At 37.7% G+C, this 476,903-nt stretch overlaps 17 protein-coding genes and 3 long non-coding RNA genes across 31 annotated transcripts; 11 read left to right on the top strand and 9 right to left on the bottom strand.

The window, feature by feature from the left end:
- The first annotated feature begins 5,969 nt into the window (after positions 1-5,969).
- LOC133526565 (uncharacterized) lies at positions 5,970-10,792 on the top strand. The gene is made up of 3 exons (XR_009800753.1): positions 5,970-8,746; positions 10,218-10,494; positions 10,667-10,792. It is a non-coding gene; the product is annotated as an uncharacterized LOC133526565 (long non-coding RNA).
- Positions 10,793-33,264: 22,472 nt separating this feature from the next.
- Positions 33,265-35,884, bottom strand: LOC133526716 (uncharacterized). The gene is made up of 2 exons (XR_009800762.1): positions 35,573-35,884; positions 33,265-33,524 (listed from the first exon to the last, which is right to left on the bottom strand). It is a non-coding gene; the product is annotated as an uncharacterized LOC133526716 (long non-coding RNA).
- A 12,065-nt stretch (positions 35,885-47,949) lies between these two features.
- Positions 47,950-50,121, top strand: LOC133526695 (uncharacterized). The gene has a single exon (XM_061863407.1). It carries the CDS (start codon positions 48,012-48,014, stop codon positions 49,050-49,052), a length of 1,041 nt encoding a protein of 346 aa, XP_061719391.1. The 5' UTR covers positions 47,950-48,011; the 3' UTR covers positions 49,053-50,121.
- A 6,718-nt stretch (positions 50,122-56,839) lies between these two features.
- On the bottom strand, positions 56,840-96,618 carry LOC133526162 (aquaporin-11). 2 transcript variants are annotated; one of them, XM_061862648.1, is made up of 8 exons: positions 96,391-96,618; positions 96,119-96,226; positions 80,041-80,224; positions 71,544-71,666; positions 70,383-70,534; positions 63,165-63,303; positions 59,600-59,704; positions 56,840-58,415 (listed from the first exon to the last, which is right to left on the bottom strand). In XM_061862648.1, the coding sequence occupies exons 2-8, from the start codon at positions 96,167-96,169 to the stop codon at positions 58,189-58,191; spliced, it is 981 nt and encodes a 326-aa protein (XP_061718632.1). In that variant the 5' UTR covers positions 96,170-96,226; positions 96,391-96,618; the 3' UTR covers positions 56,840-58,188. The 2 variants fall into 2 exon arrangements, with proteins under 2 accessions (XP_061718632.1, XP_061718633.1); XM_061862649.1 differs by lacking the exon at positions 59,600-59,704 and having other exon boundaries at positions 96,391-96,610.
- A 10,215-nt stretch (positions 96,619-106,833) lies between these two features.
- LOC133526155 (aladin-like) lies at positions 106,834-115,269 on the top strand. The gene is made up of 6 exons (XM_061862640.1): positions 106,834-107,482; positions 107,562-108,157; positions 110,958-111,170; positions 111,475-111,626; positions 112,881-113,079; positions 113,917-115,269. Exons 1-6 carry the CDS (start codon positions 107,360-107,362, stop codon positions 114,056-114,058), a joined length of 1,425 nt encoding a protein of 474 aa, XP_061718624.1. The 5' UTR covers positions 106,834-107,359; the 3' UTR covers positions 114,059-115,269.
- A 119-nt stretch (positions 115,270-115,388) lies between these two features.
- On the bottom strand, positions 115,389-120,150 carry LOC133526153 (uncharacterized). Of its 3 annotated transcripts, none has more exons than XM_061862638.1 (3): positions 119,399-120,150; positions 117,317-118,716; positions 115,389-116,785 (listed from the first exon to the last, which is right to left on the bottom strand). In XM_061862638.1, exons 1-3 carry the CDS (start codon positions 119,424-119,426, stop codon positions 116,777-116,779), a joined length of 1,437 nt encoding a protein of 478 aa, XP_061718622.1. In that variant the 5' UTR covers positions 119,427-120,150; the 3' UTR covers positions 115,389-116,776. The 3 variants fall into 3 exon arrangements, with proteins under 3 accessions (XP_061718622.1, XP_061718623.1, XP_061718621.1); XM_061862639.1 differs by having other exon boundaries at positions 115,389-115,470; XM_061862637.1 differs by lacking the exon at positions 115,389-116,785 and having other exon boundaries at positions 117,207-118,716.
- Positions 120,151-120,932: 782 nt separating this feature from the next.
- Positions 120,933-344,321, bottom strand: LOC133526093 (espin). Of its 5 annotated transcripts, none has more exons than XM_061862545.1 (15): positions 343,259-344,321; positions 213,213-213,368; positions 181,519-181,702; positions 171,103-171,285; positions 165,360-165,464; positions 164,053-164,266; positions 157,245-157,418; positions 155,756-155,894; positions 154,489-154,575; positions 153,295-153,397; positions 152,436-152,637; positions 137,693-138,252; positions 125,867-126,075; positions 125,258-125,436; positions 120,933-122,753 (listed from the first exon to the last, which is right to left on the bottom strand). In XM_061862545.1, exons 1-15 carry the CDS (start codon positions 343,648-343,650, stop codon positions 122,650-122,652), a joined length of 2,991 nt encoding a protein of 996 aa, XP_061718529.1. In that variant the 5' UTR covers positions 343,651-344,321; the 3' UTR covers positions 120,933-122,649. The 5 variants fall into 5 exon arrangements, with proteins under 5 accessions (XP_061718529.1, XP_061718532.1, XP_061718530.1 ...); XM_061862548.1 differs by lacking the exon at positions 343,259-344,321 and adding an exon at positions 292,750-292,910; XM_061862546.1 differs by lacking the exon at positions 343,259-344,321 and adding an exon at positions 241,205-241,925.
- LOC133526551 (uncharacterized) lies at positions 274,215-275,348 on the top strand. The gene is made up of 2 exons (XM_061863224.1): positions 274,215-274,423; positions 274,595-275,348. Exons 1-2 carry the CDS (start codon positions 274,393-274,395, stop codon positions 275,236-275,238), a joined length of 675 nt encoding a protein of 224 aa, XP_061719208.1. The 5' UTR covers positions 274,215-274,392; the 3' UTR covers positions 275,239-275,348.
- LOC133526600 (uncharacterized) lies at positions 333,314-335,174 on the top strand. The gene is made up of 2 exons (XM_061863289.1): positions 333,314-334,176; positions 335,149-335,174. The coding sequence occupies exons 1-2, from the start codon at positions 333,387-333,389 to the stop codon at positions 335,172-335,174; spliced, it is 816 nt and encodes a 271-aa protein (XP_061719273.1). The 5' UTR covers positions 333,314-333,386.
- Positions 344,322-346,136: 1,815 nt separating the features above from the next.
- On the bottom strand, positions 346,137-349,395 carry LOC133526096 (uncharacterized). The gene is made up of 2 exons (XM_061862553.1): positions 349,167-349,395; positions 346,137-348,030 (listed from the first exon to the last, which is right to left on the bottom strand). The coding sequence occupies exons 1-2, from the start codon at positions 349,282-349,284 to the stop codon at positions 346,238-346,240; spliced, it is 1,911 nt and encodes a 636-aa protein (XP_061718537.1). The 5' UTR covers positions 349,285-349,395; the 3' UTR covers positions 346,137-346,237.
- A 180-nt stretch (positions 349,396-349,575) lies between these two features.
- Positions 349,576-352,223, top strand: LOC133526094 (TBC1 domain family member 31). The gene has a single exon (XM_061862549.1). It carries the CDS (start codon positions 349,702-349,704, stop codon positions 352,099-352,101), a length of 2,400 nt encoding a protein of 799 aa, XP_061718533.1. The 5' UTR covers positions 349,576-349,701; the 3' UTR covers positions 352,102-352,223.
- Positions 352,143-367,605, bottom strand: LOC133526098 (uncharacterized). The gene is made up of 10 exons (XM_061862556.1): positions 367,461-367,605; positions 366,491-366,622; positions 365,516-365,641; positions 363,968-364,140; positions 362,689-362,808; positions 357,462-357,627; positions 356,541-356,614; positions 355,140-355,314; positions 353,377-353,644; positions 352,143-352,375 (listed from the first exon to the last, which is right to left on the bottom strand). Exons 1-10 carry the CDS (start codon positions 367,530-367,532, stop codon positions 352,245-352,247), a joined length of 1,437 nt encoding a protein of 478 aa, XP_061718540.1. The 5' UTR covers positions 367,533-367,605; the 3' UTR covers positions 352,143-352,244.
- A 1,238-nt stretch (positions 367,606-368,843) lies between these two features.
- LOC133526583 (26S proteasome regulatory subunit 7) lies at positions 368,844-403,156 on the bottom strand. The gene is made up of 10 exons (XM_061863268.1): positions 402,968-403,156; positions 402,852-402,889; positions 402,594-402,767; positions 401,490-401,629; positions 399,962-400,130; positions 398,518-398,650; positions 394,788-394,914; positions 391,278-391,374; positions 369,511-369,719; positions 368,844-369,030 (listed from the first exon to the last, which is right to left on the bottom strand). Exons 1-10 carry the CDS (start codon positions 403,038-403,040, stop codon positions 368,886-368,888), a joined length of 1,305 nt encoding a protein of 434 aa, XP_061719252.1. The 5' UTR covers positions 403,041-403,156; the 3' UTR covers positions 368,844-368,885.
- LOC133526594 (uncharacterized) lies at positions 370,413-372,122 on the top strand. The gene is made up of 2 exons (XR_009800755.1): positions 370,413-370,616; positions 370,947-372,122. It is a non-coding gene; the product is annotated as an uncharacterized LOC133526594 (long non-coding RNA).
- On the top strand, positions 372,446-376,473 carry LOC133526589 (acidic phospholipase A2 2-like). 2 transcript variants are annotated; one of them, XM_061863277.1, is made up of 3 exons: positions 372,446-373,092; positions 373,486-373,717; positions 375,431-376,473. In XM_061863277.1, exons 1-3 carry the CDS (start codon positions 373,062-373,064, stop codon positions 375,633-375,635), a joined length of 468 nt encoding a protein of 155 aa, XP_061719261.1. In that variant the 5' UTR covers positions 372,446-373,061; the 3' UTR covers positions 375,636-376,473. The 2 variants fall into 2 exon arrangements, with proteins under 2 accessions (XP_061719261.1, XP_061719260.1); XM_061863276.1 differs by having other exon boundaries at positions 372,446-373,717.
- A 408-nt stretch (positions 403,157-403,564) lies between the features above and the next one.
- Positions 403,565-427,659, top strand: LOC133526579 (GMP synthase [glutamine-hydrolyzing]). 3 transcript variants are annotated; one of them, XM_061863263.1, is made up of 16 exons: positions 403,565-403,720; positions 407,289-407,411; positions 408,286-408,472; positions 409,704-409,821; positions 410,791-410,947; positions 411,728-411,874; positions 412,805-412,901; positions 413,676-413,764; positions 414,802-414,956; positions 417,645-417,825; positions 419,581-419,715; positions 420,128-420,299; positions 422,280-422,397; positions 423,233-423,347; positions 424,217-424,408; positions 425,307-427,659. In XM_061863263.1, the coding sequence occupies exons 2-16, from the start codon at positions 407,310-407,312 to the stop codon at positions 425,406-425,408; spliced, it is 2,067 nt and encodes a 688-aa protein (XP_061719247.1). In that variant the 5' UTR covers positions 403,565-403,720; positions 407,289-407,309; the 3' UTR covers positions 425,409-427,659. The 3 variants fall into 3 exon arrangements, with proteins under 3 accessions (XP_061719247.1, XP_061719248.1, XP_061719245.1); XM_061863264.1 differs by lacking the exon at positions 403,565-403,720 and adding an exon at positions 403,833-403,964; XM_061863261.1 differs by lacking the exon at positions 403,565-403,720 and adding an exon at positions 404,990-405,175.
- A 986-nt stretch (positions 427,660-428,645) lies between these two features.
- Positions 428,646-430,878, bottom strand: LOC133526580 (protein MCM10 homolog). The gene has a single exon (XM_061863265.1). It carries the CDS (start codon positions 430,755-430,757, stop codon positions 428,664-428,666), a length of 2,094 nt encoding a protein of 697 aa, XP_061719249.1. The 5' UTR covers positions 430,758-430,878; the 3' UTR covers positions 428,646-428,663.
- Positions 430,879-430,884: 6 nt separating this feature from the next.
- Positions 430,885-441,421, top strand: LOC133526586 (protein phosphatase 1 regulatory subunit 7). Its single transcript, XM_061863271.1, has 6 exons — positions 430,885-431,179; positions 431,265-431,481; positions 432,188-432,316; positions 433,242-433,404; positions 435,794-436,102; positions 437,906-441,421. The coding sequence occupies exons 1-6, from the start codon at positions 431,173-431,175 to the stop codon at positions 438,077-438,079; spliced, it is 999 nt and encodes a 332-aa protein (XP_061719255.1). The 5' UTR covers positions 430,885-431,172; the 3' UTR covers positions 438,080-441,421.
- On the bottom strand, positions 441,242-444,743 carry LOC133526582 (NADPH:adrenodoxin oxidoreductase, mitochondrial). Its single transcript, XM_061863267.1, has 2 exons — positions 444,611-444,743; positions 441,242-443,911 (listed from the first exon to the last, which is right to left on the bottom strand). Exon 2 carries the CDS (start codon positions 443,847-443,849, stop codon positions 442,440-442,442), a length of 1,410 nt encoding a protein of 469 aa, XP_061719251.1. The 5' UTR covers positions 443,850-443,911; positions 444,611-444,743; the 3' UTR covers positions 441,242-442,439.
- A 45-nt stretch (positions 444,744-444,788) lies between these two features.
- LOC133526584 (fumarylacetoacetase) lies at positions 444,789-450,726 on the top strand. 2 transcript variants are annotated; one of them, XM_061863269.1, is made up of 9 exons: positions 444,789-445,035; positions 445,193-445,303; positions 446,020-446,135; positions 447,593-447,733; positions 448,052-448,149; positions 448,269-448,424; positions 448,844-449,050; positions 449,486-449,634; positions 450,100-450,726. In XM_061863269.1, the coding sequence occupies exons 1-9, from the start codon at positions 444,958-444,960 to the stop codon at positions 450,298-450,300; spliced, it is 1,257 nt and encodes a 418-aa protein (XP_061719253.1). In that variant the 5' UTR covers positions 444,789-444,957; the 3' UTR covers positions 450,301-450,726. The 2 variants fall into 2 exon arrangements, with proteins under 2 accessions (XP_061719253.1, XP_061719254.1); XM_061863270.1 differs by lacking the exons at positions 444,789-445,035; positions 445,193-445,303 and adding an exon at positions 445,600-445,626.
- Positions 450,727-476,903: the final 26,177 nt, after the last annotated feature.

The raw sequence follows: 476,903 nt of genomic DNA, 5'->3' as shown, positions 1-476,903 counted from the left end.
AATGACAGCTACAAACGGTTTGATTATTACTGATAAATCCGAAAATAATTGTTATCGGTGCTAATCGTTTGGTTCGGAGATAGCAGATAAGATTTATAAGTAGGTTCAGTCAAAATATTTAATTTGTGACCCATTTCGTACCTTGTCAGCGTGACAATAGTATGAGGTCTCTCACAAATTAAATCTTTTGACTGTACGTAGTTAGGCAGAACACAAACATAGACTGTTAAAATCTCTTTCCTTATGCCTCAGCCACAGTCGGTAAAAAAAATGTGATCCAATTGATGCAAAACAACAAAGGCACTTTTTGTGCATTGATTTCGAAGCCTCAGTGCATCACCCTTCTCATTATGCAGGTGCATACAGCATGATCGTGTCACGACATGTCGGAACAAGTGTGTTTATTATTCCTTGCTAAGAAACATATTAAAAGGACGTAATTACATGTATTTTACTATACTTTAATGGGTTTTTGAAGAGAATACAACGAACAATGCATTGAATTTGGACCGATATCCGTCTGTAATGTAACAAAAAGTTTTTTTTTGTTGTTAATCGAAGGGATCCACACAAAAACAGACTGGTTTATACTTGTTGTAATCGTCTTGAGTTCATTTTCGACAACCAACTGTTTTTTTATAAGTATAGATAGAGACCACGTACCTACAGCTGTCTGTACAGATGTTTGGTAATTATCTGAAATCATATGCCATTCAAGATAATTACTAGCAAAGTAGGAGAAACTCTTTTTTTTTTCATACTACGTCGGTGGCAAACAAGCATACGGCCCGCCTGGTGGTAAGCAGTCTCCGTAGCCTATATACGCCTGCAACTCCAGAGGAGTTACACGCGCGTTGCCGACCCTAAACCCGCCCCCCCCCTCGTTGAGCTCTCTGGCAACCTTACTCACCGGCAGGAACACAACACTATGAGTAGGGTATAGTGTCATTTGGCTGCTGTTTTCTGTAAGGTGGAGGTACTTCTCCAGTTGGGCTCTGCTCTAGATCCGGAATGACATCCATTGGCTGTGCCCTACCACACAAAGCGAGATAACATTCACAATGCCCATACCTCTCTTTCAATTTTAACTAATTCAATCGAACAATCAAATGCCGCGATGTATGCCAAATCAAAGGTGACGTTTGGGGTGGCCATTATGAACCGATATTTTCATTCAAGTGTTCTCTCGCTCAATGCTATTATGAAAACACGATAGTCTGTTAGAAAAATTAATTAGGCAAGTGATTGAAATAATATTGCAGGGACACACTCCACAGATTCATACATTTTGGTTGATCAAATGTCGATGTTTTCTATGGAAAAGCCAAACATTTTTTCGCGATATCGGGCTTGGTCCCATAGTCAAAGTAGCTCAGCGTAGTGAGTAAAATCAAGCCTTGCATTTAAAGCCCCATGATAGTAGAGACTGTCTGTAGTGAAGCGATTTGGCACCGTTTAGGACAGATGTGGCCATACATCAGAGCGGACCAATCACTGTCCAGAGCAATTGCTGGGAAGAAATATATGGAGCGGCGGATTAGACTGCCCTGCCTTGTGCTTAGGTAAAGTGAAGTTTATTTGTTATATTTCTTTTCTTGTGTGTGTGTGTGTGTGTGTGCGTGCGTACGTCTGCGTACGTGCGTGCGTGCGTGCGTGCGTGCGTGCGTGCGTGCGTGCGTGCGTGCGTGCGTGCGTGCGTGTGTGTGTGTGCATGTGTGTGTGTGTGTGTGTGTGTGTGTGTGTGTGTGAGAGAAAATACGTCCGTGGTCGAATTACTTCGACTCCGGTGATATAAATATTTAGGTTTAGGGTCTGATCTCTTTTTAATTGCTACTTAAACTAATTAAATGTATAACTTTTAGCACAATGTTGTTACTGTAATGTAGGTAAATAATAAAATAATACACTTTTCATTTTCATGCTCTGAAAGTGGGTCGTTGTTGTTCTAAAAAGTGTGTAGAAAATGATACGTTTCTGCACTAGAGCATTTTACTTTCCCAGTACGTTTTTTTTTTACATTAAATATTAACATGTGATAAACTTTACTTTATGCTGTTTTCCTGCCTACTGCCTACTTTATGCCTTTCTTTTGAACTCAAAGACCTCAGTTATTCTTGGCGCTAATGAACTAAGTTTTTCGGAACCTAGGGTCTATTTGTAAGGCTTCTATTATTTTAGTTCTTGTAATTGGCTTTCTGTTTTAATCTTGTCCTAATGTACTCGTAAGTTTAAAGCTGTTGGTTCTCCTTAGTATAAATAAATAAATAAACAATTCTGATATTAAATGGATTTGTAGTACAATTTGTAGCATGAGAAATGAATAAAATATATTTCATCACAGCAGCTCGTAAAGGCTTTTTTTATTCCTCGACAAATGATGAGAAATTTGCATTTGCAACAAGAGTGACAAAGTAATTAGATGTAAATTGACGTTTAAGAGTCTGTCAACACCCAATGTCCTTGAAATTGATGTTACTTAAACAATTTTTTAAGAAAGACTATTTGTTTTAGTCAAGTAAGAAAAATATGTGTTCATATTAATTATATTTCAAAGACCGTGGTTGTACTCGATACATGATTGAACGAAATCGGTTCGATAGAAAATAATTGCAAAGATTGGTCTTAAAATCACAATTAAACGGTTTTATGTCTTTATTGTTTCGACTTATGGGTCTGCAATTAAAATCACAATTTCAAAACATTTATATCTAAACCGTGGTTGAGTAAAATATTACACTAATAATCCACTTTTTTTTATTTAAATATTTTTCTTATTATTCCCTTGCCCAGGCCCAGTTTTACTCCGATAGAAATAGACAGTGTGCGCGCTTTAGGTATTGACAGCCTCTTAAGTGATGATTTTCAATGATAAATACTTTTGGTTTATTTCTATAGGCCCATTTTGAAATTACAAAGCTCTTGATGAATTAAAACTATGAATATAAACTATTAAATAACTTAAATCTAACATAATAAAGTAAAAAAGGCTTCTCCCCCAGGTCCGTCCCCTGCGGAAGGTACATATTCCCAAACCACAGATACTCGCGTACATTAAGATTTGTGTGTAATGCTTTACAGTTTGTATTTTTGCTTTGTGTGCTGAAAATGTTAGTGATTGGTCTCAAACTTTGTTTAACCCTCGTCGCACTCCGTCGCAGTTTGTCTAGCCTAGTGCTTTTAAATTCAATTTTATTTTAACCGACTTCAAATTATTATTTTTTTCAATGGGTTCCCAGGTGGTCCCATTTAAATTGTATCAGAATCGGTCGAGCAGTTTATGTAAATACTACAAAAATCTAAAATTGTATACCTACATCGATGATATTTTTGTTTACTCCGAAATCTCGCCGTCTCATTGGATTGGAGCAGTGCGTTTAGTTGTGGCTTACCTATATTATATACAAAACAAAATACATCTACATTCTGCCAAAAAAAGAAAACAAAAAAGAAAAAAAATCCGTTTAATACAAAAACCGGCTTCAAAAAACCCCAGGAAATAAAAAGCAAAAAACACACACATACATACATCATACATACATACGATTTCCTGATGTTTGTGTGTGATTTTGAAGTTGGTGACAAGCCAAATAGGTCCCCCGCTACACCCTGCGCGTGCGACGAACGCTCGAGAGTGGCGGGAGGCTCCTGCTGAGCGATACAACCCAAACGGGCAGACACGGACGGATAGACGTCGGCTGTAGCGGGGACCTTTTTGGCTTGGCACCGACTACAAACTCATCAAGAAATCGTATGCAAATACCAATATTGTTATTCTTTTTAGTTCCTGTGTACTTTTTGAAGGCGGTTTTTAGGGTTCTGTACCAAAAAGTTACAAAAGGAACCAATAATGGTGCGACTCTGTACGTCCGTCTGTTTGTCTGTCACATTGCTAAATATCTCGAGAACCACTTAAGCAATCAATTTGAAATACGGAATAGTTATGAACAACGCTAACCCAGACACATTAAAAGTTTATTTTATTTTATTTTTTATTAACTATATGGAAAAATACCCAATATGAAGCGGGGGCAAAATTTCAAAGTCTACTGACTAAGTCAAGTGGGGTATCATTTGAAAGAGCTCAAATTGTACATTCCAAATTTTTTGTTCTTTTTTCATAGAGAAAAAAAATGATTTATGAAGGAAAATGCTAAAAAAAATACAGTCCCCATAAGAGGGGTCTTATCTCCGAAGTTTACCGACGAAAAATTATGAAGTTTTTAAATAATATTAACATTACTATAAATTTTACAGGAAAAGTATAATCAGATCTCTAACTTGGTGACTTTACTTTTAAATTAATTAAAAACCCTTCCGATTTAAGTTTGCAATTTAAATTTAACCAACTTTACGTGTGTTTATTACACCTGAAATTTCTATGAAATTGCAATAAATACACCTTTATCAAATAAAAGATCAATTTTTGAAATCGGTTTACTTGATAGAGAATTATCCTCGAAAAACCAAAATACGTGCATTACATCGCGCACATTAATTAGACAATTTGCTGATAGATGGCGCTGTACACAATTATACTTAGTATAGGTACTACTGTTCAAAAATACTTTTATAGTTACACGATATAATTCAAAGTTTGTACGGAACTCTCGGTGCGCGAGTAAAACGAACTCTCACTATGCCGGTTTTTTTTTATTTAAAAATAACTTTGTTAAAATCTAAAATCTTTCGCTTGCTTTGAATATTACGAGAGGAATTACACAAAACTTTGTCTCCTTGTAAAACAAATAACTACTTAGAGTATGTAATAATTGTGGCACAATATACACATATTAGACGAAGTATAAATATACCCTATTAACAAATACCCAAGAATAACAAGTATGTCGTTGGTTAAGTAATATGGTATGTAGTATGCCTTTAACTACGTTAATCAAAATAACGATTAATCAAACGGTACCATATATATTTGAAAATAAATTTAAAAAATACCTCTGTCTATTTACCCATGAGCAGCATTGAAGGCTCCCCTTAAGTTAAGGCAAACGTAGTAAGTTGTTTAAAATTACAGGCTATGGATAAATAGGCGTGGCATTAAGCATCTAATGAGTTGTTATATAGAGTGCTTTTAAATGTTGGACTTTCTAAGTATATACAGAAGTATTTATAGATAAGCAGTTTTTATTTACTTTTAAAACAAATTTTATTTATACAATAACAACAGTATATACATAGTGGATCGCTATACTCGTGGTTCAATTTTGGAATCTTTCGCTTGCTCGGGTATCAATATTAGCACGAGCGGTTAAACAACAACTTTGCCCCCTTGTAAAACAAATAGCTATTACTAGTTTTTTGGTATCTGACTACCAAGGACCGAAAGTTTCAATTGCAAGTGTCGCAAATACATATTTACTTTTCAAAAATGCATATTTGCGACACTTGGCAATTTAGGCGTCGTCTGTTGCCGTGCCCGGCTTCCCGGCAGAGCGCCGGACATGAGATGGGGCCAGCGTATTATAAACACATGTTACATCCCACGCCAGGGGCCGCCCCAGGAACCAAGGTACGAGCGAGCAGCCGGGAACTAATGTTCGGCAACGGCAAGGCGGATATATATAATTATATATTATTAAATACGATACAATTCTGTATGAAATAATAATACTTAAACTATTATTGGTTATCAACATCATCGGAAAATGACGATTAATATATCGTTCGGATTCATACTACAACTACACCAGCTTATTGTGACGCGACATTGCTGTCGAAAATGTTAAAAATCCAGACATTAAGAAGAAAAGAGACCATAGATTTTTCATACAAAAGTAGTCCTTATTTTCCTCCCTGGATAAGGACATTTTTTTCGATTTTTTAATTATCACAAAAATTAGGAGCGGAAAACATGTTTCATAAAAATTGTCAAAAACTCCTAACTCTTACAATAAAGTTAAAATCTAAAAACAATGAAACGGTCAGTCATAGCTATGATTAATATACATCAAATTGTGTAAAAATATTTTCAATATTTTTTTTAATAACTATGAAAATGCCCAATATGAAGAGGGGGCAAAATTTCAATCTAGTGACTAGGTCAAGTGGGGGGTCAATTTGAAAGAGCTCAAATTGAACATCCAAAACAAATTTATATTATTTTTTCGTACTTAGTGATAAAAAATGATTTATGAAGGGAAATGTAAAAAAAAAAATCAACCCCCCCCCCCCTTATCTCCGAAGTTTACCCCTAAGGAATTCTTGCATAATGTTAACATTACTATAAATTTTACAGGAAAAATATAATGATATCTCTATCTTGATAACTTTTTTGTAACTAACAAAAACATTTCTGAATTCAGTTTGCAATTTAACTAGCTTTACGTGTGTTTATTACACTTGAAATTTGTATGAGATAACATTAAAGACACCTCTCAAATAAAATAAAAAAAAAACAATTTTAGAAATCAGTTCACACGACAGAGGATTATCCTCGAAAAACCAACATAGTGCATTAGTTAGACAATTTGCCGATAGATGGCGCGTTACACAATGTGATCAAAACTATCAAAAGCCTTTATAGTTACTCGTACACGAGATAACTCAAAGTTTGTACGGAACCCTCGGTGCGCGATTAATTAAAACGAACTCGCACTTTGCCGGTTTTTTTTTGTATTTTCACAGTGCCTTGGTTTTACTGCAATGCTGTGTTATTTATTTGGCTAATAAAATAAAATACTGCAGCATTATTGCTGCTGTAGTCTGAACCCGAACGGTACCTTAAATGCAAAAAATCGATTTAATACATGATTGCCACGAATTTTGCCAACTTCCGGTATGAAAGGTAAACATCCGTTTATTATAAAACGAATTAATAAAATTATATTTTCAGTGTTTTCGTAAACATGTATGACTGCAAATGTACGGTTCTGATTGTAGTGTTTTTGGCGGCATACTGGAAATATTCCTTGGTAAGTCTCAAAAGGGAAATGCTTTATACTTCAGTAAAAAAAGCAGAATCATTAATTTATTTAACATACAATAATTATATTATTTTAAATATACTTCAAATTAATAACGTAAACTTAAGACCCTTAGGTCTTATAAATACATGTGTACAAAACGTCCTCCAAATCGCAGCCGATGGTATAAGTGTGCCCAGATAACTGGCCGCATTGACACTATGAATGGCAGTGCTCATACGCTGAGCGAAATACTGGCCTGCCTTCTGGTCACTTGTTGGGAATAAAAATCCCAGTAGTTCGTATCACCAACCCAGTTAGGTTTGGTTTGGTGGTAACTAGTGGGAATTTTTTTCCAGTACCTAGTTACCACTGGTAAAAGGTGGGAAAAAAAATCCCAGTAGTTACCACTGGTAACAATTTGATGATAACTAGTGGGAATAACCCGACGTTTCGACCAAATGCCCCAAAAATGTGCTTAGAGGTTTAATAAGTTACGGGATATAATATGTATTTCTATAATTTTAATTAATAAATTACTGAAGTCATTAATTCATTCATTCACTTATTTAAAAACGAATGAATGGTAAGAAAATAATGAAACGTAGCGGGAATAATCGGGACCTTTGAGCCAGGGCCGATTATTTTAGATTTAGTTTTATAGGTTGTAATGGTTGTAGCTTCAATGATATTTTATTTATATTTAATTTTAATGGCAGAATCTACAAGTGATACCCGAGCGAGCTACGATAAGATACATAAATGAAAAGTACATTCAGAACGCAAGCGTTGTTGTAAAGAGGTACGGAAGAAAAAGTGGATACTACATCAACGTTGAGAGTACCACTTTGATGGAATTCGGAAACAATGTGTCGGTAAATATCATTTATAATCTGAAATATTTTATGTATATTAACTATATTCTAATATTTACAATATGTAAGCGTGGCCAGCAAAAAGAATTAAAAAATCTAAGAGCATATCGGGCCATGCTCCGTGTAGGGTTCCGTAGTTACTATTCTGTCAGAACAGGCCAAACCGGGACTATTATTAAGTATCATTGACATTACAAGCACTTTTTACTAATAAGAGCACTTTTTACTAATAAGAGATCTTTTGCAATAACTCAAAAAACGGCTGGACCGATCGTTTTTGCTATAGTTTTCATTGAAAGTATTTATAAAGCTTTTGTTTCACGATTTTTTACATATTTTTGGACCCATGGCTCAAAAGTTAGAGGGAAGGGGGACACATATTATTTTTCTTTGATAGCGATTATTTATGAAAATTTTCACTTTATCAAAAAATGGTTGTTGGAGATCCGTATTCGTTTTAAAAGACCTATCGAAATGTAAAGCTAATAAAATATTTCAAAAGAAATCTTTTTGTATGGGACGTCTGCAATTTTTTTTTCTAGTTTTTTACTGTTCTGTCGCCATGCATTATTTATGTATCCATGCCAAATTGCAGCTTTCTAGCACTAACGATCACGGAGCAAAGGCGTCCAGTCTCCTAAATTATCAATAATAGCTTGGTATCTTTGAGTCAACTAAATTGAGTCAACGGACAGCAGAGTCTTAGTAATAGGGTCCTGTTTTACCCTTTGGGTACGGAACCCTAAAAAGTAGCCCAGTCGGTCTGTACTAAGCTAGAGACCTCTAATAATTGTTTGATTTCAGTTGAACTTAATCTTCTTCGAATTCCTACATAACGAATACAAACGCAGTTTTGTAGAAATGAAGTTTGAGAAGATTTGCGACTCCATAGAAAAAGATCCTTATGTTGGAAGAACTGTTAAAATGGCTGGTTTGCGGTGCCCGATACCGACGGTGAGTTATTTTGACACATTATTTAAAAAAACTGATAAAGTTGGTTACAATTCTGTATGTATTTTTGTAAGATATTTTTAATGTTTCGTAATAAAATGCTGATTTGATCAAACAATTACCTTAAAAATTATTAAAAAGTATTGTAACAGTAACTTGGATCTATTTGTTGTGTATCAAAAAACATCTTACAATATCATGTAAGCATGTGATTGTAAGTAGGTATTTCTATTTTTTTTACCTTTAGTTTATACGTACTTACATTAAGAGAGGGATAATAAAATAGAATTTAATAGATTTTTGTTGTATAACTGTGTACATACAAAGGTATTTTTAAATACCATGTCGGTGGCAAACAAGCATACGGCCCGCCTGATGACATGCATGATATAATTAATGTTATATTTGTCGTAGTAACGAAATAACAACGAAAATATTTTAATTAGGGAAATATGTCAATTTTTTTTTCATTTGTATATTGTTACCCGCATAGCCCGCATTCTTGTCCTGTGTATGTGTGCTTTATGGAATAAATGTCATTTCTTTCTCTTTCTTCTTTCATAGTAGGTATAGCAATAGAAATTTAGTAATCTAATCTAAATCTAGAATTTCAAAGCATGCTACCTCCTGGTACTAGAGTAAAACCGTCGTATCTGTAGTGGTCGAAATCGTTCTTATGCGCCGTTCAACTTTGTTAATCTCGGTACTTACTTATAGTAAAATTATTACATTCATGTTATTTATCTCCTCAATATATACTTTATTACCCAACGTATTTATTTAGCCTAAACATTAAACCTACTATCACATATGTCATAGTATCATACAGTATAATCTTATAAATATATCCATAAACATATATTTGCATACCTATATTATTTTTTACACAAACAGTCTTAGCCATACAGTTTCCGACAAGCAGCAAGTAAATTCGTATTGTACGAAGGGTCGGCCTGAAAACCAGCGTTGTAGTAGGTAAGCCTGCTGCAACACATGCTGAGGTTCGCTCCTTTTTAGCATCATAATTTTAAAAGTTTTTTTATATCTACATGTAAACATAAATTTGTGCCTAATTAAGTTTCATTTTAAGGCTTGTAATGTTTTGTAGTATTGCCTGTAAACATGTTTCAATGTGGTGTTAAATAAAAATATTCTATGTCTATGTCTATAATAATTCAGGAGATCAAAGAGCTGGCAGCTTCCTCGCTCAACGCATCAGTCTAACGATCCAGCGAGGAAATGCTGCTAGCGTCTTCGGTACTATGCCGCAGGGGCCATTTTTAGATTTATTTTAGTTTTATTTTAGATTTAATTTAGTCATATTTTAGTTTTAGTTTACATTATTAATTGTTTATAAGGTTATATTATTGTTCTAATAAATGTTTAATATATTGTTAGGGATTTAAATTGTCCACCAAATACAATATATATATTTTATTTGTTATGTAACAAAAAATAATAATTGTTTTTTCAGGGCCACAATAAGCTGATGAACATGTCAGTGCCCTCGCAAGACTTTCCAAATGTCTGGCCATTTGAGAGATGTAAAGTCGAAGCCACACTTTTACAGAATAAGAACCAAGATATCATGGCTAATATAGATGTATATGTTCAGTTCAAAAATAAAATTAGGTTAAACAAGGGTAGAAATTAAGCAAAGTGATTTTACAGTACATATGGTTCTACTTTCCCGCACGCATGAGGGAATGGAGCACTTTCCGTGCATATGTCGAAACTTTAGAGAGCCATAGGTACTGTAAAACGTTGTACGATACACGTGCGAATAGATAATTCGCAACTCGTGTTGATTTAAAATACTCCCTTTGGTCGTGTTTTAATTTATCACTACTCGTTGCGAATTTCATATTTTCTGCACTTATATCATAAATAACTATTTTGACATTGTTTATATTTTTGACATAGGTAGGTAATGTTTTGACATTGTGTTTGGTATGATTATTATTATCTGACATTTTATTTTACTGTATTTAACTTTTAATTTTTTATTATGATTATTTGATTTTTTTTTCTTTAATACTTAATAATTTTTAAGGAATTATTATTATCTTACACAATCTAATGTTCTTTTTGTGAGTTCATGTTATTTAAAAACATTGTGACATTATAAAATATTATGTAATTTTCAATGATAAATTAATTAATAAACTACATTTGGAAAAAAATGCCTAATTACAACTAAACAAAAACACCACTCCTTCCGGTGCAAAAGTGGCCATAACGGTCTCGGCCAACCCACGTCGCATAGCTAATGGACAGCTTTGCTTGCACCTGAAAAAATGTAAAATAAAAATTAACTACCTTATATGTGGTACACTTATTTAAATATATTTAAAACCAGTGAAATATCTACAATACAATTCAATACAAGCACTTTTTATTGCACACCAAAATAGAAGAAAATAATACAAAAAAAAAACAATACAAGCAGAGGCAAACAACGGGCAGTCTATCAATACAATAATTTAATTCCAATACGTAATAATGTTTATTAAAAAAAAAGATGGTTGTCGACGTTAAACCGTAACGTCGACGTATAATAAAAATCGGTTGTACCCTTCGAAATGCTGCTATTAAAATTAAATAAATTAAATATATCTTTATTTCATACCCAGAAGCCAGAATATATGGTTATACGAGTATTAGTTACAAAGGTTATGCCAGTCAGACCTACTTGATATAAGTCTAAGTAGATCTGACCTGCTCCATCCAATGCCACATTATGGGGTAGCTACAGTGCGACCGGGCACTTAAGACTAAGTTCGGTTTCGCGAGCCATATACATGCACATCAGAGGAAATTGTAAAGGTCGCCGTTGTCGGATACGACATGGAGGACTATATATATGGGGCAGCTAAATCTGTCAGCAATCACCTTCAGAATGCTGTTTTGACTTTCCCTTGCACGACCCATTATAAAAATGCTATTAATAGATTCGAAAAAAGGATGTTACGGCTATGCTATTTTTTGCCGGTAGTAAATTACCGTTACCTGTAATTTCCCATTCGAGAAATTTACCAGTAAATTCCCAGTAATGTTACCAAATAACGGTAAATACAATATGTGTGGGTTATGAAATGTTCAATTCGCGTAACAAGGGATGCTCGCGTATGTAGCTAAGATACGCGAGCATCCCTTGTTACGCGCCCGGCCCGCCGCGGCCCGGCCGGTCGGCGACACCTTCTCGTAACTCATGAGGCCCTGGTACTTGCTCCTTGCTAAATTCAATTTTTGGACAGTTTTCTCTCGATTTTGGCCACAGTAGCCTACGGAGACTAACTATAGCAACGCTAAGCGGTCTTCGTAGTCTATGGGTGTTGCTATATTACGGGTGTCACATGCGTGTTTCTGACTTATGAAGTAATTGTTTTTGCTATGCATGCAAATGAATATTTTGTAATTTGGCAGCAATGCACTTAGTTTAAAACTGTATTAGTTTTGATTTTGTTAGGTTTGTAGCCATTAATCGCAGTAACGTTATAGCGATTAAAAGCACAAGTGCTGTTATGAGGAATAGACAATATAGACTTTTCTTGAAACCTTTTATGTATATTCTTATATTCGTGTTAATGAATGCATAAATGACAGATAACAGTAGAGGAGTAGGAAAAGATTTTCTATAGTAAAAACAATTACTTCATAAGTCAGAAACACGCATGTGACACCCGTAATATAGCAACATCCATAGACTACAAAGACCGCTTAGCGTTGCTTGTTAGTCTCCGTAGACTACGGTGGCCAAAATCGAGAAAAAACTGTCCAAAAATTTAATTTAGCAAGTAGCAAGTACCAGGGCCTCATGAGTTACGAGAAGGTGTCGCTGACCGGCCGGCCGCGGCCCGGGCGGGCCGGGCGCGTAACAACGTACTCGTATGCTCGCGCTTCTTGGCTATATACTTTTGCTTTGTTCACCTAAATTAAGATTCATTTTTGTTGACTCGTAGGAAAAGTATTGTATGCAACGTTGTATAAGTAGGTCAAATGCTCGTGGCGTATTCCTTTACAATGTTCGCCTACGCCTTCGGCTCCGGCTCACATTGTAACTCACGCCACTCGAATTTTTTGACCCTTCTTATACGACTGTTGCATAATAGTATTTTATGCATAAAATACTATTGCATAAAATACTATTATGCAACAGTCGTATAAGAAGGGTCAAAAAAGGCGAGTGGCGTGAGTTACAATGTGAGCCGGAGCCGAAGGCGTAGGCGAACATTGTAAAGGAATACGCCACGAGCATTTGACCTACTTATACAACGTTGCATACAATACTTTTCCTACGAGTCAACAAAAATGAATCTTAATTTAGGTGAACAAAGCAAAAGTATATAGCCAAGACGCGCAAGCATACCTTGTTACGCGCCCGGCCCGCCCCGGGCCGCGGCCGGCCGGTCGGCGACACCTCCTCGTAACTCATGAGGCCCTGGTACTTGCTACTTGTTAAATTAATTTTTTGGACAGATTTTTCTCAATTTTGGCCACCGTAGCCTACGGAGACTAACAAGCAACGCTAAGCGGTCTTTGTAGTCTATGGATGTTGCTATATTACGGGTGTCACATGCGTGTTTCTGACTTATGAAGTAATTATTTTTACTATGCAACCAAATGAATATTTTGTAAGTTGGCAGCAATGCACTTAGTTTAAAACTGTATTCGTTTTGGTTTTGTTAGTTTGGTAGCCATTAATCGCAGTAACGTTATAGCTTATAAAAGCACAAGAGCTTTTATGAGGAATAGACAATATAGACTTTTCTTGAAATCTTTTATGTATGTTCTTATATTCGTGTTAATGAATGCATAATAGACCAGCGGTTGAACAAAAATGGGTTTCGATAATATTAAAGTTTTTTCTTTTTTGATATGTCATTGGGAGTATGTTAAATAATACTTTGGTAAAATGTTAGAAATTTTAAGGTTGAGCTTTCGGTTATATTTAAATATTTTAATTTTTGCTGATAACTAAGTAAATATAGAATTAAAGTTACAGAAAACTTTAGCATATCGAATAACACTTCAATTTATGTACAATTTTCAGTTTTTAGAAATCTGGAACAGCTGCTTTCTGGTAAACGTAAAAACACGAGTTATTTTGTAAATATAGAATTAGAGTTGCTGATATTGCAAAATTACGATATTATCGATCAACTTAGTATTCTAGTAAAAAGTTAGACATGTAGACAATGTGCTTGTCTAGATATTGATTTCAGGTTCGTAGCTAATATTGAATTAAAGTTAGTAGAGTTAATAATAATCGATCATCAACAATGATCTCAGTTACTAAACAAAAATTTAGAAATATAAAATCACGGCGACACTCATTACTGATATGTATGCATTCCTTGCTTATATAAATACGTTACGTTTCAAACGCGCGGCAAGTTTGCGCGCGCCGCGCGCTGTGGCAGGAGGCAGCGAACAACGGTAGTGGGGAGCGGGGTGCCCTTGACTGCGTCTACGGTCCATCAAAAAAATTCCTAAAGCGTGTTTTAAATTAATTGCAATAGAAAATTATTGTTTTGTTGTTACTATAATAGGTATTGCCCGCGGTTTCGTTCACGTAGAATTCGTTATCGCGTTACATGAATATTATTTCATTATTTGAACTTTATTGCTCAAACAAAAAAAACACAAATGAGGCATTCTCTACCAGTCAACCATTGGCTCAAATAGAGACAAAAAAACACATTCTCATACAGATGACCACCCTTCCTTGTACCATTTTAAAAGCCAGTTGCAGCTTTTCTTTCCCGATTTTTTTCAGATGTTTGGACTTGGTATTTCCTCGCGATAGTTATTTGTTTTAAGGGGAATGTTGTTGTTAACCGCTAATGCTAATATTGATAACCGATAGTTATATAGAGATACGTTATAAGGTATATGCACCCTCATGTTATTTATTTCTGATAAGAAATAAATGTAAGACAAAATTCACAGTGATACATTTCAAGTAGGTTGCCTTGTAAGATTGCGTACGGATAGTTTTTTTGTTTGTTATTTCATCGTATGATATATCAAATGAAAGCTTATTTGAAAGTTGCCGTATTAAAAAAGTTGGTCCAGTTAATGGTCGCCTAGATTAACCGATTTTTATATAAAATGTAGGCAACCATGGACTGGACCAACTTGTTAAAAAGGCAACCTAGTACAGTTAGTAATATAGTACCTGGGCGATCGAGCTTTGCTCAGTTATAACTATTTATTGTAATATGGTGGTGATAATCTACATAAACTTAAAAAGTAAAATGTGAACTGACAATTATTATTATTTACAATCGATTTTAACCTTACAGCACTTGTCACAGAGTAACGCCATCTATTGTCGATTTCTCTTATTACATAGGTCATTTTTTTTTACTAAATTAAACTTGTGTAAAACAATAAAAATTAAAAAATTATATATAAACTTGAACATATAAAAAAAAAACAAAAGTTAGTCACCGGGCGAGATTCGAACCTGTAACACTCGTTTAGCAGTCCGCGTCTTAACCCGCTGGACCAGACGGACAGTGGCCGGCAACACGAAATTAGTAACCATATTCTGCGTCGAAAGAAAAACGCATGAAAACTCGAGAACACGCGTTTTCCCAAACATAAGACTAATCTAGATAGATTGTATACCCCCAAAAACCCGTATATACCAAATTTCAGCGAAATCCTTAGAGCCGTTTCCGAGATCACAGAAATATAATTATATATAATATATATACAAGAATTGCTCGTTTAAAGGTATAAGATAAAATAACTTTTCTTTTGATATATCATGTGACGTTTTCGTTTACACACTAAAAGCACAGTGTAAAAAGTAACAGTGGGCCGACGCCTTTGATGTTTGCGTAAATGCCGACACCGCTCAAGGTCTCCGTACCTACCTAGGGTTATCACAGACTTACACAACTGCCCAAAAGAGGATGGAAATGTGTTTAGTTTTCATGTTGTATGATGTATGTGTACTAATTTTACAAATGACGTCCATTTTGGAAATAAAGATGGCGGACGTCACTTTTTTGAAAAAGTCGTCATGGGTGTTGTTTTCTGGGTTTTTAGGGGTGTGGATTTCAAAAATGGTATCTATTTTGAAAATAAATATGGCGGACGCTACTTTTTGAAATGGGTGTCGATGTGTGTAGCCGTGATATCAACCACCTTTAATTCTAAAAAGGTCTCTATTTTTGAAATCTGTACCAACAAGAACCGCCAAAATTGACGTCATTTTTGTAATTGGAACCCCGAGGAACCTCGGAGATGACACCCATATCGATTTTTAGGAAAAATTAATGTCCGCCATCGTGGATTTCAAAATAGACGTCATTTTCGTAATCGGAATCCCGAGGAACCTCGGATATGACACCCATATCGACTTTTAAGAAAAAATAATTTCCGCCATCTTGGATTTCAAATCAAAATGAACATCATTTTCGTAATCGGATCCCCGAGGAACCTCGGAGATGACACCCATATCGATTTTTAAGAAAAATTAATGTCCGCCATCATGGATTTCAAAATGAACGTCATTTTTGTAATCGGAACCCCGAGGAACCTCGGAGATGACACCCATATCGATTTTTAAGAAAAATTTATGTCCGCCATCTTGGATTTCAAAATAGACGTCATTTTCGTAATCGGAATCCCGAGGAACCTCGGATATGACACCCATATCGACTTAAGAAAAAATTATTTCCGCCATCTTTTCGGGAGAGAGAGGGCGCCAGTGAGTATAGTGATATCGAACTCTGTAATTAAAATGATAAATAAAATAAAAAACAGTCAAACTTAGTGCTTGAAGTGTTATGTGTGATAGAATAGACTATTGTCCACCTAAATAATCAAAAGTTACGTAACCTAAGCTGCCTAATCCCGGAAATTCCCAAAAGAACTGAAGATGATAACGGTCAGTGCACATATTGAAATTGACCAGTGAAACCTTTAATAAAATTCGACAGTGACAAAAAACTACCAAAACAGGTCATTTACAACTTACAGTGTTGTGATTAAGTGACTTTCAATACAATTTATGTACAAGAATAACAATAAAATAAGGAAAATCGTCCGATTTGTTTTTAACGCCATCTAGCATAAACACAGAAAACTAGTATAGCGCAACCAATACTCAGCCTATGTTAGCTGTAAGAGTAAGCGGGATATCAGTAAGCCATACGTCAGCTGAGCCATATAACACCAATATAGCAGAACGAGATAACGATAGATTTGCCCTGTTTTTAACAAAGATCATCAGTGCACCGTGCAACAAGCTCCGCCCACCGGCAAGCGACACTTTGCCGTAAAAATAGGCCTAGATTTGACTGCACGGGAAAATAAAAAAATTACCTACGAAAATGAACTGCCTTGCATGTAATCTTCCTATTGATCGTCTAGAAGAACTTATATGTATAATTTGTAAAGACCCTTACCACTATACATGTTACAACATAACAACAGCCGACTATATGACTAAAAATTATGCAATAAAGCGAGAATTTCGCTGCCAATCGTGTATGAATGTGACATCGCGTCGTAAAAATGATAACACACCGGTACGCAGCCACCTCGGTTTTGTATTGCGCGATGAAACGGATATGTCACTTGACAATATAACTATGCCTGACGAATCAAGTCTTCTTAGCGTACAAGGCGATACAATAAACTCCCAACAACATAAACAGAGTCACCAGTGCATCACTCTAGACGAAATTAGCTCCTTGCTGGACTCTAAACTAAAAAATAATAATGCCGCCATAATCAGGGACCTAAAAATATTGATACAAGCAGAGGTCAGCTCAGCAATATCTAAAATTAGAAGTGACTTTACACAACAGCATACTACTCTATCCTCTCGACAAGAAGTTATGTCTCAGCAGATAAATGAAACCACTAACAAAATAGCGATCTTACAAAAAGAGAACGTAGAAATAAAAACACAGTTACAAGAATTGCAGTCACAATTCAATTTGACAAATACTTTAGATATGTCAAAAATTACACCACCCGACCAGAACCCCAAAAGCTTCATACTCTACGGCTTGGATGAATATTACGACGAGCAAGATTCAGATCTTTACCCTCGATTAAGTAACATGTTTTACGACCTATTAAATATAAATATTGATGGCTACATCGAAAGTATAAGGCGAATAGGTAAAAACGGCAGACGTCGGCCACTTGTAATCGAGCTCATAAGCAAGCGAATGAAAAACTACGTGTTAGATAACGCCGGCTGCTTTAGGAACTCTGGCTACGCTGTCTCAGAAGTATTAGATAATGAAGCCTTACGGTTAAGGCGGACTCTGAGAGAACATCTCCGAAGGGCTCGAGAATGTGGAAAGCATGCCGTAATACGTAATAACCGACTGTTTATTAACGGACAACAATTTCTCCCAGTTTTAAATACACTACCGCTACCCTCAACTGCGTGCGTAACAGAAACCACACCGGCCATAAATGTTACAGAAAATAACAACGGCACCGTGACAAGCCCCATAGCCGGAAAAGATGAGGCATGCAAAAACCGATACGACGAAACACTTGCACTATCGCCTCACACTAAAATGGCTATGCAAAATAATAAAATCAGCCCTGAGATTGCCGAACAAATAAACCAAACTGTAAGCAGCTTAATAAGCAACTCAAATGAAAACCGGCATTCCTTTCGAGACTAAATTAGATAGATTAAATAGTGCACAGATAGACTCAAAGCCTCAAAAAGTCATGTTTCAAAATATGCAGAGCTTATTCAACAAGCAAGAAATATTAGAGATATTCTTGGAAGATCAAAGCGAGTCTCTACTAGCTTTTTGTGCTTCAGAGACCTGGCTGACCCAAGCCAAAGCAGCCCACATCCACTTTCAAGGATACCACCTGGTAGCATCGTTTCATCGCGAGAACCACAGCGGCGGCGGAGTTAGTATCTTACTAGACAAAAAGTATGACTACGTTGAACACAGAGAAATCATGGAAATGTCAGTAGAATATATCATAGAAGTATGTGCAGTGGAAATAGCAATGTTTGAAATTATTATAATTACCTTATACTGGAATGGTAGGGAGACTGACATATTCTATAGACAATTAAGATTGATTATGGACCACCTTATGAAATTCCACAAAAAAAGGATTATCATCGGCGGTGATTTCAACGTAAATGTTCTGATAGATTCGAAACAAACCGCGACACTTCTTGACTTCATGCTCGAATATAATTACAAACAATATGTAAACAAACCCACGCGTATAAATAAAAGCGGGTCAACATGTCTTGATCTTATATTCACAAACTTTACTAGAGACTTTGACGTTGAAGTGTGTGAATTCGGTTTCTCGGACCACAAATGCACTACACTAAATTTAATCAACTTAAAAAGCGACCAAAGTACTACTACATCAGATTCTTGGTACCAAACAAAACGGATATATAACTCTGAAAATATAAATGCATTTAAATTAGCACTGAAAAATACTGACTGGCAAAATTATATGTTCTCAAATCACTCTGTTAACCAAAATTATAATTCATTTAATAATAGATTGCTCGACATACTCGACAGTTGCATACCTAAAAAACGAATAAAAATAAAGACAGCTAAAACGCTTCCGTGGCTCACTCCCGGAATTAAAATATCTTGTAAAAACAAAAGACTACTAAAAATCCATTCCATGGCATCTAGAAATAAAATTTTAAAAAATTATTATAAACAATATGAAAAAACATTAAAAAGCGTAATTGTACAAGCAAAAAAACTTTACTTCACAAACAAAATGAGTGAATCTACAAATAAAATGAAATGTACCTGGCAAATTATAAAACAAAGCACAAATAAAACATCTTACCGTGCTAAAAAAAACATACAACTACATGTCCGCAATAAACTAACATCTGACCCTAAACTTGTTTCCAACGCATTCAATCAGCTGTTTGTCAGTGCTGGGCGATCCCATGCGACGCGGGCAGGTGGGGCGCCGCGCGGCAGACCAGTTGTGCAATCCAGCGAAAACACAATGTTCCTACGACCAGTTTATCCTGATGAGGTAAACAAACTAATAAAAAACCTAAAGCCCAAAAATAGTCACGGTATCGACGAACTGCCATCGTCACTTATAAAAGCGTGCGCTGAGGAGTTAACACCACCATTAACTTATCTCATTAACCTATCATTTCAAGAAGGTGTATTTCCTGATTTATTGAAAATTGCCCTAATCAAACCAATACACAAGAAGGGTAAAAAAACGGATCCAAATAATTATCGCCCCATTGCGTTATTACCTGTGATTTCAAAAATATTCGAAAAGGCAATGTGCAGTCGATTGTATTCATTTTGTGAAAAATATGATATATTTGACAATGCTCAAAATGGATTTCGTCAAAATCGCTCTACAACGTTAGCTACCTACACATACATAAATGAAATCCTAAACATTTTAAACAGAAAGGAGTATGCTGTGGGTATTTTGCTCGATATGACGAAGGCGTACGAAAGAGTGAACTACAATATACTCCTTGACAAACTATATGGAGTAGGAGTCCGCGGAATAGCACATGAATGGTTCCAATCGTACCTTAGAAATAGAAACCAATATGTCGACATCGATTACGTCAATGAAACATCGCGCGAAATCTGTACTGTCAGATCAGAGGTCCAGCCTGTAACTGATTCTATCCCTCAAGGGAGTGTAATTGGATGCGCCCTTTTTATTATTTATATTAACGACCTTCCTAAAATATTCAATGAACCATGTGTCATGTTTGCTGATGACTGTTCGCTATTATTCTCGTGCACTAATGAAAAAAGCCTTTGCGAAAAGCTTAATAACATTATGTCAGACGCTGCATGTTGGATGAACGACCACAACCTAGAAATAAACTTTACTAAAACAAAGATTATGCAGTTCAGACCCCGCCAGAAATTAGAATTAAATATAAATTTTTCTTTCAATAATACTCATATAGATTGCGTTCCCACGTTCTCCTTACTCGGAATAAATATAGATACCAATATAGACTGGAAAGATCACATACAAAAAATAAAAACCAAGTTGAGCCAATTTGTATACGCCCTACGAGAGCTTAAAAAGGCGACCAATATCCAGACAGCAATGACAGCATACTATTCCTATGCTCATGCATGGCTTTCATATGGAGTGACGTTGTGGGGGAACAGTCCCAACGTACAAGAAATATTTATTTTGCAAAAGAAATGCGTCCGAATAATTAAAAACATTAAGCAAAACGGCAGTTGTAAGCTCCACTTTCAAAGTCTCAGAATCTTAACTTTAGCGGGTATTTACTTACTGGAATCGTGTAAGTTCGTAAAAAAATATCCCGAACTCTACACAACTCTTGGAGATGGGCCTCTTCGATATGAATCGCGCTACAAAAATAATTTGCGTCAAACATCATCAAAATTAATGATGCATAGAAATGGGCCTTATTCAATGTCAATACAGATCTTTAACAAATTACCTACTGATATAAAAAATGAGCACAACACTAATAAGTTTATTAAAAGATTAAAATCATATTTAATAGAAAAGTCCTTTTATAGTGTAAATGAATACCTAAATTTACCCATTACTTTTTGATTTTAATGATCTCGTTTTCAAATATGTCCGCCTCTCATTCCAAAGTTTATTATTCTGATTTTTTTTTTAATTATTATTAATATTTTTTTTGTTATTTTTCATTAATTTTGTTATTTATTTAATTTTATTGATGCTATGATTATTATTTTTTCCAATGCAGTGTAACTATGACTATAATAGCGTTTTTATTTTATTTTTATTTGTATTTTCTTTGTCAATCAATTATTTTTTTATGAAATACTTTTATGGAATGTTTATTAAATTATGGAATAGTTCGAATTGTAATTATATTTTAATAGCCATTATATACCATAAGATTAAAATTAGTTTCATGTAGTCTATAAGGTTTTGCTGCGCCCTATCAGGGTCCACGTACTGTACACCTAGCATTAAGTTGTATGTGTTTTGTACTTGGTTGCAAATAAATAAATTGAAATTGAAATTGAAATTGAAATCTTGGATTTCAAAATGAACGTCATTTTCGTAATCCGATCCCCGAGGAACCTCGGAGATGACACCCATATCGATTTTTAAGAAAAAATAATGTTCGCCATCTTGGATTGCAAAATGGACGTCATTTTCGTAATCGGAACCTCGAAGAACCTCGGAGATGACACCCATACCGATTTTTAAGAAAAATGAATGTCCGCCATCTTGGGTTCCATAATGGATGTCATTTTCGTAATCGGCACCCTGAGGACTTTCAAAAATAATGAAAACATCAAATACTACATGATACATATACAAACAGAAGCAAGAAACAATTTCTTGCTTTTTAAAGTCTTAAACTACTCATAATTTCTTAAAATAAGTTATAAAACATGTCCGCCATTTTGAATTTGTAAATTGATATCATAATTATGATATATTTTTGTTTACACTGAGACAAATAATTAGCACATGTCGTATGAAATATTTTAATTGTGTTTTTTTTTTATTTTTTTTTATACTACGTCGGTGGCAAACAAGCATACGGCCTGCCTGATGGTAAGCAGTATCCGTAGCCTATGTACGCCTGCAACTCCAGAGGAGTTACATGCGCGTTGCCGACCCTAACACCCTCCCACCCCTCGTTGAGCTCTGGCAACCTTACTCACCGGCAGGAACACAACACTATGAGTAGGGTCTAGTGTTAATTGGCTGCGATTTTCTGTAAGGTGGAGGTACTTCCCCAGTTGGGTTCTGCTCTAGATCTGGAATGACATCCGCTGTGCTGTGCCCTACCACACAGAGCCAGATGACATTTACAATGCCCATACCTATCTTATAATGCCTGTGCTAAAAATGTGATTGCGAACTACCTGCAATAACTATACAGTACCTGGGCGACCGAGCTTTGCTCGGTTATAACTAACTATTTATTGTAATATGGTGGTGTATAGGTGATAATCTTAACTACATTCTTTTACTAAATTAAACTTGTCTAAAACAATAAAAATTAAAAAATTATATATAAAATTGAACATATAAAAAAAACAAAAGTTAGTCACCAGGCGAGATTCGAACCCGTAACACTCGTTTAGCAGTCCGCGTCTTAACCCGCTGGACCAGACGGACAGTGGCCGGCAACCCGAAATTAGCGACCATATTCTGCGTCGAAAGAAAAACGCATGAAAACTCGAAAACACGCGTTTTCCCAAACATAAGACTAATCTAGATCGATTGTTTACCCCCAAAAACCCCCATATACCAAATTTCAGCAAAATCGTTAGAGCCGTTTCCAAGATCCCGGAAATATATATATACAAGAATTGCTCGTTTAAAGGTATAAGATAATTAGGCATTAAAACACTCGTGTGATCTTTTTAAGAAACTCACTTCGTTCGTTTCCTAAGCCCACACTCGTGTATTTTAATGCCTTTTATTATGTAGCAGTAACATAAACTACTAATATATGTTGAAAGTAAGTACAGGCGGCTAACACAATGGTAACAAAAGACAAAAGTTTTGAAAATGTAATTTTCATCATCGTCACTTGGCTGTACATTTGAGGGCCTATCGCGAACCACGTTCGACGTGTTACCTCTCTGTCGCACTTGTAAATTCGTACGTAAGTATGACAGGGAGGCAACACGTCGAACGTGGTTCGCGGTAAGCCCTCTGATGCCACCTCCATTAGTCTTTTGTACGCCGGTATAGCCTTCGACTCAATGTATAATCTACACTTTTTATGGAAACGTAGTTCCTCCTTCCCGTAGAAATATTTAACTTTCCCATCACCAAGAAAGATTATTTGCTTGCAGTTATTAGCTGCTCAATTCCTCGTTTTTTCTCTGTTACTAAGTCAGTACAGTACACATATCAAACATTTTTCACTCATTTTGAAGTCATAATAACTTTTATTCTATAATTAAATTCATGTAATGTCCGCATCTAATTTATGTGCACGATAAACAAACAAATGAATGATTTGAAAGAAAAGACAAACGGCGCTTGCGAAGCTGAGCGGGGGGCGCGGGCGGGGCGAGGTATCTATCGCTCACTAGGTCGGCTACGATAGGCTCCCGCGCGCCGAGCCGACATGTTGACGGACCAGCGCGGCGTGGTTATGAATTTCGCGCCTTTTTAAGTTGATTTTACTATTACAATGCAAGCTACACACAGATATTTCTTACTTTCCATAAAATGGCTGCATATATTATTTTATAGTAATAGACTTATCTCTACGGACTTTAATTCAATATTAGATCTTACAGGAAAAAAAACGCATATTAATTGTAAAGCACATATCCTATTCTTCTAATTTTTTGCCTTGCCTATTAACTTAAGAATTTAGATATGATATTGTGGATTTTTCAAAATTTAATTCAATATTGACAAAATAATAAGCTAATTTGAGTTTGACAAAGTAGCACGTTGATTTTTTTTCTAAAAATTTGATAGCATAAAGCCTTATACATATTATAAAAGACGATGCTTAAATTTTGTACCTTAATTCAATATTCAAAATTCATCAATAAAAATACATAAATACCTTATTTATATCTAACGCTCGTTCTAAATTTTCTTCATATATTACAAATATGCTTAAAAATATGTCCCATACCAGATAAACATCACTTTTCACTCTTTAGAATTATCGAAACTTATAGGGCAAAAATCCGGTCCCACTATTGGTCTATAAATGACAGATAACAGTAGAGGAGTAGGAAAATACTATTAAATGTCAAACCCCTTCGTTTGACTGAACGGAGTCCCAGAGAGAGTACGATTAAAACTTATAGAACGCCATTTGACTTTGATCCTTATTCTTTTACTGATATTGTGCTTGTGGTTTTGGCGCCATTGCTAGAAGAAGAACGATGCCGCCATACCTTTGGCCTTTGATCTATTAGAGGGCGCCACTTTTTGTTATTTAACAAATTAAACACATATCAGTGAAACGATAAGGATAAAAGTCAAATGGCGTTCTAAAAGTTTTAATCATATGTCGGAAGATGGCAGTAAATTTACTGTGGCTACAAAGTTTTCTTCAACAATTTCAAATTCTCTTAGTTTCATATTTACTTCCTGAGGTGTGTATAATTGTACTATTTTTATATTCGTAGCCGGAAAGCGGTATCGTCGCGGAAAGTTGACGCTTTCCGCATGGAGAACAGAAAAATAAATTACTTATGTATATTAGTTTTTATCAGGTTTAGACCGTGCCAATATTCCCGAGATTAACGCAAAAGGAACGGAAGGCCTCATCTTTAATTCATACCGCTCCAAAGTTTAAAATTAAAAAACCAATACGAATCAGCCCCTAGCCGGCAATTTTCTGTTTTATTTTGGCAAAGTTTAAACAGTAATTACTTAGTTTGCTTTGGATTAAAACTCCTGCTTTTATTTTAGATTAGTTAGATCGTTTAACTGGTACTTTGTAGGCTTTAGGACTAAAGTTATGCCGGAAATCTTTGTTTGATATTGTTATTATCTTAATAGATATTTATTTAGGCTTAGGGCCAACACACATACCCACAACACGACGTCGTATCGTGGGTGTGTGTGATTGCCCTTAGACTTTTGAGATGCGTTTATCTAGGTACTGTTAGAGGTACACTTCCTAACGAATCCGACGTCAAAATCTAATAAAACATATTGATAATTTAAATGAATATGAATATAACTTAAAATAATAAATGCAATAAACTCAAGCTCAATCAAGGAAATCAATAATGACGTCAAGCAGTAACGCTGCAACGGTAATGCAGCTGCAGGTGCGGTCCAAATGTCACCTACATATTAAGACGAAAGCGCATGACTCGCGCGATATCACCTTTCATACAAAAGTTGTCATCATTTTCCTCTCCAGTTATTAACATTATTGAAAATATTTTGACACAATTTGTTGTATACCAGCCACAGCTATGCCTCGTTTGATTATTTCCATTCATTTCGTTTTTGTTTCCGTAAATTATGTAAAAATATTTTCATTATGTCAATATGCAGAGAAAAATTGGGAATACGTACGTTTGTATGGAGAAACGGCCGGTCCCTTTCCTCTTAAGGCTAGGCGTATGCCGAGACGCAGGCGACGCATTTCCAGAGCAGATTTTGTAAAGTATGGAACCTGCTTTAGCCTCACACGGTGCAGTGCAAGGATGTTTCATACTTTACAAAATCTGCTCTGCCCTGCGCTGCGTGGAACTGTGTCGCCTGCGTTTCAGCATAGATACTTATGCTTAGCCATTCGGATTCGGAGCAGTAATGCCGCAGACTGTATTTCTGCATGAAAAGGCAAATTGAATATACCTAAACGTTTTGATAAAATGACCTTTTTGACATTTCCTGCAACAATGCAGAATTGCAGTGCAGCATCACAGAGCTACTGCAGAGTAGTAATTCTGGTGCAGCCTGTAGTTGACATACATACATACATATAATCACGCTTATTTCCTGCAGGGGGAGGCAGAGACCACGGATTTTCACTTGCTACGATCCTGACATACCTCTTTCGCTTCTTTCACTTTCATGACATTCCTCATACACGCTCGTCGGTTTAGGGTGCTCTTGACCTGGCCTTTCTTCAGGACTTCCCCGATTTGATCAAAGAAAGTCCACCGAGGTCTACCCCTTCCAGCTCCCTCTTCTACTTCTCCCTTATTATATTTATAATTATAATTGTCTCCCTTATTATAATTATATTGTCAAATACTCTGATTATTGGTTTGTCGCTTATTTATCGCATTAGGCTAAACCTGTAATGATATATTTAAGTTTCATTCATAAAAAAAAAAACCTATTAACAACATTTGAATAGCGTGAAAAAAAGTGTTTTTTTTGTTCTTAGAGTACCTATTCTCCAATTTGTTAATTTTTTTCCCAAAATCTATAAATCCAATCATACTTAACTAAAATGTTAGGTAAGATCTCCTAACATCATTTTGGCGTGCACAATACGAGATCTGGTGGCTAACCTGAGTACCCCATTTCACATATCCACCTTGTAGGTATATAGGAACAACGTGCAATTTCCATTCCGTTCCATATCAGGTTTTAGTTGATCTCTGATCAGTGCGATAACACTCGATAGCTATAGTTTAATGGAACTAGCACACCAATAGCTAGCTGCTCGATGCGTTAACACGAACACTATTCTGTGTGGTCGTTTGTTGTTCAACTAAAGGTTATATTCTGGTCGCGACTGAAACTACTACTACTACTGAGTTGTAGCAGTGAGAAATTTGGATCATTGACCTTGGACTTGGACTACAGGGCCTCACTATATTTTTCATCACACTTGCTCGAAAACGTTTTTATTTCATGCAGGTGTACTGAAGGACAAAGGCCTATTTTGCTCCCGCGGGAGTTATGGATTGTGAAAAAAAAAGCTGTAACTCCCTAGCGCTTTTTTTTAAATTATGTCACTTTTTCATACAAACCAAGTAGCATAAATGAGTTTTACTATTAAAATACTGACGCTTATAATTCAATATTTTTGTTTATGTTAAAATTAAATAATTCAATTAATTTAACAGCCGTTTAAAATATTTTTTACATAATTATTAATCGTGGCTGAATGCCGGATAGGTCTGTGCCCTCAATGCTAACCTGTCAAGAAATTACAAAATGGCGGATGAATGTTTGATAGGTCACCGTATTTAAGAATTATTTCCTTTAAATTTTAGTTTTTTCTTCGCAAGTGTGATGAAAAACATTGTGTGTAACTCCGGGGGTAAGAATATGGCAAACTCGGGTCTTTATTTCCCTGCAGCCTGCGGCTGTCGCGAATAATCACCCTCGTATCCAAAATTTCACTTACCCCCTCGGTGCACAATGTACTATTATCAAGCAGATACATTTGGAAGCGATACTACGCACAAAACATTAAACTAAGACGAAAGTGGACCTGTGCGAAATCGCCTTTTCATACAAACGTAGTCCTCATTTTCTTATCTGGATATTAACATTATGGAAAATATTTGTACACAATTTTTTTATGACAACCACAGCTGCAGCAGCGGTTAATATACATGAGTAGATGTAAATCTAGTTTCCATAATGTCAATATCCAGAGAGGATAATGGGGACTACGTTTGTATGGAAAAGCGGCCGTCCCTTTTCCTCTTAAGGGAAAATTTGTTTTGTTTACACGCATGGAAGCATTCGCACACACAAAGAAAAAGTACGTTCCTGGCAAACTTCGGTACCTCAGTGAGAATAAGAGCGATATACACAAGTGGTCCAAAAGGTCGCAAGCTCAAGTCTTGCCTGGCCCCGTAGCCAACGTGCCAATCGTTATAGTCACCTCTCTCTATCACTCTCCCATATTAGTGCAACAGTGACAGTTGCGTTTCGTTTGCTACGGAGGGTTAACAATTGGCACGTTTGTGCGGGCTGAAGCGGTGATATTTTTTCCATTTTTCCTATCATTTAAATCTCCAGCACCCGCTTAGCCTGCCTGAATGCAGTTTTTTTTTATTACGAAAAGGTAAGCACCTGATGGTAAGTGCCGATGCAGTCTAGGATGGAACAATGCTTACCTAAATCATGTCTATTCACTCTCGATTTAAAAAGATCCAAGTTATAGTAGACTGGGAATAGATTTGCAGGAATAGAATTCCACTCCTTAACCGTTCGTATGATAAAGCTGGATGCGTAGCGTTTAGTGCGAATCAGTGGTAAAGTAACGAAGTAAGGGTTAAACGCAAGTCCGCGTCTAGTCCCACGCATCGCACACTCCCCGAAATGTATCCTGTAGAATACCGATAGACAGGCTACCTTTCTACGGTGTTCTAGGCTCTGCAATCTAGCCTCTATACCAATCTCGCATCCCCAATAAGCTTCATAGCGCCAACTTATATTCCAAAAAACCTTCTCCACATAGGTATGCATATATAATTCGTTTTTTCCACCATCGAAGTAAGCTTCCCACTTCACAAAGCTCCTCCAAGCACTGTTTGACCGAACAAAACCGCTCGTTGGCAAAAATTAGTTTCATTCGTTGGTTTGGAAGAATTGCGGTTCGTTATTGGACTATCCCACAATCAGACGAGTACCGACAGCAAGGGATACAATAAAGGGTTATAATTTTTGTCTTTTTACCATTTAAGAGGGAAGAATAGCTTTGCTATCCAACCCGAACTTACGTACTTTTTTGATGGAATTTCCATTTCTGGAGAATACTGACTAAATCTTAACAAACAACTTTAACAAACAGACGTATAAAATGTGATTAAAACTTGATCCAATTAAGCAGTTTGTTTTATAAAAACGATTTTTTTTTAAAGCGAAACCTATAAACCTAGACTATATTATGCTGAAGCGATCAACATCAAAATCAAAGTTATTTGTTAAGATTTAGCCAGTTTTCTCCAGAAATGGACATTTCATAAAAAAATTACGTTATATATATTCGCTTAGGATCACAAAGCTATTCTTCCCTCTTAAGGACCAAAAATGTCACGGCGAACGAACGTATTTTCTTTGGACAATATACTTACTTACTGCTGTGGCGCAGCGACTCGAAGTGGATCTTGGCCTCCGACACCAAAGACCGTCGTGCTTCTCTGTCCAAAGCCGTTTCTGTCCAGTCGACGGCGCCGAGTTCGCTAAGGTCTTTTTGCACTTCATCTCTCCAGCGGTACCTAGGGCGTCCAGACGGTCTTCGGCCATTTGGAACTCCAGAGTACGCCCTCAAGACTGCATGATCCTCACTCATCCGGACTACGTGCCCGAGCCATCGGAGTCTGGCGACTTTCGTTTCTCCAATCCCCCCAGCCAAAGCCGCAAAGCCGCAGGGCTGTGCGGCTGCCCTGCAAAAAGTTTTAGTGTCCAAGCTAATGACCAGGAACACTAAGCTCCGGATATACAAAACGGTATGACCGTTTAGGCCAATCCTTATGTACGGATGGGAAGCGAAGAACACTAACACAAAAGGAAGAGCGCGCTCTACTGGTAGCGGAGAGGAAGATATACCGAAAAATCCTAGGACCCACACGTGGAGAGGATGGAACATGGAGACTCCGCAGAAACCAGAAGATGGAAGATCTGTTGTCCGAGACGAACATCATTGGAGAAACGAAAGTCATCATTGGACAATATAATTAAAAATAATATTAAACATCTCCAAGATTAATGTCAGTTAATTATATTTAATTTAAATTTCAACCTAGTTTAAAGTAAGAGAGAAAACTACAGTTGAATTGACCAAAACACATAAACAATATATCTAAGGATAGGTATACAATATTTTGCCGGTTTTGCTGACCGTGCGGCAGTCGCATGACAAATTTAATTAAAATCAACAAAGCAATCAATTTCTATGGGTAATCTATACATCTGCGTCGATTGCATTTCGCAATTTTATGTACACAGCTACTATTTGACTTCTCCTGCCTGTAAATTGACATCATAAGACATCGGACTTTTGGAACATTAAATGACAGACAGGATGTTCCTATATCGATTCACTCCATTATATTTTATCTTTATAACTCAAAAATAATAATTTGACCCCTATAACTCAAAACAACAGATTTTTATCACGTCTATAGCTCGAAGTTATTCATTAGCAAACCACTGTTACTCTAAACCTCTTTAAAACGAACAAAAACCAACAATAATGTAGCGCTACAATAATATGGAGATGAAATGGGGGAGGGGGGAGATTACTAAACGAGATGCTCTTATGGAACTTTCAGTAGGAGTATCAGAGAAAGCGCTATTATTGTTTGCTCTCGTCATAGCCTCACTTTTCCTTTCTGCCTACGTCTATAAGTCCTCAGTCATCAGTGACGTCGACTTTTTTTGTTGCCCACCGTTTTTACCCGGGTCTGGGTCGAAGCTCCCATCGCTTCGTTTTCTATGATGGCATTGATGGCTTATCGGTGATCACGTGCTGCTTTCCAAGAAAACTAAACAATGACGGCCGCCTCGGCCCGGACCCGCACCATTCTAGCATTAGTCGTTTTTCCAGTTCGCCTGACTGATTAGCAAAAGCTGACAATGACGAATAACTAACTGACAGGCCGATATCGTCCGGCGAATTGATAATCAGTGGCACAGATTATATAATAGTTCTTACGAACAGATACTTATCTCTCAAAGAAAACGCAAATACCTACCGTTTTGATACCTACACAAAAATTCCCCTTCAACCCGCTGCTCCCCGCACCGCGCGCAGCGGCACAACACTAGGGTTGCCTACGCTTAGAAATTATTTTACAAAAACTACTTTAATTAACATTAGAATTTGCCGTTAGGTATACGTATACACATAACAGCATAGCGTAAAATAACTATAAGCAAGTTAAGTTGCAATCATTATAATATTTCGTTTATGCGTTTTATCCCGACGAAACATTTTAAAAGGTCATATGTCCCTGCAGTAACCGTAGTGTATACGCCGCTTTATTTACAAGAATTCGTCGTAAAACTTCGTGTTGTTTAAAACCAGTGCGCTATCATGGTCGCATTTTTATCACTTATCATGTTGTGTGTCACTTTCGCACTTACATACTTGATAGAACGTGACAGGCATGGTGACAGATGATAAAGAGCCGACCATCTTAGCCATGCAGCAGTGGCAGCATGGTTCCATTTTTATCGCTTGTCACTATATCCGTCTCTTTCGCACTTGCGTACTTATTAGAACGTGACGGGCATGGTGACAAATGATAAAGAGCCGACCATCTTAGCCCTACAGATAGAGATTGACGTTAAATAATAAAGAAAAATAATAGAGAAAGCATGAATACTAGTAATTATAAGATAACCAGGGCATAAGTAATATATTTAAATTCCAGTAAGTACCTACTTACTCTCATTAAAATAAACATATACCAAAAGGCCCAAAAAGTTAGGTATACCTATTTCAAATCTCACTTTACATGATTCTGTCGTAAAAACATAACATCTTTAAAGAAATTTTATAATAACAGTAGGTGTAAGTAAGTATATTGAGAATGTCTACCACCTACAAATTCTTCCTCATCTTGCGGAATATCAAAATCGATATTTTTTATTTATTTTGATGTTTCTGCATCCATCCACACAAATCGTGTTATTTGTTTGTGACGAAGACATTTCCTTCGCACAATAAGAGCGCGCGGTGACGTACGTCCGTGAGTGCGCGTGGCAACCAACTAGCTGACTTTTGTACCGTAACTACCGTAGACGGGACGAGTTTCGTAGGTATAAATTCGAGCTCGCGCGGAGAGTTCCTGGCCTGTAGGCCTGTCAGTGGGCCCATTTAAAGCGCGTCGCTGATCGCAGTTTTTTTTTGTGATTCGTTTTAAAGTCAATAACCGTTTCCCAATTTTATTAGAAAACTCGACAGAATTACTATGAAAATTACACTAATTAATCGTCATTACACAATCGTTTGCTCCCTCTAAACAGTTGATTTAATCACCACCGGGCCATTGGGGCAATTAACGACTGTAATTAGTGAAAATTACCGTCCAATTCGGGTTTTAATGGATTTATTTGATGTGTGATTTGGTTTAATCTATTTGAAGGCAATTGGAGTTCCTACGTAGGGACACTAGGGTCTCGATTCGAGTCCTTGACCCTTTAAAAATCAACCATGACAAAACAGAATAGGTACCTCCACATGAAGCGGTACAGGTACAGTCGTGCCCAAAGGGAGAACCTACTTGTTGGTTAGTATAAGGGAGTGTCCAAGTTAAATACCTTGGGTGCACTGTCCCTGATACACATAAAAGAGAGGGCGAAATCAACATGCGCATTCAAAACACCTTACGCTGTAGTGCTGCGCTCCATAAGGTGTTCGTATCCAAGCTTCTTAGTATACGCACTAAGCTACGGATCTATAAGACCACGATCCGTCCCATCCTGATGTATGGGTGTGAGCCTTGGACACTAACACTCAAGGAGAAGAACAGCCTTCTAGTCACAGAGCACAGGTGTTAAGAAAGATTCTGGGACACGTCAAAAGGGACGATCTGAAAGAATGCCGAAATAGAACAACTGATTGCCGAGCCGAATATAATAGGTGACACCAGAGCGCATCGTCTCCGCTGGTTGGTCATCCTAAAATCGTTGATGTTGATGTGCTTGTTTTTGCTTGTATGTCAATTCCATGTAGACTTGTATAAGCGCCCTTGTGGCCTATTTGCTGAATCAATTTTGAAGCTGAAGCTGGGCGCATAGAGTAGAGGTAGACCTCCGTGAGCTCGGCGTCGGCAAAAGCTGGCGTGAATTCGCTAAGGATCGAGCAAAATGGCGGACTTTTGTGTTGGAGGCCAAGATTTATTAAGGGACATCGCGCCAGCCAAGTAAGTAGTAAATAAGTGTAATTGAGATCACATGGTTACTTGAAAAGTACTTAAATATATAATATCCAGAGGAGTTACATGCGCGTTTCCGATCCTAACACTCCGCACCCTCGTTGAGCTCTAGAAACCTTACTCACCGACGGGAACACAACACTATGAGTAGGGTCTAGAGTGTGCTAAGTGGAAAAATTACAATAAATCCATTAGAAGTAGTAAATACTAATTTAATGATAAACCTTAAATTTAATCAAAGTGCCACCGTGCCATATCAACCGCACTTTTAAACAGAGGATACAATCTTCTTCGTAACTGGTTATACAGGCTGATATCTCCATTGTAAGGTACGTAGCTATTATTCCAAATCCAGGGCATAATTGGCTGTTGCTCTAATATTCGGCCTTTGGGTCCGTATGTGAACGTTACTATGTTTAGGATTACAGCACTTGTGGCTAGCAATATGTGTAGACTAACTGTAATAAAAAAAAGGTACATTCAAAACATTTAAAATATTTTAAAAACCTACTCCTTCTTTAAAGTTGATTAGAAAGTAAGTAACGATTTAAGGGTTGGTTTTTATTTAATGTGTTCTTTGTCAGATTTCGATAAAATTTGGAAGATATGTATCTACATAGCTAGTTCCCATTTTTGTACGATATATGGTCAATTGTGTACAAGAGCATCATCCGCCCAGACCTACCACCTATATGGTAGCGAGACATGTCCAGCAGCTTCACGTCACCGAGATGAAGATTTTGCGATGGATGTGTGGCGTTACACGATTAGATCGCATACATGATGATGATGATGATGATGTCCTCCCAGACGTATCCGTCGACGGCGACATCCTGACAAGTTATTTTTATTTTTTTATTAATATTGTTTTTAAATATTATTTATTAACTATTACGCACATGGGCATACATAATGAATGCAGGAAAGTCGCCACCGATGGTATGTCCTTATAAGGCGCAGACCGGTAAACTAAGTCGGAAATAGATGCCTCGACCTCACTGTCGAAAAAGCCCTAGATCACGTGACCGCGGTAGGTCTAAGAAGCACTGGCTGAACGTCGTGATAGCGGACATGGGGGAAAACAATTTCCCACTTGAGGATGCCGAAGACCGGGCAAAGTGGAGAAAATTTAGTAGGAAAGCGGGAAAACGCTAGGTTGAATAAGATAACCGCAATTTAACCATATATTCTAAAAAATCTTCCCCTGCGTTACGAAAACGTATGGAATTTTACATACATTGCTTTTGTCCTAATTTGGAATTTCGTGTTTATTTCGCCCAGAATGAACTAGCTCTTTAAACATATCAAATTATATGAAAATTTTACGAATAAAAATTAACTACAACTAAAAATCGGCCTCATCGACTAAAATCGGCTCAGTAGTTTTGACATTACTCATGTACCTTAGAAACCTGAACGAAAAATACCTAAGTTTTGATTTAAAACAAATTGGGTACTTGACACATGTTGAATATTATAATAAAATTTAGATAAATGGATAGAAAATTATCCATCTATTATAAAAAAGTGGAATTTAAAAAGACATATTGGGTTATAAAAAAATATAAGGCTCCAATGTCCAAAAAAAAAAAAAAATATTTAATTTTTTTAAATGTAAAAGCTAAATGGTACAGTTCGATACCTTACATTTTATTGAAAAATAAATTGTATTTCAATTATATACATAAACGCAATATTTCAGGGTCAAAATAGCAATTCTCTTGATCTTCCATACATTTAGGACAGACTAATGTAATGTGACGTCATATTACATTATCATTTTGTTAGAGGCGTCCATAGGCTGCGGTGACTGCTTACCATCAGGCGGGCCGTATGCTTGTTTGCCACCGTCGTGGTACAAAAAAAATCGTCGAGTTTGAGCGTCTTTAAATCTCATCTCTGACCTTTGTGTTGCTTAAATGCCATGAGTCCTATATGATGATCAATCCAAAACAGTCAGTATGGAGAAGTCAGAAATTCTGAGAGATAGCCACATCTGTTCTTAGGAAACATGGCTTTGATTTTAAATTTAATAATAATGACATTCAATCTTTTTTATATTTACTTATACTTTCAGCATCAATTATGCAAACAAATACTATTTACACGCAATTACATAAAGATTGACCAGCGGCGGTATCACGGTTCGATTTTTATCACCTGCCACTATGCCCGTCACTTTCGCGCTTACATACTTGTTAGAACGTGACAGGTATGGTGACAAATGATAAAGAGCCGACCATCTTAGCCCTACAGGTTCGATTCCCGGTTATATATGAGAGATTAAAAAAAAGATAGAATGTCATTATTATTAAATTTAAAATCGAAGCCATGTTTCCTAAGAACAGATGTGGCTATCTCTCATAGTTTCTAACTTCTCCATACTGACCGTTTTGGATTGATCACACCGTATATGTAGACATTTGATCCCCATGAAAATCAAGATTGATTGACATAATTTACAAAAAATTGTCAAGTAGCCAATTCTTAACATGTTATCACTTACGCACACATGTTGCCAAGCAAACGTTTAAAGTCATTGTATGCTACTCGTATAATTCTTTGAAAATAACTAAACATATCACTATAGTTTAAAATTATTTTATGAATCTTTGATAAAGATTGTACCTACTACTCAAACGTTCGAATTACTTAGGTAATCAAAGTACTCAAAGGCTGGTTTCAAATTTGCCAATAAAACCTCCTTGGTTGATTACGTTTCTAATAATAAAAGTAGAATTACCGTAACTGAAATAAAATCTTTGCCACTTGTTAAATTTCTCCATGAAAGAAATGTCTGCATGCTAGACTGTCCTACCACGCATAAGGCTGGCTTACCACGGAAGTAGGGATGAGCAGAGATGTAATCCATACAAATCCATGTAACACATACCTACTAGGTGTAAATTTAGTCACTCTGCAATAATTTACGGAGTAAATATATAAAATATATATAATCCTGGAGTATATTTAAGTATAAAACATTATAGGGTTTATGATTTTTTTTTTGAGAAAATTGGAAACAATTTTTTTTTACGTAAAAACTACCTGTTATTGAGAGCATTAAATACATCATTGAATAGATTCTAGAACCTCCTTTACCTAACACTTACCTGGCCACTTCACGTAGAGAAATCAAATGACATGTTGACAATGACATTTAAGACAAACAATTGTTGCGTTTTCAACCAAACTGGTACTAACTATAAAGCTTCAAAATTAAATCAACCTAATCGATAACGACAATTAATGAGGTACCTTTTAATTGAAAACGTCACATTGATGACATGACAGTAAGTGTTAAACATCTTGTCAGTTAATGCACATGTGTTTATTTATCGAGTATTTATTTATTTAATAATTATATATTTATTTTGTTCGGTAAATGAAAACAAAAAAATGATATGATTTTTTTTCTTAATTTTTATTTAAAATTAATTGTTTTAATGTAAAGTACCATCTCTTAAAATATCGGTAACTATTTTTTTAGCACCTTATATAGGTCCTACGGAGCAACTTTTACTCTTGGACTCTTGGACCAATAATACCTTGGACCATCCCGGAAATCGCGAAAAAATTGGCTCTCCCATACCTTCTACATTTGGCCGGCTGATGTTGATATTTTGTACGGGAGCGTCATATTTTTTCGCGATTTCGGAGTTGGTCCCATAGTGAAAGTTGTTAAGTGTGATATAGTATTCATCCATAAATTATTGCAGGTGCCTAAATTTACACCCTGTATGTTCTCCGCTCCACTGGATTACAACCAATGATATTTAGTCGCAAAATGCAGATTAATTAATTCAATTAACATTAACATAATTTCCTGCTAAGTATTCTTTTGAAGTTTGTTAAATTTTAATTTTAGTTAAATTTTATTTATTAATAGCTTAAGTCTAAATGTCTTACTGTACTTATATTGTTTATCCTACGATACTGGAATAAGCTGTGGTTACCTATAATTGGACAAACATCTACCCTTAATGTTATGTAAGCTACAGATTATTTTTTCTCTGATGTATTGTCTGTTGGTGATCCTAAATAAATTAATAAATAAAATAAAATAAATAATTTGCACACATTTGTCTCCGCTCGTCTCCGATGACCGCCGCCACAGTGGAAAGCCAGCCCAACAGCCGTAACAGTTTGAATTTGGAATTTATTTTGCGACAATACGGTCAAGAAGTGGGCTTTTTCACTTTTTATTTATTCTATGACATCTATTTCAGTTTATATTAAGTACCTACTTACATATACATATTATAAACCGTGTTTATTTACTTTAATATCAAGGGGAGCATTCCTGAGCTTAAATTAAGTAACTTTCTCAAAGACACCGGCATTCTAATTAACTCCATTTCGGAGAAAAACAATAATTTATTTTTATCTGATAAGGCACTTACAAGCGTGTACACTATTCTTAGGGCCTGTTTACATATTGATTAGTGTTTAGTACAAGTTGATACATATCCTACTACCTATAAACGTAAATATGTATATGTACTACGATTATCTCGGACTATCGATGTCCGAAATGACATTGATATGTCACATGTTTCACTTACAATGCTGTATACAACATTGATTTAGGTATACTTTTTATAAAAAATTAAAACATAATACAAAAATATATTGAACGTTAAGTATGCCATTTAGTTTCCTTAAACGGATCTACTTACCCATACCCCGACGTTAACGGAATTCAATAAGAACACGGTGTATAGCAGTAAAGATAAATAAAAATAATATTGAATAAAATTATTTGATTTGTTCCCAAAGTTGTTTGGACAAATTATTGAAAATTTTCGCAACCCAGTAAAATAATAATACATTCCCTGCATGTCTAGCTAATAAATTTTCTTACTGTCTGGCCCTAACATAAATCATTTTTGTAAAGAAAAAAACTACAAGATATTGCCATTAGCACCCAAGGCCGGTAACTGAAAGCATTTCTTTATTTGGCTGATATTCCACGAAATATTATTATTATAACATCAGTTTGTTGACGTATGCCTTTTTATAGACATACTGAACAAGATTACGTCAAAAAAGCGAACCTATAAACTTAGAATATGTTATGCTGAAGCGATCGACATCAAAATTAAAGTGATTTGTTAAGATTTAGTTAGTGGAAATCGCTTTCTCCCGAAATGGAATTTCATAGAAATAGTACCGTTATTTCGTTAGGATCGCAAAGCTATTCTTCCCTATTGAAATGGTTGTTAATAATTTAGTCAACTAACTATCTAAATTAACTAACTTTAGTTGACGTAACTGGTGATCGAAGAGCTGGCGGCTTCCTCGCACAACGTATCAGTTTTGCTTTACAACGAGGAAATGCCGTCAGCAACCGTGATACAATGCCTCAAGGGCCTATTTTAGATATAAGCTAGTTATAGTAATCATCTGTATATATCCATTATGTATATTGTTATTGTAAATAAAGTACTTATCTTACTTGACAGGTGAGCATGATCACAGCCACAGGTAATTTCCTACTATGCCTACTAGGGGATTTTAATAATTTAACAAAATTTAAAAAAATCATATACTTAACAATTTTAGCGGCATTACAGCTGCAATATAATTCAACTTTTACTTTATTAAGGTGAGCAATAAAAATCTAAAGTAAAGTGGCATCCGTAGAACGCGAAACTTTTTAATTAACCTAATACTGAGAGTGGATTCTTTCAACGAACTTCATTTGAAAGATATTTTAATCCTTTTTTCTTTTTTAATGAAGCACGTGATAAATTAGGAAAGCTTAATTAAATTTCTTTAAGCTCGTTTTTCTTTTCAGCAATGCGATTGCACGATCGAATTAAAAAAAATGTATGGAATTTGTATTTTACTCCAACATCTTATAATTAAATACTGTATATCGATTTCAGAATCTAACATGGTGGAGATGGAAGTCACGAGAACTAGGGGGCCTACACACTGTTCACATCCTTGCCGACTTATTTATTATCACATACGACTTATATATTATAAACATGTAACACACATACCCTCATTTTAGGTATACATCTGCTGTGACCTGGGTTCCGGCAGAAAACCAGTGCTTTACTCGAAAGAGTGAAGAGTATCACTGAGCCGTGACCCTTTTGTCCTGCTGCAACGCACACAGTATGTAGGTAGGTACTTTTATTTTATTTTATTGTTTATTAATTATGCCTATTTTGTTGTCTCAATTTTCTTTTGTGCTATTTTTATTTTGTTCCTGTAATAATTTGTGTTCTTTATGATGATTTAAACTTTATATTGTGTCTTTTGCAGCTGCCAAATAAATGATTTATCTATCTATCTATCTATAATACAAGAATTATTATACAATACAATTGTGTAAAAATTGTTCCCATAATGTCAATAGCCAGAGAGGAAAATGGGACGTTTGTACAGTCACGTCCGAAAATATCGCTACGAAAAAAGTGCCAAAAATATGTATACACTTCCTTAATATGGGCAATAAAGTCGTGTATACAATGTTTTACACTTTTTTCGTATCGATATTTTCAGACGTGACCGTAAGTAAAAGCGGCCATCCAGTAATATATCCTCTTATCAAAAATATAATAAAAAAAAAAGAAAAGTATTTAAACACCGCGACAAAAACAATAATAATACATTTAAATTGGCTTTGTTTTTAATTTTAATTTTGATATTGATTTTAATTTATTTTTATTTTAGATCTCAGTTGTTAATTTTATTTTTATTTTAATGTATATTTTGATCTTAATTTTAATTTCTGATCTCAATTTTAATTTATTATAACTTTAATTCTATTTGAAATTTAAGAAATGTAAATAGGCATTGTTTTTAATCTTAATTTTAAGTGAGATTTTAACTTTAATTTAGTAGGAATTCAAATTTTGACATGTAAAAAACAGAAAATAGGCGAAAATTTCCCACCCAAAAGTTAGGCACTCCTCCTAAGATTGCGCATTACACGCATTTAGGATCAAGATCAAATAATAGTTTTTTACGATACAAGTGCAGAAAATAGGAAATTCGCAACGAGTGGTGATAAATTAAAACACGACCGAAGAGAGTGTTTTAAATCGACACCGAGTTGCGAATTACCTATTCGCACGTGTATCGTACAACGTTTTACAGTACATTATGGCCCTTTAAATGTTCGACACAGTAACGTAATATGCTAATTTTCGCACTAGTCGGTAAAGTAGCACCATATGTACTGTAAAGGTATTTTCCAGTTGACTGGAAATTAATTCCTTAAAACACTTTTTAGATACCTAATTTGATTGGCCTACTAGGTATGCATAGTGAAATTAAAAAACCGGTCAACTGCGTTCGTTTACTCGCGCACCGAGGGTTTCGTACTTTGAATTATCTTGTGTATAAAGGCGAAAGACTAGTTTTGCCTGCATCAGCCCATCACCTGTTGGAATTGTTAATGTTTTTTGGCTGTTCCATTCTTCTCTTTTCGTACACTTTTGATTTGAACCCAATAATAGTTGAGAAAACGGCACTGCAGGACGTTTGGTGATCTTACTCTGCTCTTCAACAATTACCAAATGCGATTTTTGTACGAAGGAAATTGTGTAATTTTCTACTTGGCCTAGAATTAAATAATGCAAATCTTCGATTCTTTTAGCTATCTTAAAGAACTGAACTGACTTTAGTCGTAGTTTGTTCCTAAAGTGGAAAGTGGAGCGGCATATGTACCCCAGTTTTTACGATAAATATGAGAGGCATGCTTCGTTTTCGGAAATTCTATTAGCAATCTTTCTGACGCGCCTAAGGTCACTTGCTCCTAGAGATCTGCCGCTTCGAGGCCTCTGTTTAAAAGACAACATATTAAATTAGTTATTTATTATGAAATGCACGAAACTTCGAGGTAATTTTAAATGTTTCGAAACCAAGCAATGTTTCGAAAGCAAGCAGGATGTTACAAATTTTCGTACTATTTGGAAAAGACCAATTTTCAGTAATATTTTCTATTTACTGGTGTAACGTCGCACAGCGTAAAACCAGAATTATTAATATTGGAATATATAACGTAATAATAAGACTTTTGATCGCTGTAAGATAGTCGTAGTCATCTTGCTTAGAAACAAAATTACAGCCATTTTAAATTTATAGTTTTTTTTCGGCACAGACCTTACTAACATTTTAAGGCGGTTATAATCTGCTTTTAGTATGAGGTAATTATCATAATTCGTGGTTTACCATGCAATGCTATTATTGCCTTGAGACAAAAAGTCTCAATTAGCTCAGTTCAGGGTAATTTTGCTTATACTAGACGGAGCACGTATGGCAATGAGGTCACCAGACTTTAGCGCTCTCGTAAAAAAATTGTATGGTAGCGCGACTGCTTATTTCAGAGGCGCCTATAAATGCGAACACAGATATGTGTAAATTAAACATTGTAACAAAAATTTGCCTTGAAAAATTTACATATGTGTGGTGACACTGGTACTTTGTACTGTTTATAAACGCTTCATAATGCGGTGTCTGTGTAGTGTGTGTCTACGTAGACGCTTTGAAAGCTAAAAGTACTTGTACATTTAAAAGCTCTCTATGTAACAACTCACGAGACGCTTAAACACATGACCATTTGTCCACATAGCCTGTAATTTTAAACAACTTACTACGTCGCCTGAGCGGTACTAGGAATGGCTTTTACTGGATACTTAAGGGGATTCATGCCATCAATGTTTAATTTTTAATTAAGATTTTCTGGAAACTTATTTGAGTAAAAATATGTCTATCGTCTATTTATATAAGTATACCTGTAAGTTTATCACTACAGCTCTTATAATTCATTTAATATCCTGTTTACAAATTCATTTACTTTGAAATGGCGCACCTACTTAATTTTTTGGTTAAGCCCATTGGTTGACATTAAGGCATTAACTCCGCCATTTGTATAATCATTTCTTGTGTAATAAAGATTAAATAAATAAATATTATTTATTTATTTATTTGTTGGCCTATAGTGTCCCACTGCTGGGCACAGGCCTCCCTCTCTTTCTTCCACGCGTCTCGGTCTATGGCAGTATTAGGCCAGTCTTTCCGTGCAAGATCGTGCCGCCATCTCCTTCGAGGTCTGCCGTGACGACGCACTATGTTTGGTGTCCACTCGGCAGATTGCTCGGCCCACAAGTCGTTTGGCACACGGCAGATATGTCCGGCCCAATCCCATTTGAAGTTAGCGGAACTTAGCGGCTGTCAGGGCTACGTCTGCTACTTTGGTTTTGGAGCCCAATATAGAATTTCTGATTCTATTAATCAGTTTGACACCAACAATACTGCGCTCCATCGCTCTCTGGCAAACTTTATGGGAAAGCTTTTGAACATTAGTTAAAGATAAATAAATAAAGTTGTGATAAGTGTATGGGAAAGCAAAACAGAACAATTGTGTACACTTCATGAATAAAAATACGTAAAAAGAATATTGGGGACAACTTTACCCAGATCAACCTCAAACTAAGCACATCAATACGTTTAGTTCTTCTCTTCCTTGTCGTTGTACTCTTTGCAGAGCGTCGTGGTCAACTGCTGACATCAGGCGCAGATGTTGCTTGCCTTACGATTTCTCGCCATTTTTCGCGGTTGGGGGCCATTCTGGCAAATGCGTTCAGGGGACCCTTCATGGCAGATTTGATTTGGTCAGTCCATCGCATAGGTGGCCTTTACGCAGTCTTTTTCCGTTTGCTCTACCCTGCACCACTAGATGCTCTATGCAGTCGTTGTTTCGCCTCGAGACGTGAACGAAAAAACTGAGTATGCAGGTCTTTACGAGAGTCGAAAGGCGCTGCTTTATACGGAGTTCTTTAAGGATGGAGACATTAGTCCGAAAGTTGGTCCAGGATATTCCCAGCATTTTCCTCCAGCACCATATTTCTATCTTCTTCTCCTCTGTCTTTCGGATAGTCCAGGTCTCCGCAGCATATAAGAATATGTGAAAAAGGAGAGCCCGTACAAGCCGCACCTTCGTGGTGTTTGTGACGTTTCGGTTCTTCTATATTCTCTTCAACTTATCCATTGCGGTTCTAGTCCTACCCATTCGTCGTTTTACCTCATCTTCATTCTTCAGTTTAGTTCTAGAAATGTATATTTAATGACAAAAGCCGATATAAAATAAATTTTAATGTATCTTATGCCTCATGGACCTTGTGTGCGGATTCAAATCGTCTCAATATTGAGACTGGGGCAGATCCAACTGCTGTAGTTCTTTCCGATTTTATCGCTCTAACTGGTGTAAGCCAATATAACAATTGTTTTAATATAAACGCACGTGTGTTGGATTTGGTAATGGCCAATGTTGGTTGCACGGTTGGTGCCTGCTCGTCACCGCTTACGCAGGAGGATCCGCAACACAAGGCGTTGAATATTTCACTAGCCTTAAACTTAATGAGTTATTTACCGCGCTTGTTACCTAATCAATGTACTAGACCCATTTTTCACCGCGGCAACTATGACCTTATTCGCAAGGAATTATCTGAGACCGATTGGTCGTGTTTGAATAATATGAATGTTGAGGATTCAGTTACGTATTTTTATTCGGTTCTTAGAACACTTATTTTCAGTCATATTCCACACAAATGCATTAATAGTAATACTGGATACCCTCCTTGGTTTTCTCGTGCACTAATAAAAGTTCGCAAACAGAAACTATCAGCCCATAAAAGGTGGAAAATATATGGTAATCCGCTAGATAGGGCGGAATTTAATTTATTAAGAAAAAGGGAGCACAAACTAGCCAACAAATGCTATAATAATTTTATTTCATTAGCTGAGGATAGGATACGTAGCGATCCTACTTATTTTTGGTCGTTTATGAAGTCAAAATTCCCTAGTAATTGCGTACCCGACCAAATGACTTACCTTGGTGAATTTTCTAAAGATGGTAACACAATTAGTAATTTTTTTAATAGATATTTTAACTCTGTGTTTGTTACTGATTCTTCTGTCTTACCCGATTATTTGTATGTAGCTAATAACTCCCTGATTGATCTTAATTCCGTTGAAATCTCCGAGGATTGCGTCTTTAAGTTTTTAGAAAGAGTAGACATTAAGAAGGGTAGTGGTGCTGATTTGATTCACCCCCTTTTCATTAAAATGTGCGCCTGTGAATTGGCAGTGCCTTTAGCTCAAATTTTTATTAAGTCCTTAGCTCATGGTCACTTTCCCTCCTCTTGGAAAAAAGCCTTGATAACACCAATTTACAAAAGTGGCGATGCGCACCTGGTAACTAATTACAGGCCCATTAGTAAATTAAACATTTTTGCGAAAATCTTTGAAAAAATCGTTTACAACAAAATTACTTCTGCCTTCTCTCAGCACATTGCGCCTAACCAACATGGTTTTTGTCAAGGTCGTAGCGTTGATACAAATCTCCTGACCTTTACCGATTTTATTATCAATGGGATATCTTCTGGCTGTCAGGTGGACGTCGTGTATACTGACTTTTCGAAATGTTTTGACAAAATTAACCACAATAACTTAATCAAGAAACTCTTTGAGCTCGGTATACACGGCGACCTTCTTAGATGGATAAAGTCTTACCTGTCCAATCGCAGTCAGGCGGTTGCCTTGAAGGGTTATACTTCTTGCTTTCTTCCTATACCTTCCGGAGTACCCCAAGGATCACATCTTGGTCCCTTACTGTTTATTTTATATGTCAATGACATGGCAAACTGTTTCAGGAACTCTGAGCACCTCGTCTATGCAGATGACACAAAAATATACAAAGCTGTGTCCTCAGAAGCAGATTGCCATGCATTACAGCATGATTTAGATAACTTTTTCCTCTACTGTTCAGATAATCATCTTTTGTTAAATACTGATAAATGTCTCGTAATCAGCTTTAATCGTAAAAATAATCCGTTAGTTTTCAATTACACCTTAGCTGGAAAAAATATAGCCCGGGTATCTTCCGTTAGAGACTTAGGTGTTACTTTAGACTCAGAATTAAATTTTAATTTACATATTGATAATATATGTAAGCGAGCTTATAAGAAGTTGGGGATGATTCTCAGGATCGGACAGCCCTTCAGGCGCCCCAATACCTATAAACTATTATTCTATTCCTTTGTTAGGAGTATACTTGAATTTGGTTCTGTTGTTTGGACGCCTCAGTACCAAGTCCATATTGATCGTCTGGAAAGGATCCAAAATATTTTTCTAAAATCACTCTGTTACAGAACGGGTAATTATTTTGAACGTACTTCGTTAGCAGCGAAGCATTTTTGTGTTCCTTCCCTTGATAACCGAAGACACTATTTAGATATAATGTTCTTGTTTAAAATTCTTAAAGGAGCGATTAAATGTCCGAATCTTTTAGAATTAGTCACTTTCAGTTGTCCGCACCACCCCCTACGTCCTAGATCTCTATTTTATATCAGCTTTGCCCGCAAGAATTACTCTCGGCACACTTTTTTCAGACGAGTCCCTAGTTATTATAATAAGTACCTACTTGATATTGATCCTTTTCACACTTCATTGTCTAGTCTCAAAATGATACTTAAACGTAAATTGTTTTAGTTCAAGTACCTATTTCATATAATTAAATATAATACAATGTACACAATGTATAAATGTAACTTTCCGGTTGTCCTAATACCTACCAGATATTAGTAAAAAAAAAAAAAAAATACAACATATCCGATAATTAATGAAACAGACGGTAATGTCAAACCTGCTTACTGTATTACTACTTATTGTATTTTTATTTATTTTTTTTTCTCCTCTGAAGACTAGTTAATAGATTTTAAGTAAGTATGGCTCATGATTTCATTTTCTTTATGCTGTTAGTATGTATGTTAACATTATGTACTTAATAATGACCCAAGTAGCATTCAGGGTTCTATATGAGATGTCTAGTCGTTCACATGTACTCCACAAGCTGTGTAAGTCAGCTGTATAAGAGCTGTATAGCTTGCTATAATGCTCTTATAGAACCAGTTTGGGCACAAATTAGACAGCCTTAAGTTCACTATGGCTGTACATTAGCAGTATAATAGCATTATAATAGCAGTTTAAGTAGTAACATCGGACTTAAGGCTGACTAATGGCACTATATGGGACGCAGTGTGAACCATACAACGTACATGAGTGTAATAAAGAGTAACAAGTGGCTAAATACACAGCTATCACAGTTATAAAATCCGACAAAAGTACTCCAGTGCTACCTAAAATTCACGTGGGTCCATTATATTTCTTTATTTTATTTATTCCTCATTAAGTTTGGTTTTTTGTGTGCCATCAGAAACACCGGCGGATATCCTTTGGATAAATTTTATGATAACAAGCGGTAAAGTACCTGTTTTAAATTCTTAATAATGTTAAATGCTATGGGAATGCAAGTTTATCGTGAAATGTATACATATTTACAGCTAAAATATTCACGCGCCTCTGTAAAAACGCGATATTCATTTTAAAATATTTAAAACTGGCTGAGAGGAAATCAACAATTTTCAGTTTTTGACATTATATTGGCATTATAATTATACTACGGTAATTAATTATAGCATGAAACCAAAACTCAATCGCTCTATCTGCGTATTTTGTGATAAATCTGCATGATAATTTTGGAGATTTATTTGGTAAATATTTTAGGTTACGCAGAACAAAATGGTGGAAATGAAATACGGTTATGTGAACTGATATAACTCCAATTTAATGCGGTGAGCGTATAATAGGTTCACATGTGTTCTGTTAGAATGCTGTTACCTATATAAAGTCCCACATTTGTACCACTACAGAGCCAATGTCTATAAATTTATTCTAATGTGAACTAATGTACAGCTTTAAGATGTAGTTTAGGTCAATTGTGTATCATCGTATAATTCTTTCAATATACTGAAATTTTAGAGATCCTTTCTTCTTCCACCGGTTCTCGCTCTTATTTTCCAAGGTTTGTTATTCATTTTCAGAAATTTTTGCACGCGACGTAATATAAACACACAGCTTGTGGGATAAGTGTAATAGAATATCACATTCACATTCATTTTCAGCTTACAGCAAATTAGAGTAGTACTTGTGGACAAATAAACTGCTATTGATGTTAATGGACAACACATATAATCCTTTTAACAGCCTACAGTGCACATGCGAACCATTTAAACACTTCTGTACAGCTAGTAAAAAAAGGTTATTTTAATGATCACAAACAAGTCCTACTACAGCTACTAGCTGTATAACAGTCTCAAACAAGTAAACATAACAGCTTTTGGCTTTATAAATGACCATGTGTGTTCTATTAAAATGCTAGCTCTACAACATCGTACAAGTAGGCTGTTAAACAGCGGTTGCCGTATCTCTACCCTCCTATAATGCTCTTAGTCAGACGGCTGACTAAAGGATAGTTGTTAGAGTATTATAACACCAACAGTCGTATAAAAGTATAACTCTACCCTCCTATAAGTCCCTTAGACAGGTATAGGTGTTATTAATCGCAATAATGCAGCTTATACATCACGAGTGAACTGTAATAATGCTTCAAGTACACCTGGGAACTAAATGTGTACTCTTAAATGGAGTAAAATGCTACTTGGGGAACCTCCAGGTCTATGATTCTTAAGTATGTTAAGTACTCTACATTGTACTTCAAATTCATTTGTATATGTGACTGTATGTGTTCTAAATAAAAAAAAAAAAAAAAAAAAAAAAAAATAAGTTCATATATAGTTCGTATTTATATTACGGGGATGTTTAGGTCTATAACGTACAATGTAACACACTGTGATATATAAGAAACATTCAGTGCTTATTAACTTATCACACTAGACTCAAATAAAATTAAACAGCAACTTACTCGTATTTAATAAAATTCCGTTATAATGTTTCACCCCCGCACGGTTACCCCTTAAATATAAATGACGTCGTGTAAGCATTTCCACGGCGATTAGAGAAAGGATACTAGAGACGTTTTGAAACGGTTATCACATAAACTGCTTCGCTTTACTTCGAGAGACATGTTTACGTGGGTATTTAGTACTTTGGTGCTCCTTACTTGGATATTACTCATATTACACAACGGAAATGCAACTGAAAAAAATATTGATAAAATTATTAAATTCGAAGAAGTTGAAAAAAGCCCCCTCAATGATGAATCGCTGATAGAGTGCGTTGTAGACCTTACTCAAATAACTATTATCTTTTCACCAACTATACTGATTCTTGAATCAGATACTGATGATAAAGATGATATATTTTATAGTAAAATTATCGAGACTTTTGCCAAAAGAGACATTCCTATTACAATACAGGATAAAGACAATCACGATGTGAACCAAACACTTGACGTTTACGACGGCAACGTTATTGTTATTGTAAATTTTGAAAATAGTGAAGCGCTTTTTGACTTCGAAATAGAACCTACGGATAAAAGAGTTAAATACCTTGTAATAATTTCTGATATAACAGAAGATTTGAAATTACAAGCTTTTGTACAACGATATATTGATCGTGATATAACTTTTATCATACCGGATCCGAAAGATGAAAAACATTATGTAATTACTTTCCCAAAGACGATGAATGATAAAACCTGTCAACTAATGGAGAAATTTGAACCAAATATAATAAACATCTGTCTTAACGGTACCTTAGACAAGGAAGTTATTTTCCCTGAATTAATTAAAGCGAATTTCAGAAATTGTTCGCTCAGAGTGGGCATGGCTACAATGTTTCCATTTTCAAAGATTCCAAATGAGCATGAATTGAAAAATTACGACTTGATCCCTGAAATTGAGGGCTCAGACGTGGAAATCATTAAAATAATCGCAAATTATTTCAACGCGTCAATAATTTGGCATTATTTACGCAGAGAACAGCAGAATCCATACACTAATACTGAGTATACAGAATTTATTTTTAATGGGAGCGTGGACGTGTCAGCTGGTGGGCTGTACAGGATCTATGGCGATCGCGTGTCGTACTCTGGAATCTATACAATGCAAGCTGTGATTTGGATCTATGCCGCCCATAGGCCTGGCCGTTCTTGGGTCAATTAAGTACACAAATTGAACGAAGTATACTTTTTTTATATCTTCTATTTATTATATTCAATTACATCTTATTTTTTTCGCAAATACGACAATGAAAAATGCTTTTTTAGAGACATCATATTATACAGCTGGGGTGCGCTTGTGGGGACATCGTCTTTGCCAGAGCCTAAGTCTTTGAAACATAAGATGTTAGATGTATTCTATTTGATACTATGTATTTTTATGGCATCTTATATGAACATTCAATTGGTTAGTTTCTTGACGATTGATGGGCCTTCGATTTCTTTTAAAACCAATGAGGATGTTATAAACTCTGGTCGTATTCCATATTTGAATCCGAAAAACAAGAACTTTATACAGGAAAGTAAATATTTGGCGTTTGCTAACACGTCGAAGGATTGCGGTGATTTTTTTGATTGCTGCGTCAAGGTGCTTGAAAGTGATGGTATGACAGCGATATTGGACGAATATTTTTACCCCGTGCAAGCGTCTACGGCTGTTAAGGATGAAGCTAAGGTGCTAAGAGCGACAAACAGGATAGTTACTATATATCATGAAATGTTGGTCAAGAAAGACAGTTTCATTGTGACGGGGTTCCAAAAAGTTCTGGAGAGATTATTTGAAGCTGGCATTTGTAATCATCTTTTTAGCCAAGCTATTGGCATAACCGTGGTGGCGAAGGCTAACAGTGCAAATCAAGTAGCGCTCAGTAATAGCTATAGTTGTGTTTCGGGATGCGCCATTACTCTTTCGCAAGTTGGCGGATTGTTTTACTTTTGGGCTTTCGGGTGCGTCTTGTCTGTGACTGCCTTTTTGTTAGAGATAATGTGGAAAAGGTAATCGTGTTCGGTCTGAATTTCGTATTGATTACGTGATATTAAGAAATAAATTCATTCTTTAGTATCGTAACTACTTGTTTCCTTTATGCTTTTTACATAAGAAACATGTCAGTTTTTGTTTAGTAGGAAATGTACTCTTGTGTTTTCTGCTCTTATGTTCATAATAACGTGTTATTGTTTTGGCGAATTTAACCCTGCCTTTTTTCAATACAACTTCTTATTATTTTCAACAATAACCGCTGAACTCGGAACCGCTGAGAAGGGTATTAGGGGGGAAAAGGAGGTTAAAGTTTGTATGGAGAATCAGTAAAAACCAGATTGTATAATGAAATGAAATGCATTTATTTCAAGCATTAGTTGCTCATACAGGAGATAAATCGATAATCATCATACAATTACAACATAATATACAATAGAATAAATAAAAATCACAATAGTAAACAAAACTTATATCTAAATAACTTACTAATAATATTTACATACTAAACTAGCCTACGCCAGTTTTTACATGTCTGTCGCAGCAGTGCATGATATAGGGTAAAGGCACCTATTACCGTGGTAGTTAAAGAACTTTTCAAAAGAGATCCAAAAATTAAGGGTATCAATGCTGTCTAACAGCCAGGATTTTTTTTTTCATCAGAGCATTTAATGAACTTTCCGTTTCATACGTTTTTGGATTCATTTTGGGTTATTATATGTATTAAAATATTTTTTGAAGCCAAAATGACCAAATCTTCTATTACAGTGGCAAGGGACAGGCTGTGATTCTATTATCGCGAATTGAGCTTTCATTACCGAGGGTACAATTGGCATGATTTTTCTGCACTCGTTAACAGAAACCAAACTCAAAATTCGAAACCTAATACCGAGGGTTAAAACAATAATAACGACATGGGTTCTGTATATTATTTTTGTGTCATTAAGTTTAATAATGACACAAAAATAAAAAATAAAACTATAGGAGTATGTTTAAAAATAAGAGATATATTCGAAGAGATTATAATTACACTTTGGCACAATCAAATACTATTAAATAGTTAACTTACCAAGTACCCACGAGTACCTGTATAACAAGTTATAAGTTGAATTTTTTACATGTAAAACAACAAAAATTATTGTTAGTAAAGTTTTACTAAGGACGTATATGACAAATAGGCCTGCCTGTTATTAAATAAAGTAATTTTTAAATGCTATAAAGATTGATAAGAGTTTGTCTTACTGACATAATTAGCTGCACAAAAAAAACAAGTAAGTAACATTTTCAACATAAGGCACAGCGTAAATTATAGTCGAAATTTTATAAGCTGGACGTTTACCACCTGAGTGAAAGTTTACCACAGTGAAATGGTAAACGTCCACATTATAAAATTTCGACTATATATAAAAACATGAAAATTTTTAATTCTAATATTTTTGATAAGGTAATTAAGTTAAATAAAGTCTCTCACATATTATGTGTTATAATTTACCCGTTTATAACTAACAAATCACAGTACTTTTCTTATTGCTGATTTTTATAGCTAAAAAAAATCATGTCTGAGATTTTGGACTACTGTATAAATAAAATTATACAAAAAAAATCTAATCGGAATTGTCCGGCAGTTGGGTACCCTTCCTTGTCTGTCAGAGTAATAACTGAATCAGAAAACAGAAGAATTTAAATCTGATAATGATAACTGAAGTCTAAATTTTATCAACGAAATCTGTACTTGCGGTACCCTAAATGCGATATTTCAATACAATACCAAATAGTCACTCGGTAATAGATAACTGTTTAAGAGCCTATTACCGACCCATTCGATATTTCTCTGGGTCGGTAATAGATTTCTATACATTCTATTACTGAGGGTAATCTGATCATACCATCGGTAATAGGCTTAATTTGGAGTTTAATTAAACCTAATTCCGACCCATAAAAAGAATAAAACACAGATGTTTTTTCAAATCAAATCAAACACGTATATTACAAGCTTCTTGTAAAGACAAAATCACATAACTGGCAAGTAAATTTTAGGTTTTAACTCAAAATAAAAAAAAGTTGACAGATTAAGGGTTCCCATAGAAACAAGGAAATCGGTGCTGAAGTTTTTGTTAAAAATTAAGGGTTAGTTGAATACTTTCCATACCACGGAAATAGCTCTTTAATAGCGTGAATAGATCAAGATTGGAATAAATAAAAGAAATTATAAAATTGATAATTTGTACCAAAACTAAAGAGTAAATAACAAAACTACCACTTTTTCTATTAACGTGGCATACCACGGAATTACTTACCACAGAAGTAATTGGCGCCTATCACCGCTGTATTTTATTTTCAATTTTAAACGTATTTCCCGGTCAAAAACTAAGTTAAAAGTAATTCAAAATCGTGTAGAAAACAATACACAACCTCTTAAAAGGCATTGCACTAGTTTATTTGCCATAACTATTACGTAAAACACTAAGTAAGATTGGAGTGCACTTACCTGTGGAGTCACGCGTCTGTATTTAACAACCGGTTCTTGCGCCGCCGTCGCACAAACTGACGAATCGCGAGTTTTTTGTTACACTCACACAAATGCACACTAATGGGCACGATAGACCAATGAATGAGCGTGTTTTGTGTATGCTTTATTTCTTAGAGAATAGATCTGTTTGCTTGCAAATGCGTATTTGTAAACACCGCGGTGTTAGACGTCGATTTTGATACCCGCCTTAATAGCCGCCGTTACCCTAGGGACAGTCCAACCTGTCCGCGATCATCGCCAGGACGGTGTTGAAGCTGCACCTCACCCGCTGCACCAAGGACGCGGCGCTCAATCGCATGGTGGCATGAAAGTATGACGTGCGGGCCTCCGCAAACATGCCCGAAGCACTGCAGTAGCGAGGCAGTCCCATCACCGCCCTAAAGGCGTTGTTGTATTGGACGCGGAGTGCGCTGTACTTTTTCTGCGTGTAGTTAGCCCACAGGCTACAGGTGTACAGCGACGCGCAGTATGCTTTGAATAAAGCCAACTTCACGCCGCTAGAGCACCTCGCGAACCTGCGAGCCAACATGTTCGCCCTCACACACAACGCCCTCCGCTCGCGTTCCATGTCTTCATCGTCTTTGAGGTCGGCTTTAACTACGTGCCCGAGGTACTTAAAACTATATACACGCCCCAAACGAGTCCCGTTAAGCAGAACAGGTGGTATATTAGACAATTTGCTATTACCGGCCTCAAACACCATGAATTGACTTTTGGTTACATTATACTTCAACCCATGACTCAAGGCGTACTCCTCGCAAACCCGTAACAGCCGTCTGAGACCGCAAACTGACGCGCTCAGCAGCACCATGTCGTCTGCGTAGCTGAGCTTGTTTATGAAAACTCCGTCCACCTGACAACCGACATGCTGCCTACTGAGCGCCTCAATCAGCCCGTTCATGTACAGGTTGAATAATGCGAGAGAGGTTAAGCGAACCAGAGTATTATCAAAGTATTTTATGTATTTTATACAATTGTGCTAGAGCTTTTGAGTTGAGTACCGTGTTTAGGCAACGAAGCTTGCTAGTTGCCTAAGGAAGGTACGAGATTGAAAAGCTTGATTATATCACTATTGTATACAATATTTCTTCTTCGAGTCATCTAAAATAATACTTTATTTTACTATAAAACCGAAATAATTAATGAAAATTGGTAAGAGTCTCAGTAGACAAAAATATAGTACAAAAGACATAAACGCGCGAAGTCCACCGTTTAGTCTTTTCTACGGAAGCGCGGCGGCACGTGATTGATATTTATTTTTATAGTTGACTACAGCATATCGAAAAGAATATTGTAGTTGAGTTGGGAGCCCATACATGAAAAGTACGCAATTATAGTTTGGTTTACGAAATGTTGGGACCCGGGTACGTCCTTAAACTACGTCCAAAAGAGAGTTATGGGCATTGTGAATGTCATCTCGCTTTGTGTGGTAGGGCACAGCCAGTGGATGTCATTCCAGATCTAGAGCAGAGCCCAACTGGGGAGGTACCTCCACCTTACAGAAAACAGCAGCCAAATAATACTAGACCCTACTCATAGTGTTGTGTTCCTGCCGGTGAGTAAGGTTGCCAGAGCTCAATGAGGGGGGGCGGGTTTAGGGTCGGCAACGCGCATGTAACTCCTCTGGAGTTGCAGGCGTACATAGGCTACGGAGGCTGCTTACCATCAGGCGGGCCGTATGCTTGTTTGCCACCGACGTATAAATTAGTTTTTAGTATAAAAAAAAAATGTTAATTCAACCATTACAGTCGACGAATAGAAAAAGTATTTATCACTTTTACATTTTCTAAGCTACTCTAAAGTTAATTCTTGGTGGCTGCAGTTCTTAAATTAATCCTGCAAACTCGGAGAATTTTACAACTATAGAGACGCCCTTTTCTGTACAAAACATTGCCGATTTTTGCGGGGGAGGGGCACGTCATATGTATGGCTATTTGTACGTAACGTACAAATGGTCATGTCAGATAAACGTCAGTCCATACAATAAATATGACCATTAGCCGAGGTTTTCGGCGGAGGGATAAAGCTCTAAAAGGCGACTCCGATTGTTAAATCCTCCAAGCCTGCGAAATTTAATTGTAACATAATATTTATACACCTGTAATTTGACGTAATTAAATTTAATTGTAACTTAATATTTATCTAATAGTAATTTGACGTAATTAAAAATTTACTTTGTATAATTGTGTTATTTAATTTATTTACATTGACATTTTCTTATATTATCTTGTGGGCGTCTTGGGGTCACCTGTAAGCCCGTAAGAGTTTCCACTAAAAAAATAAAATAAAGGCAATATTTAGTTCATGAAACGCCGTATTTCATCGGCTGCAACGGCTGTGATGCTTTAATACAAAAGTCAGACGATTATAAGTTCACGAAAATTATCCAAATTTACTTCAAAAATCTATAGAACTAAAAAACTTATTTTTCTAAGTTACCTACTCAGAAACTACTAAAAATCATAAAACATTAGCATTACAAACATTAAATAATGAAGATGAATATAAGAGATATATACATAAGCATGAAAAAAAATAAAGAACACAACGTTAAAATGTTTTAATTTTCTATCAACTGTGTACTTACTTACTAGTAATAAAAATGTTTTCTATTACACGGGTACCTTAAACTTGAATAGTACTTTATATGGCTGCTACATAATGAAAGGCATTAAAATACGAGTGTGGGATTATAAAATGAATGAAATGACAATACACTGCTTTACTCGTAGATCATGTATGTACAAATGTATACACAAAAGTGGAATGTGTATTCCTCCGAGTTTCCTATTAAAAGATTGTCCCCTGGAAGTGTATATGCGCTACACCTAGATTCAGCAAGTATTTTCTATAACAAGATGGTTTTTTTTTTCAAAGAGATCTAGGACTTTTCTCTGTAAAATTTTATAAGCTTTAATGTTGCACCATATTTTCCTAGATAACGTAGATTTTAGAATATGAAACCTGCTATACAAATTTTGCTATAACTATGATATTCGATAAAATCTCGTATACAGTATACAGGAAAAAATAGCGCCGTGTGAACCTAGAATGTGCCTCAAGATATCTTAAATAAATATCCATAACTTACTTGGTTGAAGATGGAATTTTTGGATGTAACATCTTCAGCTGTCAAAGAATTAACTGAACATTGTTGTTTGTTACTGAAATGCTGCACTTTATTGACCAAGCGTCTGCGACTATGAAGGTGTTCGTTTCAGATTGGACAACAATGTTTTCGTATGTGTACATTTTCTTATAATTTAATTTCAGTGCCATTTCGTACTTTGTCACTGAGATAATATGAAAGTTGATAGAGAGTACTACCTCATACTATTGTCACTATGACAATGGTATTGAAATTAAATTCCTTGCCCGTATGTCTGGGAACTTTTACAGATTCTTGTGAAATTTTGACGAATAGGTACAGTCAACATCAAAAGTAGCGGATCAAATAACGCTTCATAAGTATCTACCGTTCTGTAACAGCTAAACAAAACATGATGACTTTAATGTAGAACAACTGAGACTGTAAAAGATATACTTTGGAACGTGAATTTTAAAAATTTATCTATATTTGGAAAAGTTATCTGAGATGTCAGATACTTTTGGTTTGTTTCATCCGCTACTACATATACTATACTATACTATATGCCGACTGTACTATATTTTTTATTTTTGAATTTTGAATTTTGAAAACTAGCTATGGAGGTTCTTCAGGCCTACGGCTCACATAAACACTAGTTTAAATGTAAGTACCTAATCGTATTTCGTCGTAATCGTACCTAAGAATATTGTATGCAAAGTTATTTTCCTTAACAAATCCACCTACAGCTCGAGATGTTACCCACATGTCCCGGCTTTTATCACTACTGTGTATAAAACAAAGTTTCCTGCCGCGCCTGTCTGTCTGTATTTTCTCTCTGTTCGCGATAAAGCGCGCGGTCGTTTTATGCGATAAACTTAGCTTTGAACGCATGCGTTAACGGAATGTATGATAAATGACGATGCGCTTACCGCTGCGTTTACCGCGTAAAACAATATAGTGTCATTAGATTATCTAACGCTTTCCTACGAAGCCGCTAGTCTATTATATATTAAAAACTAACTTTAAAATTACCTTCTAAAAAAGTGGGCTATTCCGCCTAAATTCTGATTAACTTTCACGATTTTTACACATTATTAACTAATACAAACTAAGTAATACGCGATTAATCCCGTTTGTATTAGTTAATAATCCGCCTAAATTGTTATAAAGTAATACTTATACAACTTCACAAATTATATAAAGTATTCTATTATGGCTAGTATTCTTACTGGCTATATGAAATGTAACACCATATTATGTACATGACAATGCAATATTAAATAAATGACTAAATGACTAAATAGACTCTCACAAAGGATGATTGTTGCCTGAAGGAGTAATTTAAATAAAACACATACATTTAATAAAACATTTATTATTTATTTACAACGGGAGTACGTAGCACTTATTATATTTTTGGAAGGGTCACTATAATAGTTGGATATAAAATTAAAAAATCTAGGGATCATAATTATCAGGTTTTGAATTTTTTTATCGTACGGAAGTATAATATGCTGTCATTTTTTTAGGTTATCTATCATGTCAACATTACAAAGTTTCAAAATTATTTTTACTCGACTGCGTCAGAAGGGTTCCTTGAATTTTTTTCGAGAGTATGTATGTATGATTGTATGCATGTCAATTTCTTTGGCACGTCCTGCGTCCCAGAGGGCTGGACGGTTTTTGATATATGAGGTGTTGTTGAATTCGTCAGAATTGTTGTAGTGATATATTTTTTCTTACTATAGTACGGGTATAGGGTATATATAAGCTAGTGAAAAGACCAATTCAAAAAAATATGTTAGCAGTCGAGTTTTTTTTTATAATAATAATTCGCCTTGTTAAGATTATTATTGCATTAAAGTCATCTTTAATTAACTGGTTTATATTTATATCAATAACCATAACATAATTCAAAACAATGACCCCATAGTGACTAGCATCAGATATCGCCTAGTGACGATTATACTTTTTAGCATAATGTAATATGTCACACAATATAATGTCCCTGTTTTTAGGGTTCCGTAGCCAAATGGCAAAAAACGGAACCCTTATAGATTCGCCATATCTGTCTGTCTGTCCGATTTTAAATGTATATTTATGAATATGTATGGTGTTAGCACATTACATTATGCGAAATAAATATATCAATGTTACACCAATAATAGGTTTTAGTAGGCAATGTTTGTTTAACCAAGAGTAGAATTTATTCCAAGATAGACACAGCAATTAGGTTCGCGTCTCTCCTGTGATCATACTCCAAGTTGAGGGCTATACAGCCCTAATAAATAAATTAATAAATAATATAGGACATTTCTACACAAATTGAGTAAGCCCTACAGTAACCTCAAGAAGGCTTGTGTTGTGAGACTCAGACAACGTTAAAGATATATACACAAATAAATAAGTAATGAAGTACATACAAAACAACCAAGAATCAGGAACAAATATCTGTGTTCACGACACAAATAAATTTCCTTCCCGGGATTCGAAACCTTCACAGGCATGGTCACTACCAACAAGGCCAGACTGGTCGTCAATTGAACGATATTTCTCTTAACTTGTGCGATAAAATTCTTTCTGGTATGCTTTATTATTGTTCATGTTAACAACTTTTATTCTGAAAGATTTCTGACACAATACCATAATTTTAGCGGTTCATCTTGGATTAAATACGTAGGTACTCTTTAGTGAAATCGGCTCTAGAATTAATCCTCCTTGTTATCCCAAATGCTGTCACCATTAGCCTCAGTATTGCTAGGGGCAAGGTATTTCTGGATGGCCGGCAGCTTGTACACATACACTGAGAGGACGGAGCCAGCGCAGGCGCCGATCCAGTAGACCACAGCATGTTCTAGAAGAGTGTGTCCATCGCAACCGGCCTTCAGCGACGTCGCTAGGACTGGATTGAAGTAGCCGCCGGAATAATCGAATGCTGAAATGAAGAATGCGTTTGGTGCTCTGTTTTATGTAGTTTGTGGACATTTTGATGAATGTTTCCATGATCTTAAAGAAGTTTGTTTATATTAAGTAGTTTTGCGATGATGTTATTTAGTGTTTAAATAGTGTTTCAACATCAACCGAAAAAAACGATAAAACCAGTGATTGGGGCTTTCAATGCCACATTGATAGATAAACTTTATTAAAGATATAACTTGATTTTTTGAGAGTTTCGTTTGATAAAAAGTACTCGGTATATGCTGCGAAATTATGACATTTATTCAGATCACAGAATATTATTTAAAAAAAATTGCTATCATGGAAAACTTGATCAAAACATCCGTAGAAACTTAAATAGTATACACAGGCTAATAATACACTTAAAAGAAATGAAAACAGGTTGTTTTCGGGTAACTTCCATACAAAGCGACCTGTTTTCATTGCCATTAAGTTAACCAATGCGCAATGTCATGATACTAGACGATTTATAACATGAAAAGCTACTGAAGCTACCGACATGAAGCGTGACCAATGCATATTTACAATTAACATGAAAATGATGGGTTTTCTTTAGCTGTTACCGCCACTGTTGTTTTTACTTAGCTAATTAATATTTAACAGTTCATATTCTAAGGTAAAACCGGTATAAGACTTGAACTTAGGCCTAGCCTCGTGGCGAAGAACTAAATATGTGCACCCATATTTTGACACTTGACCGTTACCTACGGCCAACACCATTTTTTATTAAGATAGCGCATGCCATGTTTAGTGATCGATAATGTACAATGTTTTAGTTTATCCTTAGTTTGTGATTAACAGACAATAGAAGAAACATACCATATTTAAATATGTACACAACGATTTTTTTGTTCGTGTTAAAGCAGTAGGTTAATCATATGGATTAAAAACATCTTTCAATCTTAATGATTCCTTAACACAGGTATTTCTATACTTAAAAAGGGACACCAACCTGTATTTTGTTAAATATGCTTGTGAGAGAATAAATCATTTTTCATTTTTCATTTTCATTTTCAATGATCTACCATAAAAATAAACTAAAATTTTTGCCTATTTTTCTTGCATTTAGGTCTTCTAAAATTCTATATTTTCTAGAGAAAACAACCGGGCGGTAGCTAATTCAAACCCAATATTAGTGGACATCTAAATGTCTAAATGTACCTTTTCCTAAATGCACTTTGCAAAAGATGGACACGCTTAGGTCGTCATTGGCACTAAAATTGTCCTGATAGCGGTAGACGAATACCGTGTGCCTATTGAGGACTCCTGCAACGTGAAAAGTGGGTGAGGCGCATGTAGTCGACAAGTGCTCTCTTTCTATTTAATGACAAATGAAAGAGATGTAAGCTTTGTTGAAAACGAAAGAGATGAAGCAGTGTATGGATAACCAGATTGAAAGATATTGAATTTAAATGAAATCAAGATTTTGGGTCAGTTACACCAAACCGTGTATTACTTTCAAAACGTAGATTACGCTAAATTTTATGGGAATTTTCATAGTTTACTGAACGAAATTAATCAGTCCGTCAATTGACGGGTATAGATGAAAAAAGGTATCTGTCCATATCTCGAGGATGTAGAAATTATGTTACAAATTGAAAGGCAAAAGCAAAAATATTCATATTTATATATATATATATATATATATATATATCTATTAATATTTCTGTTCATAATATGGACACAGGCGTTTTTGCTTTTATACCCGTCAATTGTGGTTGGTGTAACGGCCCATATTTTAAAATCTGTTATTATGTTTTTTACTAAAATTTTGTCTGTCGCAAGCTTAAATAAATTGTTTTACACTTGACATATTGAAATATTTTTTTGAAACTAAACTTATATTTATGACACTTTTTGAAACTAAACTAAATTCTTTTAAAACCAAGGCTTTTCATAGGTACGATCAAAAATGCACTGTTCAAATCTCACAAGTTTTCCGTGGGCACTTAGTTACATACTGTGTGTCAAGACAACGCTATAAATTAAGGAATTATGTTATTAAAACGTATAAAATTGTGTGTTATAACATGCGTTTATTATATCAGTAAGTTAAAAAAATGGATTAGCATCCTACCTTCCATTTCTTTCCAGAAATGTAAATAAACATCATATTAATGTAGTGAAAAAGCTATTCGTATCCTACCAAAGTTCGACGCGTCCATTTAAATGAGGGGTGTAAGTATTTTAAACCACAAAAGCTGTGTCGCAAGTCCCTTAACTTGGTTAATGTATTAACTTTCACTTGATCTTATTCCTTGTGACTTAATTGCAGTTTAGAGTTAGCTGGGTATTGCAAAAGAAATTAATAGTACAGTAGCGTGTGTCTGATACTTATATCAAGTTTGAAAAAAAAAAATGTGTAAGAACTTTTGTTTTGGTGATGGTCTCCTTTGATGGTGTGCGATTTTCGCAAAGGCAAGTGTTATAACAATAACTGTTTGTGTCTATTTTTCGTAATGGGCGTCACTCATTACTGTTATAGTAGGCACTATTTAGAGACATAAATAAAAGCACCTGTGCAACGCCATCTAACAGCTTTTTTATCATATCTATACCCTTCACCTATCAAAAAAATGTCAAAAATAAGAATAATGTCACTTTGACATTGCAGGTAGGTACTTGTCTTTGACTGTTTTTAACATCAACAATATCAACATAACAGTTACTTATGCAAACATTAAGTAAGTTGGGGCCATGCGCGTTGCAGGGTCTGCCATCTTGTGGCCTGAATCGGAAACAAACTGTACATAGACACTTCACGCCAAAGCAAGTGCTGCCCTCTACAGTTCAAGTACGTTTTCTTGTGCATTGCAGGTTCTGCCATCTTGTGGGCTACATTAGAAGCTTAAACTTGACAATTACACTTCGGTCGCAATAAGCAGGGGGACTCTTTTGCTGCCCCCTATAGTTCGTGCACGCTCCTTCTCTATCATTACATTATTTTCACACAAAATACGATGTTTAAATCAGAAATAAGGTACTTAATTTTCTCTACTTAATTTTGAGATATAGTTCTGTAATGTGACATTTTCTATACCGATGTACTGAGGGTGGGTAATGCGACATAAACGTAGATTTGTTTCGCAGGAAGTCATGTGAATCGAGGAAGAAGACAGTTTATGTCCTTAATACGCTTCCATTGAAAATGCGAAGAGAGCTTCATTTTAGTGCTTTTGGTTAACTTTAAGTTACTGGACATTGTATTTAGATTGGAGGAGTAATTTTAATCGTTCTTTGCTATCATAAGGCTATCATATAATTAATATTTGTATTCTAAATAATACCTAATAGTATTTTTCCTTAAATTCGTTAGGAATAAGTAACATGTAGACTTCGACTACGAAAACAAGAATGTGAGCAAAAACTTAATCATAAAATTTAATTTCAATGAGTGTAGTGATGAATAGGTTTTATATGTTTGTCTTATCTTTCAAAACATATATTTTAAAATTCATAAAGTAATTTTTACATTAATATGGGCTACAAATGTGGCATAGCATAGCTGTGATGTTTTTGGACGTGAATTTGATAAAAAAAAATAACTATAAGAGAAACCAATGCGTCAGGCATTTATTCGCAAGCGGTATATAGCGATAAAATCTGTTTGGGCGAGTCAATAGTTGTACTTGGGTCAAAATTCTTTTCGTGGTCTCGTTTTTGTCTTTAATTTACCTGATGAAATTAAATTAGAAAATGAATCGTATAAAATTAAGTTGACAAACTGGTTGCAAGAAAAGTGTTTTATAGTACTCCTTACTTGGATAAATATAATTAGGTATAATAAAATATTGTATTTAGTAAGTAAGCGATGCTCTCAGCAGCACATTGCATGTTGTACTTGCATGTACTATTTGCACACCTGCATGCAGGTTGAATACGATGGACCCATTTAAAATTTTAAGATCTGTAATTGTACCGTGTTCATGCAAATAAATAATTTTTGATTTTGATTTTAAAAAGTGTGACGGTTTTTAGTTTTTAATTTTTCTGAGGAGAATTATAATCTCCAGCTAGAAAGACATGCAAAAGCACTCAACTTTTTTATTTATTTAATAAAAGACAGAAATAGAAGCGTGACAGAGTGGTCAGAAACAAGACAAAGAAAAAAAAATGACCTACCTGCCCATAATTTGTCAATTAAATTACAAATTAATTGAATATATGTTATGAGAAGGGAAACAATATAGTCAATATAATATTAGTATCGTTCATATTATAATTTGCGAGTTGTTAGATCTATGCATTATAACATTTGCCTATCAACCTGGCAAGTCTATCACGATCTTATCACGATATACAGTGTTTCGTAGCTTATGTAAGAAGAGTGCGGTGGGTGAACCAAAAGCGATGACAGCACACATGATCGCATAATAGTGAAGTTTCGTGATTACTACATTCGCTTACAATCTGATAAGTGTCAAATGATTATTATGGCGGAGATTTAGCCAATACAAATTGCCCTTTTATACTAGCATATATGTGAAAGTGTGCAAACTATGTGGTCACTCGAGCGGGGCGGTTAGCGGAGCGTGCGACGCAGCGTCCATAATAAAAAACTAATAATGCAAACGCATGCGAGTGGCCTCATTGCACGCTGATCAAAACCCTTGGAAGGTTGACGCTACGCTACACGTCCCGCCGCACGCGCCGCCAGACGCTATACTGAGGTCGGCCACTAAGAAAGTCATTATTACCTACATTAGTATTTTTTTCCTATACTAACCAGCAACGACTAGAGAGGTCCCAATGAAGGAATCAATGGCGGTTGCGAAGCGAGGGTTGAGGTCTCCCAGACTTTTGGAAGCGAGGCGGCAGAGGCACGTCGCTATGCCTTCCACCACGGCACCGTATAAAACTGGTACCTGTAACCGTATGATGAAGGAATTAAGGATGAAATTCAAAGTTTTCAAACGTCATGACGAAACGTGTCCATAAAATCAAGACACATATCTATGTAGAAAGTTCTACTAATGCAAGATGTTCTAAAATTGCTACTCTACAATTTTAGCTAAAATATGTAACCGCTACGCATTTAATGCGCTAAAGTACGCTACAAAACGCTGAAACAGTGAAAGTAAGTAATCCGGGACGCCAATTCTAAAATTTCGAATGTACGGACAGTGATATCAGAAGATATCTGATTGATATTATATCTTATCCTCCGGAGACCCAGCCTACCTACCTTATAAAACAAACTCCCCGCCGCTTCTGTCTGTTTGTATGTATGTTCGCGATAAACTCAAAAACTACTAAACGGATTTTCATGTGGTTTCAAGTTTTCAATAGAATGATTCTTGAGAAAGGTTTGGATGTATAATTTATTGAGGTTTTGTTTAAACCGTGCGAAGCCGGGAAGATTGCTAGTACTAGAAAAACCCAAACTTTGCCGGTGAAATTTGAACCTTTATTGTTGGGAATAGACTAAATAGAGTTATTTCTATTTCAATTAAAAAATATTTAAATTCGTCGAACTTAAGTAGGCACTGCAGATAGGACCGTGACCTTACGAGGTTATATCAAAAGATACCACGTGATACACTTTTTTATGCATGTACCATACTGTACCTACCGTTTGTTTTTGATTACAACATTAACACCGGTGTTTGGCTAGCCGAATAACTGAGAGGGAATTAATGGACGGAATAACCATGTTGAAAACATATTTCGGTAATATAAAATGAAACAATTGAGGCCACTAACCAATGTTTTGAAAAGATTTGTCCCGCCGAGTTTCTTTCCAGTTCGGTATTGGGATACCCTCCTCCAATTGAGGGGGTATTTAAATCTTCTCGAAGCAGAGGGGTAGGGCTAGAGCCGGTGTAGCTTTATTTGACGTTCATAAGCGCATTGTAATATGCCTACTTAAATAATAAACTATCCTTATCTTTTCTTTATCTTTAACTCATTAGTATCAAAAATAGGGGGCCTAGACAAAATGATAATCGTTGATACAAAACGCTGAACGTAACTTAAACAATGTAAGGAAACAATCTCGTGACTTTTCATAGCATTTGTCGATGTACGATTGTCATTTTGGCTAGGCCCCCAGAAGCATGTACCCTAACGGACTCTGGTGCGTGCATCTATTTCAAATGCAGACTTGTCTGGGTAGGGCTTTGATGTTGCACCTCTCGTTGAAATCGAGGGACTAGTGCCCTCTCGATTCGCATTTGGGCGCTCTCACTCACACACTTACGGCTACCAGCGGACAAGGGTATTTTATTTATTTATTTAAACTTACATACAAATATAAGGGATAGAATGTATGTCTAAAGGTCTACAAGTTAATCATCAGTCAAAAAAAGAAACAATAGGGTATTAGTCAAAAAACAAGGCTTTTTATTGGCCGGTTCTGTAGCTGAGTAAATAAAAACCAGTATACTTAGTGAAGGATTCCATTCTAAAAACAAATTTAAATGATGATAGTAAAATATTAGGATATAGGTATATTCATTATTTTAATTTTATTATAAATCTTGATCATTCATCAATCATTGTCAAAAATATGTAGTGATAATGACATAGTACAGTCAGCATCAGTAGTAGCGGATGAAACAACGCGCCAAAAATATCTGACAGCCCGGATAACTTTTTCAAATATAGATACATTTCTAAAATTCTTGTTCCAAATTATATCTTTTACAGTCTTAGTTGTTCTATATTAAAGACATCCGTTTTTGTTAAGCTGTTACAGAATGGTAGATACTTATGAAACGTTATTTGATTTGCTACTTTTAATGCTGACTGTACTAACAATATTTTATATAATTTTAATTTTCTGAACTGATTTTTTTTACTATTAATAACTTTCTGATGGGTGGAATGTGTCTTTTTAGTGATAATATATCCCAGTACATGACACTGTTCCATAATTTGCCACGTTCATTCTTGACGGCAAGAAGTAAAGTTGAAAATTAATAAGACTTATATTAATTTAAGAATATTAACTCCACAATGTATTTGCATGCTGTTTGCATACAGCTGGGAAAGGTGAAACTATTGTATTTACACTAAGACATGTACACTACCCTTTTCTGCAAATAAACTTTTTATTATTATTATATAATTAAGTATGAAGTTTCTTACCCCTCTTGCCTACTGGTATGACCACTAATTAGTATAGCACTCAAACACATACAAGAGTAATGTCACACACACATTCAGTTAGGATACATGCTTTATAATAAGGTAAAGAAAAAGAAAGACGAGTTCTTGGAATCGCTGTTAGTTGGCCTTCTTGTCAAAAAATAGTAGTTGAATCAAACACGTTTATTAATAATCTTATATTGAAACTATAAACTAAAATAGATGTCGTGAAATAGATAATACGAAAGAAAAAGGAACCAAGAAATCAACCACGAAAGCTGAAAACATTGATTCGATTCCGACACAGAGCAGTGGAGGCTTTGACTACTTTTTTGAAGTGAAAACTTCTTTAGCGGCGCTGTGCACTTTTTGTGATGGATAAAAAATGTTAAACTCGCGACAGGTCACGTGACCGACAGACTCGTCAGATTGAAAATTCGTAAGACGGACTCGTGACCTGATCGAAAATGTTATGTTTTTTTGTAGATTTTAATTTTAGTTTTATAGTTAGTTTTAATTTTAGGTTACATTTTATTCTAAGTTTGTTATTATTTAAGTGTGTTATTGATTTTAATAAAAATAATTCTTAAGTTGTGTTAGTGAACAGTTAAAAATGTCTAAATAATTAAGTTTAAGATTCTCATTAAAAAGTTAACATGCGCGTTTGATAAATAGAGTGACAGATTAGAGTATTCGTTTTCTACATAAAAATAACTTGTTTTATTCCGAAGGTTTACAACTAAAAGCTATTTTATTTTTCGATTAAAAATAGTTACTAATTATTGTGTAAGTAATAAATATGTAAATTTCACAACTCACAATCGCAGGGTTTCCCGCGGGGCACGGATAAGGTCATCCTTATCATGTTCGTCTCACGGGTACGTTATGACTGTTAGTGATTTCGATAGGGTATTATACTAATAATAATATTGGTGTTTTTATTAAGCCGAGGAACTTAATAATCAAAGAATAAATTGGACAGACCCATAGCCCTAAGTAGGAATTTGTTGATATCCCATACGTATTTAACGCACGTGCAAATTGTACTTTAAGGATGACTCACGCTAGACCGAGCTGGGGCCGGGCCGGTGCTTCCGGCGTTTCTTTTTGGATGGAAAGCACAAAGCACCACGTGATCAGTTTTAAATTTTAATTTGAACCTTGGAGAGACTTTACACCTCCAAATCTTATAAGTATAAGTACTATTAGTACTCTGACATTGGGAAACTTTTACATCTCCAGATTTAATGTATTTTTAACCATAGAGACTTTACATCTCTATTGTATTGCAGTAATTATTTATTTTAAGATTATTATAATGTAATGTTTACCCAGGTATTGGCTGTTGTATTTATAAATGTTGTTATGTGTTTTTCATGTCACTATATGATGTTACTATAAATGTTGTATTGACTTGTAAAAGAGCCCTTCAGGCTAAAATAAAACTTGCAGAATAAAATTTAGAATTTTGAACTGAAAAAAAGTCAGCCGCCATAGAAAATGACGTGTCGGACGCCTCGGCCCGGGTTCGGCCCGGTCTAGCGTAAGTCATCCTTAATGTACAATTTGCACGTGCGTTACGTATGGGATATCAACAAATTCCTACTTAGGGCTATGGGTCTGTCCAATTTATTCTTGGATTATTAAATGCCTCGGCTTAATAAAACACCAATATTATTATTAGTATACGTATTTATTCCTATGTATATTCGTATATGTTTCATTGTAAGTATTGAAACTGGTACCTGGGTCTTTATTTTCGTAGTCTTGTTTCTGACCACTCTGTCACGCTTGCATTTGTGTCTTCTATCAAATAAATAAGTAAAGTCGAGTGCTATAAAGGTGCTATTTATTGCATATTTTTCTAGCTGTAGGTTATAATTTACGTAAGAAAAAATAAAAAAAAATATTTTTATCTCATATAAAAAGCTACACTCCATCACATCTTAGTTCAACGAGGGGTGGGAATGTTAGGGCTGGCAACGCGCGTGTGACTCCTCTGGAGTTGCAGGCGTATATAGGCTACGGAGGCTGCTTACCATCAGGCGAGCCGTATGCTTGTTTTGACAAAAAACCAAACAACGAAAATAATTTTGACCCACCTATTGTGTAATTTATTATTTTATTTATTTAGTAATTATATTTTTCTTTGCCAATTTCTAGTCAAACAATGTGTATACAAGTATAACCTACATTTATTATATTAGGTACTAGAAATAACAAAAAAAAACATGTTAAATATAACATCAATTCAATGTAACTCAAGTGTAAAGACAAATTCTATTTTACCACAAACTTAGTAAATTGACTAAAACGTGGAGATCCCCTCAGAAGCTATGTAACTTAAAACTTTTGTAGAAACAGGAAAATTAGATCTCATAACAATTATCCTAATGTATCTAATACATTACTCGTACTTCGTTCAGTCTCTAAACATAGACACCGCATTATGAACCGCATTATGAGGTTGTCTGGAAGAGATCGCTGTTTAGCGATAAGACCGCCTGTTGTCTACCATAGTTAACGTTGTGTTTAATTTTTGTCATGTTCTTTTTCATAATGGTGAGCAATAAATAATATTTGTATTCTATTATGCTTTGTTGTGTTTTGTTGTATTGTATTGTATTATATTACATTATATTGTAGTGTATTGTACTGTATTGTATTGTATTATTGTACATGATCCGTTTACAAAGTGCGCGAGCTCACCACATATACATAGTTGCAATATATTAAAATAGCGCTTCGAGCAACAGAGTTAGATCAAGCTACGTTGGCGGCGATTTTGATAACCCAGACAGTGCAGGTGTTATTTAAACGTCATACTCTCATAAAAGTTTGACATTTAAAACAGAGTATATTGAAGACCTACAACATTTTAGGGTCATTCTCTAAGAATATGTCTGCGATTGCGTCTAATAGCTACGACTCTTTTCATACATTTTGTATGGGTCGAGGCAATTAGACCGGAGACATATGTTTGGAGAATGACCGTTTACCGTTAATTATTTATATTATTATACTGCAACAATCAATGTGAATCCCCATAACACAATTTTTATAAATACTTAATGTATAATATACAAGAGTATCGACAAACGCCGATAAACTGTGGTAGGTATAGTAAACGCCACCGCAACTGAGGGCTTAGTCAAGATGACATACGTTGATATATAAAACGCAAGAAAAACAACGTATGGAAATAGTCACGTGAATTTTCAAAGCGTCTGTCATCCCAAAACATTTTTTCTCTTCGTTTAGCGTTTCTCGATAGTCCGATTGTCAACTTGACTAGGCTCCCTGAAATAAGTGATCACGCTCCCAAACAAAATGATTCATCATCTCCTAGCCGCTCTCGACCACAGCGACTGAGTTCTACCGCTGAGAGCGTCGCTGGTGCGCTCTCAGGTGACTGGTGATTGCTGCAGCAAATGTGTGACCATACTAAACTTGCAGATCTGCACCCTTCCGACATAATTGTAAAGTATGGCCACAGGTGGCCTGGCCTCCAGCCCGTCGCGCTTAGCGTCGAGTTCTATGTGCCGCATAGCTTCAAACTGACGCACCTGAGTCTGCACAATTTGCCTCCAACGTGGACGGTCACTCGCTAGACTCTCCCATTTCTTTGGCTTTATATGAGCTCTCTTCATATGCCGCTTCAACACATCTTTGAACCGCAAGAACTGGCCGCCTTACTTGCGCTTTCCATCATGCAGTTCGCAGTAGAAGATGCGCCTTGCGACTAGGTAGTAAAGTAACCATGTTCCGTCAAGCGAGGTGGTCTGTGACGCAGAACCTCGAACTTTCCGGGTACATCACTAACTGTTAGCTCGGGTGAAGGTTGCCTAAGTAATGAGCTTACTTGAAATACTCGTGCTGAGTTTAATTATTTAACTTGGTTGCATGATTATTTAAATTAGGCATTCGGTTCAGTTTCGGTTGAATAAAATAAAATATTTTATGAAAAATAAGTTGTACCCATCTAACTACTATTACATAAAATATTCTCGTAGCATTTTCAAAATAAAATCAAATATTCTTTTCTGATACTAAAAATAAAGCAGTTAACAGAAATAAATTATACAGTGTGTCCCTAGCCATTGGACAAAGCTGAAATGTACATATGCATTTAGAACCAGTGTACAAAGTATCATAACAACCGGTGTAGCAGTTACAAAGAAATTAACAAATTACGATTTTTACTTTGGAGCAGCCTGTACGTGTTAGTAACTCCTGAGGTAATATCCTCAAAGAATAGTATGGAACCTTCTTAGACCTTTTTGATTATCTTTTGTATTTATGACACTAATAAGATTCTGACTTCTGAAAAATGTCATCAGGATGTCAAAAGATTAATACAGTGTAGTTCTTTTTCTTGTCGATTATTGCAAATAACTTTTGTTAGAATTTTTATCCATTGTTCTAATTAAAAAAATACTAACGTTAGAGCATTCCTGAGAAGTAACCCTACGTGGGATTTCAGGGTTTGTCCAATGGCTAAGGACACACTGTATAAATAGCATGTAGATCGTGTCATTCACGAAAACGCGTGCCTGGATTCGCAATGCCTTGTTATTAAAGGTTAGATTTGATAAATCTGCGCGTCATCGTGGATGATACTAACTATAAAGCTTGAACAACAGAATACTTATCGTTCAAAAGCGATTTCTTCTAGACGACCTTTTTAATATATTTTTTTCGAAAAGTATAGTCTATTCGGGTAGCCTCAATGAGTCATGGGAAGGAGGAAAATATTGCGATATTTTCGCCGTGTTAGATTAGATCTCGATCAAACATCAGATAGCGCAAGCTCTACGATTTTCATGTCACAAGTCAACTCACAAGCAAGCCTCACCTGCAAATCAGCCTTGCAGTCCTCAAACGCCTTGTCCTTGTGTGTCTCGGAGATCTCCAGGGCCCAGTACATCTGGACGTACTTGAACACGAGCAGGCCTCCAGCGAGCTCCGCCCAGGTCTTCAGCAAGGCTTTGCGGACATCGCCTTTGCCTAGATTCAGAAGAAAATTAAATTCCATAAATAGTTGAAGTAGGTGAAGCGATCGTACATTTATTGGGTTGGATTGGGTGTCGTATTTCAGAGGTTCCGGGGCAAATTCAAAGCAACGCTTGACGCCTACATTGTTTAGTTTTTAAGTCTATGTTAGTCTAAGGTATTTGTAATCTGGGACTTGTTGTCTGAGTCAAATTTTAAATAGTTAAGTACTTACATAAATAAAATTTAACCTAGGGCACTTATTGCATGAGTAAGTACCCTTTTTCTGCAAACAAATTATTACTGTCATTTTAACATAACCACATAGAAGACCTCCGTGCTGCTACGCCAAAATGGTTTTAGGAGACCTTACCCAGCATTTTAATTAACGATAATTTTCACAGATTTTGGTATAAAATTTTATTGACATTTTTTTTGACAATTTATTCCAACTCTGTTCTAGATTAAAACCGTCTTAGATACCAACTTAGGCTAGTGCACCCCATCTGAAAAATCAACTCTGTATAGTTTTGTCTTATAAAACTTAGAAATGAAAAAAAAAAGTGGAAAAATTCACTGTCTCGGGCGAGACTCGGACTCACTACTCTGGATCCTCTAGCCTAGGTGTCTCCAAACCCCGGCTCGCGGGCCAAATGCGGCCCTCGAGGTATTTCAATCCGGCCTGCGGGAGGTTGCCAAACGGATCCCAGCCTCCAGGACGGATCCCCCCCCCTACAAAAATTTGGAGACCCCTGCAGCCCATGGCTCTGCCAACTTTGCTACCGGGACTTCACTCTATAACAGCGAACATTTCTTAGGGACGCGCCTAGCGACATACACACCGTCATACTTCTGAAACCTCTTAAGGGGCCCAATGATTACCAGTTCGCCGGACGATATCGGCCTGTCAGTTATTCGCGATTGTCAGCTTTTGCGAATAACTAATAGGCCGATATCCTCCGGCGAACTGGTAACAGTGGACCCCTTTACTTATTCCTAAGTTTTGTGGTATGTTTTGTTTTACCTTCAATGATATCTTCAAGATGGGTGTACGGACATGCCGTCGCCTCCCCCCAGTTGAGCGACCACCAGATTGTGAGCGCGAACAGGAAAATGGCGTACGTGCCCACGCCAAAGTTGTCTGCCACTGAAAGGAAAAAAATATCGCTCAATTTTAGCGCTTTAAATCCCGAGTATAAAGTGCACTGTTTTTTTTATCTTTTGCAAATAATTGGTTTTATACTGCCCGCCCCTGTAACCGTGATGCGGTGGTTGACTGCAAAATTAACAAAGATAAAACAAAGTTTGAAAAATAAATATTAAATGGAACTATATCTGCAATTTTATGAAAAGAAAACCTGAAAATTATCCGAGTCGGGTGCATGAGTAAAGACAGACAATCTTTTGATATCTCAAGTTCCGAAAATGGGTCATAGTTGATACGTTTCGGCACTAGAGCATTTCTAATTGCGATTTTTTTTACAATAAGCAAATGAAATTTGGTGTTAAATGGATTTGTTATACAATTTCCATTCTGATATTGAACTCCCCATTATAAATCATAGACGATCATTTACATTGTTTTGCTTTCATAAGGACTAGTTTTCATGACGAAGTGTCAAGATTGTTTACTTTTTGTCTAATGCAAAAAGAAACGATTATTATCACAAAATTAAGTGTAGGGTATGGTAGCCATGTCAACTTCTGGGCGCTCCATAAGACAACACAATTTAGTAAAGTATTGTTGTAGAATTGATATTTAGATAGTATTCACTAATTAACCCTGAATTAACCTCTTGTCTGGGTATGAGAAGGATTCTGACCGAAATTAGTCATATTTATGCATTTTTTTTTCAATAAACTGATCGGTGATTTGCCGATTCACACCATATGGAAAGTGAAGACAGGGCCTCAGATGGAGCTCGCCAATTCAGTAGTAGCCTATTTACTCTTACTTGAAAGAGACGAGGTCATATTTATCAGGGAATACAGATGACGAGAGCGCATTCCATTCTTTAGCCGTCCGTACCAAAAAAGAGGAGGCAAATCGTTTCGTGCGAACAAATGGAAGGTTTACCACGAACGGATACATTCGCTCCCTACGCCTGGATGTCGGATAACGGAAAGGGGAAGGTGGAATCAGGTCGTGCATTTCTTGAGCGCACTCCCCGAAATGTATCCATAGAACACCGTTAGGCAAGCAACTCGACGGCGATGCTCAAGGCTCTAACTTTAACTTGACAAATGGGTCATCACCACAGGGTATATGAGCCCGGCACTCTATCGGGTCCAGGGCTGCTATCTGATATTTGGCGGAACCGTCCCATAGGGGACAGGTAATCCATGCATGCCTTTTATCGAGAACAATTTATTTCTGTTCTATACAACACAAGCCAGTTTTAAGTCCAATATTTCTGACCAGTAATGTTATGTAATGTAATACTCGTAGAAAATGGCTATCATAATGTTGTTCCAGACCCTCAATAAGTATCATATTATTGGCAAAGTTTATCATAGATAGATAGATAGATAGATAGATAAATCATTTATTTGGCAAGGTTGTAAATATGCTCAACTTTTTCTGGCCTGCTCTGACTGTAAACGAGGCGTAACCTCAACAGTTTCCTTGGGTATGCTTGTAGCTCGAGGTACGGAAAGAAAGTTTATTCGTTGGTTATTCAAATCCGATCACATTAGTAACGGTCGGAAGTCGAAGGACCTTTATAGAGCCAGGGCGTAGTACTTAATATAATCAGTACAATAATATATGTATGTACATACTAGAAAATAATTCTTTAACACATTATTGGTATGGTACCTACGCGGTTTTCAATCTGGAGGTGGCGAGTTGAAATCCCGGCTCGTAGCAATCAATTTTTCATTGCTTGTGTACCTACTATATCATCATTTGATGACGGTGAATGTAAATTTTTCATTAAATGAAAAAATCGTAAGAAAACCTGACAGCAGTCGTGGAAATCGCTTCCGATCTTCCATGCATTAGAATAGATTAATCGTTAATTTATTTAAACAAAACAGATAAAGTAAGAACATAAACTCCGTAGGTATCACTTTTCAGAGAAGAAAAACACCGTGAGGTAACCGGATTAATTTCAATTAAGCCTAACTTCTCATTAGGGTCAGATAGCAATAACTAAATAAATCAGTCATTAATTACTTTATCAATTACAGATGAAGCCTACATTTAAACTCCATCTCTCCTGCTACAAGGTTTCATAATTTATTCATATACAAATGCAGATGGACTGCTGCCGAGAAACATCTGTTTTGTTAACTTCTCTGGATTGTTTTCAGTTTACTTGGCGTACTTCCTTTCGCTTGTTGATAATAAACACGTATTTATGAGCAACTTTAGTTTATTTTGGCTGTTTTTTTAGAATGACTGTGAAAATAAATATAAACGTTAATAAGTTTAAAGATAAAGATGTAAAAGTATATAACATATTCAGGTATATAACATATTGGCCTTCTATTTTAATATTTTATGAAATTCTGTAAAATAGGCCTAGGGAATTTAGGTTTGTATTGCTCATAAGTAGGTACTTTATTAGGTATATGTAAATATATTTCTTATATAAGGGAATCAATATATTATATGACTCTTCTCTTTCCGCACTGTGTCTAATTGTTTTTTTCCCTTTTCTTTTAATATTTTGCGGGCATTAAAAAGTATTTTACTATTTAGAGGAAGACACGAATAAGTTAAGTATAGGCGGACAATAATGATTTTATCTTAAAATATTTCACAGGTATCACCAACCGATAGTCTAGCGGGCCCGCTGCGCTTTGACTGAACTTAATCTCAGGGCGTTTTCATATTCCACGCCAAAGTTGAAGGCAAAAAATAGTTTGAAATGAATTTCTCCTCATTAAAATATTATTAAGTTTAAGTTTGTTCACGAACTCTTCAACCAAGTGCTGCAGTCAACTTACTATCTAAAATTTTATAATTTGTTTTTAAATAGAATTTGTATCTTAATGAAACGAGTGAGTGCGTTCTTAGAAATTATTGGGTAAATTTGAATTTAGAACTGAGTAGAATACTTAATCTAAAAATGCCTAGTAGAATAAATAAATATAAATATTAAATATTATAGGACATTATTACACAAATATTATATTTGCTATTTCTACTTTTGGTAAGAACGTTGTAGAGGTATATTTATGTAGGTAGATAATTATTCGTTATTAAGTTACTCTACTTTTGTAAAAATTTACTTTCGTAGGATCATGCCCATTTGACTTGATATAACTTCGATAGTATTTTTAATTAAGTTTTAGAGTTTGTCAGTTAGGCAATATCGGCTTCATGGATACCAATGAATAGGTATTGGCTTGTCCGAAAAGCCGTGCATGCATTTTATGGTTGTATTATAGGGATATCAATACTGATAGGAATAACGTAATGAGTATCGAATAATAGACGGATAACTATACATTTTATTGGATACGGGTTTCATGTTCAACGCCATATTTTCTTACAAGAGAGAAACAACCACTGTTGGCACTTCTCTGAACCCCCAGATTTACAAAACATAACAGTCACCACAGCAATTAAGTTTTTAATGATGCGATCACAGCTAAAATGTGCCTTCGGTTTGAAGCTGGTCTTTTTTTAACAACCAAGCGAGTATGCTTGCAGTAGCCCGCCTAAGCGACCGCAGCCAATAGATGCTCCACTGTTAATAAAGCTCCACATTTCTTGTAAACATACTCCATCTAAAAATAAGACACGTACTTCATTGTTATTGCTATTAGTGTGAAAATTGTATGCTACTTTTTATTTATCTCTTGTCAATTTCCATTTTGTCTCTTGTTATTTGTTTGTGTCACAAAGCATGTAAGTTGTGGTTAAATAAAGATTGTATCTATCTATCATTGCATATATTTATGATAGCTCATAACCATGAATTTTCATTGTGTTATGAATCCACTGCAAGCTTGTGCTGATGGCTGAGTAATGCGCAATATTATCATGACTTGTTGACGACATAGCCACCCCTACTATTCTACCATCATATATTAACGGACCCCCTGAATCTCCTCCACGGATACCTTGCTCTCGATTTGAGCAGTTAGGCGCAATAACTAAACATGAACCTTGGAAGTCGTTATAAGGAAGTATCACCACTACCTCACCCACTTGCAATGGCTTAAATTCATTCTCTGCCTCCCACTCGTACGAGGCTTTTGATGTGGCACCAAACCCAGCATAATTAACCGGGAGACCGGTAAGGGTCTTGTAATCGATAGCAGACAATGTGCCAACAGTCCTATTGTAAATAAATGTAGTTGTAATGAGAGCAATATCGTTGTATACTTCCTCGTCTCCTATAAAAACGAACGCTGGATGAAGTATTATTTTAAGCACCTTTGCAACTCTAACTCTTTCTTTTCTTTTAGTGAAGTTTGAGTATCTTATAACATATTGTTTATCATCGATGCAATGGGCAGCGGTGGAACCCTTGAGAGCGATAAGGCTGCCTGTGTACCATCTTACCCCTTGATAGGTCTGCATGTGGACCACAAATGGGAATTCGTTATTCGTTATGTCTCTCATTCCTTTGTATACTGTGAGTGACTGTCTTCGCCCTTCGCCGCAGTAACACAGCGCTACAAGAACCACTATTTGCCACATTTTAAACGATTATGGACGGAGGCAATATTGAATGCAATACAATATTTTTTTTGGCTCGGTTAACCTTAAATATCCCGTAATTCATGTCATGAACACGACGTTAGTTAATGCACAAAATAGGTGACGCACGCTGATTTTTTTTATAATAAGAATAAAAAAAATTATGAAAGATCATATTTGGTTTTTTTTTACCATGAAGTTTGGGTGGCTGAATTATTTGCATATGTGTTATTAATTTAAGCCCACACCATAAAAAAAGTAACAAACACAATCTCGCAGGGGGCAGAATCACTTTTACTATTCTATCATGACCTGTGTTGATATCGCTATAAAAATACAATTGTTTATTACGAAAGGGTTTTTTTATTGAATTTTTATCGGTTAGCAATTCGACAACTATATATCATGTACTGACCATAAATTACAGTATCATGTAAGTAGTCTAACCCTAAATTGAATTTAATGTTACATATCAAATAAAGATTCTAATCAAGAATAACAAAAGCCAAATTATTATTCGAAATATCTTTTGCCTTAATATATGCTTTGAACGAAGGAGCGATGCTTATATTAAAAAAAAAAACATATTTTTTTATATTTCCGCAAAAATTGTTGGGTATTTTTGGGACAATTCACTTGCTCTTTACAAAGCTTGTATTAAGGCAAGGGAAGACAATATCAAATAATCATTAGGCATTTCTTATTCATCCCGTGGTAGAAGATACAATTAACGTATTTGTTGTTCTTATTGTTTGGTTTTTATTAACAAAAACAATTATTTATGATCTGTCATAATATGTCAAAAGTGCGATTTCCTCAACTACATATAAAATTTGATTATAAGAAAATACTATCTGAATAGACCTCCGGAACGTTTATTCCGTTAAAATCGGATCGGCTCAAAACTGAGAATAACGTGAACCAATTATGAGCCAGGCAAATTAAATTAGCCTTGCATGCATTAAAATTGTAGTTTTGATAACCTGATTAGGAATAAAAAAAATCCCAATGGTTCGTATATAGATACTTATTTTAATTTTTGTCTTAATGTATGCTCTTTAACAATAGGAATTTCGAATATGGTATAAATATTATTTGGTATACGTATACTCGCATCGCATGATAACAAAAAATCTATAATTCTTCCCATGCTTGCATTCAGCTATCCTACGGCAACAGGTAAGCCATTCCTTGTCCCTGACTGGTTTCATAACTTCGATAGCATTGTTACTAAAGTTTAAGATCTAGTCAGATGCAATGTTGGCTTCCTTGATAGCAATGGATACGTATTGACTGTCCACGCTTGTCCGAAAAGCCTTGCATGCATGTAAAATAGGTGTCTTATGTTAGGAGAATTGAATAATTGAGGGATAATCATACATTTTATTGGAAAAGGGTTTCATGCCCAAAGCCATATTTTTTCACAACCAATGGTCGACACTACCAAGAACTCCAAAAACGTAACTTTTTTAGAAACTAACGTACTCAATGAGGAAGTCTCCACGGCAAATAAGTTCTTAAGTGGAGCAATCACAGTTGAAATGTACCTTCGTTTCAAGGTTGTTTTTTTAATAACAAACAGGCATACTCGTACTATCAGCAACCTATGGACGCTCCACTGTCTAAAAACCTCTACACTTTTTGCACACTTAATCCATTGCTTTAAGTCGATTGACGAAATTCTTAAATCGTAATTAGAACCAGTACCTAATTTATGATAGTTTATAACCATGAATTTTCATTGTGTTATGAATCCACTCCAAGTATGTGCTGACGGTATGCTGCGTAATGCGCAATGTTACTGTCAGTGTATATATTCATGCACACCCCTAAAATTCTACTACCGTATATTACGGGGCCTCCTGAATCACCTCCGAGACCACCTTGCCTTCGATTTGAGCATTTAGGCGCAATAACTACATTTGGACCATCATCACCGTTATAAGGACGTATCATCACTGCCTCGCCCACTTGCAGAGGCCTAAATTCATCCTCCTTCCAATCAGACGAGTCTTCGGATGTCAAACTAAAACCAGCATATTAAACCGGAAGACCGATGAGGCACTTGTAATCGATAGCTGATAATCTTCCAATCGTTTTATTGTAGATATATGTAGTTTGAATAAGACCAATATCATTGTTACGTTCAGTTTCTGACATCCAAAATGGATGAACTATTATTTTAAGCACCTTAGCCACTCTGACTCTTCCTTTTCTTATGGTGAAATTTGTGTATCTTACAACATATTGTTCCTCATAGATGCAATGGGCAGCAGTGAGGATCCAGTTGAGAGCGATGAGGCTTGCGGTGCAGATTCTTTCCCCTTGATAGTTCTGCAAGCTGACCACAAACGGGAACTCGTTATGGACGTCTGGCATTCCTTTGTGGATTCTTTGAGCATGTCTTGACTGTCTTCGCCCTTCGCCGCAGTAATACAGCGCTATAAGTACCACTGTTTGCCTCATTTCAAACGATTAGACGACGGAGGTACAATTTCATGTAATATAATGCAATTTTTGGGTTGATTTTAAATTTGATGTTTTACTTTAAGATCGTATAAAGCAGGATAAGCTAAGTGTTCCAGCCCCCAACGGGTTTGGGTTTGTAATTTTGTGGATGATGTGGTGTTTGTACGAGTATATCCCATAATAGGCTAGAAGACAAGTTTTTATGAATGATATCAGTCGATCAGGTTTGTTTTGTGGTTCAAATGGGTCCATTACATTAAAGCAAAACAAAACTCAGAAAGAAAGTCAAAGTCTGACAATGGTACTCGTACTCTACCCACGAAATGGCAAGCAATTGTGATGTCACGATTGCTGAAAAGTCGTCTTGAATTATGGAAAACAAGGAAAATTGTTGTTAAATATTATTTTAATAAAATGTAAGGAAACGAGTGGTATAATATTTTGTTTCCTTTTTACATTCAAAACATGTACGGTATTTATAAAAGCAAAAAAAATTGAAACTTTTGGTCTTGTATTTTTTGATCATTTTCATATGCTTATATTTTTATTGTAATACTAATAAGTTGGTTATTTTCTAATATTTATTTACCTAGATTTTGTTATAAAATTCAACATGTGTCGTCACATAATGCAAATAATGTTACGCACGGTACACGCTTATATATTTATGTAAAACAAAAAACATTGAAGAAATATAATATTTATTATAATTTCAAAAAGTTATAAGTTTGGGGGGGGGGGGGGGGGTCTGAAATTTTTCACGTGCGATACTAATCAAACGAGCGAGCAAAGCGAAGTTATAAAATTCAACTAACTTCTAACATTCCCGGCAGAGGCTAGTTGATGGACAATAACTTAACGCAGAGCCGAAACTACAAAAGCTTGATAATTATAATTAACATACCATGTTCCTCCTATATTGTATACAAGCAAAGATAATTTAAAATAGACGTGTATTTTCAAAGAAAACTTTTTAGCCACGTAAATTTACCGGTATCTTTCGACACATGATTAAAAATTTTAGAACGCCATTTGACTTTGATCCTTATTATTTTACTGATACGTGTTCAATTTTTTAATTATCTAAAAGTGGCGCCATCTTACTGGGCATAACCAAAAGGTTATGGCGCCATCGCTCGAAATGATGTCGCCATACCTTTGGCCATTGATCTATTTTTTGATATTTAACAAAATTAAAATATATCACTGAAATAATAAGGATAAAAGTCAAATGGCGTTCTGAAAGTTGTAATCATGAGTCGAAAGATGGCAGTAAATTTACTGTGGCTACAAAGTTTTTTTGTCAATCCACCTCTATATCAAATCTTTTTGATACAAGAAATAAGAAGCAATTTTGACAATAAAACCCTTTTGGGTTAATAACGTGACTTACCAATAATAAGTTCAAAGCAACAGCCGCATAACTCCGCAGCAGCAATGGCCTCTTCTAACAGAACGCGAACAAATGATTCCTTCACTAGCTTCTGCACCAGGCGCCGCGCGCAATGCGCCAGCAGTGACGTTAGGAGGATGAAGAGGGTTGATACCACTAGGGGGGCGAAGGTTACTTTGTTTACCTGGAATGTTAAGAGCAAAGTATAGTTCGTGATCGTCCGTACAAAAGGAGAAAACGTTTTTCCACTTCTAAACATTTTCCATTCTCCATGATTTTTTAGTACGTTATTGACACAATGAAAGATAAGGTTTATAAATGTTCCTTTTTTTTTCAAAATTTGCAAAACAAAAAAAAAACTTTTATTTTAAAGCGAAATCTAGAATATATTATGCTGAAGTGATCGACATTAAAATCAAAGTGATTTGTTAAGGTTTAGTTAGTGGAAAACGTTTTCTCCCGAAATGGAATTTCATAGAAAAACTACCGTTACTTCGTTAAATTCAAAAAGCTCTTAAGGAGTAAATTTAAAAAAATTAACATGTCAGAATGATGGCCTTTCCAAACGTCACCGATCGCATACGATTCGCAATACATTAAGAGCCCTTAATCCTTGGAGCGTTCTCCGATTTCACGAAATAACGCTCGATAGATGGCGTTGGCGCTCGGTACGCGAGCGCCGGCAACGCGACGCGCGTTTCAATGCAGACTAGAATAATCTTGATAGTTTTCAATATAATTTCAAGCAACATTAATTTTAGTGTTATATGATATCATATGGGCACTCTTTATTTTATTTTATATGCACAGTAGTTTTTTTTATGTACACTACTACTAAGTGTACAGACTACAGAGTGTACTATAACCCTTGCTCTTTATTCTGTCTCTTTCACACCAATGGAAAATGAAGAAGTTAGTAAATGACTGCAGGTATAAATAAAGTATATTAGTGCGATAGAGAGACAGATAGTGTTTCGTTGTCGTATCGTAAACGATTGGCATGTTGGCCACACACTTGCTTGGTGCCTAGCCAAAATACCAATCGTTTGCGAATAGATATTAGTGCGATAGAGAGACAGTAGTGTTTCGTTGTCGTATCGTAAACGATTGGCATGTTGGCTACGCACCCATGATACCTAGCCAAGAAGCCAATCGATTGCGCATATTAGTGCGATAGAGAGACAGATAGTGTTTCCTTGTCGTATCGTAAACGTTTGGCATGTTGGCTACGCACCCATGCTGCCCAGCCAAGATGCCAATCGTTTGTGCATATTAGTACGAGAGAGAGACAGATAGTGGTTCGTTGTCGTATCGATTGGCATGGTGGCTACGCACCCATGCTGCCTCAAGATGCCAATCGTTTGCGCACATTAGTGCTATAGAGTTTCAGTGTTATTTGAAATCACGTTAGGGTTTGTATTATTATTTATGACCCGAATGAAGTCCATCCAGGTTCTTATGATGGAGTCAGGAGTTGGTCACCAGAACTCCTAATCTACTCATTATAATTCCATCGTGCTTGGGCTCAAAAGATTTGCCCTGACGAACACCATCGATCTAGATGAGGTCCAGGGTCTCATGACGGAGTCAGGAGTTGGTCACCAGAACTCCCCAGAACTCCTAATCTACTCATCATAACTCCATCGAGTTTGGGCTCAATAGATTTACCCTGATGAGCACCATCAATCTAGATGAAGTCCAGGGTCTCATGATGGAGTCAGGAGTAGGTCACTAGAACTCCTAATCTACTCATTATAATTCCATCGTATTTGGGCTCAATAGATTTGCCCTGACGAGTACCATCGTTCTAAATGAAGTCCAGGGTCTCATGATGGAGACAGGAGTTGGTCACCATAATTCCTAATCTACTCATCATAACTCCATCGTGTTTGGGCTCAATAGATTTGCCCTCACGAGCACCATCAATCTAGATGATGTTCAGGGTCTCATGATGGAGTCAGAAGTTGGTCACCAGAACTCCTAATCTACTCATTATAATTCCATCGTGTTTGGGCTCAAAAGATTTGCCCTGACGAGTACCATCGATCTAGATGAAGTCCAGGGTCTCATGATGGAGTCAAGAGTTGGTCACCATAATTCCTAATCTACTCATCATAACTCCATCGTGTTTGGGCTCAATAGATTTGCCCTCACGAGCACCATCAATCTAGATGATGTTCAGGGTCTCATGATGGAGTCAGGAGTTGGTCACTAGAACTCCTAATCTACTCATTATAATTCCATCGTGTTTGGGCTCAAAAGATTTGCCCTGACAAGTACCATCGATCTAGATGAAGTCCAGGGTCTCATGATGGAGTCAGGAGTTGGTCACCAGAACTCGTAATCTAATTATCATAACTCCATCGTGTTTGGGCTCAATAGATTTACCCCGACAAGCACCATCAAATTACCATTATGATGAATAGATTAGGAGTTCTGGTGACCAACTCCTGAGTCCATCATGAGACCCTCGACTTAATCTAGATCGATGGTACTCGTCAGGGCAAATCTTTTGAGCCCAAACACGATGGAGTTATGATGAGTAGATTAGGAGTTCTGGTGACCAAATCCTGACTCCATCATGAGACCCTGGACCTCATCTAGGTCGATGGTGCTCGTCATGGCAAATCTCATGAGCCCAAACACGTTGGAATTATAATGAGTAGATTAGGAGTTCTAGTGACCAACTCCTGACTCCATCATGAGACCCTGGACTTTATCTAGATTGATGATGCTCGTCAGGGCAAGTCTATTGAGCCCAAACACGATGAGGTTATGATGAGTAGTTTAGGAGTTCTGGTGACCAACTCCTGACTCCATCATGAGACCCTGGACCTCATCTAGATCGATGGTGTTCATCAGGGCAAATCTATTGAGCCCAAACACGATGGAATTATGATGAGTAGATTAGGAGTTCTAATGACCAACTCCTGACTCAATCATGAGACCCTGGACCTCATCTAGATTGATGGTGCTCGTCAGGGCAACTCTATTGAGCCCAAACACGATGAGGTTATGATGAGTAGATTAGGAGTTCTGGTGACCAACTCCTGACTCCATCATGAGACCGTGGACTTCATCTAGATCGATGGTACTCGTCAGGGCAAATCTTTTGAGCCCAAACACGATGGAATTATAATGAGTAGATTAGGAGTTCTGGTGACCAACTCCTGACTCCATCATGAGACCCTGAACATCATCTAGATTGATGGTGCTCGTGAGGGCAAATCTATTGAGCCCAAACACGATGGAGTTATGATGAGTAGATTAGGAATTATGGTGACCAACTCCTGACTCCATCATGAGACCCTGGACTTCATTTAGAACGATGGTACTCGTCAGGGCAAATCTATTGAGCCCAAATACGATGGAATTATAATGAGTAGATTAGGAGTTCTAGTGACCTACTCCTGACTCCATCATGAGACCCTGGACTTCATCCGGGTCAAAAATAATAATGCAAATGCAAACCCTAACGTAATTTCAAGTAAAAATGCGTTTTTCAGAAAATCGCAGCCAAATAACACTAGACCCTACTCATAGTGTTGAGTTCCTGCCGGTGAGTAAGGTTGCCAGAGCTCAACGAGGGGCGGGAGGGGGTTAGAGTCGGCAACGCGCATGTAACTCCTCTGGAGTTGCAGGCGTACATAGGCTACGGATACTGCTTACCATCAGGCGGGCCGTAAGCTTGTTTGCCACCGACGTAGTATTAAAAAAAAGGACCACTGAAAATCCATCAATAAGCGAGAGTCTGTTAAGCATAGTGTAAAAAATGAACTTTTATTAAGATTTTCTAATCGCAGTATATAGCACTTCTCGGAACTCCGTAGCTGATTACGATCGCAACGAATGCCTGACAATCGAGCACAGGTCCGTCCTCTAAGCGCGCTCCGCGCGGACTGAGAGCGGGGCGTCGCTGCTGCGTGATTTATACGTGTTTAAAAAAAATATAAATTTACGGCAATGTAGGTCCCACAGTTATGATTTTTTTTTTATAGGTTAACATTAAGTTACAGTTTGCTATAATATTATTTTTAAAGCAAAATATGCGTACAATTTGCGGAAAAAAAAATATAATACCACCCTGTTTTCGCCAAAAAAATGAAGAAAATTCGGAAGGTATTTTATCAGTTTTTTCAAATGAATCTTCGATTGTTAATCATTCCAGCCCCTCGTACGAGATATGTTGAATCAAATTGTAGTCATTCATGTACCAAATGATTCTTGTTTACAGCAAAATTGAGAACCGAAACGCCACATCTCACTGCAAAATTTGGAAAAGACTCCCAAAAAAACTCATTAAAAAAGAGGTTTAAAAGAGAAAATGAAAATTTGAACTGTTGGAGCCGCTAGTTTAGGAAACGATTATTTAAGTACGTTACCAGTTTTTGAATAAATACTAATAGTTACGTCGTAATCTTGAATGAAAAATGAAGCATTTTACAAAATACGCTCGTCTGTAGGAATAAGGACTCTTAAGGCAATTGGTCGATCACTTGAATTCGTTGCTACTATTTTTCTTTTAACTGCACAAAAGAAAAACTTAATATAATACAAAAGGCGAACAGAATGCCATGAGGATACTAATACTAACTACACCTACTAAACTAAACTAAACTAAATAAATAAATGATACTATCTAGCCAGCAAGTACCTTAAATTGCATGCGATTTGTTGTAACGTCTGTAGGTCTGAAGTAGATTTTTAATATTAAAACATCGTTTTATAACGATTCATAGAATATGTCAAAAAAGTCATGTAGACATTGTAGTTAGTGGCCAAGGTAAAAATAACAATTCACCGAAGTTTGCACTAAGTTAATACGGGTCAATAGAGGTGGATTTTCAAAGAAAACTTTGTAGCCACAGTAAATTTACTGCCATCTTTCGACACAAGATTGGAACTTTTAGAACGCTATTTGACTACTGATATGTGTTAAGTTTGTTAAATATCGAAAAGTGGCGCCATCTAATAGAAACCTTTGGCCTATTTACTGTGGCTTCAAACTTTTTTTTTGACAATCCACCTGTATACGGTAAGTGTACCATACTGATAAGTGTGGCTGGCCTTTACAATGGGGCCAGAGGCCCAACCACAACACCGATTTTAGCGAATTTCGGACATCTTTCTCTGTTATCTTAATCACGCCTTAATTGGAGTAAGAGGGAAAGATGCCCGAAATTTGCAAATTTCGGTGTTCGCAGTAGGCCCCAAGTTTACCTACACATTGATTACTTACCCCCTTATTCATAAACGTGTACTAAAGTTACGATGCCGCTAATAATCGTTTGTCCCTTTCCATCATACCAATACGTCGGAAAGGGACAAACGATTATTAGCGGCATCATAACTTTAGTACCTACACGTTTATCAATAAGTGGGTTAGTGTATAAATTGCGTGTTCATACGTTTTCTACTTGCGCCGCCCGCCATATTTTCATTCTTTGACAGGTTAGGCATCGAAGGCACAGACCTATCCGCCGTTCATCCACAATTGAAAATTGTTTAAAAATATTTCAAACGGCTATTAAATTAATCAAATTAAATATTTTTCATGAACAAAAATACTAAATTATAAACGTAATTATTTTAAGGGTAAAATCATTGATACCCCTAGGGAGTCATAGCTTTTTTCACAATCTATAACTCTCGCGGGAACAATATAGGCCTTTGTCCTTCAATCCTGCATGAAATAAGATCTTTTTCGAGCAAGTTTCATGAAAAGTATGAACGCTGTAGACTGACTGACTTTTCTAAACACCCTACCGAGATTTTCTCGAGGGGCTACAGTATGAGGTTCTTCAAAAAATGAATGTACAGAGAGCCTACTGCGAACCACATTCGACGTGTTGCCTCTTTGTCGCACTTGTTAATTCATACGTAAGTGTGACACGTCGGAAGTAGCTCGCGGTATGCCCAAGCGCGTGTAACTCCCCTGTAGATGCAGGCGTTCATAGGCTACGGTGACTGCTTATCATCAGGGGGGCAGTCAGCTTGTTTGCCACCGACGTGGTATTATAAAAAGCAAGTAATATTTTTATTGATACAAATTCCAATTTTCCAACGTAAACAGCAAGTGTTATTCACCCCATTTCATCTACTTTGTAGATACTTCGAATAACGAAGTAAATCTGAAACTCAACTGAACATGTTTTGAATGTAAATTTATACCCATAGAGAAGTTATTTATTACTGCTAGCTATCTTATTAAAATGTTGTTACTTTATGTTACAGAAGTACCTATTTGTCGTAAATATGGATGTGCGGACAATTTCCAAAAAGTTGGAAAGGTTCTCGATAATTTCAGGGAAATTTTACAGGAAACAAAGGAAACTTTGGATCGAAACTCTCCATGTTTCGATTCCCATATAAAAATATGAGAGGTATCCGAATTTTATCCAAATTATATGTAAAATTTGCAATTTTGTAAAGTTTTCCGACGCATATCAGTATTAGCAAATTAACTAAATTTGTATCAATGTGGCTACTGTGGCTAGAGTAAGGTCTCTTTCAACCAAATGATTCCTGGGTTCGTAGCTTTATCTCAGATTTGAGCTAACAGATTTCATTATAAACTAGTAGTTCGCCCCGAACTGAGAACTCGCGGTTCGCCAAAAAGATAGATCAATTGAATGCAACTACTTAGTCGGCAAAGGATTGAAAACCGCGTGCGATTTATTGCAAGGTCTGTGGAGCTCTTCGAAGTCACCATAGATATTAAATCTGTGGTAATTACCAAAATAGCCAGTCCCCTCACAAATAGTTTTTTGGCCTTCTATAGGTAGGCTCCTCTAGCTTTATAACCCCTTGATCGAGCCTGCTCATAATAATGACTAAAATATAATGCCCTCAACTACGCGTTTACCCCATTTCATTTAAATTAGAACAAATTTACTTAAGTTATCCTCTGATACTAAACTTCAGCTTAAAAACATCGAAATGCCGGGACGTGCCCCTAGCCCCAGCCGTGTGTTCCAAGTTGTTTATAAGAATTTCACTTCGTATCGCTCTCTCGTTCGATAACATACGTGCTAAAATGAGATAGATGGTTATAGTTTTTATACTCGTATCCTTATGGGTATATTGAAAATCTGATTTCGATTTGTCATTGATTTTGCCGCGCAGAACCCAAGCTCACAGTGAGCTATGGCAACAATCCGGGACAACGCAATGAAAATGATGATCATTAGGTGTTTTAAGTTCCGTAAATCCGCTGTCCACACCAAGATGTAATTAAGTATAACTACTAATGTTATATTTGGTTTTCTCTGCGTTTTTAAATTATATTTCTAAATTTGCACATAATAATGCTTACAAACTAATTGACAAATTCAAATCCGCAACGTAGGTTTCGTCGGGTGGGAGTTTTATTCAAATAATAGTTATTTGGGTTAATATTTAGTTTTATATTATTTAAATATAAAAGTAAAGTAATGTAGCTACCACTTGTAGTTAGGTGAATGAAAAAGTTCAATTCTTCATTTATTTTTTGATCAGACGAAGACTTCTTTTCATCAATATCTTCATTGCACAAGTTTGATCGAGATCCGATAACTGAGGCGCCTTTCATCGAGTTTGAAATTAGCTCATTCTCTAAGTAGATTCTCACGTTTTCACACCTGGGCGATTCCATAATAAAGTTAGACGTGGTAAGAGAAATACCGGGGCAAAAGAAAAACTTGTAGGGAACCCTCATTACTGTTTATTTTACCCCATCTGACCTTATCTAAATATGATTTCAACAAATCGAAATTAAAATTACGGTGTTTTCTCTAAAAAACCGGACAAGTGCGAGTCGGACTCGCCCACCGAGGGTTCCGTACTTTTTAGTATTTGTTGTTATAGCGGCAACAGAAATACATCATTTGTGAAAATTTCAACTGTCTAGCTATCACGGTTCATGAGATACAGCCGGGTGACAGACGGACGGACGGACGGACAGCGGAGACTTAGTAATAGGGTCCCGTTTTACCCTAAGGGTACGGCACCCTAAAAAGGAACCCTTGAAATGCACAAAGTACCTATACATTGTTATTATCCTACCAAAAACATCACATTAATTTGGATACAAATTCTAAATAAATGGTATGCTAGTGCAAATAAGATAGGGAGCGTGCATAAACTGTAGGAGGCAGCACAGGAGCCGTCAGATTTTTGGCGCGAGGCGTAAATGTTATGTTTATTGTTCCGATGTAGTCCATAAGATGGAAGAACCTATGCACAAGAAAACATGTTTATGGTTCTCATTCAGACCACAAGATGGCAGACCCTCCAACGCGCACGGTTCCTATAATTGCCAAAATTTTCATCGTTAGATGAACACTGCTTGGATGTTGTACTTACGGTAAATGTAAATGATTTAGCACTTCTGATACCACAACGGATATCCTCAATTTTTTGAAGTGAAAACTTCTTTAGCGGCGCTGTGCACTTTTTGGAATGGGGAAAAAATGTTAAACTCGCGACAGGTTACGTGACCGACAGATTCGACAGATTGAAAATTCGTAAGACGGACACGTAACGTAGTCGTTGAAATTATGATCAATGCGGTCAAGAAAAAATGCTTCACAAACATGTACGCCCGTCCTTGTATTATTAAAATTGTTCAAAGTTCATGCAGCGCATTTTTTAATTCCGATCTGTTAAAATTGTATATTAGAATCGCCCACCTACCAATAGTTCCGTGCACTTCATTAGGTCGAAAGTTATTTGCTGATGAACAATTTCTCAAGCTCAAGCAAGGCTTAGTATTGAAAAAGGTAAGTTCCTTTATATAAAGAAACTAAGCTAAGGGTTCACTGACCTCAATACTGTAAACATTTATCACACGTCATGGCCCTAACTTTGCCCACTACGATGCTTTCAACCATTCCAGCATAGTTCCTGTAACCAATTTGTAAACGCAACTGCATTCGTGTCCGTGTCTGTTAGTTTCTCGTCAGAATTAACATTTAATTACAATGAGCAAGCTAATTTAGATCGTAGCGTGTTGGGATAGAATTGATGTTGAAACCGTTTATGGCAACGATACAGTTTCGACTGATGCCTTTGAGCGTGCATTTGGTGCAGTGTTGATGTTTTGACAGGATTGACGGGTACAATAATATTGCCTAATAATAATAACATTGAACATTAAGAGGCTGTCAATACCTAAAGCGCGCACACTGACTATTTGTATCGGAGTAAATGAGATAGCAGTGTCGCATGTTACTGGGCCTGCGCAAGGGAATAATAAGAAAAATAAAAATTTAAATAAAAGAAGTGGATTATTAGTGTAATATTTAACTCGACCAAGGTTTAGATATAAATGTTTTGAAATTGTGATTTTAATTGCCGACCCATAAGTCAAAACAATAAAGACATAAAACCGTTTAATTGTGATTTTAAGACCAATCTTTGCAATTATTTTCTATCGAGCCGATTTCGTTCAATCGTGTATCGAGTACGACCACGGTCTTTGAAATATAATTAATATGAACATATATTTTTCTTACTTGACTAAAACAAATAGCCTTTCTTAAAAAACTGTTTAAGTAACATCAATTTCAAGGACATTGGGTGTTGACAGCCTCTTAATTGGGTCAAATAAAAGGTCCTTGTAGATCTACTCCATAATATATCGAGAAACTTTTTGAATATAATTGAATCACCACATCAAATGAAACTTGAACTCGTGGCTCTAAGACAACGGCCACCGCTCGACTAAGTTGACTAGCTTGCTAAATTAAGTGGTATAGTCACCATCAGATATATCGGACCGGCCGAAGTGCTCAAAAATATCTGAACACGCACTCTAACGTCTTGGCAATAGAGGCGTGTTCAGATATTTGTGAGCACCGTGGCCGCTCTGATATATCTGATGGCGACTATACTCGTACAGTCAGCATCTATAATAGCGTATGAAACAACACGTCGAAAGTATCTGCCACCCTGGAATACTTTTCTATATAGATATTTAACTTTACATTACACTCATAAAAGTATTTTGTTAATTGTAATACATATTGATGGATATCACTTTTTGTTGACACATTAGATAAAATACTTTTGATGCGTTGTCAGATCCGATACTTTTGATGCTAACCGTACTTGTGTAGTTCAATAGTTTTTTTTTTGTTTTTTATATGATAGTTACGTTTGAGGACGGCACTGCAGAGTAATTATAAAAAATAACCTAATGAACATCTTTTTTTGTTTTTTAACATCTCTCAAAATATCAATATTATAGACCACCTTATCGTCCATACAAAAAGAGAATTCAAAATTTGCAATCCTTACAAAAAATAAATTTTAAAGCGAAACCTATAAACCTAGAATATATTATGCTGAAGCGATTGACATCAAAATCAAAGTGATTTGTTAAGGTTTACTTAATGAAAAAACACTTTCTCCCGATATGCAATTTCATAGAAAAAGTACCTTTATTTCGCTAGGATCGCAAAGCTATTCTTCCCAAATTCCAAATTCTTTATTTGTTAAACATAGGTATATACAGTAGGTCTTAAATTTATAATAAAGTACCACTATGCTTCGCCACATGGCATACAAATAGCTACAGAGGACATGTAGCATGCATTTACAAACTAAATCTATGGTAAATTGAAGTATACACAACATTAATATTGATAGCGATCCTATTACTTCACAAATATCGTCACTGACACGGACGCCTGGCTGACAAATCTGTTTGTAGCGGCTGACGGTTTGCGACGGTTCAACGCATGGCAACACCTAATACTGAACCCATGGGTAGTTCAAATGAGCAAAGTGCTAACCGTTTGGATTAGTCATATTTAGCTCACAAAAACATCATCATCTTCCTCGCGTTGTTCCGGCATTTTGCCACGGCTCATGGTAGTCTAGGGCCCGTTCGCAACTAATCTCAACAATTGGCGTAGGCACTAGTTTTTACTAAAGCCACTGTCATCTGACCTTTCAACCCAGAGGGTAAACTAGGCCTTATTGGAATTAGTCCGGTGGCCTCACTATGTTTTCCTTCCCCGAAAATTGACTGGTAAATATCAAAAAATTATATTTTGTAGATATATTCTAAAAAACTCATTGGTACGAGCCGGGGTTTGAACATGCACCTTCGAATTGCAAGCCACACGCCCTTACCGCTAGGCCACCTACGCTGTTTGGACGGCACTGCAGAGTAATTATAAAGATTAACCTAATGCAACATCTCTCAAAATATTAATATTAATAGCGATCCTGATACTTCACAAATATCGTCACTGACACGGACGCCTGGCTGACAAATCTGTTTGTAGCGGCTGACGGTTTGCGACGATTCAACGCATGCCAACACCTAATACTGAATCCATGGGTAGTTCAAATGAGCAAAGTGCTAACCGTTTGGATTAGTCATATTTAGTTCACAAAAACATCATCATCTTCCTCGCGTTGTTCCGGCATTTTGCCACGGCTCATGGTAGTCTAGGGCCCGTTCGCAACTAATTTCAACAATTGGCGTAAGCTCGTTTTTACTAAAGCCACTGCCATCTGACCTTTCAACCCAGAGGCGGAGGCTAATGTACGTAAAGCACCATACCCAAGGGTATCATACTACATTCGTACCAAGCTGGATATAATTTGTTTGTCTTCCCCGTACATCAGAACATAAATTGCCCGAATCATAAAAGTTCCGCCTTGGCCCAAAACAGACTTGACAAGACGTCATATTGTACTCACATGGATTATGCCTTAAGGCAGAGGGAATATATTTCCCAACTGATTTTGAACTTTATTTCAAAGTGATAGGGTTCAATTTTGCATAATTTCTGACAACCTTATGTCTATAAGGTTTAAATTATAAAGGGTTATAGAGCCAGCAGCAGAAGTGCTAAGCGGGTGTATAAAATGACCTTCAAACGCTCTTATTCTCTAAATAATAAAGATGTGTTCAGTTCATTCTGAACACCTCGCCCGCTCAGCAACTTCTTTGCTGACTGTACCTACAATTTTTGACTGAGGAGGCAAACGGCCTATACCTGCAACACTAGAGGGGTTGCAAGTGCATTGCCAGCCTCTAAGGTGAGAGTACGCTCTTTTCGTGAAGGTTTGGTTATACATGCACCTGCAATTGTTGTAGCCGCAAAGTTACACATTGTTTGAATGTTCGTAAAGGTGCATTTGGACTGAAATAACATAACAGGGGGCCTAGCCAAGATGCCAATTTGCGCTACGATAGCGATACGCTTTCACTCTTACATATTAGTGCGATAGAGAGACAGATAGCGTTTCGTTGTCGTACCGCAAACGATTGGCATCTTGGCTAGGCACCTCGTCCACTTTATTTAAAGTAGTACACCAGTTTTTTTTTTAATGTTACTTTCTACCCAAAATCATGAGCCCTTTCGATCCTAAATGTGAAAAAAGAGTCACAAAACTTTCATACCTACAGTTTTCGTTCTCCCATTCCGTTACCGCCGTACAAAGTATATGAAAAACAGTAACGGAATAAAAATAAAAATCTTAGGGCATTTTTTTCTTACATTAGAATCGAAAGAGCTAATGATACTGAGTAGCAATAACAGAATACAAATAGCAGAATAAACAACCAATTGTCACTAACCACCTAAGACACTACTGTATCTACCTACTTATTCTGTGCAAATAATACATTCATACATACATACATACACACAACAGTAAAAGTCCCAAATCTGAAAAAGTAGGTACAATTTTAAATAAAGTGACTCAGCTGCGCGTATTTGCAATATGCATTGCAGCGTGTTGCATGAAACGGGTGGTGCCACTGTCAATTTTCTTGATTGATGGGGACGGCCGCCGGTGAAAACTAATTGTAGATGACACACAGAATCCAAACGGTGCATTATATTCATATAGGTACTAGCTCTTACCCACGACCATATTTGTGTGAAATAAGTAATACCATAGTAAATTTCTCCCCCCTTTTCACCCTCTTCAGGGATGGTTTCCGGGATGAAAACTATCCTATGTCCTTCCTCGGCTCTCAACATAATATAACATAACATAGGGTGGGCAAGTAAGAGTGATACATTTTGTTTTTAAATTTTAATTATATTAAGTGCAAAATATATTACATTTTTTTTCAGAAATATATTACTCAGGGTTGGCAATTGTATACGGAAGATAATTTCTGCCAAATGTCTACCGCTAGCAGCAAGCAATTTTTTCATTAGTTCATTCATATAGCTCATGTGACTCATGTCATTGTATGTGAAACTGCAAAGTTTCATTATAATTCAACACGTAGTTTTAAAATGGGAAGGTAAAATTCTGCTGCGGACTCTTAAGATCCATGTAATTTTGACAGTTGCTTTCCCCATTGAGTTGTGGTTGCTGCATTCAAATACTCTCGATTTATCTAAGATATTGACAGTAATATCGCCATTTTCCCGCTGCACGGCGGCCGACTATCAAAGAGAATTTAAAGATTTCAAATTCTCTTTGCTACTATGCATGCTCGCAAACAGAAGCCAGCAATATATATCTGTTATACGAACCTTATACGTAAGATCATATTCTGACGCTGCGTGTTCACTTGCTATTACATCCGTAAGTATATCCGACACAGCAGAGATATCCTCCGGATAATCGATCCGGGTAACGCTAGATGAAATTTCTCGGGTCTGACTGATCTCTTTGTAGGATTGTAAGGGATTTCAGGAAGATCGGCAGATGCAGCCGGTATTTAAAGGAATTTATGTGACGAATATTGCGTACATTTATGTGAATATTCATTGATAAATGAATCGTAGTAGAATTGAAATAACTTGAATAGGTACTTATATATTGTCGGTTGATTAGCGTTTAAAGTCTTAGTCTATATAATTAGTCTTTATTCAAATAGGCCTAGCAACAAGAACTTTTAAATTGTCAAGTTTTACAAATATCATCTTAATCTAAATATCAGAGCAATTTATTGATGGAGTTATTATTGTTCCTAAAAAGACATTGAATTATTATAGAATATGTCAAACTTAATAATAAGAATTTCTCAAAAGGATCGTAAAACACCAAATTGTATAAAAAATACTAGTCCAGAAACTTACTACTACTTCAACTCTTAAAAATATCTCTTTAAGAGTAGAAGATTTTAGAAATCAATTTATATTAGAATTAATACGGATGTATTTCAACCATATACATACTTTAAGAATTAAATTCTAAACGCGTGCTCTCCCATTATTACATCCGTAATATCCGACACAGATCTCGTCCGGATAACCCAACCGGGTAACGCCGGATGAACTTACTCGTAAATTGGCCGGATCTGACTGATCCCTTTGAAGGATTGTAATGGGTTTTAGGAAGATCGACAGAAGTAGTATTTGGAATTTTGGAACTTTGAAGTAAGAAGAAATGGGGTAAGTAAGAGTTCAATAGAAATGGCGAAAAATGTAAGCAAATATTTTGTTAACATTTGACATATAAATATACAAAACTTGTTTTCATTGAATTTTTTTTTATTATTATTAAAAACTGATCGGTGATTGGCTCTAGTGATGGAAAGTGAAGACAGGGCCTAAGATGGAGCCGGTTCAGTAGTAGCCTATTCACTCTTGCTTTAAAGATTTAATATATATTTTAATGAAGGCTTGACATAAATAAAATATACTGTGTATTACGAAGTATTGAAGGGAAATTGGTTTGTTTACATTATTTGCCACATCTATTGAACTTGAACTTCACTTTATACGGATGTCGAACTATGAGTTGAGCTTATTTTTTTTTGTTAATCGTTGATCTCGTTCTTCTTCGTATTTTAAACATTGATATCTATTTGAGTAGCTACCCGAAAAAAACTGCCTAAAAGGGTTCCCACATTTTATTTTATTTATTTTATATTAGGCCCTATGCCCTTGTATTTTATAATATTGTATGTTCAGATTAAGTGTTACAGTATGTTATGATTTCAAACATTAGAATTTACTTAAAGCGGAAAACAAACTTGGTAAGTTTGGGAACGAATTTTTTTGCAATCCTACACCAAACTAAGTGTCTCTGTTTAGCCCAATGGTTGATTGGTAGAGAATGCCTTAAGGCGTTAAGTCCGCCTTTGTAGTCTTTTTTTGTAAATTTGTGCAATGAAGTTTAAATAAATAAATTTCCTAAATGAAACAGCTAAACTCAACTTTGCTAAAGCGGTAAATAAACCAAGTTGACAAAGCTTCCTAAAGATTTACTAAAGCAACTAGCAAGTCTACGGAATAAATTTTAACAAAAAAATCATTTAGGCTAGGTCTTTCAACTAGTTGTTGGTATAACTCATAACAAGCATAAAGTTATAAAACTTTATGCTAAGTTTTTTTGTTAATATACAGACCTAATATATAGATACTGTAGAATGACGGATGCAAAAAACAATCTACAGAAAAAATCTTCTTTTAATTTAAGAATTATGTTCCATACGAGTTATTATGCTTTTCATTATTGTATATTTTGGACGCTCGCCAAAAGTATTAACAGGAGAATAAACGTCCTGATTGTTATGCAATCTGACATCAAAGATGGTTTATTAACTTAATAACGCATAATTGTTTCAACGTCGACAAAAATGTTGATGTTTATAACTTTTTTTATACTCAATAGCGATCAAAGAAAACTCCTAGCATAATTTTAATAGCAGTTTTTTAAGAATGCTTTACCAACGATACCTTATCTACATATTATGCATGGAGTATATCAATTAAAAAGGTCACGGCATATTTATTTGCATTCCAATGTAAATGAAATCATCGCCTAATAATATATTTATTAACAAAAATAAACTACACCGCGTTGCCAAAAAGGTAGCCATTGATATTTCATCATCAATATTGTCAAAACAATCAGTTAATATCAATACTAACATATGGATTGTGTAATGACGTTTTATACTTAATTTGTATGCCAGCGTATTCACTGTGACCACGCGGAAGCGTTCCCATTACCTTGGCCAAATTATACATATGAAAATACTCGTTGATAACATAGAATTAAGGTAACTCTACTGTGGTAATATTCACATGTTGTATTTATCGTATAAATCAGAGCTAGTCTCAATCAAGAATTTCTTAAAATTAAAGTTCTTAAAATTAACACTTACCCTAATTACTACTTTTAGAAATATGCCCAATACATCTATTGTGAACTTCATTTTGCTAAGCCGTCTTCACTTTTCAAAAGAAATTACACTTCGATTTCACTTCACAGACTGAAAATGAGAAAAATGCCAATTAGAAAATAAAAAGAAGATAGAGAGTTCGAATAGTAATATCACGCGGGCATTTTGTAGTTGAAACTAGACGGGACCAATAAAATTCAAGATCATGCGAATTCTATTTATAAAACATCTCATAACACTTCAACGCAACTCACCATTATAACAATGTCTTTTTACTAGAGAAGTTATCACAAATCACAGTTAAATTTCGTTTTACGTTGGGAAAATTCGAATTCGAGAAAAAAATATAATATGTACTACGTTTGGTTTTTGTAGAGAGGCGGTTCTGTGTGCGCGCGAGCATCTTGGCGTGCCGAGGCCGGCCGAAGGCGATCTTAATTTAGACGCCACCGACGCCGAACTACGGATCGGATCTCCCTGGGATTCCGTTTTATACTTTGAAGAGACGAGAAAATAGAAAAATGCAGCAACGCCGGGGTCTTGCACATGTGTGTTGTAAAAAAGGAATTGTTGATTATGAAGTTTCCGCTGCGACATGTGGTGGCAAAGATTATTGGCGATTATGCTGATATTGATGGAGATACGACAGTGACTTGCTAGTGATTTTTTTAACATTAGTACTTATTTATCTGCTAAAGATAATTGTATCTTTAATGATAATCGTATCTTTCTGATCATGTAATGGCGGAAATCCACTATGTCGACGTTGAACTATCTACTTACGCTACAAAAGCGAGCAACGCCCCCGCCATTTCTTAGTCTGATGGTTCCTCTACATGATGACCCAGCGCTGGACCAGCGAGATGGCCATGCGATGGTGATAACTCCTATGCACGATGGCCCAGCGCTGGACCAGCGAGATGGCCATGCGATGGTTGAAACGCAACTGCACGGTATAGTTTTGGAATGGGACACATGTAGATGTAGACCTTTGATGTGCGGACGAATAACTGACACCGTGGCCATCCCATCGCCATCCCGCCGCGCCCTAAGCCACTCACCATCACTGCGCTCTCCGCGCGCTGGCCCATCTTAGTGGGCCAGCATGATGGGCCATCGCGTAGAGGAGCCATGAAACATATCTACTACTTACATGCAGCGTACGCCCGCTGTGAGAGTGTCAATCTTCATTTTGCCGTACGACGCCGTGACGTGCATTGCAGTGGCCTCCAGTTTAGTCTGTAATGGTACCTTTGACTTCTCTGTATATATTTATCTTCGTTTTTCTATTTCTATAAAGGATCAACACGAATATTTTGACTCGCAGTGAGTATAACAGGAACGGGAACAAGAGACGGGTTCTTTGAAGCACTAAATACCATTGTCATTTGTCTTTGAACAGCTTTGATTGTTCTAAAAACAATTTTGAACTTGCAGAGTTGGCCATCACATTGAAATGTTTACATACGGAATGAAATTGATGTTTACTAAGTGCCAACATCCGTTAGAGAAGCTGCTAGTTGAATTCTCAAAATTACTAGCATATTACCATCGAATGCCTTATCAATAAAATAAGCCTCTGTTATGTTAGGATTAAGTAAATTAAGCAAGGATTAAAGTAAGTTATTAAAATGAGTCTGAGATAATCGAAAACCCTAGTTAGTTGTATTAGTACATATTTTTAATAAGGAAGTAATAGGTACGAAATATGACATAATTCGCGTTTGGAACCAATAACACTACCTAATCTGAAGGATTATACTATACTACTTAGGTATTTTTTTATATTTTTAAAATCGAACTCTAAGGTAATATTTAGAAAAAACCTGTAAATCTAAATTTTTAGACTCAAGTCAAGACCAAAGTCAACAACTCATCGGCGTTGAAAATAATGTCTGTTATCGTCAAATAATCTTTGCCTCTCTGCGTGAGACGTGTACGTGTGTTCGTGGACGTACCGTACTTGTACGGTACGGACTGTAATTAGACGTAAATAAATAAATATTTGGGGACAATCTTACACAGATCGACCTAGCCCCAAACTAAGCAAAGCTTGTACTATGGGTACTAGCCGACGATATACATACGTATATATAGATACATACATACTTATATATATAGTAAACACGCATGACTCAGGAACAAATATCTGTATTCATCAGTTCATCACACAAATAAATACTCTTACCGGGATTCGAACCCGGGACCAACGGCTACATAGGCAGGATCAACCCACTAGGCCAGACCGGTCGTCAATAATATCCATAACTTAGGAACAATTGGAACAAATATACTGATCTGTGATGACCACACAAATAAATGCCCTTACCAGGGTTGCAGGGAAGCAGGTTCAGCTTTCGTAAGCAGGATGACAACCAACTCGGCTAAGAGGCTGTTGACATTGCATACGATTCGTTCAATGTTCGATGTTATGTCACTACAGGCGATTAAGGATTTAAATAACATCTATTTATTTACATCAGGAAAATAAACACACACAAGAAAACTTACTACCTAAGTAGGTACGTAAACTAATCGCTTGGCGTTGATGTGATTATCTATGATAACTTTATTATTTCATTGACGTGGCAGCGAAAATGTTAAAAGCTAAACCGTTGAACCTACACAGTAGGCTTTGAAACATTTGTCACTTAAGAGGTCCACTGACTTAAGCAAGCCACCACCAGCGGTAGCAGCATGGTTCCATATTTATTACCTCTCACTACTGTCACTTTCGCACTTACATACTTGTTAGAACGTGACAGGCATGGTGACAAATGATAAAGAGCCGACCATCTTAGGCCTATTCTATGACCGTCATATGATAAGATTCATATAGTAGCCGTGTCTTATCCAACCTCAACATTGGCAGAATCATCAACACCTTGATGGAGCCATAACATGAAAAATTGATTGATCTTAGGCCTACAGTTCGCCGGACGATATCGACCTGTCATTCATTCGCGATTGTCAGTTTTTGCGAATAACTGACAGGCCGATATCGTCCGGTGAACTGATAATCAGTGGGCCCCTTTAGGACAACAAGTAAGTTTAATTACTGGACAGATGCGTTTACAAACGAAGACAACGTTAACACGGGTTAACACTGTTTAGTAAAAGAAAATATGTACCTAACTACCTGTCTTACCTCTTTCTCGGGATTATAAAAAGGCCTTACGAAGGTCACTTTTTAGGGTTCCGTAGTCAACTAGGAACCCTTATAGTTTCGCCATGTCCATCTGTCTGTCTGTCTGTCTGTCCGAGGCTTTGCTCCGTGGTCGTTAGTGCTAGAAAGCTGAAATTTGGCATGGATATATAAATCAATAAAGCCGACAAAGCCGTACAATAAAATCTAAAAATATTTTTTTTTGGTTTGGTTTGATTTTTTGAAGTGGGGGTGAACATTTTTTTTTGCTTCAACCCTACACAAAGGAAAGGTCTTTTAAAACTAATAGGGGTCTTCAAGAAACATTTCTTGATAAAGTGAATATATTCGGAGATAATTGCTCCGAAAGAAAAAAAATGTCCCCCCCCCCTCTAACTTTTGAACCATAGGTCCAAAAAATATGAAAAAAATCTTGAAAGTAGAGCTTAAGAAAGACATTAAATGAAAACTATAGCGGATATGATCAGTTTAGCTGTTTTTGAGTTATAGCAAAAAGTTTCCCCTTCATAGTAAAAAGACGTACACCCACAGTTCATCCCTTGGTTAATAATCTACCATACTTTAAGCTCCAGTTTAGCTTATTGTGACGGAAGAGTAACTAAGGAACCCTACTTTGAGCATGGCCCGACATGCTCTTGGTCGGTTTTTATTTTTAAATTGTAGAATAGGGAATATTACGTGAAACTCTGCATAGGGGGCGCCACTACCACAATTTCGTTTTTCGTTATGCAACATCTCTATTACTCTTGCATATTCAAGCGATGAATAGGCAGATAACTAAATTTCGATTTTCACGTTTCCCGATAGGCCCTTTGTAAACAAACCGCCTTGATGCATCAATGTCATATTTTATTATCTGTGAAAACTTGTCACGTTATAAGTTACTTTATGGTTAATGAAAGTTGCGAGTGCTGCACTCTGGCGGCAGAACATAGCAGTAATACTCTGTATTTTTTTTTGTTTTGGTGCATGCTTTTATCGCTGATTGAACTTTTATTTCCAGCGGCGACTAATACTCACCGAGACAATTTTAAAAACCCCAGACATTAGGTTGCGTTGTTTTATCACAGAGTTCCTATAGCCACCTCTTGTCTCCATCATCTGATCAGCACCATGACATCATAATATTGCATTGTCATCCGATTTACCTATGAATGCGAAATTACAGCTTAATTGGAAGTCGGTAAGTGGGTCTTTAGCTTCCAAGATTTGAGCCACACTAACAAAATAACTAACAGGGCAAGTTAAATAAAAGATTGTAATAAGAATGGTTTATAAAATAAACAAGTCGTTTTTTTTTCTTAAAGTTTATTTTGCTTATAAGCTTTTATTTCCACGCATGCCTCAAGGCTTGTAGTTTAAGCAGGTGCTTCAATTTCTTCGCCCAGTGCGTGGCAGATCGGATCCGAAGGAGTACCGTTTGTATTTTATGATGTCTTAGATTTTTGACACATTAGTCATTTGACAATTGACGGAAGTCAAATAGACAGTTTCTTTGTACTTTGTGTCTAAACCAAAGAGCATATAATCACTACGTTCTAGTCTAAACTTTGCAGCATGATAGCAGAGAAAATTCTGGCAGGGTCGCTATGTATTAAAATCAATTTGGTTTGGAGTTTTTATTGGGAGATTAGAGGTTGAAATAACCTCGTCGTTTTTTGTTTTTGTTGAACGTTGCTAGTAGCGAACATGAAGATTATTTCCCAGGATGTCTCATGGCTTGCAGCTTGAGCAGATGTTTAATCTTCTTCGCCCAGTGGTCAGGAGGAAGAGGAAGCGCCGCTACCTTACTTGTGCCCTGCAGTGATTCAGTCCATGGGCGGAAGTAGAATGTCCGGTGTTTTAAGTAATCCTGCAATTGCGATATAAATTATACTGTTAGTACCTACCATGAAGAGAAGCTTGGCAGAAATAAGGAAACAGGACAGGATGAGAAGTAGTCATCCATGTGACAGAAATGAAGATCATAAGGTGGATGTCAGGCGTCTCCGGGATTGAGAACGAACAGATCCGTGGTAGCCCCGGTGTGAGAGACGTCGCCGATAAGCTCCAAGAAAGTCGACTGTGGTGGTTTGAGCATGTCAAACGAAGGCCACCTAAATACGTATGCAACAGAACCCTCAGCTTAGCCTTGCCAGGCCCAAACAGGAGGGGCAAACCAAGGCACCGCCAGAGATTTAAACGCCTGTGGTTTAGCGGAAAACGAAGTCCAGGATAGAGCAAAGTGGAAGGATAAAAGTAGGAAAGCGGACCTCGTCACGGTACGGGACAAACGCTAGGGGGATTTTGATAATGATGACAGAGTGAGAATTAGCACAATCAGGTATCCAAAGTTATTGACATAATAACCTGGATTGACTAACGAAAGTGGTTATGAACAGGTCACAATGTTATGCGGTCCACAAGAGAAATGGTGCAAAACTATTACGCATTGGTACCCCAGAGATGGAAAGAGAATTAGAGGACACCAACAAAGAAGATGAGAGATCACTGGAGGAGGGTAGCGCGTTACAGGTTCTAATGGAAAATGTTGGAGGAAGCCTATATCAAGAGGCAAGCTGAGCTTCGGGACATATTATAACAAACAATAACACGTCGTTAACTCTCACACGCTCCTCCTTGCTTCGCTCGTTGTCGAACCTATGTTGGCTCTATTAAATGACTACGAGTAGATGTAATCGTAAATAAATATTCAGCCATGATTGATTACGAAACGACGAAAACGATGATTTTGATATTTATTCGTAGATCATAAGGAGGCAAGTTTCGTGAAAAGGACGACAAAAGAAACCGTTATCAACACTTACTACTTACTGTGACATTAGTATCAACTTTATTATTCCGACGCCCGTGGTTATTTCTTGCAAATCCGACGGTAATAGCGGATATTGCTATTACCAGAACTACCACGTCGATCCAAGATAATACTAAAAAAAATACATGATTAATCTTAAGATGATACACCGCTGCCGCGCAAAATCGCCTTTTCATACAAACGTAGTTTTCATTTTTATTTAACATTATTACAGATATTTATTGACATGACATTTCTTTATTTATTAATTTTAAATTTTTATATTTTTTGTTTCAATGTTAAGTTGACGATCTTTTAGTTAAAGCCTTTGTTTTATCCTTTTGTGTAAAATACTGTGTTTTTTTCTTTAATAAATAAATAAATCTAATCTACGAGTATTTTGACGCAGTTTGTTGTATATCAACCATAGTAGGCCCCTATGTTTGATTTATTTCGAATCTTTAATTATTGAATTAGGAGCATTTAAAAATTTGTGTGAAATCTATTTTTTGCTTCTAATTTTTACACAAATAAAAAAATCGAAAAAAGGTAAACATAGGGTTAATGTACATCAAAATATGTTAAAACATTTTCCATAATGCCAATATTCAGAGAGGAAAATGGGGACTACGTTTGTATGGAAAAGCGGCCAATGTGTATCTTTATGTCAAATCTTAAAGTTATTTCAGCGAGTCATTTTAAAACTTTAATTGTATGGCGGCAGTTAGGTTCATGTGCTTCTTAATATTAAAAAAATTAAAAAAGAAAACGTCCAGCAAAAAGGATAAAATAAAATATTATTATATTTAAGTAAGTATATGCGTTACCAACTGGAATGTTCAGAATCCGGGAGTTCCTTTATCCTTTAAATATGTTCAAATATGTTCGGGCAAAACGATGTCAAAAGGTAGACCAACTAATATAATTTGTAATTTGAGATAGACCAACATAGACGGTACGACTTAACCGACTTCCTTTCCAAATAGCAAGAGGTTCTTATTCTGTGGCGGCAATTCTTTTTTGTTTATGGGTCGGGGACTGAGGGGACAGGTTAGGAGTTGAGGGGTTGGGTGTTGGGAGTTGAGGAGTCGAGGGTTAGGAGTTAAGGGGTCGAGGATTGTCAGTTGACGGATTGGGGGTTTAGGGTCGAAGGGTTCAGTGATCATGTTGTGAAGTTGAGGGATCGGAGGGTTTGAGGGATTGGGTCAGCAGTAGGCGGAGACTGGATATAGTTAAAGCCTGGCCAGTAATATATGATCATTGTCAAGAGGGCGCTGTTATTCTCATGTACAGGGTGACAGTTCAGTATAGTATAAAAAAATTAGTTTCAGTGAAATTCCGCAACATGGCAGCGGCGCGTGATCATTACTGGTTAGGCTTTCCAGGAATGGTTATCCAGGTGGACTCGAGGAAAATCCTGAATATTAAGGAAAGTTTACGAAATTAAATTACGGTTAAACATAGTTATGTATTCTTATTCATACATTACGCGTCATAAGACCTAGCGGTAAGAACGTGCGACTTGCAATCCGGAGGTCGCGGGTCCAAATCCCGGCCCGTACCAATGAGTTTTTCGGAACTTATGTACGAAATATCATTTGATATTTACCAGTCGCTTTTCGGTGAAGGAAAACATCGTGAGGAAACCGGATTAATCCCAACAAGGCCTAGTTTACCCTCTGAGTTGGAAGGTCAGATGGTACTCGCTTTCGTAAAAACTAGTGCATATGCCAAATCTTGGGATTAGTTGTCAAGCGGACCTAAGGCTCCCATGAGCCGTGACAAAATGCCAGGACAACGCGAGGAAGAAGAAGATTACGCGTCATAAGCTCATATTCTGATAACAATACCTTAAAATTAAAAACGGAAATTTGAACCGATTTTGGTATAATTTGGCTTGCAGGTAAAAAAGCTGTAAAACTGGATATTTAATTCATTTATATGAAATCAAGTCCCCTGGATGAGGGAGGAAAAATAACTAGGTCCTAATCCCGCGCCTGCGTGCTATGAACATACTTTCAGTAAGTAGGTACCTAATAACACACGGTCGAACCGAACCCACATCTTGGCGCAATCCGTAATCCGTACATATGACCGTTGGCGCTTAGCTTGGTACCGACTTCAAACATGTCAGTAGGACAATATTAAGTTTTATTCTTTTTGAAGTCAGTATTCTTTTTTTGCGAAAGTTTTTATTTTTTACTTGCCATTTTTGACTCGAGACATGTCAACCACCGCGTGACACACTGCTAAAGAAGTCCAGATGTGCCATAAAAATTGATTGGTCATATTAATTATTTCTTATCGTTTAATTATTTTTTAACGGCTTTCTAGCCGAGTCGCTAGTGACACCAGTGGGGAGACACTAGAGCGTTCGGGCATTCTCGGCTCCGGTCGGCTCAGCATTTCTGCAAGCAATTATTAAACTAATTACTACACTTATTCTTTGAATTAGTAGCCTAGCAGACCCCAGACCCTCACGAGGAGTGATAAAAGTTCTATTTGTATCTACAGACGTTTGTAAACGCGGCCTTACCTCTTGCACAGTCACGACTTCTATACTTACATTTTAAATTCTGCTATCCATTTCCTAAAAACACTGATTTATACCAAAATTCTCTTTGTTTATACTCAAACACACACAACTTGTCAGTAGAAAAAGGCGCGAAAGTCAAATATTCTACGGGAGATTAACCCTTTGCGCCTACATTTATAAAATTTGTCGCCTTTTCCTACTGCTGATGTGCCAGAGTAAACATATAGGTAAATATTGCATAAATATGTAACATGTTATCCAATCTCCACAATCCCCAGTCAAAAATTCCACCATTAATGTCTACAAAAGATTTTCAGATTCTACCTGAATTCATGTACTTATTCATAAAACAAAATTCACCATCGTCATTTTTCTCCCACCGCCACACAGACCCTTCGATTAATTAAAACTAAGCGTATTCAAAGGTCAGGGTTAAAGCGATAATTTTTTAATTCAAGACTGTGACGAGGCTGTAATGTTTTGAGAATTGCTCTGCAAAATGTCCATGTAAAGTTGCCAGTGCAAAGAATCAATTACCCCGCTGTCTCCTCTCCTTATAAATCGCACGTCCCTGGCAATAAATCTAGGAAGCCATTATTATTCTTCGCATGCCAACCTTTATAATATAACTTTTTACTTTAAGTGCAGACTATGCAAAATAGGTTATTTTACGGATGAGTACGTAGTGAAAAATCTAGAGTAAAATATATAGCCAGCTAAGCGGCCAGGGCTCTATCCAAATATACCTATTAAGAAAGAAACAGTTTAACTTGTTATTAATTATGATAAGATGCCACATATGGAGGGTAGAGGAAAGGAGAACAATCTCTTATGGGAGAACTGGGCGGCTACCGGGAAAATCGAAATTCGTCAATTGCGGGCATTTTTCTCTGTCACTCTGATTACGTCTTACTAAGAGTAAAAGAGAAAGATTCCCGCAATTTGCGAATTTCGGTTTTCGCGGTAGGCCCCCTGATGCTAAAGTGTCCAGCTGACAACGTAAATACTAGTTCGAAATCTTTCCGGTGGCGCTAGGGTAACACAAGCTAGGGTGACATGAACTTAGACGTTATTGACGGAGTGAAGTGCGTTGTTAGTGATTTGAAATATTTTATCAAAGTCAAAAAATTGTTCGTGATGTATTGTGGTGCCACCTATTCAAAGTTTTTTGGTAGTCACTTTTCAAAATTCACATAAATTGTTCCTTATCTTTACCCTCCATAATGCTACATTTGAAACTTGCATCAAAGGGTACTTGTTATGTCTGTTTCAACCAAACTTCCGGCACATGCATGAACGAAGTGGACTGCGACAAATTGGAATTTTTATTGTAAATTTGGCGTTTATGGTCGCGCTGCCACACTTTGTGGCTACTCATTGAGTGCAGACTTAACATTTGAATCCGCTTGAGTATCAAGTAGCCCAACATAGCTTTAATATGAGCTAAAGCACTAACGGACAGGCGTACCAGACCGAGACGCAGGTTCGGTCCTAAGCCTGTTCGATTGAGTAGAAGATAGTTCGCCGTGCGTTCGTAGCCATGTGTGAAAGCGAGAAAGAGATAAGCTGACTGGACAAAGGTAGCGGTACGGACGGTACGGTACCCGTACGCCCGTCTGCAAGCACTTAGATACTGGGTACTTAGATAACGATATATATATATATATATATATATATATATATATATATATATATATATATATATATATATATATATATATATATATATATATATATACACCTAATATAAAAATATTTATAAATACATAGAAAACACCCACGACTCAGGAACAAATATTCATGCTCAATGCTCATCACACAAATAAATGCCCGTACCAGGATTTGAACCTGGGACCATCGGCTTCATAGGCAGGGTCACTGCCAACTAGGCCAGGTCGGTTCTCATGATTAACAGACATATAAATACATAAAAAGTTAGAGCATTGATAAAGGGTTGTTGGTAACTGGATGCCAAAACACATGATTTATAGATGCATATTAGCGCTAAATAATCAGTTGATGATCTCATTAGTCAGCAAACAATTGGAATGTAAACTGTAGATAAAGTCATGTTTATCCAAGGCTGTATGTTTTCAGATGCAGGCAGTGGCTCAAATTTGTCGGGAACGAAGACCTGATACATCTTCTCATGTTACATTTATTGAAACATGTATGTACAGATCATTTTGAAAATAAAGCTTTATTAATAAAAAAAAACCTCGACTTAAAAAGTGTATAAAATAATTCGGGTCCACATTAAGCCCGACCACGTATTAGTCCACTCATCCACTATATAACATACAACTTAAATGTGGACTCGATACTAACCTGATTTCGAGTACAACATTTGTAGACAGGAGTCTATGTTTCAACCCTCCCCATTTTATCGATATTGATAAGAAACGCAAACGCAGCGTACTACACTATTTAAATCGCTTGTTGGTACTATGGTTCTTTGACAGTTCTTTGTCGTACATTTTGGTAATGATTTGCGAAACAAACTGATTCCACTCGTTAGTATGGGAGTCCCGTCTTTTAAAACGTAGTGATTATATGCTCTTTGGTCAGTACAGCAGTCCAAGTCCATAACAATTTCATGGCAATTTCTAAACGGAAGCGCTTGCTCTGTCAGTAACCTGTCAAGTGAAATTGACATTTGCAGTTTGAAAAAGTAATAAAGTGACCGGCCGTTTCACGTTACAATTATAAACAGTGATAAAATCGAAAATGTCGGCTTTTCATGGATTTCCCGAATTGCCGGGACCTGATGAAACAGCCTTTTGCAAACTTAATGAAGTATATTGCTGCGGGAACAGCAGATACGGAAATATTTCGACATTTACTAACACGGTAAATTTAACCTCATTTTGTTGGCAAGAATATGAACTTAAAAATGTATTTAGTCATTTATTATAATTTTTTATTTCAGACTAAGAAACATCCAGTGATAAACGTAACAAGAGAGATACATCACCATCGTGCCACGGACGAAAATGTATCCATGTACGTCGACGTTGACGACAATTTATTGAAGAAAATAACCAGTGTGTGGTACAAACAAGGATTTCTTGAAGCTTTAAGTGTAGCCGCAGACCCTGGCGTAAATCGAGAAAGCCCAGTACTCGCTCTGACGGCGTCATACCTTTTAAAAGTCGCTAATGTTTTTACAGCCTTTCATTATTTCATGCAGCCACATTTAAAGGATATTGGGCCTAAAATCGTGGCAAATTACTCTAAGACCAGGAACTGGGGGAGTGGTCCTATAAAATGCTTGGCCTGGCACCCTCATACAACTAAAATAGCGGTAGCAACCACTGATGATAATATAAGAGTGTATTGTGCGGAGGCTTCATTTGTGCCGATGTTGAAATGCAAAGCACAAGGACATGTGTCTTCGCTTAGCTGGAGACCTTATTCAGCTTCGGAGATAGCTGTAGGGTGTGAACAGGGAGTAATTGTGTGGACAGTTGACCCAAATTCTACTTTTACAAAGCCATCTTCGAGTAATGCAGTTGTCTTGAAACAGTAAGTAAAATGTCATCATAGTTGAATTACTATTAATAATTTTTAACAGTAGTGCAAGTCTGACTGACTGATGAAACCTTAGTTGGGTAAAGAAAGCCAAATTTTTCTTGTAACTATGTACATCATTATAATATTATATACAAAAATATATTTTAATAAATTAACTAGTCTAATACCAGTATCGGTTTATTTTAACCTAGTTATAATGTTTACAATTATGACACTTGGTATAGAAAAATACATACAATATAGATAAATAAATAAATAAATATTATAGGAAATTGACTAAGTCCCACAGTAAGCTCAATAAGGCTTGTGTTGAGGGTACTTAGACAACTATATATATAATTTATAAATACTTAAATACATAGAAAACACCCATGACTCAGGAACAAATATCCATGCTCACGAATAAATGCCCTTACCAGGATTTGAACCCAGGACCATCAGCTTCGTAGGCAGGGTTACTACACACTAGGCCAAACCGGTCGTCAAAGAATATAATTTGTGTCATCTTAAATAACATGACAATATGAGTAATAGGAACGAGAAACAAAGAACAGAAAAGATGTTATTACACATGCTACCAATTTCTATCAAGATCTATATAAGAAACCAGATAAAGAACCTGACAATACAACCTTCCTAGAATCAAAGCAAAACAATCAGGACATAGTAGAACCAATATCCGAACTAGAAATATCAAAACATATTTCTCATTTAAAACCTGAAAAGAGCCCTGGACCTGACAATATCAGTAACGAAGCACTAAAAATTGGAGCCCCACTGCTAGTACCTTACCTTGCTCAATTATATAACATGGTCTTAGAACAAGAAACTGTCCCTAAACAGTGGTGCAGCTCTGATATCATCCTACTGTACAAAAAGGGCAATCCACTAGATGTTAGCAACTATCGCCCAATCAGTTTGCTGTCAAGTGTCTATAAACTCTTCACATCCATACTACAGACTCGACTAACGCCAAGTATAGATGCACACCAACCAATTGAACAAGCTGGATTTAGATCGGGATATTCAACTATAGACCATATTCATACCTTAGATCAAGTAATGGGAAAATACATAGAATATAATTACCCTCTTTATATAGCGTTTATAGACTATTCGAAAGCCTTCGATAGCATTACACATAGCTCTATCTGGCGAGCTCTGAAAACATGTGAAATCAATAAAACGTACATAAACATCCTAATAAACATCTATAGCCAAAGTGTAAGCAGAGTGAAAATGGAAAGGAAAGGAGAGGAGATAGCTATAGGCAAAGGTGTCCGACAAGGAGATCCAATCTCACCGAAACTGTTTATAGCAGTACTAGAACAAGTTTTTAAGAACATACAGTGGAAGAATAAAGGAATCAGTATACTTAATAAACGTCTAACCCATCTACGCTTTGCAGATTGCAGATGATATTATAATCTTTGCAGAATCTGCGACCCAACTAGAAGACATGATGAATACCCTTGACAAGGAGAGCAAGAAAGTAGGACTGCACATGAACACATCTAAAACAAAAGCTATGACCAACAGTCGAAGAAGACTAATTAATGTGGCAGGGACTGAAATTGATTATGTTAATGAATACATATACTTGGGAAAACACATATCTTTTAGCCCATCTAACAACGAGGAAGAAGTGGACAGACGCATAAACACAGCCTGGAAAAAGTTTTGGTCCCAGAAGGAAATCTTGAAAGGTGAATACAGCATAGCCCATAAGAAAATCGTAATGGACACCTGTATCCTGCCTAGTCTAACTTACGGAAGCCAAACTTGGACATACACAAAGAAAGTACGTAAAGCTATAACGACCTGTCAACGATCTATGGAGAGAAGTATATTGAATATAAGGAAAATACAGAAAATTAGAAGCGAAATAATACGTCAAAAGACCAAACTTACAGACGCTCTTCAACAAGCTCTTCATCTAAAATGGCAATGGGCAGGTCATGTAGCCAGATATAAGGACAAAAGATGGACATTAGTAACAACAAAATGGACCGGACCGGCAGGACGGAGGCTCCGAAGAAGGCCCAAAAAGAAGTGGATAGACGACATCTACTCCGTCGCAGGAAAAGACTGGCTCCAAAAAGCCAAAGACAGGGATGAGTGGAGAAAAAGTGAGGAGGCTTTCACCCAGCAGATGGGATCTGCAGTCAGCCCCAAAACAAAGATAAAGAATTAAAAAAATAAAAATAACTGACTGTAGAACAAATAAAGCTTTAATAATAATAATAATAATGAGTCAAGGCACACATCTTCATGAATAGCCGGGTCCACACAGAGCGAGCATACGCGCGAGGCATTTTCCTCACGCTCAACTGGCAACACTGGCATGTGCCAGGACGTGTAGGCGGCGCATGCGTATTCCACGCCCGAGCGCACCGCCTCGGCCGAGGCACGTCTACACTGGCCGGTTTGTGCGTGAGGAAATTGCCTCGCGCGTATGCTCACTCTGTGTGGACCTGGCTAATAACTCAATCTATACCATCATACAAACATAACTCTTCAGATAACATGTAATTTTAAAAAACTTGTAAACTTAAATTCAAGTTTTATTGATTTTATTCAACCATCCTGCCAATTCTTTGCAATTTTTTGTCAATTTTTGGGCAATTCTGCTTGTCAGGGATAAGAAAATCTTGACAAACTATCTAAATAGTGAAATCGTGCTAAGTGAACTCTGATTTAGACATGTAATTACGTACGTACCAGCATTAGCTGCCTGTCTAAAACTAAATAATAATAATAAAATATACTGAATAATAATCATAATTTCCAGACACAATCACAGCCCAGTAACAGACGTCAGCTGGTCACCCAATGGTGACCTCCTCATCAGCTGCAGTGGAGCCGACACCTCCATGCTCATATGGGACGTCAGCATGGAAACAGCAGTGCCATTGAGACGTGTGGCGGGTGGCGGTATAGTGTTCTCACGGTGGTCGTATGGCGCGAGCAAAGTGTTTGCTGCCACATCATCAATAATATTTAGGTGGGTTCAAGTTTCGTAAAAAATATTACTACATCTTTATTGCACACCTTCGTAAAAAAAATCAGTATTGAAAAGTACAGTATATCGTTCGAAACTGCACGCCAAATTGAATGCCACGCCTATCACGGGCGGTGGGTCATAATGAACCTTGTCGAAATATACAAAGGTTGATATTGCGCGCCTCAGTTGACGACTTTGGCCATCAAAAAAGCCCAGGTACTAAAACGAGAGTTTATTGCCCCAGTCTGTCGCATGATCTTAAAAAATATAATACACAAACAGAGAATTCTCTTGTCTTTCTCAGAGTGTGGGACAGCAAAAAGTGGACGCCTGAGCGTTGGTGCGCGCGCGGCGGTCGTGTGGTGGCGGCTTGTTGGGGGCCCGGTGACCTTCTGCTGTTTGCTGCTAAGGGAGAACCTATGGTGTATGCACTTAGTAGCACTGGACTCATGAATGGTAAGTTACCCAGTGGCGCTGTGAGCTAAACAAAAACCACAATAAATCCATATATTTATCAGACCTGATTACAAAATTTCACGAGGTTGAGAAATGCGATGCTTGTAGCACTATCTGGCATGATAACACCCTGGCCTCAAAGATACCTTAGAGATACATATCGCCAACGCCGCTGCTAATTTCGGACGGCTCACAGATCGCATCTGGAGGTCCCATGATCTCAAGCTCGAGACAAAAATTAGCGTCTACAGGGCGCTAATCATTCCTGTCCTTTTATATGCAGCAGAGACATGGTGCCTCTACAAAACAGACAAAGAAACTGGACACTTACCACCTGAGGTGTCTGCGGTCTATACTCAGGATCAAGGCAGGACCATGTTCCCAACTCTGAGATCCTACATTGTTCCGGAATGTATGGCATGGAGGTCTTACTAATGCAGCGGCAGCTCAAGTGGTGGGGGCACGTCCTTCGAATGAATGACCACCACTAGCCTAAAGAGTTGGCGGTGGGTAAGCGGAAGCACGGTCGTCAGCACCTGCGCTACAAGGACGTACTCAAACGGCATCTGAGCGCTTGCGCCATCGACCCTGAGCGTTGGAAGGAGTTTGCTGGAAGGAGGTCTTCTTGGCGTTCGGCCTTCCATAATGGTGTCAAAACATTTGAAGATAACCACCACACTAGCCTAGACATAAAACGCCGGTTACGGAAAGAGAGACTTAAGCCCTCCTACGTGTACAGTCAGCGTCAAATACTTTGTAGCAGTCAAAGTGGCCAAATAGTTCGGTACACCATACTAAATATATGGTGTACCGAACTATTTGGCTACTTTGGTTGCTACAAAGTATTTGACGCTGACTGTACACGTTCAACGCAGCTGGCCAACTTTATTGTCATGCGTGCAATAGAGTATTTAAGAGCGAGTTCGGCCTGGCCAGCCACATTAGGGCTCATGCTAGACAACGTCCATAATGTTTATTTAGGGTCACCGTCATCGAAAACGAACGTTCGTCGGTAGAGAACGTGGCGTGGCGTGGCGCAAGAAATAACGAACATTTTTACGCTGTGTCCGAGTTTAGTTATTTGAGGCGCGAGGCCCCTCGGACCGCTAGGCCGTAGGCGGTGGCCCACGTCGCCCACGCCTAACGCCGCCTCTGCGTTTCGCTTTCGCTTTGTACTCTTTTGGTCAATTACAATATAAAATATATAAATCCACCACTTACTGTTGTGGTATACTATCATTTTTTGTTTCTCAGGTGCCCAGAACATGAAAGCATTACCAGTTCTGGATGTGACAAAAACTGAGCTGCCATCAGGCGACCCGGTAGGGGGTCCTATTTTAGACATGTGCTGGGACCAGTCGGGGCGATACCTGGCCCTCATGTTCGAGGAGTCAGCTCTCGTGGCCATCTTCTGCACTACTAATATTATGATGCAGCTTAAAATAACACCCTGGTAAGTGGACTTTACAGCTTGTTTATTCATTATTTTTTAATTTACTGAAAATAAATGCGTTTATTACAAGTTAAAGGGTAAAGCAAGCAACCTTCTGTTAGCGCCACTTACACCATCCCAGTAACCCGTAAGTTTTAAGCGGTTAAACCGTTAACCTTGTGCCAAATTGTACTGGTAACTAGGTTTAACTGGTTAACCCCGGGTTAGTAGGATGGTGCTTTGGACCAGGTGTACAAACAAGAGATAGAAGCGACGAGAAAACGTAAACGGTCTTACCAGATTCACCGTCTTACCCACATTGACCTTATTTTATTATGATTGTTTAAAGTAACTTTGATGTAATTTTATAGCCTATCCGTTACTAAGGACTCTGCTACTTTTATAATTACCAAATTTTATTTATTTTTACCAAAGGGTTAAAAATAACGCTATTTAAAGAGTTTTGCTAGACCTTTTACACGTGCAGCCTGTGGCCAAATTATACTAAAAAGGCCCTCAATGCTCTGGCGACCAGTCAATGGGTTCAGGATGCTGCCTCGTTTTTGCAGCGCGTCAGGTATGTTCGCGGCACGCACTGACTGCTTGGTGCAATAATACGCAAAAGAACTGCCTCCCAGATGCGTCGCGCGTACGTGACAGTTCCAACAGCCTCTGGCGCCTAGTGGTAGAGTCAACTGCTTGCGAGGCCCAGAAATCCAGAGGCTTAGTTTATAATTTATTGTAATTCAGTATAGGTTTAACTAACATAGGATTAAGGGAATGGACATGGTCCGAAATAAATAAATTGAAATTGAAAATAGAATCTGTTAGATACACAATTATTTTCTTTAATTACAGCTGTTTCGTATGCGGCATTGAGAACGAAGTGCCGCTTACTATGGCGTTCCAACAGAACTTCACTGACGGAGCCTGTCTGACAGTGGCCTGGTCTAGTGGTAGAGTTCAACACTTCCCTATTGTCTATACTGATGGTTACTAGAGTGACCATTCATACCATAAGTGACAATGGACTTTTGCTGAACTTCGGGCGTGTCTCAATATGGACTAGTGGTCCATATTATTAACATGCTCATAATATATCTACAGCTGGAGCTCAGTTGATCCTAGAGTGACCTAGTGAGTGGAGTGGAAGAATACAGCAGTCTTACATATAATTGGCCTTTTAGAAGAATTTCACCAACGGAGCTTGTCTGATAGTGGTCTGGTCTAGTGGCAGAGTTCAACACTTCCCTATTGTCTTCACTGATGCTTACTAAAGTGACCATTCTTACCATGGACTTTTAGCATAACTCGAGCTAGTCTCAATATGGATTAGTGGTCCATATTAATAACATGCGCAAGGCTCATAATATATCTATAGCTGGAGCTCAGTGGATCATAGAGTGACCTAGTGTGTGAAGTGGAAGAGTACAGCAGTCTTACATATAATTGGCCTTTTAGAAGAACTTCACCAACATTGCTTGTCTGACAGTGGGCTTGTTTAGTGGCAGAGTTGAACACTTCTCTGTTGATACTGATGATTACTAGTTTCAACTGTACTATACCAAAGTGATCTCGATTTCTAAAATAAGTATTTTATATGGCCACTTTGTGAATCCAATCTAACCTGTATGTGTATTCAAGTACCGTAAAACGAACCAACTGTCCAATACTGCAACAATTGTCCACGAGTTCAAAAGGCAATGTTCCATGAGTTCCCTTTAATTTTGTCTCAATTTTTTCTTTCATATATAGATGTCGGCGGCCGATCATAAGATCAGACAAATCGTGAAACGTGAAAAATCTTCGTCTCGTTCCCTGAGTCGTATTTCTGGACAGTGTACCTTTCGGGCATCTGAAGCAACCTAACGAACCTATCCTACCTATGTATTGGTTTTATGTGACTACCGTCAAAACCTTACATAGGAACATTATGATCTGCCTAATTATACGAACGGCCGCCGACATATATATAGAGTTAGAATTAGAAGTTCAAAATTCAAATAAAAGATACCTCTCAAGAGTTAATTTTGGACAATAGTTTCGGAGTTTCACGGTACAAACAGCAACACTTCTAACTGTCCATCGGTGGACCTTATGCCTTCTGTAGTAAGGTTCACCAATGGACCGTTATCAGTGTGGGCGATGGTACTTGTATGTCTTTTTTAAACTTACCTATTGTCTAAGTCAAAATATATTTTTTAAATATAATTGTGGTTTTATTTTCTTAATGACCACCAAGTACTTGTCAGGTTTTAATTTTGGACTCAATCGTTGCCTTATTATGCGCCTAGCATTATGTTAATGCTGGGTAGATAATAAATAACACATTACAAAATTTTTTTTTATTAATTCACGTTGTTTCAAACTACGAATATGAAGTGCGCTTTGCCCCACCACGCGTCAACAGATCTGGAATTAGTACCAATCAGTATTACTCAATTATAACAAAAGTCACATAAAGGAACGATGTGTCTAACAAAATTCTTTTCAATTTAAAATTTGTCAAATTTAAGACTTAAAATGAAATGGTAATTTATATGGAACACTAGGTTTTTAATCCAGACTATGAGTACGTAATATGGACCACATTAATTTTCCAATGGCTTTAGCATACCTACTTAAAAAAAAAACCGGCCAAGTGCGAGTTCGTTTTACTCTCGCACCGAAGGTTCCGAACAAACTTTGAATTATCTCGTGTAGCTATAAAGGCGAAAGACTTGATCAGAAGTACCTATGCTAAGTAAATTTGTGTACAGCTATCGGCAAATAGTCTAACTAATTTACGCGATGTAATGCAAGTATGTTGGTTTTTCGAGGATAATTCTCTATCATGTGACCCGATTTCAAAAATTATGCTTTTATTTGAAAAAGGTGTCTTTAACGTAATCTCGTAGAAATTTCCAGAGTAATAAACACACGTAAAGTTGGTTAAATTGCAAACTGAATTAGGAAATATTTTTTGTTAAAGGTTATATTTTCCTGTAAAATTTATAATAATGTTAATATTATGTAAAAATCACAATTTTTCTTCGCTAAACTTCGGAGATAAGGGGGAGGTATGGTATTTTTTTTTTAATTTTTCTTCATAAATCTTTTTTTTCCACTATGAAAAAAATATAAAAAACTGTTTTGGTATAATCAATTTTTCAAATGATACCCCACTTGACCTATAGTCACTACTACACTTTGAAATTTTGCCCTCTCTTCATATTGGGCATTTTCCATAGTTGTTAAAAATACTTTCAATGTGTCTAGGTTAGCGTTGTTCATAATTATTCAAAATTTCAAATCGATAGCTTAAGTGGTTCTCGAGATATTTAACGATGTGACAGACGGACGGACGGACAGAGTCGCACCATAACGGTACCTTTTTAACCTTTTTGGTACGGAACCCTAAAAATAGACACAAGTGTTCCAGTGTGTGTGTGTCAGATACCTACGTGACGCTATTTTTTTAACACTTCTGATGACGTGAAGAAACCGTTATTTGTCATTACTCATTATAATATTAGAAAACTTAGATTATTAAGGAAGCTATCATACGCGTCACGTCCCCAACCTGAAGGTCTACTGTCTTGTGGAATGCTCCTACGGCTGTTATGCGTGTGGGGTGAGTTGTCATCTTCTTCTTGTTGTTCTTCTTCATTAATATGAGTCCAGCTTTTAATATTATCCGTTCAGGCTAGCTTCCTTCTTCCTCTACTTCTTTTGCCCTCTATTTTGCCTTCAATTAATTTAGAATTTGTTATTTCTTGTCACGGTGTATATATGTCCAAAATATGATTCTTGTCTAATCTAATCTAACGTAAGTGTGATAGGGAGGCAACCCGTCGAACGTGGTTCGCGGTAGGCCCTCTGAACATTCGAAAAACAATGTTTCTGGCAAGATGTTTGCCAACAAAGTTCAAGTGATTATTTGCACAAAGTAACGAAAATAATCTTTATAATCTGTTGTTTCACACCGCATCTGAGCGCAACATGGAACCCGTCCAAGCTAACTTTGCAACGATTTGAACAGAACGAAGTGAGGCCGTGTCAATGTTAATTATGACATTGCCACACTTTGTCATTGTGAATTCCATGCAGAGTCAGCTTGGACTGACGCTACACACTTATAATATAAACAAACAATTAACAATATAATATATCGCTATAGGTTATATAAGTTTATTTATGTTTCACTCTTCCTGGTTTTGCTGTAGCACGTTTGGAATGATTCACACATTTTAGACTTAATTTTTTCTAGAATACTAACCAGTTCTATATCAGTAGTAGTCATAATATCTGTTTTTACCGTGTTTTGCATTTTATTCGGTATTCTGGGTAATTCGTCTGTTAAAGCATCATTAACTAACATTTTAACATGGTTCACACTCGCATCAATAAATTTATGGAGTCTTGCCACTTTTGCATTAATCTCAGGAAAAGCATCCATATTAAGTTTATTAATTTCGTTTATAAACGATTCGTTAAATTTCTTATTTACCAGATTATTTGTATCCATCATAACCTGCAAAAACTGTTTTTCTTCGCCGCTGCTTTCTTTAGATACGTCGAGTAGATACATCTTTCTGTAGTTATTAAAAACTAGATCGATCGTATCTAAAACTTTGGCTGAAAAATCAGCTAAAAACATTTTTAATTCAAAGGGGCAGATTGAATTAATTTGACACGCGGTAGCATGATGTTGGTCGCGAAGTATGGATTTCTGGGTAACGGTAGTAAGCAATCCAGAAAGCTTAGAGCTATTGCTATGCTTTTTAGATTTATTTTTACCAACATCAACAGCATTGCATTGTAGATCGTCTTGCATGGTAAATTTTTTGAAAGAATTGTGCATTTCAAAAAACAATTCCCGTAAATTCGTAAGAAACTTTGAGTTTTCTTTGCTGCTAAAACGATATCTATCAATAAGCTTATTGAACTGGCTTTTGTATATCTTTAACATTGACTTCACGGCTGCCTGTTCAGGTTTGCCTACTCTGAACTTAATTTTTGACGACAGATCTTCAGATGTTCTGAAAATGCACTTGCTATTCATCTGATTTATCACTTTATCGAAAGCATTGCTTATTAAACTTTTCGTTTCATTAGATATTTGTTCTTTATTTAACAAACTTCCTATTTTATGTTGCAATTGCTTATACTTTTCAGAACGGTCAATGGTAATGTTGGTTATTATTGGTTTTGGATCAATATTCCTTCTATTAGGATGAACTTCGGCTGAACTTTGACCTTGTAATATAATGGTTTCTTCACTGTCCTCTGTAAGTGCTTCATCGTCGGTAGTATCGCTATTAAATCTTCTTTGTATTTTGTCTTGTGTTACAACGTTCTTTAATATAGAAGAGTCTTGTAGATTCTTTACAACGTCATCTATAACTTTTTCTTGGCTGTAATCTGTAAGGGATATTTCGTTCTCCGTATCTTTATCTTTATTACCATTTTGTAATGTGTTGTCTTGTTTCTCAATTTTGTTTGGAGTTACAGCTTCCATATCATTGAAATCGTCTTCATAAACTTGTATATTGACGGTCTTCAGAATCGGCCCTACGAGGTTTTCGATGATGGTATATATGTCCTTAAGATGAACTGAGTTTTCGTCTGCATTGGCAGTCTTGAACGCAAAGAGAACCACCAAAGCATGTATCAAACCTAAAAAGTGAAAAAAAAATAATGTTTTCGTGAAAGTTTAATGGAAGCAAAGGGATTCTATGAAAAGTAATTCGGTTAATAGATTGATCATTATTATTCAAACAGAAAAGATCGAACTTCTCTTCTTGGCGACTATGTATATACAAAAGTATCTGCCATTCCCAGATAGCTTATCAAAAAGAGATGTGCCTGTATAATAGATCAATTAAACTTTTGTTGTGTAAGCAATTAATTTGAACGCGAGTTGTCGAGACATAATATCTCTTGGAAAAATAATAGAGGGTGGCGGCTTTTGACGCGTTGTTTCATCAGTTTCTATTGATGCTGACTAAGTACTGATGGTGACTATACAATGGTAATAGGAATTACACCTACATATATACCTATTAGTATTGATTACGTGTTAAACCTTTCATATGATCTCGTACCCTCTCTCAAAAGGGTCTTTAAGAACCAAGTTCTTCCTGGCTAGCCACATTATAATCCATAACAGGCAAAAGCCATATTTTGCTGGGTTCACTGTCATCGAAATCTATGAGTAGGACTATATCTCGTACGCGTCGCTGGGAGTCGGTGGTTGCAGTGTCCTAAAGATCGCTCCCTGTGACGATCCATGGGAGCCCTATGTTCAGCAGTGGACGTCCGTGGCTGATAAGTATATGTGTGAAACAACATTTCTGACCTTTAATTATTAACGAGCACTTTAACATATCGAATCTTTTCTGCACTTCACTATATAATGCTGTTTCCGTCGCAGCCGTTATTTCTGAAAGTGTTTTTACGAGATCTCGTTACTCGAGCTGCACTTGAAGTAATAAATTCGATATTTTACTGCAGCAATGGGAATGTTTAGTTGGCTTTACTTTGCGACAGTTATTGCTTAATGCATTTTACGACTCGATTTATTTTCCGAAAGGCCTTTCGAAACCTGATTTTTAATAGTTGCTATAAAACTTTTACTAATGCGTTGAGAAAGTTTACATGCAAGACTTTGTATGATATAATAATCCTTGATATTGTAACACATTTTACATTTCCGGTAAGTCAAGGCTTGAGAGAGTTACAAATGTAATTTTATTTTTATCGTGCAAACCGGCGGAAGGTTTTTGTATAGATATTGAGGTGTTGTATTATTGGCCGAAATAATAGCGTTGACTTCTTAAACGTCTCTGGCATTTCTGAAGTACGATTCCCACCGAACGGACGGAGTCGGCGCGCATTGCACATTTGTACTGTACGGCCGCAAGCCGGTCGGCTCCTCGCGGACGCGACCGGCTCCGGACGGACTCCATCGCTTCTGCCATACATAATCTATCTTAGTCACATTGAAAATGTGCTCCGACGGCATTTTAAATGCGACCATTCTAATGGGCTAAATTCGCTTAGAATCATCGGTAAAATTCATCTTACAAAGTAATCTATTTCAACCTCTAGCGGCCCGCCATACGAGAAAAGTTGTCAATATCATTGACATCAATAGTGTTACTATTATAAATAAAATAAATAAAAAAGCCATTTATTCCTTAATATCGTTGCAATATACAAATGTGAATGCATGCATTATTTACATTATTAATTTTAATTCATAGATAATTTACTTATATATATTCTAAAATTGTTTACATTATGTCATTAATTTGTTATTTAATTTGATTGAAATATAATTTGAATAACTTAATAAATATTATTTGTCTAATGAATATATAACTTGTGTCTCGGATATTAAGGACCTCTCTCGAGTATAGGCCTTCTCCAACTCCTTCCATTTATCTCTTATTTTGCTTTTTCCATCCATTGTTGTCCTGCTACTTTAATAATTTCATCTGACCGTCTTTCTTCCCTGCCTTCCTTCCTTTTGTCTTGTTTTCCTTGCCTGCGTTTTCCCGCTGGACCCGGCCATGTTGTCACTGACTTTGTCCACTTGTTGTCGTTCATTCTTGTGACATGACCAGCCCATCGCCATTTCAATTTTTTGCAATATGTCAGAGCGTCAATTACTTTTGTTTTTTTTCTTATTTCTATGTTTTTCTTCTTATCGACACGTTTTATATTTAGAATACTCCGCTCCATGCTTCTTTGGCAGTGTTACTATTACATAATAGTATGTAATTTGATTTGTTCCGAAATCGAACGAAATCGGATTTATCTCGGAAACTATTAAGTCACGTGGTACGCTAGACGTAAAAATAAAAGTTAGGTTGGCAAATAAAACAATATTAAAGCAACAGCATTTTTATTAACAAAAAACATCGTTTATACAAGTTACACAAAACGTTACAGACGTATAATCTCGGACATAAGTTAGCAAAGCCCTCGAAACTAAGCTTAATCTAATATTGCAACCATGGTATCACTTGCATTTTAGAAAACTCTTAGAAATACAATTTCATTAAATATTTTTTCTTAATTTAAAAGTTGGCTACCCAAGGTTCCACTTAACATTTAAAGCCGATAATTTCATATTGTTTTGGTCTACAGATATTTTTAATTTAAAGACTGATTAAAATAGTTACATTTTTCTTTTAAACAGGTATCTTCATTATCTCATTTATATACATAGAAATTATATTTCCAGTGAAATTAACTTAAAAATTTAGTAAAAGTATAAAAGTGTATAATTAAAGAGTATAAGAATTTATTTACATTGCATAATAATTCACTAAATAGATAAACTATGATTACTTACAAATATTTTTCTATAAACGAAAATGTTTGTAATTAATTTTTGAAATACTCAATCAGCAACGAAGGATATTTTAATCAAAACTCTTCATGGAAAGAATTTGGATTAAATTTTGAAATGGATATATTTGGACCACTGCTTATATAACTTATAAGTACTTATTCGTGTCGGCTATACAATGCTTTTATGGCATTTCACCTAAGCTATGCCTGGACAAAGTAAACCTAGCCATGCACTTTATCGACAAGATCTTTTCATAACTTATTTTCTTTAAATCTGTATATTTTAGACCATTTCCATCTATAAATTCTCTAATTTCAAATATGACTCTTCAAATGGTAAACATCAAATTTTCATAAGGTCATGTGAGGTAAGAGTAACATTGGTAGTTTATTTTATTCGGGGCAAGTGCAACAATATGAGGATTGTCTACAAAATGTTCATCTTGTCCTAATGCTTCTTACCCCGTCTACCCTTAATTATTCTATGATTTATATCGGATGTGTTCAACATCTTTGATTTGTCGTAATTTTCGTGACGGCGTAATAATTTCAGTACATTTATTTCGATCACTTGGTGTTAAGTTATGATAATATCATTACGTGAATAATGCCAGCCATCAGATGTCTGCAGGAGTAAAAAACTGACAGGACGAGTAAAATGTGGCTAGGTTGCCTTTATCAGGGCTCTATCACTACTCGATAGATATTTAGATAACCGTGCGATAAAAGTCACTGTTGTAGAACTACGTTACGCCTTCAGTCGCTCCAATCAATCTAAAATATTTACGTCGGTATTTAAGGTTCATTTGATCATAATGTATAATTAGCCACTGACGAATAGGTATAATTAACTTATTAAAATGTTACATTTCGCCCAAAGGCCATACAACCCGTGAAAAGAATCGGCAGAGGAAGGCCAGACCGAGGTCGATAATCTGAGGCAGAAAAGACTTACGCTCTGCCAGGTCTCCTCCTCCGGTATCATATTTGTGATTACTGTGGCAGAAGATGCCGCTCTGCTATAGAACTTTATGGCCATCACAGATGTTGGGATCAACCTCACACAACATTCAACCTGATCCTACCCAATGCTGCAGAAATCATCTGCAAAAGATGATGTATCCACTGATGGCTAATATCATCAAATGAACAACTGACAGAGACAACAAAAAACTGCTGACTTGCCGAGTTTATGCGGCTTGATTGGGGCGTCTTCCAGCTAGATGGGAACCTTATAACGTAACTAAGCTATTCGAGCAGGTTCAGCTTGCTGTTGGTCTTGCGCAGCTGCGCTCGCCACGGGATGATCTTTGCGTCTACGTCTTCGTCTTCGTGCTTACCATTACTGAGGCCTGGAAAAGAGGTGTCTTTAATATGCAGCTTTATTGAAGAGGTTTACTGGAATTTAGGTCATTCACGTACGTGTGATAAGACGCAATATGGCATTACGTGCCTCATTCAAGGAGCCTCTGTGTGTTTTGGAAGAGGACACGCGAAAACTCAAGAATATAAGTGACTTTGGGTCTGTTTTCCAAGGATTGTTACAAGTACATACGATTTTCATTGAAATTATGAGAAAATTTGTGAGTATGCTAGCATGTTTTCCTACTCAAACGTAATTTTGCCAAGCAATAACTATTGTATCACTGAGACCATTGCTGATCTTTAAAGAGTCATCATCATTCGACGCGAGTGCAGTCCGATTGGGTACCTACAATTTAAGGGTAATCTGATGTGCAACGAAGTAAAAAACGGATGGTTTACCATTATAATGCTCAGCAGAGAGCTTGGCCTCCGACGGCGCCCGCATGGGCTGCGAAGAGATGTGTGACGCTATGCTACGCGTAATGTTGATGGACACAGTCCTCTGCGTGCCGGTGGGGTACGAAAGTTTACAGTACTCACCATTACAATTCTCAGTGGAGAGCTTGGCCTCCGACGGCGCCCGCATGGGCTGCGAGGGGTAGGGATTGCAATCCGGTCCGGCGGATCCGGTAATCCGGCCGGATCCGGCACTTTTCAGGCACTACCGGATCCGGTAAAAATCACCGGATCCGGACCGGATCCGGTATAATAAAAAAACGCCTAAATACAGCACGCGCTGTGCGTTTCAGACGAGGAAAAGGCAACGGATACGAGGTATGAAGTTGAACAGAACAAAAAACGAATGAAAAAGTTTAAATTTAGTAAGATAAAAATATTTTTATTATGACGATGACTGGGAACAGAAGAGGATTTCTTCTTCTTTCATGTTGGTGGCACGATATTACGATTACATAAAGACTGTAATAGAAGGAAAAATGAAAGGATGGAGAAGCCATGGAAGGCATTTGTAATTTATGCTAAAGAGAAGGTTCATGTCGTGTCATAATGTTGTGATAGGAGATTAACCAACTACAGTTGGGCTCATCAATATGTGTGAATGAAGAATATATGATAATATTGATAATCTTTAGTTTTCTCCGATATATGTATATATATATGATAAAATATAGATTCTTTTCTATTCAAATTTAAGAGAGAATCTTTTGTCTTTACAATTTCATCCAATCTTATGCAATTTCCTTCATCTCCTGGTACATGCTACTCTACGTCTAGCCAATTCTTTATTTGATCTACGTAACTTTCCCTTTCCGCGATGGTTTTCAATCCTACATTCTATTATTTTTCGCATGAGATCGTCGTGTCGTGTGTTGTTCCTTATAATTTGACCAATATACTTTTCCATAAATTAAAAAAGTACTATTTTTTTAAGTCATACAGTCTACTACTTTTTCGGACAAATAAATTAGAGCAAGATAATACTAGAGCGCATTTAATATCATAATTGGTTAAAAGTAAAATATCTTCGTTAAAAGTAATAAATAATAGTAAGCGTAGGCGTTGAAAATAGAGTTCCGGTTACTCTGGTTATAATATTAGCGGAAAATCGTTGAACATTAGAATTTTTGTTTGCCGCCATATCTATTGTCGAGTAGCAGTACTGAGAGTTCCGCTACTCGATGCTAGATGTCGACTACGAAAATAATAAGCGTTTTGGTACCAAAACTGATGTACGGAGTGAGCAATCTATGTACTTCTTATTTCTCTATGCTAGAATGGATGTCAACGTTAGAGTTTGTGAGGAAAGAGAAGAGTCGTGGAAAGTATGGGGCCCAATACAATCCACGACTCTTCTCTTTCCGAACAGACTCTACAAAGAATTAAATCAAAGAACAGTTACGAAAACTTGTCCTTTCAAGGAGCTCCAATTCCCACCCCACACCGCATCATGGAAACTAAGCAAATTTATAATTGTAAACGAAAATTTGAGTACTTTTATAAACTTACTACTTTTATGGTTAAATATAATAAATTACCGATTAATTTTTTTTGTTTTTAAAGTGATATTGACATTGTGACACTTTTTACTACCAAGTTCTATTTTATTGTTAAGAAGTTATTTATTAACTTCAAATTATAGATTTAGGAATACGTATTACGCAAAAAACTAGAAAAATATGTCATTTAATTAACTTTTATATCCCTATACCAAACCGGATCCGGTCCGGCCGGATCCGGCCGGACTACGGCCAAAATCCGGCCGGGTCCGGCCGGATTGAAAACCAATCCGGTTTGCAATCCCTAGCGAGGGGGTATCGTAGCATAGCGTAATGTTGATGGACATAGTCCTCTGCGTGCCGTTGGGGTACGAGTACTACACAGTTTACAGTACTCATCATTACAATTCTCAGTGGAGAGCTTGGCCTCCGATGGCGCCCGCATGGGCTGCGAGAGGGTGTCGTAGCATAGCGTAATGTTGATGGACACAGTCTTCTGCGTGCCGTTGGGGTACGATACAGTTCACAGTACTCACCATTACAATTCTCAGTGGAGAGCTTGGCCTCCGACGGCGCCCGCATGGGCTGCGAGGGGGTGTCGTAGCATAGCGTAATGTTGTCGATGGACACGGCCCTCTGCGTGCCGTTGGGGTACGCGCGCCATTCGCCGTTCGTCCCGTTAGTTTCTTCCACTTTCGGGGTGTAAAGGGTTTGCCTGGAAATATGATGGATGTCAAACTTGGCTTCAGAACAGTATCTACCTACTAACATTTATGTACTTAGTTCTTTCCGCTGGAGTAATAGTTATGCAATTGTAATAATTAAAGTACAGCTTTGAATGGGAATGAGTAGGTATTTAAAGGAATAAATACTTTAAGAAATAGCGCCATATGAACTAAACGAAAATTGTGAAATAATTTACTAATACAGTGTACAGGTTTTTAAAGGGTCGGCAACGCGCATGTAACACCTGGCACCCGGGCCGTATGCTTGTTTGCCACCGACGTGGTATAAAAAAAATACTAATAGAGAGATTATAAATCATATAGCTCTTAGGATCTTGACTTGTCTATTTCTCTTTACTTCAAGGTCAACGTATTGTTGTGATAAAGACCATTTTCTTACCCCAGACAGTATGCACCTACCTCAACCTATTCTCCGCTTCTTCCCTCCTAGCCAGCAGCTGCCGCTTCCATGCCGGCACCGCCGCCGCGCGTCTCCTCTCCGCTTCACCCGCCAGCTCTCTCTCCAAGTCTCGCCTCGCCTTCTCCGCCGCTCTTCGAGCCAGCATCTGCCGCTTCCATGCCGGAATCACGTTCCCTGCCGCATCTCGTTCCGGCACCTGAGGGCAACCCTGCGTCGACCAGCCGAATTGATTGCTTCAGTTCTTAGGGTTGATTCAATTTGCCTTTGTACATAAGCGTTAAGCGATTTAGTAAAGTTAGTAGGTTTAAATTTTGGTATTAGAGTAGGTATTATACAGTGATTGAATCAACCCTAGTATCTTAGAATTATAATTTTTGAAAATGACAATAGGGTTTAATCAAATGTCAAAAGGGCGAGGTGATAGCCAACAAAAGATATTTCTTATTATGATAAAGGTATTACAGTCAAACCAAGATAATTCTGCAACGGTATTGACAGCATACGCAGTGCAAATGTTAGGTATTTTAAACGTCAAACTTCTATGACATTATGACGTATAAATAGCCCCAACCCAATCCTGCGCTCGATTGCCGAGAGGATTGACTGCCCATATTTGAGGCATTGTGATGACATGCATGTTTCTAGAAGTACCTATTATGTCTAACCACTAAGTAGGTGCTTCTAGAAACATAGCTGTCTTAGTAATTATTTAGTGATAAGCAGGGATCGGAACCGGTTTTTTGGAAAAACTTTCAAAATAAACATATATTTCGGTTTATTTTATACTCTAAATATAGGACTCGGTTGTGTTTTTAGATAACGACTTCGTATTATTAGATTGCCCAATTAGAAAGGGAATAATTAACAAAGAACGAAAAAATACCGTTTTCGTTCCCATACAAAAAATACCGGCATCCGATCCCTGGTGATAAGTTTGTACATATTAACATAGCTGTAAGTGCATACTAACATATTTATGAGTCTAAAGTTACTTGAAATAAATGATTAAATAAATAAAATAAATAACACTTGCACTGCGTGTGCTAACAAAATCGTTGCAGACTTGTCTTTGTCTGACTCTAAATGGTCATGGTTAGGTATACTGATGTAGATAAACTTCGTAGGTAGTTAAATTAACTAAAATATCATATGTTTAAGATATTATATATTTAAATTTTAAATATAATTATGATATCTTATGACCTCTTCAAACATCACCGATAATCGCATGCGATTTGCAATACTTTGCGGAATTTGTTCGATCGGTTCGGTTGGATTCGATGCTTCGAAATACTTAGCCGGCAATTATCCAAAATCGCTAGCTATTTGTTGCAACGTTTGTAGAAGCCTTCAGAGGAAATTCCAGCTGGAACCCTTCTCAGATTTAAGAATTTTAGGTAAATACCTATCTCCGTCGCGCTGACGAGGGCGACTCCTAAAATCAGTGCGATAAGGACAAACTGCGGCTTAGGCCAAAAATCCTGCGTCCTCAGAAATCTACGTTTCGTTCTTGACATTTCCTCCTTCAAAACTTAACCAATCGTAACGAAATTTTGGGAACGGAATGAGAAAGAAATAATCTACCTATGTTTGACCGTTTTGATTTTTGCATTTAATGTTGCCGATTTTGTATGCTAGGTGTCTATTTGCGGCGCATTTATTTGGCAGTTTTTAGCGCTTTTAAAAGTAAAGTTCTTATAAAAACAAGAATATCAAAAAACGAAAAAAATACAGACACAGGTACTGGTAATATTGAACACATATAAAAAAATATTCATCTAGGGGCAAAATCCAGAGAGGAAAATGTCGAGAACGTTTGTATGGAAAAATGACCACTAAGTTTTCTCTTAATGCGATGGATTCTCGACCTTGACAGTGAAGTAACTTGCAAATCGCAAACGAGTGTTTCTCATAATAATAATATTGGATAAGGATCCCGTTAGAGTCACGGTCAGCGGCCGAGCATCGCGTGTGATGCAACATTACGTGTCAGAATAACGGTGCTTTTTCAGCAGACGTCCGATCGTTAAGCTAACCTAACCTAGCTTAATAGGCTTTTTATAACACAATAGGTCTGCCAAGCTTTACACTTAGCATTAATACCTCTCGCTCTAAATGATATTGCTTATGACATGCAGTTCATTTTTATAAGGAGAAGATGTCGCGTAAAATGTTTATAGACATTTTTTTTAAAGTTTAGCACGTAAAGTTTATTTAAAAAAATAAGTAAATTAAATACAGTAAAAACATATTTCTTCAATTATTTTTTAAATTAAGCCCACCAAAAGGGGCTTGAATGAACTAGAGGACAGCCGAATTGAAAATATTGATAGTAACCATTACAAATTGAACCATACACTGTAACCGACCGTTAATTGTTCGACGACACCGGTCTGGCCTAGTGGGTAGTGACCCTGCCTACGAAGCTGATGGTCCCGGGTTGAAATCCTGGTAAGGGCATGTATTCGTGTGAGGAGCATGGATATTTGTTCCTGAGTCATGGGTGTTTTCTATGTATTTAAGTATTTATAAATATTTATATATTATATATATCGTTGTCTAAGTACCTACCCTCAACACAAGCCTTATTAAGCTTACTTACTGTGGGACTTAGTCAATTTGTGTAATAATGTCCTATAATATTTATTATTATTATAACCCTCCATTACGCTTTACGGTTCAAGTTGTTATGGTAAATGTTCAATTCTAATTAACACTGCTAGGGGATCATCATTCGACGCGAAAGATATCAGATAGAATGACACGCTGTCTGCCACGTTCTAGTTTTACATATGAAACGTAGTCTTATTCTTTACCTACTGTTGATGCTGGCTGTTTGTACCTAACCTGAATGTTATCTATGTAACAAAGACCAAAAGTTCGGTAATCAGTAGGACTGGGACAGCAAAATTAATGTACTGATTAATACATAAATAAATTGGTTTATTAGTAAATACAATTCCCCTAATGAGGGCGCCATGGTGGACGCAATCTTAAAGGAATAGAAACTGAAGAACTGACTTCATATTTGTGCAAAAACGCATTCCTTTGAGCTAATGGGAGCGCTTCGCGGAACAGGCTCAGCATTCGGATATACTGGCTCCAAAAAACGGAACATCTAGACATAATAAGGAAACGTATGAATCTGGCAAGAACCGATGAAGCATTATGTAAAGATCTAATTAGCTCGCGTATCATTGGAAAGCCGTGATTACGGTAAAAGTGCGTGGCGGTGGAAAACAGAAGAAATCCGCGTACTCGAGTGGTTTTCGATACTTCATGCGCTCAACACTTGAGACATGTTTATTTAGCGCAATGGTTCGAGCATTTTAGCTTAAACCGAATGAATCATTATTTTTGGCGGAGACTTATCGTAAAGAGTGAGACTTATAGAAAGTTTGCTGATTTAATATTAAAACTTATTCTTTGAATTCCGTTACAAATCAGTGAACTGATTGTACGATATTTATTAAAACTAAGTAGGTATGAAGACCTATGGAGCAAACACCCATTCACAGAGAAATCGCGAGACGGAAATGGAGATGGATAGGACATACTATTCGAAGAGGGGAAACGAATAACGCTACCATAGCTTTCGCTTGGAAACCGCCGGACGGAAGCCGTGGCTCCAGGCGCCCTGTACACTCCTGACAACGGTCCGTCCTAAGAGAGCTACAAGCGGTCGGGTTCAGCTGGAGCGAGGCCAGAAGGCGAGCTGAAGATAGAAAGGCGTGGCGCGAGCTTGTGAAGGCCCTTTGCACCTCTGGGGTGCTTTAGGACAACAACAAGTAGGTATTCTGAATGTTAACCCTTTGAACGCCACGCCTATCGTGTGCGGCTCGTCATCGTGAACCTCATCAGAATGCACGGTTTATATTGGGCTTATTAAATTATATTTAAACGGGTTACTTACGTATTTTAAGTCGAAAACACTCGACGTATTTCACACCTTAGGGGCTCCCTGGCGCCTATGACTTTCGATCTGAATCCCTTAGTTTTCTAATATTTTTTGTAGGTTGTATTAACAGCAACGGCTTTAAGCAATATAGTATCCCATAAGTACTTATTTACTTCAAAGTTCATTGTCTTTGAGTTATTTGGTATCAAAAATTTAACCATTTTGGGCCAAAAAATTCGTTTTCTGGCCATAACTGTTGTGTTAATTAGTTTAAAATTAAAATCTCTGACCAGTTTTTAGAGAAGTGGAAGATGAACCGAAACATGTAGATTTCGCGTAAGATCTTTCACAGCAATCGACGAAAAAAGTGTTTGTTTTAGACAATGTTTAAAAAATCATAAAAAAAGTATTTCTTTCTTTCAAAATCCGGCAGACCAGAATGGAGAAAAAAACTTTGAAGAACCGATAGCCAATTGTCTTAAAATTCTATCTGCAGTGCAAATGTTGGAAAAACTACTCAAAACTTGTCAAAGATCGATGAAAACCGCGGGGAGCCCCTTAAGTATAAATATGAATAGCGTGCAACCGTGCAGACCATCAGTAAAAATTATATTGTTGATATTCAAAATCAATTAATAAAATAAGCACGTCCGCACGAATAATCTGCCTCAATCAGCCAATCATTATGTAAGTAAGAAACTTATTTAACATTAATCTAGATGAATGCTGAGACACCCAAACTATAATTACGTTTACTTGATGATTACTTCCTGTTATGTTGTGTTGGGTATAATATTATAGATCAATTCCTCGTTATCGAGTTATCTAACAATAATAATTATACCTATCTACACTGCGACCAGTAAAAATCAGATCTATTATTTTCTCATGATATGTATATCTAATTTAATAGCCCAGTTTTCGGAGGCAAAACATGCTAATGATTAAGTAATTTAATATTGATACGAAGTGTTGTCGATAATATGAATCAATTTCTAAATCATGAATAACAAATGTAACTTCTCCTCGACATAAATGTTAATCAAATCAAGAGCGTTAGCTCTTATTAAATTATTCCCTACTTACAAACCTTTTCAATTTATTCTTCTTGCAACTATATATATTAGAATTGTATTTTAATTCAGTTAATATTAATGTAAAAATTAATAATTAATTATTAGAATTAGTCAGACAAAACCCTCCTAGTCAAGTCTTATTATCAAGTAGAAGTTTATCCCTGTTTACCTATTAAAAATCTGGGCCAGCGGTTAAGACAGCGAGGTTGGGGTCCCCATTCTGGCTTATACCTGGTCCAGCAAATATCACTGGCAGTACTGCGCGGCAATGCGGCCAGTATTTTTGGAATTTTTGCACCGGGTACGTGTCGTCCCGGGAATTAACGTGAAGGCGTAGGTAGTGTTAGGAGTTTGGACAAAAGCTTGCAGATTTTATCTCGTATATTTTTAAGCTATTCTCGCGAGGTAGACAGCTCACAGCGCCACTAGTTTTGAATTAATTGAATGAATCCTGTATACACGAATGTAAATAAAAGTCTTGAATCTTGAGATAACCTCATAGAAAGCGTGAACGCTGCCACGGTCCTTTCAAATCTAGACCTAATTGATATAATGCTTAAAGAAGCTTTCGCTTGCACAGAAAGCAACAATAAAGTTATTGTTGGAGATGAATTTCGTGCATTAATTAGCTTCGTGATTTCGATTACGTAGTGCTTATTCTTTTTTAAAAAGTATAATGGGTTACTGGATACTGAATGAAGATGAAACACTTTGATATTCATAATCATTAATCACGATTTGAATAATATTTCCGGAAAATGATGCACTTTCCTTACAAAATGAGCTGTTTTAAGAAGTTAAAACTTTATAACATTCTTCGGAATATTCCTTAATCTCGAAAGGCCCACCGTACAAAAATTTCCTGTTTTTAAATTGAACCTTATTGTATGAGCATATTGGGATGAATTTCATTTGTTTTGCAACGACTATGTACATTGTAATAGATATTAAATATTACGAGGATAATTTATTTGAGAACATTAAATTTATCTTCAAGTCGCTTCATCCTACCTAGCCACCTGGGAGTTAGTCTATCCAAGTTTCTGCCTAGCTAGGTATTTATTTCATAACTTACCCGTATGCGCCTGTCAAAAATTTGCCATTTATTTAGCAACCATGACATCTTCATGTTTAAGTTGAATTTGGTTGAATATATATGGAGCAGATCTGCTCCTGAGCATACCAAAGGTTAAGTAGGGTTCATGTCTCTGACGAGCGGGTACCTAATTTTAATTCTTACATTGGCACTGCAGCTGTTCGCGTGATATTTTTATTCACAGAACCGGTAAATATCAAATAGGTAATACACCATACCGCTGCTAATGTGCCTCTAAAATAATGATTTAATAGCCGGAGATCATTGCGGTAGGGGCATTAATATTGCTATATTTGCTATACTTGACGCGGCGAATGATGATCCCTATGACAGTTCCTCGAATTCGCTTTTGGATAGACATAATTTAAAGAACCAAGTTGGTGGTATTTTTTTTATAACTCTTGGGAACTTTTTTCCCAGTAGTTACCAGTGGTAAAAGGTGGGAAAAAAATTCCCAGTAGTTACCACTGGTAACAACTTGGTGATAACTAGTGGGAATAACCCAATTAATTTTATTTCTCATGGTCAGTCACAACTAGGGTTGCCAACCTTAATGCCCAGATTTGCGATTAAATTACGATTGCCAATTGCCAATTGGCACTACCCTGCCTAGAAAGTTAATTTTTCATGCCTTTCAATATGTTGACGGCCAATATACCTTATGCTATGCTAACTATGATGGACGCGAGTATGACACATTCGAGGCGCGGGGCGGCTTCATGATCAGGTCGGACGCGTGCGAGGTGCGAGGTAAATTGTGACGTTATCTATGAAACCTGGATCTTTTGTGAAGGACGCTTATGCCACACTAATACACGCTTATGCGTAGCGCAGCGTTGTATTTATATAAGAGCATAGTTGATAATGGCGTAAGCGCCATCGGCAATAAAGTCCCTTTCAATAAATAACGTCACAATTATACGAACGAACAAACAAATCAGTCAGACCGATTTTTTTAATCACTTTTAAGGCAGTTTACTGAAACAGTAATCGACTTATAATGAAACGAATAACTAATTAACTTATAATTAATTCGATGTTTAATTAATTATTGATTAAGGAACTCTATATTTATACTGTTTTTATTAGTATTGAATGCTAACCAAATTTTGGTGGTAACTACTGGGAAAAAAAATCCCCACCTTTTACCAGTGGTAACTACTGGGGAAAAAAACTCAGTAGTTACCACCAAACCAAGTTGGTGGTAACTAGTGGGTTTTTTCCCAGTAGTTACCAGTGGTAAAAGGTGTGAAAAAATTCCCAGTATTTACCACTGGTAACAACTTGGTGGTAACTAGTGGGAATAACCCGCTTAAAAATTAGTTTTTTCTTTGCAAGTGTGATGAAAAATATTGTGTGCAAATCCAGGGGTAAGAATATTGTAAACTCGGGTCTTTAATTCCCTCCAGCCTGCGGCTGTCGGGAATAACCACCCTCGTTCCCAAAATTTCACTTACCCCCCTCGTTGCACAATGTACTATTGCAACATTTGCGGCATTTGCGCTTACTTGCAAAGCATGTGCACAGCTGTGGACACTTGTTTTGGATCTCGTGCTAGTTTATGCAGTTGTATGTTTCTCATGATGACGATATCTGTTTAGTGTACCAACAAGTGTGTTCAGTGTGTGTTTAAAGTAAAATAAAAATCCCATAATATAATATTTACATAATTTCTTGAAACTTAAAATATACGTAAATATATTGTAGCAGTTTTCAACTGATAAAGATAACCCGATAGTGAACAAGCTATGGTAATTGAAGAGTGCAGAAGGTCGTTTCATCACACTGTTACCCGCCAGAACTTAATTAGAGTAATATTCATAAAGTTCATTACGTAACGCTCCTTAGCGATCATGTTTCCACCGTTGTTTTTGATGACTTGTATGGAAATTTTATTTGAACGTGTTACGCTTCGTGGTGTCACATTTACATATATTCGTAAAATCGTAGACAATCTTTTGAAGTCGAAAAACAAATAGAAATCATCAATGTTATAGCGTTAGTCATAAACACGCTACAAGTCTCATTTAATTATTTGTCGAATATGTCATTTTGAATTATGTATTTGTATGAAAATTATAAAACATAAACTAAACTAATTGACGCTTGTAAAGTTTTATAAATAGCCCTTTATCTCGGGAATGCGAGGAGGCATTCTCTTTACTGCAGTAAGTTTAAAAAAAAGGTGTGCTTTCTTAGTTAAATTTTTAATTCTGGTTGTAGTCTAAAAAAAATACGGCCGTTTATGCCACAAAAACGTACATTTAAACACTCTCAAGGCAATCAGAATTTATAGGGTACTTCCCGATGACTTAGAACTATAAAATTTTGTAAGTATACATTTGTCTAAAATCTAAAAACTATACATTTGTAAAAAAAATTACTTATTTTTTAATTATTTACTTGTCCATTTTTTTACATTGTTTCCCGATACAGTCACTATTATATTCACACCGCACACAAAACCACAGAATCTCTCGCAACTGACCATTTGACAGTAAAAAATAAACCACGTTTTATAATTACCACGCGCTTCACCATATTTTGGCATCATAATGAAACAATTTAAGCAAGGCGTAAGTATGCATTTGTATCGTAAAATAACGTAATCAATTTACAAAAGCATCGCCAATTTCATGGTTGGACAGATCGTTGCAAAAACTTATACACAATGTTTTTATCTTACGATATAATCGGCAATGCACTGCTATTGTGGTCAGAGCAAGTGGACCAGTTTTTTTTTTAATTACGTCGGTGGCAAACAAGCATACGGCCTGCCTGATGGTAAGCAGTATCCGTAGCCTATGTACGCCTGCAACTCCAGAGGAGTTACATGCGCGTTGCCGACCCTAACCCCCTCCCACCCTCGTTGAGCTCTGGCAACCTTACTCACCGGCAGGAACACAACACTATGAGTAGGGTCTAGTGTTATTTGGCTGTGATTTTCTGTAAGGTGGAGGTACTTCCCCAGTTGGGCTCTGCTCTAGATCTGGAATGACATCCGCTGTGCTGTGCCCTACCACACAGATGACATTCACAATGCCCATACCTCTCTTGTGGACGTAGTTTAAGGACATACCCGGGTCCAAAAGTAATTAAAGTGGGTCCCAGAGTAATTAAAGTGGGTAAAAGGTTCAGGACAGTACGAAAGGCATATATTGCCTATGGTATGGGCTTCTGTAAGTGCGTGATGTAAGATATTTTGCAATATTTTATTATTGATGAGTTTTTTAAACAAGAAATTCGGCAATAAATCGCTTAATATTTCACAAATAAATTACAAATTCTAACTACATAAATTGTTTAGAGATATACGAATGGATATACTTACTTAAAAAACGCAAAAAATTTCTAAAATGTTTAGCTAAATTGTATGTTAGTTATTAACATTTCAATGAAAACAACCATAATAAACAAAATCTGTCATAGCTGTGTGCAATTGTAATGTGCATTGTGCAAGTTGCCGAAAGTTTCCAAAAAGTTTTCAGACATTTCAGCAACTTTTTACAGGAACAAAAAGGAAACATTCACTTCGGAATTTTCGATTTTTATACTATAATATGAGAAGTTTCAGAATTTTTTGTGGCGTATGTATATGGAAATTTCATAATTTTGGAAATATTCCGGCGATACATCAGAACTAATAGATTTATAAGGCAATAAAATGTTTAACGATCACTATACGTTACGTAACACTTTATTTATTATTTTCATTTTTTATTTGTTTCTAAAACTTTAAATTGTATTTTTTTTTCATTTTATAATGACAGTTGTATATAGGAATCATACATTCTACGCCTACTTAAAGTTAAATCATAAAGATTTAATGATAAATCTCGATTAATAACCTCACGATCATTTCCTAAGATAGACCAATCAAAACCCGAGATCAACGTACTCAATTAACTAACTTTGAGATAATTAGCAAAGCATGCAACAATTTCCTCCTACAAAAGGCATTTGAGTGACCACAAATCGATCTTATGGCGTTGTTATAAGGTTCAAAACCAAACGATAAAAAATACAATCATTGCACGATGCATTTCGCGGAGTCTTAAACATTGATTAGAAAGACGTATATGTCTTTTAGTTTTATATCGTCTTACACCTCTATGGATATGGTGAAGCCTTATCTTTTATCAATAAGGACGTATGTATCTCTTAGTTTCATAGTGAGTTACGCTCTTTTGGAGCTGATGCAAATGGGTAGGGGGGAAAATGGATCAGTGGGTTAGTCTACGGACGTGGTGGAATGCTGACGAAGATGCACGGAGGAAAATTTGACTCGTTTTGTTGATAGCTGGTGACATGACGTCCGTATTTATATTTAGATAATGACCACTTCGGTACTAAGTGGCTTTTTGGAAGTAAACTGCATTAATGGCAATCCGCGATAGGGTCATGTCATTGTTTGTAAGTGAAATTATTTTTTATTGACGTTATATTTTTGTAATCGTTTTGAGTACAGAGTTTGATGAAATAATACATGGTGCAACGAGGGGGGTATGTAAAATATTGGACTCGAGATGTTTATAAATATTTAATCAAATTAAATATTTATAAACATACAAGAATAATTTATAAACGTCAGTATATTAAAAGTAAAACTCATTTATACTTACTTGAAAAAATATTATGGCAATAAAAAAATATATATTACGCCCGTGGGCATAATATATATTTTTATATTTCTACTTGTAATAATAATACGAGTTTGTTTGTCCGTACAGTCAGCATCAATAATACCAAATCAAACAATGCGCCAAAAGTATTTTCCGCTTACTTTATACTTTTACAACTTAAAATTCTTATATATCTATTTATATCTCTACTCTAGATTATGCGTTCAAAAGTATCTGCCACAGTCTAGTTGTTTTACATATACCCATAGTTCGTGTCATCCACGATGGCGCGCAGATTTGTCAAATCTAACCTTTAATAATGACATTAAGATTCAAGGCACGCGTCTTCGTGAATGGCACGATCTATAGAGATTCTTACTTTTCATTTCACATGCTCTGAAAGTGGGTCATTGTTGTTCTATGAAGTGTGCAGAAAATGATTTTTATTTTCTTACGATAAGCAATTAAAATTTGGTTTTAAATAGATTTGTTAGTACCCTTAACACATTCACCACTGAGCTACGATCGTAGCGCTACGTCGTAGCCGATAACATGCATTTCCCGGTATGTAGCAGAAATGCTTCACAGAGGCAAAACGACAACGTGTCTTGATGAGCGCCGAATGCGCTAAGAAGTACTATGTAAGTTTATACTTAGGTAGTCATGTTTAAAAACACAATTATATATATGTAGTTTACTTTTCTCGTATTCGAAATGAAAAGTAGTGTTAAACTCGAATGAAAGGCACAATTTCTGTCTCGGACTAATACCTAACTACCTCGACAGAAATGAGGGCCTTCATCCCTTGGTTAACAATCTACTATTTAACGCAAAGCCTGACACGCGACTTTTGATTGCTGACTGTACCAACAAACCGTGTTGAAAGGAACACTTTTAGAAATCCGTTCTTCTAATTTCTAATTCCAAGAAGCATAAATAAACTAAATAGTATTTACATAAGTAGTTAATGTCGTCAAATCATGCATGTTCTTTCCATAGATCGGTATTTTGTGAACACGTAAAGACCAAAGTTTGCAAATAGGAAAGACAGTATTTTCTCATGATTTCCCCCGTCACTTTCATTTCGTTGAATAATATCACCTCGACCTTAAAAATAAAAATGCAACACTCACCTGATCGACGAAGTTCTCCGCCGTAAATCGCTTCGTGAACTCCGTGAACGTTTCCTTATCCTGAAGACTCTCCCTCCTCGCCCGCTCAACCTTCATCTTCTTGATTCCAGTGATATCCTTCGACATCTTCAGTTCTTCTATCAAGTCTATTTTCGCACTTTTGTAGCTTTCCGCTGCGCTCGGTAAGCATTGTAGGCTGACTGAGCGGGCGGGCGGCGGAGCGGAGAGCGTTTTCGTCGCCGGCGCGCGTAAGCGGACAGCGCTTAGCTCGGCGGTGCTAATGGCTGCCAGCGGTTGGGCGGCGATCATAGGGGGTTGCGGGGGTGGCGGAGGGGGCGCGTTGTCGCTGAGCGCGGGCGGCGGCGGCGGGCGCGCCTCCGCCGCCGCGTCGTCCCGCTTGCACGGCGCCGTGATTGTTTTCAAGTACTCCGAGGGCTTAATCAGCCTGTCAGGCGCGTTGTGGGGGAAGGCCGGCGGCACGAACGGAAGCACCGCTTGCTTGTTCACGAGATTGAGCCCGCGCGGCCGCTCCTCGTCTGTGGACGCCGAGCCGCGGCGAGCTGAAACATGGCGCCCGTTAGGAGGGGAGAGAAAGTCGCGCGCACGCACCCTGCGCCGACGCAACCATGCGTGCACGATCAATAATTTTAATACTCTACACTATTATTTAATAATTCAATTAAATAGGTAACTAATGGAAACAATAGTAACTAATAAACTTAACTAATCAATTTGAGGACTGATAAATGTATGAACAAATTAATAACGATGAGATGGCATGCTCATTGAAAGCACAATGCGTATAAAAACTGCTTAGATCACTTGACATGCATCGTGCTGTCAACGGATACTTTATGTCACTATAATTAAAGCTATTTTTCTTTGCTCAGTAATTAATTAAGTTGGTCCGCAGTGAGTAAATGGTGGAATGTTTGCTTGTCAACCGGTGCGTAAGATATATTAAAGATAATACGTTATTTTCTATGAAATTGTGTCTTCATTCGTTATTCGTTGCTCGTCGTCTGTTTTTCATACACATACATAGTGTTTGTCACATTACGATACTTAGGTGTTTATAAATACTGTTTTTAATGCTGGTAACGACCTTTACTACCGTAGTGTAAGTAATTGGGGATATTGGACCCCAGACAAAATTACCTTTAGTCTTAATATAACCTATACTTTTCTCATTTTCCATCCATATTTCAATTTTCACTATTACTTTCTACAAATCTGTATTTTAGAAAACGTTAATAACTAGGTATACTTACTTATTTACTGCTGTGGCGGAGCGATCCGAAGTGGATCTTGGCCTCCAAGCCTCTGACACTAAAGACCGCCATGCTTAATAGAACTAGGTACACGTTTTTTCAATTTATATATTGTTGTATCTACCTAAATGTCTATTAATCAATGACCACATTACCTATTTATTAGACGACATAGGTGAAATACGAAATGCAATCTTACTTTCCTACCTACTTAGGAACAATAACAATCTTACTTTCCTACCTACCCTACATGACTAGGTTTATTATTAACTATCAAAATAAGATAAGTAGTTAGTTTATCTGTATTGCGGTATAGCGAAACGTTATCTTCCTTAACCTGTCGTTTCCCAAACTGTCAAAAAAAAGCACCCTTTTATCTACCGAGGCCGGAGATTACCGGCCAATTGTTTGTTGCCCCATACCCACCCACCAGACTTGTTACGACGGATGTTGTCGCAGCCGAAAAGCACCTTTATTTTATTTTAAATATAAAAAGCCGGTAATCTCCGTGCGTAACAAATACGGGGCACAAAATATTGGACGGAGATCTCCGGCCGCTACGGGATACGTTTTTTCTCAAAATGTTGTCAAATTTAGTAGGCTACTTTTTGTCTGATAAATACTTAAACCAATTAGGTTAATTAATAACCTAATTGGTTTAAGTAGGTATTTATCAGACAAAACTGTTTGAAACGTTTCGCTCCGGTGAATCTACATTGTATTCGTGCACCTTCGTGGAGTTTACGTAAAATCAAGAAATCTGCTCGAATTTGCAACATCTACGGCGAAACTCTTACACAAGGTCAAGTCTAGATGATTTTTTCTGTACGACTGTGCGTATAGTGAGTGATCTTGGAGTAGGTACAGTCGACATCAAACATAGCGTAATCTACCATTCTCTGATAATAAAAAGAGACATGTCTCTAAATTTAGATCAGTTAAACTGTTTCAGATCCTTATGAAAGCAAATTATCCAGATAAATCTCCGTTAAGAGGAAACATTAGTGGTCATTTTTCCATACAAATGTTCTCGAAATTTCTCCCCCAGCTGAATATTTTTTTTATATCGGTTCATTGGGTTCAATATTACCAGTATCTGTCTTTGTACGTTTTTTGATATTCTTGTTTTTATAAGAACTAGGTTACTTTATAAAGCGCTAAAACAGCCAAATACCTAAATGCGTCGTATACCATAGTATTTGCCTAGCATGCAAATGAAAATGAAAATGTTTATTTGGGTAACAAATAAATTACAATTATAATATAATGGCCGGAGTTTCCTAGTAGATGAATATATACATCTGTGTCAGGAAACCCCGCTCTTCCGCTTGAGGTTTACAATAGCCGTTTCCTAAATAAACTAGGTATATATTTGCAAACTGTATTTCATAGTACATAATGACAATTTCACATTACATGTGTGTGTGTGTGTGTGTGTGTGTGTTTGTGTGTGTGTGTGTGTGTGTGTTTGTGTGTTTGTGTGTTTGTGTGTGTGTGTGTGTGTGTGTGTGTGTGTGTGTGTGTGTGTGTGTGTGTGTGTGTGTGTGTGTGTGTGTGTGTGTGTGTGTGTGTGTGTGTGTGTGCGCGCGCGCACGTACAACACACGTAACAATAAACGCAAAAATCAAAACGGCCAGACACAAATAATTTCTTTCTCATTCCGTTTCCAATATTTCGTTACGATTGGTTGGCTCTTGGAAGAGGAAACCGTCGCGAACTAAACCTCGATTTCTGAGATTTTACGCAAGATTTGCTCCTTAGCTGTCCTTGTCCTTATAGCACTAATTTTAGGAGTCCCCCATCAGCGCGACGGAGATATTTACCTAAAATTCTCAAATCGGAAAAGGGCCTTAGCGTAATTCCTCTTAAGAAAAGTATTCGAGGGTAACAGATGCTTTTGGGGCGTTTTTCATACGCTACGGTAGATATTAACTGTACCTATTCATTTCAACTGTAAAACTTGGATAAAAAACCTAATGCAAAATAAGTTTCACTCTATAATGAGATTCAACAACTTTACATATAATGTTATTAAAGATAAGAATTGGCAAATCTGCGCGCCATCGTGGATGACACAAACTATAAGCTATAATAATTCAGTCGCATTAATTAACACGTACCAAAAATTGTAAAGCAATTGAAAAGTTTCACCTCACAAAACGAAAATCTAATTCAAGGAAACTTTAAGTAGGTACAAAGATCGTCAAACAGATATACTAGCGCAATCCGCTACCGTTTCACTCTGCTTAAGGCAGCATTTAGACACTAGATTATAAATTAAAATCCTAATTAAATAATAATAAATACAGGCAATGATATTATATTATTGATAACTATAGATATAGCATACTCTAACATAACAAGCGAAAATGCTTCCAACGTCACGGCAGCACACACTCACAGTATGTTTATTGTTTACATACGCAAAAGGCGAAAGGAGGCGGTATAATTATAAGAATACCTAATTAAAAAGAGACCACAGTGTTTGTCACTTGCGCGTCATAATTAAAGTCCAACGACTAACGACAAAACTGTACAATTTTGAAGCGCGTATAACCTATAAAATATAATATCATTGAATGCAGTTAGATTTGTTGCTGTAAGTCTGCTGCGTCACAGAATAAATAATAGTGTTACCGTACAGAAATGACACTTCCTACAAAACCGAAGTTTGACAGCGATTCAGGGACGAATCGTGCTGTCCCTTTCTGATATTTAGGGTTTGTCAAAATTCAAGTCATTATCTTACCTGTGGTCTATTTCTGAGAACTTTTATCTGAGTGTCTACAGTCTAAGAGAAATTGAAAAAGAGGTGAATTGTCAAAAAAAAACATTGTAGTCACTGCCATTTTTCGACACATGATCAAAAGTTTTAGAACGCCATTTGACTTTGATCCTTATCCTTTCACTGATATATGTTTAATTTGTAAAGTATCCAAAAGTGGCGCCATCTAATAGATCAAAGGCAATCGATGGCGCCACAATCTTTGGGTTATGCCCGGTAAGATGGCGCCAATTTTTGATATTTAACAAATTTAACACATATCAGTGAAAGAATAAGGATCAAAGTCGTATGGCGTTCTAAAAGTTTTAATCATGTGTTGAAAATGGCAGTAAATTTACTGTGGCTACAAAGTTTTCTTTGACAATCCACATCTATTCCAAATTCACTTTGCTATAGGTAGTTTATAATTTATCGGCCTCCTAGCTTAGTCGTAACTGTCGATGGTGACTCTGCCTACGAAACAGCCCGTCTGATGGTAAGCAGTTACCATAGCCTATGAACGCCTGCAACTCCAGACATGTTATATGCGCGTTGCCGACTCTAACACCCCGCACCCTCGTTGAGCTCAGGCAACTTTACTCACCGACAGGAACACAACACTATGAGTAGGGTCTAGTGTCATTTGGCTGCGGTTTCTGTAAGATGGAGGTTACTTCCCCAGCTGGGCTCGGCTTTAGATCTGGAATGACATCCGCTGTGATGTGCCCTATCTCACTAAGCGAGATGACTTTCGCAGTGCCCATACCTCTCTTTTGGGCGTAGTTTAAGGACATACCCGAGTCTACAATTTTCACCAAAAGAGTCACAAAATAGTCTGGGTGAAAAGACCCCAGCTAATTAGTCCGTATAATCTAGGAAGCACTGTTAAACGGTTACCTCGTCGACAACGAACCGTGACTAAATTGTTGTTATTTCTGTCTGTCGGTGGAAGTCAGATTAGATCTACATACATATCTGCTTTCAGTTTTGCTAGCTGAAAGTCGCTTTCGCGAAATCTGAGAGTACTATTTGCGAACGTAGTTTTACGATTCGTGTTAGATGTTGTTTTAATGTTAATTTTAATGTTTTCTTCTAACTCTTTGTCGGGGCAAGTTAACAAGTGAAAACCAACATCATTGGTGTGTTTTGCCTCCTTTTTTATTAATTAATTATTATTTAACTTGCAATGTATGTATGTCGCGAAGTTTAAGTACCTATAAGTATTAAATTAAATTAAAATGTTTGAAAATTTAAACTTAGCAGATCAAGTTACTTAATTAAAGAGGTACTAGTTTGTTCATACAATTAAATCGCGCGACAAGCTTTTATGTACATATAAATTGTTATAAGTTGATGATTAAAATTTTTAAGGAAAATTTTATTTTCTTCTTTTTAGAGCATTTAAATAAAAGCTTTTATTAAAAAAAAAACTTTTGTTTTATATTATTACAAGCTTTTTAGTTTTATAAATAAGTACGCAAAGTTTCTCGCGGCATATCATAACTGGCCATAACAGACTAGATAGGTTTATTCCATCACATATTGTGTTTCCTTCTATTCTTTCAGCGGTATTGATTTAGTTTTAGCTTTAACAAAAAGTGTAATTGGAACATAATTCGTCTCTTCCTTAGTTTTGACATAGAGAGAAATAATTAAGCATAGAGTGCTCACTCCCTACATCAGTTTTGTTACCAAAACGCTTATTATTTTTGTTGTCGACATCTAGCATGGAGTAGCGGAATTATTAGTACTGCTACTTGACAATAGATGTCGCGACGAACGAAAAGTCTAATGCTCAACAATTTTTAGCTAATATTGAAACCGGATTAATCGGAACTCTATTTTCAATTCCTTCGGCTTGAAATATTAGTTGTAAATTGTTGAGCAATACAATTTTCGTTAGTCGCAACACTTGAGACATCTAATGTCAAATAGCGGTACTGATAATTCCGTTACTCGATGCTAGATGCCCACTACTAAACTGAGGTATGGAGTAAGCACTCTATGTACTATTTTCTCTATGGTTTTAATTATTGACACTGTTATATTGTATCTTTATTTAATAAGTACCTATTTTAATATGTATGTTTATGTAGGTACGTTTATGGTTCTACTTATTTATGTATGTGTGTTCATAAGTGTTAAGTGTTCGTAGATTGTTTTTACTGCGTGCTTCCCTTTACGTACACAATATGGTCAGTCGTCAGCCTAATCTACAAGACATGATACTAAAAAGAGTGTACAAAATTCCCAAGCCCCCTGTTAAAACTGCTTTTGCTATGAGATTCTCGGCTTATCTCTTTCCGCATTTATACAATAAATTAGTAAAAATCTGCGACATAAGGCACTGTAACTTAACTGAAGCAAAAAGGCATATCCAACCCCTACTACTTTCTTGGAACTATGATGAGTCAGAGGATATTTTGAAATGACTGTAGTAGACGACAATATTCAATTGCGTCTGCTCCCGAAAGATGAATAACTTCTACAGCTACTTTTCTTTTATTTTGTTTTCTCTCACATTTCGTAGTTATACACACGCACATATTCATAGATACATACTCACATATATACACACATACCCTCACATAAACACTTTCACTTACATACAACTTACTGAGACCTTTTTAACTGTTTTTGTGCTTAGTTTGATAGTTAGTCATATAATAAAAAAAACTAATTTAATTTAGCTTTAACAATAATGTATTCTGTTAAAATGAGAACCGCACCATTTCGATACTTCTCTGAGATTCCCACGTGACAGGCTGAGCCTAGTGTGGGGATCAATGTACTGCTGGTCTTGTAATGCCAAATTCTTGAAATAAATATTATTCTTATTCTTATTCTTATATTAATGTTATGTTGTTCGGTATTAATTCCGTTCGAATTTTTTATTTTATTTTTTCTCGGTACCACCTACCTACTTGCATATTTTAATTTTCTTATCTCCGCTTCCCAAAGGTTGTCTGGAAGAGTTTGATCTTAAACAATACGGCCGTCTGTTGCTACCTCTATCTAATTGTCATTGTTTTTCTTTCTGTATATTTATTGTGAACTCTGTGAGGTGTCAATAAAGAAAATTGAATGAGGACTACCGTTTAATTATGCCGTTAGGGGTGCTAGAGTGCTAGTGCTTTCAAAATGTCACAAGTCACAAGCATAGAATTTTTCAATTTCAATTTCAATTTATTTGAAGCATACAATTAACCCTTACAGCTCAACCTTACGTAGTAATTGGAATTACATTGCTGAATAGCTTACAACTTGCATTTTTATAATAAATAAGTGAAATGATTATTATAAGCACATTCGATTTAAATCTATAACACATTACATTAGAATTATGAAGCTATTACATAAAAGAGATCGAGGGAGTAAAATAATTGATTAAATATCATTGATGTTTGGAGGTCGAAAGATTTTTTTAATCGCGAATATTCACTCCTTATTCATAATTGTGGTAAATATTTCTCCATCTTTAATTAATCATGGCAAATATTATGTATAGTTCAATATTTGTTAGTGGTTTTAAAAACGTGCCAACTAAAATTTTATGAGATTGAAAAAACGCAAACTTACACGTTAAAATACCTTTGTGTAGGTACGAGTATATTAGAACGTATTGTTTTTTTTTTTAAAATAAGCATAGCAGATGTTTGAGGATTGTTTTCTGTACCTACATCTTCAGTGGCGCCATCTGGTGAGCTCAAAAACGGTCGCCCTCATTGTATCGGATTGTATTGTTGGCTCTGGCTCGACTACATGTGAGATGGATTAGATCACTCCAAACTATTCGACAATCGAGCTAGGTTTCAGTGCAGACTTTAATCGAAGCGCGCCTAATTTATTACTAGCAATACTGCAATGCGTTGTCAGTGTCTTGCAAATTAATTAGTTCCAATAGCTTTTACTAAGACGTAAACTGAATATGTTTGTATATGGGGCGTTCCATTGACGGCATTTTTCGACCATTTGAAGTTGATGATAAATATCGTCATCTAGTAGCACACAGGCCTTATTGAGCTTACTGTGAAACTAGGTCAATTTGTGAAAGATTTTCCAACATTTTATTTATTTATACAACGTTTATTTTTGATAAGACCGAATAATCAAAGGGTAGTTAGTTAAGGCTTTAATGAATACACTTTCATAGTTTTTATAAATAAAATGGACGACTTTTATTTTTCCATATAAAATAATTCAGCAAGCAATACAGGATAATATCACTACTTTGTTTTAACTTAAAACATCACATTTAACGACGCGACGTCACAAGTAACCTTGATGTACGACTTACATTTTGCCGCTCGAAACATATTCAAAATTTTTTTTTTTTATCACGACGGTGGCAAACAAGCATACGGCCCGCCTGATGGTAAGCAGTCACCGCAGCCTATCGACGCCTGCAACTCCAGTGGTGTTACATGCGCGTTGCCGACCCTTTAAAAACCTGTACACTCCTTTTTTGAAGAACCCCATACTGTAGACCCTCGGGAAAACCTCGGAAGGGTGCTCATTCCACAGCCGGAGCGTCCGCGGGAGGAAATTCCTCTTGAACCGCACAGTACGCGACCATTTAGGTTCTAAGGTGTGAGGGTGAACTCCCTACCGACGGCGAGCGGTGCGGTGATAGAAAGTGGCCGTTGGCATCATGTCAAACTTATTACTTACTCACTTAAATTGTATACCTCAGAGCTCAGCAAAATAATTATGCTCTGGTAAGTAGTTAAGACTAAATTTAAAAAATCTCTCAGAATTATGTTAGAGCACTAAAACCCACGTCTAGTTTAAGTTTGCGATTTTATCAAAAGTACACACTGTATCATTCGTTGAATCATCTTTATTTGTTTATCCGATCAGTTTCCAAATCGTCACGAAATGGAAAGTGAACATTACTTAATGCTTCAGCCAAAATCATTTACATATATTATTTTATTGTTTTGACTGTACTTACGGTACAATCAGGCCGAGACTAACAGCCCATTACACGTAGAAAGTGAACTAAGTTAATTACTTGCTCACTTAAATTGTATTTTCTCTTCATTACATTGCAAATACGTCGAAGTTAGTCAAAATACATCAAAAAGCGGTTTTTATTTTGCGTTTTCAATGCTGGATTTCTACGATTTTGCGATGTTTTTATCGTGTGACAATCTGCAGTGTACTTAACTTCCACCACAGATCTAACTTACTCAGTAGGGCTTAAGATGGTCATTATTATTTGTCACCATATGCCTGTCACGTTCTAACAAGTATGTAAGCGCGAAAGTGACGGACATAGTGGAAAGTGATAAAAATGGAACCATGCTGCCAACGCTGGTTATAAGTTTTATCACAAAGGTTTTTATTGATAAAAAAGTTATGCGTACAGATTCCTTATTATTATACATACCGTTTAAAAGCTTATTGGATGGTAAATAATTTACAATATAATGTAGCGTAATTTGTTGCCGCAGGTTTGCATAATTCTTAGGTAATATTCGGAAAGTCATCAAAAAATTACAAAAAATGTGACGTTTTCAAGCAGAAGGCATTGTTGCTTACCATAATGACGAAATTTGCTTGTATCTTTATACGAATAACCTGTGAGAGCGTCCTTATGGCAAGCGACAATGTGGTACCTTTTGCTTGAAAACGAGGTTAATTCGATTACTATTGTTTATTTATTTTTTCTTTAACATCCTTGAATCGCACTTAAATAATTTAAGTGGGCAAAAGGGAAGCCATCAGGCCCAAAAATACGTTGACATTTTTTGCTGCGACGTTTTTACCAAACGTTTGCGTTTGTATATCAAAGCTAAAGAAGAATATTTTGAAGACATAACATTGTTTTAATACTAAGTAACAAAAAACCTAAAAATATTATTTTCAATTTTACCAAGGTATTTTTGTGCTGCCAAAAAGCGAGGCGTAAGCCCGAATTGTCTAAGATTACACATATGCCTAATTCAATGAATAAATGATGTATTTAACCTATTAAACATGGATTATTTTTTAAGAACAAATAGGCAATATCCCTAGTCGTATTCAAACATCACATATCAAGCATAATACACCGTACTCGAGGAGGCATTTTGCTGGCACGTCAGTTCGTAACGAGTGCAAATAAATTAATAAACTTTCGAGTTGTCAGAATAAGGTATTTGCACTAACTATTTGTATCCTGGGATTTAACCATAATGACGCATGGTGGTCCCTATGATGGCTCATCTACACGAAGGCCCAGCGTAGGCCAGTCCTAGGGACGCATTTATGCGTTAGAAGGAGCAAATGATATTGCTATCTAATTTCACCGCATAACTGCGTCCCTTAGACTGGCGTACGCTGGGTCATCGTGTAGAGGAGCTCTGAGAGTTGATTTTTATATGGAGTAGCTATCACAAATGTATGTATAGACATTTTTTTGAAGTTTAGCACATTAATTTACTTGGTTGGTAACTTTTAGGAAATAAAAATACGGTAAAAACACATTTCGTAAATATGTTTAATTAAACCTGTCCAAAAGATACTTGTAAGAACTGTACCTTATTCAACTCGAAATTTATTGATTTATTTGCAAAAAATAATAATAATAATATTACCTGCTGTACACCTCTCGACACCCCTGAGCCGTCCACACCGGTGTTGCTCCTGGTCGTCTTCACGACGGCAGTTTCAGGGGCCCATCTATAGTGGGCGGCGAGTCACCGCCTGCCTCGGTAACTAGTGAAAACATTGTTATGGCAGGTGTCCGGACGTCTCTGCAATAACCCATTCTCATTGTCCTCCCAAACTTCAATCCATAGACCGTTATACTGTTCACGTTTTCTACAATATTCCCAATGCCTGCTGCGACCGGATCATGGGTGTCTATTGTTGCACCTGTGGACGGGTTTCAGCAATCGTTCTACATGACATTAAAGCTCTCCAAGGAGCCTCTACGTGTTGGATCTATATCCCCACGCAAGCATATCAAAAGACCGGGATTTGTAGGCCCATGAAATTCAAGGGGATACAATAATATTAACTGTTATTTACAATATTTGCACGCCTGCGTGCAGACTGAATGCACGGATTTCTTTAATTTTGTAATACCTTCTCATAACAGTATTCTATGCAAATATAGTTATTTGTTTTACAAGGGGGCAAAGTTGTTGTTTAACAGCTCGTGCTAATATTGATATCCGAGGAAGCGAAAGATTCCAAGATTGAACCACGTGTAGCGAGTGGTTCGAGAAGTGGAAACTTGAGCGTTAAGAGAGTTTCAAGGCACGAGGGTAAACAAACTCTGCCTCCGAGTGAAACACAATTTTTCACCACACCATCGTGAGGACAATACTAACTATGAAATACCAAAAAAATCAAACCAAATCAAATCGAAATGAATGTAATATAAAATGTTTAATTCTAAACTAACATTTACAAGTCTATTCCACTAGCTAACATAAGGAAACCACTCAAAATTTGCATCTGATTACTTTGCCCCACATGTGGATAAAATGCAACTTTCTCATTCTTTTTTAAATAATCAAGAGAAAGAGAGAACATCAAACAAACCAGTTGGTGTGGTGAATTTTTTTTTGAATCTTTGAATGTTATTCACTGAGATGCCCGCAAAATGCCTCCTCGAGTGCGATGTATGAACATAAATCAGTTATTCAGGAATTAGGCCACAGGGGCCCTTTTACATGTCAAATTTTTACAAGCTATAAAAATTTCCAAAAATTACAAAATACAATTAGGTACTAATATGAAATCAATGAAATATTTGATACTTTATTAGAGATGTACACAGTCTCTAAATGTCGAATTACACAAAAAACTATGATAAAAAGTTACAAACAACAAATACTAAAATTCTTTAGAGATGTAAAAGTCTCTAAGTGTCAGAGATAAAATATAATAAAAAAAAGCGGCCAAGTGCGAGTCGGACTCGCGCATGAAGGGTTCCGTACCATTTATGACGTATTAAAAAAAATCTACTTACTAGATCTTGTTCAACATTTTACCACTTTGGACACACATTTTACCACTTTGGAAGTGTCTCTCGCGCAAACTATTCATTTTAGAAAAAAATTATATTAGAAACCTCAATATCATTTTTGAAGACCTATCCATAGATACCCCACACGTATGGGTTTGATGAAAAAAGATTTTTTGAGTTTCAGTTCTAAGTATGGAGAACCCCCAAAATTTATTGTTTTGTTTCTATTTTTGTGTGAACATCTTAATGCGGTTCATAGAATATATCCACTTACTAAGTTTGAACAGTATAGCTCTTATAGTTTCGGAAAAAAGTGGCTGTGACATAATCGGACAGACAGACGGACATGACGAATCTATTAGGGTTCCGTTTTTTGCCATTTGGCTACGGAACCCTAAAAACGATTATTAAAATTATCCTTCGAGGTGTAAAGGGTCTTCAAGACTTGAATTCTTATATAAAGAATTAAAAGACAAAAAATTATATCATACAAACAGACAAGAACGGAATGAAGTTTCTCACGTTAATGCCACTCATACATAATACATAACATAATATGTAGCCCGTGTAAGCTTAAACAGACCGGTCTTCACAAACAGCACCCATTCACGAGAATGACGCGTCGCATATCTCAGCCATCGCCAGTGGGGCGACACTCCTCCTTTCGGTCATTCTCGGCTCAGCATTGCACCGAGCAATTATTAGGGTTGGCACAACTTGACGTCCTTATGCGTGCACGACCACAGATAAGATAACCACTAGAATTTTGACAACCCTAAATAGCCGATAAGGATAGTGCCATACTTTAGAAATGGACAGCATGATTCGTCCCTGAGTCCCTGATTCTGTGCCATCGCCTCCCTCAACATTCATTAGGGAAAGTGGCGACCCGATCAACGACGCTACCGTAAGCAAAGACTTAAGCGAGCATGACATGTTAGAATTACGCATTTTGAGATTTTTTTTTTAATTTGGTTACGTAAATAACATGTCCAGCCTCCTTCACATCAGATACAAATGTTACTGATTTTATCTCTTTTATTAACAACATATAATTATTTTAACAACTGTTTCGCGGTGCAGGCTTAATAATTAGTAAGTACATTATACTCGTATGTTGTACGGAATTATGTCTGAAACGTACCTGCGGCCAGTATAAACTACGTTTTCTTAGAAAGTCAGTTTTATAAGTCTAGTTTAATATATTTGACATATTTGTAATATTTAAACTGCATTTACGGTGAATTGCACTTTTAGCCTACTTTGAGTTTAGCCAGCAGAGTTTTTGAAAAACCGTTGCACTTTTTTTATATTATAAAACGGTTGCCAAAAACATACATCGGAATCTTGAAGCCTTTCTCTATTACTTTATCGATTCGATACCTGATTTTGATTAAACCACTTTCGCTCTTAAGAAAAAAATCACGAACATAGATGTTAAACGCACCATTTGAACAAAAGCTAAAAATATGAAAGCTAAAAGTGCGTAATTTTATGTTTGATCGAACTCATTGTTACTTTTATTTGTTAAAAATAACAATTTAATAACAATGAATCTCAGAAGACTCGAACATCACCACTCCGCTAGGAGTCCATAACTCGGTATTTGAAGCTGAGTGATTGAGCATCATAAACGCGGCGGCTGACATCACTGCAAGAAGGAACCTCCATACGCATATTTTCCGACAGTAAAGCAGTCTTATTGGCTCTAAAAAGCCATATTGTTACATCAAAACTAATACATGTATGCGATGAACGACTAGCGGGTTATGTCATAATACGAGTAACAAGCCCACCCTTCAATGGATCAAGGGATACAGTGTATCCCGGGGTAACGACGCTGCGGACGAGCTTGCCAGGCAGGGATCAAGTGCGGAGGCGATTGTCCCAGCACCGGTTCTCCCGATACCCTATTAGCAAGGTACGCTCACTGCTGCTAGCACGTACAGGGAAACAACGTAGAGCATACTGGCTAAACCAGACTGAATGTATACAGGCCAAACAGGCCATGCCCGGCATCAACGAAAAACTCACAAAGTCGCTCTTTCAACTTGGAAAGATCCGACTGGGAATGGTAACCAGTGTCATAACAGGTCATGGACTATTTGAGGAGGCTTGGACGATGGTGTCTTCGGTGATGTTGACTTATTCGATTCATGCTTTTATATGTCTTATACATACATACCTCATACCTCAGTCTGTAATTTTGACTATTGGATGCATAGATGCATCCTATAGTCAAAACTTGCATGGACGTTATTTTTGCTACACAATGTAAAATGTATCTTAAGTCTTACCACTACATTGCGTCGCACTATAATAAAAAATAAAAATAAAGCTAGTGGTTCTCGCTCTAATGTGCCTAATCTCGCTTTATGCGTAGGTGCCTAAGGTGCCTGCTTTATTCTTACCACACAATTTCTCAAGTAACTCAGCCTGCGTCTCAATTCCGACGATGTCATCGCCTGCTCTCTTGACAGCGATTCATAATTCACTTATATACTTACGACTTACGTATGTATCTCAACATCTTAGTCACTTTTTAAAACAGTTTTCCTTAATTTACTTACTCAGTCTGCCTCTTAATTCCGACGGTTTCAACGCCGGCTCCTCGTACACGTAAGACTACCTACAACCTAGTCTGATTTTCTTGTGTACTCTTGAAGTCCTGGTACTTACTCTTTAGTCGCTGTTAACAGCGTAGTTGCATTTGCTGTATTTCTGCTCGATTATTTTTCCACTTACCCAGCCTGCTACGCAATTCCGACGGCTTCAACGCTGGTTCTTCCAACACAGCTGGTGGCGGTGGAGGCGGCGGCGGCGGGGGCGCCTCGTCGCCGGAGCTGCCGCCGGAGGACACGCCGGAGGAGGCGGAGGCTTGCACGATGGTGGTCTCTTCCGTGACGGAGGCGCGGCGGCTGCCGGCGGCTGAGGAGAGGCGGCTGGCCTGGTGGAGAGAATAATGTACTTATGTTATCTACAAACAGGATCAATAGATAGCTCTGTAGTTGTATTCGTAGCAGCAACAGAGCAGTATTTTACGCGTCTAGACTCCTTATTAAGACCCGAAAAGTACTAGTGCGAAAAAATCTAGCAGCAAATTTGACACCTAAAGATCATTTCTTTCTCCAGGAATACGACCGCAACTTTTGTAGTTTGAGTTAATATAATGCGGTTTTTCTGTGGACAATAGAATTTTCTTACTTTATCGTTATAGCCTACTAGGTACTTCTTAAAAATTATAACATGAAAGTCTCAAAATAATGTACTTTGTGATGTCTACTGTAAATATGTACATTTGTAATGTCCAGTAATATCCACAGTAAAAGAAACCGGTTATATCGAACGTTTTCACCTTGTTGTTTATGATAATGTTATGACGATGTTTATTAAGGCATTTTCTACGATGTCTATACTAAACCCATGTTTTCTCAAACATTCTCATGACACGACCTCTTGACATGAGAACACTTTTGGTGACTGGCATAAGAAAAATTACGAGCTTTTCCCTCAACTCCTTGCAACCTTTCTTTTTTCGGCTCTAGCTTTGTGACTAGCATGAGGTCACGACCCAATAATGAAATTTCACGAATTTGGTACTTACGAAGTTCTGTGCTTTATGCGTGAGCGCAGCCAGCTTGGTTGCTATGGTGGATTTGGCGTGGTTCTCGGGTGCAGGTGACACCTCTTCGTATGCCTTGCTTATGCTGTTCAACAAAAGAAAACGTGTCCATAACTTGGTTCAAGTACAAAACTACAGTATATTTCAAACGATATTGAATCAATAATTGATTCCTTTACAGCTGGATTACCAGCTAGATACCTTGAGCTATAATAATAATACTACAGCTAAAATAATATACTACTTAGTTTTCTGGTAATAAAACTTTATTTATTTATTTTCGTCACACTTGCTCGAAAAAGATCTTATTTCATGCAGGTGTACTAAGGACAAATGCCTATATTGTTCCTGTGGGAGTTATGGATTGTGAAAAAAAATGCTAGGGAGTTATAACTTTTTTTTAAATTATGTTACTAATTCGTACAAACCATGTAGCGTAAATGAGTTTTACCTAAAAAAATACTGCCGTTAATAACTGATTATTTTTGTTCATGGTTAAAAATATTTAATTTAATTAATTTAATAGCCGTTTAAAATATTTTTACATAATTTTCAATCGTGTCTGAATGCAGAATAGGTCTGTGCCTTCGATGCCTAACCTGTCAAGAAATGATAGATAGATAGATAGATAGATAGATAAAGCGTTTATTTGTTTGCTGCAAATACACACAATTTAAAAACACATAGGCAAACAGAGAAATGACAGTATAGTGAAGGAATGTTTGATATGTCACCGTATTTAAGAATAATTCCGCTTTAAATTAAGTTTTTTCTTCGCAAATGTGATGAAAAACATTGCGTGTAACTCCGCGCTCCGGGGGTAAGAATATTGCAAACTCAGGTCTTGAATGTACTATTATATACAGCCGTTAGCAAATTATACTTGTGTGGTAGTTCTCCCTTCAATATGTAATAGGTACAAAGTTGAAAGATGAATAGAGGTAGTGTCACAATTCTGTGACAAGCCATTTCGGACCGCTCAGCTCTCAAGTTATAAATGTGTGCATGACGCACGTAAACACGTGGGAATCTGCGTGATAATGTAATCACAGTTTTGTCTTAGCGGCCTTATATCTGCCTATTTCAATTTGGTAATCGTAAGGATGTTTTCAATGGTTAAACTAGATGACTCTGCACGCCAAATGATATAGTTACAAAGGTTAGATCAATACTAACCTGTCGATGCCTTCTTTGGTGGTGTAGTCGACGATGAGCGCCGCGCTGCCGGGCCTGCTGTGGCTGCCGGAGTCGCGGGAACTGCTCCTGTTCAAACATACAGACAAAAACGTTATATTTCTAAATATATGAAAGTATCCATCATCCAAGCATTAGCCTTATAATAAGCCTCTAAAGATGCGCGAACCTCAGCTTTCGTACATTATACAGGTGCCTACCTCCTCCTTTCGTGTTGCTCGTCTTTGGGCATGTAAATGTTTCCATAGCGGTGGTCGCGGCGCGTCGCTTTGGCTATACTGTCACTGCCAGACTATTCTAGAATCTTGGTGGTTAAAGCTACCTACCTCCTCCTTTAGTGTTGGTCTTCTTTGTGCATGTAGACGTCTTCATAGCGGTGGTCGCGGCGCGTCGCTTTGGCTATACTGTCACTGCCAGACTATTCTACAACCTTGATGGTTAAAGTTACCTACCTCCTCCTTTAGTGTTGCTCTTCTTTGTGCATGTAGACGTCTTCATAGCGGTGATCGCGGCGCGTCGCTTTGGCTATACTGTCACTGCCAGACTATTCTACAACCTTGATGGTTAAAGTTACCTACCTCCTCCTTTAGTGTTGCTCTTCTTTGTGCATGTAGACGTCTTCATAGCGGTGATCGCGGCGCGTCGCTTTGGCTATACTGTCACTGTCAGACTATTCTAGAATCTTGGTGGTTAAAGCTACCTACCTACCTCCTCCTTTAGTATTGCTCTTCTTTGGGAATGTAGATGTCTTCATAGTGGTGGTCACGACGCGTCGCTTTGGCTATACTGTCACTGCCAGACTATTCTACAACCTTGATGGTTAAAGTTACCTACCTCCTCCTTTAGCGTTGGTCTTCTTTGTGCATGTAGACGTCTTCATAGCGGTGGTCGCGGCGCGTCGCTTTGGCTATACTGTCACTGCCAGACTATTCTACAACCTTGATGGTTAAAGTTACCTACCTCCTCCTTTAGTGTTGCTCTTCTTTGTGCATGTAGACGTCTTCATAGCGGTGATCGCGGCGCGTCGCTTTGGCTATACTGTCACTGTCAGACTATTCTAGAATCTTGGTGGTTAAAGCTACCTACCTACCTCCTCCTTTAGTATTGCTCTTCTTTGGGAATGTAGATGTCTTCATAGTGGTGGTCGCGACGCGTCGCTTTAGCTCCATTGTCGCTATCTGACTGCTCCGGGACCGTGGTCGCTTCTGATCCGTGGAGCTCTGCTTTTATTAGTAACAAAGCTGCGTACCTCCTCCTTTGGTGTTGCTCTTCTTTGGGCATGTAGATGTCTTCATAGTGGTGGTCACGACGCGTCGCCTCAGCTCCACTGTCGCTGTCTGACTGCTCTGGGACCGTGGTCGCTTCGGATCCGTGGATCTCGGCTTTTACTGGAAATAAATAAATATTTGGAATTAGATAGTTGTTAATGTAATGAATAGGACAAATTTAACTAGAGAATACCGCAGGCGCAGGCGATGGATGATATTTCCGGAAGGTCCGTACCTTTAAACCTTCAAGAAAAGAGCGTATTACCTACATCTCAAAGGCTGACAACGCACTTACAACCTTTCTGGTGTTGCGAGTGTCCATGGGCGGCGGTAATCGCTTACCATCAGGCGATTCGTCTGCTCCTTTGCCTCCTACTTAAGTATATCATTAAAAAAATTGATGACAATGTAAAATACGTCCGAATACATCTGGAATATGCTGCTCGCCATTAAAGAGAACCTTGCAGAAGTCGCTCTGATTAGACGAGCAATCTAACATCATGCGTGCGAACAGCTCGTAAGCGGTGCGCGTGCAACGGTAGAGCGACGCATTCGGCCAATCTGGACGCACTTTTGGTTTAGGTATTAATTACCAATTGCAAGTTCAATAGTATTTTTTTTTACCTTTAGTCAAAATATCATTTAGCTTTTGAAACACCAATCTTAGGCCTTAAGGGTCATAAAGTTTTATGTACGCAATGATATTGAATTTAACAGGTGTGAAGTATTTACGCAAACAATTAAATCGTGTTTTTATTATTTCATAATCAATGTTCCAGTTGAATAAACTAATAATTATTTTCACACTTAGTGCGTGAATAGTCGCGTACGAAACGCAACCAATTAGCTTAAGCTATGAACCGCGAAATTCAAGTAAATACCTTCAAAAGTGTTATATTAGAAGAACATCTAGGAAATTTGCTGACTAAACGAGGCATTTGGCTATATAAATAATCTTCCTAAATAATATTTAAATAATGTTCCTATATTTAACCACAGATTTTATTTACTTGGCATTATATGAGATTTGAAAATACATGCAACGTTTTCCATGAAAAACCCTATCCATTGTTGCCGTTGAAAAAGAAATGCTGCTCGTGCGCTTGGAACAGGTGTGACTTCGTGTATACATACCAGCCACTGGTCTGGTGATAGAGTTAGGAACAAGAAGATACTTACGAGTCATCAACTGGCACCTCTAACTAGTCCCTCAGCTGGTACTCTCGGTCAAAAGGAGCGGGTGTGGAGATCGTTAGTACAAACTGCTAATGTTAGAGCTGGTGTGGAAATAACAACCCCTGGTCTGATGATGAAGGAACAAGGAAACACTTGCTAGTCATAACAAGCACCTCCTGCCCCTCAGCCGGCACTCTTGGCTCAGGGGAGTGGGTGTGGAAAAGGTCCCTGACATGCTGGTACAGGGCTGCTGGTGTTAGCACTGGTCTGATGACGACGAAACAAGACACTTACCAGTCATAACAGGCGCCTCCTGCCCCTCAGCCGGCACTCTTGGCCCAGGGGAGCGGGTGTGGAACAGGTCTCTGACTCGCTGGTACAGTGCTGCTGGTGCGTTCTGGGCCGGGGTGGCGTTGTGGAGATACCAGCCGCTGGCGTTGCTGGCGTCGGCGTCTGAGGCGGAGCAGGCTGCAAATGAAATTCGAAATTCAATTTCCAATGAAAATCAAACCATAAATTCTTAAATAAATGGCTCATTAAATAAATGACTGAGTCAATTAGAGAATGAGGTATACAAGTTGCATAATAGGTATATTGTCGCTGGGGTTGACTTATCAAAGCTATCAAATAGTAGTTCTAGTTTATTGAATTATTTTTTACATTTTTATTAACATATTTACGCCACACTGCATAGTTGTAAACTTTTTCCACAGAATATTTAGAAAAAATCAAACTCTCTGTGTTCCATTGGATCCTTAACCCTTTAATGCAAGTCATAAAAAATTCTTCGTTGAAATTTGAACTTCTTTTTTTTTATTTTTTTATTGAATAAACAAAAAATTTACAGTCTAGAATTTAATACAAGACCCATCGTAGGCAAAACCTTGAGGAGGTTTGTGTGCCGATGGGGAGTTCCGAGAACAATACATATATTAATGTCTTATGTCTAATTTAAAAAAAAAGAAAACATTGTAGGATTCTTAGTATAAGTAGCTTGTGTCGTTTGATGTCAATAAGTGAGTTTTAATTACATTTTTTATATGTTTACCATTTAAGTACTTTACACGAACATCTTCTGGCAAATCGTTTAATATTTTAGGTAATATATATGTATACAGCCTAGTGCCATATATGTTATTATATTTGGGTTTACAATATTTGTTTTGTCTCTGTAGACTTCTTAGTTTTGTACATCTTTTGTTTACTTTTAGTTTAGTAACATAGTGATATTCTTCAGTTAGTATGGCTAGTTTACACTTATTTTGAACCGGAAGTACATTACAGTATTTGAAAAGTTGTGCATATTCTGTTTCGTATTTCTTTTTGATATGCTTAGGTACAAGTGTCTTCAATAATCTTATTTGTAAGTTATATATTTTTTCTATATATGTTTTATAGGTTTTACCATAAGTACTCAAAGCGTAACCGATCACCGAGTCAGCGAGGGCTAGGTACAGCATACGTAGGGTTTTGTACGGTAATTTATACCTTAGGATTGACATTTTGCTTAGAATGGCTCTTAACTTATCGCACACATAGTTAATATGCGGCCCCCAGTTGAATCTGTGGTCGATTATTAACCCGAGATACATGTGTTCTGTGACCACTTCGATATTTTCACAGTTACACGTTGTGATATTCTGCTGGTGCAGGCAGCTATGTTTGTGTGCCACCACAGTAATATCACGAGCAGTTTTATTGTGTGCCGAACGAATATGCATTATTTTCGTCTTTTGCGCGTTAATTACTAAACCAACGTCGTGCGCCCATTTACAGATGGTGTTGAAATTAGATTGCATTGTGCGCTCGGCGGCAGCTATGTCGCGGTCGGCTGTGATAATGCATGTGTCGTCCGCGAACTGATAGACAGAGCCTTTAGTTATTATGTTGCACATATCGTTAACATACAGCAAGTACTCAGTTGGGCCGATTATAGATCCTTGAGCCGTGCCTTTTTCGGTTTTTATTTCGTCACTGTATGTGTTGTTTATCTTTACTAGTGTATGTCTATTTTTGTGATAGTCTTTTAACAAGTTAATCAAAGGGCCCTGTATACCGCTCTGCTCTAGTTTGTAAAACAATGTTTCATAATCTAGCATTTCAAATGCTTTGCTGAAATCAATGAAAACAACGAGTACATGCCTTTTTTCATGCATGTGCTCGTTAATTTCATTGTTAAAGTCAGAAAGTAGCTGAGAGGTACTTCGGTTTTTTTGAAAACCGTATTGCTTACTGTTTGTAATTATATTGTTGTGAGTCAAAAAGTTACTGATTTCGTTACCGAGGTATCTCTTAACTATCTTGTCGATACACGGCAATATAGTAATTGGTCTATAGTTGTTATAGTCTGTATGTGCTCCTTTTTTGTAAATAGGGCGTATTATACCCGTTTTGAGTTCGTCGGGGTATACAGATGTGGCAAGGCAGGTGTTAATTAAATGAGTAAGAATTGGTGTAATGTTACGACAATTTTTTTTTATGTCTATGACTCGAATTTTGTCATACCCAGGGCTTTTTCTATCATTTAAACTTCTACAAATACAAATACGTTTATTTCATTACTTTTTACAGCAGTTCATAGGTACGAGTATAAATGTTAGGTAGATAAGTAGTCCATCTTAGGTACAAAGATTAGGTAGTTATTAATCTCAACAATGTGCAACAATTTAATTGTGTAAGTAATGAAAAAGGTGTGGGTAGCTTGCTGGATTTAAACCTGCATTTGGTCGGCTAACTTCTAGGTGTCAGTAGAGTTGAATTTTAAGTATTACTGCAACATAAATTATATCATACCAGCTATAATATAACTGGTATTATATATGTGGCAGTTATGGCTCCGTATGAACTGTAAGGTCAAAATACTGAGAATAAAGGAGAGGCTAGTAAAAAGATTATTGCTGAAAAATATATTGAATTGAATGGGTTGGTACTTGTGTTTGCCCTAATCAAGACTTTGAAAGATATTTGCGCTTGTAAACTTTGCTATGTGATATTAGAAATTTTTGGAAGTTATTTTTAAATATAGCACATATCAGAAATTACGCAGATGGCTCTTAGAAGTACGACTATCTAGAATTCGTTTATGAAATTAATTTCACCAAAAAATCAAACCTCCATAACCATCAAACGGCATTGAATGATGCTCCACCGTCCACGACCTCCACATGGTATTGCGAACCACACTCATCTTACCAAATAATTCACTAAGCGAACAATTCAGAAAGAAAAACACATTAACATAACACGACCGCACAACACCACACCAGGAAAACTAATGCTCATTCATGTGCAAAAAATTACCTAACGAATACTTCCTGCACCCTTATTCACAGCACTAATCGACTATCGAACTTCACGGTCCTGCTCTAACTCAATTAAAATGAAGAGGATGGCTAATCGGTTCGATTGTAATTGAATACTTCCGTCCTGCTATCGCCCTATTAGATGCGGCGTTGATTTTTCACGCCTATCAGTTTGTATATAGTTCGTGAGGTGGATGAAAGTGTTGTTACGTCGACGTATACATACTTTATCAATAGGGTGAATGCATGGTGTCTAGTGCTGCAGGGCATACATTTATAATACGAAATTACTGAAATTGTACAAACTTGTAATACCTTGTTCGTGTACCTTGAATCGCGGATGATTTCCATAATAGGTATCTCATCTGCGTACGAGTAACTTGTTCTGTCAAAAGTTTAAATGATTTATGGCATGACACAATCAGCCCATCCATTTTAGTTAAGAAAAATATTTTTTGAGAATTATATGTATATCCACTAGATAAAGGTGCCTTACCAGTAATTGACTTGATAATTTGTAATCACTTTATATAGCCGAGTTATTTTCATTTGATTTTTTTAATGTAATTGGCAGCAAACGAGCAGACGAGCCGCCTGATGGGAGGCAGTCATCACCGCCCATGGACATAAGCAACCGAAGGATCCACTTATGCGTTGCCAATCTTTGAGAACTTCGAGAACTAGCGCAAGGAAAACACGTCAGAAGATAGCTCATTCCATGACTTGCACGTTCTGGGCAAAAACGAGCGAGATACCTGCTTGTTCTTGGCTTGCCATGTGTCGAGAAAGTGAGGACGAACTTTGTTTCTTTGGCGGGAGGTGCGGTGATAAAACGCGACGGTGGCACCAATTCAAAAAGTTCTTCAGAACATTGTACATTAATGTATGTTAATGGTTGCTGATTTTCCATTCGTCTCCCATTACAACGTTCCAAATAAATGGATTATCTTCAGGAGATAGGGTGTTACGTATATATTACATAGTAGCTTTTTGTGAGGAAATAATAACTGTACTCGTATTACAGCGTTGCGTATCAAATGGGTAACATAAGATCTAAGTGTTGCATCAGTGATAATTTTAGCTATAACTGGTTGGATTAGCTTTCTTATCAGTAATTTATTGTGTAAGCAACCAATACTACCATACGTAATAAGATGCACATCTTAGCAGAATAATGGCTCAGTTTCATTGGTCGATAGGGCCCGTATGCCGGGTGCGGGAGATTTCCATAAAGCATGCCATAGGGCCCGCATTCGGGGAACTGTTTTCATTGGTCGATAGGGCCTGCAAAACGCATGCCATTATGAGTTTCACTAGTCGTTATACCACATCACCGCCTGCGGGGAGTCACCCGCATGCTGTATATAGACTTACGAGTTTCACGTAGTCGTTATACAGCCTGCGCGGAGTCCCCGCACGCTTTATATCGACCGAGTTAACGACCGATGAAACTGAGCTAAGGAGAATGTTTTACCTACTTGCCTAAAACAATACTCTTTATTGCACTCGTAGTTAACAGTAAATGTGCAGAAACAAAAATAAAGACAGGTGGTCTTATGAAGACGCTCAAGGGACAATCAAATATAGAATATACGGTAGGTGCATGGAGCAAAGATAATATGAAAAGTAAAATTGAATATACGTACAACCAAACAACACAAAACATTAATATAAATAAACATACTTTTTAACAATAAAATAAATGATTCCAACTGTTAAAATGATTAGCCACTATGGAATCTATATAGAAAAAACAGAACAGTGACGTCACGGTCAAGTTGCCTACACTTCATAGTTTATTCGGATTTATTGAATAGAAATTGTGTCTGAAAATAACTGGGTTCTAGATTTTACTAATATTTTTGCGATGGTTTATTTCGTGCATGGTGTGAAATAATTTATACAGGAAACATCACTATTGAAAACTAAGGAAGGGAATGATAGTATTCCTTAAGGTTTAGCCTGAAGGATGTAATAGATTGTAACTCGACAGCCTAATGTGTAGTTTTAAAGCATGTTTATTTTTAACCGACTTCAAAACAATTTAAAGAGGAAATTATGAATTCTACCGTATTTTCTTGTATGTTTGTTACCTCAGAACTTCGCCATCACTAAACCTGGACTGTACCATGAAAATTTAGAAGTGGCCCAAAAGACAAACTTTTTCTAGATAGAAAATACGAGTGTCTATCTAATAGAACCCACACAGACTGAAATTATCAGATAACCTAATACATTTAACCGTTGTATTTTGTAATAGCGCCCATAATTGGGCAAAACATAATCTCTCATAATCTTGTGTATTAACAATGAAGACACGTAACAAGGCACGCTAATTTCGTAGCAAGGAACCACTGTTACGATAACTACTGAGACAGATTGTGTAAACAGTCACGAATGAATGCGCAGACGATCATGGGTGTGCAAATCAATAAGTCATGGGGTACATTGGACAGTAAACAGGAAATTGCAATAACATTTTTGTGTTTGAATTTCAGCGTTGTCATGGAACTTCTCGGATTTTGGATGTAATTTTTAAGGAGGCCGCGTAGCCAACGTTACAATCGTTCACGCTAAGTAGCGTATCGTAGCTATCTCTCTCTATCACTCTTCCATATTAGTGCGACTGTGACAGTTGCGTTTCGTTCGCCACGGAGCGTGAACGATATGCACGTTGGCTACGCGGCCTGTGATTTTTACGGAACCCCTACTCGTTTTGCTATACTCCAATATCTCTACCTAAATCATCATCCGACGCACACACACACACTTGACTTGCGCTGCTCGACAAGTCACCGCGCGTGTTCGGCCCTGCATTCTATGAACGGGTAGACGTTCATAGAATGCATAGTCTCAGAAATCGAATGATATTTTTGGATGCCGACTCAAACAAATCTTACTCACGAAATCGCTGTATTATGTAAAATAATATATGAACTTGAAACGTGATTAAAATGTTTTTTTTTTTCTACAACATTTAATCTGACATTATTATTTTTTATTGTTTTAATTTTTGATTGTTTTTAGTTCTTTCTTATTGTTTTAGCAGTTAATTAGGAATTGTATTTAAATTTGACTTTGCTATATTATTATTAATTCTGACATTATATTAACTAGGGTGCCCTAGTAATAGAGCTTGACCGCTTTATACTCTGCAAGAGATAATTTTTTGACATTGTTTATATTTTTGACATAGGTAGGTAATTTTTTGACATTGTATTTAGTAAAATTAATTGATTGTTTTTTTTTGTTTTAGGTCTTACGATCGGCCGCCGACATGCATAAAAGCAAGAACATAACAGAGTTGAGCTATTTTTCTCCTCCGAGCTATGATGTGTGACCGTGGTGGACGCCCTCTTTATCGGATTGACATATAGCCCATCCGCTAGCCCGGAGCGGCTTGAGCATATGGACCCAATCCGCGTGGAAGGTAAGGAACCCTTGCGCTCAGTTACGGAAACCCGGGGCGATTTTACGGAACCCCCTACTCATTTTGCTACACTCCAATATATAAGTAACCTTAGGTACAAAAAAGCAAGAACATAACAATACCGGACTATCCTCCCCCGATGAGCTATGATGTGTGACCGTGGTGGACCCCTCTCTGCATAGGATTGATATACAGCCCATCTGCTGGCCCGGAGCGACTTGAGCTTATGGATCCAATCGGCGTGGAGGGTAAGGAACCCCTGCGCTTAGCTCCGGAAACCCAGGGCGATTTTACGGAACCCCCTACTCAATTTGCTAAACTCCAATATATAAGTTGTAACCTTATACACGAAAGTAAGAAGACCACAAACCTGAGCTATCCTCCCCCGATGAACTATGATGTGTGACCGTGGTGGACCCTCTCTGCATCGGATTGACATACAGCCCATCCGCTGGTCCGGAGCGGCTTGAGCTTATGGATCCAATCGGCGTGGAGGGTAAGGAACCCCTGCGCTCGCGTTCTGGCGCGTGCAGGTAGAATGGCGAGCGGGTTCCGTTGGCATTGATGCAGTTTGGTAGAGCGCACTGCAAAAATAATTAAATTTATTTGGTGATGGAAGCGGCTCAGGATCGGGAAAAGTGGAGTGCTCTTGTTTCGGAGGCCAAGACCCTCTATGGGTCGCTATGCCACATTAGTTAGTTAGTTTTTGGTGGCATGGAGTAGGCAATAGGCCCAGAGTCGTCCACCCTAGTTATTTAATATGTAATATATGTATATAGATATAATCGTCATCAAATATGTAGATAGTGTTGGTGAAAGTTGCCAAACATATCGCCAATATCGGGACACATTTATATTTCTATGATAACAAAGATGTGACAATTTCAGTGAAAACATGGCATCAGTAACATTGCCAGACACTTTAAAGAGTCTAATAGATCTCCTTAAGGGCTCATTTATACGGTACGAAAACTCGCATGCGAGTTTCATTACATTGCGGTATTTGATCGGTCGCCGAATTAGTTGTAACCTCAATAGTCCGCAATGTAACTAAAATCGCATGCGAGTTCGCGTGCCGTCTAAATCGGCCCTTAGGCTCCTAAGACCCAGATTTTTTTTATTTAAGTTCAGTAAAGATTGAGGAATATGATAAAAAATTGTACACACGATCTCAGGTGAGTAGAAAGTGTAGAAATGCAACTAGCCAACTAGTAACGCAGTAATTTGAACAAATCAACAGAGTCAGTATCTAATAAATCTGTAATCGTAAATTTAACATTAAATGTCGAATAAACCGATTCGAATGTTAAACCACCAATAAATACTTAAATGCAAAGTTATGGGCACTTAAAGAAAATAACAAGGATACGTTCTGAATATGCAATTATAGTAAGAGTTTCTAATGATTTCCAGTTTTCACTAGCTTTCAAGTTTGTATCGTGAAATAAGTACTTAGCTGAGAGTCACATTACCATAATAATCGTGAGCTTATTTGCAAATAATTCGCGATGCGTGAACTCATTATCAATCACCATGTCAAATAAGTAAGATATAGTGTATACAAGGTGGAATAAAAATAGTGGTGAATCGTTTAAGGGCATAGGAAAAAGTAAAAAGAAAGAAGTCGGTGCAAACTCAGCGTAGACGGACAAAGGACAAACTTCAATAAATACTTACTCTGGCGTCTCCTGGAGTACATGCGCAGGAGTGGACCGCTTTGTATGAGGAGAGCTGCTTGCTGTCGGCGCCTGCCGCGCCTGCCGCTACCAGGACGTTGAGACACTGCCAAAAATAAAACGTGACATTACATAAGTATATTACCAATGTATTTTACTTAAACTTAATTACACAAAACACAAAAATTATAAATAATATAAAGCTGATTGTGTGCTTTATTTTTTTAAGGAAATGTTTGTAATTTTAAAACTTAATCAGAGCTATTGTTTATCAAAAAAATTGTCCTTTTAAATTTCATTTACTTACTGTGTGTGTGACGGATTGGAAAGTCAATTGACACTAAATTATTTTTATTTTATTATGTATAGGTAAAACGATTCTGATTAAAAGTTAGATTTGAGACACAAAGTTTTTTGTACAATACAGACATATCCCAATGGTTTTCACTGCAATAATAGCCAAAACGCTTACTTAAATACCACTTTTAAAAAATGCTAATTATAAACAGATTTATAAGAGCTACGTTTTTTAGGGTTCCCTAGTCAACTTGGAACCCTATAAAACGTGATTGACTGAGTGAGATGTGTAATATAATTTAACAGGTAAATGAGATGGCGCTGTACAGCTCCATACATTTTAAGGTAACTCTGATTGTCAAAAGTTGACGTTTGACAATTCAGTGACCGCAAAGCATGTGGCGCAGTACAGCGCCATCTGTTTTGAATGACAAATTAAGGGCCACGTTTTTTTCTTTGACTTTACCTCTTTACAATCAATTCTCTTTGCTTTAGATAGGTCATTTAAAACGAATAAGGGTTCCCAACAACCATTTTTTGATAAAAATAATATTTTCGGAAATAATCACTCCGGAAGAAGAAAAAATGCCCCACACCAAAAAAATCGAGAATTAAAATTTAGTAAATACTTTCAATCAAAACTATAGCGAACATATGAGTTATTACAAAAAATCTTCCCTTCTTAGTAAAAAGGGTACAAAGCACTGCCACTCCCTTATGCTTGTAATGTACATGACACTTACTAACTTAGCTCCCGTTTGGCCTGTTCTGACAGAATGGTAACTATGAAACCCTACACTGAGCATGGCCCGACATGCTCTTGGCCGTTTTTAAAGGTATAGGTACCGAATGAAAACATACTTCCGGACCACACATAACATTGAACTTACCGTGCCTAAAACGATTCGTCACATCGCATTACATTATTGCAATAATACAGGATGGCCGATATCATTGTTCGCGGTTTACGCATGTTAAAACAAGGTTATTGACAGGGTCAGATATAGGGACACTGAGGTCAAAGATATATAATACAGTCTTTTCTCTGAGTGCAGTGGCGGATTTGCAGTGTTGGCCGCCCTAGGCCCCAGGCCTCGTAGTAACTACTAGCCGCCCCTTTCTCAGCACCCATCATATAGACTGCCGCCTTGCTGCCGCCCCTAATGTCTTGCCGCCCTAGGCCCGAGCCTACTTTGCCTTAGGGTAAATCCGCCACTGTCTGAGTGACTCCAGCATCCAGCATGTATTCTAGGTGGTCTGCGCTCTCAGAGAGAAAGATCATGTCTGCAAACCTGAGTTGTAATAAATATGTGCCATTAATTAGAGTCCCGTACCCAAAGGGTAAAACGGGAGCTTATTAACCCTTTACCAGGCTAAGGGATATATATTTCCCACATGCGGCTCTTCAAACATGTGTTCTATTTTCGATGAGTAAGACTGACATTCGATTGTAATTTTTGAACTGTCAGCCTGGTAAAGGGTTAATAAGATCCGTCTGTCCGTCTGTCAGTCTGTCCGTCTGTCAGTCTGTCCGTCTGTCACCAGGTTGTATCTCATGAACCGTGATAGTTAGACAGTTGAAATTCTCACTATGCCTGTAGGGCTAAGATGGTCGGCTCTTTATCATTTGTCACCATGCCTGTCACGTTTTAACAAGTATGTAAGTGCGCAAGTGACGGGCATAGTGACAAGCGATAAAAATGGAACCAGTGGCAGCATGTGTTCATTTTTATAGCCGTCACGTGACAGGCATGGTGACAAATGATAAAGAGCCGACCATCTTAGCTCTACTGAAGCCATAATATAGCTCATTACATCTCAGTATGTTGGCATACTGTAACACCGTTTACGTGTGATGAAAATCCTTTTCCAAAATGAGTACTTACTATTAATTCACCCAGTGGTATCTAGGAGGCAATAGGCAAATACCCAGATTCTAATACACATTTTTTAAACGAGATTACGTAACAGAGTAAATAAATTAGGAATATATATTTTTTTATCGGCAACTATGACAAACAAACGTAAAAGCCCTTTTTTAACTATACCATATCAATATGACTTTGTGTATATGTATACTTTCATAACAGTATCCATGTTACACTTTCATTTCTACCAACTTACTTTTCCCAGCAACAATTATCGTTAAAAACTTCCAATTATTTAAAGTAAAGACTAATACTTTAAAGTTAACATTAAAAGATTAAATACCATGAGCAAACTGAAGGCTAAATTTAATTAATTACTCACACGACGCGATCTAGCAGAGTGTGACCGGTGAAAATGATACTTTCCAAACGTGATCTTGGCTCCATTGTTCCTGTGATCTGCCGTAGACTACTTTATATAGATACCGTTTCATAAAGTCGCTCACAAGAATCAAAATATGGTACGCCCAACACTGGGTGTCTTTAACCCAATTTATCATGAATATGATGAATCATTTATCATGAATAGACTTAGTAGTGCCCTATTCATTAAAATACAAAATGAAATACAACTTTCATAAATTATACATCCCCGACTGTCGTACCAATATTGGCAGGAATGCACCTCTGTATCTGTATAGAATGATCGCGTCATATACCTACTGGCATCAGAGCTAGTGTAGACATATTTTCATGTTCCTTGGACTCAGTCAAATCAAAACTGAAAGTTATACATTTTTATTAAGTAATTCTTCTTTTTTGTGTTTTCGAGGATCGGCTACGACAGCCATGTTCGGGCGCACAAGCTCCGAGCTAATTAGGAGTCGAAATGGTTGCCATGGTCGAAATTGGCCGGAAAGATCATCATCATCGTCTCTGCTATTTTAAGGTGCACACAAGTTTTTACTTGAAAATGTATATTCTTTATGCTGTACTAGTTGTGACATCCAGTTTAAATAAATAAATATTATAGTACATTATTACACAAATTGACCAAGTCCCACATTAAGCTCTATAAGGCTTGTGTTGAGGGTACTTAGACAACGATATATACAATATATAAATATTTATAAATACTTAAATACATAGAAAACACCCATGACTCAGGAACAAATATCCATGCTCATCACACGAATAAATGCCCTTACCAGGATTTAAACCCGGGACCATCGACTTCGTAGGTAGGGTCACTACCCACTGGGCCAAACTCGTCGTGAAAAGTTTAAAGACCATAAAAAAACTTAGACATTACTTTTTATACTGTACCGCTCAGTAGATTACCGCGTTAAGTAGATACGTTTGAGTTAGATATAGCTTACCTACCTCACATAAATATAGGAGCCTCGCCTGCCAACAAATCACACTGTGGTTTGGCAGAAGTACGAAATTTAACTCAACTCACTTTCAACACAAAATTATTTATATACTATTTTGTATTTTTTTATATCATTACAAATACGCCCTCATTTTTACTAGTGAAGTGTTAATATAAGCCGCGAGAAGAACTATTTGTATTCTACTCCGAATTCAACTCGCGGCGACAATAAGAGGGTTGTTATTATCTTAATTTAAAATGTGAATCTGTTTGTCTGTCAGTGACATTATAGCTTGAATGCGCTTACGAGCATTCAAATCCAAATTCTTTTTTATCAAATCAGTGGTCGAGATTCAAGATGGTAACACGTTATGATTGATGGAAATGTCGCATGTCATTTATTTAATTATTATTTATTTTCTTTTACTCCATCTCCACATGCAAGACCTTAGAACTTTATTTATTGACATTTGTAACTTGCGCAAGTACAGGCAGTACCTAAACACTAATTTAGTATGAAAGTGCCAATGTGTTGTCTTATATGCTCTATCTAGGTAAATGATCTGTGTCTGCGGCCATTGACGGCAAATATTGTGGACAATATGGTGGCAATGATTCTGATGCTTGGAACGTAAATGCCTTGTCAAGTAGTACGAAAAACTAAGAAGCGACTTTAAAATTAATTATTATTAACATTCCCGCTTTAGTATCTTTTAAAATATTGATCCTAGCGAAAAGTGTTTCACATGTTTCTTGTAGAAAATAAATAAATATTATAGGACATTATTACACAAATTGACTAAGTCCCATAGTAAGCTCAATAAGGCTTGTGTTGAGGGTACTTTTTGTTTTTTTTTTTTTTTTTTTTTTTTTTTAATATGATAGGACATAACGCTTACGCTACGCTTAGTACATACAAATTAGGACTTCAACCTAGAATGGTGTTTGTTTATTAAAACGAATGATTAATAAGAATAACCACAACAAACCTATTTATAATTTAGGCAGGTACTTAATATACGTTAATACTTTATAATTTTCACTTTTGAAAATACGAATCACTTCAAATTTAAATGTTAAGGTAGGTATAACGCCCATTATTTGGCAGCAAAATACCAGCGAAGGTTAAGAGGGAACAGACCATTGTTTTTCTATACAAATGTTCTCGACATTTTACTCTCCGGATTTTGGCCCTAGAATCCCTAGATGAATTTTTTTAGTTATATAAGTTCAATAAATAAATAAATACAATAAATAAATATTATAGGACATTATTACACAAATTGACTAAGTCCCACAGTAAACTCAATAAGGCTTGTGTTGAAGGTACTTAGACAACGATATATATAATATATAAATATTTGTAAATAATTAAATACATAGAAAACACCCATGACTCAGAAACAAATATCCATGCTCATCACACGAATAAATGCCCTTACCAGGATTTGAACCCGGGACCATCAGCTTCGTAGGCAGGGTCACTACCCACGAAGCCAAACCGGTCGTCAATTTATGGTTATTATTTATGTATTAGACATTTTTTTGCTATGGATCACACTTTACAAATTATTTACGAAAAACTAAAGAAGAGGAACCTTAGAATTGATTTTAATTAACTTTCCCTCTTTAATATTTTTTTAAATATTGATCCTTGCAAAAAGTGTACTGAATTTTTTTTGTAGAAAATTTTGTGTAGATTATTTACTTTTCACAACGTTTTTTGCTATTGGCCACCGTTTACGAGTTATTTACGAAAATATAAAGAAATGAACCATAAAATTGATTTTAATTAACTTTCTCGCTTTAAATGTAGATCCTAGCGAAAAAGTGTATAGAATCTTTCTTGTAGGCAATTGTTATATAGATTATTTGCGTGATAAAACACTTTTTGTTATGGGCCACCGTTTAAGAGTTATTTACAAAAAACGAAAAAAGGGACCTTTAAACCCAATAAAATCCTTTAAATCATAATGCCATCTCTTTCACTCTTGTTTGGTCTTAACAAGGGTAAAGGAGATAGCATTATGATCTCAGTCGCTAGTTGGTTTTACGGCAAGTATAGCCCCGTGTCTCAATAGCCAGTGGACTGTAGTGAGATATCCAATTGTCCATGTGAAGCGGCGAAGTGGAGGCGCAACGCGCCATCCTCTTCACACGCGTATAAACTTCTTCAAACTAGAGAGAGACGGCAATATACTTACATCTAAATGATGGTTTTCTGCAGCATCATTAATAGGGCTTTTTCCATGTCTATCTAAATGTAGTCTAGCCCCGTGTCTTAGAAGCCAGCGGACTGTAGTGAGATGTCCACGGGATGCAGCGAAGTGGAGCGGAGTCGCGCCGTCTCCGTCTCGCGCGTTCGGATCTACGCCTCGCTCCACGATCTAGAAAGAGAAAGAACATAATAATGTTTTTTTCGGCGATATATTGCACTTGAAATAACCATAGCAAGTATGGGCAAAATTGTTAAGAGTCCCTAGCTTACTCGGTCAAATTTCACCTTCCCATACAAACGGTGTTTCGTTCTCATTTCAAAACTACCGGCCCGAATCGAATTTTAAGATACGTCAAATATTAGATCTAGATACGATATGTTAGTGTCACTTTTAGTGACTAGTGGTTCGCAAATCCAAATCCAAAATCAACAATAATCTTTCTTTCACCGGTCTCCCTCATTGAAGTCGGTTTTTTTTCTTAAAAATGATTAGTATAACGCTCTTACAGTAAATGTCGCTAGGTACCCCTAGACCCATATATGGTGGGAAAATTTGCTGGCTATGGATGAGGACTTGGTGGCTCAGTTGGCAGAGCGCTGGAGTATCGATCCAGAGGCCGTGAGTTCAAGTCTCCCCCAAGGCAGTATTTTTTCCACTTTTAAATTTACACACACACACACACACACACAAATTCACAGACGTTTCTGCTTGTTAAAAATTAATTTATATTGTAATTTAATACTATGAAATAAATAAATCTAAATCTACAGTCAGTGATCCTTAAAAAATAAAATAATACTGTTTATTTCAAACCTCTTCCAGCCTTCTGTATTGTTATAACAAGCGAATGTATGAAATTATGTTTACATAAGACTAATTAAGAATAACATATTCAACTTCTTAAAATCGGAAATCGATTCAATCGATAATGCGGCGTATCGATTTCGTGCTTGTACGAAATCGATAATTAATATCTTAAAACGTAGTGTTCATTTTGTTTACATTGTGGGATCGGAAGAGAAAGTATTAATTGATGTTTTCGTAAACGTGTTGTACTTGTACCATATTTGTTTTGAATTAACCGAAGTAAATAATAATTCGGACAAAACATAAATACATATTATAAAATAGAAAACTACATATTTTTACAAATAGTAAGTAACTAATATTTACACTGAGAAAATAAGTATTTGATACAATTAAAATTGCATTAACGTTTAACGCTTTAAAAAGTTCCATACGAGCCTATCGAACAAAACAGTAAATTTTACTGTTTCTAAATATTAGGTACTGTTTTAAATAGCTATAGTAGTGAATGTAGTGACTGTTCGTTTATTTTTATAGTTTTTTCAATACTTAGAAATGTTCAAACAGTTAAAGTTATTTTTTTTTGTATTTTACTGTTTTTCAAACATTTATTGATATTGTATAAAGCAGTTAATCTTAATGAAAATCACTTTAATGTGTGCTCTATAGATCCTATTATTTTCAGTGTATTTATGAAAGTTTTAAGAATCCACAGTCACAGCACACTTGTGCTAGAAGTGCAGGAATTAAACCCCAATCCAACGAAACTCTCGCTGTTTTTCAAAGAGAGTTTCTTTGCAAATAGTACATACCAAACATAAACATGCTTCCGCCAGCCACCGACTGACTAAGTCCTCCAAAACCATGCACGTGCTGGGCGCCAAAGTGTACAACAAATTACCTAAGGACTCTATCAACTCTTTTACGCGCCAAATAAATTACTTTTATAATTTACAATTCAATTGACATTTTATCACAAGTATAATATTTTTTTGACATACCTTTTTATATCACCCTAAACTGTAATAAAAATGCAATTGTAACTTAATTTATCGAATGAAATCTCAACTTTTGCCGTGTAATATGTAATGATATTGACGGTGTATAATTAACCATAAATAAGTTAAAAAACCTGAAAGTTTAAATCAACATAACTAATATTCTTGCTAACACGAGACTATAAACCAGTCAGCAAAGCTGCAATAGGTAGTTATTACGGAGTTAGTTTCACTTGCCATCTGCGGACAGCAATGATCTCTTAACGACAATGTCTGGTTAGATTGATGGAGTCTAAACTTTGCACCGATTTGAATAACAGTTTTAAATGATTCACCAGTTTCACTAGACTTAAATCGACCGGGTTATAAACCGTGATTACCTTTTATATTGTTTGTGAGCTCCCGATATTTCGACGCAGTTATATGCATCTTGGTTTATATCCCGGTCGATTTAAGTCTGCCGATTTGAATATAATAAAATGAGGGAATGTCATTATAAACGTCATATTTTTGTCATAGCAAATAAATGCCATGCAGAGTAAGGTATAATAAAAACAAGAGTTAATATTTCAATACAGTGTGTACGAAGACCGCAATTTAAACTCGCAGTAAACAGCGACTTGATTAATCTATGGCTGGTTATTTTTCAGGTGTAAGTTTTTTTAAATATCTGTACCCCTAGTGTAAATTAATTCGATATCGTAACGTGACGTACGCGTTGTCTCGTTTTGTATGGGATTTTGAGTTTCAAAAACGTCCCGCTTGGCGCTCTGTTTCTAAATCCCATACAAAATGAGACTTAACGCTAACGTGTACGTCACATCACGCTTTCGAATAAATTTACACTAGGGGTTCTGATATATTTACGGAATAATCACCTGGTTAGAGTAAGGAATCAGTAACTACACCATGTAACTTGTAATTGAACGATAAATTCGGTGATAAGGTAAACGAGTACCTTTGTAAGTAGTTCAAGATCCATAATACAACATTGTTAAAATTTTTCGATGTTTTGCTATTAAATTATGTCAAAATTGTAAAACAAAAATTGTGAAATACAAAGTTGTGTGCCGCGCGCCGTAAAACCGTCGAACTAGGTACAACATGTAGACAAATATACAGGGTGGGCAAATAAGAAGTATACATTTTGTTTTTAAATTTCAAAGATTATAAAGTAATGTCTTATAAATATATTATTCAGGGTTGGCAAATAAATGTGGAACATAATGTTTGACATATGTCCACCTCTAACAGCAGGCAAATGTAAGCCCGTATCATCGCAATTTTCAGCATATTTTCGCACATTTTCGGCGTTATCTTAGTAAATTTGTGTCTAAATTACATTTCATCAGCTTGTTAGCATAGACACGTAATTTTAGATAGCCCCACAGAAATAAGTCAGGAGCTGCAAAATTTGGGGAATTTGGGTGCCAATCACTGTCACTTTTTCTCGAAATTAATCGAGCAAACAACGTGTTTTAAACAACACAAACATATGAAAAAAAAATTGCTTACTGCTAGAGGTTTTGGCAGAAATTATCTTCCGTATACAATTGCCAACCCTGAATATTATATTTATGAAAAAATATTTAATCAATTTTGCACTTAATATAATTAAAAACAAAGTGTGTCACTCTTATTTTTCATTTGAAATTGCGAAGCGTCTGGTTGTCGTAATTCACTCTTATTTGCCCACCCTGTAGTGATACTATAGTCAAACAAGAAAGCAATGTTGACTAATCTAGTATGAAACTAGACGCATTAAAACTAGTAGTTGCCAAAGGCTATCCAGGCTATAAGCAAAACCCGTCTAACTTTCAATGACTAAAACTACCTCAAATGAAATGGATGAAAGTTCTGTTTAGTTTACTATTAAGGTTTGAAAGCTGGTATTAACCTTATTGTCAATGCTATACCGATCATTGGTAACTAGAAATATTGGAGTAGGAGTTGGTCAAAGAGACCTAGTCTCTAAGATGGCATATAGTCAAGAAATTGTGACAGGTTCCGCCGTGGCGAGGTGGCCTCGGGGTTCATGGCCTTAGCTGCGATCGCGATAGTTAAAGACGCCGGTTCGAATCCGGTCTTCATCGCTGGAGGGCTTCGTCAATTTTCCTTATCGGATGGGACTAGGCTAAAGTGTATTTTTTTCCGTCACGGCCCTCTTTTGTTTAATTTCTTTCTCAACAATACGATGCCTAATTTCACCGACTTACGGATAATAGTGGCACAGTTGGCAAACAGCCGCTTAGAAACAGGTGGTAACAGCGGCGATCCGGGTTCGATCCCCGGACGTGTATACAGATATTACTTTTTGAATTTATAAGCATATCAGTTTCAACTTGTACAAATATGTTTCTTATGTTTAGTTGTTCTCCCTGCCTGTAAATCGCATTCCTGAACTAATTTGTAAAAGTTTGTGAGCAGTTTGCTTTGTTCTCAAAGTAGAAATATTGGTTTTATTTAATTAGACGAAAAGTTTCATAATATGTCAACAACATGTTGACATAACAATTTTCATGAACAAGTAACAAATATCTAAATATTGGGTTACACAGAGGAGAATAAAACACAACAAAAATGAACACATAAAAATGTTAAAATAGATTATTAAACTACCGTAAAATGCTGCAACTTTGCCATTTAAGCTCAATTTTGCCTATTTGATTTCAATTACGATCTCTCGAATTTGCTTAGTTTTTTCTTGTTTTTTACCATTTGATAGTAATTTTCATTATTCTGGCAACACATATTTCATATTTTTACAATGGTAACTCCATTGTTGCTCCGCCAGTTACGTATCATAAGTCGGCGTGAGTGGCAACATTTTTTTAGTGTCTCGCAACTTTTGAATTTTTATCCACGAAAAAGGTGTTTTTTGAGAAGTGGTAACGTCCCAGGGTAAGTAAAGACTGTCTATTTCCCGTAAGTTTAATATTTTCAAGAAAAGGACATGATTTCAGCATAATAACGTACTAGGCAATATTGGGCAGTGTTTTGCAAACTTGAATGACACAATTTTGCCTGGGTCTAGGGCTGTCACTAGCTGAATTTTATAAATGTACAGAAAAGAGTAAAAATAAGCTTGCCTAAACTGCTTAAATTAGTTTATTTATAACAAGCTTTTTATTGACTTGCAATGTTTGTTTGTTTAAGTCAAATTTTGCAAGTCGATTTTCACCGACTTTCTGTGTGGGTACCTATGTAGATCTGCTTACAATGCAATAATAAACTAACGTTAACAAAAAAAACTTATGGGTATTAAAATGAAAATTATAAAAAAAACTTATTGCAATTTGTTATTATATTTTTATTGTAGTTACTTGCAATTGTATATTTATTGTATTATAATTATGTTGTATGTTTACAATCAATTTTCAACCACTTATTAGCGACCAATTGAGGTGTTTGACATACTTATGTAACTTGGGTGACAATGCAATGTTTATGGTACCATCGAGATGGTCTGATGATGGAGACCGAAAATAGCAACTTCTAAACTACACATAATAAACCCACTGTGTTTAGGCTCATTTGATTTGTCTTGCAGTTATCTTTCTTATCGAAATCTGGGTTGTCAGGTGTCAGGTCGATTACAATTGGAGTTCAAAGGTGATGGGTGATTAGAACTTTACAATTAAATAGAACTTTACACTATAATAATGCACTGAAAATTAGCAAAATAGTGTATCTGCAATGCAACTTGTAATAAAAAAATTAAAATAAGTTCAAATTATTAAATACTAAAAGAAAAAGAAATCAAACAACAATATATTACATTTGTTTGTTGATTATTTTGTAACTAACAATATAAATAGATTTTTTTAATAATAATATTTTTTTGGCACAACCCTACAGTTAACGATATTTTTGTATAGAACGTTTGTGGAACCTGCTACAACTTTACCTATTGCATGTGAAAAAAAAAGTATTAAGCTTATGGCCATAATTTGACTGTCAGGGACAAGCATAATGTCTCATGCACAAGAGTAAATATTATTGCAAATAGCAACACATTATTTATGGAGATATCCGTCTAGGCAAAGTTACGTCTTAGGCCTACAACTTTGCCTGCCACTTTGATTGCTTGTAAATCGGAAATACAGTATGATTAGGTAATGAGATTTGAGTGTTATCTGGTAAGGCATAGGGTATGTTTTCCGACTAATACTCATGAAACTCATAATGAAAAATAGGTTCACAGATATAAGAAAAAAACGTCAAAATCCAGGCAAAGTTGCAGCGTTTTACGGTACTCTGAAGAATAGTTATTTGTACAACAAGAGAGCAAAGTTTGATATTTCTTCGAGTGCTTGTTTTGAGTCCCGTGCAAGCGAAAGATTCTATAATAATAAATCATTTAGAATCTTGAGCGTAGTAAGGGACTCAAAAGCGCACGTGATGTAAATAACTTTGATCTCGTGTAGTACACAAAAATTTTCACGTCAGTCAGCCATCAAAAAATACAACCTTGAAAAATGTAATCCAGGCGGACGGATCACTAGGTATTTCACTCATGTTTTCTGAAGGTATTCTAACAATTAACTTTAATTACCGCAATAAAACAAAACGAAAGAAATTTCAATAAAATAATATGAAAATAATGAATTAACGAACATCAATTGACAGTTCAATCGACAACTTTTTTTTTGTAAAAAAAAAACTTAGTAAGATCCGGTCCGAATTGCGGATACTACTATTTGTCAACTATAGTAGAGATCGTTAAAAGTAGTTAAGTAGAATTATTTACTGCGTAATAATTGCGTAAATATGTATAAGTTCATTGTTTTGATTGTATAAAATACGTAAAATATGGTGTTTTTATTAAATTTTTAACTTTTATTTCATTAATTAATTAATACGAATAAAGACTCGTAGGGTGCTTTGGAACGATGCGGTCTGACTTATTTCGGGGGTCTATTATAAACCGTCAATATACCGTTGAATTACGTATGCACTTTTTTTTCTCTTTCTTTTTGCTAATGACGTGAAAGGGATAAAGACAATAGAATCCAAATATTTCGAACTTGTATTAGGCCCCGCACGTTGAAATGACATTCGAATCTAAAGGTAACTTGAATGTTATTTTGTCTCACCCGGTGAGCAAAATGCGAATTTGCTCACTGTTTTTAAGCAGCAAATTACCCTTGTTCGAGCTGCTGACGTGAAAAGATTATTGATTAATAATGTGTGTGCATCACAAATATTTGTTCATGAGTTATGGATGTTTTCTATGTATTTAAGTTTTTTATCTATAGGTATCTATTTATTATATTTATCATCGTCAGTACAGTCACGTCTGAAAATATCGATACGGACAAAGTACCAAAAATATGTACACCCCACCTTAGGATATGGGCAATAAGGTCGTGTATACATATTTTTGGCACTTTGTCCGTATCGATATTTTCAGACGTGACTGTACCCACAATACAACCTTATTGAGCTTACTGTGAGGGCTAGGTCGATTTGTGTAAGATTGTCCCACAATATGTATTTATATTTATTTTATTTATTTATTATTATTAAAACAATGATAAGTAATTTAAGTACTCCATTGAGAAAATCCCGCAATGTAAATTCCGAATGTAGAAGCCACGATTTTTATAAAGCCACAGCTTAGCAAAATAGAAAGTAAAGTAACTAAATGGCAAAAGCATAGTAGATTGAAGCACGCAATGCACAATGCACCTTCCACATAACCTGAGCACAAATTGATTTGCTATATTATAATAATCAAGAAACGGAATTCCTTTGCAATACACATTATATTAATCAGCTAGAAACCGAACTGAGTTATCATAATAATCAATTTCTAAGGCACGCGTGTAGGAAATGCGAAGAAAGTTGCAATTTACATCACATCACATGCGTTGACAGACGTGCAGGCCGATTCCAGTTTAAGTTATTCGATTTGTTTCGCATATGATACTGATCTGTCAGTGTTAAAAGAAACGGTTTTGGTTGAAGAAATGTCACTTTTGACTGCCAGATCAGTATCAGATCGGAAACAGATCGAATAAATAAAACTAGAATTGGCGTGATGGTTAGAATGAGTTCCGAGAGATCAATCTGTCGGTCGGTGAACGCTACAGTTTCATGAGTTTTATGTAACGTGTGACTGAGGCGTACAGTAGGTTTTTAATTTAAAAAAAAACTGGTAAAATATTTTATATAAACATTTTATTTTTAACTTTTGCCAGAAAAAAAATCGTATTAGAAAATAACTGGCTATAACTAAATACCATGCGTAGGCATTACAAAGAGCTCTTCCGTTCCGAGATTGATCGATCTTTCGGTCGGTGAACTTGCCACAGGTTTACGTAAGTTTGTAGTGCTTTGCATGACTGTTTTTAAATACAGAAAGTTGTAAATGAAATGACATTTATTCGTGACAGACACAGACATGTACGAACATGTTCGTTGCCTGACAAAAGCAGAGAACCAGAATATTGTGCGCATCGCGAACCAGAACAATATTGCTAGCTATGAAGCCAGCGCTGGTCTTCCGTAGGGCCTATTCGGTGATGCGGATTTATGGCTCCTCTAGACGATGGCCCAGCGTAGGCCAGTCCTACGCTGGACGCATTTATGCATTTAGGGGCCATCCATTAATTACATCACGCGTTTAGGGGGAGGGAGAGGGTCAAAACAATGTGACATGTTGTGACAAGGGGGAAGGAGAAGCCCCAAATTTTGTGACGTCACTTTAACATTATCAGTAACCAATTTTTTTATTCGTTGTAAAGTTAAACAACGAGTTTTTGGATCGATAATCGTTTATATTCGTTAATTTTCTTTCCTAATCGATTTTGTGTTATAACGCGTAATTTGAAAAATGTGACGTCGCACCATGGGGGAGGGGTTTGCCAAATGTGACCAAGTGTGACAAGGAGGGAGGGAGGGGTCGAAAACCCTAGAATTTCGTGTGATGTAATTAATGGATGACCCCTTAGAGGGAGCAAGTGATATTGCTATCTCATTTCACCGCATAGCTGCGTCCCTTAGGCCTTGGCCTACGCTGGGCCATCGTGTAGAGGAGCCCTTAGACAGGTACTGTTGTGTGCAATACAGGGTGAATTTGGAGTCGTGGAGCAAGAGAACAAGACATCATACAGAATTCAAAGATGAGCCTAATGATGTGGTAATTGTTTATCATCACCAATAATTATGATTATTTTTCAGATGACAAGTAGGAAAAAACATTTTTGCATACAATTTGGTCACCTTACTTAATGTGACGTCATGTCGCTTTCCATACAGCGTAAGTCAAAAGTATAGGGTGACCATGATTACTTTTTTTATACCACGACGGTGGCAAGCAAGCAAGCCCGCCTGATGGTAAGCATTCACCGTAGCCTATGGACGCCTGCAACTCCAGAAGTGTTAGATGCGCGTTGCCGACCCTTTAAAAATCTGTACACTCCTTTTTTGAAGAACCCCATACTGTAGACCCTCGGGAAAATCTTGGCAGTAAAACTTTGTATAACATTCATTTTACATGAATAATAAGAAAATTCAACGAATTATATTTACTCAAATACTACCATATGATAATGTGGATCATTAACAGAGTCAGAAAAAGTGGTTCTGGATTACAACCCAGAAATCACCTGTATATAATAGCAGAACATAAGAAAATGAAAATTAGGGGAACACTATAACTTTGGATCAGTTATATTGGATCTTTTTTTACAATTATTCTGCATTACTTGACAGTGTTTCAAAATTAACTATAACCTTTACTTAAATAGGAAGAAAAAAAAATTGTTCAAATCGGCTTGTTTATGTTTACTAACTCGCGGAAATCCTTATAAAAACTTAAAACCCTTCGAAAAAAATACAGTTTTGTACTATAATTGTAATTTTGTATCTTGCCTATTATTTCCAATCAAAGCTTTACATCTAAACCCATGACATCCAGAAAAAAATAAACTTTTCTATAAGACGTTCTTCGTCGCAAACGTACAATACAAGTGGTCCATTATTCGCACTTTGTTGTTGATTTTTGACCAAATACTTGGTTTTGTTAGTTTGCTTGAGGCTCTAAATGATAATGCCGCGCATGACAAACCAAGTAGTTCAAAAATAACATCAAAGTCCGAATGATAGACTACTAGTACACTTTGAGACGTAATAGATCGTCTTATAGAAAAGTTTATTCTTTGTACCTATTATTTCTTATAGTAACGGAAATTAGTATTTATTAATTTTCGTTCCTAGAAATATAAGTAATATATTACTTACGGCCCAATTCGAAGAATGAGATACGATAACGATAAGTTCTGGTGTAGATACGTTCTCATTTAGATAACGTTTGAATGTAGTATAATTGACAGAAGCAGCTCGATTCGGGCAAACAATGTCACTTTGACGTTAGAAATATCGTAGATAGATCTTACTGGGATCACAGCGGAATCGAAATAAACGTCAAATTTCACATGTCGTTTAGTTATCGATCATTTAAAGATCTTTCCAAGATCTTAAACGTGTCTTAATCATTACTTAATTGTCCATGCCAAATTTCATGTTATTTCAGCATGTAGCTCTAGACTCTTAACCTGGATTACGTACTGGCTAGAAAACTATCACTTACCATCCATTTGACGCAATCCAAGCACCCAGTCTGCGCGGCGGCGTGAATAGGCAGCATCCCATCTCTGGCGCGCGCGTCCAGCCGGCCCCCCGCTTCTAATACTAAGTACTTTAATACGGCCAAGTGTCCTTCTTGTGCGGCTAAGTATACTGGTGTGACGTCATTGTCCATCGCCGTGTTGGCACTGGAAAAGAAAACGGCTGTTAGTTTACAAATTCTACAGGATTCTACACAAACGGGACTTTGAAACTTCATTAGATTATCAATACTAATAAGCTCACTAAAATCATGTTAAATGATGATTATCCTATCGCGTCGATTTTTTTTTATATGGAGTAATTGTCAATTATAATGTTTGTAGACGTTTTTTGGAAGTTTAGCACATTAATTTATTTAAAATATTAACATTTTAAGAATAAAAATATAGTACGTACTCGTAATTTTTTAAAGGTAAACATATTTTCATTTCATTCAGCTCATATAATTTCGAACGAACAATTTTGTTTGTTGTGCCTCAGTGAAATGCTACAACGCGATTAGTTGATGAGTTCGCATCACGCGCGCGATTGGTCGCCACTAGTTGCGTTGGACTACACGCTTGGCTAGCATTCGTTCACTGCGGTGTCACTGACACCGGTGTCCTGGCACCATTCTTGGTGTAAGGCCGTTTTTACGAATTATTCATTGCTTTTGTGGGTTTACAGTTTACCACAAACCCTGTCAGGGCCCTGCATTATTATGTTCTACCAAAGGACTTATGTACTATCATACGATGCGCAAGGTATACTATTTTTTATCTTCGATCTAGAGGGGTAGGTATGATAGATTGATGACTGTGCATTAAAAGCAGGAACCTGGTTTCCCGTCGCTGTAACTTTTCTTTCCTGAAGAGTAATGCTATAAAATTTCCTCCTAGGGTATACATGATACATGATTGACATGTCACGATAGGCACCACTATTAAGTAAATATTGATAGAAATTTATATAATACAGTAGGTAAGTAGTACCATAATAGAAAAGTCTAGAAATGTTAATGGGTCATTCTACTTTTTTATGGCCATTAATCTATTGCCAGAAAAAAGTATAATAGATATTGAATTCGTGTATAAAACTTATATTTCCAAATTGTACCTGAACCAAATAATAGGATTTTGTAGCCCACAATTCATATATGTTGATTAATGTGAAAAGATAGTAACGCAGTGGTAAATGCCTTATTTTTTATAAAAATTGGGAGGCAATCAAAAACCACTGAGTTACCGTGATTATGAATATTTATAATAGTTATTTATTGAACAAAGCTATCAGGATTGACAAAATAATTAAACTGCTTTCTCCATTACAAAACAGAAAATGAAAGTAATGGCCAAGTATTCTAAAACATGCATTTTACGAAAGAGTTTCAAAAACTTATGCACAATAAAAATAAAGTTTAAACTGAACTTAAAAACTTACACCATTGAATGAAAGTAGAGTAACATGCTACTAAATTAAACAAAAGATAGTGATCTTACGATAAAGCAATGAATGAATAAGTAGGCAAGTACTATTCTCAACGACCTATAGAAAGAATTCACAAATTATGTAACATGAACTTCAATGAACAAATAGCCATTAAGCAAGGAAGAATTAGTTTAATTATGCTCGTGGGATAGTAGGACAATTGTTCAAATAAATGCCTTAAGTATTATCCCACATCAAATGGTCATAAGGACAGTAATAATCTTACTAAGTTATGATACATTTTTGCCAGTAAGGTTTAGAAGCGGATATATAAATGTTTCAAGTTGACAGATTGAGTTAATTCATCGATGAAATATTGCGCATTGTTGTTACGCGAACATGATTCAATAGATGATTGGTCTCTGTTCGTAATAGTGTTATTGTTTTTAAAAGATCATAGTGACACTGACATGGTAGCCACGTCAAATTAAGCGGATATGGGCAATTAGCGGAAATAATTCGTGTAATTTTGTAAATTGGTACAGTTTTTTTTTTTTTATACTACGTCGGTGGCAAACAAGCATACGGCCTGCCTGATGGTAAGCAGTTATACCTCGTGGTGTCCAAATATACATACTAAAAGTCCTCGGAGGTGGGGGTTGTGCTGACGGTGTAGGGAGAGGGGGGGGGGGGGGGCGTGTGAAGGACACACTCGTGTTGTTTTTCTTGCAGAGCGATTATTTCCGAAAATGTTACGTTTACGACGACGACACTCCACACTATAAACACCATCCCCATTTTTCGACCATGGTCTAACTTTTGAACCATGGGTCTAAAAAATATGAAAAAGCTCGTAAAAATGAAGCTTACAAGAAAAACTATAGCGAACTATAGCGGTTCAGCCGTTTTTGAGTTTTTGCAAAAAGTGTATTTTAACGGACGGGTAACTACGGAACCCTACACTGAGCTTGCTTATCCTAAACTAAAAAATAGAGTTATGATGAACAACTACGCAAAACCAACGTTTTCCTAAATGGTCTATTTTTTACATCTTTGTTAACTTAAACATCGCGCGCTGTTTCTCTACCACAAATAAAAAAATGAATGTTCTTTAGAATATTAATACTCAGGCCATTTTAAACAAGCGTTTAAGGTATCGGGAAATTATCATTTAACAGCCAACCAGTATGTCTGTACTCATGAGTGCCCAGTTTTGGTTTCATGTTAAAATGTAGATACATTATTCATAAGTAATATATCTTCTGCAAACATAATTTTTGCATTTATTTATTTTGGGTATCCGATTAGACATTTCTGTTCTTTAATTTGTGTATAGTCTGAAATAATTGTCGGTGCCATATACGTAAAACAAAGATAAAGTGAGTAATTAACAACGAGGCAAGAGTTCGGTAAGTTACGTGGTCCAAAAATGTGTTTTATGGAAGTGCAAACAAAATTTTAACTTTTAGCTTATAACAAATAAACAAATAACGAGGTAATGATGTAATATTGAAAATGTAACTCATTATTTAGATGTACAGGGACTACCTGTACAAAACGCTTAACGGGATTGGTTTACCGAATATACTGGGAGATGGCGTTGTTAATACCGGCGAAAATCCTACATCGCGCGAACGATAGTTTATCGTAGAATCCATAAGTTACACTTTCTGGTGAACTACAGATCAGATAGTTCAGCTAGAATAAACGCACGTCTGTCATTTTTAGACTCTGCGTGTCTTTCTAGATTCTCCTTCCAGACCTTTGTGCAAAATTATACTGTGCCATAATCGATTAAATCACCGAAATTACTTTCATTCGGTGATTTAATCAATAATGCACTTTATTAAACATAATTCTTTTTTTTTACCAAGACAATAATTTTGGCCATCGAATGAATAGACTGTAGAATCTTAAGTAGAATTGTGATTATAGATTTGCTGCTAAGCTTCAATAATAGCCCCTGTGAAAAGATTAAAACTTACAAAAAAGATGAAGATTAAAGAGCGGATTTTTACATTTACTTTACCATTATTGGTCCTTTAAAAAACTAAAACATAACAAAAGAATATCGCATATTAAGACAAATATTAAATACGAGTAAAACGACAAATATTATTTTTTTTTTTTTATATAGCCTATATTGTGTCCCACTGCCGGGCAAAGGCCTCCCCTGTTTTCCGCCACTCGTCACGGCTTTGTGCATGCTCCCGCCAGTCGCTACGAAATGAGTCCAGGTCGTCTCGCCATCTCGTTTTTGGCCTTCCTCTGCCTCGGGTGATCTGTGGTGCCCATTCGGTCGCTATTTTGGCCCATCTGTCCGGGTGCATCCTACAGATGTGCCCCGCCCAATCCCATTTGAGCTTGGCGGCCTTCACACCCACATCTGCGATACCTGTTTTGGAGCGCAGCTCTGTGTTCCTTATCCGATCGATTCTACGGACTCCAAGTATGCTCCGCTCCATTGCTCGCTGGCAAATCTTGAGTCGGGACTTTTGAGCTTCTGTTAATGACCAAGTTTGGGCGCCGTAGGTTAAGATAGGCAGGATACACATGTCGAAAATATTAAATACTTACGAGTAAATCATGAGATTCATGAGTAGATATCATGACTTGTATAATATTACAGGTATGTCGACACTCACCATAATATACACTGTATGGGTGCGAATTTCCTCATAATACGCAAATTATACTTTTCTTCCGCGCCTCAAAATCTAGATCAAAACCTTTACTACCGCGACTAAATCTAGATTCCTGTATAACCGCGACAATAAAGTCAAGCTGTCAACCAAATTTTACTCTTCTTACCTAAACAATAGGGTCGGTATTTGAAATAGTGCATCTCAATTTGTACAAGTATCGATGGATCACGTTTCACTTTTCCTGACATAGAAGTGTAACAGCGGGGTCACAAGTGTTATCCAACGGATACAATTGTCTTTGGTTATGCAACCGCTGTTTTATCTATCACATGGATTGGAGATTTTGATATTTTTTTCACAATTTTATAATAAAATCCATATCAGTTCAGTAATAATAATTATTTTACCACGTCAGTAGCAAGCAGCCGGCGTACAGCCCGCTTGATAATAATCGATTATCGTAGCTAATCGACGCTTGCCAATTCATGTTACTGAAAATTTGTAGATTCGGCGTATATTATTTATGAAACAATCTCGGTCAAAAGATCGATTTTTATACTTTTTTAAGAATAGAGTTTATATAAAAAAAAAAAAAATTTTTTTACTTCAGAGACACATTTTTTTTTACTTTATTGCGCTGATTGCGCAGTAAAAGTAGTAAAAATAGTTAACTCTCGGGCGAAACAGAGATCAAACAGTATTAGGAGCGGGAAAATATACAATACTTATACATATGAGAAATTGAATAGTGAATACTACGGCATTAAGTTCGCCTATTGTACAGTGTGTATTCTTATGTGCAATAAAGATTAAATAATTAAATAAATAAATACTAAATATTTTTGTGTTATGTCTATTATATTATATTATGTCAACCCATACAGTTTTAACATAACAGCTCGACTTTTAAATGTTTTCTTGTAAAATATGTTTTATATTTTATTGGCGCTTGCGTTTTTAAAGACTGCAAAGTAAGGTACGGTTGTTGCAGTACCTATTTTAAATCTTTACAAATTGTTTATTGTTTATTTATTAAGTTATTTATTTTACAGACAAATGAAGTTTCTGTATTTCGCCGACTCCACCGATACATATTAGACACATTTCATAAGTTTAGATACATACCTTTGGAAAGACATTCGAAATAAGATTTATTTATTTAGTTAGTCTTAGTCTTGCAACTAAGCCTTACAAAAATTTACTAATTTAGCAAATAAATATCGTTTTTAAATAAACTAGTAAGTTATTTTCAGAATGACACCCTTACCGTTCTTTCCCGCTATAAGTCCCCGCTTTCATTTTCACATATCGTTTATTTTTCTTCTTCTTCCCAAACAGCTTACTAGTCACCCTATTATACGGCTGATTATTATTCAACGTCATCTTTAATCACATAAACCGTTATATTTAAAATAACCGTTACGTTATTCAAAATACACGCCACTAACACAACGCGTTTAAGAAAAGAACTTTCAATTTGAATATCGAACGCTGCAGTCAAGCGCGGCTGGCAGCGGCAAAGACCTTACTGAGCTTAAGGCTGCATTTTCTCGCGAAAATGGCGAAAGTGCTTGTAAGCGTTCCCATATGTAAGTTTAATGACATAAGTTGATTGTCTTTGAGTTTGTTGATCTTTGCCAGCACTTTGATCGAAAATGTGTTATTTATAGAGTTTGGATTGAATAGGTGCTAATATATTATATTTTAGGGGAAGTAAATGCAAGGAAAAAACTTAATAATACAATAATATCAGCGTAAAACCTTCGAGAATAAATGTTTAAATTAACTGTTGTGTTGTGTGAATAATGTTGGAATTAACAAGATTGTAGTAGGTAGCTACACCTGATTTCATCGTTGTAAACAGGAAAAAGCTTAAATGGTTTCCACTTATATATATGAAATAAATATAAGGCGTCCTCAGAAGTTTTAATTAAATAAAATATAGCTTCATATATCTCAAAAAAAAAAATGTTTTTTTAATTTGTATAAAGTAATAAAATGTTTAAGTATATTTTAGAATAAGGCCTATTAAGGGCCTCTAGGGCTGAAGTGGATAGTAAAATGTTCAAGTAGGTACTATAATATTCTATATACATAATAGGTTTCAGCAATATTGTTCCATATTCTTAACTATCCGGCTCGAACGACCAAACGGCTCTTCCAGTTTCACTTTTTTTTTCTTAAATCCAAACACTAACTTACGTAATAACTAGCAACAAAAACTATCCCAGATGTAGTATTCTTTCGCTCACACTCAGCTATCATGTCTTGTCATGTCACGGTATGACATGGCTGTTTCATGCTTCTAACACTTTCGCTTCACACTTACAAACTTATATCTGCCGCTGATTGCGGTGCTACTATCAAACGCTTTAAAATGTTAGTATGTAAAACGGTTAGTTCCACATATTCCCACCAGCATTTATAAGTTTGTATTGTCTATTTGTCCAGTATAGCTTGCTACAGGCGACGAGTAACAATAGTTAGTGACCGAGGTCTATATATTTTGGACGAATGTAAAATAATTTCATTGTTGTGTTACGGGATGGTGTATGTGAGGTAATAAAAAGTCAAATTACGCATAGCGTAAATTACTGTTACAATTACTGGTACTGTCATTCATTTTAAAGACTTAAAAATGGTGCAGGGGTTTAGTTAAAGGTAATGACGAATGAAAAAAAGCAAATAAAAAACTAAGTTGTAGCTAATTAAAATCTTTTGTGACCAGAAACTTCAATATATTTCCAAAACATAGTGAAGTACAAAATCGACGATCGTACGTTTTGAGTACCTACATATAGCCCAAAATCATAAAAAAAAAACGTTTATTAAGATATTTAAATCATTCAACGACAACCGGTCTGGCCTACTGGGTAGTGTGAAGCCGATGAAGCCTATGAAGCCGATGGTCCTGGTTTCGAATCCCGGTAAGGGCATTTATTACACGGATACTTGTTCCTGAGTCATGGGTGTTTTCTACGTATTTAAGTACTACGTATTACATTTATCGTGTCTGAGTACGCACAACACAAGCCTTCTTTAGCTTACTGTAGGGCTTAGTTAATTTGTGTAAGAATGTCCAATATTTATTTATTTTCATCCCTATTTTTTCATTAAATATCTTAGCTTAGGATTTTTTATAATATGAATAAATGGTGCACATACTATTTTTCTGCCCGACGGAGGCGGAAAGCGGCAACTTCGTTTAGCGCTTTCCGCCCGGAGGGCAGAAAAATACATATAAACACATTATAAAAAACCTAACCTACATCTGCTCCCATAATTTACTCTTTAATTGTATTTTTTTTCTTCATAAGTAGGTGTAATAGGTATTCGGCAGAATAGTACGCAATATTCGGCCGAACACCGAAATATCAGCACAATGGCCGAGTACCGAATATTCGTGGCATCTCTACTAAATATGCCCAGTAGTGGGCGATATGATGATGATGCGTACGTAAGCTATTTACACCAATTTCTTAAGCTTCGCATGCACGCACGCTAGAAATTGACCTATCAGGCTCGCAATTGTTCGATCAGAGAAACGCGCCGACAATATAACCGATGCGTTTTTGCCGCGTTTTCCCAGCGTTTCTACTCGTCAATAGATGGCGCCACAAAAACTTGTTCTTGTATTGTTTAACGTGCAGTAAAAACGGTGGGTCATCAATGGGTGATACAATTTATCCGGATATCTGATCTATTATTTCTGCATTTATTTGTTTGTTTAGCAACACCAGATTGCTAATATAACGTGTCTGTACCCTTTGGACATAGATGAATAGGACGTGTCGATTAGGGTATTTCTAACCTATATATAGGGACAAAGTCTCATTCCAAACGCCACAGTATTAACGGAGAAATTAATGATTTACGATTTAATACTTCGGAACAGTATGTTATTTTTAATCATCATTATTCCACGCAGACGAAGTTCTATATATGTATACCAACACCATACCAACATGTAGTTACTAACGACCCGATTCGAAGAATGATTAAGATGCGTTTAAGATCTTTAAAAGATCGATAACCAAATGACATGTCAAAATTGACGTTTATTTCGATTCCACTGTGATTCCAATAAGATCTATCTACGATATTTCTAACGTCAAAGTGACATTAGTTGCCCGAATTGAGCTGCTTCTGTCAATTATACGACATATAAACGATATCTAAATGGGAACTTATCTAAACCAGAACTTATCGTTATAGTATTTCATTCTTCGAATCGGGCCGTAAATGAGATACACCTACAATTACAAAACTAACCCGGTCACTGCCCGTTGCCCGTAACGTTTTTTCACACAAGTTACGACTCCAACACTTTCCCTAATTGCTTATACATGGCAATTTGCGTATGGACACGTGTTCCTAAACTGACTACACTTAACGACAACGCCGTTGCAATTTCAACCGTGGGCCGAACTAACAAAGTTAATCTTTGATTATTTTATGAGAAATCTAAATAAGAGCAACAATATCCAAACTAAGGTTATAATGTATATAAACAACTTCAGTTCCGACAGATCTTAAGAGGGAAGTTATACCACGTGAACGTCCAAAAAAAAGATAAAACGTTTTTCCACTTCTAAATATTTTCCATTCTCCATGATTTTTTAGTTTGTTATTGACACAATGAAAAACTTGGTTTCTAGGTTTTTCATCACACTTACTCGGAAAAGCTCTTATTTCATGCAGGTGTACTGAAGGACAAATGCTTATTTTATTCCCGCGGGAGTTATGGATTGTGAAAAAAAAGCTCCCTAGAGAGTTATACCTTTTTTTTTAATAATGTCACTTATTCATACAAACCAAGTAGCATTAATAAGTTTTACTTTTAAAATACTGACGATTATAATTTAATGTAGGTCGCAGTCCCTACACCAGTTACTTTTCTACATTTTAATTTCTAAGTTTTCCTAGTATTCCAACTTTTCAATTCGTAGTATATTATGAAGAAAAATATCTATGTAAAAAAACATTAATATCAAGGTATATACGATTTGTGCCGAAAAAAGTATCATTTACCTACCTAATAACGTGTCGATATTACAAAAGGAATAACTATATTCCCACTCTATAGATGGGACGCGCGGCAAAGCACTTCACACCTCTTTTGTCTTTTTGTATTCGTAAAGTTTTATAACAAATCTTCGGTGCAAATTATATTTCATCAACTATAGGCAGGTTTATTTTACGCCTAATGTTTAGCTTTTTAACAAAAAATCTACTCAATATGACAAGCTACGACTTGCGTCCTATATCGGTTTTTGCTGTTTTACCACTTGTTATGCAGCCAATAATCAACTGCATTAGTAAGCTAGATATACCGACCTATATGTACTACTAGACAGGCTATCGAGAACAAATCGATTCCGCCATTTTTGGCGTTTTACGTCTGTCACTAAGCTAAAGAATAAGCGTAACTACGCTAGCTACGCAGAGACGAAACGTCATAATACATAATTTTATTATAATAACAATCCACTGCGAAAAAACTCTCGTTTTAAGCTCATTTAGATTATTTTGAAACGGCACTTTAAACATTCGCGGTGGTATAGTCGTTAGATTTGTAGCTGGCCCCCAACGGCTTATCCTTTGTCTATTGTTAACTAAAACGGTGCGTGCCACTACCTGCAACAAAAAGGGCCCGGTCATTTTAACCGGTTATTTAATTACAAATCTTATGGTAGGTAATTGAAATAAGATTCAAAATGAACAAATGGAAAAATAATTTGCGATTACTTGTGTGGTCCCTATACGGTTACTGAGTGCCGCGAGTCGAACGCTACCGATCCAGTCTAAAATGTGTCCTCGATATGCGTAACAAAGGTGCGTTATCGGAGAGCACACCTGCACTGGTTTTTTGAGCGTTGGACTAGCCCTCGCTTAGGTCTGTGCCAATTAGAATTATACGACCCTTTTTTTGCAGGTAGTGGCACGCACGGTTTTAGTTAATAATAGACATAGGATAAGCCGTTGGGGGCCAGCTACAAATCTAACGACTATGCCACCGCGAATGTTTAAAGTGCCGTTTCAAAATAATCTAAATGAGCTTAAAACGAAAGTTTTTTCGCAGTGCATTGTTATTGTATTGCTTTTATTATGTTTCTAGATATAATTAGAATATATTTTTATAACGCACAAAGGCATTCTTTTTAAATTTTCGTTCCATGCGTGGCATCTCACCAGCAGTCGGAGACGTACTGAATGCAATGAAGTGCGACACTTCATTAAATAAATAAATAAATAAATCATTTATTTCGGACCACAAAAATCCATAACAGGTTAGTAAACATGTACATGCAGAGTTTCTAATTTAGACTATGTTAGTAATTAATTTATTATATACCTATCTACCTACTATATTTCATCATAGGGAGCTAAGGAACGGTGCAGGTTCGACCAGTGCTGTATATAGCGACTATCGAGCCTACTCATTGAGGCGCGGAATTTTTTTATTGGAGATGCCGACTCTAGTAGGTACTATTACCTTAATGGATAGATATTCTGTATCTATCTTACTTAATTATTTTCTACGAATTTATTAATTACCATTGATATTGTAATAGTATTATGATTTTCTTTTTTGACCAATAACTTGATTTCTTTGAATAACGACCGAACCCCTCTGTCAACAGCAACTGCAATACTGTTGCGACATAGCTGCAACAGCGTTGATCCTGTCCCTGTGTCTATAAATTTTCTGAATAAAATCGTATCATAATCGCATCTGTAATTGGCGACGAACGTCACTCATAGTCCTCACGCTAGCCCAATGCGGATTGGGGACTTCACATACACCTTTCAATTTCTTCGCAGATGTATGCAGGTTTCCTCACGATGTTTTCCTTCACCGAAAAGCTAGTGGTAAATATCAAATGATATTTCGTACATAAGTTCCGAAAAACTCATTGGTACGAGCCAGGATTTGAACCCGCGACCTCCGGATTGAAAGTCGGACGTCATATTCACTCGGCCACCACCGCTTTTTTATGTGTTTGAATTTTATGTTTTTGATTTTTATTTTATTCCCTTTAATTCTCAAGTTCATTCCCCTCACTTATTAAATAAAATTAAATCAACATGGCCCATTGGATATGGTTTCAGAACGGAACGCGCGCACCGTTGCGTCGTATCGTGCTCGCATCCCCCAGTTCATTGCGTACATTAATATGGATGAGCCTGCTAAATGGACCAGCCAATGTTACCAACCTAACTGGACTTGTATACCTATCTTGTAACAAGCAATATCAGCAGTCTATTTGCGAATGTTCAATGTTGGCTGGATTTTTCCACACGTTCTGTTTTTGCAGCTTTTCCTCTCGCTCTTATTGCTTTCTAGCAAATCAAATGGTTTGCTATCTGCTTGCATTCCAGCAGTGGCGGCATGGTTCCATTTTTATCACCTGTCACTATGCCCGTCACTTTCGCACTTACATACCTACTTGTTAGAACGTGACAGGCATGGTGACAAATGATAGAGAGTCGACCATCTTCGCCTTACAGCACTACTAGCATAACTTACTGCGACAGGCGCGGGAAGAGACCAATCGGCGCGATTTAATGCCTTGCCGCATGGTGGCAGCACAACCCACGCGCGAGAGAAGCGACAAGCTCGCTCAAATATCACTGTTAGAATGCCGATGCCTACATGCATATGACTTAGTTTCTATCAGGGACCGGTCCGGTATCCCCTTCGAGGGTTTTGGTAAGGTGATTTTTTCGTAAGGCTTTGTTTACAAATAACCCTTTCATTTGGCTTTTAAGCGCTTCATAATACGGGTAATCTGATAGCCGTCCGTAAGCGCCTCTTGAAGGGGTATCGATTATAAAATAAAACGCTTAGGCTATTTTCAACTTTCTCTTGGTAGAAATAGAATCAAATATTGCTTATATACGATAGGTATCAAAGGATTGAATTCACCCGCGCCGCGCCGCGTCACTTCGCGTTCGCGAGTTATTCGCTCACGTAAGACACTGCCTATCTTAGTTTACTGTATATGTAATTATTCTATGGGCAAATGCAAGCTGCAGGTTTGTGTAAAATGACATGAAAATTTGCTAAAAACTCAACAACAATATCATCCACATCGCCAGAGCCAAGATAACTCTGCATAGCAGTATGGTATTTGCTATGACGAAGTGTGGATATGCCATCATTAATGTCAAATTCCTATGAAAATATCACGTTTATAATTATTCTATTTGAGTCGATGCAAAATTAGCTTACTTATTTAATTATAATTGCTTATATGTATGTACATATATCAGGTCTTCCAGTAAGAATTGTTTCAATACATGCTAGAGTCAGGCCAATATAAGTTGGCAGCTATTTTAATAGCCCAGACGGTGCAAGTGTCAAGTAAACGTCTTAATTTCATACAACTTTTAACGTTTAAAATAGCCCGTGTACCATCTAGCTATCAAAATCGCTGCCAAATTATTTTGATTTGACTCTACCCGTATCGGGTGTGGCAATAACAGTTACTAATAAAAAAGTGCATTATATTAATAATTCCTATATTACAAATTAGGTTTTCTATAATACACATGAATAAAATTGTATTAATTTGTCTTGTAGGAACTCTTCTACTGTATAATAAATATTTGTGTGTTAAAAACGATTTTAACTGTTTCGACGAGACTTACACCATCCCAGTAACTCGAGATTAACCGGGTATACCGTTAACTCCAGGTTTAACCGGTTAACCCCGGGTTAGTGATTGGTGCAAATGGACGGACTACGTAAATTCCAAACTATTACTAATCTTTTGGCATGTATTTTTCACTAAACCCGAACAGGTCCATACCCAGCAATTGAAAGTTACGTGGTTTCACCATCCCTCATTAAAATAATAGCCTAATCGTAAGCACGAGTTACGATGGCTAGATAAACACCGTGGCATCAAAAATGCGGCCGGTTGCTCCACACGCTTAATTTAAAGTAATTAAAGTGCATTACTACTGGTTTCCTTCTATTATGATATGATAGAATGTGTGAGTGAATTTTGCTTACAGGATGGTGGGCGGAGCTAAAAGATCCAATCTTAATTAACAACTTTAAGAAATGGGTTTTCGGCTTTATGTTTTGATTTTCATAACACATGAAATAGACGCCGAAAATGGAATAGTTGTCAGCAGTTAAGGACATTAAGTAATATCCCTGATATGAACGGGAGCGTCCTAAGTGGAAACATGAATGAAAATTTTCTCATCAAAGTTTCAAGAAATGTTGTGAATTTTCTTTAAGTTCTGCAACTTGCATATTGCTAGGTAATCCTGTATAGTATGAACTTTATGAAATGATTATTTCGGCTCGGTTTCTAACCTATAAAAAAAAAGGTATTGTTTTCTTTATTCAGTACTTCTGCTACGGCTAAAAACTTCGTCATAAGTAAACAGGAGCAAGCCGTTTAAAAACCAAGTTAACCATCCTATTTATATATGGTTCAAATTCATGAAACAGCCCATTCGGAGATAACACGTTTAAAAAATCATCTCATTAAATTCACACTATACCTAATACTAAAGGCTGAAACTTAACTAAGTGATATTTCTCAATGATCACAGGATTACCTACAGAAAGCTGACTCAATACTATCGAAAATTTGATATTTTATATATGAATATATTATATCAGTCTCACCTCACCAAGCCCTTCCAATAAGGATTCCTCGGTGTTACATTTTGATTATGTAGAAGTGTTATTCTTTACTCAGTGTAATAACTAATTTGTGTCACAGTTTAAAAACCTTGTAACACAGTACATTACGATACAAGTGCAAAAAATAGGAAATTCGCAACGAGTGGGGATAATTTAAAACACGACAAAGAGCCATATGCACTGTAAAACGTTGTACGATACACGTGCGAATAGTAATTCGCAACTCGTCTCAATTTAAAATACTTCCTTCGGTCGTGTTTTAATTTATCACCAGTCGCGAATTTCCTATTTTTTGCACTTGTATCGTAAATAACTATTTTATCCCTAAAAAATCATACCTGAGCAAACTGGCTGGAATAGTCTTGGAGTACTTCAGCCGCGCAGAGGCCGACCGATTCGGCCGCGAAGGTCGCGGGCACGTCGCCATTTTCCTTTTCAATGTTCCAAATTCAAAACATCACATGAACACACACTGAGCTCTATAACGTTCGATTTACAGTTCAAATTCCGGCGCTCCACGAATCGTAGATGCTCTACGATTTCCTTGAGATAAAAGTTAGGTTATTTTCTGACTACCGTTACCTTTCAAATGCTAGTTTTTATTTTTATTTTATAGTTGAAGCTAAATTAGTGAGTAAAGTAAATTTCGGTCGCTTTGGTCCGAATATAATAAATTTGAAATAATTTGTAGGTACATAATCATAAAATAAGTATACAAAACGTAACATAACATGGCATTTGACGTAGCAGCGCAGATTAGCAAATCTAACAATAAAAAAAAATATGAATAAATAAATGTATCTACTCTCTTTTTTATCATGATCTCTTATCATGAAAAATTGTCATTATAGCCAGGTTGTCGTAAGTTATCACTATTTATCACGTAACCAAAGCAAAAATAACTAATAAATACTGTAAAAAAAGTTTTAGTTATATTGTTTAGAGTTCGTCTAAGCTTACATTACACCGACTTCAACAGAACAAAGTGAGTGTCATTATTAACATAGTCATATTTTCATAGAAATATGACAGTTATGATGACATTTCCACACTTTGATATTACAAATGCCGTGCAGAGTTAGCTTGGTTCGACTCTTAAATACTTTTTCACAACACTACAGTCCCATAAATGCATCTATTAGTGAAACTAGTATAATTCGCGTTAAAGACTTCGGTCAAATTTTACAGAAATATTCATAAAAACTGTCACTGTTTATCACGAAACTAATATAATAAAAACACAATTGTCACTGATATACATATATCCACAACAGTCCTATGTACGTATTGTACGTCTCTTGTCAGTGAAATCTGTAATTTTCGCGCTCTCTTAATGTGTCCCGATTGACAGTTTACCTATGTGACAAATGGATATGGGTTAGGTACCTACCACCGATCACCAAAATTCAAGTCTTTTAAAACCTATTTATCACAACTAAAAGGGCAAAATAAACAATAGAACCACAAATTTCGCTCACAATTATGTCACTGTCGTATATCCAAATCCGCCAAATGTCAGTGAAAATAGTAATTTTCGCGATCTCGAAATGTCCCGATTGACATTTATCTAGCAGGTAGAATTCGGTTATGCCTATCACAACACTGTTTATCAGGTACAAAAAAAACAACTACTCGTAATTTTTCTTTCAATTCTATCACTGATGTAAGTGATGTATATCCAAACCAGCCCCATAGATACGCCTATCTGTCGTCAGTGAATACAGATTTTTTTGCGTTCTCTAAATATGTCCCGATTGACAGTTAATCCTGCTGACTTCATAAAAGTCACATATCGCAAAGCTATAGTTAAATATTTACAGAAAAACAGATATATTGTTACAGTTGATCACCAAAACAACACTGTACTGGAAAATAACTAATTTTGCTCACAATTCTGTCACTGAAGTACGAACACACAACAATACGTGACAGTCCCATAGACGCATCTGTCAGTGAAAACAGTCATTTTCGCGCTCTCTAATATCCCGATTGACAGTTTATCCGGCTGACCGACGGATTAGGAATATCTGGCAGCCAATAGCGCGCGACATTTTATCACGCTTGCGCAGAATTCTCATCATTTCGATTTGGTTTAGTGGGATGCGCACTTAAGTTTTTGTACAGTGAAAATGTTTTGAAATTTACAGTTGGAGAATGATAAATTGATTGTTTTTTTTTTGTGTTTATTTTATCTTATTTCCATGGAATTTTGAAATACTGATTTACTTAATATAATAAAATGTAATGAAATCATTCGTAGAAGAAGAAACTAAAGCCAATATTACTTTCGGGGTACACATATTCATAAAAAATAAAGATACTTCAGTTTAAAAATTCGATCCGGACACGGGATATTTTTTGTGCATGGGAATTGGATTTTTCTGGAACGGGAATTGGTTTTCTAAGAACCCTGTTTTATTATTTACCAAAAATAATAAGTGATACTAATGTACAGATTTTAATAGGAGTTTTCATTATACTCAAAAACAGATTCCGGACAGGGCACGGGAGTAGTTATTTGAGCATTTAAGTATTTGTAAGTCCACCCTAAAACCAAATTATTCAGTGAATTCATATTGATCTTGGTGTGGAAGTGAGATTTCTTTATGAAAAAAATAAATGGTACGTACGTACCTTCCGAAATTCATCTCGGACACAAAAAAAATCACGTTCAGAAAATGACCCTTAATCGGTGATTTCGCTATGAATTATGTCCTCTCACTATCATCATCATATCCTATTAAATCTAACATCATTTAATGCTTAATTTCGATTTTATGTAGTGATATGATAACACACTTCAGTTTTTACTGTTAAAATGCTTTGAAATATACAGTAGAGTGATAAATTGATTATTCTTTGCTTTTTATATGCCGTCACGTATTTTTTTCAATTGTCTAGTCTACTATATCTATAACCTTTTATTCCTGTCTCATTTATACATATGGACACTGTTTAATGTGTCTCATACACCTATAGTAACTTACTAGGTAGGTACGTTCCCTATCAAAGATTTAAAAAAATAAAATATAAATAAAAATTATTTATTTGGTAGCATACAATGTTTCTATAGTGCTAGAATTTCTTTTTAACCCTTTCTGTACGGGTGACAACCAGAGTTGCCAATTAGGCATCATCACTGTAGTACGGGTGTCAACTATAGTTGATCGAAACAAGGACGAAGTTTGAATTTTTTTTCAACCAACTTCGACCTTATATGTTGGTAATAACGATGATATTTAGTAGTAGCATTAGTATAGATTCAAAGAAAAAAATGGCAAAACATTCTGGTAGATGGCGTTAAAACAAATATTTATTTAAAAATCCCGCATTTTTTCTGTCAACTGGGGTTGACACCCGTACTCCACGAGTGCAGAAAAAGTAACTCAATATGGCGGCAAATAGTGTTGTTTTATATTTCATCGAGTTTTAGTAGTTAGGCTAGTTGCAACTGAGCAATTTCGTGATTTATAGAATAATTATAAAAAAAGTTATATAATTGGATTATATTACAGTGTATGGTAATAAATAACAATTATATGTTCTTAAGATGTTACTGTCTAGATTCACTGACGTGATAAATCAACGACTAAATAATAAATGTCATGTATTAATCATTTTTATTGACTACAGTAAGGCCTTCGACACATTGCGCCACGATACACTGATGCATAGGCTGGAGGATTCTGGTGTCCGCGGACAATTGTTAGATTGGTGTGAGAATTACTTGGGTAACAGAACTTATCATGTTAAGATAGGGGATGCTCTTAGCAACAAAGTATTGGTGACAGAGGGCACAGCACAAGGCTCCGTGCTCGGCCCACTCCACTACTTAGCCTACGTAAATAATATGAATAACTGTGTCAAAAACTGTAGCGTGTATCAATTTGCGGATGATACTTGCCTCATTGCTGCAGATAAAAACGCAACTGTAGCAGAAAGGAAATTGCAATTTGATTTTAATAACATATGTAAATGGTCCCACGACGCAGGGCTGGTCCTAAATGCAAATAAAACCAAATTACTTCATATACATTCTAGCCAATCAAGATCGGTAAGAGCAGTTAGGATTATAGGGCACGACCACCAGTGTCTCCACTCTCTACAGAATTGTGACCAAAATTGTAATTGTACGACGTTGGAACAAGTTTATAAACATAAATATTTAGGTGTTATAATTGACAATCGCTTTAACTGGAGTGACCACATTGACTCAGTGTGCACGAGATTGCGAGCTTTAATGGCAAAAATATATATTCTACGAAATAAAATTCCATATAATATTAGATTGGATATTTATAATGCACTCGTGGAAAGCATAATTTCCTATGGGTTAAGTAGTTATGGCCGTACATTTAAGTCATACCTTGACAAAATATATAAGCTGCAAGTTAGGCTGCTAAAGTTAATAGTACCCCGTAAAATGAGAGAGAACCTTGTGTGTGATAGTGACCTCTTCACTTTATGTAAGGTCCTACCGGTTCACACAAAGTTTAAACACCATATGCTAAAAGAGCAATACTTTAGAAATGAAATCCAGCATTTAATCTCACATCCAATAAATACGAGGCAAGTAACAAATCAAATGCTTCAAAAGCCCCAATTCAACAATTTTTATGGCAGAAGAACATCAGAATACATCATACCAGAGTTAATAAATAAGTTACCTAAAGAGTGGAAAGATAAGATAACACCAAACAATATAGCATATATTCTTAAAAAGGAAATGCTTAAACAATTAAATTATTTTAACTAATGCATATTTATGTTATTTCATTTAGTGCAAATGGAGCAGCCTGTATCGAGTAAGCGTGGACCGGTTCTTGTTTTGCTCGGCCGGCCGGTATGATAACAAACGCGCTCAGTTTATGATATTTGCAATTATAATGTCATTTACGAATTGGATGTATATGTGTATTGCATTGTATTTCTACTTAATTATTAAATACTGCGGAATGGAGTATCGAGACAAACCATTGTGGTTTAACGATACTTTTTGATCAAATATTCTGTAATTGTGATTTATCTGTAATAAATAAAAAAAATAAAAAATAAAAAAGATTAAAATAGTAATGATCTCTGCTACACTTTTTTATTTTTACCCTTGAGCAGTACAGATAAATATCGACAACTGTATCGATAGGTGCACATCACTATTTTATTCAAATAGCAGTCGTGTTTTTATGTTGCGTTAAAACGGTTGATATTTTTGCATTTTGTTAATAATTATTATCATTTCAAGGCCTTGTTCTATTCAAAATATCATAAACTAATATTTACAAAACTAAGTAACAATAGTTAAAATCGCTTGTAGTAACTTACATTTATACTTTTTTTAGTGAGAGATATTACGCGTGAAATATAAAGTACTAGTGATTATAAGTGCAATAAGTGAGTAGTTATCAAAAGTGCATAATGTTTTTAATGTGTGTACAAAATTTCAACCGCACAGCTGTTATATTTCAGAAAATACACGTAAGTGAAAATATGTCTAACCGCCGACCCTCGCAAAGACATGCCCGTATTGAGGCGGTGCTAGGCGTTCCAAGTCCCCGTACAGAAAGGGTTAAGTATTGTAAATACTTGTATTAAGAGAATACCGCTCTTCCACTATTGGTAAGTAACATGGGTTATTTTATGCTATTACTATTAACTTTACTTATGGTAACAATTTACAATGATTGTTAGTATAAACATTAGAATTTTATGCAAAATATAAATATTAGAAGTGTTAAAGATACTAAGGATAAATAAATAAAACTGACTTAAATTACTAATAAATTATATTTTATTTCTGACCTAGGTTTTTCTTTTGTACCTGAATGTTTACATCCTCAAATCATGGCGCAACGCCACTTTGCAAGTTTGTATGTTACGAAACAAAATGATTCGCAAATATTATTTTAGTTTAATAGAAATCTGATGCAAAACACAGCATTAGCGTTACTTCACTTTACTTTCCTTGAAATTCGAGAGCGAACGCGTAAATATGTAAATGCGAGAGATCCAAATAAATTGAGTGTACTTTTGTTTCACTTTCGGTATAAATTCCTACTCTTCATAGTGGATAAAATCTTCATCTAACGTTGGTCAATGTTTAATTGTTATGTGTAAGTTAATTACGCTACGAGCAAATAATAAAAATCATACTCGTAACGTAGCATCAAACTAAACTAAATAAAGGTTGTCTGGAAGAAATTGCTCTGTAGCGATAAGACCGCCTGTTGTTTACCTCTATTTTCATGTATTATATGTGTTTCCATGTACATTTATCCTGGGGTTGTGCAATAAAGAAGATTTTTATTGTATTGTAACATGTCCTAAGTCTACTAATACACTAACTTGCTCAATTCTCTTTTTACGAACTTTTATTTAACTTGCCCTGCTGTTGTATGTTATTATGTTAGTGTCAAATCTTGGAAGCTGAATTTGACCCACTTCCCGATTTCCGATTGAGCTGAAAATTTGCATACATATTTACATATGTATGAAAATTTTTAGTGTCGGGTGACAATGCTATGTTATGGTACCATCAAGCTGACCTGACGATGAAGACAGGACGTGGCCATAGGAACTCTGTGATGAAACAACGCAATCTAATCGTGTTTGGGCTTCTTAGAATTGTCTCGATGTCCGACGCTAAGCCCCCCCTTGTTGAGCTCTGGCAACCTTACTCACTCACCGGCAGAAACACAACTTATTTGGCTGCGGTTTTCTATAAGGTGGAGGTACTTCTCCAGTTGGGCTCTGCTCAAGATCTGAATTGACATCCGCTGCGCTGTCACACAAAGCGAGATGACATTCACAATGCGGTATGGGCACAGCTCTTTTGGACGTAGTTTAAGGACGTACCCGGGTCCAAATGTCGTCGGCATTTTAAAACAAGACTATTAATTTCTTAATATCAGTAATTTATATTTCAGTTGCGATGGTTAAGGGAGAAGTATCTCTTAAGCGCCCGCTCCGTGCACCCGCGCCAGCTAGCGGAAGCTCATAGAATAACTGTAGATGGGGCAATTTCATAAAACTTAGCAAATCTCTGTTAAAAATCATGTGACGTATGTGACTATACAAAAAAGAAAATGATTTTCAACTTCTTAATATTTTCCATTTTCCATGATTTTTTAGTATATTGTTGACACAATAAAAACTAATTTTATAAATTTTCCCTTCTCAATCGGAAATCGGGAAGTGGGTCTAATTTAGCTTCCAGCAAGATTTTAAGGTAAAAAAATAAAAAACATACGTTATAACAGGGAAATTTAAATAAAAGCTTGTAAAATATGAATATTTAAAAATATTTCGAGATAATATAGGTCAACAACAATACGTCATTGTTATGATTTAAAAGTGCCCCTCTTGTCACGGATCTGTCGATATTAATAAGGTTACAAAGGGCATTGTTAACCTATGTCAGGGTTATATAGTACTATATAACCCTGACATACCGATCTTTAAACCTTCAAGAAAAGAGCGTACTCCCATCTTAAAGGCCGGCAACGCACTTGCAACCCATCTGGTGTTGCAGGTGTCGATAGGCGGCGGTAATCGCTTACCATCAGGTGATCCGTCTGCTTGTTTGCCTCCTCTACCATAAAAAAAAAAAAAAAAATATTGGTATTAAATATTAAGTAAGTGCACAGGAATATTCACTGGGAACCTATATCAAATAAATATTTAAGCTTATTTTGTAAATATCGCAAAGATTATTAGATAAATATTTCACTCATCAGAAACTGGACTAACTCGTTTTCAAAAAAAAAGTTAAATTTATGATGAACTGTGTATGAGCTAAAAATTACGTGTCACATTCGTAGCGTATCTAAATAGTATTTTATAGTTCAGTTGAGAGCCCACACATGAAAAGTACGCAATTATAGTTTGGTAGGTATATGAAATCTTAATTCCACCATTACAGTCGACGAGTAGAAAAATATTTTTTTTAAATACGACAGTTTTAAATGAAATTTCATACCATTTTATTAGGTAGGCGTCGGGTTTTATTACCCTTAGCCCAGTATTGAGTCCATTGCTTGCACCCAATAGCCCATGTAGTTCGTTTTATATAAATAAATAATAATAAATAAATATTATAGGACATTATTACATAAATTATATCGATTCCATCAGTCCTTTCTTTCACCCTGGAAAGTGCTGCCTTTGCGTGCATCTCATGACACGGGCAAGGGCAGCATGCGTCAGAAAATCATAGCAAAAATTGTGTATTTAGGTCAAAAACTTTTTAGTATGAGTTTCGTTTATGCGTCTTTTCTGTGGACATCATAATTCATAAAAAATGGTCTTTAAAGCCTAATTTTCTTAGTTAACTACTTTAAATCGTTAACTTTCATAATGTCTACCAGAAAGCCCGTTATTCGGAAAATTTTGGATCCTTTTTATTATGTTTGGAGTTGTATGTTTTCTTTCAGATATTTAAGAGTAAGTAATATGTGAAGCCTAATTTCAAGATGTTGTAATTTAATCACCTAAAAGGAGTCCAAAAGGGTCGCTGGGCTGTGCCAACTTAGTAGACGATTACTACACAAATATTTTTAACTTCTATAAAAATTAATGAAAACCAAAATCTACATTTTACCTAACTGACCATTAGATGTAGTAAGCCGAAAAATTGTATGGACACATTATGAATAAATTCATTTAAAAAGTGAGCTTGTAAAATTGCGGCTGCAAAATAAATCATAGCAAACTCTTAATTTTTAAGAAATTCAGAAGGAACGGTGGGTACGTAAGTGTATTGCATATCTAACCCTACTTTCAATATTAAAATCAAACAAAACTAGATCAAAAACAAAATCCTAAATCACATCACATATAAGAAAACGAACCGAGCACTGAAAAGTCCGGAATTCGCGTTTCACTGTGCGCGCGGACGCGCATGCGCGGAGCTATAGTCGACTAATGCGCGCTACGCCGCTACGGAGATCTACTTGGGGTTAGGGAGAGGATCGGTGGTGAGAGAAAGCGGGAGCGGAGGCGGAGGCGGTTTTGGAAAGACGAAAGACGTGAATTGGCATTATCAAAAAATACACGAGAGAAATTAAAACGCGTAATCTTATGAATTTTTTTCTATAAAAACGACTAGTTTTTTGACGTTGCTTTTGTGTGCATTGTTAATTGACATCTGTCACATCTTATGTTTACCATGTAAACCACGATTCTCTACTTACTATTGGTACTTTTAATAAAATAAACGTAATACGTGATAAGCAAACGCAGAAAGCCCTGACTTACTAATAGAAGTACACTTATAACCTAACCATTAATACGACTCACCTCGTCGTAACCATCTCTCTCAGGACATCTCTCTCTTGTTCTTGACGACTACAATTATTTGATGCTTAGAGGAATCCTCCAAGTGCACTCAAATATATTTTATTACATATTCCATTTTACTTTAATGTTGTAACTTTACATTCATACTCTTAAACCAACTTAGATAACATCAATCAGAAATCAAAATCCGCTTTTCCAAACGTTCATCTTTCCGCTCCCGCTTTGCCTATCACTATACCACATCCTTAAGCATCACCCACTTATCGCTCTCCTTCCAGTATGTAATTATTTTTTATTTATGCTTTATATACCGTTATTGCGAAAGGTACTAATTCTAATTTATTTAACATTATCTTCACAAAACTTCATTATAACTAAATGTATTGACGAAGCATCTGGTTGACGTAACTGGTGACCGAAGAGCTGGTGGCTTCCTCGCACAACGTATCAGTATTACGATACAACGAGGAAATGCCGCCAGCATCCTGGGTACAATGCCTCAAGGGCCTATTTTAGATTTAAGCTAGTCATAGTAATCCTCTGTATATATCCATTATGTATATTGTTATTGTTTATTAAATATGAAATTTGACACAAATTTATCAAAGATATCACGTGTATTTTATTAGTAAACCATAATATTATTATTTTTGCTTATGTTATGTGGCATTTATGACTGGGCCTTGTACACATAATATATGTTGTTGTGTGTGGAACGCGAAACCGGAAGTATAGAATACCAACATACAAAGTATACAAACATTCACGCTCCTTTCTTCTCAAGTTTATGGCACTGAACATTTTTACACGCACCAATTATCGTACGTTTGAGAGATTTCTAAAAAACAAATTAAGTATATATCAAATTTACCTTTTTTTTTATTAAATAGCCTATTTTGTGTCCCACTGCTGCGCAAAGGCCTCCCCTTTTTTCCGCCACTCATCACGGTTTGGAGAATGTTCCCGCCAGTCGCTGCAAAAAGCGTCAAGGTCATCCCGCCATCTCTTTTTTGGTCTGCCTCTGCCCCGGCTAATCTGCGGTGTCCATTCGGTAGCCAATTTGGCCCTGTATATATTTTTTTTTCATCGGGAAGGAAACGGGGGTTCCAAAACATTGTTTATTAGATATTTGCATAAAATGATCGATTTTTGTAGGGCAGTTTAAGCGTTTAAGCATTTTCTAGGGTAATGAACATACTAAGTATCTAACAAGAATGAACTGTATACGGACACTATTAATAATAAAATCATTATTTTCGACCTGGGGACCGATTTTTGAATATCGGCCCCTCTATTTCGTTACTCGAAAACCTGTGGAAAACGGCGAAATGCTATTTTTGAAATACGAGCAATAGTAATTAGAAATCTAGTGGTATTGATCACTCGTTTTCAATTCTATTGAACGAAATACACGAAATCGAGCGATCGAAATTCAAAAATGGGCCCCCAGCTGGGCTAAAATGGTCGGCTGTTTATCATTTGTCACCATGCCTGTTACGTTCTAACAAGTATGTAAATGCGACGGTGACCGGCATTGTGATAGGCGATAAAAGAGTCGTCGATATAACTAATATATTGGATATACCCGAGTCTATAGGATTTTTTATTTAAGAACCAAGAACCTCACGGGCACTCCGCCAAAAAGCCTGTCCTATTCAATCGAATTTATTACGCTCTCATTTTAAGGGTGTTACCACACCACACCAATCGATGATTATCGATTGATTGATGTGGTAACCCTAAAACGACAAGCTGAAATAACACAAACTTTACATGAACATTTAAGCAACATAGTCTATGTTTTGTTGTTAAAAATTGTAATACAAATAAAATGGAGCGTGCAGAAGTTTTGTATGTAAAATATTAGCTCACTCTATTTTCTTTGTATTACAATTCCTAGCAAAAGAAAGTAAAACTATTTTCCTTAATTATTATTTGAGTGTATGTGCGCATGGTATGTGTGTGTGTTTTAACTAAAAACTTTGAACTAAAATGGTTCAGCGATTTTAGCGTGAAGAGGAATTCATAGAAAAGTTTTTTTTTAATATTGTATTGTTTTTACTTCGGAGTGCTGTCAATATAAATTCGGCATCCACGATTTATAAGAAAACCATACCAAACTTGGCCTAGTAGCATAAATGACATAGATATCAAGATAAAGTTGAGAGCCCAACCCCCCCTAAAAACTAACATCAAAAATTATAGTGGCTCCACTTCTCAAATCCAACCTTAAATCCTAAACACCATGCAACGCCGTATTTTATAAGCTTCACCTTCGACGTTGTGTTTACATTCTTCTAGGACTTACCCTTTCAAACTTTAAGCTACGCAACAAATCGTCACGGTTACTTCATAGCTTGCACAATGTCTAAATTATTCGCACAACAACCTTGCTACTAGGTACTAATACTAATGAATGATATGTGTATATGTTAATGATTAACATTAATTAATACACATATGCATTAGCGGAAATCCTAGATCGATCTAGAAAATCCTATTGCTTACAAACTTGCAAAATTACATATGGTACAGGTAAGTAACATTAATAAATCACATTTAAAATATAAAATATCATAATATAATAATTTTTTAAATGATATATTTTGGTCCACATTTTTCACGATACCTTAATTTCCAACAACAACAAATAATCCAACAACGTGTATAAATCCAATACGGGCGTAAACAATACTTATTAAAATACAAAAATTTCACAACATGAATAATAAACTAAATCTAACTACAATTAAAATAACTAAAGCTAAAAATTTAAAATACCTATCAAAATTTTGCGCCCTTGGTAGGGTGCCTATCACGCAGGCAGCGTTCCCGCGCTGGATTGCGATTGCAATTCTCTGCGCGAGAAAGCTGCCCGCGCGGGGGTCGCCCGTTGCCTCCCTCAGCCGCTTGCCCAGCGCCTTGTGGAGTATCTGTGCCCCTCTGCCCCACGAACCAAGTGTCTCGACGCCAAACGCAACGAATTCGTATTGAGCGCCGAGACAGCTATATTTGGCTACCTTCTGACGCTCCCGAGTGTCCGCCGCCGCACCATGGTCGCATTTTTATCACATGTCATGTCATGCGTCACTTTCGCACTTACATACTAGTTAGAACGTGACAGGCATGGCGACACATGATAAAGAATCGGCCATCTTAGCCCTACTGGAAGTAATTAATACATAGTATTTATTTTAAAATAACAACACCACACGAAGGTTATTTATCAATACTATTTTATGTGCTGTTTAATTAATTATTTTATTGTTTCCTTTATAGTTCCGGGATATAATATACTTGAACGTAGAAGTTTCGGTTTTGGCCAAAAACCAGTCGAACCTTATGGCCGTGCCGTATTTTTTCGGTTTTGGTTCTGGCAGCCTTCGGCATAAAAATCATGTTTCTGCCGAACGTTCTGTTTCGTCCGAAACTAGAGCGGAATCGAATCTTTGGTTTCGGTCGGAAAATACACTTTGGACACCTCACCCTCTTGGTTATCAGATGAAGTTTTATGGACAACTTGCAATAGATTGATAGAATCTCAAATAAATATCTACAGAGAAGCAGAAAAAAGTTGCCTCTATTGATTAAGAACGATAAATTATGCCTTTCACTAATAAACATCTCAATCACAAACTCATGCGCAACATTTATCAACGCCAATAAATTACCATACCCCTCAATACCACTATTTATGACCAAGAAAGTATTTAAGTGTAAAAATTATAACGAAATGATACAGCTAGAAAGCGGCTGTAATTTACCAACTAAAACAAAAATAAGCGTAACTTTATATGAAGCTAGTAAAATGCTAAAAAAACATCAAAAATAAACCTTAAAACAGGACCGTAAAGTCTACGAATGGTCACGTACGTTCCAGTTCCGTAGTTGCGACGTTCTGCGATTGGCGGTGGTCGTGATGCGATCAGATAATCGCAGGCGCATCTTTACAGTGTGCGATCCTGGTGCCGGTACGGGCGTTACAGATCGCAGATCGCAGATCTGATGAACGGGGTCAGGAGTTTCACCGCGATGTCGAAAAATATCATGTGAAAAAAAACCGGCCAAGAGCAGGTTGGGAGTCGGGACATGCTCAGTGTCTGGGCTACCTTGGCTGCCTTGAACTGGGGCTATTAGGTGGTAACCTGTATATAACAAGCAAAAGGAGTTACCTACTTTTGCAGCACTTTTACAAAGAAGGGAAGACTTTTTGCAAAAACTCAAAAACGGCGTAACCGTCCGCTATAATTTTTATTTGAAAGTATTTATTAAGCTTTACTTGCATGATTTTTTGTACCTATGGTTGAAAAGTCAGAGTACACGCAGGAGACACAATTAATTTTTCTGTCGGAGCGATTATTTCCGAGAACATTTTCTTTATCGAAAATGATTTTTTAAGATACCTATTCATTTTGAATTTGCTTATGGTCAACAGTGACAAACTGTATTGCAATGATACTAGTTCTCAAGACCGACCCCGTCCTGATATACCATATACACTGTAAATTGTCTATTTTTAAGCCTTATTTCCAATACATCACCACCACCACCAGTCACACATCACCAGTGGTCAGAAAACAGTGTTGGTTTTAGTAGGTACAATAACGGTCGAATCACAACAGGTGCATCGTGAAATGATTGATAGGTATGTAGCTAATGTCCACTTACGCTCGATTCCGTAGATGATATGACGGTTAGATTGTATTGATGTTAATATCGAAAGACAAGATTGGGTATATAAGTTAATGCATTTATTTTAATGTATGTTCCACCGGTATAGTAATTTATAACGATTTCGGGGATACAAATAAAGTCAAAAGGTTTAATTTGAGACTCATTTCGTACCTTGTCACAGTGACAAACCACATGACAGTCGCTAGAGGCCTCATACTATTGTCACTGTAACAAGGTACGAAATCACAAATTAAATTATTTGAATGTACAACCCTGTGTATGTCGGTTAGAGAGATATAAATATGTATGTGAGTAGATTGATATAGATAAAGATATTTTATTATTCAAGGAGGCATATGAACGTCAATAAAGCTACATCGGCTCTAACCCTACACCTCTGACCCGAGAAGAATTAAATCCTCCCTCAATTGGAGGAGAGTATCCCAATATGGACCAGCACGGCAAGAAACTCGGCGGGACACATCTGGGGGGGATTGGTACTGGTACATATTGATACAGAGAACAGAGTTCCATTGAAAACCGTTAGACTTGGACCTAATTATCTATCAAACCTTGAATATAATAAATAATAGTTTTTGTTTTACATGTTTATCAAAGATTTAAAATTTAGCGCATATTAAATGACTAACTTCCCAACGAAAATACAAAAATCCATTAAAATTACAAAAAACTATGACAACATCTTACACGATTGCAAAGAAGCAGAACGTACAGATACATATTTAAGCTCTCTATCGGTCTAAATATCTTACAAAGCAATAATTTCCACCAACTACAATCAGCCAATCATAGATGCAGCTAATTAGAGCTGGCCAGGCTGCAGGCTGCCCGTTACGTGATCGTGCTGCACAGTTACGGATGCAAAAACTAATGCGCTTCTTGTAGAGTAAGCGGGGATATAGAGGGGCCCACTGATTACCAGTTCACCGGCCGATATCGGCCTGCCAGTTATTCGCGATTGTCAGCTTTTGCGAATAACTGACAGGACGATATCGTCCGGCGAACTGGTAATCAATGGGCCCCTTTAAAGTGGCTAAGATTGAACTGAATGTATCGGTGACACTTTAGGAAAACCATACATGTCTTGTACGTCTCGTTGCAGCGAAAAATCTATCAAACCTCTTCTTGACAATTTAAAAATATCGTGCGTTCAAATCTCGCGCCTGATAGAGCAATAGAAATGTTTTACGTAAATAATACATAGACATAGAAAAGTGTTAAACTACGTGTCTTCTAATTGCTATGAAAAAGGTTAATTGTCAGCGGGCCTAGCCAAGTAATAATCGTTCAGAAAATTCTTACCGGGAGGAACAAATTTTATTTACAATAACAGTATACATAATGGATATATACAGTGGTGTTACTATAAATCTAAAATACGCCCTTGAAGCATTGTACCAAGGATGCTGGCGGTATTTGCTCGTTGTATCGCAATGCTGATAGTTGTGCGAGGAAGCCGCTATATTCGGTCACCAGTTACGTCAACCAGACGCTTCGCGATTTCTGCAAAAAACTTGTGCGCGCTGGGACATTTACCTACCGACCTAAGATGGAAATGACCACGTACCTTTTCTTTACAATCTTTCCTCTCCATACATTTTTACTTGTGTCGATACGAGTACTTGTTTATATGGGCGTTTGTTATCTTGGCGTCATATTATCGTAATTCACTTCAAACTGGAAAATTTCAAAATCTAATCTAAGCCTACAATTCGAATCTGTCCCTTGGGACCTAACATGATAGAAGTGGTGCTTCGAACCCGTCAACTGTCTGAGTAAACTTAGTTTTGAACTTATTTGTAATTATATTTTGCCGATAAGTACCAGTGTAGTACGAGAACAACTATTACAGTTTTAAAGTATACTGTTATTCGCGTGAGTTGCAGATGTTTGAAAATAAACACACTGGTTGGAATGTGCGCATTTATTGTGTGAAGTGCAATAAAGTGCACACGTATCCCTAGGGAAAAATATCAATCTATAGAAGTCCGCTAAATTGGTAGTTCTCTAGATTATTACTATTAAATACTTTAATACTACCAAAGATATATTGGTTAAGATTTGTAAGACAATTTAATGCTAACTCTGAATGTCAAAAGTTGACGTTTGACAATTCAGTGACCGCAAAATACATGGCGCAGTACAGCGCCTCTGTTTTTGGAGTCATACTAAGGGGCACGTTATTTTCTTACCCTCTTATTCATAAATGTGTACTAAAGTTACGACGCCGCTAATAATCGTTTGTCCCTTTCCGACGTATTGGTATGATGGAAGGGGACAAACGATTATTAGCGGCATCGTAACTTTAGTACACGTTTTTCAATACGGGAGCTAGACTTTACCTCCCTATTACAATCAATTCTCTTTGATATTACTAACCATAAAAAACGCGAAAAATTAGGAAGGAGGAAAAATGTATGTTTGTGAATAGTTAATGAACTTAGTTAACATAAGACTTTACGTATTTTGTAAATGATTACAGAATCATTGTAAATAAATGTTGCAGTGGATTACCCTAATTATTAACTCGCATGAGCGGTGAGCGGCCCCGACGAAAATGCAATCTAAAAATTAAATGTTAATCAATTTTACTTGCTTAATGCGATACCCCAAATACCTGTTCAGTTTGCTTTTTGTAGTTTGGGTAGTTAATGTTCATTTAAATCGGATTACATGTAGCTTTTGCGTCTTTGTGACAATCTCTCTCTTATTTGTACACACGTTCGTTATGAATTTCGAGTCATATGTCAAGGTCGTAATATCAACAAATCTAATAGGGATTTTTAAAATTTGTATAGACCTCCTACGTTGAGTAATAATGCTGACAAGACACAAAATAAACTAATGCTGACTCAAAAACGGGACTACTATCGGGAACCAAAATAGCATAACTTTTATCAACACATGAGTTGTGTTATGAAATCAACTTTAAAGTAGATACAGATACATAGGTATGTATAAGTTTTTTTTCTTCGGCGAATTGAGCTTTACATAACTGCAAGGGCTTTGATGAAATTAGGCTACCGTAAAACTACCCAACTATAGTCAAATACTGCAACTATGGTCCACAAGTTCAAAAGGAAATTAAGTATCTATACCAATGTTCCTTTTGGTTTCCCCCTAGTTTTACCTTCCATTTATAAACATACTTTGCCTTAGAACTACAAAAATATAGTAAAATACACACCTGAACGAGAAAAATTGAGTTTATTTGTGGACCATAGTTGGGAGTTTTGGACTATAGTTGAGTGGTTTTACGGTATCAAAAAACAAATTGAATATATAAATAACAATAAACTTACTAACTGTAAAAACAGATAATTATGAGGTAAGTGGCGTGTTGCACTAATAACAACACATCACATCACACTCTAGTTATGCTGATGTAAAGATTTATCTGCATGGAAGATTGAGCTCCTAATTGTATTTCCGCCATAAGAAAGAACAGGGGCTAGTACGAGCATTCTAGCGTGTTGTAATGGCTAGGGACATACGTAGATGAGATGTATGCGTCAGATCCCTTAAATATGTTGTATATACTATGGATTGAATGTTTAGACAGTTGTATTTAAGACTAGACAGGCAGCTAAGTTGTTTTGCTAACGGTCATACATAGTCATTGTATTGGTATGGACGCAATCAAGGGTACGACAGGTGCTATTCTCACGCAAGTCTTTAAGAATATATTCCTTCCTTGATTTGTTAAAACCATTTTATTAACCTTCATACTCAAAAAAGTGTAAGTGTAAGTGAAAACTCACAAGACATCAAGTATCAGCTAGCAGACATCAGTTTGTCGGTTTGCAAATAGATACAATCGAAGTTACAATAGGCGCTGTCCTCACGCAAGACTCGTTTCTTTCAATAAGATTTGTAAAAGCCCTAGATCGTCATCCTAGAAAGTGTCTATAGTGAATCAATTTAATTATAAGTACAAGTACTCACGAGACGTCAGGCGTGGTATTAGCGAGCAGACGCACGCAGTCTAAACATCCGCGCGCTGCCGCGTAGTGGAGTGCGAGCGCGCCATTGTTAGCGCGCCCGTGCGCATGCGGCATCGCGCGGCCACACCACCAGCCCTCGACAGCTAGGCGACCGCTCCTGAAAACAAAAAAAATGTTTAGACTAGTGTAATAAACACTAATAGATGAAATTTATTTTTGCGGGTAATCAATAGGAACATACATTGAATAACATCAATAGAGGGTTGCTCTAATTGATGTTGACATTTGCGGCAGCAATGCAGTCGGCAACAATGTCGCACTGCAATATTGGTGCAGTATGACACCGAAGTCATATCGGCTCGTATTTATAAATTCGCCGATATCTTCGGACTCACTATCGATAACACTATCTTAAACCATTGGTTTTGAAGCCGAGTGTAAATACCCATGTTAGGTAAGAAAGTCAGTCGGTGTCGGTACCCGAAATTGCATGTGGGTAAATATAAATTACAGGTCCCCAGGTACTTTTTTAAACAGATAAATAGATGAATTTACTAAAACCTTTAATACAAACTCATAACTGATAAGTGATAGATGAAAATATGTATTATATAAATATCTATCTCATTTTAATAAATTTATATGCACATAAATATTATCAATACTTCTAATTATTAAAATAAATATACTGACATAATAATGACACTGGATATACTTATTCTAAAAAGTATTTTAAAAAATGCCATAAACACACATGACCATATTTGCTAAAATATTCGTGTTACAGATCTTTTTTAGGGTTCCGTAGCCAAATGGCAAAAAACGGAACCCTTATAGATTCGTCATGTCCGTCTGTCTATCCGATTATTTCAATATCCTATGGATTAACTATACCAAAAAAGCTTGCAGTGCCTTGCGTGTCCAATGCCGTTGGGGTTGCCGCATTTTTGTAGCGCATTCGGCATGTTTGCTGAGGTCCTCATGGCTGATTATTATGCAATAGTGCGCAAACGAGTAGCCTCCCAGATGTGTCGGCTGCGAGGCAGCGCCAACAGTTCCTTAGCGGCAATAGGAAAGAGACTGGATAACCCTATGAAACGACATTGGGTGTCGTAGCATGCTCCAAAACACCAAGATTGTAAATAAGCTATTATTAAGATAGAATTAGGATAAACTAACATAGATATAAGTAGGTTTTACTATACTTAACTAACAAATATGGACTGTAATTTGGTCTGAAATAAATATATATTGTTTGATTGAATATCGCAAACAAGAGTAACTGCTGTAAAAAATCACTAAGTGAATTGCAATACGACGAGTAAAGAACATCAACGCGCGTTTAACAATTGTTATGTTTCGCGCCATCTATGCTTCAAGCAGCGAACTAACATCGATACTCGACTGTTACAAGGTATGTTTTCACTTACTTCCGCTACTTGACGGTAGATGGCGGCGCTGCACGCTGTGATACATCGCAAATAATTTTTAAAATAAAGTTGGAAATCTTCAAATGCAATAGTATACATGTCGCCAATAGCTTAAAGCGGATTTTCTTTTAACATCTATAATATATATTATGGTTTAATAAAAATTGTGGATTAATCTTCTATCATCTTTAAAATAACAGTCGTTTTAATTGTCGAAAAAGAAAACTGCTTATCAAAGTCATCTACGTACCATATTTTCACAAATTCACAATATCGTATTTTATCCACCAATTCGCAATTGTGCATGAGGGGATTGAATTCGTTGCAACTTATTTTTGTATTTGCATTATGAATTAAGTACGTACTCATTAAATAACTAGTAAGAAAGACATATATGTAGATATTTGAAATTTTACTTAAGTACTGGAGATATATTCGATACAAATTGACAGAAGTAAATTAAAAAAAAAAATGGAAGGCGCGAAGGGTTGTCCTTCCAGAGAAAATTTTAATTTCGCGCCTTTTTCTACAGACAAAGTGGATTTTCCAGAACATAGATTTTCCAGTCTCAATGTTTTCTTTAAATATAAAAAAAAAAAATTTTTGACGACCGGTTTGGCCTAGTGGGTAGTGACCCTGCCTACGAAGCTGATGGTCCCGGGTTCAAATCCTGGTAAGGGCATTTATTCGTGTAATGAGCATGGATGTTTGTTCCTGAGTCATGGGTGTTTTCTATGTATTGAAGTATTAATAAATATTTATATATTATATATATCGTTGTCTAAGTACCCTCAACACAAGCTTTATTGAGCTTACTGGGACTTAGTCAATTTGATTAATGATATCGTATAATATTTATTTAATTTATTTATTTAATATCTTAATATAAAAAATATTTATGCTAATACAAAAGTCCGCTTAACTAACATAACCTCACCATAACCAATGAAACTGCTCTGGTAATTAAGATCAAATGAAAATACACCTTTATCTCGATAAGTAATAAAATTTACGAGTATTTTTCATTACAAAATACACTCAAAAACCATTGTACAAAGACTCAATATTCCTTGAGAGATCAAGTAACAATCTTCAGATAAAGTTGTCAGTACCGTAGCCTGCCCGAACGGTATGGTCAGTGCGTTATATTATTATGGTAGGTATATAGATGTAGGTCGGAATGAACTGTTGTTTTATTACAATTACAAAGTAATTGACTGTAAATTAATAGTCCAAAGTCGTAAATTCACGCTTCACGAGAATGTTTCATATGAGCTAAGAATGCAAATTAGCTCAACTATTTAGTTATTTTTTTAACTTTCTTGATATTGAACCATCATAAAAGGTGGTTTATAGTTTGGCAAGCCATTTCCGTCAGTAGAAAAAGGCGGCAAATTTAAAAAAATGTAAGGCGCGAAGCGCGGTCACTAACACAAAAGGAAGAGCGCGTGCTACTAGTAGCTGAGCGGAAGATCTACTGAAAAATCCTAGGATCCACACGTGGAGAGGGTGACGAGAGAGAAGGATTAAAGATCTGGTGTCCGAGCCCTTAGAGAAATCGACGCCGTCGACTGGACAGAAACGGTTTTTGACAGAGATCCATAGTGGTTTTTGAAGTCGGAGGCCAAGATCCACTTCGGGTCGCTGCGCCACAGCAGTAGGTAAGTAATAAGGCGCGAAGGATTGTCCTCCCATAGAAAATTTTAATTTCATGCTCTTTCTACTATGGTTATTTTGCACGTCATCATTTTACGAATTCAACGCCTTTTTCTAGTGGTAGCACACTCACTATAAAGCATATAGAGTTGGACCAAGATAACTTAGTGGCTTTTTCAATGGCATTTGATAAAATGTGGCAATGTCATCATTGTCAAAGTTTCATAAAAATATGAGTTTTATAATGATATTCCCTTACTTTGTAAGCGCTGGTGGCCTAGCGGTAAGAGCGTGCGACTTGCAATCCGGAGGTCGCGGATTCAAACCCCGGCTCGTTCCAATAAGTTTTTCGGAATTTAGGTAGAGGCCGTATTTACCAGTCGCTTTTCGGTGAAGGAAAACATTGAGAGGAAACCGAACTAATCCCAATAAGGCCTAGTTTATCCTCTGGGTTGGAAGATCAAATGGCAGTCGCTTTCGTAAAAACGAGTGCCTACGCCAATTCTTGGGATTAGTTGCCAAGCGGATCCAAAACTCTCATGAGCCGTGGTAAAATTCCGGGACAAACGCGAGGAAGTAGGTAGAAAATTCCCTTTGTCCTATTCAAATTGGGGTAAAGTTAAATTATGCGGACTATATACAGGGTGACCTTCCCAACTAGCAAAGTAGTCATATAAGATTGAGCTTATTCAGCTAATAAATCATATAAAAGTCATGTAGACGTGAATTATACAGCACATGTCGTATAAAGCCAGCTTATGCAGCTTTTTAGTTACTCAGCATATCAGTCATGTAAGCAAGTCGAGTAAACGTTTACTCGACTTGATTATATGACTAATAAGTCATATAAGAAATGCTGAATAAGTCACTTTTTTACGTGGCTTATATGACTATTTAGTCGAGTAACAGTGACTTATATATCTGACTTACGACATGTCAAGTGCAGTCGAGTAAAAGCAATGTAGTTTGCTATTATATGACATCATGTAACTTATACAGCACAATAGCTATATATGTTACATGCTGTCATATAAACGGGAATTATAGAACATGTTATATATGAGTATCTTATTCAGCGATTTAGATATTGCTGAATAACTTACCTCTACCTGATGCTCATGTGACTATTTGGTCGAGTAATGACATTTTATATGCCTTTATTGGAGCAGAATTAAACGTAGTCGAGTAAATGATACAACTTTGCTATTATACCACTATTTAGTATAAATGCTACCTTTTTATGACTGTTATAGCTCTTAAACATCATTTAAAGACATCCGACACGTTGTTTGGATATAAACATTTAGTATATGAAAATGGACTGGATTCAATGGAAAAACACGAAAAAGACCGGTGGATACAAGAGGAAAATGAAAAAGAAGCGGCAATCTATTATCACCAATTTAAAAACTACTCTTACGCAAGGAATTTCGGTAAACCGAAGTGAAGTGACAAGTGCCTATTTTTCAAGTGGTTCCGTAGAAATAACAAATGTGACCGAAAAAAAAACTAGTACTGCAGAGTCGGAAAACATGCACGTTGATGTTGGTGGCGTTGTAGAAGATAGCTCCGTACAGGAAATGGAACTCCAATTCAATGCTGATGAGAGCAGTGGATCCGAAGATTTGGATGATTTGGGGATGATTGTCAGTATTGTCAGTATTCACACAAAACTCACATTCCTCTAATGGATAGTGATCATATATAGCGTACTCTGAACAGTTTGGGCACCAGAAAAAAATGGTGTCGTGTAGATTTTTTATATTATTGTCCGATATGATAAAATGTGTGGGATCAATTGTCAACGAGGACGTTGAGTATCCGCATCCAATACACATCGATGACAAAATGAAATGAGTCTCGCTCCAAGGCCACTGTACATCAGTATCACTCCACAATTGATCTTCTTTTCTTAAAAAACAGTCCACATCAGCTACAATGACCATATTTCACGGTGCTACTTGTCTCTAGAAATAAAATACTAAAATCTGTAAAAAGGTTTTTTCAGAAACTCTAACGAACCCTAAAATATGTCCGACAAAATATGTATAATGGCGCTTTGACCGCTAAACTTGCTATATAAGATGCGATTATATAGCTTATAACTGGATAAATGCCGTATAACCGCGGCGTTCAAGAAAATCATCAATATTAATTAAATTTATATTTAATTAACTAAGAATTATAGTGGGGCATTAAATATTTACTATTAAACATAGTTTACTTCATCAATAAACTTACCTTCGCAATACATTTCTACCATACGCCGACGTTATGAGCATTCTTAATAAAAACATGTAACATCATGGCTGACTAATAAAGAAAATACTTACCGTCAACACTCAACTCGCGCGTGTAGTATCGAGTTATATTCTATTGTTTAGTAGCCTAGGATGCGATTACTCCACAAATATGTCATATAAATGGAAGTTACAGATCAGTTCAGTCATATTTAAGTCATGTAATTTGCTAGTATACAGCTAAATTGTCATAAGATAGTCACGTCGGTGGTTATTATAAGATCTATAAGTGGCGGAGGTTGCAGTTAAACAACTTTTATATGACTGAAATGCTGAATAAAATGGGCCCAAATCGCGTCATATAAACGTAATGATTTCGTAATGATGACTAATAGTAAGAGCTAAAAGGATACCGCAGAAACGTTGCCGCAACCATTATATGACGAAATTTTGCTAGTTGGGTTAGCCATTGGACAAACCCTGAAATCCCACGTAGGGTTACTTCTCAGGAATGCTCTGACGTTCATATTTTTTTTAATCAGAACAAAAGATAAAAAAAAAATTTTTTCGAACAAAAGTTATTTGCAATAATCGACAACAAAAATAAACACACTGTTAATCTGTGGCAGATTTATGACATTTTTGACATTTTGTTCGAAATATTTGATAATGATGACATTTTTCAAAAGTCAGAAGCTTATTAGTGTCATAAATAAAAAAGATAATCAAAAAGGTTGAAGAAGGTTCCATACTATTCTTTGAGGATATTACCTTAGGAGCTACTAACACATACAGGCTGCTCCAAAGTAAAAATTGGTAATTTGTTAATTTCTTCGAAACCGCTACACCAGCTGTTATGATACTTTGTACACTGGCTCTAAATACCCTAATGCATTTGTACCTTTCGGCTTTGTCCAATGGCTAGGGACACACTGTATATATCGGAAAACAATGGAAGTCCTGCTAAATTACTAAACAAATTAAGCTAGAAGAGGCCATTCACAACGGAACCCAATACTATGTCAACTAATCGTGATACGCCGATGATTGCGTTGCGCACACAGCATCGCGTGCTTTGAACTTGCCAGCAAATAATGTAGTGCGATTCTGCAGGTTATGAAACTTGAACATTCGCGAATATAAAACAATTCTACATATAAGACGAAGACTGGTAAATATTTACTCTCACCTACCCTCTGAAAGTGCTTTTTTTTCAATTTTGGTCAATCCATCATAAATTAATTCGGTTTTTGGCAGAGTCATTGTTTATTAAGGACTTTAGTGAGTTCTATTAATTACTTGCCTTATAAAACAAAATCCCCCACCACGTCGGTCTGTCTGTATGTTCGCGATAAACTGAAAAACTACTGAATTTTCATGCGGTTTTCACCTTTCAATAGAGTGATTCTTGAGAAAAGTTTTTTTATATTTCAGTACGAGCGAAATAAAAATCTTGGAATACCATATTCTCTTAATAGGGTCAAAAAAACATGTGATTCTGAGTAACACGTAATAAAAAAATAGTGCACAAGTTTATATTAAATGTCCCACTTAGTACAGACTATGTATTCGTAATACCAAAGATATTTATAGCTTTGTATAAGATAAAGTCTAAGAAAAAATGTGCCTCGAAAAATCAAGAAGGCGATATACGTTTAGCCTGTATTCGAGTAGATGGCGACCCGTCTGATATTTGTGATCCTGATGTGATGTGATGACATTTGGCGACCCGTTTGATAGTGACACATATGAGTGAAAGAACATGGGTCATTCTAAGTGTTTAAGTCCTGTGTCGAAAGATGGCAGTAAATTTAGTTGACTGCAAAATTTACTTTGACAATACGCCTCTATACTATGATTACTATGTAAATTCTCTTTGGTAATGTGGAGTCTCATGTCTGGAACAAACACACAGAAAACGCAACACATTACACAAACAAATCATTTTAATTGACTACATCCACCAATAATTTAATATTTAGTATTAAATTATTCGAGGCTAATAAATATCTGAGCAATGAAAGCAAATATTACATATTTGCAAGTTAAAAAAAAAACGAGCCCAACAATCAAGAATTATCAAGTAGGTACTTAAGTGAGAGTCGAGAAGGCCTACTAAAACCAAAATTGAAATTTGGTTATCTGCTTCTATGCATATCTCTCTTCAATATTCGTGCGATAGATAGCCAAATAGCGGAATTTCGATTTCAGTTTTTACGGCTCTTTCCCACTGAACATCCCGTTTTGCAGGATTCCATTTTAGTAGTATACATGCTAATATTATAGTAACGTTCACACGAGCATTGTTTGCGGAATACATTTTCATACTACTAAAATGGTATAATACAGAAAATCGTACCCACAAAAATCGGGATGTTCAGTGGGACGGAGCCCTTACACGGTAGGCCTTCAGCTCCAAAATAGATATTTATTCGATTTAATGTTTTTCATGCACCATAGGACCTTGAAACTTCATCAACTTAACATCAAAGACTGCAGTCTTCTCCGAGACCACGGGGACAACGCCGTCCTCGAAACGTCGGAGGTAAATTTAAAACTTAAAACGCGATTAAGTCCCGTTTGTGATAGTTATGTGTAAAAATCGTGAAAGTTTAAAAACTTACCATTTAAATATGACCTGTCTAAACGGCTTGCCTAATTTCAAATCAACACTAATATTAGGCGCTCCAAGTAGGTACTCGTTTTTTCCATAGTGTGGTTAAAATTATAGTAGTTAAGTAAGGCAGAATCTAAAACTATCTTTCCCATTATTTTTACACATTTCATTATTCTCTAATTGCGGCGAAAGCGATCTGAACGCCTATATATTTGACACTATGATCAACCACATTCTATTCACTCGTCATATATCCAATATGACCGCAATAAGAGCAATATTCGTGGTCAATACCACCATGCTACGCCAAAACGTCCTATGTCAATCTGTACTCTCGCGTAATGTTGATCCGTATGATAGTTTTTTTTTTTCATGGAGTAGCTGTCCCGTCTTATATTTAGAAATGTAATATGTATTTAAGTTTAAAAAAACAGTAAAAACCTATTTCTTCCATTTTTTTTTTCATTTCGCTCAACCAAATGAGACTTGAAGAAACTGTCATCATTTGACGTGAGAGGTATATTTTTTTAGTGACGTATGACGTTTTGGAGTATGTCATTGAACGCGAGGGTGACGACAATACGTCGCGGCTGGCTGCGCAGGCGCTTCCGCCCGATTTCCAACTAATATGCCGAAATGTGACCTTTACTTTGTGTTTGTGGTGGAAAATGTGTCAAGATGATTAATGTTTAATACACATGCCATTTGGAGTTCTGGCTTTGTCTATGGATTCAGATTAACAACTTTTTCCTTATTATTTTTCCTTAAAAAACCTTTTTTTCTAATACTGTTCAAAAATTACGCCTTGCCTTTATCACCGTTCGATCAAGATCACCTATGCAGAATTTTTATAAAAGACTGGACTGTCTGGTCTTACAAAAAATAAGTGTTTACTTTATTTAACGTGTAACTAAGCGACATTGCTGGTATACTTTAGCAGTTCAAAATGTTCAGATATTTACCTAAAATTCCCGGCGCGTAAAGCGATCTCCAGCGTGTCGAGGTCATCTTCATAGTCGTGGCAAAGGTCCATGGTGATATTCCGAGCCTCATGAATGTCGAACACCACAGCCCCATCCCCCAGTTTATCTGTCATCACACTCTTATATGACCGCGTCCCAAAACTAGACGTCAGAGACGTCCCACGAGGAAACCGACGTGGAGGTATATTTGTATTCTGTATATAAGGCTTCCTTAAACGCTTCTTCATATACCGTCGCATTCTCAAAGACAGCATCACACGTATCCGAATGTGACGTTTAATATTCCTATCGTAACGCAACTGCTCTTTCATCTTTTTGTCTCTTTTCTTCTTACGAGGCACCTCATCTATCCGTTCCAGGTAGCCTCGGTTGCGCTCGATTAGACGAGAATCGAGGGTAGGCGAGCGATTGAAGAAATCCGTGTTGTTGTTTTTCCACGCTTTGCTTAGCGACCAGTTTTCGCCGCAAGAGGAATTTTTCAAGTTGTGTTGTATTGGTTTTTCATATATGTCTTCTTCTAGAGCGAACATTCGACGAGACAAAAGAAAATTGTCTATATTCCTACGTAAAGTACTATTTTGGGAACTTAGTGTAGTGTTAACTAGATTTGAAGTGAGCGTATCAGTGCTTTTTTCTAAAGGACTATCTTTGCTTAGTTTCGGCGGTTCTGGGATAGCGTCTCTATGTTTTCTTTTGGCTAGAGTCATGATTCTCCGTCGCATGGCAGACATGTTTGTGAGTTCGCTTTTAAGGAAGGGCCCTTTTCTTTTATCTGGGGTCATTTCGGGGGACCAGGCTCCGTTTTCTGAGCAGCTGCAAAGGTCTTTGATCAGGCGGGCGATAGCATTACAGCTGTCATTGTCATCTTTGGAACGCGCTTTTGGCATCATCACATTAGTTTTTTTTTTAATTTACCATAAGAGCATTGGCATCACATTGAAAGTCGTTTGAAGCACAGATCGTTATTTAACTGTCACTGCTAAGAAAGAGCACAGAAAATCGTAGTCACCTAAAAAGAAGGGGTTAACGTGATTAATTGTTCTCGTTGCGATCCGATTGCGTAACGATTTTAAAATGCGATCGTGTCCGAATCCAATGCGACCAACTTCAAAGGTGAGTTATGGCTGTTTAACCTAATTTACAATTTTCTGTTTATACCGGGTGTTTCCTGAAACACGAGCAAATAATTAAACCATATATTGTACGCCTAAAACGATATAAATTTTGATTAACAACTTTTAAAAATTATGAAATCTTTAGATTTTATCTTTTTCATACAAATTTAATATTATTTTCAATGTACGCTGTCATCAGTGTGTTTGACGTTGCTTGTCACGTTTTAAACATAACAAAATTAGTCTTAGAATTAACTTCAGACTACATAGAACAAATGTTGGTGAGTTCGAGGAGTACAGCCTACAGTTTAATTTATTGCTCCTGTTACAGGAAACACCCGGTATATTTGAAATAAAAACTGCTTATCATTTTGCCTTATAAATATGCGAATATGGAATAAATACAGGATATATATTTTTATTCAGGCATGTGTTTCTTTTTTTATATAAATAATATCAATGATAGTGCAGATAGTAGCAAAACTTCGTGGTAGTCATTTATTTCATTTGTAAGCTTTGTTTGATTTTTAAACGGTTTCGTTAGATTTTTTCCACGAAAGTCACGAAACTAGCACAGATCAATCGTAAATATTTACATATTAGCATATTCAGCATTGCACCCATTACCCGCAGGAACTAAAACGATTCATGAACTCGTTTATTTATTTAGTCGTATGGTCGCTTACAGTATTAGTGAAACTTTAACTAATTAGGTACTATAATTTTACATCTACCTCCTTCACCCATCGGGCTGCGTTTTCATCAGGGGGGAGCAAGTCCAGAGTATCTCCAGGGTATTTTCTCTTAGGGCAGTCGTAGATGATATGGTGCATGGATTGCACTGGCTAATTATGATGGATGCAAATTATGATACGAGCTCTTCAAAGATTACAATTGGGCCCAGCCTATGTGTATGCCAGCTTAATATTGAAGGAATCAGCCTGGCAAAGTGCGAAGTCTTGCACAGAATCTTGACGAAACACAATGTTGATATTTTACTACTTCAAGAGACACACACCAGGGATGAGCAAAATTTAGAGGCAAGGGGCAAAATCCCGGGGTATATCCTAGTCGATGCACAAAATCATCCAAAATATGGAATAGCAACTTATGTATGAACTCGTTATATGTAATCATTCATAAATCGTTTATGAATCGATAATCAACTGTTGATGATGATTGATCACGTCGATCTCAATCTGTCAAAGTGCCGATCTAAATGCTAACGACAAATGAAATTTTACTTTTAAATTCTTCTTACTTAATTACTTCAATAAAGAAAACAATGAACTGTAGATGTCAGCACAGAAGCCGCCTATTCATTGGCGCAAAGCATTATGTCATGTTTCCATTTTTAGACTTAAGCCACTAGATGGCAGAGCTTACTATGCGAAAAAGAGCCAAAGTTTAGTGTAGGGGGCGCATCATCTGCTTAGAAGCCTGAAGTTTTCTCTTTCGACTCAAGTCACGAATTGGCAGACTCTCCAACACACACGGTCTCTATTTTTATATTGAACACATTTTACACGAAAAAAAATATATTTACAATATAATGTATGCAATCAAATATGAAATATCACTCATATTTCATCAAAAACGAGTAGTTATTCAAATAAAAAGCGACACAAAATAGCGATATAAATAAATAACAAAGCACTATTTACGACCTAATGAACCTAATAATTCCAGTTCTGAAGAAATAAATATCTATTGATAATCAATTAGACAAATTTTCAGTTCACTTAAATTTCGACGTTCTGTCTCATGATTTAAACTATATTTTCTTTTTTAGGGTATATCGTGTTCGCAAACAATTAAATGTAAAATACCAATTAGTTGTCGCTCAGTACAGCTGGTAAAAAAGCTTCCTACTGGCGTTCCAAGTGCTCGATTGATTTATAATTAAGTAGGAAGGCGCGTTATGTACACGCACGGCCGTTTTGCTGCGAATTATTTTTAAATGTTACTGTCAGTGTTACCTATTTTTACAAGAGCTTTGAATTTAAAGCATCAACTTATGCTACTGTAAAGTTAACATTACTTTGTAATAATATAATGTTAAAAAGTTATGTATATTTTTTGATGAATTCTTTCACCACTTTTTGTAGTGGCTCCTACAACATAAATAAGACACTACTAAGTAAGTACCTAAACACAATGATACGCTTAATTCTACTGTCGCATGCAATATTAGATCTAAGACAATTTAATCAATTATACGCCGTATTCAAGCAAAAGGCAACTTATTGTTGGCTGGCTGTCATTAATGGTGCACTCACACTGGACAACCTCATGATTTGTTTTGGCAACCGCATTAAATAGGTGAACGACCCTGATTTTGTGGACGGACAGCTTAAAAGCGCATCCACATCGCAGCAAACTCTAGTCGAGCCATTTTAGAGCATCACTGTCAACAGTAATGAACTTGGTAAGTTAGTTACCACCGCCCACACTGTTAACTGTCCATCAGTGGACCTTATTACAAAAGGCATAAGGTCCACTGATTAACAATTAAGATTACTAAATTGTGTGTGTTGTACAGTGTTACTCAAAAAAGTAAACTGCAGTGTGTATATACATAAGACGTTAATGCCATAAATGATATCAGAAATTTTCCATATCGACAATATTACAAATGACACATTTACCAATAATAAACAAAATAAATCACACTAAAACCTTCATGATTTGATGAAAACATAATTGTCCAATGGCTCATCTACACGATGGCCCAGCGAGATGACCATGCGATGGTTAAGAGCCCGCTCTATGGAATGGGCCACGTGTGCGTACGCATCATCGCTGGTCCACTCCGTTTGGACGAAAAACCGACACCGTGGCCATCCCATCGCCATCCTGCCGCACCATAAGCCATCCGACACCACTATACCCTCTCTACATGCTGGCCCATCTTAGTGGGCCAACATGATGGCCCATCTTGTAGAGGACCCATAAAACATTACTATCCATTGTTACTTTAACTCGCACCTACAGCTTACGATTATCGCGAACACATAATACACATTAACATTATGTTAACTCGAGAGAAACTCCCCCTTTTACAAAAATCTGCACCATTACATAATAATTATAATTAACTCGGCTAATGTATTATTGTTAAGGAAGCTGATTCCGTTTTAACAATTTTATAAGGTTTTGATCTCATTTTGATACGATACTACCTGAAATCACAGGCCAATTCGAACTTACATCGGAATATCAAAATGATGTCATTTTTGTCGCTCGTACTTATAGACGCGAGACGCCTTATAAAACAACCACCTTGGATAGGCCCTCTGATCGGAGGGCCTCCCGCGAACACCGCAGTTCGCAAATTGGGGGCATTGTAATGATTACGCCTTAATTGGAGTAAAAGAGAAAGATCCCGCAATTTTAGAGGGGCAGATAAAGATGCCCGCAATTTGCGAATTTCGGTGTTTGCGGCAGGCCCTCGGATTTCGTGAAATCCAACCAGCGTTCGCGGCCCACGCTGATTGGTGCAGTGGCTCACACTGACTCAAGGTCATACCAAAATAACATCAAGCAGAACAGGGGGGCCTACCGCGAAAACCAAAATTCGCAAATTGCGGGGATCTTTCTCTTTTACTCTCGCTAAGACGTGATTAGAGTGACAGAGAATAATGCACGCAATTAACGAACTTCGATTTTCGCGGTTATAGCCCAGTATCCAATTGTTTAAGATAGAACCGGCCTCAAGCTCGCTAGTGTATTATTGCTACCGAGTAGGTTAGGTACACGGTCGTTGTCAAAAACTTGTATGCTGTTTTGCACCTTATAGCATTGCAATAAGGAAAACGGATGTAAAAGTACTTATTTTTGATAACGTCTTTACGTCGTAATATGTGAATTAGATTCCTGCAATCTTTATTCGCAGTTTGTTCTAGAATTAGACCCATTGTTACCGCTATTTGTTTTTTTTTTTACTTGTAAACTGTAAGTTTTAATTTCTTTTGAGTAGTCGTTTTGAGGGAGCGGATTTTCAAGACTTCATAGGTAGAGAATTTGCCGTTTGTACGATGCGTTTTCTTTTGTGCAATAAAGATTAAATAAATAAAAATATAAGTATGTTACATTGATAACATAGTACATACGAAGCAACTACATTAATCGGCTCAAAATCTGTTCGATTTGTAGCAATATTTACGATAATTGCTTATAAATCTTATAATTACTTAATTATTTACTTAACATTATTAATTACAAGCAAAATATTATTTAAAACACCTGTTAATCAACCGTTTAATCACTTTCTATGTCGTGTGACATGCAAATGAATGTAATAACTAGCTAGGATACTGATAGGCATCTATCGTTGAGATAATGGCAACTAAGTAATTGTGACTGGCCAGTACTATGTGGTCATTATCATCGATTCAAGAAAAACGAAAGTGTTATCGATTTGCGATTCGATTAGCGCAGCACAAGTTTTTATCTATGGTCGTTTTTGCATCATCAACTTATTCTTACATGTTAAAATTAAAATAATTTTACTTTTAATTGGAGGCAAATAAATCTAAATAGAGATAAAATTAACATTTTATTCTACAAGGTTCAGCTAGTTTACACGCTCTCCAGCGCTATTATTTAACAGATAATTTGCCCCCAAATAAATAAAATAGAGGGCATTTTATATAGGAACAGAAACCGTTAGATACAAAACAATAAAATCTATCTGAAAGACAAGTTAAAGTACAAACTGAAAACTAAAAACTGCTTATCATTTTTGAGAGTGAGACACGTGTATTTGAAAAAAAAATATTTAAGAGTATGTACATTGACGACGTAATAATAAAACTGTTTTAATATCACGCAAGCAAGTTATTAGATATTCGCTCATATGGAAAACGACATAAATGTCACTTTTAATTACATATAAATCAGTAACATGACAAGATAACACGAACCGCGCGTTTTTCCTTTTTTTATATGATCAATCAGTTTCTCAGTCAGTTAGTACACGCATTTATCTATCCTCTACCCGCCCAGATGCAAATAAAAAGGTCTTCCATTCAATTTTATTAACTTAAATTGAAAATTTAAAATTACATTTGCCTTGGCAAGTTTTGATGTGCGGGTGGCTAGAAACGATGATGACCCGTATTAAATAATCAGCTTGCCCTACATTGCGTCAATTCACGTCCTATATGTATGAAATAGCCCCAAATTAAGAAAATAGGTATTAACAGTATTCAAAACATAATTTCATTTTTGAAGCTAATTTTGTTTCCCCATCCGAAAATCGGATGCCAGTGTTAGGTACATCTACAATTTTATTACGAACGAACGACGTACGAACAGCGAACGAAAAAAACGTACGAACCAATAATTTCTGTATAACCTGTCAAAAGGTCAATAAACGAGTCAACAAACCGTCTGATCGCATAAATGAAAGGTGACAATTACGCATGTGCATAAGCGATACGCAGTTCCCAAGTTTTTCCGACGATTTCCACTCATTTTCCCAAGAACCTGGCACTTAGCCTTCCTATTTAAAAACTTATTAAGCCATCGCATTAGCCAGTAAAGAAATCTATAAGAAACAAGCCATAACTCAGTAATATTACATACTAAATTGGTATAAATTATCATTTAAATTAAGTAGCATTCGATTCGCAATTTGATCGCCATTGTCAGGCTCTGTAATCGTTTCCAATGGTGCCAACCTAAAAATCCGGGGCAACATTACACAACCAAGAATGCATACACTATAATTTGTCAAAATTATAAAAATCCATCAACATCGTAGAATTCTGCTGTTACGCAACCACATTCACTCTCACGACACGTTAAAATGTTAATTCACTTTCTGGCACGAAACGAGTTTCAATAACTTCACTTTCCGAAAAGCGCGGTAAAGTTGACGTTTGGATTTTTTCCGCGCGGCGTTTCGTTCGCGCTCATGACAATGTGGTAATTATGAACAGTTGACCATGTCGAATTGCGCGTGTGGAGCGACTGCCGGTGCGGGCAGCGGCCTCGCTCTTTCTCCCATTCCTACATAAGTGATGATGATCCACTGTTAATGGAAATTATTCGCGCGAGCATTGTTCATTTGACAGGTGCTCGTTGCACCGCGCAGGCTACACAAAACAGAACGCTCCCGAACGCCAAACATGTTTAAAAAGTTATTAACGTATGATATATTTTGATTATATACGAAAAGAAATTAATTGATATGCAGTCGTGAATTGCGTAATTGTAAATTTATGGTAGGTACTTCTAATAATTTATTACTAAGCTATTTATTTTAAATTTAATCGAAGGGAGGTAAAATTAGGTAACGCATGTTAGTATAATACTCAGGGCTATAACCGCGAAAATCGATGTTTGCAAATTTCGGGCACCTTTCTTAGTCACTCTCATTAGGCCTTCATTGGAATAAAAGAGAAAGATCCCCGCAATTTTTGTTTTCGCGGTAGGCCCTCTGGTGCTAAATGTATCGATAATAATTTCAGTACCTATGAAAATACTATTTCTAAATGTAAAACTAAAAAATAAATTTTAATGATATTATATAAGTAGATGATTTAAGTATTATTTACTAATGATAACAACATACCTTATGATAATCGTGATTGATTGACAGGTGTTCGTTTTATTATGACATTTAAAACTGGTCTAATTCATATGCAAACTCCAAATAGGACACGATAAATTATAATTAAGGCGAACTATTAATCAGCACAAAAAAATCATCAATATGAAATATGGGTTGAAACATAAAAATCTAGAACAGGTAATATTGTGGGTACCATTATAAATTATGTATTGTTACATAATTTGACGACCGGTTTGGCTTAGTGGGTAGTGACCCTGCCTACGAAGCTGATGGTCCCCGGTTCAAATACTAGTAAGGACATTTGTTCGTGTGATATATATATATATATATATATATATCGTTGTCTAAGTACCCTCAACACAAGCCTTATTGGGCTTACTGTGGGACTTAGTCAATTTGTGTAATAATGTCCTCTAATATTTATATATTTATAATTATCATGCAATGCCTGAATCGAACGAATGTTCTTTTTAGCGTTTAGACCGTACAATCAAAGTGCAGATAATACCTTCGATCTCATTATTACGACTACGGGCGTAACTTATTTTGATTCTACGCTACAAAAAGGTTGATTGTGATGATTTGTCTGTTGTCTAGACAATCTAATCAAATCGTCGAGAATAAAAAAGTTAAAAGTAATAAATTATGTATCTAGAAACCAGGTCTTGAGCCTGCGCTCTTTAGAATCAAGCTAAAGGCTTTTTGTATCATATGAAGGTAAAGAACCCTACATTATGCGTGGTCTTCAATCATTTGGCCGGTTTTTTAAATCAGATTGCAAGTTTTTCTGGCATGAATAAATATAATTTAAACATTTACATACAGGTATTGTTTTTAATAAATTCTTACCCCCTTATTCAAAAATAGTAGGATTAATTACAGGACACAACACAATAAACACCTACACAATATGGGTAAAACAGACAGTCCCATGTGCAGAGCGTGCATGGAAGAAAAGGAAACAACTAAACACATTCTCCTAGACTGCAAACAGGTAGAAGTATACAGGAACAAATACCTAGGGACTCCGTGCACACTAAAGGAGGCAATTAGCAACCTGAAAACCTTGCTAGACTTCGAGGAGGAGCTGGGGTGGTTAGAGTAGCACTACCTCGATTTCACGCAAAATAGGTACAATGGATGTCGATTTGCGGAAAATGCCCAGAAGCACTAACTAACTAACCCCCTTATTCATAAAACTTTACGAACCTGATTTAGTTAAATTACGTTTTATCCCTTTCTTACAAATACACAAGTCAAATGACAGATAAGGACAAACGATTCATAGGTAATTCAGGCCAGTAACGCGTTTATGAATAAGTGTAGAAAGATTAATATCTAGAATATTATCAGTTAATATTAATATAATATTGTTATGTTTGCTTAGGGCAGCCACACTGTTAAGGTGCAGTAGGTTCGTATTCTTCTCTCACTCTCAGACCGCGTACTCGGGACCGCTGATATCATGTTTTTGAATTTTAATTTGTTGTAAGTTTTAATGTAAAAAGCGGCCAAGTGCGAGTCGGACTCGCCCATGAAGGGTTCCGTACCATTTATGACGTATTAAAAAAACTACTTACTAGATCTGGTTCAAACCAATTTTCGTTGGAAGTTTGCATGGTAATGTATATCATATATTTTTTTTAGATTTTTCATTCCGTTATTTTAGAAGTTACAGGGGGGGGGACACACTTTTTTTCACTTTGGAAGTGTCTCTCGCGCAAACTATTCAGTTTAGAAAAAAATGATATTATAAACCTAAATATCATTTTTGAAGACCTATCCTTAGATACCCCACACGTATGGGTTTGATGAAAAAAAATATTTTTTTAAATTTTTATGACGTATTAAAAAAAACTACTTACTAGATCTCGTTTGAACCAATTTTCGGTGGAAGTTTGCATGGCAATGTATATCATATATTTTTTTTAGGTTTTTCATTCTGTTATTTTAGAAGTTACGGGGGGGGGGGGGGGGGGACACACTTTTTACCACTTTGGAAGTGTCTCTCGCGCAAACTATTCAGTTTAGAAAAAAATGATATTAGAAACCTCAATATTATTTTTAAAGACCTATCCATAGATACCCCACATGTATGGGTTTGATGAAAAAAGATTTTTTGAGTTTCAGTTCTAAGTATGGGGAACCCCCAAAATTTATTGTTTTTTTTTCTATTTTTGTATAAACATCATAATGCGGTTCATAGAATACATCTACTTACTAAGTTTGAACAGTATAGCTTTTATAGTTTCGGAAAAAAGTGGCTGTGACAGAATCGGACAGACAGACGGACATGACGAATCTATAAGGGTTCCGTTTTTTGCCATTTGGCTACGGAACCCTAAAAAGTAATCGATGTTCCCTTAAAAATTAAATTGCGCATTTTCAGAAGCAATTTTCATGTTTTTAGCTTTTGTGCATAAATTGTTACACATTTTAAAAGTGCGTTTTAGAATCACGAACATGGGTAATTTTTTTCTATGGAACAAAACTAAAAAAAATCAGGATTCGAATCAATGAAGTCCCTAGAAAAAATCTTCAAGATTGCTAATTAAGTTTTTAGCAACCGTATTGTGATCTCAAAAAGGGGTAAGATTTTTCAAAAACTCTGAACCTACGACACCTTAATCCAAAAATGCTACGCACAAAATCACACAACAATTCAATAACTGTCTAAGACAAAATTGTATTATTTCTTGCACAAACGGAACTCCATATTTTGATTTTTTGACAATTTTAGTGCCGATTTGTAAAGAATAACAGCAAATTAAAAATATATCGTCATGAGACGGCTCACTACACGGCTTCTTTGTGAACAAATTTACGTGTTATTTTTTACAAATTTAGTGCAATTATTGAATATTCATTTAACAAATTATTTGCGCAAAATCACATAATACAATATTCGAAACAAAGCAGAACGCGAATAATTATTCAAAAAATTACAATAATCTCATAAATATGTTTCCACATAGGATTCGGATGAAGTTATTTAACTGGTATGTATGTAAGTTAGAGAACAAAACACGTTACATAATTTGGAAGTAGGTAAAATGGTCGTTAATATGCCCCTAGTCTTGACGATTTGTTATTTGATTTGAAACCTTATATTAGCAATTCTAAAGTCGCTTTTTGAGTTTAACAATTTGATGGATTTGGCTACGTTAGTGAGGAATTAAAGTAAGATCTATGAATTAATGTAAATGATTAATTAAGTCTTGTCGACAGATAATTGTGCAACTTCTACAATTACTTGGATGTAACCAATTCTCATAGGATTTTCGTCTCACTTTCAAAAATTTAGTCTTAAAAATGAGTTAGGTTATGCAAGGTGGTATTAGTTAAAGCTGTCTGTGTGTTGAAACGATTTGTTCAATCAATAAAGACAGAAATCTTCAATTGTGTAATTTTGGAAATAATATTTAGAGTCCAATGAAGCTAAGTTGCAGTTGGCAAGGATTTTGATAGCCCAACCTGTGCAAGTGTTAAGTAAACGTCATAATCTCATAGATGTTTGACGTTTAAAACAACACTTGCGCTGTCTGGGCTATTGAAATTGCTACCAAATTATCTTGGCCTGACTCTAGTATATCGACAGAAATGTAACGTTTTCTTTCGTTTCATCATAATGGATGAATACATGCATCGCATGTTTCCAAAATTCTAAACAGAAAACGCATAGATTGTCCACTAGCCCACCCTGCAATCCATCGTGGCTATTTGTAAAGTCCAACGAGCACACTTTACACACATGCTCTACCAGACGAGCACGCTTTTGACATTGGCTAGAACATCATAAAGGTCCGACCACACCGCTGCTTAAAAAACGGCGATGGTACGGAATCGCAGTGACACATCGTAAGCGTATCATTTTTATCGCATGCTCCACATACGTATCTGCTGCTTACAAAACACTGACTGGTAGAAGAGCTGACTGCGAAATTTCATACAGACTTGATACCGCGATGAAATGCACAATAAAAGTAATGATAAGTCTGAATTTGATAGTCTGCCACGTGGAACGTACGCACCTGGATCTTGCCGAAAGTACACAAAAGAAGGCCACTTCTGGTGCGAAAAAAGGGGGCTGATTTAACCCATCTGATACCGAAATAATAGTTATGGCAGCAGTTAGAAATTTACATGTAGACATAAAAAGCGAAGTCTGTCAGTATTTTTTTTTTCGGGACAAGTAGGTTCGAAATTTTGCAGTCAGCTCTTCTATCAGAGGGTGCAGAATCGCAGTGACGCTTCGTAAATGTCACGATTTTAACGCATGTCCTCCTAGTGAAGTCGTAAAGTTTGGTTTTTAGTTTAGTTTTATAAGCAGCGGTCTGTGGAGCATGGGATAACAACGGTAGGTACGCTTACAATGTGTTACTGCGATTCTGTAACGTCACCGTTTTTTAAGCAGCGGTGTGGTCTGACCTTAAAGATGGACGTCATTTTTCTTAAAGAAGATATGCCTCAGATCGCACAACCGGATTAATTCATTCAACTCAAAGTGGTTTCTAAGTGAAGATGACAGACTGACCAAGCATTAGCCCACTTTTGTGGGTGAGTACGATTTAATTTGAATAAGGTTAGGCACAATGAAATACGTAACGATATCGCAACCCGTACAAGCCGTAGGTTTAGTTTAATTATACATATTATGCAAGGCGTTTTAGAGCGGAAAGCAGTTTAAAAATACTTTGATAAAACCAAATAGATTCAGATAAGTGCTATGGATAAAATCGTAATTCTTCTTCTTCCTGCCCTTATCCCACGTTATTTGGGGTCGGCACAACATATTCTTCTCTTCCATTCTTATTTCGTCACCTCAGCACTCACTCCTTTATTTCTCATATAGCCGCCCGAAATTTTGAAAATTTTGAAATGTATGCACATGCAGCTAAGCTAATACTTCAGCTATCTGTACGTATTATGCGTTTAAGTTTTTAATATCCCTATTCATTTCTAAAACTAATACTTACTAACATTACTTACACACCAACTTTATAAACACTGCATGCTACCCGTCAATTAAAGACGTCCACCTATCGCTAGGAAGTTCGGTCACTATAATTGATAGAACGCCAGTTCCTATTCGCCGCTAGATCTGAATCGTTTCCTTGTGATTCTATCTGAGCGGGCATTGCATGATACCGAGACAGGAAGGTGATAAAGACTGCTATTAGCTAGGGATATACCAATATGTCCGGACATCGGTTTGTTAAGGGCAAAGCGTAATGACAGGTTGGGGAAGACATACCAGGGATCACCAATTAGTTTCTTCAGGGTTCTGGTTTTTTAAATAAAATGGCCATCACGGTCCGTTTCTACCGGAGATTATTAAATAAGCAAATGTAATATATAGGTTGGCGGTCCCCACGGTTTGGCTAACCTAAACCTAACCTAACCTAAGCTATACCAATAAACTCAATTCTTCTTCTTCTTCTTCTTCTTCACTGGCTCAGTGACCCAAACAGGATCTTGGCCTCTGACACAAGAGAGCGCCACTCTGCCCTATCCTGCGCCACTTCACGCCAGTTGGGTATTCCGAGGGCGAACAGGTCTTTTAGGACTTCGTCGCTCCAGCGATATCTGGGACGCCCAGACGGACGTTTTCCACCCGGGTGCCCCACATACGCTCTTCTCACGGCACGATCCTCTCCCATCCTCTCTAGGAACTCAATTATAGACGATATTTTCAAAAACTAGTGACCGCTCCAAATTTTGCTATATTATATTACTTAATATTTGCCGTGGAGCGCCTATACCTATAACTAAAAATAAAATTACTATATAATAACTTTATTTCATTTAACTTTTTAACTATGAAAAGAGTTAAAAATAACTATTTCATAATGCAATAAATATAAATTGAAGCTGTAGATTGTAAATGCCTGTATATGTAATATGCTCAATTCCCTGCTCGAGGCGCAGCCACAGTGCGATTTGTTTGTGAGTGCGATGGGGCGAGTGATAATGGAATGCAAGAGGATATTAGAAAGAGAGATGCCTGAGAGTACTATACCGTTATGAATTCCTGTGTCTTAGCTGCTCATGTGTTATTGCTTTATAATGCATTAAACTTTATGGTGTTAATGTATTCCAATTTGTGCCGCTTTGGCATTAGCTGTAAGGTGCAATTTGTTATTTGAAATAAATAAAATAAAATAAAAATAAAAAATATACTCGTACATGGTGGCATTCACAAAGTCGCGTGCCTTGACTCGTGTTGTCATGTTATTAAAGGTTAGATTTAAAAATCTGCGCGTCATCATGGATGACATAAACTATAAGATCTCTAAGCGTCGCCATCTAAAACAACGAACGAGGAGGCATTAACAGTCTTTATGTATAACCGGTCTCGAACCATAGTGTTTTTAATGGCTGAGGAACTAACGGCCCCCGTTTTCAAAGTTAATATCAGGATTAATGTATACTAAAATTGTTCTTAAATAGTATGTTCCGCCTATTTGGCTGGAGCAATCAGACTAAGTCCATTAAATTGATACACGTAATATTTCTACCACACATCTCAGGTTGGCTGCAGTTTATATGGAAACTACAGTTGGCGTGCAGGTAACGTGTGGTTTCCTTATAAATTGCCTCTGGGTTGATGCCCGTCTGTAGCGGCACTTAACCCTTTTCCAGGCTGCACCAATCTACAAGGTTTTCCCAAAAAATCCAAATATATTCCAATTAATCCAGCTTTGATGATTCATTTGAAGACAAGTAACATTTCCTGAAAGTGTAATCTAATTTGAACCTTGAATCGGAATGCTAAAGTTGAAATTCTAATGGCGAGTATGTGGTCGATAAATTGTACTATGCCTGGAAAAGGGTTAAAAGGTAGCTAACGCGAAATACAGAATACGTGCGCTATCTTTGATGTATGTATTGGTAGTTGACTATGATATCGACGCGGACAGAATGCCTAAAATATGTTTACACGCCCTTATTGCCCATACATTAAGGTGGTGTGTACATATATTTGGCGCTTTGTCCGTATTGATATTTAATACATTGACTGTACCTACATAATATATTTTTCTCAAACTTACAATGTAAATAGTTTATTTGGGCACAAACGGTACAACAATTCTTACAAATAGTAATATTAATTATACACTATAAAACTTAAAACCTAAATCTAAAAATAAATAATACTAAACTTAAAATAAAATACTAAAAAATATCCCCCTGCGGCATGGTGCCGTAGATACTGGCAGCATTGAACTTGCAATGAAATATTGACATGACTTACTTCAAATTAGGTGCGATGAGTGAAGATGATATGTAAAGGAATTTCATACAGCCTTACACACCTAGGCCTGTAAAGCAACCTTCTTTTGTTTTTAAACGTCAAATTGTGACAATGTCTTGGCATTCAACCATCAAATAGTAGTATATCTGATACTCCACCGAACACTGTCTATGACCGTAATATGATAATTGATAAGATTCATATACTAGCCGTGTCTTATCCAACCTCGACATTGGCAGAATCATCAACACCTTGATGGAGCCATAACATAAAAAATTGATTGATTGAAATAGTAGTAGATTCGTAATTTGTTTTTAGCTGTGTAAACCTACAAATAAAACAAATTGACTACAATTTTTTTTTTTCATTGCAAGTTTGAGAAAAGCACAATACAAATCTCGGCATGAAAAGAAACGGGGTTGCCGGCCGCGTATCCCCATCCGACCTAGCTACGCTCTGCCGCCTATATCTTTAGTAATGTACTAATTTAATAAGGAAAATATGTATCGATTTGTAATGATTTTCATTCAAGAAAACTTCTCGATGAGTTACACACATTATATCTCAAACAGCATTGTAGCTCGTTACATCGTCTACTTATTTTAAGACTTATCGATACCCAACAAATTTATCGATGTTTCATTGTCAAGCACTCTGTCACAAAAAGTTCTAGAGTCAGACGACATAGAGTCGATTTTAAATATTTTAATAGTCCCGACGGTGAGTGTCAAGTAAACGTCAGAATTTCATAAAAGTTTGATGTTTATGTTTAAAATAACCCGTACACTGTCTGGGCTATCAAAATCGCTGCAAACTTATCTTAGTTTGACTCTATATCTGAATCACTAACGGATGATTCCAGAATGCTAAGTTTCAAACGTTACTGTCAGTATTTCCCTAGTTTTCTATTGAACAATCGGCCGGTGGAAGCCATTTTTGATGCATTTCCGATTGTCCGTCCGACTGATTTCACGTGTTTTGTACACTGTGTAATTATTTTCCTACCTTTGTGTTTCGTAAATTTGATATTGATATCAAATTTATATTTTCGAAATTTGATATTGATATCGAATTTATATTTTTATATATTCGATATGTATATCGAATTAACCGGCCAGTAAGATCGTTTATAAGTTCATATTTAACATGCTTTGGAGTAGATGGTGTACAATTCAACTGAATTTTTATGTAGTTACCTATGTACTTCGTGTGTTAGTCCCTCGAAGTGATATATGCTAGCCAAAATGGACCTTGAAGTTTCAAGTTTAGGGTTGGAACCAAGTCAGTGGGATTCGAGTGATTCGGAAAACTTGTTTTAACTTCCGATGCATTGTTATACGTTTGACGCCAATGTCTGTCTGTGACATCGTAGCTCTCAAACGGATATTTATGCGGTTTTTTAACGTGAAAACGAGTTACCTTGCGGTGATTCTTAGCTATGTTTGATAATCGATCCAGCAGTTTAAGGCATTTTTGGTATAAAATTGCTTAAAATCGTCTGATTAGCGTAGGGTTTTTTATTTAATAGTTATTTATTTAAAAGCTTAAATTGCGTTATACAAATGCTGTTTATTTCTTTACGGCGATTCTCTATAATAAAGCTTAATAGTTACTTTTAAAAAAACAAGAACGAAATAAAGCATCATTTTGTTTTATTTTATTGTAGCACGGGCAGGTTTTCGCGACGATTAGCACCTATTTTGCTTTATAGCACTTATAGCATACAGGATGTCCCAAAAATATGATTACAGTTTTTTACTGCGGCATATCGTTGAAATTTTAACAAATATTTGCGTTTGTGTGTCAAAGCTAAAAGATAATATTTTGATGATAAAACGTATTATTTTAGTTGATTGATTGTAATGTAGATTTAATTTGCAATTACATGATGAAAAATACGTGCAATTAATAAAAATATTCGTGTAAATTCTTTGTCAACGCATACATTTTTGTTATACGCCCAGGGAGTAAAATTCACCCTGATATAACACGTCGCCATATAGCCCACTATGGCACAATTCATCATTGAATCACATGTTACATTGTTACACGCTTTCTCGCCAGACAAGATTTGCTTGTGATTACAAATAATTGGCCGGTTTTTGCTCGTCTGGCGATATAAATTAATTTGTCGCCTTTTCTTCGAAGTGCGCGTGACGCGAGGAATCTTTTCGAACGGCTGGTCACGGGAAATTTGCATATTCTTCACAGCTAGTGTTGATTAAGACTCAAGACTCGAGTCCCTTGAGTATTCTGCTTTCAGACTCGACTGTGTTTTTCTTTTCCTTCTTTCCTACCCTACCGGAGATCGGCTATCATGTGAGCTATACGGACTTCAGACACAGCCGCGCGGAATAATGAGCGAGCATTAGTTATGTCTTCGTCCGGATTGTCGCGACGAACGCGAGCCTCAACAAAATAGCAGGTAAGTCTGTGCCTTAAACAGATTTAATTGTTTATACTGGTAACACTGACAGAACATAAAAAAGGTTTTGAACGTATCTTTGTCAGTAGGAGGTAGAAGAGACTTTTCCCCGATGGAACAATGTTCGTAGGGGGAATCAGTTGGACAGAATAAAAGAAAGACCTGCGGGTGTAAATCGGTGAGTGTTAGAAATATAGTTTCATCATTATTTAGATGAGAGAGATGAAGGGATAACTAAGAACGAGAATTAGAATAGAAGCAGCCAAGAATAAGTCAAATGGTTGTGAGTGGACAGGGTCGGGCTATAAGGGGAGTTGTGGAGGCCCGCGGCGGAGAAAGAATCTCCGCCAAACAATCAGAATAGAATATAGATGGTATTAGAATCTAGATCAGAATATAAATCTAGAAATCACTTCATCTCTTACTCTTTAGTACTATGTTGTATATGTTCAGAAGTATCTTGTCGTTATGTCTTGTTTCTACTCAGGCATGGTTTCATACTAGAGTAATAAAGAATATTTACTCTGGTTGGCAACGTTACATAGATATAGACGTCACGACACGGATGATCTTTTCCTTTGAATCCTTCCACAGACGGTGTCGTCAAGCTCACCATACTTATTAACCTATCGAATGAGCTAATGCTTTTACGGATACTGGAAAGCGATATGTAAACATACTACATACCTATACGAGGCCTGGACGTTAGTGAGATGACGATATGAGTTGTGCTGGTGTTCGACTTTATTACCTGCATGTAAATGAGTTTCACATGATTATCCACCTGGTTTCTTGAGCTTAATAGTCGCCTCCAAACCTCCCCTTATAGCGACCCCTTTCCTCACACAAAGTTTACCTTAAGTTCATATTAGCCTCACTGGATCACTGTTCACTCTGAGTACTGATAACGTTGGTCACAATATACCAGAGACACATCATTATTCTAATAACACCATAAGAACGTTCTTGACTTGATCTAAAAGCGAATATCACTGCCGCGTCGATCTGTTCGCACACAACCTCCTTTTTCCTACTGTCGTTCTCATCTACCCTCTCAACTTCCCTCAAAAAATCCCAATAACCTAGAAGCGGTTACTTAACTTAAACGTGACTACTAGCGCCATCTACTCCATGACGTTGGCAAATATTAGCTGGTTCGCAATACGTTCGCGACAGACGGCATGCAAATAAATTTAATAGTAATTGATTTTTTTTATTATGGTGGGCAACAAATAACCCAAACCAAATTGCGTTTTGGTGTGTTGTCAGGAATATTAAAAAGTGTCTTTAATTTGGCGCATTGCGTATGTTCTGCCCATCACTGGCGCACGCAATCTATGTTGAAAAATTATCGGACGTGTGATTATCTGTGGTAGGCGGTATTTCTAGTATTTATTTTGAAAGCATAATGATTTCAATATATTAGTCTTGTTTAATATAGGATGATGCAGTGATAAATTAAGTTTGAACTGAATTTTAATATCATGTCAATACGTCAAGCTTTTACACATTAGTCTTCTTCTTACACAGTATGTTTTTTCAGAGTATTTCACTTAGCACAGCAATCTAAATTTAGTCAAGTTTAAAACCTTGAGCGCGATCCAAGGTATGGCTCATCCACTGAGATTTGCTACCTATACTGTAATAAAGTAAACTTACCTTAAAAACATTAATTATCAAGTAAATACGAACATTTGGCACGTGTGGTGCGGCGGCTGCGACTGCTTCCGCCGGAAGTGCTCGAGCAGCCATATTAGAAACAATGCCACTATTATGTACCACATCACACGACCTTTGCGATTCGGCGGGCCACAGAGTAACTTACTCAACACACTTTAAAACTAGTACCCAAGATTAAACAAACAAAAATCAATCATATTAATATAACATTTTGGAAAGAGAACATCGTCACTTGTTTCTAAATGGAACATTTAACTCAACGACCGTTAACTTGTTTTAATTTGATAACAGACAAAAAATGTCGACCATAGATACGTAACGTTGTTCTTTGACAAAAAAATGTGATAAAAATTATGTTTTACACTGCAACCATTTTAGGAATGAACACAAAACATCTACAAGCGTATCTGTGTCTCACATAAAATCAATTTAACACCAAAAAACAAAAACAAAAACATTACACGTTTAAGAATCCAAACCCATTGTCACTCGTTATCGAACGCTACTTTTGAAATACGAACGTTGAATCAGCACGTCACCAAAACCGATCTTAGATTGTTTTCAACACGCGACACATTTTCAAAAGTTCAAAAATGGAACACATAACGTTGTCGGAAAATACTCGATGCATAAATAAGACCGTTGACGGAACATACTCGACTATATGAGTTCTAAATGACAACTAAGCGACAATAACAACTATGCGCATAGAAAGCAAGATGCGCGGCGTGCGAGTTTAATATTCGAACGATAATGGCGCACTGGGTAAACAGTTTTCCAATAAACAATGGATTTCTAAAGCGATATTAATAACTAGTTTCTATTAATAGATATATTAGGTCATTGTTTTTGCGATTGGCTTTTTAATTGAATGGGCATTATTCAATGAATGTTTTACTTTTGTATCCCACAATAAAGTAAGACCGAATTAATGTAAATATTCTAAAGTCAATAGAAATATACATGTGTCTAATATTGATTATACCTATGCTACCTACTAAAATATAAAATAGTTTACCTCTTTTTGTCTTTATTTATGTATTTAGAATACTCTTTGTGCTCGTATGCTGAAACGCGGATCCGCATACGAAAAAAATATCAGGCCAAATTCGAGTTTTCTTTATTAGATCCGTATCATACTGGAAACAGATCTAATAAGTAACTAAAACTGGAATTGGCCTGTTTTTAAGGAGGGGTAATGATAATCTTAGTTAGCTAACATTAAATAATACGACGGTAAATTCACGACTAATATGCCTATTCGTTATATTTTTTTAGGAGCACGATTTACTAGCTAAATATTCTCCTGGCTAAAACATGTTGTCAGTTAATCGATCGTTTGTAAACCTTATTACAACAACATAAGACCTATTGTAGGTATAATAACATCGGACTTTTGTAAAAAGCGTGCGCAATCTTTTAGCCAGTGATTTTGTTGTAATGTATTATGTTGTTTGTTGTATGATCCCAGATGGTAAATTCATACGTAACATAAGTACGCTTTAAAAAATTAAATAAAATTATCATTTAGATAATTTTATTTAATTTTTTAAAGCGTACTCACAGTGGTCCCGTTTATGCCCATTTCCACAGTTTTGAACATATTAAAAAAAAAAACTAAACAACAGAAAAATTCTATCAAACCTGCTCACAAAATTTCACAACAATCGGTTGAGAATTGCGACCTGTAGAGGAGAACATACAAAACCAGATTGCGCGAGTCCAAACGGAGACCTTCGTTAACGCTTCGGTCAATAACTAGTGTTCCGTTTATTGCTGTTAGTGTTAAGAGGGAAGTACACCACGCGATCGTCTATACAAAAAGAAAAAAACGTTTTTCCACTTCTAAATATTTTCCATTTTCTATGATTTTTTAGTATGCTATTGACACAATAAAAAAAAATAGGTTTTCCTTTTTTTTTTTCAAAATTAGCAATACAATTTTTTTTAAGCGAAATTTATAAACATAGAATTAAGTATTATGCTGTAACGATCGACATCAAAATCAAAGTGATCTGTTAAGTTTTTAATTAGTAAAAAACGTTTTCTCCCAACATGATGGGATTTAATAGAAAAAGTACCGTTATTTCGCTAGGATCGCAAAGCTATTCTTCCCTCTTAATACAACTGTGTAATTTGTGTAAGCATTCTCTGTACGTTGCGTACTCTGGCCGCTGCCGACCGCGCGGCCGCGGGCCGCCGGGCATTCTTTCGTAACGATCTGTGCATCAGATGCACTTTCGTTTCGTGTCTCTTTTGCCAAAACCATCTGGACGTGACAGCGTGAGAGAGCAATTTTATTTTTTGATGAACGTTCTGGATTAATGTCAAGAAAGTTGAGCAAGTGCTTAAGAAACAAGCAATCTAAGTATATTAATAATGATTAATGCGTATTACATCTTTATGTTTTCCACCCTTTTCTTTACAAACTTTCAGTTTGTTGGTGTGATTTTTGAGTTTAGGGTTGGTCCCATTGTAAAAGTTGCTCAGTATGACCTATATTTAGATCTAAGAAGAAAAACATGTCTCCCTAGATCCATGTTGGATCTATAGACTGGGTTTATCGAGAATGATAGACCTAATCAAAACTTCAACATGTCACCATTAGCAATGTGCCAAAAAAAAAAAACAAAAATTGCAAAGTTCCCTTGAAATGTTCTCGATATTTTTTCGGTACGTTTACTCGTATTGCCAAACCTTCACAGGTAGTTTCGATGTCTATGACACATTAAATAGACGCCAATAAGAAACTTGCATAAGAATTTTCTCATCGTTACCAGAAATTTTCGTAAAATTTACTACGTGTAAAATTTACTTTCGGTAAAACGAGAGCAATTAAAAGGTTCATTAAAAATAAAAACAAATCCGTATAACGATAACGTAACGAAAGCATATTGTATAATAAAGAGGATACAAATATAAACAGTTGTTAGGTAACGTGAACTTGTAGCCAGTGGAACTGGTTTGCTGGTCAATATGGACTTTCACGGGCAACTTTTACTTTCGGCGCTTTACGGATTTTGCTGGCTCAGGGAAATAATACGTGGGAAACTGCGTATTGCAGGCGAATAATATGTACAGTCGACATCAGTTATATCGGAGCGGCTCTTTGGCTTAAATGCTCATAAATATTGCTTGATAATAGAGGGTTTCTTTAGATATACCTGATGTCGACTGTACCCACTTACTTACTTACTCCGCTGGCTCAGCGACCCAAAATGAGACTTTGGCCTCCGACACAAAACAACGCCACTGTTGACTCAAAGTTCGCGCAGATCCACTTCCACCACATCGCTCCAGCGATACCTGGGGCGTCCGATAGGACGTACTCTTCCTAAGCGACCCAGGTACGCTCTTTTCACGTTCCGATCTTCATCCATTCTCTCAAGATAGCCCAACGAAAGGAGTGTTTGAGTTTTACTCTCTCCCATGATATTAGGTTCAGGTCTTCAATCTCACGGTTCCTAATCTGTCCAATCCAAAAATTGCCCCTGCTTGCCTATACACGTCACAATTATATTGCCCCTGCGGCAGGTGTGTCAGTAGCCGGCTTTATGAATTGTCAAATATGAATGCTAACAGAAATCATTGGAACTAATTTTACTCCATAAGATTTTACGTAGAAAAACCGACAAATAGAGGGCAGCACCAATTGTGCACCTAGCGAATTCATAAAGGGGAAATTAGTGTTAACAACAACAACAACAAAGGAACAAGTGCAACTCCATCACCGATACAGATGTGCAAGATGCAAAAAGTTTCCAAAAAATGTAAAAGTTCTCAGGAATTTCAGGAAAATTTTACAAGTAATAAAGGAAACTTTTGCTTAGGAAATGGAAAATTTCGATCCCCATACTAAAACATGAGAAGTTTCCGAATGTTTCCAATGTATAAATCACGGAGTTTTGGAAACATACCGACAGCACATCAGTACTGACCGGCAACACAGCGGAAACATCCAAATATACACAAAGTGATTAAAAACTTATTTAAAATAATGACTCCATTGATACCATAAACGCTATCTTGTTTCAATGTAGGGCATGCAAATTAATTACCAGATTACAAAATTACAATTACACAATCAAAGATATTACGTCCCTAAGAAACTTGTTAAATTAAGATTAAATGCTGGCCGTTATACGTTTAAGAAATGTAATTAAAAATAAATTTCGTTGCCTTTGAAAACGTGTAAAATGGCTATATTGAGTCTTAAAAATATATGTTAATCTTTACATTTAATTTAACGTATTTTAAGTTGTATTTATTTCACGGTTCCAAAAAAATGCCTTTTGCGTTTGCATAATATGATAGTACCTCTATACTTTTATTGTTTATTCAATTAAAAAAGTTACATCACATCATAAATAATTCTAGATTACATACTACATTTGTCGAAGTGTAAATAGGTTTTTATATTACTCGTATTTATATTTTTTATACATATTATCTATGATTATTTGACATCTTGTATGTATATGTCTTTTATTTTCAGTTGTCATTAAAAAAAATTTATACTTCTGCTCTCCAAAGCTATCCTGAAATTAATGTCCACAGTTCCCTTACAACATTCATACATACATATATTATAATTTTGAATGTATTTAGTTCTCAGGATGATATCAAATTAAATGGTTTTATGCATATCTGTACTACATTCAAACTTTGCGATCCTAGCGAAATAATGGTACTTTTCTATGAAATTCCATTTAACCTAACTAAATCTTAATTTTGATTTTGATGTCGATCGCTTAAGCATAATATATCGCCCTACAAAAAAAATGTATCGCTATTTAAAAAAAAAGGAAAACCTAACCTAACCTAGTTATTTATTGTGTCAATAACATACTAAAAAATTAAGGAGAATGGAAAATATATAGAAGTGGAAAAACGTTTTCTCTTTCAGTATGAACTATCACGTGGTATAATTCCCTCTTACACTTACAGCACACTAGCGCCACCGTACGGCAGCCTGCTAAAGTTAATTGTAACAATGTAACATTACAGTGCTCACGCGCACTTCACGGTAAGTGCGCTCGATAACTCATACAATACATTAGAACTCAGTTTGGCCGCTCCACGATAGATGGCTCAGTCTGTCAGGCTTTGAAATATCTGCTTACTGGACGTCTATTTGACATGCGCCAAAGTACGAGTATATGCTGGGTAAAAATTCAACAGGTCATGAACACAACAGCTGGAGATTTAGATAGATTTTTATAGGACAAGGTGAACCTTGAAACCTTGGAGATGGAAAAGGTGCATTTTTTTTTAATCAGTTTTCTGGGGGACGAAAGGTTTCCCTCGTGGACGGGGTGGCCTGCGTTATCTAAAGCAGACCGAAGTCACCGAATTCTATGAGAGTGGGACAGGGGGCACAGCTATATAACATATTTCAGTCTCGCTTTATTACTTAACGGTGTAGGTTCAGAGAGCGGCGTTTTAAAAAAGTGGTACCGGTTTTTTCGATCACAAACCGGCTGAACAAAAATTTGCAATTTTAAAGCCTTTAATACTCGAGGGACTCTATTAATTCGTTTCCTGAGTTTTTGACTTTAGCTCGATAGAAAAAAAATATGAACATAGGTCTAAAATGCTTTTTAAAAGTTTGTATCAATTTTTGCATAAAAACTAACAATATGAAAATTTCTTGACACACTTGCTCAAAACGACGTTTTTATGCCACCGATTTTTGGCTCATAATCCTAGATATTAAACACGCGTGCTTTTTGAGTATATATATTATAACACTCGTGCTTTTTCATTATATTATCCGACAGAGTTAAGAAGGTACCCGGACCCACATACAACATTTAAGTCACTCGCTTACAGCTCGCGCGCATAATATCGCCTCGTGTGTAATGACCAACTTAGCACACTTGCATCATAATGTACTATTACGGAACTTATCGATTACTTTTATTTTATTTAAACGTACAAAAACTTAAAATTCATAAACATGATATCCGCGCTCTCGGGCACGCACCTCCATCTCGCTCTCGCTTACGCCCAGTGAGAGTGAGAGAATACGAATACAAATACTAATAACTTATTATCATAAAGATATATCAAAAACACGAACGAAGGAACGAACTTAACTGGGCCTTAATTTAATACGACAATGAGCGGCATTCAAATTTTAAGAATATCAACTTTTTTATTGCGCTTATTGTTTCGCGCGAGAGCACTAGAATATCTCCAAAACAGCTAGACCTGGTTAGTAGCAAGTTTGCAACGGGACGGGAGAGCGTCTCCTGCTAACCGAACGGTCCGCGGACGCAACTACTGTTGTCGATTAAGTACGTGCACTAGTTTATAATAGTGTTTACGCATGTTACTAGAATTGTGATCCAGCATATCCACCAACGCAACGAAAGAGGACGCCCGTTTCTCGATACAAACGTAGTCCACATTTTGCTATCTGGATATTGACATTATCGAAAATATTTTTTCTGCCCTCCGGGCGGAAAGCGTCAACTTTGCTCCCGCTGCGCTAAACGAAGTTGCCGCTTTCCGCCTCCGTCGAGCAGACAAATAGTATGCGCACCACGGGAGGAAATGTAGGACATTCCATCCCGCGTGTTTGCCACACGCGGCACGCAATTTCCTACTTTTCCTCCCTTAGGACACAAATAACTATTACATAATTTGATGTAGGTAATACTATTGTATATTAACCATAGCTATGCCCCGACGTTTGACTTCTTTATGATTGTTTGATTATTGTATAAATTAGGAGCGCAAAACTGATTTCATACAATTTTTTTAATGCTTCTAATTCTATGATTAAGCTAATTAATAGCTATGATTAAAACGCTTCAAATTGTGTAAAAATATGTTCAGTAAATGTTAATATCCAGAGAGGAAAATTGGGACTACGTTTGTATGGAAAGGCGGTTTCGGGGCGGTCATCCCCTTTCGTCTTAATGGCTACGAGAAATACAAGTAAGCTATAATATTCTATATAAAGCTACCGAAAAATATTACCGAGCGTACAGATTCTAAGCTAAGCTTATTAAGCTTTATTAAGCTAAGCTTTCTAAGCTTATTTCGCGAGCATACTACAAAATAAGCGATTATAAAATGGATAAGGATGCAACTATAACGTCCTGCATAAGCAATCTAGTGCATCTAACATAAACTCTATGTTATTTATGAGTTCTATAAAAATTTTGGTGGGATTCGAATCTTCTCGGATCAGAGGTGTATAGGGTTAGAGCCGGCGTATCTTTGTTTATTTGACGTTCATAAGCGCGTTGTAATATGCCTACTTGAAAAATAGCCTAAATTTATCTTTATTACGTATACATCCAAACAGCGCCACAGATTCGCACCTTGACATTTCACCTCCAGCGAATCACCAGACTAATTCATAGCAATATCAATCAGGCTGCGAAAGCATTAGAAAGCACACTCATTGACGACACGGCTTTGTTCAACTGGCCTACAAACGAGTTTGTAATTATTGTACCATAGGGAAACAATACGCACAAGTGCACATAGTCAAGGTCATAAATATGTGTACAATTTGTAACCTTATTACAATGCATTAAGGTCTTGACTGCACAATTGCACATGGTTAGCTTGAGTATCCAAGTCTGAATGACTTGCGAAATGTCTGGGACTATAAATAAGAGATATTAGGGAAATTCGAGACAAAAATTTATGCAAGCTTAAAGGGCGTATATTCGCCACACTTATGTCCTTTATTTGTATGGGTAGTATTTTTAAGATGATTTTAGAGCGGGATACTTGTTTTATTCTCAATACCATATCTTCTAGGACTATTCACTTGGAAGAAAAAATATTTTGAACTAATATTAGTTCTTTTTACAAGCTTTTATTTAACTTGCCCTATTAGTATGTATGGGACAAAACTGCAAGTTAAATTTGACCCACTTCCCGGTTTCCAATGAAGCTGAAAATTTGCATACATATGTAAGCCGGGTGACAATGCAATTTTATGGTACCATCAAGCTGATCTGATGATGGAGACAGGAGGTAGCCATAGGAACTCTGTGATAAAACAACGCAACCTAATTGTGTTTGGGGTTTTTAGAATTGTCTCGATGAGTATTAGTTGCCTGTGAAAAAAAAGTACATTCAGCGATAAAAGCTTGCACCAAAAATGAAACTTTGGCCAAAAACTTATTAGTGAGTAGGTATCAAATGACGGTAATGTTTACTAAGAAAATAAGTACCTAAGCGGGACAAAATACTGTAGGTATACTTGTTTCACATACAAACTATCCTTGATAAGTAATATTAAAAGTAAGAGTGGTTTACTTAGTTCAGGTACTTATTAGCGGATTTTACAACGTTCTTCCTGTAAAATTTCTAGTCGTTACTAACTTTCAAATGCACTGAGGCGTATTAAGAGTATATAAGATTTTAATAACATGTTTTTTTTTAATCCTATTTATTGAATAGATTCTCAGTGTTCACTTGGCGATGGTCAATTATGGGTGTTCCTAATAATTAATACATTACAACACATATAATGAACTTGATTATCATAAACAACAATTAAACCACTACACTTCGAAACACCTCACACTTGCACATAATTCGGCGAACAATATGAATAAATTAAGGTCACGATTGTTAACAAGCTGAAAGTAAAGCATTTCGTGCACCATCCGATATTGTGTCTGATATTTCTTAATCATTTAGGTACCACCGGTACCAGTTCAATTAGGTACTGGCATTTCCTCCACAATATCTGAACACGCACTCTAACGCTTTGAAAATAGAGGCGTGTTCAGATATTTATGAGCACCTTGGCCGCTCCGATATATCTGATGGCGACTGTACTAAGTAGTACTTTATACAATCCTGATATGATTGAGAGCTTTTCAGTCGAGTGTTTAGGTCACGAAGCTTGCCGAGCAGTTGCCGAGTATGAAATGGATTTTGACAAAAATGGGACTAATCTGTAAGAATATACATACTTTAAATCAAATAAAATAATTTCCAATATCGGTTAAGAAGAATGACGGAGATCTGCGGTAACAAATAATTAACCGAATTGAGCTTTCGATATTTTGAAGTCGGTTAAAAACAAGGTTTTTCTGGTTTCTAATGGAAAATTTGCATGTATCGTTTTCCTACTTCTTCATATGGAAAATAATTTAATATTTTTCCTTTTAATCGCATTTTTCTTTAAAGTCGTCCGTCTTCCAAGTGTTATTTATATTTATATAACGTATATTTCTTATTTCACATCGTATTGTCCTGTCCCCACCCCACGCGCACAAATGGGAATGATCAACAGTGTGGCAGCGGTCGCGTCGTCTCTGCTATTTTTATTCGAACAGTGTGAAAATAATGGCCAAATCTACTATAGAAAGTTTAGAAAAAGTGCTACGGAAATACCTAGTCCCTATTGAATCAAAAATAGTGTGTATACTCGACGATATAAAGAAATTAGAAGCAAAAGTTACAAACCTAGAAAGGATTAGTACGTGTTTACAATGCAATGGACGGTGCATCGACAATAGCTCGCTCAACACGCCACGCAATTCTGAACCGAACGCATCGAGCGACCCGACCGCTGTGAAAAAAAAATCCCATGACTCATCCGGTCAATACTTTACGGACAACCGCCACGACTCAGGTTAACAAAAAAACTCCAAGTAACCCTCGATCAGCAACCACTGAAGACCGGACCCCGACTGGATCGGCCTCCTCTAATCCCGGGAAAAATAAACTTACACAGAGCACCAAAAATGAGATCCCCCAGGATGAAACATTAACAACGGCAACATCATCCGCGTTGCTGGCGAGCCTCGCCGACACGAGCCAAGTGCACACCGGGACCGACCAACTCGAAACGGTCCAGGACAATGAAAAGGAAGCCCAATGGGAACGGGTGTCGAACAAAAGGCAGCGCCATCAACATCAACGCTCGCCCGGGCGTCCTCGCATTAGCGCCACCGGCACGGGACCGGCGGACGATATACTTGAAACGATTGAACGACCAAAGAAAATACATGCTTGCTTCTTTAAAACGAATACGGAAGCAGAGTCGATCAAGTCCTACATGCAGAAGAAGGAACCATGCGACCACTATAACGTACAAAAACTTAAATTAAGACATGAATATTATGCCTCATTCGCCATAACAGTTCCTGTAAGTAAATTTGATTTTTTTATGTCGCCTGAAAACTGGCCCCCTGGTACCGAAGTCAGCGAGTGGTTTCGTGCAAGCGCCGGGCGCGGACGCGCGCCCTACAGGAGTGGTCGCACCGCGGCTGAGCCCGGCCGGCGCCGGCAGTAGCGCGCCGCGATACACACGGCCCCCGCGGACCTCGACTGACCTCACGCTGTGCCACCAAAATATTAGGTGCCTAAACAATAAAACCAAATCTATTGAAGTGCTATTGTGTAATGACTTAAAATGTGACGTGCTCGTGCTAACCGAGCACTGGCTCCGGGATAATGAAATTGTGTCTGTAACGTTACATAATTATGACCTAATATCATATTACTGTAGGCCATCTATTTTACATGGAGGAAGCTGCATCTTTGTGCGTTCAGGTGTTAGGGCCCTAAATAGGCCAGACATTAGTAATATGTCCGTCCAACAAATTTTTGATGTGTGTGCGCTCCACCTCTTAGACCACGATATATTAGTTGTAGGTATTTATCATTCCAACTGCACTAGCGACTCGCAGTTTCTAGAACTATTAGATAAACTCTTATCAAAAATAAATGAAGAAAACCTCAGTGCCATAATAATGGGTGACATTAACATTGATCTTTTTAACAACACATCTTGCAAAAACAAAATTACAGAATTGCCACAATTTTAATCAACATGTGAATTTCCCAACCCGAACTTGCAATAATTACTAACACTGCGACGTTACTCGATCATGCATACTCGAACATATGTGCTGACCGTGTGTACGCCGATTGCGTCACCACGCACCTGAGCGATCACTCGGCGCAAAAGATAAGATAAGAATTGTAAATAAACCGCTCGCGCAATGCACTCCTATACCTAAACGCATTTTTAATATCGCAAATAAAAACTATTTCTATGCCGCTCTAGACTCAATTGACTGGCCTGAGGTTGTTGCAAAAAGTGAGAGAAATTGTGAATCGCTATCTGTCACATTATTAAATATATTAATTAATAAATTTGAGACTTGCTTTCCTAAGAAATTACTCAAGGCAAATACAAACAAATATCCCTGGATTGATGACGAGGTATGGAATTTGAAACTTCTTCTTCACGACATCTCAAATCTAAAAGATAAATACCCGTCAAGTAATCAAATCTCAGATATGTTGGCTAGCATCTCATCTAAATACAATTATATGTTGAAACGTAAGCGCACTGCCTACTACAGTGTGCTAATACAGAACGCACCCAATAAATGCAAACGTATGTGGGGAGTAATAAACAAAGAATTAGGACGGGGTTGTCGCGAGCGTGCGGACTATACCGAGGTCGTAAAGGACAGTCATGGCTTAGCATTTACCTCCAAAAAGCAAGCAGTCGACTCAATTAATGCGGAATTCATAACTGCCGCTATTGTATGTGGTGCGCCGAAACCGGACATCCAGCGCTCGCTGACAGCCATAGCTATGAGTATTCCCGAGTGTAACTGCTCATTAAGATTAAAATATTTCACAGCTCATGAAGTAGAATCCATACTACGGACTCGCATTGCGCCGAAAAACAGCACCGACATCTATGACCTTTCGGCCAACATCCTTCGGTACGTGGGTCCGGTACTGTCCTTCGTTCTATCAGAGTTGTATAACTACTGCATACGACAAGGGACAGTTCCAGAAAGCCTCAAGAAAGTTAAAATTACCCCACTGTACAAAGGGAAAGGTCTTAAGGCAGCCTTAAAGTCTTATCGTCCTATATCGCTAGTACCAGCAATTAGTAAAATCTTAGAAGTAGGTATTAATATTAGATTACTATCCTTTTGGTTTCCACAACAAACAATATCCGACAGACAATACGCATACCGCCAGGGCCGTTCGACTACGGATCTGGTACGCGAAGTGGTGTGGTACACGCTGAGCGCGCGAGAGGCCGGGATGCAGGTGGCGGTGGTGTGCTGCGACCTCTCGCGCGCCTTCGATACTGCCAATCATGGACTTATAGCGCAGAAACTCAGTCACTATGGTATTCGTGGCCCTGCACTGGCACTTCTAATGTCATTTATGTCGAACAGGAGTCAAGTTGTCGTAGGGGATAGTGGCCGCATCAGGTCCGATGAGATGAAAAACCAGCTCGGGGTACCGCAGGGATCCTGTTTGTCAAATACCCTGTTTAGCATCCTCCTAAATGATCTCCCACAAATAATAAAAGGGTGCGAGATCTTTATGTACGCAGATGACGTCACAGCTGTCGTCACTGGCTCGTCCCTACTACAACTAGAAACGAAGGTAACTGACACGCTTAAACAGCTTTGTTACTGGTTCGAAACAAATGGCTTAGCCCTCAATAAAGACAAAACCTTCGTTATGAGACTCAATTTAAATGGCCACACATCCAGGCCCATGACCACGTATGCCGGCGACGACGCTGTCAGTCAAGCTGTGGACATAAAGTTATTAGGTTTTACCATCGATAGTGGCCTGAGGTGGAACGTACACATCGACCACCTGTGTGCGAGGCTGGGCAGCGCGTGCTACGCTTTAAGACGTCTCGCGAGTACTGCGACCAGGGACGTCGTCAGGAGCTGCTATTTCGCAACTGTGCACTCGCTCATTTCGTACGGCACCGAGCTATGGGGCGGAGCTGCTGACTGGCGTCGGGTGTTCTCATTACAAAGACGAGCCGTACGCGCAATAGCATGTGTTTCTGATGACGTCTCTGCTCGCCAGTATTTCACAGAATACAGTATACTAACACTACCCTGTGTACTTATTCAGCAAATAGCGATATTTACCTACGCCAACACGAACAAATTTACTGTGAAACAGGTAAATCCAAATCGCCATCTGCGTAGCAACAAGAACGCGGGCTGCCTCGCATCTGTGCCACATAAGTTAGCGAAAAGAGGACGATCAGCCTATGTACTTGGCCCACGTATATACAACCACCTACCTAAAAGTATCAAGGATGCACCTTCCTTCCATACTTTTAAAAGTAGATTAAAATATTGGTTACTAAAATCACCGTTTTACGACATAGACGAATATTTTTCCAGAGAAATTGTTGATGTACCTAAATAAAATTAACTGTAATAAATAAAAACAATTATGACATACAAATTTAATGTATAATGTACTTAAAGGTACACTGTATATAATTGATATAAAAAAAATATATGTAAACTCGACCGGTAACCTAATGTTATTAATAAATTTTCATTTTCATTTTCATTTTCATTATTTTCTTCACAGATTTATCACATTATCTTTAATCATCTCAATCACATTATTATACATCGGTGCTATACTTAGATTGGGTTTCGAATTAGCAAGGAATGTAGATGGAAAACGATTTTGAATTTCATTACAGTTAGCTTCCTAAAACTACCATATAAAAATTACAACAAAGTTTTAAGCATGATTCCATAATGAAATTATAGACATATAGTACTAGCCTACTATGAACGCAGCAAATAGGAATATATTATAATTAAAGTGTTATATAAGCATTATACATTCACTAATTGTTATTCCAGTTCGACACTTGCACGCAAGTGTTTACAGGTTCTTGCCGAAACGAGTATCCGGTTGTGGTTTTCATGATACTTAATCAAATTTAACATAAACGTAGGTATAGCATAAATATTAGTACGTACCTAAATACTCGTACCTGTTTCTTCACGGAAGTGTATTCATACGAGAAACCCACGATACCTCGCGCATCTAATGATCCATATGCATTGACATGTATCTAAGGACGGGCCTTACGGACACTAAGAATGGTGCTAGTACTGCTAGTTCAGGGCTGCTAAAGCCACAACGCGACTGGTTGATGAGTTCGCATCTCGCGCGCGATTGGTCGCCACTAGTTGCGTTAGTGACACCGCTGTACTAGCCCCATTCTTATTGCCCGGGCCCGTCCTTAGATATGATAGTTAATTTTTATAGTAAATATATTTCTTCAATTATTTTTTAAATTAAGCGACTTAGAGGAACTGTCATAGGGATCATCATTCGACGCGTGAAGCATATTCCCGGCTATAGTGATAAAGATAGATATAGTGATCCACGATGACGCGCAAATTTGTCAAATCTAACCATTAATAACAATATATTACGAGTCAACCATACAACAAACGTGATTTTTTTCCGTTTTTATAGACGATGGCACGGAACCCTTCGTGCGCGAGTCCGACTCGCTCTTAGACCATTTTTTTGTTTTCTTTATGTATATATCTGTGGTCAGCTTCTACTTGATAATGTGATTAGTCTCACCAGTATCTGAAGAGATCTATTATCATCTAAGATCTAGGCTCGGTGGGTGCGTACGCGCATAAATACAGACTAATTACGCCTTTCTCGGCACGGGGGCTGTCACTTCACTTTCCTTTTTACGCAACTTATTACTCTGATTTTTTAGTAAGGATCTTGGAACCAGAACTATTTTATTAGAACTAGTTTATCCTTACCAATATGAAACGAAAGTAATTATTGATAACCCATGTTAGACTTGAAACTGTAGGCCTCTGTCTAGTGCTGTAAAAGCGCGTTCTGAATTGTTATAGCAATTTGTAATCCACCCTACTGTCGAATTTTGTCGAATCAATTTGAATGAACACTGTCAATTTGGTTTTACATTACAGAGTACCCTGAGGGTAGCCGACTCTATTTTGTTAGATTAGGATTCCTCCTTTTACTTAGTCCGTGTAGATTTATTCCGTGGTCATCTTAAAGTTTAGAAACTTTTTTTATTTATAACAAAAATATAATGTTCCAATTTATGTGCGAAACAAATGGGTACAATAGATCATCATATTAAAAAAGTAAAAAAACAGTAGAAATTTAAAATATAAAGCACTATTTAGCTTACTGCGAGTATAACACTAACTCTGCTTGAGCTTCAAACACAGGCCTCATAATACCTGGTCATTATTTAAAAAAACTACGCCCCATTAAAACACCGTTGATTACGTCTTTTATGATGTTAAAGTACTCATAGGCATTTATATCCTCAATAACCTCAATTACTGATTAATATCCTAGTAATCGCCGTTTAATCTGTGTAACGACGGCTAACGCGTCACGTAACACAGCGGAAGATTGGTGATTATGGTGGTTAATTACGGTGTGGACGCATCTTCTTTTGTGTTATGCAACTTGTGTGACCGGTATCAATATGACCATAGTTGTTGGTAATCACGCGATGTCTATGATTTACGATGAAACGCTTTGGTGAAATAGACCAATAGTGGGACCGGATTTTTGCCCTATAAGTTTCGATAATTCTAAAGAGTGAAAAGTGATGTTTATCTGGTATGGGACATATTTTTAAGCATATTTGTAATATATGAAGAAAATTTAGATCGAGCGTTAGATATAAATAAGGTATTTATGTATTTTTATTGATGAATTTTGAATATTGAATTAAAGTACAAAATTTAAGCATCGTCTTTTATAATATGTATGAGGCTTTATGCTATCAAATTTTTAGAAAAAAAATCAACGTGCTACTTTGTCAAACTCAAATTAGCTTATTATTTTGTCAATATTGAATTAAAGTTTGAAAAATCCACAATATCATATCTAAATTCTTAAGTTAATAGGCAAGGCAAAAAATTAGAAGAATAGGATATGTGCTTTACAATTAATATGCGTTTTTTGTCCTGTAAGATCTAATATTGAATTAAAGTCCGTAGAGATAAGTCTATTACTATAAAATAATATATGCAGCCATTTTATGGAAAGGTAGAAATATCTGTGTGTAGCTTGCATTGTAATAGTAAAATCAACTTAAAAAGGCGCGAAATTCATAACCACCCCGCTCTGGTCCGTCAACATGTCGGCTCGGCGCGCGGGAGCCTATCGTAGCCGACCTAGTGAGCGATAGATACCTCGCCCCGCCCGCGCCCTCCGCTCAGCTTCGCAAGCGCTGTTTGTCTTTTCTTTCAAATCATTCATTTGTTTGTTTATCGTGCACATAAATTAGATGCGGACATTACATGAATTTAATTATAGAATAAAAGTTATTAAAACTTCAAAATGAGTGAAAAATGTTTGATATGGTGTACTGTACTGACTTAGTAACAGAGAAAAAACGAGGAATTGAGCAGTTAATAACTGCGAGCAAATAATCTTTCTTGGTGATGGGAAAGTTAAATATTTCTACGGGAAGGAGGAACTACGTTTCCATAAAAAGTGTAGATTATACATTGAGTCGAAGGCTATACCGGCGTACAAAAGACTAATGGAGGTGGCATCAGAGGGCTTACCGCGAACCACGTTCGACGTGTTGCCTCCCTGTCATACTTACGTACGAATTTACAAGTGCGACAGAGAGGTAACACGTCGAACGTGGTTCGCGATAGGCCCTCAAATGTACAGCCAAGTGACGATGATAAAAATTACATTTTCAAAATTTTTGTCTTTTGTTACCATTGTGTTAGCCGCCTGTACTTACTTTCAACATATATTAGTAGTTTATGTTACTGCTACATAATAAAAGGCATTAAAATACACGAGTGTGGGCTTAGGAAACGAACGAAGTGAGTTTCTTAAAAAGATCACACGAGTGTTTTAATGCCTAATTATCTTATACCTTTAAACGAGCAATTCTTGTATATATATATATTTCCGGGATCTCGGAAACGGCTCTAACGATTTTGCTGAAATTTGGTATATGGGGGTTTTTGGGGGTAAACAATCGATCTAGATTAGTCTTATGTTTGGGAAAACGCGTGTTTTCGAGTTTTCATGCGTTTTTCTTTCGACGCAGAATATGGTCGCTAATTTCGTGTTGCCGGCCACTGTCCGTCTGGTCCAGCGGGTTAAGACGCGGACTGCTAAACGAGTGTTACGGGTTCGAATCTCGCCTGGTGACTAACGTTTGTTTTTTTTATATGTTCAATTTTATATATTTTTTTTTAATTTTTATTGTTTTAGACAAGTTTAATTTAGTAAAAGAATGTAGTTAAGATTATCACCTATACACCACCATATTACAATAAATAGTTATAACCGAGCAAAGCTCGCTCGCCCAGGTACTGTATAGTTATTGCAGGTAGTTCGCAATCACATTTACAGTACATATGGGGCTACTTTATAGCACTAGTGCGAGAAGTAGCATATTACGTTACTGTGTCGAACATTTAAAGGGCCATATGTACTGTAAAACGTTGTACGATACACGTGCGAATAGGTAATTCGCAACTCGTGTCGATTTAAAACACTCCCTTCGGTCGTGTTTTAATTTATCGCCACTCGTTTCGAATTTCCTATTTTTCGCACTTGTATCGTAATGTACTATTTTAGCACAGGCATTATAAGAGAGGTATGGGCATTGTAAATGTCATCTGGCTCTGTGTGGTAGGGCACAGCACAGCGGATGTCATTCCAGATCTAGAGCAGAACCCAACTGGGGAAGTACCTCCACCTTACAGAAAATCGCAGCCAAATAACACTAGACCCTACTCATAGTGTTGTGTTCCTGCCGGTGAGTAAGGTTGCCAGAGCTCAACGAGGGGTGGGAGGGTGTTAGGGTCGGCAACGCGCATGTAACTCCTCTGGAGTTGCAGGCGTACATAGGCTACGGATACTGCTTACCATCAGGCAGGCCGTATGCTTGTTTGCCACCGACGTAGTATAAAAAAAAAAAACACACACAATTAAAATATTTCATACGACATGTGCTAATTATTTGTCTCAGTGTAAACAAAAATATATCATAATTATGATATCAATTTTCAAATTCAAAATGGCGGACATGTTTTATAACTTATTTTAAGAAATTATGAGTAGTTTAAGACTTTAAAAAGCAAGAAATTGTTTCTTGCTTCTGTTTGTATATGTATCATGTAGTATTTGATGTTTTCATTATTTTTGAAAGTCCTCAGGGTGCCGATTACGAAAATGACATCCATTATGGAACCCAAGATGGCGGACATTCATTTTTCTTAAAAATCGGTATGGGTGTCATCTCCGAGGTTCTTCGAGGTTCCGATTACGAAAATGACGTCCATTTTGCAATCCAAGATGGCGAACATTATTTTTTCTTAAAAATCATTATGGGTGTCATCTCCGAGGTTCCTCGGGGATCCGATTACGAAAATGACGTTCATTTTGAAATCCAAGATGGCGGAAATTATTTTTTCTTAAGTCGATATGGGTGTCATATCCGAGGTTCCTCGGGATTCCGATTACGAAAATGACGTCTATTTTGAAATCCAAGATGGCGGACATTAATTTTTCTTAAAAATCGATATGGGTGTCATCTCCGAGGTTCCTCGGGGTTCCGATTACGAAAATGACGTTCATTTTGAAATCCAAGATGGCGGACATTAATTTTTCTTAAAAATCGATATGGGTGTCATCTCCGAGGTTCCTCGGGGATCCGATTACGAAAATGACGTTCATTTTGAAATCCAAGATGGCGGAAATTATTTTTTCTTAAAAGTCGATATGGGTGTCATATCCGAGGTTCCTCAGGATTCCGATTACGAAAATGACGTCTATTTTGAAATCCAAGACGGCGGACATTAATTTTTCTTAAAAATCGATATGGGTGTCATCTCCGAGGTTCCTCGGGGTTCCAATTACAAAAATGACGTCAATTTTGGCGGTTCTTGTTGGTGCAGATTTCAAAAATAGAGACCATTTTAGAATTAAAGGTGGTTGATATCACGGCTACACACATCGACACCCATTTCAAAAAGTAGTGTCTGCCATATTTATTTTCAAAATAGATGCCATTTTTGAAATCCACACCCCTAAAAACCCAGAAAACAACACCCATGACGACTTTTTCAAAAGAGTGACGTCCGCCATCTTTATTTCCAAAATGGACGTCATTTGTAAAATTAGTACACATACATCATACAACATGAAAACTAAAAACATTTCCATCCTCTTTTGGGCAGTTGTGTAAGTCTGTGATAACCCTAGGTAGGTACGGAGACCTTGAGCGGTGTCGGCATTTACGCAAACATCAAAGGCGTCGGCCCACTGTTACTTTTTACACTGTGCTTTTAGTGTGTAAACGAAAACGTCACATGATATATCAAAAGAAAAGTTATTTTACAGTACATATGGGGCTACTTTATAGCACTAGTGCGAGAAGTAGCATATTACGTTACTGTGTCGAACATTTAAAGGGCCATATGTACTGTAAAACGTTGTACGATACATGTGCGAATAGGTAATTCGCAACTCGTGTCGATTTAAAACACTCCCTTCGGTCGTGTTTTAATTTATCGCCACTCGTTTCGAATTTCCTATTTTTCGCACTTGTATCGTAATGTACTATTATCTTATACCTTTAAACGAGCAATTCTTGTATATATATATATAATTATATTTCTGTGATCTCGGAAACGGCTCTAACGATTTCGCTGAAATTTGGTATATAGGGGTTTTTGGGGGTATACAATCTATCTAGATTAGTCTTATGTTTGGGAAAACGCGTGTTTTCGAGTTTTCATGCGTTTTTCTTTCGACGCAGAATATGGTCACTAATTTCGTGTTGCCGGCCACTGTCCGTCTGGTCCAGCGGGTTAGGACGCGGACTGCTAAACGAGTGTTACGGGTTCGAATCCCTTCGGTCGTGTTTTAATTTATCGCCACTCGTTTCGAATTTCCTATTTTTCGCACTTGTATCGTAATGTACTATTATCTTATACCTTTAAACGAGCAATTCTTGTATATATATATATAATTATATTTCTGTGATCTCGGAAACGGCTCTAACGATTTCGCTGAAATTTGGTATATAGGGGTTTTTGGGGGTATACAATCTATCTAGATTAGTCTTATGTTTGGGAAAACGCGTGTTTTCGAGTTTTCATGCGTTTTTCTTTCGACGCAGAATATGGTCACTAATTTCGTGTTGCCGGCCACTGTCCGTCTGGTCCAGCGGGTTAGGACGCGGACTGCTAAACGAGTGTTACGGGTTCGAATCTCGCCCGGTGACTAACTTTTGTTTTGTTTATATGTTCAAGTTTATATATAATTTTTTAATTTTTATTGTTTTACACAAGTTTAATTTAGTAAAAAAAATGACCTATGTAATAAGAGAAATTGACAATAGATGGCGTTACTCTGTGACAAGTGCTGTAAGGTTAAAATCGATTGTAAATAATAATAATTGTCAGTTCACATTTTACTTTTTAAGTTTATGTACATTATCACCACCATATTACAATAAATAGTTATAACCGAGCAAAGCTCGGTCGCCCAGGTACTATATTACTAACTGTACTAGGTTGCCTTTTTAACAAGTTGGTCCAGTTCATGGTTGCCTACATTTTATATAAAAATCGGTTAATCTAGGCGACCATTAACTGGATCAACTTTTTTAATACGGCAACTTTCAAATAGGCTTTCATTTGATATATCATACGATGAAATAACAAACAAAAAAAATATCCGTACGCAATCTTACAAGGCAACCTACTTGAAATGTATCACTGTGAATTTTGTCTTACATTTATTTCTTATCAGAAATAAATAACATGAGGGTGCACATACCTTATAACGTATCTCTATGGTATAACTATCGGTTATCAATATTAGCATTAGCGGTTAACAACAACATTCCCCTTAAAACAAATAACTATCGCGAGGAAAATACCAAGTCCAAACATCTGAAAAAAATCGGGAAAGAAAAGCTGCAACTGGCTTTTAAAATGGTACAAGGAAGGGTGGTCATCTGTATGAGAATGTGTTTTTTTTGTCTCTATTTGACCCAATGGTTGACTGGTAGAGAATGCCTTTTGGCATTAAGTCCGCCATTTGTGTTTTTTTGTTTGTTTGTGCAATAAAGTTTAAATAAATAAATAATATTCATGTAACGCGATAACGAATTCTACGTGAACGAAACCGCGGGTAATACCTATTATAGTAACAACAAAATAACAATTTTCTATTGCTATTAATTTAAAACACGCTTTAGGAATTTTTTTGATGGACCGTAGACGCAGTCAAGGGCACCCCGCTCCCCACTACCGTTGTTCGCTGCCTCCTGCCACAGCGCGCGGCGCGCGCAAACTTGCCGCGCGTTTGAAACGTAACGTATTTATATAAGCAAGGAATGCATACATATCAGTAATAAGTGTCGCCGTGATTTTATATTTCTAAATTTTTGTTTAGTAACTGAGATCATTGTTGATGATCGATTATTATTAACTCTACAAACTTTAATTCAATATTAGCCATACTGCTTAACCTGAAATCAATATCTAGACAAGCACATTGTCTACATGTCTAACTTTTTACTAGAATACTAAGTTGATCGATAATATCGTAATTTTGCAATATCAGCAACTCTAATTCTATATTTACAAAATAACTCGTGTTTTTACGTTTACCAGAAAGCAGCTGTTCCAGATTTCTAAAAACTGAAAATTGTACATAAATTGAAGTGTTATTCGATATGCTAAAGTTTTCTGTAACTTTAATTCTATATTTACTTAGTTATTAGCAAAAATTAAAATATTTAAATATAACCGAAAGCTCAACCTTAAAATTTCTAACTTTTTACCAAAGTATTATTTAACATACTCCCAATGACATATCAAAAAAGAAAAAACTTTAATATTATCGAAACCCATTTTTGTTCAACCGCTGGTCTAAAAGAACCACGTGTCGAGATGTAACGCTCGCTTCTTTCCAAGTCTAACTAATAACTAGGTATAAATGCTGCCAGTATTTTTTGCCTATTTCCAAGTACTTTTTTGGGATTTCCAAGAGATGTTCAAGCGCAACCACAACAACCGTCTGAGAGGTCATCACTTAAAGCTAGAAAGGCATGGGTCTCACAGTAACCCTTACAAACCCTTTCTGAGCAACCGAGTAGTAAGGGCTTGGAACAAACTCCCAGAAGACATATGCTTTCAGCACAAAATGTGAACCAGTTTAAAAATAAATTAGACAAGTAAATAATATCTACTACTCGTTCATATGATAACTATCTTTATGATTACTGGATATAGGTCATATCGGTTGTCATAACTGCCTGTCTGCTTATTAAATAATAATAATATTTGGTCAGGGTGTATATCAGAGTGGGGAGAAATGTTGTATGTTGTTGAGTATGGCCAAACTATTGGAAAAAGCCCAACTACTCAACCCGACAACTCAAGCCAGATCGTCTTGGCGCCGAAGGATATGGAGAGCCGACCCCCACTACTATGGGATATAAAGGAACAGAAGAGGGAAATATTGTAATTATTTTTTAAAGTTTAGTATAGGTAGGCAGTTGAGGAAACCTGTTGTGGATGTTTATTCTGAAGAGAAGTACTGTGCATATTTTGACGAAGCGTGTTGCAGATGTTTTATTATGCTTGATTAATGATTATATATTGAAGAAACCTGCGTAGTGGAGTATGTTACGAGTATGCCTCCGTCTTGGTAATACATTTTGCATAATTGTGTAATTTATTATTTAGTTATTCACATAATTATACCATTAGAAAGTGAAAAAAAAGACAACATGATAGGTTGATGTTGGATGTTGTTGTTGATTTATTTTCGCGTTTTCGAGGTTGACCCCGTAGTAAGAGTTGTGCAGAATGATCTACCAGCCCTGTAAGTATAGTCAGACATAACAATTTGTTTGCTAAGTGGGCATACAATGCAATGCATGCACATTGAATTTAGAAGGTATTTAGTAACCGGTATTTAGAAGCGAATTTGTTGAACACTCTCTATAGATATACAGCCTGTATCTTGGCTAGTCCGTCTGATATCTGACAAATTCCCGCGGAAAAAGCAATAAATCATAGAGACGCGGACGTGGCGTACAGCCCGCAACATTTTGCAAACCTTATCTGATTTCAGTAAGGTTTATAATTTTCAGGTCTTTGACCGGACGTTCCTACTAGATAGAGCACACAGAGAACCTACCTCGAACTTCGATAATCCAAATTAGGTAGGACGCATTCGTAACTCTATCGCACTTGCAATATTCGAGTGATAGGGGCGCATAATATATACACGTACAAACGCATTCGGAACCCCCCGGTAGAGATACCGCACTTGCTATATTCGAGCGAAAGTGAGGCAGATAACGAATTTTTGATGTTTACTTTAGGGCCAATACGTCCTAGGTACATCGTCATCATATGCCACAGCATCTTTGCAGGTGATAGTTGCAGCAACTAAGGAGATATTTTGAGGATAAAATAATATAAAAAATGTGTCTTGACACCTGGGGTGGTCCAGCAGCTCTGCGAGTTCGTTTCTGTTTGAGTTGATCCAACCAGAGCTCGTCATGCTTTGCCATGCCTTGCCATGTCATCCTACAGTACAAACATGCTTTTAATTCAGTATGACAGCGCGAGTCATTTCAGTTATGTCGTTTAACGACCTCATTTCAATATATAATAACTTTTTGGAATTAAACTATTGTACTCGTACTATAAACAATGTGATTTGTAACTGAATAAAGTGCCTCTTTGAATAATGTTTTAAAAGTTAAAGGGCGTGTGTGGTAACCACGTGGTCATCCTAAGCGTACCATAAGCACAATCTATTCATGGTAGTCTATGTTAATATCACTCGCGGTTCAATGTGTCTCAGCATGTGGTCAGATATAATGGTCAATTGGCGAGGAAATGGCCTAGGTTTCCGTTTAGGAGTAATACCTGTACTTATACAAGTGGTTATTGCAATACGATCAAGATACAGCTTATCAGTAGCGTACTTCGAAGAATTCAAACGTATGTTTACCTTTACCTACCTAGTACCTATGTTAGGTATTTTGACTTTAGATTACTGAGAGTACCTACTGTGTACTTAATCAGCTAAGTAGTGACTGAAACAAAAATACTATAACAAAAATATGTTTGATTTTTTTTTTTGACGACCGGTCGCGGTCAGGCCTAGTAGTGACCTAGTGCCCCTGACTATAAAGCCTATGGTCCCGGGTTCAAATCACGGTAAGGTGTATATACGTGTGTATATCGTCGCCTAGCACCCATAGTACAAGCTTTGATTAGTTTGGGGCTAGGTCGATTTGTGTAAGATTTTTCCTAAATATTTATTTATTTCTGTATATTCGATTTCATGAACGCTGTAAGACAAGCCTATTAAGAGCTGCTGTTGAAACAGTCTGCCGAGTTTTGCGGGGGAGGGGCACGTCAAATGTATGGCTATTTGTACGTAACGTGCAAATAGCCATATCAGATAAACGTCAGTCCGTACAATACACATGACCATTAGCCGAGGTTTTCGACAGAGGGAGACGACTCCGGTTGTTGAATCCTCCAAGACGTAAACAAATAAGAATTTATAAATGGTTTTTCGTAGACGTCGGTTAGTACCGACTAACCTACTAGTAGTTTAGTAATTATAAATGTAATGGGCACTTGAATTTTCCCACGCCATAAGTTGCCAAAATAACTGCACAACATATCACATTAATTATAACAAGTATTTTTTGAGAGGATTATCTTCACATCTCATTTCTGGTGGTCGAGTGATACTCCGCTCAAAACGTTACTTTATTGTTTATATCAGAAGGTTCAAGTTGCTGTAACATGATTATAAATCGTCAGCCGTCTCAAAATTCCAGCTATACTTAACGTATCGTACATGGACCGTTACAGACATTGCATGTGCATGTGCAACTGCAGGCCGATTCGAAATGCTAACTTACAAATCTCAACAATCTTCAACTTGATCTCATTTTGCCATTTTCTCAATTAGAAATTATTTATTGTTTGAATCCGAGTGGTTAAATTATAACTATCGTAAATAAATAAGCAAATAAAACGGATCACTTTGGAAATTGTATAAATAGTGCATGTGAAATTGTCTTTAACGTTTCACGTGTTATGAATATTGCGGTTTGACCATTTTCTTTGTGTCTAAGCACACATGGAGTATATTTGAAACAAAATTGTAATATTAACCAATTATTTAGAAAAAAAACAAATTTAAGTCGAAATAACCTCATTACAAAGACATGATTTATTATTAATTTTGTGTTTCACTCGGAGGCAAAGTTTGTTTAACCCTTGTGCCTTGAAATCCTTGCAACGCTCAAAATTTCACTTCTCTAACCGAATAATAAAATTGTATGTTGAGTCTTAGAAAAATGTATCCAAATAAGTTAAGTTTTGTAATATCCACAGAAACGACGCCGGTTTTCCCGGACGATTTTGACCAAAATATACACATTACAGTGTCGCATCGCATGGCTTTTTCTTCGAACTTGACCGAATAAATTACCGTGCGTCTCGATCGCTTTTACTTTGCCATAATGAGCTTTTGTAATTAAAAATACACTCATAAATCATTTATAGATCTACTCACACCTCAAACCTCTTGGGAACCATCAGCAAAAACCTGTGATACATTTAGTATTAGTTAATTAATATAATAGTGAAAGTGACAGCATCACGCAACGTTATGCTTATGGGATCATATTGCTCACTAAATCACAAAACACCAGCATAATCTGACACCTAGATTGATGAAAACTATAATTTACTGGAGATTAAACTTAAGCTGGTGCATCTTCATGAACTGACTTTTGTTTCACTTTAAAGACGTCTAGACCAGGAGTCGACAAACTTTTGAGAAGAGCCGACCGCAGTAGAAATCACTAATTTTAGGAAAATCAAAGACCTCAAACGTTTTCCTTGGTCTGGGAATTTCAAGTTTTAATACTTTGCGTGACGAAGAGTCGTAATTGTACCTCCAAACAGATGCATGCGGCTCGCGAGCCGCAGTTGCCGATCCCTGGTCTAGGCAAAAAAGGTATGACGGTATAGCAAGACACAATCGATCCATTACAATTAGTCTGTCCCTCAATTCTGAAGAACATGACGCTTATTTGTATCTGCCAAATACTGCTACATTTTATAGGTTTTGTTTAGAAATATGCGAATAAAACTGGAAAACTAGTATGGATTTTTAAAATGACGGTTTTATACTCATAACTCATATACAAGTCTTCATTATTGAGTTTTAAATGAATCTGAAGTCAAAATTGTAAAGGTCGCCTTCCAGAATTTCTTCATTTTTGGCCCGATCATGTTGAAAGTTTATATGTATGTTTATAGCCCTATTATGTTTGACCTGTGTACCCATATTATGTTTATGTCGTGTGTCGTGTGGTCTAAGGTAGTGACCAAACTTTTGAAACGTTTTAGGGTCGGTTGCACCAAATCGTTTGCAAGCGATAAAACGCACAACGCTTTATTGTATGAGAAATTTCATAGTACTCTGCAGATTTCCGTAGATTAGTTCGTCAATCGTAGTTGGTGCAACTGGCCCTTATATTAAGAAGATTTACTGAGGAATGAAAAATTATTCTATATCTAATAGAACGTTCATACCAATTACAACAACACTCAAACTAAAAACTGAGCACACATCACGCTCTAATTCCTTAATGTGATGCGATAGTCTGCTAGACTACGAAACCTCGTATCTAAAAGCAATATAATATTCTAAAAGTGACCGTAAAATATGGCTTGTAAAGTACAAAATTCAAGCGAAGACAACTGACAGGCATGATGAAGGTGTAGTTATTGATCGTTGTACGGTCACCCACACGAATTCATGTGCGAATTTCCAGCATGCAACGAGAACATTTCCGTGAGTTATTGGGAAAATGTTTACATGTGAACGCGGTTGATTGTAATCGTGAATCGTTTGTAAAGATTTGTTGATGAGGTATACTTTATGAGTTCATTAAAATAAATGTCTGATAATTATCGAAACCTGCGTTGCGGATTGGAAAGTATGGAAATGGTGTGGTGTGTAATATATTGTTATGAAATTAAGTACCTACATAGGTAAATTAAAAGTAGAAGATCTGTGAATTGTAAACCTAGCGCACCCCCATGGTTCTGCCCTTTTGAAAATGTCCAAAAAAAATTCGATAAAAAAATTCGATATAATTATCGAACCATGACTAAATTTCAAGAGAATCGGTTGAAAATGCGACCCGTAGACGTGAACATTCGGATATACGAAAGAAGTTTCGCCCAAGCTTGAACGGAGACCTCAGCTGTCGTTCGGTCAATAAGCTCCTCAATATTATAATATCAGCCTTAAGGCACCCGTTGCTAGACAAGCCCTTTCCACTTAGTTTGAAAACCAAGATTTGTGTCTCTACCGACACTGTCACTCTACTGATCGTGTCATTCACGTCGACGCCAACCTTGACTCGTATTGTATTATCATGTTAAAGGTTAGAATGGACAAATCTGCGCGTCATCGTGTATGACACCAACTATAATGCAAGAATGACAGAAATGCAACCAGTTAATATTTTTTTCGTATTTGGCCTAGCCAAGTTGACAATCGAATGCAGAAAACGAAACTATCATTTCCATACATTATTTACGTTTATGGTCATCTTGACTAGGCCGCTAGAAGGAATGCATGAGCGTTGCCGGCTTTTAAAATGGGAGTACGCTCTTTTCTTTAAAGTTTGAAGGTCGTAAATCGAATATGGCGATAAAGTTCTTCTCCAATAATTTTCGCAAATCGCATACTCTTCCATGCCTTGCTTAGGTCCGTCTGTGTGCATATTCATAAAGTATAGTCCAGTTAAAGATGTACCTACATAAAAAAAAAAACTGTTTATTTTATGTTATTACGAGCGTCCACAAAACAATGGCTGAATGATGTTTCAATTACGACATAAAAATCATGCTTAGAATAGGTTCGGTTTCGGCCGAAACTGGAGCTAAACCGAACGTTCTCTATACAAGCGATAAATTACATAAAAATCATGCTTAGAATAGGTTCGGTTTCGGCCGAAACTGGAGCAAAACCGAACGTTCTCTATACAAGCGATAAATTACATAAAAATCATGCTTAGAATAGGTTCGGTTTCGGCCGAAACTGGAGCAAAACCGAACGTTCTCTATACAAGCGATAAATTACATAAAAATCATGCTTAGAATAGGTTCGGTTTCGGCGGAAACTGGAGCAAAACCGAACGTTCTCTATACAAGCGATAAATTACATAAAAATCATGCTTAGAATAGGTTCGGTTTCGTCCGAAACTGGAGCAAAACCGAACGTTCTCTATACAAGCGATAAATTACATTAAAAAAAATTCAAACGAATGTTCCGTAAATGTTAATCATAACCTTATTACGTCACCAGCCCATCACTTTTGAACCAAGTATGTTAAATTCATATGATTTACGCGATCTAATTATTCCGTCCACTTACCCAACCGAGCGGAGAAGGTTCCACAGTCATTCGCATTCTAAAACAACTAATAAAACCTCACCTTGATTCAACATCAAAAATAACTACACATTGTTTGTCTTATTACAAAAGAATTAAGGTTGGAATTGAAATCATATATTAGACGTCGATTCGCGTATAAAACTTGTAAGTTTACATATTGTGCAAGGCTTTTCCTTTTTATTGTTACAATTAAGGAATTTGCATTTCAAAACTGTTTTGAAGTGTCAAAACATCCTGCCAGTAACTGTTAAGTAGTATGTATTATTCTACTCGTAGGTAGGCATTCCGGCGTAGGTTGTTTAGACCTGCCAAACTTTTAGTTGGTTTCTTGTTGTTGCGTTGTCTAATCAAGTAATCAGTGTAGTTGTCAAAAAGGGCTTGTGCACAAATCACGGGGGAGTCACGAAAAAATCACGACTGATCACGTTGGGGTATAAGGAGACGTCACGTGTATTTTTCTGCAGTGGCCGAAATTAAGAAAAAATACTTAACATATAAGTAGATACTTTTTCTCGGTTTCGTTAAACATAAATGTTCACTTCGCGCTTCTACTTAATAGCGAGTCTATTTTACGAAATTTTGGAGCGTGTATTTACTATATGAATGAAAAAAATACACGTCAGATTATGTGTGGGACCTCTCGAAATATCACCCAGGGGGAGGGGAGATCAAAAAGTAGCCGACAAAACGTCGCGTGATTTGTGCACACGCCCAAACATCTAAGTTTTCAAACTTTTCACACAGTATATACTGTCAACATAAAATCGTTGGTGTCAGCGAAAATGCCCATGCATGTAAAACCTGATCAGCAATATATGATCACGCGCAATATTGCGGAATTTCATGTGAACTAAATTGTTCATACTAAAGCAAAACTGTCACCCTATACATGAGAATAACAGCGCCCTCTTGACAATGATCATATATTTCTGGTCGGACATTATACAAGGTGTGGCTTGTAATACGAGCGAGTAATTAAAACATAGATTGTTCGCCTCAAACGGTGACACTTTTGTTCAATAACTTTTAAAAATTATGATGTCTTTAAACTTCCTATTTTCCATACAAATGAAACATTAACTTCAATGTACGCCATCATCATTGTAATTGACGTTGCTTGTCACGTCTTAAACATAATAAAATTCGCAATACATGGCGTCTTAGAATAAACTTTAAAGCTTCCCAAAAATCAAAACACAAGTTTTTTTTAAGTCGCTGAACAAATGTTAGTAAGTTTGAGAAGTAAGTACAGCGTACAGCCAACAGTAAAAATTTTTGTTCCTGTTACAGGCCACACCCGGTATATCAGCAACAATTGCGATGAGTTATACGTATATTGGGTCACTTTTACTGTCATCTATATGATTGTTGCTGACTGCACTAACCGAAGCTGCCACTTTCCGGCTCCGTCGATTAGAAAAATAGTACCTATACACACCCCGGCCAGTAAATAAGAAAGCCTCAGATCACTCGGGCGACAATTTCACAGGCATTTCTAACTTTACTGCCTCTATTTCTGTTCTGTCATATATCCGATTCTGCTACCAATTTGCATGAACTTAAGCAAATTTTACATAAATCTGTTTAAGCAGTTGTTATGGCCACTAACATAATAGTTTCCGGAATTGGAAGGCCAAAAGTTCTCTTGGTCCGATATTATCAATCAACCATCAGCCATCTCCATGACTAATGATAATATTATAACTGGAAATAAAAGTTCAACTTTCATAATATAACCAGATTCAGATCTACGTGACAGAGGGTGCGATCCCCGTTCAGGCTCCTACCTACGTGACAGAGGGTGCGATCCCCGTTCAGGCTCCTACTTAGTCCAACAAATATCGCTTGCCATCCAGCGCGGCAATTCCGCAAGTATTTTTGGTACTTTTGGACTGAGGAGTCGGAATGGGGTGGATATTTTAAGTAGGGCAGTAGGTATATTAATTAATTGTGTTTTTTTTTTTTTTAGTTTTAGTGTTTTTGTTTGCTTTTTTTTTTTGACTTTTATGTACATGCGTTTGGTTTTTAGATTTTAAGTTAAGACATAGTGATTTTTGTGTATGTAATGTTATTTGTATTATCATTAGATTATCTAAGAACTAATTAACTTTGCAATTAACCAGATTCTATAATTCGGTAATGTCACAGAATAAAAAACTAACAAAAACATTATATGTTTCAAGTCTCTCATCCCTTGGTCAAAAATATTTTTATTCTTTGATACCATAGAAAATGAATATCATTATGTTTTATGAGTATCATTAAGTTAGGTTTCAAATTTGTGGTGCTATATTCCGCTTCACAATCAGGAAAGACAGGTTTTATTATTTTTTAATATTTTTTTTTTTTTACTTGAAGATAAGGAAGATTAAGGTTGAAGATTAACGGCCTCCTAGGCTAGTCAGTAGTGACCCTGTCTACGAAGCAGGGAGGTCCCGGGTTGGAATCTCGGTAAGGAAATTTGGTCGTGTGTTTAACACAAATATTTGTTCCTGTGTTATGAGTGTTATACATATATGTCGTCGCCTAGTATCCACAGCTTACCGTGTAAGATTGTAGTACAATATTTAAATATTGATTGACATTCCATAGCTTAAGACTATCTAGAAAAGTTCTATCCAGTGTGCTTAGATAGTTAAACGAGAGCTATAATAATGTTTATGCCGGTATCATAAAAAAATGTTTGACAGATGTTTTATTTTCCAAATTTAAAGATTCCAAAATTGCAATATTTACACCATAGATTTAAAAAGCATAGATGACTAGTCTGCACATCCTTAGTGAAGCCACTTCAGGGGCGACATTATGTCGCACTCGTTCGAACGGCCCTCGTAGTACTCAAGGTCGAGTCGGTTTGTGTACACCTCCCGGTTGTAAATTAAAAAATACAGGAATGATGGCTGTTTGTGCGTTGAATGGGTGTCACGATTCATCACTAAATAAAAACAAATCACCTGATATTACATTCCACGCGTAAGCATCGAGTTTAATATCATATTTTTACGTAATTGTGAATACTAAAATCCAAACCTTCGTCAGCCGCCATTGTTTATAAATGTTGCCAGTTAAATGAATCATTTTTCCTCCACATGAGGCATGACGTTGACATTCTAAAATAAGTACGCTTACTTTAAGTTCCTTGTATTATTAAAGGAAATTATATTTTTCGTTATTTTATTTCAAAATATATTTTTTTAAATAATATTTCAGTTTATTTTTATTTCATGTAATGATCGATTTAGAAATCCGACACTATAGCGCCAATACTGAACAGAGTCAGCTTATGAGGTACCTCATTGTTTGTACACTTGTAAAATGTATTCAAACATAGTATTTTTTTCATATTTGTAAAATAAAATAGTAAAAGCCTATTTATTTAAACCTTATTGCCAAAAAACAGGCGTGGCTCTCCCAGCGATTTCGTCGCGTTGCTATTTTTATTGAATTTGTATGCCAATAGGCACGACATAGTGATACCAAAATATTTATCTAACATCTTGTAATCTACCTATGTTGTACAACTAAAATCTTTGAATCTTACAAGTACATGCGGTCCACGTCCGGACCAATTTTGGTGTCTAGCAGTGGTTGCCGCGCACCGCTACGGAACGGATAATTATTGATAAATTTTTATTAGGGTTCCGTACCCAAAGGGTAAAACGGGACCCTATTATTAAGACTCCGCTGTCCGTCCGTCCGTCTGTCCGTCTGTATCTCATGAACCGTGATAGCTAGACAGTTGAAATTTTCACAGATGCCTGTTGCTGCTATAACAATAAATACTAAAAAGTACGGAACCCTCGGTGGGCAAGTCCGACTCGCACTTGTCCGGTTTTATAGACTAATTTGATAGATTTCGTATTATGTAAATGACCTATGTATTTGACATTTCCTGCAGTAATGCGGTCGACCGCAGCAATATTGCAATCACACTCAATTTTTGAGGGTTCAATGTAATAATGGAACCCTAAAAAGCTTTTTGTTACTAAATTAAAAATCTACACACCTCCAAATTATTGATAACCAAGTATAAGAATGTTGTTAAAATACCCCTACTCTGACGGGAATAACTAAATACTGGCAACCCGTTTTTGTATACTTGTGTGCGTTTCTGAGCGTAAGACACGAGCGTCGCACGCACACGTCGATCGTGTTTCGGCTTCACTTTTGGCTGAGTAGCCGCATGGCGACTATCGGTCTCGGTGTACTATGTCTGTGATTTACACATGGAAAAATTTCGGAAACTTTTAGTATGTTGTATGGGAATTGATATTTTCCATTCCAAAATGAAAATCTTTTTTTTCCTGTAAAAAAAATCCCAAAATTTTCGACAATTATTATCTAAACTTTCCACAACTGATTTCCACATCATTTTATTAGATACATCTGTATTAGAGTGCATCCATCCTGGTCTGTCTTGGTAAGTTATAAAGAGATTAGCGAATTTGTTCACCAGGCAAACACCAATGTAAGGGCCAACAAGTATCCGAAGAGGGACTCAATCTCTAAATAGTTTGTCTTTGTAGTGCTTAAACTATATCCAGTGACTGTAATTCGTTAAAGAATTAAACGTAAGAGTAGGGAGGATATGCCGATTCTGGCTCAGTTTAGGTATTTATCTCCCCCCTCCCCCCTCCCCCCCCCCCCTCTCCCCCCTCCCCCCCCCTCTCCCCCACCCCCTGTACGATAACTTAACAAACAAATCTTTTCCTCTTTTCATAGAGTTCATGAGAACCGTTTCACACGTTTCTTTACCACATGCGCCCCGCCCGTCTACACCCCACCCCTCCACTGAATTTTTCTGCTATAAAAGAGCATGTTGAACCATATTCCCACTACAGTGTCACAACGAATATTGCGTTGAAATCATGGATCCGCAAGCTTCATCACATACCAAATGTAAGTATAGTTGTATTATACTCAGATTAACATTTGAGTATTTCACCTCTGTTCTGTCTGTGTAGTTTAAATAATCTATCACTTTCGACCTATCCCCTATGTTCTCAATTAGGAATACTTGCATACTTTTAATATAAATAATAACAATATTTTTTATTATATTTTCCCCAGCCGACAACAATACCATCACCACTTGGTGCTGCCAGTGCTGGTTGTCCACCACCACAAGCGGCGGCGGCGGCGGCTGTGACGGTGGCTGTAGCAGCTCCACTTCGCAATCGTCACCCGGACCACAACCGATGGCAACAGCAAAGGCACTGTTAAAACAAGACGATGGGGACAAGGGAAAAACAAACTGCCTAGAGAGCGCTTCTGAGAGCGATACGAGCGATGAAATGAAATCTTTTTATCAAGGATGTAAAAGCAAGTGGATAAAAGCGTTCCAGAACAATACTCTGATTAATAGATGGCGCCTCCCCATGCCATTTCACACATTTAGAGCGGAAGTAGCGAGATTGTTAAAACGATTGTATATCGAAGGTCACCATGACGATTGTCATATTTACCCGTTAATTGTAATGTGGGACGATTTAAACGATGACGTAGAAGAGATAGTGGGAGATGCTCAAATCAACTATCAAGACTGGATTGCGTTATTAGGTGGCGTTACAGCGGAACTATTTTCACGCGTGGTGTTCAATACTAAATCTTTTAATTATTTAATTAATGTAATATTTTGTGTGCTAGGTCCAAACATAATAGCTTCCGGTGATTATGAATGTGAACCTAAATGTAAGAATGCTCGTACATATTAAGGTGATGATGCATTTATTCCTTGTCATTGTTTAATTTTAAATTGTTAGCTCGCTGCGAATGTAAATGTTTTAATGTACACGTATTAATAATAAATTCATATTACTGAATATAGGAATGTTTTATTGAGTGAAACCTCATTGATTTGGAGTAAATGAATATTTATTGAGTAAAATAGTTACACAATGTTATCTTTTTCTATCCAACTTTTTTCATTTAAGCCAAGCCATTTTACATACACTTTATTTCCACGACGCTTTAAAACTTTTTCCACTAGATAAATGTCATTGTGTTTAGTTTTCTGCAACTCTTGTTCATAAAAACATCCAGAGATGGGTTGGTGATTAGCGTCTTGAAGTAAATAGGTCACTGGATTAGTAGTTTGCACTTTAGTTATTGTAAATATTTCCGTAGTCCAATTGCCGGTGTAGCCTTTGGCGAAAGTGGATTTATATTTACTAATTCTCACATGTTGACCGACCTTGAACTTGGCACGTGGTTTGACTTTAATGTGATTGTAGACTTTATGTAACAACTGTTTAGAGTTGTTTTTATTCACACTCGCCGGTGCCATACCGATAGTACGATGCAGTTTGTTATTGTAGTATTGTTCCACTTCACTTGTCAGCTGTATCCATTTGTAGGAACCATTCATGCTAAATTGTTTCCAAATCCAATGTTTTAAGGTTCTAATTAGCCTTTCCACTATGGAAGCTTTCATGACACTATAGGTAGAGTAGTGATTGATATGATGATGTTTCATGAGCGATTTAAATTTGACATTGAAAAACTCTTTTCCATCATCTGATTGAATATTCTTGGGCTTTCTCCCGTTTTCACTCAAAATTCTGCTCATTGCCTTTGTAACATCTTCAGCGCTCTTAGACTTTAGCGGTTGCATCCAAGCGTATTTGGAAAAGGTATCGATACACACTAGAATGTACTTGTAGTTGTTATTATCCTTGGAGTACTTTTGCATATCAATTAGATCAATCTGCCATGTGTCATCGAGCCCCCTCTGAATGAATCGACGACGTGGAAATGTTTTTCTCGCATACCTGTGTATCTCGTTGACCACTTGAGCTTTACTCATTTTTCTTCAATCGCTTTCCTGGAGCTATTGCCGTTGCTGATGGTGTTTGGGCTGGTTGTGGTGCGTGTGTTTGTGTAGTAATTCTAGCTGATAATTGTTCAACCTTTACCCGTAAATCTTTTATATCTTTAATATTTGCCTTTAGCTTTGTGTTTAAAAATACTACTTGTTCATCCAATTCAGCCCTACAAATAGCATCAGTTTTAAGAAAAGATTTATGAATTCCTGCCACCCGTCTATTTTCAAAATTTACTAAATCTCGTTCCACTTTCAAGTCGTCACGAATTGTAGATTCGCTACCCAAGTATTGTCCAAACTTGTTAAGAGGCATTGTGAAAGTGAACGATGGGGGAGGCCTCATCGGTATTTATAACAAGGTAGCAAGGGGGGGAGAGGCTTAGTTACAAAACATGTCTGTTTTATTAGATAACAGCTCAGAACAGGTTTAAAAACAGCTAACAGAAGAGGGTCTGTTTTCTTACTTTAAAATTATACCGCTCTCAGTCAGTTCCTCAACGATTGCATTGATCTCGTTCGAATGAGAGGTGTTGCCAGCATTCTGTGATGCTATCAAAAGCTGTAAACGGCTCACCAGTTCGTTGGGATCATCCCAATAGATATAATCAGTTTTAGGATAAAAAGTTTTAGTTGTTAATACATCTCTTCTACCAGAGTTCAAACATCCACCTTCTTTATGTTTCTTTGATTCTTGTGGTTGTTTAATGTAACATTGATATTTTACACTTCTATCTCCACTCAATTGGCCGTTTGGCGAGAATCCTCTACGATGAGCGTTTGTAATGTCTAAAATATTATTGTAATCCTCTACATCTTTTCTCAAAACTATATTCTTGTTTGGTATTCTTTTAAAGATAAGTTCCAACAGTCCAGGAGTTAGGTTGAATCGTGAATCTTTAATATGTAACACGTCATCAATGATTTTAACCCGACTATTACCAATATGCATTTTATTATCCTTGAGATAAACACCAAATGGTATTTTTGATGTTTTTAAAAGATGTTTCATATATTTATTTTGTAGATCATCAATACTACTATTACCACTACCACCACCACCTTCATCAAATTCAAGAGCCGACTTCATATCTTCAGCATCGCTAAACTCTTCATCTCCCTCTGTTTTTCTTTCATCATCATCATCATTATCAGCATCATCATTAGAATCATCTTCATCATCATCATCATCAGCAGCATCATCAAACTGTTGTGTTTTTGTAAAAAGATTATTACTCCACTTAATCAGTTTACTATTGGGTTCTTCGGTTTTAATCAGATATTTCCTTTTACGTGAATGTTTTGACAATGGTGTGGAGGTCTTTATCAAAGGGAGCTGGGGGTTATTCATTACTGCTGGTTTAGCATTGTCATCATTATTATTATTACCTTTAGATTCTAAAGCTTTAGTCATTAAAACATTGAGCGGTTTTGTAATTGGTTCAAAGGTTTGAGCTAGCGAAGTGTCAAGCAAAGTTTTATCTGCTCGCAACGCTTTTACTTTTCTCTTTACACTCTCAATGGAATCTACGAGTTTCCGTTTCAACTTTTTATTACCAAACATATTTTATTTTATAGTGTATGTGCTGATGCTGCTTTTGCTGCTGCTGCTGCTTTTGGTACGGCCGATGCTAATATGTTGATAGGATATAAATTAAACGACGTTGTTCTTCAGTAGCTGACAACATAAAACTGATAATAAACCGGAGATGACACTAAATTTTATACAATAATGAAAACGTCAAATCCTTTACGATATCGACCCTTATTAATGTCTCTCTCCTTGTCGATTGTTAAAAAAGTATACTTTTTCTGCCAACACTCGCGACAAATTTCCTTAAACTTTTCCCAACCCATATCGGTGTTCACGTGATCGTCATAGGCATGTTTTAAATTCAACTCGTCCTGTTTGAATAGCAATATAAGATTGGCATTATCACGTACCAACTGTTTAGGTATCCTACTATATGTCTGGCATAAGTAGAAACAATCTAACCAACGATGACGTCCCATTGCAAAGTACTGACGAATGGCATCTTGATCTTCCAAAGCCACATCGTCAAATACAATGACGCTGTCCTCCGCAGCTTCCTCCGGTGGGACGACTTGACTCTTATCATTGTACGTGTGAAACGGTATGTCACCCGCTTGCTCTAAAACGTCACTCAGAAACTTGTATTTAGGTTGATTCAATGATTTCGAATAAAGATAAACATTATGAAACTTTACACCGTTCGGATGTAAGAGCAGAGACAACAGAACATTTGTCTTGCCACAGTTGGAAGGTCCACAGATGAGACATCTAATGTTATTCGCCAGCAACGAGCCATGTTTAAGGGAGCGATGAGTCATTGCTGGTTTCACATTATCACCTAGCACAACACTCCAATTTTTAATAGCGAGTGACGTTTTTGTTTTTTAAGCTTCATTTCACTGTGATGTATCAAATCGTTAGGACATGTATTTTATACTCTCACATACACACATACATGATCAAATTTCAAAGGTTTAAATATTATATAGATATATAGGCATACTTTATACTCACGTACACAGTCAAGTATAGATACTTGAGATGATAACACACATTGGCGGGGTTAGTGTTAAGCATAATCCCAAACGACCTAGACGACTGCGATCTCATAGTAGCGGTGGGGGTATTATAAATAATTTAATTAATAATCTACCATTCGAAGCGCACATACCCGGTTACAATTATTGCGGTCCCGGTACTAGATTGAAGGAGAGATTGACTCTCAACGATCCCGGTGTGAATCCGCTTGACGAAGCTTGTAAATTACACGATATTGCCTACTCACGTGATAAAACATTGGAGGGACGTCATCAAGCAGATTTGCGATTGGCCCAAGCTGCTGAAAATCGTTGGCGTGGTAACAATTCAATTGGTGAACGTATTGCCGCGTTAGCGGTAGATAAGATTATGAAATATAAAGTTAAACACGGTATGGGTATGATTCCCATATCTAAAGTCATTAAAGCAAGTCGTGATGCTGTAAAAAAACACATTGCGAAAAAGAAGGATACAACTACTAATACACTACTAAAAGTGGGTGTAAAAGCTGCGAAACATTTTGTTAAAGGGAAAATTGTTAAGGGACAACAGAAACAGCGAGTCATTCCAATACCTAAGAGAGGCGGTTTCCTACCAGCTTTGATACCGCTACTGGGTGCTTTAGCAGCCACGGGAACTTTGGCCGGCGGTGTTACCACTGCTGCTAAAAATATTTATGAAATGGTCAGGAATAGAAATAATAATAATAACAATGAAAGCAAGATTGTCGGTAGAGGTTTATATTTAGCACCTTATAAACGTGGAATGGGACTCTACATTACACCGGCTAATGAAGCAGCAGCAGCAGCAGCAGCAACAGTATCGGCAACTGCAAAAGTGGCGAAAAAAAAAAAAAACAAGAAATTAGATTTACCTCCGATTGGTCAAGCTCTCACCGATGTGGACATTGTGAGATTTGCACGTAGAGAGAAAATCCCCTACTTTAGGGGTGTTTTCATGCGAGATAATCTCCCAAAGAAACCTCACTATTATGAAACTGGTATTATCAATTTAGACTCTCAGCAGGGTGAAGGTACACATTGGTGTGCCTATGCGAAAAAGGGTGATTATTGTCTATATTTTGATAGCTTTGGTGATTTGAGACCACCTCGAGAGTTTATTGATTATATAAATGATTCCGCTAGTACCAAACAACAGCGCAACATGCGAGTAGAGTATAATTACAATCGATTACAGAAATTTAATACTGTAAATTGTGGACACTTATGTTTGGCCTTCCTGTGTACCAATGCTAAGCGTTTGTTTTAAATAAATATCATGAGCATTACATGTGTAGTTTCATTCTAACATTAATCGTCTACCCGTCAGTATCATGTCTATGACATCATTCACAATAAGTCTGAGCGGTAACGAGCCTGTGTTGAATGTAGACTTTCAACCGGCTCTAGAATTGGACAATGATGGTTTTTACGAGTGTGCTCTCGTGTACTTTAAGACTTTCAACACTATTCCTAATGTTGATAAGAGCAATAATATGTTTCACTTTGGGGATGATGTAATCGCAATTCCTGAAGGTTCATACGAGCTCTCCAGTATAATACACCTCTTGAACGAGGAAATGACAAAGAGGGCTAAAGGTGATGGTGAAAAATTGGTGGATATCTTTGTAAATAACAATACCTCCAAGTGTATGATATTCTCGCCAAAGTATGATATTCGCTTTGACAAACCAAACAGCATAGGGTCATTGTTTGGTTATTCAGCGAAAAAGCTTAAAGCAAAAACATCACATTGGTCGGATAAAACAATTAATATAATCATTACAAACACTATAAGAATAGAGTGCAATATTGTGGAGGGCTCATTCGTAAACAACAAGCCGTCACATGTTTTACACGAGTTTTCACCTGACGTCCCGCCCGGCTACCAAATTATTGAACAACCTACCAATATTATATATCTACCCGTCAAGAAGAGTAACAATCGCATACAAAACATTGAATTGCGCATTGTAAACGAGCACGGTAATACGGTAAATTTCCGAGGTGAAAGCATTGCACTTCGTTTGCATATTCGTAAAAAGTAAAAAAAAAAAATGATTATACATAACAATAAAAGCCTTGGTAACAACACCTTCACAACTAGTCGAGATCTTGCTCTCATCGAGAGAACTACTACAACTCGTCGTATTAACGAGAGACAGCGGCAGTCACTACAAAAACAACAACAACCAAGGAAATTGACTAGAGAAAACAGTACATTTTTACAGAGTATCGGTTTCAAAGTATGTCCTCGTCATCTATCTTAAACATTGATGAGAAGGTGTTATTCGATGACAGTATAGAAAGTATAGAATTTCACCCATACACTCCGTATAATGACTCTTTCAAAAACAACGATAACATCCACATATGTATCAACCGTCAAGATCTAAGGGTCTCCCCAAACTAGTCGACGCCGTTTCGGCAAATCGCGTACGGAAAAAGCTTTATGTCAACGCAATAAGAACGAATAAGTCGTAAATCGGCTCGGCCCACGCGAAACGACGTCTTTCGACGGGAAAACGGCGTTTTGCCGTAAAGCTGTTCGCATTCGTACGACGCTGTTTGCAGCCTACCGCACACGTTCGCATTCATAAATCTCCTTATACCGCCGTACGGTGCCGGAAAGAGTTGAACGGCTCCGATCACGGCCGAGTACCTACGATAAGGACCGGTCAGAGCTGGCGGAAGCCGTTCAGCGTCTTCGACGGCCGAACTTAGCTGACGACGGCTGAACAGAGCCGATGACGGTAAAAATGCTGGTAAGCCTTTTTTTCCATGCCCGTCTACGTAAAATATCCATCATCACAGGTTATTATATAATATGTAACAATTACCAAGGAAAATAATCTTACAGGTCTGTTCAATTTCAAACTCAGGTTGTTACTAACAACCAGTCTCCAAAAATGAGATTTACGATTGCCGATCACCCGCTGTCCTACATCTGTTCGTCGGACTCAACGGCTGTACGTGTGCTGTCTGACGTCTCGACGGCAGGACGGAGCACGGGAGAGCCGACCGTCGCTTTTCAACTGTTGCGATAGCAAGTCGCAGGCGATCGGGCGTCTCTACGGCCGCAAGGAGGATGAGACTGCTAAACGCAGGTGTCCAACCGCGGAGACGGTCGATCGGCTAAATGCGAATAGTGTGGTGTAAAACACTCGGCGAAAGCCGACTCCGCGTCGACTGGTTTGGGGAGACCCTAATTCTACTACCGAGTCAGAGTCAAATATTAGTGGAAGGCACTGTGGAGAAAGGCTGTCTACTGGTCAACAATGGTGCTGCTTTTTTATTTCAAGACATTCGTTATGAATTGAACGGTGTGGAGATTGATCGAGCGAGAAACTGCGGCATCACGTCCACCATTAAGGGACTAGTCTCATACACCAAGGAAATGGACCATAGTCTTCAGACAGCGGGGTGGGAAGTTGGTGCTAAAAAGATACATGACAAGTTTATATTAACCATACCACTATCTCATTTCTTGGGTTTCGCCGAGGACTACAAGAAGGTAATAATGAATGGGAAACACGAGTTGATATTAAATCGCGCCAGTATAGATGTAAACTGTTTAGATTTAGCACCCGTTGATCCGAATACGGTACCGAAACCGCGGACTCCAAATGGTGAGATTGAAATCACTCGTGTCACATGGAGGATGCCAGTCATAAAAGTATCTGATAAGGAGAAACTGCGCTTAATGTCGTATGTTGACGGCAGCATACCAGTTCAGATAGCGTTCCGCACGTGGGAACTGTATGAATATCCCATACTACCTTCCTCAGAACGTCATATTTGGTGCATCAAGACTAGTACTCAGCTGGAGAAACCTCGCTATCTCATTGTTGGTTTCCAAACGGCACGCAGGAACGACAAGACCAAAGATATGAGTATATTCGACCATTGTAATCTTACCAATTGCAGGGTGTATTTGAATGCACAGTATTATCCATACGATCCTTTTTCGGCTGAATTTAAAACAAACAACTATGCGCTCTTATATGACGCATTTACCAATTTCCAACGATCGTACTACAGCCGTGATCATACCAGCCCTCAAGTAAATTATGCTCATTACAAGACACACTCTCCATTAATAGTCATTGACACGTCCAGACAGTGTGACAGCTTCAACTCGGGAGCTAGTGCTATTGATATTAAATTGGAAATGGAGTTTAAAGAGAATGTACCTGCCAACACCACGGCATACTGTCTCATTATCAATGATTCACTGTTTGAGTACAACGCTCTCACCAGTGCCACACGTAAAATCATTCAGTAGAGCATTGACCACCCTCAATTGTAAACGTGTCTTGGAACTTTGAAAATACGTTTAAAAAATGAATTATTCAAACATTTTTTTACCTTCTTACACACCGTCGATTGATTGTTCCGGTGCTGGTGATGGTTGCTGTGAGCTGAGCAAGAGTGTCTACAATCTCAAACGCTGTCCTGCTGGTGCAAGTGCTCCGATTGCAAATATCCATGTATACTTGAAGTTGCAGTTTATTCAAGCTAAAATCAGATTACATACCTGTGTCAGTTTTAATGGCCATTATGAACTCACCTGTGAAGAATGGAATGCAATGTTTGCGGAAAAAGTTGACGTCATTGGAAACTTCTTTCATAGCCCAATGTGTGTTTCACCAGAGCTGATTCAGTGCGATCGTCTTCGGATGTGTATCTCTCCTGTACCGTTACTTTTACTCAGCTGTGACAATGAACCGGTGACGAACACACACCCCTTGGTGATAAACCACATGGAATGGAGTCATATCGAATGTGTTATGGAGTGTATTAACGCACGTATCGGATACTTGAACAAAATAAAGTCTACCTACGAAAACCGACTCAACTTCTTCAAGAAACATTTCAAGATATATCACCCCGCTAATGTTCAACATGCACGCAATATTATAGGTAGTTTGTGCAATGTAAACGATATTGTCGACTCTGAAATCAAGTGTTATGCCACCGATATTTTGTGTAATACCTATATTTTCAATTGAAACGGTTAAAGTTTCATGAAAATAAAAATAAAAAACAATAACTAACCTATTTATTATTTATTTTAACATAGAACCCTTATCTTTCTTCCTCCCCTACACCAATGCAATTGTAGGCTGTACAGTAATAACGCGCAGTAATAATTGAATATTACGTCTTTTTTTTCTACTCACAAAGTGGGTTCACCAGAGTATACTTGAAGATATGTAATCATTCACTTGTGTTTGGTCGACGGGAAATCCCCGTTTTCTCTAACCATTCTCAGTCAAGCCCGATGATGCAATAATGACTCACTGTGTCGACACGTGCAAATCATGTGTGGGCGTCGCATGGCGCGTCGCCGGCCAGGCTCCCCTTCCCCGCTTCGCCGCGCACCGCAGACGTCAGCGCACGAGTCGAGGTCGACCTCGACACGTGCAAATCATGCGTGGGCGCGGCGCCGGCTAGGCTCCCCTTCCCCGCTTCGCCGCGCACCGCAGACGCCAGCGCATGGCATGATGCAACTCACTTAGTTGCCCGCAGCCCGCCTCACGGCACGACCGTACCGTTGTCTGAGCGAGTGAATTGAAGCATCACCATGGCGTTGTTACATCATTGCAACTTTTGTAACGAAGATGTATTATCAAACTGTTTGATATCTCATTCGGAAAGTGACCGCCACATCCTGCTTTGTGCACAAGAAAAGTCTGCCGACGGTGCTGTTTACATTGTTGACAGTGCCTTCAAGTGCAGAATAATTACATACCGGATTAATGGGAGTGCAGACATTTTGGATCCTAAAATGTATTTGTTGAATATTGGAGAAACGCTTGAAAAGCTGATTACCATTGAACTAAAAACACATAAACATGTAAAAATAAATGTTGAACTCTTTGGTACTTTTGTGAAAACCAATGCCGAAGGTGAAGTGATACGTGATCTAAAGTCATTCAACACAAAAAACGTGGTTCTGCATAAAGACTGTATGGATTTTCCATCGTATTTTGAACAAATATCCTTGTGTATTTCCAAAAAATGTGAAGATTTCGACGAAAGGGACAGCGGTTGGGGTCTCGAGAAGATTGAGTTTCTCAACGTCAACGTTAACAAATATCAACCACTCAAAGGATCTACATATATACCACTGCCACCCGAGGTGCAATCGAAGAATGCATGTGTTAACGTGAAAAATCGTGATAACAAGTGTTTTTATTGGGCCATCATTAGTGCTCTCTATCCAGTTGATAAAAACAGTGATCGTCCCTCATCGTACCCACATTATACAGACATTTTTAACGTGACAGGTATAAAAGATCCGGTTTGTCTCTCGGACATTAAAAAGTTTGAAAAATTAAATAAAATCAGTGTTAATGTATATGGTATTGATACAGATAAGAAAAGGGATGACAGGGGTCTGACTATTGTACCTCTACGTATTTCGAAAATGTCTTGCGAAAATCATGTAAATTTGTTATATTTTGAGAGAGGTGATGTTTCACATTATTGTTGGATTAAAAATTTGTCTCGTTTAGTGAGTTCGCAAATTAGTAAGCATGGAAAAACAACATGGATATGTGATGGGTGTTTACACCCCTTTGCAAATAAAAATAAACTAGATCGACACCGAGCAATTGGTTGTGGGGAGACACTTGTAGAGCTACCTAAGCCTAATAATAAATACTTACGTTTCAAAAATTATAAAAATAAAATGAAAGTGCCATTTGTAATTTATGGTGACTTTGAATCGATTTTAGTTCCATTAGCTAATGAAAAGTCTAATACTACAAGTGCTACTTGTAACACCCATAAACATGTGCCATGTAGTTTTTCCTATTATATTCATTGTGAATATGACAATAATTTATCCAAATTTGTTATCTATCGCGGTGAAGATTGTGTGGAGAAATTTATACAGAGCATTCGTGAAGACGCTGATAGAATCATAAAAATCTTGCAAAAAGTCGTACCACCAAAAAAAAATTACAGCGACAGCACCGGTGCTAACACATCCTCCAATAAATGTCATATTTGCAAGAAAAAAATTGGAGATGATGAAGCTTATGTAATTGATCATTGTCATTTAACGGGTAATATTAGAGGCAAAGCACACAATTCATGTAATTTGAATTACCAATTACCAAAGTTTATACCAGTCGTCTTTCACAATTTGAGCGGTTACGATTGTCATCTATTCATTAAGGAATTAGCCAAGATTAAGGGAAAGTTAACCTGCATTCCCATTAACAAGGAAAAATATATTTCATTCGATTTAAGGATTGACGAATACAGTCTAAGGTTTGTCGACTCGTATAAATTCATGTCAAGTAGCTTGGATAAACTAGTTTCAAACCTTTCACAGGACCAATTCAAAATACTACCAAATTTCTTACCACCATCCGATAATTGTTACGAACGTGAGAAATATATGAAGTTACATACGCGTAAGGGAGTTTTCCCTTACGAGTATGTAAGTGACTGGAGGCGGCTTGAGGAAACTGCGCTACCCCCTCAGGCCGCCTTCTATAGCAGCCTCACGGACTTAAATATTTCCGATGAGGATTACCAACATGCAAAAGATGTTTGGGATGCGTTCAATATTACAACTCTGGGTGAATACTGTGACTTATATTTAAAGACAGATGTTCTATTATTGGCTGAAGTGTTTGAAAACTTTAGACAAGTGTGTATAGGTGCGTATGAATTAGATCCGTGTCAATATGTCACTGCACCCGGTTTGAGTTGGGACGCCATGTTGAAACATACCGAAGTATGCCTAGAATTGTTTACGGACTATGAAATGATTCAATTTATAAAGAAAGGTATAAGAGGTGGTGTCTGTCAAGCGTCAAACCGCTATGCTAAGGCCAATAATATATTCATGCATGATTATGACGTGAATCAGGACAGCAGTTTTATCATCTATTTGGATATAAATAATCTTTACGGTGATGCCATGCGACGCCCGCTTCCAATCGATAACTTTAGGTGGATGAGTGAACACGAGGTTAAACTGTTTGATATATCAACACAACGGATAGACTCTGATGTTGGATATATATTGGAAGTAGATTTGGAGTATCCACATAGCTTACATGACTTGCATAATGATTACCCTTTCTGTGCTGAAACCAAACTACCAATTGAGGGTAAAATTAAAAAGTTATTGCTAACGTTCGATAACAAAACCAATTATGTTGTGCACTATGCTAACCTCAAACTATATATTGAAAAAGGGTTAATTTGTAAGAAAATTCATAGAATTCTCACTTTCAATCAATCATCTTGGCTAAAATCATATATTGACTTAAATTCGCAAATGAGAGTCCAAGCTAAAAACAGTTTTGAAAAAGATTTCTTTAAACTCATGAATAACTCCATATTCGGGAAAACTATTGAAAATGTCGAGAAAAGGGTTGATGTCAAGTTGTGTAAACAGTGGGATACTTTGCACAGCGAACATAAGCAACGAACAAAACCTACATATGGTCTCGATCGTTACATTTCCAGACCAAATTTCCACAGTGCCTCTATTTTCTCTGAAGAACTGGTAGCTGTGCAAATGAACAAAACCATAATTGTATACGACAAACCTATTTATGTAGGTTTTAGTGTATTAGATTTGAGTAAACAAATCATGTACAACTTCCACTATGATTACATGTTAAATAAATACGGTGATAATGTAAGCCTTTTATACACGGACACCGACTCTTTTGTTTATCATATCAAAACAGATAACTTTTACGAAGACATTAAACCTGACTTGCAAAGCAGATTTGACACTTCAGATTTGCCTCAAAACAACGTATATAATTTACCACAAGTCAATAAAAAGGTTGTGGGCATGATGAAGGACGAAAACAATGGAAGAATAATACGAGAATTTGTTGGGTTAAGGGCAAAAATGTATGCGTATATATTAGACTCGGATGACAATAACGAAATTAAATGTATAAAAAAAAACAAAGGTGTTAACGCCGCTGCTGTACGTAGGTTAAATTTTAATAAATACTATACCTGTTTAGACTTGAGTAAAACTCTCTATGATAACATGTATAATTTGATTAGTGATAAGCACAATATGTACACTCAAATTAGAAGAAAGAAAATTCTCTGTGGTAAAGATGAAAAGAGATTCATTTTGAACAATGGTAATAAAACCCTTGCATGGGGACATTGTAAAATAGCTAAATTATTGGTAAATAAATAATTACTCATTCACTTTTAAACTTTTTTTTTATTTCAGTATACCTATCTATCTACACACCTGCGCATACATGATCATTTCTCCACATTATTGTTCAACGAGCTATAGGAAATTTCCCATTCCCAATTCAAAAAGCAGTGTATAGGTTTTTAAAGTGTTGGCAATGCGCGTGTAACAATTCTAAAGTTGCAGGCATCCATAGGCTACGGTGACAGTTTATCATCAGGCGGACAGTATTTGCCACCGACGTGGTATAAATAAGTTCACCAGTACCAGGAATCGGAATTAGGTCAGCTAAAAAATACCTATTACATAATATAGAGTGGTTACAACCGGATATAAAAATGTATTTTTCTTGAATACCTGGATATTCGATATTTATTTATTATTCACATACAGATATACTCGACTTTGCTAGTTAACGACATACTTAGGTTTAGAAACTCCCTTTTCTAAAAAGTGTGATGTAAATGTTACCAGATGTAACTAGAAATAGTTACAACTTTTAGATTAACATGAAACATCCCGTAATGTAAGTAAAAACATGTATGTTTAACATTACGACTAGTACCTGGATAAATATCGAATACCCAGGTATTCAAGAAAATATATATTTTTCTATCCAGTTTTAACCACTCTATATTATGTGCTCTTGCAAATATGCCCGTATGCATATTTTAAAACAAACTTATTGGGCAGTTGGAAAAGTACAAAGTCCATATATTTGTTGACCACAAGCTCCAAAACCAACCGCACCTGGAGCAAGCCGATGCCATCGACCTCGACCTTGATGCGTACACGTGCTCTGTGGCGTCAGATACATACAAAGTAGCGCCAATATATAAATATATAAATATATATATGCATATTTTAAATCTAACTTATTCTCTCTCTTATCTCGATCGACCTCGACGCCCACGTAGGAATTTGCAGGTGGCCGTCGGCGCCACGGTGGCGGCTGATGCAACACGTCGGGAGATAAATACCTAAATTGAGCCAAAAACGAGAAATTAGGACCAGTTTCACCGTGACGGGGTGGCCTAGGGGTTCATGACGTTAACTGGCTAAAGACGCCCCGGTTAGCTAAAGACGCTGGTTCGAATCCGACCTTCGCCACTGGAGGCCACCTCGTCACTTTTTGTTTGTCGTACACGTACAAAGTGGTGCCATCTATTTTAGCGAAGTTTTCCCTCGGGAGATAAATACCTTAAACATAGAAAGTAGCGCCAACTGGCGAGGATATATGCACAACTACCAAGGGGCGCAGGGCCAGGGGCAGCGGCGGGGAGGGGACGGGGGAGGGCGGGGAGGCGGCGGGAAGGGGGCTAGTGGTGCCATCTAACGGATCTTTGCCGAACTTTTTAAATTCATCGATAACTAACTTACTTACACGTACAAAGTAACGCCATCTGACGGGGATCAATGAACAACTACCAAGTAGCGCCATCTAACGGATCTTTGCCGAACTACCAAGTGGCGCCATCTAACGGATCTTTGCCGAACTACCAAGTGGCGCCCTCTGGCGGATCTTTGCCGAACTACCAAGGGCGCAGGGCCAGGGGCAGCGGCGGGGAGGGGGGCGGGGGGGGGGAGGGCGGGGAGGCGGCGGCGGGGAAGGTGGGGGGAGGGGGGGAGGGGGTGAGGGGGGAGGGGGGAGTGGGGGTGGGGGGAGAGGGGGTGAGGGGGGAGGGGGGAGATAAATACCTAAACTGAGCCAGAATCGGCATATCCTCCCTACTCGTAAGTTACGTTTAATACTTTAATGAATATCCCTAATATATGGTAACATTGGTAACACGAAAAACTCGCTTTCAACACCGCAAACACTTGACCATTTTCTTTGCCAGTTAAGTGGCAGTTGCACCGGGCTAAGTGAGTAAGTAAACAAGTATAGAAACCACGTGAAACTGAGTCTAAGTAGCTTGCACATTCGCTGTCTCTTCTGATGGGTATTATGGACATTGGACACATAAGTAAATAAATAATAACAAAATATTATAGATCATTTTACATAGATCGACCTAGTCCCAAAAATAATCTCAATAAAGCTTGTCGATATAGTTATAGATAAATAAAATACTTATATACCTATTTATTATTATTATTTTATTTATATTAATTATTAACCTAACTATTACAAGTAATTATACCTAAGGCTCTACTAGTCATATAAAAACATAGAATAGTATTGAAACCACCTTTTTTTAAAACAAATTGAAAAATATATAGTATGAAAAGTAGTAGTTGGCCAGTGGGGTCCGAATGCATCTACACTATTCAAGGATTTAGTTAAAAAATAGCAGACGCCACCGGTGATCGTAGAGCTGGCAGCTTCCTCGCACAGAGAATAAGTATTGCTATACAACAAGGAAAGGCTGCCAGCATCTACGGCACCATGCCGCAGGGGGATAGTTTTTAATTATTTATTTTAAAATTCGTTTTATTTATTTTTAGATTTAGATTTTAAGTTTTATAGTTTATATGTGTAACGATTTATTGTATATTTTATTTAGCACATTATCAGTATGAAAAGTTGATTTTTTCCATAATTAATTTTATACTATTTGAAGGCATTTTTTCAGTCGTGAAATATTATATATACCAATTAATTCCTTATCTACTTTTATATAAATCTTAGTGCTATTACTAAGATATATATAACGAATTTCTCATATTATAATTTCAGCCTAGATCTGCTTTGTGCGAACATGCGCTTGCGCGGAAGCTACTGTCGTGCTCTACTAACTAACTACTGACCGAGAAACAAAGCTGGGGAACCTGCCAAACTACGAGTACGTATAAGTCATGTTTACATATACATTATATTTTCAAATAAAATAATCCGAGCTGGGTGCCTCGTAATAAAAACAGGTCTAGTCTACGACAACGAAACGTTTGCTGTCTCTCTATCACTCTTACATATTAGTGCGATAGAGAGACAGATAGCGTTTTGTTGTTACACCTTGTTTTTATTACGATTATCTTCGACGCAGTTAAATGCTCCGTTGTGAACCTCATTGGAAAGGAATAAGGTCTAGTCTGCATATAGCAAGTTAAGTAAACTGTTTTAGCACTGTCAAATTTTAAATTCGAGGTGACAGTAGATACAGGGTGGTCAATCCAAAACGGTCAGTATGGAGAAGTCTGAAACTATGAGAGATAGCCACATCTGTTCTTAGGAAACATGGCTTCGATTTTAAATTTAATAATAATGACATTCAAACTTTTTTTTATATTTACTTATACTTAAAGCAAGGAATATTACTTTGCTAATCCGCGAGAAAATAACGTGTTAGTCAATCAGTGCTAACCCGTTATACTTATTTGCTTATTTTTACATGCAATTAATGTTTCAGTTGCCGGGTGCCAGACCGTCAACATCTCCAGCATCTCCTGAGGATGCCTCGTTGAGAGGCGAAACACGTGTCGAGTTTTGTACTTTTGGTGGTGGGTTGTTATATTTATTTGCGTATTTATTTTTACGGTGGGAGGGTGGGAACATTAATTGCATGTAAAAATACGCAAGTAAGTATAACGGGTATATTATTTCTTGCTTTAATTAGCATGGATTTCCGCAAAGTAACGCCTGATTCTATTTATTATTTACTTATACTTTCAGAATCAATTATGCAAATACTATTTACACGCGATTACAAAAAGATTGACCACGTTCGATTCCCGGTTATGTATGAGATAAAAAAAAGATTGAATGTCATTATTATTACATTTAAAATCGAAGCATTTCCTAAGAACAGATGTGTCCCTCATAGTTCCTGACTTCTCCATACTGACCGTTTTGGATTGATCACTCTGTATACTGTCACTTTGAATTTAATTGCTTACTTATTCGTCTATGACAGTGCTAAAAGATCTTCAATTTAACATTTGACGTATCAAAAGTATGTCAAAAACGTATTGTTTGAGTGCGTTCGCTTTGGACCACATCGTCAGGTGACAAGCAAAACTCACTAATTACCACCACAAGTTCATAGCCATAATGAACCATATTACTAACAAAATAAGGTTGATTTTTGTTTAATTATTTTTTAGTAATTAGTGAGGTTTGCTTGTCACTTGACGACATGCATGTGTGATAGTGCAGTGCACTGACATTCATACTGAGTTTGATATTAAAAAATTACAAAAAATCAAAATAAAAACTTCAGCGTAGAAAGTTGTTTCGACGAGACTCCACGAGACAGGTCTAGCCTAGTGTGCAGTAATAGACTAAAGAAATGCTGTATACTTTTTGGCAAATGAACTCAATCGGTGAGATATTTCTGAGCATGTCTTTCTGGCATATATTAGTCTGCAACTTCAGATATTTGAGACATCGACCACAAATCTATTGTTTTTTTTTTTAACCGAAACATCTGCAATAGAAGCTTTTTACGTTTACTAAAAAAAGTTGTACTTAACCAAATAATACTTGTTGTTGCCGGTGTAAACAATCATTATTATCCATTGATAACAACAAAAGAAATTAGATAAATGCCATTTTAATTCAATATTATACGTACACGTTTTATGTAAATATAACCTGAACATTAACAATGCAAAGCTAACAATTAACACCTGATTCAATTCAATTAAGGACATGTCACACCTAATTTAAAAAAACTATTAATAAAAACTTACCCGGCGTTCCGATCGTATTTCGAATAACAATCCTCAAAACACAACACTAAAATACTGGCACATCACAATTTCTCTTAACAGAGAAAACGTACGTTTAAAAAAGTTTTTCGAATTTCGAACGCGACCCAGAAACGAGAGACGCGCGCATCGCCGGTCGACGCGAGAGTGCGTGTGATGCGCGTATCACACGTATGGCGGTTACGTACCGTACCAGTATTACGGTAATATTTGGTTTTGGTAATACGGATTAGGTTTCGGTATCGGAGGAAGTTTAGGCATTGCTTTTGATGATAAATTGGTTTTTTGTTATGTTATGCAACGGTATCCGTTATGTATACTAGGTTTCAGAACGGGATATTTATATTTACGACTCTATATAGCATCCTGTTAGATTTCGTATAGTATTAGCATTAGCACTATCTACATGAATGTATTACTTATTTTAACCCATCACAAAGTAATAATTAAATACAGCTGAAAGGAACCCCTAATCCGTGCCGTAATTTCACGTATATATATTTTAAAAAACGGCCAAGAGCATGTCGGGCCATGCTTAGAGTAGGGTTCCGTAGTTACCCGTCCGTAAAAATAGAACTTTACGCAAAAACTCAAAAACAGCTGAACCGATCAGGTTCGCTATAGTTTTCCTTAAGTCTTTAAATACTAACCATATGAGTAACACTGATTTAAACTTACACGATTTTAACACATTATTAACTAATACAAACGGGACTTAATCGCGTATTAAATTTTAAATATTTCATATATTCATCATATAATGTTTCATATACAGTGCCGGATTAACCCTTAAGCAAAATAAGCACTTGCTTAGGGCACCACGTCTAGGGGGGGCACCAAAATCGGAGGAAAAAAAAACGTGCAGGCTGCATCAGCATCGTAGTGTAGTGGAGTATGTATACAAAACTTTATGATACGTGTGCAAGTACCCATCTAATAACGAAGGGTCGTAAAAGTAAGAGAGTGAGGACACATAAGCACGTCTCCAACGTAGGCCCTTGCTTTGACCTTACGCGGAGGCCCCCAAAGCTCATGGCCAAAAAATCTTACCATGCCCAGCCGATTTTTTCGACGTAGATTACCGATATTGTAGCGATCTCTGCTCTCTTGCGCGCCAGATTTGTCAGCTAGGCAGAGTTGCTGCAGAGCCGCGATCCTACGATCTAATTGTCAAAATAAAGGGCCCCGCGAATTCCAAAAACCCGCATCTTAATTCATGCTTTCGAGTTAAGCCAAAGGCAGAGTAGTAGGAGAACTGTGATATGTTGATTTTGAAGCCACTATTTTGCAGTTCGGCGTTAGGTCTTATGCGACGCTAGGCTAGTAGGCATTCTACTTTTTGCAAATGTCGATCTTCTGCCTTATTTTCACTTGCCCATGGGTCCAAATCCAAGCTTTCCTCTCTCGCAGCTGGGCCTTCTGCTTTGCTCACACTTCGCCACTGGTTGTATTGTATGATAAAGCTCCGGATGTCCAGCCATTCCCACCTCGCCATTGGTCAATTCCAAGCTTTGCTTTCTTCCAGCCCGACCTTTGGCGTCATTTGCACGCGCCAATCGAACGCTCCGTGTCAATCTCATGAAAAGCTAAACCTTAGACTTTGCCTTTAAAAACACTGATTTAAACTTTCACGACTTAGGCCAATCAAATTAGATAAACATAGCGTTTTGAGGAATGAATTCCCAGCAAGCTGGAAATCGTTTTAATACTTTCATTTGGTCCTAAATGCGTGTAATCCGAGTTTGCTCCATCCCAGGAGGTGTGCGTACATTTTGATTTCAAAAATGTGTTCAAGAACGACTTGTTGTTATTGCTCAGAGATCCTTAGGAGATATTTTTTTCCTTGGATTGCCAAACCACTCCATATAGAAGGAACCTACCATTAATTACAATGGCCCTACCATAGGTTTGGTGGATCAGACACTGATGACACTGCAGAAGGCGTTTTCAGATTATTAACATGATTTTACCAAAAATAAGGAAATTAAAAACGGCGGCCAATTTTTAACAATTCTGACTATGAATATACATTCAGGTAACTTTCGGATCATGATTAGAACTAAGTAACTTCCCGTCGGACGTACCGTTTTCGATCTACAAGCAAAAAACTAAATCTACTTCCTTGCGTTGTCCCGGCATTTTGCCACGGCTCAGGGGAGCCTGGGGTCCGCTTGACAACTAATCCCAAGATTTGGCGTAGGCACTAGTTTTTAGTAAGCAAAAAACTAAAAAAGAGGAAAAAATTATGCACACCTCTTGGGATGGAGCAAACTCGGATTACACGCATTTATAGGAACAAATTAAGGTATTCAAACAAATTCCAGCTTGATGGGAATTAATTCTTCGAAAAAATCTAATTTGATACATTATTTGTGACACAGTATTATTTAAGAAAACGGGAATTAATCGCGTTCAGTTAAGTTCTAAAATTACCTTCAACATCAAGATGATGATGTTGACTTTACTCAGTCTTCTCCGAGACTATAGGGACAACGACATCCTTGAAAAGTCGGGTCAGAGGTAATTTGAAATCTTACGCGATTAAGTCCCGTTTTCTTAATCAATAATTTGCTATTTAAGACTCTTGTGGCCATCTTGTCAGAGCTTAGCCTCACATGAATAAGCTTAGCAGGAAAGCTCTAAAGGTTGCAAAACCCTGTGCGGAGCATGGCCTACGTCCTACACGTCTTCGCTTACAATTAGACATTGGTTGGCTTGGCTCTACCTCCGGCCTTTTGCGAAGCACGGTCTTTGGATTTGCTTACACTTGACCATTTTTTTATTCCAAAGTCTGCTCTAATTATAATCAAAATACACTGTTCAAAGCTTTCGGGTTACTCTTAGGCAGGTGTATAAGTCATGTTCCGAGTAGGTACCTTGTGAACCAAAGCAGGTTTTAATCGCATAGTAAAGCACACAGTGATAGATATAGGTACTCGTAATTTCGGTCATTTCGTTTAGGCCAGCTATTCAGTCCATTCAGTCATTTCAGCAGTATTCAGTCATTTATTGCCTTCATAGGTACATATTAAGGTGATACATAAGAATATCGCGACTGCAGGAGCATTAACTACTATTGCAACAGTACTGCTGCTGCAGCATTGTCAATTTCCGTGATAAAATGATGTGACGGATTAAAAATTCTATTCTCAGCAGTAATGCGGCAATAAACGTCAGTTAATTCATCAAGAAAATTCCATGTAATCTTGATGAGGGGGCACCACGGTCTAGAAATGCTTAGGGCATCAAAATATCTTAATCCGGCACTGTTCATATATTTTGGACCCATGGTTCAAAACTTAGAGGAGGGGAGAAACGATTTTTGTTCTTTCAGAGTCATTATATCCGAAAAAAAATCGTTTATCAAATAAATGGTTAAATAATGGAGAAATTACAGCTCCTGTTGGCTCTTAATCAGCATATAACATTTCTACAATTTCACTACACTGAAAAAATAATAAGAAATAAAAAATCCTATAGATATTGCGTACATTCGGTCTGAAAATTTTCTTGAAACGAGCTCACGACCTACGACCTCCGAATTCCAAGTCACATGAACCACTCGTCATTATATCCGAAAAAAAATCGTTTATCAAATAAATGGTTCCTAAAGACCCATATATTCGTTTTGAAAAACTTATCCAACGACACCCTATACTATAAGGTTGAAGAGAAAAAAATTCATCCCCACTTTTTACGTTTGGGAACCACCCAAGAAAAAAACATTTTTCTAGTTTTTATTTTACGATTTGTCAGCGAAACTGATTTATATATTCGTGCCAAATTTCAGCTTGCTAGCACTAAGATCATGGATCATGGAGCAGAGCCGCGGACTGAAAGATGGACAGACAGGCAGACATGGCAAAACTATAAGGGTTCCCTCAAAACGGCCTATATATAGCCTCCTCCTTTTTTGAGGTCAGTTACAAATTGGTGTTAAGTAATTTCACATCGCAAATTGTTGCGTAGTGCTACGCTTTAAACAAAGCACAGCTTTAAGAGGATACAGGAGCTGAGATTATAGGATTAGTAGAAATATTTTAGGTGAATATATCCGTCCCGCTAATGGAAGCGGCTCTAAAACTAGTCCGATAAGGACAATGCCAGGCTAGGCAAAATATCCTGCGTAAAAATCTCAATAAACAAATGTTTCGTACTCGACTGTTTCCTCCTTCAAAACTTAACCAAATGTAACGAAATTTTGAGATCTAATTGGTAATGAAATTATCTGTATCGGACTGTTTTGCTTTTTAGGCTAATTGATGTCAGTTTTCAGTACCATGTTTGCGGCCTAATAAATTAGGCTGTTTTTGCAAATATTTGTTTTGGAGGCCAAGACCCTCTTTGGATCACTGCGCCACAATAGTTAGTTTGCAAATATTTAAATTGTACTAGCGCCTTAAGAAACAAAAATATCAAAAAATACATGGATATTAACATATATATTAAACAGTCCGACATAGATATTACTACTTATAATCTGTGTTGAAAAAAATCATTGCTCTAGCTAGCTTCAAAACCCCAGGAGGAAACAGTAAAGTACGTTTGCATGGAGAAATGACAGCTCCTGTTGGCTCTTAATCAGCATATAACATTTCTACAATTTCACTACACTGAAACAATAATAAGAAATAAAAATTCCTATAGATATTGCGTACATTCGGCCTGAAAATTTTCTTGGATCGAGCTCACGACCTACGACCTCCAAATTCCAAGTCACATGAACCACTCGTCACACCGTGTTTTTAGGGTTCCGTAGCCAAATGGCAAAAAACGGAACCCTTATAGATTCGTCATGTCCGTCTGTCTGTCCGATTATTTTTATTTGCGTTAATTTCAAGGGTGCATTCCTGAGCTTAAATTAAGTAACTTTCTCAAAGACACCGATATTCTAATTAATTCCATTTCGGAGATAATCAATATTTTATTTTTATCTTATAGAGCCCTTACGAGTGTGTACACTTACCTTAGGGCCCGTTCACATATTGATTAGTGTTTAGTACGGGTTAATACATTTGCTACTAAACGTAAGTACTATCTCGGACGAACGATGTTCGAAATGACATTGACATGTCACAGTTTTCAATTGTTTGATTGAGATAAATGTAATGCCCGTGCAGCAACAACGCTATATACAACATTTAATTACCTTTTAAAACAAAAAAAAATGTTTAAAAAAAATATGAAAAAAAATTTTTTTTTGGAAAATTTACTAAGATGTCATGTAGTTTCCTTAAACGTACTTATCAATACCCCGAAGTTAACGGAATTCAATAAAAACACGGTGTATATCTATAATGAAGTAATTATTGACCTACGAAAAAGTGACATGATATAATTATGAAAGTGTAATAACACAAGATCAATACAAGATCATGTCAAGAAGATGTCGCGTCATCGGTTTTCTATTTGCTCTAAAGCGACCCATTCATAGTCAGTCTGCATCTCAAGGGCATGATTAAGCCATTTTCGCAACCAGCACTTTGTACGAAGTTTCTTAAATATAAAATGTTTGTAAATACTCATCAGTCTCATCACACATAAATCCTCTTCTCCACCATCACACATCTTCCAGAATTCGAACCCAGGAGAAGTAGCGGACTAGTTAATGTATATATTATACTTATCTAATAAGTATACTGATCTAGTACGAGGTAGTAGTAGGTAGTAGTGATACGGAAGCCTTCATTTTGCGTGGTCCGATGCGCACATAGCCGATCCTTTTTTTATATTCTTATTTGTATTTTCTATTTATGTTATGGACAAAAAAACAGATTTTATAATATATGCATACAACTTTGTGTCGACTATCAACACTACTCGACTATACATACCTACCTACATTTATTTCTGTCACTTATTAGGCCAGATATATTGCTATACACAAGTAAAAAACCAGAAGTAGCAACTATTACTATATTATCTTGAGAATGGAAGAAATGTTTTACATATAAACTTATACCGACTTACGCCATTCGACAATCGGGGGAATGCAGACAAGATGTCACTCCTTACATGTATCGCGTGACAGTTTCTTAGACTAGTCCGTGAGATAGATGGAGATTAGATATTGTATCGTGAAATTTATTTGGTGCAACAACGAAATACTAGTGGATAAAACATAGTAATAATTAAGCCTATATACGTCCCACTGCTGGCACAGGCCTCTCCTCATGCGCGGGAGGGTTTGGGCTAAAGTCCTCGCGCTGGCTCGATGCAGGTTGAAGACTTCACATATACCTTTAAAACATAATAAAATATATACAAAAAAACTTATATAAAAATTACCCTTAGTCATGATCGTTTGGTAGGTTGCCCAGAAGCTGATCGCATTGCGCCATTGGATAGCAATGCTGATCCGCTGAACCAAGTACTCTCTAGCCAGCCCTCTTGTCCTCTGTGTCAAGGCGTTTTGCTAACTCCTTATAAGCAGAGGCAAAGCGCGCTAGATCCTCACGGCCCCAGGGTGTCATTTCAACCCCAAATATCTTAAATATAACCACAAAGCCTACAAATTTTATGTTATTTAAAATACAAATATTTATTCATACAGAGCATATGCCGTCATATGTGAGCACAAGTGTCTACACATGCCTAGTACAACTTGTAAATGTAATCAACTCGATATTGTAAAAGAACATACTTACCTCGGGCTAATTATAGACCATAACTGGACGTAGTTAAAGGAAAAGGATTCAATCCACAGCGAGATGAGCAAAAGTTATGGAGGTTTAAAGTTAGAAATGGTATTCCTCATTACTGATTCACTTTTCCCATAATACTTATTTGGATGAAACATGAGTTTTGACGTGTTTTAAGATTCTGTACATAAACGATTTAGTTTAATGTCGTATTTCTTGAGATATTTAACTAAATGTGGGGTTGGATCCATTTTGAGAAAATACTTTTTCCATGTAACCTTTTTCATTTTAAATAGGCAATAAGGATCTATCCCAATAAATTGGAAAAAAAACGAGAAAATCACCAAGAAAAGATAAAAAACTTTATTAAAAAAACAATGTAATAGCTTATCAAAGTATTGAGTATTAACAAAATTGAGATCACTTCTGTTTAACGATAATAAAAGCCTCTTATAATCACTAATCGTTTTTTTTATTTTTTTTATTAGCCTATTTGTGTGTCCCACTACTGGGCAAAGGCCTCCCCTCTAGCTTTCCAATCCTCCCTGTGCTGAGCAAGGTCCCGCCAGTCCCGCTGAAACGCATCACTAATCGTTTACATAAAAAAAATTTTAGGACATAAATCAAAATACCATTTTTGAACAATATTTCCCATGACATACCAAATTCATCACATATTAATCTTTTGTAAAACCAATGGAAAATGAATATTTAATAGTTAATACCAAAGTAATTGTAGATTAAAAGAAATATAACTATAACCATACCACTTACTTTTATGCCTATTTTCGTCATTTTTTTCATTCTTGTCATAGCATGCCTTCCGTGCAAAAAATTTAGGATCGCTATTCTCAGCTAAATAATAACATACACATATTAGAACAGAACTTTAATAATTTATCTTATCTTATCGGAAGAAGTTTTGATGGATTCAACCAAAATAGCTTTTACTCACCATTTTTGTCGTTACAAATCCACAGACCTGTCTTTCGCGACAATGCACAGCATGACGCAATAGCAAAATCAGTTTTTTTAGTTACAAAAATGATAGGTAAAGTTTCAAAATTATAATTACTATAACATTATTAATACCAGCAACGTATAAACGAAATTAATACTAAAAGCAATTTTTTTTATGAACAATATAATTAACATGGATCGTTATTAAAATTTAGCATTGTATTGCCATTTTAAATAAAAAAATCCCTATAACGTATTTATGTAAACTGGATCTTTTCCGTTGATTAATTTGCCACTATGAAACTATACCTGGAGTAAATTATCAAAAAAGATCCAAGTAACTTAAATCGACTTTGATGTTTGACGCTGAATATAAGAACAAGTTAATTTAAACCTGCAAAAATGATTCAAACAGTTTGAATGATTTCTTTCTTGTTTATGAATTACGATCCAAGTCGACATATATAGCAAAAAATTCAAAATTAGCCTATCATAGCAGTAAAACTGCCTTTTAGGTTAAGTATAAAGTTGTTTAAATTTAAAAAGTCAGCCTAAAGTTAATATATTTAACATGAATCGTTTTTGTTGTTTACTGACACACCAATGCTGGAATAACAAGAATTTCACAAATGTGATCCAAGTTTGCTGAATCGTTTTTGTTGTTTAGCTAAAGTATTTACACATCGTCAAATTAGTTTCTCAAAAATGATCCAAATGGGTTGGATCAGTTTTGTTGATATATATTTAGGACGAAAAGTATTCATTGCATTTTCTCAAAAAGATTCCAAGCAGTTTGGATTTATCTTGTTGAAATTTATATAAACCAGTCCTGTCACTAACATAATTTTACAACAAGGTACCAAGAGTATTGAATACTTATTGGTGAATATCATTTTTAATCTTTCATACATGGGGGATGGTATCCGATGTCGATTAAAATATGAAAACGCTATGTGAGCTCAGTGCTTTTTTGCTGAATGAAAATATACACATTAAAGGCCTGCCTGGTATACTTAACTCATGTTTTGGTATTTTTGTGGATTGGATCCTTTTCCTTTAACTACGTCCAACTTTAACTGGGGTCCACATATCCACCGGGTATGTAATAAACTTAGATCTATATTATCAAAGCTATGTATACTAAAACATAAAGTCCCTTTTAATACATTAAGACTCCTTTACATGTCTATGGCGGATTCTGTTATAAACTATGGCCTAGAAAGTTATGGAAGATCATTCAAAACCTACCTAAATGATATCTATAACCTCCAGTTACGTATGCTTAAGACTATTGTACCTATGAAAATTAAATATAAATACAAAAGCAATTATGAAAATCTATTCAATTACTGCGGAGTATTAACTGTATTTGAAAAAATAAACTTATCCATTGTAACCCAATACTACAATAGCATAAAATACTTAAACAAAAAAACGCGACCCTTACGGTTACGTAACCTAGATAACATTCCAACGTTTGAGGTCCGAAAAACAAACAATGAATATGGTCGAAGAGTATGGAAATGCATTGTACCGCGTATATTGAATAGATTTCCATATGAATTAGTAAGCTCATTAGAAGGTCGAACATGTGGGCAAGTTAGATCTATGATAAAGAAACACATGCTTAAAATGCGAAAATAATGAAAATTTATACAAAGATGAAGTGTACTGTATAATTAATTCTACACGCCTAGACTCCTTAACTCAAAAAATCTTTTTAATTTAAGATTAGTAGTTAAGTTAGAAAAAATGGCATGTTTTTTTGGTATGAAATAAACAGATTAAATTTAAAAAAATTTTTTTTTTTATATCTAAGGGTTGTTTATTACTGTATTATTTGACAGATTGAAGGTTAAAACATCTTCCTGTGTTGGAATTGTTTTACATATTTCAGTCAAAATTGTCACACACTGGACATCTGAAGCTGAACTTGCAGCAGGACTTTTTGTGTAATATATACCCTAACTTTATAGTTGGCATGCATGATGGCATAGACATATTTCGTTGTACACTACATTTATTTTTAGATTTGGGAATTTACGATCATAATAGGAGAAAATAAATGTTCCAAAATATCCATACATTTTTCGTTCCTTCCATTCCGTTATCGTCATACGCTCGTGATCTTGAATTAAAAAATCCCGTATCTGAAAATAATACTACTACTTACAATTCAAAAAAAAATGGCCCAGATGATGTAGAAGAATAAATGTCCGTCTCTCGGACTAGTTTTCTAAAAGTTGTGTGAGATTCCCTTGTGTTTCACTGGAAACGAAACGAGGCTTCTTATTTATAGGTAAGCTAGTCTTTTCTTAGTTCAAGTTTTATATTTTCTCATCTATATATAAGTTCCGTTACCTACATAGATTCTGAAAGACAACGCACGCGAAAGTTTCTAAAACAAAGAAAAATTCTCCGAAATTTCACAGGAAACAAAGGGAACTTTCATTTTGGTTTTGGAAAATTTTGATTTTCAGCACAAAAATATGAGAAATTTCTGCCATGTACAGTCACAGATTTTAATTATTGAGCACCTTAGAGTTCACTTTACATTGGACATTTCATACCCTTAGTATAGTAAACCAAATTAGCTTGGACCGTACTTAGTTATTTCGCAATTTTTCAATGTTTCCCACGGGACGTACGGTCACGTCTGAAAATATCGATACAAAAAAAGTGCCAAAAATATGTATACACGACTTTATTACCCATATATTAAGTTTTCGTATTGATATTTTCAGATGTGACTGCACCTACAGGTAAGACCGATCAAGGTATTAAGGCCTTGAATTTCGAAACATATTTTTAAATCTTACGAAGGAACGATTATTTTGATATTCAACCACTTGTAGGGTGATAGTGGGGTTGAAAGTTTTTATCGAATTTTAAAAGTACGATAAATATATTTATTGTACAAACAGTTCGAACATATTTTACTTTTTAAACAATTAATTTGTTGTTTAGAAATATAATTAACTTTTAAACTCGGTAACATAACAACATAATTGAATGCACTTTCATAATAAGATCAAGTGTCATTCGCAAAGTTTGAGAAAGTGTATGTCAGGTTCCGCAGGAAACCAATTTGGATGCGTCTAAAATATTGCAAAATTTATTATTTTAGATATGGGGCCCATTATTTATATATTATTACAGTAGCCTCCTAAGCCCGAAGTCCTTTTAAAAGGACAAAATTAAATCAATTTTTTAACATAAAGATCCATATTCAAAACTGCAAAAATGACTGGGACTTAGAAGGCTAGAGTCAGACCAAGATAAGTTAGCAGCGATTTTGACAGTCTAGACCGTCAAACATCTAACACTTGAACAGACCGGGCTATTCAAATCGCTGCCATCTTAGCTTGGTCTGACTCTGACTCTAGACAAGTACCTATTCACCCTTAGTTTAGATGAGTTTCCACTTCACTTTTTCTATTCACCCTTAGTTTAGATGAGTTTCCTCTTCACTTTTTCTATTCACCCTTAGTTTAGATGAGTTTCCTCTTCACTTTTTCTATTCACCCTAAGTTTAGATGAGTTTCCCTCTTCACTTTTTCTATTCACCCTTAGTTTAGATGAGTTTCCTCTTCACTTTTTCTGACCGATCTCTCATTTTATCACACAATTGATATTAAAGCGGTATTAGGTAATAAATGGGCCAACCATACCGTAATTAGGGATATAAAAACCGAACTTATGGCGTTATACATTTATGAACTTTAGGAAACCGTTGATAATCGTCTGTTTCTGTCATTTTTACATTAGCGTTTGTTAGAAATACAGGCCAATTCGAACGCACACAAACCTAGCCAAGATGCCAATCTATTTTTTGCGCTACGACAACGAAACGCTTTCTGGATCTGTATTAGCGCCACTTGTACCATCCCACTAACCCAAGGTTAACCGGTTAAACCGTTAACCCTTTTCCCGGCCGCACCAATCTACAAGGTTTTCCCAAAAAATCCAAATATATTCCAATTAAACCAGCTTTGATGATTCATTTGAAGACAAGTAACATTTCCTGAAAGTTTAATCTAATTTGACCCTTAAATCGAAATGCTAAAAGTTGAAATTCTGGCGCATATGTGGTCGATAAATCGTACTATGCCTGGAAAAGGGTTAACCCAGTGTCAAATTGTACTGGTAACCATAGTAACTCCAGGTTTAACCGGTTAACTCCGGGTTAGTGTTATGGTGCAAGTGGCGTTATATATATTAGCGCTAGAGATATATAGCGTTCCATTGTATCGTAACGCAAACAATTGGCATCTTGGCTAGGCCTGACATCGAAACGGTATCTGAATGATGTCAGTTAGTTATCATCAGCGCGTGCGTCTTGCTCGCGCTAATACCATATAATACAGAGTCAGACCACGCTAAGTTGGCAGCGATTTTGATAGCCCAGTAGCAGTGTTAAGTAAACGTCATAATTTCATAGAAGTTTGACGTTTAAATAACTTTAAAATAACACTTGTCTGGGCTGTCAAAATCGTTACCAACTTATCTTGGTCTGACTCTAACCGACATCATTCAGATATCGTTTTTATGTCAGGTGCGCGTTCGAATGGACCTGAGAGACAAATTCTATTCTTAAGAGCCCATCAACGTGCTCACTAGCGCCACTGGAAAATAATTGTGATTGTTTACGACGACGACGACGACAGTTGACGAATCCAGCAACCTAAAAACTATTATGTTGTATTCAAAAGGTACTTAAATACAAAATACAGTACGTAGCGGCCCCCTTTTTTAAATACCTATCGTTAAATTTAAATAATCACAATTATTTAGCAGTGGCGCTAGTGAGCACGTTGATGGGCTCTTAATTCAAAGGATTAAGAACAAGATTGAACCCTAATTTAATAAGAACCAGCACTACCAAGAATCAAAACAACCACACAATGGCGATTGTTTTGCAACTAGAACTGGCACACATCCTTAACAATGCAGGCACCTTGACCGCTTACCCGACCAGGGGAGGGTTATGAATTCAGGGCTCGGAAAAAATCCCGTCAGGGATCGGAACCGGTTTTTTGGAAAAACTTTAAAATAAACATATATTTCGGTTTATTTTATACTCCAAATATAGGACTTGGTTGTGTTTTTAGGTAACGACTTCGTATTATTAGATTGCCCAATTAGAAATGAAATAATTAACAAAGAACGAAAAAATACCGTTTTCGTTCCCATACAAAAAATACCCGTTTCTGATCCCTAAATCCCGTAATTTCGAAAACATAACCCTGTTTCGTACAATATTTTCTTATACCAATGTCAATGATTAAATATGTCGAAATGACGTCCGTAGACTGTGAAAGAAAATTTTCAACTCGTACAAAAAGCCTTTTATTTCTCGACGCTTACAGTTTTTTCGAATTTGTCTTCTTTTGAGGGTTCCGTAGCCAAATGGAAAAAAACGGAACCCTTACGGATTCGTCATGTCTGTCTGTCTGTCCGTCCGTATGTCACATCCACTTTTTTCCGAAACTATAAGAACTATACTGTTGAAACTTGGTAAGTAGATGTATTATGTGAACCGCATTAAGATTTTTACACAAAAATAGAAAAAATAAACAATACATTTTGGGGGTTCCCCATACTAAGAACTGAAACTCAATTTTTTTTTTTTCAAACCCATACGTGTGGGGTATCTATGCTATTTCTTATTTAAACTGAATAGTTTGCGCGAGAGACACTTCCAAAGTGGTATAAAATGTGTGCAATTCTAGTATCGTATTGTAGCAAATTTAGTCTAGTTTAAAAACGCCCGGGTTATAATCGCCCAAATCTAAAACAAAAGAAACTTTCGCGGTTTTTTTCGATTTTTGACAAAGTTGCGTTCGGCGCTTGAGGTCACAAACTTGAATTATTCATTGGGCCAATATTATAAACAAGTCTGCAATAAATCTAACGCAAACGCTACTGTATAACGTTACTGTTTTATTATATTGTTTATCAAGAATACAATGCACTAATAAGTTTTTGGCAAAAATTTCGTTTTTGGCAAAAATTTCATTTTTGGTACAAGCTTTTATCGCTGATTGTACTTTTCTTTCCACAAGTAACTAATACTCCATCGAGACAATTCTAAAAACCCCAAGCACAATTAGGTTACGTTGTTTTATCACAGAGTTCCTATGGCTACCTCCTGTCTCCATCATCAGATCATCTCGATGGTACCATAATATTGCATTGTCACCCGACTTACATATGTATGCAAATTTTCAGCTTCATCGGAAACCGGGAAGTGGGTCAAATTTAACTTGCAAGATTTGATTACAAACAGACAACGGTCAGGTGAAAGTAAATAAAAGCATGTAAAAATACCCCATTTTTCTCTACCTATCAAGCACCAATAAGTAGTATGAAACTGAGGGCCGACCGCGAAAAATTTAAATTACGTTATCATCGCTCGATATTCGAGCGACAGAGGCAGCTAAATTAATATTGTATTGTTACTAACAATTAGTTGTAAGTTCGTGTAATACTATTAAGTCTATGTACAACAAAAGTTTGAAATTCAAATTAGTATTGTTTCCAATCTGACTCCACAACACAGGCTTAGCCTAGTGTGGCAGTCATAGGTTAAGGAAATCTTGTAAAATTTTTGGTAAATAAACTATTTTTATTTTTATTTTATTTATTTATAAATAAAGAAATGTATTATTATTATAAAGACATTTCGATTTTCGTTTTCTGCCGTAGAGCCTCAGGTACTTATCGTGTGTGCCCCTCTTCTGTGGTGTCTATATTTAGAACATCGGTAAATATCTCTAAAACGTGAAGCCGCGTGTATCGTTTCCGCATGCCTATAAAATATGCAAATCGTTACGAGACGTTATGAAAGCGTGTTTTCTAATGTATCTCCAATTCATTACTACAATTGTAGCTTTCTCGGTCCTTGAAAATGTGACCGATAATGTTTCTTGCGTAGAATGTAGATAAAAAAAAGCCAAGAGCATGTCGGGCCATGCTCAGAGTAGGGTTTCGTAGTTACTCTTCTGTCACAATAAGCTAAACTGGAGCTTAAAGTATAGTAGATTGTTAGCCAAAGGATGAACTGTGGATGTAGGTACGTCTTTTTACTATGAAGGGGAAACTTTTTGCGATAACTCAAAAACAGCTAAACTGATCATGTGCACTATAGTTTTCATTTAATGTCTTTCTTAAGGTCTACTTCCACGATGTTTTTCATATTTTTTTTGACCTATGGTTTAACATTAGAAGAGGGGACCAATTATTTTTTTATTCACTTTATCAAAAAATGTTTGTTGAAGACCCCTATTAGTTTTGAAAGACCTTTCCAACGATATTCCACACTGTAGGGTTGAAGTAAAAAAAAATTCACCCCTACTTTACGTGTACCCTAAAAAAACTTATTTTTTTTATTTTATTGTATGTTTTCAGCTTTATTGATTTATATATCCATACCAAATTTCAGCTTTCTAGCACTAACGACCACGGAGCAAAGCCTCGGACAGACAGACAGACAGACGGACATGGCAAAACTATAAGGGTTTCTAGTTTACTACGGAACCCTAAAAAAGAGCATGTCGGACCATGCTCAGTGTAGAGTTTCGTAGTTACTATTCTATTTTGACAGAATGTTAATTTAGTAAGTAATGCTGTAACTATTTATCAATACGCCTGAAAAATAATACCTACTACAGTTTGAATTGGCGTTGGAGTTCCATGTCAATAAACGACGTATTGTTGTGCGACTTGTGTGTTATGCTTCACTTTACGGCATGTAGTGTGTACTTAACACATTGAGTCAGCCAGAGAGTATTGAACGATTATAAACTCAACTACTTAGGTCCTAATTGCAAATAAGATGCGTAGTCAATGAACGAATAAGTTTTATTAAATAATTATAACGCATTGGATAGAGATAAATTAGATGAGAGCGAACTAAGGGATGTCCTTCTGTTTTGCAGGAGAATAAGATTTGAGGAGAAAGGTGTGCGGATGCCGCCGGCGACAACCCGTCTGTTTCTGGGGGCCTACCGCGAAAACTGAAATTCGCAAATTGCGGGGATCTTTCTCTTTTACTCTCACTAAGTAATTAGTGAAAAATCCCCCGCAATTGACGAACTTCGATTTTCGCAGTTGTAGCCCTGGCCGGGCGTCCGTCCCTACACTATCTATACCACAAACTAAATAGATAGCCGGGCTAGCGGCGGCGCGCGCCGGAGCAGAGTTCGCTCAGTACAAAGTGCCATTATCGCCGCACGCACACAGACGTGACATTTACGCACATTTGCAGGCGTTCTCGGGCACTCTCGGGCAGAGCTTAGTCGGGCTGTGCGCGCGTTGCTTACTTGACGTCCCCACCGCTACGTAGGTACCTATACTGTCATGTACGTCAAAATGCAGTATCTAAGGAATGTAAACATGATAAGATGTATGTATTAACGAATCGATGTATGTATGTCTGTAAACTTATATTACCTACTCCTTTTTAAAATTCGAAATTAATACAGAAGCAACCCTAGTGCGTCGGGCACGTTTAGGTATGAACATCAAACATTTATTCAGCAAATAGGCCACAGGGGCACTTTTACATGTCCATTTTTACAAACAAAAAAAATTACAAAAAAAAAATTACAAATATGGAATCGATGAAATAATAAATACTTTATTAGAGATGTATACTGTCTCTAAATGTCAAATTACACAAAAAAACTGATAAAAAAATAAAACCAACAAATACTAAAATTCTTTAGAGATGTATAAGTTTCTAAGTGTCAGAGATAAAATATAAAAAAGATATTAAGATTTAGAGGTGTAGAGGGTCTCCAAGGCTTGAGTTCTTATATAAATAATTAAAAGACAAAAGATTAAAACAGACAAGAACTCAAGAACCGAATGAAGTGTCTCACGTTAATGCCAATCAAAAGTAAAGTTACATACTTATAACATAACCTGTGCCCCGTGTAAGCTTAAAAAGACCGGTCTCCACAAACAGCACCCGTTCACGAGTATGACGTTGACGTGTATCTCAGCCATCGCCTCCCTCAACCTTCATTCGGGAAAGTGGTGACCCGATCAACGACGCCACCGTAAGTAAAGACTTTTAAGCGAGTATGACATGTTCAAGCTGCTGCTATGTATTTTCAAGAACGGCGGGAACGGACCTTCTGTTTATTTTTTATTTTGTGACTATACTTCGTATTTTTAGCATTAGAAACGATGGAATGGGAGGCCTTTTTAAAGGTATCTGGGCGGTTAAAGGATACCACTAAGTTCATAAACTCGCTGTCTTTACATGTCACTTATTTTTTTTTTTATGTTAGAGGAGGCAAACGAGCAGACGGATCACCTGATGGTAAGCGATTACCGCCGCCCATGGACACCTGCAACACCAGAGGGGTTGTAAGTGCGTTGCCGGCCTTTAAGATGGGAGTACGCTCTTTTCTTGAAGGTTCTTGAAGGTTTGAAGGTCGTATCGGTCCGGAAATACCGCAGGCGACAGTTCATTCCACATTTATTCGAAAAATGCATGTTGTTAGCTATTAAGAAATGCAATTCCAATGTGCACGGAAGGTTGAACTGTAAGTGTTAATTGTATGTTACAAATAAATTGTAATGTCAATTTTTTGTGTGCTTGACTTCAACTTTGTAGCCGATTCAATAATTTAGTTTAGTTGTCATTGGCTATAATATATAGTCGCTATACTCATCTAGACTCATGTGTGTATAAATTATTGGCGCGGGCGGCCGTGGAAAGCGACCTTGCGGCCCGGTTCACAGAACGTCATAAATCAGACTTATAAATAATATATTAGATGAAGATTACGCTTCTACTACCTTGCCTTTGCTTGCCTGGCTCGCTACTAAACAAATTGTAATTTATACTCAAAACACACCCATGACTCAAGAACAAAAATCTGTTCATCACACAAATAAATTCCCTTACCGGGATGCGAAATCAGGACCATCGGCTTCATGTGCACTTTAGGCAGGTTCACTACCCACTAGTTCGTTTTTTTAGCATGACTCGGTGGCCACCTCAGAATTTATACGAAAAAGGATAGTGCCGAAAGGGTTGGGCACAGTAACGCCACCATCTTGGCTAGGTCCTCTGAAGTCTCAAGCGTCCCCCAAGCTGCTGTGTCCAAGATAACGTATGTGTTAAATGCAAAGCAAGGTCCTAATCCTACCCTAACCCTCCGCTCATCTTATCGTGCGCGAGATTACGTTAAGTATATGAAAGTGAAACCTGTCGTCTGCATTATGCGAGCCGGATCCGGTCAACACTCCTTGCTTATTACTAAATTATAACTTTCTTTAACTTGTTTTAACTTGGGTCGAGTTACCGAGGCATATGACTACACGTAATAATAGGTTTTATTAGCAAAAACGCTACGTATAGGTACCTACTTGAGAAAACCAATCGGCATGCTGTGTGAGGGATTACAACTATTACAACCGTGTGAAGTATTTATGTGAAATGTTTTGTATGCGTCCAGTCTTAGACCTTCTGCAACAAAGCTAAAATGAAAACATAATAAACATCAGCATCTGCAAAAACTATTATGAAGCACGATGAAGCTTTGCACCGAAATTACACACTTATTAACTTCAAGGATCTGAGTAATGAATGATCAGCTTTGATAACAGCGCCCCCTTTTGCAAAAACTTCAAAACTGTAACAAAGCGCCATCTGTCAGCAAATAGTAAAATTACTGTATGGGGCAAGTGTTACGCGTGTGCTGTAGTTCAACTACTCGGCGGTAGATGGCGCAGTTTTCAAAAATTAAAGTTATGAATTGAATGCAAAAATTACACGAATTAATTTATAAATCTTTTAAAACCACTACCTAATGTTTATAACGACCTGAATAATAATTAATAATATTATTTTTAAAACTAATTCCTAAACTTTCTTATTAAAATAGAATTTCATAAACAAATGGATGGGATTTTATAAATTGTAAAATGTTTTTTATTAAACCATTTTCTAATATCAGAGGACTTTCCATCTCAGTGAGCGATAATAATTAAAAACAAGTGAAAAGTAGTAATAGCGACATGGTCGAACGGGCGAAGTAACGACCACTTTTCTAGCCCTAGCCACTGGTCATTCCCCTTACTTTAATAACCTATTACGACCGGCAAGAGGTGCAAATCTAGAATTTATCCACTTATTTCTTCTAACAACAGTGCTTCTCTAAATTAAACTTTATTTTGTGAGGGAAAAGATTGCTAATCGCACTGGTTAGATTACTCACGCATGAAAGAATGCAGTTGTATGCAATGAATTTATGAAGAAGAATAGGAATTTATTGTTATAGATTTTATAGTAACTATTTTATGAGCTAATATAACAATAAAGAAATAATGATCTTCAATCTGCAAGTAGGTTAATTCGAGATTACCAACAACACGGTAGGCTACAGGAATTTACAATTTTGCAAAATGTCATTAAATGTTTCCAGTTTTAAACTTTCACGATCTTCACGCATTATTATTTATTTTACTTAACGAGACTTAGGTATTATAATTGTGTATACCTAATCACGACGCAATTCTTCTCAGTCGTTATTTGCTTGCCGTACAATTTCTCGCCATTTTCCGCGGTTGGAGGTCATTCTGGCAAATTCGTTGGGGTCCTTCCATGACAGATTTGATCTGGTCAGTCCATCGCATGGCCTTTTACGTGGTCTTATTCCGTTTGCTCGACCCGGTACCACTAGACGCTCCATGGAGTCATCATTAACGCGACCTACGCGATTAACTCCTGTTAGAGTATGTACCTAATAGGTACCTAATATTTCCAGTTTCTTGTGCAGGTTTCCTAGTATTTTTTTAAAGAAAATAGTAAACAACTACGCCGTTAATTGTTTCAATAATCATACACCGAACTTAGTTCATTGTTGTGCGCAGGGATGACCTAATGACATGCTTCGCTATGACCTAAAGGTATTTACACAACAACCCACAACGGCCACAACATGTAGTATTGTGTCATTGTCACATATTTATTTATCCCTACTGCTGAAATCATCGGTTTCACACAGTATCGTAAACATTCATTTATCTTTATATATAGCGATTGGTCAAAACAAATCTACAAAAACCTTCTAACAAAAACGTTAAATCCTGTAGGTGTAGGTTTACCAAACATTAGAGATGAATATAGTTCGTGTCATCCACGATGACGCGCAGATTTGCCAGATCTCACCTTTAATAACATGACAAAGCGAGTCAAGGCACGCGTCTTCGTGAATGACACGATCTATAGAGTCCCCATTAGCAAAGAGAATTTCAAATTAGTTTGTCGTAAATATCAGATGGCTATCAATGAAATATCAAGAATCTTTATTAGAGTGTATGTTTATTTAGTCACCTGCAATAATTTACGGGCTAAATATACATATAGGACATAGTGAGCAACTTTTACCAACGCCAAAAACGCGAAAAAAAATTACTGTCCAATAGAAAATGTCAAGGTCAGGCAGCCAGAATGTATGAAACAGTCAATTTATTTTCGCGATTTGGGGGTATGTCCCATAGTAAAAGTTGCTTAGTATGACCTATATGTATATTTAGCCCGTAAATTATTGCAGGTGACTAAATAAATACCCTGTATAGGTTCTTGACCTCATAGAAACGACAGAGCTTTTTACTAGAAGACTTTTTTTTCTAAGTTTAATAACAAACAGCCTAGATGTCCAACCCTGATTTAAGAAATACCTAGATCGCATTTTAGGGAATCTCAGTAAAGACCAAAATATGGGGGTAATGCCCATACCTTAGCAGTTTGTAAGGAGAATAACAAGACAAATCGGTTCAATAACATATTAGGTGTAGAAAAAAAAAAGATATGCCTAGCACAGCTTGACTGTGGAATAAACTGTCGCTTCCGGTATGTCCGGACGTATATAGCCAGCAACGCACTTGTAACCCCTCTGGTGTTACAGGTGTCCATGAGCGACGGTAATTGCTTCATCAAACGATTTGTCTGCTCGTTTGCCGCCTATATCATAAAAAACCCACTTGAGTGATCGCATCATCGCACAATCGAAATCACTAGGAGAAAGCTCAAAATATCTATAAGAGTCCTGAAATTCGGTATGTACTTATGGTAATAAAAAGGTCCACTTTCCATGTCGACACAATTTGATGTTTGGGCACCTTTGAGGAACCGCTGCCAGCCGCCATCTTAGATAATGTGAATGTATATTGTCCTGGAGAAATCCACCTTTTACTATAAACCTACGCACTCGCGAATTTCTTACCGGCGGCTCTTCGAGGTACCCAAACATCAAATGGTGTGGACGTGAAAAAGAGACACTTGATTAACATAAATACCAAATTTAAAGTTTTCTAGAGATTTCGAGTTTTGTATTATTTCGATTGTGCTATGACGCAGCACGATGATGACTCCTCAACCAAAGTAAATGTTTTGATGTCAATCGTAATAAGTAGCGCGCGGATCAATGGCGGTTGTATAATCGCCGATAAATCAATGTTCCGCCAACGGCCGACTTTTCTTTTTTAATTCCACTTTCGACGTGTTTCACGGCTTCTAATTGTTGGTTTTGTTTTACAAACGTGTTGTATCGTTGGGTTAAGAAAGTGAGGGTTAACAAACAACTCATGATACCGATAGGTATCTATAAAGCAACTAACGCCTATAAGTATGTAAAATAGGCTCGAATAGCGTGCGATAATACATTACGAGTATTTTTGTTCTAAATTCACATTAACCTTTTTCTTACTCATCGTATTGTGTGTTACTTTTCTTTTGTTGAATTAAGGGTAACTCACACTAGAACAGTGCAGGTCCGGGCCGAGGCTTCCTTTTCTATATCTTCATCACGTGATCACCGATCACCCGTCATAGAAAATTAAACCTCAGCCCGGAACCAACCCCCGGGACCTACCGCGAAAAGCGAAATTCGCATTGCGGGGATCTTTCTCTTTTACTCTCATTAAGACGTAATTAGCTCGTAATTCAAGCTCGTACGGTTGTCTTCTTGTGCAAAAAAAATTACAAAACGGTATACACAAATTCTGGAAAAAAAGTATCTATCACCAGTTTTCAAACACGGGCAACATTAATCACTGCCAAGTTTGACGTTTCATTATTTTTTGTTTGTTTTAAAATTGACATGACTGAAGAAAATAAATAGTTTTAATTTGTTAATTATGTAGGTAAATTATGTTGACATCGAAACACAAAAGAAGAATTAGGACAACTTTAAACGCGTAAGGCGGTATACATTTTACAGGTGCAGTGAAATTTCAACAATAGTTACTCTTAAATGCCTCATGATTGGTGTCGTACCATAATAACCTTAGGCACTATACGTAGGTAGTACTTGTAAGTAGTTTTCAAGTCAAGCAAGTCCTTGAAGGGTGTGGTTTTCCTTTCCAAGTTATGTCTTTATGTTTAAATTACTAAGACTAGATTTTGTCAAATATCCGATGCTCTGGTAATCGCCAGGAGAGTCGAGGTTAATTATTACTAGCTGTATGTAATTGCACGATTTCTATAGTACACTAAATTGTATTTATATGTAAATTCCATGTTGACGTTTAAAACTGCCCTTGTGGCCTATTTGTTGAATAAATGTTGAAATTGAAGAAGTTGAAGCACTAATACCCAAAATTAGACAAATTAAAAGCATCTAAGAAACGTTTATATTATTAGGGATGTGGCGAACCTAAAGCCGGCGTGGACTGTACTAACGGCCCGATTCAAAGAATGCTTAAGACACGTTTAAGATCCTGGAAAGATCTTTAAAAGATCGATAACTAAACGACATACCAAAATTGACATTTATTTGATTTATTTCGATTCCGCTGTGATCCCAATAAGATCTACCTATCTACGATATATCTACGTCAAAATGACATTGGTTGCCCGAATCGAGCTGCTTCTGTCAATTATGCGACTTACACACGATATCTAAATGAGAACTTATCTAAACCAGAACTTATCGTTATCGTATTTCATTCTTCGAATCAGGCCGCTATTCTAAATGTGGTATTAATTCAAGTGTTTTTTTCTTACCGGTGATAATGTGGATTCTCAGCTTGCAGATGCCTCTGCTGGTGACCCGCCGATATGTACTTATTGTCTATATTGCACTTTATGTTTTTTAACTAAAATTAAATAATCACGGTAAAGTTATAATGGACGTTTTTTTTATATTGTTAATACTTTTAGGGGCCTCGGTTAGTAGCCGTGTCATTTCAAATGAGTTAGCATATTATGAGTTTAATTAAAAGCCTTTAATTGTATAGAGGTTGAATACTAAACAAGGGGTAAGGTTACATAAGATCGAAATATCGATGTTAAATCAGGGGCGTATCTTTTACGACAAAAAATATACCTAATTAGTATGAGAAGAATAAGTTGAGCAATCGAGTTTTTAGGGTTCCGTAGCCAAATGGCAAAAAACGGAACCCTTATAGATTTTTATACTATGTCGGTGGCAAACAAGTATACGGCCCGCCTGATGGTAAGCAGTCTCCTAGAGAGTAGGTAGAGTTATTAATGAGACCGCAAATAATTGCAAACACCGCGCGGTACGCCTAAATTCGCGGTTTGACCTCAAAATTAAAATTTAACGACGATTCCTAACAATCAAGACTTTATAACCATCTAGCTGAGTTATATACATAGGTACATACTTATATTCAAGTAAACAAATCGTTATCTTATTAAATGAATGCACACATTTTATAAATTGTGGCGCTCCACGGATTAAGGTACCTTATGGCGGTTGGGACTTACGTCGCGAGGAACCACATCAGTATTTGAGCGTCATTAATAATAGCGTAAGCGCCAACCGCCATAAGGTACCTTTACGCGTGGAACGTCGCAATTGTTTAGTAGGTATACCCACAACCACGTACGTTACCAGAGTTTGATATTAGGGCGTATTCCCTTTGTCCCCGCCGGGCGCAGATGGGAATGGGGGGGGGGGGGGGGGGGGGGGGGTTAGGGTCGGCAACGCGCATGTAACTCCTCTGGAGTTGCAGGCGTACATAGGCTACGGAGGCTGCTTACCATCAGGCGGGCCGTATGCTTGTTTGCCACCGACGTAGTATAAAAAAAATAAAAAAAATGGGAATTGGCGCTTCATAAAAACATTAAATTACATTAAATACTAAGTAAAAGGTAGTATTATCATATCATATTATCAGTATTATAAATCCGCACCACGTGACCGTCGCCATACATGAGCCGGGGACAAATGCTAATTAGCAGGAGTATCATTTTGACGTACGAACGCGATCGTCTTCAAGGATGCTCGGAACATACCACCGGTTACCATTCGCTGTAATTCTTTCTAAGAATACTGCCGGCGTGCAATAGTGAAGCTTGCTTGGCGGCTAATAGGTATTTGAACAGTTGACAGTATGAAATTAGTACCTGTGAATGTTTGAACCCACTTAAAACTCATTTTTTTTGTACTCATCGACTGTAAGTGATAGTTCAATTATGAAAAGACACTAACGCGCGACTATTTCATGAATAATAATATATTACTTGTAGTATATTTTTCAAACTCGATGGGTACGCTGACAGGTCTTTTCAATACAATTTTGCGAGATTTAGCGTTTTAAGGTTGTAAATTATATGAAGATGACTGTCACTCTACCCATCAAGATTGAAAAATACTATATGCACGTGTTAAGGTCTTTTGAGGTTACTGAGATACTTACCTAATTTCCTTTATTTTTTTAGGTTTAATAGTAGAAAATGTATTATTTTAGATGACTCGTAGCAAAAGTATTGTATACAATAGTGAGATAATCAATCTTTTCAATTTCGTACCTTCATTAAGCCACTCAGCAAGCCGCGTGGCCTAAACACGGTACTCGCCTGAAAAGTATTATAGTATTATATCACGATTGTATAAAATACTTAGTTCTCTTGTTGACACTGACTGTGTTGTAAAGTAAAATTGACTTTTTTTCTCAATAAATCAATACTAAGTATATTATGTGCTGATAATACAATGATATGATAATCACCTTGCAGGTGGCGCATCTTTGGAAATTGCATATGGAATTGCTACACTTTACGTAACATCAAATGTGCATCAAATATGTTGGTAGTGATGTAATGGTAATAACAAATCCAAGTTTTCCACCTCGAAAGCCCTTGGGATCATTGTAAAGTACATGAAAATCCATTAAATTTTAGGGTTTTTTCACTTTTTGTAATTTTTTTCCACTAAGAACCGGAATAAGGCAAAAGTCACTATGCACACTTTTAAGAAGATTATATTTGAAATTAATTAACTATAATTTAGTCTCAGTAAGCCAAGGAGTTTCTAAGATACGGTCAAAGGTTTGCAATATTTTAAAATTCAAAATTCAAAAATTATTCTGCCTCAGGCCTCAAGGGCTCTTTTACAAGTCAATACAACATTTATAGTAACATCATATAGTGACATGAAAAATACATAACAACATTTATAAATACAACAGCCAATACCTGGGTAAACATTACATTATATTAATCTTAAAATAAATAATTACTACAATACAATAGAGATGTATAGTCTCTATGGTTAAAAACACATTAAATCTGGAGATGTAAAAGGTCCCCAATGTCAGAGTACTAATACTAATAAAATTAGGAGGTGTAAAGTCTCTCCAAGTGTCAAAATTAAATTTATACTAAATAAATAAACCGCGTCTGGACTTTTGAACTAACTGTAACTGCAAAAAAGGTTGTACCAGCAGTTGTGGTTGCAGGAAAGCAGGACTCAAATGCTCAGCATGTGTGCCGTCTTTGAAAAACAATTCATTGATAATCCACCATCAAATGACAATTTCGACCGGCCTGATCAGGTTGACGAAAAAATGTTACCGCACACGCTGGCCCCAAAAGGAGTGCTGTGGATTCATTTATATATATATATATATATATTGTTTAATTTGTTTTTGCTGTTGCAATTGAAACACCGCTCACAATCTCTCTGCTTAGACTTAAGGTTGACTGGTAGAGAATGCCTGGTGGCATTAAGTCCGCCTTTTGTACTGTAAGATTTTTTTAAATCTTTTGTGCAATAAAGATTAAATAAATAAATAAATAATACCTTTTACTAATTAATGTAATTATTATAATAGTTTTTCAATCCCACCATTGTTTGGTCCCTAAAACTCATTATTTTTCTCAATACTAATTTCACGGTCATTATACGCTCAGCCGTGCCGACTTTCTTCTTGGCATATAAATTAAACACTTCAATAGACAATGCTGCTTCACTTAAAAACAGTTTACGTTTTACGTAATATTTATCTACTACAGTTAGAAAGGGAGGTACATAGGTACTATTTTTGTGTTCATTTAAATTACCTCTGGTGAAAAGTAGTTTTACGTTTTGTCGGCTCCGAGGTAGGATTTATCAATTTACCCCTGAACCATCGAAAGTATCAAAACAACACCATTCAGCCAAAAATCTGAGAGAGGGCCTACTGCGAAACTCAAAATTGTGTTATCTGCTTCTCTGTCACTCTTGCGTATTCGAGTGTTAAAGAGGCAGATAACGATTTTTTATTTATTCCTCCGATCCGTCTGCGCACACGATAGTCCCGCCGCGCACGCAACAACGGTATTCAGCGTACGCACAGCCATCGATTCCGTGTGTGTTTCTGATTGTATGCCGTCAATGTCAGTAGTTAGATAAAATGGTATTAATGCAGAACGAACGAACACATGTCAGTTACACAAAGATAACAGTATTTACAGTGTTTGCATTCTTCCGGAGAAATGCGTAGTGCGTAATAAGTAAATAAATTACCTGTGTAAAGCTATGTATAGACAGACTAGAAAAGAAAAGACTTAAAAATTCGAGTACTACTTATTAAGTACTACTATCCTTCTGATTGTATGCCGCCACTAATATCTTGCCGCCCTAGGCCCGGGCCTACTCGAGCCTCACCTCAGGGCATATCCGCCACTGAGTTCCAAGTTATTTCAGTAGAGCGTAACTCCTATGGTGTAAATGATGAGTTTATATAAAACTAACGACTTATTGTCATTTGTGGCCGTAAGGATGTCTACGTACTTATGTAGAAGAGGCCTTTAAAGCCGACCACTGAGTAACAGGCCGCCGGACGATATCGACCTGTCAGAACAAAAATTTGACAGTTCCGAACTGACTTAACGGACCCAGAGGTCGTGGATCTATTCGAATGGCGAACCAAATAGCGGGGGGCATCTTTCCCTTTTACTCCAATTAAGCCGTAATTAGAGTGACAGAGAAAGATGCTCGCAATTTGCGAACTTCGGTGTTCGCGCCAGGCCCTCTGATCTCTTATACCTGATAATACGGGAGCGCTCGTCGAATCTCCGCGCAAACCAGATAAACGTAACCTGGAGATACTTAACAAATATACGTGATCAGAGTACTTCAATACTGGTTAGTGTGGCTTGGACTCGGCCATGGTAGTGAGCGATTGCAACATAAGATGATTGGAGACAGCACGCTATGCCGTCGCCACGGATGTTGGCACTGCTTTAACATGTATGATTACTACAGCTTGTTAATGACAGAGGAGGCACTTGACAGAAAAAACGCGGAAACTGTAATGAATTAAATTGACTTTGAATTGAATTGTAACTATACGCCATAAACGTAACTTTGAGACACGTGCCGCTGAGGGTTGCCTAGTGGAAGTTAGTGATTTTTTTAAACCTGCCCTCTAATTATATCGATAAGATTTATTTTATACTACGTTGGTGGCCAACAAGCATACGGCCCGCCTGATGGTAAGCAGTCTCCGTAACCTATGTACGTCTGCAACTAACTAAGATAACTCATTTAGACCAAGTGTTTGTTAGAGCGTTGGTTAGAATATATAACTTTTAATGTTTTAATCCGTACCGTGCTTAACTATGTTTTCTCCAAGGTGTATTTTAAATGCAGTTCAGCCGCACTTCTTCCCTATTATACGCGTAATAAGGATTTGAGTTATTGTATTGGAATTAGTTCATATATTTACATGATTGTAAAAAAATATACAGGTAGTTTTGACAACAAAACTTGCGTGAAACTCCGATATAATAAGTATATTGAAACATGAGTGACCATCTTTAAGATATTTGATATACCTAAAGGTAGTATAGCTAATACGTAGACGAAGCATAAGTATAGGTGATCTACACGAATAAAAAACAAATTTATCCCTATCCGACTTCGAACGAATGAAGTAGGTGTGCACGGTTTACGAGGGTTGCCTTAGTTAGCAATAGAGATAGGGCTAGTCACTCTGAGCGATATTTTCCTATAGTCCTTATAAGGGAATCAACCGGCGCGGCAGTTTCGCGCCCAACTGGTAACGCTGTTTAACGCGTAAGCTATGATCATGTTTAATATCAGTACCCAACACTTAGAACTTCAATGTAAAGCACTTATTTAATATTTAACTCTGCGGATACACTTTCATTTAATGACAGGTGTTTGGAAACAGAGGTTTTAATGTTTTTGCGTGTAATAAGTATAATGCAAGTACGTACGAGGTACGAGCAAATAATAACACTTATCGTTACACGCGACACGTAATCTGAGGAGCAACGTAATTTTTGAGCCGGACATAGCCTTTATTTTCACACTTTTTAACAATTGTTCATCAAAGATATTGATTTTATTTCGGATTTTAGTCTAAATCTGATTTTCGCTTCGGAATTGTTGTTTCTGATTTTATTATATAAGTCAAAAATACATTCTATGTGTATACCCTTAAAAATCAGTATCTACCTTTTGGAAAATTTGGTATTCACTGTCGAAGTTTTATTTGAGTCAGCGAGATTCTGACCTGGACGGCGGCTGAATATGTTCCTTCGAGCCGGAGCTTTCTCAACAAAGTATATAGTCAATATGTACAATGTACAGTAAACATCAGACATCGCTTTTTCCCTCAGTCTGTTATCTGTAGGTCGCGGTACTTAGTAAATGGAAATGTTACAACTACATAAAAATCATCAGAAGGCTTACCGCGAACCACGTTCGACGTGTTGCCTCCCTGTCACACTTACGTACGAATGTACAAGTGCGTCAGAGAGGCAACACGTCGAACGTGGTTCGCGGTAGGCCCTCAGCTCTTACGTTGAAAGTCCATTTCATCCTTCCATTTACATAACATCCTCTATTACCTATGGGCAACTTTTCTAATTCATGTAAATTCATACTACATATCTCTATGGGTTTCTATACTTCACAAAGGTACGTATATGGAAACGAGGAACTAATAACTATAAATAACGGAAAGTATCTTAAATTTCGGAAAAGCACTTGCAACCCCTCTGGTGTTACAGGTGTCCATGGGCAACGGTAATTGCTTACCATCATGCAACTCATATCTATTTGCCAACAAGGTGTTGCAGCCATAAGAAGACAATGGAGTTGGCAACTGTTAAAGGTTATTAACAGATGGCGCCAGCATAGGTTTTACCTGTGTCTAGTTTTGTTCTATGAGATTTGGCTTAAAGGTCTGACACCTAGGCTATAATAAAGGGTCTTGACAGACAGACGGACGGACGGACAACAAAGTGATCCTATAGTGGTTCCGTTTTTTTCCTTTTGAAGTACGGAACCCTAAAGAAAAGGATTTGACACTATTCGTAGGATTGACAGGTAAAACCTATATTAGCACTAGCGCCATCTATAAAAACCTTTAACAATTACTAACTCCAACCGGCCATTAGAAATCGCCCCTATTGATAACCGACAACGTGGTGACTTTTGGCTAAAATCTTCACATTTTTATAGCTGTAATTAGTATGCCAAGTGCTGCCAACCTAACCACAGGCTGTTCACCGTTTCCCATGTCGAACCAGCAAAAAAGCATTACATAAAGAGCTCTATCGAGTCTATGGGAAGCGGGCTTTTTACGGACGGTTACAATTTATTGTGATTCTATTTCATTCTTGATATTTATGAATTGAACCCTATGCAAACAAAGATCATAGTTAGCATGGTTATGTTTATTTTACCATCTAATGAAAGAATTCCTATGTTGAACTTATAATAAAGCTCAACCTTGTTAACTCACTTAAGAATTTATTATTCTAAAAAAATAAGAATTCACTTAAATAGATCGAGAAATAGGTACAAACATAATATACATTATTTAGAGTGTACGAATAGCTTAAAATATATTCTAAAACTAAACAAAGCAACTTATTTTTTTTTTAAGAAAAAAGTAGGTATACGTACAGTGTGAATCGGCAACTGGTAAACCAGTAAATACAGGTACGTTCGGGCTAGACAACTTATAATTACCTTTTCCTGAGAAAATTTCGTACTAGATATATTATGAAGAATTTCTTAGAGAATGTATGGACTGTGTACGTAAAATATTCTATTTATTTTAAACTGTCATACTGTTATATTATGGTGTTTTCCAATTTGTTTTTGCTCCAGCGATAGCGATAAAATGGTATTCAGTATTTATTTCTTGCAAGCCATGTTCGATAGCTTCCAAATGCATCGTTTATCTTCTTATAAATAAATACACAGGTAAAATTAAATCTGGACAGCAAGTTTCATTTTCATCCACCCCTCTATAAACTGAAGAGTATTTTAAATCCCAGTATTATTGAAGCATTCGCGATATGTATCTCCTAATAGATAAAATTACGGAGCTTAATGTGCTATTAACATAGCTATTTAAATGAAGGAAAGCATATTCCAATCGCTCACCGAACTCATGTCGAGCTCTCGTGGAAACCAGAAGGTTGGTTGATGATAGTAAGTACTTTCGGACTTACTTACATAATTTCTTATGGTCACGGTGATAGACAAAAGCGCAACTACTTCGGTATCTAACTGCGTTCTTCATTTCGATTATTACGGATAAAAGAATAAGATATGCTTTATTTGTAAACGCAAGCATAGAAGAGAAGTAAACAAAAAAGGTTTATGGCTACCTCCAGTATGACACTGACATTCGCAAGTGTGAGCGTAACTAAGGTTGACTCACGCTACACAGGGGCAGGGCCGGGCCGGAGCTTCCGGCGCTTCGTTTTCTATGGAAAGCATTACGTCATCACCGGAGCTCTGTAGTGGCCCGGTGCGGGCTCGGACCGGAGACTAGCCGGTCATGCTATGAGCAAAAATCGGACTTCCCGGAGCCTCCGGGCCACCCGGTGACTCAATTCTTCCTTTCGGGTGATATTCCACTAGTCTAAGATCTTTGTCCAATGTGCATTGCGTCTCACTCTCTCATTAAGCAAAATGTCAGACGCAAATACACATTGGACCAAGATGAATAACCAGAATACCACCCTTCGCAATGTGCATGCTCGGATGTGTCGGTATATATTTGCCAAAATAAGAAGGTTACAAAACGTCATAAATTTGTTTGTTAAATATGGATGATATAGCCAATACATTACTTGGTCGGGTTATATTTTACTCGGCGCAGAGAGAAGTTAATTAACAATGACTGCCAATCTCTATATGAAACCAAATTTCTGTAAATAAAGCTACACAATTCTGCATATTGCCGGTTTTGTGGAAAGCAATAAAAAAATAGTACTTATATTTATTTTAGTCACGCTGGCTCCACATTTTACTTGAGATAGTTGATAGCGCCAGACAAGTTGCCTAAGAATTTGTTACCAATTTTAATAGTAAATGAAGTGGAATAAAAAAATGTTCAGAAGAAGCAGAGCTTTAAGAACTAAATACTGCCGTTTCGTACATATTGTCGGATTATCATATTATTGACAATGAAATAAATTATATAACAAAAGAATAACGTACTATAAGTATATATAAGTCGTTACGTAGCCGCCTGTTGTCTGCCTCTACATTTAATCAATTGTTTGTTTTTTATTTTCTTTTGTATCTTTTTACTGAGGTGTTCCAATAAAGAGTATTCTATTTATACATCTATCTATCTATCTATCTACGCAAGGTTTATTACAAGCGACTTAGTTAAGTATTTATTTGATCTATATATATTTCCCGAACAACGCGGTATCCGTGAAGATTCAGTCTTTACAGGCGCGGATACAAGATTTGGCTTAGGGGGGGGGGGCATTTTGAGAAAATCATATATTTTTGCACAGAAAATAAAATTTACTCAATTTAGTAATGTGAGAGCCAGGGTTTTAGGGGGGGGCCATTGCCCCTATGGCCCCCCCCTTGTATCCGCGCCTGAGTCTTTATTATTTACTTTTCCATGTTAGGTGTTACTACATGAAAGTCGCGACGGTCGCAACACGGGCGACTCGGATATATACGTCAAAATTATATAAGTTGCATAATGTCTTGATTTATTTTGTGAAATACGGAGGTGTTGCGGAAATGTAATTTAGTCGGATTATATTAAATGAGATATCTAGTAATGTTACTGCTTGTAAAAAATATTCATTAATGAGCATGTAGGTTATAAATTAATATAAATATACTAATTTTTTCTCATATTCCCACGTATTACTTTTCATTTCGTACGAAGTTATATATAATGAAATATCTCGTTAATAAATTTGTAGATTACGGGAAACTATTTCTTTTACTTAAATTAAAGTCCAACTGATCTTCTGTAAATCTGCCTGCAGAGAGTACGAACATCATATTTCAGTGCAGTTATTGAATTACTCATAAAGGTGCCTATATTTCATTTGCAATCAGTCGTTGGCGATATTATTGCTAGCTGCTCGCGTACGATGCATTCTCCTGAAATAGATAGGCCATACATTTTTTCAGGCTGTAGAGAGCAGCACTAGCATGTATTATAAACCTGAGAGTAACTTATGCATACTATGCCTTAAACAGTTTTTTGACAAGTTTTCACTACGGCATTGATGCATCAAGGCGTTTTGGTTACAGATGGTCTAACGCGAAACGAAATTTCGTTACCTATCTGCCTCTCTGTCTATCGAATATGCAAGAATGATGGAGGCAGAAACCACAATTTAGATTTTCCATTTCGCGGTAGGCCCCGTGTGCGTTAGTAACGCCCTCTACGCAGAGTTTTGCGTAATAATCCCTATTTTATGCCTATTATTACTGTAACTACTGAAATAATACAATAATACTCTTCGTATGTTTTATTGTTCTTAAATTAATGATTAAGACGTGGAACGCATAATTTCGTCAGGGGGAAGGGGAAGCCTATGTGCCTCTCTTTCGCACAAAGAAAGATCGCGCAGTGATAGAGAGGCGAATAGATGAACTAATGAAGTGGTTCGCGGTTATAGCCCTTACTGTATTGTAGTATCGTAAGTGTCAGGATGTCAGGACCATGATAGCTATTTATAACGATATAAATAGCTATCATGGTCCTGACATCCTGACGCTTACTCCCAGTTTTAGTACCTTTTTTGTATTATTTGGTACATGACATCAAAAAAAATGTACCTCGCTAAAAATCGAGAAATATTGAAAATAATGTGGTCAAAAAAGTTACAGTTAGAATAAACTTTGTATGTGCACAGTGGTGCAGCCACTCAATGTGAACCGGGCCTTCAATATAGTTCAACAGTTAATATTTTTGGCTAAAACAGTTATGTATTTTAGAGAAGTGGAAGTCTTGAGCGTTTCGGGGGTTTGAAGACACGAGGGTTAAACAATTTTTTCTAACGGCTGAAACACAACATTTTTTATAGTACATATGGTACTACTTTACCGCACTAGGGCGTTAATTAGCACTTTACGCGCCTATGTCGAAAATTTAAAGTGCCATATGTACTGTAAAACGTTGTATATGTGCGAATAGATAATTGGCAACTCGTTTCGATTTAAAACACTCCTTTCGATCGTGTTTTAATTTACTGCCACTGGTTGTGAATAATTGAACTCGTTATGAATTAATGTATAATTACCACACCAACGCCAAAAATTATTTAAACTTCAAAATCATCACAAGTCGTCGTCGTCGTTAATTTTACATTCCTAGGTGATAAAATATTTCAAAATTTGAATGATTAAATTACTTTGCATTTCTTGTGAATAAAATGTAAGTAACTTTCCCATCCGTTTTTAAAGAATAACGGCAATACATGCGAAAGACCGACTATGACTGTTAACCACCGAATCCCAGCGCTCAAAATGTATTCCACTGATGTCATGCTTAAAACAATCCAACATTTTGAGAATAATATGGTTAGTTATAATTTTTTACCCCTCTCATTTCTTGAAAATATAAGTAATTATGTTGAAACTCAGTAAGAGTTGCTGGAGAGATGCTATCTAGCAACCCTTACTGGACTTGTACTCCCTAACTATAGAGCTATTTTTTAATAAGTAAAAAGAAATGCAAAAAAGCAGTTACTTCTTTTACAGTCAAATATCCATTAACTTTATAACTTTTTAATATTTTGTGTTCTACGTTGTATCGATATATGTGTACCCGAAGTCGATAAATGAGAACTCTCTATGACAGTTCAAGAATGCCACAATAATTCCGGTCTCTGTTAATAATAGTTTGCCACCTTATTAACGTGCATTTTTACATATCAAACAAAAAATAAATAAAAAATATTGAATGTGGATACATTCATCCTCCTTAGACGTGGCTGCTACAGTCTTCACGATTTTATTTGCCGTGTGATCATCGCTTTCCAGTTGCAGCTTGGTGCCATCGAGGAATGTCCATAGTATATGAAAAAAGAAAAATGTTTATAATACCATTCATTGTATCACAATATCGACTAAGTACTACTAGAGGGCACCTTTAACCTTATTTTGGCAATGTTAAATATCCTTACAATTGTCTATTAATGATAGTTTTCAGTAAGTAGCTCATAATTGGGTAGTTTCTCATCTACACCCTAAATTCATCCAACGAAATAAAATGTTCCGTAGGGTATACATGGTGGCCTATTTAGATCGTTCAGTATGGGAAAGTTTGAAACTATAACACATACGAAGATCTGTTCCTAGGAATCATGCCATCGATTTTCTATATATAAAGACGGGCCAATAACACCTGCTTTGTATCTACTGTTTTATTTTTGAAGATTCTATACCTATGTTATAATTATCACCTACTAAGTTTTTGAAATTAACAAAACTAAAGCTATTTTAGTCTAACAAGCATATTGTTATACTTTCTCTTTCACATATGTAAACTATTGAATGAAAAACAATAGCCCATAGGTAAGCCCATATAATATACCTAAGCCCTAACTCGTAAAATACTTGTCAAGGAGAAGTTATATTCTAATCTTCATGAACACGTTTCACCAAATAGCACTGTTTAAATGTAAATATAAAAATATACTATATGTAAAATATTTGAAGAGTTTCATCCATTATTCCTGGGATCCATTATCAGAAATAGATCTTGACTAAAATGAAGCTTAAAAAATAACTTGCAGAACAATCTCAACGAAGAAGATATCGCCAAACGTGAAATACGCGTAGTTGAGGTGTTCCGTCTGGTCTTCATCAGCAGTTCCACTTAATTAAATGTCACTCACTTTTTTAATGTAAATGCTTGATTTGTTGATACAACAACAAATATATACAGGGTGTTTATTTAGTCACCTGCAAATAATTTACGAGGTGAATAAATTACGAGGTCATACATTCCTTTGTACATCTCTACAAATCTTATGATATGAGCTCTGTTCATGGGTTCTGCTCGTTTGCCTCCTATATTTAAAAAAATACTTCTACTTAACATAACGCCATTCCTTTGTACATCTCTATAAATCTTCTGATACGAGATCTGTTCCTGGGCTCTGATCTTATGCCTCCTATATTTAAAAAAATACTTCTACTTAACATAGCGCCATTTCTATGTACATATCTACAAATCTTAAGATACGACCTCTGTTCATGGGCTCTGCTCGTTTGCCTCCTTTATTTAAAAAAATACTTCTGCTTAACATAACGCCATTCCTTTGTACATCTCTACAAATCTTATGATATGAGCTCTGTTCATGGGTTCTGCTCGTTTGCCTCCTATATTAAAAAAAATACTTCTACTTAACATAACGCCATTCCTTTGTACATCTCTTTAAATCTTCTGATACGAGCTCTGTTCGTGGGCTCTGCTCGTTTGCCCCCTATATTAAAAAAAAAAAAATCTACTTAACATAGTGCCATTTCTTTGTACATATCTACTTATCCTATGATACAACCTCTGTTCATGGGCTCTGCTCATTTGCCCCTATATTTAAAAAAAATACTTCTACTTAACATAGCGCCATTTCTATGTACATATCTACAAATCTTATGATACGACCTCTGTTCATGGGCTCTGCTCGTTTGCCTCCTGTTTTTTAAAAAAACTTCTACTTAACATAACGCCATTCCTTTGTACATCTCTACAAATCTTATGATATGAGCTCTGTTCATGGGTTCTGCTCGTTTGCCTCCTATATTAAAAAAAATACTTCTACTTAACATAACGCCATTCTTTTGTACATCTCTATAAATCTTCTGATACGAGCTCTGTTCGTGGGCTTTGTTCGTTTGCCTCCTATATTAAAAAAAAATTCTACTTAACATAGTGCCATTTCTTTGTACATATCTACTTATCCTATGATACAACCTCTGTTCATGGGCTCTGCTCATTTGCCTCCTATATTAAAAAAATACTTCTACTTAACATAGCGCCATTTCTATGTACATATCTACAAATCTTATGATACGACCTCTGTTCATGGGCTCTGCTCGTTTGCCTCCTGTATTTAAAAAAATACTTCTACTTAACATAACGCCATTCCTTTGTACATCTCTACAAATCTTATGATATGAGCTCTGTTCATGGGTTCTGCTCGTTTGCCTCCTATATTAAAAAAAATACTTCTACTTAACATAACGCCATTCCTTTGTACATCTCTATAAATCTTCTGATACCAGCTCTGTTCGTGGGCTCTGCTCGTTTGCCTCCTATATTAAAAAAAATAAATTCTACTTAACATAGTGCCATTTCTTTGTACATATCTACTTATCCTATGATACAACCTCTGTTCATGGGCTCTGCTCATTTGCCTCCTATATTTAAAAAAAAAATACTTCTACTTAACATAGCGCCATTTCTATGTACATATCTACAAATCTTAAGATACGACCTCTGTTCATGGGCTCTGCTCGTTTGCCTCCTGTATTTAAAAAATACTTCTACTTAACATAACGCCATTCCTTTGTACATCTCTACAAATCTTATGATATGAGCTCTGTTCATGGGTTCTGCTCGTTTGCCTCCTATATTAAAAAAAAAAATACTTCTACTTAACATAACGCCATTCCTTTGTACATCTCTATAAATCTTCTGATACGAGCTCTGTTCGTGGGCACTGCTCGTTTGCCTCATATATTAAAAAAAAATCTACTTAACATAGTGCCATTTCTTTGTACATATCTACTTATCCTATGATATAACCTCTGTTCATGGGCTCTGCTCATTTGCCTCCTATATTTAAAAAAAAACTTCTACTTAACATAGCGCCATTTCTATGTACATATCTACAAATCTTATGATACGAACTCTGTTCACGAGTTCTGCTCGTTTAGCTCCTACTTAAAAAAAATCGATTCTACTTAACATAGCGCTGTTTCTTTGTACATATCTACCAATTCTATGATAAGAGTATGACCTCTGTTCATGGGCTCTGCTCGTTTGCCTACTATATAAAAAAAATCTACTTAACATACCGCTGTTTCTTTGTACATATATATCTACTTATCCTATGATAGGTACGACCTCTGTTCATGGGCTTTCCTCATTTGCCTCCTATATTTAAATAATACCAGACAAATGCGAGCCGGACTCGCCCATCTAGGGTACCGTAGTTTTTAGTATTTGTTGTTATTGCGGCAACAGTAATACATCATCTGTGAAAATATCAACTAACTATCACGGTTTACGAGATACAGCCTGGTGACAGACGGAGAGACGTACTGACAGCGGAGTCTTAGTAATAGGCTCCCGTTTTACCCTTTGGGTACTGAACCCTAAAAAGGAACTTTTACTTATCATAGCGCTCTTTTTGGATATACTGTATAGTAATATTGAATTTACTGCTCTTCTGACCTATTTCGGTACCTTTTATGTACTTAGTACTTACCTACATACATATTAAGGTTATACAACTATTATTTCTAGAATCAAAAAATCAATACAAACAAACCTACGTAATATACACGTATTTTAAAAACATAATCCTCGAAACTCGAAAGCTCCTCTTTTTGTAAATGCAATGCAATTAAAACGCATTAAACTTAATCATGACGTCACGATCAAGTATCATTTAATAAGGGGCGTTTCGTGCGTAGATAACGATTGTCAGATTTGACTCTCATTTCTAACTTTTGTATTGCTTCAATGTTATGGGTCCCATAAAGACATGTTTCTTTTATAAAAACTTATTATCTAGCCTAGCCTTTTGGCAGTATTTTCTCGAGCTTTACGCAGTTGATTGAGGAAGCTGCCATACAAGACAAAAGCATTTTCAAAGCGACTTTCTCTTAGAACACCCCATCTATCCGTCTATCTATCATAATTTATTTCAGGCAACTAGCGGCCCATAGATAAATACCTTAAGATTAGCATACACATTATAAAAATATATTTTAAAACTAAATACTACAAATCACATTATTTTACTGCGGCATGAAACTATTTATCATAAGACATACCCTTTGAGACTGTCTACCCATTGTTTTTGTATATGACAGCTACACATCCTTTCAGCAATGGCTTTTAGGAACTGCAAACTAATAATCTATGGCCCGCTGATTTTACCAGTGCAATCAGTCAACTTCGGGCAGCTTGTGGCATGCAGTTGGGGAGTAACGATCTCACGTACCCGAGTGTTCCTAGGGAGTTCTGTCATTCGAAGGAGGGTGGGTGGGACAGGATTATCTGCTTCTGGGTTGCCTTGGCCGGCCGGCCAGGGTGGAGTCGTTAGAGCTATAAGTTCCAAGGGTGGAAGTGCAAGACGCGAGTTGGCACAGTGGCTGTTACAGCCACTGGGTTGAAAGCGGTGCACGCCTCTCGATACCCCTGAGCCGCTCACACCAGTGTTACTCTTGAGCCATCCCAGATGTCGCTTTTTGTGTCGTCTGCCGGAAATAAAATTGTATACCGTTTTATTAGGCAGGCGTCTGGTTTTTTATCCCATAGCTCAGTGTTTAGCCCATCGCTTTCACACAATAACCTAGTTTATTTTAGATTCCAACAACTCTCAATAGTCCTTACACTCTGTCGGGCCTGCCTCTGCGTGCGTCCTATGACATGGGCAAGGGCAGCATCAGCTCGGTGTACATCTTACATTTCATGAACGTGTCAAAAGGGCCTCTACGTTAGGTTAGGGCTCGGCGCACGCTTCTCAAAGGTCCGGAATACCATTGTTCCGTGATGGGAAAGACATACAAATTAAAATAATAATAATCGTTAATGCAATGCAGTGCTCTATTTGTCAAAGAAAATAAAATTGTTTCACACTCACAAAACATTCATTCTTATTTTTTCATACATTAAGTATCTTTTTGTAAATAAGATCACAATTTTCTCTCTTGTCAGATTTATTTTACTATTTGAATAACATGACAGCGTCAAATGTCGTAAAAAGTATACAAGTAAAAAGGTTTAAGAAAAGAGTCCGCAACATATTATATATTAGACCTATTAGCAAAGAATATCCTATTAGTACGGTCGCGGAAATTGATTCTTTAGCAACTTGCGGTTCAAGTAAATTTAGCTGTACATACTTATGGTAAGAGCTGTCCATTGTAACGTGACACGTTAACTGCTAAAGAATCAATTTCCTCGACTGTACTTACAAGCTAAGCCTAAAGTGCCATGGCAATTAATGCAAGCTTACGAATAAATACAAAAAGCGGCCAAGTGCGAGTCGGACTCGCGCATGAAGGGTTCCGTACCATTTATGACGTATTAAAAAAAATCTACTTACTAGATCTCGTTCAACATTTTACCACTTTGGACACACATTTTTTCACTTTGGAAGTGTCTCTCGCGCAAACTATTCTTTTTAGAAAAAAATTATATTAGAAACCTCAATATCATTTTTGAAGACCTATCCATAGATACCCCACACGTATGGGTTTGACGAAAAAAAATTTTTTTTTAATTTTATGACGTATTAAAAAAAACTACTCACTAGATCTCGTTCAAACCAATTTTCGTTGGAAGTTTGCATCGTAATGTATATCATATATTTTTTTTAGATTTTTCATTCTGTTATTTTAGAAGTTACAGGGGGGGGGGGACACACTTTTTTTTCACTTTGGAAGGTTCTCTCGCGCAAACTATTCAGTTTAGAAAAAAATAATATTAGAAACATTAATATCATTTTTGAAGACCTATCCATAGATACCCCACATGTATGGGTATGATATATTTTTTTTTTTTTTTAAATTTCATGACGTATTAAAAAAAAACCTACTTACTAGATCTCGTTCAAACCAATTTTCGGTGGAAGTTTACATGGCAATGTATATCATATATTTTTTTTAGATTTTTCATTCTGTTATTTTAGAAGTTACGGGGGGGGGGGACACACATTTTACCACTTTGGAAGTGTCTCGTCGCGCAAACTATTCATTTTAGAAAAAAATTATATTAGAAACCTCAATATCATTTTTGAAGACCTATCCATAGATACCCCACACGTATGGGTTTGATGAAAAAAGATTTTTTGTGTTTCAGTTCTAAGTATGGGGAACCCCCAAAATTTATTGTTTTTTTTTCTATTTTTGTGTGAAAATCTTAATGCGGTTCATAGAATACATCCACTTACTAAGTTTGAACAGTACAGCTCTTATAGTTTCGGAAAAAAGTGGCTGTGACAGAATCGGACAGACAGACGGACATGACGAATCTATAAGGGTTCCGTTTTTTGCCATTTGGCTACGGAACCCTAAAAACCGGACAAGGGCGAGTCGGACTCGCCCAACGTGATTCCGTAATTTTTTTAGTATTTGGTTTTTTATATACTACGTTGGTGGCAAACAAGCATACGGCCCACCTGATGGTAAGTGGAGTCGCGCGCGCGCATTCGATCGTGCCGGGCGGTTTTACGTTTGCGGCAGTTATTGTCCGTAAAAAACAAAAATGACATCGTTAGTGAAGTGCAATCAGTGCAATATCGTAATAGACGAAATGTTATCTTACATCCAAAATAAAATCTCAGTGATAGACAGGGGCACCTTAATTAAAATATGTGTGTCTGCGTTCACCACTGAAGAAATAAAAACGTCAAAGGCGTTATTATTTGAATCGTTACCAACGGATATACGAAAAATAGTGCGTAAAAATAAAGGACAGGAGCAGCGTGATCTGGAAGATATTGTCAATCTAATATTAAAAACGGATCCTGAAGTTTTGCCGGTGTTTGTGGCCAGAAATTTAGAAAAACTACCTCCAGTGACGTTTGACCATATAGATGTCACGAAACTAATAAAAGACCTTACGTTATTTAAATCGGAGCTCAATGAAGTAAAGTCTAACTACGTTCGTATACAACAGCTTGAGGAGGTACGTGCCGAGATACTTAACATGAAACAAACTTCGCTAAGCGGCTCAATATGCAATGTAAATTTAAATAAGCGTGGTGCCGCCTTTTTAGATAGTGGCCCTATGGGCATGTCGCATTTTAATGATGCTTTGCTGGACAATTCCATCCAAGCCCCCATTACAAATTCTTTATCAGCGTCACATACTCGAAATGAACTGGAACCATCGGAGAGTTTTATAGCTACCGTCGAACAAAAACATGTTACGCGTAGTCCGCCCGGCTCACCGCTGTTAGCAACGGCCGGGAGTGACGTCATCGTGACCGAGATAGAAAACTGTCCGGCCGGCACAGCTGATCGGCAGTGCAATGCACCGGAGATAACGCGCGGTCAGCAAAATAAGGAAAACGATAACCGGCCAAGAGCATGTCGGGCCACGCTCAGTGTAGGGTTCCGTAGTTACTCTTCCGTCACAATAAGCTAAACTGCTGGAGCTTAAAGTATAGTAAATTGTTAACCAAGGGATGAAACGGTACCTTTCACCTGAGTTAAAAAAATAGGCAAATTTGCATAATTAGTACCTAATTAAAATAAGTCTTTTTACTATGAAGGGAAAACTTTTTGCGATAACTCAAAAACAGCTAAACTGATCATGTTCGCTATAGTTTTCATTTAATGTCTTTCTTAAGCTCTACTTCCACGATTTTTTTCATATTTTTTGGACCTAAGGTTCAAAAGTTAGAGGGGGGGGGACACATTATTTTTTTCTTTCGGAGCGATTATCTCCGAATATATTCACTTTATCAAACAATGTTTCTTGAAAACCCCCATTAGTTTTGAAAGACCTTTCCAACGATACCCCACACTCTAGGGTTGAAGCAAAAAAAAAATGTCACCCCCACTTTACGTGTAGGGAAGGTACCCTAAAAAAAATTAAATTTTTAGATTTTATTGTACGACTTTGTCGGCTTTATTGATTTATATATCCATGCCAAATTTCATCTTTCTAGCACTAACGACCACGGAGCAAAGCCTCGGACAGACAGACAGACAGACAGACAGACAGACAGACAGACAGACAGACGGACGGACATGGCGAAACTATAAGGGTTCCGTTTTATGCCATTTGGCTACGGAACCCTAAAAACGGGGACCCCTGGATAACTGTAGAACGACGAAAAAAATATAAAACTAATTATCGTTATGCAGGGTTAAGGGGCATAGCCCGTGACGCAGAATGTAAATTTAGAGCTGCCGAAAAGAAAGTGCCCATTTTTATATCTAATGTTCATAAGGAGGCCAACGAAAGGGACATACAGGACTATGTGCGACAAAAAACAAATGAGACAATTAATTTGCAGAAAATTATTACGAAAAAACAGACTGAGCATAACGCATACAAGTTTTTTGTTTCTGAAAATAAGGTCTCATTATTTTTAGATAAAACCTTATGGCCGCGAGATATTATATTTAAGCGCTTTGTGCATTTCCGACATAGATATGCGGACAAAGAAAATATTGAAAACGGCCTTAATCACAATAATGAGTAAAATAGTGTGTAGAATGGCAAGTTATAATTGTAAAAACGTTAAGCGATCAATAGATAGTATAAAAGAGCTGTGCCAATCTTGTGACATAGTAGCCTTGCAGGAGACATGGCTCCTTCCTGACGAATTATCCTATCTAAGCTGCATGGATAGTGATTTCTCCGCCACGGGTACTTCAGCAGTGGACACATCGGCTGGCATGTTGCGTGGTAGGCCATACGGAGGTGTGGCACTTCTGTGGCGGTCGAGCGCCTTTAGTAACGTGAATGTGATACAGTGCGATAATCCGCGTATATGCGCTATCAAAGTGGAGTCAACAGATAGGCACTTTTTAGTGGTGAGTGTTTATATGCCCACGGACAGCACGAGCAATCTTCCCGATTTCACAGACTGTCTGAGCGCGGTGAGTTCTTTAATAGACAATAATAATATTGAGTCGGCATATATTTTGGGAGATTTTAACGCTCATCCTACCGAACCTTTTTATAGCGAACTTATCGGTTTTTGTGATGATCAGAGATGGAGTTGTGTTGATGTGAAGGAATTAGGTTTGAACTCTGATACCTACACTTTTATAAGTGACGCGCATGGTTCTAGGAGGTGGTTGGACCATGCTGTTGTGACAGAATCTTGTTTAAGTTCTATTATCAAAGTGTATGTTAAGTATGACGTGTTATGGTCGGACCACTTTCCCTTGATATTAGAGTGTCAACTAGATGTACTAATTCCTAAAATAACTAGTCATACTCTTTTGGATAATAAGGTGTTATGGGGGGTTAGAAGTCAAGAACAGATTGATAGGTATAGGCAAGAATGTCATAATAAACTAAGACTCATTGATTTCCCGGCAGCCCTCAGAGAATGTTCCGATCATAAATGTCACAAAACTGAACATTTAAAAATAATTAATACTATGTATACTAACATCGTGTCTGCCTTGTGTGAATCTGCTGCAGCCAGTCGAATTTTAGGCAAGCGTAGGAAGAAAAAGCAGATAGTCGGTTGGAATAGGCACGTCAGCCAAGCCCATACTGATGCTCGTATAAAGTTCCAAACGTGGATATTGCACGGAAGGCCCCCGCAAGGTGTCATATTCAATCAAATGTGTGAGAGTAGGAAGATTTTTAAGTCCCGATTAAGGTGGTGCCAAAACCACCAGGACCAGATCAAAATGGACATCTTAGCTACTCATCAAACGAATCATGATTTTCGTGCGTTTTGGAAATGTACCGAGAAGTTAAATAGTAAACCCGGCCTTCCGGTGAGCGTGGGGGGGGTAAGTGACCCAAGAGGCATAGCTAATGTTTTTAAAAATTGTTTTAAGGTTACGTCACCTTTAGGACCTGCAGCTGGGGCGCTCGACCCTGAGAATCGTGATGACATATTGGGAACAAGTTTTACTGCATCTGAAGTCAGACAAGTGATAAAATCTATTTCAAAAGGAAAATCACCAGGTCATGACGGTCTCAGCGTCGAGCACCTCCAGTTCGCGGGCCCCCACCTCGCGAGGACACTTGCTATGCTCTATACCCTCTGTGTAAGCCACTCATATTTACCGCCTGAGCTCATACGAACGGTAGTGGTTCCTATTGTAAAAAATAAGACGGGAGATCTGTCCAATACTAGTAACTACAGGCCAATATCTCTGGCCACTACCATAGCTAAAGTGTTTGACGGCTTGCTGAACGCGCGATTGCAACAACATCTGCAGCTGCACGACAACCAATTTGGGTTTCGGCCTGGACTTTCCACCGATAGTGCCATCTTGTGTTTAAAGCATGTCGTCAGATACTACACAGATCGAGAAACACCTATCTATGCCTGTTTCCTTGACCTGTCGAAGGCGTTTGATCTGGTTTCATACGATATCTTGTGGAAAAAAACTCAAGGAAATTAATGTTCCTTGGGAGTTAATACAAATATTCAAACATTGGTATGGAAACCAGGTCAACGCTGTTAGATGGGCAGGTACATACTCTGATTGGTATAGGCTGGAGTGCGGTGTTAGGCAGGGAGGGCTGACGTCACCCTCGCTTTTTAATGTGTATATTAACTCACTCATCGAGGAGCTTAGCAGTCAACATGTTGGCTGTCATGTGGACGACATAGCCGTCAATAATATAAGCTACGCGGACGACATGGTCCTGCTGAGCCCCTCGTGTGTGGGTTAAGGAAATTGCTGAGTACCTGTGAAAAGTTTGCCAATAATCATGGGTTGTTATATAATGTAAATAAATCCGAATACATGGTTTTTAGCGGGGGAAATAAAGCGCCTAGTAGTGTACCGGAGATTAAATTGTATGGTTCTCCACTAAACAGAGTGCAGCAATTTAAGTATTTGGGGCATATACTTACTCCAAGTCTTAAAGACGATAGTGATTTAGAAAGGGAGCGTAGGGCGTTGTCGGTGAGAGCCAATATGTTGGCCCGCAGGTTTGCTCGTTGTTCCAACGAAGTTAAAAAAACGCTTTTTAAAGCTTATTGCACATCTTTTTACACGAGCAGCCTGTGGGTAAACTACACTCGAAAAACTTACACCGCCCTACGCGTACAATATAATAATGCGTTCAGGGTGTTGATGCGGCTGCCCCGCTTCTGCAGCGCATCAGGGATGTTTGCGGAAGCGAGAGTTGACTGCTTTTATGCAACAATCAGAAAGAAATGCGCGTCCCTGGTGCGGCGGGTGCGGGATAGCCGCAACCGCATCCTGGCCATGATAGCGGATAGGATTGATTGTCCTTATATACGACATTGCTGCAGTGTGCACATCTCTTACAATGCTCAAGTAGTGGGGTGATGTGCCCACTGTTGCAATGGAGTATTTATTTATTTGTGTACATAGCCATAGTAATATAAAAACCTTAGATATAAGAATACTAACGTAGATAATAAGATAATGAACTATTTTGTTACTAACCATGTATTATGAATCCTTGTTATTTGAAATAAATGATTAATAAAAAAAAAAAAAAAAAAAAAAAAAAAAATAAGCAGTCTCCATAGCCTATGTACGCCTGCAACTCCAGAGGAATTATATGCGCGTTGCCGAGCCTAACAACCCTCCTTCCCCTCGTTGAGCTCTGGCAACCTTACTCACCGGCAGGAACACAATACTATGTTGTTATAGTGGCAACAGAAATACGTCATCTTTGAAAATTTCAACTGTCTATCACGGTTCATGAGATACAGCCTGGTGACAGACGGACGGACGGACGGACGGACAGCGGAGTCTTAGTAATAGGGTCCCGTTTGGGTACGGAACCCTAAAGATGAAAACTGCTGCCATGTTACTATACATTTAAGAAACACAGAAAATCTGGAATTGACATATTGAAAAAATTATATTGTTATCTTCTTCTGCACGACTTTTTAGTATGAGGAAGCTACTTAGGTACGTAAGGCTACCCTCGATTCATTTGTTATGAGGGGGCCCTCGGCCTTAGAGCACGCATAGCACAAGGGCTACGCCCGACTTTCTCAATATGAGGCCGCCGCTCTAGCCCGACGTCAGAGCGTTCATATCATTTCGGGCTAGCATGACGGGCTACGCAAGACTCCATTGCCATCTCACTTACTTAAAAAAATCTTAAATTTAATACTCTTTTACTTGAATAACCTTTTTCACTTTTAGTTACATGTATGGCGTGCCTAAAAATTATATTTTTATACACTTGAACTTCTAAACTAAGTAGTAGCTTACCATCAGGCCGGCCACCAACGTAGTATAAAAAATACCTACTTTCCACTTTTCTCTTTTGGTTATCTTATAGTTTTTGAGTAAAATAGCTGTGACATACGGACAGACAGATAGACAGACAGATGGACATGACGAAACTGTAAGGGTTTTTGCCATTTTGGCTACGGAACCATAAAATGCACACTGTAAATTTCAACTACCTAACCCACTCGTATTATAGATCAAAAATTCCTTTTCCGCAAGAAGTAAGTAAGCCAGTAAGTAGTTTATTTTTTGTTTAAACTTAAAGGTTATTTTTTTTACTTTGAGAGCGCACCACCGACATTCTTAGTGGTGTACGCGTATTTCTCTATAGCTGAATGTTTGTAGATGATTATCTTATATCGATACTTTAAAATGTTGTGGTATTCCTACAGCCATTTTAAATATCTTCTCTTTTAAACTTAAGTTTTTCATGCATTCCTGAAACGGAACAAGTCTATGATAAGATTGATGGGAGAAAATAATGCAAAAAACGCGGCATTAAGCAAAATGATCATTTGTGATTCAGGGTTAATATCTATCGGGTATCACTGAACCCCAACGGACATATTTTTGCAATACAACACAAATGCACACCTCAATAGAAGAAAATAATACTGAAAAACAATAGGCCTGTCTACTCGCTAAGAAGCACTTAGGGCAGCTTGTGATGAGTCAATCTCTAAGTAATCTGCCTAGTTACCTACCTCAAAACGGGACCGCTTTTCCATACAAACGTAGTCCCCATTACGGATAATATTTTTACAGTACATATGTTGCTACTTTACCGCACTAGTGCGAAAATTAGCATATTACGTTACTGTGTCGAACATTTAAAGAGCCATGTACTGTAAAACGTTTGTACGATACATGTGCGAATAAGTAATTCGCAACTCGTGTCGATTTAAAACACTCCCTTCGGTCGTGTTTTAATTTATCGCCACTTGTTTCGAATTTCCTATTTTTCGCACTTGTATCGTAATGTACTATTACAAAATTGGATGTAGAACGAAGGGAATATCAATATCCAGAGAGGAAAATGGGGACTATGTTTGTATGGAGAACCGGTCATCCCTTTTCCTTTTAATAGTTTAATATGCTTCGGCACATGATTATTTGAGACAATATACACGCATTGTATTTCCATTACCTTAAGCAGAGAACACGGTGGCTTCGAAAGAGTCTCGGGTCATGTGGAAATAAAGCTTTTCACATAATGTTGTGTAATTCTCCTTTTTCCGAAAGTGTCCGCGAAATGTCCAAATGCACAATTGCCCAGAGTATGCAGTATTCTCTTCATCAGCTATTATGGCAGCCAGGGCCAATATTTTGATTTTATTATTTATTTCTATATCGACTTGCTTCCCATCGAACCAATTTTTTCAATATGATTGACATTTGTGACATTTGTCATGAACAGTCCGTTATTTGGACGGCTCGGTGAGCTCGGACAGCCCGGCCCGGCCTGTCTCGCGCTCGGAGACTCAACGATAGTGTCAACGCATAGAGATACTATAATATAGAGATGATGGCCCGGTCGCCCCGGCCCCGGAACGGTCCGGCGACGGTGGCGCTCCTGAAAGTCCGTGTGACGGCTCGCTCCGGTCCGCCCCGGCCCGGTCCTGGCACTGTGTAGCGTGAGTCATCCTTACACGTACTTCCGATGTAGTGCGAGCGAGATGTATCGAAAGTAAGTTATGCAGACGTTAGCGAATATGTCAGTAAGACACTGCTGAAGCAGTCGTAGTAAAGGCTACTGTTCTGGACAAACATTGTAGTCCCACGGTACGATTATTACCCCAACGGAAGGACAAGTCGCAAAAACTTTGATCAAAATAGGCTCAGCATAGGTACCGCCGTAATCTCTTATAACAATAGTTCTGTTAAGGAACAGTACCCCTAGTGTAAATTTAATGGACATCATAACGTGACGAACGCGTTTGCGTTCAGTCTCATTTTGTATAGGATTTTGAGTTTCCAAAACGTCCCGCTTGGCGCGCTCTTTCTAAATCCAATACAAAATGAGATTAAACGCAAACGCGTACGTCACGTTTCGAAATCGAATTTATTTACACTAGGGGTACAGAACAAAAAGCCCGTGTTACAGAAGTTGAGGTTAAGTTATATTAGTTGATCGAGACTTCGACTCAACGAATGACAACAACCAATGAGAACTCACAATATATCGAAGAACACGCACGGCTGACTGCCATGCACTGACGATCACTGTATTCCTAGGTTTATTCAGATACCAAGCTTCTGAACCAGAATTTCTTTGATCTGCCATTAGAAGTAGTCGTTACATATCTCGAGCTCAGTTTTATTCTGGTTATGTAGCATAGGAATAGCAGTAGGGTGTCCGTTTATGGGGAAATGCGAATAGCTAACTCACCGAGACGTTGATCTCTGATTGTACAGCCATTAGTCAGTCAATCGGTCACTATCCTGTCAGATGGGTAATGCAATAATGTAGGTGTTTGCAACTATGAGTTGAGGCATAAATTTAACGAACGATTAAAGTTGTTTGAGTATCAGGTACTTTTTATTAAATCTAAATGCTATTAGATCCCGTCTACTCCACACAGTCTAAACTAAGTCTGCACGACATGGCAGCTGCACTATAAACGTCATATTTTCATAGGAATTTCAAGGGCGTATTGAACTAGGGGTGGCAAGTTGATAACGCCGGAGGCATATGGGAGGGGAAGAGGGGCATACATTGTATGTAAAATTTGGACTCCAGACGGGGGCAGCTGCCCTCTCTGCTTCCTCCTGCCTACACCCTTGAGCAATTTGACATTTATGGTGACGCTCAGCGCTTTGCCGATTGCCAAGTCGGTATAAAGTTTGCTTAGAGCTTAAACCGACTTAATGGCGATGTTAATTTGACCAACACTGACGTCAAGATGCAAAATTATATTTTTGATATTTTTATTCCATAAACACATTTTAACTTCAAGTCACACAATGCATCTACCATTATTATTCAAAATAAAAAAACATGCAAATTAAATTCTTATTTGTGTAGGTAGTTTGTCACACTGTTACGTCGAAACTACTGAGCCGATTTTGACGTATAATGATGATTTTGGTGTCAATCGATTCGTCTTTATAATTAACTTTTGTTTTTCATCGTCTGTATGATCCTACATGTCTGTTTGTGTTTCCTGTGACATCATGGTCGTGAGTAGACAGTTAGGAAGCGGTCGTCGTACCTTGCCGCTTTTCTTAAGCATTCTTCATCATTATCAGAGCGTATAACTACTATATACACGAGTGTCATCTTGCCGTGGTGAACATTATAACATTTGTTTATCTTATATCGAGATATTTAGCGATGTCGCAGACAGATAGAGTTGCACCATACGCGGGGACCATTTTTAGTACGGAAATCAAATTATCACAATTCAAGTAACCATAACTAATTACGAACCAGAGCATTTCAGCGAGCCTAGCCAATATGACAATCGTACATCGTCAAAAGATAAGAAAACTCTCGTGACTTTTCCTTACAATATTTACATATGTTTCAATTGGCCTTTTCTGTCGACAATTGCCATCTTGGCTAGGCCGCGGCCGCCACGTTATAACAATAGTGGACACGGTGGTCGCGTTTTTTATGTGAAGGGAATCGCGCATGAAAAAATTACAAGTTTTGAAATCTACACCATCAGGTTATTACTTCAATTTAAATAGCATGGAGCTGTAAAACAAATAACGTCCAAGAGATGGCAATAGACATGTGATTAGGTCAAGTTATGTATGGGAAAAACAAACAAATTTATATCCAGCATGAAACGAATGTAGTATGATACCTTTGGGTATGGTGCTTTACGCACACGCCCCCCCCCCCCCCCCCTCCCTTTTAGCATGATATGCATTAACCAAGTTTCAATTGGGATATAATTAGTTTTACAAGTAGACTACCCACTTATAATAAAGGTCGGTCTGACACCGTTAAAGCATTCGCTAAACTTTATTGTATGGGCAGTTTCATAGCACTCCACTCTTATGAGACGTTGATGAGTCTAGTAATTGTAGCTGGTGCAACTGGCCCTAAGAGATCCAAAAAAACATATTACTTGTCACATACCCTATTGGTAAGTTCTAGGATACAGGCTCAGCCTAGTTTGGGGCTCACCGGGCTACACTTAAACTTATTATCACTAAATTTATTATTATTCTTATAATAGTAAGAGGACTCACCCGAAGTTCCCGGGATAGCATATAGGAAAGGGCCGGCAAGCATTGCCCTTCCCGCTGAAATGCTGACCGCCATTGAAGATGACCTCCGAGCAGCATGGTGACGAGCACCTCCCGCTGTCGCACTCTGACCCACACGACCTGGACTCGCTGTCCCACTCCCGCCCATCCCATTCAGCAGTCCCCACACAGTTGTACCTATGCTCCCAAGTACTCAAGTCGGTGCAACGTTCCACGTAAGCCCCGGCCAGCTGCTCCATATACTGCTTATACAAACGCTTCTGCCTCTGATTCTGAGACACATGCAGACGCAAAACGTTTAAAAAACACATCTTTAAACTGCTCAAGACACGCTCTATGACGCTCGGACGCCGCACCAGCGTATACGTCCGCATATGTGACTCGAATGGTAGAGAGCAGCTCGATCGCGCCAGGAATTTCTTAATTAAATCCCGAACGAAACGCTCAATTAATTAACTTTCGCGGCAAAAGTTAACAATGATGTTTACGATGTTTACATGTTTGTTTATGGTGTTTGTAAACAGCGGTCCGGTGCGCGCGCGCACGACGCTGCTGGCACACTGCGCGGACGCCATGATCACTTCGCGGCGAATTAACTCTCCCCCGTGATATGAAAAAACGGGGCGGGGATATGAAAAAAGCGCTGAAAATTAATAGGGTCAAATTACGGGCGCTCTACTTATAGATTTCTTGTGATATATCACAATACGCAGAAATATTGTCTTATGTCTGATTAAATATTATTTTATCTCGTCGTAATAATCTGAGATCATCTTGTCATGAAAATTATAAAAAAAAAACTACTTATTTATATTACTATTCGATAAACTCATAGTTCAATATCAGTTGTTTATATTTCTGTTTCTAACAATTCGCAATAATCGTAATGCACTCTAAAATCAAAATATTATCTTTTTAGAGATAGAGATCTTTATTTGCATACCAGTATGATACATAGGTACATAAAGATGATGATAATGTCCTCCCAGACGCATCCGTCGACGGCGACACCCCGACAAATCAGGTATTCTGTAAATTATGACGTGCATGGGCTCGAACGTGACTTGCGAAAGTTGCGAAACCGAGTTTTGTTTTAAACTTCCGGCCGCAAGTCGTGGGTACATAAAGGACCCTGGAAAGGGTGTAGCAAAAAGATGATAATTTATTCAAATTTTCTAAATTTCACTTCCTTACCTGGCTGGAATAATAATATTTTAAGTTATATCAAATAACATTAATTATAACTATTACTCGTGAATCATTATTTGACTGTAGTTTTCTTCTCGGTCGTACGATTCGTGTATAATTTCTATAATTGCATTTACTTTTGTGTTGTAAATATAATTATTTATATAATCTTAATACAGAACACGCAGTGGTGCCAGTTGTTGATAATTAATAATTCATATATACATAAGAATGTTACGTTGGGAATTTATCTTAACTTTGCACGTACCCTAAACTATGTATTTTATTTTTAAGCACCCTTTTCTCTATTTGTTTAAGCTAGATATAGTTCGTGTCATCCACGATGACGCGCAGATTTGTGAAATCTAACCTTTAATGACATGATATTACTACGAGTATAGTATAGTAGGTATTATTTTATACGAGTAGCCTGTGGGTTAACTACACCCAGAAACAGTACAGCGCGTTGCGAGTGCAATACAACAATGCTTTTAGGGTGCTGATGGGGTTGCCTCGCTACTGCAGCGCATCGTTAATGTTTGCGGAGGCGCGCGTGGACAGCTTCTCTGCCATCATGCGCAAACGCGCCGCCTCGCTGATCAGCAGGGTGAGGGCCAGCACCAACAGCATCCTAGCAATGTTTGCAAGCAGGTTGGATGGTGCGTATCTGACCCACTGCAGTGCGCTCCATGTATTCGACAATATGTAATAATAATATTGTATACTAACACTAGACGTAAGATAAGTAGGTACTAACATGGTTATGTAATTTTGACAATTTGTTATATTTAATTTTAATGTAATCAGAAAATTGTTGTTGAATTTTATTAATTAACCTATTTATTTATTTATTTTTTTGTAATGTAGTATGTTTGTTGTATGATCCCAGATGGTCGAAATAAATGATAATTTAATTTAATTTAATTACGAGTCAAGGCACGCGTCGTCGTAAATGGCACGATCTATAAAGATGGTTCTTAAATCAAATTATACCCGGTTTCAAGACCTTTCAAAACTCTTAAACGCCCCCAGACTTTGTTACAGAATTCCAGCAGGTTTTATTTACACACACAACACCTAACAATTTCGTTACTTTTTGCAGTAGACAGAAACATTTTTTTAAAACGTCCTTTGTAGCGTTTCGTGCTTTTTGTTCCAAGTTATTATCTTACTAGCTTCTACTCTCTTTGTGTTTCTAAAGTGTATTTAAGAAGTGGAGCCACCCAGATTTTTGATGCAGGTGGGGAGGTGGGGGGGGGGGTTTTCAGCGTCGGGGCGACATCTGAGGTTAACCATTGTTTAAGTCTCTACGTCCAGTTTGGTATCATTTTCAACTAAATTAAAGATGTAGATGTAGATTTCATCTAAATCGGTTCAGCGGTGATTGATTCCCCATACAAACTACCTTAGGTACTTACCCTTTATTCGTCATACGCTCCCAGGACTTAGCTCCTTAGGACCCTAGGATAGATTTAAGAAGTGGAGCCACCACTTAGCTCAACTTCTTAAATTTTTCTTTGGGTCCTAAGGACCAATCCGTCTGCCAAGGGAAAGCTTTGGTTCACAAAACGCTGGATTTCATGAGCTACAACTACGACTTTATTAGGGGAACTATATAACTTGAGCGTATGACGAATAAAGGGTAAGTACCTAATTAAAATAAAGAAAATAATATTATTTCAAATTATAATCAATTTAATGAAAAAGTACACATAGAAAGTGTTTCAAAACGCATAGGAAGCTTACTTACTACCATCTAAAATTATTATTTATCTAATTAAGCTTAAGCTTAGTTGCAGATAAAAGATTAACAAATACATCTTTAATGCTTTTGTAAAAACTTAGGACCGAAGGGCTGGTCTCGAACTTTGTTTCAAAAAAGAGCATTGGGTCATCATGTTTTCTCAGCTGTCGAAGAATATTGAACACGAAGGTACCATTATAGGTCTTGTGATAGTTCGTACATTTTAAATTTCCGCACAACATGTTCAGATAGTTCACATGCTGTAAACAATGCTGGAACTCGGCTAAATCATGAAGAATGCTTCGATTAAAGGTATTTTTGATATCTCCTTCATCAAAGTATTCTATCATAGCTTTGGCCGCCTCTAGGCAGTCTTTGTAAGTGCAGACTCCATCGTCGCCTGACTCCAAACGCTGACACATTATCTTGTTTTTCCTAAGCAACCCAACACTCGCTGACACGGGCCCAAGCATAACATAGGACAGAATAATACTGTAAGCCTCCATGGTGAAATCCCTCGCAAAGTAGTACACAAGACTAACTATGAGTAGCCAGCTATCTTCCGGAATGTGCTTTAGCAACGACCAATCAAAACCAGGCAGCATGTCTTCAATGAACTTCTCAAAATTCCCTTCTTCTTTTCTCTCTTCCTTCGAGGTCCCTGAATATTTTGGTGGCATAACAGTGACATCCACAGAGCATCCCTTGCGACCAATGAAAGTCAAACTTTGTGGAGAATCCCACAAAAGACTGTGTGCATACATGACAATATCCAATGTAGGCAGAAGGGCGTCCCGTTTGCTTTCATCAAAAAGTACCCAGGAGCCAGAAAATGTTGCCCTATTTTTTAAATTTATGTAAACACTCGGAATTTTACCAGTCAGTACTCCATTCTTGAACCACTCTATCTCAACGTCTAAAATTGCAGTCTGTTCTCCTTTTAAATAACTCAAAGCATGAGATTCTCTACTATGAAAAATTATATTTGTAAGTTCATCAATTGACTCTCGAAACATTTGTTTCTGTTCCATTGTTGTTAACAGCATATCTAATTTGTCGATCACTCTCTCTAAGGACTCTCTTTCTTGTTTTTTGATCCAGTATAACAATGGTCCCACAGGCCATTGTGGCTTTGATCCTATTATTTCAGGAATCTTATCATACAGCGGTAAATTCTCATCTATAATTGTCAAGAATATTGGCTTCATAACCTCAGATACCTTAATATACTTTTTGAATAAATCTGGTGTTTGTTTTAGGCAAGTAATATGATTTTTTGCTTGGTCATACCATATTGACCCCGGAATTATACAAGTCATGCCAAGAAGACACTGTTCAAAATTGTGGGTCAGGACAGGACAGTTCAACTCTTTGGATAGATCTAGGAGAGTTTGGCGAGCATTGTACTCAGTCACACAATACCTGATTCCTAGTTCTTCAAGCACCTCCCTATGGACACTTTTTGTAAAAATTTGTTCATAAAACTTGTTATCACCAGGTTCAATGATATTCCTATCATCTATGATATTTTGGTGAATCACCTTTCTCTTTTCTAAGTCTACATCCATAGCCCCAGTGAAGACTACATAGCAAGTCACATTGCTTTTAATAAAAGATTTTAGTGTTGTTCTTAAATAGTCAGCATACCTGTCATATTCGCCTCCGAGGATGAAATTTAATCCACTCTCTTTATATTGTTGCCTGAAGAAGCTCTCTCCTTCAATGACAAGAGAACAGTCTTTGAGAATAATATGATCATCCTCCTGGGTCTGGAGCCTTCGCATGTAATATCTCAGCATGCGGTACTTTCCCATTGTTTCTTCTAAAAAAAAACAATGCACATAAGGATACAATGTTTTCCAACTACAAAACTATCTGATTCATTAGATTGCAAAAAAACATTGCAAATATAAGTTCCTAGAACTGGAACATAAATCTACTGTAAACTAAAAAATATTACTTAACCTAAATGCATATTGTCATTGTCACAGATGTTTTGGGTTAAATATTCAGGTTATTCATCACAAAATTGAGAGTAATATACATATTGTCATTGATATTATAACTAAAGATAGGTTTTTTAACTCATAACTCATAACATCTTTATTGCTCATATATTACATTGAATACAGACCCTGTAAGGGCACAGCAATTTATTCTTATACTATAAGTACTTATACTTAAAACTAATCTTATTAATTACATTGCACAGCTATATTCTATTTTGTCGGAAATGTATCTTCAAAAAACTCCTGCAAAGAATAATAACTTTTATCTAATAAATAATTATTTAAGGCGGTTTCAAATGATTTAGGTTTTGCTATTGATTTTATTGCTTGTGGAATTTTGTTATATATTTTAGTGTACATCATGTGAGGTCCTGAATGATATAATGTTAGGTTGGATGTGGGTAACGCGAGGTTGTTATTGTTTCAGAGGTTTAGCGGTTTTGTGTGTCGTTCTTTGGCTTGTAAGAAAAGATGGCTATGGGCTTTTACAAATTTACATATTTCTAATATATATAAGCACGTTAGTGTTAAGATGCCTAGCTCCTTGAAATAGGTTCGACAGCTGTGCTGGTTATAGACGTTCCAAAATTTAAGCGCTTGCCTTGTACAAATTGACTTTAGTCGCGCCTAGCCAAGTAAGAAATGTGCACGTGCTAACAAGTTCTCATACAAGGAAAGAGAAACAAACAAGCTTATGTTTGACAACGAGTATGACAAAGATGAACGAAATGCGAAAATTAATCAAAAGTAACAGATTTCTTTGTAGGTAGGTATAGAAATAAATATGGAAGTATTTTTTGTGCTCCTTATGTATGAGTATAACCTGTCTATCTATAGTTATACAATATCATTGTGTATTGTCGGTTCAGGTTTTTGATCTATTTATTCTGATTACATACTTCAGATACATTTGATATACCTATCACAAAGAAAAGAACTAAGAACTAACCTTTTTCAAATGATTTGCTGCTTTCCTGTTTTAAATCCCCTTGTAGTTTGTAGTTACTGAATAAAAACTTGCAATTGAGCCACAGCCAGCCAAGCAACTTGACATTGACAAAACCCATTTCCGGGAAGTCCCAATTTCAAAACCAAAATGTTGCCTGTAACTGCTAAATGACTTAGTCATAAAATAAGTAATGCCATTTATCAAGATTGTCTATGGTGAGGTGGTAAGATGAAACTGCATATCAAAATATTTAACAGCATTTTAAATTTCAGTTAATCAACCATTTATCGATTTGCATGCGGTTTGATTTGATTTGATTTTTTGACGGAACAAAAATTTATGTCTTTTTGAACGCTGCCTTTCCTTAGGTAATTTGACATTTTGTAATATGACATTGACATTGTTTTGTTTGTAGTTGTCTGTATCACTTAAAATTTGAACTAAATTTGAAAATAAGTCGGCCTAAACTAGTATGTTATTGTCCAAAAAATCTTGTTATGGTCTTCTCAAACAACAAATTGGTTTTTAGATTTAAATGGAATTCGAGCAGCATGATGGGTCCGGTCATGTACAGAAGTATGATATTAAGTTGAAAACGAAACCAAAGGATGGAGTTATTTTACAATTACACCATACAGTCCGAAACCCGAACGGTGAGAACCGTAGAATTAGATTCTCCACAGGGGTCTTCGACGACTCTCAAGAGAAACTTGCATGTTCCGACACCGTAGGAAACCTCTTCATATTAGACTTTTCCGAGCTCAAATTTTGGAAATTTACCCATATCGGACCATGCACGGCACTCCATTTCATACCAAACAAAACAGACGAACTAGTAGTGACTAATACAAAGAAATGTGATATTTCCTTCCTTTCTGTTGAAACTGGAAAAATCTCTTTTACTTTGACTGGACACACAGCGCCAGTGAAGCATATCTCATTCTCAAACAACAAGCTTAATAACTTACTGACCGCGAGCCCCGTGGAAGCTATACTCTGGGAACTGACACACTACACCAAATATTTCACCCTCAATACATACTTGGGTGCTCAAATTCAACAGATTTTATTTACACCGGCCGGCGACTACTTAGTAGCCTGTTTTCAAAATGACACTGTACAGATATGGAAACATGAAAGCATGAAGTCTGTCAAACAGATAATACCAACAGATTTAAAGAATATGAGAAATATTGCATTCACCATGAATGGCAGAGCTATGGCAATGGCAGGTATCAGCCCAACACTGATACTTTTTAGCATGGACACATGGAAAGCCTTAAAATCAATAGATCTAACAAAATATGGTATATCAGGAGCTCAGCATATTTCTTTTATACCACAAGTATTTGATGGAGGTGCAAATAAAATCCTAGCAATATTAGGTAGTGACTGTGCACTTCGCCTGCTGGATTTAGAGTCTCTCACAATACTTCAGACTGTTAGTCCAGAGTCATCAGGTATACGCAAATTTGTTGTAAGCCCAACAGGTAAATATTTTCTTTGCATATTGAAACTGGGAGAGGTTAATATTTACAACTCTTCCTATGTAATGGATCAACCACAACTGCCTCAGGCAAGCCCAAATACAGAACCTTTGTTACAAAGCAAGCCTATCTACAAAGAACAAGCCAAAGTAACCATGAGAGCTGAAGTTGAACAAAAGATGCGGGTTTGTATGGACAGTGCCAGACTTCGGAGGATTCTAATGCAGTATGGAGAATATCCTGATAAATTCAGGCCAGTAATATGGAGGTCCCTCCTAGAGACCCCTACAAATAAGGTGGCTTATTCAGCTTTGATTGAAAAAGGTAACCATCCAAGTTACAAAGACATTGAAAAACAATTCACAATCCACAGTTCAATCACACTGAAAAATTTAAAACGCTTACTCTCATGTCTTGCACACTGGTGTCCACTCTTTGGTGTAATGAAATGCCTGCCAGCGTTTGTTTTCCCGTTTGTGAAAGTTCTTCAAAAAGATCCTCTGCTGCTGTTTGAGTGTGTAGCAACAATTCTGCTAAACCACTGCCAGTTGTGGTTTGAATATGCACCTTTCCCTCCACTCAGCATACTGGCGATGATAGAAAATGTACTAGGAGACCATGACCCACAGCTACTGAAACATTACTGTGATGTTGGAATCACCAGCCAGGTTTATGCTTTAAAGATATTAGAAACTGCCTTCAGTGAAGTATTGACCTGCACAGAATGGTTAATACTCTGGGATCACATCCTCAGCAATGAGCCAGCTTTTATTCTAATGGCTGTAGTTTCATACAACATTGTTCAGAAAAATGCTATAAAAAAACTGAAAACACATCAGCAACTGGAGAATTTCTTCCACATGCAAAACCCAATAGATAAGAAAACATTCTTGAAAAAAGCTTACATGTTATTAAATGATACTCGAGATGATATCCACCCTAGGAGGTTCTTCAACAGTTTTGTGCCTCTAGATAAAGGTGTGTGTTACCAGCAGTTTACTGGTTATCCCAAAGCCACCATCTGCCTAAAACTAGCAAAGAAGGAAAGAGACAAAATTAAAAAACCAGAAAATTTAACACTGAAAGACTTGACTACTAGAACCCAAGAAAAGGAAATTAAAAATAGATTTGAATCAACTTCTGAGTCTAAGATAACGCGCAGTGATGACGATGACGATACTGGAGAATTATTTACCAGTCCAAAATATGTAGGAAAACATGCAAAGAAAAAGCAAACGTGCCTTAACAGGGGAGACAGAAAACTTTTCAAAGAAAGACATGCTACATATTTAGTGCCGAAGATTGAATTAAAAAACAAATTAAAATCTACAGCCAAAGATAAAGGTTTATGTAAGCGTTCGTCCAAATGTAAAGGTAAGAAGACTGATGATGAGTTAGAAAAAGTAGTTGAAATGTTGTTCAGAAGTGGGACTGAATCTGATACCTAGCAATCCGTACCAGCTCTAGTCTGTTAGGTATAATGAAATACTGTTATTACTTATTAGTTTAGTTAATATATTTAATAAAAGACACTGCCATCCAATAGTTAAATAAATACATTTTAAAAGCATTTTAAATATTTCTTTAAATGTTATTCCTTTTTTGGCGTAGGTCGGGGTATGGTGGATTTGATGTGACTAAATCTCTTCTTTGTCGATGCACTGAGGTTTGGGCTTGATTCTGATTTAAGTTTAGGAGTTACTGCCTTTGGCTTGAAGATGCCTGGGAAAAGAAAAAAGTAGTCTTGGTTATGCAAGTAAATTGTAGACCCTGCTTTAATGGAATACGAAGGCTCTGCTACCCTATTAAAACGTTTTAACCCTTTGCCAGGCCGCACCAATCTACAAGGTTTTCCCAAAAAATCCAAATATATTCCAATTAATCCAGCTTTGATGATTCATTTGAACACAAGTCACATTTCGCGAAAGTTCAATCTGATTTGAACCTTAATATTATTATTATCAACATCTTTGTACACAGTTAAACAATAAATCTTATCTTAAATCGGAATGCTATAGTTAAAATTCGATTGGCGCGTATGTGGTCGATAAATCGAACTATGACTGGAAAAGGATTAATAATGTGCCGGAGCCTTGAATCTTAATAAAGCAGAGAGCATTCATTTTCTGTCACTGATTTGTTGGACAAGAAAGTCTATCTACTTTTCTACCGAACTATATTGATTATTTTAGTAACCAACGATTTGTATAATAGAGATCTTATAGGACAGCGTCGTGGGCCGATAATTTTGAAGACTCCATAGGCTTAGGCCAAGTAATACTCTCTGGACACTTGGGACTGATTGAAGTTTTTATATTTAGTTAAACGCTATCGCAACGGAAGAAGTAACTACAACGCCATTTACAGTAACATCCATCATACAGTGCCATGAAAAATGCTAGGTAGCAACATTCATAAATACAACAACAAATCCTCAATGAATAATTACTACAGTATAACGAGAGATGTATAGTGTCCACGGTTAATAAAACATAAAATTTGGAGATGTAAAAGGTCCCAATTGTCAGACTAAAGTACTAATAAGATTTGAAGGTATAAAGGCTCGCCAAGCGTCAAAATGAAATTATATGAAAAAAATGTTTCGCGTCAGGACTGTTAAGCTAACATAAACGAATAGTACAGAATACATAACTAGCATCTTGGATACATAAGACAATATTACAGAGACGTATAGTCTCCACGATACACAATAAAATCCTTACTATTTAATTTGCTATTCTTATCTTGCGGTTTCAATTTATCATTATTTATGCTCAAAGTATTCTTCTTGAAGAAGTTCGGCGAGATGCGTCTAAGCTTGGAAACCATCCCGCCATCTTTGTTAGGCGTCTGTTTCTTGGGCACCTGCAGGCTCGAAGTGGATGCACTTTCTATTCTCAATAGTTTGTTCTTCTTCATGTCTTCGTAGACGGTGCCTAGGCCGGAGAGGTTGGGGCTTGACGCGAACTGAGTTTTCATTGGTTCTGTGCCCTGAAAATAAAGTGTTAGTGTTAAAAAAAGGAAAAATAAAAAGATTAGGCAATTGCGAACTCTCGCAGCTTTCCGATTGCGGAGAATATTTCCATCATTATATTTGCAATGTTTACCTTAATAAAGTATTTGTCAATTAGATTTATATTGACCGGGATACGGACCGCGATTACCTTTTGTTCTGTTTTCGTGCACCCGAAATTTCGACGCAGTTACATGCATCTTGTTTTGTTGTGTTGGTTGTTCGAACGCAGCCGACGCGCACGAGGGAGGGTAGACCGAGCGCGGTCTACACAACTTTGACACCCACCCGCTATCTCCAGTTACCCGTGAACAAGATGCATGTAACTGCGTCGAAGAAAACTTGAATATTAACGCTGTGCATTTTAGATATTTTGGAGAAATTGAGTAGCAGTTTTATAAAAAGAGATAATTATCTCTTATACCTACGTAAATAAATTTGAGTGTGAAAGATATTTTAAATTTTAGTGTTAATATATAACATATACAGAGTAATTCATGAGACGTGAGCAGGACTACAGCCTACACAATCAGTAAATGTTAATGAATCGTTCACCATCATATTAAGTAAAACAATCACGCTTCTTTTCCGTTATTTAACTTTTTGGTAAGGAAAAAATTGAGTATCCACAATCATGGACACCCAACAACACAAAGATACAATACAACACAATTAACAAAGATTAAACCTCTTTAACCGTTATGAGAGCACTTTGATTATGAAGAAAATAAAATGTCACACTTGAATGAGATACGATTTTTCAAAAGTAACCAGGCTTCAGGTGATTCGTTAGGTCATTTTCCCAAAGCGCGGGGCTCCGTCGATATTGCTAACTGTACGCAATTTGGGTGATTGTGGATAAATTGTCTAATGGGAAAATCTACGCATAGAAAAATCATGCAAGGAATAAATACGTTTAGTGTAAATTAAGAATAGTTAAATTGTCTAATGGGAAAATATGTGAATGGAAAAATCATGTTAGGAATAAATACGTCTGGTGTAAATTAAGAATAGGAAAAAATGCGACTGGAAATTACGCTACAAGGAAATAATGATTTTGGGAAAATGACCTCTGACGCGAGTTTAACATTTTTTTTCCCCATCACAAAAAGTGCACAGCGCCGCTAAAGAAGTTTTCACTTCAAAAATTAGAAATTCATGTCACTGAGATAAATTTACTAATTCCATTTGATTTGTAGGCACAACAACAAAACATTTTTTTTTTTGGTGAAATTTACATTAACGCATAATTTTTTTCATTCGTTTGGCCTCAGAAATGTTATAAATATAATGTACTTGGTTAAATTCTTTCGGTTTCCTCGAGAGTTACACCGTGTATAGTAACTTTACCGGTAGGCCAAGTAGGCCGCCGACGAACCACAATTGATTCATGGCCTGCTGTTAAAGTTACTGAGAAATTATAATAGCGCTGAGTGAGTGTTAAGTGGGTATTGATGTTTTGTTCGAACTGACCTTCAATACCGATATCTTGGAGACATCGAGCGCCAGGGAGGACATGGAAGAATCATCCTTTCCCTCATCAGAGAATTGTTTGATAATCGTGGCCAGTTGTTGGCGGAGACTCTCGGCTGCCTTCTCAGCGGCTATTAGGTTCTCGAGTACCACGCTTCGGGGCTGCTGGAGGGGGCTGAAAATTTAAGTTTATTAAGACCGCCTGGTGGCCGAGTGGATATGACGTCCGACTTTCAATCCTGAGGTCGCGGGTACAAATCCTAGCTCGTACCAATAAGTTTTTCGGAACTTATGTACGAAATAAGTATCATTTGATATTTATCACTAGCTTTTCGGTGAAGGAAAACATCGTGAGCACACCTGCATACATCTGCGAAGAAATTCAAAGGTGTATGTGAATTTCCCCAATCCGCATTGGGCTAGCGTGTGGACTATAGCCCGAGCCCTCTCGCGCATGAGAGGAGGCCTGTGCCCAGCAGTGGGACGTATATAGGCTGAATTATTATATTATTAAGACGCCATGAGATCAGGTTCTTCTCTCACTCTCACAGTGCGTGAGCGAGATGGCTGTACGTGCCCGAGATTGCGGATATCATGTTTTTTGTAATTTTTAACAAAAAAAAAGTAATCGATGAGCTCGTTCAAAAATAATAATGCGCATTTTTAGAAGCAAATTTCATAGTTCTAGCTTTCCTGTAAAAATTGTTATAATTTAATAAGGTGATTTTTAGACATATGTTCGTGATTGTTTTCTATCGAGGAAAGTCAAGAAATTAGGTATCGATTCGATGAAGTTACTAGAGAAACATCATCTCACGGGCATCTCGCTCACGCTGATGCTCAGTGAGAGTGAGAGAAGAACCTGAACCCACGGGGCCTCAAATATAATGTATGCTCTCCTAGCTCCCCTCCGTTAGGCCTTCGGCAATATCAACAAATGTACTTTTCCTAATCTCGATCGACTCGACTGACACCTCATTCACTGAAATCGACTCAGGAGTTAATACCCACATAGTCTGCTAAAATTCTAGTATTTAGTACGTTGGGGGGAACTGACAGAACGGAATAGTCTTATGGATCTTTCAGCAGGAGTAGTAGAGAAAGCGCTATCATTGTTTGTCCTTGTCATAGTCTCACTTTTCCTTTCTGCCTATTTCTATAAAGTCCTAACTGACGTAGACAAATTACGTAGGTTGTTTTTGGTATGTTGTCAGGACTGTTATTTTTTTTTTTAATTTCTTTCTCTAATTAATAAAAACTGTTTTTAATTTCGTCGCATTGCGTATGTTCTGTCCCACACGGGCGCACGCGGTATAGCACATCTATAGGATCCTACCATGCTAAAATTAATGCCACTTAAAAGAGTTCAGTATAGTATAGAAATTTAAAGAAGTGCCTCACCTAGACGTCTTGTTGCGAATCTTGACACTGCCGGGAGGTGTTAACGTGTAAGTGCTTTGCCTTCGACACATCAACTAAAAAACAAGAATTCAAATGATTACAATCCACAAATCGTGCGGAGGCGCGTAGCGACCAACAGGCCAGTCCAGACGGGTTGTCCAAATCGACCAATTTGATCAGAAAAGAAAACGGCGTCAGTCTTGCCAGTATAGACGACCGGTCTGGCCTTGTTGGTAGTGACCCTGCCTATGAAGCCGATGGTCCTGGGTTCGAATCCCGGTAAGGGCATTTATTTGTGTGATGAGCACAGATATTTATTCCTGAGTCATGGATGTTTTGTATATATTTAAGTTTTTGTATATTAACTATATATATCTCTCTGAGTACTGTAAAAGAGATACGGTCTATCTGAGGTGGTAATTATATATTTTTTTATACGTTCAGTTAGATAACAGAAATATCGACTAACTCAGATGCTTGCCAGCAGGGCGATAGTTCTCAATTCAAATAATCGTTGCCAGTTATCTATCACGAGACTGTGAAGTTTTCCAACCTTCACAGCACCCACAACACAAGCCTTCTTTGCTTACTTACCCTGGGGTAAATTTGTGTAAGAATGTCCCTATGATTTTTATCTATTTTTCAATCTTAGCTAGCGTCTTAACACACGTACACAATTTATTCATCAATTTTAAATTTATGGTGATTTAAAAGCGCTCTAAATTAAAAATAATACCCCTAAACGTGCCTGCCAGCGTCACAAATTGGTAGTCTTGCCTCCGTACCTAGATTGTATCGGTCATAATCTTATAATCTAATAAAATTAAATTAAAACACTGCGTCCGTCCGCACGGCCTCATAGGTAAAGTAAGAGTAATAGCGATGCTAAAAAAAATGAATAAATTATTTAAAAAGCCTTGCCTTTTTGTTATCAGTAGTGACGTCATCAGTGGACGTGTCGGTGAGCACAAGCTTTTTCTGCAGCAAGCCAGGCGTCGGCAACCGCTGGTCGGCCTCCTTCGCCGCCGTCAGCGTGTCCAGGGATCGGTAACGGGTTGGAGTTTCCGCTTTTGAAAGACTAATATGCCTGGAATGGAAAGAGGTATGGTTAGGTTAGGTTAGTGTGATGTATGTGGGTACTTAGCCAAATATATTAGCTAACATATAAGTGGGTAGCACTAGATTTCTTTGTCTCGATTAAATACTGTAACGAACGGACGTGTGTTATTTCTGCAACCCTTAGTCGGACGCCACCCCCTTCATCCCTATTTCTCAGTGGCGACGAGTCGTTCGGACCTTTTGTGCGTGTACTGTGCGTGTTGTGTTGGTGAAAAAATAACAATGTCAATCGGCAAAATAGGCGAGTTTAAGATCGCGTCGGACAATTGGCGGTTATATGTAGAACGACTTGAACAGTATTTCTTGTGTAACAACATTAAAGCTGAGTTGCAAGTGCCTACGTTAGTGACCGTGATTGGTGCCGAGTGTTATGAGCTCCTAGTCAACTTATGTACGCCGGATAAACCTACTTCAAAAACATTCGCCGAACTAACTACCATTTTAGAAAAACACCTGCAACCGAAACCCAGTGTTCTTGCAGAACGTTATAAATTTAGGCATAGAAAGCAAGGAGACAGTGAATCGATGTCTAATTACGTGGCAGTTTTGAAAAGAATGTCTAAGACGTGTGATTTTGGGGCGTGGCTCGAAGAAAGTTTAAGGGATCAGTTTGTATGTGGAATTCACAGCGAGACCATTCGACAAAGGCTTTTTGCTGAAGATAAGCTAGATTTCACTAAAGCTTTTAATCTGGCAGTTAGTATGGAAGCGGCTGAGAAGGACGCCGCTATGGTCGAGGGGTCGCGAAAGCCTGCTAGCGACGGGACAAGTGCGGCGGCGTCTTGTCAAGCGATATCGGCGAGTTCGTCACGACGCAGGAGCGAGGCGGCGCGGGGAGCATGGCAACCGCGGGGCGCAGAGCGAGGCGCCAGCGCTGGTCGTGGTGCTCGCGCCAGCGGCTGGCAGGCGGCGGCGTCAGCGGGAAAACGGCGTGACACACACTGTAACGCTTGCGGCGGGACGCACGGCACGGAAACCTGCCGATTCACCCGTTACGTGTGCAAGGTGTGCAACAAGCAGGGACACTTACAGCGGGTGTGTCCATTAATGGTGGATACTCACAGCGTGGACGTGATGAACATGGCCAGTCAGCGGGAAACATATAGTGAGGACAGTGACATGAGTGACGAGGTAATTATCATACATGTTAATAACTTAAGGGCAGCGGATTACAAACCCATTTTTATGAAAATAATTGTGCAGGGCATTGACCTTGACATGGAATGTGATACAGGCAGTGCGATATCCTGCGTTAGCAAAAAAATTTACGAACAGTTGTTTTCTCAGTTAATACTAGAGGATAGTAATGTTAGATTACGGTATTACACTGGAGAGCTTGTAAAACCGGTGGGTGTAGTGAAACCACTGGTAAAATATAAAGATAGGCAGGAATATTTGGAGATGTATGTAATCGAAAATGCTAAATCCATATTGATAGGTAGACAATGGCTGGCGGAATTAAATATACCAATACCTACGCCATGCAGACCGCGCAGTGTGAATAGTACTGAGGTAAATGACAATGAGTTCAACTTGGCGCATTTCAGTTCCAGATTTTGTGACGTGTTCGCGGATGGTCTGGGGCGGTTTACCGGCGGTCGCGTGAGCATCCACCTGCGGGAAGGGGCGCGGCCGGTGTTCCTGCGCGCGCGGCCCCTGGCGTACGCGCTGCGCGCGCCGGTGGAGCGCGCGCTGGAGCAGCTGGTACGCGACGGCGTACTCACCCCCGTCGACCGCTCCGACTGGGCTACCCCCATAGTCCCGGTTGTAAAGAAGGACGGTAATGTAAGAATTTGCGCTGATTACAAACTAACTTTAAATAGAATGCTAGAAGTCGATCGATATCCGTTACCTAGGGTAGAAGATTTGTTGGCGCGCCTGTACGGAGGGAAGCGATTTAGTAAGATCGATTTATCCCAGGCCTACGCACAATTTGAACTGGACGATTCTCGGAAATACACCGTGATTAATACTCATAAGGGGTTATTTCGTTATAATCGTCTTGTGTATGGATTGTCCTCGAGCCCAGGTATATTTCAGAGGCGCTTGGAACAAATGTTTGCAGATTTGCCACATGTAGGCGTATTCCTCGACGACGTGATTATCACGGGCAGCGATACGGAATCGCATATTGACAATTTAGTCAAGGTTTTCGAGCGGTTGCAAGCTTACGGGTTGCGAGTAAAAAAAGATAAATGCGCTTTCTTTGCTAAATCGATTAATTATCTAGGGCACGTTATTAGTGAAGACGGTATACATACTTGCCCAGAAAAAGTAAAGGCCATCGAGGCCGCGCCGGCGCCACGTAATGTATCCGAATTAAGGGCCTTTATAGGAATGGTTATGTATTACGCGAAATTTGTCGGTAATGTAAGTAGTATAATGGCACCATTATATAATTTATTAAAAAGTGGAGTTAAGTTCGTGTGGGATAGGGAGTGTCAGGCGGCTTTCCAAGAAATCAAGAGGGCGCTCGGGTCGAGCCAAGTGCTAACGCATTATTCAGAAAAATTACCACTGATTTTGACATGTGATGCGTCTGGAGTAGGGGTGGCCTCGGTGATATCGCACGCCACGGAGCACGGGGAGCGGCCCGTGGCGTATGCCTCGCGCACGCTTTCAGCGGCGGAGCGCGCGTACGCACAAATAGACCGGGAGGCGCTAGCAATTGTCTACGGAATTCGTAAATTTCACCAGTACCTGTACGGTCGCAAGTTTATATTACGGACTGATCACAAGCCGCTTACGTACATTTTTGGAGATAAGGTCGGGATCCCGGTAATGGCAGCTTCGCGCATACAACGATGGGCGGTTCTTTTATCCGGGTACGACTATCAAATAGAATATGTTGCCTCGAAAAAGAACTGTGCGGACGCGCTATCGCGGTTACCTCAGGGAAAAGAGGGAGGATTGAACAGACAAGAGGAAGTCACTTACGTAAATTTCGTGGAAAGCTTTCTACCGGTAACTAATAATGACGTACGTGTTTCGACAGCCAGAGATAGGATAGTGAGTAGGGTGATCACATACGCGCAGTCGGGGTGGCCGGCTAGTTGCCCAGACGAGGAGATGGAGCCGTACTTTATAAGACGGCACGAGTTATATGTTGACCGCGGATGCTTGATGTGGGGATATCGGATGACTATTCCCAATGCGTTGCGAGAAAAGATCCTTAAGCAGTTGCATACTAGTCATATGGGTATTGTTAAAATGAAATCACAGGCGCGTAGTTATGTATGGTGGCCTAACATAGACGCGGATGTGGAGGCGTTGTGTAGGGCGTGCGAGACATGCGCAGCGGAGGCCGCCGCACCGCCACGGGCTACGCCAAGTCCATGGATGTACGTTACGCAGCCCTGGACTAGGATTCATGTAGATTTTTTACAATACAAAGGTAGGACTTATTTAATACTCACTGACTCGAGCTCAAAATGGATCGAGGTGTTTGAGATGTCACGCACAAACTCGTCCGCCGTAATTAGGGAACTGAGGGCAACTTTCGCTCGCTTTGGATTACCGTCAGTCGTGGTTTCAGATCAAGGACCGCCTTTTACAAGCGCAGAGTTCAAACAATTCTTAACTCAAAATGGAATTGAACAGGCTTTTTCACCCGTGTACCACCCGGCGTCCAATGGAGCTGCGGAGCAAGCGGTAAAGTTGTGTAAACGGGCGATAAAGAAAGCGTTTAGAGACGGGGTAGATGTAGACATGGCATTACAAACTTACCTGCTTGCGTACAGGAATAGCGTGCATAGTACCACGGGAGAAACCCCAGCGATGCTGCTACAAAAACGAAATTTACGGTCGAGGTTAGACTTATTACGTAGTGATCGCGGGCTGGAAGACCGGGTACGTGACGCGCAGCGCCGCCAGGTGCAGGCCGCTCAGAGCGCCATCTCGGAGCGGAACTTGGCAACGGGAGATACCGTTTGGGCGAGAAATTATACCGGCGCCGATAAATGGATTAAAGGTACTGTGGTAGGCAAGGAGGGTTCACGTCGGTATACCCTAGATAACGGAGACGGCCGACTTCTAGTTAGACATGTAGACCAAATAAGGCGTAGATCAGCTTTATCGAGCATTCCGTGTCCTACGGAGCGGGGGGCCGACGGTGATGAGCAGGCTGAACAATTAGAGAGTCCCAAGGTGCAACAGGGTGGTTTGGTGGAACTGGGGGAGGAAGGGACCGAGACAGTAAGAGAGGAGGAAGTACCTAGTAAAACGTCAGATGAAATTGTTACGGCTAATCCTTCCCCACGTCCTCAGCTACCAGCGCGATCGCCGGTGGCGCTTAGGCCGTTGCCAAGTCGTAGACATAGACTAGAGATAGATTAGTTATAATTAGTTTAAGGTACTTGTAGTATTATATAAATGCTATAGTGTATATGTAGTTCATGATTAAGTGGGGAGGTGTGATGTATGTGGGTACTTAGCCAAATATATTAGCTAACATATAAGTGGGTAGCACTAGATTTCTTTGTCTCGATTAAATACTGTAACGAACGGACGTGTGTTATTTCTGCAACCCTTAGTCGGACGCCACCCCCTTCATCCCTATTTCTCAGTTAGCTAACACCAGTTAAGTCTTTTAGTGAATCGATCTGATCAATGAATGGTATAGATGAATGGTAGCTGGAAGACGTTGCATATTAAGGACAGGAAGACCGGTCGTTGTAAATATCCATAGAAGATACCTATCCAGCTTTTAGGTTGGTATGATGATGATTAGTTTTACAATCTCACCTCGACCATGGTGGCGAACTTGTTGGCGTTTCCCTTGTTGTCGCTGTCCCTAAATTTAAATATGGAATCTGAGAACTATACAGAAGGTTCTTTGTCTTATCTCTCCAGAGACACCTTGACCTTGATCATGCTGGCAGACTTGTTGGCCTTTTCCTTGGACTTGTCGTTGATGTCGCCGCTTTGACTCTAGGAACTACTGCATCGCCCTGCGCACCAGGCTTTTACCGCGGTCGATTATAAATGAAATCTATCTAATATACAAAAGGATCAAATTCCATAGTCTCACCTCTCCGGAGACACCTTAACCTCGATCATGCTGGCGGACTTGTTGGCCTTTTCTTTGGACTTGTCGATGTCACCGCTCTCCTGATGCAGCGCACTCGCGCTCCGCGGACAAGATGTCTTACTAGAGTCAGGAATCCCACCAAAAACATTTTTATGTAAAATGTTGCCAAGACGAAACCTTAAGGTTCGCACTGTCAAAAAGTTATCAGATCTCGTGTAGAGTCAAGATTCTAACTCTACAAGCCCTAACTTCAGAAACTCTACAACTTAGTCAAAATATGTGTCTTGGCCGTTTCGATTCCGAAAAGTAATGAACAGTGAATACATTTTTCACGTTACGCCCATGTGATGATAGCGAAACGACCAAGTCTTTTATTACCAAGTTAGGGCTTGTAGAGTTAGAAGCTTGGTTCTACAAGATTTCAGATAACTTTTTGACAGTGCGAGCCTTATTGGTTTCGTCTTGACAACATTTTACATGAAAATGTTTTTACTGGGATTTCATTTCTTTTTGTAAGTTGCTTATTATGACAATCTTCCATCCCCTTATTTAAAGGGAGGGGGGGTGATTTACTAAAAATCCTGAAATATATATTTTATTATTTATAACAAAGAGTCCAATGTCAATTTTCAGACCTCTAGGATCAAAATTTGCGGGACCCTCATCATACAAATTTCCATACCCTAGTTTAAGGGGCTGGGGGGTACAAGTTACAAATTTTAGATTTTTTTTGTTTGTTTCATAATACTCGCTTACATGCCAAATTTCAGCTTTCTAGGACTTCAGGATCTACCCTAAGAATTTTGATGATCATCAGTGAATGAATGAATTCAGTCAGTGAAGAAATCGGGTTTTTATAGATATCAATAAAATCTAAAGTATAAAAGCTATGCAATTGAAACTTTTTTTATTTAATACGTCCACTATTGAAATCATATCCCAAGAATTTTGTTTATCTGGGATAATCCAAACCCAAGTTATGAGGGTTCGGAAAAACTACGAAGCGCTTCGAGAAAAGGTAGGTAGTGCCCTTGCGCTTCGCATGACTCGCCTTGGTTTAGATTTGATCCTTCTATCTAGTAGTTACATTCCATATTTAAGTGACAGCCGTAGCGCGCCGGCGTCCGTTGGCGATCATTTAAATATGATATCTAAGTGCTGTGAAGAAGTTTCAAACTCCTATGACTCTTAGTAGGCTCTGCGCAGGCTTCAATAAGAAATGTATCTACAGTTTCAATATGTAATATAGCTACAGAAGGATGAAATTCCTTTGTCTCACCTCTCCGGAGACACCTTGACCTCGATCATGCTGGCGGACTTGTTGCCCTTTTCCTTGGACTTGTCATCGATGTCGCCGCTCTCCCTGATGCAGCGCATCATCACGCGCAGTTCCGCCGACAAGCGCTCGCGATGCGCCTTAGGGAGCTGGCCAAGGATTGAGCAGCCGAACTCCTGGAATCATTTTAGGGTGAGTATTCACTACATGATCATTTACGAAAAACGAAAAATAAATACGGGTTGGGAACAATCTTACACAGATCGACTTAGCCCCAAACTAAGCAATGCTTGTACCTATGGGTCCCAGGCCCAGGCGACGATATACATATGTATATAGATAAATACATACTTATACATAGAAAACACCCATCAGGAAGAAATATCTGTGCTCATCATACAAATAAATATGCCCTTACCGGAATTCGAACCCGAGACCATCGGCTTCATAGGCAGGGTCACTTAATTTACTCGTGGAATCCTGAATCCTAAACATGTCCTAAGCACGTTAGTGAGTTGTTTGACTGCACTTACTGGGAACTTTTTTTAACCGACTTCAAGATTTCAAAAGGAGGAGGTGCTCTATTCGGTTAGGTATATGTTTTTTATATACATTTTTTAAATGTTTGTTACTTCATAACTCCGTAATTTCTGGATCGATTTCTAAAATTATTTTTCTGATTGAATCTATTTATATATATACAGATTGGTGGTTGATTGGTCAGATTGGTTAAGTAAATTAGATTTTCAAGACATTTTTTAATATAATATAATAATCTTTCTTTCACCGGTCTCCCTCATTGAAGTCGGTTTTTATTTCTTAAAAATTATTTGCTAGTCATGAATTCATGATCCTAGTTACGCAACATCCAGTACACGGCGCGTAAGCGTAATATCGTCGTTGGAGACGTTACGAGTACGAGACGCGTAGAGTTCTGGGCACCAAAACGTCGCGCAGGCGTCGCGTAAGCGTACCTAATCGTTTTATAAGTGAAATCTAATTAGTTGAAATCATGTAGTCGCTGGCGTCAGATGTCTTCGGTGAATGTATCAACGACCTTACATTCTCGTCTGATGAAGATTTTTTATTGTGTAATTATATCAGAAGTTTTATTTTCTACGCGTGTACAATACACGGTTATTACGCTACGCCTGTCGTGTCGTAATGGCGACAGGAATCTCATACGCTACGCTACGACGACGCTTCGTGTGCAGACTTGTTTGAACTTGTACGTGCTCGTAGCGCTCTCGTTCTACGCGCGTATTACGATACGCTTCCGCGTCTCTTACGCTTACGCGCCGTGTGCTGAGGGCTTAACTAACAAGTTAGGACGACTGAAATAAGTGTGTGAAGCTCTTTTACATGTTCATGTGCCCAGCTGACGGTCTTTCCACCACGATACAACCTGCTGACGGCTTTTTTTAATTCATGACAGCATCAAAACTATCATCTGACAAAGTATCAGCCGGGAGACGATGACTGACGATATATGCTCCTGGCCCGCGGTCTGTAATAATTATATGATGTATAAGTATTCAAAAACCGTTTCACCTTGTCAAGCCGTTGGCCGCCTGCTATCCCAGACACGTGCCACACGCCACTGTTTTGCTGGCTGGCTTCGGGTGGACAGGAGCATGAGGAACTTCCGCTTTCCAGCACCACATGCAGTCCCGAAGCCTGCAAGCAAGATAAAGGAAGGTTTTTCAAAGTTTAGCCATATTTAAGGCGTGTTACGAAAGACCAATATGTAGGTCGTAGTGAAAAAGTTTTACTAGGTAAGTTTAATATGTAGAACCAATATAATGTCGTGATCGCGAGAAAAAAATGGGTGCCTCACGTAATTTTTATTTCATCGTATTTGTTTCGTCGGAAATCAATAAGATTTGATGAATAGTTTTACCTTATCTTCTAAAAAAACCTCCTCTGAAAATCACATTATTTCTATATTTATTTTTGTCCCAAATTGGTACATATTCAGTATGAGGAGCTCTTCAAATTTACCAAATAGTCACGAAATTGTCACGAAAACAAAATAAAAACGCACCTAAAACATCGACTTCTGATCAAGTTCTGATCAGCCAACGTATTACGTGTTCAAAATGATTATTAGAAAAGAAATAAATTGAGAAAGTAATTGATTTTGAACTACCTATCCTCTGATGTAAGATGAATTGAATTCTGCCTCGTTTGCAACTTAACACATAAGTAGGACTTAGGTAGGTAGGTATTAGGTAGTAGGCAGGGTGTTCATCCTCATACCCTAGAGCCTAAATGGTAGCGCACTGTGCGGTTTAAGAGGAATTTCCTCCCGCGGACGCTCCGGCTGTGGAATGAGCTCCCGAGGTTTTCCCAAGGGTATACAGAATGGGATTCTTCAAAAAAGGAATGTACAGGTTTTTAAAGTGTCGGCAATGCGCATGTAATGCCTCCGGAGTTGCAGGCGTTCATAGACTACGGTGATGGCTTACCATCAGGCGGGCCGTATGCTTGTTTGACATCGACGTGGAATGTATAAAAAAAAAGTACCTGGCAGTTGATGACCACGGTCCTGGCGCCATTCTCCTGGCTCATGTTGCCATCGCTCGTGTTGAGCGACTTCACGCTGAACCCGAGGCATTGAAGCAGCGCGCAGAGCTCCACCACGTCCGTGTACGCTTCCTATACTCAAATAATGGGGGTTGACAACAGTCAAGTTTTTAGATGGCGTTAGCATAAGTTTTACTTGTCTCTAGTTTTGTTCTATGAGAAATAGCATCTTGATGCTTAAAGCATCCAAAAGCATAAATTCCATAAACATAAACAAGAATATAACACTATTCGTAGGATTGACAGGTAAAACCTATCCCATAGCGCCATCTGTAAAATACTTTGACCGGCCAATTATATTTAGTTCTATTCAAATACGATGTAGATATATACATAAATTACTAGACCTGAATTATTTATAGTCAGCTGCAGCAATTAATCAGCCTCGAACAGATCCCGTGAGGATGCGTCAACTATCTTTTACTACACGTATATGTCTACAACTTAAACTAATAGTAAGTACTAGTAGTAGTAGTTACTATAAAATTATAAAAACACATGTACCTAGACAGAGGTGTTATTTTAAACGTCATACTTCTATGAAATTATGACGTATAAAAAACTTGCACCGAGTTTGCTATCAAAATCGTTGCAGAGTTATCTTGGTCTAACTCTACCTGCCCAAGTTAAACAAAATGTTTGAAAGAGCAATCCAATCCAGAGGCAATGACACAACATTGTGAGTGTTTCGGATGTTCCTGCAGTGCTTCCCCAGGCAAAACTATTTTACCACGTTACCCGATTCGACCTTTGTAATTTAAGAAATTGAATCGAGATTCATACTCAACTCCTTATTTAGATACTTTTACATGAATTAAACAAAGCATGTCTTATAGCATTCATTGCTAACCTTGATATATTGATTGCGGATTACTAAATTAGAATATCGTAAGATTATTCAAAAGCTTACCGTTGTTGGACACATCGTGATGTTTTGTTTAATTACTTCTAACAACCAATCCAACATTAAACTTTCATTCATTAAATATTACACGATCATAATCACTTTACAGCAAACAGATTTTGACAATATCATGCGTTTATTCAACATATATTTTGAAACTACCCTCTTTTTGATTCAGAAACAGACACGTCAAGCAGATTAGTTTTTTTGCTCTGGCAACTTTTTTCAGGCATACCATATCGTTTACAGTACATTTTCATGAGTTAATTTCAGTAATCATCCGTATTTAAATTTAATTAAATACTATTTCATATGTTATACAAGCTAAGGGGTAGAAAAAGGAGACCAGATTGAAGTTGAATTCAGCGTGCGCACCGTGTGCAAGCACCCATAAGGTGCAAGTGACACCAAGCCAGACAAAAATTATAATCACTCGTGGTTCTAGTTCTGTTGGTACTATTAAATAGGTATAATACAATGCTCAAGACTCCACTTTTTAACGAAGTACTTGCTTGACTTATAGCCCAATCCGGTTTCTTCCAAACGATTTCTCATTAATTATCCAGTCAATCCTGTGTGGTATTTCACCTGTCCAATTTCTTGGACCCACGTGCATTGCGTCTCACTCTCTCATTAAGCAGAATGTGAGACGTAAATACACAAATAGGTGGAACACCATCCTTAGGGATGCTAACCCTAGCGTTGTTTTGCCGGCGCGTGCGATCAACGACTCGTGTTGGACCCGTGTGTCATGCACACACACAATTATAAATTTAAAGAATTACTAGAGATCATATAGCGTGGCGGAAAACTTGGCGTAACTTTTGATGACCTTGTAGGCTTCGAGGTAATCCTTCTCAGTGGCGACCTCCCCATCCGCTCATAGATTTCGCGCAAGTACTCGGAAGAAAATGAGAAATCCGTCCAAAACTACATGATACTGATACTACAAAAAAAATATCATTAATAAAATGTTTTTTTTCCTTCTCTCCACTTATTTGTCAAATTAATTCTATGGGCGTCGTCAACTCTAGCGTTATTTCTCCAGCGCATGCGGTCAATATCTCATGCTAAAGGCCGGTTCAGTCGGATCGGTCAATTTGATCAGCAATTTTAGAATTATGGTGGTATTTGAGTGCTCTAAATTAAAAAAATACCCCCAAACGCGAATACTAGCGCGACTAATTTGTATTCTTGTCTTGCGTCTTCACCTCCATTTTATCGGTAATATGGGTCATAACTGGCGGTTGAAATCGGAGAGCCAAATTGGCGTTTGCGTCAGCACCACCTGATTTGATGAGACAATTTCATCAGATTGGCGAAAAGTTGTTCCCGTCTGGACTGACCTTATAGATATTTGAATAGGAAGGTATTTAAAGAGACACAATGTATAAATACACAATTATATATTTATTAAAAGAATTAACCAATCTAGTTGTAGGTCATGTAGCGAGGGGTGGCAGAGAACTTGGCGTAGCTCTTGATGACCTTGTTCACAGCTTCGAGGAAGTCCTTCTCTGTGGCGACCTTGCGGCGCGCGCGGATCGCGAACATGCCCGCCTCGGTGCACACCGACCTGGAAGACGAAATTTTTTTAGACATCTGTAGTGTTGACATTAAACCTGGCCAAGTGATCAGAAAATACAACGAGGGAAGGACGGAAAGCCTTGTATTTTAATTAATAGGTACGTACTCTTGACGTCACTCGATAGGCCATAACTAAAGCTAGTATGGATTGGACTTGCGCGGTACATACTCCACACTCACTCCCTTTTAATGGTGCATCACTAGTACTTAATTTGTTGTTCATTTGTCTGGCCCCTCGGGGTCCGGCAGACCGAACTCGACTTTACGATCGAGGCGGCCAGGACGTATAGCGCCGGGTCGAGCGTGTCCGGACGGTTGGGGGTTAATTACTAATAACATGTACAATTTTTAACCTTTCTAGTGACCTATAATTAAGAAGCAGTGCCTCTGAATAAGAGCCTAAAAATCAAGATGTACTCACATTTTCCTTGAAATACCTATTAACGTTGACTCAATTGTCACTTCTCACCTAATTTCAGCTCCAGTGGAGTTAGGGCACAACCTGGCCAGCAAGTCGAACCGTATATCCCTCTCCACGCTCATGGAGCGCGCGTGGATGCGGAAGATGTGCGCGCGGCCCTCGAGGTCCGGCAGACCGAACTCGACTTTGCGGTCGAGGCGGCCCGGACGCATGAGTGCCGGGTCGAGCGTGTCCGGTCGGTTGGTCGCCATTAGAACCTGGGGGATAGGAAATGAAACGTGGTTAATTATGTGGGGTGACTGTAACATAGCAAAATGTAGCGACATGACGAGGAACATCCTGGGACCGGAACCTATTGTTTTTACAAACCCTATCAGTTCGGAAACGATATCTTTAACTTACCCGATGAAAAGGGTAACCAAAAGTTAATTTTGGGTAAGCGCTTATAGTATCCAAAACCCTTAATAGGGAAACCCTATCAAGTGTTTTTAGAACGCGATCATTCGATCACGTAGTTTTAAACTTTGTGGCATTGGCCAACGTCTTCATATTGCGCGAAAAAGAAACGGGAAAAGGGTATAACACTATTAAAAACATTAAATATATCTACCCTATTTTATACGGAAACCACGTTATAAAGTTTCCATATGGATAGGCTAACACAACAATAGAGTAATCATTAATTTATTTATTCAATCATATGGCATGCATAAATAAGCAATCAGAGTACAGCTTTGTGGTTGTATCTATTGAGTAACGAACGAATCCGAGTAACCATATCATCAGGGTTACCATTTGATCTCACCAAAAACATTTTCATGTAAAATGTTGCCAAGACGCAAGCAAAAAGCTCGCCTGTCAAAAAGTTATCAGAACTACCGAGCCCTCAGATAAATAGATATCGAAAAAAATAATCAAATCAAGACGTTTTCAGGTCCCACCGAGTAGGGTCTCCTGTTCAACAGTTAACCATGTGGACACAGTTAATCATCGCTATAATTTGCAAACGCGATGTTGCCACTTCGTGCAGCGCCGCGCGATGAATGACGGAATAGCCCCTCTCCCCCGTCCCCAGTTTGCCGCGAGCTAGCGTGCGCGCCGGTTGTGTGAAGAACGATTTTGTGTTTTTTTAATGAAGACACGTGAAAAACAACGTGAGTACTTTTTCTCTTTACTCGTTTTAGCTTAGCATCACATAGATGCTTATATGTTCGTTGTGTAGACTAACTAAACATGTTCCATCTGGTAAAGTACTTGTGTGCGTAGTGACGCTCATTTAAAAATGAGGTTTGCGTAACGGCTTCGGGAGTGGAGTGGTCTACAATTAACCAAATCGGTACGTTCTACAGTTAACCATGGTTAACTGTGTACTAACTATGGTTAATTGTGTACCGCATGAGATTAATTGTGTACCATACCCCAATTATTTGTAAAGCTTTATTTGTTTGCTGCTTTTTTCAATTTTGATTTAATTTATTTTTTAGATGGGGCGTAGTAAGCAACCAGAACGAAAGAAAGGAGGCCATTCCGCAGATGACATGAAGAAGGCTATAGAATGTGGGGGAAGTAGTACTGGATGGGAACTTTGAACCAATACCTCGAGATCCAAAGGAAAATTAATTCGTGCTAGTCTTATTTCCATTGAAGAAAACCTTTGTCTATTACGTGGCAAAAATTTTAGAAAAAATCGATGACAACGATGATGATTCCGATTTCTTTGTAAGCTTTTTGAGGCTTAAAAATAAGACGCACCAAACATTTTGCGAGCCTTTGGTACCTGACAATGCGGGTATTCGAGTACGGGATATTAAATATATATTGCCTGATCCAAAAATTATGGGCAGCAGCCGCAGGCAAATGTCCTTTTCATTTGATCCATTTAGTTTCATTATAATCTTCTTATTAATTATTGGCACGTAATCAGTCTCAAATCAGTGTTTAAAATACTAATAAGCCTCATATTTAAAATAATTGGCCTTTATAAACTTATTAATCAACAAACATATAGCACTGACAGCTAAAGAGATCCAAATAGTTTCATTATAATCTAACTACTAATTATTTATTGGCACAAAGTCAGTCTCAAATCAGTGTCATAGAAAAAAGTCTTACTTACGGACGGACTAGACCTTAAGAATCAACAAAACATAGTATTGCAGGCTACTTCAACCTAAATCTTTAACGCAAATTCAATTTCGACATATGAAAGTGAACTTTGTGCCAATAAATAATTAGTAGTTAGATTATAATGAAACTATTTGGATCTCTTTAGCTGTCAGTGCTATATGTTTGTTGATTAATAGGTTTATAAAGGCCAATTATTATAAATATGAGGCTTATTAGTATTTTAAAACACTGATTTGAGACTGATTACGTGCCAATAATTAATAAGAAGATTATAATGAAACTAAATGGATCTCCATAGTCGTATGTCCCATTAAGCGTATAAGTTAGTTCTAATTTTATATTTAAGAAGTCAAAACTCACTCATATTGATATAATTATAATAAAAAACGCTTTTGATATCATTAATGTTTCAAAACTTTAAGTTAAATTGTTGAATTCATAAACACTTTATTTTGTTCCTAACTAACGTAAGAAGATTATGTTTTTTTGTTGATTTTGTCGAATGTACCCTTTATTTCAAAATAAAAGCCAAATATTATAACGAATGGGGTTATTATTTCAAAATAAATAATTATTCATATTGAGTGATTAACTGTGTACGCCATGGTTAATTGTAGCATACCCCCCCGGTTAATAGTGTACTAGGGGGTGGACACAGTTAGCCATTTCCCGTTTTTTTTTAAAACATGACTTTCTCAAGAACTGTTAAGTATACGAAATATTCTTAAATGCCAAATTGTAGCCAGATAACTTACCTTTCGGTAAAAGTAGAAAAAAGTTGGCTCTGATTGACCTATTACGCGGTGTGATGCTTTGAATATTAGGTGGTTAACTGTTGAACAGGTGACCCTACCATAATATATATGGACTTAATCTTAACTTTCTTAACAGTCCCTTACAGGCATGTTCAAAACTTCTACTTCTTATATGTCTTGCTAAAGGCATTAGTTAAATGTACTCGGATAATCGCAATTCAAACACATATCCTATTATTAAAAAATAATTTAAAAATATTTATTCTCACTAGCCTGCCCATAGCGACATCGCATATACATAATGTAAATTACAAAAATGCGTAATGTGCTGATTGTTTATACGTGACTATTATGCAGTATGTGACATAGGTAGCGATAATATTTAATATTTTTTTGCAAAACTAGCACAGAAGCGCCTGAGAAGTCAAGCAATCATGTCGCTGACTAAAATTCTTGTTGAAATCGTCTTTCTTGGTGCATGTAAGTGTTAAATCAAAGTAACAAGAGTAACTGAATATTATAAAAAAAAGGATTACAACCAATGCTATTGGTTGATTCCTCTCATCTCCGCTCGTCTCCGTACCAGTGAAAAGGGCAATAGGGCGTCGCGTTCAAAGGGTTAAATATTTAATATCTCCAGAAAGGAACCATGGAAGCCAATTTAATTACCATTTCGTCATGTCGCCCGGTTTGGCCTAGTGGATAGTGACTTAGCATATGAAGTCAATGGTTCCAGATTCGAATCCCGGTAAGGGCATTTATTTGTGGGATGAACATAGATATTTGTTCCTGAGTCATGGGTTTTTTCTATGTATATACGTATGTATATATTTATCTATAGTCTGTGCGGAAAGAGAAGAGTCGTGGTATGTAAGGGAACCCATACATTCTTACGACTCTTCTCTTTCCGCACCGACTCTGTAAGTATTTATATCCACGTCTAGTACCCCTATGGGTAACCTTGTACTAGGTTTGCTTAGTTTGGGGGGCTAGGTCGATATGTGTAAGATTGTCCCCAAATATTTATTTATTTATATTTCGCACGAGGAAAATATTCTGCTTAAATATTCTGAAATAATATTCTCTAAGAATGTGCACAAATTTAGAAGCGACTGCCACCTTAAAATGCCTTTTTTTTCAGATTCTAACACCCTCTATTGCACCGGCATAGCGCAGTCTAGTGGTGATTCCTTGAATTCGCCTACAGCTTTGACAGCTCCATATGAGAAAGGCAAGAAACATAAGAAACGCAACGCGTTCAACCTGTACTATATGATTGAAGAATGCACTAAATGTAGTGCGTGGGATCTGTTGGGCTATGGAAACTACTGTGGATTCGGCGGGGCTGGGACACCGGTAGACGATATTGACAGGTGATTATATCTTAATAAATAAACCGCGAACCACGTTCGACGTGTTGCCTCCCTGTCACACTTACGTACGGATTTACCAGTGCGACAGAGAGGCAACACATCGAACGGCAAAACATGGCAAATACCTATCTACTAAACCCATGAATCTAGTGTAACTGGATCAGCCAAAATGCAAATGGGGGGAAATGACCGAACGGGTTAGTCTTATGTATCGTTCAGTAGGAGTAGCAGAGAAAGCGCTATTATTGTTTGTCTTTATCACAGTCTAATTTTTTTTTAATTCCCCACCGTAAATTGTAGTATGGTGGGCAACAAATAACCCGACCAAATTACGTAGGTTGTTTTTGGTATATTCTCAGGAATGTTAAAAGGTGTTTTATTTTTGTCGCATTACGTATGTTCTGCCCTCACGGGCGCACGCGTATAGCACATCACATCTATAGCATCCTACCATCTATGACAAAACCAGAAGCACTTTATACCTTAGCAACACTTACGCTACATAGTTGGGTCATAAGTTCTGTCACAAAGGTTTTGACTGATAAAATGTAATACAAAGCTTTTAATAAAAAAAGTTTACCATGATTTTAAAGCTTGTTTTATACTGATCAAAACGTAATATAATTAGTTTAATTTAGATCGCGTCTTTATTTACTACTTGTTTACTTTGGGATTATCGTTAGACGCGAATACGCGGCTGGATTGTGAAAAGTTATACTTTACAAAAAGGAGTGAAAATCAGTGTCACATTAAATACATAAGTACAATTCTTTATTTGTATGAACCTACTTTATTAGAACGTTATTTTATCACCGGCATTTAGTTCTCCGACAAGTCTGTATTTCAGCTAATACCCTTCAAACTTAGGGTACTTTAAAGTGACACGCTAATTTTTGACTGCCATCCAACGAGTAGGTTTGGTAAAACACGTACAGTTGCAATTTTTTGCAATACCAATGCACATGAATTCTATATTTTAAGAAAGATAAACGATCCAGCTTTTGTTTTATGTAAGATTCAACCAATTAAAAAGAAAAATAAATAAATAGGGATCAAAATCACCTTGAACAGGTCGCGTATTTTTTTGCATGTTTTTTTATTACATTTTTCCAAATATTACATAGAATTATGCAAAACAGAGACCGCAAATTACGTTAAATTATATTGTAAGTAATTCAACATTAAATAAGCTTTCAATCCATATTTATTAATAAAAAGGTACCTATAGCTTTTTATCAGTCAAAACCTTTTTGACAGAACTTATGACCTGACTAAGTACTTCAACGCTTATTATGGCATCTTGCTTACTGTTGCTAGAAAGTGCTTCTAGTTAATTCGATATTAGCAATTTTTTAAATTACCCCGCTTTTGAGGTTACCCCAATCAAAGATACATTGATTGAGTAAGATGTGTAAAATCTAAGACAATTTCGTTATTCAAATTTGACAGGTAAACGATATGGCGCTGTATGGCTCCATACATTTTGCGGTAACTCTGATTGTCAAAAGTTGACGTTTTACAATTCAGTGACCGCAAAAATAGCCCAGTACAGCATCCCGAAAATGCAAGACTTAGGGTAACGAGAAATAGAACCAGATTTGTTCGGTCGACTCTGATTTCCATGTTAAAAAAAACTATTCACTATGATTTGATTTCATTACTATACACTTGTCAAAATACCCCAACTGAACCTTGACCTTTTTTCTTCAACAGCTGCTGTCAAAAGCACGACCGCTGCTACGAAGATGTTATAAAGCATCACGACTGTTGGTGCGTCAATATCTACATAATGCCTTACGATTGGAAAGTCTACGAGGGGTCCCCATACTGCGGCGATGAGACCAATCGGTGTAGGAGGGAGATATGCCAATGTGATAAGGAATTAACTGTGTGTTTGAATAGAATCGGGTGCCCCTAAGCCATAATGTGACTGCAAATGTGTTTTCTGCTCTCCAGCCGGAAAGTGACAACTTTCGGCCCGCTGCACTAAACAGTTGCCGCTTTCCGGCTCCGTTGAGTCGAGTTCAGAAAGTGTTTACACACCTCGGCCAGTAAATAAGGAAGCCTAAGGGTAAAGATTTCAAAAGTAAAGATAAGCCCGTTCATATAATTCCGACCGAATATTCTCGTTTGGTGTCAAATCGCATTGGTTGAGGAGTTGTGCAGTCACTGCACGATCGGCTAGCATTCCCCCATTGGCCCCATTCGTAGTGCTTGTAACCCGTCTTTACGAAGTAATATATTGTATAAGCTAATTTAGCCAATGGCCTAAGATCACATATTTGTCGACCTCGGTCGCCTCGGCCACAAAAACATGTGATCCGAGATATTTCTTACTTTACTGCCCTGGGTATGTAATATACTAGTTTTAACCTTTGAACGCCACGCCTATCGTGTGTGGCGTGTAATCGTGAAACTAATCAGAATACACGAAGGTTGATACTGGGCTGTTATAAGCGCGTGTCAGTTGACGTTTTTGACGGTCTAAGTGATAACGAATTTTGGAAAAGAACAAACTCAGTCGCACAACACTCACATAAATATTGTGTGTAACTCCGGGGGTAGGAATATTGCAAACTCGACTCTTTAATTCACTCGAGTCGTTAATTAACACCCTCGTTTGCAATTTTACTTACCCCCTCGTTGCACAATGTACTATTGTGAATAGGTATATAAAAAGTTTTCAGCGTCATTTTAAAATACTTATATGCTTTCTCCATACTATTTTTACTTGTATATATGAATTTGTTAATTTATGATTCGTTTCATTCACCTCTCTCTTTTCAAAACCTGTACAACAAGTTATAAATATTTTTAGAAATAGAAATACATTTATTTGCAAGAATGCAGGTCATAAAAGTTACAAAAGGGTAAATACAAAGTTCCAATAATACAGTCGCCATCAGATATATCGGCGCGGACGAGGTGTTCAAAAATATCTGAACACGCACTCTAACGCCTTGACAATAGAGGCGTGTTCAGATATTTGTGGGCACCTCGGCCGCTCCGATATATCTGATGGTGACTGTACATTGGCATGCAAAATTATTTACATTCTTAATTTAATTCTAAGCATAATTATAGGTGCAGTTAAATATTAATCATTAATTCAGTCTAGGTGTGCGTCCATTATATTACATTTAAACAAATGTCAAAGAGAAGTACAAAAAATTGCCTACTATTATTTTGTATTTGTATGTCTTTCCCTATCTCGGGACCATGGGGTCCCGGGCCTTTGGGAGGCATGCGTGGGGCTCAAGCCAACACTGCAGAGGCCCTTAAGGCAAATTAATTTAAAAGCAGGGGATACACGTGGCGAATACCATGCCCGATTGCCCGAGCGTACAATAAGTATTATTATGATAGATTGTGGTTAAAGTTTAATAATGTTAATGAATGGATTATTTAATGACATTTGTAATAGTTGTGTGATAAAATTTATTGGAGACTAGCTGACCCGGTGAACTTCGTATCACCTTATCGTATTCGTATTATATATATATATATTATATATATATTTTTTTTATAAAGAGGCTTCCTTAGCAGTGAGCTAGTAGCCGTCGTTCAAAAACTATATATATAAATACTTAAATATATTATATAAATTCGTATTATATAAATGTATAGTCCCAAATAGGAGACATTTAGCACGTCACGGATTATCCAATCATTCTTTTACAGATGTTACTGATACTGACTTATTAAGTAAGTACCCTACGTACTATTTTTTTCGGAGCGGTTGTGGCATTTCCTTATTTATAAGATGTAAAAAACACAGGGCCTACCGCGAAACACGAAAACCGAAATTTCGTTACCTGCCTCTCTATCGCTCGAATATGCAAGAGTGATAGAGGGGCAGAGAATTCCAACGCCGTTTATTCCAATTTTGGCCTCAGATTCATAATAAAGGACCCCTCGGATTCTCAGAAATCGATTTTCACCTTGATCATAGCAAAAATGCAGAAATTAAAGATGGCGGCCGTTTATTCCAATGTTGGCAATATTCACCTAAGATTCATAATAAAGCGCCTCTCGGATCCTTAGCTATCGGTTTTATTTTATATTTCATATGTAGGTATTTATTGTGTTAATGTACGTAGGTATAATTGCAGATGGAATAGGTTTAGGTTTGTGTCGTACATGTTACCTCTCTGTAGAGGTGTCTGTGGTGGTATTTTCATCTTGATCAGAGCAAAAAATGCTGAAATTCAAGATGGCGGCCGTTTAGTCCAATTTAACTTCCGATTCCTAATGAAGGGCCTCTCAGATCCTCAGAGATCGATTTTCATCTTGATCAAAGCCTCTCAGATCCTCAGATATCGATTTTCATTTTGATCAGAGCAAATACATTTGGATGGATGATGGAGTCACAAAATTATTCAATTTTTGAATGTTTCATTAAGTTTTTAGAGTCAGACCAAGATAATTTGACAGTGATTTTGATAGCCCAGACGGTGTACGTGTTAAGTAAACGTCATAATTTCATAGAAGTTTGACGTTTAAACTTTAAAATAACACGTGCCCCGCCTGGGCTATCAAAATCGCTGCTAACTTAGGTTGGTCTGACTCTAATTTCGTTTTATTTGTAGTTTAAATAGTTTTAGGGTCTCTAATAAATTATTACCATATTCCATTTCTGAACGCACTCATAAAGTTCGACAACCAACAATGACAATCCTTTGTGAAAGTGACACTTTTTATTGTTATTATTATTTGCATTTAAAATATAAATACGCGATAATCCGAATATTGTAGATATATGTTGTCCATTCGAAATCTTTATTTGAATACGTTATTCAATTTGAGGGGACTCGAGTCTACGGCACCGGCGGGACGAATCAAATGTTTGACAGGTAGGAACAGTTTGTATGGGAAAAGGATATCGTTGTTTTTACTATTTTCCTCGCATTTTTTTCATTTTTTCTCACCGTCTAAACCTTCTCTGGACTTCCACGAATATTTCAATACCAAAATTAGCCAAATTGATCCAGTCTTTCGGAAGTTATGCGATCACATACATCTTGGCGATTCTCGATTCGATATATATATAATATCTATAAATATAAATATATAAATAAAAATAAATAAATAATAGATAGATATATTGGTTCATTAATTTTGTATTAACCCTTGGGGTGCCTTTCGACCAGAGATGTGCTATAATAAATAAATAAATAAAAATTTAGCTATAGCTGTAGCTAGAGGTATGTTTCAAATGTATGAAAACATAGCATAGCACAGCATAGCACATCTCTGGTCGAAAGGCACCCTTAAACTCATGATTTGTTTTTTTTTTTTTTCTAAAATGAATATGTGTCACATAATTGTTTCCTGATTCTGGGAAAAATAGTAAAAAATTATATTGATCGATTGTTACTGCGAAATCAGTGTTAGAAGTTGCATAGGCTAAATCATATTTATGTAGTAAATATATAATTTTCAGTAAGAGAGATATGAATCTTACTACCATCAGAAAGTTACACTGTTTGTGATATACCTATGATAAAGTTTTCAAATACAAAATAATTATAAACAACGACAAAACGCCCAAAACCACATGCAATTGGACCACACCACACCACACACCACACTTTGGATTTTTCCAAGAATTCCGACAATTCGTCCTAAAACAAATGTAATTTTTATAAATTAAAATACTGCGAAAACTTCCGTAAAAAATAGGAAAATTGATTAGTTTTACTATTGAAATAATATACAGGAACAAATAGAATTTGTCTAATTATGTATACAATTAGATGTTTTTGTTGTGTAGGCTGCATCCTACACTGCATTTAAGGGTTAAGACGAAACGTCTGCAAACGATAACCGACAGCTTAGCGGAAGATTTCGCTAGGCGTCTCCCTAGGGCACTAGCCTAGGCAATTGCCTACTCTGCCTAAATGGCACATCCGGCCCTGTGTGACATAGCGTAATATGTATTATCTATTGCAAATTTAGCACAGAAGTGGCCGAAGATTCAAGCCGTCATGACGCTGACCAGAACACTTGTTGTACTCATCATTCTTGGCGCATGTAAGTATTAAATCAAATATGTATACCTTTGAAAAAAAAGTATTTGGTCAAAAATCAACAACAAAGTCCAAATGATGGACCACTTGTACACTCTGCGAAAAAGATCTTATAGAAAAGTTTATTTTTTTCTGGATGACAAGGGTTTAGATGTAAAGCTTTGATTGGAAATAATAGGCAAGATAATAAATTACAATTATAGTACACAATTGTATTTTTTTCGTAAGGTTTTACGTTTTTATAAGAATTTCCGCAAGTTAGTAAAAAAAGCCGATTTTCATGATTTTTTTTACTTTCAATATTATTTAAGTAAAGGTTACAGTTAATTTTGAAACAATGTCAAGTAATGCAGAAGAATTATATAAAAAGATTCAATATTATTGATCTAAAGTTATAGTTTTCCCATAATTTACATTTTCTTATGTACTGCTATTATATTGCACACAGCTGTATATAAGATTTTATTAACTAGGTAGTGCGAGGGACTTATTCCCTAGTCTTACATTATAATAATATTTGTATATAATTGGGTACTTATTTCACTATTTATTACTGTTGTACTATGCTATTCAGTTCTTTTTTAGTATATATTTGGTCTTGTTAGGCTTAATAATAGGAGTAACTTAAATATTATGACAAGTAGACTTGTTACTCTTGTAGACGTATTACAAATACAAAGTATAGAAGTAAGACCAATGATATAACTGGCTATCTGGAGTCCAGTAAACTGACAGCAACCATACAACGCCACGAGAATCATCGTGACACCGCTGTACTCCCCCATTCTTATTGCGCGTAAGGCCCGTCCTTAGATATATGTTAATAAAAAAGTAAAAATATAGCAATTTTATGCACAAAAAGTAAAGTCAAGCTAGATTAAGGGTTGGCAAGGGTTTACCTGCTCCCAACAGTGATAATAAATGAAATTTCTATGCAAAATGTAGAGTAACAAAACATTTGACCTTTTTTAAATTAAATTAAATTAAATTAAATTAACGGTTATTTCAAGCGCGTGTGGCTCATAAAATGTTAGTTATGTACAATAAAACTTAAAAACTATGTTAGTTACAATAAATATCTTAACTAAAATCATAACAATTCACCGTTACTGGGCTTATGAAGCCCGCAACAGTGCATAATGTACGGACAGTCCATCCTATCCGCAATCATAGTTAGGATGGTGTTGGGGCTGGCGCGCACGCGCCGTACCAGCGATGCGGCTCGCAGGCGCATTGCTGCTTTGAAGCATGTCACGTGCGCGTCAGCGAACATCTGTGACGCACTGCAAAAGCGCGACAGCCCCATCAACACCCAGAACGCATTATTATATTGAATTTGTAGGGCCCTGTAAGATTTTTTTGTAAATTTGCAACATTGATTTTTGAACATGTTTGAGTGCGTTAAGACGATGGATCCCATAGAAAAGCCATCTTCAAACAAAATAACACAGAATAAAAAATTGATCCTTATTCTTTTACTGATATGTGTTAAATTTGTTAAATATCAAAAAGTGGCACCATCTAATAGATCAAAGGCCAAAGGCGACATTGTTTCGAGTGATGGCGCCATAACATTTAGGTTGTGCCCGGTAAGATGGCGCCACTTTTTGATATTTAACTGACAATGTCCAACGGGTAACTTTTTGCGGTGTGTCCTAAATTAAGGCATTTAGCAATTGATTGGTCAATAACAACGAATATTTGAAAAGACACTTGTTAAAGTTATATTATAAACTAATCTGCAAATAACTCTGGCTTGGACTATTTAAAGACACTCTAATCATGTCGTGCAAAGTGCCCGTGTCCTGGTCATCACAAAGTCTGTGATAAGAAAATTCGCAATACATTGCATCTTAGCATAAACTTTAAAGTGTACTTAAATACACAAGTTATTCCTAAAAGTCGTTGAACAAATGTTCGTCAGTACGAGGTACAGCCTAGTTTAATTTTTTGCTCCGCCCGGTCGAGATGGGACGTGCGGCAAAGCACTTCACACCTCTTCTGTCCTTTTGTATTCCTAAAGATAAAGTTTTATGACCAATTGGTGCAAATTATATTTCAACTATACATAAACGTCAATCAATTTCAAGGAGCCGTTGATTGAATAAGTGGGTAGTTCGCTTTGGCAAAAACGGCCACTGACCCGCACTAACTTTTGTGCTGTTTACGATGATGTTGTTCAAGAGAGGAATCATGGAAGCCAATTTTATCATTTTTATCCGTTACCATTTCGCATAAGAATATGTGACCGAAACTTGCAAAACGTCCCACTTTGTCGCTTGCCATAAGGACGAGATTTGCTTGTATCTTTATACGAATAATAATAATAAGCCCGCAGGGCAGCTTGTGGCGAGCTGTTGGGGAGTAACGACCCCACGGACCCGAGTGCTCCAGAGAGTCGGTCAGGGTCTCCGTCTCCGGTGTGTCTTCGTCGGTCGGAGTGGAACCCCAAGGGGACCCGTAGGACTCTCAGCTCTGGCTTGCCTTAATTGGCCGTCCAGAGGGGAGACGTTAGAGCTGTACGCTCCAGGGGTGGAAGTGTTAAAGGGCATATCGCCGCGAGTAACTTCGGAGAAAGCGCAGCACACCTCTCGACACCCCTGAGCCGCTCACGCCGGTGTTGCGCCTGGCCGTCTTTACGATGGCGCATCAGGTGCCCATCTAGCGAGTGGCGAGTCACCGCCTGCCTTGATAACACTGTATATCACAATGTTATAGCAGGTGTCCGGAACTCTTAGCAATAGCCCAGTCTTATTTTCCACCCAAATTCAAACCATAGACCAAGACTCTTTCCATTTTTCTGCAATAGCCTCCAATGCCTGCTGAAACCGGTTTATGGGTATCTATTTATGTACACATGAACGGGTTCCAGCAGGCGTTCTACATGACATCAAAGCTCTCCAAACGGCCTCTACGTGTTGGATCTATATCCCCACGCACGCCTTATAAATGACCGGGCTTAAAAACCCGAGAGTTTGTAACGGAGATACAAATAATAATAATAAGCCCGCAGGGCAGCTTGTGGCGAGCTGTTGGGGAGTAACGACCCCACGGACCCGAGTGCTCCAGAGAGTCGGTCAGGGTCGGAACCCCAAGGGGACCCGTAGGACTCTCAGCTCTGGCTTGCCTTAATTGGCCGTCCAGAGGGGAGACGTTAGAGCTGTACGCTCCAGGGGTGGAAGTGTTAAAGGGCATAACGCCGCGAGTAACTTCGGAGAAAGCGCAGCACACCTCTCGACACCCCTGAGCCGCTCACGCCGGTGTTGCGCCTGGCCGTCTTTACGATGGCGCATCAGGTGCCCATCTAGCGAGTGGCGAGTCACCGCCTGCCTTGATAACACTGTATATCACAATGTTATAGCAGGTGTCCGGAACTCTTAGCAATAGCCCAGTCTTATTTTCCACCCAAATTCAAACCATAGACCAAGACTCTTTCCATTTTTCTGCAATAGCCTCCAATGCCTGCTGAAACCGGTTTATGGGTATCTATTTATGTACACATGAACGGGTTCCAGCAGGCGTTCTACATGACATCAAAGCTCTCCAAACGGCCTCTACGTGTTGGATCTATATCCCCACGCACGCCTTATAAATGACCGGGCTTAAAAACCCGAGAGTTTGTAACGGAGATACAAATAATAATAATAAGCCCGCAGGGCAGCTTGTGGCGAGCTGTTGGGGAGTAACGACCCCACGGACCCGAGTGCTCCAGAGAGTCGGTCAGGGTCGGAACCCCAAGGGGACCCGTAGGACTCTCAGCTCTGGCTTGCCTTAATTGGCCGTCCAGAGGGGAGACGTTAGAGCTGTACGCTCCAGGGGTGGAAGTGTTAAAGGGCATATCGCCGCGAGTAACTTCGGAGAAAGCGCAGCACACCTCTCGACACCCCTGAGCCGCTCACGCCGGTGTTGCGCCTGGCCGTCTTTACGATGGCGCATCAGGTGCCCATCTAGCGAGTGGCGAGTCACCGCCTGCCTTGATAACACTGTATATCACAATGTTATAGCAGGTGTCCGGAACTCTTAGCAATAGCCCAGTCTTATTTTCCACCCAAATTCAAACCATAGACCAAGACTCTTTCCATTTTTCTGCAATAGCCTCCAATGCCTGCTGAAACCGGTTTATGGGTATCTATTTATGTACACATGAATGGGTTCCAGCAGGCGTTCTACATGACATCAAAGCTCTCCAAACGGCCTCTACGTGTTGGATCTATATCCCCACGCACGCCTTATAAATGACCGGGCTTAAAAACCCGAGAGTTTGTAACGGAGATACAAATAATAATAATAATAAAATCTTTATTTACTTGAAACCTAATACAAAATGAGAGGCTTACATTAAATTACAAAATAAACTTATTTTAGGTTTGTAACAGTTCCATTTGGATTGAGCCTCTGTTTCCTGAACTAGGACAAAGCCTGTGACTCAGGATTCAGCGATTCCTCCGGAGAAATTGGTACAGGTTGTTTAGTGAACAGGTACTTTAAGAAGAAGTGAAAACACAATAATAATACTAAGATAGAAAATGACAATGTAAAAAATCTAAATATTATATAAAGAAAAGAAATAACCTGTCAAGGCGTCCTTATAGCAAGCGACAAAGTGGGACGTTGTTCGGTTTCGGTCACATATTTTATTCAGACGTAGATAATAAAATATTTATCTTCAACTTCAACATCAACATTTATTCAGCAAATAGGCCACAAGAGCACTTTTACACGTCAACATGAAATTTACATACAAGAAAAAACAAGCAGATCAACAATTATAAAATACAATGAACTGAAAATATTCATGCAAACTAAAGTATTATTATTACTTAGAGATGTATAAAATCTCTAAATGACGAATTATAAAAAAAAACTAAAATAATAATAATAAATTAACACAAACAGATACAGAAAAAAAACTAAAATTATTTAGAGGTGTTGTTGGTTATTTACGATACAAGTGCGGAAAGTAGGAAATTCGCAACGAGTGGTAATTATAAAATAAATTAAAACACGACCAATGGGAGTGTTTTCAATTGACACGAGTCGCGAATGACCTATTCGCACGTGTATCGTACAACGACAATGGGCACGGAAAGTGTTTATTACCGCACTAGTGCGGGAAAGTAGCACCATACATACTGTAAATAATTATTATTATTTACAGTAAATATGATATTATTATCATGGTATTGGTATTATTATGGTGGTTATATTGGCTTTATTTTTTATTTTTTGTTGTATGTTCTGGGAACGTGCACAAATTTAAAAGTAACTACATTAAATGCCTTTTTTTCAGATTTAAACACCCTTAACTGTACAAAAGTTGCACCGTCTAGTGATGTTACCTCGAATTCGCCTACTACAGCTTTTGCACCGCAACATGGGGAAGGCAAGAACCGCATGAAGCGAAACATATTCAACCTGTACTTTATGATTGTAGAATGCACGAAATGTAGTGCGTGGGATCTGTTGGGCTATGGAAACTACTGTGGATCCGGTGGGTCTGGTACACCGGTAAACGATATTGACAGGTGAGTATATCTCAATAAATAACCTAAAATGCCAATTCATGGCAGGAAACCGCGCTGGATCGGGACAGGTGGCGTTCTCTCGTTTCGGAGGCCAAGATTCTTTTTGGATCGCTGAGCCAAAGCAGTTAGTTAGTTATATAAATAGTGTCTTCTTGATATATAGCGCAGTGCGTCATCGTGAACCTTGTCGAAATACACGAAGGTTGATATCAAAGAAAATTTGAAATAGAGTTGTATTGTCAAAGAAAACTTTGTAGCTACGTAAATTTAACTGCCATTTTCACTTTTCATTTTTTGACACATGATTCTTTCACTAATATGTGTTAAATTTGTTAAATATCAAAAAGTGGCGCCATCTTACCGGGCATAACCCTCCGGTCGTGTTTTAATTTATCGCCACTCGTTGCGAATTACCTTTTCGCACGTGTATTTTACAACGTTTTACAGTACATATAGCCCTTCAAATTTTCGACATCCGCACGAATAGTGCTAGTTACCGCACTAGGGCAGTAAATTAGCACCATATGTACTGTAATAGTTATTTACAGTACATATGGTGCTACTTTACCGCACTAGTGCGAAAAATAGAATATTAACGTTACTATGTCGAACATTTAAACTTTGTCGAAAATTTTGTCGAACTGTAAAATGTTGTACGACACATGTGCGAATAGGTAATTCACAACTCGTGTCGATTTTAAACACTCCCTACGGTCGTGTTTTAATTTATCGGCACTCGTTTCGAATTTCCTATTTTTCGCACTTGTATCGTAATGTACTATTACGATACAAGTCAACACGAGTTGCGAATTACCTATTCGCACGTGTATCGTACAACGTTTTACAGTACATATGGCTCTTCAAAGTTTCGATATATGCACGGAAAGTGCGCATTCCCGCACGCGTGCGGGAAAGTAGCACCATATGTACTGTAATAGTTATTTACGATACAAATGCGAAAAATAGGAAATTCGCAATGAGTGGCGAATTTACAGTACAAATGGCACTTTAAATTTTCGACGTAGTTACGTAATGTGCTTGTTATAGCACCTGGTATGTAGCACTAGATGTACTGAAAAATATATTTTTTAATACAGTTGCTCAAAAAGTGCTACTTTACGTAGCTGTTTAGCGTGCGGAAAGTTGCATTTCGCGAACTAGTGCTTTTTACTTTTCCACTTGTTCCAATTCATGACTACTTATTGATGAGTGTTAATGTTAGTTTCCTTTAAAAGTCATATTCAACATAAAAACTTGCTGTTAATGTAAAAATAATAAATATAAGCATATTTCATATTTTATTACTTACCTCCTCATCATTATAATACGTTTATTCTTTAATATTGAATATTGAAAAACCGTTCTTAATAAGTTGTCTGAATGGAACGGAATAGCTGCCGAAACGCCTGTCAAAGCAGAGGCGTTTTTCTTACTGCAAGAATGTATTAAGTTTCCAAAGGCAACATTCGATATTGTTGTTATACAATTTAAATATACGATACACAAATAATCGTTATATTTACAATTGTTTCTGTCTTATAGAACATGCATAAAAAAGTACTTGTTGTTTTTCTTATTTTTTCGCAACTGTAATAAAAAACGTCGTTCGATACACTTGCGGAAATGTCATTCTTCACTCGTCCCGAGTCTTGTCACTCGCCTACGGCTCGTGGCAAAATATCTCGGTACTCGTGAAGTAATGACATACTTTCCGCACTAGCATCGAAATGTACTATTCTCAAACTTGCTATGAAATGATGACATGACTTACGTCAAATTAGGTCCGGAAATACTACATATCAGGTGCGATGACTGAAGATGATATGTAAAGGAATTTCATACTGCCTTACACACCTAGGACTGTTAAGCAACCTTCTTTTGTTTTTTAACGTCAAATTGTGACACAACGTCTTGGCATCCAACCATCAACTAGCTTCAGTTAGCTTGGTACGGTGATTTGTTGTGCATATTCGGTGCTAGGCAACGGCGGTGGCGCATCGCGCATGCGCGCGGACTTACGCGCGTGAGGTTGTACACAGCTGGTAGAGTGGCGAGCCAAGTAGGTCGCCACAAAACTAATTGACTACAATTTTTTGTTTTAATTGCAAGTTTGAGAAAAGCACTATAGGGACCGTGCGCGTTGGAGGGTCTGCCATCTTGTGGTCTGAATCGGAACCATAAACAGGCATATTTACACGTCAAGTGTTTTCTTGTGCATAGTAGGTTCTGCCATCTTGTGGGCTACATCGGAACAAAAAACATCACATTTACGCCTCGCGCCATAAATCTGACGGCTCCTGTGCTGCCTCCTATAGTTCATGCACGCTTCCTATACAAACAGGGTTGCCGGCCGCGTATCTCTATCCGGCTTCGCTACGCTCAGCCGTATATATCTACTTGGCCTGCAACCCTACGTTTCCCGGCCTCTATAGTAATGTACTATAAATTAATAACATTATTCATTAAATGCTTGTTAAGTCCAACAAGCCCTTGATAATTGTTTGTCCTTATCCATCATTTTGACATTTGTGCTTGTTACAAACAGACATAATAATTTAATAGAGCTTTGTTAAGGTGCTGTAGGTTCAGAAAACGAAATTAAAAAAGCCGTAGCGCTTTTTTGGATCACAACACGGCTGCCGTAAATTAAATCAGCAATCTTGAGGTCTTTCTCGAGGGCATGTATCGATTCGAATCCTGAGTTTGACCTTCGCTCGATAGAACAAAATCCCGAACATAGATCTAAAATGCACTTGAAAAATGTGTAACAAATTATACACAAAAGCTAAAAATATGAAAATAGCTTCTAAAAATCGGTAATATCATGTTTGAATGAACGTATCGATCACTTCTTTATTTATTTCAACGTACACAACATTAAAAACCGGTCAAGTGCGAACTCGTCTTACTCGCGCACCGAGGGTTCCGTACAAACTTTGAATTATCTCGTATAACTATAAAGGCAAAAGACTTTTGATCAGAAGTATAATTGTGCACAGCGCCATCTATCGGCAAATTGTCTAACTCATTTGCGCGATGTTGGTTTTTCGAGGATAACTCTCTATCATGTGAACCGATTTCAAAAATTGATCTTTTATTTGAAAAAAGGTATATTTAATGTAATGTCAAATTTCAAGGGTAATGCACACACGTAAAGTTGGTTACATTGCAAACAGTGTTCGGAAATGTTTTTTGTTAATTAAAAAAAAAGTTACCAAGATAGAGTTCTGATCATATTTTTCCTGTAAAATATATAGTCATTTAAATATTGTGTAAAAAATTTATACTTTTTCTTCGGTAAACTTCGGAGATAAGGGAGGGGGCTGGTATTTTTTTTTCACATTTTCCTCCATAAATCGTTTTTTTTTCACTACGAAAAAAAAATGTTTTGGAAAGTACAATATAAGCTCTTTCAAATGATACCCCACTTGACCTAGTCACTAGACTTTGAAATTTTGCCCCCTCTTCATGTTGGGCATTTTCCATAGTTATTAAAAATTAAAATAAAAAATAATACTTTCAATGTGTCTAGGTTAGCGTTGTTCATAACTATTCCAAATTTTAAATCGATAGCTTAAGTGGTTCTCGAGATAGCGTTGTGACAGACGGACGGACGGACAGAGTCGCACCATAAGGGCCTACGCTAGCTGACGCGAACGCCCGCCGCGTGCGCACGCACGTGGGTGCTATTTGTAGGTGAAATCCGCCGCACGCGTCCGCTTCAGTTAGCGTCGCTCATACTATTTTTCGTTAACCCGCTCGTCCGCTCCGTGCACCCGCGTCAGCTAGCGGAGGCCCTAAGGGTTCCTTTTGCACCTTTTTGGTACGGTACGAAACCCTAAAAACATGATGCTCTCGCTCACGCTTACGCTCAGTGAGAATAAGGGAAGAAACGAACTTACTGCACCTTAAGTTTTATGAATAGGGTGTCATGTTTTAATAATTGCACCAAATAGTGTAAGCAAATATGAATTTTACTTGGCAACATTCTTAAAATACCTAAGTTTAATATCAGGGTAATGGGTAATGTTTAATGACTTCCCTGGCATTACTTGAGTTAGCAAGTGGCAGGGGTAAGCGGAAGCTAAAGAGAGTGGAGTACAGACTCGTACACTTGGATTGGGGACGTCAAAGAGACGACATCTTGATGGTAACGGGTTGAGCAAAGTTAAAGAGGCACCTCCATTTTATACTTACCTAGAGCAATTAGATATATTTATAATATTTCAGATAATAAACTAAACCTTGACATTTTTTATTTGACAGATGCTGTCAAAAACACGACAACTGCTATGATTATGTCATAAACCGCTACGACTGTTGGCTTTTCAATGTCTACGTATGGCCTTACCAGTGGACGACCTACGCTGGGACACCCTACTGCACCAGTATCAATCGGTGTAGGAGGGAGATATGCAACTGTGATAAGAAATTAACTGAGTGTTTGAATAGAAGCGGGTGCCCCTTAGCCAAAATGTAACTGCAAATGTTTTTTCATCACACTTGCTCGAAAAAGATCTTATTTCATGCAGGTGTACTGAAGGATAAAGGCCTATATTGTTCCCGCGGGAGTTATGGATTGTGAAAAAATTATTATTATTTCACTAATTCATACAAACCAAGTAGCGTAAATGAGTTTTACTTTTACTGACGTTTATAATTTAATATTTTTGTTTATGTTTAAAAATATTTAATTTGATTAATCATTTAATAGCCGTTTAAAATAATATTACATAAATTTCAATCGTGGCTGAATGCCGAATAGGTCTGTGCCTTCGATGCCTAACCTATCAAAAAATGACAATATGGCGGACGAATGTTTAATATGTCACCGACGTCACCGTATTTAAGCATTATTTCGCTAAAAATTTAGTTTTTTCTTGGCAAGTGTGATGAAAAACATTGTGTGTAATCCGGGGGGAAGAATATTGCAAACTCGGGTCTTTAATTCCCTCCAGCCTGCGGCTGTCGGAAATTACCACCCTCGTATCTAAAATTTCACTTACCCTCCCTCGTTGCACAATGTACTATTTCTACTCTCCAGCCGGAAAGCGTCAACTTTCGGCCCGCTGAACTAAATAGTTGCCGCTTTCCTGCTCCGACGAGCAGAAAAACACACCTCGGCCAATAAAGAAAGCCTAAAATTTCAAAAGTAAAGACAGGCTCGTTCATATAATTCCGACCGAACCCGGCCCTCGGGCCACGGGGGCCCCCAACGTGCGTAAGCAAAAATTAATAAAAACTTTTGTGAGAAATCTTTACCCTTCCTAAGGGCCAAACAAATTTTTATACGGGGCCCCGCCAAGGCACGCTACGCCACTGCACAACTTTAAGTTGGTACCGTCATTAAATTAAGAAACATTGTCTCCATACTATTTTTACTTGTATATATAAGTTCGTACATCATTCGTTTCATTCACTTCTCTCTTTACAATTTATTATTATTTGTATGTCTTTCCTTATCTCTGGGAGGCGTACGTGGAGCAGAAGCGAATAGCGCAGATGCACTTTAAGGGGCATGGCACACCGCGTCCAATTTGCACTTCGCTCCAAAGTTTGAGCGAGACAATGCTATGCGCGTATTATAGCGACATCCCGCTCGCACGTGCGAATAGGGTGCAGTGTGCCATGCACCTAAGACAAATGATTCTAAAAGCAAGGGATACACGTGGCAGAGACCAACACCGAGCGCATTATAATGATAAACTATATTATTATAAAATATTATAGTTAAAGTTTAATAATGTTAATGAATGAATTTATTGCGTATGAGGCATAATATTTAGTATAAACATACTATACTTTAATATTAACAAATATTATTATCTTCTATGACATTAAGCAACTAATCAAAACCAGTTGTAATAACTATCACTAATTATTTATCTATGACGTGTAAATTGGTTTTATAAATAAATTGTTATAATTATGAATGGATTATTATTTAATGAAATTTGTAATTGTAATGCATGTACAATAAAATTTATTAAAAACTGTTTCATTTACCTTGATGTTGCCTCGAGGGTCGAAGCCGTCGAGCTGGTTGATCAGCTCCAACATGGTTCTTTGTACTTCGTTATCGCCGCCGGCGCCATCGTCGAATCTACAATCAAAAATCAACCAAGTATTTTCCTTAACAACGTAGGAAATGGAATATAAACCTCTAGCTACTCAACAAGAAAAATTGGGAGTCAAATTTGAATCAATGGTATTAGACAATATAATTTTTCTACTTGTCTACTGTAATGGTTGAATTAAGATTTCGTATACCAAACTTAATTGCGAACTTTTCATGTATGGGCTCCCAACTCAACTATAAGATTCATTTCGATACGCTGTAGTCAACTATAAAAAAAAAATTACCAACCACGTGCCACCGCGCTCCCATAGAAAAGACTAAAGGGGCGCGGGGCGCGCGGAGTCGCGCGTTTATGTATTTTGTACTTCATTTTTGTCTACTGAGATACGTACCAATTTTCTATCTACCTAAACACGGTACTCGACTTGAAAACTCTCTATTACAGTACATATGGTGCTACTTTACCGCACTAGTGCGAAAATTAGCATATTACGTTACTGTGTCGAACATTTAAAGGGCCATATGTACTGTAAAACGTTGTACGATACATGTGCGAATAGGTAATTCGCAACTCGTGTCGATTTAAAACACTCCCTTCGGTCGTGTTTTAATTTATCGTCACTTGTTTCGAATTTCCTATTTTTCGCACTTGTATCGTAATGTACTATTATATCACGATTAATTTGTTTCGTTTTTAAATCGTATATGTAATGGTGTAAGCGGTGGTGGCCGAGTGGATATGACATCCGACTTTCAATCCGGAGGTCGCGAGTTCAAATCCTGGCTCGTACCAATGAGTTTTTCGGAACTTATGTACGAAATATCATTTGATATTTACCACCAGCTTTTCGGTGAAGGAAAACATCGTGAGGAAACCTCCATACATCTACGAAGAAATTCAAAAGTATATGTGAAGTCCCCAATCCGCATTGGGCTAGCGTGGGGACTATAGCCTAAGCCCTCTCGCGCATTAGGGGAGGCCTGTGCCCAGCAGTGGGACGTATATAGGCTGAATTATTATTATTATATGTAATGGTGTATTTGTGTGATGAGCTCGGCTATTTGTTCCTGAGTCATGGCTGTTTTTTAAAGTATTTATACATTATATATGACCCGCAGGTGATATCATTGGTGGATTCTAATAATGGTCGCTTATATGACGTACTTTTTTCCATGTCGACATTAGATCCTTACGATTTATCATAAGCACTTGTAACCGACGCTTGTAAAATATGTCTTTAACATGGGTTCGAGTGGGTTGAGAGCGTATTAGATGGCGTTAGGCTGTTTTTATAACGTCTGAATGCGTTCTCGGGATTGCACTGTTTTGGTAATAAATTAGCTGATGGTTTTTGTAGACAAAAGTGAGTGTGAAGGCTAGGCTGCAAGCTGGCGTCACTCTGTGATTGAACCCGGCTCTGTACGGACAGTGGCAGTAAAGAAGACCGCATTACGCCTCGCGTCCTAGTTCTCGCGTTAATACCTATGCCCTTAAGGATGTGGTAGTACATTTCCGTATACCTAGATCTAGTTTACGCTTCGATATATACAATGTGTTTGTACACGTATAGTGGACCGTTAACCACGTATAGTACTATGAATTTTGTCGACAAATCACTCCCATACCTATGATTTGTCGACAAAATTCATAGTACTATACGTGGTTAACGGTCCACTATACGTGTACATACACATTGTATATCATTGTCTAAGTACCTACAAAACAAGCCTTATTGGGCTTATTGTGGGACTTAGTCAATTTGTGTAATAATGTCCTATAATATTTATTTATTTTAAAACAAAAGCGACTCTGTTCCATTTAATAATCACTCAAATTTCATTGGAGGCAATTTGTACTAGTATTAGGACGTGGGAAGCTAGAAGCTAGGACGCGTAGGGTAAAACATTGCAGTCGCAGCCTTGACAGCTGAAATAGCATTTATCTAGGTTGTTAAGTGCTATATTTTGTAAGTTACAACCAAATGTTCGCCATAAACTACAAATATCTAATTTGAGGCTAAGGGCAACGTGGCGAAGACCGACTAGAGAACTAGACTAGGAGAAGAACGTCTACAAGCTCTTTTGTCGCTGTTAAGAGGGAAGTATACCACGTGATCGTCCATACAAAAAGAGAAAACATTTTTCCACTTCTAAATATTGTCCATTCTCCATGATTTTTTGTATGTTATTGACACAATGAAAAACTAGGTTTATAGGTTTTCCTTTTTTTCAACATTTGCAAAACAAAAAAAAACTTTTTTTTTCTTCAAAAAACAGAAACCTATAAACCTAGAATATATTGTGCTGAAGCGATAGACATCAAAATCAAAGTGATTTGTTAAGATTTAGTTAGTGGAAAACGTTTTCTCCCGAAATGCAATTTCATAGAAAAATTACCGTTACTTTGTTAGATTCAAAAAGCTATTCTTCCCTCTTAACTCTTGCGTTTGTACACATACTCCACTTACAGAAGGTCGATAGAGCAGAAGGAACTGGAAGTGAAGCTCTTCCTTTCTGACTGTGTCTGAGCGACGTACTTATTCAAATACCAGAGTTCTTGCCTTATGGTGGTCTTCCTTGCAATTAAGAGGGAAGAATAGCTTTGCGATCCTAAAGACATAACGGTACTATTTCTATGAAGTTTCCATTTCGGGAGAAAACAGTTTCCACTAATTAAATCTCAACAAATCACTTTGATTTTGATGTCGATCGCTTCAGCATAATATATTCTAGGTTTATAGGTTTCACTTTAAATATATATATAAGTAACAAATTTTGAAAAAAAAAAGCCTATAAACCCAGTTTTTCATTGTGTCAATAACAAACTAAAATATCATGGAGAATGGAAAATATTTAAAAGTGGAAAAACTGTTCCCGCCGGAGACAGATGGGAATACACCAAAAATGGAAATGATTCATTCCCATCTGCCCCGCCGGTCAGGGGGCGGGCACAGATAGGAATACACCCATTTATTTCTTCTAAGCCATATTTACTAATCAATTTCTTTCTTTGAACTACGTCTATCGTGCGCAGTTAGCCAGCATATCATCATGAACCTCGACGGAACGCACGAAGATTGATATGGAGGTGCAGCCGCGCGCGTCAGCTGTTGTCTTTAAATATTTTTTTATAAATATTTTGGGGATAATCTTACACAGATCGTCCTAGCCCCAAACTAAGCTAAGCTTGTACTTTGGGTACTAGGCGACGATACACATACGTATATAGATAAATACATACTTATATACATAGAAAACACCCGTGACTAAGGAACAAATATCTGTGTTCATCACACAAATAAATGCCCTTATCGGGATCCGAACCCGGGACCATCGGCTTTATAGGCCTCACTACCCACTACCCACGAGCCAGACCGGTCGTCTTTCTTTGCTAATATGACCTCCATAAATTTATGAAATTTACTAAAGGATCTTACCTGGCACCTCCAATGGCATCGATTTCGTCAAAGAATATAAGACAGGCTTTCTTGCTGCGCGCCATTTCAAACAGCTCGCGCACCATACGTGCGCCCTCACCCACGTATTTCTGGACGAGCTCCGAACCTGAAGAATAAACTCTATGTTAAACTCAATACGGCTTAAGTTAAATTAAGCCTAGGGCTGTAATGTATTTTTAAAGTACATATGGTGCCAGTTTACCGCCCCAGTGCGGTAACTAGCACTATACGTGCGTATGTCGAAAATTTAAAGAGCCATATGTACTGTAAAACGTTGTGCAATACACGTGCGAAAAGGTAATTCGCAACTCGTGTCGATTTAAAACACTCCCTTCGGTCGTTCCTATTTTTCGCACTTGTATCGTAATGTACTAAGAAGCGCTGGTGGTCTAGCGGTAAGAGCGTGCGACTTGCAATCCGGAGGTCGCGGGTTCAAACCCCGGCTCGTACCAATGAGTTTTTCGGAACTTATGTACGAAATATCATTTGATATTTACCAGTCGCTTTTCGGTGAAGGAAAACATCGTGAGGAAACCGGACTAATCCCAACAAGGCCTAGTTTACCCTCTGGGTTGGAAAGGCAGATGGCAGTCGCTTTCGTAAAAACTAGTGCCTACGCCCCAGGCTCCCATGAGCCGTGGCAAACTGCCGGGACAACGCGAGGAAGAAGTATCGTAATGTACTATTTCATTAATTACACTTGCTAGGCGATGCCGTCCGTAGATCCTAAATTTCGAAAACATTGTGTGTCACGGGCGGTACCTGAATTACGAACTCGTGTTTAATTAAGCCCTCGCTTTCAGCTTCGGGCGCAAAGTTCTATTGCGCTAGGAGTTGCCTGCGTTATGTACAGCGAGCTGTAAAATTGCATGGAGACATTATGAATGGAATCCATTCATATAGTAGCCATGCACTTTAGCAGACCGTTGTACTCTGCGCGAACCTGAATAATAGATTGTTTTATCAAAGAGAATTTGAAATAGAGGTGGATTGTCAAAGAAAACTTTGTAGCCACAGTAAATTTACAGCCATCTTTAGACACAAATACAAACAAATTTAACATATCAGTGAAAGAATAAGGATCAAAGTCAAATGGCGTTCTAAGTTTTAATCTTGTTCGAAAGATGGCAGTAAATTTACGTGGCTACAAAGTTTTCTTTGACAATCCATCTCTATTTCAAATTCTCTCTCACATGCGATTCATGCGAAGTAAAAAATGAATATATCTAAGACAGAATTTGTATAACAGTGTGTAGTTTTATCGCAAAACTAGATGCAATAAAAATGTTCATTGCTAACTTTTATATTGGGGAAGTGTATCAGAATACTACCAAAGCTCGTGAATAGCACTCTTTCTTTATTCCCCAAATGGTAACTTCGTTAAAACGAATAGCACACCCTATAATTAAAAATTGAGAAACAAAATAATAACATTTGTCTAGCAACCATATAAACACTTTCTTCTGGAATTGACGTGTAGGCAGGATTTTAGTCATCTGGCAGTCTATTAAATAATTTTATAGCCATAAAATGTACGTATCGTATGCGATGCGCAGAACGACTTGAAAATTGCCTGTAGAAATAGCCAGCACATACATTCTGTAAGACGATTTTACAAACAACAAGAAATACCTACATATACAAAAATTCGATAAAGTCGGACCAAGATAACTCTGCGTGGCATTTGCAATGTCAAAGTGTGTCAATTTCATCATTAATGTGATGTTTCTATGAAAATATGACGTTTATAATGACACCTCACTTAAATAAATATAATAATTCAGCCTATATAGGTCCCACTGCTGGGCACAGGTCTCCAATCTTACACAAATCGACCCAGCCCCAAACTAAGCAAAGTTGGTACTATGGGTACTAGGCAACGATATACATACATACTTATATACATAGAAAACACCCATGACTAAGGAACAAATATCTGTGTTCATCACACAAATAAATGCCCTTACCGGTATTCGAACCCGGGACCATCAGGGTCACTACCCACTAGACCAGACCGGTCGTCTGTTTGACTTATAGTTCTGTTCAAGTTGGTGCAAAGTTAGCTTAGACGGACTCTAGACAGGCGACGAATCTGCCAGGTGTTTTCCGGAGTCCATTTACGAATACTCACTACACACCTATAGCTCGGATGAAGCAACCAATTAGGTGGCTCGATTCCGAGTTTAACGAATATCTGGGGCTGTCGCTGGGTTCTTGGGCAAGACTAGTATAACAGCATAACAATAACTTTATTGTACATCTAAGAGCACGTTACATTAAGAGCACAGTACCAGGCCTATGGAACTCTCCGCGCGTGCTCGGATATATACCTACGAATCTCGTCCCGTTCACGGTACAAAAACAAGCTAGTTGGTTGTCACACGCGCTCATGTACGCATGCCGCGTCGCCGCGCGCTCGAATATGCCAAAACGTATGCGAAAGAAATATCTTCGTCACGAACAAATAACACACACTACAAGTGTGGATGGATGCAAAAACAACAAAACTAATAAAAAATATCGTTTCTGCTCTTCCGATAGATAGGAAAAGTAAGTAGACATTCTCAATATAAACACCTATTGTTATTCTTTTTAATTACGATATAAGATGTATGTATATTTATGATTTCTATAATATTTTTCTTAACATAAATATCTATCAAGTTTTAAACTTTTAACGAAGTTTTACAATTAATTTTTGCTGGGTTCATTGTGCGGTTTATAAAACGGCGTAAACACTGCGGTTACTGCACGGAGATCGTCAGAATTAAACGCATAAACGGAATATTATAATTAAATAGTTATTGCAACTTATCTCTTGTATTGGTTGTCTGGAAGAGATCGCTTTTTAGCGATAAGATCGCCTGTTATTAGGTAAGAGTAGGTAGTCTTAAGCTTGTATTTCGCTCTCGGTGTATTTTTTAAATGTATGGTGCACAATAAAGAATATTTACTTACCTACTTAGTTACTTATCTTACTCATACTTATTTTACGCTACCCTTTCATACAGCTAATGGCTAGTTCTAACGCTAGTTTGACCATTAAAACTTTTATTTGTACTTACTTAAGTAGGTAGATATCTTCTATAGAATCAAGTTAAATTAGGTACTTATTGGTAAAATCATTTCTAAGTGTCGGCTACCCTAGCGTTGCGCCGGTGCGCGCGGTGCGTGGCGCGGCGCGTTGAAGGTCACTCCATTGTATTTTTGTGTAGGTATTAAAACGGTAGGTATTTGTGTTTTCTTTGAGAGATAAGTATCTGTTCGTAAGAACTATTATATAATCTGTGACAGTACACACGAGTTTATACAACAACAACAGTATGGAGTGGTCAATCTTTTGACCCCTAAACTAGGTTAGCACCTGTGCCTTAGGGGCTAGAGTTCGTCCAGATTCGATGTCGTAACAATATGTTTACTGTTTAGGTCGTGTAATCTGGGGCTGGCGCTGCTTTCTTGGGCGATACTTGTATAACAGTGGAAGTCTCGGGCCTCATATGATGACTCACCGATAACTCTGATGAAGCAAGCGTCAATCCAATTAGCGACAGCGCGAGCACAAAGGTGTCTTGCCGGTTCCCGGAAGGCTGAATAACAGCACTGCTTTTGGTGGCTCGATTCCGAGCTTCACGAATTTTTCGGACCGCTGATTCCTTAAGTGAGGACTATTTCCAGTAGTGGATATGTTAGGGCTATAATGATGACTCACCGATAACTCTGATGAAGCAAGCGTCAGTCCGATTGGCGACAGCGCGAGCACATAGTGTCTTGCCGGTTCCGGGAGGGCCGAACAGCAGCACTCCTTTTGGTGGCTCAATTCCGAGCTTCACAAATTTCTCGGGCTGTAACAAGAAATTAGATATTTAAAAGTTTCATTTCTCAAGCAGTTTTACATATAAAAGTAAGTATATCTATACATACTTGCTACACGCGTGAGCGTTTGCTTTTAGTTCTACAGGCCGTTTATAAGTATACATCAGTTGTTTTCACCAGATAACGGACTGTGTTAGAGTCAGACCAACCTAAGTTGGCAGCGATTTTGATAGCCCGCGCCTGTGCGAGTGTAAATCAAGTGTTAAGTAAACGATATAATTCAATTCAATTCAATTTTATTTTATTTTGTTTATTGCAATTCGTCTTTCCAATTATTGTATCTTTAAAAGTGATTAATGTATGTTAGACACTAAGTAATATAATGCCAATTATCACGTAAGGTTTAGCTGTTAGTTCTGATTGATTGAAATAAATAAATGGAATGAAATGAAATAAAATAACATGTGCACTGTCTGGGCAATCTTGGTGAAAACAACGGACGGATTCAAGCGGCCTTATTTGGGGCCAACCATAACCTAAAATGACAAAATAAAATTACTGTATCATATATTTCGAAGGTAGAATGGTAAAATATGTTTAGTATGATCTACATACTACATAATTACCTTGAGTGAGTCCTCATTTACGTTAGATGAATGATTATTGTAATTTATATTTTACCGAATTAGGTGCTTTGTCGTATTTATAAAAAAAAAATACCGTTTAGGAATGTTACTAAATAGAAATAGAAATCATTTATTCCTAAGCACAAACATAGAAGAGAAAGTTGTACAAAACAGAAAAACATAGAAAGGAGAAGTGCCATAAATGGTCTCATGTCAGCATGGTGGCGACTTCCAGATCTAGACTAAACTAAATATGGTTTCAACAATGTTTCAAAAATAATATGTTTGGGAAAAATCAAATTTCAAAAAATTTTTTTTTTTAAATACTACGTCGGTGGCAAACAAGCATACGGCCCGCCTGATGGTAAGCAGTCTCCGTGCCTATGTACGCCTGCAACTCCAGAGGAGTTACATGCGCGTTGCCGACCCTAAACCCGCCCCCCCCCCCCCTCGTTATTTCATGTAATTTACACATATAGAACTGTAAAACATTACACATATACACATAACACCATATAAACACATTAAAAGTGCACAAATAGATATAACACAGTGGTAGCCAAACTATTCAATTTTAGCTACCACTATATTACACTTACAGGGGAATGTAGTCCCGCACAGTATAGCATAATAGGACAGTCTGGTTTGTCCGCTTACATCTTCAAGATGATATTGACATAACAAAATATACACAAACTGGAGTAGAAAACTTACATGCAAGAGAGGCGTTTCGACGACCTCCCTCAGCTTGTCTATTTGCTCCTTGCACCCACCAACATCACTGTAAGTCACATCCGGCTTCTCTTCAACCTGCATCATGGTCACAGTCGGGTCGATCTTTGGCGGCAGTGGGATGTGGATCTGGTACTTGTTGCGGTCAACCCTGCTCAGGAAAATGAAATCATGATTAGAATATTATAGACGTAAGAGGCACCATAGTAATATCCGCAATAAAAAATAAATATATTATTAGAATTAGATTCTGTCTTATTTAGTCCTGCATTCAAGACTTAACAGACCCTGATACCTTTTGGGCCTATAGACACTGCGTGTATATCATTCAACGGGCCGTGGACGCGCGTATTACAATATTTTTTGTTGTTCAAGGTAATAACTCAAAACAGTCTGTCTCAATCAGTCAAGCTGTTTTCAATGAACAATTAATGTTGGAGAGTTGTATCAGAAACTTGTTTAACTGTAAAACAATTTTCTTTCTTTACTCTCCTAGTAATATAAAATACAGTCGCCATCACGCTATCAGATATATCGGAGCGGCCAAGGTGATCAAAAATATCTAAACGCGTACTCTAACGCCTTGACAATAAAGGCGTGGTCAGATATTTGTGAGCACCATGGCCGCTCCGATATCTGATGGAGACTGTATCAGGCTCTTCTAGAACTTGTAAAATATAATACATTGTTCTAATTAAATAACTATTCATTACTAAGGTTGCTCGGAGTTAAGGTATATGCACTTTCTCTAGAATTACAAGCAGATTAGATTCACTGACAGAAGTTCTGTCCACCTTTTGACAATGCTTAAAGGCCGGCAATGCACTTACAACCTGTCTGGTATAGCGGGTGTTCATGGGCGGCGGTAATCGCTTACCACCAGGTGATCCATCTGCTTGTTTGCCTCCTATATCATTAAAAAATATGCTTAGAACTGCCTTTGTCACAACACATATGGCAGTCTGGATCCTGTTCCAGTATTAGCATATTTATCACCAATAGTCAGTGGTCAAAGTAAACTCTTAGGAGACATTATAGTTCAGCTGCCAGCATATGATTTGCGGACAATAGATCAGTCTTAGTCAGTACTTGGTCAGAGCAATGGCACCTAGATATTGCCCACCACTCCACCACCTAAAAAACTTAATTTCATGAAATAAGCTTAAGGTTTAAGATCATTTATTCTCATAAGAATTTTACAATTCACATATGCAAAACAAATACAGAACAGGACATTAAACTTTGATGAGCCTACAAAGAAACATAAATATTTTATTTAACTTAACTATAAGAGGTAACTTTACTTACTTGGGTAAGTAAGCTTCATACCCTCTTTAATATCAGGGAGTGACTGAATCTGTGAGGCCCACCACAAACTTGACAAACTGCTTCACAATGCACTTGGCATCTACATGCTCAGTAGTTTTGCAATCATCTCACTCTTACCCTTTTACCAGCCACTCTCTCTATATCACTCTTGCTGTAGTTACATCAATTAAACATTACTTACCCAACTCTCATACCCTCCTCTATATCTGTGGGAGCGACTGAGTCTGCGAGGTCCACCACAAACTTGGCAAACTGCTTCACATTGATTATGTATTTGGGATCATTTGAGTCTGCATTGATGATCTTTGTGCATCTTGCCACCTTGAAAAAACAGTGATAGAGTAATTCAATTTTAAGTATCATGTACATTACAAGCATAAAGGACTGAGGGAGAATTACAGTGCTCTATATGTTTTTATACTAAGAAGAGAAGATTTCTTGCAATAACTCAAACATTTTGGTGTACCTTCCCTTTTTAACCGCAGGATATACTTAGATATCATGTTTTTGTTTAAAATGCCGTATTAATTGTCCTAATCTCTTAAGTTTCATTACTTTCAGTTGTCCACATCACCCCTTATGCTCTCGATCACTGTTTCGAATCAGTTTTTTTGTACAGAACTATTCCAGACATACTTTTTTCAGATGAGTTCAGAGTTACTATAATAAACATCTATATGTTGTAGATTGCTTTCAAAGTTCATTGGCTAGTTTAAATAATATAGTTTAAAATAAGTTGTTTTAGTACCCAGGTACTTATATATTTATGTTGTATGCAGTTCATTTTCTATTGGATATGTTAGATCTATACATCAGATATACTTGTACCTATAAGTACTTATTTCAGTTAAAATTATTTATAACTATGAACCTCCTGGTCTTTTTATTGCCTTGATCTTTTTTGCAGTACATGTTTTGTATTGCCTTATTAACGTGTTTTGTTTTGGAATAAACTAATAAAAACTAACTATCACAGAGCAATGCCGTGGACGGACAGATGGACATGGTGAAACTATATGAGTTTCTGGGTGACTATGAAACCCTAAAAGTTATTCATAAAGACTCAATATTTCTCCACAAAAAGAAGAAATATCTAAGGAAGCTGCTATTAGTTTTTGACAATTGGTTGAACAATCAATGTACTAAAACAATTTTAGCAATGTATCTCTAACTCAGCTTTGTTAGATTTGAAACATGTTTATGCAACAAGCAACAGAAGCGCAACAGTGCATACGTAAACATTAATTTCCTATGAAGTTAGCTTAAAACAACTCTAATTACTAACCTGCAGTGGCTGTTCATTCTGTAAAGTCTGTTTATCAGCTGCAAGATCCCATAATGCTGGAGGAGCCAGGCCTGTGTCTGATTCCTTAATACCCGTGAGTTCATTGACCCTCTTCATCACGGTCTGAATGCCTTCCTCCACCTCCTTGATAATCTTTGTGTATTGCCCTTGCCCCTAAAAATAAGATGATTGAAAAATGCCAGTCACTATAGAAACAAATAAGGTTATATTGAATATTTATTCTTAAATAAAACTTACATATGACTTTAGAAGAGCAATATCACCTTCGTCCAGCGCTGTAAAATTAAGACATGGTATTAATATTTTTATTATTAATACAATTGACTTAGTAATTTGGATTTTTTGTTACTTACATTTAATTTCCTTCTCTGGTTCCTCCTTATCATCCTTAACTTTCCTCATATCATCTCCTAAATGATCCGGCATTTTTAAGGTATATTGTAATCAACTAACAACAAAATCTAATTCACTCTATTCTGAAATCCACAAATCTCACAAAGCGAAGTAGGTGACTTCAGCAAACGTCAAATTTTGTTGAGAAAGCGTTTGCATACTTCATTACACGCAATTTTCGAACGAACTATTTGGAGTATAATTTCTAGCTCGGGCTATAAATTCGGGTTTCATTTGTATATATAAAGGTGATAATTAAGATATGTATTTTAAACCAATTGAATAACGATTATTGACCAATCAGTGAATTATAATATGTTTGAAAAGCAAAAAAAAAAATGCGTGCGTCGGAACGAATGATGATCATGACAAGTCGAAAATTCAGTAACGTTCATAATTTACGGATGAGTTAATTCATGCTATAAATATTTTAAAACTCTCTCCTCAGGAAGAATACATGAATTAAAAAAAAACAACGATGGGATTTCATAAAAGTTTAACTCCTTTTAATTTGCTTTTCTTTAAGTTTAGGTTAAGTAAATAAAATTTAATCAAGATATTGAACGCATTGTCAACCAGTGACTTGCGCCCTGCGCCACCGCGCGGCTGCTATCAGTACTAAAATTTTGTATTCGTAGTGCTGAATGGAGAACCACATTTTTTCGCGTTTTTCATGAATATAATCTTTTGAAATCTCAAATATAATCTTTTAGGTAAGTCAGAAAAAACATCCTGTACCTTATGTAGCCGCTATGACGCCGTTTAAGCGCTTAATTATAGGTTCAGCAAAGTCTACTTCCCATTATGACCCAGAAACTAATGTCAAAGCCCGGTTTCACACAGCATTTTCATTGCATTACGCGCAGTTTTCTTCTTAGTTAATGTCTATAATTGCCTAAACAGCGTTGTAACTTTGAAATCGGCTGAACGCGCGCTTCCTGTAAATGAATACAAAAGGTGTGTTCACGTATGGGAGTTGAAAATCGGCCGGTGTGGTGTGGATTAGCACTTGTGTCGTTGTAGTAAAAATGCTTGGTATTATCTCCATGTTATCTGTATTGTTATCATTCCATCACGATCATCTCTTTTCTTAAAAAAAAAGTCAATAACAATGTGCAGTGTATAGTACTTGGATATGTTTTGTATACTGAGGAAGGTAATTGTCAGTTCTTTGTTTTAGCTAATTGGTCGAATTTCTAATTAGCGCGCGTTATAGACATGATTATTTGGTTGAGATTACATCACTTGTCTCAAGTTTATTTGTGATTGCTGTCACCTTCTGTGATAACCTTTAAAATGTAACTACTTCATAAGTACATGTGATTGCATAGGCCCCCTGGTTTTTGACAAGTTCTGTTAGATAAGGTATGTTTTTCAATTTTATTTTATTTTCTCATTAATCCAATATTGTTTTTAGTCTTATTTTGTGCTAAAGGTCATGGTTATGCATATTTAAACTGGTAAAGTGATTTATGAAAATGATCTTATGTGCATCTCTTATAACACTATCATTATGCTATTGTATGTAGTTATTACTAGTGTATGTGCCTGGCTCCAGTTTAAACCCTAAAATATTGTAAGTTTAATTTATTTCAATAATAATTTAATATAATTTTTAGAGTAAGTCAAACTAACACTGTAAGGACCAAGGTCTGAAATAAATGATTTTTATTTTATTTTATTTTATTAGTGCATTGATAATTGTTGATGCTTATTTTTTAAATTTATAATGGGTTTAAAAGTATAATATGCCATTAAAAAAAGTGCTGTATAAGATATCAATTAGAATGCTATAAGCCTATAAGAATAACATAATTTTTTTTAAAAAATAAATCTTTCTTGCAAAACACCTCTTACAAATATAGTTACTCACACAGTATCATTCATGTTGTCACTCCCGTCCAGTATATATGTTTGTGTTTATTTTCTTCACGTGGGTGCTTTCTATAAATAACACTCACTCAGTTGGCTCAGTGGAGAGAACTGTCCAATGATACTCAGATAATTTCACTACAGTTTTATTAATCTATCCTATTGTTTCTTTGTGTTGATAAATTTTTGTAATGACTTTGTGTTTTGACAATTGAAGATGTCTAGTGTTTGTGCAGATTTGTGTGTAGTTTCTGTGTTGGATTGTGATGTTGGGATTTAGGCAGTTCTTATTAAAGGTATTTATTAGACTTATTGCTTAAGAGATCATTATCAAAGATCATTCACTTTCAGCCAACATATATTTGTGTTGCCTAAGTACTATAGAACTTTTTTTTTTAACCAATTGTGTCCCACTGGGCAAAAACCTCCCTCTCTTTCTTCCACGAATGTTCTGTTCTGTTCTGTCTATGGCAATATTAAAACCTTATAACTGTAGAATAAAGTACAAAATAGTATACATAAAATGAAGTTCACTGTATGTTGTTCAGTTGTGTTTATCCCATTCTTTATAGTGATGCTTTTATGTCTATTTTTGTTTTTATTGCCTCATACTGAACTGAACAGAAATAGTAAAAGTTGTAGACATTCAGGCCAAGTTCAAGTTCATTGTCCTATTTTGTTGATTGTGTATTTGAGGTGGTAGTTCTATTTTAAGTATACTTATTGATATTACTTTTCTGGGTATAGTTTAAGTTTATTCTGACAATACTAATTAGTAATTACTTTAAGGGTTTGTTTCATAATGTTTAAGGAAAGTTCTGAATAATTATTTGCCACTCATCTGACAAATAAAGTCATTTTTGGTATTTCACAATCTTCAAATAAGCTTAACTGGTAGATAAGTGTAGTTTTGCAGGATTTTTTATCTGCCGGTTAATTTTTTGCTTAATTAGCTATCCAATACTTTACTCAGACGTTGTGAAACAGACCCTAATGTATATTTATTCAATGTTATTCAATTTGACAAGTACAGTCTCAAAAATATCTGTACACACACTAGCACCTTGGCAATAGAGGCATGTTCAGATATTTGTGACTAGCTTATCTGATGGCAGCTGTACATATGTATGGTTGATTTCACAACATCTTTATAAACCAAGATGCAAAAAATATTTACACAACCTTATTATCTTGAAAGTGTAGGCATGTAAATATATTTTTGGAACATTTGCTTAATAAAGATGTTTGTGTACATTTGTAAAAAGGGTTCTCTTATTATCTAGGGGTTTTGAACTCCACCCACCAGAGTAAGCTAAGAAAAAGAAATTAAATAATTACTAACTCAAAAACTATAAAAAAATCAGCTAACATATTCAATTAAATTAATTGAAATAAGCCTTTAATCCACATATGAATCACTTGTAAATACAAATATTAAGTTGTCCTATTATAAAATGTCTCTTAGTGTGATTTGCCTGTCAGCATAGGCCTCTTCCAACTGGTTATTGGCTAACATACATGGGGTATATTCTGACAGCCCTGGATGAGAGGAGTCTAATTTCTTTCTTTGAACTCAAAGTTTGGACCACCCTACATGCTAGCCCAGATTCTCTACTAAGGTAGACAATGGAAGTCTTATCTCGTCAAAATCGACAGATTTTGTATTTATTGTGGAGTGTGGAGACTGCTGTGAGTTTACCAACTAACTAACTGTCTGCTTAAAAAAAGGTTAAACATGCATTTATGCATGTCATTTTGAATTAGGTAGTTAAGAACATTAAGCCAAATGTCTATATCATATCTAACTTTCTGTATTGTAACAAAACATAATTATATTGCATATTAATTGGCAATTCTGACTTTTCTGAGGTACCATTTCTTCACCTAATTGCCTGTCACATAGTCCGTCATTTGTATTTTTTTGTATAGTGCAATAGAGGTTAAATAAATAAAATTGCCCATTTCCGCTTTATACTATGATTATCATGCAGACTTGATGAATCCTGGCAGTGGCAAACACATAGTGTATACGTATGTTTAATGCAATAATGCGGAAATAATCCGAACACATTTTTGGCGCCATAATCTTTTAGTGAGATTATTTCATTATCTTGCTAGCGCTCTCCTGGCTTATTGCTTCCCTGCGTCCTCTCTATCTCAAGAATTAGGGAACAAGCAATACAAATTCGATGGCCATTTGACCTGCCAACCTAAAGCAGAGATTGGGCCTTATTGGGATTAGTACTAGTAGTAGACTGGTGTAAAATAGGTTCTCCTGATATTTATTATACTATCAAACCAAACTCACGACCAGGGTCTCAGAACTTCTCATTCACAGTCGCACGGAGGTAGTGTACTGTGTGACAACGCACGGTGACAGCCTTCATCCAGACTTTTTTTTGTGTGCAGTGCTGCTGGCGGTTCGGCGAGATGCACACAGCCACAGCAGAGGGCCAGTACCGGGGCACCAACGGCGCAACTCACCCGAGGGATAAAGTCGCCATCCTAGACGCTGGATCGCAGTATGGAAAGGTGCGATTATTAGTTATCAGTTTTAGGTGTAGTAGACGATATCGGACAGCGAGGCTGAAATTACTGATGAAATTCTATAGGTTGAATGAACCTGTCCTTGGGTGTCATTGGGTGCAATAAGAAAAAAAATATTTTGCCTGTGCTACAAGTTCCAAGCTTTTTATTCACCATAATTTTGGACCTATCGGAATATCAAATATACAGGGACGTCATTATTACTAATTTAGTACAAGATCAACTATTTTCCATTTAAAAAAATCTCATTTGATGCTAAACTTGCTAATATAACAAATACTAATCAACATTACTATTTCAGAACTATAAAAGTATAAATATTTCTTCAGCTAAAAATTTATTTGACGCGTGAGTGCAGGACTAGGAGAGAATTTAAAACCTGCTTTCCTTGTTTTAAAATAAAAATTTAAGAAATCACTTCTTCTTCCTCGCGTTGTCCCGGAATTTTGCCACGGCTCATGGGAACCTGGGGTCCGCTTGACAACTAATCCCAAGATTTGGCGTAGGCACTAGTTTTTACGAAAGCGACTGCCATCTGACCTTCCAACCCAGAGGGTAAACTAGGTCTTGTAAGGATTAGTCCGGTTTCCTCACGATGTTTTCCTTCACCGAAAAGCGATTGGTAAATATCAAATGATATTTCGTACATAAGTTCCGAAAAACTGCGAGCCGGGGTTTGAACCCACGACCTCCGGATTGCAAGTCGCACGCTCTTACCGCTAGGCCACCAGAGCTTTTATCCCTCGAAAATTTTATAATTGGCATGGTATTTCAAATTGAATAAGAGTACAATTGTTATACGGAACATTCTCTTACAAATTTTGATTAAGTAGTTAAATCTAATATCTTATTTGTCCAGGTGATAGATCGCCGCGTACGCGAACTATGCGTTGAATCCGACATCTTGCCGTTAGACACACCCGCGTACCACCTCAAAGAGGCAGGGTACCGCGCTATCATAATCTCAGGAGGTCCTAACTCTGTCTACGCTGAAGATGCGCCGAGATATGATGCTGATATATTCAAGATCGGGCTACCGGTGTTAGGTAAGTAATTTTTAACAGTTATGGCGTTTAGGGTTATTTTTACGCAGTTCAGCAAAGACATTAGGTAAACAAACACTTATATACCGATCAGCGTTGACCGCTCTTTGGTTTTCAAGAGCAATAGCCGCCACGTGACCAGATTTGGAGACACATGTTAAAAAGACGTCCTTAAGTATCGAATTCCCGAATTTTACAGGGCAGCCTACGTATATTCAAAATCGAAATACCTGTGTTGGGTATAAACTCATTTAACGCAATACCATTCACACGTTCGTGAGTACCTTGTTACCTTGGAGATATTATGTTAGGTTGTGCTCCAGATTATTATAACCTTGTATAGCATCAGGTGACAACCAAAACATAGTAATTACTACCACAAATTCATAGCCCTAGTAAACCGTACTAGTAACAAAACAAGGCTGATTTTTGTTTAGTTATTTTTGCAATTAGTTCGTTTTGGCGGTCACCTGGCGATATATTATTCGCAACTTGATTTAGTTATATGCTAGAGAGATTAGGATTAGCTTACCTAAGCTCACTCAAAGGCTTCCTAAAATCGAATGCAAAATGCCTGTGCACGCTTTTGCTTCCCGATAGCACCTCGGTCACACATAAGCCCACACCTGAGTACTAATAAACTCTTAAACATGAATAGTCATCGCATTCTATTGCCACGCTTCTCTTTAGTATCTGTATCAGTAGAAGACCGATGTACTTATTTGAGAAATTGACCAGCTATCAACACATCAGACATCCTTCCAGACTACTATGCCCAAGGCACAGAACCGCTGCATTCCGTGGCAGCTTTCGCTACGCTGCCACGAAGTGCTGGAATAATCTTCCACCACCAATTCGACAGACCAGTACTATTGGTTCCTTTAAATCAAGATTAAAAGCGTACCTAATGGACCAACAAAGTTTTGCTATATAAATTTAATGTATATATTCATTTAGTATACAATTTATTTACGTCGTCCACAACGTGTCGCACACTGTGCTGTCCCGTACACCCCACTGGCTCCACATACAACCAGCGCCATTGACCACGCTAGTCGTGCCAGCTGCATTGCTGAGTGGAGACCATCACAGCTTCACATCTCTGTTTCCACTGTTTTGTTTATCTTTGCTCTGTATTTGCTATATGTGTTATTTGTATTGATGAGTGGTCTGAATAAATGGTTACTATTCTATCTATTCTAAATGTCAATAAATGTGGTTGTTTTTTTCTCAGGTATCTGCTATGGCATGCAAATGCTGAACAAGGAGTTCGGTGGCTCCGTGCTCCGCAAGGACGCCCGGGAGGATGGACAGTACGAAGTCGAAGTGGAAACCACATGCCCTTTGTTCAAGTGAGAGTTCAGGCCGCGTAGCCAACGTTACAATTTACAATCGTTCACGCTCCGTAGCGTATCGTAGTCATCTCTCTCTATCACTCTTCCATATTAATGCGACTGCGACCGTTGTGTTTTGTTCGCCACGAAGCGTGAACCATATGCACGCGGGCAGTTTACTTGTTAAAAATATGTATTAAGTAAACCAAGTTCATAGTAGTATCGGAATCTGAATTAATGTTTAATTTTGAACTCGATTTATGATCGTGGCAAAAAAGAATTTACTTTGTTGTTATTTGTCCAAATCTAAATCTAAAGAATAATTGCCCGTCGCCCGAATTACCATTTGGAACTAAAGCAACTTAGTTCGACGCACATTACAGGTCTTGTTTGGACTCGTGTAACTTGTGAAATATTTTAACTAGCGCTATCATTTTGATGTCAACTTTTAGCTGATATCCTGTACTATCATTTAAGAATAAAGAAAAGTAAAGGATCTCGACCTCGAAAAATAAGATAAAATGTAAAAAAGAAGTATATTTTTGAAGACCATTTTTATATTTATTATTAATTCTTGACTAATTGTGGAAAATTCTCTGTGACATTTATGCTTAAAATGTATGCAACCATAAGCTATCATAAGCTATGGAATGATTATTATTTTTTAAATGTGCGATAGGTAAATGGACAGATAATGATACATTGACCAAGTGCAGTCGTGTTTGGCGCCTTAAAACTTAGGAGTGCATTTTTAAAATGGTTGAGAAAAAACATAGGTATGGGGGGTGATTTGTCGATAAAATTCATCGTACTATAAGTGGTTAACGGCTCCACTATACGTGTACAAACACATTGTATAGTGTAAGTTCAAATTTCTTTGACTCTAATGAGACTGCAACACGCGCGTTCGAGACCTCGAGCTTTTGGCGCTTATGTATGTAAATAATATGCGCCTAGAATCGTTCATAACTTTTTTTTTGTTTACAGCCGCCTGGAGAAACTCCAGCCCGTACTGCTGACCCATGGAGACAGCGTGCAGAGAGTCGGAGACCGATTCCGCGTCGGCGCTCAGTCGTCCAACCATCTCATTGCGGCCATATACAACGAGCAGATGCGGCTGTATGGAGTTCAATTTCATCCAGAGGTAACTTATTATATAATTAAATATATTAAAACGTATTTTAAGTCGAAAATCCTTTAGCAAATTACGTAGTGAGTGGTGTGTGCAACCTGTCATTTGGGAATTATGCTGAAAACGAGGGTAGTTTCTCGCACCCCGCCCCCCTGCTGCCGCCGGCGCACGCGCAGTCATCGGAGAGGTGCAGCCCGCTGTCTGCGTCGGTCCGCCAACGCGTGCTCCAGATGATGCTCCATGGTACGGAATGAAATATGTCGAGCGATTTTTGATTTAAAATATAAATAAATATAGGACATTCTTACACAAATTGACTAAGCTCCACAGTAAGCTCAAGAAGGCTTGTGTTATGGGTACTCAGATAACGATATATACAATATATAAATACTTAAATATAATAGAAAACACCCAAACTCAGGAACAAATATCTGTGCTCATCACACAAATGAAAACTCTTACCGGGATTCGAAACCAGGTCCATCGGCTTTACAGGCAGGGTCACGACCAACTAGGCCCGACCGGTCGTCATTATTACATAGGCGGGTCCACACCGAGCGAGCGAGCGAGCACGTACGTGCGTTTTCCTCGCTTGAGCGCGTCGCCTATCGGCCGAGGCACGTCTACACTGGCCGGTTTGTGCGTGAGGGAATTGCCTCGCCCGCATGATCGCTCTGTGTGGACCCGGATAATACGCCAGTGATCCGTTTTAATATATTTAATATGGATGTGTCTCCCGGAAGTTTTGTTATTAAAAGAACAGAATTTATTAATAATTACTTTTTTTCTCAGGTGGACCTAACCCCGAAAGGCAAACAGATGCTGTCGAACTTTCTGTTTGACATAGCGGGCATGTCGCGCTCGTTCACGCTGCGCTCGCGCCGCGAGGCCTGCGTCCAGTACATCCGCGACGCCGTCGGAGACAGCAACAAAGTTCTTGTAAGTACTCTTTACCCCAATCCGCTTCTGCCTCCACCTTCAACCTTATAACCTCCACTCTGACCCTTTACCCAATCTAACGACCCCTCAACCCTCAGACCTCCACCTTCAACCTTATAACCTCCACTCTGACCCTTTACCCAATCTAACGACCCCTCAACCCTCAGACCTTCATCTTCAACCTTATAACCTCCACTCTGACCCCACAATCAATAGCTCAACCCCAACCATACCGTCTCAACCTCCGACCCCTTAAGCCTCACTGCTTATCCCTCAAACCCCTACCCCCGGAATCACGATAATCGTCATGAAATCCCGATAAACATCACATTTTAAGCATAATAATGAGAGATCCGTTATAAGTACATGAGTTTCTACCCTCTATGCATTGAATCCTAATCTCCCGATCTCTCGATCCTCAGATCATAACTCCACAATCGACGGCTCGACGTTCATTACCCAATTACCTTACCGCCTCCACCTCCCACCCCTTAAGCCTCACTGTCTACCTCTCTCCCGCTACCCCCGGTATCACGACAATCTTCATGAAATCTCGATGAACATCACATTTTAAGCATAATTATAATTTTTATTTTTAGAGGCTCGTTTATAAGTAAATGAGTTTCTACCCTCTTGTCAGATGAATCAATCCAAGATTATGCATTATTTAATTTAATGCAAACATTGAAAACTTGCACATAGGTGGCTTAGCTAAATGAAATGCCAAACGGGGAAAAATTGGTAGTTTTAAAGAATGACTATGTTAGCTTAGCGACGTATAGTTCGTGTCATTCACGACGACGCTCGCCTTGGCTCGTAATGTCATGTTATTAAAGATTAGATTTGATAAATCTGCGCGTCATCGTGGATGACACGAACTATATAATGTAAAAACAGCTCATTAATATGACAATGTATTGTCCCTGTCAGGTTTTAGTGAGCGGAGGAGTGGACTCGACAGTGTGCGCTGCTCTGCTCCGGACCGCGCTGCGCGAGGATCAAGTCATCGCGCTACACATCGACAATGGTATGTTGATTTTCTACATGTCTGTACAAAAAGCAAGTTTTAACCAAGGCTTGGAACCGGTTTATAAAATACCGGTAACTGCCGGTTTATAAAATACCGGTAAATGCCGGTTTATTTTGGTTTTCCTCCGGACTTTCATAAGAACCGCGAACGTTTTAAGAACTCTATTGTGACCTAAAAAACCCATTTATTCGACGAGCGTCAAAACGACCGGTCGGCCTGGTGGTGTGCCACGTAAACATAGGCACCGACATAGGAAGAAACCGGTTTATATTGCTTTAAACCGGTTAATTGACAAGAACTGTTCTCATAAAAACCGGTTTTAAAAATAACTGTTTTCGAGCTAACCCAAAATTAAAAAGTTTCGCGCCAATCACATGATAACGGTTTTTAAATTTACCGGTTATCGGTTGTTTAATTTACGGTTACGGGTTAGGGCAAGCCACGTGGTGGTCAAATGTCATGAAGGATTTGGAAGCCGCAACACTTCAGAAACCACAACCCAGAACCGAAATGTCCGGCACACCCGAGACCCGAGACCCGACGCCAAGTAGAAGGGAAAGAAAAAGAAGATTCTGTCTGTGCAAGAAGGAAGATTTGTCAGTTAACAATGTGAACAGTGGTACTTTATTGTCCTCGTCTTAGCGCATTATAAGAGCCTGTTCCAACTCAGAGAGGAACTAGAATTTTTGGAATTAGTCTGCTTTCTGCTTATACACTTTCTCGCGATAGTGTAGTGATGAAATGACACTAACCATGGTGTATTTTTTGTAGGATTCATGCGTAAGAACGAGAGCTCTAAAGTGGAGAGGTGTCTTCGCGAGTTGGGAGTTAGGCTTCACGTCGTCAACGCGTCTCATCAGGTTTCTTACTTTACTTATTTTCCTTAAACCCCGCATAGAAAATGTCAAAAATATGGTAGACGCTGGGGTTTTTGAATTTTGATAAAAAAAATTATGCGATATCGCGTCCGCATGACTCCAGATCTTAATTTTTTTTTATACCACGACGGTGGAAAACAAGCATACGGCCCGCCTGATGGTAAGCAGTCACCTCAGCCTAGGACCTGCAACTCCAGAGGTGGTACATGCGCGCTGCCGACCCTTTATAAACCTTTACACTCCTTTTTTGAAGAACCCCATACTGTAATGTAGGTAGACCCTCGAGAAAACCTCGATTTCAACTAGTATTTATTAGTATTTTTGGTATGAATTCAATGTCAATTTCATTACTAAAATGAGCAGTCCCATTTCAATCTAAGTTTAAATCCTACTCACCTTTATAATTTTTAATTTATTAGCAATTTCAAATTTTCAACCTTGAGCTACCAACCTATGCTGTAATGCAATTTTATGCATTAAAATTTCATAATATTTTTATACCAATATTTTAGAGTTTCGATTTCATGATTTATTTACCATATATAGATCGTGTCATTCACGAAGACGCGTGCCTTGACTCGTATTGTCATGTTATTAAAGGTTAGATTTGACAAATTTTACGCGTCATCGTGATGACACGAACTATATACAATACCATTTTTGAACACCTTAGCATGTGGCTTGATTTCTTTGTTAGTATCAGTATTTGGAGCTATCTTAGTTGACAGCAGGGGGCCTACCGCGAAAACCGAAATATGCAAATTGAAATCTTTCTCTTTTACTCTCACTAAGACGTAGAGTGACAGAGAAAAATGCCCGCAGTTGACAAACGAGTAAACTAGAAGCAAGTGAGCAACATCCACAAAAATTGAGCTTTAGGGTAATGTTGCTAAAATTCAATCTTTGTAGATATGCACCTGTGGACGTTGCTAATTTTGCTTATAGGTTACTCAAACTTCGATTTTCGCGGTTATAGCCCAGATTGCAGAGCATTTCTACATAATTTCCATAATTTTCAGTTCCGGCAAGGCAGCACAGTGGTCCGCGAGGCGGGCGGCCGCACGCGGAGCACGCCGCTGCTGTGCCACACGCAGGCGCCAGAAGACAAGCGTCGTATTATCGGCGATGTCTTTATACGTATTGCTGAGCAGGCCGTGCGCGACCTAAATTTGCAGTGAGTCTTACTTTTTTATTAGGGTTCCGTAGCCAAATGGCAAAAAACGGAACCCTTATAGATTCGTCATGTCCGTCTGTCTGTCCGATTCTGTCACAGCCACTTTTTTCCGAAACTATAAGAGCTGTACTGTTCAAACTTAGTAAGTGGATGTATTCTATGAACCGCATTAAGATTTTCACACAAAAATAGAAAAAAAAAAAACAATAATTTTTGGGGGTTCCCCATACTTAGAACTGAAACTCAAAAAATATTTTTTCATCAAACCCATACGTGGATAGGTCTTCAAAAATGATATTGAGGTTTCTTCAAAAATGTTTTTTTTCTAAAATGAATAGTTTGCGCGAGAGACACTTCCAAAGTGGTAAAATGTGTGTGTCCCCCCCCCCCCCCCCCCCGTAACTTCTAAAATAACAGAATGAAAAATCTAAAAAAAATATGTGATATACATTGCCATGTAAACTTCCACCGAAAATTGGTTTGAACGAGATCTAGTATTTAGTTTTTTTTTTAATACGTCATGAAATTATAAAAAAAAAAAATTTCATCAAACCCATACGTGTGGGGTATCTATGGATAGGTCTTCAAAAATGATGTTTAGGTTTCTAATATCATTTTTTTCTAAACTGAATAGTTTGCGCGAGAGATACTACCAAAGTGGTAAAATGTTGTCTAGTAAGTAGTTTTTTTTTAATACGTCAAATGGTACGGAACCCTTCATGGGCGAGTCCGACTCGCACTTGGCCGCTTTTTAGTCCTTGGTCTCAGGTTCACGCTGTCTGAAGGCTTAGTATAGAAAGGTATTGGGATTCTCTCCGCTCGTCTCGCTGGTCGCTATACTTTGCCTATGAACGCTGTACGTATTTTAATTTTTAGTTATTTAACTTCGGTGTAAAGCTTTTGTCAAATGTCAACGCGCATTTTACAAGTTTTTATTTATAGTCTATATTTTTAGGTATTTAAACGAATGTAAACAAACCACAATTTGGTATTTTATAGAGACCGTGCGCGTTGGAGGGTCTGCCATCTTGTGGCCTGAATCGGAACCATAAACATGTATATTTACACGTCAGGTGTTTTCTTGTGCATAGTAGGTTCTGCCATCTTGTGGGCTACATCGGAACAATAAACATCACATTTACGTCTCGCGCCAAAAATCTGACGGCTTCTGGGCTGCCTCCTACAGTTCATGCACGCTCCCTATTAGACAAGAAAATTCTTCAAGTCAATTAATTTAACTTGGTATGCCAAAACCTACAGAAGTTTTACTACGATATATTACTTACTCAACGTAACACAGCTGCTGTAATCGTGCTATTTTGTTAATAGGAATATATCGGCATAATTTAATTAATCAATAGTAATTCAATTTTGTAATATTTGCTATTACTTCGCCCTAGTAAAGAACCTAAAACGAGATCGAATATTTAGCCATTTGAGGGTAGATGAAATCATTACACGATTAAATGAAATAGGTTTAGAAGCCAGAACGATGAAGAACAGATCCAGGCAGTTTTGTAATTGGTTGGTTAACTGATAAATGTTTCAAGTATCCGAAAATGTAAATAAACATTGTTTACATTTATTTAACCTTTTGAACGCCACGCCTATCGTACGCGGCGCGTAATCGTGAACCTTGTCGGTACGCATGAAGGTTGATATTGGGCTGTAGCCGGCGCGCACGTCATATGACGTCTTTGGCGATCAAAAGGTTAACTACCTAAAGATACAGACTACAGTCTTGCCCTGTTAGTATTTAGATATGTATGTTAGTGTGGGTCAAATCTAGGAAGCTAAATTTGACCCACTTCCCGGTTTCCGATTAAGCTGAAATTTTGTATACATATGTAAGTCGGGTGACAATGCAATATTATGGTATCATCGAGCTACTCTGATGATACAGGAGGTGGCCATGGGAACTCTGTGATAAATCAATGCAACCTAATTGTGTTTGGGGTTATTAATAAAGTATTTGTTTTTAGAATTGTCTCGATGAGTATTAGTTGCCTGTGGAAAGAAAAGTACAGTCAGCGATAAAAGCTTGCACCAAAAATGTTTTTTTTCTACTCGTCGACTGTAATCTTCTGTTGAATTAAGATTTCTTATACCAAACTATAATTGCGTACTTTTCATGTATGGGCTCCCAACTCAACTATAATACTCATTTCGATGTGCTGTAGTCAACTATAAAGAATTTCACCAATCACGTGTCGCCGCTCTTCCATAGAAAAGACATAAACGGGCAACTATTTCACGAGCATATTTATTCAAAGCGCGATAATGTCTTTAGTCTACTGAGATACTTACCAATTTTCATTAATTATTTAGGTATTATAGTAAAAAAATATTATTTTAAATGATTTGCAGAAAAAGTATTGTATACAATAGTGATATAATCAAGCTTTTTCAATCTTGTACCTTACTTAGGCAATTCAGCAAGCTTCGTTGCCTAAACACGGTATTCGACTGAAAGATCTCTATTGTATCACGATTGTTTAAAATACTATTTTGCCAAAAACTTATTATTTTAATCAGTTGTCTGGCTGGCGGCTACAAAGCTATCGGCTATATCTACTATTTTCTCGTCACTCTTACTTTTCGCCAATCTTTGCCGAGGGGATACGGACAGCTGCCCATTTAAACACTGATATAGAAAAAATTGGTAATAATTCCTAATTTTGTGGTCAGGGAGGACCAAGTTCTCCTCGGTCAAGGCACGCTGCGCCCGGACCTGATCGAGTCGGCATCAGCGCTGGCGTCCGGCAACGCGGCCACCATCAAGACGCACCACAACGACACGGACCTGGTCCGCGCCTTGCGCGCCCGCGGCCGGGTCGTCGAGCCGCTCAAGGACTTCCACAAGGATGAGGTGATTTTTCTTTTTTTTTTAAACTATCAATGCAGTTCTGCTTATTACATAAAAATACGCATTTTCAATAACTTCTAAAAAGTCCCTTCTTGTTCACTAAAAAAATGTTCAAATATCGAAGTTCCGATCAAAAGGGCTTATTCCGCTTATTTCTTCCTTTTATATACACAGTGTTCCTTGGCCGATATTGTTATTGCACTTTCATTATCTTCTGACCCAGTAACTACGTAACAATAAGTTTTAATCATGTTTATTTAATATTAAGATTTATTTGAACCATATATATTACCAAAAATTGCATTTTGCATCCTAATTCATATATAATAATTAATAATTTTACTATACCAGAAGTTAAACACCACAATAACATTAATTTGAATAGTTAATTTCAAATTCTGAATAAAAAGCTATCGATGTCAAAAATAGTCTATTTCTGAAATACACAAATCAAAAAGTTAATATTTCAAAAGGCCACAACAAAACGGCTTTATTCCTAAAGTTCGCATCAAAAGTGCTTAATTCTAAAATTGTATAGTAATTTAAATAATTATTTAAATAGATAAAGAAACGTATGCAGTACCATAGCACTTATGTCAACTTACGTTAGTACAATATCGAAAATAATACAATAATTACGCAATGGAAACCGTGGATTTATGTTTTTCTCAATTTCCCGAAAAAAGTTTATAGTGGAAAAGACACTCCTCATATGCGCTGGTCGCTTATAGAATATAGAGCGCGACGCGTTCTTAACTATATCTATCACACTAGTCACTAAGAGACAATATCGTCACTAAAAGACACACCACAACGACACCGACTCGGCCAGAGCGTTGTGCGCCTGCGAACGGGTCCTGGAGCCGTTCAAGGACTTGCACAGGCTGGAGAGGTAATATGAAAATCTATTTTTCTCAAAAATAGACTGCAAAGTTGACTTTGCCGGTTAAAAATAGGTCGCGAAGTGCATAGTTTATGGTTAATCAAAAATTAAAAATATTTTAGTCTCGATTTCAGGACTGCAAAGTTACAAATGGCCATATCTAATGAAGGAATAGGTTCATTAAACAGCCAAACAGATGATCAGTACTTATTATTATTATGTTGATACTGCGACTATTTTGGTGTCTCAAATAGTCTGGCGTATTTTTGGCAGAAAAATACACTTTTATTTTTTAATAAAAAAAAATCGCGGCAAAGACGGAATACTTTAAATTGTTTTTTTTTTCTGTGAAAATATTAACGTAAGAATGTCGTTCTATAAAATATTAGTAAGGCCACGTAAGGAGCAACGCTAAAGGGATAACGAGGTAAGCAGTATTCTACTCAAAACTCGCCAGCGGAAAGAGGAAACAGGGGGGTCAGTACTTGCGCCATAAAGACGTCCTCAAGCGTCACCTGATCACTTGCGGTATACCGAGTGATTCCTGGGAGAAACTTGCGATGCGTAGAACGGAATGGCGCGCAACTGTTCATAAAAAAGTAGAGCAATACGAGCAGCGGCGCTTGGATGGCCTGGATGCTAAGCCATGTCCGTAAGACGCGACCGAAGCCCTCGTTTACTTATACCTACAACCCAGCTGGCCAGCTTCACTGCGCACCAAGTGATCACACTTTCAAAACCAAATTTGGCTTTGCAAGTCATATTAAAGCGTTCCATGTTTCTGAATAAAAACAGTTGAAGGAGTCGCCGTCGTCGGATACGGCGAGGAGGACTATATATATAAAAAAAAATAACCCGTATTGTCTGGGGGGCAGGTGCGCGCGCTGGGGCTGGAGCTGGGGCTGCCGGCCGCGCTGGTGGCGCGCCAGCCCTTCCCGGGGCCCGGCCTGGCCGTGCGCGTGCTGTGCCAGGACGAGCCGCGCGCCGAGCGGGACTTCTCCGAGACTCAGGTAAGCTTGCCCGCCAGGTGGCGCTGACTGTACTGATACGTGCGCCAGGCCTTGTGCCAACGAGAACCACAAGCTCTTGCTTTTATGTACGATTCCCACCGACCGGGCCGCGTCGGGGCACATTTCACATTCGTATGGCCGCAAGCCGGTCGGTTCCTTACAGACGCGGACGGCTCGGAGCCTCGGACGGAGGCTCTCGCTTCTGTCCTACATAATGTATAGGATATTGTAATATGCGCTCCGGCGCGGCCCAACTTCATCCGGTTGCTGGATTCGTACATTGCAGCGGGATGTCCACAATGTAGATTCCACTTCAATTTTGAAGTGTCTTGCTTGTTCACTTTTCACCAATTACATCAATTTGAGTTTTTAAGATTTTAGCACATTGTAACTTAAATCAATCCTGTTCCAGGTCATAGTGAAAATAATGGTAGAGTACGCGAGCATGATCGTCAAATCGCACGCACTACTAGGCCGCGTAGTAAATGCGACCACGGCCGCGGAGCAAGCCGAGCTCAAACGCATCTCCTCCAAGTCGCCCATCGCCGCCGCGCTGCTGCCGCTGCGCTCCGTGGGCGTGCAGGGTAAGTTGACAGAGACAGACAGAGAGAGACAGAGACGCACTACTAGGCCAGTGAACCACGGCCGCGGAGCAAGACGAGCTCAAACGCATCTCCTCCAAGTCGCCCATCGCCGCCGCGCTGCTGCCGCTGCGCTCCGTGGGCGTGCAGGGTAAGTTGACAGAGACAGACAGAGAGAGACAGAGACGCACTACTAGGCCAGTGAACCACGGCCGCGGAGCAAGACGAGCTCAAACGCATCTCCTCCAAGTCGCCCATCGCCGCCGCGCTGCTGCCGCTGCGCTCCGTGGGCGTGCAGGGTAAGTTGACAGAGACAGACAGAGAGAGACAGAGACGCACTACTAGGCCAGTGAACCACGGCCGCGGAGCAAGACGAGCTCAAACGCATCTCCTCCAAGTCGCCCATCGCCGCCGCGCTGCTGCCGCTGCGCTCCGTGGGCGTGCAGGGTAAGTTGACAGAGACAGACAGAGAGAGACAGAGACGCACTACTAGGCCAGTGAACCACGGCCGCGGAGCAAGACGAGCTCAAACGCATCTCCTCCAAGTCGCCCATCGCCGCCGCGCTGCTGCCGCTGCGCTCCGTGGGCGTGCAGGGTAAGTTGACAGAGACAGACAGAGAGAGACAGAGACGCACTACTAGGCCAGTGAACCACGGCCGCGGAGCAAGACGAGCTCAAACGCATCTCCTCCAAGTCGCCCATCGCCGCCGCGCTGCTGCCGCTGCGCTCCGTGGGCGTGCAGGGTAAGTTGACAGAGACAGACAGAGAGAGACAGAGACGCACTACTAGGCCAGTGAACCACGGCCGCGGAGCAAGACGAGCTCAAACGCATCTCCTCCAAGTCGCCCATCGCCGCCGCGCTGCTGCCGCTGCGCTCCGTGGGCGTGCAGGGTAAGTTGACAGAGACAGACAGAGAGAGACAGAGACGCACTACTAGGCCAGTGAACCACGGCCGCGGAGCAAGACGAGCTCAAACGCATCTCCTCCAAGTCGCCCATCGCCGCCGCGCTGCTGCCGCTGCGCTCCGTGGGCGTGCAGGGTAAGTTGACAGAGACAGACAGAGAGAGACAGAGACGCACTACTAGGCCAGTGAACCACGGCCGCGGAGCAAGACGAGCTCAAACGCATCTCCTCCAAGTCGCCCATCGCCGCCGCGCTGCTGCCGCTGCGCTCCGTGGGCGTGCAGGGTAAGTTGACAGAGACAGACAGAGAGAGACAGAGACGCACTACTAGGCCAGTGAACCACGGCCGCGGAGCAAGACGAGCTCAAACGCATCTCCTCCAAGTCGCCCATCGCCGCCGCGCTGCTGCCGCTGCGCTCCGTGGGCGTGCAGGGTAAGTTGACAGAGACAGACAGAGAGAGACAGAGACGCACTACTAGGCCAGTGAACCACGGCCGCGGAGCAAGACGAGCTCAAACGCATCTCCTCCAAGTCGCCCATCGCCGCCGCGCTGCTGCCGCTGCGCTCCGTGGGCGTGCAGGGTAAGTTGACAGAGACAGACAGAGAGAGACAGAGACGCACTACTAGGCCAGTGAACCACGGCCGCGGAGCAAGACGAGCTCAAACGCATCTCCTCCAAGTCGCCCATCGCCGCCGCGCTGCTGCCGCTGCGCTCCGTGGGCGTGCAGGGTAAGTTGACAGAGACAGACAGAGAGAGACAGAGACGCACTACTAGGCCAGTGAACCACGGCCGCGGAGCAAGACGAGCTCAAACGCATCTCCTCCAAGTCGCCCATCGCCGCCGCGCTGCTGCCGCTGCGCTCCGTGGGCGTGCAGGGTAAGTTAACACAGACAGAGACAGACAGTGAGAGACAGAGACGCACTACTAGGCCAGTGAACCACGGCCGGCAGGTACTAGCAGAGAGACGACGGACGTGTTAGATAATAGAAAATTATTCCATAAGTTTAGCCAATGACAAAAGTAATTTCGGATGTCCTTTATTAGTATGCTTTTTTAAATACATTAACGTGTACGTTACAGGTGACGCACGAACGTACAGCTACGCGGTAGCACTGTCGACGGAGCGCTACCCGCCCGACTGGAAAGATATGCACTACCTCGCCAAGATCATACCTCGCGTCTGCCACAACGTTAACAGGTATCAACGCTGGAAGCATACCTTTAATAGTAGTTTTATTTTTAATAATAGTTATTATAAGCGGATTGAACCATGAACTGTCGCCATCAGACAAATCGGAGCGACCGAGGTACTCAAAAATATCCGAACACGCACTATAATAACTTGTTAATGCGTGTTTTTGAGCTCAGCTTCTATAGATATTATGGCGACTGTTCAATCAACGTTATATACCATCAGAGGTCTTGGGAACTTGGAGAACTGTCAAACTTTGTAAAAAAAAAGTAAACAATCTTGACGTGTCTTTTTATTGAAAATTATTATTCTTAAATTATTCTGGCCAGTCAAGCATGGTAAATATTTCGTTTTTATAGTACATAAAGTCGATTGCACAAAACCGTCTATCAACGGCATTAACATCTTCCTATTTTATTAAAATCAACGCAATATGGCGCATGACACATTGCATCCGATTCGCACATGCGAGCGGGATGTCGCTATAATACGCGCATAGCGTTGTCTCGCTCAAACTGCGATGTGCGAATCGGATGCTGTGAGCCATGCGCCATATTGCGTTGATTTTAATAAAATAGGAAGATGTAAATGCCGTTGATAGACGGTTTTGTTCAATCGACTTTATGTACTATAAAAACGAAATATTTACCATGCTTGACTGGCCAGAATAATTTAAGAATAATAATTTTCAATAAAAAGACACGTCAAGATTGTTTACTCTTTTTCTAATGTTAAAAAAACTAACTATAAACAGCTATTTATCTGCATTATGATATGTGATTTGAATAATATTTAATTTTATCCCGTGCATTCGTTGTTATACAGTTTATTTTGTGTTCAGGGTGTGCTACGCATTCGGAGGGCTGATCAAAGAGCAAGTAACGGACATCACGCCCACGTTCCTCACACAGCAAGTCATCTCAACGATCCGCCAAGCGGACGACATTGCCACACAGGTAATTAACATACTTGTGGGTAGCCCATAGCTTTAAAATATCATTTTGTCCCGCTCGCACAACGGAGCGGCGTGCGAATCTGCATCCAATGTGAACACGCTTTAGGGTGGTATTCGACCTGTTCAAATTCATGGTCCAATGTATATTTGCATCTCTCTGTCATTTTGCTTAAGGCTGCACCCGACGCCGACGACCTTGCGCGTGTGGGCGGAGCTTATACTCCTCACCGCAGCAAAAAATCGATCGTGGAGAACTATGTGTTTGAAATAGAATTTCGCTTGCTCGCGCGCGCAACGCAGCACAGGTCCGTCTAGCAACACGACTTGCCCCGCACTGACTATACGGACGAGAGCGGGGGAATGGTAGAAACCTAGGCGGGATTTAGGCTTTTTTTTTGGGAATCATATTTTTATGAATTTGCAAAAAGCAAGAAAACCAAATCATTTTATAGTGCTTTGTGAGAAAGATTGTAAAGTTTCATATATTTTCGATAAAAGTTGCATTAGTAAAATGGATACAACTGAAATAAATAGAGGTCACTTCAAGATTTTTATTTCACTTTTTTAAATTAAAATAGATTTCCAGAAAAACCATCATTGCTCATATCTTGTAGATTGTTATATATTTTTTTCTGCCCAAAAAGTGGCGTATTTAATATAAAAAATGGTTCAAAGAACTTTGTTTTACGATATTTTGTGGGAGGAGAATCCTTAATGCGAGACCCTTATCCGATAGCGCGACGCAAAAGAGAGTACCGTTTATCAGTCTGTGGAACTTGTACGCGTAGGTCGATTTTAATGATTCTTAAGTCAATCGATTTTCTTAACTGTCTAATCTTGGCGACAATAAAACTAGTGGTTCTTTTTTAGGTCCTATTGTCAAGCGGCGCAGCATCCCGTGTCGCACAGATGCCGGTAGTGCTCATCCCCATCCACTTCGACCGCGACGCCGCCACGCGCGCGCCCTCCTGCCAGCGCTCCGTCGTGCTGCGGCCCTTCGTCACCTCGGACTTCATGACGGGTGTAGCAGCCCTGCCCGGCTCGGACGCCATGCCGCAGGACGTGAGTACTGAACTATACCTTACCACACAGACAATACGGTCCTTAGTGCTCCACTTCAACTGGTGAAAGTGGACCAAAGTGGAGCATAAATCTCCCCCAAGTTCTGCGCTGTCTTTCTTACGCAAGTAGTTCTGATAAGTCACAGATTTCTTTTTCATGAACCGTTGTTTTTTTTTTAATACATTGTTATTACAATGCACTTATGAATGCTTGATATAAGTAGGCTCCAGAAATAGCAGTACTACCACAGAATAAATAATAGTACTACCGTACAGAAATGACACTTCCTTCAAAACCGAAGTTTGACAGCGATTCAGGGTCAAATTAAGCAGTCCCTTTCTAATGTATGGCACTTTCCCTTTCGGCTATTTAGGCTTGTCAAAATTCTAGTCATTATCTTATCTGTGGTCATGCACGTATAGGGACGTCAAGTTGTGCCAACCTGTATAATTGCTCGGAGCAATGCCGAGCCGAACGGTGCCGGGAAAAGCCGAAAAGAGTGTCGCTCCACTGGTACTTTTACTAGGCGGCGATTAAGTAAACATTCTTCAAATAAAAGCTGTGCAAGAAATAACTGTTTCGAAGATCGCGGAATAGCTTCGCAAACTAATTTTATCCTACCAACAACTATACTCTGTATCTTGGGTAGTTTTAATATTTACTGGTTAACCAAACGAATTCAAAACCGCCTGGATGTGTCACTGAGCGACCTGACTTTACACCTACATTATTTAATCATGTAATGTTTTCATCTACCATCAACTGGCTTAAGGAGCCATTTGAGGGTAAATTTTGTTTACCTTATTTTAAATACCTAAAGGTACAGAGTATAAAACTATGCCATTACTGCCAATATGCCATTGTTAGTTTATTTTAATCGTATTTTTGTTGTTTACAGGTGATAGACAGAATGCGCAAAGAGCTAATGAGCGTGCCGGGCATCTCGCGCGTGCTGTACGACCTGACGCCCAAGCCGCCCGCCACCACCGAGTGGGAATGATCGCCCAAACTTTCTTTTATATGTTTCTACTCGTCTTGTACGATTGCACCCGGGGCAGTGGTCCACTTTGCAGCTCTGATGGCGTCTGCCCATCACCGATAATCTCATGCAGTTTGCATACAATGCGGCATTTGGTAGATCGATTGAATTCGTTGCCCCTACTTAGCCAGCAATTTTCGCATACCATTGGTTGCAACGTCTATAGAAACCTTGAGTCTCTAGGCCGTAAGCTGCAATTTAATAAGTAGCAACACTAAGTGGCCACTTTGCATGTTATAATTTTACTAGTCTAAACCTGCAGTATACATTTTAACCCAGCAAAAATATTAATTACCCCTTTGATTGCCAAAGAGTAGGTCAATATCAACCTTCGACAAGGTACATGATGACGCGCCGCGCACGATAGACGTGACGTTCAAAGGGATAAAGGCACAAAATAAGTAATAGTACTTCCGTACAGAAAAGAAACTTCCCACAAAACCGAAGTTTGACAGTGATTCAGGGACGAATCGTGCTGTCCCTTTCTAATGTACGGCACTATCCCTTTCAGCTACTCAGGGTTGTCAAAATTCAAATCATTATTTTATCTGTGGTTGTACACGCAAAGGGACGTCAAGTTGTACCAACCCTAATAATTGCTCTTAGCAATGCTGAGCCGAACGGAGCCGAATGCACGAAAGGATCAGTTTCGCCCCCCTTATAAAGATTCCAGAAATTAAGCAAACCTGAACCCTATTACTTTGGCATTTCAAAAATCTAAATCACTTTGGGGTTTCCTTAAAAGCGTCATTCGACAAGTCAAACCCGGTCAGCGATACCAGTTTAGACTTAAAATTACATATTGTAAGATTTAAAATGCCATATTAAAATGTTGCCAGAAAAATTTAAATATAAGATTGGTTTGGACCTCAAATTTAAATTCTTTTAACGAAAGAAATAGTTGTGTGCGTCTCAATATTCTGATGAAGATCAGTTATAGTTTGAATGGCGGCGTAAAGGTACAATCATATATGAAATAGTCATGATTTCATGAAGTCAACTCACAAGCTAGCCTCATAGTTTGCAATTATTCCACTTATATGATCGTTCGTAATATATAAAATACGTAAAGTTATATTGTCCTTATACCGCCATACGACTACGATTTACATAAGTCCTACTTTGGATCTCCATGCGCGATTTGTCTGTAGTATACTTTACAATTATACTATGTATGTATATATTTACAACGTAATCACAGTAAATTGTGTTCATGTTATAAAGACTAAGCTATGCTCTATGTACTGGATTTAATTATTTTTATAATAATGCAAATAAGTGCCTAATTTGTATAGAAACAGATAGTATGGCTGTTCGAGAACATTAGAGGCCGCGAACAACTCTGCTCAGAGTTGGATAGCAAAGTGAGGGAGTGTCACGTAAACGTCATATTTTCATAGAAACTTGACATTAATGATGACATTTCCACACTTGACAGTGCAAATGGCAGTTATTAGCTTAGTCCAACTCTAGCTGTCCTGTCCTAGTGCAATTTTTCCTTGCGATCATGTAATGCTTTATTTACTTAACTTTATTCACATTATACCTACATATTTATTATAGTTCTATTGTCGCACTTGTTAATTATTATTAAATATTTTGTGTTTCATATTTAATTCGGACCAGTCAATGAATTTAGTTTCTAGTGCCAGATATAATGTCTTTATGAAACTTAACTATCTTAAACATGCAGTTGTTACGCGGTTATCACACTGATGCGGATCTGCGTGCTACTCCGGTGTGAGAGCAAGACAGCACTTTGTAAGACTGTCACGATCGTACACTTGAGCCTCGTGCGGATCTGTATCCAATGTGAACATATACAATGTGTGATTATAGTTATTTATTTTGGCGGCTGATGAACTTTTGTTTTATTTAACCTAGATATTGGTGTCTGTTGGTTTTGTTTTACTGTTATGTGTATTATAGTATATTCGTTCTGGACCACTGCCCGTTATTTTATTATAAAGTTGTAAATACATTGGTGTAAGAAACACAATGTCGAGGTTCTTGTTAGCTCCACTGATCAGTTTTGTAACTTGTAGTAATTTATTGTAAAGGCTGTGTAAAAATTATTAAAAAGCCCTTGAATGTTCCGCGACAAGATTATATTCGTCGTGTATGAAATCGAAAACAAATTGTTTTATGGAATGGTTCAGTGTTATTGACTGGAGGTTTCATAATAAAATTATATTATGCTTTATTTTCACAATGAGTTTTATTCTAAAATACAATAAATATAACACTAAAATGTCAATACAGTAAAATCTGAATCTAATTTTACGGTACAACTCAATCTAATTTTACGGTACAACTCACATTTTTGGTCACACGCAATGTTTCAGAGAACCTAGTTCTCCGTTTTCAGGCACTAAGACTGCATCAGTTGCTACTCTACTCAGAGTACGATAGAAAAAAGTGAGGGAGTGTCACGTAAACGTCATATTTTCATAATAATTTGACATTAATGATGAGATTCCACACTTTGACATTGCAAATGGCAAAGTTATTATCCAAATTCTTTGCCTAATCTTGGTGAATTAGCTACTCTTTCTGCTAAACTAGAAACTTTCTAATATATCTTATATTGCTTGGAGATGTGGTCAATCTATTAAGTCTCTCTGAATCACTTTTCCTTTGTGTTGACAGACTGGGTAACGGTGTCGTATTGTTTTTTTATGGGACCTGCCCCATATGGTGCTTTGTTCATCATAGCCGGACAACACAGAGCGAGCATACGCGCGAGGCAATTTTCTCACGCACAATATGGCCAGTATAGACGTGCCTCGGCCGTGACAGCGCGTGCGTTTTCCTCGCCAGAGCGCGCCACCTCGGCCGAGGCACATCTACACTGGCTGTATTGTGCGTGAGGATATTGCCTCGCGCGTGTGCTAGTTCAGTGTGGACCCGGTTATTAGTTTGTCACGATAACCGCGCGCCGACCACTCATATGCTGCTAGTTGTTGAAAATGGAAACTTCATATCTCAGAAACATATCGCGTGAGTGACTTTAATATTTTTCACACAGCTTGGGTTCTGTGACAGCTGTCATCTCAATACAATTTCTAACCTTAAAATGCCAAATTGTATTGAGATGACAGCTGCCACAGCACCCAAGCTATGTAAAAAATATTATAAAAATACGCGATCTAAACGGTAAAATTAGCTTAAAGTTAGTTTAAAACAGTTCAAATTCGATTCTAATGTCAATAAATGTCAGTTATCAGGGACTAGTAAATTAATGTTCTTCCCTGCATTAATCTGTCCGCCTATATAGCCCTCTTCCTCACCCCTAATAGACAAGCCTTCAGACAGGGATGTGACCTTTTTCTCTCTCAACATTGGTGCTTTTTCCCACCGAGAGCTGTTACAATTAGAACAAGACTTCAATGGGATTAATTCAAGAGATACTGTTCTATTATTACAATCAAGACATTTGAAGAATCTCTTGAAAGTGTCCAGGACTTTAAGGGGGTGTCTTTCATCTTTACATAGTTGTGCAGCTGAAAACGCTGTGTACTTGCATTTGATGCACCTGACAGCCTTGCAAGCCAACTTGAATGTGTTCAACATCTTTTCTTCCATTGCTTCCTTCTTCTCCAACTTGTTAAAATATTTGTCCTGTTCATTGTCATCATGTTCCTGAATCAGATTTTGATGTGCTGATGTAGCTTCTAGTATTTTCTTAAATCTCTCAGACTTTATACCATTAGTTTTAGTTTCCTCATTAGGTTTGGATTTTTTGCAATCATTCTCATTATCACCATTCAGTTTTTCAAAAGCTCTTTTCTTGCCGGTTTCAGTGCCTCTTATGTTATTTGGGTCTAGTTTCTCAATCCCTCCACTTTGTTGTATAAGTCTCAATGCATTGGCTTTTGCTCTTTCAGCTGCTTTTTGGCCATAAGACATGTTAAGATCTACCATCCCACTTCCTTTAAGTCCAAATCCTTTGCCTAATTTTGGTGAACTGGCCACTCTTTCTGCTAAGCTAGAAGATATATTGCTTGGTGATGCGGTCAATTTATTAAGTCTCTCTGAATCACTTTTTCTTTGTGTTGATGGACTGTGTAATGGTGTAGTATTGTTTTTCATGGGACCTGCCCCATATGGTGCTTTGTTCATCATAAGTTTGTCTCCCTCTGACTTGTAATAGTCACTTAAAGACATCAGTCTGTTTTGATCTCTATCCTTAACCACCTTGTGATTGCCAGAAGTAGGGGCAGTGTATGCCCTACCTCCATATATCACTGTGTCCTTACCTAAAACCTTTTTCTGCAAATTAACAAGCCCCTTACCCATGGTTGAGGATTGCAATTCTGATCTTCTGGAATACTTTTGATACTCTTGTTTCACATGATAAATGCAGTGTTCACATTGTGATAAATTAACAAATGCTGTGCATGGTTCCCCATTTTTCTTCTTACTCTTACAAGTGCCTAGGTCTTTAGATTGACCAAGTATCATGACTCGGTCAGAGGTTTCAACACTGAGGCATGCCTGGTCAGCACTGTTTTGTGACCGGTCAAGTACATTAGGATTCAGAACTGCAACAACAGTGCCCTCAGTTGTTTTCCAGAGATCATTATAAGCTTTCCGAAATAGAAACATTGAAACTGTTTTCAAGTCATCTTTTAGATCAGTTAGAGTCCAAATTAGAAATTGATTTCCTTTCTGAGACTTTTTCACAGCACTTTTTCTGACGATGACACCAGCTGTAACCCAATCCTTTGATAAGTCTTCATTCTCCACATGTCTTTTCACTCTTAACATACTGACAGCCTCTCTCCCTTGCATGCGATCCAGTAGAGCTGCACTGGATATTAGCGGTTTTGTAATTCTAATACCAAATACAGGGTCCGTGTAAATGTCCGAAACTGCTTTGGTTTTGGTTTGTGGAGCGCAGAACAGATGCCTTATATCTTGCTGTACTTCTATCGGCTTAGTTTTGTTTTTGTTAAACTTAACGTCATTATTCACTTGTCGCAACCTAGTTACAAAGTCCAACTGTTTCTCTACGTGTTCTTGTTGTTTGTCGTCAAGTATTTTTTTAACTTGCGAGCCGTAATCGTTGTACTTGCGTTCGGTGTAGTTTCGTTTCTCCTCGTCGTCAGACGAGTCTGTGTCTCCGTTATGCACCTCAGAAGACTTCCCCGGTTTACTCAATGGTACTTCAGGTTCAGATTGTGAGCTGGAGCTTGGTTGGAAGATATCCACTTCACGTAATGTTTCCTTTTGGACAGATTCAGCCTCGTCAGCTAAATCGGCACGTAGCAACTCGTCCAACTCAGCTAATTCGTCGATGTCAGACATTTTAATACAGGCTTTGAACTACTTATTATTTAAATTGATATTAAAAGTGATATAACGCATGCTACAACTTTAAAACTACTATGAAAACATCGAATTGTTCAGAAAAGTAGATCACATATTTTTCGCGGTAAAATGGCAAACGTCAAAGTGACATCTGTGGGGTCGTTTCGCATCCTTAAAAAACTATTTTCGGATGTAGAATACAGTTAAAGAACAGAGGTTTAAATGGTTACTAAGACAGTCTGACCCAATTTTTTGACATTTACAATGACGACATTTGACGTTTCTCGAGGAAATCACGATTTACGTTTTGTGGATATATCGTGCCGGTTTATAATTAGTTCTCGTATCGGCTATTGATTTTGTTCATAAATAAACCTTCGGATCCAGAAACAAACCGCATACCGCAGGAACAATGGCAGGTAAGGTGTTATTTATAAACAGTGTGTTCAGTGTACTTGTTGTATGTAGTAGTAGTTGTAAGTACATATGCATTGTTTTTCGCAGACAATGTTGAATCTAAGCCTAAGACCGAGGCTGTAACTCCTGAAAAAGACGATGAGCGGTGCGAGGAGGCGTCCCCGCCACCTCCACCGACGCCGCCAGCCGCGGAAGAGGACACTCAAGAAATCATTGTCGTAAACGAACTCACTAAGGAACTCGACTTGAACCATGGCAGGATTGGAAAAATTGAAAACCTTGAGGACTTGCGACGGTTAGAAAGGTAATTTATCCTGCAATTCTAATTTCGACTACAAAATATGTTTTGTTTGTACTTCAATATTTGATCAGATATATAAATTTTCCTGATCTTCAATGAGTCATTGTTTGGTAATGAAACAGGTTTCTGTTGTTATTATCTGAAGAAGGGAACTATGTATAGCTCAATATAAACTAAAGTGATATTTATAGAGAAGGGTAATGTTATTCAATTGTATGTAACTGTATTAAACCTTTTAAGCACTTGTTTTAGATAAATGAGGTGTTGATATATTACAACAATAGGATTGTGAAATATTTTAGTAAACAGGTTTTAATGTCATTCGTAGAGTTCCTATAAAAAAAACTAAGCTGTATGTTGCTCAGTGGGCTGTAGATAGTTAATGGAGAATGTCACAAAGTGTTTATTTCTATGGCCACTGTAACAAATAAAAAACTGAATAAAAACACAAAGTGATATTTTTGTATTTGTTGTTGCTAAGGTGGGATTCCACCAGTGTGCGGCACAAGCATTTTTGTTTTGAATATTTGCGCTGAATATGCTTGTGCCGAACAGTGCTGCACTCTGCAATCCCGCCTTTATTATGCTTTAATATTTGTTGTTACAAAAAATGAGATTAAAATGTTGACAGCAAGAGCATCAAACATTATTGTTTCCCCTAAAGTAGTGTTTTAGTTCTGAACAAATAATTTATACTTGCTTAATACAGGCTCTACCTCCGCTGGAACCTCATAAAGAAGATAGAAGGGCTCACCAACTTAACCACGTTAGTAGAGTTGGAGCTGTATGACAACCAGATCACAGTTATGGAGAACATGGAGACACTTGTCAACCTCGAGTAAGTGGTAGTTTGTTGTTTAGGTACAAGTATTCCATAAGGAAAAGCCAAACACACACTGTATAGCTGACAAAGAAGATAGAAAGGGCTCACAAACATCACCTCACTGGAGTAGGAGCTGTATGGCAACCAGATCACTATCATGGAGTACATATTTATGTATGATGCTTGTTAACCTCGAATAAGTGATAGTTTGAGTATAGGCATACTATATATAAGGAGAATAGTGTCGGAATGCCACCGGGACAGTAACCTGCAGCTCCTACCTCAGGCAATTGGTTTGAATGAACGCAACACGTGATTAACAGCCTGCCTGTTTCTGGCCGGGCATCCCTACACTACATTACATCTAGGCATACTATACTAAGAAGCTACACACACAGACATGCCATTCTAAATGTGTAAATCTTATCTGCACTGTTACTTTTTGTAGGTGTAATTTTATTAATTCCATTTGTCTCTACTCAGTACTGGATTAAACAATAAACAAAGTAAGCAGTTTCATAGCATATCATTTGAGGAGTTCCGAGAGAATCCCTCCTGAATCCTGTCACTAGAATTAGATTTAAGCAAAAGTCGGACTAATGTAGAAGTATATGGCGGACTTATAAGTTTTGTATGTCAAACTTCCACTCACTCTTATTGTATTACAAGTTCTACCAATAAAAACTAGTACAAGACATGTTGTCATAATTGTTACATATTTGCTGTGACCATTTTTCCAAAAGTGTTATTCAATTAAAAGACATTTCAATATGTGTACAAGACATACATATTTTGTTACTATTATATGTTACTTGAATGTTCATGTCAAATTGAATGCGAGTGTTACTTCTATTTTATTGCCCTCCACCCACCTTTTAAATCTTGATACTTGGTGAAAAATACACATATATGGATTATAAAATGTTCTACACCATTCCAGATTACTAGATCTGTCCTTCAACCGCATCAAAGAGATCCAAGGCCTGGACAACCTCACAAAGCTAACCAAGCTCTATCTCAGCTCAAACAAGATCACTGAAATCAAGAATGTGAATCACCTCACTCGACTCGAGATGTTGGAGCTGGGAGATAATCGGATCAGGGTAAGATTAACATCATAGACTGTAGGGGTTATCCCGACTAGTTGTTACCATGAGAATAGTTACTACCAATGCATGTAGTGTGGTAACAAGTTTTGCAATTTTTTGTCAAAACTTGTTACCACTGGAAACAGATAAGGAAAAAGATCTCAGCACTTAGTGAGAATAACCAACTGTAGTGACAACACATTACCCCTAACGAAGAAGAGAGTAAGGTCACCCACAAAGGTACAATGTTAATATCCTACCAAACAACAGTACTGAAATAAGCGGTTGGGCTCCCATACCCCGCACTAAACTAGTACAGAAGGACTTATGTGTATTACGTTGACCGTGTATTGTTTTATAAGGCGGTCTTCACATTGAATGCGGATTCGCACGCTATCCTACAAATCACATATCGCTGTCACGCTCATACACCGGAGCGACGTGCTAATTTGCATCAGTGTGATGACTAAGCTCCATCTTGTAGTTCTTGTAGTTGACGAGGTCCTGATCTGTGGTTGTAGTTGTACCTAATATACAAAGTTTACAATGGCCACTTTATCTAGTCACTTCTTCAAGCAACACCGCGAAGGGAGTCGGCATTCGCACTTCTGGCGAAGCACATGCCCAACACACCGTACACAAAAAGAGATCAAGGTGTGCAAGATTTGTCTTTGACGTGTCATTTTTTATGTATTTGTGTCATTATTACAGATTGGATTTTGTATGTTGTGAGTGAGAAGTGCGACTTTTTTCTTCCTCGCCCTGTCCCGGCGGCATTTTTTGCCACGGCTCATTAGAGCCTGGGGTCCACTTGACAACTAATCCCGAGAATTGGCGTAGGAACTAGTATTTACGACAGCGACAGCCATCTGACCTTTAAACCCAGAGGGTAAACTAGGCCTTATTGGAATTTGTCCGGTTTCCTCACAATGTTTTCCTTCACCGAAAAGCGACTGGTAAATACAAAATGATATATTGTACATAAGTTCCGATAAACTCATTGGTACGAACCGGGTTTTGAACCCGCGTCCTCCGGATTGTAAGTCGCACTCTCTTACGGCTAGGCCACAAGCACTTTGAAGCACAGCAGTGAGAAGTGCGACTGTGTGCACATTTCCCCCCGCAAAAAGTGGCAGATAGATTTGTACGGTAAGATATCGTTTGAGCTCCTCCCTTCCGACGTGTCGGAAGCCGGTATTGTTCGAAGAGTCAACGACCCTGCCTATGCAAATGTAAAAAAAAGATGAATCATCAATTGTGACAAAAGGTTTTTACTAAAATCAAGGTCACGTTTTTATAAAGGTCTATAACCTTAAGTTTATTCCGTGGGTGTTTGTAAAGCCGCGTTCTCACTTGGTGCTCTGAATAGTTTTCAGCGAACAATCGTTCGTTCGTTCGGTGAATGGATACAGGGCGGCTTCCGGGAAAATCGAAATTCGTCAATTACGGGCATTTTTCTCTGTCACTCTAATTACGTCTTACTAAGAGTAAAAGAGAAAGATCCCCGCAATTTGCGAATTTCGGTTTGCGCGGTAGGCCCCCAGGTGCTTCAATAGTAAATAGCAAGAGCAAACATTTGCTCTAAACAAAATGTTTGCTCAGAACACTAAGTGAAAAAGCTACTTAAGACACATATAGTAAACACCCCTATAATTGAACAGGCACTTGTAATGGGATGGTATGGACAAATCCTGTAAAACTAATATTTACCATCAGTTTTTAATCGCTGGCAACATTTTACCGTAAACAAGACCCAAACAGCTGCTTAAGTATAAATTTTTCATTGATATTTGTTAGTTTGAAAACCATACATGCTATGACTGGAGAAAAAAATCATAGTTTTAATTGGTTAATAATATTGAAACCAATTGCAGTAGCTTTCATTCAATAGAAAACATAAAAGACGAATTGGACATCCAACTTTTCAAGCATAAAGTGGTAGAAATTTTACAGATGCCGGTGAAATATCAAAAATACTCCAAATGTTCTCTTAAATGTATGGGACATTTGATTGGTGCCATTAACATAAGAGCTTACATTTACATGCCATTTATAGAACGCGATCAGGTGTATTTCAGGCATCATACATTAAGAAAACATGGCCTCATAAAATTTAGATACTGCTGTCATTCATTGCAAGCGGTACGCCAAAAAACGCTACAAATTGTGTTAAAAGCATGAAAATCGGTTTCTATACAAAAAAAAAACAATCCATAAAAAAAAACTTCATATTAAGTGTCATAACTCCTTTCCTTTTTTTGGTTCTATGGGTCAAATTGATTAAAATGGCCTAAAGATCCATAACATTTCCATACTTTTTCACCATTTGCATGATTTTACTAAATTCCGGGGCGTACCGCTAGGACTAATTCATTCATTTTACATAATAGAATATTATTTACAGGAAATAAAAAACCTCGACGGCCTAGTCAACCTCCGGCAACTCTACCTCGGCAAGAACAAAATCACCAAAATCCAGGGCTTAGAATCCTTCGCAGAGCTCTCGATCCTCGTCCTCCAAAGCAACCGCATCACCAAAATGGAGAACTTGGAACCGCTGGTGAACCTCGATCAGCTGTATTTGTCGGAGAATGGCATTGAGAAGATCGAGGGGTTGGAGAATTTGAGTAATCTACAGACGTTGGACTTGGCGCAGAACAGACTCACTTCGATTGATAACTTGACGCATATGATTGAGCTGGAAGAGTTGTGGGTGAGTAATCTTTCACACTTTTGTTCATTTTCATCACACTTGCTCGAAAAAGATCTTATGTCATGCAGGTGTATAGAAGGACAAAGGCCTATATTGTTCCCGCGGGAGTTATGGATTGTAAAAAAAGTGTAACTCCCTAGGGAGTTATACCTTTTTTTATTTGTTACCAATTCATACGAATTAAGTTTTTTTTTTTATACTACGTCGGTGGCAAACAAGCATACGGCCCGCCTGATAGGAAGCAGTATCCGTAGCCTATGTACACCTGCATCTCCAGAGGAGTTACATGCGCGTTGCCGACCCTAACCCCCTCCCACCCCTCGTTGAGCTCTGGCAACCTTACTCACCGGCAGGAACACAACAGTATGAGTAGGGTCTAGTGTTATTTGGCTGCGATTTTCTGTAAGGTGGAGGTACTTCCCCAGTTGGGCTCTGCTCTAGATCTGGAATGTCATCAACTGATCACACAAAGCGAGATGACATTCACAATGCCCATACCTCTCTTGTAAGTAGGTATAAATGAGTTTTACGTATATATTTAAGTATTATTGTTCATGTTTAAAAATATTTAATTTGATTAATTTAATAGCCTTCTAAAATCATTTTACACAATCTTCAATTGTGGTTGAATGTCGGATAGGTCTGCGCCTTCGATGCATAAGCTGTCAAAACATGACAATATGGCGGACGAATGTTTGAAACCACATTTTAGGAATTTTTTTGCTTAAAATTTAGTTTTTTTTTTCGCAAGTCTGATGGAAAACATTGTGTGTAACTCCGGGGGTAAGAATATTGTTACACGAGTCTTTAATTCCCTTCGCCCCCCTCGTTGCACAATGTACAGTCAGCATCAAAAGTAGCGGATCAAATAACGCTTCATAAGTATCTAACATTCTGTGACAGCTTAACAAAAAGTGATGTCTTAATTTAATATAGAACAACTAAGAATGTATCTATTAATAGAAAAGTTATCCGGAATATCAGATACTTTTGACGCGTTGTTTCAACCGCTACTTTTGATGCTGACTGTACTATTGTTTCGACCGTGCGTGTTGGCGGGTCTGCCGTCTCGTGATCTGAATTAACAATGTAAAGCATTTTTCGCATAAAATGTATTTTGTTGGCATATAGCGGAGGTTTTTTTTTATTTAGTAGTTATAGTAATAGCTGTAAGTACATTCATCGATATTTGCACTCCAAACTTCAACTCAATTCCGTTTCTCGCTGTCTCGTGACTTCAATCGACCTAATTCCTTTCTTCAATTAATCGTTCGTGTTAGTAGAACAACGGTTCATCTCACAGTGAGTATAGATGACATATACGACTTTGTCGAACCAAGGGTCGGTTGTCTTAGTAAAATTGTTGTAACGTAATAAAAATGGCGAACTCTAGGTCAATTGGTCTGTGTTATCGTGAATCAATTTCTACGATGTGTTTGGCTTGGCCATTCAAATGAGATCTGTAAAAAAGTGAAAAAACAACTATTGATCCTGGACAGAAGTGGAGTCAATTGTTTTGGAGTTACTGCCTATTTTTTTTTTGTCGCAGACTACATTTTTCCCTAATGATAGATCGTGTCATTCACGAAGACGCGTGCTTTGACTCGTATTGTCATGTTATTGAAGGTTAGATTTGACAAATCTGCGCGTCATCGTGGATGACACGAACTATATAAAGGTACTAATCGTTATATTTTTAAAAGTTAGGGTAAGTTTTCTCGGACCATTTACGCGTAGCAGAACCGAATCTGGTAGCCCTTTTGAAAAATCATTGGGTAAAAATAAACCATTTTTTCATTTCAGCTAAACGACAATCAGATTGGTGACTGGGCAGACGTGGAACGTCTCCGGCCTAACGACAAACTGATCACAATTTACTTGGAGCGCAACCCCGTGGCCTCGGACCCTGCCTACCGACGCAAGCTGAAGCTGATTATCCCCAGTCTGCACCAGATCGACGCCACCCTGTGTAGATAAGCATATACTTGCTAAGTAATCCCAATCATGATATACTTGGGGTGCAACCCCGTGGCCTCCGACCCAACATACCAACGCAAGCTGAAGCTAATTATCCCCAGTCTGTACCAGATCGACGCGACCTTGTGTATACTTGCCAAGTAACCCCAATCACGATATACTTGGAGCGCAACCACATGCCGTCCAACCCTACCGACGCAAACTGGAGCTCATCATCCGCAGTCTGCACAAGATCAACGCCACCCTGTGTAGAAAAGTGTATGTGCTAAGTAACCCCAACATACTTGTAGCGCAACCTCACGGCTTTCGACCAAGCATACCGACGCAAGCTGGAGCTGATTATCCCCAGTCTGCACCAGATCAATGTAACCCTGTGTAGATAAGCACATACTTGCTAAGTAATCCCAATCACGATATACTTAGAGCGCAACCCCATGGCCAGCATACCGACGCAAGCTGACGCTGATTAACCCCAGTCTGCACCAGATCGATGCAACTCTGTGTAGATACGCGTACTTGCCAAGTAACCCAACATACTTGGAGCGCAACCCCACGGCCTCTAACCCTACCAACGCAAGCTGAATCTCATTATACCCAGCCTGCACCAGATCGACATCACCGTGTGTACTAGTAACCCCAACAAACAAAACTTCGCTAAATCTGGATGCACCTTTATTCAATAGATTCCCATGGCTGAGAAATTTTACCACTTAGAGCTAATGTAACCCGTATTTGGAGCATTCCAAGAAGTTGTCTACCATTGTCGTACAAACGCGAGTTTTCTGAAAATTTTCAGGTATGGGAGTTTCTTTTTCTGTGACAAAAATATGCCCAGAGAAATAATCTTCGGCATTAAACCCCAAAAAAATTCTTATACACTAAATAAAATTCGCTCGTACGGGACAACCCGTCAAACCCGTGGAATACTTCATTTACGGTACCGAACTTAATGAAATATAATTAAGTAGGTATAATACATTTCATATTAGACCAACACTTAGATGATCCAACACGAGATGTCAAAATGTTCTAATCGTGAATTTAGTATAATTTTTATATGAAAAGAAAACACAAAAAAATCTGGTAATATAAATGTACATCTAAATACAATATGTTTAAAATAAGTGCAGCTTTTTGTTATATTTATATTATTTTACATTTATTAATTTAGTCTAAATAATTAAATTAAATAATACTATATAATATATGTTCATAAGACTAATTTTACTGTCGCTTGTTTTCATTAATAAGTATTCGCTTGTTGCTGTGCTAATCTTAAAATTCAAGGTGTGTATTTTATTAGATTTAAATCATTGTCACATATCAGTTAAACTGAAATCATTCATAGCTGTAATTTGTATTGTGATGTTATTTTATTTCCCTTCTAAACCATGTCTATAGTAAACTATTTACTTGAATTCTTATTTAACAACTGCCTAATATAATCTTAATCTTATGTTATCTAGTTGGAAAATATACAGTTTTCATTACTTATTATAAAGTGCCTAAAATAAGCCAAAATAATACCATCCTAATCATATAACGAGGAAGTGTGCGATGGTAAAGTATTAGCAATTATAGGTATTAGCAATTTTCAGTGAGCAAGAGGTGCTCAAGAAACTTCCGTCTCGAATAGGTAAACTGTGGAATGAACTGTCGCCTGCGGTATTTCTGGACCGATAAGACCTACAAACCTTCAAGAAAAGAGCGTACTCCCATCTTATTCTTAAATCTCGGCTTAAATTCCGGCACCCCTCTGGTGCTGCGGGCGTCCATGGGTAACGGTAATCTCTTACCATCAGGCGATTCGTCTGCTCGTTCCCTATCATAAAAAAATGCAGATGGCGCTTCAAATGTAAATATTGAATTCCGTTTTTATGTTTAAAAATTTAAATAAGGCCAGAGTCCGAAGCAAAGTGTGCTCACTCCATACGTCAGTTTTCTTACCAAAGCGATTATTATTTCCGAAGTGTATTAGGATTTATCAGTACCGGTACGTGACAAAAATGAAAAATATTCCAATAGCCCCCTGCTATGTTTTTAATTTAATACTTAATAACTTAACGTAGGAAACGGATTTATTAATGTCCATTTCCTTTTAAAACCAAGCAAAATAACTACGTCATAATATTAAGATGTAATTATATGTTTAGAATTTTAATGCATAGTGTAATTTAACTCTTTAGTTAAAATTATAGAGCCAACATATTTTTTGATGATGTTTATTTAAACTCCGAATTTTCGGTGCATTCGTTAAATTTTATTATGTGCTAATGCATTTTTACCACAATGTTGCAAGTTATGCTTTATTAACGTATTTTAAATGTAATTAATGCTTGTTTATCGTTGACATATATATCTAAGGACGGGCCTTACGGGCACTAAGAATGGTGCGAGCTAATCGTGCAGTCTAACGCAACTACCAATCGCGCATGTGATGAGAATTCATCAACCAATCGCGTTGTGGCGTTAGACTGCACGATTGGCTCAAATTCGTGTGCGTGACACCGCTGTACTGGCCCTATAAGTCAATGTTGTTTACAGTATAGTATTTACTGATTCCATTACATCTATTACGACGCGTATTAATTATGAATAAACATTGTTATATGTAAAATTAAGTATATGTTGCTGTAGTTCGATGTAAACACACGCAAATCAGCATCTATATCATCTTTATTTATCGAGTCAGGTATTATCAGTCAATTGAAAACAGTGGTCTCTCCAATCACTCCATACTAAACTTGCAAACCGAAATCCACCTTCGGACTTTGTTATAAGGTTTATTTTTGAAATAACATTATAAAGAGTTGGCGTGTTAGTTAAAAAGCTATAATTTCCAAGACATTCATTAACTTGTATGAAATCGTGTACTGATCATGATACTATACCAGTAACTGATAGTGCCTGATGACCTGATCACGAAAATGAATACACGATTTTTGTTTTAGGGCCTGTTTTACAATGTCCAAGTAAAGTCTTGTATAAGCTATTTGCCACTTGTCTGATGAATAAAGTCATCGTTGGCGTTTCACAATCTTCAAATAGGCTTAACGGGTAGATACAGTACTATGTTTTGCGGTTAATTTATTTGTTAATTAGCTATCCAATATTTGCACATTGTGAAACAGGCCCATAAACTATTAATTAACAATAAACGAATGTTCGACATGGAATTTATTATTAATAATTGTAGCTGAATGTATTTTAGCAATTTTAAACAGTTTTTACTGGAGAATTGTAGGTATTGTTGAGGATAAAGCACATATTGTTAAGTTAAGCGTAAGCGTAGTCGCGTCTTCCACTTTCAAAATGGAGTTCGCAATAAATGTTTGCAAATAATATTTAGTTTCATTGCTAACCTTTTAACAAGTATACAGGGTTAATATTTTTAAATGGGCCAGTGAGAATCATGTACGGAGCATTCCATGAAATTGTCTACTATTGTCTCGTACAAACGCAAATTTTCTGAAGATTTGCAGGTACAAGAGTTTCCTTTCTGTGACTAATGTTCAAAAATATACACAGATTGGTTCGGCACGAACGATAATAAAGATTATGAGAACGCATGACATGTCAAAAATGTGAATGGTATTGTTTGACCCATTTCGTACCTTGTCGCATTGACAACATGAAAGTCGCTAGAGACGTCATATTATTGTCACTGACAAGGTACAAAATGGGTCGCAAATCTTTTGACTGTACAAAATAATTACCTATATGTGTTCATATCAAAAAGAATTTGAAAAAGAGGTGGATTGTCAAAGTAAATTTTGTAGCCACAGTAAATTTACTGCCATCTTTCGACACATAATTAAAACTTTTAGAACGCCATTTGACTTTGATCCTTATTCTTTCACTGATGTGTTAAATATCAAAAAGTGGCGCCATTTTTCCGGGCATTTGCTAAAGGTTGTGGCGCCATCGCTCGAAACAATGAAGCCATACCTTTGGCCTTTGCTCTATTAGATGGCGCCACTTTTTGATATTTAACAAATTTAACACATATCAGTGAAAGAATAAGGATCCAAATGGTGTTCTAAAAGTTTCAATCATGTGTCGAAAGATGGCAGTAAATTTTACTGTGGCTAAAAGGTTTTCTTTAACAATCCACCTCTATTTCAAATTCTCTTTGGCTCATATCATGTAAACTATATAACTCTTTTTATAAATATGATTTTATTGTAATAGCACAGGTATGTTGTATATAATTGTTATCAACAAAAATATTTATAATAACATTTTTGATAATATATAAAATTGATTTAGTTACCAACTAACAACATAAGGGCTAAGTTTAAAGTTAACTATTTTTATTGCATTTATAAAATTCATTATATACAAATAATCTATACAATTTTCAAGAATAAGCAATTTCCACCATTTTTGCAACATCACAAATTTTCTCCCTTGGTTTTCCCACTTTTTTGCCCTGCTCTATCTCATATTGATCAATTTTGTTCCAGCCTTCCCAATCAACTATTTCATTTCTCAATATTTTTTTAAGTTCATTAAATCCACCCCTTGATCTGCTATTCTCTAACTTGCTAATATCTTCACACATTGTGTTAGCAACTTGAAATGCATTGCCCATGGTGTGAAGTATTACGCCAACAGGCCCGGTTCCAAGCCATCCGGCAACATACATTTTTGCTAGCCTAGGATGGGCATCCAAAATTCTTCCATTATCATTATTCACCATTCCTTGAGGAAGCAACTCTAAATCCTCATCAACACTCACACTCTTGTACCCAATACTTCTAAAAGCTAAACCGCAATCTAGCAACTCCTTTTCATTAGTAGAAACACACTTTTGCTCCTCAACATTTGTTCCATTTCCATATAATCTATTTTCAAACAATTCTATTCCTTTTAATACATTATCTTTATCAGTTATAAACTTATTAGGGCTTCGTAAAAATATAGGATATAATCTCTTACTATTTGTGTCTTCTTTCTTTAATTTGTTTTCTTCTAATGATTTTAACATAAGCTCCGTCAGACGTTTACGTGGACGAGGAAGACTGGCTACCACATCTGCAACTCCTACAAAGTCACTCTCTCTCCAAATTGTGCTACAATCCTTCATCTTAAGCTGCTCTCGTAATTCTTTAATTGTAAAAGCTACTTGCAAAGGACCTCTACGTCCAATCAAATATAGGTTTTTGATCTTAGATTCAGCTAAAGCATCAAGTGCATGTTGTGTTATGTCTGTTTTCTTTAACTCTTCTATTGGTGACAGCAGTATTCTAGCAACATCTAGTGCAACATTGCCCTGTCCGAGGATAGCAGCAGTCTCATTAGATAAGTCTACTTGAAGGTTCCTATCACTGGGAAGTCCGTTGTACCATCCAACAAAATTCCTTGCTGCAATCACATTATTAGCATCCTCATTTTGAATACCCAACACCTTATCTTCTTCAGCACCATACGTCAATAAAACAGCGTCATAATTTTGTCTTAATTGAGGCAATGTTACATCTTTACCTAATGTAATATTTCCATAAAAATTCACGTTGTCCTGTTGGGCGACTTTTGTGAACTGGTTAATGACGTTTTTGACCTCTGGATGGTCAGGGGCGACTCCATACCTGATTAGTCCGAAGGGCACAGGCAGTTTCTCGATGATATCAACTTGGACGTTGGCAAGTTTCTTGGTCAGGCGCATCGCCGCGTAGAAACCGGCGGGGCCCGCTCCAACAATGCAAACATGGGGCACTCTCGTACCGGAGGAAATCATCCTTGTAAAAATTCTTAGTTTGGTACTCATTTTTAAGCAGAAAATTCTTAATTGTCAGTAAAATCAGGTATGTGTCCAAATCCTCCTACTTTCTAAAAGCAACGCAAACAGATTTAGAATTTAAAATCTTTTAGACTCATCTTGGCTTCTTCAAATACCGAATGAATTGTAATATATTAATACCAAATAGTTTTTTAACATTATTAGATATACGAATTTCTATTTGACTTTGTAAATAAACAAGTTAAATAACCTAACTTTTTTGACGTTTTGATTTTTGCCTTGCCAGACCAATGAAATGAAAAAGAACCAGCGTAAAAGTCCGTATCACTTCTATACTGTACCGCTTCGTATCTTTCTTATCGTAAGATTATGTATGTCTCTTGACCATATATGTATCATTATTTTTTTATGCAATTTTTTCTATGGAAAATAAGATGGTTGGAAATATCAACATTAATATACCTATTCTATTCAAACATGATGATCTGTTTCAAGGACCATGTTTATTGGTACTTAAGTATTTTGTCAACATGATTTTTCCATTGTGTAACGAAATTACTTCTATATATTTATAAGGTATATCGGCGTTACGCAATGAAATTACATTCAAAGTTGATATCGCCAAACCAAAGGCCTAGGGGAGGGGTAGAGGGGTACACATGTATTGTATGTAAAATGTAAATATGAATAATACGATAAAATAATGTCTATTATAATTAGCTAGGTAGTCTAAAGACCAAAATATGATACCTACTATTGGTCATAATTTGGAAATAACATATACTTACCTACATATTTATATTCACATTAAAGTTCCTAATAAGTAAAGTAAAATAACTCCTTTCTGTATTTGCTACACTTTAACTTAGCCTAGCAACAAAATACCTTTAGCCGTGAACATTTTTATACGATCACTATGCGTGCTTAACATTGACCTTGACAAGAATCTTCCCATATATAAAAGTAGTTATAGTCAAGCCCCCGGCTGCTATAAACCGGCTCATTTACCTTATTTCCATACCGACAAACCCACTATAAAGCCATTTTATAACCTACACCACTGCTATCAGTACGTGTAAACAGTTGCATCCATATAACAGGGCAGACAGTCAAGTAAAAATACTTTAAATCTAAAATGGAAGGAAACACAGACAAACCTAATGATTTCCCCATAGAAAATCTTCCATACGGCGTCTTTACCGGCCCTCTTAATGTAAGTTTGTTTTCTATAAAGAATGTGACCTTTCGTATTGTTTTATTCTGACTTTCTATAGCACGACTAAATTCGAAAGTCTTTAGATGCTGTTGAAATTGAACTTGTCATGAACTTTTTTATTTGGTAGGCTTTTTTAAGTAATGTGTGGTTGCAGGAAACTGTGAAACATATTGGAGTTGCTTATCGAGATCTTATTATAGACTTAAATCACATCGCTAACTACTTTGATGGGCCGCTTCTGAAGGATCAACAACATGTTTTTAAGGTAAAGTAACGTGTATGTTAATAAGTTGTTTACCGGCTTTTGCAAATTGCGTAATGAATTGAAATGATATTAATGACATTTTTAAACATTTTATCTTTAATTTGTACCTAATCTCAAATATAGATACCTACTTATACGTTACTGTGTCATTCTCATACTACCTACAATATACCTAATAATGATCCTATTTTTAGGGTTGATAACGCACATGTGACACCCATAAAATTGCAGGTATCCATATGTAGACGACATACTCACGGATGATCACGGTGGTGGAAAGCAAGTGTACTTACCGCCCTACTTGATGCCAAATGCACTTTCTGGTAAGAGGGATAGAGAAAGGTATATGTTGTTTCACTGTCCCTCCTAGCAGCACGATAGCAAAGTGTCCGGGGAAAGGATACATGTAATAATCCCCTCACTCTTGCCGTTATAGGGGTCACATGCGCATTGCGCAGAATATTGGATAGTATGATGTATATTCACAATCCTTATAATTGTATAAATGTATCTCTTTTAAATAACCCCGGTGGAACAGTTTTAATTCCGAGTTGCCAATTATATCCACACTTTATCAGGCCTGATATCAGACAACATTTCAAATATTGTTAACGATATGCTGATATTCCGTGAAACGAAAACTATTATCAGGCCCGAAATCGGGAAGTGTGGATGTAATTGGCGCTTTAATTAAAATGCGTACTTACTAATTTCAGCAAGAGAGCCTCAACGCTTTCATGGGCCTTACCAGAGCACACTGGCTGGAAGCGAGGGAAACTATCCAGAGACTCATCAGAACTAACGTTTTACATACAGGTCCTCACAGTAAACGGTATGTATAGTCTGTCAAGCCATTTCCGCCAGTAGAAAAAAGCGGCGAATTCAAAACATGTAGGCGCGAAGGGTTATCGTCCCATAGAAAAATTGAATTTCGCGTGTTTTTGTCTACTGACAAAGTCATTTGGCCGACTATAGTATGGAAGGTAGTGGCAAGGAACATAAACTCCATATACCAAAATTAATAATAGTACTTCCTATGGAAGGTAGAGTTAAGGAATAGAATCTCCTTGTACCAGAAATATCCGACAAAAAACCATAAATAGGTGGCGCTACAATACCTAGGATACTTGAGAAAAAAAATTAATCCTAGACAGCGCACTTCACTCCGTCAATAACGCCTAGGTTCTTAGCTTAGCTAGGTTCTGGAGAGATTTAATTTAGAACTATTTATAGCTGACAGCCAGACACTTTTGCAACAGTTCTGCCCAAGGAGAGTTTTGTTCATTGCCTCTACCTTCCATAGGCTATAGTTTCTCACAATGTCAAGTTAAGCAAAACAACTTAGAGTCAGACCAAGATAAGATGGTAGCGATTTTGACAGCGCAGCCAGAGCTGGAGTTAAAACGCTTTTTAGGGAGTTTTCAGAAAATACTTAAGTGTACCTAATTTGCGCGAGTATTTAAGAACAGTTAATCGCTGTCCGTTTTTCAATTAAGCATGAACATGAAATCTTTATAGGAATCAACTTTTTGCTTTTTAGGGTTCCGTAGCCAAATGGCAGAAAACGGAACCCTTATGGATTCGTCATGTCTGTCTGTCTGTCCGTCCGTATGTCACAGCCACTTTTTTCCGAAACTATTAAAACTACACTGTTAAAATTATTTAATTTTCTTATGTACTGTGTTTTAAGAGATTTATATATTTTTAAATTAATTCAGTAGAAATATTGCACAATAATTAGCAATGTTAAACAACACAATCTCAATATGTTTGGGATGGTTAGAATCGCCTCGATGAGTACTACTATGCCTACGCCTACTACTATGCTGTAGGGTAATATTAATGTAATATTATAGGACATATTATTACACAAATTGACTAAGTCCCACGGTAAGCTCAATAAGGCTTGTGTTGCGGGTACTTAGACAACGATATATATAATATATACATATTTATAAATACTTAAATACATAGAAAACATCCATGACTCAGGAACAAATATCCATGTTCATCACACGAATAAATGCCCTTTCCAGGATTTGAACCCGGGACCATCGGCTTCATAGGCAGGGTCACTACCCACTAGGCCAGACAGGTCGTCAAAATATGGTCGGCTCTTTATCACCATGCCTGTCACATTCTAACAAGTTTGTAAGTGCGAATGACGGGCATCGCGACAGGTGATAAAAATGGAACCATGCTGCCACCGCTGTACTATGCTTGAATTAATTAAAAAAATAATTTATGATAAAAAACCATTCCTTACTTCTACGTATTTATTGTTTACAGGCCCACTGTCCAGATGAGGTTCGTTAAGATGCACCTTCCCGTGGAAATCGGTGACTACACCGACTTCTATTCGTCCATCCACCACGCGACCAACGTGGGCATCATGTTCCGCAGCAAGGAGAACGCGCTCATGCCCAACTGGTATGTTATATTATATATACCTACTAGAATTACTTAACAGCTTTGCAGGGTCACAAAACAGTCGATTTTGTGAAACTTGTGCCTGTGTTGATTCAAGGGCTTTATTTGCCGAGCGGTTCCCAGGATCCCGAAGTAAGCCATGGCAAAATGCCGGGACAAACTCTATATGGTGGATTATGATGCCACATTAGGTGATGTTTGAATACAGGTATGCGAGTGGCGGAAAGATTCGAAAAAGTTGGAAAAGTTCTAGGAAATTTCAATAAAAAGTCACAGGAAACAAGAGAAAATTGAACCACTTTTGTTTTGTATTTTCAGGAAATACCTGCCGGTGGGTTACCACGGACGGGCAAGCTCCATCGTTGTTTCAGGAACACCCATAACTAGGCCATATGGACAAACATTGCCGGTTGAAGGTAAGCAAATGTAATCTTTTCACAATATTGTGAAATTAGTTGAAATTATAAGAGGTTTCGATTTGATGATAAAGAAGTATCGAACTACAATACAATTGACCGGTTTTCGAATCTAACAGGAGCCGCTCCGCACTTCGGCCCGTGTCGTCTCATGGACTTCGAGCTGGAGATGGGCTGCTTCGTCGGAGGCCCGCCCACCGCCTTGGGTCAACGCGTTACTGCCCAGGAAGCAGAGGACAGGATCTTTGGATTCGTGCTTATGAATGACTGGAGTGGTAAGGACTTTGCTTTTGGGAAAATTCGAGGAGTTCTTAACATTGTAACTTACTCTAGAGGCCTCATCGTTCAAGAGGTTCTGTATGCTGAACATACAGTGTACCTATTCCACGGATTACTATATATTGGACATTTTCATAATGCTGAAATTTAAACACAATATTAGCTCAAATCCTTAATGGCTTAATAATTAAAGTCCATGATGGCACAGTAAGTTTATGTAAGGGCATTTATTGTGTGATGATTGAACATAGATATTTGTTTCTGAGTCATGGGTGTTTGTTTTCTATGTATATAAGTAGATATGTATTTATCTATAAAAGTATGTAAGTATATCGTCGTCTAGTATGCATAGTACAACACAAGCTTTGCTTATTTTGCGGCTAGGACGATCTGAAAAAAAAAAACCTTTTTCCAGCCCGTGACATTCAAAAATGGGAGTACGTGCCTCTAGGGCCTTTCACGGCAAAGAACCTCGGCACCACCATATCGCCGTGGATAGTCACGGTGGAGGCGCTCCGGCCTTTCATCTGCGATAATTACCCGCAGGACCCTGAACCCTTCCCGTATCTCAAGCACAACGATAACTTCAACTTTGATATCAAGCTCGAAGTGGATTTAAAGCGTAAGTGCTTAAAAATTAATCTTATAGACAGTGAAAGAAGCTATTTATGAAAAGTTTTTTTATGCAGCTGATGTGAACGGGACGGAAAGAGATGTCTTGTTGGACTGATTTATAGTATTTCTAAATCGATGGCAGTTGCTTTAAACGTAACATAATGTCTGTAAGGTCTGTAATAATATAGACTTAAAATTAAGTTCCCTGAGGTCCCCATCAGACTATTTTTGTGAAAGATATTCACACGTTTGAAATATTTACTTTACTATAAGGAGTTATTATATCAATCCTTCTTCAGGATACGATCTGCTGAGGACAGGAAAAAGCATTAGGCTGTCCCGCTTAGCAACTAGAAGCAGAAAATGTCCGATGAAAGCTTCAATATAAAAAATCCTAGTACAACTTAATACTAACCATTTATATAATTGTTTTTTTTTTCAGCGGAGGAATCCTCAGCTTACACAACGATTTGCCGGTCAAACTTCAAATACATGTACTGGACTGTAAAGCAGCAGCTGGCACAGCAGACGATCACCGGCTGCAACTTGAAGCCTGGAGACTTGCTTGGCTCTGGAACCATCAGTGGGGAAGTAAGTATATGTACATACTCTGCTATAATAATAAAAAAAGAAACACGATCGTAGGGTTTAAAGTAGCCTAATTAAGAGACAAAGCAAAGTAACCAGCCAAATATGACTATTTATGGTAAACAAAGTCACTAGAGCTCCTAATGGATCTGCGTCAATGTTTCAACTTTCAATTATAAATCACATATGTAATATAAACATCTATAGTCCCGGGTGTACGCCTGTTCATGTCTCGCAAATTTCGCAAAGCCGTAATAAAAAAAAACGAAATCAACAAAAAATCCTTATAAGTATCGAACCTGCTCATAAAATTCCACTACTATTAGACGAAAAATGCGACCTTTAGAGGCGAACAGCCGGACATACGAAAGCATCTTGGTCCATTTATATCCATAGATATAAATTGTCTTGTCCAACTAGTAGTGGGCTAGTTTTTCGATATGAAATTAATTATAATTACATTTCCAGACACCGGACTCGTACGGAAGCATGTTAGAGCTCTCCTGGAAGGGCACCAAGCCGCTCCGCTTGCTGAACGGACAAGAGCGTAAGTTCCTTCAAGATGGCGACACAGTCGTACTTCGTGGGTACTGCGACAACGGTCAGCTACGCATCGGCTTTGGCAGCTGCGAGGGAAAACTGCTGCCAGCTGTGCCTTTTACTCAATAATACTGCCTCATACTTGCCAATATTTGGAACTGAATTATTTTTATTATATTTTTGAAATTTTGTGCCATTTTATGAGAACTTAAATGTAATTCGTCCTATACTATTCTATCTATCTACTATTTGTGTCGCTTAACTTCAAGCTCTGATAAATCCATTCGATCCGCTTAGGAATCCTATCAGTGTCATTCTACTCCGATTGATGGATTTATCCGACTTTGAAGTTAAGCGGCTCGTCATTTAGCACTTACGAAGAAATACTTAATTACGCTCTTTTTGTTAGTACATATTATATAATTTAAACATATTTAATCACATTTTTATAAATTTAGCTAGATTTATAGGATACTTCTATATTCTTTAATTTAGGGTACCTGGAATATTGTTCTTTATCTCGTTTTGTATGTTATTAATAAATGCTACGCTGTATCTTCGACTTTTATTTTATATTGGAAAAAAGTTTGAATTTTATACTAAATTTGGTAAATAATGAGTTTTAAAATTTAACATAATGGTTGTTACACCTCTTATATTTCGTCCCGCTTTGTCGCTTGCCATAAGAGCCCATCAACGTGCTCACTAGCGCCACTGCTAAATAATTGTGATTATTTAAATTGAACGATAGATATTTACAAAAGGGGGCCGCTACGTACTGTATTTTGTATTTAAGTACCTTTTGAATATATCATAATCGTTTTTACGTTGCTGGATTCCTCAATCTAGGCGTCCAAAGTTAAAATGGCCGTTTTTGTTTTGAGTTCATAGATCGACGAATCCAGCAACATAAAAACTAGTTTGATGTATTCAAAAGGTACTTAAATACAAAATACAGTACATTGCGGGCCCCTTTTTTTTTAAATATCTATCGTTATATTTAAACAATCTCAATTATTTTGCATTGGGGCTAGTGAACACGTTGATGGGCTCATAAGGACGCCTTGACAGGTTATTCGTTTAAAGACAAAGAGTAAAGTAAGTTATAAAGGTACTAGCAAATCTAGTCCCAAATTCTTATTCCTATTCCTATAATATGCAAACACAAATGACGATTAATAATGCACTTATAAATTTTCGTTACACAATGGAACAGAAGTATTGCATACCGTAAAATGCTGCAACTTTGCCATTTAAGCTCAATTTTGCCTATTTCATTTCAATTACGATCTCTCGAATTTGCTTAGTTTTTTCTTGTTTTTTATCATTTGATAGTAATTTTCATTATTCTGGCAACACATATTTCATATTTTTACAATGGTAACTCCATTGTTGCTCCGCCAGTTACGTATCATAAGTCGGCGTGAGGGGCAACATTTTTTTAGTGTCTCGCAACTTTTGAATTTTTATCTACGAAAAAGGTGTTTTTTGAGAAGTGGTAACGTCCCAGGGTAAGTAAAGACTGTCTATTTCCCGTAGGTTTAATATTTTCAAGAAAAGGACATGATTTCAGCATAATAACGTACTAGGCAATATTGGGCAGTGTTTTGGAAACTTGAATGACACAATTTTGCCTGGGTCTAGGGCTGTCACTAGCTGAATTTTATAAATGTACAGAAAAGAGTAAAAATAAGCTTGCCTAAACTGCTTAAATTAGTTTATTTATTACAAGCTTTTTATTAACTTGCAATGTTTGTTTGTTTAAGTCAAATTTTGCAAGTCGATTTTCACCGACTTTCTGTGTGGGTACCTATGTAGATCTGCTGACAATGCAATAATAAACTAACGTTAACAAAAAAAACTTATGGGTATTAAAATGAAAATTATAAAAAAAAACTTATTGCAATCTGTTATTATATTTCTATTGTAGTTACTTGTAATTGTATATTTATTGTATTATAATTATGTTGTATGTTTACAATCAATTTTCAACCACTTATTAGCGACCAATTGAGGTGTTTGACATACTTATGTAACTTGGGTGACAATGCAATGTTTATGGTACCATCGAGATGGTCTGATGATGGAGACCGAAAATAGCAACTTCTAAACTACACATAATAAACCCACTGTGTTTAGGCTCATTTGATTTGTCTTGCAGTTATCTTTCTTATCGAAATCTGGGTTGTGAGGTGTCAGGTCGATTACAATTGGAGTTCAAAGGTGATGGGTGATTAGAACTTTACAATGAAATAGAACTTTACACTATAATAATGCACTGAAAATTTGCAAAATAGTGTATCTGTAATGTACTTGTAATAAAAAAATTAAAATAAGTTCAAATTATTAAATACTAAAAGAAAAAGAAATCAAACAACATTATATTACATTTGTTTGTTGATTATTTTGTAACTAACAATATAAATAGTATTTTTTAATAACAATATTTTTTTGGCACAACCCTACAGTTAACGATATTTTTGTATAGAAAGTTTGTGGAACCTGGTACAACTTTACCTATTGCATGTGAAAAAAAAAGTATTAAGCTTATGGCCATAATTTGACTGCCAGGGACAAGCATAATGTCTCATGCACAAGAGTAAATATTATTGCAAATAGCAACACATTATTTATGGAGATATCCGTCTAGGCAAAGTTACGTCTTAGGCCTACAACTTTGCCTGCCACTTTGATTGCTTGTAAATCGGAAATACAGTATGATTAGGTATTAAGATTTGAGTCTTATCTGGTAAGGCATAGGGTATGTTTTCCGACTAATACTCATGAAACTCATAATGAAAAATAGGTTCACAGATATAAGAAAAAAACGTCAAAATCCAGGCAAAGTTGCAGCGTTTTACGGTACAGAAATGTACAGAAGGCCTACCGCGAAAACCGAAATTCGCAAATTGCGGGGATCTTTCTCTTTTACTCTTAGTAAGACGTCATTGACGCAATTGACGAATTTCGATTTTCCCGGTAGCCGCCCTGTTTCGTTTTAAATTTAAAAAGCAAGTATAGTTTTAAATCATATTTAGAAAAATTACGACTGACAGAGAAATTAAAATGTGTAACGAACGACGGATGGACAATGTCTAGTAAAGAAGTATATAACTTCTTTCATCATTTCTGAACGTGCTCTTTAGTTTCATCGATTTGACATTTGTGTGACTAACATTGACAATAAAATTTAAAAAAATCATTCAATGTATGGGTTTTATTTTGTTTTAATTATTTATAAGTAAAAACAAAGAAACGGTTGTTGCCTGCAGGGCTTCATTCCTTAGCTTAATAATGGTTGCCTACTGCTGTGTTAAAGGTTGCAGTAGTAACAGCAGCAACAAGAAGAAAGACCCTAATGATGTGACATCGTTTCACGCGTAAATATAAACAGCTTATTTACAATTTTTTATAAACGCCATTACCTATATGTGCTAACGTTTATAGACGTAAAAGATTTTTTGCAAATGTATATAATGTATCAAAATATAGGCTGTTTATTTAGTAACCTGAAATAATTTAAAGGGTGAATATATAGGTCATACTGTACAACTTTACAACTTTTACTATGGGACAAACCCGAAATTAAAAAATAATAATTGCTGTTTCATACATTTTGGGTGACAGGTGGCTAAATAAACACCCTGTATAATGATTTTAGTTTATACACGCTACATAAATTACAAGTTTACTTGTGATAAAGTAAAGGAGATAGGCTTTGAAAACATTTTATTGTATCCATTATGTAACAAAATGGTCCTATAGCATAATTAAGGGGCAAACTTATTTTTTATTTTATTAGCCTATTTGTGTGTCCCACTGCTGGGCAGAGGCCTCCCCTCTAGCTTTCCAATCCTCCCTGTGCTGAGCAAGATCCCGACAGTCCCGCTGAAACGCATCCAAGTCGTCCCTCCATCTCTTTCTCTTTCTCATCAAACTTTTATTACATAAAGAATAATTTAAATTGTCTAAAATATGGACAGCTTTTTAATAAACCCTTAATTTACATATCAACCAGTTATTCCAGTTATTCCTACAATACAATTTTCAGCTTCCCATCAAATATAGAGCTCAAACAAAAGTGGCTAAAAGCTATTGGGAGGCCAGACTGGACTCCACCGGCCTATGCCCGTATTTGCAGTGGACACTTCAGCTATGAGCAGATAAACCATGATGGGCGGAGGATACGAATTAAGGATGATGCAGTACCTGTAAAAGATTTACCTGTAAGTTGATGTCATAATAGTACATTGTGCAAGAGGGGGCTAAGTGAAATTTTGCAAACAAGGTCTTTAGATGCATGACAGCCGCAGGCTGAGGCGCATTAACACATTCACCATCAACATTTTACCTTACCCTGACACTACTCCACCCGCACCACGCAAAATAGGCGCGAAATATGACGTTGTGTTGCGGAAACCTAGCCCGCGAATACCTATACCTACCTATACCCACTACTCCACCCCGAGGTGCACACAATGTTTTCCATCACACTTGCAAAGAAAAAACTAAATTTTAAGTGCAATAAACCTTAAATATGGAAACATTTCAAACATTTGTCCGCCATATTGTCATTCTTTAACAGGTTAGGCATCGAAGGCACAGACCAATCTGGCATTCAGCCACAATTGAAAGCTATATTTCCCTCAGGAGTGATAGCATTTTTTTCACAATCCCTAACTCCCGCAGGAATAATACATGGCTTTGTCCTTCAGTATACAGGCTACTGACAAACGGAATTGCAATAAGATGGGGCCTCCTAACAATGGGATTCTTTGTTATACCTTTGTATTACTAGGCTCAATGAATAAATAAATACCTGCATCAAATAAGATCTTTTTCGAGCAAGTGTGATGAAAATAATATATTAGACCCTATTATGTCCAATAACACTATTTAAATGGAAATAACTTTTAATGTGCTAGGGAGACAGACTTACATAGGAATATAAGTTAACTACCTTCAGTTATTTTTTATCACAGAAAGTAAAAGAGTCTACACACATCATTACCTACATATGTATATATGACAGACCCTAAAAATTGTTTTGTAATGTACAAATCGTCTATTTATAAATTCTATGTATGTTTTTAGTTAATTTGTAAATAAGTATACTAATTCTAGCAGATGAAACAACACACCATAAATATCTGCCACCCTGAAATACTTATCCAAATAGTGATATGTTGATGCTATTAGAAAATATTTCATAGATAATGATAGATACTTTTTGGAACCAACATTTACGGATCCCTGTCTTTCGCATAATTATCGATAGTCACAACGTAATGATAGTCATATTATCATTAGTCATAACTCTGAAACCATTAACTTTTCAGGAATTTCCTTAGGTTATCCTATAGATAGGTTAGGTTAGGTTTGTTTTATGGCAATCCTGAAAAGTTACGCGGTTCTGAGAAAAACCAAATTATGGCTCACGAAAATGCACACAAACAGTACATTATGACTTAAAACTTTATGGGAAACAATAGAGACCCCAAAATTTACCTACCCATATTAAAACATCTTATCTCAGTCTTTATTATTTACATACTGTTTTTTTTTCGCATTTTAGTCTCATTTATAAACAAATAAAATTAATTTACATTTATCAAACCATTTTGCCAGTGGCCCCAGGACCAAAATTTCGTGTGGGCAAAGCACATTTAGCAAGGCCCTCTGGTGGCGCACGAAATAACGAATATATTAACAGTTTTGAATGATTCACCGTTTCTTTCACTAGACTTAAATCGGCCGGGATATAAACCGTGATTACCTTTTATATTGTTTTTATTGAGCTTCCGATATCCCGGTCCGGAACGAATATATTTTTTCGTTGCGTGCGAGTTCTACGATTTGAGGGGCGATGCCCCTCGGACCGCGAGGCCGTAGGCGGTCGCCCATGTCGCTCACGCCTAGCGCCGCCTCTGCATTTTGCATAAAAAATTAAGCTATATACAATTAGAACAAAATAACTATTTTAATTTGTAGGCCAACTCCAACTTTGAGGCATCAGATGTGGAAGTCTGCAGGTTTTGTCTGGCCACTGAGGTGCGCCTGCACAGCCTTCAGGATGGAGTGCACCGGTTATACTTGGAGTCCTTAGTAGGGTATAATGTAAGTATATTCATTATTCCTGCTATCAACCCATACAAAAATATTGACCATAGTTTGGGTGTTTATTTATATACAAATTTAATGATTCCAATGTGTATAAAAAGATTGTCTCCGACTTTATACATATAAACTCTGACCACGCTAACTTGCTAAAGCTTGGCTATTCCTATAAGCTTGATGTAGCACTTGGCACGAAAACCATCCGACTCCAACTGTTATTCCACCATGGAATAAATAATATTCTAGTGAAACTAAGCCCTTAACTATGTAATTTTTTATTTGAATGGATAGAACAAGTGATCATTCCGGCCGATTTCGGCATTGGCGATCTCTTCGTCTCCTAATTAGTTCGGCGCTCGTGCGCCCGAAGATGGCTGACGTAGCCGATCTGCGAGGTGAACCCTTGCGCACATTGAGGGCACGTGAGGACACCAACCGCAAAGCGTCGAGGTACTTTACGTTGCTCGTCGAAATCGCGTACTCTGTCGTGCTCCAGCCAACGCCACTCAGGACGCCGTGCTGCCAAACCTTCCCACTGAGAGGGCTAAATTTCGCATCTTTTCATGTAATTATTCATCCAAATATCGTCAACGTGGTAAATGTTTTCAGGAAAACTACAATATAGAAGGTCTTCCACAGTTTATATGCTTTGTGTGTGCAGCTCACCTGAAGAAATGCTACAATTTATTGGAAAAGAGCCTGACTGTACAAGCTACTTTACTTGACATTTTTGCACAATATGGAAAGGTAAATTTTTTTCTCAAGAATAATCATTGATGTATTATAAAGTTCGCTTTTTAATTTCTTTATATGTAGTCCGCGTCTGGATTGAACTTAGATCGGTCTAAAATTAAATTAAATTCTTTGTGTAACGAAAAAAAGTAGTACATTTCAATGAAGTCCTTTTCGTTACACAATTTTTTTTTTTTTTTTATCATAGTTTTTTGTGTAATTTGACATTTAGAGACAGTATACATCTCTAATAAAGTATTTATTATTTCATCGATTCCATATTTGTAATTGTTTTTTTTTTAAATTTTTATTGTTTGTAAAAATGGACATGTAAAAGTGCCCCTGTGGCCTATTTGCTGAATAAATGTTTGATGCACGTAGTGATTATATGCTCTTTGGTTTGATGTTTGATATTTGAAAGGATTCAATTAAATTGTGGACGAATCAAAGTCCTAAAATATGTTTATTTTTTTCAATAGTTTTTTTTTAAATTTCAGATCACAGTAAGCCTAATAAATGCAAAGAATCGCAAGGAGCTAAACTTAACATCGTCATTAAGCATACAAGAAATTAAAACAATTTATGAATTTGAACACAGCAATGATTTAGAAAATCATGAAAGTCATACTGAAAGGAAACTTGTAACTGATGGCAATTACTTAGGCATATCTAAATTAGAAGTTACAGATTTAATGATAAATCCTGAAGGTATTAAATACAGTGAAAATGCTGAAGCTCTGAATGAGGATATTATTGAAGACAGAAACTTGATGATAGAAGATGATGATAGATTTTTTGATGATGCATTCAGTAATTCTACTGAGTTGGGTTTAGATGACGAAGTTAAATTTGAATCAGAAAACGTAACACTGGATAAAGTAAGTTTAAGTATATTTATACATTTTTCAGAAACTATAAGAACTTTAATTCGTCCACATTTTAATTGACTCTATTGTGTAACGACCCTTTTAATCGTACATGACGAATTTTGCGTTACAAAATGTATTATTTAAAGAACTATGCGTCAAAATTGTCCCAAACCAACACAGTTATGACAATTAGGTCATTAGATAGGTATTTTTATGTACTAAATTCGTTCTATGGGCACTTAGCGGATTTCCATTGCAGAACTGAGATATTTGTATTTCAGTAAAAATGTCATCACCCTTATTACCTAGGCAATAGAGTCCACCGTTGGCTGAGCGCGGCGAATGGTTGGCCGTGCTTGCAGCGGTGCGCGAACATCTACCCTGCAGCAATTAATTTACTTACTTGGGCTCTATTGCCTAGGTAATAATGACATTCAGTAAATTACAAATATCTCAGTTCTGCAACAGAATTTCGCTAGGTGCCCATAGAACGAAATTAAGTACATACAAATACCTATGTAATGACCCTAACTCTAATTTCTGTTGGTTTTTGGACTAGGCTCCATACAATGTTGCCCATGGTTCTTTAGCTAACAGATTTAGATCTCGAGAAATTGAGGGGTCGTCGTCGGAAAACTGAAGATCTTCATCCATAAATAAAAAATAAGTAAAATGGCGAAGCAAGTCTGGTGTTGTGGTTTATTTATTTATTATTAACAGGTACCCAAACGAAAGACAGCACGAGTAAAATACACTGCCAAAGCAAGTGTGCTCTCAGGGCTTACGCCTGACGAAGTCGACATGCTAGCGTATTTTAATGTTGTTCGGTTGACGGTGAGTAACTGGAGAAAAACATATTTCATTCATTTTTCAAGTGTATAAATTAACCGTGAACCACTATGTTCATCTATTTGCCTCTCTATCGTTCTAATGCAATAGCGATAGAGAGGGAAATAGATAATTTTCGAATTTCGATTTCCGCGGAAACGCTCCCAGTACATTTAGTAGAAAGAAGTGGTTTCTTTGTGTAGATACTTACAGTCATGGTCATTTGCTCAAGACGGTCGATGGTCACGGATTGTCAAAGAAAACTTTGTAGCTATAGTAAATTTAGTGCTATCTTTCGACACATGATTAAAACTTTTAGAAAGCCATTTGACTTTGATCCTTATTCTTTAACTGATATGTGTTAAATTGGTAAATATCAAAAAGTTGCGCCATCGAATAGATCAAAGGCCAAAGGTATGGCGGTATCGTTTCGAGCGATGGCGCTATAACCTTTGGCTTATGCCCGGTAAGATGGCGCCACTTTTTGATATTTAACAAATTGAACACATGTCAGTGAAATAATAAGGATCAAAGTCAAATGGCGTTCTAAAAGTTTCTCAGTAAATTTGTGTCGAAAGATGGCAGTAAATTTACTGTGGCTACAAAATTATCTTTGACAATCCACCTCTATTTCAAATTGTCTTTACTTTTACATAAACTCACGCCTGTATTCTCAAAAGGGGTAGGCAGAACACATGCAACTGTTAGTTTTAGTGCCATTTCTAGTTGTTGCACGAAATTGTAATAGTGCCTAACTAATCTTATATAATTATTAAAGCGATTTATTGTTTATTTGTAGTTAGAACAACAAATAGAAGAATGGAGCAAATCAAAAGAGAGCAAGGAATTTAGTGGAGAATCATTTAAATGTCACATATGTTCGAAAACGTTTGCTCATCACAATAGCTATAAACTGCATACTCAGAGCCATGATCCCGTAAGTAATTATAAAACTTTGGTTTTAAATTATAGGAAATAGTAGTGCCATAAGCAAGATTTAACTTGCCTTGAGAAAAACAATACAAACTCCGACGGTATCTTCAGCTAAGCTTCCGGAGCTGAAGTCTACAGAGGTTACGTCGATTCTCTCCTTCGTATTATTGGTAGGGTTTATTGCAATATGTCCCGTATACACGGGACTATCACCGTATTTAAGTAGGTATCGCGTTCCGTATTTTTTCTCGTTCCGTTTTGGTTCCCTATGTCAATACTATGCAGATTACGCAGAATACCTATATAAATGGTCACAATCATCTCTGTTTAACCACCTTGTTTCGTCACCTATGTGAGTTAAAGCTCCCCTCCCCCCGTAACGCCACTACTATCCCATTGTCCCGTATCAGTTCCGAATAATTATGGCAACCCAGCTGGCCGGCTTCATTGCGCATCATGTTATCGCATTTTTAAAACCAAATTTGGCTTTGCAAGAGGAGTCGCCGTCGTCGGATATGGCGAGGAGGACTATATATATATTGGTGGCGGTGATTGTTTACATTTTTAGGGTTTTCTTCTGTTGATTGCACATAAAACTTTTTAACAAAAAATAAAACCGACTTCAAAAATTACCAAAAGCGCCATACATGTACCTATAACATTTGAAGAGTTCCCTCGATTTCTCCAAGATCCCATCATCAGACCCCGACTTGGTGCCAACGGGACCAGCTCGGGGTTATACCCATTCGATTAAAAAAATATATTTGAAAATCGGTTCTCGATTCTCGGAGATATCAAGTAGTAACATACATACAAAAAAAAAATAGTCGAATTGAGAACCTCCTCCTTTTTTGAAGTCGGTTAAAAAGAAACTTAATATACCTTTTCAATCTTTTTTGTCTAGCGACGCGGTCGAGTGTATAATTGATGCAAAACCATCGTCCAAGTGCACTAATTAATAGTCATTTGTGTAACGTATATTCGATTTTCTACCTACGTTCTATTGAACGAACTGAATTGAGATAAATATTATAACTGCCATATATGACTTTGATGCTCTTTAAGGGTACCTAAATGAATGAGAATTAAAAAGAAATTCAATATTGTTAATATATTTCACGAAGGATCAAGATTATTTTATCCATCATTGTAGTGCGAGCGAGAGGGAAAATGTGGTAGAAGGGATCGGCATACTGAGCTCGCACAGCCTGCCGCAGCGCGTAAAACACCTAAACTCGCTCAACGCCGAAACGTAATAGCACTTTTAAATACCGTTCATGTTTACACATTTGCAGAGCCGAGGGAGCGCCGAGTGCCCCGTATGCAGGGTTCGTTTCAAGAGCGAGGTGTTAGCGCGTTCGCACGCCAACCGAGCTCATTCCAAGAAGTTTTCCTGCAAGTTATGTCCGAAGGCCTTCAACAATGTGTAAGAGTTTTATCAATTTACCTTTTGATTGCAGAATATCGAGAAACTGCTTCATTAAAGTAACTTGTTTTTTTTTCTTCTTTTTTTTTCTTTATTGATTTTAATTATTCCTTTGTGTAACGAACATTTTATATGTAAATGGAACAGCCATAGGTAAAAAATACAGCGCTAAAACCTGTCTGCTTGAACTTCATTAAGAGCAATTCTTAGCTGAGCAAATTTTCAAATCTATGTTTTTGTCACGCTGCGGGACAAGGACTAAAATTCCCACGCAAAAAACTCAAAAATCAAGGTTTCACTCTCGACTGTTTCCTCCAAAACGCAACCAATCATTATGAAATTTTGGAAACTGCAATAGGAAGAAAAATTCTATGCCGCTATGTTTTGATTTTTTGGATATTTGCTGTCATATTTGTATACTACGCCTTTTTTGCAGAAAATTCAATTGTTCCGTTTTTGCGATTTTCGAGGCACTGTAAGTTGCTTCAAAATTAAATAATCCAAAAAAGCAAAACATAGCGACACATACATTGATTATATTGATCTTATTTGAAAAAATCATTGCTCTAGGTTAAAAATCCAGGGAGGAAACAGTCGAGAGCGTTTGTATGGAAAAATCGCAACTAGGAATTTCTCTTAATAAAGAGTAAAGCGCTCACAAAGTGTAAATCACCTACACAATACATTCAGAATAGGAATCTGTGTCTAATTTCCACTATATGAACCACGTTTTTAATCCAGCGGGGTAGCAAAGAAGCATCACAAGTGGCATGCGGGCTACATATACAAATGTAACCATACACAATGCTCGTTCTCCACCTTGCACCCGTCGGCGCTGGGCGCGCACCGGCGCGCGCGGCACGGCGGCGCGCACGCCTGCGCGCGCTGCGGCCGCGCCTTCGTCAGCGCCAGGGGGCTGCGCCTGCACGCCGCCACCGTGCATCGAGGCATTCCAGAGGAAGCGGTGAGTTCTCCACCTTGCACCCGCCCGCGCTGCGGCCGCGCCTTCGTCAGCGCCAGGGGGCTGCGCCTGCACGCCGCCACCGTGCATCGAGGCATTCCAGAGGAAGCGGTGAGTTCTCCACCTTGCACCCGCCCGCGCTGCGGCCGCGCCTTCGTCAGCGCCAGGGGGCTGTGCCTGCACGCCGCCACCGTGCATCGAGGCATTCCAGAGGAAGCGGTGAGTTCTCCACCTTGCACCCGCCCGCGCTGCGGCCGCGCCTTCGTCAGCGCCAGGGGGCTGCGCCTGCACGCCGCCACCGTGCATCGAGGCATTCCAGAGGAAGCGGTGAGTTCTCCACCTTGCACCCGCCCGCGCTGCGGCCGCGCCTTCGTCAGCGCCAGGGGGCTGCGCCTGCACGCCGCCACCGTGCATCGAGGCATTCCAGAGGAAGCGGTGAGTTCTCCACCTTGCACCCGCCCGCGCTGCGGCCGCGCCTTCGTCAGCGCCAGGGGGCTGTGCCTGCACGCCGCCACCGTGCATCGAGGCATTCCAGAGGAAGCGGTGAGTTCTCCACCTTGCACCCGCCCGCGCTGCGGCCGCGCCTTCGTCAGCGCCAGGGGGCTGCGCCTGCACGCCGCCACCGTGCATCGAGGCATTCCAGAGGAAGCGGTGAGTTCTCCACCTTGCACCCGCCCGCGCTGCGGCCGCGCCTTCGTCAGCGCCAGGGGGCTGCGCCTGCACGCCGCCACCGTGCATCGAGGCATTCCAGAGGAAGCGGTGAGTTCTCCACCTTGCACCCGCCCGCGCTGCGGCCGCGCCTTCGTCAGCGCCAGGGGGCTGCGCCTGCACGCCGCCACCGTGCATCGAGGCATTCCAGAGGAAGCGGTGAGTTCTCCACCTTGCACCCGCCCGCGCTGCGGCCGCGCCTTCGTCAGCGCCAGGGGGCTGCGCCTGCACGCCGCCACCGTGCATCGAGGCATTCCAGAGGAAGCGGTGAGTTCTCCACCTTGCACCCGCCCGCGCTGCGGCCGCGCCTTCGTCAGCGCCAGGGGGCTGCGCCTGCACGCCGCCACCGTGCATCGAGGCATTCCAGAGGAAGCGGTGAGTTCTCCACCTTGCACCCGCCCGCGCTGCGGCCGCGCCTTCGTCAGCGCCAGGGGGCTGCGCCTGCACGCCGCCACCGTGCATCGAGGCATTCCAGAGGAAGCGGTGAGTTCTCCACCTTGCACCCGCCCGCGCTGCGGCCGCGCCTTCGTCAGCGCCAGGGGGCTGCGCCTGCACGCCGCCACCGTGCATCGAGGCATTCCAGAGGAAGCGGTGAGTTCTCCACCTTGCACCCGCCCGCGCTGCGGCCGCGCCTTCGTCAGCGCCAGGGGGCTGCGCCTGCACGCCGCCACCGTGCATCGAGGCATTCCAGAGGAAGCGGTGAGTTCTCCACCTTGCACCCGCCCGCGCTGCGGCCGCGCCTTCGTCAGCGCCAGGGGGCTGCGCCTGCACGCCGCCACCGTGCATCGAGGCATTCCAGAGGAAGCGGTGAGTTCTCCACCTTGCACCCGCCCGCGCTGCGGCCGCGCCTTCGTCAGCGCCAGGGGGCTGCGCCTGCACGCCGCCACCGTGCATCGAGGCATTCCAGAGGAAGCGGTGAGTTCTCCACCTTGCACCCGCCCGCGCTGCGGCCGCGCCTTCATCAGCGCCAGGGGGCTGCGCCTGCACGCCGCCACCGTGCATCGAGGCATTCCAGAGGAAGCGGTGAGTTCTCCACCTTGCACCCGCCCGCGCTGCGGCCGCGCCTTCGTCAGCGCCAGGGGGCTGCGCCTGCACGCCGCCACCGTGCATCGAGGCATTCCAGAGGAAGCGGTGAGTTCTCCACCTTGCACCCGCCCGCGCTGCGGCCGCGCCTTCGTCAGCGCCAGGGGGCTGCGCCTGCACGCCGCCACCGTGCATCGAGGCATTCCAGAGGAAGCGGTGAGTTCTCCACCTTGCACCCGCCCGCGCTGCGGCCGCGCCTTCGTCAGCGTCAGGGGGCTGCGCCTGCACGCCGCCACCGTGCATCGAGGCATTCCAGAGGAAGCGGTGAGTTCTCCACCTTGCACCCGCCCGCGCTGCGGCCGCGCCTTCGTCAGCGCCAGGGGGCTGCGCCTGCACGCCGCCACCGTGCATCGAGGCATTCCAGAGGAAGCGGTGAGTTCTCCACCTTGCACCCGCCCGCGCTGCGGCCGCGCCTTCGTCAGCGCCAGGGGGCTGCGCCTGCACGCCGCCACCGTGCGTCGAGGCATTCCAGAGGAAGCGGTGAGTTCTCCACCTTGCACCCGCCCGCGCTGCGGCCGCGCCTTCGTCAGCGCCAGGGGGCTGCGCCTGCACGCCGCCACCGTGCATCGAGGCATTCCAGAGGAAGCGGTGAGTTCTCCACCTTGCACCCGCCCGCGCTGCGGCCGCGCCTTCGTCAGCGCCAGGGGGCTGCGCCTGCACGCCGCCACCGTGCATCGAGGCATTCCAGAGGAAGCGGTGAGTTCTCCACCTTGCACCCGCCCGCGCTGCGGCCGCGCCTTCGTCAGCGCCAGGGGGCTGCGCCTGCACGCCGCCACCGTGCATCGAGGCATTCCAGAGGAAGCGGTGAGTTCTCCACCTTGCACCCGCCCGCGCTGCGGCCGCGCCTTCGTCAGCGCCAGGGGGCTGCGCCTGCACGCCGCCACCGTGCATCGAGGCATTCCAGAGGAAGCGGTGATTTCTCCACCTTGCACCCGCCCGCGCTGCGGCCGCGCCTTCGTCAGCGCCAGGGGGCTGCGCCTGCACGCCGCCACCGTGCATCGAGGCATTCCAGAGGAAGCGGTGAGTTCTCCACCTTGCACCCGCCCGCGCTGCGGCCGCGCCTTCGTCAGCGCCAGGGGGCTGCGCCTGCACGCCGCCACCGTGCATCGAGGCATTCCAGAGGAAGCGGTGAGTTCTCCACCTTGCACCCGCCCGCGCTGCGGCCGCGCCTTCGTCAGCGCCAGGGGGCTGCGCCTGCACGCCGCCACCGTGCATCGAGGCATTCCAGAGGAAGCGGTGAGTTCTCCACCTTGCACCCGCCCGCGCTGCGGCCGCGCCTTCGTCAGCGCCAGGGGGCTGCGCCTGCACGCCGCCACCGTGCATCGAGACATTCCAGAGGAAGCGGTGAGTTCTCCACCTTGCACCCGCCCGCGCTGCGGCCGCGCCTTCGTCAGCGCCAGGGGGCTGCGCCTGCACGCCGCCACCGTGCATCGAGACATTCCAGAGGAAGCGGTGAGTTCTCCACCTTGCACCCGCCCGCGCTGCGGCCGCGCCTTCGTCAGCGCCAGGGGGCTGCGCCTGCACGCCGCCACCGTGCATCGAGGCATTCCAGAGGAAGCGGTGAGTTCTCCACCTTGCACCCGCCCGCGCTGCGGCCGCGCCTTCGTCAGCGCCAGGGGGCTGCGCCTGCACGCCGCCACCGTGCATCGAGGCATTCCAGAGGAAGCGGTGAGTTCTCCACCTTGCACCCGCCCGCGCTGCGGCCGCGCCTTCGTCAGCGCCAGGGGGCTGCGCCTGCACGCCGCCACCGTGCATCGAGACATTCCAGAGGAAGCGGTGAGTTCTCCACCTTGCACCCGCCCGCGCTGCGGCCGCGCCTTCGTCAGCGCCAGGGGGCTGCGCCTGCACGCCGCCACCGTGCATCGAGACATTCCAGAGGAAGCGGTGAGTTCTCCACCTTGCACCCGCCCGCGCTGCGGCCGCGCCTTCGTCAGCGCCAGGGGGCTGCGCCTGCACGCCGCCACCGTGCATCGAGGCATTCCAGAGGAAGCGGTGAGTTCTCCACCTTGCACCCGCCCGCGCTGCGGCCGCGCCTTCGTCAGCGCCAGGGGGCTGCGCCTGCACGCCGCCACCGTGCATCGAGGCATTCCAGAGGAAGCGGTGAGTTCTCCACCTTGCACCCGCCCGCGCTGCGGCCGCGCCTTCGTCAGCGCCAGGGGGCTGCGCCTGCACGCCGCCACCGTGCATCGAGACATTCCAGAGGAAGCGGTGAGTTCTCCACCTTGCACCCGCCCGCGCTGCGGCCGCGCCTTCGTCAGCGCCAGGGGGCTGCGCCTGCACGCCGCCACCGTGCATCGAGACATTCCAGAGGAAGCGGTGAGTTCTCCACCTTGCACCCGCCCGCGCTGCGGCCGCGCCTTCGTCAGCGCCAGGGGGCTGCGCCTGCACGCCGCCACCGTGCATCGAGGCATTCCAGAGGAAGCGGTGAGTTCTCCACCTTGCACCCGCCCGCGCTGCGGCCGCGCCTTCGTCAGCGCCAGGGGGCTGCGCCTGCACGCCGCCACCGTGCATCGAGACATTCCAGAGGAAGCGGTGAGTTCTCCACCTTGCACCCGCCCGCGCTGCGGCCGCGCCTTCGTCAGCGCCAGGGGGCTGCGCCTGCACGCCGCCACCGTGCATCGAGACATTCCAGAGGAAGCGGTGAGTTCTCCACCTTGCACCCGCCCGCGCTGCGGCCGCGCCTTCGTCAGCGCCAGGGGGCTGCGCCTGCACGCCGCCACCGTGCATCGAGGCATTCCAGAGGAAGCGGTGAGTTCTCCACCTTGCACCCGCCCGCGCTGCGGCCGCGCCTTCGTCAGCGCCAGGGGGCTGCGCCTGCACGCCGCCACCGTGCATCGAGGCATTCCAGAGGAAGCGGTGAGTTCTCCACCTTGCACCCGCCCGCGCTGCGGCCGCGCCTTCGTCAGCGCCAGGGGGCTGCGCCTGCACGCCGCCACCGTGCATCGAGACATTCCAGAGGAAGCGGTGAGTTCTCCACCTTGCACCCGCCCGCGCTGCGGCTGCGCCTTCGTCAGCGCCAGGGGGCTGCGCCTGCACGCCGCCACCGTGCATCGAGACATTCCAGAGGAAGCGGTGAGTTCTCCACCTTGCACCCGCCCGCGCTGCGGCCGCGCCTTCGTCAGCGCCAGGGGGCTGCGCCTGCACGCCGCCACCGTGCATCGAGACATTCCAGAGGAAGCGGTGAGTTCTCCACCTTGCACCCGCCCGCGCTGCGGCCGCGCCTTCGTCAGCGCCAGGGGGCTGCGCCTGCACGCCGCCACCGTGCATCGAGACATTCCAGAGGAAGCGGTGAGTTCTCCACCTTGCACCCGCCCGCGCTGCGGCCGCGCCTTCGTCAGCGCCAGGGGGCTGCGCCTGCACGCCGCCACCGTGCATCGAGACATTCCAGAGGAAGCGGTGAGTTCTCCACCTTGCACCTTGATTCTTATATAAATAATTCTAAAAATAAGGGTAAAGCAGCATGGATTGTAATAAAAGATAATCTTAACTTAAATATAAATACACCTGAAATTAAAAATATTAAAATTAATGACAAATTATTCGATGACCCTTCAAAAATGTGTGAGATATTTAACGACTTTTACATCAATAATTCCAATATAAATACAAATACTAATAATAAAATTCCAGATATAAAAAGTGTTAATAATAGCATTTTTCTTTCTCCCTTAGATCAGTATGACGTAATAAAAATTATTAAATCTCTAAATGACACTAATTCAACCGGTTATGATGAAATTCCAACAAAGTTATTAAAACAATGTGCAGTCCAAATAGCATCACCTCTCATTTACTTGATTAACTTATCTTTTGAGCAAGGTTGCTTCCCTGACCGCTTAAAATTAAGCATTATAAAACCCCTTTTCAAAAAGGGTGACCCGAGTTTAATAAATAATTATCGACCAATTGCACTAATACCGGTATTATCTAAGGTCTTTGAAAAAGCTTTGTACAATAAAATTAATATTTTTTTCGACAGAGCTAATGTTATCCATCCAAATCAGTTTGGCTTTAGAAAGGGTACTTCTACAACTCATGCTTGCTTTGCTTTAGTCAGACATATTACCCAATCACTTAATGACAACCAGCCTATCTTAGCAGTGTTCCTAGATATGAGCAAAGCCTTTGATAGCGTCTGCCACAAAATTCTATTAAGTAAACTAGAAAAATATGGCATTAGGGGAAAAGCTAATGACTGGCTTAAAAGTTATCTGTCTGAACGAAAACAATACACAGAAATTACTAAAATAGTTCAGAAAAAGAAAATTACCTACAAGTCACTATCAAAAACAAATAATTGTGGCGTCCCTCAAGGAAGCATACTCGGTCCACTGTTATTTTTAGCATATATCAATGACTTGCCAAACATACTAAAACATACATGCGTATTGTTTGCAGATGACGCAACCCTAATTATAAAGTCTACCAATAATAGTGACCTAGAAACGGAAGCCATTAATGAACTGCATACCACGGCTAGATGGTTGGAAAATAACTGTCTTAAATTAAATTTGGCTAAGACTAAAATTATAAAATTTAGAACTCGTAACTCTACGCATATTAACCTTAATGTTAATTGTAACAATTTTAATGTAGAACTTGTAGATTCAACCACGTTTCTTGGTATTACTCTAGATGAACATTTAAATTGGAGAGCACACGTTGAAAATGTATGTTCCAGATTGGATAGATTTGTTTTTGCCTTGCGACGGCTTAGATCTATAGCATCAAGAGAAGCTGCAATGTCAGCCTATCATGGTTATGTCGCCTCAATTTTGCGTTACGGACTTATCATTTGGGGTAATAGTACTGATATCCAAAGAGCATTTGTGACCCAAAAAGCTTGTATCAGGGCGGTAAACGGAAGTGAATATCTCGCCCACTGTAAACCAATATTTCAAGAACTCAAAATTTTACCATTGCCTTGTCAATACATTTTAGAAATCACCAAATTTGTTAAAAAACACCCTCAGCTTTTCCCACTTCATGATGAAGTTATAAATAAGCAAAGGCCCAGCAGGAAGCCACTTCAGCTTTATCAACCTGCGCAAAAGCTAAAAGTCTCCAAGTCAAATGCTTGCAATATGGCTGTTAAAATATTTAATAGAGTCCCAGATGACCTCAAAACTCTACCGGTATGTCAATTTGAAAAAAAAATGTTTCAGTGGTTGCTTGGTAAATGTTATTACTCTGTTGATGAATTTTTAAATTGATATTTATAATGAATTGTTAATTAATTTTGCTAATCTTATACTGACTTTGAATTTTAATGTTTAATTTAACTCCTCATGTTAATATTTCTACGCCGATGCATGCCGGCAGAATATGCTGATCTAATACATTCTACTAACCAACAGTGTATGTACCATATTCTTGGAAATAAAGTATTGAATTGAATTGAATTGAATTGAAGAATCTTGCCCAATAAAATACCTAATTGTGGTTTGTTTACATAGATGCAGACTATAGATGAAATCAAATCACGAGTCAGCAAATCGCGTGTAGGTCGCGCGCTAGCAGCCGACTACACGTGTGCGTATAGTAAGTAGTAGTATTATAATAATAGGTAGAAGTGCGTATAAGTGTACTTACTTGTTGTATAAGTTTACAATCAACCTAATAAACTATGTAAGTTATATTAAAATCTCTATTATTTACAGATGAACTTATTGTTCCAGGAAGAAGATAATCCAAAATATAGATGTCATCAGTGCGAGCTCAACTTCACGTCGGAAGGCGCGCGTCGTGTCCATATTCTCACGTCCAAACAACATAAGAAAAAAATTAATCTATGGTGAGGATTGTAATTACTTATGTGCCGTCGGAAAGTTCCCAAAGTTGTGAAATTTCTACATGGAAACGATCGGAAACTTCTTGTATTTTTTTGGGCTCGAAATTTTCCATTTCTAAAGTGAAAGTTTCCTTTTTTTCTGTGAAATCCACAAAATTTCTGAGATATTTTTTTTGGAAACAACTAATTATCCATATGTAACAGGTACAGTAAATATGTAATTTACCGTAATTTATCAATTTATTTTTTGTGTTACGGGACTTATACATCATTATACATTCGATGTCGTGCCGTGTACACAAATGTACCTCTGTATTTTGTTATATCGTGTACTTTTTAGTGACATAACACCGCAACAACAGAGCCTCAAAACCACTTGCAATAAATGCGGCATAGAGTTTCCGACGCTCAAGGCGCTAATAGAGCACAGAAGAGCGGAACACAGAAGGACCAAGAAGAAAACCAGCTGGAGTCTGCCAGGAGACTCTTACCCGACCAAGTGTGATCATGTGAGTATGAATTGTAACGGTACAGTTCGTAAAACGATTAGCTTAGCATCCCAGCGTACATATTTTATGCTAATAGTTTACTTAGTAAGTACCAATAGTTTTGCTGACTGTCATATTACATAAACTCGCAAGTTGAAGCAAGAACTTTTGTATGTATGCATTAGTTGGATTTGTAAAAAAAAAGTACTCATTCAGGACTTCAATTAGTCCACAATCAATGAATTGTTTCCTTTGTGCAACGAAAAAATATGCGTATAAATGCAAGACTAGTTATCGTTACACAAACTAACTAACTATTGTTGCGCAGTGATCCAAAGAGGGTCTTGGCCTCCAAAACGAGAGAACGCCACCTGTCCCGATCCTGTGCCACTTCCTGCCAGTTATCGGCTTTGAGTTGGCACAGATCCGCCTGTACACTGTCGCTCCAGCGGTATCTGGGCCGACCCACTGGACGGCGACCAGTCGGTTGTCCCAAATAAGCTCGATCGTTACACAAAGGAATCGACAATTTAAAACACGAAAAAAGTTATTCAAAAGTACCTGATCATATTGACTCGATTATTACGAGAAGGTATCGATTATCGAATAATAATGCGCTATTGGCATAAATATTTTATTTTATAAGTAGGCTAGAATGGCGTTTGGAGCCTTTCGCCTGAATTCGCATTGTTTTAGGGGTATTGTTTTAGGGTCAAAGGTCCTTATATGATTACTTAATTGTCCGTCCGTCTGTCTGTCTGTCTGTCAAGACCCTTTATCTCGGGAACGCGTGGAGGTATCATTGAAATTAAAAGCATATGCTCATGTCTACAGTCCCTTGAAGCTATGAAAAAAATCAAACTTCTAAGTTAACGTATAAAAAAGATACAGCCGTTTATGCCGTAATAAATAAAATAGTACATTACGATACAAGTGCGAAAAATAGGAAATTCGAAACGAGTGGCGATAAATTAAAACACGACCGAAGGGAGTGTTTTAAATCGACACGAGTTGCGAATTACCTATTCGCACATGTATCGTACAACGTTTTACAGTACATATGGCCCTTTAAATGTTCGACACAGTAACGTAATATGCTACTTCTCGCACTAGTGCTATAAAGTAGCCCCATATGTACTGTAAATATATTTACAGTACATATGGTGCTACTTATCCGCACTAGTGCGAAAATTAGCATATTACATTACTCGAACAGTTAAAGGGCCATATGTGCTGTAAAACATTGTACGATACATGTGCGAATAGGTAATTCGCACTTGTATCGTAATGTACTATTCTTCACTCTCAAAGTAATCGAAATTTATAGAGTACTTCCCGTTGACTTAGAACAATGAAGTTTGCCAAGTTATATCGTCTTATTTACACTACAAGTAACGGGCAAAATGTGAAAACTATAAATTTATAAAAAATATAAAGATTAGTTAAAAATGTACGGAACCCTCGATGGGTGAGTCCGACTTGCAGTTGTCCAGTTTTTTTGCAGTGTGAAACAATGGTGTCCAGTCGTGCTGAGCACTGGCGTCATGTGCGCCTGACGCACCCTGCACAACGCGCCGCCTACCGGCCCGTGGTGACCGCTGTTTGCGATACATGCGGCAAAGGTTTTCAGGTAGGTTTTTGAAATACCTACTTTTTTTCATATAGGAGAGTCAAATTTTTCATTATGTAATGGTTTTGAAGTCGTTTGATAACCTTGTATTTATCTAATCTACTCGTTATAGTCCGTTTTTTAGCATTAGAAAGAAGGTAAGCCATTTTGGACTTGTCTTTTTATTAAAAACACTTTTGAATAATAAGTCACGGCAAATATGTAAAAATCATAAATCATACACGATCGTTTACATTATTTTGCTTTCATAAGTAATAGTGACTGATTTTTATAACGCGTTTTTCTATAAAAAAGACTTGTCAAGATTGTTTAGATACCTTTTTTTTGTAATTTTTCTACGGGCAACCGCTGTCGATGAATATTTTGTTATTTGCTTCTTAGGAACGGAAAGTGTGGACGCATCACGCATCTCTAAATCAATACTTTGAACCCCTAAAATTAATAATATGATTTAAAGAATAGCGCCGTTATTTTATGTAAAATTGCGCATTAATACACTCTGACTGGTCGTTCTACAACTTAAAATCGAAAAGAAATACATCTTATTGTATGGAGGGTCTAAATTTTAAAAGTGCGGTAGCGCCCCTAAAACGCACTTAGAAAAAAATTATGTAAAAAAATATCGGTTTTTTTTGTGACAGAGACTCCATTAAGCGGTTGTGCCGTAGAAAAATATAACCTCGAACAAAATAAGGACCACCCTACTACCTACTACTCATATACGTTAACTATAGATAGTTAGATAAAATCTTAAGTCATCCTCAATAATTGATACCTCTGTGGAACAGAAAAAGTCTTACTTTATATGGGCAACTTTGTTTGTATATTGAAATGAATTAAGGGCTGGTTTAGACGGCACTCGAACTCGCATGCAATTTTAGTTACCTACATTGCGGACTATTCAGGTTACAACCAATTCGACCGACCGATCAAAAATCGCAATGTAATGAAACTCGCATGCGAGTTCTCGCACCGTGTAAATGAGCCCTTATACAGGTATTTTAAATTAAAGTCTTCAACAGCGTTAATTATTTTTGGAATCCATCCAGAACTCAACGAAACTGGCGCTCCACGTGCTCCGCCACGGCGCGCCGTCCGTGCCGTGCCCGCGCTGCCCGCGCGTGCTGTACGACAAGCACGCGCTGGCGCGCCACGCCGCCTCGCACGCGCCCGCGCGCCCGCACCGCTGCTCGCGCTGCCCGAGGGCCTTCAAGCAGAGGGCGAACCTTGATAGACACGAACGGGTACGTATTTCACCGATTTAAAATTTCACGATTTTTACACATTATTAACTGAAGAAACCGTAACAGCGGACATGGGAGAGAACAATCTCACATCTGAGGATGCCGAAGACCGGGCAAAGTGGAGAAGATTAAGTAGGAAAGCGGACTCTGGCGCTGGGCCGGGAAAACGCTGGGTTGAAGAAGAAGAAGATTAACTCATAGAAACAGGACTTAAACCTCTGAATAGGACCAGGAATTTCAAGTACCTGGGTCACTGCGTCACGGAGTGCCTCTCGGACAATCCAGACATTGAGAGGGAGCGCAGGGCGTTGGCTGTCCGGGGTAGGTGGCTCGCAGGTTTGCACGATGTACAAGGGAAGTTAACTCTGTTTAAGGTATATTGCCAATCCTTTTACACGTGCAGCCTGTGGGTCAACTATACTCAGAGGACAATCAGCGCCTTGTGTGTTCAGTATAATAACATATTCAGGATGTTGTTGGGTCTTCGTAAATTCTGTAGCGCTTCGGGTATGTTTGCGGATACGCGAGTAGATGGTTTCCATGCCATAATGCGCAAACGGACCGCTTCCCTTATGCGCCGAGTACGTGTGAGCTCCAACGGCATACTAAATCTGGTGGCTAATAGGGTAGATTGTCCTATAGCAAGGCACTGGGATAGTCTCCATGTTCCCACATTATCCTAATAACTTAAGAATAGTTTTAAGTTTTGACATTTAAATTGAATTTGACTGCGCATGCCTTTACAGCATTTAACTTTAAATTTAATTCCAATTTTATGGTTCATAATTTTTAATCTTTTGATAATCAATGAATTTTATTATTACGTAGCTATCAATTAATTGTCAAGTTATTTTATATTTTATCAATTACGAAATGCTCAGTTAATTTAATTTGAATGTCTAATCATGAATTTTTATGTTATACACCAAATTTTATTTGCTTCTCAGTTTTAAGTTTTGACATTTTAACTAAATTTGACTGCGCAATGCGCATATCTTTATGCGTTTTAACTTTTATTTTAATTTCAATTTTAATCTTTTAATAATCATTGAATTTTATTATTACCTATCAATGAATTGTCAAGTTATTTTTATTTGATCAATTATCAAATGCTCAGTTAATTTAGTTTTAATGTCTAGTTAAGAAATTTTCTGTTATACACCTAATTTAATTTATTTTTAATTTTTATTGTAAATGTATATACCTATGGATCAATGTTGTCTGGAATAAAAATGATTTATGATTTTAAACACACAAACAAACACTTTAAACAGAAAAGTGCGGGAAGCCATTGAAATAAAAAAATATTGCAATTAAAATCTGGAAGATGAAAAAAAAAGCTATAACTCCGGGAGTTACAGCTTTTTTTTTTCAATCCATAACTCCCGCTGGAACAAAATAGGCCTTAATTGTCATCACCACACCCGCATGAAATAAGATCTTTTTCGAGCAAGTGTGATAAAATAGTTATTTGTTTTATAAGGGGGCAAAGCTATTGTTTAACCCCTCGTGCTAATTTAAAATTGATACCTGAGCAAGCGAAAGATTCCAAAATTGAACCATGAGCGTAGCGTGTGGTTCGATAATGGAATATTGAGCGTTGCGAGGGTTTCAAGGCATGAGGGTTAAACAAACTTTGCTACCGTGTGAAACACTAATTTTTTCACCACAACAACGCAAGGAAAATACTTACTGTAAAATATCAAACAAAATCAAAACAATTCAAAATTAATGTTGTTAAATATTCATCATTCAAAATCATCATTAGATGTTGGAAAATAGTCAAGTCTACCAGCCAACATACGGAAACAACTCAAAATTTACATTACCACACATGTGAATATGTAGTAAACGTAGATATAACGCGCGGCTGCGTCCGCGCCGGGCAGTCATTAAATAGCTACGATACTATCTATACGTGTGTTTGACTCAACCCTCCCGCTATACCGTTTACAACAGTGGCGACGAGGATGGGATTAGATTCATGGGATGAGGTTGGGAGGAGGGTTTATGGTTCGCGGGTGGTCATTGATAAGCTTTGCGAAGTGATGGCGCGGTTTGGGCTATTTAATACGATTGTCTCGGACAATGGCACGTCCTTTGTGTCATCGGAATTTAAAGAATTTTGCTCGCGTAATAAAATCGAACTGATCACTGCGCCGGCTTATAACGCGGCCAGCAATGGTCAAGCGGAGAGCTATGTAAAAATAATAAAAAAATCGATTAGAGCTATAATTATGTCAGGGACTAGCCCTAAAAATATAAATATTAAATTGCAGGATTTCTTGTTGCGTTACCGGAATTCTATTCATAGTACGACTAACAGATCTCCCGCGGAGGTGTTATTCGGACGTAAACTGAGGTGTAGCCTGGATTTGCTCAAACCTGCCGTCTTATCGCCTTCCGACCCAACACTCGATAAAGTAGTCAAAGAAAAACAGTGTTTGCAGCGTGAATACTACTCTGGTAACCGTCACGTAGAATTCGAATTAGAAGAGTCAGTGTTAGTGCAAAGTGTAGTAAATAAAAAGACATTCTGGGTACGTGGTGTTATTGTGAAGAAGATAGGCCGGACATTATTTTTAGTAAGAATTTCGAACTCTGGTAAATTAGAAAAAAAACATGCCAATCAACTCCTCAAATATAGGGGGAGGGAGTGTACAGCGGATGATCTGGAGAAGCAGCCGACTAATTCAAGCATTAGAGAGCCGGAGGAGGACGCAACACCCGTCATCATTTTTGACGAGCAAGTACCACCCAAGCACGCAGGTCAGCGCTGTCGCACGCTCAGTGCAGTCGAGCCAGAATCTGCAGCAGCGGTACCTGGCCAGAGCAAGCCTGCGCCAGCACCGCCATCACCGGCCGAACCTAACGACGGCACTGATGCGTTCTTGTGGTCGGACTGCCACGAGAGCCTTGCCACGGGCGCACCACCCGTTGCAACGAGCGCATCACCCGGTGCAACGGGCGGTTCCGTCGCCGACCAGGCAGTTGTCGATATCCCGGCGGAGAGGGAACCTTACCGGGAAGGATATTTGAAGCGGAACAAAAACATTGTAGACTTTAAGAAGTATTTTTAGGTTAAGGTGGAGGGAATGTAGTAAACGTAGATATAACGCGCGGCTGCGTCCGCGCCGGGCAGTCATTAAATAGCTACGATACTATCTATACGTGTGTTTGACTCAACCCTCCCGCTATACCGTTTACAACAGAATAGAATGCAACTTTTCGATCAGTTTTGAAGTATCGGTACTTAAGAGCCTTTACCAGTTGGTATGGTGAAAAATATTTTTTCTGTGGCCGTGATTGGTGGTGGAATTATTTAGTTTTGCAATTTCCATCAGTAAAATGGAAGCAATACTGTCGAACCGTCAATTAATATTGTGTGACAAAAATTAATCATGAAAAATATAAATAAATTAAGTACTTATGTATTTAGCATGCTATAATGTTTTTTTTTTTAATTTATTATTTTCATTGTTTTACAGGTGCACACTGGAGTGACTCCATACGAATGTTCGATGTGCGGCAAGAAGTTCAAATACTCCACCAGCATGAATCTGCACGTGCGGACCGTGCACTACAAGTTACCACACCCTCCGAGGAAGAAGAAGAATAACAAACCTGATGAGAGTGATGTTCAATACGGAAAATAAAAAGTTTTAAAATTCATTTGTTTTTATTAACTTACAAACTGTACAAAATAAAACAGTCTACCGATGTTTGCGGGGGAGGGGCACGTTAAACGTGTGGTATGTATGACTATGTACTATTTGATTTATGTATCGTGTATTTTGCGTGTTTGTATGGTTTTTTTAACGTCAGTCCATATAATACATATTACCATTGGCTGAGGTTTTCGACAGTGGGGTAAGCTCTTAAACTCAAAGGAGACTCCAGGGGGCCTACCGCGAAAATCGAA

The sequence above is a fragment of the Cydia pomonella genome, chromosome 16 (assembly GCF_033807575.1).
Source record: "Cydia pomonella isolate Wapato2018A chromosome 16, ilCydPomo1, whole genome shotgun sequence".
In the NCBI taxonomy this organism is placed as follows: Eukaryota; Metazoa; Arthropoda; class Insecta; order Lepidoptera; family Tortricidae; genus Cydia; species Cydia pomonella.
This window is presented reverse-complemented; position numbering and strand designations above follow the sequence as displayed.

What these genes read in the sequence shown, in the direction of transcription:
- LOC133526695 (XM_061863407.1), top strand. Translation starts at nt 48,012, where the DNA reads ATGTTTACGTGGGTATTTAGTACTTTGGTGCTCCTTACTTGGATATTA.
- LOC133526155 (XM_061862640.1), top strand. Translation starts at nt 107,360, where the DNA reads ATGTCGGCTTTTCATGGATTTCCCGAATTGCCGGGACCTGATGAAACA. An exon ending in AATGCAGTTGTCTTGAAACA is followed by an intron (nt 108,158 to 110,957) that starts GTAAGTAAAATG and finishes CATAATTTCCAG; the next exon opens with ACACAATCACAGCCCAGTAA. An exon ending in ACATCATCAATAATATTTAG is followed by an intron (nt 111,171 to 111,474) that starts GTGGGTTCAAGT and finishes TGTCTTTCTCAG; the next exon opens with AGTGTGGGACAGCAAAAAGT.
- LOC133526579 (XM_061863261.1), top strand. Translation starts at nt 405,146, where the DNA reads ATGTTGGGATTTAGGCAGTTCTTATTAAAG. An exon ending in CGCGCTACACATCGACAATG is followed by an intron (nt 412,902 to 413,675) that starts GTATGTTGATTT and finishes TATTTTTTGTAG; the next exon opens with GATTCATGCGTAAGAACGAG. An exon ending in GTCTGCCACAACGTTAACAG is followed by an intron (nt 422,398 to 423,232) that starts GTATCAACGCTG and finishes TTTTGTGTTCAG; the next exon opens with GGTGTGCTACGCATTCGGAG.
- LOC133526094 (XM_061862549.1), top strand. Translation starts at nt 349,702, where the DNA reads ATGGAATTCGAGCAGCATGATGGGTCCGGTCATGTACAGAAGTATGAT.
- LOC133526098 (XM_061862556.1), bottom strand. Translation starts at nt 367,532, where the DNA reads ATGAATGAAAGTTTAATGTTGGATTGGTTGTTAGAAGTAATTAAACAA. An exon ending in CCGTGGTCATCAACTGCCAG is followed by an intron (nt 365,642 to 366,490) that starts GTACTTTTTTTT and finishes TCTTGCTTGCAG; the next exon opens with GCTTCGGGACTGCATGTGGT. An exon ending in CCAAGATATCGGTATTGAAG is followed by an intron (nt 353,645 to 355,139) that starts GTCAGTTCGAAC and finishes CTTTATTTTCAG; the next exon opens with GGCACAGAACCAATGAAAAC.
- LOC133526551 (XM_061863224.1), top strand. Translation starts at nt 274,393, where the DNA reads ATGGATCCGCAAGCTTCATCACATACCAAAT. An exon ending in AGCTTCATCACATACCAAAT is followed by an intron (nt 274,424 to 274,594) that starts GTAAGTATAGTT and finishes TATTTTCCCCAG; the next exon opens with CCGACAACAATACCATCACC.
- LOC133526580 (XM_061863265.1), bottom strand. Translation starts at nt 430,757, where the DNA reads ATGTCTGACATCGACGAATTAGCTGAGTTGGACGAGTTGCTACGTGCC.
- LOC133526153 (XM_061862637.1), bottom strand. Translation starts at nt 119,426, where the DNA reads ATGTTAAAGTGCTCGTTAATAATTAAAG. An exon ending in GTGCTCGTTAATAATTAAAG is followed by an intron (nt 118,717 to 119,398) that starts GTCAGAAATGTT and finishes TTCACTTTTTAG; the next exon opens with GTTTGATACATGCTTTGGTG.
- LOC133526584 (XM_061863269.1), top strand. Translation starts at nt 444,958, where the DNA reads ATGGAAGGAAACACAGACAAACCTAATGATTTCCCCATAGAAAATCTT. An exon ending in TCTTTACCGGCCCTCTTAAT is followed by an intron (nt 445,036 to 445,192) that starts GTAAGTTTGTTT and finishes GTGTGGTTGCAG; the next exon opens with GAAACTGTGAAACATATTGG. An exon ending in GCTCGAAGTGGATTTAAAGC is followed by an intron (nt 449,051 to 449,485) that starts GTAAGTGCTTAA and finishes TTTTTTTTTCAG; the next exon opens with CGGAGGAATCCTCAGCTTAC.
- LOC133526583 (XM_061863268.1), bottom strand. Translation starts at nt 403,040, where the DNA reads ATGCCGGATCATTTAGGAGATGATATGAGGAAAGTTAAGGATGATAAG. An exon ending in ACCAGAGAAGGAAATTAAAT is followed by an intron (nt 402,890 to 402,967) that starts GTAAGTAACAAA and finishes TTAATTTTACAG; the next exon opens with CGCTGGACGAAGGTGATATT. An exon ending in ACCCTCGAGGCAACATCAAG is followed by an intron (nt 369,720 to 391,277) that starts GTAAATGAAACA and finishes CCTATCCCCCAG; the next exon opens with GTTCTAATGGCGACCAACCG.
- LOC133526096 (XM_061862553.1), bottom strand. Translation starts at nt 349,284, where the DNA reads ATGGGTTTTGTCAATGTCAAGTTGCTTGGCTGGCTGTGGCTCAATTGC. An exon ending in CAGCAAATCATTTGAAAAAG is followed by an intron (nt 348,031 to 349,166) that starts GTTAGTTCTTAG and finishes GTTTTTTTTTAG; the next exon opens with AAGAAACAATGGGAAAGTAC.
- LOC133526582 (XM_061863267.1), bottom strand. Translation starts at nt 443,849, where the DNA reads ATGAGTACCAAACTAAGAATTTTTACAAGGATGATTTCCTCCGGTACG.
- LOC133526600 (XM_061863289.1), top strand. Translation starts at nt 333,387, where the DNA reads ATGACATCGTTAGTGAAGTGCAATCAGTGCAATATCGTAATAGACGAA. An exon ending in TGCACCGGAGATAACGCGCG is followed by an intron (nt 334,177 to 335,148) that starts GTCAGCAAAATA and finishes ATTAATTTGCAG; the next exon opens with AAAATTATTACGAAAAAACA.
- LOC133526093 (XM_061862544.1), bottom strand. Translation starts at nt 223,027, where the DNA reads ATGATGCCAAAAGCGCGTTCCAAAGATGACAATGACAGCTGTAATGCT. An exon ending in AATACCACGCCTGACGTCTC is followed by an intron (nt 181,703 to 213,212) that starts GTGAGTACTTGT and finishes TTTCTTTTCCAG; the next exon opens with TGCCAACACGGCGATGGACA. An exon ending in CAGAAAACCATCATTTAGAT is followed by an intron (nt 165,465 to 171,102) that starts GTAAGTATATTG and finishes TATTTTTGGCAG; the next exon opens with TGTCTCAACGTCCTGGTAGC.
- LOC133526586 (XM_061863271.1), top strand. An exon ending in GAGACACTTGTCAACCTCGA is followed by an intron (nt 432,317 to 433,241) that starts GTAAGTGGTAGT and finishes ACACCATTCCAG; the next exon opens with ATTACTAGATCTGTCCTTCA. An exon ending in TGGGAGATAATCGGATCAGG is followed by an intron (nt 433,405 to 435,793) that starts GTAAGATTAACA and finishes TATTATTTACAG; the next exon opens with GAAATAAAAAACCTCGACGG.
- LOC133526589 (XM_061863276.1), top strand. Translation starts at nt 373,344, where the DNA reads ATGTGTAAGATTGTCCCCAAATATTTATTTATTTATATTTCGCACGAG. An exon ending in CCGGTAGACGATATTGACAG is followed by an intron (nt 373,718 to 375,430) that starts GTGATTATATCT and finishes TTTCTTCAACAG; the next exon opens with CTGCTGTCAAAAGCACGACC.
- LOC133526162 (XM_061862648.1), bottom strand. Translation starts at nt 96,169, where the DNA reads ATGAAGTTCACAATAGATGTATTGGGCATATTTCTAAAAGTAGTAATT. An exon ending in TTCTAAAAGTAGTAATTAGG is followed by an intron (nt 80,225 to 96,118) that starts GTAAGTGTTAAT and finishes TTAACATTCCAG; the next exon opens with GTAAACAAAGTAACCTTCGC. An exon ending in TCTTGAAGATATCATTGAAG is followed by an intron (nt 70,535 to 71,543) that starts GTAAAACAAAAC and finishes TTCTGAATCTAG; the next exon opens with GCAAAGGCGATGTCCGCAAA.